This window comes from Sceloporus occidentalis, unplaced genomic scaffold (assembly GCF_023333645.1).
Source record: "Sceloporus occidentalis isolate IW3139 unplaced genomic scaffold, rSceOcc1.0.p SCAF_1, whole genome shotgun sequence".
Classification (NCBI taxonomy): Eukaryota; Metazoa; Chordata; class Lepidosauria; order Squamata; family Phrynosomatidae; genus Sceloporus; species Sceloporus occidentalis.
Window position 1 is genome coordinate 155156093 of NW_028316981.1, and position 576716 is coordinate 155732808.

Here is a 576716-nt window from a genome sequence, read left to right on the forward strand (position 1 = left end):
TTAAAAGGCACAGATGCAAATTTCTGCTTTTGTCTGTGCCACTGGGATCTGGTTGTGCAGGGTACCTTTAAAGCACTGGACGAGACTCGCATGGTTTGTCAGTAGTCAGGGAAAGGGACCACGGTGGATGCAATCAGTCTGCAGTTGTGCAGCATGAAAAAGGAACATCTGTTGCTCACTCAGTGGCGTCACCAGGCTAGGTGATGCATGGTGTGTGTATTGGGGGGGGGGGGGGCTTTCTGACAGGGGATGGTAGCAGCCTGTATTGCTCCCCTCCTGCTGCCTTGCTCACCTGCTGCCCTTGCCTCCACCTTGGCTCCTTCCTTGGGATGAAAACTGGGCCAGTGATGAAGGCACGATGGGTGTACTTTCCCCTCTACTATCTTCACTACCACCTTACCTTCCTTCCTGAGAGAGAGCCAGGTCAGCAATGAAGCCACAAGGGATGTGCTTGCCCCTCGGCCATAGTGGGTGGAGGGCTCCACCAGGTGTCACCCCTCTTCTGGGATGTCACCTGGTGTGGTCCACACCTCCTGCACCTGCCTAATGATGCCGCCACTGTGCTCACCAGAACTCTCCAGCAAGTTATTTTTCCTAGCTGTGCAACTGCTGATGGATAGTGCCTGGGAGCCCCCTGCCCACCCGACCATTGGGCCAATGTCTTCTGTAGCATCCTTCTATACAAATCTCGTGTAGCACCCTCGAATGTTGTTTGTGCAGGAGGAGGGTAATACCCTTGTGCAAGGAGGTACTGGATACCTCCTTCTGCGATCGCCAGAAACATACCTGCCTTGACATAACAGAAGCTTCTGCTGGCACAACAGGATTCCAGTATATGTCACCAACAGGTTTCTAGCTTTTGTGGCCTGTGAAGATCACTATGTTCAAACAGTAGTAGTGTTACAGCACCCTGGCCTTCTGAGCACAATTTTTGATACTGGCCCAGGAGCAGAGATTGCAGGTATACAATCTGGGTTGTTTTGTTTTGTTTTTCAGCCCAGAAACCTGCTAAGATTCTCTTGCTGGAAAATATCTCAGGAGCCTGGCATGGAGAAGGGATGTGCTCTGTATTCAAGAAGGCAGGCAGGTGATATTCAGCTTCACTCTCCAGCTACGTCTCGGTAGATCTTGCCCACCTCACAGAGGCAATTAGCATTATCGAGGGAGGGGAACCCTTCCCTCCGTGTTAAGGGCTGAGTGCCATCTGAGAAAGCTTTTTAAAAATCAGCTGATTCTTCCTCCTCTGATCAGTTTGCCGCAAGCAATTAAATGTTCTGAAATCTGCCTTCAGTCTTCTAAGAAGGCCCCAAACCACTCTGAATACTAAGCAGGAAAAATGAACAAGGGATTTAACATGAAAGGCTTGAAACTGCTTAAGTTCCTCACTCTAGTTTCATCTTTTCTCAGAACTGACAGAAGACTTTTGGAGGCAAACCAGGCAAAAACTGGCCAAAATAGGGAGGACTGCTGGCGCATCCCACCCTTCCATCTTTTTCACTAGTTGTATCACCAACTCTTTCATCAATTTCCTTTCTGGAACTTCAGTACTTGTCAGTTGGTTACTGCAGTGCTCCATGAAATGCCCAAATGTCTCAGCACCAATAACCTTCCAGAGCTGTCAACAGAGATGATTTTTAAAATAATAATAACAACAACAACAACAACAACATCTAGTAAGCCCTTGGTATAGAATTTGATACACATGAAATATCAAAACCACCTTTCCCCAAATCTTCCTCGTACAGGTTCGATGACAACTCCCATTGTCTCCTGCCATGCCAGGCTAGTTGTCTACCTTGCCTGGTAGTGGGAAAACGTTGGGTCCACCATACGTTTTGGACTTCAAGTTCTAGAAGCTCTAGCTAGCATAGTCAATGGTAAGGATTGTGAAGAGTTGTAGTTTGGAACATCTGAATGGCTGAAAATTCCTTACTTTTAATCTTGTCCATTATTGTCTACAGGGCCTCAGGTCTAACCAGTTCTGCAGAATTAATGCAGTTTGATGCCACTTTAACTGCCATGGCTCAATGCTATGGAATTCTGGGCTTTGTAATTTTGTCTGTCAGAGTGTTCTGGTGCCAAAACAAAATACAAACCCAAGGATTCCATAGCATTAAGTCATGGCAGTTAAAGCAGTATCAAACTGTACTATTTCTGCATTGCAGATTAGACCTTAGAAAGAGAAGGTGTTTTCCTTCATTTGATCTTTTCTATTGGAGATGTCAGCTATTGAACTTGGGACCTCCCAGCATGCAGAACATCTGTTCCCCCACAGAGCTATGAGAGCTGTCCTAACACTATGGGGATGTTTACAAGCAGAGGAGAGGATATAGGGTCAAGCCAAGCAAGAAGATCAGCTGTGAACTAAGGGACAAAATAGTCGATCCCTTTGGAGCGGTGTACCACCACCCTTTCCTTGCTGATTGGGGCTGTGGCAACCGCATGCTGGGGTCTGATCCAGTGCTTTTCCAGTGTTAAAAAGAACATCAAAATGCTGTTCCTTTTAGCACTGGCAAAAAAGCACTCTTGCTGTGATGGCAGCTTTTCAGCACTCCTTTGGTGCAGCATGTCTAAATACTGAACTAAGGGAGCACTGTAATTCCCCCCCCCCCCCCCCAGTGTGGTTGGGTGTGTGGCATGATCCCATCATCAGTGCACACGGCATCAAAATGCCGCACCTCCATGTCAGCGCTTCAAGCCAGTCTGTTCAAGCCAGCCCCTTAGAAGTAGTGGTTCCTGAGGTGACGAATATCTGGCATTAGGGCACAACCTCTTCTACCTTGCATTTTTGTAAGTTAGCTTGTTTCAATTGAAAATTGTTCATTGACAGGTATGGGCTTGTCAGTCTCATTGTTCATGCATGAAGGTCTGAAGAAGTCATATTATTGAAGAGAAAAGGTGGTACCATCTTCTAATTACGATTTCAATGCCTTATGTAGTTTGGTCCTTAGATGCAAAATCAGAATATATTTCCCTTACTAAAGTATCCCTCTCTAATGCATTTTCTGTTGAAGATATAAAAGTAGATGGGTAACATGGAATTCAAATTAGTAAAAGTCGCCTCATGGTGGTGCGTATAAGAAAATGTGCGCATTGTAGAAATCCCTGGAGTGTTCAGCATGTCTTTATGTCATCCAGAGCTGGACCTACCTATTTGCTTACACACCTACATTCCTACTGTCCTGGAAGGACAGACTGGGCCACCCACACAACCTTCCACAGACTACTTTACCTACTTCACGGCCAGGACATGGGTCACGTCAGAGACATAACACCATAGATTCAATTGGAAGAAAAATATAGGTATCAGCAATTTATTAGAAAGTGAAGAACTTATCCAAATGTTTGGTACTCTCCCTACTGAGGAACAAGAACATGCACACTTAAGCCTATGTAGACACACTGAATTCTACTTAGGATCAGGCAACAAGTGTTAGGAGTAGAAATCAAGGATTGCTTTCCACTCCAAAAATATTCCCAAGACTAATGTTTCACTTTTGCCCAAAGGGTTAGTGAACAAAAACCAATTCTCTTCTATGAGAGATAGCAAAGGGACACACTTAGAGATGTTGCAAGGAGTGTGTGTGTGTGTATAAGTGTGTCATGTCATCTCCCTCTCCCTTACTCCCAGACATTGTGAGTTAATGCTGGTTTTAATTTGCATAGCTGTATCCCAACTGCAGACTTTGAGCCAAGATTATGGGACCAAGGTGTCTTAGAGGTCTCTCTTTTATGGAGTCACCACAAGTTGAAGCCAACTTGATGGGTCATTAACAAAAAGACAACAAAGCCAGCATGGTGGTGGTGGAGACTTTGGAGTCAAGTTGAAATGAATAAAGCAGGAATGGGCATGCTCTGGATGTGGGAGGGCTGCACCATCTGATTTTTCACCTTCTCCAAAGCACAAGAGGGGCCATAATATGTCATCCCTGCAGCCCTCTTGGATGACTTGAAGTGATGGTGTCTAATGTCTCATTTCCTGTTGCTTCTCGGGTTATTGGGTGGGATGCCCCCTGAAACAGCTAGAGAAGCACTTTGGGTGCTAATTTTTTAGAGGGTGCCAAGGGTTTTGGTGGGATTGCAAGGGCTGCATTGGACCTCCCAAAGAACCACATGGGGGCTGCCTGATTCCTACTCCTGCTATAAAGGATAGACTATTAGACAGATTGACCAGTCCCCAAATGCATCCTATTTCAGTGGAGTTTGTTCAGGATAACTTTCCAGGAGATTTTGCATCTTTAATCTTAGTGGTTTTGAAAAATTACAGACAAGAACGCCTGTGCGGGTGGCTCTACAAATGGATCAGTTTGTATGGTTAACCTAAGAAATGTGTTGTTTTATATTTTAAAAAATGGTGTCATATTTCAGTGCATTCGCCATCTGGATTCCAAAGCCTGCTTTTTCTCCCCAGACCGCATGCCCACCATGACACACTCCTTGTCTGCATGCCTCAAGCTTATGTCATCTAAAATAACAAATCCCTCATTTGGGAACTATACAGCAGCTTTCATGGAAGAAATGATGAGGTCAGTTGACTTCCTAGGGAATGGAGAAATCCAGGAGAGTTGGCTGAACATGCCTTCTTGGCATCAGTGGACATTTCTTTCACTAGCAAAATGAAAAAATAATGGCCAGAATTTTACATGCACTAGTTACAGAACTGGCCTGACCCCTTAATCCTGACTTACTGGGCATTGGCTGCTGTGAGAGATGGAGATCTGTTCTCTGATTGAAGAAGCAGACTGATGTTGTCATGCCTCTTTGCAGTGATCTTTGGTGTGACCATCACAAGAAAGATCCTTATCACAATTCCTCCTTGCACTGGAAACCATTCACAAGAGGGAGGAGGAGGTGGGAATCCTAATCAACAGAACAGACCCATCACTTGCAGTGGTGGCTGCCTAGTAAGTCAAGATAAGGGTACTTTTCCAATCCCTACCATTCCCTATGCTATTGCATATGTGAATACAAATAATTTCCAAATGTGTAATACTAGGTTATGTTGTAAGTTGTATGTCGTAGTAATAACTAGAATCATGAATTCCAAACATTGTCCTGAATTCTACTGGTAGTCTGAATTAAAGAAGACTAATAGAAGTAACGGTAAGTGGATCAACACTTATGTAAATTCCACTGCTATAATAGACCTACTCTATTTGGAAGTACAAGATTCAGGCTAATGACAGTTGTGGTGCAATCCTGTCCATGAATACTCAAAAGTAACCACGACTGAGATCAAGGAGATGTTGTTAACTGCCAAGTCAATCTCAACTCATGGTGATCCTGTGGATGAGACATCTCGAAGACTCCCTATCCTCTACTATCAAGTCCCGCAGACTCATACCTGTGATCTCCCTGAGTCTAGCCAACTGGTGTGCAATCTTCCTTCCTATCTTCTACCTTCAACCTTTCTAAGCATTATTTCTTTTCTAATGAGTCATGCCTTCTCATTATGTGGCCAAAGTACAACAGCTTCAATTTAATCACCTTGGCTTGATCCATTCATGAACCCATTTGTCTGTCTTTTTGCTGTGTCCACAGTATCCTCAGCATGTACTATCAGATAACTGTTACAGGGTTGCAATCTAAAATAATTCTAACAGGCACAAATTTTCCCAAGAAGCATTTGTGGCCAGGAGGCACTATGTGAATGGCAATCCCTTACTCCCATGAGTCAAACAGAGGATGAAGCAAAGAGCTGCTTAATATGCAGGCAATGAGATGGGCAGTGTGTTCTGGAGGCAGAGAAACAGCTTTCCTTTTATCATTTTCCGTTGGCTCTGGTATGTTAATTATACTCCAGGCAGGCTGAGATTATGTGTAGAGTCAGAGATATTAATAGGCAATTCCTTGCAGACACAGGAGGAGCTTGGCTGTGAGTGTGGAACTCTGTTTCTTCTATGGCTTCCCCTCACTAACTTCGATGGGGAGCCATTTTTACACACACAAGAATGGAGGTACACTGAGCCAACAACCCAAGTTTGTTTGTGTAGGGGCTTGGCATGTGCTCTGTAACAGGCCCATGAGCTTTACATCCCAGACCACAGTCATTTTGAGATACAAGAAGGCTTCTAGCCCTCATGAGCTCCAACCACAAGATTGCACACAATATTCCTTGCCCCACATTTCAAAAGAAAGAGAGATCTAATTTATTCACCTACTGTGGCTGAATAAAAGCACAGCACATTGTCCTTCCGAAACTTAACATGTGCCAGAAGCAGAGAGGAAAAAAGTGAGTGTTAATCTGGAAGCTACATTCTTCTATTATGAATTTTTTTTAAAGCTCCAAGTAGGCTTGCCAGGTGAAAAATAAAATTCCCACTTCTCCACAGCCATTAAATGTATGGGAGTCCTGTCCTATTTTTCAACTGGCAACTCAACCTACTACTATGTGCACAGGGTCCTGCTTCAGATCAGACCCACTGTGTGGTTGTATGAGAGGTGAAATCTTTCCTCAAGTTGATTTTTCTTTCTAAATCTTCTCCCCTACATGAAAGCTAAAAACTGGGAGTGGGCAGGAGAACCCTTCCATTGGTGCCATGCCTCTTTGGTCAAGTGATCAAGATGCACCATTGGGAACAATTAATACACATGCATACAAGAACTAAGAAATGGAAATAAAAAGAGTCCACATTAAAAGTTAAAGTAATTTATTTTGTTATAAAAATGTTAAAAGAACCTGGTTATCTAAGTGTAGTGGCCTTATAGACTACGTTTCACTATTTACAGTTCTCAGCAGAATGAAATTTGCTTGAAGCAGTAAGGAAAGAAACCATGGGCTGGAACATCTTGTGTTTTTAAAGGAAGAGTATAATCTTCTTTAATATATATGTATTATCTACCAGGCATCACAACATGGCAGTAAAGAAAAATAAAAAGTGAACAGAGGGTAGCAAAGTGATACTAGGATAAAGAAGCAGCACAGTGAACATGGTGACCTACTTCAGAGAAGCCATTAATTAGTAGGCAAAAGAAGAGAAACATCTCCAGGTTGCTCATATTCTATCCGATAGTTTGCGGGGGAACCAAGATTGTAACTATGGCCATTAGTAGGATATAAGTACTGACCTAATTACTCAGTTTGTGTACTGTCTAGGAAGATGATGAAATGAAGATGTGGGCCTGGAAGGAAGCAATAACTCTATTGCTACTCATAAGACCACTCTCAAATTAAAGCAATAAGCACACTATATTAGTGAAGTCTGACTCTCCTAGGGCATCTGTTGCCTGAACTGGACTATGTCCTAGCCTACAGATTAAAACCAGTTTAACTGCAGTCAGAGTACTGAGAATTCACTGTGAAAAGATTACAGCCATCTCAGAGAATTAATGTGACTCTGAAGATGAGGGAACCACAATAGGTAAAGTAATATGAGTTTAACGTATAGACAAACCCTTAGGTCTACATCACTCACAAGATAACTCCATGGCTTCTACAAATCTACTGAGCCTTACCCGGTGAGTCCCTGACTTTTCACATACTTCACTAGCAAAATTTACATTATGATAACAAGTAATGTATGCACAGAAGGGTGATTTTCTATTGCAAGGACCTCAACACAATGCATTGCTTTGTCACTGGCAGGCAGACTTTGGTCATAACTGCAATGTACTGTAATTTTCTCCATAACATCTGAGATGGCAGAAAGGGAGTGGATGGAACACAGATGGAGCATAATCAGTTCCCTGGTGATAATGCTTAAGATGCAACAATACTGCTGGCAGTGTACTTTGGCCAACATATTTCTGTTGGGAATCTGCTGTCACTGGTTGCTTGAGATGCAGAGTGGATGCCCCAAGCTTCATCCAATTGCAGTTGTGTAGCTAGAAAAATGCAGCACCTATCGTCTTTCAGGGCTTCGGGAATGCCCACTCTGCTGGGCTCCCCCATCCACTGGAGTTGAGCCCCTGTGTCGTCAAGTGGAAATTGCATCAATTAAATTTTTGCACAAGGAGGTATGATATATCTTTTCCACAATGATCATATAAATGCAAACACCTGTGTTATGGGAGGTCTATGCCAGTGTATGTCATCTACACAATGCTGGCCATACAGTCTGCCCAGCTATTAAGACCTAAGGCTGTAACTATTTCTGTTATCTGTTCAGTCAAGGGCTAAATTCTCCCTCCAGATTAGGGCAGGTTTCTCTAAAGCATGATGAGATATTGGGAACTGCCTTTAATAGACCAGATGCCAAAGATATACAAGCAGGCAAGAGGTACTGGGATCAAGTGCCTGTCCAAACTCTTCTATTTTAAAAATACAAATGAGCCTGTGGTACTGGTGCATAATGGGTATTAATACAAGTGTGTGGTCTATGTCAAGAGAGTCTACTGATACAGACTGAGAGAGGGTATTTAGCCTGTGGGTCCAGTCCCAAATGCTAGGCAATAGCAAACTTTCCAGCTGTTTCAACCAGAGCTAGTACATCCATGCTAGACACAGTAATCTTGACAACTAGGCTGAAACCAAATTGAAGTAAGAGGTCTTCTCAGCTTTTTGGATCCGAGTGCTCTCTGAAGCCATCATCTTCATTTTCTTCAGAACATGACAAGGCAAGAACACTGGTGACAGGGTGGACCCAGGATGTTGTTTGTGTCACATGACTGAGGAAAAACAAAATATTTTATTAAGCTGACTGTCCAAGTGAAGTCGTTTTCCCACAATAAAGTAAGTCATATTTATTCATTAAACAGTACAAAGTGAGGGTGAGAGGAACGGTATCTCATACAAGGGTGCAGCCTTGTCAGGGCAGGGAATGTTTTGCCACTTTCACTGTTGACCACCATCACCTCCTCCTCCTCTTCCTTGACATCCAAGAAATGAAGTGAGCATGGGAGAAAGGCATTATCTTGCCCACTGTGCGTAACAGTGACACAGTCACAGTCCAGCAAGGACTTTTGCCATTCCCATAGCCACATTGCATGCAGGACTCATAATTGCAATAGGTCAATGAGCTGTGTGAGTGTGAGGGTAAGAACATGCAGGAAAGACCTGAGTAAAACTCATTTACATTTCTGAGGATGACACAGGCTACAACTCTCTATCTACTTGTGAATAAGTCTCACTGTATTCTATGAATAGACATGTGCAATTGTGCTGTCATCCCTCACAGCATCTTACAGGCTCAACTTGTCAATAAATAACAGTTCTTTCCAAATTTCCAAAGGAAATTTGTCCTTTGGGCTTAACATATAATGGACACTCTCAGGATTCTGATGTTGGTCCAATCACTGTAGAGACAAAGATTGTAATTATCCCCTCCTCAAATCCCTGGCCCAGAACAACATTCGATTTTCATCTGAGGAACCAAGGTTGATTCTCTGTGCTTTAGTTTTTCTCTGCATTTTTTCCAAAATGCTTCACACATCAAGATATATTTGCAAGTGTGTCCACTGCATATCTCTGCAGCTCACCACACATAATGTACAGACAGGAACACAAGCCTTTAGCAGATTCAGAAAAGCTTTATTCAGTAAGCTGAGTAGGGCAGAGTATACACAGGCTAGAAAACTCTGGGAACAGCCAGGAGTATTTTGGCCCCAAAATTGCATTACTTGGTCAATCTGTAGTGATGTTGTTGGGTGGCTGTTCCCATGCATATGCCACCACAATTTGGTCTCTCTGGGAAAAAATGACATGCCCAGCATCAATCACAAGGCTGGGTAACTCTTTCAGACCTCAGAGGGAGTGACTTGCACCAGAGTGACAGGCAGCACATTGGGACACACATGTGAATAGTTGCCCCACATTGCTTGGGAGGTCACCAGATTTTCTAGGAAGATCCAGCGTAAAAGCTGAGATTTTAAAATTGGGTTTAAGACTGGTTTAATGTGGGTTTGGTGCTGAACTGGCTGTACATCATTAGAACAGTTTGCACCAAGATTGAGGATTGGACCCTGTGTTGTCTGGACTGATTGTTATGAGGACGGGGAGCAGGGTAGGACATGTGCAGACAGGGTCCAATCACTGGACAAAGATCACTGTACATAGCTGTTGTCAGGACTGAAGATCCCCCCCCCCCCAGTTACACTGTATATTTAGAGTTCAAGCTATTCACCCATTACAAATGCCTTCATCCCATTTGTCACCAATTCAAAACATATTCTCTTCCAAGGTCTTACCTCTCCTTCTTTTTCCCTGTACCAAGCTACAGATTCTCACAAGGATGACCTGTATACTTCTTCCCCCATGTCTGTTCATTACACCAGGCCACTACTCATACACAATCTTTTTCTTTTACTAACTTCACCAATAAGAAAGCATAACCTGCAGTAACACACCTATGTACAAGCACAGCAATTCAACATGGCAGTACCATGTCTGGACCATGATCCTGACACTACATTACAGTGGAAGGAGAGCCTGGTATGTCTGTGGACTAAATTCTTGAGCATTTTTGTCTTTGCATACAAGGACAAATAAATACTGTAGATTTCTCTGCATTGTAGGAAAAAAATAAATATTTCTCCGCACTGCCTATTCTCCCAGTCCTGAAGTGCTGCAGAGTAGAGGAATTATTGTGCAAGAGGAGGGAAAAGTGTCTTTCTGCACGGAAAATGTGTTTACTCCACAGGAAACATTGGGGAGCAGTTGACAGAAAACCCCATTTCTGTGCAGAAAATATACTTTTTGTGCAAAACAATGCATGCTTTTCTACATACAATAATTGCCCACAACATTTCATGATATCAGAATAGAATCAAAGAGTTGGAATGCCAAAGAAATTTTTCTGGTCTGTTATTTTTCATAGCAGGGCTTCCCAGCTGTTGAGGAACCTGTATTTCAACCTGTAAGTGAATAACTGTGAATATTTTTTCCACATGACAGTCACAACATTTCCAGCTACCTGTTCACTGCCTATCTACAGATATGCATCGTCCCTTCAGATGCTCAGAAGTGGCAATGTGGTTATCATGTTATTTGAGTTGGTCTTAAGGCCTCCATACTTGTGTCATGTGGAAGCCTAGTTCTGTCAGAGGAAGTACAGTCCCAATCAGTTTCCTCTGTATCAGACAACTAGGTGCCTTTTCCAGACGGCATCTGTAAGTTAGACATGGTCCATGGAGCACTCACACTTATCCAGTAGATCCCAATTTGGAATGTTAATATGCATCTTTTTCTATTAATTTCATGTGAGTTACTAAGTCAAATTCATTTTCTAAAAACTATTTTGGTTGTTCCTAGCTCAGACCAAAATCTCACCATTCAGTTATAGGCTTAAGGAGTAACTAAGGAGAGAAAGATCCTCTCCCTAGCCAGGGTAAGAAGAACATTTTATATACCGTGTTCTATCAGTGCCAGAACTGCATCAGCCTCACACAAGCAGGGAAATATCAGCAGGCTTTAGAAATCTTAAGGAGTGGTCTAATACAAAATACTTTTAGGAAAAATGACCCCCTCCCCACAAATCTAAACATAGCCACGGGAAGACTGAGCACATTACGGTAAGTGGCTCTGAGCATCTGTTGTGTAGGTGGGGGATGAAAATCAGGGAGGGCAAGAGTACCTGGAAGAAAGTATGATATGGAATCCTCAACAGGAGAACTCCACATTGAAACCTACTGCTGCAGCTTCTGTTGATACCACCTTATAAATAATAACATATATTCCCACTGTCCTGATTTGACAGGGACAGTCCTGATTCATCCTCTGTTGTCCCCTGTTTCTGGCTGCTTTTAAAATGTCCCAGTTTCTCTCTTCCCACTTTCACCCTTTGCCCTCAGATTGCTTCATTTGCTACAAACTGAGTTCCTAGTATGGAAGTAGTTTTCACTCAATTACTCAGCAAAGGGGAGCAGAGAGGAAGGGTGGAATTTTCACTTTCCCAATAGGTTTGGGCAGGAGCAAATGGCTTCAGCCTCACCAAGCTTGTGGTTTCTTCCTCATTAGTAACTTTTGCCATCTTAATTGTACTCTAAGGTTGGCCACATACATCCCAATTTTCATCCATGAAATGTTGAGAGGTACTTGAGTGTTGGACTGTGAATCTGGAGACCAGGGTTCGATTCCTGCTCGTCCATAAAATCCACTGAGTGACCTTGGGCAAGTCACACACTTTCAGCCTTAAGGAAAGGCAATGGCAAACCTCTGAACAAATCTTGCCAAGAAAACGCCAGAAATGACTTGAAGGTACACAACAACAAGTGATTTCAATTTATATAAATATATTTTCTTTATATCCTTATCCCCTTGAGCAAATTTAGGCAGGAGATTCCTTTAAACACTTATTCAACAACAGCAATTGCTGGCCAAGATTCTCCATCAGGCTGGCAGAGTGGAAGTCTCCATGGCATACTTAAGGCAGGCAGGAGCTCCTTCTGTCCAGCTGTTTCCTCCTGCTACAAAATAGCCAGGAGATTACCAGGCATAGCTCCATCTCCCCAACCACTGATCAGCTGCAAGGTGTTTCTGGACTCACTCTAAATACTCTTGAGCACTGAGAGAGGAAGTAGCTCTGTGCTCTGGAGCAATGGCAACAAGCCTGGGCATACCTCTTAAGTTGATCACTGCCTGGGGAGATGGAAGCCCTCTGGCCAGGGTGACCAGATGCCCTCCTTTTACAGGACATGTCTTACATTTCAGCCTTCTGCCCAGGAGGAAATCCAAAATGTCCTCCATATCAAGCATGACAAAGAAGCACCTATTTATATTTACATGAGTGTTTTTAACTTTTATTTTATAATGTCCTACGTTTTTCTTGAATGTTCAACATTTTGCAGTGCCTTGTCCTCCTTTGTGGCAATGACATCTGGTCACCCTGCCTCTGGCTGCTGTTGCATACCAGGCAGGGGCCCTGCCAACAGGAGATAATGGCTATCTCCTTCTGCAGGGTATGAAAAAGTACAGTCAAAGGCATAACATCCAGTTGCACCCATGCTGGGAGAGTAATGTTAGTAGACGTGAGTTCTAGTTCATCAGCAATAAGCTAAAAAATTCTAATTCAATTATATTTATGTTCCAAGAAGGACATTTTCTTAACTATTCTTGCAGACTTAAACTGGCATCTCAGTGAATATTTATCTCAACTTTAGTTAAGCCAAAAACAGTCTTTTATTGATGGTACTGAATTTTAGTGACTCAGGGTGTTTGATGTCTTTAAGACTATGGTCCAAATCCAGTTAGCTACAGCTAGAGAAGTCCTACTGGATCAATTTATGTCTCTAACATTTGGAGGACTTCAGAAAGTTACGGAAACACTTGAAATCCATGTGAAATGCAGATTTAAAAAACTAAAACCTCTAATGATATAGTAACATAATTTCAAGACTTTTTCCTCTACTGTGCTCATCACCTTTCAGCCTAAATTAATTCATTAGAATAGAGTCAGTGGATCAACTTCTGAATGGTAAATCAACATACAATCAGCTTACATATATGTTGATTTACCATTCAGCATGTAAAATGTGAAAAAAGACAGCCTGAAGAGCTTTGGTTTATGAAGTAACTGCTTAAAAATAAATAAACAAATCACTGTAGATAGATAACATGAATTAATTTTAAGGAGACATTGCCTAATGCTAAACACATTTCTTTGGAAATAAATCACATTACTTTAAATTGTTCAATGAGAGCTTCAAACACTTAGCAGATATTGGTCCAGTACAGATATGTAAAAGCTAGTAGCTACAGTGGAACAGGGCTGCAAAAAAGAAAATAAAAAACAGGTGGAGAAAACTCCAGATGCTGAAAATAGTATTTATTGCAGAAGCAACTGTTAGTGTATAGCTGTCATTACAGAGAATTCAAGATATATAGTAAACACTGCTAATGTACATGGTTTATGAGGAAGAATAAATCAATTTTTTTGGTCATCTTCGTTGCTGTGTGAGTAGGCAGTTCTATCTACTTTCCAAGGAAAACCTGTACATACTGATAAGGATAAGCAATGCTTCTTAGCCTCTAGTCTTAGGTTCTCTAATGTTTGTCTCCATCATAAACTAAGTGTGGTAGCAAACCATCATGCCAGGCAGGCTACAGGAGATTTTTCTGCGTGCCACATTCTCCCCAGCCCTCCAGATCTCAATCAAAAGAGGAGGAAAGCAAGAGAGAGGGGAAACCAGGATGCTCAGGATCACAGCCAAGAGGGTGGGTCAAAATGTGGCTCATTCTGCCATTACATTGTGATCACTGGCAATCAGCACAAGAGATACATTTTGATTTACACATTTGTCTTTTGACCACTGCTGATTTGTAATTTTAGAGTTTTGTATTTATGAATGTTGATTTGTGATTTTAGATATTTGTCATTTGCAATTTTAACTCTCCTGTTTTTATGGATGTTGTTAGCTACCCTGGACTCTTATGAAAACTGCTGGCCTTCTTCAACCTTTCATCTTCATATCAAAGTTTTTGTCTTTCCAGAAAGACAAATTCGAAGCAGTTAACAATAATATACAGCAATAAATTAAATAGAACCAAACCAACAAACCAAACAGTATGAAAAAAAACTCAAAATGCTAGTGTTGGTAACCTGTAGTAAACTATTTGATCGAGTAACTTCAGGATTAATGAACAATCCAATGGATGGATGCAAAAGAAAATTTACAAGTGTTTGAGGCAATCAGTTCCTCCATTCCAAATGTTTGAATACTTAACAAGAGCATTATAAAACAGAGTTTGTCAGACATCTATAGGTTTAAAGCCCTACTCTAGTAGCTGCTATTCTAAAAGGTTTAAGAACTATAAAACAGGACATCTACCAAGTAATTATTCTGGGTCATAATTCTTTCAATCTGATATGTAAAAATATCTGTAGAGGGTACCACTATCAGGGGTAGGCAACCTTTTTGAGCCGGGTTGCTGTCCCTCAGACAACTGGGGGGCCGAAGCCAAAAAATAAATAAGTAAATAATTTAAAAAAAAATTAAATAAATTAATAAACCGGGACAAATGTAGGACAAATTTTTCAAATAGTGGACACTTTTTTTTAAAAAAGTGGAGATCATGTGAAAAAATTTGCTAATTTTTTTAAAAAATGTTAATATAAATGCATGTTTCTGAGGCTTCTATAGACAATTGCCCCTGCGCATGAGAGGCCAAAGGCCCCGGCAGCAATTGGTGGCAGGACCGGGCTGGGGCCAGTCTCAAGGCCTCGCCAGGCCGCATCCGGCCCGTGGGCCACAGGTTGCCTACCCCTGCATAAGATCATCCCAACTGTCTGATTTGGCTGTTTGTACATGTTCTAGTGTGAGTATCAACAGGGGCCCATCCACACCACACATATACAATGTACAGTGATCCCTCCACATTCTCTGGGGTTAGGGTGAAGGAACCCCATGAACGTGAAAAACCACAAATAAAAAAACACTATCCTTTTTACCTAAGAGAACACCTCTCTAGGAATTTCCATGCCCTCTGTGGTCAACATCTGCCAGATGTTAATCACAGAATCGTGCTGGAGGGCCTACAAATGCCTAGAAAAGTGTTTTCTCTAGGAACTTCAAGGTTCTCCAGCATAACTCATCTGATCATCTTCCAGAAGAATTGCACTGGAGGACTTAGAGATTCCTAAAAAGAACATATTAATCAAAACTGCAAATAATCAAATCTGCAAAAGTCAAAGCCATAAATGTTGAGGGCCAATTTAAATAATTTCACTTTAATTGCCATGGTTCCATCTCATGGAATCCTGGGGATTTCATGGCTGGTCAGAGGGACCAGATGAACTCCCTGGTGGCAAATGCCAAAGGCCCTGACCTTCATTGGCAATCCCATCATGCCACGGAATATAGTCGAGGCCAAGCACAGCAAATGATAATAAAGACAGCCTGTGGCTCTCTGGGAAGTGTTGGACAGCAACTCTCATCAGCTTCAACCAGGATGACAAACAAGCATGGATGACCAGAGTTGTAGTTCAATGAAATCTGGAGGATGACATGTTGCTCACCCCTGATGTCGGTTCTCTTAAGACAAAGTCACTTGAACACTGCTAGGATTACAGTGGTGACATGACAGCCTTGTTTAAATATTTGAACGCATGTCATAGTGAGGATGGATCAAGCTTGTTATCTGTTGCTCCAGAGACTAGGACACAGAGCAATGGATTCCAACTACAGGAAAATTGATTCTACCTGAACATTAGGGTGAATTTCCTGACAGTAAGACCTGTTCAACAGTGGAATATGCTGCCTTGGAGAGTGGTGGCGTCTCCTTCTTTGGAGGTTTTTAAACAGAGGCTGGATGACCATCTGTTGGGAGTGCTTTGATTGTGTATTACTGCATGGCAGAGGGTTGGACTGGGAGGTCCTTGTGGTCTCTTCCAACTCTATGATTCTATTTCTTGGAAAGAAACATACATCAGGGTGGGCTGTGCACTAAATAAGTGCTGAATTAGCATGGCAACTGTCCAAACAGGTTTCTTTGCAGAAGTTTTTGTATTAATCGGTTTTTAGTTGCACTGTTGTTGTTTTTTAATGGCTATAAGCCACCTTGAATTCCATGCTGGGAGAAAGGCATGATATAAAGTACATTAATTAATTAATTAAATAATCAAGCTCTGTCAGACTACAAAACAGTTGACTTAATGGAACTTTATGAAGACACCCTTTTATAGATAGCCAGGCACACTGTTTGACTCAGTATGTCCATGCAGAGCCTTCTGGAATGGATAGAAGACATTCCATCTTTCTGCCCAGCAACCAGTCTGTACTCCTCCTTTTTTAATAGCTGAAGGCTAGCTTTTGCATCACTGAATTGCAGCCCTGAGTTAACAGTGAATATCATTCTGTTCTGAGAAGGATGAATGGATTGCAGTGTGACAACACCCACTTATTCCTTCCTGCCTTTTGCTTGGTTGTACAAAGCTAATGCTCAATTGAGCCTGATGGGCAGTGAGTGGGTGGGAGGTAGCATTACAAATAAATCTGGACCAGGGAGCTCATTTAAATTTAAAACTTGAGCTGCTTTAATGAGATTAACATATCTCTTGAACAGACATTCCACAAACTACACTGGGCTTGCTACCTGAATGAAGACTGCATAAGACTATTAGGATATGGCAGGATGAGGATTTTCCTTCCACCACTCTTCAGCCTTAAATACCTGCAGATTCAACTAGAGAGCTTTAGGATGCATTTTATGTCCTAGCTGAAAGTATGATATATGCAACACAAACACAGAAAGTAATCCCAATTACCCTTGTGTTTATTTGCTAACATTTTCTATTACTACTACCATTGTTGTTGTTATCAACTGCCATCAAGTTGACTTTGACATATGGCAAACCTATGAATGAGAGCCCTCCAAGTCACTTCTCATCAACAGCCTTGCTCAGCTCGTGCAGAGAAGGTGGAGGAAAGAGATGGAACCACCGTGGATATTCTTCATCAACCTGTTCCTGAAGCCACTCCTATTTACCCCGCTGCTTGTCTGAATTATGGTGAATGGAACTTATCATTCAGTTTACCGACTGACTGATTTACAGATTGCTTATCATTTCTCAAACAGGTATATAGCAAAACCTAGGATCCATAGGTTTTTAACAAAATAGCACTATAAAATAGAAAATATCAGTTATTAAGAGCCAGCCTAGTGCAGTTTGAATGTTGGGCTGGGACTCTGGGAGACCAGGGTTCAAATATCGGCTTGGCCATGGAAAACCACTGGGTGACCTTGGCCAAGTGACACCTCCAAGAGGAAGGCAATGGGAAACCTCTGAATAAATCTTGTCAAGAAAAGCCTATGATAGGGTTGGCATGTCAGGATTGACTTGAAGGCACATTTAAAAAGCAGCAAAAACTGTTGGCTATCCACCAAGGTAAAGCAATAACTGGGGTTATTTATGGGAGCAAGGGTTCTCAGTCTGTCAGCCATCTTGCATAACCCCACCCAAGAGAAATAGGTGTGAGCATTCTCAGCTGCAGCCTTTACAATTAAACACTAGCCTTCTGACCACTAGGTTGTGAGATATTAAACACATCTTACAGCTGCAATGTTTTAAATCAGAAAACCTAAGACACAACGAGGAAAGAAAACAGGCAACAGAAGTAGGGAATGCACCTGAGCAGAGAGGTGGGTTTCAGTTGGATTGTGTCTGTATACCAGTCTGGAAGGCATTCCACAAGATGGATGCCACCATGAAGAAGGGCCACTTCCAGGCTGCTGCATGCGGTAATACAACCGGCTTCTCCAATATCTTAGTAATCATATGGAAAAGGCCATCTGCCAGTTACCTGGTCCCAAGCTATCCATATCCCAGTACACTTGAGCATGGCCTAGCAGGTAAACAGCACTAATAATAAATATGTAGCATCTTGAGTTGTTTCAGCATTAGTGTCGTATTATATGTAAGGGTGTGAACCAGAGTGCTGTGGTGCTTTGAGTGTTGGAATACAATTCTGGAGACCACAGTTCGAATCCCCATTCAGCCTAGAAACCTACTGGATGACCTTGGGCATATCAATTCTCTCAGCCTCAGAGGAAGGCAAAGACAAACCCACTCTGAAAAAATCTTTCCAAAAAGTCCCTTTGTGATAGGCTCACCTTAGGATCACCATACATCGGAAACAACTTGAAAACACAAAAGAAATAATATGTATGGGCAGGTGCCTCACTCAGCATCCTGGCTATGGTATTCTGTATTAACTGCAACTTCTGGACCATGCACAAAGATAGCCCCACATAAAGGGCATTGCAGTAATCTAAATGAGATATTAGATATGCATGGATTACAGCGGTTAGGCTAGCATGACCTCTTCCTGCATCTCCAAGCATGAGGAGGACATAAGTATCTTTTAATACTGGAAGAAGGAAAGAAGCTCTCCGTTCACCCATACATTTCTACAATAAGAGGGTTGTTTCAAACCCTAAATGAATCACCTTCAGCTCCCACAGCTACTTCTAGGGTTCATCTACATGCTAGAATCCATGTTTAAATAATGTGATTTGTCTTGATTCTTCTCTTGCAGCCCTCACTTTTATACATGATAGTTTTAGAGAATAATGTCTGTGCATGGGCTTTTAGATGGGGTGCAGTACATAACCAGAGGCTTCTCCCTTGCATTTACTGTGTAAACAGAGCTTTCTCTAGTGTCAGAGGAAATGAAGCATCAGCCCTTGTTCACATGGTGCTGCATGCGTGCATCACACAACTCTGCAGAGCTCTGGATTGGGGGAGAGGGACCTTTGGCTCTTCAACTTTGACCTTGCCCCCTAATTAGAAATCAAATAATTATAAATAAACACTAAGACCATACAGCATCATAATCCCAGGCACACAATGCATACACAGACGATTTGCTTTCGGAATGATTAGGACCTGCCTTGCCACTTATTTATAGGCCTTGGAGAGTGCTGTGGCTAAAGAGCTTTGACATAATCAGAGGGACAAGATAATCCTAGATTTGCTGTTCTGGGGAACATTCTCATATTGGAAATACGTACATCCTCTCTGACTTGCATGGGAGGAATGCCAGGAAGGATGGATGGGGGAGTCTGACAACAGGGGAAGCATCCAACTCTTCCTCCTTAGAAGAGCATATCTAGGGTTGCCATAAGTCAGGACCTCCAAACCGGGACAAATGTAGGGCCACATTTTCAAATGTAGGACACGTTTTTTAAAAAATGGAGGACACATGAAAAATTTGATAATTTTTTAAAAATGTTAATATAAAAGCATGTTTCTTCGGCTGCTCAAAATGGAGGACATTTTGGCATTATTCCTAGACAGATGGCAGAAATGTACTTCTCTTTTTGGCCAAATACCCCCCTGCCCAATTCTACAACTACATGTCCCACTTCCAAGCAGGCATAGGATTTGAAAGACCACAGGCACCCCCTTTTGCCACTGCAAACTACAAGTCCCACTCCCAATCAGGCATAGGATTTGAAAGACCACAGGCTCCCCCTTTTGCTACTGCAAACTTCAAGTCCCACTCCCAAACAGGCATAGGATTTGAAAGACCACAGGCTCCCCCTTTTGCCACTACAAACTACAAGTCCCACTCCCAAGCAGGCATAGGATTTGAAAGACCACAGGCTCCCCCTTTTGCCACTACAAACTACATTTCCCACTCCCAAGCCTTCTTAGCAATTCCCCCCTTCCTCCTTTTCCTTGCCTCCTCCACCCCCCCCCAAAACCGCTCACCCCTCTTTTTCCCCAAGTATGTCTCAACTTAGGGGGGATTTATGGGTCAGATCCCTTGCAAAGTCTTTTTTCTTTTGTAATGGGGGCAAAGCCTTGAGAAGCCCTGGACCCCTGAGAAGAAGAGGAGGGAGGCTTAGAGAGAGGGGGTAAATAAGAGGACTAGAGGCAGGGTTGCCATAAGTCAGAAAGGAGTTGGGCACACAACAATAACAACAGCAACAGCAGAGGAGAAAGGGGGAGGAGGAGAAAAAAGGGGAAGGAGAAAGAAGAAAAGGAGGAGAAAGAAGAATAGGAATAAAGAGAAAAAGAAGATGAGGAGAGGGAAGAAAGGAAGAAAAAGGAGAGGAGGAAGAGGAGGGGAAGAGGAGGAGAAGAAAAAAAATGGAATAACAAGAAGAGAAGGAGTGGAAAGAGAAAGAGAAAGAGGGGAAGAACTAAAAGCAGCTTGCCTGAGTGCAAAGCCCTCCCTGCTTGGAGTTGGAGCATGCCCAAATAAGGAAGCAGAGGGCTGGCTCCTTGAGAGGGCTGGCCAATAGGGGCAGGGCAGAGCAGCAGACCCTGCCCCCTGCTAGCTCCAGCCGCTGCTGCTTCTCCAGACATGCTGCTCAGCACTGTATGAAAGGGAGGCAGCAGCCCTGGGAGCCCTGAGTCAGGCAGCCACCCGGGAATGGGGGAGGGCGGGGCGGGACCGGGCACGCCCCCAGGAGGCGGGAAAGTCCCGCCCACTGCCGTGAAATGGCAAGCCTAAGCATATCTAATTGAGAACCTCTTTTATGAACAGTCCTTAGATAGGTCAGAACTATCCCAGTCCCTAAGATATTGAGGTCAAAATCTGAAATCTAGGAACAACTCCTTTGTGTTATCACAGGAAGTTATATGATGATGTTATGGATCACATTGAATCATAGAATCATAGAATCATAGAGTTGGAAGAGACCGCAAGGGCCATCCAGTCCAACCCCCTGCCATGCAGGAAATCCAAATCAAAGCATCCCCGACAGATGGCCATCCAGCCTCCGTTTGAAGACCTCCAAGGAGGGAGACTCCACTACATTCCGAGGAAGTGTGTTCCACTGTCGAACAGCCCTTACTGTCAGGAAGTTCCTCCTAATGTTGAGGTGGAATCTCTTTTCCTGGAGCTTGCATCCATTGCTCCAAGTCCTAGTCTCTGGAGCAGCAGAAAACAAGCTTGCTCCCTCCTCAATATGACATCCCTTCAAATATTTAAACAGGGCTATCATATCACCTCTTAACCTTCTTTTCTCCAGGCTAAACATCCCCAGCTCCCTCAGTCGTTCCTCATAGGGCATGGTTTCCAGACCCTTCACCATTTTAGTCGCCCTCCTTTGGACACGCTCCAGTTTCTCAATGTCCTTTTTGAATTGTGGTGCCCAGAACTGGACACAATATTCCAGGTGGGGCCTGACCAGAGCAGCTCCTGGTGATATCATTAACCATAATACATTAGGTATCAACCACAGCTGCACAAACCACTCCATTCAAATAAAAAAAAAGTTTAACAAATGAAGAATGTAATTGTATATACACCAGTGATGGCGAACCTATGGCACGCATGCCAGAGGTGGCACTCAGAGATCTCTCTGTGGGCACACATGCTGTCACCCTAGCACAGAGTTTGCCAGAGTTTCTTACTAGAAACCAGAGGGACGTGGCACTTTCCAATAAATTAGTGGGGTCTGGGTTGCAGTCTGGGCACTCGGTCTGTAAAAGTTTCACCATCACTGGTATACACACTTTTCAGGACACTGCACCATTCCTAAGATTCCTCCTCTTTGCCCTCCAGACTGCAAAAGTGAATCTAGGCCCTCAGATATGGAAATCTAAATCTTTCACTGAGGCAGACTACTGAAGGTCTTGTATTCTACTTGGACTGCGAAAGTCCCTTCAAAGGTCTCTGGGTCAAACTAAACATGAAGATAAATTTGTCTTTGGGTTTGTGGGGATCTACTTCCTTTCTTACCAGAACTCCAAGATCCACTACCCAGAAAAACATGTGTAACAGCAGGGGAGGTGCAGGGAGTGATTTACTATATGTAGAGCCACCCATGAACCACACACTGTATAATCAAATGCACACCTAAACCCGAGTTCCTATAGATCAGTGTTTCTAACTCTCAAAAAGACCAGTACAGCAGTGCATATTTCTGATCAAAGGCAGCCAATCTCATTATTTTACAGATGAGCAACACAGAAAAATAAGCAAGGAGCACAAGGCCAGCTATACCAAAGATAATTTTTTGGATTAACATTCAGTTTTAGCCACTATTAAAATCTTCCACACCAACCAAGTGTCCCAATTTGGCAGGGGCATTCCCAGCTAGTCCTCTCAACCCCCTTTTCCAGCTTCTTCCGCTTTCACCCATTATCCTCATCTTACACCAATTGCTACAAAATGAGTTTGAAGTACAGAACTAACAGGAGAGAAGAGAGCAGGAGGGAGTCTTGCCTTCCCTAGTAGGCTCATGAAAAGCAAACTGCTGCAGCTCATCCTGGCTTGTTTGTTCTTCCTCACTGATAACTCTTCCTATCTTGACCACACTATGATGTTGCTTGACCATAAGTGTCCAAGTTTTCATCTGGGAAATTTTGGGGTGGTATGCTATTGACAGTCAGCAAGAAACACACGCTGATCCACTTCAAATAACGAAGAAATCTATCTACCATTAGCGGCTGATCTACATTCTGCTCTCCTCTGATAAAAGCCTTCCTCTGATGTGAATGTGTACACACACACAAGCACACACACATATTGGAGTTGAACACATTTTCTATTTGTAAACTGCATTGCAAAATTCAGAAAACTGCAGTTATTGTTACATAACTGTATTCCAGTATTTATAAAAGTTTGGGAGGTACCAGTTTGGTAAATCTGAATTAAAATACAAACTGAACAAATTACTCATATCCCTACCTATCTTCTCCTAATCACCACTCAAGGTAACAAGGGAACATTTTCCATTTAAGGTTTTCAGTAATATGCTTTGGTAAATCATTCTTGTCGGAAAAAAACAATTTGACCAGTGCTACCACCAGACCAATCGAAGAAAACTCACGGCAGCCTTTTGTGAAAGTTCAAATTATTTTTCAAAGGACTATTTTTTAATAAAAAGAAAAGCTAACTACCTGCGAGTAGAGCAAAATGTTTGTTGTCAGTATAGCAAATTATCAAAATATTCTATCCTGATAAGTCAAGAAAAAGATATTGCATTGCTCAAAGACAACAGTTAGACTAGATTTTTTCATAGAATCATAGAGTTGGAGGAGACAACAAGGGCAATCCAGTCCAACCCCCTGCCATGCAGGAAATCTAAATCAAAGCATCTCCAACAGATGGCAACATGCAGCACCATAGGAGTGCCATGACACTGTGCATCTTGTGGTGTGGTGTGTGGCGTCATGCTGCCATGGGGTGGAGTCAGTATGTGCGTAGTATGGACACCACGCCTCGACTCCACCTCCAGGCTGGCCTTAATGGCCCATCTGCACAGCCCCTAAGTCTTATTGCAAACCAGTGGGATATGGTGATGAGGATTTAGGTTGTAGAAGTGCTTACTGAGTTATGAGCATCTTGCTTTTGCTTGTCTATGAAAATAATTGAGCAACATTGGAGAAATCATTCTCATCCATCTTTCAGGGCGGTGGTTGTTGTGTGGTGTCTATATAGCATGCCACTCTAAGCCCTTTAGGGGAAAAAAGGTGAACTCCAAGAACAATAAACAAACAAGGCATCATCTTTCAAAACCACCATCCATCAGTTGTCTTATCCCTCACAGGATTCAGTCACTTTCCTCTTAACTGCAGTACTTCTGCTTTTCAGCTTTGCAGGGAAAGCAAGATCCAAAGAAAACAGAAGAAGAAAAACTGAAGCAAGTACAGTAAATCTCTCCCAGGAGCAGCTGGAAAAGACGATCTAAAGGGACCCAGAACATGCTGACAGCTTGGGAAATGACTTATTTTTACAATCAAAACCAGATGGTTCAACCACAAACGTCAATATTTCCTTTAATAACTTTTGTTTATTTGGTAGCCAAATGGCCTGAGGTCCCAGAAAAATATTGCATTAAAAAAAACACCTGTTGAAAACAAAGATTATCAGCAGGGCTTGCCTCATCCATTAGACTTTTCATTTTGATGCATGTACCTGGAATGGTTTGGGATTGCAGGAGCCACAAAGGAAAGCCAGAAAGCCACAGGAAGGAGCAGATGATGGACCATGGATCTCAAAAGCAGTAGGTCAAACATTCAAGGATGAGATGTGAAGGGATCTTGTAGGACCTTAGAGACTTGGGGGCTGTGCAGACCGCTCCATCTTCACCAGATCGGGGCCACGGCAACCACACACCGCGGCCTCAATCTGGCCACTCCAGGGCACAAAAAGGAGCTACAAAAAGTCTCTCATTTTTGTGCCCTCGAAGGGGCGCTGTAACTGCTGTGCCACAACTTTACAGCACTCCTTTTGTGCTATGTCATCTAAATGCAGGGCCAGAGAAGTGCCGTGATGATGCGCTGTGTGGTGTGGTGTGCAGTATCACGCTGTCATGGGGTGGAGTCAGGGCATGCATCGTGTGGACGCCACACCCCGACTCCACCCCCAGGTCAGTCTTAATGGCTGGTCTGCACAGGCCCACACTAACTGAATGAAAAATGTTGTAGTATAACCTGCTGTAAACAGTGGTATCACTAGGTTTGGTGTCACTTGGTGCAGTAACTCATCATTCTCCCCCCTTAATTGACCTCCTCCCATACCACCATATAGAACCCTTAGTAAAGTTTTTTGTATTATTGTTACTCATAAATTGTAGTTCCCATATATCACTGAATGTAATGCCTACAATTGTGACATAAACAGCTAGCAAAATTAAAATTATTACTTTAAATGACAGTATCATATACATAGCCTAAATGTATTCACATATACACAATTTAGGTGGTTAAAGTGAAAATTTGGTAAGTTGTGATTTTTTTGAAAAATAAAATAAAATAATAGCTTTTAAACAATAAAATAATATTTTTAAATTTAAAAAAAATTAAATTAAAAATTTTTGGGGGGGAAAACTTGTGGCCTCTCCTTTCTCTTCCCACTGAGCCTCACTCCACTCACACCATCTCTTCAGTTTTTCAAAGGCATGCTGGTGAATGCCACAGCCTGTTTCTACCAAAAGGCTGACGTTTGGGGAGCAGTGGTGTCACCCTCACCTTAGGGTGTCACTTGGTGTGGTCCACCCCATCCCCACCCCTAGTGATGGCCCTGATTGTAGACATGGTCTATTTCCTCAGATGCATGGAGTGAACTGGTGCCCGGGAAGAGATGTAAGGAAAAGCAAGGCATTTGCATCAGAAGGATTGTGGTGCCACCAACCAGATCGCCTGTGGAGATCGGGATGGAGGGAAATGTAAGGAGTTAGGCGAAGCACTGGAGGGAAGGAGGGCCAAGAAAAGCTTAATATTCTAGGATCTGTTTGGTGTGAGCCGGCTTTCTAAAAAAAAAAAAAAAAAAAGTTAAAAAACAAAGGTGGTCATGCTGGTCCAGAAGGAACATTTTGTGCAGTTCAATGCTTGCCCACATTTTATCTTGCCCACATTTTAAATAGCATTTTATCTGTGATTTAGATGGTTTTATTTCTTGATTGGGGGGATTTATCTTGTTGGATTGACCTGTTTTACAGCACCCTCCACCATTTCACAGATGACGACTGTAACATGGGTGGCCACACAACATCAGAATGTGGTCAAGATGGCAAGATTTATTAGTGAGGAAAAACGCACAACCAGCTAGAAGGGGCTGCAGCACTCTGCTTTTACCTGGGCTTACAGGAAAGGGCAAGACTCTGCCTCTCCTCTCCTCACGGCTGAGTTAACTTAGTGCAAATTACTTCTGCACTTTGATCTCAGTTTGAAGCAACTAAAATATTCTAAGGACAGGAAAATGGGAGAAGAGAAACGGAGACGTTTTTAGAAGCATCCGAAAAAAAGTGGAACAGATGATTAATCTGAACCCTTCTAAATCAGGACAGTTGGAGGGAATGCTACAGCTTGATCCCAGGGTGCTTCCCGAATAAGGGCTCCTGGAACTGCCAGTCAAAAGTTGTTGTGTAACCATTCCTTCTTTCCTTCACTAATGGTAATTTTTGTGGAAAGGAAAAAGATGGCATAAGTCCTGGGAAAACTCAGAAGGGCTTCAAATGAAGGACTGCAATGTGTGTGTGTAGGGGAAAAAAGCCCTTAAGATACTGGGGACTGAATGAATCAAGAGGCTCACACTTGCTCCGAGGAAGGAGGGTTGCACTTTGGGAGGAGTTTCCAAGTCATAAAAATTGTGACTCTGAACCAAGGCTTCCATTAATATTCCTCAATTTAAAACATTCTTTCCTCTCTGCCTTCACCAGTACACAATGTATCTGAAAGGGATGGGTGTTGGTTTTTGAGCAGACACACACATACAAAGAGAGTAAAGCAGGCAGCAGAGTCAATAGGATGGGGGAAATTCCTTGGAAATTTTACACATATGCAAGCAGTGGGTGGATGTGGGAGGGTAGCAAGACCTTACCTACATTGTGAGAGTTAGTCTCATGATGTTGAGCTACAATATGGCAAAGCTGAAATGAGGTGGGAGGACAGGAGACACTGCCTGGAGAGAGCTGTTCTGCAACTTGTTGGTATGGCTACTCTTGCCTTATGTCACTGATCCATATATTTTGAGTTGTCATTTTAAAAATGTCTATTATCATACATTATGCATTAATACATTACATCCTGAATTAAGAAAAACTAAGTTCTGTGATCTGTATAAAATAGACGTACACTTGGTTTATTCTGAATCCTACCACTCACAAGCAGAGCTTGAAAAAGCTACTTCTGGGGATGACAGTACCTAGAATCCTTTCCTGGCCATACTGGCCAGGGGATTCTAAGTGCCATTATCCAAAAAGTTAAATGTCTTATCACATGGGCTGCTTCTATTCCTTGAATCCATTGCTTCAATTGAAGCTGGAACTTAGGTGATGGAAAATACCATGGATGATGGTATTAAATGCAGCATCAGATTGCATATGACTCCATGCTACTTGCATGACTGATGGTTTGTACTATATTTCTTTTGTTGTCTTAACCCGCCAAAGAATGACAGCAGAGAGTATGCATGTACAGAGTATGAAGATATGATTGTTTATGCTGTGAAGAATGGGGATTCCAAACCAGGAGCTATGTGACAGGTGCTTAAAAGCTTGCTCCATGGCACTAATAAAACACACTTGATTTATGTAATTATTTATTGGATTTATATCCCGCATTTCTCTCAAAATGGGATTCAAGACAGTTGTCATTTGTAGTTTCAGGTTCTTAGAATTCTTATACTTATTACCCTGACCAACTGCTTATAAATACGGGGTACTGGAGGTGTGACCATGCTTAACTGAAATACATAGTCATTGCTTACAGACAACTCTCCTCTCTCCCCAAATACACCAGTGTTTTCAGCTGGCACATATGAGCTTTCCAGCAGCTACCATGTGGTTCTTACCATCTGAATCAGTCACAGAATGTTTAGTAGACTGGATGATTAAATATGCACACAATCTGACATCATGAGGAAATTCATAAATTATACTGAATCAATTTAAACACTTACTGCAGTGTTTTATTGTTTTATCTGGTCAAGTTCATAGGGGTCAGAAATGTTTTCCCTGTCTTTGTATAAATGTTTTATTCCTGTCTTATTCATAAAAATGTGTTCCACTGTAGCCTGCAACACAAACCAGCTGGTTAGGCTCTTTCTAAGATCTTGATTTCTCGTGGAGAGCTTCATCCTACTATGTTACCCTTCTGAGATATTTATACATATTTAGCAGTATGCTACACCAGGCTTATATTCAGTTGCTATGTCTCTGGAGTATTTACTGCATTCAATTCATAACTGTTTGGATAAATCGATCCAAGCTATCAGGCTACTCAGTTAAACACCTTACATTCTAAAGTGCTTATTACCTTCAATAAACTAAATACGCCCCACCCCAATTCTCTCTTTCATGCAAAAAACTCCCAACTGAATCTATGGTCACCTCCAAATGTCCCCTTCAATCTACAGCTGAAGAACATTAGCTAGATTCAGATGCAGTAGATTAATGGCTGCAAGATTTAGGGAATTACAATTGTCATGACAACCAAGGCATGTTCCTATATCTAATTTTGTGCCTTGGAGAGAGAACAGTGATGGAACAGGTCTGAAGCTCTCATGGCTGCAGCTACTTCAAAATGCCAGAGAGGAAAAAGAGGGATTGAAATTCATGGCCAAGCAATACAAGAGGGTTATAGTATTAACAGTAGTGCTGTTAAGTACCAACCATTCCACTAATCCCTATTTAAACATACAATAGCTACATTAAAAGCCTCCTGAATGGGATCATCTGATTAGAAGCACTTCCAAGTATGCTTTCCTCCAGAGAAAGGATACCTTTGTAACTGGACGACAGATTTCTTTTGAAATCTGGGTCACAGCCAACTAGTTTTCAAGGATGATAGCCAACTCATGTTATTCCTTGATTTGAACAGTTTAAACTCTTGACAGATGGAAATGAATACGTTGGAGGATGGAATGGAAACATACTGTTGACACTCTTAGTCCCTGGACTATTATGAATAGATTAAGGGATCAGGTCCTCTCTGCATACATCCTAATATACACAGACCCTCAGCTTGCCTATCCATGTTCTGTTTTTGCCAGATTCATGTTGCCAGCCCCCAGAGTCATGTTCTGATCAAAGGATGCAATCTGGAGGTGAGGCCAACAGGCATAATCTCATTTCCTGAATTCATTTCTATCCCATTTGGCTTATGCTTGTTTCATGCTATTCAAGAGTGAGTACAAACCAGTGCGACATGTCTAGTGCTACAGGGCCAGTGTTGCCATCTTTGCACAGATGTCAGCTCTCTCACAGGGCCTGCTAACACTGATGCCTTACAGACAGATACAAGTCACCATTTTATAGTTCTTATAAAAAGACAGATAAAACAATAGAAACAATTTAAGGAATTCCAAATTAAAATCAATATACAATTTAAACAAGATAAAAAAGGATATTAAGATTTGTTCAGGGAGGGGAGAATTGCCTTTGCCTTCCTCTGAGGCTGAGAGTGTGTGACTTGTGCAAGGTTACCAAGCAGGTTTCCATGGGTGAGGAAGTATTTTAATCCGGTCTCCGGAGTCCAAAATCCAAGTATTATACTATACTGGCCCTCACTTTTCAAGATGCTATCAGATGCAAATGATTCATAGTGAGCTCCTGAAATCATTAACTGCTCTCCAAAGTCTTAACTTTAAAAGTGCCCCTAAAAATAACAGACCTCTTTTAAGTCTATTATATTCATTTCAAGAGGGTGTGCATCTATAAAATTCTTTGAGGATCTGTCTATCCAAAAGGAAAATGATTAAGAAAATATTTTAATTACTGTAGGCCTAAAGAACAACTGAGGAAATGAGATTGATTTTAATTCTCTGAAACTCAAAAAACCCACCCCTCTCCCCAGAGGATTATTCCTTTTCAGGTTTTTTTGAAATCTGACATTGTGTTTCAAGATAGTGTGTAACAGCAACATCTCAATGTCACCTCTGCGTCAAATCCCAGGAGAGAACTATGAAATTGATTTGTTTGCACAGAGCATCTTGCTCTTTTGCCATTTTCAGATGACATTTCATCATAAATGCAAATTTCCCCCTTAATCTTTTTGCTTTGATGATACGAGTTTTGTATTATAAAATTGAGTATACTGCACATTTGAAGTAATGAATCATATTTAACATGAATGGGAAATTTATGTACCAATGTCTACTCAAACACAAATATGTACACACACACGATCAGACACAGAGCTCAGTGTGCCCTGTTTTTGTCCACCCTGAAATATCTCCTTTATTATAAGAGATATCCCCTATTTGAGGGTCCGAAAGCTTTTCATTTTATATAAACTGAACAAGATGCTTCCCAAAACCTGTGTTTTGGGCTGTGGGCTCTTGATAAGGACAGAAATGTATGCATCTGAATGTGTATAATGTGATATTTTTGTAGAGGAGCACATAGTTATGTCAACTGAAATCTCAATTACTTTCATTAGGTATTTAAGTAGAAGACAAACTTATTAATAGATACTTCCTGATTGTCATGCTGATAAGTCATGACTTTCTACTGTATTGCTATTTTGAAAATTGGACAATGCTACATGGAAATTATCTTTTCTACCAACACTGTGATGCACAGAAAGCCCAGGTTGTATAAGCAGGAACAGGTATGGAACCAGTTTGTAGATACGAACAAATGAAAATGCCAAGAAGCTGATCAATATATGATTTCTTTCAGCTTACTTCAGAAATGCAGTGGGCTCTTGGTATCCACTGGGGTTTGGTTCCAAAAAATACCAAAATCCATGGATGCTCAAGTCTCATTAAATACAGTGGCATAATAGAATGGTGTTCCTTATACAAAATGGCAAAAACAAGATTTGAGAATTTATATTATTTTTGAATATTTTCAAGATGTGGATAAAAAATCCGTGGATACAGAGGACCGACTGTACATTCAGGGAAGATCTTTTAGTACAACTAAAAATGTTCTATGTTAGAAGAACTATGATTGCGTCCTTGTAATCAGGGCCAACATACAACAAGGAGAAGGAAATGGCTTTGGAAGAGCGTGTGTCTGTGTGCACACACATGTATGCATGCACTTGCACACAGTAGTTGTCAACAGTTTGATGTCTGGCTGCCATCTCCAAGCTTCACCATTATGTGGACAAATCTTGGAGTTACAGGAATGACGGTCAAGGAAGAGCTATTTAATCTATATATTGAGATATTACTTTAAGAAAGCACAGAATCAAGAAATATATTACTTGATTGGAATAGCTTGGCATTTCAAAAGAATATATTTCAGTTACAATAGTCCACTAACAGAGATCTCATTGGCTCAAGTATTATGCCTTAATTAGCAGCCAGGCTTCAGCCTAGCATAATCTTATAGTTATGTACAGTTGTGATGGTTCAGAAAATGGGTCACTGGGAGAATGGGTTTGCTGGCTGGGAGAAAATAACACAGTGGCTTGGTCTGCTGCAATATCCATGTAAGATTACACATCTACTTATTATCATATTGCCCAGGAGATTACAGTCCTTTGTTTCTTTTCTCCCCCCACTTTTCTATCTGCTGTCTTCTAGATGTGTTAGTAACTGCTTTCAGACAGTTGAAGACCATACTCACTTGATGAAGTATTTGATTCCGTCTGCTGTGTAGGCTTCTTCCCATCCATAAGGTAGACCTTATGGGGTAGGGGTAGAGAAATAAAAACAAAACAAAAACGTAGACACAATGAATCACTTTTTAAACACAGTGTCCTGTTTCAAAAAAACAGCTACTAACAATGTGTACTTTATTTTTTTTAACAATATGGAGCATGACTTCTGTTTCCATAATTGGTTTCAACAATGCCACAGAAATGGAATTTTCAACAATTTTATCATCAGTTTATTTATCATAAAACTTCCACCTTTGACAGAAACACCCTTTCCCCTTGACTGCATCCAGCAGCCATAACTGTTATTCTACCAATGAGGTATTTGATTTATATTCAGGTATAAATCTAGAAATTTCAATTGAAAAATTGACACAAATAACCTGAGTCGACTTATCTATAGGTCAATGTAAGCATTATACTTGAACTCTTATATTCAAAAGGGGGAATCATCCTCTGGTGAAAGGCAAGAGCGTAATCTGTCCTGGAAGCACTGACCCTAACTCTTCTTTCTCATCCCTCTAGCCTTTAGGGTGAGCACAAAAAGTTGTGCTTGCGGGAATTTTGTAAGTTCTGGAATTGTTTTCCTTTGCTTCATCCTTCAGAGACTTGGTTATATGAGTTTTACCTTCAACTTATTCACAGGTCATATCAAAATCCATAATTTTGGCCCCAAAACCTGCCCTTGACTTATACATGATGTCAACTTATAGTTGAACGTATACGATAAGCACATTTCAGGAGGATGGTTTTGATCCTCATCAAGTGGACACAACTGAAGACTTCCCAAGTCAGGTCAGCCTAGAATCCCCAACCTCTTCAGCCAGACAGTCTCCAGTCTGATTGGCTAATAGCTCCTACAATTGTAGAAGCCCAGAAAGATGTGGAGGCTTCTGGGGTGAAGAAGCTTGCAACATGACATCTATTGTGGAGTCTAAGTGATTCATCATCCTTCTACAGGTAAGTGTGGTAATTCTGCTATCAAAATTTTCACCATTTATTTAATCATAAAACTAACTCCCACCTTTTACAGAAATGCCTCCCATGGTGACTGCATTCAGCAACTATAACTGCTGTCAATGAAATATCTGATTTGATACAAGCAGGTATCGATATTATACAGACAGCAGTGTGAATTTTGAGAAGTGTCCAATTATTAAACAGCTAAGTGTTAACATATAAAGATGTGTCATGTAAAAAGAATGGCAACCTGCACTAGATATTGACAAAGCAGATACCTGCTGAAAGCAGTGACTAATATTGTAGAAATCTCTTGAAGAATAAAAGGTTTGTTTCCCAAACGTACCATAAATATATAGGTTTTTAGAGAAAAAGAGGATTATCTGAGGGATATATTGATAAATGCATGAAAGGAATTAGAAATTAGGAAGCATTTCCCATTAAATACTACTTTCAAAGGGATTTTTATACAACTCTTGTATCAGTGGTTATGAAAGAGCTGGTAAGTCACAGTGCCCAAGCACCTGTTCTAAGAATCAGGGAAACATTGGTTTGAAGAACCAGAGTGAGTTTGCCACAAACTCACAGTGGGAATCCACAGTCTCTTGTTCTCAGCCTTTCCATCTGCCATATGGTAACAACCATATTCACTTATACTATAGGTTGCTGTAATACCTGGGAAAATATAATCTACAGTGCTTTGAATACTGAAAGGGCAATCATGTACCTGCTATGAAAATTCCAAACAGTTCTTTACAAGGAGAAAGAAAGAAAGAAAGAAAGAAAGAAAGAAAGAAAGAAAGATTTCCTTATATATATGTATAGTGAGACATTGTTATCAGAATTATAACTGAAAAGGATCTAAAGAGCAGCTGGGTGAATTTTGTACTAAGATGATGAAAATAAAAAATCTCAAAATATGTGATTTGGTTATGCTGGCTAATAGACTTTTTATCATCCCACAATATACTCCAGTTTTCTTTTCTACTACCGTATTTTACTGCGTATAAGATGACATTTTGACCCTCTAAAATTGGGTCAAAAGTCGGGGGTCATCTTATACGCTGGGTTGAGCCCGGCAGCCCCGCGCGCGCTTGGCCGCTGGCTTCTCAGGTCTCTGGAGACCTGGGAAGCCGGCAGCCCTGAGTCGGCTTTTAAGAGGCCTTCGGAGGCCCCTTAGAAGCCGGCGCGTATGCTCTCGGGGCTGCTGGCTTCTCAGGCCTTTGGAGACCTGAGAAGCCGGCGGCCAAGAGCGCGCCGGGCCGCGGGGCTGCCGGGCTCAACCCAGCGTATAAGATGACCCCCGATTTTTGACCCAATTTTAGAGGGTCAAAATGTCATCTTATATGCCGGAAAATACGGTTTTTAAATGCCCTGCCCAAATCCCACAGCAATGAATTATTCAGATAATTTTGCATTGTGTAAATAACAACTTCCTTTTGATATCCTAATCTACCAGCAATCATTTTCAGACTTGAAGAGATGACCCAAAGTTTGTTCAGAGGAAGAGAAAGAGAAAGAGAAAGAGAGAGAAATGTCTATTCTCTATTTCCATACTGTTCATAATTTGATTAGACCTCTGTTTTTAACTCTCTTGGTAGTCTTTTTAAAAAATTTTAACTGTTTTATAAATACTAATCAGCAGATATGATGTTTACCCTCAGTGATGTGCTAATTTTGCATGGACTAAGTCCCAAATAGGCTTTGCAAATAGCGTGGTTTTTAAAGACTTTCCTGAAATGGGAAGAAAATTACTAAAATTACTCGTTGCTTTGATACGAAAATCAGCGAAGAATTACATTCCTAGGGAAAGGGCAACTCTGTTTTTCCTATTCCTTGTTCTCATCACTACTTGCTTGCACACTCATTTGCTTGTTCACTTGAAGGAGACAGACAAAAAGGCAGCAAAGCCAGAAAGAGGAGAAGGGCAAGAGAGTTTGGAGGGACTGGCGCTGGGACCCTTATTAGGTTGCATGCCTTGGCATGTGCCTGATGATGTCCCTGATGATGCTAGCCCCTGGTGCCAGTCCTACTCCCAAGGCTGGTGCCCCCTAATTGATGGCTTTGCACTATGGACTAAATTCCTTGTGCACAGAGTGCGAATTTCCGTACCAAGTCATGAAATGGTTCCATGTGCAGTTCTCATGAGAGGACATGTTTTCTTTTGATGTATACAAATGCAGACCTTGACTTCTTATGATTTTGCTATTCATTTGGTACAGTGCACCCCTTACAGATGGGAATGCTGGCAGCTGATGCAAAGCTTGTTGACAGAAAACAATGCTCTTCTCTCTGCTTTGCTTTCAGCCTGCTCTGTAGAAAGGGCTCTGAAAGCCTCCGCAGGCTTTTTGTGTGTGCTGTGCAGACTACTTCAGAAGCACACAAAGCTAAGTATTACGAGGGCACAGCTTAATTTGTAGGTCTTTGCCCCAGTGCCAACTTGAAAATAAATTCCTGAGCAATTTATTCCAGCGCTGATTGAATTTATGTCTGGAGAAAGAAGCTGGATTTCACTGGGCAACTGCCACAGGCTATAAATAAGTAGGCAAGTAGTGCAAGTGATTTCAAAGAAGCTAGCTGAATATGTGTGAGGTGATGCAAATGGATGCTTAGACCAAAACATAGGTCTAAAAACTGTTTGTTTCTACTCCCTTTGTGTAGGCAAGATATCCATTGACAAGATTAAACAGACAGAGAAAAAAGATGTCAAGACTACTGGAGTGGTGGGGGAGAGTAGATAAAAGCCAAACTGAAGCCACATAAAACTTTGGCTCTGGCAGGCTCCATCTCTCTGAAAAGTGTTGCAACCAGTCACTTCCATGCCAGAGACTGCTTCCCAGTTCTATGCCACCTCCACAAGACCTGGCACAACCTTCTCTGTGGGAATGAATGGTACAATCTGGGGCAAGTTAAGAATGGTTATGAGCTGCTGCAGAAAATCTTCTGCTGGTAGCATTTAATGGCTTACACTATACGTGCTTACCTGAAAGTAAGTTCTGCTGAAAACAATGAGACTTACATTGTATAGGATTGTTTGTATGGATTGAACTGTGGATGTTCTTGACCATATTAGGATGCAGGCAAAGGACTAATGAGAAATTGTACAAGTGCTACCAGTTGGCCTAGCTTACTCTGCCCATTATACTTTATGCCAACTTGGTACTCAGATATTTTTCAAGGGGAAAAAAAAAGGAAAACCAACAACCATATATTGTTAGAAAGTACAATGCCACATGACATCCTTTAATGTTATTTTAATGGATTTCAATGTCTTATGCATAAATTTCAATTGACTCAATTTGGCAGGGACAATCCCAATTAATCCTCTGTCACTTCACTATTTCAGCTGCTTTTAACATGTCCCAGTTTCTCTCCCCTCCTCCAATTTTTCCCTTTTGTCTTCAGCTTACTCCAATTGTTGCAAACTGATTCCAATGTGCAAAAGTAGTTTGTAGTCAGACAGCTCAGCTAGGGAGGGGAGGGGAGGGGAGAGTTAAGGAGGGGGTACAATTTTGCCCTACCCGGGCAAAATTTGGTTTGTCTGATCTTTCACATTAATAGCATTTTCATTTGACCCCATGTGTTCTGGTTTTTATCTGAAGAATGTTAGTGGATATGCCTGTTAGTGGGTATGCCTTTTGGTACCCTTAATATCAACTCTGGTAACAATGTAGCTTGGCTGCTCCTACCCATCACTGCCCTTCTTTTCCCTGGTTCATTGGGGTCTGTTTATTACTTGACAATGTGCATGTCTATTCCACATCAAATAGTCCCGATACCATCTTTTCTTTCACTTCATAAACAATTATTTTGGAGGTAATTCAGACATTTTGCTCAGACTCATCAAAGGTTGAGCGAATGTATTAATAACAGAGAACATATACATGGTAATTAAAATGAATAAGTAATAAACAAGCAAACTCATACTACAATGCTGTGGCCCAAATCCTGATGTTATTAATTGTTAATGGAATTGTTACATTTTCACACTCTTATTTCCCTTACTCCTTGGTATATTGTCCACATTTTCCTATGTTTTACTTGGGAATAGGTAGAGTAACTGCTAGACCAGCTGTCTCCAATGTGGAGATGTTTTAGTGTCCCTTCTCCCAAATCCTCTGTAATTTTCTTAATAGGGATTCCCTTAAGAATAGACCAGCTACTAAAAAGCAACTTTGAACTTCTCTTGCAGCCATGGGAGCAGATTAAACAAACAAACAAACAAGCTTCATTTATATACCGCTTCATACCACCTAAGCAGTGTCTAAGCGGTTTACAACTGTAAGCTAATTTGCCCCCAACAATCTGGGTACTCATTTTAGTGACCTCAGAAGGATGCAAGCCTGAGTCAAGCTTGGGCTCTTTTGCTAGTCTTGAACTCGCAAGCTTATGGTTTTGAGTGAGTGGCTGCAGTACAGGCATTTAACCACTGTGCCACCAGGGCTCCTAATTAGAGATGAGGGGGAGTGATATCCTGGGGCATATGTTTGTGCCATGTAGGGCAATGAAGGGACCTAATAGCTTGGCCTGCATACTATATGATATGGGTGGGGGAGGGGGGCATAAGGCAGCCTTGCACTACAGCCTCCATCACTGCCAGTCAGGTGGTTGAAAACGGCTGCAGTTTTCCACCTAGATAACCTGAGGCCAGTGAAGGTTGATGCATGGCCGTGGGCTCAAGGAGAGGCCAAGAGATGTCTTGACAGGAATTTTTAAAAGCTGTAGACTTAGAAGAAAACTTGCCATCACCCAGAAGTAAATGTTCCACTAGTTTGTCTGGGGAGACACAGCAAGACATAACATGTAATGCATGCACACACTCTCTCCAGCTCTTCTTCCTTCTGCAATGACATGGGAGATCTTCACAGTTTACATTCTGCTCTCCCCAACTGGAAAGGGAGAAATGCAAGTGACCTGCACAGAAGGACACACAACTTCCCTCATGCTTCAGAGCTCAGTTAGATGGGAACTAACAGTAGCACAACAGAACAGAAACAGCTGGCACCAAGAGGTCAACCTATTCTCTGATGGTTCACCCTCACTGGAAATGGGCAGGGGAATAGCTCTTTGGTTGCCTTTCTTTCCAGGCTCTACTACTCAAAACAAAGCATGGGGAGGCACACAGAGAAGAACCAGAGACATCTGACACTCTGTAACTCACTCCTCCTTGTCTAGTGTGTCCAACTTCCAATGAAGTGTGTTCATGTATCAGATGCCAACTTTCCACTCCAGGAAGCTGTGCCAGTGTTCCATTCCCCCCCCCAACTGTGCTTTTCTAGCATACGTTTCCTACTCAAACGGAAGACCTACCATTTGAAATCCTACATTCTTGCTCTATTTACCTAATTGCTCCAATGTCTATTGGCTGCAGATCATTCCTATCAGTGGATGCTGTCTGCTGGAAATCCACATGTTTATTCCTTCCTGGCTTGTGCCACTATTGATTCGATTACCCCTGCCTGGCTATTGACTTTCTCAGTTGTGCTCCTCTCTCTAATAAAGTGGGGCTGACAAAGTAAGTGCCTCATTGTGTTTTTGAAATTATAGCCATGTATACTTTTTTAAACATCTGCAGTCTGTAGTTCTCTATTAGTAATCCAAATGTCTGTTAACTTCTTTGTTTGGGGGGTATAACAAAGTCATATTCCCAAAGTTACACAACAAAGAAAAATGGAGTACCTTATCTGGTGTAATCAGTAGTGGTTCCAGTAATCACAAAAGTGACTTTTAAAGGGCATTTTAGAAGCCTTTTGACAGGGCTTTTTTTCAAATCTTATGCCACTCTCCTATCAATCCAGGTAGAAGGATTAGAGATGTCTTCAGTTTGATGCCTGGAGACCTGCTGCTAGCTTGAGAGGATAATACTAGACTAAACTGACCAGATGTCTAACTGGGCAGCAAAAATAACATACCCTTCAACTATTCCAATTTGACAGTGAAAATTCCAGATCATTTACTATTGTCCTACTTTTTCAGCTGCTTTTAAAATGTCCTGTTTCCCTCTCCTCTTCCCATTTCCCCCCTCTGTCCTCAGCTTACTTCAATTGCTGCAAACTGAGTTAAAATGCAATTAGCAGGATAAGAGCAAAGGAGGGGACAGAGTCTTGCAATCTGCTGCAGCCTCTCCTAGCTTGTGGCACCTTCTTCATTAATAGCTTTTGCCATCTTGATCACACTCTGATGCAGCTTGGCCATACATGTCCCATCTGTGAAATACTGGAGGGTATGAAACAAGGTAGTACTCAGTACAAGGCTGTTAGACATATGATTAGATTAGGGGAAGTACTTAAAAGGGGAGACTCCCTGCCTCCTAAGTCAAATTGGGGTGGAGTGGGGGACAAAAGCCTAATAATAGAAGTAAAAGTTAGCATTGAAATTCAAAGAGGAAAGTTCAGGCTATGGAATCCCTTCCATAAAAGTTTTTTTTTCCATCTGGAAAGTCCTTAAATCTAAGCACAAAGTGAAAAGGCAGCCGACGTATTAACCTTCATATAATGTTAACAGATAGGTAGCAAAGATGTAACAAAGAAGGGAATGTAGCACAAATTAAAATGAGGCCAAGAGTTACAGAGAGAGTTAAAAAGGATTTTAAAACTGTATTTTTACATACAGCTCTCTGTAGTTCATTGCTAGATTTTGTGAGCTCTTGCTTATCTTTCCTGACTATCTGAAAGCTACTTGCACTGAACAAAGAAGTCTCATGCAAAGGGAGCTGCAGAAGAGTCTCTCAGGACAGACTGATGCATTGAGAGTTTCTGTCTGGCACAGCTGTGATACACTGCACCTTGTCATAATGAAGCTGTGAGTTGGCATTTTTGCTTATATGTATAAATGATTTTAAAACACGAATGTGGAGGGCCAACTGTAGTACTTTTTCAGGTGGATAATATCTAGCTCACAAGGTCTTCCTATTCTTTTACTTGATACGCAGAATGAAGTTTTTCTGGAAAGTTTCATTTATTTGCTTGGACAACACTGTTAAATCCACTTTTTTTTTAAAAAAGGCCAAACCCAAGCCATTCTCCTTGCATATACTAAATGAGAGGAGCCCCATGCATGGCTCTATCTCTGATTCTGATTGTTGGCATATGCATAGCTGAGTGTGCCTGGTAGTTGTTGGGGCAGGAAGGAGAAATGACAGGACCTTCTCATCAGTTCTCTGCATGGCTGAGCTTTCTCTATAAATGCTAAACGCAAGCTAAAAAATATAGAGAAGCTATATTTCCATGTTTTTTTTTCACCTCACCCCACCACCACCACTCATCCTCCCCCTGTGTAACCTGATATTAAGCCACCCTAAATTCCTGCTTTTTCAAAAGAAGGGCAGGAAATACATTTCATGTATGGAAATAAACAACACAGCACATCATCATTCAGCATGTTTTTTGTTGCCATAGGCCAGTAATATGAGGTGAAAGGTAAGGGGACATGCAGTATGATGACATCAGGTTCTGTATTGTGTTCTATGGTACAACATTGCGCGAATGGAAGACACACCAACTAGGGACTTCTAGCAAAGTCTAGCTCCACCCTGCATTATTAACATACCAGATATTATGGTATTCACATACTTAGTTTTGGTTATCTGTTTATCAGTTTGTTCAACAGTCTGAAAGTGATACTGAGTTTATTTGCATGCAGCTCAGAAAAGTCTGGTTGTTTGAAAGCTTGGAAAGTTACTTTAAAAAACCCTAATCACAAGTCATGTTCCAAGGCTCTCCAATTGATTGACCAATTAACTACAGTTACATCTTAAAAAATAACTTTACATTTTCCAGTTTCTCAAAAGTAACTAGTTAACCTCAACACCTGGATGTTACAAGCCTGTGTTAACAGAACATTTTCTCTTCTCATCTGACTCACTGTCATGCAACACCAAGATGAGCACAAGGGAGCAGTAGGAAGAAATGCCATTGTTTAGTAATCCCACCTGCCTATAACTATTTTAAAAAATACTTTAAACATTATTGTTACACAACAAAAGCCACACTGTAATGTAATGTTTGTTACTGGAAAAAAAGGAATCAATTCTAAGTAACATATTATTACCGTATATTCCGGCATATAAGACGACTGGGCGTATAAGACGACCCCAAAATTTACAACTTAAAATAGAGTGTTTGAGATATACTCACCATATAAGACCACCCCTCTCTTTCATGATAAGTTAGAAAGGAGCTGAAGGCGCACACAACAACAACAACAGCAGCAGCACCAGCGACAGAGGAGAAAGAGGGGGGGAGGAGAAAAAGGAGAAGGAGAAAGAAGAAAAGGGGGGGGGGAAGAGGAGGGAGACTCCACTACACTCTGAGGAAGGAGTGTGTTCCATGTTTGAAATAACAGCATACACAATGTTATTTCACCCACCTTGACAACTCTTCCCGCCCTTCCTCTTGGTGCATCTACACTTTAGAATTAATGCAGTTTGACACCACTTTAAGAGCTGCTGCTCCATCCTATTGTAATCCTAGGATTTGTAGTTTTATAAGGTCTTTTGCCTTCTCTGCTCAAAGAATGCCGGGGGGGGGGGCACTGCTCCAAACTACAAATCCCAGGGATTCTGTATGGATGGAGCTGTGGCAGTTCAAGAGGCTCCTATTGGAATCAAAGCCCATGAAGCTTTGTGCCAAATAGAAACGTGTTCGGCTGCAACTGCACTGCAGAAATAATCCAGTTTGACACCCCTTTAACTGCCCTGGCTCAGTGCTATGGAATCCTGGGAATTCTAGTTTTCTGAGACATTTAACCTTCTCTCTCACCAAACTTTGGTGTGACAACAAACTACAATTCCCAGGAATTCATAGCACTGGGCCATGGCAGTTAAAACGGTACGAAACTGGGTTGTCTCTGGAATGAAGATGCAGCCAGAGTTGGATCCAAGACACATTGTAGAAGTAATCCAGTTTGAGACTGCTTTAGCTGCCCTGGCTCAGTGCTAGGGAACCCTGGGAAGTGTAGTTTTGTGAGACATTGAGCCTTCTCTGTCAGAAAGAGCTCTAATGCCACAACAAACTACAATTCCCAGGATTCCCTAGCACTGAGCCAGGAGAGTTAAAGTGGTCACAAACTGGATTATTTCTGCAGTGTGTTTTGGACCTTGGTTATTAAAAATGCTCAAGGTCCAATCCATACTGCAGAAATAATCCAGTTTGAGACCGCTTTAGCTGCCCTGGCTCAGTGCTAGGGAACCCTGGGAATTGTAGTTTTGTGAGAAAGAGCTCTGGTGCCACAATGAACTACAATTCCCATGCATCTGAGAAAGTACGCTTAAGTCTAGGAAAGCTGCCAACTTTTCTTTCAGTGAGTCTCAAAGGTGCTACAAGAGCTATCTCTCTATCATCATCACCATTATTATTATCATTATTAAATCCAAATGCACCTGCAGAATTGGCAACACTGATATACTGTACGCTCATTCTCTGGGGCTGGGATCTGGAAGTGTGGAGGCAATTCCCTTGAAAAACCAGGGAATCCTGGGAATTGTAGTTTGTGAGGGTGGGGGGGCAACCACTGTCCTCTCTCTGATTGGCTGTTAGTGTGACTCCATCCAAACAGGATTGGTTGCTCTGTAGCCTGGCTCTCAGAGGGACTCAGGGGCTAAGAGAGAGAGAGAGAGAGACCCTTTTCTGAGGGTGGGGTGGCGACCACTCTCCAGCCCTCTCTCTGATTGGCTGAAAACTGTGAGTGTGTAACACTCCAAAGGGTTGGTTGCTCTGTAGCCAGCCTGGCTCTCAGGCTGGAGCAAGAAGAAAAGGAAGAAAAAGGGAAGGAAGGAAAGAGGGAGGGAGAGAAGGAAGGAGGGGAAAAGAAAGGGAGGGAAGGGAGGGAAGGAAGGAAGGGGAAAAAGCAAAGGAGGGAAGGAATGGAGGAGGACGCTCCTTTGCCTTTGAGAGAAGGCTTCCCTGCCGAGGGCACTCTTTAGGACCCAGGGGCTTTCTGGCATACAAGACGGCCCCCGACTTTGGGGAAGATTTTCCTGGGCTAAAAAGTGGTCTTGTACGCCGGAAAATACCGCAGTTATTTCCAAGCTCTGGGTTTCTGTAACTTCAGGTTTCTGTAATCAGCTGACTGGGAATTAAAGATAGACTCAAGAAGGTATCTTGTATCTTGATGATAAGTATTTTGATGGCAATGCAAAGATCAGTAGGAACCAGCATGGGTTTGTCAAGAACTAATCCTGCTGAACTAATCTTACATCCTTTTTCGATCAGGTCATTAGTTTAGTAGATGGTAAGAATGTTGTGGACATCATTTATTCAGATTTCAGCAAAACATTTGATAAGGTCTCCATAATATTTTAATTAGCAAACTGATTAAATATGGAATAGAGAGAAACACTGAGGTGGATCCATAATTGGGTTACAAAACTGTGATGCACTTCAAACTGGAAGGAGGTCTTGAGTGGAGTGCCTCAGAGTTCTGTCTTAAGGCCATTACTCTTCAACATTTTTACTAATGAGTTAGATGACAGCATGGAGAATCCTTATGAAGTTTGCAGATGGTACAAAACTAGGAGGGGTGGGAGATAGAAAAATTATTCAAAAGGACTTAGATGAACTAGAACATTGGGCAGAAATTAATAAAGCAAAACTCAGTAGCAACAAATGCAAAGTTCTACATTTAGGACCCAAAACCCAAATGCACAGGTATAGGATGACAGATATATGTCTCAGATGTACTACATGTAAAAAGGACCTTGGGATTATTGCTGATCATCAACTGAACGTGAATCAGTAGTGTGATGCTGCAGCAAGGAAGGGGAATGCTATTTTAGCCTCCATTAATAGAAGCATAGTTTCTAAATCGAGGGGAAAAATAGTCCCACTATATTCTGTGCTGGTCAAGCCTCATATGCAGTACTGTATTCAGTTCTGGGTGCCTCATTTAAGGATATAGACAAGTTGGAGCAAGTTCAGAGAAGGGCAACAAGAATGATAAGAGGCATGGAGAATAAAACATATGAAGAAAGGTTGAAAGAGCTGGGCATGTTCAGCTTGGTGAAGATAAGATTAAAGGTTGACGTGATTGCACTCTTTAAATACTGCAAGGGCTGGCACAGAGAGGAGGGGGCAGGCCTATTATCTGATGCCCCAAAGGGTAGGACCAGATCTAATTGTTTCAATATACAGGAGAGAACATTAGAAGCTACTTCTTGACAGTATGACTAGTTCAGCAATGGAACCAGTTGCCTAGAGGTGGTGGTGTTTTTTCTCTCTGAACATACTCAAAACGAGTTTGGACAGCTACCTGTTGGGGATGCTTTAGCTGGAGATCCTGCACTGAGCAGAGGGTTGAATTTGATGGCACATGAGGTCCCTTCCAACTCCACGATTCTAAGGCTTCAGCAATTCTGCATACACATTACTCAGGCTGCTGGGATACAGATACTGTTCTACACTTTTCTTAGTGTGGAAGCAACCATTATCTGTTTCACAGAAAACATTTTGACCTGTTCTTTTTGTGTAATTCTCACCAAATAACATAGACAGCATTATCTAAGCCATTGATCTGTTTTTGCAGTCATCCCTTATTGTTGCTTTTTGTTTTCTCACAAAATGATTCTCATGACTGCTGCTTGACCAATTCTGAGGAAACACTACTCCCTTTCCTATGAGTTTACCCAACCAATAAGTTTGGCCAGGGAAGCTGTGAGGGAAGGAAATCCTACATAATGCAAGGAACAGAACCTTCTTTTATGTAATCACATTCCTCTGGGATGCTTTCTAAGCAAGAACTAAAGCTGCATAACCCTGTTGAATTCAGAAAAACAGGTAAGCCCCCCCCCCCCACTTTTTAAACTTTAGATGGTGCTTTATTCTAACTTTGCTTTCTCTACTCTCTCTCAATCTCTTTCTGCCCCTGCTTCATGCCCATGCTGATCCTACAACAGGGATAGGAATGTAGGAGTCAAAGGAGAGTGGATTTTGGGACGAACATGTTACAAAAACAGAGAGTACAGTGCGCCCACATCATACACAGGTGCGTCATACACGGTTTCCAGCATATGCTGGAAGCTGTGCCGGAAAAAAGCCTTGAGCACCCCAGAAGAAATAATGGTGTGTGTGACCAGGGCCCTGCGCAGTGGGCACGAGCCCCATTACTTCCAATGGGGCTCGAGCTTACGCATTTTTTCTTTTCTGCAGGGGGGGGGGGCGGAATGGATCCCCAGCATAAAGAAAGGGCACACCATACTTGTAACAAAGTACCTGTTCTCTGGGGGACAATGAGACCATGGAGTTGTTGTTTTTCAGAGTAACTGGCAATATCATTATTCTCCTCCTCACTCCAGCATGCTTTTGAGTAATGAGTAGTGGTCACTTATTCCTTTTTAGCATTAATTTTGTGGGACATTTTGGGTCCTTCCTCCATGTTAGGTTGCTGTGTTACTTTATAGATGGAATGCCTCCCAATTAACAAAAATATAGGAAAACAATAATAAAAGTTCCTTAAAAATACCTAGTTTCAAGCTCTAAAACAGTGGTCCCCAAACTTTGGCCTTCCAGATGTTTTGGACTTTGGCTCTCAGAAGCCCTAGCCAACTTGGCCAACAGTCAGGAATTCAGGGTCTTGAAGTACAAAACATCTGGAGGACCAAATGCCAGTACTGCAGCCACAAGACTGTGAGTTCGATGCCAGGCAGGGCTCCAAAGTCCATTCAGCCTTCCATCCTTTTGTAGGTGGGTAAAATGAGTACCCAGCTTGTTGGGGGCAATTGGCTTACACATTGTAAACTGCTTAGGGAGTGCTAGTTCACTGATAAGCGGTACAGAAATGTACTTGCTGTTGCTATTGCTACCATTTAGAGGAGAACAGACTTTTACTGAGGTGGGATGACTTTATTATGGCAAAGTTTGAGAAAATCTACCCTGGTAATAGCACATCCTCAATTACTACTGCAATCTTAATTTTCCCTACTGAAACATTAGCTTTTTCAAAAATGGTACCATCCAAAACAGTCAAATTTCTCATTTTCCAGGATGCTCCTCTTCAGATTTCTTCAGATTTAGCACCAGCTGCCCATCCACTTTTGCTTTCAGCTTTCATTCCTTGGTATTACCTGGAATCATGGCCACTGTTTTAATTTTTATTACCCATTCTTAGTTCTGTTCTTGCTTTGTGACATTCACATAGCCTTGAAAACAAGCCTGCAAAAGTTGTTAGCCTGCAAAAATCTTTACTAGTCTGCTGAGGGGCTGGCATTGGAAGGGTGAAGAACACCAGACATCCTGAAGCAGCTGCCAGCATTTCTATTCTAGCTGTGTGTGAGTATGAGTTCCTTACTGGGCAGACTGCTTGGTTTTGGGGGATGGGAGTAGAGAACTTCCCATCCTTTGTGCCATCAGCCCAATTACGGTGCTGCCTGCGGCTGCTAGACTAATGGATAAATACAAGGCTGTCACACTAAGGTCCCTGTTTTGACACAATCAGGAGGTGGCACACAACCTTTATGCTGTGTTCCAGGGCTGGGCAACAGCCATGAGCACTGGTCTCCATGGGACTTTGGAGGTGTACATCCCCACCTAATTTTTTAAACTTTTTTTAAAAATGTCCCCAAATGCCTCCTGAGGGAAATTTTGCCTAATTTCTCTCCCTTGCCTTGTGTTTTTTAGGCTTGGAAGAAATCTTTTCTAAAACAAGAAATCAACTACAGTCAATTTTCTTAGGGGTCATTGGGGGCTATTTTTGACAAAATAATTACTTAATCTTTGAAAAGGGTGGTGGCCTTCAAAAACGTTAGGGAGCCACATGAGGACTGTTCCCCAACCCTGTTCTATCCAGGCCTAAATCTCATTTGTGTCCCCTAAGTAGAATAGAGTGGGGTAGAGGAACAATAGATACTGATGGGTTGAGATGAGTAAAAGACAGTTACAAAGCTTGGCGTGGCACATGGAAAGAAAATGGTCATTTGAGGTCCAAAGTGCCATTCCTGCATGAATGGATATGGATGACAGTAGCTGTAATTTTGGTTCTCTGATGTCAGAAATGCCTTGGGTTGAACCTGTGTCTTGGAAGTTTGACAGGTATTCCAATTTTCAAAGTGGGCTGGAGTAATGAAGCCACACATAAGGATCACCTATATTGTTGTTGTGTGCCTTTAAGTTATTTTTGATTTATGGAGACCCTAAGGTGAAGCAGCACATATCTGGGAGGTCACTCTCTGCTTGCCTCTGTAGTAAATCCAGCTCAGTCATTCATCACTGCAAGAGATGGGTGAATGACTTCCCAGTGAATCATGAGTTTTAGTTTTCATTGTGTTTAGCTCTAATCTGTTCTTATTGCATATTGACATGAATTCTAAAATTTACTCAGAACAGTGTGTGTGATATACTTTTCTGATGCAGTTTTCCATTTTAACACTAAAAGAACTTTGCATTATGTTTTTGTGGTTTTTTGGGGCTATGTGGCCATGTTCTAGAAAATTTTCTTCCTGACGTTTCACCAGCATCTGGGGCTGGCATCTTCAGAAAATGCTTGCCTGGAAAAAGTTGGGTGTATATTTACTGTGTGAGCCTGGGAATGCAGGAGTGATTTGCTTGTATATGTTCTATGCGAATGACCGGCCTCAGGCTGGGAGGCTAATGCAAAAGAAGATTAATGTCTGCTAATTGGTGATCATTATCTGCTGGGAAAGCCCCTGACTCTGAATGGTTTCCCATTTGCAATCCTTTTTTGCATTAGCCTCCCAGCCTGAGGCTGGCCATCAGCACAAAACAATACACATGCAAATCACTCCTGTATTCCGAGGCTCACACAGTATATATAACACCCAACTTTTTGCAGGTGAAGCATTCTCTGAAGATGCCAGCCACAGATGCTGGCGAAATTCAGGAAGAAAATTTTCCAGAACATGACCACATAGCCCGAAAAACCCACAAAAAAAAAAACATGGATGCCGGTCATGAAAGTCTTCGACTTCACATCTTTGCATTAGTTTGCCCACACTTTTCACTTCCAAAGACAACCTGAGGCCCTGTAAAGGAAACTTTGGCGGGATACAGACGGGCAAAAAGGGGTGTATTCATGACGTCATGAAGGTAGAGCCTTCAGACGGGCCTTACCTGAATGCCGCCATGAACACGCCCCCCGCACGCCCCAAGCGGGAAGAAGCGGCATTAAAAAGGTGCTGCTTTTCTCCGCTTCTTTTCCGTTTGATGCGCAGCTGCGCAGCTCCGTCTGTAAGCTGCTGTACCGGTACGCCAGAATTGCTACGCCGCTAATTTAAGTTGCCCATTTAAAAGCTCCGTGTCTGCTGCGTCGCATAATGAGTTGGGGTCCTGGAACATGCGCAGTTTGCAGTCAGGCTTTAATTGCAGCGTCAGCTGCCATGCAGGTGTGGAAGCTGCAGCACAGCTGCAGCGCATTTTAAGACTCCTAACCCTAACCCTAACCCTAACCCTAACCCTAGAGCAACATGTAAGCATGCGCTGCTTGGAAAGTTTGGACTTTAAAGTGAACCCCTACACACATTCCTGTGCCATTTTCACCTAACAATAAAAAACGCTAAAACTGTAAATATTTACATATATACAAGGGAGGTGATGGGGGATGGCAGGGGGACAGCGGTGGCAGTGGAGACAGCTGTGGCTGTGCATTGCAGATTCAGCAGGAGCGCGGGGACCAAAGGAAAGGAGGCATCTATGATGCTGGTGACACTGGCAAAGTGCAAGCGGACAAGGATGCCAACACCAGCTGATCACCAGCTGGCAGGAGACCACCATTGTTCTTGGGCAGAGCGGGGGGAAAAGTTTTAAAGGGGCTTGGGCACTTTAAATGTGCCCATAGGCTTTCTGCCGCCGCTGCTTAGCGCTGCAGCTGCGCAGCTGCGCATCGGCCAGCCAGCAAAAGAAAAAAAAAACCCGTTTTTGGCCGCCCGTGAGGAAGTTGCCTCTCTCTTTGCAGCGTCCTCCGAGGTGGCGGTTTGGAAACTCCGGGTCTGAAACGGCCCCAGGTGAGGCATCTTCACTGCCCCCCATGTGGAAGCCCCATCTCCTGAGCCACGCCCCCGGGGCGGTCGGTCTGGAGGCTCCGTATTCAGCAGAATACACCTCCAAGACGTCTTCCCCTGCCCGTCTGTATCCCGCCTTTGTCTCTGTGGTTTGAGCCTTCAAGTTGTATAAATATGACAGTATCTCTTATTCACTGCTACAGGATATGAGAATAAGTGAGAGGATGTGAGTTTTACAAACAAAATCCATGCCTTCAGCTTGTGTGACTATCCATTGCTTAAGCCATTTATCCTCATAAACCAATTGTATTTTCATTTTAATAAGGATCTGCAAAGGGACATTCCATTCTTTCTGTCTGCATTGCAGATTCCACTGGGATTTGAACCTTGGTCTTCGAGAATCCTAACTCAACACAAGTCTCTATACCATGCTGGCTTTTCTTTGCAGTTACTCTCCTGACCTAACTTAAAAAATCACTATGGTTGCCTTCTTCATCAAAAGTATATCAAAAGAGCAACACATTTGTGTCAAATAGTAGCTTTTTGCTATTGAAAATCAGAGCAACCTTCATGGATCTTAATGGTTATTAAAATCAGGAGGGGAAAATCCAGCTGAGACTAATTTTTAATCCAAGCAGGAGTTTAATACTGGGAGAAATGAGCACACAGAACTTAACAAAATAATAAAACATCTTTGTGTGCTTTGCTGATGGCAATCAAACATAAGTAATTGTTATACTCAACCAACTGAAACCAACAGAGCCTGTAATGTGTGCTTAAACCAGAGTCTGTCACAAAGCATTGCATTAAGAGAACGGAATACAAGCTAAGTCCCTGGTGGCCCAATTTTTCTTATTTCTAGTTCTCTGCTCATTTCCCCCTGTTCTAAGTAGTGATACTGGTGAGCGCCTGTGGATGGGCCCTCAAACACCAAACCTCATACTTGGTCTGTCCTAGAATATAATACAATGAAGTTTAATTTTCATAATTCACCTGGCATCAAAAGTGAACACATCACAGTTCTTTGAGGGATCACCCACTCCCACTTGCTTGGGTAAAAGAAAAATTGGCCAAAACAAAAAAAGGAAGACATCCAGAATATATACGCTGAGCCCTCAGAATTCAGTCGCAGAAAACATATTGTTTAATACCATCGCTCAGCCCTTGAACCATGGACTTCCCCTCAGCATATGCAAAATGAGCTCCATCAACAAGGCTGGAATCCTGGAGAACTTAACTAGCATAATGATCTACATTATGGGTATGGAATAGCAGAGGGAGAAGGCAGACAAAGTCATTAGCAGTGCTGATGGAATAAGAAAGCTCTGGCTCCAAGCAGACTACACCCCCAATGCAGTTAAGAGGCTGGGAAGGGCACCCTTACAGCCTCAGTACTCTGGGAGGGCTGACTTGAATGATCATCCATGCCACCAAATGTAACAAATTGTTCAAAACAATCTTTCCAGAACACCTAACCAACAAAGTTCTCTCCAATACCAGGGAGGTATTTGAGAAATAGGTTCTATAAGTTGATAACTTTTGTTTGCTTTCCCTTACTGTTTCTGTACATTACTTGTGCTGCATTAACTACCCAACAGAATTTGGGCTCAAGGGAGCAACCACAAACAAACTCCACAAAAATATGATTGGAAGCAGGGCTTTCAAATCAGGAAACACGGTGTTATTCTCTATCACAGCTTTAAAACTACTGTTAGTCTTCTTTATTTAAAAATATCAGCCACCAAGATGCACTGTTTGTTATCTGCTTCCGTCTTTTCTGTCAGCTTTTAGGCTATGTGTATAAGCTGTATATGAAACATAAATGTGGGTGTCATGTCCAGGATTTCTCATTATGTACATATATACAAATACAGGTATTCTATAATCCAAACAAAATAAAATAAAACAAATCCAAAATCCAAAATACTTCTGGTCCCAAGTATTTTAGATAAGGAAGAAACAACCTTTACTTTTTATTATTTACTGTTTTAAATTTTATTGTAAGACCTCTGAGTTCTTTGGATATAGGATAATGTATTTAAACAGGCAGACAGACAAACAGACAGAAAGAAAGATATCCATTAAGAAGCCAAGCCCTTCCTCCAGTCCATCTGCCTTGGTCCAGGCCTCGGAGGTGGAGAAGAACTGCTGGACCTGATCCCATTCCCCACCACCACTCCCTTCTCTTTTTGTGTTGTGTCTTTTTAGATTGTAAGCCTGAGGGCAGGGAACTGTCTGACTAAAAGATTGTATGTACAGCGCTGTGTAAATTTACAGAGCTATATAAATAAAGGTTAATAATAATAATAATAATAATAATAATCTGTAGTCTTCCCATTACATCTCTCATTTGCAATGCAGTCAACTCATGACAAGAAAGTCAAGATGAGCACTTTAGGTTGAAGAAATCATTGTGCTGCTTGAAGAAAGTGATGACCTCACTGATGTTTATCACACTATACTCTTATAGTGCTACTATTCCACTATGACTGATCTAGCTGCCTCCTGTTGCATTCTGGGATTGGCAGTTTTAAGGAGGGGTATTTAGAATTCTCAGGCAGAGAACTCTGCCTGAGAATTCTAAATACCCCTCCTTAAAACTGCAAATACCAGAATGCAACAGGAGGCAGCTAGAGCAGTCAAAGTGGAATAGTAGCACTATAAGAGTATAGTGTGATAAACACCACTGTTTCTTGGCCTAACCAACTGGCCTTGAGGCAAGTGAACACCATTGCTAGATAGCTCTTTTCTTTCTAAAACAGCAACTAAGCTCTATAGTGATATGGTGCTGCCAAACACCCTTATCTTTTCACTTAGCATCACAGAAGCATATCCCTGTAGCTTAATGCTACATCATTCTCTTGTCATCCTTGGCAAAGTGTGAGATTATAGAGGTATTCCTGAATTAAACAGTTTCTCTCCTTGTGTTGCTTTGATGAGCATTCTATCCAGCCACTGTCATGGTAAAAGCCTAGCAGATGATTGGAAGGGATGGCTGAGAGGCAAAAGTCAGTGGCCCCTTGTCTTCCTTCTGTAACCCATTTCCATGACCAAAAGAAGGGTCACAATGATCATTTGCAGACTCTTCCTAAAACCCTCCAATCTGGCAAAAATTATCTGGGATTCTACAAACTCTTCCCCACAGTATCATGACTTCCAAAGCTCAGTATGCAATATAACAACAGGTACGTTTTTAAATTTTTTTTATTAGACATAAAAATACAACATAAAAACAAATGAAAAAACACATAATACTAATACAGTGGGCCCTCGTTATCCATGGGGGATCCTTTCTGCATCCCCACTGATGCCAAAATCCGTGGATGCTCGTCCCAATGACTACAATGGTGGTGTGGTCATGCCAACACTGGGGACAATGGCACTTTGCCAACCCAGCTGCATCCTTCTTCTCCTCCTCGCCCACCGCCTCTTCCTCCTTCATCTATCCTCCTCTTTTTCCCTGCTGGTACTCCCGCTGCCACCCCTTCCTTCTCCCCCTCCGCTTTTTCTCTGCTGGTACCTCCATCCTCCTCCTCTTTCTTTTCCCCACTGGGGAAGGAGGAAGGGGTGGTGGTGGAGGTGCTGGCGGGGAAGAAGAGGAGGACAGAGGAAGAAGAGGATGGAGGAACGAGGAACAGCAGGATGGAGGTACCAGCAGGGAAAAGGAGGAGAAGGAAGGGGCAGCAGCTGAAGTGCTGCTGGGGAGGAAGAGGAGGAAGCAGTTGCTGGCGAGGAGGAGGAGGAGGAGGAGGAAGGGGTGGCCATGGAGTGATCAGCAGGAAACATGAGGAAGGAGGAAGAGGAGGACAGAGGTACAGTTAGGGAAGAGGCAGCAGGTGGGAAGAGGAGGAGGAGGAAGCAGAAAGATAGGCTTCGGATGGCTGGGGGGGCAAAGTGCAATTGTCCCCAACTTTTGCCGCTGCTCCTTCCTCCTCCATCCTCCTGTTCCCCCTTGCTGCCACCTCTTCCTCCTCTGAAAGAAGGTCTGAAACTCTGGGAAAACATGCGAGTTTTACAACTAGAAGATAATGACTATTCTCCTCAATCCATATCTGAAGCAAGAAAAACCTCATTTGGATACACCCCAAAGTGAGGACATTACTCCAGAATCAAGGGCTTTTCCACACCACCACCACTGTCATTATTCAAGAGATTTAAAATGTTTAAAAAAAATAAAGGAAAGGCACTAAAATAGTTCCCAAGCCTGCAATCCTATGTTGATATACCTGGGAGTAATGCCTACCCAGAAGTGAACTCTACAGAGTTCACTTCTGGGTAGGCATTAATAGGACTGCATTCTTAAACTGTAACTGAGGAAACAGAGACTATTCTTCCATATAATTCTAAATTTTACATTCTCACACTCTGGCTTTTATTTTAAGAAAGAGGAACCCTTCAAAATTTTGATTGCCATTTTTTCTTTGGAATTTATCTGCCTCCTTTTCTTAGTGGAATAACTTTTCTTTGTCACCTATTATAATATACTCCCACTTCTGTCATTGTCATTTTATATTGCTCACTGACGCATGTGGTTTTTAAATATAAAGTTTTTTTTTAAGGGCATTTATTGTTAACAAATCCATTGGTGAGATTTAAATTTAAAGTTAGGCATAAACTAGCTGTATTTGCAGCAGTTATCAGGCTGAATCTGAGACACGATATCAAGACACCAATCATTCCTGGACTTTCCAAACATAGGAAGTTGTCTTACACATCCTCAGATTATTTGTCCACCTAGCCTTCTTTGTGGCTCTTCAGAATTTCAGGCAAAGAAAAGTCTACTGCATAACTTCCTTCTTGATCATTTTAAAATTGAAAATGCCATGGATTGAAACTTTTCTGTGCAATGCACATTTTTGCCACTAAACTAAATCCACAAAAGTGAGGACATGCAGAAATGTTCTTTTTACTGTTACTGAAAACAGCTATTCTTCTTAGTGGGTTACTTGTCTCTTTGGTCTATTTGCTAGACTAGTGGTTCCCAACTTTGGTCATCCAGATGTTTTGGACCCACAATTTCTGACTGTTGGCCAAGCTGCTCATGACTTCAGGGAATTGAAATCCAAAACACATGAAGGACCAAAATTTGAGATCCACTGTGCAGAACTTCTACAGAACTTCCAGGATGTTCTAAGCTAGATGAGCTTAGGTAGGGAACACATTTTGGCTTGGGAGTCAAATTCTAGTTGGGAAGGATCTTGGTAGTTGCATTCCAGCAGTAGGTGAAGATAAGGGAGCTGCATTATAGGCAGAGTGGGAAGCACCTAAGTGGGACCAGCTGCAGTTCTTAATAATTTGGGTATTTTCCCACTAAACTTTAAAAATGTGCAGCTGCAAAGTGTGCAGCTGAATTCCATGCAACAGTTTGCAAAGTGCCTGTAAAATGCCCAGCTTAGTTTTCTGAGCGCTGATATCTCCTATCATTGACTGAAGCTGCTAGCTCGAAAGTTTAACTCCACAAACTAGATTAGGCCCACTGGCTGGAATAGCTTCTCTTCTGTCCTAAACCTTGCCTGGCATATACCCTTCTGCCATACTAGTGATTGTGTTCCCTCTACAATTATATACTTTGCATGCCAAATCTTTTCAAAACAAAATTAGAACATCCAGTAGGGATAAGAATAATATTCGAAAATACTGAAAAAACACCCAGGTTTCTTGAGGGTTGGGAAGCCCTGAAAAGGACAATGCTGGGATGATGAGAATCTTCAGTTTGGGACTTATTCTGTACCAAATTATAGCACATTAGTTTTTCTGTGACAAAAACAACATTTTCTGCAAAGAGAACAGCATTCTGCGCAAAAAAACCCACACTGAATTTGCACAGAATGTCTCAACAGCAGCATTTTCTGCACAGAAAATGTCGCTTCTGTGCACAAAATGCTGTTTCCTATGCAAAATGCTTTTCTTGCGCAAAAAATTGTGAATTTTGTGCAGAATAATTTCTGAACTGCAAATCATCTTCCAAACTTGCAATCTTCAAAGATTTTCTTGTAGCAGGAACAAAATTGCTAAAATTATTACTTGCTTCCCTTATGAACAAAACTAGTGAAGAATTTCATCCCTACTATCCAGTGGGATGTACAATCTTCACATATTTTGCTCTTGTACAAAAGAACAAAGAATTAAAAAAAATCCCCCTGTTGAGCAAGAATGCATGAATTTTCACCCATTTTCCAATGATTTTTAAAAATAATTTAGGACAGATGCTTCCACCTGATGGAAATCTGAAAATCTAAAATCCAAAATGCTTCAAAATCTTAAACTTTTCCAGTGCTGACAAGATGCCACAAATGGAAAATTTCACATCTGACCTCATGCAACAGGTCACAGTCAAAAGCAGGCACATAACAGACAGTTTATTCAATGTCCCCAAGGGGAAAAAGACTGTCCCAGCTATGATATCTGTAGAGTGGGCCCACCATACAGTCGGTCCTCCTTACTCATGGATTCTTTATCCACGGTTTGAAAATATTTTAAAAATACATAAATTCTAAAAAGCAAACCTTCATTTTGCCATTTTATATAAGGGACATCATTTTACTATCCATTCTGTTTAATAGGACTTGAGCATCCATATATTTTGGTATCCACTGGGGTTCTTGGAAACAAACCCCAGTGGATACCAAGGGCCCACTCTACTTGCAAGAGTTTGGTTGACAAAAAAGCGAATGCTGGTCCTTAAATTAAAAATGGTGTAGGGCAACAGAGAAAGCAGCAGTAGGCCCCAGCTACCTGGCACACATTCTTTGGCTCCTTTGACTCTAGAGAGCTAGCCAGCTACCTGCTTCCACCTTTAAGGAGATGTCTGTTGTGTTCCTGCTTGTTTATTCATATTAAGTACTGTATATGCAAATACTGAAAATTCAAAAAAGTAAGAAATTCAAAACACTTCTGATTCCAAGCAGTTTATATAGTTTTTTGTGGGTTTCCCGGGCTGTTTCTTCCAGAACATGGCCACACAGCCCGAAAAACCCACAATTATGGATGTCGGCCATAAAAGCCTTCAACTTCACATTTCATATAGTGATATATAAACTGTAATATATTTTAAGAGGCAGAATATCAGAAGCAGAGGGGGGAAAAGAGGTAACAGAGATGACTGAATCACAGTGCTCAAGGGTGTTAAACATTCTATCAAATCCACAACAAAGATGGGGAGAACTTAATCTGTTGTACATGCACTGGTAACCTCTCGACTGGATTTTTGCAATGCGCTCTACATGGGGCAACCCTTGTACCAAACCCGGAAGCTACAGTTGGTGCAGAATATGGCGGCGAGATTGGTCGCTGGTAGTTCCCCGTCTGACCATATAACACCTATTTTGAAGGATCTTCATTGGATGCTTATTCGCTTCCGGGCTCAATACAAGGTGTTGGTGTTGACCTATAAAGCCCTAAATGGCTTGGGCCCAGGGTACTTAGAGGACCGCCTCTCCCCATACAATCCGCCCCACACACTCAGGTCAACTGGGATGAAATTATTGGAGGTCGCAAAAACGTGATATGCGGGGACCACACAGAGGGCTTTTTCTGTTGCTGCCGCTAAATCTTGGAATAAACTCCCTATCGAGCTCCGCTCCACTGCATCCCTGGTTCTCTTTAAGAAGAATCTGAAAACATATCTTTTCCTGCAAGCCTTTCCACCCTAAATGATCTTTTTATTCTTTACCCTTTATCATCGACCCCGGAATCTGTACTTTGACTTCCCAACTGTCTGCCCCTTGTATTTGACTTTGTTTTTTAACTCTGTTTTTAACTCTGTATTGTTATATTTTTCTTGTGTATGTGTAACTATTTTTGTTGTTATCAGACATTTGGAGACCTTAAAGTAGAAAATCATGGGTTTTTCTTTGCAGGATTTGTTCAGAGAGGGGTTGCTGTTGTCTTCCTTTAAGGCTGAAGGAGTGTAACTTGCCCAAGGTTACCATTGGGCTTTCATGATTGAGTGGAGATTTGAACTCTGATTTCCTGGTATCCTAGGCCAATTCTCAAACCATTATGCCACTCTGGCTCCTGGAAAAATGAATGAAAAGGGTTATTTTAAGGAATTGCTATGTAATGTGATACCCTGTCACAATTTAAAGGATATAAGATTTTGTTGTTGTTAACTTTTCTTGAGTCAACTTTGACTCAAGGCAACCCTGTGGGTGAGCCATTTCCAAGACCCCCTGTTCTCAACCTCTCTGCTCAGGTCTTGCAGGTCCAGGCCCATGTCCTCCATGACCAATTCTAACCATCTAGCATGTGGTCTTCCTCTCTTTCTACTGCCTTCCACCTTAACTAGCATTATTGTCTTTTCCAGTGATTCCTTTTTCCTCATGATGTGGCCAAAGTGAGACAGTATCAGCTTAGTCATCTTGGCTTCCATAGAGAGTTCAGGCTCAATCTGTTCTAGAATCCATTTGTTTGTCTTCTTGGCTGTCCACAGTATTCTCAGCATTGCTCTCCAGCACTACCTCAAATGAGTGAGAATTATATTGTTTTGCTATAACTCTCAGCATAGCCAGGAACTGGAGTCCAACAACATATGGAGAACAGCATGATTCCCATCCATGACATACATGGGTTTGATCTGTGTGATCATTCATAAAGGGAAAAGTGGGTTGACTGTGATCAAATACATATCTGTGTATGCCTAAGAACATAATTTTTTGTTTTACTGCTTGAAAAATGGGGGAGAACATAGGGGCAAAAATGGAGAGGGGATCTATAACAGCCACAAAAATAATCCATGTACAATAAGGGAGAAAATAGATGTATAACACAGATGGTTCCCACTGCCCCTGCATTTCAAGCACTGCTTGGAAAGTTATTTTGAAGATGAATGAATACAATGACATGTTGAAACCATTCATCAGCATGATCAGTGGTAGGACAATGCTTTTATCAAAGAAATACTCAGTGTGTCTTATTAAAGACTGCTCAGGACAACTTTTCTATTTCAGCCTGTTTCTTTGTTATCTGGTGAAGTGTATGCTTTAAGGTGCCATTTGGTACATCTTTACTAGTCTAACAAAACTCACAAAATTTTCATGAGGGTATGGGCACTACAACTGCAGTGCTCTTTGATTTCCCTTTTTGATATCAGATAAGCCCTGCCTTAAGGTCCATTTCATGTGGAGACCCCTAATTTGTACAAAACATTACAGGCAATGCAGAGAGGCTGCCAAAAAATCACCAGCTACCATGTCAGGTCTTTCCTTGCAATACTGAGAAATATCTGCTTATATTAGGCCAGCAACTGAGGCTGAGAGACACCAGGCTGGGAAAGTACTGTACCTGTCTCCCTTTAACATCTGCTAGGACTCAGCTGCAGAGGCACAGCAACCGGGACGTGGCTTTGAGCAGCACTCTATACAGCTGGCCCACCCCCAGAAACACCAGGTCAGCAACTGAGGTTGAGAGACACCAGGCTGGGAAAGTACTGTACCTGTCTCCTTTTAACATCTGCTAGGACTCAGCTGCAGAGGCACAGCAACCGGGACATGGCTTTGAGCAGCACTCTATACAGCTGCCCCACCCCCAGAAACACCAGGTCAGCAACTGAGGCTGAGAGACACCAGGCCAGCAACTTAATGTTGGCTCCCCGGCCCTCTGGAAGACTGCTCCAGCCTGAGAGGAATGTTATTATTGTTGTTATTATTAGTTAATGCTTGAGGGAGTATAAGGAACCAGTCTTGCATTTTGCACTGTATTGTATTCCTGCTGCCAGGAGAGAGTTAGACATTGTCAGTTTTTGCTATTTATTGCTATTATGATTTGTTTTGTTATTTTTTGTTATTGTTATTTGCTATGTATTCTGGGGATTAATTTGTATTGATTTGATATGTTAATTGTTATGCAGCTTTTATTGTTATTATTGAGCAGTACAGATGGGTGGGAAAATGCCGCCCGTTTTTGCCATGCAGCATTACTGCAGCAACCAAAGGGCAAGGTATCAGTGTGCAGCAAAAAAGGAGCTGCCTAGAGTGGCTTTTGTTTGTGACATTGTAAGGGCTGCATCACAGCCCTTATGACGCCGCTTCCTCTTAGAGACGTGTGGACGTTGAAATGCCCACACGTCATCTATATGCCCCTCTTGTGGGCGGTGCTGCTTAATAATGGCACCACCCACACATCGTAGGGCTCCGGAGTGTGCGGTTGATGCACACTCCCGAGCCCTACTATCACCACTGCCATGCCACAAAAAGGCCATGTGTACCGGGCCATTGTTGTTATTTGCTATGCATTCTTCTTACTATTTATTATTATTGTAAATTGCTATGTTATTTTTATTCTATTGTTATTGCTATGTATTTTTCTTACTGTTGTAACCTGCCTGGATTCTTCGTGACTGGGCGGGCTATAAATAATAATAATAATAATAATAATAATAACCATTACCGTAGGAAGTCACTATATCATGTGCTTCCCTGTCACCACTGGCTCTCCTTGGCAGAAGTGGGGAAAGCCATATGATGACACAGCTATAGAATCAATGTATATCCCCCCTGCCCCTATGCGCGCGCGCGCGCGCACACACACACACACACACACACACAGAGTTCAGTTCTATATGCACAGACATTTCTGGATTCAAGAACTGTATAATATGTCGGATTCTAGATTTTTATTTTATTTTATTTATGAGAGGGAATTCACCAGGCAGGTCCAGCTCCATCAGGACTAGCCTGAAGGAAGGAGACTCCGCCCTCCATAACTGCCATCCGCCGGCCTGAAAGGGAGTTCACCAGGCAGGTCCAGTTCCATCAGGACTAGCCTGAAGGAAGGAGACTCCGCCCTCCATAACTGTCGTCCACTGGCCTGAGAGGGAGGGAGTTCACCAGGCAGGTCCAGCTCCATCAGGGCTAGCCTGAAGGAGACTCTGCCCTCCATAACTGCCATCCGCCAGCCTGAGAGGGAGTTCACCAGGCAGGTCTAGCTCCATTAGGGCTAGCCTGGAAGAAGGAAGAGCCCTCCCTCCAATCCATCTGCCTTGGTCCAGGCCTCAGTGGGAGAGAAGAACCACTGGGCCTCATCCCCTTTCCCTCCATCATTCCCTTCTCCTTTTGTTTAGTGTCTTTTAGATTGTAAGCCTGAGGGCAGGGAACTGTCTGATTAAAAATAATAATTGTAAGCCGCTCTGAGAGCCATTAGGGCTGAAGGGCGGGGTATAAATACCTAAATAAATAAAATAAATAAATTTGCTGCAACCTATATATCTTCTCTAGTATGATTTTGCTCTGGACCTTAAATTGTTCACACTATGCTGAATGCCAGTACCTTGTAAAGCTAGAGATTATCCACAAAAGGGCAATGTTCAAATTTCACATTTTTGCATTAAAACAAAAACAATCAGCAGCAAATTTTATCTTAGGCTGCTCACCAAATATTGGTGAACCTCGTAAGAATAAGCAATCAAGCTATTCTGCTGCAACCCCTATGGAGGCACTGCCTTTACAATGTGCTCTTGGTGGTAATTGGGTCACTCCAACATCTAGATATCCAGAAGAAGGCACATATTGCTCTGCTACTCAAATATAGAGAACCTTCTCCATGGCTGCTTCCAGGTTTTGGAATTCCCTCCAGAGGGAGGTTCAGTTGCCCCTTCTCTGCTCTCTTCCCATTGGCAGGCAAAGATCTTTTATTTAAGCAGGGCTTTGGCCCTTAATTCATGTGGCATAAGGTCTTTAGGTGCCATGGGCTGTACTTTGACTCTTGTTTTGGACTGCAGCTTGAGTCTCCCTTATCTTCTGAGAATATGGCCAACTGCCACAATTTTTTTTTTTTTACATTTCAGCATTCATTTATGCAAAATTCAGCGAAGTTTATGCAATGTGCAGAAAACATTATGTTTTGTGTAAAATATACCTTTTTTACTGCAGAATGTTCCGAAGTTTTCAGATTTTTCATGCAAACCATTTTTTTCTGGCTCAAAGAAGTCCGAATAATGATTAAAAATGTGCTAAAACTCTTATAATCTTACCATGTGAGGAGAATTTTATTGGAATTATTCATTCTTGCATGCAGGAATGAAATAGGCTAAGATGGACCTACTTATTTAGTTGGTAACCTACCTCTTAAGAACCTAGAAAACTTTAAATTGCCTAGAAAATAGGCAATTTAAAACTCATAAGCTTGTTTTGTTGCAAAAATTCCTTATTTGGCATATTTTTTTTGTTGGACAAGTTGCCTCTTATTTATGATGTTCAGTATCAGTTGTCCATCTGCTTCTACTGTTCATCCTGTGGGTGAGTGCCATAGTGGTTTGTGCCTCAAACCCTTTGTGGGTGGCCCCTTCTTTATTATGAACGAAAAGTCATCTCTTCTTGCACAAAGCTGACGTCAAAAGGATTTGTGAAAGGAACTAAGCAGGTGTTGGGTAGGGTTGGAATTCATCAGCCAGCCCACAGGCAAGCTGTAGAGCACCACTGACTTGACAGTGCAACAGAGGCAGGCATCATTGGTCGGCTGGCATAAAATAATGCTATGCGGATGCTACTAGGAACAGATGGCTAGGGGCTTGATCCTTTAGATAAGCAGCAAACACAGAAGAACTACCGGATACAAATCTCCACAAGAAGCAAGTGGCTTGGCATCACTGGAGCTAGGGCCAACCTTTTCTCATGAAAAGGCAGAGAAAGAAGTGAAGTTCAAATCAGTAGACAAGGCAGATCTGAGATGCAAATGGAAAACAGCTGGTGAGAACACAGTTGACCTGGCAGAAGAAGCTCTAGATTTCTTGACTGATCTTGACATCAGCAGGGAAATTTATAGTAGTCCTTGCTGGCCTACTAGTAAATGGAAGCAGATTCCTTAAGGTTTGCCAGATCTCAGGGCCTGGCCTGAGTCTTTAGCTTTTGTGAGTCATCTCCAGGCATGGGCATGGGTGCAAATTCTCCAGTTTTGATGGGCTCAGGCAAGAGGAAAACTCAACCTCAGCTAGTACAGCAGCAGTCTGCAACAATGTGCTATGCTTAATTGAGTTCTAGGTACATCATGCAAAGACTCTTAAGGATGTGTGTGCCCATGTATTTACTTATCTGGTTTCCTCATTGTCTCCCAGGTGTTTTAGAACCAGGGTTCACTCTCTGCTCTGCTCAGCATCCACCTTCTGGTTAGAAGCAAATGACTAGATTAAATGTTCTTTATCCCATCACTTTAAGTGGGTGAGAAGAAACAATTCCTTCATTCCATATTGATCTGGGAACAGCCCTTTTAGCTAAAACATCTGTCTTAATTTCCAAAGCTAAGGGTGGGGAGTTAAGAAGCTATGAGCGACTTAATGCATAATGCTTAATAACATCACCAGGGATTGTCCCTTGATCTCAGATTCCGGCCCATAAATCTCAGGCCCTCAGATAATCCTGGCAACCTAACACATGGACTGCTAAAGTATAGGTAGGCAACTGTGGAGAAGTTAGAGGCCACTTTTATTGTTGGTGAAGTATCTGAAGGGCACACCTCTTTGGGTTTCCTTTCACTATTTATTTGGTTACATGACAGTGAGAGGAAAGTACATCACACTACACAATATGCTACATAGATGAGTACACTGCCTTCCTCCCCGATCTCTCCTTGGAAGATGAATCAATATGAAAAAAAATTACCGCTGCCAGTAGGGCTCACCCTCTTCCTTCTCTTCTTCCTCCCACATGCTTGGGAAACATAGCCGAAAAAACCCACAAAAAACTATGAAGAAAAACTGACGCAGCCATTAGCAGCCAGCTCTGCAGCAAAAAACTGGGTGCCTCCTGAATGCACAGTTCTGGGCCAGTCTTCAGAGGCAAGAGACAGGAAGATCACACTAAGGCTAATTTCCATTGCCCCACTTGCTCCCATTTCCAGCCTGAGGGCTCAGAACCAGAAAACATCTGGCATTTTACAGAAGAGGTGTGATCTAGCAGCTGCAATAATTTTTCTTAATTTTCCATGACAGGCTGGAAAGCAAATGAGAGGGGATGGCTGAATCATCATTGGTTGCTTGCATCGGAGGCAACATTATCTTGTCTTCTGGGGAGGGCATATGTGGGATGGATTTTAAGTAGGCCTTTTGGGAAGAAGGTTGAAGGGAGAGTTGTTTTTAATACATAATGTCCTTCCAAATGGCATTTTGCACCAATTATGACCCCCACAATAAGGGGTGCCCATTGTCTTTGTGGAATGTCTGGGAGGGGTTCTGCATGCTGCCTCCACTTTCCCCACCCTTGAGCTGAAGAGGAGTAATCAATACTAATGTTGATGTTGTGTGCCTTCAAGTTGTTTCAGACCTATGGTGATTCTAAGGTGAACCTATCATGGGTGTTTCTTGGCAAGTTTCTTCAGAGGAGGTTTGCCATTGCCATCCTCTGAGGCTGAGAGCATGTAACTTGCCCAAGGTCACTCAGTGGGTTTACATGGCTGAGCTGGGATTCAAACCCTGGTCTCTAGAGTCATAGTCCAATGCTTAAAAAATTATACTGGCTCTCAGTAATCCAGTTAATCAGTTGGTGGGGGACTTTGAGATGATATGCTTTGACATATACAAACTGTTACGGAACAGCTAATCAAATACTGTTTAATCGTTTTCAGAAAATCTGGAGTGTTCTTATAATTACTGGTATATGCAGAAATGTATTGCTTCTGTCCCTTTCACCGAAATCGGCCCTTGTTAGTTAGTTTAAAGAATCTGTTCATATATTAGGCCCTTGGTATCTGCTAGGCAGGGTTTGGTTCCAGGACTTCCCATGGATTCCAATATCCATGCATGCTCAAATCCTACACAATGGTGTAGTTTACTACAAAAATTTACTGCACAATGGTGTAGTAAAATGGTATCCCTTATATAAAATGACAAAACCAAGGTTTGATTTTATATATTATGGAGGGATGACTTTACACCTTTTTTTATAGATATGTCGCTATAGGATATATACATTTCTTTCTTTACAGGAGGCAGAGGTCACAGTGCCTGATGGGATGGCTGCTTTCTGCATGGTAGTACATTTTTGGGCTACTCTGTGGTTTCGGAGATAAAGATTCACCATTTTCTCCCCTCCTCAATAGGCATGGTGTGGTGTAACCTGATACCTGCATATCTACAAGGGATTCATTAAGCCTTTCTCCATCTTGAAATTTAGTTTAATGATAGATCTCAGAGCTAAATAATCTTCTCTGAATTTTGCCTCCCCCCCCCCCCCCCATTTTTCACCACCTAGCTTGCTGAAGAGTTCTGGAGTACCTGAAAGTTTGCATAAAACTGTGAAATTATAGCTTGTCCAAATACAGGTACTTTTGGCTGTAGATAATATAAATATACTTTATATTCCAACCCAACTTTTCCACTCATTCTCTAGAAAACCAAGCTAGTCACAGTGCTTCAAGACTTCATGCCTTTTATGGATAGGGAGGGTGTGGAACAATTCCATTAACAATATGAACAACAATAACAACAACAGAACATGCTAAGAAAAACACCTTGACCCCAATAGGAAACAAAAGCATAACCAACCATGAAATCATCTGCTGCCTTAACAGAGGAACTGACTCAACTTTTATTTGTAAACAAACAGCTTACCTTGTAAGTGGGGTTTTCAAGTGAACAGAAATCAGCACATATCCATAGTCTGCAATTCACTGTTTCCACATCCCCAAGCAAACTCCTTTCATGGACCATTAATACATACACCCTGGAATAAATGTATCTACACAGGCACTTATATCAGAACTAAACACCCATGAACCCAAATCCAACTGGAACTTCTAACTAGAGCAGACTTAGGCTGCATCTGCTCTGAAGAAATAATCCCGACTGACACAACTTTAACTGCCATGGCTCAATACAATGGAACTGTTGAGAACTAGACCTCTCTGACAGAAAAGGCCAAATGTCTCACAAAATTACAATTCCCAGAATTCCAGACTGTCAGACTGGAGTATTTCTGCAGTGTGGATGCAGCCCTATTGAATCAATTGAAGTTACACTAGGAATGGGAAGAGCAGCCATGAAGGAATTATACAAGATCCTAATGTAGAAAGATATACAACTGAGCACTAAAGTTATAATCGTCCAAGCCATTGTATTTCCCATCACCATGTAAAGATGCAAGAGCTGGACAGTGAAGAACGCTGAAAGAATGAACATGAACTCATTTGAGATGTGGTGCTGGAGAAGAGTGCTGAGGATACTGTGATGAGCCAAGAAAACAAATAATTGGGTCCCAGAACAGATTAAACCTGAACTCTTCTTGGAAGCAAAGATGATGAAACTGTGATTTTGGTCATATCCTCACCACATCATGAGAAGACACGACTCATTAGAAAATACTGTAATGGTAGGAAAGGTGGAGGGAACCAGAAAGAGAGGAAGACCATATGTCAGAAGGGAGAGGCCATAGGCCTGAGCCTGCAGGACCTAAGCAGAGCAGTTGAGGATACGGAGGCTCTCACTCATAAGGTCTCCATGAGTTGAGGCCGACTCAAGGGCAGTTAACAACAACAAGTGTGCGTGAGTGCAATTTCATTACAGATGAAGCTGTTGTATTTTGGACATACCATGAGAGCCATGGTTCATTAGAAATGATGTTTGGCAAGGTAGAAGGCAGTAATAAAACAAAAGGAAGATGATTTAGAGTGGACAGACTCAATCAAAGAAGCCACAGCCCTGAGTCTGAAAGACCTGAGTAGGGCTGTTGATTACAGGGTGATTTGGAGGCTTCAGAGCTATGGCTTCACAGCAGTTAACAATAACAAATATGTGTATACATCCCCAAACATCCATCTGCCTTATACATAGAAAAATAACAACACTGTTTTTTTTTTAAGGAGACAGCAGGAGTGGGAAGCACAAAATAATATTCTTAGTGGAAAGTGGCCTACTTGAACATTTTCTTTTATAAATGTCAAGCAGACTAGATGTCCCTATGTGAAACATTAGAGAAAAGACAAATTTAATGTTTGAAAACTAAAATTAAGGCATTTTTTCAAATGCCCTTCAAACTGCACATCATCACAGCAGTAGACATCCAGAGCAGCAAATTGAGATAGACTTGATTCAAACCAAATGCCTGATTCACATGGAGAGTACACAATATACCCAGATAGCTGAAAATAGCAGAAGCCTTTAACAAGCATATGCCCCTGGAAAAGTGATTTGCAACGCTGACAATTGCCAGTGCTGTGTGTTTGTCTCATTTCATATGAAACTCTTACATTTTGGAGGTATACTGGGAGGTCTGAATGCCTCCTTGGAAGCTGGGAGTGTGAGAAAGAAGCTGTGAATATTATATATGAATGGCAAGGATTCAAACCACAAACCAAAAAGGGAGAAATAAGGAAAATGTGTGTGTATACATTCATCTGCAAAATAGGATATAGCATCAGCATCTGAGACAACAAAATGCATGCTCACTCTTGTCTATCCTAGGGAAACCTAGTCTATAGTGGAGAATTGTTGGTGATACTGCTCTGCACCATTTGAAATCTAATATTGGCGGGATACATACCACCATATTATTATTATTATTATTATTATTAACCTTTATTTATGAAGCGCTGTAAATTTACACAGCGCTGTACATACAATCTTTTAGTTAGACGATTCCCTGCCCTCGGGCTTACAATCTAAAAAGACATGGCACAGAAGGAGAAGGGAGTGGTGGAGGGAAAGGATAAGAGGTCCAGCAGTTCCTCTCTACCTCCGAGGCCTGGACCAAGGCAGATGGACTGGAGGGAGGGGGAGGCTTCATAATGGATGGTTAATCACATTCATATAGTACGTATTGTATACGTACTAGGGTTAGGAAGGGGCGGTGCTTCCGCACCCCCCTAACCCTAGTACGTATACAATACGTACAAGATGGCAGCGCCCCTTCCACATGGGCGCCGCCATCTTTACGTACTGGACGCATAGCGTCCAGACGTGTCGCGGCGCCTATGACGTCGTGAGTCCGCGCCAGGCGCCTCACGACGTCATAGAGGCGCCGCAAGAAGAAGCTCCGAAATGGAGCTTTTTTTTTGCTCCGCGCGGGAGCCGCGCGGTTTGACTGCTGCAGCTCCCGCGCGGAGCGGCGGTTTGTATCCCGCCATTGATTGTGGTAGAAGGTAGGGATGTAAAGAATGCTCACATAGAGAAAGAGTATTTCAGTACATTGAGACACTGTGTGTGGGGGGGTCAACTGTAAAAAATTGGGGGGTGGGTGGGTGTTTTCTGTTTTTTACATTTTGAGACCTTTTTTGTTAAAAAGTCATTTGTGCAAAGCTAGTTCCTGTTCAACAACATCTCAATAGTTTTTCACAGAAAAACAGGGTCTTTTGTACAGTATTAAAAACACAATTTTTCTAGGCACTGAGTTTTATGTAGGGCTTTTTTTTAAAAAAAAAAAAAAATTAAGGTCCTCAAATTTATTTCAGCTTTCATAATCTCTCAGTGGTGAAAAATTAATTTATTTTTTGTTCTTATATATTAGTATAAAATAAGTGCAAAGTTATATCCCAACAAGCACTTATCCTACTATCCTGCATGCTGATTATAGTTTTGCCACCAAAATGTATACAGAGCTAAGCTATATACTGTATTATGTATCTAGCATGTAGCTTAAGATCCATCTCTTTTACAAGCTGAAGTAGGTACACATAGGGTTGCCATAAGTCAGGACTTCCAAACCGGGACAAATGTAGGACAAATGTAGGATAACATTTTCAAATGTAAGACACATTTTTATAAAAATGGACGACACGTGAAAAAATGTGGTGCTTTTTAAAAAATGTTAATATAAATGCATGTTTCTTAGGCATGATCAAAATGGAGGACATTTGGGCATTATTTCTAGACAGATGGCAGAAATGTACTTCCCTTTCTGGCCAAACACCCCCAACCTGCATTCCAAAACACGCACAACAGCACATTTGGGCATTTCACATGGCTTTACTTAACATGGCCTCTTGCATCAGAGGCTTATTCCATAACCAAACCCCTTGGGTTTAACACTTAGCATGGTTTAACATGGCTATGCATACTGAACATGTCAAGGTGGTTTCACAGTTCTTGCACCAAGTGTACTTCTCAGAAGTGGGTACTTGGTCAAGGGACTTTGGTTTTTCTTCACTGCACATGAGTTTGTAAAAATCACAGCAATTTACATTGACCATGGCTCAGAGGCTTGGTGATATCAGTATCACCATTAAAGAACCAAAAACACACAGAAAAGGCACTTTGGAAAGTCACACTCTCTCGGCTTCAGAAACAGTGCGTGCATGCCTCTGAAGCTGACTCATATCATTATCATCATCATCATCATCAATCATCATCATCATCACACTATCACTGTCAAAACAAGGGAGACTTGTTAGCATTAAAAGCACCCAAACACTTTGGGAGGTGACACTCTCTCGGCTTCTGAAACACTGCCTGCATGCCTCTCAAGATGACTCATATCATCACCACCACCACCACCACCACCACACTATCATTGTCAAAACAAGGGAGACTTGTTAGCATTAAAAGCACCCCTACAAAAAATAAAAACACCTTGAGGCCTCTGGCCACTCACTCACTCACTCACTCACCTCCTCCTCCTTTTTCTCCTCCGCCTCCTCCTTTTCCTCCTCCTCCTCCTCCTCCTTCTACCCCTCCTCCTCCTCCTCCTTCTACCCCTTCTCCTTCTTCTTCTCCTCCTTCTCCTCCCCCTCCTCCTTTTCCTCCTCCTCCTTCTCCCCATCCTCCATTCACCACACGGCCTGGGGCGGAGGAGGAGAAGGTGGGTGGCACGGCTGTGTGCATGAGGCGGGGAAGGTGGCGCGGTCACACGCAGGAGGCGCACCGCCTCCACCTTCGCCTCCTCCACACGGCCGCACGGCCTGGGGCAGAGGAGGAGAAGGTGGCACGGCCGCGCGGGGAGTGTGGCACGCCCGTGCGCAGGAGGCACCGCCTCCGCCTCCTCCACACGACCGCGTGGCCTGGGGCAGAGGGGGCGGAGGAGGTGGGTGGCGCGGACGTGTGGGGAGGTGGGGGAAGGTGGTGTGGCCGCCCATGGAGGCGCCGCCTCTGCCTTCGCCTCCTCCACCCCAGGCCTCGCTGCCCTCCTCTTCCTCTGACTCCTCCGTGCAGCCATGCGTGGTGGAGGAGGAGGAGGGCAGTGAGGCCCCGTGGGCCGCGGCAACCCAGCTGCAACCAGGGTTGTCCCAGTTTTTGGCAGCACCCGGGACGGGAGGGGGACGGTGCCACCAAAACCGGGAAAATCCCGGTTGCAGCCGGGTTATGGCAACCCTAGGCACACATAGTCTTGATCATGAATCACACAAGTAGCAGACGTTATGGTTTTATTTTTTTAAAACCCAATAAAAATAGAGGAGGACTCTCCAATTGTGTTTGCAGTGGTTCAAGGTAGTATGCTAGAATGAAAGATGCAACTCTTTAGCTAAAACCAGAGAAATGACTTTTCCTAAATATACTGTTGTATCTGCACACAACCTCTTTAATTCACACCATAGAATTAGAAGTATCTCAAACATCAATTTGGTGTCAACTCTTTGCTGCAAAGTAGGTCCATCTAGGCAGCAGACTCCATTCCAAAATTAATTCTTTTATTCTGGTTTTCTCTCTTTCTTTGGAGGCAAAATACTCTTCATGCTAATTTTTAGCAATATGGAAGTTTGCACTTTATTAATGCAGTGGTTACAGCACTTATTCTGTTTTAAGAACATAAACTACTTTGAACACTCTGATAAAACAGCTCATAATTAAAATGAAAAGAAATCAATCATACATCAATCTAAGGAATATAGATTGCAGAATGCCAGATGCAAAGACTGTAGCATCCCAGAAGCATCAAGCAAACTTAGAGATTAGGACTAATCAATACCTGGTGGAGCATCTGCTCACAGCACAATTTAAACTTTTATGCAGATTGTAAATATTTAAAGAGCAATATGTTATGTCTTTTAAGAGGATGACTACAAGTGCTGACACAAGAAAATCACTCATCTCCTTCCACCTTTCACCATTCTTTAGGTGAAATATTTCTCGCACACATGATATACTCATTTCACATGTTAGAAGTTCAAAGATGAAAGTAAAAGACTATTTTTGTCTATTGCATATACTTGACTATAAGTCGATCTCATGTATAAGTCAAGGGCAGGATTTGGGGCCAAAATTATTGATTTTGATAAGACCCATGAATAAGTCGAGGGCAAAATTTAGGGGTATGTAACAAAGGATGTAAAGAAGGAAGCAAAGAAAAATGATGCCAAAGAAATAAAATTCCAACAGGCATAACTGTTTGAGCTCATACTAAAGGCTGGATGGATGAGAGGGTAGAGGGGGGTCAGTGCTTCCAGGACAGATTACATTTTTGCTTTTGACCAGGGAATGGTCTCTTTTTTGATAAGAGTTAAAGTACAGTACTTGCACTGACCTGCGGATAAGTCGACTCAGTTTTTTGGGTCAATTTTTTGACTAAAATGTCTAGACTTATACATGAGTATATACAGCATATCTATCAGCAGCTAGCTAGAGCTGTTATCATCCATATGCCTGGCAAGATTTCTTGTCTCCCCAAAAGATCAATCTAATTAGCAGGAATTTCCTATATTCCTATATTCTTTAAATTCAGGAATTTTGAGAGATTCCTGGCTTTAGCTGTAGTTACTAAGAAGGAAATAACATTCACTTCAGTGGAACTTACTCCTTAGTGTCAGGCTTGACTGCAAACTGTAAGCCCAACAGCATATATATGAACACTATACATTTCTCCCCCTCTTAGGGTACATCAGCTTCAGTGAAATTCATTCTCCAGGAATTGTGCCCAGGATTTCTGCATTGGTTATTTTTCAGTCTACTGTAGTTATACTTTAAACTGGCAACGACAGTTCAAATCAATCCTCTGTGTGCTATTTTTTAACTTTTAAAATGCCCCAGTTTTTCTCTCCTCATCTTCTTCTTTCTAAGCTTACTCCAACTGCTGCAAACTGAGTTCAAGGTACAAAAGTACTTTGCACTCAGTTAACTCAGCCAGTTGAGAGGAGAGGAATGGGGCAGAGTCTTGCTCTTCCCAGTAAACACAAAAAAAGCACCCTAAGGTAGCCTCTGCTAGCTTGTTTGTTCTCCTTCATTGATCAATTTGCAAACTTGACCATACTCTAATGTTGCTTGGCCCTATGCACCCCTGGAGGGAATGCTTAATAAATATGCTTAATAAAACATATGCATACAATTAATGATGCTGATTAAAGCTGATTTGCAAAGCTAGGAATATGCAATGCCAAGTATATTTACAATGATGAAAACTCACTGCATTGTGACTATTACAACACACTCATTCTAAGTATATTTATCCTTGAAGACATTTGGGAGCAAGGTGTGACAGCTAAACTACTAAGTGATGAATAGTATCCAGATCAATTCATTGCAATCCTGCCCCCATTAAAGATAAAAGAGAATATGGATTTGTGTAACATTTGGAGAAGATAGTTTATATTGCAAGATGCAAATGAGCTCAGGTGATGGTAGTGGATGGGCAATTCTGATTCTCCTCTTGTCCCTTTTGATGATTTAAACCAGGCTTGGACCACAGCCTATAACATTGTCTCTACATTCCCCATCTCATACACCAGACAATATTTCATTTCCATTCGTTTCAATTCATTCTCTCTCTTCATCTAAGAATGTGTATGCATGCTTCTTTGAACAATTTTAAATGTTTCTGAGACAGCTGAGACATTGTAAGGCTTTTAAAACAAATTGCTATGCAATAAAGAAACATGGATTGACTGACAACTTTGGAAATTTGCCCTCATCCTTTTGAGAAATAAAATCTGGATTACACTATGCTATCAGAGACAGAGCTGCCACAAGAAGCAGCTTCTCATAAAAAGAAAAAAAAAGATAAAGCAGAAAGATTCAGATTAATCTGACATTCAGATTAATCAAACTGGTCATTGAGATTAGTTTGCCATACAATACATCTTTATTGAATAAGTCTCCAGACCATTTCAAAGAATACAAGATAAAAGGGAAAAAAACATACATAGTTAAAACTTACATAAAAAGAAATATCTTAATTTGCCATAAACATACTCTTATTGAATCAAACAATCAGAGTTGGAAGGAACCACAAAGGCCACCTAGTCTAACCCTCTCCCTGCAGAAATGCACAGCTAACATGCTCCTAAAAGGTGCTTATCCAACCTTTGTTTAAAGACCTTCAAAGACGGAGAGAGTCCACCACTCTCCAGTCCAAGGCAATCAATTCCATTGTTGAGTAGCTCTTACAGTAAACAAAATTTTCTTAATGTTAAAGCACAATGTCTTGACTTGTAATTTGGATCCATTGGTTTGTATGCTAGTCTGTGGAGCAGCAGAAAAAGGCTTGCTCCATTTTCTACATGACATCCCTTCAGAAGTTTAATGACAGCTATCATGATACCTTTCAGCTTTCTCTACTCTAAGCTAAAGGTATCCAACAACTTCAATTGTTCCCCATAAGACTTGACTTGCAAACCTCTGATAATCTTGGTTGCCTTCCTCTAGAAACATTCCACCTTATCAATATCCTTCTGGAATATGGTGCCCAGACCTTAAAACCAATATTCAAAATTGAATGGACTGGCACTATTACTTTTCTTGATCTGGACACTATACATTGGGCCTTTCTCTTACTCAGGGGATCTGTTCCAGACCCCCTCCCCCCCACATAAGGGAAATACCGCATATGGTGGAGCCTCATTAAAAACAATGGGCATACATGCCATTACTTCTTCTAGCACACACCATTGCTTCTTCCTGTGCGGCTTTCAGCATATGCTGTGTATGATTCGGGAACACTGTACTACTGATGATGCAGCCCAGAACTGCACTGGATTGTTGGGCTTCTACATCACACTGTTGACTCATGTTTAGTTTGTGTCCTACTAGATCCTTTTCATATGCAGAGCTTTCAAGCCATGTGTCCACCATTCTATATTTGTGCATTTCATTTTTCCTGCCCAGATGCAATACCTTACATTTATTCTGATTAAAATTCATTTTGTTAGTTTGGGCACAACTTTCCAATCTGCCAAGGTCATTCTAAATGCTGTTCTGTCATCTGGAGTATTTGCTTTATGTTGCTGTGTGCCTGTAAATTGTTTGTGTCTTATGGCAACCCTAAGCTGATACTATCATAGGGTTTTTTGGGGGGCTTTGGGTTTTTTTGTGTGGAAAGAGCTGTTCAGAGGTGGTTTGCTACCCCTCCTTACATTTGGTATCATCTGCAAATGTCTTGATGACATGCTAGGGTTGCCACAACCCTAGCACATATTCTGTATGTCAAAATGGCGGTGCCTTGTACAGATGGGCGCCGCCATTTTGACCTGATGGTCGCTGAGTGTCCGCACGTCACTGCGTGATACTGACGTCATGAGTGCGCCACTGGTGCACTGCAGCATCAGTATCGCGCTACAAAAAGAACCTCCTTTTTGTGGCTTCTTTTTGCTCTGCGAGGAAGCTGCGCAGTTTGTCTGCTGCAGCTTACTCGCAGAACAAAACAAGGTGCCAGCAGACTGCCATTTTTGGGCGGTCTGTACCGGACGTAAGTTATTTATAAAGATGCTGAACAACACTGGGCCTGGGACAGACCCCTGAAGCATCCCACTAGTCATTTCTCTCCAGTATGGTAAGTACTTTTTGGGTTCAGTCTGTCAACCCATTACAGAATTGTCTAACTGTAATACTGTCTAGCTAACAGTTTAACAGCTTGCAAGAATATCATGGGGGTCCTTGTATAAAGCTTTACTGAATTCAAGATATGCTACATCCACACCACTCCCGACCTACCAAGCTTCTAACTATCAAAAAAAAAAAGAGAGAGAGATAAGATTAGTTTGGCATGACATGTTTTTGAGAAACTCGTGCTGACTCTTAGAAATTATGGCATTTCTTTCTAGGTATGCACAGACTGATTGTTTAATGATCTGTTCTTGAACCTTTCCCCCTCTGTAGTCTTGACAAGGAGTAAGCAACATCTGAGGTTTTGTGGAAAATCTGCCCTCTGAACCTCTTTGATCTCCTCCTTGAAAAAAGGGTTTCACCCCCAAAATAACAAAGCTCTCCACCCCTGCCAAGCTTCTGGAAGCTGTGTATTTCCAGTTAAATGTTACCTCATGCCCACTATAGAACAGAAAAGGCTTTTAAAAAAACAGAAACAGGAAGTGTCTGTATTTCCTATTTTTGAGAGATTTTCTTCCTTTCAGAGTGATGTCAGAGGAGCATGGGTAGGTATATGATCCAATGATCACATTTTGCCTCTTCTTGTTCTTGACCTATGCACTTTTAATAGGTTTAAGGTAATAAGCAAAATATAAAATCAGGGCAAATGTGTTTCCCAAAATATTCTCCAGAGTGCCCACCAAATTAAAGAGATAAAGCAAGGAGAGTGAAAAATCTCCACCTGACTATTAATGATGTTGGTTGGTTATTAGCACCCTTGTCCCACCTTTTGTTGTTGTTCTTCTTCACAACTGTTATTAACACACTGAAGATACTGTAAATGCATTGACTGTCGACCCCAGTAATTGAAAATGAGAATAAATGGGGAGTGCTGTGCTGGAAGGAATGGTGTAGCCAAAGCACATTGATATTTGGCCACTTTACACAGAGGAAAAAAGTCCAACTGTATATAAACTGTGCAAGTTTCAACACGGAGCTACAGTGAATTACAATTCTGCAGTATGTGAATAAGCACTTTTTTGCATTCATTATTACATTTTTCTTTTAAAAATCTTAAAATAAGCATCTAAATAGTTGAAACAGCTAAAGGTACTTATCCTAAATTATTACTATTTTTGATGGCAATATTGTTATTTAAAAACATTATGCATAACTGCAAGCTGCAACTGACTGACAATGCTAACCTTGCAAAAGAGGCAATTGCAAAGGGAAGATACTTTCTACAGGGCCAGCCCAAAACACGATGTTACCTGTGGCACAGCAGCAAATTATGTCGCTGCCTTTCCATGCAATTCTACCTACAAAGAACCTGAAGTTGCTTTGTCTGCATGAAATGCCTCAAACATCTCAAATCCTTGCCACCTGTAAAAATACAACAGATTAAAAAAGCAATTCCTACTGTGCAGCTTAAGGTGCTACCTCACTCTCTTAGTGGTTGGGGGATGCCTTTTGGAATGGGCTGCCTGTGGGCCTGAGTTGTCACTGGTCTCCAACTTTCAGCCAGCATCAGGCAGAAGTGTAGATGGTTAGGGATGTAGTTCAACATCCAGAAGATCACAGTTTTTTTCACTCTGTTTCAGTGCATGCAATTTCCTGCTGTTTAGAAAAAACAGAAGGGCTGATGTGGGTGAAGAAGGGAGGTAAGGCAGGACAGAGTTAAGAGTCCAAGGCTTAGTCCAAGGCTTTCCTGCTTCTCTTTGTCACTCTGAAAGCTCCTAAGCTTTTCCCTTCCTCAAAATCAACCCACTCCCCACCCACCCATACACTCACTTGTAAGGACTGGGGGGCCTTCTGGAACAAGATGGCAAGAGACTAAAACCAGAAGGTATATAACTGGTCATGCAGCTAGATCTTTAGATTCCAATAGCAGCAGAAGGCTCCCTAGAGTTGAAAGGATTGCAAGGCACATGTGATGTGGCTGAACAGATGAAAAAATATGTTACCAGTGAAAAGTACAGAGAACATTGCAAACAGTATGTGCTAACTTTATGCAAAGGGCAAAGGGAAGAGGCAAGCTAACTCATATATAGCTTTTTTACTGTGTTTTCAATAAGCACTGCAACTCACAAAACCCCTTTATATATAACACTAAGGGCTGGAAACTTCCTTTTAAAGGAAAGCTGAGATGTTCAGAAAAACCAATTTATTTGCCAGACTTCATTGTGATTCCACGATGAACTGTGCACTGACCTGAGCTGAACCTTCACATTGGAAATGTGACACAGCAAACGCTGAAAGGAATGATAATCTAATGAAGACAAAACAAATTGCCTCAAAGTACTTAGTGAGCAAGTAAAGATTTTAAGGAAGAGAACAAAGGGATAAAGGAGAGAGAGAGAGAGAGAGAGAGAGAGAGAGAGAGAGAGAGAGAGAGAGAGAGAGAGAGAGAGTACAACTTAGAAAATGGAGCCAAACACAGGATGGCTGTTAGTAATGACAGACATCTAGGAGCTGTACACTGTAAAAGATTTGGAGTCAGAGATATTTGACTATTAACTCTGCTTCACTGTTATTTGTCTCTCCAATAGCATGAAATGTTTTAATTCTTTAATCTCAGATTCAGGTTCAATTTAGCTTTCATATATCTGTACGGAAGCTGGGGGGTGGGGGGAGGCGGGGAGAGAATAATGTTTCCCTAAGTTAGAGTGAACCCAGGGGGATGATGTTCAGTCTTTAAATCCTTCTTTGCAGAGTTATTTTTAACTTTCAGGTTCACAAAATGGATCCATCCTCTGGCTTGAATGCTTTCTAGCTGATTTCCTACCTATTATAGTTGACACAACCAGATGTTAGTCTTCAGCTGCATTTAGGACCCAAGGTTTCTCTTGCATGACTTCTCACACAGACTGCTGGAAGTAATTTAATGTGACAGAACATTTCTAACCATGCTTTCCTCTGATTCCCTCCTCATACCAACGAGATTCTTTGCCAGAAGATAGAGTTAGCTTGATCATTTTTTTAAAAAAAAAACACAAAATAACATCATTTATTGCTTCCAAAGCTGTCAAATGTTGCTTTAGATTTATTTTTGTGATCAGAAGTGGCATCATCACATCAGATTAGCCTGTCATAATATATCTGTTCTTCTGATACAAGCTCTTCTGGCATGTTGTGAAACCCTGGCAACATGTGAACATCAAGTATACTGTGCAGTCCTTTATACAGGAGATAAGGAAGCAAGTTCCACATCTGATGGTTTAAGGGACTCATTTGAAGTGTGGCCTCAGCCTCACAGAACATTTTACACTGGTTCAATTTTAGAGGATCCTCCAGTTAATTATGCAGAATTCTACTACATCTCTTTCACGCAGATATAACCAACCAATCCAAGTTCAATTTGCTCTGATATAACCACTGAAGCGAACAATGTTGTGTGCAAGGCTTATTATAAACTGCAAACCGTCCCTTGATACCTAGTGCTGTAATCAACTACATATCTCATCTGAAAGCTTCCTGTAATCTTAGCATACTGCTTTAAAACAAAAAGAAAAATCACAACCTAGAGAAAGAATTTTGTGCAAGTGGCTACCCTACTCATTGTCCCATTTGCATTAGCCCCACAATTTCCTACCTACAGTACTGATATGGATTATCACATGGTTTGAGTGCACTAGACATGGATGAGAGCGATAATCAAACATGGACAATTGAGAGAAAAACTATTAAGAGTGCTGAACTGCAGTGAAAAGTTATAACTAATCAGCATTGTAACTAATATTTGAAAGGATGTCATGTTGAGGAGGGAGCAAGCTTGTTTTCTGCTGCTCCAGAGACTAGGACCCGGAACAATGGATGCAAGCTACAGGAAAAGAGATTCCACCTCAACATTAGGAAGAACTTCCTGACAGTAAGAGCTGTTCGACAGTGGAACAAACTCCCCCGGAGTGTAGTGGAGTCTCCTTCCTTGGAGGTCTTTAAGCAGAGGCTGGATGGCCATCTGTTGGGGATGCTTTGATTTGGATTTCCTGCATGGCAGGGGGTTGGACTGGATGGCCCGTGCGGTCTCTTCCAACTCTATGATTCTATGATTCTAATCAGCATTGTCTGGACTGTACACTGTGCACCTTCCTGGAATTGTCACAAAATGCTTATCAAGATGGGCAATGGCATCTGTGTACATCTTCAAGCAAAGCCAGTACGTGGCAGAAAATGGACAGGAATGATACGTGGTACTGTGCTGAAGTCTTCAGATTTACACCATGTACCTCACATGAAATATTTAGTGTAGGCTGCAATAGGTGACAGCCCGTGCTCTCTGGGAGCTACCTAGATCCACCATATTAGGTTGTTAGTTTCTGCAGTCTTACATCCAGAATTCAAACACAATACCAATTCCAGAGGTATGGTTGCATTTATAGATATTGCATATCAAGAGATATAAGAAAAGCCTGGACATTTGCATGAAGTTTATTTTATTTCCCCCTGAGATGGGAATGATAATATATGTCCACTGATTCATTGCATCAGTGAGAAATTTCATTAACATGTTATTTCTTTTTTTTTTTAAAAAAAGAACACCTACTAGCAATGTTGTAAAAACAAAACCAATTTTTTTTAAAAAATAAAGCTTACATATATTTGGATCTCAGCTAGATTTGTGTTGCAATCCCAAATATGTAAGCTGTTTTATGTCTCATTTGGAAGAAAAGCAGGATATAAATCAAATAAATAAAGACATACATGATAAGTAGCAAGTCTCAATACAATCCACGGGGCTTGCTGATAAATAATTTGATTATGATTAAGCCTTTGCTATAAATAGTCCAAAGCTTTGGCAACAGAAATTGCTTACCTATTATAAGGAAGTATTCACTAAGAAATCTTGCATATTAAATCATATGATACAGTGTATTCAGGTACAAGTAAAACCAAAATAGTCGATATTCAAATATAATTAAAGAACAAGACTGTCTGCACACATCAACAGCTGTGTGCTTCTGTTATTAGATTGATAATTTCAAAGTATAAATGTTAGAATTATCCAAATTACCGGACATTTTATCACCTTTTGAGTGTTTCAATGCTATTTTCCTCCTTTTTGACATGCAATCTGGATTCATAGCACAATCCACAAGTCAAACATTTCTGCTTAAACTGCCAAGCCAAAAAGAAAGGAAACAGAAAGAAAAAAACATGTAAGACTCACAATCTGCTTCCAGAATGGCACGGACGGATCTAGCAAGTTCTTTGGCTTCAGTTGCAAGTGATGCTGGGACACTGCGGCCATTCCTTCCCAGACGTGCAAGGAGCATTTTAGAAGAGAACGTGGCTTTTTTGTCACTGAAAGGAAAATGTGGAAAAGGGCCAAAATGTTTTTATTTGTAACACTGTATTATTTCCATTCATGACACTGAATTCATTTTCATTTTTAGTTATAACTATGTCACAGTGGTAGTCAAGGGAGAGACAGGAACACTTTGTTCTTGCAGCACTTCTCAGCATAAATGGATGCTGCTCATTTTGATTCTAAACTGGGGGGGGGGGGATGCTCATGGAGTGTGCGAAGAATGGAAGATCACAACCTAGGTATGATATTCAAGTACAACACTTCCTGCCAGTGCAGTACTTCTCTAGTGGATAAAGCTAGATTGGGATTTATGAGCATTTTTCTGAGCAATCTAGAAATCCATCAGTTACTGTTTGTGACATTATAAAGAACACTAGGAAGGACTTCCTGAACACTTCCTTGGAGTGTGGTGGAGTATCCTTCTTTGAAGATTTTTTAACAGAGGCTGGATGACTATCTGTCAGGGATGCTATAATTGGGTATTCCTGCATGGCAGGGGGTTGGACTAGATGGCGCTTAAAGTCTCTTCCAACTCTATGATTCTATGATTTATTGACTTTCAACTGTTTAGAGACAGAAACAAGTGAAACAGACACCTCCATTCAAATTTAGGCCACTGAAATGAAGAATGTTTTGGAGGAAATCAAGAATAGGTGTATGGCTGAAAAAATGGTGAGCTAAGCTCTGGTGATGAAAATGAATTCCTGGCTTGAAGATGTACTCAGAAGCACCCAATTCCTTAAATCTAAGTATGTCTCTAACAGCCAATCCCCAAGTTGCTATTTTTTATTTTGATCTGGTTAGTGCTGGCAACAACCAAGGGTAGATTGTCTAAGCAAGCCTGAAATCTGTCCACATTAGAATTTTGCTTATTTCCACTGTGTAGGTGAATCAATGACAACTCTTACACTTGACAAAGGAAAGAGACACAAATAAGAATGATTGAAAAGCACTGTTTTTTCTCAATAGCCAGAAGAATATTTTTGGCCCTTTGGAGTTTGTCCTTGAAACCAAATGTATAAACAAACATTCACCCTTTGTTGAAAGCATTCTAACAAGTATTTAAATTGCATACTATCCAACTGTCCTGATTTGGCAGGGTTAATCCTCTGCCATCCCATTTTCTCAGCTGCTTTTGGGAATCAGTACATTTTCAGCTTCCCTCCATATGTCCGGTAGTTTCTCCTCCAGTGCTGAGTTCATTACTAATTGTAATGGATCACATAATTCCTCCTGAAAGATTTTATAATATCTTGCTGGAAAGCCCTCTGGCCCTGGTGATTTCCCCTCCTTACATTGATTAATAGCCTCTATTATTTCCAATATTCAAATTATCTCCTATCCAAATCCTGTTTCTGTTCTTCCGTTATTTATTTATTACTGAGCAATCTACAGATTGTTCTCTATATAGCCCAGAATCTAAATTATAAAATATTTCCTTTGTCTTTTCCTGTAAAGTGTGTACAGTGCGCCTGCATCATATGCGGACGCACTACATGCGGCTTTCAGCATATGTTGAAAGCCGTGCGGGAGTGCGCAGGGCACAAGTGGCGGCACATCCCATCTAGATTAATGGGGCGTGCATCCATGGTGCGTGCACTGCCGCACTGTCGCCACATGCACAAGCCCCATTACTTTCAATGGGGCTTGAGCATACACGCTTTTTTTTACACAGGGGGGTCTGGAATGGATCCCTTGCGTAAAAAAAGGGCGCATTGTATCTCCTTTAATTCTCTCATTTTTATAATACATCTCTTTTCCTTCTCTTTTCTCACTCTGTAAGCAAGCCACTTCCCTGGTTTGTTTGCATGCTCAAAGTTATCCTGCTTTACCACTTTCAATTTCTTCTCAATTTCAATTGACATCTCTACTTTCAGTTGTTTCTGAATTTTTTTTTATCTCTTCCTCTACCTTTTTATTTCTTGGTTGCCTCTTCAACTCTGCTTCCTTTTCTTTCAATGCATTGGAGATCAGCATCATTTTCTGTTTTTCTCGCTTTTTTAGGATCATATTTTGTTGAGTAAAAAACCTCTGAGAACTGCTTTCCCAGACAGTTGCTAATTTACCTTCCTGTTGCATATTTTATTTTTTAAAAGTTTAATTGTTTCTCTTGCTTGGTCCACCACCTTCTCATCTTTCAGTAACTCTTCATTTAATCTCCAACTGATTAAACTCTAGGGTTCTCTCAAATTCAACAAAATTGTGCTATGGTCTGATAATACTCTACTAAATCTCCATTTCCATTAAACTTTTAGCCAATGTCTTAGGCGGGTTACAGACCGCCCATTTGGGGCGGTCTGTACCCACCCCTTTCCCTGGTGTATCGGGGCCTCAGCTGTCAGAACGGCAGCCACTGAGGCCCCGATCCGCTGCTTTTCAGGCTGCGGGGAAGCGGCAAAACGCCGCTTCCCCACAACCTGAAAAGGGGACACCCCGCGGCGGCAGGGAGAAGGCCCCTTTCTCCCTTGCTTCGCTGGGCGCAGCCGTCTGAAATGGAGTTCCTTCCTGGTCCGTGCAAAGGGCGCACTAGGCGCCCTGGCGCGGAGCGAGGACGTCACGTCCGCGCCACCCCGTATAGAGGTGGCGCGGCCGTGACGTCCTCATGGCGGCGGCCGTCTGGAACGGCCGCCGTCATTTTTTACGCACAGAGCGCTTATTAGGGTTAGGGAGGTGCGGAAGCACCGCACCTCCCTAACCCTAGTACGCACTCTGCACGTACTTTAATGGCAGTGTATAACCCGCCCTAGAAATCAAGAATAAATCTATCCTAGATAGGGACTTGTTTTAAAATACCTCAGTTTTTTTCTCCTTCTCCCATTTCCCTGCTTTGTCCTCAGTATATTTCATCATCAGAGGGAGAGAGAGGCCTGCCAGCTCCATCCGGCCTGGCCTGAAACTAAGGAGAAGAGCCCTCCCTCCAGCCCATCTGCCTTGGTCCAGGCTCAGAGGGAGAGAAGAACTGCTGGACCTGATCCTCTTCCCCACCACCATTCCCTTCTCCTTTTGGGTCATGTCTTTTTAGATTGTAAGCCTAAGGGCAGGGAGCCATCTAATTAAAAATAGTAATTGTAAGCCGCTCCGATAGCCTTTAGGGCTGAAGGGCGGGGTATAAGTACTCTAATAATAATAATAATTATTATTATTATTATTATTATTATTATTATTCAATTGCTGCATACTGATTCCAAAGTGTAAAAATACTTTGCACTCAGTTAACTTATTAAAAGGTGGAGAGGAGGAGGTAGAATCTTGCCACACCCAGTGTTTATCTATGAAATGTTGGAAGGCATGGAACTAGATGGAGATCCAGTGTGGATTAGTGGCTCAATCATGAGACTAGGAATATGGAAGACTAGGGTTTAAATGTCTATTGGACCATGGGACCCCACTGGGTGACCTTGAGCAAATCATAGAATCGTAGAGTTGGAAGAGACCATAAGGGCCATCCAGTCCAACCCCTGCCATGCAGGAAATCACAATCAAAGCATCCCTGACAGATGGCCATCCAGCCTCTGTTTGAAGACCTCTAAGGAATGAAACTCCACTACACTCCGAGGGAGTTTGTTCCACTGTCGAACAGCGCTCACTGTCAGGAAGTTCCTCCTAATCTTGAGGTGGAATCTCTTTTCCTGGAGCTTGCATCCATTGTTCCGTGTTCTAGTCTCTGGAGCAGCAGAAAATAAGCTTGCTCCCTCCTCAACATGACATCCCTTCAAATATTTAAATAGGGCTATCATATCACTTCTTAACCTCTTCTCCAGGCTAAACATCCCCAACTCCCTAAGTCGTTCCTCATAGGGCATGGTTTCCAGACCTTTCACCATTTTAGTCACCCTCCTTTGGACACGCTCCAGTTTCTCAATGTCCTTTTTTAATCTTAGCCTCAGAGGAAGGCAAGGGAAAACCCCTTTTGAACAAATCTTAACAAGAAAACATCATGATAGGTTCATCTTAGGGTCACCATAAATCAAATGTGACTTGAAGAAACACAGCAAGTACAGCAACAACAACAAGGAACTGAAATGCATCCCTAAAGTTATTCAGCAGGAAACATGGTTATCCAGTGTCACCTTTTTTAAAATCATAGTGTAGTAGCATCTTTACAGAAGGATCTCTGCTCATATGCAGAAAACATGCTCAGCATACAGAAAGTTCTCAGTTACATTGGTGACATTTTAAGTTGATCTTGAGTAGGATCTTGAAAACATCTTCCAAGGTGGTGGAGTGTTCTTCTTTGGAAGTTTTCAAACAGAGGCTGGATGGCCATCAGTTGGGAGTGCTTTTACTGTGTATTCTTGCATGGCAGGAGGTTGGGCTGAATGGCCTCTGTGCTCTCTTCCAACTCTATATGATTCTAGGTTTCTTGAGATCCATCTGCATTGCAGAAATAATCCAGTCTGACACCACTTTAACTGCTCAATGCTGTGGTATTCTGAGAATTTAATTATTTCCTCAGTATGGACAGCCCCTAAGATTCTACTAATTCTGGGAAAGCCCCTGTCTGACACCAGAGAGCCACTGTCACTCAGAACAATCTCCAGGTATTGTTGGGCTGCAACCCCCATAATCTCTTACAAGTCGTTAAACTGAATGGGAAAATACTGTATTTTGCGGTTATAAGGGTATGTATATACTGTAGTTTTTTTATTGTTTTAATGTCTTTTAGTACTTTTAACTGTTTTAATATGTACTGCTTTTAAGTGCTTTTAGCTTTTTAATTGAATTTTATTTTGTTTAATGAGTGATGTTTTAATAGTGTACTAGTTTAATTCTATTTTAATGTGCATTTTTGTATGTTTATAATTCTACAGAAGGCCCTTCACATTCGCTGGGGTTAGGGGCACAGGACCCTCATGAAAGGGGGAAAACTGCAAACAAACAAACAAACAAAGAAAAACACTCTCTAGGAATCTGTAGGCCCTCCAATGCAACTCTGAGGTTAACATCTGCTGGATGTTGACCAGAGAATTGTGGAGGATCTACAAATGCCTAGAGAAGTGTTTTCCCTAGGAATCTTTAGGTCGTTTTGTGTGACATCAACATCTGGCCAAGTAACTCTGGAGGACCTAAAGATTCCTAGAGAGAACATCTTAATCAAATCTGTGACTAATCAAATCCTCAAATATCAAAGCTAAAAATGTGGAGGGCCAACTGTACTGTTATAATTTATAAGCCATTTTGTGTTCCAGTTTTGGGGAAAAGGTGGGCTATAAATACAATGATAATGATGACGACGACACCACCACCACAAATAATAACTGTAGTGCAAAAACATCTGGAAAACCACAGACACCCACTCCTACATTACAGGAGCCAATGGCAGAACACATGCTGTGGTTTATTATGTGGCTTCACAAATTCATCTTTTCTTGGCCATGCCAGAATGCAACAAAATATTGCAAGTGTGACTTGGGATGCTGAGGCCTATCAATGATACATGTGGAATGGTCATCAAGAGATATTGAAAGCTACACTTTGCATTCCCACTATCTCTTGAACTGGTGCTCAGTAGGATGAAGTGCTGTTCACAGGATATTGGGCTTGAAACTGGGAGACCTTTGTTCAAATCTCACTTTTGCTACAGACTCACTTGTGAGCCCTGGGAAAATAATTGTCTCTAAGCCCCTATGTGTAAAAACGAGGTACACCTTTCACATAAAAATGAAGAAATACTCTGCAAATTAAAAGTGCTGTAATTATTTAGCAGCAGGAATAGCAAACATAAGAGGCCAAAGGTTTTCAACCATCTTATCAACATGTCTGGAAAAAAACCCACACCATTAAACTAAGAATTTTACATTTTCTTACCTTAGATTTGTCAGAGAAGTGGAACTATCTAATAGTACTTCAGGTATAACCTATTGGCAAATGGCAAAAGAAACTGTTAATTACTATTTTCAAAACCTTCTTACAGTATCTTCTTCTCATTTTCTCTTGCACAAGAGCAAGGCAAAAACACACAGACCACATACAGCTTAAACCACTTTAGCTGTATATCCTGCAATTTATATGCTACTGAAATCAATAGCAAAGCTGCTATTCACTTTTATGGTAATCACATTTTCTGGCTGCCTTCACTGGGATCAGCAGCCGGATTCTCTAAGTGCCAAAGAGTGTTGCTGTTGTGTCAGCACAAGTCCAGTAATAATGGAAGCTAGTCAGTACCCAATTTCTAGCTGGCACTTTATGGTCTATATGGGCTATGTGGTTTATTAGTGCTCATGTATCTGGGTCAGAATTAAGGCTTTGTGACTGCAGCATTGCACATGTGATAGGATGGAAGTGAGGAACTTGCTCATATCAGATGTGGCATGATTTTGTCACTTCCTCATTCTTCTTTTGTCAGATTCCCATCCAGCCTGTAGTTTATTCACATAAATCTTTAGGCATGGGCTCAAGCTATGTGTGTGTGGGGAGACAGGCTATAATGAAATTCATAAACATCACCTGATCACTTGTTCCAATTTTAACTAAATGATGTCTCCCTCCTCAAGTGACCTTCTAAGCTAGGCGCGTTACAGAAGGGCCCATGAGGCGCCGTCATTACGCACGAGGGGCGGCGCTTCCTGATGCGCCTTGCCCCTCGCGCGTAATGACTACATCAAAATGGCGGTGGCCGTTCCACACGGCCACTGCCATTTTGACATAGCGGACGCTCTGCGTCCACACGTCACGCCCTGGAAATGACACCGCGAGTGCGCAACTAGTGCCTCGTGGCGTCTCTTATGGGGCCCAGGAAGGAGCACGATTTTCGCGCTCCTTCTATGCAGCGTCTGGGAACCGCGCTGTTTGGCTGCTGCGGTTCCTGGATGCTGCAACCGGCGGTGGCAGCAGACCACCGCTTCTCGGCGGTCTGTAACGGGCCAAAGTTACCAAGGACGATTCTCACAAAAGGTGCAGACTTCTCCGGGATCCTGTAATTTGAACACTGCTGAGGTTGCTGACTAACTGCATTGGCCCAGAATGTTATAACATAACTCAAAACATTTCAAGTGCTTTTAAAATGGGAGGTATATAATTGACAAGCTTGTCAGTCAACCTCTATGCTAGGGCTTTTCAAGTTAGAAGGAAGAAAAGAGGTGTAGGTCTAAGTCTATAATGTTTGGCCTGTGTAGTTCTGAGCTTCCTAGAACGTGAGTGACTTTTACTCTCTAAGGAAAGAAGGGAAAGGGAGACTACAACAGACAAGCAGCAGGCACTATGGATGGCTCATCTAAATAGGCTAAGCCACCAATAAAAAGCAAAACAAAGAAAAACAAGGTCTTTCACACGCCTTATTTCATTATTGTCCATTGTCCAAGTCTACACATCCGGACAAACCATAGTAAAGTTAGCTGAAATTTAGCTTGTTCTGTCATGTGACTCTCTTTCTGCTAACAGCCAAGGTTTTAAATTGCTACAAACCATAATCTGAATCCATTATTTAACATTGTTTTTTATAAATTCTAGCGTATTTAAACAATAGATTGTTATGTCTGACCCCACAAATGTGCTTTCTCAGTAGCTTACTTCTTCCAAGTGTCTACCCTAAAAGAGGAGCTGAAAGAAGGAGCAAGGCAGAAATAAACAAAAATAAATTAGAAATAGGAAAGAGAAGCCATGGTTTGTTTAGATGTGCAATCTGTGGTTTAAGTGGTTAACCATGGTTAACACAAACAATGCCTTATTGTGATGAGTGACTGCCCCAATAGTCTACAGTAGGGGTGGGCCTAAGGCCATTTTAATACTCTACTATGGCCCAGTGGCGTTCCTACACTAGGTGTTACACAGTGTGGGGGGCAAGGCTTCTGGTGGGGGGGCTTTTAGAGGTAGGACTTTCAGGGGCATCATGTGCTCTCTTCCCGTGCTGCCCCATCCTTTTCCTGATGAGGAAAAGGACAGGATTGCATGGGGGTGGGGTGGGAGCACACACGGGAGTGCAAGGATGGTGGGGGGGGTGGGAGCATGCTCAGGGGGGGCACAAGGATGGCATGGGAAGGTGAGAATGTGTGTGCTGGGAGTGCAAGGGGAAAGGACCCAACCAGTTCTTCCCCCCTTCTGGGGTGTCACCTGGTGCGGACCACCACACTCCCCTAATGATGCCATTGCTACCGCTCAAAACTAAAAACTACTTCTTCTTTTTAAAACTAGAATATACTTTGGATGATTTAAGTTCAAAATGGCCTCACATGGGCCTAAAATAAGCCAGAGAAGCCAAACATATTGTGAAATTATCTCCTCCTTGCTGGGGAGGATGATGATATCTTGATTTTTAAGCATAAAGAAGTAGAGTGAAGATGCAAGGAGATGGACTTATGAGGTCCTATGTAGGAATAATGTGACTCTCTGACTCTTGGCTGTTGCCCACCCCAGGTCTACAAAGAGAGAGAAATCTCCAGAAGAAAGTTTATCTGTTTTCCAGGGTTGTAGCCACATAAGGGTCTGGTCCCTTCAACAGTATCATAGGTCCATTCTCTGAATTTTCATTTTTTCACTAGAAGAAAAGGAAAAGGGAGGGAAAAACCTAGAACGTGTGCCTGTGGACATATAAGCAAAATCATCACAACAATGTTCTACCTAATCACTTAGTAAAATAAAAACCTGTTTCTGTTTTCCAGTCATCTGTCCAGCGAAAGGAAAGTTAATTGCAAAATACAGAGATTAGGCGAAAGCATTCAGCTATTGTTTTTAAAAGTTACACAATTAAAATTAATTTAGTAATTGTCAATGTAATTAAATAACTTTAAACATATCAGCCCATCTATATTTAGATTTTGGCTGTTCTTCAATTATCCTCCCACTCACTCCATGTATGCCCCTTTAACACATAAATTCTGATTTTGGTCTTCTTAAAATAGGTCTCTGTCAGTTTGCTTACATCTAGATGTCACAGGTAATCAGTTCTTTCTTGATGTCTCATATTTGTCCCTCACTTTGATGACTGTAGAGTAATAAGGCCTTATCTTGCCAAGAAAACCCTGTGATAGGGTTGCCATAGGTTAGAAATGACTTGAAGACATACGGCAACAATAAAAATTGCAATCACCATACCTTGCTCTTTTCAAGAGAAAAGACTCGTTGCTTTACCTCAACAAACTGCAGTAACTTTTCAGTTGCCACCTCAAAGGTTTTCTTGGCTGTTTCAGATTTTCTCAGCTGGCAGTCGAGCACAGTAATCCTCTTCCTTAAGTCTTGGACGCTATCCTAGGAAAAATAAATTCAATCAGGTCATTAAGCCAGAAGTACAGGAACAGAAATGTCTGTGCCAGGAGCATTAAGTTCTCACTAGAATAGGCATGGCCAACAGGGAGCATAAATGGTTTTACTATGCCTCCCAGGATATCTTGGAAGGCCACACTCTCCCACAGATCCCTAAACACTTTTTTAATTTCCCTCAAAAAGACTCTCAACTCTCCTTACAGGGGATAGGGGTCAGTTCCATCATGGTTTTGACCCTCTCTTGGTCAATTTCTGGGTTACGTCCTGTAGCAAAAAAAGCCTCTCCTAGGCCTAAAAGGGATGGGGAAGAGAATGTGGAATAATTCTCCCCATAATTTCAATGCATATTCATTGAGAGGGGCATATATCTGAATTTAAAAAAAAATTGAGGGACTGAGGGCCACAAAATGGCCTTGGGAACCACATAAAACCTGTAGCAATGTTTTTCCCATACCCGCACTAGAAAATGTGGTTGCACCAGAATCTGCTCCCAAATCCAACTACCAATCAGGCCAGGAGGCAGATAGAAAATGGGCCCACGTGTTGTTGTGACATCAAAACACATGCAGGGATTCTTTGAGCTTTGTCCATATGCTGTATAATTTCCTCTAGTATAGGGATCTTTTCTAGTCTAGCTATCAAATATAAGTATGAGGTGATGTTGGAGATGACTGCTGTACTTTTAAGTAAAGTGAAACAGGTGTCAGACTTAAAGGGGAAAATGTGGGTGCCCTCCCAAGGCATTATTTCTAGACAGATGGCAGAAATGTACTTTCCTTTCTGACCACCACCACCCCGCCCCAATTCCAATAGACACACAACAGCACATTTGGGCATTTGACATGGCTTCAAAGAGGAGGAGGAGGAGAGGAGGAAGAAGAGGAAGAGGAGGAGGAGGAGGAGGAGGAGGAGGAGGAGGAGAGGAGGAAGAAGAAGAGGAAGAAGAGGAGGAGGAGAGGAGGAAGAAGAGGAAGAAGAAGAGGAGGAAGAGGAGAAGAAGAAGAGGAGGAGGAGGAAGAGGGGGGAAGGAAGAGGAAGAAGAGGAAGTAGAGAGGAAGAAGAAGGGAAGGAAGGGGGAAGAAGAACAGGAGGAGGAGAAAGAAGAAGAGGAGGAGAAAGAAGAGGCAAGGCTTTTTTTTCTCCTGCCTGGTCTCCGATGCTTGCATCAGGGCCAGGCAGGAGCCCTTGCCCAGGCAAAGCTTCCTTCTCTGCCTGGTCTCCGTTCCTGGAGGCAGGGGCCAGGCAGAGAAGGAGCCCTTGCCCAGGCTTCTTTGCTGCCTGGGCTCCATTGCTGGCAGCAGGGGCCAGGCAGGGAAGGAGCCCTCGCCCAGGCTTCTTTGCTGCCTGGGCTCCGTTGCTGGCAGCGGGGGACAGGCAGGGAAGGAGCCCTCACCCAGGCTTCTTTGCTGCCTGGGCTCCGTTACTGGCAGCGGGGGGCAGGTAGGGAAGGAGCCCTCGCCCAGGCTTCTTTGCTGCCTGGGATCCGTTGCTGGCAGCGGGGGCCAGGCAGGGAAGGAGCCCTCGCCCAGGCTTCTTTGCTGCCTGGGATCCGTTGCTGGCAGCGGGGGCCAGGCAGGGAAGGAGCCCTCGCCCAGGCTTCTTTGCTGCCTGGGCTCCGTTGCTGGCAGCGGGGGCCAGGCAGGGAAGGAGCCCTCGCCCAGGCTTCTTTGCTGCCTGGGCTCCGTTGCTGGCAGCGGGGGCCAGGCAGGGAAGGAGCCCTTGCTGAGACAAGGCTTCTTTCCCTGCCTGGGCCCCGCTGCCAGGAATGGGGCAGGGCGAAACCCGGGACAAAGGGCAAACCGGGGCGGGACCGTGCAGACCCGCCCCAAACCAGGAAAGTCCCGCCCCCAGGCGGGATATGGCAAGCCTACCTTTGGAGAGAGGAGATATTTCTGCCCCTATTTTGGAAACAATGTCTCTGAGAAAAAACAAATATTTTTCACATCCAAAGTGAATGGCAGAAGTCACTGCTGTGGACAATATGCCAGTCCTCACCAGATCTCAGAGGGCCTCCTGCACCCCCAGGGGCCATGGGAAGGACAACTGTGCTATGTCTTCCACATGTGATTTCGGCCCAGTAGGGAAATTGTTTTGAAACCAGGAGCAGCCAGACACCACTTCTGGATCTGGGAGATTAAAAAATGGGGGGGAGGGGTATAGTGGAATTGTCCCACAATTCTAGTGTAGCCCTTTTTAGCTAAAAATGAGTGTGAGGAGCATAGTTAATAAATGGTGTGGAACACTTTAAATAAATAAATAAAGTTGTGATATTATGATGTTGGAGAATTGCCTGGCCCTTGCTGTACACCTTTGGCTGTGGCTACTGGGGAAACCTGCTTAGGCATATGAAAATATACATTATGGAAGTAAAGAAATTGGCAGCAGAATGCTGTATACAATGGAATCTGTGCAGTTTCTCTTTGATATTATGTATGATAGGATGATGTCCTGCAGTCATATTTCCATTTTATGTAATCATAGAAGGATCATATACAAGTACTGTACATGTTCATTCCCTGCAGCATGCTAATAATTTATCAATGAATTTACTTGCTCCCTACCCCACCCCCCCCAAAAAAAAGAAAGAAAGAAAAAACCACCAGAAAATCATTGCGGCTTCAGATAAAGTTACCACAATACTGGAATTATTAAAGGTGACTCATGCTCCCACAATCCAAGCTAATTTTATTCTGAGAGATTCTTTTTAAGAAGCTGAAAATGTTGCATGAATATTTCAGTATTTATACAATCAGCTCCATCTTTACTTCTGTGCCTAGTATATCAGCGGTACATTGACCAAGGTATGTTTTACAATGGGGTGGCTGGATCATACATGAAGTAGCCCCTGTAAACAGAGCATGCGCAAGACATTTTGCTTTCTGACATGAAGCAAATTCACTGAAGTCAAGCTGTATTCTGTCCAAAGCCAGGCAGGTCATTCTGGCACATGTGGTAGAAAATCCCACAAGCATCCCCCTCCCCATCTTTGATATTAAAATAGGCAACTAAGGGGTGAAACAGGCAGGCAAAATAAGGCGGTTTCCAGGTGGGGTGTTTATATGACCCACACCTCCAAAGAGGGTGGAAACCCAGCTGCTCTCTTGGGCTAAAAACTGGAGCAAAAAGAGGACTTGATACCCTGGCTTAACTTGGAAAACGCACATCTTTGTGCCTGCGTATAAACAGTCTGACGTCAATGCAGGGCTGTGACAAAGCAAAAAAGAAAAAAGGAAAAAGAAAGTTTGACAACACCAATGGATGTAATTACACCACAGACCAGACAGTCCTTGTGCCTAGTCCGGAAACTCCAGTTGGTACAGAATATGGCAGCCAGGTTGGTCACAGGAACAGCAAGGAGTGACCATATAACACCAATACTGAAGTCACTCCACTGGCTGCCTATCAGTTTCTGGGCACAGTACAAGGTGTTGGTTATCACCTTTAAAGCCCTACATGACTTGGGCCCAACCTATCTAAGGGTGACCTGCTTCCATACAATCCGCCCCATACACTCAGGTCCTCTGGGAGGAATTTACTACAACCCTTAAAGACCAGGTTGACGGCGACCTCCTAGAGGACATTTTATGCAACCGCTCCCAATTTATGAAATGGCCTGCCGGACGAGATCCGTCACATTAACAATCTAGAGAGCTTTTTAAAAGCCATTAAGACGGATCTCTTCCGGCAGGCCTTCCCGGAATAACATACTCGGCCACGGACAAGACTTCCCATCTAGTGACTCTACCCATGGTGATTTTTTTGATTAGTTGGTTTTTAATCTTATACTGTTCAATCTTGTTATAAGGGGGGGGGGTACTGTGTATATATGGTTGTATTTTAACTTGCTGTACGCCGCTTTGATTGCTTGGAAAAAAGCGGGATAGAAATTAAAAAATTATTATTATTGTTATTGCTGTTGTTGTTGTTGTTATTAACAGGGGGCATGGGGTGGAGGGAGCATATATGAGGGGCTTCCATCATTGTACTTTGCCAATGTATCACTCACACACCGATGCCCTGTACCAATGGAAAATTGCATGTGCAAATTTGTGGCTGATCAAAGGTGTGGCCATGCAATGGGATGGCATCTGGGTGAGGTACTTGAAGGTCACAGGCAGTTTGTTTGTGTGAAGATATGGTGAGGAAGCAACAAAAAAAAATGTTGTTTGATGCCGTGCTGTGCAGTTTGACCCATGGGCATTAGGCCTGCCTTGGGAGTGAGCTGTCTGGACAGAGGGGTTTTGTCCTGCTTTTGAAAAATACAAGATTGAGCGGCTTTTTCCTGCCCATCTGCTCTGGTCTTATGTAGTCAATAATTTGCTGCTATTTCATAACATTCAAAGTCTGCTGCCTGAGGCAGCCATATCACTCTGCCTAATGATAGGGCTGGCCTTAACTCAAGAGCAAGTGAGACTCTTCATACTCTCCCAACCGTCCCAGTTATGCAGGAACAATCCTGATCCTTCCTCTGTCATCCCATTTTTCCAGCTGCTTTTAAAATGTCTCCATTTCTCTCTCTTTCTCCCACTTTTCTCATTTATTCTCAGAATACTTCAGTTGTTGTAAACTGAGTTCAAAGTATAAAAATAGTCTGCTCCCAATTAATAGCACAGGAGAAAAGAGGAGATGGAATTTTTCCCTTCTCGGTAGGGTCAGTCAAAAGCACAATTGCTGGAATCTCTCCTAGCATGTATGTTCTTCCTCAATGGTAACTTTTGCCACCTTGACCATACTCAGCCATATGTGATTCTTGGCCATATGTACCTCAGTTTTCACCTGTGAAATGCTGGAGAGTACAGACTACCATTGAACTTTCCCTCCCCCTCCCCTCTTTGCTCACATGCAGTTCCTCATAGTTACATATTAAGAATGGACTGTGTTTGCTTTTCCCTATAAATGCTTATGATCACCTGCTCATTTCTAGAGGAGAAAGTAAAATACAGCTGGACCTCTATGTCCACAGATTCTTTATCCACATATTCAATACTCCACAGCTTGAAAAATTCCTAAAATACATAAAATTCAAAATGCAAACCTTGATTTTGCTATTTGAGACACCATTTTATTATGCCATTGTATATAATGGGACTTGGACATCCACAGATTTTGGTACCCATGACAGGTCCTGGAACCAAATCCCAGTTGATACCAAGGGCCCACCATACTTACAATAAAGGATCATGTTCATATGTCCCTAGACATAAATGATGCTACTTGAACTTGTGATCTTGGTTGATACAGCTACCCTGTTTTGGTCCCACAGAAGTAAATGGCACCTACTGATTTCTGTGGGTGAAAGTAACCACTTGTAAGTCTGGAAAGCTCTCTAGGAGGGCAAATTAAAATCGCAAATATGGTGCAATCACCAAAGCAAAGATTTTTCACACTTGGGCCCTTTTCACACAACATAACTATAGTTGTATTATTTCATTTTTAATTGCCATGGTTTCATGCTATGGAAGCATGGGATATGCAGTTGAGGGAGAGGCATTTAGTATCCTCAGTCAAGGAACTGCTCTGGTACCTCTGACCAAACGACAAAACCCCCAGGATTGCATAGCATGCAGCCATGGAAATTACACGTAGGATCATTGTGCTATAACTGTGTAGTGAAAAAAGATACTTAGGGCTGAAACAGATGGCCCTGATCAGGGTGGTTTGGAGCTGCCCCATTTAGGATGGATCGGGGCTAAGGCAAACAGAAACGTGGCCCTAATCCAACCAGCATCTGCCCCAGATGGGAACAGAAAAAATCTCCTATTTGGGATGGAAAAAAGCTGCCCATTTGCTGCTTGAGCTGGCTTTTCGTGGGCTCCAGAGCAAGTGGCATCCCCGTGTCACCCGGAGGCTGACTGGTGTATAATTGCCAGTGCAGCTTCTGGGCAACTTGGGGTTGTGGCGCATCTAAACCTCACACACCCAAGCCAGTTAAAAGATGGCATTACTGGGCTGTCTGTTTCAGCCCTCAATTAAAATGAATAACTCCACATGAAGAAAAGAGTGAATCAAAAAGTACGTGCTTCTGTTCTAAAGCTTCAAAACAGGAAATAGATGGGGATAGTCTGGTATGAATGGTAAGAACTGTGAATCTCTGAACTGAGAGGATTGGGGGGGGGGGGGAATATCCTCCAGTCAGGTTTTCAAGTAGAAGCAAAAGCATGCTATATTGTAGGTAATGTGTGTGTATGTGAAAATGGAAATCAAAATCACCCATGTCAACAACTTTATATGCTTTAGGTGGACCCATCTAACAACAATAGCAACAATAATAAACTATAGCTGAAGCTCCTCATTTTAAGACAGGAAGACATTAGAAAGTCCTATTCATTTAAAAAAAAAACCCTGACAACCAGGAACTGTATATGCATACACAATCTTCCGTTTTCTTTGGCATATCTACTGCCACTCACATCATCAGTACGTCTGGTTGACTGGAAAGTTTTGTTTCCTCAAAAGGGAAATTATAAGCTTATTTAGGAACAGGTTTCTATAAGTAGGCAAGCATCTACTGCAGTTTTCCCTCAGCATAATTTTTCTCTCCTTAATACCATAACAGCAAACTAATGAGGAGCATAGATCCTTTCTCTGTCCATTACCTTAACAATCAAGAAGACCAATATTATTTTATATAAACTGATGGTTGCATAAATTGATCCCTTGTGATTTTAATTAAATGTTTTACGGTTTTATTGGTGTTTCATTGTTTTATAATTTCCTTTTATTGTTATGTTCTGGATTTTAACACTGTAACATAGGAGATTGTGTTAGAATTTCTTACAGAGAAAATAAATATAAAATGCCATGAATGATAACAAATAAAAGGAAGGAGGGTTCAAAACTACAAATTCAAGTTCACCTGTGCCCTGCATTTATGTAATTACTGACACATATGCTTTCAGGAACTTACTGTGTTACTATCTTAGAAAATCCAAACATGAGGCCTTTTCAACATTACATGGATCAATATTCGACATCAAAAACTCAGGCCCGTTACAGACCGCCCCTTTGGGGCGGCCTGTAGGCACACCTTTCCCCGCCAGATCGGGGCCTCAGTGGCCAGAGCGGCAGCCGCTGAGGCCCCAATCCGCCGCTTTCCGGGCTGCGGGGAAGCGGCAAAGGGCCCCTTCCCCGCAGCCTGGAAAGGGGTGTCCTTGGGGCTTCAAGCCCCAAGGACACCCTGCGGTGGCGGGGAGAAGGAGAAAGGGGCCGTTTGGCCCCTTTCTTCTTTGGTCCGCTGGGCGCAGCCGTCTGAAGGCTGCGCCCAGCGGACCAAACGAGGAAGGAGCTCCTTCCGGAGTTGCGGAAAGGGCGCCCTAGGCGCCCAGCCGCGACCCCAATACGTCACAACCACGCCACCTCGTTTGGAGGCGGTGCGGCCGTGACGTATCGACGGTGGCGGCCGTGTGGAACGGCCACCGCCATTTTGTGCATGCAGAGCGCACACTAGGGTTAGGGCGGTGCGGAAGCACTGCCCCGCCTTAACCCTAGTACGCGCTCCGTGCGTACTTTTAAGCCCGTATGTAACGGGCCTTAGTTAAGTATACTAATAAGTAATTTCTCCTGGCCTGACCCCCTTCCCAAACCTGATGGAAATGCCATGCATCCATGCTCTGATCACTGGCAGAATGGGCCTCCTTCTCCCTCTGCAGTTGATGCCTGGCAAAGTAGTTGGTTGGGGACAGTTACAATCATTGCAATAGTGTCACAACTGTGATTAAGTAGCAATTATTAATACAGAACAAGAATTAAAAAGCTGCTGTAGAATGCTGGCATTAGACTCTGAATTAGATGGCCAAAAGCATTTGCATTGTTTTTTATAGGGAACAATTTTCAAAGAATGTCTTTGGCTCTATTTGTGTTCTAAAGTAAATAAGACTCACTTTTCAAAAATCATCTCCTGTAGGTATGGTTGCCATAAGTCAGGACCTCCAAACCGGGACAAATGTAGGACAACATTTTCAAATGTAGGACACTTTTTTTAGCAGATCCAAGCCTCTCCCTCCCAGCTTCACTTTCCTTCCCCCCCCCAACCCTTCGGGGGAGAGGAAATCCCCAGAAAGGAGAAGCCTGGGCAGCGGAGCACAAGCCTAGACCGAGGATGCAGGCTCCTGAGGGGCTTGTGTGCTTGGCCCAGGCCTGTCCTCCGAGGCCATTCTCCTCCTCCCGGACCTCCCCTTTCCTCCAAAGGGCTCTTGGGAGCTTTTTAAAGGGAAAGGAAGGGAGGCAGGAAAGAAGAGGAGAGACCTGGGCACTAGCCCCGTCCTGCTCTTCCCAGACCTCCCCTTTCCTCCAAAGGGGACTTTGGAGCTCTTTGAAGGGAAAAGAACGGAAAGGAGCAGGGAAGGAGAGGACTCGGTGGCTGCGGAGGACAGCCCCAGGCCTCTCCTCAGCGGCTTCATTTTCCTCAGGCCAAAGGGAGAAGCCTGACTCAAGCAGGGAAGGTAAGTAGGGAACTAGGGAGGGAGGGAGGGAAGGAGGGAGGGAGGAGGCAAGGCGAGGGACTTTTGTCCCCTATCCGACGTCCCATGCTTCTTCACCGAGACTCTACTGTACATAGAAAGTGCACTTTGGGGGGGGGGAACCTTTGAAAATGGGCACCCACCATCTCCTCCTGTTTCCCCCTCCTCCTCCTCCTCGCCATGGACTAAGAAAGGGCGCTTTTCCCTTCCCCTGGCTGGCCCAGAGTCTCACTCCTCCTCCTCCTCCAAGGGTCCACCTCCTCCTTGAGGCTGGCCAATGGCAGAGTGGGGCTGGAAACAGCTCCACTCCAGCTGCTCTGCCATTGGCCAGCCAGCCTCAAGGGGACGAGTGTTCCCTTTAGGCGCGATGGCTGCCGGCCGGGCCCAAACCCAGGATTTAGAATGAACTGGACCGTGACCGTGCCAAACCGCAGAAACCGTTACAAGCATGGGCACAGCCAGGTTATGGCATCCCTACCTGTAGGGATGTTAACAGTTGACTATTTCATTCCTGAAAGCGAGTAGAATAATTTCTACTGTTTTCTCCCTGCTCCAGAGAAATGAATATTCCTGCACAGTTCTTACCTGATATTCTAAAATCCTGAAGTGTTTCAGGAAACTCTGTTCTCTGTGCAATATTTTTTGGTGTAAGATATTTTGTTGTGCAAGAAAACAACAATATTGCACGAAAAGCATTTTTTATGCATATCCCCACAATCCTCAGCGAAAAAAATACCTCACGTGTATTTCTGTGCACAATCTTTTCCCAAAATATTTCAGAATGTGTAAAAATACTGTGTAAAAATTGTGTAAAATTCTTTCCACCGTACTGTACTTCTTGACTTGGTTTCCTGGATATCGGAATCTCTCTCTCTCTCTCTCTCTCTTTTTTTTTTGGCCAGGAAGCAAATAATTGGGGAATATTCTTTCCAACCTTAGTCTCCAGACAGTAATCCTCCAGCTAGCAGTAGCTTGCCACACAACCTGAACTAATGACCAGTTTCCACTGTACCACTGGCACCATTAACCATCTGTGGTTTCTGGTTATGATGCATGTATGTTCATGCACAGTACCTCACATAAATACGTATTAAAATACAATTGTTTTCTTCTGTCAGGTTGTGTGTGTGTGTTTCTCCTTCTGTTAGCCAAATATAAATATCATGAATGAATGAATGAATGAATGAATGAAAAACACCCAATGAACTTTGTATATAATCCAGAAATCATATCTAGGAGTAGCCATGTTGGCCATGTACCAAAGTACAATAACTTCCAATCTCAACAAAACAGTGATAGCTTTATTGGATCAATCAAAAGGCAAAAAATACATGTCACAAGCTTTTGAAGCTCCACTGGTTTCTTCATCAGGCAAAGATGTGAAAAATCATTTAGGAGAAAAAAATATGATGATGTTGCAAGATGTGGCTGTAGGCTGGCCACTCCTCCTTCTGGCCACGTGGGTACTCCAGGAAATAAATTTTAAGCTCTATTAGCAAGACAAAAAGAGATAATCCTAGGATCTCAAGAGAAGAATCTCTTTTTGTCTTGCTAATAGAACTTAAATTTTATTTCCTGGAGTACTCATGTTACCAAAGGAGGAGGGGCTGTCCTGCATGTACATACCTCCAATTCCACCTGAACTGAGAACAGCTATATCTTGACAAAATGCAGGTTTGTGACAAACATCATTACATTTCCCCCCTCTCATATGATTTTTAACATCTTTGCCCGATAAAGAAGTCAGTAAAGCTTTAAAAGCTTCCAACATGTATTTTTTCCCATTTTGGTTGGCCCCTGTTTTGTTTATTTTGGATGTTGTTGTATATAATCCAACTTTCCAATTAGCTATAAGAAATCATTCTGATAATGGCAGCAGTAATCTTATTTCTGGAAATGAGAATGTGTGTACTGTTAGATATTTTGCTGAGTCTGAAATTTGGCATCTGAAGGCTACTGAGTAACACAGAAAATTTTTAGGCACACTGACATCGTGCATCTTTCATAATTAAATAAAACAGAATTAATATAACAAACATGTAATTTATACATCTTCGCTTTATTTGTGGGTCTTTAGATATGTCATTGTTGAGTATAGGCAAATAGCTATTACAGGCTGAACTAACTTCAAGGGGGAAAAAAGGCCAGAATATGAAAATGCTTGGAAACCATGTAAAAGAGCTGTACAGTACAATTCTATGTAATTCTATCTAGAGTTGGATGGTCCCTCTGAGCTCAGTGGGGCTCATTTTCAGCCTTAGAGTTCTGAGATTCAGAACTACAAGCTTTGTTTCTAACTTTTTTGAAAACTCTGTCAAACCATAACAATTAGTGTTTTTAATAAAACATAATAGTTAAAACAAAAAGAGGAGAACAATTCACCATATGATATGTTCCATAACATTTACGCTTGAGCTGTGCCACATTGACCAGTGATCCAAACTAAGTCATGCTTTGTGTTTTCCCAAGAAAAAGAGATCTCTGAGGAAGAGAACGTTCATAGCCTGCATGTTGCTTCCACCCCCACCCTTCGTCTTCACAACAAGTCATGCTGGCTATTGAATAATACAAGAAAAATAATACAAGTGACCTACTTTAGGGGAACAAATGAAAGAAAAATGAAAAACAGGATACATGACAACAGTATGGAAACCATGGAAACCCTATGAGATACGACTGAGGTGCTTACTTTATTTTGGCCACAATGGTCGTCAATCTGAGCCTTCAGCTCAGAGATTTCTCTCTCTAGCAGACTGATTACTTCTTCATAGTCCATTTCCATTCCGCAAGCTTGCTTTTGTGCAGCTTCTGCAAGATGGATTCTGCTTCGCAAGGTTCTCGTCTCTTCCACAGATGCCTTTGCTTCCTACAGAAAACCAAATTCTGTTTTAAAGAGATATGGCCCAATAAAATCAAACGTGCTGCCCAACAGAACCAATTTCTTTTTAAAAACCGTTAATTCAGCTTCTGAATGTGTCAAAAACAGAAACAGTATTTCTATTTTATCATTTAGGAAATGTTATAGAAGAAAGGTGTTTGGTTGCTGTCGTTGCTTTTAGTATTGCCTACCCTATGAGTGATCCTGAGGAGAAAAGTTGCAAATATTTGCATAGTTTTGCCCTGACTGTCTCCAATCAAACTAACAGATATTGGAGATCCTGAAGAAACTGTGGAGACCCCATACTGAGCTCTGAGCCATAACTGAGCGTCAACTCCCAAAAATTCTGTAATCCTAATCCTAACTATCATTCAGTAACAAGTGTCTTAATTTGATACCTGAAATATCAAAGGCCAAATGTTCAATCAGGACAATTTAATACAAGCTTAGGGAGAGGACACAGCACAGAAGAGAAAAAAAGCTGCAATATGTCAGCTCAGACCAGGGGATAGCAACCTAGTATCCACCAGATGTTTATGGATACAGCATCCAGATTCCCACAATCTTCGGCTAGAAGCCATGCTGGCTAGGGCTTATAGATGTTAACATGTAAAATAACTGCTGGACATGCAGTTGCTCAGCTAGACCTGAGACATAGGCCAGTGCACAGAGCTGAAAATGTACTTTACAAGCCAAAACAACTGGAGAATAGAAGAATGAAACAGCACATGACATATCCACAATTCCAATCACTGAAGAAAAGGATCCCAGAAGGGGGATGCAGTAATTTGGTGTTTACCTCTTGAGTTCATAGGATTCTGAACATCTGGCACATGTGCCCTTCTGGACCACAGCAGACGTTATTGTTGGTTGTTTTTTTTTTTTTTAAATAAATGTGAGCGATCTAAATTTGTGTGTTTTGAGTCATGAATACTGGGAAAGGTTCTAAACAGGTTTAGATATGTGAAGGATCATGAAAAAAATTGAGCCCCACACCCCCAAAGGTGTTTTTTCTCAGAAAAATTGAAAACTGAAAACCCAACAGGTTCCTTGTAGTTCAGGTATTGCTTAGAGTTTAGAACCTGGTAACTCCATTTGTAACAAATAATGATAATAATAATAATAATAATAATAATAATAATAATAATTCAGTTTGCAATTTTCTGGGAAAAAACACTGTACTTTAAATATATCAAACATGATAATTTTATGCCAAACCATACACACATAGTGGCTCAGATTATATATTGTCACACTTAACTACAATGATGGAGTTCAGTCACTGCAGTTACATCTCAAGCCACCCCCGCCTCCAAAGCATACCCTGTCAACCCTGCAAAAATGAAAGCAAACAGTTTCCAAGGCATGGCAAACTGGAAAATGACTGCAGTGCTTCCCCTCCCCCCCAGTTGTAGGGCACATTGAGAACAGGCAGCTGGAGATACTTTTCAGAGTCCTATTGCAACTGGGCCAGCCAGAAAAAGCAGTAGCAGAATATGCCACAAACCATCCTGGGCATAAAATACTGTTTGAAAACACTGACGTTCTGGACCATGCCAACCACTACCATGTCAGGATGCACAGGGAAGCCACTGAAATCCACAAACATCTGGATAATTTCAACCGGAAAGAAGAAACCCTTAAAGTGAACAAAATTTGGCTACCAGTCCTGAGGAATAGCAAAATAAGGACTCAGCAAATGCAAATGTCAGGGGCTTTCCCAGCAGATAATGATCACCAATTAGCAGACATTAATCCTCGTTTGCATTAGCCTCCCAGCCTGAGGCCAGCCATCAGCACAGAACAATACACATGCAAATCACTCCTGCATTCCCAGGCTCACACAGTATACAGTGGTGCCTCGGGTTACGAAATTGATTCGTTCCGCTGTCAATTTCGTAACCCGAAAGGCTTTCGCAAGCCGAATCCCCATAGGCGCTAATGGGGAAAAGCCGCTTTTTGGTGCGAAATCGCGCCGAAAAGCACCAAAAGTTTTTTCGTATCCCGAAAAAACTTTCTTAACCCGAAACAGTTTTTTTAAATTAATTTTTTTCGTATCCTGAAAATTTCGTAACCTGGGTAATTCGTATCCCGAGGTACCACTGTATATACACCCAATTTTTCCAGGCGAAGCATTCTCTGAAGATGCCAGCCACAGATGATGGCAAAACGTCAGGAAGAAACTTTTCTGGAACATGGCCACATAGCCCGAAAAACCCACAAAAAACTATGGATGCCAGCCATGAAAGCCTCCTATTGCAACTGCCTGTCTCAATAAATCCTATGACCAGAAAGTCCTGGAGATGTCATTTCCTAGTGCATCAGTTTGCAGATCCCTAAAAGCCTTTCAGTGGAGGTGCTGCCAGACTGAAAAGGTATATTTTTGAGGTCATGTTTGGTCACAAACAACTATAAATGTGAATCCACAGCAGTTACAAGATTGTTAAATCCAGTTCACAATCTCGTAACTGCGAGCTGTTACATTTTATGTTCATAAAGTACCAAAGGGACTTTCAATCTGTAAAGATGCCAATATTGCATTTTTCCAATGCAATATTTTTCGGAGGGGGAAAAATCAATTTTTCTCTTCAAAAGACTTTTCCCATGAATTCAAAATTTCCAGGAATTTTACACCTCTGCACAGAAATCCAAAGTATTTTATTTTAAAAATATTATTTCCATTTTGTCTTCTTTTGTATTACTAGAACTATAAATCTCTCCATTGCACTGCTTGACGGCATACAATACAGCCGCTTACCTAGCTGAAGGCAAAGAGGACAAAGTCAATGACTAGGGAGGAAACCACCTAGGTTTTCAATGCCACAGTCCCTCAAGGAAAATTAAGGAATAATATAAAATGTAATAAATCAATAAAATGCTGATGTATTGAGCAGACTGAGCCACTCCTAAAAAAAAAAAAAAATACCATTTCTTATTCCAAGCTTCAGTCCCTGAAACTTCTAGAGAAAATGACCTAAGAGGAGGAAGGCATAAAGAGAGCAAAACATATGTAAGATATGGATTGACTAAAGTAATGTTTACTAGAGTCACAAGTAAGCACAAAAACCCCTGCATTATAAACCTTCAAATTAAGACAGCTACATTATTTCACAGTTACACATTGAACAGTGCAACAAAAATAGTTATGAAAAGTAGAACTCTCAAATAGTGGTAATTCCCATATAAATCCTGGAAGCACTTAGTTCTCTTTAAAGTATTCACTGTTTAAAGAATGCCTTGATTTTGAACTATTTAATATACAGTATATACTTGTTAAGAAATAATACCTCTGACCTTGATGACATGAATGGGGTGGTGCAATTTAAAAAGCCATCCCAAAAGGAAGGAGTCTAAAGGGCAGCCTTTGCCAATGTTGGAGCCTCCTCTGATCTATCCAGTCCTGTAGAGCTTTTTCTGTTGGGGTGGAAATGTGGTGATGGGGGAGCCCACTGTTTGTTTCTTTCTGGAAAGGGGGACTTTTTCCTAAAAACAGTATGAAGGAATCTATTTAGAGCAGCTCCACAGATGGACTAAACCAGAGCATCTCAAGCTATATGACATGGAGGACCAGCTATTGTTTATTTCAATGTGCTAGGCACTAGTATTATATTTAAGCCCATCGGCAACAATTCTTTTGTTCTTTCCTGGAAACTTCTCATGCACCAATAGTTGATTATTTGTGAACCAACACTGGTGACCACCATTTTGGGTGGCATAGAACTAAACAACTTTGTACCCTCTGTTGGATACAGTGGATGCACATCCTTTCAAGCTAAACTCTAGTTGTATACAAAAAGTATAACTGAACACATTTCCAACTCTCTTCTTCCTGAAGCAGCCTTTTAAAATTAGAACACATTCTCCAAAAGCACTCATTCTGATGCTTAGCCCATTGAAGTGAAAAAAATATTCACAACGAGGGGACCTTGACAACAAAATCTGGAAAACTGGCAAGGACATTGCACTCTCACTCAAAAACAGAAAAATATTTACAAAATACAGCAAATTATATGGTTGGAAGTCAATGAAGCCAATCAATGATGCCATTAACAAGATGGCTATTTTTGTTCGGTTTTGCGTGGTCTGTGAAGTCTCTAATCAAGAGGAGCTGAATTTATTAATTGCCTTCCAGCCCACTCTATTCAGAATCTCACAACTGGTAAAACAAGAGTTCTATGGGCTCTACAGACTGCAGTAAGCCTCTAAAGCAGGAGTGAGTAATTTGAAGTCCCCCAGTTGTTGTTGGACTGTAGTTCTCTATCCAGGGCTTATGTGAGATGAAGTCCAGTTCAAGGGGGGAGGGGCACATGAATTAATTAATCATTTCTGCACAATGCTGGAATCTATTCAATGGAGGCATGTATTTGTTTATTTTTGCCCATTATCACAATCTAGGCATCTCTTTGTTATGGAATGATGGTATTCTAAGCATTATATTTGTTCTTTAGAGGAAGAAAAAAATGAAGTTGCTTCACATTGAGATATGCTGCTATCAGCATCATCACCATCTGACTGAATTGTTGCTATATATATATATGTATGGTATTCACCTTGAGGAAGCAGAACTGAAGCTGAGCTTTCAAGACACTTCACTTTTTATTACAAGTACAATAATGTATACCACCTTTTTACAGCAGTCCAGTTAGGGAATGAGAATCTTAGCCAGGGAAGTGACAGTCTCTAAGACTCATTAGAAAGATGTGTGTTGTTTTAATTCAACCCTATTTTCTTTAACACTAATGACTGTTAACTCTGCTCACCCACAGCCAGCTCCAAAAATAACATATGTTCACCCTTATTATGGACATGCTGGGGATTTTGCTATTCTAAAGTCTGTTCTGAGCAAGAAAAAACTACCCATTTATCCCTAAAGGCTATCAGAGCACCAACAACAGTGGACCAACAGTTTCTGCTACTATGAGAAGCTCTTCAGTGATAGAGCAACATCTCCGTCCATGGACTTTCCTCTCTGCTTACAGAGAAAGGAAGAAATAGAGAGAGAGCAAGAAAGAAAGGAAGTAAGAAAGATCCACTTTATCCTATGGCAGGGTATAACAATATCTTATTTACCAGACCAGTGGGCCACATGCAGCCCTTTGGGGTTTGAGTGGGGTTACTGAGAATCCCACTGACCACCCAAGCCCTTGTAACCCCCCCCCACACACACACACACATTCTTCTGTAACTCTACCTCCATGTGGTTTTAGACAGCTAGGCAATTTCAAAATGCTGTTTTAGCTCCAGCTCCATCCCAAATCAGCAGACATCCACCCCAAAATGACTCCCAAAGGCAACCAGGATTGATGCAAAATTACCCAAGATGATAGGCCTGATTGCATACTTCACCCTGGAGTGGCCAAACATTACTTGGTGCAGATCCCTGAGCTCTGAGGTGTGCCCATTCTGTTCTATGATCCCAGGGACAACTCCATGTACCTGCTGGATCATAGGACTATAGTCTAAATTGCAGGCTGGCAAACATATTAAGGATTTTTTTTTAAAATGTAAAAACATTAGAAAGATTACCAAGCTTCTAGGCTTTCTCCCTCAATAATAAAACCCTGTTCCTAATTTTGCTTACACCCCTAGCCTGACAAAGCAGGAATGTGTATTATTATGATTAGTTAAGCTAGGCAGACAGGAGAGAAGACAAGGGAGGGACTATAGTACACATGCTTAGCACACAGTAGGGGTCAGGTTCAATTCCTGGCATTTCTAAGCCAGGCTGAAGAACAACCTTCCCTGAAATTCTGGAAAGCCACTGCCATCTAAGACAGCATCCAACATTTCTCAGGTGAAAAGGGCAAAGAAGAAAGATAAAAATTAAATGACCTTGCCACACTGTTTACACATCACAATCCTCTTCCTACACATATCATCTTCCTGTGTGACTGCTAAATTATTCAGCACAGACCTCCAGACGGAGCATTACTGAGAGTGTTTTTTCGAACAAGAAATGTGCTATCTTAATGAGACTGTAAACATGTCCTAAAAATGTGACATGTAATATCCACACTTCCTTGAAGGTAGAGCTCAATTATGCTTATTTACCTGGAGAGAAGAGTGAAAAATTGCATCTAAAAATCATACTAGTATTGGGTCTTAAAAACCATCTTGATGCTATATTAAATAACAAACATGCAGTTTGCCTAAGAATAAAGGCTAATGTCTGTTTGAATGTATCTATCTCTAAACCTGCCCAAAGAAACTGAAGCCTTTCCAGATGGAGCAGATGTTGCAATGAAACATCTCTTTTTTACTTCTACCACCAGATGGGCTACACTATGGATACCTCACCTGTTTTAGAAGCTGCATTGTGTTTCTCTATTTCTACCTGCTTCGAATTGTGAATTTGCCTTTTCCTCCCCTTCAAGAAAGCTGGCACCCCCAGCTGTGGATGCAAACTGTATCTGTACCACTTGATGGTAGCTTTTCAGCTTTAAGGATAGGTTCTAGTACTCTACTGCTGTGATTGGGATCTGTATTCTTCTTGTCTGTTGTCAGATCTCCATCAGAATTCCAGTCCTCACTGAGGCAGCAAAGCTATGCCTTGCCCCTTAAATACTGCTGTAGAGCTAAACACCCCAGGAGTAGGCAGGGGGTGATTTTGCTCACAAGTATTTACCCAAATTCATTCTTAAGTACTGCTTTATTTTTGTTTGTTTAATTGTCAGCAAAAAAAGAATTCAAAGATATAGTATGTAGAGAGATCTTGTAGCACCTTTGAGACTAACTGAAACAATGAAGTTGTCAGCATGAGGTTTCATAGACTTACATCTATAAAAGCTCATGCTGCCAACTTCTTTCTTTCAATTAGTCTCACAGTAAAAAAGAAGGGAGAGTCTTATGTATCATTTTCTACTGGAAATGCAGCATACACGTACATAACACTTTCATAAACAAAGATCCATGGGTATATAAGAAAGAAAACACACACACTGTAATGATGGAAAGTGAGGTGTATTTTATTATTACCAGAGTATTATGTCCATACCACACAATATCAGGTTATTACATCAGAGTATGTCTGCTGCCTGGTCTGGGGAGAAAAAAATTCTGTTCTCATGGGGTAAGAATCCCTTTCATGCCCCTCTTTATATATTACAATATAATTCTCTCCCCAACCCAACTCTGTACCTAGGTATTAATTGTATTTCTTAGTGGTTTGAATGTTGGACTACAACTCTGGGTGACCTTTGGCAAGTCACATGCTCTCAGCCTCAGGGGAAGCCAATGGCAAACCTCCTCTGAACAAATCTTGCCAAGAAATCCCCATGATGGAGTTGTCTTAGGATCACAATAAGTTGGAAATGACTAGAAACTACACAACAATAACATAAATTCTAAAGAGCTTTCATATAGCTTTAGGAAATTAGGATGTAAAAAGCACCTCAGGTGTTTTAGTTGATGTTAATATGTACAGAAAATCCCATTTAGGTCTCTTCAGAAGTCCCATTGAGCTCAGTGGTGTTTCAACTCAGGTAAATGGGAACAAAAGTGCAGCCTGAAAATCTGAACCTATTCATGAAGACAAAACCTCCATTTTTTCCACCTTAAAGATGCCTAGTGGCTGGTTCCCTTGCACAAATTGATAAGTGTTTCTGAAAGCTCTCTCTTATGCCTTTAGCCTCCAGGTAACATTTTCAGATGGTAGAAATTTTAAAATATTTTCTGTTTACTAAAAAGGAACAAAAGGTTACAGTGGGCCAAATGTAATGGTCCATGCCTTTTAATGACCTGGCTTAAACAAGTCTCTGTTAAACACACACACACACTTTACAAGTTTCTATTTGCACAGTTTTAAAAAATGTTTAATATATAGCAGACATCGTAAATCTGTAGTTACTGTACCTATATTATAATAGCACTGAATTTATTCCACAGACATTTTTGAATCTTTTTCAAGTGCAGGGTCTGGTTAAGGCAGGTTAAGCCGTTGGCTAATTACCATGTTTCATGACTATTTCAGGTCATCACAAAGTTGAACTTTCAATTACAGAGAAAATACTTTAAAAAAAGGGGTGGTGGTAAAAGGTTAAAGCAAATGGAAGATGAAAGGTAGTCACTGTAGCATTAAGAATGGCCTGCTTAAAAACTGACACTGAATGGGGAAAATACAGAATAAACTACTGCTGATACAAAGTACTGGTTTGTTGGAACTATTATGTATCACTTCAACTTGTTAATTGTCATGAAGCTGGCTTTGACTTATGGCAGCCCTATGAATGAGAGACCTCCAAGAGTCACAGGCTTGCTTAGGTTTTGCAAACTCAGGGCTGTGGCCTCCTTTATTAAGCCAATCCCCGTAATCATGTCTTCCTCTATTCCTGCTGCCTTCCACTTTGCTGACTATTGGCCCGATGCAGATTAGGAGAAACGGGCGGATCACTGCCATAGCAACCACACTACCATGACAACGATCCGCTCTGAAATGGAGCTCATTTCCCACAATGCCGGCAAGGTGCCATTTGCGCCCTCGGGCATCACGGTGACGTGTCTTGTGCACCATCTGGATCTCAAGATGGCACCGCCCATACGTACTAGGGTTCGAGAGCGTGCGGTTGCTGCACGCTCCTGAACCCTAGTATTATCATATTTTCTAATGAAATGGAAAAAGGGGGAAATCACAAAAAAGGAATTCAAAGAAATAACAGGTATTTGTAGGGGTAAAGTCAGAAAAGCTAAAGCGCAGAATGAACTCAGGCTTGTTAGAGAGGTTAAAAAGAATAAAAAGGGCTTTTTTTGATATGTCCGCAGTAAAAGGAAGAAGAAGGAAATGGTAGGGCCATTGCATGCAGAAGATGGCAAAATGCTAACAGGGGACAGAGAAAAGGCAGAATTACTCAACACCTTCTTATCTTCAGTCTTCTAAGAAAAGGAAAGGGGTGCTCAACCTGAGGATAATGGAGCAGAGGACAGATTAGGGGAATTTCAGTACAGAATAAGTAAAGAGATAGAGGAATACCTTGTTAATCTAAATGAATTTAAGTCTCCAGGACATGATGAACTACACCCAAGGGTACTAAAAGATCTTGGAAATGTAATATTGGAGCCATTGGCAATAATCTTTGAAAACCCCTGGAAAACAGGAGAAATCCCAGCAGACTGGAGGAGGGCAAACGTCGTCCCCATCTTCAAAAAGGGGAAAAAAGAGGATCCCAACAATTATCGTCCAGTTAGTCTGACATCAATACCAGGAAAGATTCTGGAGCAGATCATTAAACAGAGAGTCTGTGAACATCTAGAAGGCAATGCCATAATCACAAAAAGTCAACATGGGTTTCAGAGAAAGAAGTCATGCCAGACAAATCTGATCTCTTTCTTTGATAAAATTACCAGCTTGGTAGATGAAGGGAATGCTGTGGATATAGTATATCTTGATTTCAGTAAAGCCTTTGACAAGGTTTCCCATGACATTCTTGCAAACAAGCTTGTAAAATGTAGGCTAGACAAAGTAACTGTTAAATGGATCTGTAATTGGTTGACCCAAAGGGTACTCAACAATGTCACCTTTTCATCCTGGGGAGACATGACCAGTGGGGTCCCACAGGGCTCTGTCCTGGGCCCAGTGTTATTCAACATCTTTATCAATGACCTGGATGACAGAATTGGGAGCATACTTACCAAATTTGCAGATGACACCAAATTAGGAGGAATAGCTAATACCCCAGAGGACAGGATCAACATTCAAAATGACCTGAATAAACTAGAAAGCTGGGCCAAAGCTAACAAAATGAAATTCAACACAGAGAAATGTAAGGTACTGCACTTAGGGAAGAAAAATAAAATGCACAGATATAGGATGGGGAACACCTGGCTGCATGAGACTACATGTGAAAGGGATCTGGGAGTCCAAGCAGACCACAAGTTGAACATGAATGAACAGTGCAATGCTGCAGCTAAAAAGGCCAATGCAATTTTAGGCTGCATCAATAAAAGTATAGATCCAGAGAAGTAATAGTGCCACTGTATTCTGCTCTGGTCAGGCCCCACCTGGAATATTGTGTCCAGTTCTGGGCACCACAATTTAAAAAGGATGTGGAGAAACTGGAGCGTGTCCAAAGGAGGGCGACTAAAATGGTGAAAGGTCTGGAAACCATGTCCTATGAGGAACGACTCAGGGAGCTGGGGATGTTTAGTCTGGAGAAGAGAAGGTTAAGAGGTGATATGATAGCCCTGTTTAGATATTTGAAAGGATGTCATATTGAGGAGGGAGCAAGCTTGTTTTCTGCTGCTCCAGAGAACAGGACCCGGAGCAATGGATGCAAGCTCCAGGAAAAGAGACTTCACCTCAACATTTGGAAGAACTTTCTGACAGTAAGGGCTGTTCAACAGTGGAACACACTCCCTCAGAGTGTAGTGGAGTCTCCTTCCTTGGAGGTCTTTAAACAGAGGCTAGATGGCCATCTGTCGGGGATGCTTTGATTTGGATTTCCTGCATGGCAGGGGGTTGGAGTGGATGGCCCGTGCGGTCTCTTCCAATTCTATGGTTCTATGAGTCATGTTGTCTCATGATATCACTCACCAATTTATTGCAGCACTTAAAATATATACCTACTATGCAGAACACCTAAATAAAGTTCAGGTTTATTGAGGATTCATTAATAATTTTTTTAAAAAGAGGGTAAATTTCTTATACAAAATCTGGAAAGATGAACACCTTTTATTCTGAGATAGGTTTTGCAATCTTAGGTTTTTGTAACTAAAGTTATTGCTCAATGTGAACATATCAAGCTAACGTAAACTGAGACACACCATTGGTCTGTCTCCCTCAGCACAACAACCAATATCTCTCTGAGGTTGATGCCACACTGCAGAATTAATGCAACTTCATACCACTTTAATATCCTATGGAATCTTGGGATCTGTAGTTTTGTAGGGCACCAGAGCTCTCTGAGAGAGAAGGCAAAATATTTTACAAAACCACAAATCACAGAATTCCACAGCATTAATCCATGGCAATTAAAGTGGTGCCAAACTGCATTAATGCTGCAGTGTAAATCCAGCCTTAGATCACAAAAAGAGGCTGTTCCAAACTTCAGTCACTTGAAAAATTGCTTCTTTCATTAGAAACAAGTTGAAGTGTCCCCAGTACTGCCAGGCTTTGTATCTAAATCATTAAAAGAGATCTATGGGACTTCCCGTTGTCTTCCTCCAATCAGGCTTTACCTCCCGAAGCCCCACCTTTGGAATTCAGACTTTTTGATTAGGCTCTGTCACTTAGATGACAACCAAAAATGCTCTGTCAAAATTTAAGGTGTCAATCATGATTTCTGATGAGTTATGTTTGACCTACCTTTTTGGTTCCCAATCAAACCCTGCCAACCTTTCCAACTGTCAATCTTTATAACTGATTAATTAGCAAGCCACAATCCTGCTTATTCAGCACAGCGGAGAAACCAAGGCATGCACTTTTGAAACAGTTTATAAGGCCTTGGGGTACTACTGCAGTATGGAAAGGAAAAGAAATGATTGAAGATTCAAGCTTCCTTCAGATCTGGTATGGCCTTTGGCAGTGGTGTGTATGTCAGGTCAGATCTGCAACCCCTGAACACATGTGGTAATAATCGCTACCTCTCCTCTTTCTCCTTCACAGGATATGAGAGTGAACCGTTCTGGGAGTCTTGCCATTTCATGATACTTAACCTCTTGATGTCCGCATATTAAGGATATTATTATTATTATTATTATTATTATTATTATTATTATTTTAATAATGAATTGACAGTCCTTTTTTTACTGCATTTCCTTCTGCATCTCAAATGCAACTTGGATGATAATTAAAAATGCTGTCAAATGTTGAGATGTTTCACACAGTATCACAATATAGCCACAGAAAGGCAGACACAAACACATGCATTCTCCTTTTTATTACAGACGTCTGGTACCCAAAGAGTATCCTCTACCACTGAGCAATACCCATTCCAATAAGTTTAGAATTTTGAAAATGTAAAACCTCCTCCATGACCTACAAATTAAGGCTGTAGTAAGATTCAAACTATTTAGCCCAAACTACTCTTCTTACTTCTTCACTGGAACTGCTACTGCCACATGACCAGCAATGCATAAAAAAGTGATAATACTGAGCACCAAGAATGATAAACCTCATGATCTAAGTGAGATTCTTTTTTTAGTATAATCCCCCTGGGAACATGTCCATTTCCAGTTTATGACATTTATCTCCCCTTAAGGAGAAATCTGCTGCCATTTGCATTCTACCACCCTTCATTCTTACAAATGTAATGCCTATAGCTCCTGCAACTGTTGAAGTTGCAAGAGATGTTGCAGGAGAACTTGCTTAGGCAAAACCATGTCAACAGCCTATGCCAGCAACTTATACTAAAAGTCAACAGAAAAAAATCCATAGGAGAGAAAAAGAAAGAAAAAAAACCACCTTGCTATGGAAAAAAGATCTTTAACACCATGGTTTTAACACAGATTTAAGAGACATTCCACATACTTGCTTGGTAGTTTGCAGCTCTTCAGCGAGTTCCTTTCTCATGCGCTCTGACTCAGCCAATTCTTCCTATAAGTACAAAGAATGAAAAGTTAATTAAGCAGTAACTTCCAAGGCTCTTTTTTGCCCTTTGATTCAATATTAGTTTGTTTCAAGAAAATCTGATTGGCATTCTCAATTTTTGCTACAGCAGCAGCCAGCAAATGATTTGAACTGCTAAGAAAAGGAGGATTCTATTATAGTTCATTCTTGTGTTTTTATCCAAGAATACCATTTCATTGCATCTGCATCCTCCAGAAATTGGACACACTACCTCTATCCATTTATAGACATGTAGTCTTGTAGGATTTCACATAATTTTCAGTGACCTCTTTTTTTCACATTTCCTTATATTTGGTATTAGAACTACAGAACCATTATTTCTGGCTGGTGTTTGGTTGTGTGATTTGCTTCAGATTCCAAGAATGACAAAGAGAATGACAGCTAGCAAGCACAGGATAGAAAGTACTCACACAAGACACAACAGTAGAAAGAGAAAAATTAATATTGAAATATAGCAATGCTATTTTGTTCAAAGATTTCTACTTTGCATTTGGGGAAGATAATGTTTTAAATGGTGCTGATGCTCCAACAGCCAAAGAGGGATGCACTGGAAGATGAAAACCATACATTCTGAGTGTGTGCAGTGAAGTGGGGACAAGGCTTCCCATCAAAAATGTCAGCAGGACAACATTCCAGTTGAAATACTGGGTATCTACAGAATGCATATGTGTAAAGCACAGTAGGGAAGGAATAAGTACTTTTAGTAATTTAGTTCTCATTATGATAAAACTATGCAGTTTTTGAACATTATTTACAGCCTTGGACTTCTTTGTGCAAAATTGTTTTGTGCAAAAACATTTTTTGTGTGAAGCAAATATTATTTTCTCCAGGGAAAATAATATTTCTGTGTAAAAACCTTATTTTCCAGGCTATTTCCTTCACAGAAAATAGATGTTTGCTGTGAGGAAAAAGAGGTTTATTTTGCACAGTAAGTCTTGAAATGCATTTTTCCCCCGTCAGTCCAAGAGTCAGCTCTTCAGGGCTTCCTGGAATTTGAGAAGCAAATAGTTTTTCTTTAACCTTCTCCAGAATATTTGTGAATATTTTTACATTACTAATGCACAGAGACAATGAAATATTATTTCTGCTTTTTAAATTTTAATCATGTTGTGGTAAAAAGATACATATTTATATATCTCACTGTTTTAACTGCATTCTGTTGTACCTTTCACTGATACTTGATTGTACCAGCAAAGGATGCCTATCAGTCTGCCTCTGAAAGGAATCTTTTTGAAAACACCTTTATTCATCCTTGTCTTAAGTTATTGAATTTGTACATCAGAGGACATGTGAAATAGATCTCATAATTTCTTATTCCTCAGAGCCCGTTCGTGGGGAGGAAAGGCTTGGGAAGGAGCGGCCTGTGCCCAAGCCAAGGCCTCTCCCTCCCGGCTTCACTTTCCTCCCCCCGAATGGAAAGGCCTGGGAAGGAGGGGCCTGGAATGTTGGATAAGCGAAGCTTAGATAACTAAGACTCTACTGTACTTATCAATACAGTAGGTCTCCCTTATCCACAGACTTCCATTCTGTGGATTCAAGCATCCATGGACTGCAAGCCTGCGTTGAGGAGGAGGAGGAGGAAGTGGAGGAGGAGGCTGCCTGCCACACACCACAGGTAAGAGTAGTGAGGCAGGGTTTGGGTGGTTGGGGCAGCACTGGCTCAACCAACCAGGCTAAAAGGAGGGAGAAAGGGTGATGGCTAGTGGAGTCCTGCTGTCCCCAGTGGTGGCATGGCCATGTGGCTGCGCTGCCATTGGGGACAATGCAACACAAGCACCCACAGATTTTGGTATTGACAGGGGGATCCAGAGCATAAATTGCAGCAACAACACTAACCCAGAACCTATAACAACCATAACCACAACAATATTTATTTATAATGCCTTTTTCTCCAAAGGGTGGAACAAAATAATAAAATAAACACTATCATTTACTAAAGATATATCATATCATATGTCAGGAAAAAGCAACATGGGATATATAGTCACAAGAAATATAATATGTATATGAATGTATTTGAAAGTAACATGACACAGCAAAAGCAATTGAAATGGCACATAGGTGTTGCATATAATGTAATTAGAAGTTCCTAAAAGCCAAGGACACATGTGGCAAGGACAAAGTGAAAAGGTGCAAATTGATATCACCTGAAAGTCATTGAGTGGACAGTAATGTATGATGCAATGTGAGGTAAAGATTGAGCTAAGTATGATATGTCAATCATAATGTATGTACACGCCCAAGAGGTGGCAACTGTATAATGAATAGAGAGACAAATGTCTATATAAGCAATAATGTATGGCAAACTTTTTGTGGGTATTGAGGAGTATAGTAGTGTGGGTATTGAGGAGTATAGTAGTGTGCGTTTTGTGAGTAGTGAATTGTTTTGTGCATAGTGTATATATTAGAATAAAAGTAGATCTTTTATAGAAGACTACTGTGTTGACTGGTGTCTTGAGAGCTGCACAAGAACCAGCAGACTCCAGAGAAGATTGGAAAACATCTTCAGCCAATTCTCAGAGCTACTGGTCAAACTGGTTGTTCTTCCGCTGACCAGGGGGGTGAGAGTGAAAGCCAGGAGAAGAGCTGCAACTCCCATCATCCCTAACATCATATGCCTCACACCACCACAGCCAGGAATCACAATCTGAACAACAAACACTGTAAGGTAGATCAGCGTGACCATTCCCAATGTTAAAGATAGATGGTTAAGCTCCTAGGAGTAGGGCTTGGTTGAAGCAACCTGAATTTATGCCAAAACAAAATGAATGAAAAAGCAAGGTTCAGAAATTCATAACTTTGTTTTTACGGCTACAGTCCTAAATAGATTTACTGGGAGATCTGAAACCTATTTTCTAACAATGTTCAGATCCACTGAACATATGCTAAATAGACACATATAGGACTGCACAGTCAGCAGTACCCAAAGTGTGACCCATGAGCCACTGCTCTTGTGTGCACCTGCTGATTTCATCCCTTCCAATCTGATTTTTTAAAATTTCCCCTTAAATAATCCCCCCCCGCCCCCCGCAATTCAGGAAGGCTTTCAAAATTAATCAAGTATGGTTTGAATAAGGTGTTAGGGTGTCCAAACTACTGAAACTGGAAATGTACTTGCAGATGTTTCTGGTCTGCATTTAAAAACAAACAAACAAACAAAAAACCAAGCAGTGTCAGGCTTGATATGACCCTGGGGCGGCTGGGGAGGGGAGGGGGAAACACACAAACAAATTAGACCCTACAGCATTTGAAGTTGCCCACCTTGCACTATACTAACACAGTCCTCAATGACGTGTTTGAAACGGTTTGTCTTCCAATGAACTGCTCACAGCTGGGGGAGAAATTCGCATTCTCATGAAACATATTTTGTATTAGTAAAAAATCTGGTCCAGTAATATGAAAACTTTAATTTGGGATGTGATGGTGCTATGGTCACAGAAAAACAACAGCAGGAAGGAGGGAAGGAAGATCAACCCAAGAGATAAATCAATGGGTCAGCTAATGGCAAAATATTATTATCATCTGGCAGCTTGTGCGTGAAATGAATGAAATCAAGTGGTAGCTTCATTCACTATCCCCTCTGCTTTTTTTGTTGCCCATTAATAGCCTGTTATGGCCTCTTTAATAAAGGCAGTGAACCACTACTCTAATTGTACAGGTAACCATGAACAAAAACAAAGTTGGTTTTTTTTTCATGCATAAGCAGAGGATAGAGTTTGGTACAGAAAGATCCTAGCCTTCCAAATGCTGAAACAGATAATACAGTTCATTGCAATATCTGCTAAGGGCATCAGTAAAGATAAACATGGTACAGTGTCAAATCAAGATGCTGTGGACCTAATTTGTGTCAGATTATACAGACACTGGCCCTTTGCTTAAAATCATGTAACTTTTGGAAGGTGCCATCAATTTAGAGCTGCTATACTAAAAGCTGGAAAGGGCTTCTGTACCACTAACAGTTGTGAAAAAAGGGGGATTTCAGCAGGTGTTGCTTGTTACCTGGTTGCGTGCCAAGCAACACCTGCAGAAATTCTCTCTTCTTAAATAACTGTTAAAGGAACAGCAGCTCTCTCCAGCTTGAGCTCTGCTAACCTAAATAATTTATTTTTTCACTCTGGTAACCCTAAATCAAATTCAATTAACAAAACTAACAAACAACCCCCCTTCAGTTTCACATGTGGTGCTAATGACTTTTCATGTTTACCTAGGCTTGGAAATGCCAAGATTCTGCAATTAAAAAAAAAAAAAAAAAAAAAAAACAACCACAAAACTCCCAACACACTCATTGTGTGCCATGTGGGTATTATTTGGCATGGTGACATAGGTTTACCTGCAGTTATCAAACCAAAAGTGGTGGCATGAATCAGTTAGAACTGCATGTTTTCAATAGGAGAAGTTTATTTATCAAAGCAATAAGTTCCATTCTAGGAAGAATTGCCACCATTGATTGCCCCTGTTCTTCCTTTCTGTGAGGAAAGATGCCTTTCAGTAGTCAGTCATTTCTTTCTTTTTTTCCCTTATGCATGTGAGTGTCACATGAACAAGGAGTGAAAGTTAGCTTACAACATTGAATATGAAGATGTGCTAACTCTATTTTTTAAAAAATAAATGGAGCTGGCATGCTATTATTTATTGGTATTTTCCTCCTAATGGCCTCTTAAAGCAGTAAACTGGCAGCTTGACGTCACTGCAAGCCACATCAATCACAGAGGTTGGACACACATACATCCACACTTCCCTGGCTGAAAGGCCCTCAATGGTGGAAATCTCATGGGAAAAGCTATGTAATATAATGAATGTGCACATGTTTGAAAGGAAAATACTTATTCACTTACGGCCTAATTAATGGGTTTAAAACCAGACTGTGTTGGTAAAATATAGGCTGCAATTGACTGAAATGAAAGCTCAGATTTATAAAGGAAACAAAATGTTTGGAGAAAACAAATGAATGTATGCAACACAGTTCAAGGAAGATTGTTATATGAAGAAAGAACAGGGGCTGTGACACCGCTTCCCCTTCAACAAAAACAGAGGTAGGTAGTTGGTGAAACTACCATGGGGTTTTTATAGTTTTTGCGTTCCTTGTAATGTATACCTTTGCCATGTGAATGGCAAAGAGGCAAACAAAATGAAGAATTTGACCCTGGAAGCTATATGATAAGACTACTTAAACTGATCTGTTTGTGACACACAAAAAGTGAGTGCTGCAAGTGTAATACATGCTCACACACAGGCATACACATATACAAATTCTTTGTTAGTTAGGTAAATGAGGGTGGCATTCACACACTCAATGCAGTCATAACTCCTGAAGTTACAAGACTGGGAGTGAGGTTCAGGTATGTGTGCCTCTCCTACCAAGACCTCTCTGAATTCTCTCTCAACACAGAATTCCAGACTATGGAATTCAGTGCTGCAAAGGTATTGTGATAGGCATTAAGATGGACAGGTTTAAAAGGGGATTAGACAAATACATGGAAGATAAGGTTTTGGTAACTACTGGTCAGTATTGCTGCTTATTGGTAGTAGTAACAGCTTATCTCTTGAGAAACTTATCAACGACTTTGGTAAGCTTTGTGGCCCTTCTGGAATTGCTGTCCCAATGTGGAAGTACATATAGGCGCTGGATAGACAGGCGTTTGAGGCGCCCTCATCATGTGCGAGGACTGCCTGGTGGGCGGAGCGCCCACACACCCGGCAGCCCTTGCACGTGACAAGGGCACCACATATGTAGTGCGCCTGCCAGACGCGGTGTGTTATGGTTACATCACACCTGCGCAGCCTGCAAACGGGGCTGCGCAGCTGCAGCGCACCAGCCCCATCTCTGGCGCTTTGTGGCACCACAAAAAGGAGCCGTCTTTTCGGGCTCCTTTTTTTCTGTGCAGTAGCGCCGCACAATTTGTATGCTGTGGCGCTCCTGCACAGGAAAGAGGTGCCGAGAAGGCGCCCTTTCTGGCGGTGTGTGTCCCGCCATATTCTCCCTAAACCGTTCTAATGATATCAGAAACTCCAGACCAAAAAGGAATAATCTCATGGTGCAAATACTTCTAATCCAAAATGAAGTCCCAGCTACAGGAAAGAATCATGAAAATATCACTTCCATGCCAGCATTCTCTGAAGATGCCAGCCACAGATGCTGGCAAAACATAAAGAATAAATTCTTCCAGAACACAGCCGCATAGCCTGAAAAACCCACAAAAACTCATCATGAAAGGGCTTGGCAGTATATGACTTAATACCAGACAAGGGGAAGACAAAAAACATATTGCAGCAGGTGCTAGACAGAAGAGGGTCCTAGCCATGTGCTGTGTATGTAAATTCCTCCAAATGGTGTTAGATTGAGAATTCTATCAGCTAAAGCTAACAGATGTAACTGTGTTTGTGTGTGACAGGAGCTGCAATCCACAAGATCTCAAGGGCCACATGTTCCTCATCCCTGTCTTGAGGCTTATCAGATTCCACAATGAGTCAAGATTCTTAATCCATGTCAGACTATCTTTAAGAATGTAAGGAACCAGGCTAGTCTTAACATCTGTGTTGATTTCCAGAGGGGATTGCTGTGTTAGCCTGCTGCTGCAAAAAGAAGGCAGCACCGGAAAGACTAATGTGTTTTATCTGGCATAAACCTTTGTGTACTGGAGTCAGCCCAAGCTCTCTACCCATCCACTGCTCAGGGTGGAAGCAGCACCTGCCACTTTAAACAGGAGAAGGATGCAGCACCACCACTCATGCTTCCAGGTGCCTCCAAAGCCAAAAGGGAGAAGGAAAGGGCACCTGTGCCGCCATTTACTTGTAAATGAGAGCCACCTATGAAAGGGAGGAACATGTAGCACCAATAAATTCCTGCTCTCAATAAAAAAAGAGAAAGAAGGGAAAAAAGGAATTTTGTAGCACTTCTAAGACTTACAAGTATATTTCAGCATCAGCTTTTGTGGACTACAGCCCACTTCTTCAGAGGCATGAAGAGCAGCCTTATCTGGCAAACATTTATACACATATGTGGAATAGTGATGTGTAACAGAAATGGAAAGTATACCAGCGTAGTGATGGGCTAACAAGTATACATCTTAATGATTGTTACGAGTTGTTAAAAGGATGTTGGTGGGTGAGCAGTACATCAAAGAACAGATAAGCAGATAAACACAGGAATGGTAGAGGAAAATCTTTGGCTAAGCGTTAGCCTGAGGTATATTCAATCGGAGGTGGACACAAAAATTAAAATGAGAAAAATGGTTCAAATTACAGTATTATGCTGATAATTTGTGAATGTATCTCAGTTCCTATATGGGAATATATGATTTGTGATAAATTGGGATATATGAACAAATTCCAGCTAGAAGAGGTTTAAACAGAGACGATGACTTCTTAGTACACTACATATATTGTCATACTGTTTTCATTAGAGTTGCAGGTACAATATAACTCTTCCTTCAAGAAAACCCTCTGGCTGCAACAGAACCAATTTTCCTGAAAGCAATATGTATCGCTTTAACACCTGAGAGACAATTAGCAGCTCAGCAGACCTGTTTCAGCTCACAGATTTTGTTAAACCAGCCCTCCCAGGGTTTATGACAGCATTGCAGTTGTCTTTCTTTGATATCTCATTACCACTACTATAGTGTTTTATGTTAGTTTGGACAGTTTTTAAAAAAATATTTCAACTTTTGCATCCACCTCCAAGTGAGTATATCTATAAATTAACTATGCCATTACACTGGGATTAGGGAAATACTCTTCTCTATCACATGTTTTGTTTACCTGCTTATCGATACCCTTACCATGAGAGGCCAGTGCTGGAAAGTTGTGCAGAACAGTGGTGGCCACTCTCAAGGGCAGCAGAAGCCTTGTCAAGGACGTGTGTGTGGAAAGGAGTGATCAGTGTGCCATTTCTAGCACCCTGCTGCCTGAGGTGATCACCTCACTAAGGCTAATGGCAAACTCATCTGATAAATTAAGCTATAATCCATGTCTCTTAAAATTCATCTGAACTCTTTTGTTACCTGTACTGATTTGTTCCTTAAGCACAATTAAAGACAGATGGAAGGACCGAAGGAAGGCTTGGTAGGAGCATCCCCTCTAACATTTCAGTGATGAAAACTGAGACTTGTTTGGCCAAGCAACATCAAGATGGCAAAAGTTATTAATGGGGAAGGACAAGCTAGGTGAGGCTGCAGATGACTGCTTTTGATGGAGCCTACAGGGAAGGATTTCACCTCTCCTTTCTTCTCGCCCTTGCTGTATTACTCTTATATTTTGAACTTAGTTTGGAGCAACTGAAGTTAAGCTGAGGAATGGGACATTCTAAAAGCAACTGATAAAGTGTGATGACAGAGGATTAATTGGGACTGTTCCTACTAAACTGGGACAGTTGAGGTTATATGGGAGTAGTCCTCCCAATGCTACTATACCAGTTTACTGTAATAAGGTGGGAAAGAGGAATTAACTATCAAGAAGGCCTGTGGGCAGGGAGGTTATAACCCCTTGGTATGCTACTGATTTAAATGTGGTTGAAACAGCCCCAGTACAGTACAGGCCCTGCACTGACTAAGACAACGAGACATCTGTAAGCACACATCTGCATGTTAAACCACAAGAGAGAGCAATGTACATTTTAGCCAGGATCTCACTGAATGCAATGTCCCAATTAGTTCAGAATCTCTGTTAGACTTCACTTGATGCAAATGGGAACAAAAAGTAGGAAAAAAGGAAGCAAATGTCTGAAGTGCAGGAAAGTAGTCAAAGCCAAGATGCATTAAGAAAGCAGATTTTATTAGCTCAACACATTTTGAGAGATTCTTTTTCAGGACCCAACAACATTTTGAAGGCCACATGTTCTCCATTCCTGATCTATGTGCTCCTGAGTGAGATCTCCTGAAATGTGATGGTCCTATAAACATTCCTTCCACCTCCCCTTTGCAAGAATGGCCTCCACATGCCCACCAGATGTGTTGGACTACAACTCCCATTTGACTTTGCCAACAAAGTTTAGCTGTATATTTTCTCTGAATCCTATCCAATTGGAAATAAACCCCTCAATCCATTGTGTGGGAACAATGGCAATTAAAACAATGTAGCCACAAATTAAAAGCAACCCAGCACTTCAGCTATAGTCAGTAGCAATGGCAGTAACACTTGACACAAGCACCAAAGGCTTATTGAAGAAGTCTACAAAGATTTTATCTTGGGGACATGTTCAAGGGACATAATCAGAAATGCTGTATTATTACTGAACAAATTAAGTCTTACTGCAGGCAGTCACACAGGAGTAGTGATTATTCCATGAAGCTGGCAGAGCACTACTGAAACATAAATTATGGAGTGGGAAACCTTCTGTCAGTAGAAAATTAAAGAATGACTATAATAAGTAACAGCTTTAACAGCTACACTTTTCCCCCTCAAAGCACTTGTACAAGAATAGAAATCTATATCTTACTTATTGCTAGGAAGTTCTTCTCCATGGGATTTATAAGAAACTGGTTTTATAGACTGGGCAATTAAATGAAAATCCCCACCTCCCAAGTAGACAAAAGTCAGGTCATCATTTATTTTTCAGGCTTGGTTTTAAATATAAATGAGGAGAATGAAAGGAAATCATGTGGAAATTCGGAAGCAACAATTAATAACTGAATGAAACTAGAGATACAACATGAAGCTGATTAATTAATTTAATCAATAAACAGACATGTTTTGACTCATTAAAAAGGTAGTGAATTTGGACACCATTTAAAATGCTTTGTAGATCTTATTGTGTCCCAGTGGTGTCATGGACATTTCTTTAAAAGCTGGAATAAAATCACGAGTGGATTCACCACATCCTTGACATGGAAGCCACTGGCTGCCATTTCCTCAAAGAACTCAGTGCAGCATCTGCATTTCCCTCATTTCTTTTATTTACACAACAGTTCTGTGAGGTAGGACTGAGAATTTTTTTTTTAATTCGCTCTCAGGGCCACTGAGTGAATAGTCCCATCCCGTCCCCGTCCCCCCCCCCCCCCCACACACACACACCCTCAGAATTTCTCATTTGGAAATACTTAGTTTATGGCACAACTTTGCAAGCCATTATTCAGAACTGTTCATGCACTAAACATGGAACAGATGTTTTGCTGAGAATTAGGTTAAAATATAACTGTACTCCATTCTTAATGTATGATTAGCAGCTCTTTTGGTTATTAGAGTCTATACTGGCTGATAACTGACAGAATTTTGTATGTAAGTATTATTTTCTTTGAAATACACTGATTTTACAAAGGATGCTAAAAAGAATGGGATAAGTAATGACACTAACTGAGAAAAACAAACATACCGTATATACTCAACTATAAATCAACCTCATGTATAAATCGAGGGAAAGTTTTTGGGCCAAAATTATGGATTTTGCTATGATTTGTGGATAAGTCGAGGGTAAAACTTAGGGGCATATAGCAAAGGATCTAAAGGATGGAGCAAAGCAAAACAATGTCAAAGAACTTATAAAATTCCAGCAGACATAGCTCTTTGTGCTTACTTTTAAGGGTGGATGGATGAGAGAATAGAGAGGGTCGGTGCTTCACATATTATAATCTTGCTTTTCACCAGGAGCTGGTTCCTTCTTTTAAATAAGAATTAAGATACACTACTTACACTGACTTATGGATAAGTCGACTCAAGTTTTTTGGGTCAATTTTTCGACCTAAATTTCTAGACTTATACATGAGTATATACAGTATATGCATCATAGCCAAGGTCTGTCAGGAATTTGGCAGATCTTGCCATATAAGTAGTTAGCTGTTTTGCTCTTTGCTGTTTATCCTTTGGTAATGCTATTGTTTATGCTTATACCTTATACAATTGCTGAATTTGAATACAAGCATGGTAGCAGTATAATTAACTTGTTATAAATCTGTAAGAGGGGTTTGGTGGTATAGCCAATGAGATCTGTAATGTTTGCATAAGGAAAAACAACTGCCAGCTGGGTAATGAACAGATACGTAAAGGAGGATAGTGGTACTGGCATTCTCCAAGGCCAGGCCAATGGGAAGCTTGAAAGGGCCTGAAAGAGTTTTGTATTAGAGGGGTGGGAGGTGACTAACACTGACTATAAAAATGTTTTTGTTTATGAATGAATAGGGGAAAAGTACATGGACCTAAAGGGTGGGTGCACAGCTTACTCTTTGCTTGCGGCTGGGAATTATGGTAGTTCTGTTTACAGAACTCATACTGTTAACTTCTTTGGTTATTGAAATAAAGCTTTGCTATTAAAATACAGAAGAGTCTATACAGACCGGCACTTTGTGTTGACCTGTGGGCGGAACCAGGGCAAGGCGTCTGCATGCTGGGCTCCCTAGCCCTACCCCAGGGCGCCATTTTGGCTCACGCTGGTCTACATGGCGTGCACTATGATGAAGTGACTCCAGCACTGCATCTACATGATGCAGCACCAAAGGGGCATCATTAAGTTGTGTCGCCATGGCTATGGTGCCCCTTGGAGAGTGGGAAAAGGAGCTGCTTTTGGCGGCTCCTTTTTGCATTATCTGGAGGCTGGATCGGGGCCGCAGCGTATGGTTGCTGTGGCCACGATCTGGCCAGTAAAGGGGCGGCTGCATGCCACCCATCTGTACAGCCCCAGGAGACTGGTTTACTGAAACGAATTGAGTAAGCCCCTTTCTGGATAACTGGGCCCAGTAATTTGTACTGCTTCCACACCTCCCCCATTGGCCTGGCTCACTCAAATCAGTTTCACAGAAAGCAACCTGGAACTCATTAGTATACTGCCACACTAGACTACCACACTAAATTCTAAGCTTACTAGTCATGGCTGGCAAGTGCCTCCTTAACATCCCTTTCCTCTAATACAGGGGAATGCCTCTGCTGAGATGACACATGTATGTGTCATAGCAGACAATATCTAGATATAATGAATGAATCTTTTTTTTCTCCACAAACAACTGTGATTTTTTTTAGTATACCAACATATGCTGATTGAAACTGATAATTTAATTCATAAAGACAGAGAAAGAACTAAATAAAATGTATTTATCTGTTAATTAATCTCTCAAGGACAATCCATTATAACAGACACACCCCTGACAAGAAAGCTTTACAAAACTTGGTTCGTTCTACCACTAAAACAGATGACCAGGCAAAAGTTTCTGGGTAGTGACTTTTCTGGATTTATTTATTTAAATCACTGAATTAACCCTATGTATTCATAAAAATCAAGTGGATGCATGAATTTATTATTATTTTTAAAAGGACATAATCTACAGTCCATAAGCCAGCAATGCTGCAGTATAAATACTTTGGCCAGGGATTTCAAGGGTACTTCAAGGTTATAATCTGGAGTTGGGGGCAAGGGTGGGATTGTATTTCAGGGACTTTCTTACAGCCCCCAGACCTCAGAAATCTCTGCAGGGAATTACCCTTAGAATGGCAAAAGCCCACCCTAGCAAGCATCAGTGACTGGTGAAATGCCAAGTAGCTTCTCCTCAAACATCCATTATACCAAAACCATGAAAATAGGTCACAAATGATCAAAAATGGAAATTGGAAATCATTTCTGGTTTCACTTTTGGCCACAGGGAAGCCAATATTTGGGTGGGGGGTCATCTCCTCAAGGGACATGGGGTTAAAAATTATATTATATTGTATTATTATAGGGCAGGGGTAGGCAACCTGCGGCCCGCGGGCCGGATGCGGCCCCACGAGGCCTTGGGACCGGCCCCAGCCCGGTCCTGCCGCTGATTGCCGCCGGGGCCGTTGGGGGGCAATTGTCTATAGAAGCCTCAGAAACATGCATTTATATTAACATTTTTTTTAAAATCAGCAAATTTTTTCATGTGTCCTCCATTTTTTTAAAAAAAGTGTCTTCCATTTGAAAATTTTGTCCTACATTTGTCCTGATTTATTTATATATTTAATTTTTTCAAAAATTATTTAATTATTTATTTTTTGGCTTCGGCCCCCCAGTTGTCTGAGGGACAGCAACCCGGCCCCCGGCTCAAAAGGGTTGCCTACCCCTGTTATAGGGAATACAGAAATTCCAGTGGCCAGGTCCCTTTTAAATTTACTTTAATCTTTCTAGTCATACCCCACGTTTCTGACAAGCAGTACTCACAGACGCTTTAGAGAGATGTCTAAAGTAAGTGAAATCTCAACAGAGGTTTAAAATAGCAAAACAAAATGCTACCTTTAATTTGCATATTTTTTTCAAAGCTTCATTTCGCTCTTTTCTAAGTTCTTCTGTCTCGTCGTTTTCCAAAGACTCACAGGATACAGGCTGTATGCAGTGGGATATCAGAATGGGAGGGGGAGGGTGATTGGGAACACATGGGACACACATGAATTTACTAGAAAAATAACTGGATCACTTCCCTTCATCACAATGGCAATTACCAAGGCTTTTTCTAATCTTGTAAATATAGAGTCCAACATCTTCCTACTGTGCAAATAAATCACCATTGCAAAATTGCAATTCAAAACAAAGCATTTTTATTTTTTTTTAAATTCAGCAAATAGAAATCTTGTCTTCTGTTTATATTTTATTAACGTCTTAATTCATTACCAAATGGCAGACTGATTTTTGTAGGGCTAACAATCCCAGAATATTTTAGCTAAAAGCCCTTATTTACAATAATCAAGCTTTAGAAGAGGGATTCTAAGCTTTTGTAATGAGGAAAAACTCATTTAAAAGCTGGGAAATCACTAAATGACTGTGTCATCAGGAAGGAGGTATGACCATCTAGAGCACACTGGACAGACAGATTAGGATTCCAGAAGGGTTGTTTTTGGCCCCAGGGACTGAAGTTCCCCATTCTTTCTATATTGTTTAAATTTTTCATGAAAGTGTGTGCGTTGGGGGGGGGGGTATAGTCATGTCTTCTTCTTGATACACCCTCTACCCCCTGTAAACCAGCCTTTGCTAAGACATTTTTTGGCATTCTCTCAGGAGAGAGTTAGATGTAACAGGGCATCACTAAAAAGCCCCTGCTATGACTGGGATCTAATTTGCTTCCCCAGAAAATGGATTTTTTTAAATAAACAAACTCAGGGGCTCTACAGACCAGCACTTTGTGCCGGCCTGTAGGTGTGGTGAGGGCTGAGCGTCCAGATGTTCCGAGTCCTCACCGCACTGCCTGGGCGCGATCTTGGCACGTGCCGATTTACATGGTGTGTGCCATGATGACGCTCATCGTGCGCAGCGCCCAAGTGATGCTGTGCACAAGGGGCATCATCATGGCACACGGGCGGGTCTATAGCACCCCTTCTGGGATGCAAAAAGAACCTGCCCAGAAGCAGGTTCTTTTTGGTCCCTCCAGAGGCCGTGGTGTGTGGTTGCTGCGGCCTCCTTCTGGGGCAAAAACGGGCAGCATTTAGCTGCCCGTCTGCACAATCTCTTAGTTAATTTATTAATCACCCAGCTGGAAGCAATCACTAGACCTGTAAAACAGCCTCAAAAACCTATTACAACTGGTGTATAACCAGTTACAAGCATGTCTGGGTATTATACCTTTCTGAAGTTCTTGAAAGAAAAGTTATGAAATTGCATGTAAATTAGTTAAAGTAAGATTTTAATAATATGAATAGACTTAACGTAAATAAGTCTATGCCTATGACAGTTAAGAATACAGAATACCAGAAAAGAGCCACTTTATTTACCTGTGAATCTAATAATCTGGCAATTTCATGGGCAGTAAATCTTGTGGATCCTTGAATCCCACCTGTGTCATCCAGCTGTAAAGAGAACAGACTTCTTGCCACCTGAACAAAATCTGAAACAGAGGTTAAATTAGTATAGATTTGCAGGATCAGCTTCAAAGTCATCCATTTTTAGTTCTCACCCAACTACCTGCTGCCAGTTTAACATTTATCATTTCTGCCAAGTCTGCAACTTTATTTTTTCTGCCTTCTCATATCATTCACTAGCATGGAATGCATGATTGGCTATCAGGGTCTGAGAGCTGGAGTCCAAGATTGTAACTTTTCCAATCCCCATTATACACTACCCACTAACTGATATGGTGCAAGATCTTATGTTTATCAGAGGGCCAGGGAGCCTGTACAGTTAGAGACCAGCAAGGTACAGCCAATGGGACACATGTTGCCCATCTGTGCTCTAAAGTAAGAAAATTGTATTGGCCTATAAAACATGAAAGCACAACACAGATGAAAAAGCAAATCACAATATTATACAAAATGCTCCACTGCTTCTTTACTGGGCAAAAGATGTTTAAAAATCATACAGGAGAAGAAAAGTAACAATCGTAAAATCTCAGTATATTTTGTAGCCTCTTTTGCCTGAAGAGAGCAGAACTTTGAAGATCTGCATGATATATTTTATGCATGTTGGATGCTCAATTAAGGTATCCCTCTTTTGTGGATTTTGTTGTGTTTTATTACAAGGCTAACACAGATACCCCTGAATATGTTTCCTGAATATTATTATACAGAGATCTCCAAGCAAACAGCACACACAACATCCTGTAAAAACTAAACTGTGCCTTTATTATCACAGCAACCATCACTAGAAAGAAGTTGCGCTCTCTCTCTCTCTCTCTCTCTCTCTCTCTCTCTCTCTCTCACACACACACACACACACACACACACACACACACACAGAGAGAGATTATTGCCTGTTAGGCTGTGTAAGAACTGTCCTCAAACGATTACCTCCAAAAGACACCATTCCTTCAAAATCCTTAGGAAGCTGCTGCCTTAGAATTTCTTGCTGTTCTTTTGAAGGCTGAATCCCAAGGTAATTCAAAGCCTAGAAGAATTTGTTGTGAGAAAAAGATAGAAAAAAAATCACATGGATTCAACTGTTTTCTCTTAAGATGATAAATATCACATTTTGCTCTACAGTTCTGCATTGCAAACAATACCTGTCTTGCAGCAGTACGTTTAATCCTCCAGAGTCAGAAACAGTTTACAGGGGAGGTTCTCATGTCTGCATGATCCCTTACTACTTACATGTAGAAAATCAGCATGCCAAGGGAAAAATATATTTTAAGTGTTTTCTTTGCCATGGAGAAAGGAAAGAAGGTTGTCCCACTTTGTGCTGATGATTTAGGCATGCACAGACAGCCCAACCATTAGGCAGAGTGAAGAGAGATGCTAAATGGAAGAGAGAACTGTGTACCATTTGGCTTGATACAATTTGACACCACTTTAACTGCCATGGCTCCATGCTATGGAGTTCTAGGATTTGCAGTTTTGTGGGACACCAGCACTCTTTGGCAGAGAAGGCTAAAGGCCTTGCAAAACTACAGATCCCAGGATTCCAAAGGATAGAGCTACAGCACTTAAAGTGGTGTCAAACAACATTCATTCTACAGTGCATCATCACTGATCTATTTCCATCATCAGCAAGGAAAACAGATTTAATTAGTAGTCCAGTCAGCTTTTATATTTAGAGTGGGTAGAAGTGCTATCTTGTTCTTCATCTCAGGTTGAAAAATGTTTTGAGCTAGCCTAGTAGGAGGGCACATGGCAGGGCTGTCTGCTACATTAATATTCTCTAACACAGCACTACTGCTGTATTTTGAGACACCAATGTTCTATCTCTTCAAATAATGGGACTGTTATGTGCACAGCCTCTTCCACGACCTGGATATGCGCATCTAACTGTTGCATGTGCAGGCTGGAAAACACACATTGTTATGGTTTAGACTAGGAGCACAGATGTTAGAAATGCTATTGTGAAAGCTAGCAACAGGAGAGAAGGGAAGAAGAAGCATCAGTAAAACCTGCCCTGTTCCTTAGGTCCCTCTCCAAAAGATGGAATGAATTTGCCCCTCTTGAAGTTTAGTAAAATGCTTTAGATTATGTCTCTATAAGTTAACAATGGAATTGCAAGCTTGCAATTTAAAAATATGTAACAAATCATTGGTAAAGTGCTTCAGAAAATATTCAGTGCAGGTCATACACAAGGGCCATATTCAGGCTCAACAACAGGTTAGGATTCGAGAGAGTTCTTGGAAGAGTGTACTTGGGCATGATGACTGACTGCTTCCATTCCTCTCCCCCTGCAACTTGTGGTCACATAGATAAATCACAGTGTATCTTTCTGCTGATGACAGTATATTTTTGGTTCTTGTATACATGGTCTTTACATTCTACAGGGAAGTTTTTCAGGTTGCATTCTGGCATGATGGTTGATTTAAAGAAGAAGACTAATAGTAATTAGATTTACTGAATTAGATTGTTGAAATTAACAGTTCCTGGTATGTGCCTTGATTTACTTCTCTTCTACATACAATTATGTAATCTACTGTATTTGTAATTTTTGTAACTGTGCATTGTATTACCATTGGTTTATACACAAAATATGTATCCTGTAAAAGATGGGAGAGCAATTCACCACACACACACACACACACACACACACACACACACTAGATGTGTGTACTGTAAAAAGCCACAACATTCCACAGGAATCACCTCCTTGTGCCCATCCAGACATGGCTTGATGGAAATTTGTCATTTTCAGGCATGTTCTACAATATCTAGAAATTTGGTCCTGATTCCTATTTTTTTTTCTGGCTTGCTGCATCACTCCCATTTATTCTTCTACAAGTGATGAATTTGGTAAGCATGGCTGTCTGAAATGTTGGCGTTGTGAGCTATTTTCCAAAACACAGATGTTTTGCCTGAAATGGCAATAGAAAGTGATTCCTGGGCAATTTCTGTGATTTGTAGCATGACTCCCATCCAGTCTTATGCATCTGATGAATTTGGTGTCCTTGGCTTCCTGAAAAGTTGGCATCCCTGGCCATTTTCTGGAGGTTTTGCCTGGAGTAAGTACAAGAAGGTAGTTTCTGTGGAATTTCTGTGCCTTGTGCCACCTAGTCTTGTGCGTCTGGTATGCATGGTACTTCCGCATCAAGTAGTAGGACAGCTGGGAGCAGTGTCATCAATGAAAGATAATTAAATCTTTAAGTTACCACAAGATTCTTTTGTTATCTTTCCTGCACAAGACTAAGTCCTTGACGAATCTGTTTTCCTTTTTGTAAGTACACACATACACACTCAAAGCAAGTAACAATCCAGTCTGGCAGACCTGTTTCCCCTTTAACATCATCCTTCCATTTTTTATGTCCACTTTTAAAAATAAACTCTTTAGCCCTACAGTTCTATCTACCCTGTTGCTTCTGTTTTGTTTCTTTCCTACAGAATAGTGCAGGGAATAGAAAAGTACAACACTAACTCAAAGGTTTGCTGGCTGCAGGAACATAAGAACACTTTTATCATTTCTAGTATGCCTAAACCATCCTCCTTATTATGCTTGGGTAACCATGCCTGCCAATAAAAATGCCATGTAGATAGACAATTATGATGCCCAAGTGAGAGCATGTATGCTTTTCAGCTTTAATCCAAGCCCAGTTGCTCTGTAACATCCCCACTCATTCTGGCTGGCTCCTGCTGAAATGGAGGAGAAAATACAGCCGGCCCTTCTTATACACTGATTTTTTATACACGGATTCAAGCATACACGGTTTGAAAAAGTTCAAAAAAAGTGTAAATTTCAAATATCAAATGTTGATTTTCTACTTTTTATAAGGGACACAATTTTGCTATGTTATTATATTTAATGAGACTTGAGCATACACTGATTTTGTTATACACGGGGGATCTTGGAACCAAACCCCAGCGTATAACAAGGGTCCACTGTATGCAGTGGCACTGCAGAGTGGATTATACTCCTTCTTGGCAGGTGGGGGCCACCTATCAAAATATCATAAGGAGGGGATAAAGTGTACTTGCAAATTATACACAGAGCAATTTGCCAGCAGTTTCCCAGCACCTGAGTTTAAGTGAGACATTTTAAAGTAGCATATGTGATTTGAAGTACAACTCTTTGGGCTGCATTAGTACTTGTCCTTCTAAATCACACACAAAAAATAAAAAAGGTGAGGGGTTGGGGAAGAAAGAAAAGAGCAAATTATAAAACCAGTTTTTCAAACACAGCTGATATCAGGCACAAAAATCATAAGATCTTTTAAGTGGATGGCACTCTTTGCCCATAGCAGTTTATATTTTAATGTTCCACTCTGACTGTCATTGAAAGGGGAAAAGAGAAGCATCATAAAAGCAGATATGAGCTCCTCTTGCACAATAATCTCAGCAAATAGCTGGTGACAAAGGCAAACAACAACGGCAAATAACTGATAAAAGCACCTTGATAAAAGCAATTGAAAATAACAGGGGAATCCTTGAGACCCAAACACTTGCCCCTCAATCTGGAGATGTTTCAGGAAAGCAAGATTTAATAGTAATGGAAAATGTCAACTACTTTGATACCTGCGGGAAGATAAACCTAGTATAGAGGAGAAAGAAAGCAATATTTTACCTGATTCAAACTCAGAGGGAAAATCTGGACAACAGGATCCTTTTAGCAAAACTTGGAGGTAAAGTTCCTACACAATTTCATTGTTCACAGTCTCTTGGAAAGTAGTCAAATATGTACTTTGGATTTTGGGAAAGTTGGTTTTAATACATTCAGAGAAATGCTAGGTTAAAAGGGCAAAGGCTGGCTCTTTTCTGCCTTTGAAGGCAAGTATAGATCTATCAAGCCTTCATTTTCTTGTTGTGTATCTTCCAATTGTTTCTGAGTTGTGATGACGCTAAGCTGAACCTATCATGAAATTATGCTGGCAAGATTTGTTCAGAGGTTTGCTAATGTCTTCCTGAGAGTGCGTGACTTGCCCAAGGTCACCCAGTGGGGTTCTGTGGCTCAGCAGGGACTGGAATCCTGGCCTCCAGAGTCTTAGTCCAACACTCAAAACACTACACTGAAAGTTCACAAACTTTTTATCCTCGCCCTCCCTGCTCGATGTAATATATGAGTATTTTTTTGTTCACTGTGTGTATTTTCATTCACATGTTCATGTATATTCATAATTTAACATTTTATATGGAAATAGTTCTCCTCCACCTTCTCCCTCAGGCAGAGGCTCCAAGCACCTTCCTTGCCTTTCTCTTTCTCTCCAGTAGAAAAAAAAAGTTTGGGGGGAGGAAGAAGAAGAGAGATCAGAGCCTCCAAGTCTTGCCCCCCCCCCCAAAGCAACTCTTGCATCTTCCCTGGGGCCCCACCCCACAGTGTGAAAACCACTGCACTATACCATGTTGGCTTTTTATTGCTACTGATAGGCTTAAATGAGCTGAGATTTGGGTTGAATATCAGGAGCAACCTCTTGGTGATATGAGCAACTCAACAATGGAACCAATGATATTCAATGGTAGGGTGTCCCACACTGAGAGCCCTCTGTTGAGAATGCTGTAACCCTGGATTACCTGCTCTGGGTAGAAGCTAGACCAGAGATGTAAAATTTCCAGAAATTTCAAAGCCAATTTTGGAACAATTGAAAAATGCTATATTACTTGAAAGCACACAACAACAACAACAACACATATTCTGTATAATGTTGAGACCAGCATGCTGTCATTGTTTGAACATTGGACAATGACATTGGAGAAGACCAGGGTTCAAATTCCCGCTTGACCATGGAAACCCATTGGTTTCTGACCTTGGACAAGTCATACCCTCTCAGCTTCAGAGGAACAAATCTGTCAGGGATTTGAAGGGTTAAAACACAGCACACAGGGAAATGCTTGATGTGTGTATGTTTGGCCATGAGCATTCAGCAGAAGGACAAGGTTGATTAAGCACAGCTGATGCTCATTGGCTCAAGGACATTTCAGTGTCCAAGTGCACGTAGCCATGGATGATGAAACATGTGTCTGGATTGCACAGGAGACACATGACATGGTTACACACCTGAACTCACTGGGTTTGGGAGACCACATGGTCTGGAGACTATATAAACCCAGGGGTTGCAAGGGATAGCTTGTGGGTTTTAAGTAGGAGTTGGATTGGTATGTTTTGGAGTTTTAGAGATCTGGTTTTGTATTATAGCACTGTGAATAAAGAGCACTTTGGGGACTTTGTTTCTCTGGTGGTTTATCAGAAGAAGCTACAGCATTGGTTTGCTGTGTGTCCCCGGAGGTTCCTGCATTGCTGCAGTTTCTGGAAGACATCCAGTTGCTGACATCCCAATTGGACTTTGGAGCCACACTTCAGCTTCTGGAAATTGCCAGCTCTGCTACAAGGGTCTGATTTAACCCCAGGACTCGTTTCAGTTGCTGACAGTGGTTGTTGGACCCCAGCAGTTGTGCTGACAAAATCTTCCAAAGAAAACCCTGTGATAGGGTCACCAGAAGTCAGAAATTATTTGAAGGCAAACAGCAACATATCTGAAGTCAAAGGCTTTCATGGCTGGCATCCATAGTTTTTTGTGGGTTTTTTTGGGCTATGTGGCCATAGCCCTAAAAGAGTTTCTTCCTGACGTTACACCAGCATCTGTGGCTAGAATCTTCAGAGAATGCTAACCTGGAAGAGAGTGGGCATATATATATACTGTGTGACCCTAAGTGAGGAGGAGTTATTCCCATGTTAATCTGTGTATTGTTCTGTTGTTAATGGCCTCCTCAGGGTAGGAGGATATGCAAAAGAGGATTAGTGTCTGCTAATTGGTGATCATTGTTTTCTGGGAAAGCCTCTGACCCTGAGTGGTTTCTCATTTGCATTTGCTAATTCCTGGTTTTGGTGTTCTTCAGGACTGGTAGCCAAACTTTATTTACTTTGAGGGTTTCTTCTTTCCTATTGAAGTTGTCCAAGTGTTTATGGATTTCAATGGCTCCCCTGTACATTCTGATTTGATAGCTGTGTGCATGGTCCAGAATTTCAGTATTTTCAAACAGCATTTTGTGCCCAGGATGGTTCGTAATGTCTTCTGCTACTGCTGATTTTTCCGGCTGACCCAGTCTGCAGTGTCTCTCATGTTCCTTGATTCGTGTTTGGACACTGCGTTTGGTGGTCCCTATGTAGACTTGTCCACTGCTGTATGGTATGCAGTAAACTCCTGTGGCTGTGAGAGGGTCTCTCTTGTCCTTTGCTGAGCATAACATTTGTTGGATTTTATTGGTCAGTTTATAAACCATTTGGAGGTTTTGCTTCTTCACCACTTCGCCTATTCTGTCTGTGACTCCTTTGATGTATGGTAGAAATACCTTCCCTACTTAGTGTGATATAAAATTATCGTGTTTTGTGTAATGAAAATACAGTTTCTTCAGAAAATTATTACAAACTGAATTTACCTTTTAAAGAATTATTGCTGCTGTTATTGCTGCAAACAGAGCTAAAGTTTCCTGAACTATAATGAATACCAGACCTCTGAGGAATCTCTTTGGTTTTGCCAGTTTATGATGATGTGGCAAAAAACAAACAAACAAAAAAACAAAAAACCAAAACCCAACAACAAAATATAAGCATGATGATACTGTAGGTGACAATAATATGGAACTGTGGATTAGGGCATTTCTGACTGCAGAAATCTACCTACAAATGTTATTTGTTACAGAATAATAAAGGTGTTAATTATTCCCCCAACCCTTTAGTTTCATGGGCTTCCCTCTGATTTGTTTCCATTTCATAGCATTCCTACCTAGTACCCATTTTAGGCCAATCCATCCAGCCCTCCCTTTACTAACTTTCGTTCTTGCCTTGTCTTTCCTTTTCCCACAAGGCTGCTTTGAGAAAAATCCTCCTCTACACATCTGTGCATATTTGAACTAGGCACTATCTCCAGCTAGAGCCAACAACTTCCTTTTTTATTATTGACAATAACTCCCATTAATTTTCACATACCATTATACATGTATACTAAACTAAACTATGATATATATATGGATGCACACACACACTGAACATAACTCAAAACTCAAATATCAGTCTATTACACAGCCATCACAGAAATACATTTATGAAGTCATGACAGATTCTACTGGATTTTGACACTGAGACAAAACAAACATTTGTGTAAATAAAGGTAGAAAATTGTATGGCTTACAGGCCACATGCATCCCTTACTGGGATGGGCTCCATTTGGTTTTTGGTTCTCCTCAGAGCTCCCCAAAAACCTCCCCAAAAAAGTTTTGGGCAGAAAGTTTTTTTTTTTTTTGCCCCAAAATTATCTCCAGAGGGTAGATTTACTTTGCAACAAAAACCATATTAAAGAATAACAAGATTGTCATCTCTAGTCTTTGAAAACAGTGGCAGTTGGCACACACAGGATCAGAAGGAACCCAAAATGTCCCTCCAGAGTTTAGCCTGTGGACACTTTGGCACTGCATCTACATTGCAGAATTAAAGCAGTTTGGCAGTGCTTTAAATGGCATGGCTTATTGCTATGGAATGCTGGGATTTGTAGTTTTGTGAGCTGTTTAGCTTTCAGAGTGCACTGGTGTCAAAACAAATTACAAATTCCAGGATTCCATAGGATGGAGACATGATAGTGGTGTCAAACTGTGTTAATTCTGCAGTGCAGCAGTAGTTCTGGTGCACAGTATGGGAAGAAAGTAAGCCTTTAAATCTACTTTCAACATTCCCTCCTAACTACTGTATGTTCAGTTTGTTGGCTAATGTAAATGGCTTTGATACAGTCGCTCTACTTTGGGAAAATACACTTGTCTTTACTACCTCTGAATCATCAGATGGACATTGCTCTTCAGACAACTTATTTTTTTTTATTTTATCCATAGGAAAAAGGCTGTCCTTGTGTGTACAAATTTACAATGAATCTATATTCCTCCATATCTCAATCTGCCTGAAATCCTGCTTCCTCTGCAATGATAGATTTTGGAGCAATTCCTAACAAGCATAAAGCAGAATTAATTTTTTCCTAATCATCTGTCCTCTGGCTTGTCTATCTCAAGCATGCTCCAATGAAGCCAAGATATTTAATAAACTCAAAGCAGGGGCTTTCCTATGTATGCACCACAAAGGGCCATCCACCAGCCTACTTATAGTGTTGTACCATGTCTACCAGGGACTGGCCCATGTGATTGAAAATTCAATTTGCAGTGTATCTCTACTCATAATGTGGGCTAGGAAAAGGATGTGGGTTTACAGATTGTTAAAACTCCTGGCAAGTTGTAGGAGGACACTTCCAAACTGAACAATGCAGCAATTTCAGCACTGCCCCCAAAATCTAGCCTTTTTCTTCAGCTCCTGAATCATTCAAACTCTCCTATTCATTTCTTAGTACGTGGTCTCTCTCACTCAATGTGTGAGGTCTCAAGCCATCCAAAGAAGCCTTGCTGAAATTCTTTTACTTGGCAACAAGAACAAACAGACCAATTTCATGCTGTAGCCACCAAGGACTTATGATTGTTGGCCAAAAGAAGAAGCTTCCAATTACTTTGGTTGGAGGCCTAGAGTAATCTATTGCAAATTTTAGAAATCATTAGAAATAAACTGGCCTAAATGAACAGAGAGAAATAGTCTGAACGAGTATGTGTATATGGGAGGGATAACAAAGGCCAAAGTCAAAGAAAGTTGCATCACACTAAAATCCCAATGAAATCAATAAGATATGAGTTAAGTACACAGCTAACTTGTCTTATTGATTTCAATAGGATTTACATGCAAGTACCTTTCCCAAGCTTTGGCTTACAGAATGTTTTTTTAAAACAACAACAACAACAACGTAACTGCTAATCTATCAGAAGTTACAGCCTATGGCTCAACTAAAACAAGGAAAGCAGGAGGTGTGGTGTGTTCTAAATTGCTGTTTATAAAGAACTAAAAAATTTCAGTTTGTTAGGTACAAAGAAACACAACCAAAACAGTCTTTAAAAAGTGTTTTGAAATGATTTGGCAACTGTGAAAAGAAAGAAAATTCATACTAACAATTTAAAAATTAAGAAATATGTTACCATTACTCTAAGAGGAAAACACATGTGTCCCATGAGGAATAAATAGAATATGTTCTAACTTAACTCTTTCCTGACATACATTTTCTTTTTCTAACTCTGCTCAACTATCCTATTTGATTTACATCCTGGCTTTGCCCTATGAATGGGACACAACAGAGCTTGCAATAAAATAGCACCAATACATAAAATAAATCAAAACATTAAGATTTAAAAACACATCATGGAAAGTAAAATGCCAAATTAAAAGTCACTTTAATAGGATGCTTGGCAGTGTTTTCGTCCTTGAGGAGGACAGGTCAAGCCACCTGTCAAAAAATCTGCCAGCTGCTACTAGTTCGTGTTGAGAGGAAAATATCTAGTGCTTTTATCTATGTCAAATCCCTCCCACCAACTGGTTGTTTTTTTCCCCCTGAAAAATAAAGTCTTTATGCATTGCATTTGGCACACAATATATTACTTTCTGTAAACCATTCAAAAATTGTCCCAAAAAGTTCCAAAAAGTAAATTTTAAAAATGCAGAAAAGTTCTGCATTCTTTCCTAATAAGGAGAAAAATTCTGATTTTTTTCCCCATTCTTATGGATAAAAATGAAAATGAGCAAATAATTACATCCCACCTTTTAGCTATTTTTTTAGCAGGGGGAGAAATACCTGAATGTTGCAAGCCACTGGCCTGTATTAGACAATGCACTCTTCCTGTCCACCTCTTTCTGCCTCAACACCCAGAACAGGGAAGCAGTATGAAACACAGTATGAACTTGCATATATGACACTTTTCTTTTACCACTTAGTGACTCCACTCACCCATTAACAACTTAAAAAAACTTTAAAAGTCACAGATTATAAATTACAAGTTTAAAAGTTACAGTTATACCACAAAGGAAGTGAAGTTATTCCTTATTAAGTTACAGTTACTATATAATTTAGGTTGTTGCCACATGAAGAATTAAGGCACTTTGATACTGCTTTAACTGCCATGGCTCCTATGGAATCTTGCATTTGTAGTTTTTTCTGGCAACAGAGCTCTCTAACAGAGAGCTGAATAATTCACAAAACTACAAATCCCAGTATTCCATAGCAGTGAGCAATGGCAGTTAAAGCAGTGTCAAACTGCATTAATTCTGCAATGTACATGCAGTCATAGTTGTATCGTCTTCTCTGTGAAAAATTCATTACAAGTAATTGTTATCTGTGACTAGATATTTCTGAGAAACTCAATATTCTGAAAAGGCAGCCTGCTCTTCACTTTAAGAAGTAGTTTGCCTCTTCACATATAGAAGCTGCTGGAGTCAAAACACCAACACAAAATGACAGCTCTACTGTCTGGAAACCTTATGCTGTCTTGGTGAGTTTTTGGCCAGAATGTGCATGCTGTTTTTATGTTAATATCCTGCACTGTTCCCACATTTATACACAGATACACAAAATGAGGCAGTTCTGAAACAACAAAATGAGATCATAGCATGAATGGCAGCATGAAATTCTAAAAACAGCCAGTTTCAATACTTGCTAAATAATTTTATCAGACATTGGTGCAGACTCAACACTGCAAATGATAAGCTTAATGGGAAAATTATTTACCTAAGTGAAATAGTAATTTTGTTTTAAAATATGTATTTCAGGATCTTTCTGTCACCAGATTACAGTAGGAACAAAGGGAGAAAAAAAATAGATGGGAGATATTTACCATTTCTAGTTTATCTGCTTTAAGACGAACTGTAGGATTTAGTGAAATCTTCCTTTGTTGAGGTCCATAATCATCACTCCAGGTGGGGGCGACAGCTAAGAAACAACAGGTTGCATGTTAATTGGAAATCTAATGGGGATTTTTTTTTTCCTGTTTGAAGGATGTGTTTTGAATTCCTGCTGCTCAGACAACTCAAGCTAATCACCTGAATGCCTAAATCAACTCCAATGTTTATTATTTTTCCCCTTTAAATATTAAGCAAGATGCTTTTAAAATCTTTATTAAAGGCCTCAAATGGAAACATGGATGTTGCTGAACCTCTGCCTAAACCTCTTTGTATTCACCAACCCAGATAGTAATGGGGGAAGGGAGTTACACAAAGGCAAAGCATAATTGGTAAAGGTGCTGTGAAACAAGCAAGCATTATTGAAACAGGAAAGGTCATATTATGCCACAGGCACATGGCTAGCACTTGTGACACCTCTTTTCAACAAGACACCAAAAAGGGAGTCGGACAGGGAGATATTATCAATGTTATGAATACCAAGTTCTTACTCTTTTGTAAAGCTGTAAACCAAAGGATAGCAACTATGACAGATACTGGGGCCAATTTTCAACTCCATGGACTTGAGATGGGCCTCATCACATTTGCAAAAGAAAATTAAATAAAAATAGTAACTGTAAGCTTAACTCTAGTTTTGACTTCTGTGGGTTAGAGTCAGTTTTTGATTAGGGATTTTTTTGCTTTTTTTAAAAAAGGGATTCAGGTGTATTCACAGGTAAACCCCCAATGTAGAAATGGTGACTAACACTATTGGGGTGGGGTTTTGCGAAGAAGTAAAATTAAAATGGGCAGAGGGTTATGGAACTTTGGGGAGATTGGAGGACTTGGAAGGGCTCTAAATTGAGGCTGGGTTTTCCTGCACCCCTGCCTTAGGTTGTGATCCGGAAGAAAGGATTCAATAGCTTTTGGGCAGAGTACAAAAACCTTCTCCAAAGCTGTTTTTTAAATCCATCCAAGTTCATTTTTATGCATAAGACTGATACAAGGCAAATATAAGGTAGCACATTGTTTGACAACATGGTTTTATCATTCAAGTGCCACGCCATGCATGTGCCTCATGAGCAAGCAGTGCAAACCTAATGCATTGACTGTAGGATGCTAGGATTAGGCACTACCCTCTTTTGCCATCGTTGGTCTTCAGAAATGCCATTCTTCCACCAGCTGATTTCAGAGATCTACTAGCAGAATAATCTGCTGACTGAATGACTCTATTGAATAAGATATGTCAGCAAATAAAACCATTCGTGGGGAAGCAGCATGCAGGAGCAGCTGAGTTAGGCCAGATCCAAATCCTCTTCAACCCAGGGACACTTCCACAATGCTAGCACAAAATTTTGCCAATCTGACACTTTTTTGTTGTTAACTGCTATCAAATTGACTTTGACCTTTGGTTACCCCATGAATGAAGAGACCTACAAGTTGCCCTGTCATCAATAGCCCTGCTCAAGTCCTGAAGACTCAGGGCTGTGACTTCCTTAATTGAGCCCATCCATCTGGAAAGTGGTCATCCTCTTTTCCTGTGGCCTTATACCTTACCATGCATTATTGTCTTTTCTAGTGAGCCATGACCTCTCATGTTATGGCCAAAGTATGACTGACTCAGTTTAGTCATCTTGGCTTCTAGGGAGATTTCAGTCTTGATTTGCTTTAGGAGCCATTTATTGGTTGTTGTTTTTCTTTAGCGATCTAGTGTATCCATAAAACTCTTCTCCAGCACCACATTTCAAATGAGTTGATTTCCTTCCTATCAGCTTTCTTTACTGTCCAGCTTTCACAACCATACATAGAAATGGGAAATACAATGACATGTACTGTCCTAGAATGGCATTTCCACACCTGGTTTCTCCCAGTGTGTGAGGGCGGGCTGCTGGTGGAGAGTGTCAACCAATAGGGCATGCTCACCCCTTCTCCGCAGTGTCAACATCCTTCTGATGAGGGAGCCACCAATGCGGTGAAACCAGGAGTGGCCCAGTTGCCCCTTCTCATCCCACAAGCAGGAGGAGGACCCAAGCAGGTGTCACCCCTTTTCTGAGGTATCACCCAGTGTGGACACAATCCCCTGCACTCCCCTACTGATGCCACTGATGTTCTAATTACTAGTCTTAATTACTAGTCCTAAGTAATTTCTGACAACCTTGGTTGTAGCTGTGTAGCTGTTGGTGGACTGCACCTTCCATCAGCTCTAGCCAGGAAAGCCAGTGGTGAAGTATGAAGGGAGCTATACTCCCGCAACATCTGCAGTGCCATAGGTTGTCCATTCCTGCTGTAGACCCTGTTGGAGCATGCCAAGCACCATGCTTTGGGATAGGCAGGTGGGCAGGAACACCAACACTCCCAAAATCCAAAAGCAGGTGGCAGAGAGAATCCACTTCCCTATATTATGCTTACGGGTTGCCCACTCAAACGACCTGCACAAGGCAAATGCAGGTGTGAAATAACAATTGCAAAATACATCTTATAGAAAAATGCATCTAAATATAATGCTGTGCACAATATTTTGCACCCACGAGAAATTTTGCTTTCAACTAAAATTAACCAGGGTGTGCAATTAAAACCATTTCTTGAGAAATGTTTTTAGTTATTCCAGCCCCAGAGAGGTGAGCACAAAAGACCAATGACAGATGTTATTGCAGGCTTGCAGTTAGATCAGGAGTTTCATTATGTAGAATCACATTTTAAAAACAGTTCCTTATGCAGAAGTCTTTTCAATGGTTAAGCACAGATGAGAGGATGTGGAAAGACACATAGCACCTAAGCAGCACCTCTTCCAAACACTAGTGTTGCCTTGGATTCTCGGAAGAGAAAGAGGTAAACAGGTGTGGACAAGAATGGTAAAGCGGATCCCTCCAAATGTCTCTGATGGCACAGAAAATAACACTGGCAGCAGGGAAGCAGCTTAGTGGTAGTAAGAAGGGAACCAGAGAATGATATATGAAGTTACTCTTGCTTTTACAGACACAGCCTGAGTTCTGCATCTAGAAGATCCCAGGTTCAATTCCTAGGGCTAGGAAAGAATCCTGCCTGAAGCCCTGTCAGAGTTTGGAGGAGTTATTTTTTGGACTACAGTGCCCAGAAACATCAGCCAGAAGAACTATAGGTGGTGCAGTTTATGAGACATTATGAGAGCAGTTGTCAAAAAAGTAATTTTTCAAAGCTCTGAACTCCGGAGAGCAATGGTCAGTCAGTGTCATCAGTAGTGAGATGGACAGACTAGTAGTCAAACTCAGTATAAGATTACCTCTTGTGTTTCACAGGGCTTGCACATGCCCCAAGGAACTTCAGACACATCACTAAGTACTTCTGAAATGTTATCTCAAAAGAAGGCTGTCATGTGCCATGGTTAGCTGTTGTTCACAAATTGCACTCAGTGTCTCTGTGGATGAAATGGTAGCACTAAGGGAATGCACTGGATGACAACTCAAAGGGGGTTGACACCCAGTCAGGCCCTCCTGCTGCTGTAGGGGACTGTGTGCATGTTGGCTGCTGCTGCAGCAGCATTAGGAACTTGTCCATTCTTCTCCACTATCCTGGCTCTCTCCATGAGAAGAAAGTCAAGGCAAGAGAGGAGGAGGGAAAGTGCTGTCTCCCATGCCTGGGTGGGTGGCAGGAGAACCAGATAGGCAGCAGGCAGGGAGCATGATGGGCAGAGTAGCCAGGCAGCCATTTTCTGGTCTGGCCACTTGGGGAGGTGAGACAGGAAGTGGGAGAGGAGGAGCAAGCATGCACACACCCCATGACTTCTCTGTTGCCTCTCTCCCTGAGGAGGAAGCTGAGCAGCTGAGGAGGAGGAGGAAGGGTGAATGTATGACCCTAATGGCTGTGCTGCTACCCACCTTTCTCCTTGAGGAAGAAGCCAAGCAGCGGAGGAGAGGTGAATTAAACATCTGCTATACTGATTATGTAATTATAAGCTGGTCCAACCTTTTGAACTTCCATCACATCCTCAGACACCATCTGCTCCTCTTTTACTAGAATATTCCCCAAATAGGCAGAAGTTTCTTCAGGACTTCAGTGAATATAAGCAATGATGTTCCATGAGTGAATATTCATAAGGAAACCTAAAGACAACTAAGCCTACCTTTTGATTCCCAGCAAAATATATAACCCTTGTCCATTTTAGTTTACACTATTTATTGGGCCAATTCTCACTTTATAGCTGAATATGCATATCTCAAGTGCAAAATGCATAGGAAATGCACATGTGTGAATTGCCCACTTTTTGGTGTAGGTGAGCCATGTCCTCCTTTAATACATATACAAGAGCAACAAGGAACAAGGAGGTGAAACAAAGACCTGCTGCCACATGTTGTCCAGAGCTGAGTCCCTGCCTTCTCCCTCAGCTTGGGAACATGGGTTGCATTTTTCCTTTGGAAGATGTGAAAAAGAAAATGCACTACCTTTTAATGCTCACTGAGATGCCCATAATATGCTTGTGCAAAATGTGCATACATTAGGAATGATACAGCATGGGAAGGTCTTTGTTTCTATGGCAACCTGATCTTGATGTATGGTGCTGCATAATATGCCATGCTAAATGAATCTACCTATTACAAATGCTGTCTGTCTTTGGGAAGTTTTTCCATATCTGCAGAAGAACCTCTGCCGAAGAAGCTCCATGCACTGCAGAATGTTCTGGGAATTTTCAGAAGCATAATCTCAGCTCATGCAGGAGTCCAGCCAGGTTTATGAATTTAAATATTGCTGCAGAAACTAGGGCTATGTTTTAGAGCACCCAGAGATGTGTGTTTTAGGACTAATCAGTTGTGGTGGGCAAGTTTCTGCATTATTCCAGGTATTCTTCATACACTGCAGAAGAGACCGAGGCTTTGAAACAATTCATTAACTATATATTTAGTTCTTTGATTTATATCCCATTCTTTGTCCATTACAGGAAAATGAGCTCATTGGTGTCAATAAGCTTCCCCATAAGCTCTCCTCTAGGCACTGGTCAGACCCAGGCCTCCTAAGCTTCCACAAGATGGTGTCATCATGTGCCTTTAGACCAGTCTTTCCCAGAGGCGTTGGACAACAATTTCAACCATTCCCAGCCATCATAGCCTATGTAGAAGGATGACGACAGTTGTAGTCTAAAACATCTAGGTAATGCCAGTTTGGGAAAAGCAATTCTGCTGAAGTTAAAGCTTAGAACAGACTTTTGAAAGACAGGCCCAAAGCTGATAGTATATATCCCATCTGTAAACAAGTAAGTAATACAGAAAGCAAAGGCAGTCCATTGTTGCTCAGCTGTATCATAAAGCAGTCAACAGTTACTGCACTGCAAGAGAACTGTGGACAATTCATTCATTTTAGTCTTTATTCACACAGGAGGAAAAATGGCCCCATGGGGTCTTTTTAAAAGGAAAATACGTTACAAATTAGTTATGTGAAAAAGAAGTAGCAAAAAAGAGAGATGGTGAGAGGAAACAAATGAATGAGCATTTACCCCCAGCAGACACGTCAGCAGTACTCTTGTTTGCAGAAACTGCTGAAGATTGTTCTCTCTTCTTGAATCCAGCTTTTGTCTATGAAAGAGAAAACAAAAAATTAGGAAGTGCCATTTATGAAAGTAGGTCAGGGACCAGACTAAAAACATATGCCATCTAAAAACATGCGCGCGCGCACACACACTCAACAAAAAACTACTGGTTCATTAGTCAAAGCCCAGAAAATTACTTAATTACAGCCATTGCCTCCAACACCTCTAAGGAGTTTCTAGTTGCTATTATACAGTCAGCCTTCCATACCACAGACGTTTTATCCATGGATTCAAACATCCACCACTTGAAAATATTCATACATATATATATATATATATATAAATTCTAAAAAGCAAACCTTGATTTTGCTGTTTTATATAAAGGACATCATTTTACTATCCATTGTATATAATGGGACTTGAACATCCATGGATTTTGGTATTCATGGGGGTTACTGGAACCAAACCCCAAGAGTCCGCTGTAGTTCCAGTTTAAAAAAATGACAAGTTTGAACATCTTCACTTCTGTTTTGTTTTTGTAACTAAGAGGCAAAATAGATGGGCAGAAGGGGTGGCTTGAAGCTGCCCCTTCCAAAGATGGATTGGGGCCGTGGCAACCATACCCTGCAGCTCCAATCTGACCTGATGCTGCCCAAAAAAAGAGCAGCAAAAAGCCGGTTTTGCCACTCATGCTGCGGCTGAAAGCCAGCTTCATGATGCTCCAGCAGTGTGCAGTGTGTAAATGCCATGCCACCGGAGTGTCATGAAGTTGCCCCCGTGTGATTTGCTGAGCAGGCTTCCAGGCATCTTGGGAATGTGGAGCGTGTAAATGCTGTACTCGCAAGCCACCCAGAAGGTAGCTTAACTTGCCAGTCTGTTCTGGCCCTAAGTTACTCTTAGTTTTTCTTTTCTTTTTTTAAAAAGTAGCATACCTCATGGTAGCTTAAGTGCTACCAGCCTGTGGAACAAAATTTCCTTTCCTCCTGGCTTGTTATTGCTTTTAATCACCCACAAAAAGATCACAAGGCAAGCAGAGTAAACCAGTGCTTGAACCATGTGATATTCTTCACCCATCATTTAGTGAGGTCACATCTCTATAAGAGTTATAGTTAGTCACAGCTATTCCCTATTAAGTTACAACTGCAATCAGTGAGAATGTGGGAAAGTTCATTTTGAACTATAGCTCCCAGAATCTCCCAGACAGCATAGCTGATGGCCATGTTGGTTGGTAAATTCTGGTGGTCATTATCCAAAAATAGCTGAACATAGTTATGCTGATATTGCCAAAGGGAATTAACTTCAAATTTACTTTTTCAGCAGATATGGGGACCCTGTGGCTCTCTAGAGGTTGGTGCAAAAAGCAAAGCTAAGGCGGGTTACAGACATCCCAGTTTGAAAAAGGGGCGTCTCTTCCAGACGCCCCTAATCCTATCACGGACAGAGTCCGTGACAAATGGTGGCGGCCGTTCCACATGGCCGCCGCCATATTGACATAGCGAATGCTGTGCGTCTGCACATCGTGCCCCGGAAGTGATGCCGTGAGTGCACGACTCGCGCCTCGCAGCGTCTCTTCCGGGGCCCAGGAAGGAGCGCGATTTCCGTGCTTCTTCCTCGGAGCATCCGGGAGCTGCGCGGTTTGGCCGCTGCGGCTCCCGGACGCTGCAAGCGGAGGCGGAGCCAGACCACCACAATCTGGCGGTCTGTAACGCACCCAAAAAAACAACTCAATATAACAGAATAAAATGTGTTTCATTTCACTCAGATCTCTCCCACATATGCCACGTAGCTTGTTGGGTTTTTCTGTATGAGAAGAGCCCATTTTTTTCAGGTGCTGCTTTGCTCAGGTAGACCTTTGAGAACTTGTTATCTGTTCAAAGATGGAGCAGTTCATCCATTTAAAGACTGAAGAAAGGATGTTGGCAACCTTTGAAGAAAAGAAGTCAGCCCACACAGCATGCCTGGCACAGAAGCTCTCTATTCTTCCCCTTAAATTTTTTCTCTCTAAAAAAAAAAAAAAACTGGACGGAGGAAGAGTTCCATGTAGCCCAAAACCAGACATAGGACTAAAGCCACCATTATACAATTGGACTTTTGCTTGGACAAAGGAAATCCCCTTAAGTGTGCAGCCCCTCCACCCCATCTCTACCACAGGCCCTTCAGAGCAGATCTGGGTCTATTCAGAGTGGAGGGAGTTGCAAGAAATTCCAGGTAGAGGGGGAAAACTGATCCATTTACAGGCCTTTCCAACTAAAATTCTCATGACTCCTCTTGCCCTTTGAGAATCTAAGGAAAGCCATACAACTCCTCCCCAGAAAAACAGATATACAAAATCTTGCACCCTATTTTATTGGCTCAGGAAATGATTTCCTTCATATAAACTAGTGTGGCTCAAAACAAAATTACAATTAACACTGGGAAAGACTAATTTGTCTCCTTAAAAGTCAAAGTGACAAGAAAAATGTAAAGTAATAGGGAGGGAATCAAAGGAAAAAACTGCTTTCTTCTTAAGGACCACTGAAGCCAACCCATGGTCCTCCAGATGTCCATGAACCTGAGGTTAAAAAATCCTGCACCAGGATTACACCACTGAGTACAACCTAGCTCAGTGGCAAAGCATGCTCAGTACATAAATGGTCCCAGGTTCAGTCCTACATAGTTGCTGCCAGTCAGCATAGACAATAATGAGGCAGAGGGAATCATTTAGAACACCAGCTTATTTACACACTGAATGTACTGTCACATCTATTCTTTTGGACTTGTGTTACAAAGACTTCAGTATAAGTTAAAATGAGATTCTTCTCAAGGGAAAGGGTGGAGAAGTGAACAATTTCAATATTTTTTAAAGAACGAAAAGAGGTATGCCTGTGCCTCTGGGTATACATTTACATGTACACAATCACTAAGTAAATGCAAAGCACCTTAAATTCCAGGATATTTTCCAGCCCCTTCCTCCATCCAAAAGAACGGACTCTCCTTTTGATCAGCACAGTGTGTGAGGCTGGAGCTCAGTGATTTATCTCTGACAATGCAACTGGCTAACTATTAATTCACAGAAACAGAATATAAATAATTTATCTAATTTAGATGTCTATAAGGATGATACACTTTATGTACCTCCTAATGCTCAAATATTCATGCACTCTAACCAATCACTAAATATGGCGAGAGGCTTAGTGAGGGAACGGAGGGAATGGACTTTCAAAAATGATATACTGTGGAGTCCACTTGGCATTTCCAGGCTTGAAATTGCTTATACCAGTGCTGGTATTCGAAATGGCTTGTTTTTTTCATTCTTCATTTTCTCTCTGCCCTATTGTACCAATCCTATTATATGCATCATTATTTTAAATTCTTAACTGCCTTAATAGTATCAGCAGAAAGCAATGGTCTAAATATAATTCTTAGTTCCAACTAGAACAGACCCATTAAATCAACAGAAACTTGGTAAGTCACCACTTATGTAAATTGCATTGATTCAACTGGAGTTCTAATACTAGAATTATTCAATTAGTTCTAATATTAATTGGAACTAACAAATGAATTTAAGCCATAATCAACAAATATCTGTTCAAAATGCCTGGTCTAGGCATTGTCTAATGCAGGAAACATCTTAGACTTTGTTTTCCCTTGTCTAAAGTGGGAACAGTCACTCCTAAGACAAGGCAGTTATTACATGCTATCCATGACAAATACTGGCAGGACATTATGTTTTCTTTATGCCATCTGCAACATTGTTCTACAACATCATTAATGATGACAACCATCTCATTCTTAACCATGCTGGGTGGATATTCTGAAGTCCAAAACACTGGGAGGCCTTCTGGTTCCTCAACCCTGTTCTAAACAAAGCTGTGTCATAAGAGAAGCTAAACTCTTATCTGAAGACTCCTAACAGGGGTTAAAAAGGCTACTTACCATATTCAGAAAAGATGTTTTTGAAGCTGTATTGTCATTGGGAGACAAATCTGGACTAAGCAGCAGTGGAATAGGTTGTAGTCTACAACCACCTGAAGTCAACAGACTAGAGGAGGACGGCATATTTTCCACTTGGTTGGGAGTAGTCTCATGTCTAATGAAAGCAATCTCCCAAGAAGAGTTTGACCTAAATGAATAACAACAGCAACAAGAGACTATACACAGGTATCATATGCTACATTCTTACTACAATACTAAAGACTCCCTTGTACTGTTGTAGCGTCCAAATGCTGCACATGGAAAATTAAGTTTACTGCATATAAAATAGTGGGACACAAATTTTATTGAAAGGGTGAGGTTGTTGGGTTTTTTTGTGACTAGGATATATGGGTCTAATTTTAGTATTTCTAAGGGCCTCGTGCTTTTAATGTAGTGTTGCAAGCCTTTCCTATAGGGTAGGCCACAAGCTAATAAACGTTGCAACAAAAAACTAAACTTTGGCCCTGTACAGACCGGCACTGTATGCTGGCCTGTGAGCAGAGTCAGAGTGCAGTGTCCTGACACTGGATGCCCTAACTCCACCCCCAGGGCATCATGATGCCATGTGCCATTCCATCATGGTGCGACTCCGGTGCTGCATCCAAATGATGCAGCGCTGAAGGGGTGCTAAACAGCTGCGCTGCAGCAGCTATAGCATCCTTCGGAGGGCAGCAACTATAGCACCCTCCAGAGACCAGATCGGGGCCATGGTGTGAGGTTGTTGCGACCCTGATCCAGCCAGGAAAGGGGCAGCTGCTGTTTGTACAACCCCTTTCAAATCAAAATAAAGGTGGTGACAACAATTAAAGGTGCTTAATAGTTTTTCAGCACCATTTCTCTCTTAATTTACATAAGTTTATGGTATGGGAAGTTGCTGTTTAAAAATTCAAGTCTTCATTTATGCCCATCTCTTCCTCTTAAAAGTTTAGAATGAAAGCCACCATACAAGAGCTTCTTTTTAACTGCTCCCTAATGCTTGATGCTGTGAGCATTTTCATCAACAAGCCTTCAGAATTCACTCTGCATTTAAGAGATACAAAGACACCTATTGACTAAATCTAAGCTAGGAAGATGGGGTGTGTGTGTGTGGAGAAACACAATGTCCTAGGCTCTGGTTTTGCAGGGTTGTGGTTACCTCAGCTTCGTCCTGTTGATTACAGTCCTTGCCTCTTCATAGGTGATTCCAATAAATGACTCCTTGTTAATAGATACAAGCTGGTCCCCTGGTCTCAGCCTACCATCCTAACAAGAACAACAAGGACCACATTTAGTATTGCTTTTCACAATCAGTCCAAAGAGGTCAACAAAAACTTCTGAAATCTATAATTCCCGAGGAAAACCAGGTTATTCACTTATAAGAAAAACACCATTAGAGAAGGGACTAGCCAGGATTGATTTACTGAAGTGCCAGACTTGGTCCGATAATGGAGACAGGGAGTAGTGATGGGAAGGGGAAGTCAGCTTCATACATTTACCCTACTCATGCTAGTATTTTGCCCCTTGCTCTGCTTTCTGCCTAAATGCCATGAACTGGGTCAGCTTTATTTTGTAAAGCACTATACACCTTCCCAGGTTTCCTTTGCAGAGAACCTGCTGATAACAAACAAGACATACAACACACACACACATGCATGCACGCTGTGAGAAGCAGAGAGCAGCTACTACAGCAACATTTTTTTTTTAAAAAAAGCGGTTGATAGAAGCAAACCAGGACAATTTAGCAGCACAGAGCAGCTAGAAACTACTTTAAGAGTAAGCAGCTGTCCCAAGGGACTTGAATGTTGTTTAATGTATGCACTAACATGAACATATATGAACTGTATATTCAAGGAAAGATAAACGATAACAGCAAAACTGTATGTTTTTTTTTTAAAGCACGCAATACAGTGTCCTTCTGTAGAGTGCAATACAGGAATATTCTTGAATGTTCTTGAAAAACAGAAGTAATCCAAAGAATTCTTGCCCTGGATAGATTGTACATTCAAGGGAGGAATTCTAGCACAGCTGACATGTGAGGCAGGGGAAGGGCTGCTATTGAAAATACAATGCCTTTATATATTTTCTGGACCAGAGGAATCCCAAAAGAAATATACTGCATACATTTTCCCCAGCTGTGAATGTGTAGTTCAGTCTGACAGCTCTGCTTTAGGCAACAGCCCAAATCCAGATCATCACAGCTGTTGCTTTCACATTCAAAGGTGTATTTAAGTGAAAGGTATGAGAAAAGAAGTAGAATTGGTAAAACTGGTATTTTATTGTTCTCATTTGATATTTAAGGCAGGTGCTGGGCCGTGTGTGTGTATTATTATTACACTCTGAAATAAATGGAAAACTGAGAGGATAAAAGGAAAGGCAGAGGGATATGAAAGGAATATGACATGGGAAGAGGAATATGGAATATTATCATCTGGCAGTACTGGATGTACTGGCAATGAGAGGTTAGCACAAATATCTAGGTGAATTGCATTGCTGCTAAAGAGGTGTGTGTGTGTGTGTGTGTGTGTGTGTATCACAGATCAAATAGATGTCAGTGGAATTTCTGCTGGACACAAAATTGGACCCAGATGGTAGTTTTGTTTTAGAATTAAGCCACAGACAGTCTGTGAGAAGTTTCTGTACCAGTTAATCCTGCCCTGAGCTGGATTAATTTGTATCAGAGGGGTGGTGTGGGAGGCAAGGGATCAGGTTTCAACAGCTCTGCATGCAAATTTGGTGAATATTTGGATAAGAAACCTACAAACAAGGACTTTTATACTGATCATTTAGGGAGTCTTCTCCAAATTGACAATCTTGAGGTATATTGGACTACATGTCTCATTACCCCCTGGCAGTGTGAGAAGCTGGATACCATCTAAGGTTAAATCACTTCTGAAAATGCAGTTAAAGGACTGGAGAGAAGGAAGGGGAGAGGAAGGAAGAGCTTATTAAATACTTTTCCTCTGATCTGATCTCTGGTGGAGAAAAGGGTACTAAATATGTGTTGATTCATCCACACACACAATAAAACTACTACTATGAATTATTGATATAGTTGCCCAACAGCATTATATATGTGAAGATACATCTGTCGGTCACCTCATCATGCTACTGGAACTAATTGGTTTGCATTCTTAGATGCTGATGTATAACTTTCGCTTCATATAACTGAGCAACATTGGTTTTGCTCTTTAATATTTACTTTTTACTAAATTAAAATGCTTCTTTTCATGTGGCAATGAATCCTGATCCCTGACACAAGCAACAATGCTGACCTCTGGTGGCAAACAAAATACTCACACTTGAAATCAGTTAACCTCAAAAGCACTTGAACAAACCAGGGGCATATCACTGACAGAAAAGATAATAACTTTAACATATTTAAGAGTAACTATGGAAGAGGGTTTCATTCTCAACAAATGCTGAGAATAGGAACGTAAACATTTCTCTGACAGCAGCATATATCATTTCTATGTCATGACTGTATATATGAAAAAGGAGAAAGCGAGTGGAGGGGGGGGGGGGGGGAATGGAGAGAACCAGTGTGGTGTAGTAGTTTGAGTGTTAAACTACTACTCTGGAGACCAGGATCCAAATCCCTGCTTGGCCATGGAAACCTGATGGGTAGTCCTGGGCCAGTCACATTTTCTCAGCCACAAAAGAAGGCAATGCCATACCTCCTCTGAAAAAAACTTGTCATGAAAATTCTATGATAACCATAAGCCAGAAATGGCTCAAAGACACACAACAGCAACAAAGAAGCATCTTTAAGACGAACTGGTTTTTATTTTAACATTACCTTTTGTGGATATAAACCCACTTTTTCAGATGCAGCACAGAATGATATTAAGGCCTGAGGTATAAAACATATTTATAGAGTTGTGGGAGTGGGGTAACATGTAATAGGATCTAGAAAGATGCAAATCATACCCCTTGCCCTGAGAAGAGAATTATGCTGCAAGAGACTTGGCTTCATTTTTGACTCTTCTCTGTCATTTATTCCCCAGATCCAGGCCACCGCCAAAGCCTGTAGATTCTTTCTCCACAACATTGCCAAGATCCGTCCATTCCTCTCAATCTCTACTGCCAAGACTCTAGTCCATGCCCTAGTGGTTTCGCGACTAGATTATTGTAACCTCCTTCTGACAGGGCTTCCTCTTTCACAACTCCATCCTTTAATCTCTGTCCAGTATTCAGCTGCCTGTATTGTCACATCCGCTCACCGCTTTGACCATGTTTCAGCTCTTTTATCCTCCCTTCATTGGCTCCCCTTCCCCTTCCGCATCTGGTACAAGCTTTTATTATTGACTTTCAAAGCCCTCCATGGATTGGCCCCTCCTTACTTATCTGACATTCTTTCTCCTTACATTCCTACTCGCACCCTCCGCTCTTGTAGTCAAGGTCTCCTGTCACAGTGTACGACTACCACTGCTTCCTCCCGAATTCGTCCCTTCTCGCTTGCTGCCCCTTACTCCTGGAACTTTCTTCCCCCACATGCACACCTCATCACTTCTGGACCTGATCCTATTCCCCACCACCACTCCCTTCTCCTTTTTTGTCTTGTCTTTTAGATTGTAAGCCTGAGGGCAGGGAACCGTCTGACTAAAAAATTTATGTACAGCGCTATGTAAATTTACAGCGCTTTATAAATAAAGGTTAATAATAATAATAATAATAAGAATAAGAATAAGAAACTAACATCGCTACTTCTTTGATAGCTGTATTCTGTTGTTGTTTTGTGTGCCTTCAAGTCATTTCCAACTTATGGAAACCCTAAGACAAACCTATCATTTGGTTTTCTAGGGCTGATCTCCAGAGTCCTAGTCCAATGATCAAACCACCACACCACACTGCCTCTTAATAACTAAATACAATTATTCGTTTGTTTTAAATGAAGCATCCTACAATCATCCATAGGTGTCCATGTCTGCCAGCAACCGTGTGAAATGTACTTCCCATGGCACCAGATCTTTCTGCTAGGATGCTAAATTTCCCATGGCTCCTGGCATTCACAGGCAATGCTAAATGAGTGTAGCCAGGTTTCCCGGCAATCCTCACCATTAGCTATGCTGGCCAGGGTCAAACAGAACAGTAGTCCAACAGCTGGAGGGCTGTATGGATCTCATCCCTGCTGCACAGACACACCAAAGAATCTATGTCTTAACAAAGGCTTTCCTATGTAAACCATGTTGTGGAGTTCAAGAAAGGTGTGTGTGTGTGTGTACAGAAGATGAAGCTGTTGTATGTGCGCTGAGACCAATTGGCCTCATCACACTCCCAGGGACATTACTTGGGGAGCCTGACAAGGCCCAAATTAATTGAACTTTGATTATAAACAATTAAATATTACTTTTAAGCTAGTATTAAATACTTTTCATTCTTTTATTTAAATTACATCATTTATATTCAGGTCTGACTATCAACAAATAAATATTATTTAACTAGTATTAACTAATATTAAATAATTGTTATTCTTTGATTTAAATTACATAATTTTACTTTAAGACTGACTACAAAAATATGTATAATTTAAGTAAAATTAAATAAATTTTATTCTGTATTTTAAGGTACATCTATTATTATTATTATTATTATTATTATTATTATTATTTCTTACTCATCTCTTCCCAGGGGTCGAGGTGGGGAAAACAAAAAAGTAACAAGAAATTAACAATTTAAACCAATCTGGGATTATGGCGTTGTAAAGTAGGATTATACAAAGAGGAATAGTCGCCCCCTCCCTTCTTGCAGACTTGAGATCCGCATTCTTGATTATTTACGGAGGGGCAACCTCTGTTATCCTCAATGGGGTGTGCCCTTGCAGTGCACGCCCCTTGCGCACTCATGGGGGCATGCCCCATTCAAGCCTAAAGGGCTTGAATACATGCAACTCTCTGTTTTCATGGGGGGGGATGGATCCCCCCCAAAAATGGAGGGTCAACTGTATTTAGAAAAAATGAAGATAACAGGCCTAACATAGAGTGTGCTTTCTGTTTCTGTCCAGACATAACAGAGCTTGCCAACTACACTGCATTTATCCTCACTGCCAACCCTTGTATTAGAACAGGGGTAGGCAACCTTTTTGAGCCGGGGGCCGGGTTGCTGTCCCTCAGACAACTGGGGGGCCGAAGCCGGGGGGGTGGTGGAGTTTCCACCCTCTGGGGGCGGGGCTGCATGCTGGGGGTGGAGCTTCCACACTCCAGGGGCGGGGCCACATGCTCCGCCGCCGGAGTGATAACAATAATAATAATAGTTCCAAGCATGGAAACTACTATAAAGCAATTAAAAAATAAAGAAGAAGAAAGCATGCACACTGTCTCAACCCAGAAAGGCACAAGGTGCTGAGAGGGGATTTTGCGCACACACACACAACCCACTTTTATCTCTCCCTCTCACACACAACTCACTTTTATCTCTCTCATACACACATACACAACACATCTCTCTCTCACATACAACCTCGCCTTCTCACACACCCTCTCACACAACCCACTCTCTCACACACAACCCACTCCCCCCCCCTCTCTCTCACACACACACATACACAACTCGTTCTCTTTCACACACACACAAAACACACCTACCTCTCTTACACACACACTGCTCTTACACATACATACACACAACTCCTATCTCTCTCTCTGCCCCTCCTGCTGTAAAATGAGGGGAGGCCCCTCAGAGGCCAGGAAGGAGGCAGGGGACACCCGCGCTGGCGTCCTCGCCGGCTCTTTCCCGGCTTCTGAGGGGCCTCCAAGCCCCTCAGAGGCCAGGAAGGAGGCAGGGGACGCCCGCGCTGGCGTCCTCGCCGGCTCTTTCCCGACTTCCGAGGTGCCTCCAAGCCCCTCAGAGGCCGAGAAGGAGGCGGAGGATGCCCGCGCTGGGGTCCTCGCCGGCTCTTTCCCGGCTTCTGAGGGGCCTCCAAGCCCCTCAGAGGCCGAGAAGGAGGCGGAGGACGCCCACGTGCGCGTCCTCGCAGGCTCCTTCCCGGCTTCTGAGGGGCCTGCGCGAGAGGCCCAAAGCCCCGCGCACCTGCCCCGTGGGGCCTTTGGCGGCGGCAATCGGCAGCAGGACCGAGCAGGGGCCAGTCCCAACGGCTCGGCGGGCCGCATGCGGCCTGCGGGCCGTAGGTTGCCTACCCCTGTATTAGAATAAAAATGTCTGCTTTTAGTTTTTGCTGGATTGTAGTGACAGCTGTAGTTAGATCTTGGCAATTCACTTACTAACAAGGACCTGAGAACTTGCTTCATGTAATGTCTACTGATAGTCAAAACAGGTAATACAAAAAAAAATCTAATTGGATTATTATAAAAAAATGGCTGGAATATGTTATAACAATTTTATCTATTTTTTTATCTATCTATTGTTTACTATGCACAACACTGTGCAAATTACAGTGCTTTATAAATAAATCTTAAATAATAATAATAATAATAATGTGCATTATTTCACATTCTACGCCAAGCTGCTGCCATCCACATGTTTGCGAGTACAACTCCTATCATGCCCCAGCTAGTATGGGCATGGGTCAGAAATGCCAGCAGCTGTAATTAATCTGGAGGGCACCAGATTGTGGGGAATCATTGCAGCAAAAAGAGAAAGCAGGAGTTGGTCCTGTCTTCATCAGGATATGAAGATGGATTAGGTTATAAAGGGTTACTTCTGTTGTTTGCAGCCACTAATGTCACTGCTCCTGTTGCTTCCAGTTCACCTGTTCAAAGGTGCTGATAGAAGGGAGAAATTCGTATCTGTTTCTCCGTAACACTGGTTGACTAAACAAGATTTTATAGAAAGCTGTTAGAGAGCTCAAAAAACTGTTCTTGAAAAATAAGTAGATAGAAAGGAGTTTGAACAGAGAAGCCAAATCTTCAGTTAGGGTAAGAAATATTAAGGCTAGAATTGCACTGACTCATGATTGCTTTGTCAGTGGCATTTTAATCTCATTCCTGTGTCTTTCTTAAACCATGTACATTGTTTAACTGATAATAATAGCAATAGCAATAGCAATAACATTTACAGTTCTATACTACTTCATAGTGAACTAAGCACTCTCTAAGCTCTTTACAATCTGTAAGCCATTTGCTCCCAACAAGTTGGGTACTCATTTTGCTGACGAATGAAAGGATGGAAGGCTCAGTCAACCTTGGAGTACTGGGATCAAACTCACAACATTGTGGCTGCAGTACCGGCATTTAACCACTACGCCACTAGCAATGTTGGGCAGGACTTCCAATGGGCGGGACATGGGGAGAGGGATGTTCCAATGGGCGGGGCATCCCTCTCCCCATGCTGCCCATCGCATGCACCACTCCATCCCCCTTCACATGTGTGCCAGTCTGCTCCCTACCGACGAGCGTGCAGTGGATGAAGCGCATGCAGGGGACGAAGCAGTGCGTACCTGGGCCATGTAGTGATGCGTGCAGGACACAACAGCACATACAGGGGGCAGAACGCACACATGCGGGAAAGGAGTGGGAAAGGGGACTGGGTGTCATCCCCCTCCTGGGGTGTCACCTGGTGCAACCTGCACCCCTATAATGATGCTACTGGCCACCAGGGCTCCAATTGATTGCTTTTTCATGCTATTCTTCTGTCATGCACATTATTTGCTAAAAAATGTTATCATGTCTGTATTCAGGTTCATATGTTACATCCTGTGGGTTTGTTTTAGCTAACCAACTGTAGTCTTTGACACCAATCGTGGTGTTCTGTCTGGCCTACTGGGACGAAAAGATGCACAACTCAGGGATGTAGGTATTGCAACGAGCAAATGAAGGCATTTCTGTCCTTCCAAATATACTGTAACTGTAACTTTTAACATTATTTTTACAGCTCCATGAGTATAGCCTTAGAAAATAGAGAAGGTATCTCATATTTTTACGTGAAGGCTTGGGCTACTGCCTTCTACTCCATTGTGGGTGCTGAGGCAGCACCCAGGTAGATAGGAGGAAATGTTATTTTGCACAACTAGTGACTTGTAGTGTTGAGACCGTTTTCTAATAAATTAATTAAAATGCAACTATTTAGTTAATTTTCAGCATCAGAAGAATATGGAGTTAGTTTTAAAAAGTGGGATCATCATCATCATTTATTGCGACCAACAGATTCAATAGTAAAACTCAAACATAAAATTAAAAACAACATCCAAAAGAAATAAATAGTACAGTAAAAACAATAAAATAATTGTTATTGGCTTTATCTGAAACACATAGAGAGCTCTAATCCTCTTTGCCTCTGAAAGAAATGTAGCAGCAGCCAACATTACAACTGGGGACTTATCCTCCACCAAGAACCTGATATGAAATTGGTCATAACACCCAACAAATTTTCTCATTAGTGGGATAACCAGGTTCTAATGAGCCTCACTATAAAAGCTACAGGACAAAAAAAAAAAAAAAAAGCTTCATTACTCGACTTCCATATTATTACAAGGGCACCATCTCTCTAAAAAAGGATCCCAGCAAATCTGCCCTGGAGCAGTTCAAGTAGGCCTGATGATCATCTAAAACAGGGGTCAGCAACCTGTGGCCCGTGGGATGCGGCCCGCCAAGCCATTGGGACCGGCCCCTGCTCGGTCCTGCCGCCGATTGCTGCCGCCAAAGGTCCCACGGGGCCTTTGGCGGTGGGTAAGGGGGGCACGGGGGGCCTTGGGCCTCTCGCGCAGCCACACAAGGAGGAGAGGAAAGAAGGAAGAGGAGGAGGAGGAGGGAGGAAGGAGCAGGAGGAGGTGGAAGGAAGGCGGAGGAAGAGGAGGAGGAGGAAGAAGGAGGAGAGGAGCAGGAGGAGGAGGAGGATGGTGATGGTGATATTGATATGAGCCAGCTTCAGAGGCACGCCCAATGTAAGTTGCTGTGATTTTTACAAACTCATGCACAGTGAAGAAAAACCACAGTCCCTTGACCAAGTACACACTTCTGAGAAGTACATTTGAACCTGAGGGCAAATCACTTCTTGTGAGACCACCTTGACATGTTAAATATTCATAGCCATGTGAACCCATGTTCAGTGTGAAACCCAAAGAGTTTGGTTATGCAATAAGCCTCTGAAATATGCAAGAGATTGCCATGTTAAGTAAAGCCATGTTCAATGCTGAAATGTGCTGTTTGGAATGGGGGGAGGGGGGGGGTTGGCCAGAAAGGAAAGTACATTTCTGCCATCTGTCTAGGAATAATGCCCAAATGTCCTCCATTTTGATTATGCCTAAGAAACATGCATTTATATTAACATTTTTTAAAAAGCATCAATTTTTTGGCATGTCCTCCATTTTAAAAATGTGTCCTACATTTGAAAATGTTGTCCTATATTATTTAGTTATTTATTTATTTAATTTTTGGCTCCCCCCCCACTGTCTGGGGGACACCAACCCGGCCCCCGGCTCAAAAAGGTTGCCTACCCCTGATCTAAACTTCCAGTTCTCTGCCCTGACAAAGCTCACCCAGATTGGGTATGAAATCCTTCTGGGTAGGCAGGACCTATGTAATAAGGCTTCCTACCGCACCTCAGTCTTGCCTGATCAGAAAGGACATGCCAGCACTGGCATGTCCCTGCCTCCAGGAGTTTTTTTCAGTCTTGCTTTCCTCTTCAGGTCTGACTCCAGCCTTGCTCCTCAACCTTGCCTCTTGGTTTGTTCTTTCCATTCTGACAACATGTTAGTCCCACAGATCTTAGCTCAGCCCTAAACTGCTGCTAATGCAGCACACAGCTCTGACACCCTCCTGAACCAAATCCTGTCAGAATAAAAGGCATTTTATACACAAAACCTCAATAAAACTCCTTACTACAAAAAATAACTATATCGTGAGTCTTTTCTAATGAAACTGTACTACACACAGTGCTGGTTTTATTGGGTGCAAAGACATGACAAAGCTAACTGCTCTCCTGCACAGACTGGCAAGATTTTTCACCACAAACAACAGTAGGTGCTAACAATATGACTGGAGAAAGAAGTGAGAGAGATATAACAAAAGATCCCTTATTACTTTTCTTGTGCCCCCACTGCAAATCAGAGCAGATCACTATTAGGTTTAAAACAGACTAAAAACAGTTGAGCAGGTACTAAATTAGCTTTCCACAACCAGCTGCCAGGCTGGTTGGACATAACAGTTATATTGTAATACAAGGAAGGATGTCCTAAATGTGCACCCTTCCTCACACATACTGCATGAGGAAAAGGAGCAAACAGAACAAGACTTCTCCTGCAGCCCCTTATCTACCTTGTGACAATCAGCTCCAGGAATAACTTCCAGAATGTACACCAAGGGTCCTTCATTCCTGTTAATGCCTCCTACAATGTTCAAGCCGAGGCCTGTTCCCTTGGAAACCGTGATAATCTGAAAGGCGCTGTCACTAAACAAGGAGAGAAAACAAAGTTAGCTTTAAAAGGTCAGTGACTGAGGGGAGAAAAGAACCAGAAAAAAGACACAGACCAACCTGCAGAAGACTTTTTTTCCCCATAAGCATGCTTTTACAATTGGTACTTCTCAGCTGCTTAAATTTGAATCAGGAGCACCTCTTTCCCCTTCACATCTAAAGTTGCTAGTTTGTGCAACCAGGAAAAGCTAAAGTAGATCAATCAGTTCTGTACAAATGGAAGCCCTTAAACTGGGGCCTAATGGAGTTCTGGTCTCATAAAGACAGATCTGTTTCTCTGGGCTAGGACAGAATTCATTCTAGTTTGTCTTTATAACCAAAGCAGCCAAATTGAGATATCTCTGAATTATTTTTACTCTGGGTGCTTGTTGGCTGATGATTGTTAGAGTTACTAATCAATAGGCAATGTGTAGCTATTTTATCTTTACCTCCTTAAAGGATTTGGGGGGGGGGGAGGTAGCAAAAAGGAAAAAAAGGCAGAAGCTGTGGAGAAAAGGAAGATGGTTACAATGGAGCCCTTCCAAAATTCAATTTTGGAGGCAGGACAACTGCATAGTAATTGGACACACTCCATCTCTGCCCCTGCACACATTAAAAAGTGATTTTTATGAACTTCTACCAGTATGAACACAAACATACAAGTAAAAAAAACAAACACCAAACCCTATGTGATGCTTAGCTGCATGCAAGCACCATCTCTCTACAGAGAAAACACATTTGATACATCTCTCCAGAGAGCTCTAAAGACTGGCAAGCTTGGTGCCTCTGCTGATCCCTAGGACATACATTCATCTGCCTCAGAGAAGAGCTGTTTCAAAAAAAAGTAGTGGAACCCTGTTGCTAGGGAGAGTGAGAATATTTTTATCCCTTTTAATAGCACAAAACCAACAGGATATGTTAAATGTGACAGAGCACAGAGCAAGGGTCTTTATGCTTATGAGTGCCAGTGTTCTAGCTAGGGGAAATCAAGTTAGGACCTCAGTCATGGTATCCTTCTGCCCTCAAGCCCAACGCTGATCTTTAAAAAGAAAAAGAAAGAAAGAGAAGAGAAGAGAACCAGTCTGAGGGGAAAAAAGAAACAAACAAAAACTCTGTGGAAAGACCTTTGTTTTTATGCAGAACGTCCCAAGTTTAGTACTCAGCATCTCCAGGTTAAAAAGTATCAGATAGCAGGAGAAGGGAAAGATTGTTCCCGGGATTCTGGAGAGCTGATGTTGGGTCAAAATGCAAAACAGTGGTATAGATGGACAAAAAAGAATCTACCCTAGTGAAAAAAAAAAGGTTCCCATGGATCAGATGTGGAGAACCTCAGGCCATGGGGTCAAAGTCAGCCTTTCTGGCTGCTGTAATGGACTGGATGAGAGCAAACAAAGGTCCAAAACAGACTGCAGAAATAATCCAATTTGAGACAACTTTAATTGCCATGGCTCAGTACTAGGGGATCCTGGGAACTGTAGTTTATTGTGGCACCAGAGCTCTCTGACATAGAAGACTGAATGTCTCACAAAACTACATTTCCCAGACTCTCCAAGCACTGAGACAGGGCAGTTAAAGTGGTCTTAAACTGGATTATTTCTGCAGTGTGTTTTGGCCCAAACTGAAGTTTAATCCAGATAAGACAGAGGTGCTCCTAGTCAGTTGAAAGACAGATCCAGGAATAGAGATTCAGCCTGTGTTAGATAGGGTTATATTTGCTCTGAAAACTCAAGTTATAATTTGGGGTACTTCTGAATTTAGCTCTGAGCCTAGAGATCCAGGTTTTGGCAGTGACCAGGAGTGCTTTTGAAAAATTAAAGCAAGTGAGCCAACTGTACCTGTTCCTGGAGAAGTCAAATCTGGCCATAGTGGTACATGCATTGGTGACATCTCATCAGGATTAGTGTAATGCACTCTATGTGGGGCTGCTTTTGAAAAGTACTCAGAAACTTCAGCTGGCTCAAAGAGCTGCAATCAGGTTGTTAATTGGAGCTAGCTACATAAGCATACATACCCTTGTTTCTAACAGCTCAATTGGCTGCTGGTCTCTTTCCAGGCACAATTCAAAGTGCTGGTTTTGACCTATAAAACCCTACACAGTTTGGGTCCTTATTTGATGGACTGTATCTCCCTTTATGAGCCCACTAGGGGGTTGAACTCATCCAGAGAGGCACTTCTCTCTGTACCACCATGATCTCAGGCTTGTATAATAAGAACAAGGGAAAGGGCCTTCTCAGTGGTTGCTCCCAAGCTCTGGAACTCCCTTCTTAGAGAGGCCAGGATGACCACATTCCTGCTCTCCTTTTGGCAGCAGCTAAAAACATTCTTGTGCCATCAAGCTTTTTCAGACTGCTGAGGGTTCAGCTATAAATGCTGTGTAATTAAGATTTTAAGGTTTGTGTTGAGTTTTAAATATATTTTAAATTTTAATGCATAACTGGTTTAACTTTCAAAATTGTTTAATTGTTTTATATTTATACACTTTAATACTTTAGTATTATTTTAAATTGTATTGTTTTAAACTTGCTGTTAGCTGCCTTGAGTCCGTATACTGGGAGAAAGGAGGGATACAAGATGATGATGATGATGTCCCAATCCTGACCTTTGGGTTTCCTCACACATCTTGCCCACAACACCATTGTTTCTTAGCTTCCAAGCTTCAATACAGATTTGCTCCCATTCTAAACCACTGAAGTGCCTCTTCTAAGGCTTACATTATTGACAGTAAGAATTTGGAGGTAAAATGTACTGGTATCTTTGGCCACAACCTTGTTTTGGCCCTGCTAATCACCAGAACTTGTCTCAAACTGAATTTACTCCTTGGGCTGAAATATGTTCCCCACCCTTGTTATATGCATTTAAAAGAACAGATAATTTATGCAAATATATTAGGGGACAGACTACAGTAAATGGTTGCATAGCCTACATTCACAGTGAAGTCACTTTTCAAGGTGTACCCACCTGCAGAGAAAGAACACTGAAACAATAACTTAAAGAAATGTCATTGTGATTACTTTCTTTCAGGTTTGGCAAATCACAGCACAACACAAGGCAGCTTCTGGAATAACATTTTAATGGTTTTCCCCTTTACACACTGTGAATTCCCACAAATTCTTGTAAATAACAGATCTATTTAAAAAATCTGGGATTTACTTTGTGACGCCTTGAAAGGAAGTTGCTGCAGGTGGTTTTCCATTATGGTTTGTATCCCTTGAGTGCAATAGCTGAGGACTTGTTGACCTTGAAGAAGATGTTGAAGAAAAGCTGTCACTAGCTTTACCTCAAAGAAAGAAAGAGGTAGACAACAGAAATAAGTACATTATTTTCCATGAGTGGTAACTAATTTAGTAAGACATAAATTTTCAGAGATGGCTCACCTGTCTTGTACAATATGTCTTAAAAGAAATTAAAAGGAGGCTAAATGTCTCTCAAAAATGACAATATACTTATAGAAGCACTCATTTAGACCTCTTGTACCTTACAAACTGTGTTCTAACACTGTGTCATTTCTTGTATTTGTACTCTTGATAATCACATAGGTCATAAAACGTCTGTATAAATAAATCCACTTGGTTTCAGTATGAATGTTAACCTTTCCAAATAAAATTTAGACTTTGTTTTGAACCAGAATACGTTCAACACCTCTGGCTGCATCCACACTGCAGAAATAATCCAGTTTGATACCACTTCAACTGCTATAGCTCACTGCTATGGAATTTTGGGAACTGTGAGGCATTTGAGACCTTTGACCATCTCTGTCAGAAAGCTCTGGTGCCACAACAAACTACAATTCTCAGAATTCCATAGCACTAGGCCACGGCAGTTAAAGTGGTGTAAAACTGAACTATTTCTGCAGTGCAGACGCAGCTTCAGATAGCTTCTTTAAAATTCAGATTAAAACCTGGAAAAGATCCACTTCCCCCTCTCACAGGCGTCATTAGCCACTACTGGATTCTACTAGCAGAGAGATGCTTCATCATATAACAGGGGAGAGGACACAGAGTATAGCTCCACCTTGTAAGAATGGTAGAAGCAGCCTAGAGTAATGGAATACTAAGTTGCGAAGGTGCCTGAACAATATTGGAGTCCAGCCATTTTATATAATTAAGGGGTCAAAACTGGAGTCATTCTCTTTTAAGTCTAACAAAAGGCATCAATTTGAAAGCATTTGTACTTTTTTTTTTAAAAAAAAAAAAGCAGTTAGCAAAAGTTCTTTTCTGGAAGCAAAAGACTGAAGAGCTTGAATTCATTTTCACAGTACAATGATCCTGATTCTGTAATTTGAAACCACAGAGATGATCAGTCTCAAAACAGCTTGGTAACACAGGATCCATTTGATAACACAGGATCCATTTAGGGGCCTTGGTAATGAAGTGGCCCTGGGCAGCTGGTTGGCTGATGGTTTCCTCCCCTCCTTTGCTAGCTATAATTTTAATGAAGTCTTAATCACTGATTCCATGAGACAGCTTGACCACTTGTGGAGCCTAAAGAGTTCTCAACTTTAAAGGGTTAGAGAAACAATATGTTCTCAAACCACCCGGGATCAGAAGCTGTTTTGTAATGTGTGTGTGAGCCCCCTAGGGGGCAATACCACACTTCTCTCTTGCTCAGCCCCGTAAAAAGGAAAAGAAAAAAAGCCCCAAATATTATTAAAGTCTTGATTGAATACAGAGATATCCTTTCTGTCCATCAAACACCAACTCACACATAAAATTTGGGTTAAAGGTCTACCTTCCAATTCATGCAAGCATTTCTAACCAACCTGAAATATTAATGGAGGCCATTAGGCCACTGAGCATCCTCTACTATTCTCTCATGCTGCATGCTGAAGACATAACCAGCAGCTCACCAGCTAGAACTTGTGTCGGGGAACTCCTGGAAGAGCTTGTACTGCTGTGAGAGCTGCATCTCTCCATCAGATCTAGGAACTCTTTTCTGGAATCAAAAAGCAGAAGATGTGGAGGCGTGTCATATATCTAATCCTTCAGAATGCATTCAATTAAAGATTTTGCAGCAATTTTATATTCATGGGTTTTATTTTTGTAGATTTGGCTTTGCAACCAAACTGTGTAAGTAAGTGATAGAAAACACTAACATTTATAAAGCTTCAAATGAGAGGTAGGCAAAACATAGCTCTTCCTACATTTTGGGACTGCAGTTCCCATCAGCACTAGGTAGCACAGCTAGGGTAAGGGATGGTTGGGAGCTATTGGTCAACCAGATGTGGAAGGCCGCACAATTCTCATCTTTGCTTTAAGTTGTACTTGAGTAGAAAGGAACATGACCTTTAAGAAAGAGTTTCCTTGAGAAGGAGTTCCCTTCCAGATGTTTTAAACTTTGACTGGCAGAAGCCCCAGCTAGCATGACCAAGAGGCAAGAATCTGGGAGCTAAAAACCTCTGGAAGGTCAAATGGAGCATCCTATACAATATATTGATTCCACTCAATTCATAGTCATGAGACTTATCAACAAGATTTCTATCCCATATTTTAACTGGCTCCTAAGTAAAACAAATAAATTGTAGAAAAAAAACCCAGAAATATGAGAAATAGAAGTAATAGCAGGGATTTCATTAATCTATAATGTATTTCTTTCTTTCTTTCTAAAAAAAGCAGACACATAAATGAATCTGTCTTTAATGTCTGCAAGTTTGGGCACTGTTAAGACCTCACTGCAAAAACCCTTTCTACCATGCTAGAATCACTCCCACTGGCAGTGCACCCTTATGTACTGTATATACTCATGTATAAAGCAAGAAATTTTAGTTTAAAAATTGACCCTAAAAAACTGAGTCAATTTATTCATGGGCCAATGTAAGTACTGTACTTTAACTCTTATGTGTGTGTGTGCGCGCGTGCGTGCACGTGTGTATACACATACATGAAAGCACACATAAGAGTGCTCGACTTTCTCATCCATCCAGCCTTAAGTGTGAGCACAAACATGCCTGGTGGAATTTTGAAAGTTTTTTGGCATTCTTTTTCTTTGCTTCATCCTTTAGATCCTTTGCTTATGCCCCTAAGTTTTACCCTTGACTTATCCACAGGTTATATCACAATCCATAATGTTGGCTCCACAACCTGCCCTCGACTTATACATGAAGTCAACTTATAGTCGAGTATATACGGTATGTTTACTCAACTGAATTCAGTGGGCTTTGCTCACATGCAAAGGGATAGACACCCTTTCTCAGCCTGAGTGCCAAACTCCAATTTGGAAAAGATTTCCAGAGATCTATGGACACAGGGAGTAGAGTCAAAAGAAAGTCCTTTCTCAAATGTCCTTCTAAAATCCCAGTTTAGAGCAAGAAGCAAAACTCAAAGACCTCTGATATTGAACAAAAAGTGTAGAAAACACAAATCACAGCCCACTGCTAAGTAAACTCCATTCTTTAAAAGGAAGGCAGAGAATGAGGGAGCAAGGCACAGTGTACATTTCCAACATGACAAGCTGGAAAACGAAGCCATAATGTGATCTGTCTTCCATGTATTCTAGCTTGCTCTGATATTATCTGCAAATAGATCAAAAATAATAGTAACATGCCAGGATGTGTGGCAGAATCTTGGGGCATGTTCTGCCAAAGCAAAATACAGTTTAAAGGGGAGTGCAGGTAAAAAAAAAAAGGGGGGGGGCTACTGTGATTTAAGAATAGAGTTGGGATCAAAGCCATTCCAATCAGGAAAGGAAATGTGGCATTGGCAAGGTAGTGTGTAAAGCACTGGAGGCCAGATAAGTTGATCCTACAGGCCAAATTAAGGCCATCAGCCAGAGGTTCCTCTTCCTAGGATACAGGACCACAGATGTAGTCTCTGTTCTGGAGTATCCATTCTTTGAAATGCTTGGGACCAGACGTGTTTTGACATTCAGATTTTGGAATGATGGCATATACATAATGAGACATCTTGGGGATGGACCCAAATCTAAAAATGTAATTCACTGATGTTTCATATACACCTCATATACAGTGCACCCACTTCATACTACAATAAACCTATCTCAGTGCTGTTCACAGAAGCATTGAAGGCAGTTTGGAAATAGGGAGTCTAATTTCATTCACAACAGAATTTTAGTGGAAGGATGGAAAGTGCTGATGCGTTTTAATTATTCAAGATTAGAGAAAACTAGGTCAACACTCCACGGCTGAAAGAAGTTTTTAAAAGCACCTAATATCTGTGCAATGGCAAGAGAAGAAACCAGACTTCAGAGAAAGCAATTTGTCTGTAACTAGCAATTAAAGAATAAAAGGAGCAAAGAATCCCAGTGCTATATAAAATATTACAGGAAATGAGCAGAATTTTCCTTCTGACAGCTGGCTGGTAGCCAGCATTTTCTACTGCTATGTAATCCATGGAGAAGTTTAAAAGGATGGGGCAAGGGAAGACAGAGAGAGAAGGAACCACAGAAATCATAACCACAATAACAACTAATGTAATGTGCCTTCTCTCTCTTCTTTCCTAAGTTACAGGATGTTTTGAGCATTCTGCAGGAAAGCTTGTAGGGGGAAGGGGATGGATATAATTTGAGGTGAGTCAAGGAAGGTTACCCTGTTATTAAAGAAGAAGAAACAATGGAAATGATAGAATAAAATGATAGAAAATGATGATTTTCAATAGTTTTTACCAATGTCTATGACTAATCTAAACATTATATCATACAGCACTGTGGAAATCTAGCATCTGCTTACTTTGCTTCTTCATCTCTGGCAATCAGTAAAGACACATGTCTGGTTGCTGACGCCGTTCGCAAGATGTCAACAGCTCTGTGACAGTGAAATTTAAAAAATTAGCTGACTATTGATTCTGTGCAAAGACTGTACTCTCATCTATAAAAAGTTGTTTTTATGAATCAAAATGCATCCACATCTAGGATTAATATTACTGCTAATTCATTATGGTTCAGCCTTAGGAACCTTTGCCTGAAGCAAGTTCTATTGAAAACCATGTGAAGATCAATAATTAAACTTGTTTACGTCAGTACCATGAACAAAACACCTATTTATGTTAAAGCTGTAGAACATGGAATTATATAGCATAACCCTTTGATGAAATGTTAGTAACAGAAAACCAAAACATCTCTGGAAACAATTAGACATGGTTCTGCTAGATCTGGGATCAAGTCTGAAACTGAAGAGAGAGGTACTGTGAGAACAAATTTTTCACAAGCTTTAGTTCATAGACTAATCTTCAAGACTTCTCCACACTTTTCTGATATTCAACAAATTCTGGCTTGCAATGAATAAGCCGGAGTAGATTGCTTGATCATTTCTATTTGTCTCCTCCTGCCTGTGGGGAGAATTAATCCAGCCAAGAACTCTCTGCCTGCGTTTTATTTAGCACAGTGTCCAAATTTGGAATTATGCCTTTTGGTATCCTAACATGCCCCTCATAAGCTGGCTTGATTGCTCTGTCTCTTAGGAAGTGAATCAGCCAGAATTCCAGATTCAGATACTGTACTACACAAGCTATGCAGAGTCCCTGGCTTGAAGGACTCCCTGAATACAGGAAATTACAACTGGAACGCTTTCATGCTGCAAGGACTGCCACTCATGGTTCTTAACATCCAAATAATTTTTATTTTTGGCAGCAGTACAACCTCTCTCTCCCTCTCTCTCTCGCTTACACACACACAAACACACACGAGCACACACAAAGTGTACATGAACACTTTCTATTCATGGACTCAGAACTGAGGTAGTATGACAGACTTTGCATTTGGAGACTCAGGACTGTGGCAACATTAACCTATAACTCGAATAATATGTTTGGCTTGGGTATAGTTCAATTCCTTCATCATATATACTATGGATTTTTTTATTATTAGAAATAGGATTGTGTGCCTTCAAGTCATTTCCAACTTATGGCGACCCTAAGGTGAACCTATCATGGACTTTCTGGGGCTGAGAGAGTGTGACACACCCAAGGTCACACAGTGGGTTTCCATGGTTTAGTGGAGAATTGAACCCCGATCTCCAGAGTCATACTTCAACACTTAAACCACACTGACTCTCATACTTGGAGATACCTACAGTTAAATACAACATTCTAAGAAGATTAGCTTAACAATAAAACACAATCATAATAAAAAGTCAGTATGGCTACATCCCGGTGTATAGGTAACTCCAAGGAAACTGTTTTGGTGCTACAGGCAAACAAACAAAGCTTAATTCAAGCAAAGAGATGTTATTTGTTATAAGCCACCTTGTTGTAAGCCTTCTTGAGTTCTGTGCTGGAAAATGCCTTATGTAAATGGCTATGTAGGTCAGATTACAAAATTCTGTCTATATGTTTTTCAAATTGTGTGTGTACTTTAAAGTCACCTGTTGACTTATGGTGACCCCAGGAATTTCATAGGGTTTTCTTAAGCAAGGAATATTCAGAGGTGGTCTTGCCAGTGCCTCTTACTGAAATAATGGTCTATAGCACTTGGTATTCCTTGGCTGTCTCCCATCCATGTGCTATCCAGATTTGACCCTGCTTCCAAGACCAGATGGGATCTGGAGGCTTTTGTTTATTTATTTATTGATTGATTAAGAACTATTACTGTCAGGAATTCAACATGGTCATGGCTCAAAAAATCAGCTTTGTAGGTCACATACCATCTCTGGACTTTTGTTCAGTTAAGAAGTTTGGCTGTTCAGCTCCAGTACTAGGAGAAAACACTCTGAGAAACTCAAATACATTTATTTTACAATATTCCTAGCTAATTTGAAACAGAATATTCTTAACACACAAATGTTAAGTGCTAGACATGGTTAAATGTTTAAAGCATACCTTTCATTGGTTACCCCAACCAGGTTTTGACCATTGACTTCTAAAATCAGGTCTCCAATAAGCAGTCGACCTTAAAAGGAAGAGGGATGAATGTCATTTAACTATATGTGTGAGTAGGAAAACAAACAGGCATTGCTCTAAAGAAAGACACTGCTCTATGTAAAACATTTTTCTTACAGTTTTCTGTAAAATAATGCCTGAATTATTTCCAATATATTCTCAGCATTGCAGACTTCACAGCTATGAGATTAGAAGCCTTCTGACTGAGTTATGAATTACTATGTCCACATCATTTCTACATAACAAGACATCAAGATAATGGTCTAATGCAATCTGTCATTTTATCTGGTGCCACAATGTTTATGTCAGGGTAACAACAACTATTATGTGAACCTCATTGTATGAAATGGCTATCGTAAACCAACTATTCTAAGTCACCAATAGAAAGCAAACTTGTCATCTGATAACCTATTCCTTTGACAGATTCTGATGCAACTGTATTGTTGCTAGTATTGTAGAGATCTGGCCGGATGAAGCTGGGTGTTGTGGTGGTAACTTCTCCCAGCTTTGCCTGCCTGGGTTCTCTGTACAGCAGCAGGTGAGGCCTGGAGAGTTGGGAGGCAGAGTTGCAGTGGTCTATCAGGATTCCATCTTCCTCATCAGGTATCCCTTCCCATTGTCTGCTCTGTTTCAGTGTATATATTTGAAGGTGGGTGGCCAGGACAAAGTTCTGTTGGTATACTCCCTACCCAACTGTTCCACAGTTTCCTTTCCTGAGTTGGCTGAAGTGGTCTAAGTGACAGGGTTAGAGTGCTCTTGGCTTGGTGTACTGGACTTCAACATCTATGTGGAGACCTCTTTATCAGCATTTCATTTCTTCCATGATTATGATGGGTCTGTCCCAACTAATATCTGGAGCCACTCATGCTTCCAGACACAGTCTGGACCCAGTTTTCTGTGCTAGACAAATGTGGAAGAATTTTCTATAATTCCATTATCATGGACTGATGACTACCTCATGATCATTGGTACTTGAAGCCTCTGCAGAGGGTAGAGCAGGGGGCTGAGTAAGATGGTCTGTCCCAGGAGATGTATTGATCCAAATGGACTCCTGTTACCATGGCAGGAGATCCTGTCAATGCCCTAGTTGACTGTGGAACAGAGTAATGACCAGGGCAGTGGACACAATTGCCTGTAAACATCCCCTTCCACAGACTGGAGACAAGCAAGTCCCTTGCTTCACTTGGGAGTTGGAGCTGACGGAGACTAGAGCAGTGATGGTGAAAGATTTGGAATGAGTCTGACCGAACCCAGACTAGAGCTCATTCAAGGCCTATGCCATGGTGATAGTGGCAGCAAACAAGTTATACCTCTGCCACCATTGTGTCTGCACAGTGTCGTCCAGCAGAGCCATCTCAAGTGGCCAGGGGCCTTTTATACTCTTGCCCACAAGATGAAAATAAAGACCACTCAACAGCTTACTATGAAGAATTTACAAGACACTTTGCAGACAAAATCGTTTGGATCCATTCCACCTGGGATGCTACAGTTGAGACAGTTCCAGTGGATGTAATCTTGGTGCCTGTTTGTCCTGTGTTACTGTATAAATTTCAGTTTGTGCAACCTTTGGATGTAGACCTCCTTGGAGAGGTGCAAGTCATCACATGTGAACTGAATCTTTGCCCCTTCTGGCTTCTGAAAGCAGCTAGAGAGGGACCAGCTGAGTGGGTAAGGGGAGTGGTGAATGCCTCCCTGCAGCAAGGGAAGTTGCCCAAAAGAGGCTGTGATGAGGCTATTATTTTTTTTTTAAAGGCCTTCCTGGATCCTACTATTCTGAATAATTATCGGTTAGTCTCTAACATTCCACTTTTGGGCAAGATTCTGTGGTGGCCTCCCAGTTCCAGGGGTTTCTAGATGAGATGGATTGCCTAGATTTCATTCATTTCAACCTGCCTTCAGGCCTGGTTTTGGGATAGAGATAGCTTTTGTCACCTTAGTGGATGACCTATGAAGGGGACTGGGCAGAGGTAGTATGTCCCTGTTGATTCTGCTGCACCTCTCTCAGCCTTCTGATACCATTAAGTATTGTATTCTCCTAGGTCACCTCTCTGGGATGAGACCTAGGAGCACTGTCCTGCAGTTGCTCCTAACCTTCCTAGATGGGCGCACGCAGAAGGTGGTATTCCAGGACTAATGTTTGACCCTTTGGCTGTGAGGTCGCTCAGAGTTCAATTTTGTTCCTCACACTGTTTAACATGAAACTGCTGGGAGAGGTCATCGGGAGTTCTGGGATTTACACTGATGATACTCAACTTCTATCATTCCTTCCTATCTGATTCTAAGAAAGCTGTCTCACTACTGAACTCCTCCTGAAATCTCAGGCTCACAGTTTGAGTATTCTTCTGACTCAGTTCTGAGTATAGATGCTCAGGTTTTGGCAGTGCCTAGGAGTGCATTTGCACAATTAAAACAAGTATTTCAGCTGTGCCTTTTCCTTGAGACATCAGATAGGACTGCAAATATATAGCTCTGTTAATCTATAAAATCAATATGCAGAGAGATCCTGTAGCACCTTTGAGACTAAGTGAACAAAAGAAGTTGGCAGCTCATGCTGCCAACTTCTTTCTTTCAGTTAGTCTCAAAGGTGCTACAAAATCTCTCTACATTACAGGGAGAATATAACTCTCGTTAGCTTCACTGGCTACCAGTTCATTTCTGGTACAGCTGAAAGTGCTGGTCATAACCTACAAAGCCCTATATGGCTTAGGTCCAGACTACTTGAAAAACTGTATCTCTCTGTATCTGGCAGAGTCTTAAGAGCACAGTGGAACACTTTCTCTTAGTCCTGCCACCATCACAGGTTTGCTTGTAGCTGCTCCCACCTTCTGGAATTCCTTCCACAGGAGGATAGGCTGGCCCTCTCCCGCCTCTCCTTTCGCTAGCAAGCAAATACCTTTTTGTTTAAGCAGGATTTTAATGTGCATGCTGGGAGGCTTATTATTGGTTTTTTAAAAAAGTTTTGTATGTTTTAAAAATAATTTTATACTGTTTTAATGTGATGATTTTTAATTGTTTTTAAAACAGTGTTGTTGGGTTTTACTTGATTTCTTATGTGAGCCACCTTGGTCCCATTCTTGGAGAAAGGCAGACTATAAATGAAACAAATAAACAAACAAATAAAATAGATGATATATCCTGGATCCATGTGTATGTTACTGATCCCTTTCTTTGAATATTACTATGTGCAGATCAGAGGTAGTGCACTCTTGATCAAGTGAGGTGGGCCTCATAGCTAATCTTTTCTCACTGTACATAATGTGAAAATATAATAAAAAAGGAAAAAGAAAAATTAATAGACAAAGTGCTACACTTGTTTTTAGTATCAACACTGGCAACCAAAGTAACATGAAGTGTGATTATTTACTGTCTGTTGCAGCCATCCCTCCTGGCAAGATCCTCTTTATGAAAATTCCATAGTCTTCTTCAGACTGCTCTCGACAGCCTCCAATAACTTTAATGCCTGTTAAGCAAGGAAAAGAAACAAAAGATAAACAGGTTATTTCTGCCCTTGCAGCAAACATATTGAAGCATTTGGTAAATACTTTTACAGAATCCATCTATGTCAGACTGAAACCACGAGTGCCCAGAAGGAACGCAGCAGCAACACTCTTAGTTTATTAAACTGAATGCATAATCTAATTACCTAATCCGTTTTGGCAGTCCGAAAATGCAAAGCGGTGTATAGCTCGATTGATTCCATGAGGGCCCATAATAGTCCTTGTGAAAATGGAAAAGAGAATGGTAGATGTCAAAATGGGTGTATTGTATGACTGCTAAGAGATCCTATTAAGCTGAAGTCTGTCTTTCTCTGAACTTCATGGTTCTTGGTAAAACATTATGTTGATCCTGGTATAGCAGAATAAAACAATATATTTATGGTATTAGCATTATGTCATAACACATTTGTGGACTTGACAACCATCAATATGTCTCTTTATGCTAGCCCATTTATGTGCTAAAGATATCTATACATCTGTTATTGTTGTTGCTATATTTAATACCCTGCCCTGTAGCAAAGATCTCAGGGCAGTTTACAAATAGACCAAGTTAAACAGTTTAAAACAATAAAAATGCAAAAACTATAATAAACATCAACGATAAGTTAAAATGATTTAAACATTTTTAAAACCACATATGGGATGAATTAAAGAGGCCAAAAGGCTTTGATAAACAGCCAAGTTTTAATTTGGCTCCTAAATGACATGTGTGAGTATTGGCATCAGTTGGGACTCCAGGGGGAGAGCATTCCAAAATTTAGTTGTCACACCTGGAAACGTGCTCTCCCGTGTCCCAACACAGTGTATTGATCTCATTGGTGGACATGAAGGAGCCCTCCCACCCCAGCTCACCTTAATCCTCAGGCAGGCATGGATGTGGAGATAATTGAGGGACCACCTCTCCAGATCTAGGCCTGCCTGAGGCGGTCCCTCAATTATCAATGTCTCAAGTCATTCAGGGCTTTAAATGTCACCACATCTAGATTGTAGAATGTAGTTCATGTGTGAGAGAAATGACACACAAAGGTGGCATCTGCTGTATCCACTCATCTGGGACAAACACCAGTTCTCCAGGACAAGCAGGAGTTTCTAGCAGGTAGCAACCCCACCATGCACAGTAACTATTGTACTCTCTCACTGATGAGAAAGATCCCAGAGACCAGTAACACTATGCTTCTTAGCCCATTAAAGACAAAGCCTTGGTGTCATCCATCATAAAAAGCACAGCAGAACTTTTTTCTCAGCTGGAAGGAATACTGAGGCACACTCTAGGCTATTTTCCTCAACTTTAAGGCAGTTTTAGGAGATGGTCACTCCAATCCACTCCGCTCACCATCTCCTTTTTCATCTTGTCTTCTGGGACCTGGAAAAGGGGGTTGCTCAAGCACTGTAGCATATTTCCACCAAACAACACCAACATGGCAGTTCTTGTGGTTCTCCCTCTGGCACAAAGCAAGGGCTATTGCTGCATTATTATGCCACAAGATGTCATGGCCAGCCAAGAGCAGCTCTCAGAGGAGGAGGAGGAGGATGAGCCTCCTCCAGAGCAAGAACTAATTGAGGCTACACCAGGTGCTAATCCTGCTCTGCCAGGTCCCAGCTGTGATCCCCCAGCCCCAGAGGAGGAGGCTCAACCAGGTCCTAGTGCTAGTGAGATGCCTCCTGTGGTGCAACAGACTAGTGGTGACTCTGGGGAGGAATCATGCCTGCATGTGCCTACCTATAAACAAAGAAGGGCTGAGAGTGCTTGCAGGCACAGATCCAGGAGAATTGCAGAGAGGCAATTAGCAAACCAGCCTCAGGTGGCATGGGGGAGAGTTTCCCTTACTTAAGGTGCAGAGAGGCATCAACTCAGGGCCAGAGTTTATTGTATGGTCCTTTGGTGTGATTGCTGCTGGCACTGGCTCCTTGTTGCCTTGACCTCAGAATGGACTGGACCCTTGTTATTTTCTGGCTGCTTTGACTCAGGACTGATTTGACTACTCTGACTTCTGGTATCTTGGCTTTCGGACTGCTCTCTAACGCTGACTCCTTGCAAGATCTGTGGTCTGCTTCCACTTGCTGTGCTAAGCCATTCTTATCGGCATAGTGTGTGTGTGCTGGCTGCAGTCTAGGACACAAATACAATACACATCACTGGTGCAAATGCTCCTAGAACTTCAGCTCTCTCTCCTCTAGGCTTAAAAGCCAGAGAGATCAGGATGACCTATGTCCAACTGACATTCCTCTGAAGCACAACATGGAACCATTGGAGTTCCTTCTAGATTCAGATTGGGAAGACACATGTCTACCTAGACTTCTCCCAACACAGGTACTATCTTGCTCTCGGTACAATGTGGTGCAATGGTTTGAACATTGGACTAGGACTCTGGGAGATCAGGGTTCAAACCCCCACTTAGCCACAGAAACCGACTGGGCAACCTCAGGCAAGTCATTGGAATTTATCACATGGGAGGCTAAGTGCCTAAATCATGTTCAAAATCAGGATATAAATCCAGGAAAAATCCTGCAGAAGCATAATCGTTTTATACTCATTAGGGGCACTGAGTATTAATGTGAAAATAAACCACACAGAAAATTGACAAAATTGGCTGCTTTTTACTTTCTGGACAATCCCGAAAGTAAAAAGGAGCCAATTTTACCCACTTTCTCTGCGGTTTATTTTCACGTTAATGCTCAATGCCCATAACGCCATGTGAAAATGATCCTGCTTTTGCAGGATTTCCCAGTTTTAAATCCCATTTCTGTATGGGAAAAATCCCGTGTGATAAACTCCATACACTCATACACCTCAGAGGAAGGCAAGAGTAAACCTCCTCTCAATATGGTTTTATGCCAAGAAAATCCTATGAAAGGATTGGCATATGTTGGAATTGACTTGAAGGCACATGACAATAATAAATTAATCAGCGTAGAATAGAGATGGACAAAGAGCAGCTCTATGGCTACACGTGCCCCTCCCCTGGCTGTTTCGGTAGCCCTCAACTTCAAGACCGGTCATTTTCTAGACGAAAAAGAGAAAGCAAATGGGGAAAAGAGGGTAAATGGCCTCTTCTGGAAGCTTCCACAGGCAGCAACCCACATTTTAAATGGGTTACCCCTCCCAACACATGGTTAAGCATTTCAAAAAAACACCACATGATTTTCAAAACCAGAAGAGAACTTCCAGTCAGCCCATATAAATAACAAAAAAAATGCCTTTGTTTGTTGAATGAAAAGCTACTTCAAATAAATATTTTCTGTGATTTCTGCCCAAAAGGTTCATTGAAGGCTTACTGTAATAAGAGTCTTAATATTCTCTCTTTAATGCATTCATGTGAACCAAAAAGTTATGATTTGTTTGGAAATGCAGCTGGGGGGAGATCAGGATGAAAATGTCAGTCCAAAAAGGAAAGGAAAAAGAAGAGTCATAGAAATGTATTAGTGATGTATTTCTAATAGTTATCACTCATTTCTCAGCATCTGATGAGCAATTTGCCCAAGAAGATTTACCATGGTCAAACCAGTACAAGTACATAATGGGGGAAAAAAAAAAAACAAGCCCAACCCACACATTTAGAAGACATGACAACATCCCTATTTAAATTTAAGGGATAAGAACTAGGTAATATTGCTGTTTAGTTAAAGAAGACTCTAACAGCCAAAAAGGTTTTCCAACAGCGATTAGACCTTGCTTTACATAACAGGCTTCAAATAGTTGGCAGTGACTAGGACAGCTACCTAGAGTTTATGCATTTAGCCTACCAGTACAAGAGGGAAAGCCCATCAAAATGTTCAGGTTCACTTTCATCCATTGGTGATAGGAGAGACATTCCTACTAGACGATTAATGCCAATAAGACAAAACCTTCTTTAAAGGTACTGAAATGTTCAGCAGCACAAATCCAGTACACTTTGCGTAACTAAAATTATCTCAGCAGACTGAAATGGGTGTCTCTTTCTAGTTAATCTTCTTTGAAATCCAGTATGTCACATGGGCTAATTCACCTATGACAGTAAAGCTTAGCCCTCTCCTTCCATGTAAAGTCTGTGGGTCTGCAGATATGCATCAAGATTATCTGCCTTTTCACTGAGTTTTAGTTTATGGCCATGCCATGTTTCCATCTACAAAGATTTCTAATAAATTGCCCCCTCACTTTTCTTATGCTAGAATTTACCCTCTTTTCAAGTACAACTTGCAGAATACATGCTATCTATTTCAAAGAACTTGCCCCCGAGACACTTCATCTGTATTGCAGAAATAATGTACTTTGAAGCCACTTTAATTGACATGGCTCAATGCTATGGAATCCTGTGATTTGTAGTTTGTTGTGATACCAGAGCCCTCTGATAGAGAATGCTAAATATCTCACAAAACTACAATTTCCAGAATTCCACAGCATTAAGCCATGGCAGTTAAAGCAGTGTCAAAGTGCATTATTTCTGCAGTGCAGATGCAGCCTCAGACTGTGTCATGTATGCTCCAGATACGCAATATGTACCACACAATTTTGGAAGCATTTTGGAAATCATATTCCAACATCACTTCACTAACTAATCAGATAAACAGCCACAGAAGTTTGTGGACTGTGCATCCGTGGTCTAGATCATGTTGTTTCTGTGTGCCTTCAAGTCATTTCTGTCTTATGCCCACCCTAAAGCAAATTTATCACAGGCTTTTCTTGGAAGGTTTGTTCAGAGAGGGTTTGCCCCTGCCTTCCTCTGAAGCTGAGAGTGCTGAGCAAGGATTTGTACCGCAGTCTTCCAGATGTTAGGAAGGATTGAATTAGAGGAATTTTAATTAGCTAAAATATTATGAGAGGCGTGTCCTAACAATGCACACAGCGGGGTCATGTCCCTATGTGTATACCAGAGGTCATCTAGTCCAACCCAAAGAAACAGACTCGGATGCCAAATGAGGTGCAATTAAAATATGAACATTTATTAAAGCCACAAAACAAAAGGGATCACACACACACACACACACATTCAATGCTAAAGCAAGGGAGGGGTGAGTTCGGGAGTAAAGGACAAAGGATAGAAGCACCGTTGGGAATATTTACCTTTGAAGTCTTCTCCTAGGCGACGGATTGAAGGATGGTGAGACACGTCTGCGGGAACGGGAAAAGCAAGCGGTGGCCGCGGTGGCTTAAGAGCTGAGTTCCGGCGGGCAAAGCTAACTAGAGGCCCGGTGACAGTGAGCTTGGCTTCGCTCAAGTGATTTCAGCAGAGCAAAATGCTCAGGGAATGCAAGCTTGAAGCAGGATGCTCTACAAGCAAGGAACCCAGGCTCGGAACTGAATCTACAAGCCCAGAATCAGGCTCGAAACTCCATGCTCGACAAGCCCACTGAAGGGCGAAAAGTGGGGTCCTTATATACCCCTAAACATAACCTCAGGTTATGGCAGCCTGGCGGACAAAAGGCTTGATGACTTATCTTTGTCTAAGCTGAAACTTACACAATGGATACACAAAGCATAGGTCTGCCACTTATACAGGAGGGGACAAATATCTAGATGGCTGAGCCGTTAAGTTAATCACTGGCTCATTAAGGAGGGAGTCAAGGCTATTGTCCTCCTTGTCTCAGGTAGTTTGCGAATCTGGTACAGCAACTCCCAGTGCTGCTTGCTGAAAGGTTTAAATCTACCTTTTTCCTGTGACCATGCCTAGCAAGGCCTGCTGGCTACGTGGTCTGCTCGCTTTTGGGATAATGGTGGCTAGTGATGGGGTCAGTCGGGTCATGGCTTCGGACCGCATGGCACCCAAAATTTATATAAAACCATTCTTGATAACACAGACTTCGTCCAACACTCTCCATAGTCTTGAGCCTACCTGGTCCCGGAGGTAATACTAAACACGTACAAAGCCAAGTTCCTTCACATCCATTCTTTCAATAATCCATACCAAATTTGTCTAAAGTAGACTGGTACTTTATCATGCTTGTACCACACATAGGGGTTGGGGTGGTTGGATGAGGATGAAAGGCGGAGATTTGTTACCATACATACCTAAAGTGGTACTGAACAAGGGGTTTCCCACAATGCAGCTGCTATACTGAGAAACTTGCAACCCAGATGCTAGGTTCTATTCAAATAGTGGCTATCTTAAAACAGAAAGGAAGTAGACTCTAAAAGATATAAAATTTAATTTGTCCCACTCAGTGCAGTCCTGAATTAAGTCTTATACTGCATTGATCTGAAAAGATGGAGCAAAGGACAGTATAACTCTGAGGTGATCATGTAATTGATTCCTGCTACAATGTTGTTGTTGCTATTGTGTTAAGTTGTTTCTGACTTTAAGTGGTCCTAAGGTGAACCTATTACAGGGTTTTCTGGGGTTGAGTGTGTCTGACTCACCCAAGGTCACCCAGTGGGTTTCCTTGGCAAAACTGGGACTGAGACCCTGATCTCGAGTTGTAATCCAATGCTTAAACCACTAACAGCATGCTGGCTCTGTCACAATGAGCAGGACCTAAATCCAACTGTTAATTCCAAGCAAACTTCCACTGAATCAATATAATGGTTTGGGCCCAGGGTACTTGGAGGACCGCCTCCCCCCATATAATCCGCCCTGCACACTCAGGTCAGCCGGGAAGAATCTGCTGAAGGTCCCAACTGCACAATATGCGGTGATCTCGCAAAGGGCCTTTTCTATCTCGGCCCCCAAAATGTGGAACAACCTTCCCGACAAACTCCGTTCCACCACCTCCCTGGATCTTTTCAGAAAGAACCTTAAGACCTTTTTCTTTCACCAAGCTTTCCTCCCATGAGATGTGATATTATGCCCTCTCCCCCTATTGTGTAACGATTTTCGCAATGTTTTTGGATCTATTCAACCAAGCTGGCTGTGTAATAGTTTTTAATATGATATTTTTTACATTGTTTTTATTGATATGTATGTATTTTTAGGTTGAATTTTAATCTGTAAGCCGCTTTGATCATCATGGAAAAGCGAGATAAAAATAAAATCTATTATTATTATTATTAATTTACTTAACTGTGGCCTGAATGAGTCTATTCTTCTTAGGAATAACAATTAGATGTGTGTGTGCCTTCAAGTTTCCTGTCAATTTATGGCGATCCCATGAATAAAAATAAGAGTATACAAGGACAATATACACATTGATTTTTGCTCTGCGTGATACTGGTGTGTGCCAGAAAAGCATATAACATGTGTGAAAATATAGACTTTATTACTGTGTTTACATCTTACGCTAACACTATATACTAACATTAACAAAAAACTAATTAAGAATGTAAAACAGATATATAATTGTCGCAGCAACATCCACACTTAAACATCATATACAACTTACATTTCAGGGTTACAGGTGTCTACAGATGCCATCTATGTGGATAAAAGTTGTCATTAATGGTGCAGGAGTCTGACTGACAACCACAACTGATCACCAGCTGTAAAACATAATATTACATCTGTAAGTCCTCATGTGTATAATTATGGATTGTATTTTAACATGCATATACACAGAGAGCACTTCCAGAAAGATACAAATCCAAGTGCTACCTGTCAGAAAGTGTTGAATAGCCCTTTTTAAATCTTTGATAGATTTTTTTTATACAGTGAGCCCTTGTTATCCGCTGGGGTTTGGTTCCAGGATCCCCTGTGGATAACAAAATCCGTGGATGCTCATGTCCCATTAAATACAATGGCATAGCAAAATGGTGTCCCTTATATAAAAGGGCAAAATCAAGGTTTGCTATTTAGAATTTATACTTTTTAAAAATATTTTCAAGCCATGGATCTTTGAATCCGTGGATATAAAATACGTGGATAAGGAGGGCCAACTGTAGTAAGAAAAGAGACAGTACAAGGAATGGGAATACACAGGAAGGTTATAAATGGAAAGCATCATTGTCTGAAATCCATGTAAAATTTTGAAACTGAGGCAGAGTGGTTGCAAAATAAAGGTCTCATCCAGAAGAAACCACCATCTTTTGTACCGAAAATGCTAGCCCACACTGTTGATACTGAACATATTTATGGTTTACCATTTCTAAGCTGCAAAATAAAACATTCCATAACACTGCAATTTTTGGAATTTGCTTCTTATATAATTCCATATACACATATAAAGGAGGAAATTTAGATGGAAATTCCACTGGCTTCTTCATCAGGCAAAAATGTTAAAAATAATATGGAGGTGGGGTGGGGGTGGAGGGGAATGACAAAGTTAGTCACAGGCCTGCATTTGGCAAGATGTTGCTGATGTTGTTCTGAGTATGGAGGGATACCTATGCAGACAAGACCCTCCTTCTTCTGGTCATGTGGTATGGGGAGACAAAGCATTTTTATTTCAAAGTCCAGGAAATTTAAATTTCATTAGCAAAACAAAAAGGTACTTCCTATGAGATCCAGGAGAGCCACCCTGAAGTAACTGGCAGTAAGGAAACATAAAAGCAAACACACACACACACACACACACACATATATATAAAGGTAACCTGCAACAAACATTTGGCTACTTTTTCTGGAAATGCCTGAAGTATGAGAGCATATGATGAAAGCATCTGTACTGAGGTTAGGAGGCGATTTTCAAGAACTGTTCAGAACAGTTCTTGAAAATTGGCCTCTGTGGGATGGTTGGGGAACAGAATGGGAACTTCTGGCAGCATCGTCAGCATTCTCCCATGTGGTAAAATGGGTGATATCCCCATTCTGTTCCCTTCTCGCCCCTTCCATTCCCCACTGGGCACGTTCCCTAAGGCCTGTGTGATAAGCTCCCTTGTGGATGAGACATCTCTAAGACCCCTTGCCCTCTAATGCTTTGCTCAGGTCCTGCAGGCTCAGGCCTGTGTCCTCTCTGACTGAGTCCATCCATCTGGCATATGGTCTTCCTCTCTTTCTTTTGTCCTCTATCTTCCCTAGTGTTATTGTCTTTTCAAGGAAGTCATGTCTTCTTATGATGTGACCAAAGCTCAAGAGCCTCAATTTAGTCTTCCAAGGACCGTTCAGGCTTGATCTGTTCTAGCACCCATTTGTTTGTCTTTTTGGCTATGAACAGTATCTTCATCACTCTTCTCCAGCATCACAGCTCAAGTGAGTTCATTTTCTTATTATCTGCTTTCTTCACTGTCCAGCTCTCACATCCACACATAGTAATGGGGAATACAATAGCCTGAATGATCCTAACTTTGACGCTCAGATTTATAACTTTACACTTTAGGATCTTTTCCAGTTCTTTCATAGCTGCCTTACCAATCCTAGGCTTCTTCTCAATTCTCACAGAAATTTCTTTGGCAGAGAAGGTTAAAGATCTTGTAAAACTACACATCCCAGGATTCCAAAGGATGGAACTAATGCGCTTAAAGTGGTGTCAAACTGTATTATTTCTGTAGTGTGAATGTGCTCTTGCTTTTCTCTGACCCTACTAGGACATGATTCAGCCCCCTTCCTCTCCCCTCCAATTAGTTAGTGGAGTACAAACTACTTTTGCACTCTGAACTCATTTTGCAGCAGTAAAGACAAAGATGTAAAATGGGAGGAGATATAAAGCTGGGGGGGGGGGGATGGTACAACAACAGAGATTTAAACAGGACTCCCTGCCAAATTGGGACGGTTGGAGAGTATGGTATACACACATGTGTATCTATCTATACAATATGCATCACACACACACACCTATTTTTCAAGACCAGTAGCAAACTCCTGGTGACAGAAGGGGGCATTCTTAATACTCTGTGCTGTTCCTTAAGGGTCCGAGGGAAACGGAAACAAAAGTGGTCCCCAGACTCACTGCAATTGCTTAATTTACGACACTGGAATTTTTTCTGCAAACATCTCCAGTTTAAAAAGTTTGCAAAAAAAGAAAAAGAAAGAAAACTTCATAAGCTGTGATCAGTTTGAGAGGGTTTATATTTAGGATGCTTCCAAGCAGTGGAACACACTTCCTTTAGAGCATGGTTCTCAATCTGTGGGTTGTGACCCCTTTGGGGCTCGAACGATCCTTTCACAGGGGTCGCCTAAGACCATCGGAAAACACATATTTCCGATGGTCTTAGGAACTAAGACACTACTTGGGGATCACCACAACATGAGGAACTGTATTAAAGGGTTGTGGCATTAAGAAGGTTGAGAACCACTGCTTTAGAGTTACAATCAACCCCCATTCTTGCTGCTTCTGGGGAAAGTACTGAGGCACATCTGTTCACTTTGACCTTCTAAACTGTTTCAATGATTTCCTTATTTTAAATAGATTTTTATTGTATAATTGTTAGCAACCTTGAGCATTATTCTACGATGCGGGGTTGAAGAACCCTTGGTTCTCCCGAATTACAGATCCCACAATTCCTTACAACTGTCTATGCTGACTGGAAGTCCTGGGAGTTAAGAATCCAAAACATCTGGATGACCAAAGGTTCCCCATTCACAGTTTATCCTAGGAAAGGCGAGATATTTTTAATATAAAAATTCTCCACAGCATGGGCCAGTAAGACCAGCAGGCAAAGGTGAGAGGCACATTAGCCCTACAATATAGGGATGGGGAGGCTATAGGTTCTCCACCTGTGATCTATATTTCTTCCATGATGTATGTCCCTTGAATCCAGTGTCCTAAATCAGGTGATTTGTCTAAAACAGCAGTACTCAAACCTTTTACCTTTGGGACCCCCCCTTTACATCTACATGTGGACGTCATGTTGCCCACTTCACTCAGTGTAGTATATGAATAAAAATATTTTGCTTATGCAGTGTGCATATTTTTATTTGCACATTCATGTTTATTCATATTTAACAATTTATACAGAAGTAATATTGTTCAAATTGTTGTAAGCCTTCAAGTCCTTTCTGACTTCTAGTGACCCTAAGGCGAAGCTATCATGGGGTTTTCTTGGCATGTTTCTTCAGAGGGGGTTTGCCACTGGCATCCTCTGCGGCTGGGAGACTGTGACATGCCCAAGGTCACTCCGTGGGTTTACGTGGTTGAGCCAGGATTCGAACCCTGGTTTCCAGTGTCATAGTCCAACACCAAACCACTACACCACACTGGTTCAGGATTATGTAAGTAAATTCAATATTTAACTCAACCAAGTGCAAATTTTGCAAAAGTTAGAAAGAGGAGGAGGAAGAGGAGGGATCAGGGCCTCCAAGTCTCACACCCTCCTGGGGGTCCTGCCCACCCTTTAATAACCACTGCTCTAAAACGAAACATGAAACAGGCAAAAATAGCAACATCCAGCAGGCAGAGAGGCAGAGAGTATCAGTGGCTAGGAAAGAAGAGCTGTCAAGGGCTGTTGCTTTCATGTCATCCTTGGTCTGACTGCTGGAGCACAAACTTCCAGGCACCACTAACCAGGCTTGCTCTTGCACAGCTTTCCATCCAATTTAACTGGAAAAGAGGTGCACTACTTGTCTGGAGTGCTACTTTTGAAAGTCTACACACGCACATACTCCCCAATTATCAGAAAGTGTTTGCGTCTTTGTGTTTAGGACCGCCAAATAAAAAAGGCTCCTGTACATTTGATAGTTAATAATTTGTATGGCAGAATTGGGAATGGCAGCAGGAGTAGCAGCTGGTCACCCAAGCAGGTAACATGCAATACCTGCTGAAATGTGGAGTAGTGGTTACAGTGTTGGATTACAACTCCGGAGACCAGGGTTTGATTCCCAGCTTGGCCATGAAACCCACTGGGGAGATTTTCACATGGGGACAGGATAGAGATGGGATTACTCCCCCATCCTTATCCCATCCTTAACCCATCTGTGACTGTGATGGAGCAAAAGGCTTTCAAATTGTAGCGCCGATCCCACCACTAACCTGTCATTAAAGTGACGTTGCATTAATGCGAACATCCATTAATGCAAAATGCCAAGCAATGTCATTTTAATTACAGGATAATGACGGGATGTGTGCAACTTCATCTGAAAGCCTGTTGCGTGATCGCCATCATTTGTGCTTTCCGGATGGGATAAGCACAGATCCGGTCTGAATGTCCTTCCCACGATCATGAATATGACTGGACAGGGATGGGATGTCTGATAATCTCCTGGGTAATCTTGGGCAAGTCACACACTCTCAGCTCCAGGGGAAGGCAATGACAAACCCCCTCTGAACAAATCTCGCCTTAAGGTCACTATAAATCAAAACTGACTTGAAGGCACACAACAAAAAACAACAGGGCCCTTCTCGAGTTTTCCCTCTGGCAGAGTAGCAGTGCTTCTGTCTAGGGGATGCACTCCTTGGCTGCATCCTCACTGCAGAAATAATCCAGTTTGACACCACTTTAACAGCCATGGCTCCATGCTATGTGATTCTGGGGACTGTCGTTTGTTGTGGCACCAGAGCCCCGCAAACCACAACAAACTACAAATTCCAGAACTCCATAGCATGGAGCCACGGCTGTTAAAGCAGTGTCCAATCTGGTTATTTCTGTAGCGCAGATGCTGCTACATTGCAGAATTAATGCAGTTTGTCACTGCTTTAACTGCTATGGCTCCATCCTGTGGACTCCTGGGATTTGCATGTTTACTGTTTTGATGTTACTGTTGTATGATTTTTGTTTTGATCTTAGACGTTAACAATTTATCAACTTTCTTCTGTTTTTAGACTGTATGCCGTAGGCAGGCTTTTGTCTGTAGTTTGGCTACTAACATTGTACAGATTTGCACGGCACTCTATAAATGAAATTTAATCTCTCTGTTAAAGAGAGCGAGAAGAGAATGAAGAGAAGGAGGGAAAAGAGAAGCTAGTAAAGTAGAGGGAGAAGGAAAGGGGGAAATAAAAGGAAGGATAAAACATAAAGGAAAGAATTAGAAAGAAGAGAGCATGGTAATGATGGCAGAGATCCGAAATTGCTTTTCTTCTAGAGGTTTGCATGTGTTATGCTGGTCAGTAATGTTTTGTCTGTGTAATGTTAGGCATGTTTGTAGTGTATATATGTAATATTTTTTATTTTAAATGTATTTAAACAATATATTTTAAATTGTTGTTAGCCCTATTTTGTGGAATGTTAACATGAATTAATATGTATTATTTAATTATTTGTGTATAATGTATGCTGCGGGCGGATTTATTTTATCTGTTTTTAATTGTATGTACAGTGCTGTGTAAATTTACAGCGCTATATAAAGCTGAACAACAACAATAATAAATTAAAATATATTAAAATAATATATTTAAAACATATATTATAATTAAAATATATTAATATTAAAATATATAAATAAAATTATATATATAATATTTAAAAAACTAAAAACATAAAAATAAAATTAAAAAATATATACATAAAATTAAATATATAAAATAAAATAAATATATGAAAATTAAAAATATCTAAATAGAATTAAATACTGTATATAAATAAAATAAAACATTTAAAAATATACAAATAAAATGTAATAATCATCATAATGATGCGTAGTTTGCTGAGGCAGAGGAGTTGTCTGACAAAGGAGGCTGAATGTCTCTCAAAAGTACAAATTTTCCAGATTTCTTCAAAGCACTGACCCACGGCAGTTAAAGCGGTATCAAACTGCATTATTTCTGCAGTGTGGATGCAGCCTCAGGTGAGTGAGACTCAGCCTTTGACGTCATTCTGTTCCAAGTGGAGAGGGGGCGGGGCTACGAGGCGGGGAGTGACAAGAACGCGAACTCACCCCCTGCGGCCGCCGTAGTCAGAAAAAAACCCTCTTCATATGTCATAATAATCGCAGCAAGGCGACAGACAACAACTCCGCCGGCGAGGTAATCGCCCTTGAATACCTGCAACTCTCGCGAGAGTTGCTGGCGGGAGTTGCAGAGGCAATTGTGTGGGGGCGGTGTTTATGGAAATATGTGGCGTCCCACGTAACCGGAAGCAGCATGGGCCTGCTGCGCGCGCGGGGCTGCTGGGCTCGCGCGGGGGTTCTTGGCTGGCCATGGCTCCGTCCCCATGGCAACGCGGCCTACCCCGAGCGCCGCGCCAACTGCGCCGACCCCCGATGGCGGCGGCAAAGGGAGAAGGAGCGGCAGGAGGAGGAGTGGAGCCGCCGGAACAGGACGGTGCTGACCTACCTGGCGGCCGGGGTGGTGGGCATGGCGGGCCTCTCCTACGCGGCGGTGCCCCTCTACCGGCTGTACTGCCAGGTGGGAGCCCGGGCACGGCCTCCTTTTCCATTGGAGCCTTCCGTTCGAGGCGACATCCCGCTGCTTCCTCCATTTTGTAGTACTGTATCGCTAAGAAGCGCGGCTTTTACACTTAGAGTCTTTTTAGCTTTTCTGTCCTCCTGCCCCCCCTCCTTGGATGTCCTATATTTTACAGTGCCTTGCCCTCTTTTAAAGTGATGACCCTCTGGTCTGCAGGAATAATCTGCTCTGGCTGAAGGCAAGGGAATTCTGGGAGCTGTGGTTTGTTGTGGCACCAGAGCTCTCTCAGACGGAGAAGGCCAACCCTCTCACAAAACCAGTTTCCAGGATGTCCATAACACCACTGGCTCAGTGCTCGGGGATGCTGGAGACTGTAGTTTTGTGAGACATGTAGCCTTCTCCGTCAGAGATAGCTCTAGTGTCACAACAAACCACAGCTCCCAGAATTCCATAGCATTGAGCCAGGGCACTTAAACCGCTTTATTTCTGCGGTGCAGATTAGATCCCCGACTGCAGAATGAATCCAGTTTGAGGCCGCCTTAAGTGCCCTGGCTCAGTGCTGTGGGATCCTGGGATTTGTAGCTCTCACGACAGACCAGGCTGAATGTCTCACACAGCTACAAACGCCAGGGTTGCGTAGGATGGAGCAATGGTAGTAAAAGCGGTATCAAACTGGATTCACTCATTCTGCAGTGCGGACGCAGCCCTTGAAAGGAGGAGGCAGGAAGGTGGGAGGCAGTAAGGAAAGTAAGGAGAGGAGGCATCCCTCCACCTTGAGCTCCGTCGAGGGCGCCTTCCTTTCCCTAGTGGAGCTGACACATTACTCGAGTCGAGGGAGAAAGATCAAAGAGAACCAAACAGTATCCACCTCTTCATAAGCGCTGAGTAATTGAACGTTCATAACGGGCTTGTAAATGAAGCTGTTGCTTGAATTCATACATGAATAAAAAGCAGTAATTCCAAAGCAAGGGATTCCGCTTTCCTTGCCTTTGAGATGATGCACTTGCTGCAGCAGGCATTGCCTTAGGAAAGGGAGCCCTTCCTTCCTCTTGTCTTTCAGGTAAGGGAGGGTGCTGCATTTAAGACAATGCTTGCCCCAATTCATTTAGGAGAAAGGTGAGGTGTGTGCAATGATGTGGAGAAAATAGCTAGGGAGGAGTATGGCTTTTTTCAGAGTCCAGGGCACTCTGGCTGTCCAGTTAACTAAATGATGGGCAAGTCAGAATAGGTGCAGCAGCCCATATTAAACTGGGAGATTCACTGCAGTGAAATGTAGTTATGGGCTGTTACTCTGAAAAGCTTGAAAGGGAAATCTGGCAGATTCAAGGAAGTTAAAGCTAGCAAGGGCCATTGGTCAAATGGCTGTATGCTACTTTCAGGGTCAAAGGCATGCTGCCTCCGAACGTGACAAGAAATAAGACTGAGAAAGCGCTTAATTTCCTTGTCCTTACTGTGAGGTTTCTAAAAGCAGGTGGACTAAATAGGCTTTGGATATTATTAAGGAGGGTTCTATCTTTCAGAAAAGTTACTTGGCCAGTCAATACTACTTAGTCAATTTCTAACACAACTTTTAAGTTAGTCTTAAAAATAGTATTTTGTTAACAAGGCTGATTTTGTTTAATTCATCTTGGGTCTCTTCCAAGAAGTTTGTATTCAGTTACTTTTAACTATAGTTTATTTTTTCTTTAAGGCTACTGGACTTGGTGGATCGGCAGTCGCAGGTCATGGTTCAGACCAGATTGAGACAATGGAGCCTGTAAAAGATCGCATAATTAAAGTTACCTTCAATGCAGATGTGCATGCAAGTCTTCAGTGGAATTTCAGGCCTCAGCAGACTGAAGTATACGTAAGTGATTAAAAGTTACATAAGACGTGGGTCTAATATGGACTTTTTGCATAGCCATCTGTGGAAATTCTCAGTCTCAGAGTCTGCTTGTATAATCAGTGTGACATGTAAATTGTTGAAGTTGTTTCTGGCTTATGATGACCCTAAGGAAAACACCATAGTGTTCTCCTGGCAAGATTTATCCAGAGGGAGTTTGCTGTGGCCTCCTCTGAGGCTGAGAGCATGTGACTTGCCCAAGGTCGCCCAGTGGGTTTCCATGGCTTAAGTGGGGATGTGAACCCTGTTCTCCCAAGAGTTCAGTTCCAGCACTCAAAGCACTACACCGCACTGACTCTTGACATGCTAAATAGGAATATACAAGTGAGAGACTTTTTGTCTTAAAATTCAGGTACTGAGTCTACAGGCTGCACTATAGCCCTGTAGTTTGGGCATGCCCTATATGTTCAGCTGCAGGAGTCAGTTGTCGTTGGTCTTTTTTTTATAATTGATTCTCATTTTTAATCCATTTGCATCTGAAAATAGAATCCATTATGAAATAGTGAAAGCAATCTAAACTATTTAAAACTGTGATGTTGCTTTGGGTTCGCTGCACAATTGTTGCTAATGTATGAAAGTACTCTTTGCTTTGGATGTACAGTACTCGGCTTTGATTCTAAGGGCCAAAACACACAGCTCAGAAGGAGTGACCTCTGGCCCAAGCTGGCTGGCGGCAGGAGCGGATTATATCTGCTCCTTTTTGGGATGGCTTTTCCCCACTTAGGGTGGCCTTGGACTGACATCTGGCTGATTTTGGTATGTGTGTCAAGTAAATGCCACACCACCAGAGCAGCCGGAAACCGCCTTATTTGACCCATGTGCTTCAGGCCATAAAAGAATAGGGCAACTTCACAATTAGGCTGTAGCCAATGGAAGTAAAAAATTGCCCCAGCCAACCCGATCGGTGCTGCTCTTTGCTCAGAGAACATTTCCACATCTGTGGAAATGCAGTTTTTTACTCTGGCTATCATATCTCAATGCATTCATATTATACTGTTGAGAGAGAGTGCTCTGTCATAGGTACTATGTAAGATCTTGTGCACTGCTGTTTTCTTCGTTTTCACAGCACATGAGTATGCTAGGGGAGACTTTCATTGTTGTTGTCAGGCTTCTGTCCCCATGCTTTACAGTGCGCCCTTGGTTTATGCAGGGGATCCATTTTGGACCCCCGCACATAAGCCAAAAAATGCATATGCTTGAGCCCCATTCAAATGAATGGGGTTTGTGCATGTGGTGGCAGCGCACACCCCATTCATTTGAATGGGATATGCCGCCCCGCACGCGGCTCTCCGCAGGTTTGAGCGCATGATCAAACCCGTGTACGACGCAGGCCCACTGTATTTGCTTGGAGAGAAAATCCCTTTCCTTTGAATTCTCAGTAACCTATAGACTAACGCAATAGGCAATGACCTGTTTAATCTCTGAATTACAGTTGTGTCTCTTACAGTGACTACTACTTGGCTAAGAGAAGGATATTACTAGCATGTTCTTTCAGTGCTATTTAAAAGGGAATGGGTTTCTGGCTGTTCCTGACTACATTGCTTTCTGAAATGCACAAGGTAGTTCACCTCAGCTGAGTGAGTGCTTAAACCTATCAACTGTAATTATAAGAACATGCTTAATGATTTTAAAACTGAAATGCATTTTGGTTAGCAGTGGAGGGCAAGATAAATCACCGCAGGAACTTTTTGTTACAGGTGGTTCCAGGGGAGACTGCACTGGCATTTTACAAAGCAAAGAATCCAACTGATAAACCTATAATTGGAATCTCTACCTACAATGTGGTACCTTTTGAAGCTGGGCAATATTTCAACAAGATACAAGTAGGTGAAGTATGATGTTCCCCCAGAACAGAATGCTGCTGGTTAATCTACCATTTCCCAGTATATTATCATAGAACTATAGAATCGTAGAGTTGGAAGAGACCAAAAAGGTCTCTATAGATGGAGTCCACAGGATTAGTTATATGTTGCCCACCCACCCACCCCCTTCCTTTTCTTCTTGACATAGGAGCTCAGCTTTAAAGGTGGTGGTTATTTTTGGTTACACTATCACCCCTTCTGTTAAACCTACGCGATTTGCAGTATTTTCAATATATTCCATTAATTTGTCATAATTGCCCCTTAAGACATCATACTGGCACTTCATTAAATACTTTGTGTTTAGTGGGAAAGAATGTGGATTTTTATTCTGTAATAGACATGATTCTAAACAAAGACAAAAATTTTCTAAGCATTGTGGCATAGTAGCTCGCCTGACATTAAAGATTATTTTAGAAACAGACAGTAGAAATAGTGTTGGTGTAGCATTGAACTTTTGTAAAAAATCACTTTTTTTCTCCCAACATCCAGTGCTTTTGTTTTGAAGAACAAAGACTTAATCCTCATGAAGAAGTGGACATGCCAGTATTTTTTTTCATTGATCCTGAATTTGCAGAAGATCCAAGGATGGCCAACGTTGACTTGATCACTCTTTCATACACATTTTTTGAAGCAAAAGAAGGACAGAAATTGCCACTTCCAGGTTATAATTAATACAACATGGACTAGTGTTCAGTACTGGTGATCCATAGAATGTGGGGGAAGCTGCTGAAAAACTAAAGCAAAACTGTGCTTTCAGATGTTGAATATGAACAGATATGTTGTTCATTTGAAGATGGAATATTTAATTTTACACGCACCAACCATGACTGTGAATATAAAGAAATGGTACACAATACATAGTATGAGTTAAGTGTCTTAACTCATTCACTGGTATGTCTGGTTACCAAAATATATTATTATTCATGGATGAAAGCTATAATGTCCTTTGGAAGACTTGTATTTTCACAAGGGTTATTCAGCATTGTTTGCAAAAATAGTAATTGTGAATGGAATGCCTGGTGGGGAAATGCAAAAGCATGCAAGTTGTATGGCTACAAGTTTGTAAAGATAACTATTAGATGTCATTTTACCTGTTTATAAATATCAGAGATAGCACTGTGTTAAATACGTTTTGTAAGGGTTTTTTTTTTTAACAAAATGCTGATGGCATAACAATGGATATTGGAGCTCAATTGTTCTGTGCAGTCTTTTTAATGGTTACCTAAACTCACATTTCAGTGAGTAATCTGTAATTAGCCAAAATGAAAAGAGAGCAATTCTTATCAAACACATAATTTAAAAACACATACAACTTGTCTGTTACTCCTTTCCAGACATAATAGTTCATGGTAAACCTTCCATCCTAGAAACCTCCACTATTAAAGTGACTTCTGGATAATATAGCAACACTTCAGTTGTATTCTTTGTTTCATTGTCAGTTTGAAAGAAGGCAATGATTTTGTTTAATCTCTGAAGTTGTGTCTCTTACAATGACTACTGCTTTGCTTAGAGAAGGATATTACTAGCCTGTTCTTTCAGTGCCATTTTAAAAGGCATAGGTTTCTGGCTGTTCTTGATTACATAGCATTCTGAAAGGGAGAGTGACAGTCACTGAAGAACATGTATTTTGAGCAATTATAGATGCTTTGCACAGTGGCGTGATGCTTCCATTCCTAAAATTTATATGATACAAATATAAAAGGTAAATGTAGCGCTACTGCAAACTTTATTGTGCTGTGAAAACAAGGAGCAGGTAGGGGCAGAATGTATTTTTTCGTAAAATATAAACACTATTTTATAGCAGGGAAGGGCAACTTTAGCAAGTCCAGTGGCCAGTTATAACCTGCTGAAAAGGTTGTGGTGGGGTTGTATTTTCAAACCAGAAGGAACTGTTAAGTTCATCTGTTCTATTTTTAAAAAACCGTTTTGATGAAGCAAGGCCATGTGTCTTGCTTTAGAAGTGAATCACAGTTCCTGGAGGTTTCCAAGAGTACAATTCTTATTTTGGTCCACTCCTATGCTGAAAGATTTAGTCATGTTTTTCTAGATTATGTTCAATTTGATTAGAGATTTGTATCTTACTAACATTGTTGCTTCATTTTGAGGTACTGAACAACACTCTGAATTTTTAATATAGTATTAAAATTATTCTAATGTTTCTTAGATATTGTTGCAAAGAATACTACTTTGTTGTATAAATTGAAATCCCACACAAAGCATGAGTAAATACATGTCAACTCAGGGAGAAGTATTAGTCATGGAAGAAAATAGCAATCTTAACCACTTCCTAAATATTTGTAGCTGACAATGATTTTGGAAAATTGCAGTGCCCACAAGAATCTAAACAACTTTCTACCCACCCTGGGGCCATTTTTGTCACTGTCTTAGTTGCAAAAACCTGAAACAGTTCGACATTAGTGCTCTACAACTTGATTTGATTCTCAGAGAACAGAGCGCCTAGAACCAGGACAGATTCATGATGTTACTGCAGCCATTGGATATAAACACAAAATCAAGATCTGTAATTACTCTGCTTAGCCAGTAGTATGGATATTGGCCCTTCATGTGATAGGTGTGAATATGTATAAAGGCCTTAATTTCCATAGTGCATTCTGCAGCTTGCATAGGACCGTACCTTGAAGAGACAGGATTCCTATTTTAATAAAGGAAATTGCCTGGGTCAGGCTGGTCCATCAGCCACAATTTCTTGTCTCTTTAGTTCTTACTGTGCATATCTTCACTTTTGTAGGCAACGGAGAATGAATGATGTCAGTAGCAGGGAACCGTCTATTATCCCCTCTGTTGTAAACCGCTCAGATTCCAAGTGATTGGGTGGTATATAAATAAATCATATTATTATTATTATTATTATTAGTGAAGCTAGCACCTCTAGAAAACATTATTAAAAAGCCATGGAAGTCAGTGTCCGTCTTTGCATGCACCGTGTTAATCTGGTGTTCCTGCCTCTTGTGATTACCAGGGTCTTCTATGCCTTTTAGAGACCTGGTGTTTTTCAGTGTTCCTGCAGCTTTTGCTGAAACTGTTTTAGCCTAATTCTAAACCTTTTGAGCTACAGAACCCATAGTTTTTGCCAGATACTGTCCTTAAACAGCAAGAGTTTTGACACTCAAGAGCTTCTGTGATGGCGAACCTTTTTAAGGTCGCGTGCCAGGGACAGGGCACCCGCCCTCCAGGGGGCGGAGCTTCCACTCCTTTTCAGAGGGAGGGAGCCTCTGGATCCTCCCCTGGCATTTGCCGGCCCCTGAGGGTCCCTCCTGGGGCCGTCAGAGGCCGGCAAAAGGGCCGTGGAGGACGGCGCTCTGTCCTCCGGCCTTTGCCGGCCCCTGAGGGTCCCTCCTGGGGCCATCAGAGGCCAGCAAAAGGGCCGTGGAGGACGGCGCTCTGTCCCCTGGCCTTTGCCGGCTCCTGAGGGTCCCTCCTGGGGCCGTCGGAGGACGGCAAAAGGGCCCTCGCCCTTCTTTCGCTCGCTGCGAAAGGGCTCCGCGGAGCCCTTTCCTGGCCAGCGAAGGCAAGCCAGGAGGAGGAGGCGGCGGTTGGGATGCGTCCCAGCCTCCTCCTCCTTGGCCTTCGCTGGCCGAGAAGGGCTCCGCGAGGCCCTTTCTCGGCCAGCGAAGGCAAGCCGGGAGGGAAGAGGGCTGGGAGGAGGAGGCAGACGCGCACGTGCCTGTCTCCTCCCAGGCGCCATTTTCTGGCTTCCCGCTGTCTCAGAGAGACAGTGGGAGGCCCGAAAATGGCAGGGAGGAGGCGGAACAGGCACGCGCCCGTTCCACTTTCTCCCTCGCCTCCCGTGCCTGGCGAAACCGTGCCACGGGTTTGCCATCACGGGGCTAAAGGCTCCCCCTTCTTGGCAGCAGAGACATGTTTCTGTTTTTTCTGTGAGGAAAAACACCTAACAAGATCCAAAGGAATATATTTTTGAAGCTCATTTCAAAAGAGGCCTTTCTGTACAAACTGCAGTCTCCTAATGTGCTCCCTCTTTCTTGTATCTCTTTAGGAAGATTAGATCTATTGATAATCTAATTACACACAAGGGACCCAGCCATGAATGTGCAGCTGTGTGAGAATCAGTCTTCCCTGTGCCACTGCATGTCACTACGACCCATCATGAGGATTAGTACTAATTTCCTACTGTGAACCAAACTACTTGGAATCCGTTTTTATCCTTCCTTGATCTTCTCTCTATATCCCTCTTCCCCTTCCCTAAAAGGATTGGAGGTCTGAATTTGCAAGCTACTTTTTGAGGCCTTGCAACAACAGCTTAGTTATTTGAAATGTCATAACCTTTGATCTCAGAGTAAATGGTCCCCTTTTTGAATTATTTTCTCCATCCTTTGGAACTAGATTATTAATCCTAATTACATGTTTACTATATCTCAGTCTATTTCACAATATAAATTCTACAGCATATATTTGCTATTTCCCAATGTAGTTATTGTGGCTATTAATATCAATGTACATGGCAATGTACAAAACTGCTGAAGATGTCTTCTATATTCTCAGTATGTGTGTTGTATTCATTCATGTATTTTGTAAGAATGCCCAGTAACAGTGATGCTAGAAATACGATTCAAAAAATGTAGCAAAGACCTAACAAACTTTAGGCTGAAGTTGGATGACAACAGAGAAAATCAATAAAGTGTAGTGCCCTTGCTTACAGACCATCATTATACACAAAATACAGGAGGCTATCTAAAAGCAAGTGAAAGAGTGTGTTACAACTGAGCTGTACAGTTAATCGAACCATTCATTTAGTGAAAACTCATCTTCAATTTAGGATTGTTTACTTAGATTATAAAAAAGCATAGCTGTTATAAAACATAATTTAACATTAAAGACAGAAATTAGTATTAAGATCCCATTTCCAGTGCTAAGCATTGATCTGAGTGACTAATTGTAATGGACTACCTAATTTTTGAGCACAATCTGAGAAAAGTGCATATTTTACTTTCAGAAAAGGCACATCGTCCCAGTCATACTTTTTATCTTCAGTGTTCCCATGACTATGTAAGTATCCATTATCTCTTAAAAGATAACCTGAGTGGTTGGAGACAGGGAAAAGCCACAGCAGTAACAGATGTTAGGGCAAAGTCATCCTCAAGGTACCACCATGGGGAGTGTACACAACTTTTCCTGTTCCACTGACTTACTGTAAATATCTTCCTATAGCTACTCCAAATAGAATAGAACCTTCAGTGGGAGCAGCTATATCTAGTACTAGCTCTTAGAAACTTTGTGGACTCTGAGCAGTATTTCACTCCCTTTTAATGGAAAACAAATTCACCTAGAAGAGATTTAAAAAGTTGGCAAGATAGAAGTGGAACCTAACACACTATTATAACAAATCTTCCTCTTTGGTTATTAGTGACATTTGTTCTGGAACTGGTTGTGATCATTCAGGATAATTAGTGTTTCAAATAACTAGGTTTACAGAAAAATGTTGTAGTGGTTAGTCATAAGACTAAAAACATTGTAAGGAAATAAGTAATCTGCACACAGGGCAAGCAGTCAATATTATGAGGCAAAGACACTGAGAAAGGTATACAGCAGGGAAAAGGACTGTGTAACCACATCAGATGTTGTCTGGGATGCAGAGTTGCAATCCAACAACAGTTGGAGTGTCATAAATTTCTCCTTTGGACAGAAGGCAAATTCCATCCTGCAAAGTAGACTGCAAGCAAATCCTGTGGCCATAGCTATCACCATTCCTATCTGGGTTACCAACTAGGGAGCCAGTTGGTACTTACTTTGGGCTCAGGGATCTCATTGTACATCTTTAGTTCAAGCTTTACATGTTTCCAGTAAAGCACAATTGATGCCAGTCAGAGTACACATAGCTAACCCTGTTCTGAAGTTCTGTTGTACTCTTTGAAAAATATTTCACTTGCATTATTAACCAGAATGTATTGTGAAATAAACATACCTTATTCAAGGACAGTCATGCTTATGACATGAGTCTTAGGCTCCTTACAAGGGTTTTTTAAAAGAAAAATCAGAGTGCCCTACATAATTTGTAGACTTTGATTCAAAGTATGTAGTGTACATGTACAACATTGCTCTCTTAGCAGCCAGCAGAACCTAATGTACTATATTTAAGGCTGAGTATGCAGGACTGATGTTTTAAGTTGTCTCCCAGATGAATTGTCTGATAAATTTGTAGTATTTTTCATCTACTGGTCCAGAAATTCTCTGTCCATTAATGGATAAGTTGTTTATGAGTGGAACAGTCTCTTACACTGGTAAAGTTGTTTTTGTGGGCTGCTGCTTCTAGCAACTACTTTTGTTTTTAATGCTTGCTTTGAAGAGATGTTCATCAATTTCTTCATAAATAGGTCTGAAAATCAAAGTACAAGATAAAGATTATTTCACAACATTAAATAATCTAAATATTATTCAATACAGCAATGACAGCTGCAAAAAATGTTAGGAGCCAAACACTGTATGGACATTGTAAAACACTCCTTTTGGACATGCCTCTGAGTAACCAATTCTTTATACCAGGAAAGAGAACTGGTGTTTTAGATGCTACATTCAGGTTCCCAATTAATTTTATCTGATTCCATCACATCCTGTTTCAGTTATGGTGAGATTAAAAGGCATAGTAATCACACAATTTTACTAGCAAAGAAAGTAATTTCCAGAGTTTTACCAGACCATGGAGAAGTGGCAAAATGCCGCTTCTCCGTGGTGCAGAAAAGGGGTGTCCTGGGGGCTTCATGCCCCTGAACAACCTGGGACCCGCAGCCATGAGAGAAAGGGGCCATCTGGCCCCTTCCTCCCTGGCATCGTTCCTGCAGCCGGTTGGCTGCTATGGGAACGAGGAGGCTCCCAAAAGGAGCTCCGTTACGGAGCTCCTTCCCACGCCATGCCCAGGCCGCCATAGCAGCCTGGGGCAGCGCGGAGACGTCATGCATGTGCTGCGCTGTTTGGATGTGGGGTGTGCGTGATGTAATTATGGCGGCCCCTTTGTAGATGGGAGGCTGCCATGATGACGCTGCTGCCATATACTAGGGTTGCGGGTCGTGGGGATACTCCGCCCCTAGGCAACTCTAGTACGTGGCCAGGCCAGCACAAAGCTGGATTGGGATTTCATTAAAGTGCATTCTTGCCTTTTATAAATACTTTTTGTGACTTGGATCTCAAGTTTTTACAAGTGGAACTTTGCTGAACCTTTAACTGACAAGTTGAATGTTTCAGAGAGTGGTAGAGTCTCCTTCCTTGGAGGTCTTTAAACAGAGGCTGGAATTTACTATGGTAAATTCACCTGAACACAACTGTGAAGCACTTCATCCAATGTCATATGGTAAATTTCACAAACAAAAGGAGTTCCCCATCATCTCTTTCTCCCCACTTGTGCCTGAAAGTATCCTCCAACCTCCAAGGCAACCCTGAGAGGGTTTGTGGGGGTTGTAGGAGGGAGTCTGTTTTGTTGTAAGGTGGATGTCATTAGATACAACCCAGCATGTATGGTACAAGGTCGCTAAAAACATACATGCCTCCCAGAATGTTGCTATCCAGTCTCAGCAGTTAGTCCCACTGACCTAACATACTTTTGCTATCCTGACATGGGATAGGCTATGTTCCTTTGTGTTCTTACAAAAAGCAAGCAAAGAATTGCTCAGTCACTCCCAAAGTTACTTACTCTGTCTTGTCACTGGGAGCTAGAGGATCAAATTCCATAAGTTCATAATAATTAGGAGGTGGTGGGATGATTTTTGATGTATCTATGAAAGAAGGGAAAAGTGAAGTTTATACTGGCATGTATTTTAAAATATTTTAAGCTGACATTTTAACTTAAAATTGGCATTTTAAGTTCTGTGAGTTATAGTAAGTTATATTGTGAGTTATTGTAAGAATCCTAATGAACCTCACTATTAGGTTTTGCTATAATTTTAAGACAGAAGATCAATATTAAGGAATGGGTGAAAGAGATTTGAAAAAAAAGTAGAATTTAGGTAACAATTCCCCATATACCAGAAGCAGTATTGGATAAAGTTGTGAAGACTTTCATATATTTCTACAATAGCAAAAGAAAGCTGAGCTGATGTTGAATCTAATAGTTGTTGTGCAGAATGTTTGCTTTCAACATTCATATTCCATCAGGGGTAGGAATCATGTGGCCTAGAGGAGGGAGCCATGCCCCATTTTTTTTAGCTGGAGAAAAAAAATCCATACTGGGCTCAAGAGCATACCCACCACTCCCTGATAGACATATTGGGCTGTTAAGCTGAAGATGAAGTGACATGGTGGGGCAGCAAGGCCCACCTTCCCCCTGGAAATTGTGATCTTGCCTCCAGAAGCAATGTATGCCTACAGATGGGCATAATGTTTGCATAGCACTTATTTTTTGTAAAATCCAAGTCTGGTTGGCTTGAATTGTACAATTAATTCTCCTGGGAATATGAGCACTTGCTTCCTCATATTTTGCATGCATCCATGTGTCTTAAAATTAATCCACAGTGGCCTATTATCCAAGCTTCTCTGACATATGGAAAAACCCCAAATTCTGTAGTTAACTGCAGTTGTTCAGATTTACCTGCTGGTGGTGCATCTCTTAAATCACTACTTTGAAGTCTTACTGGATACAAAGGCACTGGATTTAAACATGTGTTTACCTAAGGAAATGAAGAGAATTAAATCAGGTATGCAGGAAGATGGATTAGTTAAAAAAAAAAAACTGGTTGAGCATAACATGCTGATTCATTCTTGTACTGTTTACTATGATACAATGTGTTGATACATATACAGAGAATTAGCTTGCATCACCACAGACAAAATTATGTTAACTTTGTTTTTACTTGTAGTACACTTGCCTGTACGACTGAGCTAGCGTAGAGCCAGTGGCTCAGCTGGGATCCAAAGAGTTGTCTAGGTATGTACAAGCCCAGAGGAACTGGAGTTTTATTTGGTTCATAATAAAGTCATATAGTATTTAAGGTGAGGTCATGTATAATCTTTTCCTCAAAGTATGGTACGCATGAGAACATTGAATGAGAATGAGAAATGCTGATAATTGTGAAAAGCTCAATGGAATACACAAGTTTTCATCAGCTGGCTCTTACTTAACTTTTGAAAGTAGGGCATTTACAGTTGATTAAGGTAGCAATATATGTTTACTAACAAGTGTGTCCTTAAAAAAAGTTGTGAGTGCCTGGTGCACATTATGCTGACCCTGTAGCTGAGGAAGCTGAAAAACTGGCATCAAAGAAATCCTTTTAAAAAGTCTTTGAATATTTAGAAGTGCAACTTGTATGCATACAGATCAAAAGAGCATGAAGTTCCTGGATACATCTGAAGCCTGGATTTTGTGTGGGAGAAGGTCTAAAAGGATAATTTAACAGAATGACCTTTGCCATAGGTGTTTGGTTGGCCACCTATGGCAAAGGTCAATGTACTTAAACTGTCAGATGGGTGACTATCAGGTAGAGGGCTGGTTTCTTAATGAAACCCAAGTTCCGGGATGTTTTTGTTGCAGAGATATGTCTGATGCCATATTTCTGGTCTCAGCATCCAATGCAGGGGGAGAATGTTTGACAGAACCTTTTAAACAGCTTATGCAGTCTGGACCTCCCAGACCTTGACATGTGTTTCTTTAATAGTTCAGGTACTGAGGTTTTCCAGATTTAAAACTTGACTTTTAACTCTAGAATATTTATGGGTTGTTGCTGTTGTTGCTGCTGCTGCTGTTGCTGCTGCATTCATGCTTCTGGGGTTTTGATATTACAGTATGTCTTTAAGTCTTTGTTTGTATTTACACAGAGTTTTCTTTTTATTTGAACTGTCCAGCGAACTTTGTTATGAGGCAACATACAGATGTTTTACTGCTGATTATGATTTTCTGTATGTATCATTTCCTCTGCCCTTTTTACTTGCCCTATTCTCTCCACCACCTTCTCCCCAGAGAGAAATAGAGCAAAAGACAAAAGAGGAAGATATGACAGTGCTCTTCTCACTCTCTTCCTTTGCCCACTTTTCTATTTCTTGTCTTCTCTCTCAACTTGACTCTCTCTCATCTGTCTGCCACAGGAGTAGTGTGTGTAGCTGAAACAACCAACTACCAGTGTTTTGAAGCTTCAAGGTTGCCACAACCTCAATCTCCTCTCCACCAGTCACTATCCATCCCTTTCCACCAGTAGCCTCCCATTTTCAATTCCAAATGATTAACTGGGCTGTTTGGAGGTTCTCCCCAACTCCTCCATAAAGGTTCTTTGTATTTCCTCCAATTAAAGGTTTCTGATACCTGCCATCCTGTGCATAAATGGTGCTATTTTGGCTGCACAAGAATCAGCACTCAAGGAACTGAATTCAGCTTAGCAGAAGTGATAAATGTACTTGCATTAAAATCCAGTGTCTTGGTAGCAGACCTCTGCTACTGCAATTGTATTTTCACTTTCCCCAGTCTACCCACAGTCTTCGATACCCTCCATAATCTGTTTCAGAGCACCATTTAGTCCATTGGAGTATATTTAGAGGGAGCTGCAGGGCAGACAAATTGCTCCCTTTCTTGTCCCAACAATGGAATTCTTTCTATTGGCAGAATGAATTACTAGGACAAAAACTGTCTTTAGTATTTTTAGTGGATCAGGTTTTTATTCACAGGCAAACTCTGCACTGTTGGGATGATCTTTAATGTCTCATGGACATATTGATTTAAAGAATCAGTTGACCGCAATTAGTGACTCTGAGAGAGAACAGGGTCAGATTCCTACCTACACATACTCAGAAAGCACACAAGGTATCTTCTTTTGTGTTTGTTGTTGTGTGCCTTGAAGCCATTTCTGATTTATGGCAACCCTAAGGTCCTGGCAACATTTGTTCAGAGGAGGTTTGCCATTGCCTTCCTCTGAGGTTGAGAGCATGTGACTTGCCCAAGGTAATCCAGAGGGTTCATGGCCGAGTGCACAATTGAACCTTAGTCTTCCTAGTTGTTGTGTGCCTTCAAGTCGTTTCTAACTTATAGTGACTCTAAAGTGAATTTATCACAGGGTTTTCTGGGGCTGAGAGTGTGTGAACTCACCCACAGTCACCCTGTGGGTTTCCATGGCTGAGCAGGGAATCAAACTATGTTCTCCAGACTCATAGTCCAACAATCAAACCACTACATCACATTGGTTCTTTCTTCTTTTGGGTACTTGCAATGAAACTGAACTGACCAGCAATTTGCTACTCACATTGACATATGTTTGGCCACCCGTAAAGCTTTGGCATGTGTTTTGTGCTTCTGTTGTGAACCTAAAAGAGGAAGCAAATGTAGTAGGAAACACCAAACAACCATCATGTCCCTTCAAATGTCATCACAGAACTTTCAGACTTCTCACGTCTTCTTTGTCCCTGACTTTCCTTTTCAATCTGTCCCCTCTTGCTGTCAGCATCCATAGTGGCCTTCCATAAATTACCTCATAAAAGAAAGGAACTGAGCACCTACTCCAACTGTCAAACATCTACCCAGTTGGGGCATTTTAGTTGGTTCACAGTTTCTATCTGTGCTAACCTTCAAGTCCCACTTAAAAATATACATGATTTAAAACCAGTACTTACAAAGACTGTTGAGTATATGTAGTAGGAAGTGACGTTAATTGAGGGTAAAGTGGTGGATGAGGGCTTGGAACCGCAAGACTTCGTGGTTGGCAATCTTTAAAAAAAGGGGGTATGGTTAATATTGCTATTTTTATTCTGAATGATTTCGAACACAGGAGCCAAGAGAAGGTTGTGCGATCACTATAACTCATGCTTTCTGAATGGTATAATGTCCAGATATGTGTGACGTCATCTGAAAGTCCTTCCCACAATTGCACAGGAAGCAAGGGACAAAGATGGGACAATGATGTCCCATCCTCCATGTGATAATCTCCCCTATCAATTGGTGTGCATTCTCTCTCTCACCCTCCTGTTACAGCTCGACTCAGGCTTGCATCCTTCCGAGGTCACTAAAATGAGTACCCAGGTTGTTGGGGGCAATTAGCTTACAGTTGTAAACCGCTTAGACATTCTTAGTTCAGTATGAAGTGGTATATAAATGAAGCTGTTTTGTTTTTTATTTGTTTTGGATAGGAAAGTGTTTCCTGTATGTAAAATCCTAGTTTTTCCTCCCCTCCCCATTTGCTTCTCCTATTCTTTGAAATGCATATTGTGCAGAGCCACTGGCAGAACAGCCAATTGGAGTCATGCTGGCAAAAAGGTGGGGCCCTGCCTGATGAGCAGCTATAATAATAATTAATAATTTGTTTTATTTATATACCGCTATTCCAAAGATCATAGCGGTGAACAGCAAGTAAGCTAATTAGCAAGTAAGCTAATTTGCCCCCAACAGTCTGGGTACTCATTTTAGCGACCTCGGAAGGATGCAAGCCTGAGTCGAGCTTGGGCCCTTTTGCTGGTCTTGAACTCGCAACCTTGTGGTTTTGAGTTAATGGCTGCATTTAACCACTGCGCCACCAGGGCTCCCTCCTATAAAAAAGAGGAGAGCCATTAAGAGTTAGTGGAGTATGTTAAGCCTGCTGAGGCAGGAGTGTCTCTTAGAACTCCCAATTGTGCAGTTGGAAATAAGGGTCCAGCCTGCATGGGATTCAGACTCCTATATCAGGACAAAGGATTTTAAAAAGAAAAGTTCTTTGAATAGCAGAGAGTCAGTAAAGGGATCCACCTTATTCTGTAGAATTATAATTTATGAATAAAGCTAGAGATTCATAGGATTTATACTCCTACTGAATGAGCTTTAGTGTAAGGTGCGTGTAAAGAATTATTATTATTATTATTATTATTATTATTATTAACCTTTATTTATAAAGTGCTGTAACACACTGGAAGTGTAACTGAAGTATTTGAGCAAAGTCAATTGTAACCAGTGAAGTAATACATACTTTGTAACGCTAAGCTTTGAGAACCAAGTACCAAAAGGGATACCATCATAAACTCTTTCTGTAAATAAAAGTTATTTTCTTTTCATTCACAAAAGCGTGGTCTCAAGTGATTTACAGTATGTTTAACATGCTAACAAGAATAGTAAAAACACTTAATAATAAAGAGACTTAAGTCAGTGGGAGGACCAAGAGTTATACAGAATTTAGTTCTGCAGTAAAAGAAACCTCAAATTATTTATCTTGCGGTAACAGAAGCCTCAAATTATTTGTCTTATAACTCAGTGGTCACAAAGAATCATAGAGTTGGAAGAGACTGCAAGGGCCATCCAGTCCAACCCCATTCTGCCATGCAGGAACTCTCAATTAAAGCATCCCTGACAGATGGCCATCCAGCCTCTGTTTAAAGACCTCCAAAGAAGGAGACTCCACCACTCTCCAAGGGAGTGTATTCCACATAATTTGGTATCAATCGGTGGGATCTGACAGACCCAGTCTGAGGGGATCTGAAAGATCTAGTGTGAGAGATCTAAGAGAACTGGTCACATCACACATATAAATACCTTTGGTGTATCAAGTAAATAGATATGTGACTTGGGAAACCCCCTAGAGTCACCAGTCTCAGCCTCTGTTGGATTTCCAATTTTCCTCCCACTCTTTTCCTCTCTCAGCTGCTTTGCTCTTTATCAAAAGATGGTGAGTTACAAATGAAGACCATACCTTTTTAACTAGAACCTTATCACATTACAAAAGTAAGAGGAGAGGCACAAGACAGAAGCAGCTTTTTGTTTATCTCTCTGCATGATGCCATAGCACTTTCCTTCTCCTTCCAGTGGGAGACAGAAAAAAAAAATGCCTTCTGCCAAATGGATTTTTCCAGCGTGACAAATAGCACGCTTTTACAACCATCTCCCTCGGAAATAGAACTGAACTTCTGAGAGAGTATGTGAAGAGGTAAACAGAAAGCTGCTTCTATCTCACTGCCTCTAGTCTTACTTTGGTAATGTGATAAGGCTCTTAATATTTTAATTAGCTACTTAGGATATAATCCCAAAGGTTGCATGATATTTTAATTAGCTACTTAGGATATCCTAAGTAGCTAAGTTCCATATGAATATGTAAATATAAAGTCATTAATAAACATTCTCAAAGTTTTTAACCTGAACCGCTTGCTTTTTTAAAATTTCTGAGTCAGTTCCAGTTCTCAGGGAAGCATCTTCAGATTGGGGCAATTTTATCTGTTACTCTGCTACAAGTAGGCTAGTTCCCAGCTTTGATATTTTCATATTTTTCCCAAACAAGGGTTAACCACCTGGGAACTTCTAATTTCCAACAGTATGCAGCACTGGCAAGCTAAGAATTTAAAGTTTATTTCCTGGACTTAATAATAATAATAATAATAATAATAATAAGTAGTAGTAGTAGTAGTAGTAGTATTCCACTTTTCCACAAAGGAATCAAAGCAGATTCCATCAGTATAAATAAAACATCAAACAATTAAAAATTACAGTTTAAAAACCCCAAAACCCGAACCCTCCCCCATCATAAAAACAGTGATCAACCCATATAAAGAGATTAAACATCAAAAAATTTAAAACTGTCCAATAGGAATACACTGAAATTTCAGGCAGATTAGCGTAAGAAATGAGTCTTCCTCTAGAGGAGGGGGGGACGGGGGCGATGGTATCAATCAATTTTGATATTGGTATCAATAGAGGGGGAGGCAAGTCTAATGGATCTAATGGTTCTAACCTAGTCTGGAAAGGCCTGCTGGAAGAGACCGTCTTAATAGCCTTCTATGGCGGATCTTGTCTGGCAGGTTGTTCCAGAGCCTGGGAGCGGCTGATGAGAAGGTCCTCTGGGTCACCGCTAAAAGTCTGGTCTTCTTATGTTGTAGCAGATTCTTCCCAGAGGACCAAAGTATGCGGGGAGGATTATAAGGAAGTAGGCGCTCCCACAAATAGTCAGGACCCAAGCCGTGTAGGGCTTTAAAGGTTAGAACCAACACCTTGTACCTTGCCTGGAAACTGATAGGCAGCCAGTGGAGAGATTTTAGAACCGGTGTAATATGGGCAGTTCTGGATGTGCCTGTGACTAGCCTGGCTGCTATAGTTTGTACCAACTGAAGTTTCCAAACTTGGCACGACGGTAGCCCCATGTAGAGTGCATTGCAGAAGTCAAATCGAGAGGTTACCAGCATATGTACTACTGTTTCAAGGTCTCCCTGCTCCAGGAAGGAGTGCAGCTGGCATATCAGCCAAAACTGGTAGCAAGTGCTCCTGACCGTCACGTCCACCTGAGCCGTCAGTTGGAGCGACGAACACCCCCAAGCTGTGGACAGAGTTCTTTGGGGAAGCGTGACCCCATCCAGAATTGGCTGGCATAACTCCATTCCTGGACATGAAATACTGAGGGATAGGACTACCCCTACTTGCCTTCTTTGAGTATGCCCTCGTCTCTTGGGTCCAAAACATACTGCAGAAATAATCCAGTTTGAGACTATTTTAACTGTAATGGTTCAATCCTAGGGAATTCTGGGAACTGTAGTCTTATGAGACATTTAACCTTCTCTGTAAGAGACCTCTGATGCCACAATAAATTACAATTCCCAGGATTCTCTAGCATTGAGCCAAGGCAGCTAAAAGCAGCCTCAGACTGGAGTATTTCAGCAGTGTTTTAAAGACCTTGGTCACAGCAACCATCTCCTATACATTACAAGAGGCGTGGGTAACTGACACCCCTAGAACAGCATGCAGTATTGGCCTAATTTCATGTGCTGCTTGGACTGATTTCAAAAGCCAATTGAAGCAATATCTGGGGTGACCGCCCCCTATTTTCCAACAGCCAGTAGGGAGGAGGGGAGTGACAGGAGAGTGTCAGAGGAAGATAGAAGAAAGAGAGAGAAAAAGTGGCCCTGCTCACTGTTGGCACACAACCTTTGATGGATTTGTCCCTGAGGGAAGGCAGACTGCTACACTAAATATTTGATTAATTCCTCCAGTCTCTGGGAGGCCAACAAAATCTAGAACCCTTAACAGGACTATGAAGAAGGTGCCCAAGAAGCATCTCTTTTGTCTGAAATCTCTTTCATATAATAGCTCATTGGCCCCAAGTATACAATCTGGACTCAGAGAAACCTATTTCCACAAGGTTCACAACACACTCTTAAAATTTTAAGAATGTTCTTTACTTAGTTCTGATGGATGAGAAGTCACTGGGCCAACTCCCTCAGGCTTTGGCATGATAGCAGGAACACTAGACTCAAGATCCAGCAAATCACATGAAGGAGCAGACGGCTGGTTGCCATTGACCTGAAAATTGAAGAGACCAGAGGTTCTGCTCAGTGTTGCCTTGAAGCACTGATCAAATGCCTACTGTACAATAAGCAGTTTAAACAAGGCCCTTGTGGACTTCATATTCAAGCAAACCTTGATGGCAGTAAAACTCAGTTCAACTATGGCAGAGTGGGGATTAAGGATCCCTCTGGATGTTGGGACTGCAACTGCCAGCAGCCCTAGCCCGCAGCCAATGGGGAGGACAGCTGGGCGTTGCAGTCCAACATCATTTGGAGAGCACATGATTTCCACACCATTTTATGCTGCCATCCCCAATGGTATACATCTGTGAGAAATATATATATATGTGTGTGTGTGATATATATATATATATAATTTTAGAGTCCTCAGAAAAAAGTCTAGAATGAGGAGATCACTTCATAAATGATCCAGAAGAGCAATATAAACAGAACTGCAAAAAGAATTATTCCCTGAAAGTGGTTTTATGTAAGTGGAAAGACTAACATCCACAACTAAGAAAAGCAGATGGGTGTTCCTGTGCTCACAGCCCTGGTTTCTAGCAGTTCTTCATACCCCCCGTGTATAGGAGTGGATTTAATATTCAGATATAAACATAAAACTGGTTAATGTATCTTCTCCCAAACATTTTAGATACTTGTCTAGTTATGGCTGATTAAGTATTAGTACTCTGTCCTCTATCAAACATTACACAATGAATTAAAAGATGAAGTTTGCAATTCCATACACATTTACTTAAGAGTAAAGACCCCAGTAAACACACTGCACTTTTGTTATTATGTGCCTTCAAGTCGTTTCCAACTTATGGCAACCCTAAGGTGACCCGACCCTATTATTTGGTTTTCTTGACAAGATTTGTTCAGTGGAGGTTTTGCCTTAGCCTTCCCCTGAGGCTGATTGAGTGTGACTTGCCCACACTCACCCAGTAGGTTTCATGGCTCAGCAGGTAATTGAACCTTGGTCTCCAGAGCTGTAGTCCAACACTCCAACCAATATGCCATGCTGGCTCTTACCAATAAATAAATATAACTCTACTTGAAAGGCAGAAACAGTGGACATGGAATCAAGGGCCAAAGAATGTAACAGTATCAGAGGTTTCAGGGTCCTTTCCCTAATGATAGGAAGTTGTTTTGGGCCAGTAGAACTGAATATCCGTTACTTACCGCTGTGCGTTCATTCTGAATCCTCTGATTCTCCAAGAAACGTACTCTGTTTCGAGAGAACCTGCATAAAAAGGTACAACTAGTTCCTCAGTTTCAAGCCACATAGATTATGGGCGGCAGGGGCGGGACAGAGTCTGAAATCCTCATTTCGAAGATTCTACAGCAGGGATGGGTGACTGCATGGAGGGGGGCAGTTTTAACTGTACCAACATGTTTGGCTGCACACAAAGTGATGGCTAATCATTTCCAGGCTCTACTTTAGCTACTTTGGGGCCTCTTCTGTTGAGAGGGGTTGAGGTGGGTGAGAACCTAAAGCATCAATTTGCAAATGAGTTGGGGGAATTTTGGCTGGTTTCAGGGGGGAATCTTGCCTGAAAATTGCTGTGAATAATTTTGTACTTTTCTTGAAGAGCTGGTAGGGCTTTGGGTGTTACCAGGGAGGTCTGAGGACCCCAAAAGTGAGACATGGAGGCAGCATGTGACCCAGGGCCTGCATTTCCCTACCCCTATCCTAAAGTTGACTCTGATCACAAAAGACTTTCCAAGATCTCTTGGTGACTTTGCTCTCAAGCAAGTTTTGAAGACACCTAACTGATTCATCATAATAAACAGAGGTTTAGTTTGGTTTTTCACTCATTTAGTCTTGGTTAGCAGAACATAGGTGCTTTTATGGCACCTTCTTTATTTTCTTGGGATATCTGTCTCTTCATAATTAACAGTGTTTGTTGATTTTGCACAGTACAATCTTGGGCATTGCTTAAACAGGGCTTTAAGCAGCACATGCCACAAAAGTAAACAAACTGCAGGGATATCATTGCAACAATGGGAATCTCTGTTTTGTTTCATTATAAAATAGTAAATTATATGTTGCTGCAATAAAGTACATCACAGAAAATGGCATAACACTTTTAACATATCTGCTTGATATACTGCTGATTAGGATAAGCTATAACAACGCTAGTACACTTCTACATGTGCAACGCCAATTTAGGACCCTGGGAATTTAGTAGCATATACTGGCAAGCCAGTAGTATACCAAAGTCTAGTAACATTATGCATATGGTAACTTAGGGGTTAAGATGCCAGTTCTGACAATCGGAAGATGGAACAGTTGGCAATTCAAGACCTGAGTGCTGCATGATGAGGTGAGCTCCTGTCACTAGTCCCAGCTTCTGCCAACCTAGCAGTTCGAAAGCATGCAAATGCAAGAAGATAAACAGGTATCACTTCGGAGGGAAGGTAACAGCATTCGGTGAAGTCATGCTGGCCACATGACCACTGGAGTCATCCTCAGACAACGCTAGCTCTTCAGTTTAGTAACGGAGATGAGCACCACCCCTACAGTTGGTTATTACTAGACATTCATGTGAAGGGACTACCTTTACCTATGCAGGTGAACTCTGCAACATGGAGGAAGCAAGGGATTGTGGCACTCTTAGGCACCAACAGGAAAGGCCATGTGAGGTTTGGCTGTGACAGCATCTGGCCTGTATTCTTGTTCCCTCCTCCTGTGCTGCTTCATTGGCAGTGGATATGAAGCAGGCTACAGTTGTCCTTTGGGAGAAAGTGAATTACAGAATGGGAGACTATCTAGTATCTAAACCAGGAGTGGGACTCACACAGCCTTCCAGATATTGTGGAATTGGGACTACCAGCAGCCCTCACCAAAGTTCAGGAATTTTGGGAGCTGCAGTCCAGCAACATTTGGAAGCCCTCATAGTTTTCATCCCTGCCCTAAAAAGCGGCTAATCTTCCAATGTGAGGGAGAAATTAAAAATCCAAACAACCATCTACTGACTAGATCTGTTGCTTCAATCATTTGTTGCTCTATAGAGTGAAATGTGCAGAGGAGAGAGTGTAAGAAGCCTGAACAATTCTGAGGAACCACCTCATGGAACATACAACATTTTGATAGGCCTTTTGTTAGTTCTGCCACAATACGTTTATGAGCACAGCCTACACATGCAAGCCATCAGATCATACTCAGTATCAAACAGCTTTACCTCTCGTGTCCCAGTAGGACATTATTCAGATTTTCATTTACTTGTATCAGTTCAGTGATTACATCTTCATTCTGCACAGTTGCTAGCAGTTCCATGATTCTCTCCTGCATTACCCTGCATGTCTTGTACAGCTTCTGCCAAAAGACAAAAGAAGAGATCCCCCTTACCATACAAATGGAGAAAACAATGGATGCAGGAGACACATTAATTACATCTGACTCACACAACCATAGGTGCTTGAATGTGCATTAATTCATTACTTTCTCCTAGGTCTTTTGTTTCAGGATCAAAACAATCATTTTTCAACAGTCTGTCTGAAAAAACATTACTTGTTATCAAGGACAGACAAAAAACATGGTGTAGTGGCTTGAGTGTTGCACTAAGACTCTGGGATTCCAGAGTTCGAATCCCTGTTCAGCCATGGAAACTCATTGGGTGACGTTGGGCAAGTCACACACTCTCAGCCTTGGAGGAAGCTCCTTAGCCTTAGGAGCCCTGGTGGCACAGTGGTTAAATACTTGTCCTGCACCCACTCACTCACAAACTAGATCAACTCAGCCTGGCATCCTTCTGGCCCTTATCACATGTGAAACTGGAACTCCAATCCAGAGCCAATCCAAATTGAAGGGGAAGCAGAGTCAATTCGAATCCAAGGCAATTCATGTGATGAATTATCACATGTGAAGAACGAAATTGTGGTCATTCCTAAGTCAAAGCAGAGCGAGTGCACATTAAATTATCACACTGGCACATATCATGCCAATTCAAAATTCGAATTGGCACCCTTGCGCATGATCAGTGGGGCTCTGAACGCATCGAGATCTTTTATGCTTCCGGGGTGAAGAAGGGAGCCACTTCCTGTTTCCTGTTTCACGTGAATGCAACCCTCACGTGAACTGTTCCTGTCACCTCTCCTTCCAGCCCCAGATCGCCCCCTCCATTGCTCCCATCTCTCCCTCCAGCCCCAGATCGCCCCCTCCATAGCTCCCATCTCTCCCCCCAGCCTCCAATCGCCCCCTCCATTGTCAGCTACATCCAGACGTGCCCTCTGTTCTTGAAGGAGCACTGGAAGCAAATGGAGCAAAATTGCAGCACTGTATCATGGGAAATTTGCCACCTTGGAGGTTTCGGGGGGTGTACCAGGACAGAAGCAAAGCTGCATTCCACACCAGACCAATTTGGATTGTAATCGAAGTGAGCCTGGAAACAATTTTTGTGAATTCGCTTGTTACCGAATTCATATAAATGAGGAGTCACTTTGGATTGATTGTGGATCCGCCTTGGAATGACCCCCAATAGAAAGCAATCATGTGTGATAGTACATCACATTTTAACGTGAATTTGCATGGTTGGACCACAAGTGACTCCGGATCTGAGCTGCAAAACTCCTCGTGTGATAAGGGCCTCTGTAGGTTGCTAAAATGAGTACTCACCTTATTGGTGGCAATTCGCTAACACTTTGTAAACCACTTAGTACATCGGTAAGTGGTATAGAAATGTACTTGCTATAGGAAGACCATAGTAAACCTCCTCTGAAGAAATTTTGCCAAGAAAACCCCACGATAAGTTTTCCTTTAGGGTTGCTGTAAGTCAGAAATGACATGCCAAGGTACACAGCAACAGTGGACAAATAAGGTCTAGTTTGTCTTCTGATGCTTATGTAGCAGTGTGAAACGGCCTGCTTCACATGCAATCATGTGGCGGTTCAGAAATGACATTTGATCTGTGCAAGTGTTGGTTTTGCTTCAGGTGGCAAAGCCCTCATCGTAGACAACTGCATTTTGAAACTAGGCACAATATGATGTCAAAAGAAAAGGAAAGAAAAGACTTGTGGTGCATCTATATACAGAATGGAATAACCTCCAACTTTCCACTTCACTGGGAAAATTTCATATAGTTTTTGTTCATACCATGGAGCCTGAATATTACAGAATGTGTGTGTGGTTTCTGGGTCTAACTGGTGTATTTGTTGTTGTGGTATTTCTGTTATGCTGATTGGCTCAGTTTCCTGGATTATCTAAACATTTCTGAACATTCACAAAATTAATCTGTCAGTATTAGCATTCACCAAATTCCAGTCATTCCCTGGCTTGCCAATTATCTCTTGGCTCTCACCATGAGTATCATAGATGGCATTCTGATATTCCTTCTTTTTATTTATAAACTGGCTTGACCACAGCAATTTTGAGTGGTGATTTAGTTTACCTGATTGTACTTTCATGTAGAGGAATTTGGCATTCTACCATATGAAGGGAATATAAACACCAATATCATAAAGACCAGATTTCATCACATGAGGACACCATTAATGCCACACAAAATGGACATAAAGTCATCCATTAAAATGTATTCAACTGGAATGGAGCAAAGTGATGTATTGTGTTCATGTTATAAATGCTTATAAAAATTATATGAAGAAGGAATTGATTTTTAAAAATTGATATGTCAACTTTAGGAAAATCCACCCTTATATATAATAGATTATGACTTCTCCTCACACGTCTTGCTATTCAGAGCCAAGGTGTTTGTTGTTGTTGTGTGCCTTCAAGTCATTTCCAATTTATGGTGATGTTAAGGTGAACCTATCATGAGGTTTTCTTGGCACTTTACTTCGGGGGGATTTGCCATTGCCATTCTCTGAGGATGAAGGAGTGTGGCTTGCCTTAAGTCACCCAGTTTGTTTACATGGCCAAGATGGGATTCCAAACCTGGTCTCCAGAGTTCTAGTCCAATGCTCAAACCACTCACACCAATCTGGTTCTCCAAGGTGTTTAGCAGATACATTTTCCCACTAGTGAGGTAAACAGGTAGAATGAAAGCTCTTGTCAAGAAAGAAAAGGCATTCTTAGGTCCAAAAGACTGCAGATATAATCTGGTTTGAGACTTAACTAACCTGGCTCAATGCTAGGGAACTCTGGGAACTATAGTTTTGTGAGACATTTAGCCTTCTCTGTTAGCACACTCTGGTGCCACTATAAACTACAAATCCCAGGATTCCCTAGCACTGAGCAAGGGCAGTTAAAGCAGTCTCAAACTGGATTATTTATGTAGTCTGTTTTAGACCTTTTAGGAATTCTTAGGTATGTTCCAAAACACACTGCAGAAATAATCTAGTTTGAGACTTCTTTAACTGCCCTGGCTCAATGCTAGGGAATCCTGGGAATTGTAGTTTATTGTGGCACAAGAGCTTCCTAAAGCTCAATGTTTCACAAAATTACAGTTCCCAGAATTCCGTAGCATTGAGCCAGGGCAGTTAAAGCAGTCTCAAACCAGATTATTTCTGTCAAGTAGATGCAGTGAAACCTTTGATTCCTGTTTTTTCTTCTCTCTAATCTTCATCCTTCCAAAAGCACCCAATACAGCTTGTTCACATTTAAAATCAGGATGGGCACTTTCCTAGTAAAATATATCGCATATTAGGAAACAGCACACCTCAACCAGTTAAAGGTTAAACGTCTGTTCAAATAATATGTTCTTTACCTATTGTCAAAAAGAGAGTAGAAAAGGAGCAAACCAAGCCTTCCACAACTTGGGAGCGGCCACAGCAAAGGCTTTTTCCTGGATCCTCAAAGAGATACGTCTGTGATGGTAGTGAGATGAGAGAAAGCCCTCCCAAAAAGATCTTAAAACTTCAGCAGGCTCATATAGGGAGATAAGGTTTTTCCAATAGTCTGAATTTGGAATTATGCCACGTGGCAAAATCCAGGATATTTTTTTAAAAAAAACGGAGTCTCATTTTTTCTTCCCGAGAGAATAATTCTGCAACAAGGCTGGTATTCTGCTGATGTCAGCATCCTTTTGTTGTTGTTTTTAATGGTCTTCTTTTTAATTGGCAAAAAAAAAAAAAAAAGGTTGGCTAGAAAAGCTGCAGCAATTTTTAATTTCTCCAGAATGCCTCTAGGATAATATGTAGGGCCCATGGGCATTATGGAGAAATTACGATGGCAGTTAGTGACTGTTCCTATTAGCACATGAACTGTTTGCTACCACCCCTCTCCACAGTGGCCCACAACACTGAAACCCAACCTTTCTGAAACAGCCCACTGAGATGATGCTGGGACAATGTGTATGTGTGTAGTGGGGAGGAGGTCTTAGAAAGCACTTGCTCAGGTATCCCTCAGTGTGCAACTGGCAACGGCTTTCAATAATCTAATTTGGGAGTTAATGACTTACAGGGCCAGTCTACACATGTGTGTGTGTATATGTGTGTTTTATGAGAATTGGTGTGCATTTTCGCACCTTCAAATCAACTCCAGTTGTCTTCATTTCATTGCTGCCTATTCATATCTATACATTTTCTGTGGCTACATGCAACACCATTATTTGCAGGGGGGCTGTCAATCAAAGGATGAGCACATATGCACTTCTGCTTCTGCTGTCATCTATCCCTCACCTCGTGACAGGTCAGCATTGTACTTTTCTCTAGTCACCTACTCTTTGGATCCCTTTAGTTATTGTATGTGGGAAAATTTCCCCAAAACAGGGTTTACTGTATATACTCATGTATAAGTCTAGAAATTTTAGTCAAAAAATTGATAAAAAAAAACCTGGGTCAACTTATCCATGGGTCAAAGTAAGTACTGTATGATAACTGTTATCAAAAAAGGAATCATCCCTTCTCTGAGTAGAGGGACAAAAGGTGAGACCATTGTCCATATTGGAGGAACCTAAAAGAAGCACCAACCCCCTGTACTTTGTCCACTGTGGCACTAGTTCTGGCTGAAAAATGGTGATGGTTAGTTTCCTCCTTATCCATTCAGCCTTTAGGTTAAGCAGAAACGTTTATGCCTGCTGGGATTTTGGAAGCTATTTGGCATGGTCTTCCTTGGCTCCTTGGCTTCATCCTTTATATCCTTTGTTACATGCCTCCTCTTCCCATGGAAGAAACTCCACATTTAATACCACTTGCTTCCCTTCTCAATCTGATATTAAAACCTCTCCTCCAGCACTTGGGAAGTGGTGTTAGGTGGTTGAGAGAGGTCCAGAGAAGGAGAAGGAGGGATAGAAGTGGGATTTTCCCCTTTCTATCCTTCCTCATAGCCCCCTAGGTTTTACCTTTGACTTATCCATGGGTTATATCAAAATCCATGATTTTGAATCTGAAACGTTCCCTCGATTTATACATGAGTACATACAGTATTTAAATGCCCATCACTCTCGGTGGTGGAAGAAAAAAGTGGAAATTGAATACCAGTTTCAAATGCCCAGTTTATTAAAAAAATAATAATGCTGTAAAATGTCAAGGAGAATAGGCAAACCCTATGTTCACTTAAAACCAAAGAAATCTCTTAGCAGTAACACTCAACTGCCCAGCTATCCATCCATCCATCCTCTGCCATGTGAAGGCATTCAAAGATGACACCCACTCAATTGACAACGACATCCTCCAAGACACTACGGTTTTTCTTTGAGGATGTTTTTGTTGCTCCCCCCCCCCCATGCATTCAAACTGTGTATGCTAGATCATGTTCTACTTACTTTCTACCAAGATAATTTTCTTTATGTAGACCAACCTATAGCCCCATATTCTATCAGCTCTTCTTTTAATGAAATAACCAAGCAAATGGGCATTCCATACCTGTAACAGTTTCATATCATCTGGATTTTCTGACCCTGGAACATTTTCTTTCAGTATGGCTGACATGACCCTCACGTTCATTTTAACCATATCCAATTCACTGTACAGCTTCCCAACCTGTTCAAGACAACAAAATGGCAAAATACAATACTAAGTAAGTATGAGATGGCAGTCCTAGTTAAAAAGCAGGAACAAGACAAGCTAAAAACTCTCAAAAAAGAAATGGCACTCAAGTTCCTTTTAACATTTTTCTCTTCCTTTTCACTCCTGCTTAAAAACAAACAAACAACCAAATCAAAATTACATCCCTGAAATGACTTCAACTAGATAGCAAGGAAGGGTGACCCTTTACCCTCCATTTTCCAATAGACATTCAGATTAACTTTATCATGGAGAGGATGAATGGTTCATTACTTGTTGCAGCTATTCTCTGAATGCAAAGGTACAGTAATAGATCAATCACAAGTGCACATCTGCCTGCGCATGTCTGCACACAAAAATACTTAATTCACAATACAAAACAAAGAGGGGGGGGGGACACAGCAACCTACAATCATAAAACCATCAACCAGCATCACTTGGCCAAAAATGGTTTCTCTCAGGTGGAGATCATTCTAGAGCACCTCTGTCAGCCAATCACCCACGACAATGAAGACTTACACTACCAATTACTGAAATGAACAGCAGCACTATACCTGCTCTGGAATCAGCGTCATTATTGTACCTGGGGAGAAGGATCCCAATAAACCTTTCACAGAGGTACCATTGGATGCCTTCATGGCAGTCTGAGGCAAAGGCTGTGGATACACATAATGCAAATAGCTGTGAGGTTTATCTGAGTGATACCACAGGAGAACCACACTTTCAGACAGAAAGAAAGGGTTATTTAGAATTCTTGCATTTCATTTGAACAAGAGATCCAAGGCACATAGCCCCACACCAACTGCATCTTAATCCTAAAGGTTGCATTTTAACAGTAATTTCAAAGATTGCATCTGCTTCTTCTTTTTTTTTTTTTTGGTTAACTGTTTTTGTTTATACTAGCCGAAGGCCATGACAAAATGAGCTTATCAAAAAGCATAAAACATTTAACATTTAAAACAAAAGGCACAGAATACAAAGGACAAAAAATGTTCCAACATTTAATGTGCAGTTAAAAATAGTTAATTGTTAAAAAGGACAAAAGGAAAAAGAGACACTTTTCCTGGATATTAGTAAACATATATGATATAATCATAAAATCTAATTAATACTTGGCATCTCCCTGGCAATTTATGGCAATTTTGTTTAACTCTCTCTTTCTAATCTTTTTTTGCAGCCATGGCAAAAAGAGCCACTCTATGTGTTACATAGTCATTGATATTACTCAAAGGAATTGGACCAACTCAACAGTAGAGCTCCTACTTTTGTTTATCAGCAAGGGTGTTAAAAGGTTCTTTCTAGGGTTGCTGTACAATGGACAAATTAACAAGTAGTGAATAATATCCTCCACCTGAGCTTGACTGCAGATGCATAGTCTGTTCTCAAAAGGCACTTTGTTGTAGCGTCCATCTAGAACCGCAGTAGGCATTAATTGAAGTCTTAGCTCAGTGAAGGCAATTCTTATAGTAGGCAACTTGAGTTTAGTCAAATATCTGGCTCTAAAATGTTCGATCTTCAAAAAGGAGAACTGAAAGGAAAATTGTGAGGTCCTAATTGACTGCAGATTATAGGATGGGCAACTGTGGCAAGTCCAGTAGCCAACTGTCTGTTCTGGGACCTTCCAGAGACCATATGGGCAAAACACTAAAACCCCAGAAGTGGTTGAGTGCACTTCTGCTTTCGAAAAACAAGTTGCCTCCTCTGTAATCTATTTACAAAGTGAACTGCCATTCTTGGAGGCTTCCAGGAGAGGCAATTAACCCTCTTTTTTTGGCAGAAAAATGGCAGCCCACAGACTGTTGGGTTTGTGTGTGTAAAGGGTGCAAAAGCAACCATGGTGGAGGTGGTGGGTGTACATTCAGGGCCATACTTTGCTCACCCTGCTCCATGATTTAAGAAATCTTTGTTTAGTAGTCCTCTTTCTTTTATAATAAGCCTTGAGTTCCCTCTGCACATGTTCAATCTTGTTTTTGTTTTGCAAGAGGCTTAAAGAGCCTGTAAATCAATCCAGACATTTAATTTCCTTTAACCTGAAGAAAACACTGGGCCTCTAGATCTCGTGGGCAGCTTTTAAAAGCTTCAACCTCTATATTTCCTGTTGAACAAAACTATCCCTCCCACTCTCAGGTTTTTAAATGCTCCAGGGCAGAAATGTATGATGGGTTTCCTCAGCAAAGGAATGACATCATCATGTCATATGCACATTATTCTTGAATTAATCAGCACACCTTCACCGCACATGTAGGTTTTGCAACAATCATATATTTTAACCAATAAGCAGCTGTCAATACAGCTCTTACCTTTGTTGCTCCCTTGCTGTTCTCAGAGGATGGAAACTCTACTCCTTTCTTAAGAAGCTCCAGGTAAACCTCTTTGACTTCACTTACATCCACAGCACCTTGGAATCCCCTGGCCCAGGTCTGCTTATGCAAAAGAAAGCAGTTGATGAAAGTGAATGAGGCTTCTTTTCCCCAAGCTAAGATTTTTGAGTCACCACAGTCAAAGTAGTGAACAATATCCTCCACCTCCAGTTTCCATGAACAGAAATGGTTTCACGAAAGAACCCTGCGTGCCTATTGCAGATTATCCATGGAAGAGATCTTCAAGTCAGTCTGAATAGCTCAGTGAACACATCAGCACTGTCTAGAACCATTCAGGAGAGCAACGTTGCCCATAGTGAAAACTGCAAGTTCTATGACAAGGCTAGTGAGAAGGGCAGGGAAGACAACTGCCTATGAAATGGCTAGTTGTAGTTATATGCCTTCAGTTCAACTCTGACTAACTGTAACCCTTGCCCTCCTTTTAGGCTGAGAGAATGTGACTTTCCTAAGGCCATCAGTTTTCTATGCCTGAGTCCTAGTCCAACATTCAAACCACTACACCATCCTGGCTCTCAGAAATGGCCAATAATCTCTTTAAATGAGTTGAGCGAGCAGCTGCATTGGAATACTGTCTACAGTTTTGGTTGCACATCTCTGACCAAGCTGTCATTGAGTTACAAAAACTGCAGAATACAATTTGTCTGGAAATTTATATAGACTCAACATCTGCTACCCTACCCTAGAAAGCATCCCAGACGACCTTGATTACTTTGGAGAAAGCAAGGTTCCTTGTGACAAGAAAGGACCCTCTCTCTCCAAAGGTTTTATCAGGAACCCTTTGGAAGGAGGATTGCTTTGCTTTCATGAACCACACTTGGGCATTTTGGCAGCTTTAGCAACAAAAACAAACAAACAAACAAACAAACAACTCAGTCATTCAGTCATTCTAGGAATGTAAATTCTTCTCTGAGATATTTTCTTGAAGGAAGAAATGAGTAATTTGAGAAATTTTCTTCATACTGTAAGAAAAATCTTCAAACACCACACAGTTTTTGAAGACTACATTATCTGCAATTTGGGACTTATTCTGCACAAAATTTGCAAGTGTTCCCCCCCCCCCCAATAAAATACAGCATTTTCTGCACAGAAAACAATATTCCTGCACATAAATATTATTTTCTGCACAGAAAAGCTGTTTTCTATGAAAATCACCAACATGCAAATTTTGTGCAAAATTCTTCTTGTCAAAGATTTTCAACACTTGAAAAACATGCTTTTCAACTCTTTTTCAAATATTCTTTTAATCCATAATTCATCCACACCTTGCCTTTCCCCACAACTGGGACCCAACACAGTTTACAAAAAACAATTCACAGATAAAAACACACGCAAAGACATAAGTATATATTATGGTTATAGTTAAAATGTAATTAAAATATCTATAGAAGTAAGTCCATTAATAGAATTAAAACTATTAAAACAAGTCCATGAAAAAAGACAAAATATAAAACTAAATATCTTTGACTGGCCATTGGTAACAAAGCCATTCATCTGATCCAGAAGGCATCTTCTGTTCTTGCAAAACCATTACAAAATCAAAGACTTCTTGTGACACAGAATGTGAGAGCCTTGTACAAGTTCCTCTACATGGCATGATTTGTCTTTCACAATGTGGAAAATGCTAGTTATGTAACATGCTGCAGGACATATTAAATATTGATCTTTATCACATGGTTAGACTTTTACAAGACCATTTCAGTATGCAGAGGAGTCATTTTGATTACTTTCAGTCTCAAAAACAGTTGTATGAATCAGTCTAGACTCACTCAGGATTAAGAAGGAGGATGTTACTACTGACCAATTTAATCTAAGCATTTACATTGAGGCTGGCAAGTATTATTACAGTGTGGCTGATCATTCATTTGCATTCACACTTACACAAAGAGATGAACCTACTTTACATTCACATATGTGCACACTTATTCCAAGATCCATTTTACAACTGGTGTCTGTGTATGGTGGGAAACTCAGAGAGGCTTCACCACCATCACCCCTGCCCAATGTCACTGTAAAATTGGTTCATACTAAAATTCTGGTGATGACCCACTGATAGTCCAATGATTTGTGAAAAGTGAAAAATTAGAGCCATGTCTGACACTCCACTAAGCAATGGATTCTTCCATGTTACAGTAAAGACCTTCTTAGAACAATATTCCATTTATGGAAGGGCTGTCATAGGGCCAGTGAATTCTAAATCTTCTTATCTCTTCCCAATCCCAAATACTTTAACCACCCTCATCCACACTTACCCATTTTAAACTGTCAAAAGTATCCCTTTTACAAGTCCATGGAGAGCAGACAGAAAGAGCTGTTGCTAACCATGGGACGAAATGTAAGGGAAAGAGTTTTTCAGATCTGGTTTGAACAAGATTTTGTTCCTTGAAATAACAATATTTGTCTACTAAAAGAAGGGATTCCCAAACATCACATTTCAGTGTTGTTTAATCATCCACAGATCTCTCTCTCTCTCTCTCTCTCTCTCTCTCTCTCTCTCTCTCTAGGTGTGTGTGTGTGTTTCAACAGATCTGTGATTACCTACCATCAGAAGTTCTTTCACACTTCACAGTTGTATCACTGTAATTCCACTTTAACTTCCATGGCAATAGCCTCTAAAATCATTGGATTGTATGGTTTAGAAAGGCACTAGAGAAGCCCTCTGCCTTAGAATTCTAAATTTGTTGTTGTTATGTGCCTTCAAGTTGTTTCTGATTTTTGGTGACCCAAGGCCTATCATGGGGTTTTCTATGGCTGAGAGAGTGTGAGTGTCCCAATGTCACTCAGGGCATTTACATGGCTGAGCAGGGAATTGAATTGTGATCTCCAGAGTTGTAGTCTGACACTCAAACAACTATGCCATGCTAGTTCACAGAATCCTAAATATGCCCCCTAAACTGCATGTCCCAAAGACCGCACAGGATGCTGCCATGGCAGTTAAACTGGAATCGTAACACTACAATTGTGTAATATGAACAAGCCCACAACAACAACAACAACAACAACAACAACAACAACAACACAACACTTTTTCATATTCCCTTTTTCTGGGATGGAACACAGCTTGGCATTACTGGTCATCTTTCAAGGTCTCATTCTCCTTTCAGGTAAGAAAATGAAATATAGAACTGGGTGGAAAAACAAGGAGAGAGTGCCAGGGAAGGGAGGATGAATGGCACAAGCTCCTTACACTTCTTCTTATTCATATTTTCATGTGCATCTCATCTTCTCCCCTTGTCCATCTTATCTCAAGGGAAAGAGAAGAAACTCCCCAATCCAGAAGAACATCAGTCAAGCCATCCTTTGTCATCAGAAGCTTCCATGGAGACTTGAGTTTGAGAATTGAATTTTGAGTGTGAAGAAGCCCAGAATAACAGGAAATGAAGAATGGGTGCTCATGCTTCCCCTTCCACATGGCTACATAAACATAAACACTCAGCAGCCACTCTTGAAGCCAATCAAGTCAGAAGTAGAAAAAAGCTCATGGGTGTTGTGAGCCCAGGATAACTGAATGTGTTTAAACAAACCCTGGCTTTCCCTAGCAGAATGAGCAAAGACACAAAACCATTTTGTTGGGCTAGCAGAATAACCTTTATTTTTAAAAAGCACTAAGTACAGAACTAGCACATAAGTAATACTAAGCAAATGTCCTACTTTTATTGCAATAGAGGCAGCTTCACACAGTTTCAGATGGAAACCCTTAGAAGCTAGGCCAATAGTCAAGCTTTGCTGATCTCATTTTGTCCCCACAACACCTACTTTCTCCCTAGCACTGTATTCACTCCTCTCCATATGCAGCTTAACAGAGAGCAAGAAGAACAAAGCAGCCAGAGATGGCCACAAACCCTCTCCATTCACCATGGGACAATTATAATGAAAAATTTTAATAGACTGGTAAAGTTTTATGCAACTAAGTAAGAGCAAGGAATGGGGAGAAGAAGCTTACCATGATAAAGGTCAAAATCTTCTCCTGCATATCAACTGGTAGGTTGAATCTTGGATTCAGCAGCTTCACGAGCCGGTCTTTGCAAAATTCTCTTCTCACAACTAGAGACTGGAAGCTCGGACCACAGTTCTGCATGCACATCTCAAGGAGCTGTAGGAGGAAAGCAGTTTTGGGATTGCTTTTGTTCTTGGCATAAAGACATTTTATGTCAACAACCCAAGCACCAATTCCTCAATAGTAATGTCACACAAAACCCATGGAATTTTACTCCCTTCTCCCATTTTCAATTTAGGTGTTCCTTTTCTTGATGCTCCCTGTAGCCTTGGTAGCCCCATCTCAACTGTCATGCCATGCCCTTCCTTGTTCTACTGAGTAGTTCTCTTAGTTAAAGATTCTGCCAGTGGCCCTTTATACAAAGAAGAACCTTGCTGGATCAACTCCAAAGTCTATTTAGTCCAGCATCCTGTTTCCCACAGGGGTCAACCAGAGGCCCACAAAAGCAACTGTTTGCCTCAGTTGCTGCTCTGAATCAGTGTTTATAGAAAGTTATGTTTTAGGACTACCATCCCCAGAACACTTGCCAACCTTAGCAATTAGCATAGTAGCTAGGGTATTCTGATAATTCTAGTCCAAAAAGTAACATTTCCAAGTCATGTAATGTGAAATCAGTCCAGTCTTTCAGCCAAGGCATCTTTCTCACCTACAACAAAGTCTGGTCCAGTGACTAATTATGGTGACTTGTGATGGTGACTTGCATACTCTTCTGCAAGAAGATCATCTTTTTTGTTATCCTAACATTTCTCTTCTGTTACACTGACATCTTTGGACCACAGCAGTACAACATAATCTACCAAGTACATTTAACATAATATATAAAATGTATAGCCTACAGTGTTATATGCACAATTCTGCTGAGAAGACTGGAAACCTCCACTTCCATTGTCAATTAACTGCCAAGTCTATAATGTCTTAATTAGAACTGGTTAATGTAATGTGTTTTGTTTTTTTTAAAAAAGCCTAGGGTCATAAACCATAGTTTGAAGTTGCTTGCTTTCCATAACTGTGGTTAAGACTAACTATGTTTCTTGATGTTTACCCACAACACTCAAGCATAGCTAGTTAACAATAGAAGCGAAGGTTTCTTAGCTCCTTCTTGTAGCTTTGCTTAGGAAGGAAGGAGAATTGGAGCGCAAAATCACAAGGCTGAATCACACACCATTGAAATATAGTTTAGTGTTACATCTGAATGAGGTGTCAAAATAGAACAATCCTGCTAGGGACCAGCCTCATTCCTCAGCTGCATCACTTCTGAAAAGCTGGGACCAATCTTGCCTGCTTTGAATGTGCACAAAATGATCTTCACAGTAGTGGTGATAAATAACTCAAGGGGATCCACTGTAGTGGAGGACTGCGCTAAGAAAGATTTGTGAATGCTTTTACCACTTAGGCTTGACTGTACAGCAACATTTTAAATACTATTTTTAAAAGCTGGTATCTTAAACCTTCAAAACTGTTATTACCACCTCGCCCCATGCACAGTGTATAGAGGATTTCAGGAAAATAAAGATGCCATAATGGCAGGGAAAATATGCACCAAATTCACAGGACCTCTCTGAAAGACAAAATCAGAACAGGAAATGAACTGCCATGTGAGAAGCCAAGCAAGTCACAGCTGCCAAGAAGTCTTGGCTTGAATGGTGCTCTTATAAAACCCAGCATGCATGAAAGACATGCTAATCAGCTAACCCATTTGCCTGCACAAAATAGCTTCAAAGAGGCTATGTGTAAGTAGAATATTTTTTGCAGATTACATGAAGGAATTAGGTTCACATCAGCCATTAGTGCACTTTCCCCAGAAAGGAAGGGCCAAACAGTTGCCCTTTGACAAGGACCTTGGCAGTTAATGGGCCAGATCATACTCTCAATTACAACAGGGCAACCTTTCCACAGATTTCAACACAGTACATCAACTAGCAGGAGCATTTAAATTCAGGGAGAGGTAGAGGTGTGTGTATGTTTAAAGGCATTTGTCAATGAACTAAATGGAAGTTACTTTCATAGGTTGAAATGATTTTGTTTATTAAGGGATGCTGCTGTTAGACCTTCAACTGGTTCAGAGTTGCATAAACTTCAAGCAAAACATGAATACTTATTGTGTGTGGCAACTTCTCCACCCCACTCCCAACCCTAGCCAGAAAGATCATACACTCCAGCATTTCACAGATGAAAATGGAGACACGTGGGGCCCAGCAGCATCAGAGTTTGGTCAAGGTGGCAAAAGTTATTAGTGAAGAAGAAGATACAAGCTAGGAGAGGGTGCAGAGGTTTGCTTCTGCCTGAGCCTACTAGGAAGGGCAAAAATCCTCCCACTAATCTCCACTATCTCTGATGAGTTATTGAAGTACAAATTACATTTGCGCTTTGAACTTAGTTTGCAGCAATTTAAGTAAGCTGAGGACAAAGAGGGAAAATAGAAAGAAGATCGAGAAACTGGGATATTTTAAAAGCAGCTGAACAATAGAATGACATAGAATTAATAAGGACTGTCCCCGACAAACTGGGACAGTTGGAGGTTATAAATTTGTCCTTGCAAGCCCGTGACTCCTTGTGTGATGGTAGAGACATTCTCTGCTTGGGATGGAATCTTTTTCATATATAAGTAGATCAGTAGCAGTTTGGATTGATGTATTTGGGGCTGGATGGCCCTTTATGTACAGCATGGGTGAGAACTGAACTCCAAATGCTGTTAGACTCTGAGTACCAGTAACCATAGCTAGCATAGGCAACTCTGAGAGTTGCAGTCCAATATCAACTGGATAACCACACAATTCCCATCTCAGTGGAAAGTAAAATGTAGAATATCTAAAAACGTGTACCCTTTACAAGGATCTAAGAGCTTCTTTGTATGAAAAACCCTCCTATCTCAATTATTCTCTGACTCGATTTAAATTCCACCCACCATATACTAAACAGACTCAAGAACTATTTATTTATTTGTTTATTGTATTTGTATGCCACTGTTCTCCTGGTGTGGGACCCAAAGTGGCTCACAAAATATAAAACATTTTTTTTAAAAGCATAGCAATAAAATTAAAATGCAATTAAAATATAGTCATTTTTCAAACCATACACTGAACAGTATAAAACCATTAAAAAGCATACAAAAGTTAAAACTAGAGTACTTACTCACCCCCATATAAAAGCCCCCTGCAAGGAAAACTATTTCAGCCCAAAGGCAACATTCAATTTCAAGGCAGTACTTGTTGAGCAGCACATCACTGGTGGGCAGAGCCAAAGGAAAATGGCAGGGCCCCAAAATACCAGCATATTTTAAATGCTAATACAGTGGGCCCTTGGTATCCACTGGGGTTTGGTTCCAGGACCCCATATGGATACCAAAATCCATGGATACTCAAGTCCCATTAAATAAAATGGCATAGTAAAATGGTGTCCCTTATATAAAATGACAAAATCAAGGTTTGCTTTTTGGAATTTTATTTTTTTAATATTTTCAAGCCATGGATGGTTGAATCCGTGGATAAAAAAGTCTGTGGATATAGAGGGCTAACTGTAACTAAGCCTCAGATGAGACATTCCATCCTTTCAGAATTGAGGCAGGGGGAGCACAGGTGAAATAGTAAATCATCAAATGTGGTGTGGTGTCATGTCATTTAGGGAACTCCAGAAGGCCAGATTTTTACCCATGGCCAGACAGTCCACTCTTTTGCTCTAAAATGAAGGACAGAAACACAAGGCTTACTGTATATACTCATGTATAAGTCTAGAAATTTTAGTCTAAAAAGTGACCCCAAAAACAGAGTCGACTTATCCATGGGTCAATACAAGTGCTGTACTTTAACTCTTATTTTAAAAAAGAGGCCATCTCCTGGTGAAAGGCAAAAGTGTAATTTGTCCTGGAAGCACTGATCCACCTTTACTTTCTCATCCATCTAGTCTTTACTGTAAACACGAACAATTGTGCCTACTGGAATTTTCTAAGTTGTTCGGCACCATTTTCCTTTGCATTATACTTTGTTACATGCCCCCAAATATTACTCTCAACTTATACATGGGTCATATCAAATTTGGCCCTAAAACCTGCCCTTGACTTACACACGAGGTCAATTTATAGTCGAATATATACAGTAACCTTGGAAGCGATTTTCTCCTCACTACTGCAGCTATCAAATGAATCCACTATCACCACGAAGAAACAATTTTCCTCGGATGATGCCACCACCAGAACTCGTTTGAGAAAGCACACCTTATGGTTCTAAATTGGTCATTTCAAAGCTGGTAGTAGCAGCCAGAGAGGCACTGGTAGTGGCAGCGATATTTTTATGCCATAAGACATATGAAGTGAAACAGAACAATGCTAAATTTTATCTCATTACTTTCAGCTTTACTATGTCTTGTCTTTGTCTGCAGTTGCTTCCTTTATGGCGGTTTTTGATTTTATGTAGAAAGTGGATTTTTTTTTATTGCAACACTAATAATAATTTCTCAGTCAGCTCACAGATAAAAAAACTAATAAAACAAAACAGTAACTTGTCAAAATATTGTATTTATAGTGTCTAATTCATATTGTGAACTGCTATGGGAACTGTTAAAGGGCAGAAAGGTGCTATATAATTTTTTAAAACAAAATCTGTGTGTGTGTGTGTGTATGCATTTATCCAATATGGAAATAAATTTATGGAATTTGGAAACATTAGCTAATTTAACAGAAGAATGATATGTACTGTCAACAAAATGGATGTAGATGTTTTTGGTATGTGCAGGAGACATGAATGGTCACTAACTTTTTTTCCCCTATGGGTGACCAAAAAGTGGAGGGAAATCTTGATTCCATTGCCAGCAACAGGAAAATCCTGCCTGAAGTTAGAGCCTTGCTTGTGGGAGTGCAGTCTTTACAAAGAAATATGCTCTGATTTCCATCAGAACCAGAAGGAATTCTCAGCAGCATATTATGCAGTTAGGGGGGGAAAACTGCTGCACCTTCAGTGCCCGAGGCAAGTTAAAGTTACAGGATAAGAGGAATGGAGATTCTCCTGTAATCGGGAAGGAGGCTGAGTCTATAAATGTGCAACCTCTTGCTGAAACCTTGGGAAGAAGGGCTAAGACTCAGTGAAGAGCATTCTGCCTGCAGGTCAAAATGTAAAAGAACTAGCAATTAAGGTTGAGCTCTTGAGACTTGTAAAAGCTGGAAGCAACCTCCTGGGTTACCAAATAACAGCTCACAGCAATCTGGTGGTTACCAAGTAACAGCTTGGAGGGAAGCAGGAATCATTAGAGCTACTCAGCTTCACTAGATGTTGAACAAATCAACTAGTCTGCAGCTACCACTGAAGATGATGGCTCCACAACTACCTGAGACAACCTGTTCCATTGGAACACTCTTGCACTGCAGGTTCTTTCCACTAGTATTTTAATTATTTCACAGCAAATGCAGCAGGCCCAAGCTATTCAAAAGAGAGCTCATCAAAAGAAAGAACTGCAGCATGCCACCAATGGCACACCTCAGATAGCATTACTTTTAATCTCAGTCATTTGCTGAGATTTTATTTAATTAGGAGTGGTAGCATTCAGCTTGTGGAAGGAGAGCATTCATTACATTCCAAAACGTATCAAGCTGAATTAGTCACTTTTATTAAAGGAAACCATTTCCCAGGGATATCTTGTATAGCACTCTTCCTATGCATGCCCAGATAAATTGTAGCCCTCCGTTATATCAGTACTAACCCATTAATTACTAAATGACATCTTGATACTATCAGTATACCAAGATGTTGCAGGAAACAAGAATGGCTCTCATCTCCTAATTTACAGCAATATCCCATGATTGGAAATCAGAACAAGCCCATCCTATAAATCGGCTGGTTACAAACCAGCGCTCTCGTGTGTTTGCTCCTGCACAAACAAAAAAGTCTCCAAAATGGCTGAGATGTTCATGTGACATTGCATAGGAGACACCAGACCCATCGCTATCATGATTTTCCTCTCCTGAATATACCTCTAAAATAGCTTTGTAACTTGCCATTATTCCACAACTTGGGCACAGGCTGCTTTCCTGGCAGTTTAATTGGTACACAACATCCTGAGCATTCATTACATTCCAAAACTTATCAAGCTGAATTAGTCACTTTTATTAAAGGAAACCATTTCCCAGGGATATCTTGTATAGCACTCTTCCTATGCATGTCCAGATAAATTTTAGCCCTCCATTATATCAGTACTAACCCATTATTTACTAACCCAGATAAATTTTGATTATACTGTAAATCAAAACAGAGGCAACTAGAGGCTCGACCAATACACACCATTCATGAAGCGGAAAAACCACCCCCACATTAACTGGCGCCATTTTATCACTGAACACTCCTCTAAAACAGGAATAGAAAATGTAAAATTCTCCAAATCTTGCTCAACTGCAATTCCCTCATCATCTGTTTTCCCAAAAAGAGTTTTTGCAAGCTGCTGTCCAACTTTGAGAGGAAACATCCATGCATACAGTAAACTAGAAGTTAGGAAATCTGTTCCAGCATAGTCTAATACACTATTTTTCCATTCACACTTATATACGTGCATGTACGTGTGTACATGTACCAGTGAGTTGAAGGACTGGGTTAAGGTGAAGAAGCTAAACAACTTCCATCCCATTAAATGCAATCCAAAAAAGAAATAAAGCACATCTGGGTTCTGTAAAATACCACTCCTTACAGACAGTGAGCACAGCTAATTGGTGGGTATATTGCTCACTCCCTTACCTGCAGCAGCCCAGAATGGATGTTACAAAGCATAATTTGTAACCCCATCTTTGCCCCCAAACAGAGTTCCTAGTAATTCCACCTAATCTACCCACTAATTATGGAAATTGTACAATCTTTCATGGGAAAGTCATAACTGTCAGTACAGAGATCTTTGAACTGTGATTTGTGTGGGCAGATATTCAACCCTTACAGATATCCTTCATGAGGACCCGGAGCACCAAGGTCTTTCAGCTGGTTTTATTTACACAGTAACCTATCATGAAAACAGGTTTGACACACCCAGTGTCTATTAATACTAAAAGAGGTTAACTATCAAGCAACCATCTTGGCTGCCTGCCTAAGATATATATCTATCTTCTTTATATGAAATATTTTCAGCTGTATGAAGTGTTACGGATGTTTCATCCAAGCTGTTTAAAGGAGGGGGCAGGACCAAAATTTGAAGTGCTTGACTCTATAAGCAAAGCTAGTTTAGGAGGAATAGAATGGTACTGGAGTAGCTACAAATAGTCTTTCAGTGAAACTTTTAGTGAAAGTTGACCACAGAATTGCACTGGAGGACCTAGACAGTCCTAGAGAGAACATATTAATGAAATCCGTGAATAATCAAATCCGCAAATATCAAAGCCGCAAATATGGAGGGATGACTGTATACTGCTGTTAAATACCTGTATAAGGATTTATCTGACTGTAGACATAGGTTGGTCTTGTTTTGCCTTACATTTTAAAATCCATATTAAATGTTAGTTTCCTTCAGTCATCCTCCTGCAGTAACTCTCACCTCTGGCACTGCAAAGATGGGTTTGAGAGTTGTTGTTACTATCACGGCCAACACAGAAGGTGCTAAATTTTCTTCAATAGGCCTTCCTGAATAGATTCACTTTAGCTTGTCAGTTTGAGGCTAGAAAAAGGATGAGGAATAGACTGGGCAAGTAAACTTCCCTAGCTGTTTATCCAGTTATCATATTTATTGGGATGGGCAATGGATCATATTTGAACACTTCCATTTCCTTTGTTTGCTTCCTCATGATAGTAGTTGTTATTTGCCATCAAGTTAACCTCAATTTATGACTACCCCATTAATGGGACCTCCAAGATCCCTGGTGTGTCTTACACACAGCCTGATGGTAATTTTATACACAATATTTTAAAATAATTTTGTGCATGAAGCAAAGTTTGTACATCAGAAATCCAAGGTGTCACTATCTCAGCCACTGCTTTTGGAATACTTTGGATTTTGGTATTCCGGGTAGGGAGACTCAAGCTGCAGTAATTCTCTCTCTTCACTCTTCATAATGGTACAGCTTAACTCTCAACACAAGTATCTGCCTGGTAGCCCCTAGTGACAATGCATTCAACAGGAAAGAGAGCAGACTGATATAGCTATTGCTATTTCTCTTTCTGGAATCGTTGCCCAATTATCACACAAGGCACTTACCATGCTGGAATCATTACCGAAATGCTTCAGAGGTGCGGAGGTGGTATAGCTGGTCGCACTTCTGAAGCATCATTGAGGCATCATGCTCTTCTCCTGTCAACAAATTATCTATGGAGCAGCCATTTTTGTAATAATGGAAGTTCCTGTTATTACAGAAATGGCTGCTTCACAAACAAATTAGTTGATGGGAGAGGAGCAGGACGCGCTTCAGTGATGCTTCAGAAGCGTGACCGGCTATCCCACCTCCGCACCTCTGAAGCATTTCGGTAATGATTCCAGCATGGTAAGTGCCTTGTGTGATAATCCCCATATAGTTGGAAGAGACCTCAAGGGCTATCCAGTCCAACCCCCTGCTATGCAGGAACTCACAATCAAAGCACCTCTGACAGATGGCCATCCGGCCTCTGTTTAAAAAACTCCAAAGAAGGGGGCTCTACCACCCTGCAAGTAAACTGCACAGTGGCAGCATGACCACAGAGAAAACCCTATGTGTACTAACCACAGGCTTTACTTTTGAAAGGGGGCTCTGAAAGTCTGAATGGTTGGAAAGATATAAAATGGAGTGGTTTCACCTTTTTTTCTGAGACAGAGGCTGGTTCTGTACAGGAATTTTGTAACTTTTTACCTAATTTTATTTTTACCTTGACTTTCTGACAACAAAGAGTTTCAAGGTGGTAATGTATGAAAAGGCCTGAAAGAACTTCCTTGGTACCTTTGACAAGGTTCATGCCTAAAGACACAACAGGCCATGTTGTTGTTGTTGTTGTGCCTTCAAGTCATTTCTGACTTATGGTGACCTTAAGGCGAGCCTATTATTGGGTTTTCTTGGCTAGATTTGTTCAGAGGAGGTTTGCCACTTCCTTCCCCTGAGGCTGAAAGCATGGGACTTGCCCAAGGTCACCCAGTGGGTTTCCACAACTGAGCCAGGATTCAAACGCTTGTCTCCAGTCATACTTCAACACTTAAACCACTATGCCATGCTGGCTCAACAGGCCATACAGGAATAGAACATTACTTCATGAGAGGTCTTGGAAATACTGAGTGATTTCCCAAGATTGACCTTCTATCACTTCCTACCTAAGACTGTTCTTTGGTTGTAATATATTCCATACCCTTCAACATCTCTCTCTCTCTCTCTGACACACACACACACACACACACACACACACACACACACACACCACACAAGGGACATATGTGACAAAGCAATATCAGAATGGGATCAAGATGGCAAAAGTTTGTTTTTGCCTGAGTTTACAGGTTTGAGTGTTTTACTATGACTCTGGAGACCAGGGTTTGAATCCTGTCTTGGTCATGTAAACCCCCTGGGTGACTTTGGACAAGTCACACTCTCTTAGCCTAAGAGGATGACAATGGCAAACCCTCTCTGAAGAAACTTGCCAAAAAACCCATGATAGGTTCCGTTTAGGGTCACCATAAGTCAGAAATGACCTGAAGGCACACAACGACAAATAGGGAAGAGCAATATTCTGCTCCCCTTGTCTCCCAAAACTCAGTTAATTGAGTACTTCTGCACTCTGAACTCCATTTGCAGCAACTGAGGTAAGCTGAGGACAGAGGGAGCAGAGGGAAACTGGGACATTTTAAAAGTAGCTGAAAACATGGGGCAGCACAGGATTAATTGGGACTGTCCCTGTCAAATCAGGACAGTTGGAAGGTATGCCACCCAATGTGAAACACTCTTTTGGCAACCTGAGGTCAACAAGTAAGGACTTATCTGATTTGGTTGTGAGTTCCTGCATGGCACGGGGTTGGACTGGATGGCCCTTGTGGCGTCTTCCAACTCTAGGAGTCTATGGCGGGTTATAGACCGTCACTTTGAGGCGGTCTGCCGCCGCCGCCGTTTGCTCCGTAAGGGAGCCGTCGCAGCCACACCGCGCGGCTCCCTTGCAGAGCAAAAAAGAAGCTCCAAAATGGAGCTTCTTTCTGCGGCGCCCTAATGATGTCGCGAGGCGCCGCTGGCGCACTCGCGACGTCATTAGCACCGCAACACGTTCAGACGCACAGCGTCCGATACGTAAAGATGGCGCTGGCCGTGTGGAACGGCCGGCGCCATATTGTACAGACAGAGTCCGTATTAGAGCCAGGGGCGTCTAGAAGAGACGCCCCTTTTTTAAAATGGGACGTCCTGCGGACGTCCCAAGTGCCGGTCTGTAACCGGCCGAAGATTCTATCTCCTTCCATTTGTCTCCTGTTAGCCCTCAGCTCCTTTCTACTCTCCTTTTTTCAGTCATGCAGTACTACATGACCATTTCCCCATACTGTAGCCTCTCTATTCATTTACCCAGACACTGAATTTATCTCATGTCTGAATAGTTACATTTAAATAGTTAAAGTTAAATCATACTGCTGGTATTCTGACTCTTTACTCTTCAGAGATAATAATGCAGCAAAAGAAGGAAAATTTCTAGTTGTTCTGATTAAGATGTTTAACAGAAACCATTCATTTCCAGTAGGTCTGTTAGGTTATCAAGCTCCACAATTCAAATAATGAAAATATATGTGATGTCTTTCCCTCCCTAAACATCACACAATGGAGAATCTATAGTTTAACTTGCTATATCAGTTCTTTGATAAACACCTCAAGGCGCCATGGTCTAGTATAGTACAGTATCACAGCAGCTCTGACTAACAGGAGCACAGAGGTAAAGGTAAACAGAAAAAAAAGCCAACTAGGAACAGAGGCACCATGCCAAGCGGAAGCAGGAACCAGTTTCTGCTATGCAAACATGTATATTAAATAAGAGGTTTTGTAAAAGTGATTGTGACTCATGGTTACTAAGAAGAGGAGGGAGAAACACAGAAGAAGTGTGCTTGATGCATTCAGGGAATTTCATTTGTACCCCTAAACTAGCATGTCATGGAAGAGCAACCTAACATATGCCTGACCAGAGTTAGTCACGTATCATCCCAAATTATCTGCTCACCAACATGGATAATGATCTTGTTTAACAAGCTACCGGATGGAACACAGTATGTGCAAGAAACAATTGCATGAATGTATGCATATCTGCCACCCAGAAGAGCCAGCGCTACATCTAAGTTACATGTAGAAATCATGAGGTCATCCAGATGTTGATAAACTGCATTTCCCATCAGCCCTAATCAGCATAGCCAATGGTAAGGAATGCTGGGAGGTGCAATCCAACAACATGATTTTGGCTGCATGATTTGCACACTTGGTCTACATGGAAGAAACTGCTCAAATAGAGAATACACAATGCAACCTTCTACAACCCAGAGAGCTAACAGATATATCCTGTTTGCATGTGCACTCAAAGATGTTCATGTTCCACAAAACTGGATGTGCAAATATCAACATAATTCTGGTGTGTGCATGCACAAACACATACATATATTCTACCTTTTTATCTGTAAAGCTTTCATGATGGTATACAGAGGGATTAAAAATTCAGTTCAACAGAACAGACCCTGGGGTGACAAAGAGCACTCCATTTCCCATCAGCACCAACCTTTATGGTCAATGGCTGGGGATGATGAGGGTTGTAGTCCAATCCCAGATGAAGGGCCTCACATTCTCCACCCTGACAGCAGAATTTAATATCTAAACATAAACTGTAAAATCTACAGGCTTAAACCCAATTACAACAGTAAAAATACTGTTTATAATGCAAGTTGATATTGGCATCATGTGATCCTCCTATGGGAGGGCATTCCAAAGTTGAGATGCTACCACAGAAGCCTCTTTTGCAGATGATCCCGGTGCTTCTCCTAAAGAAGGTGCACAGAGAATGTCCTTCTCTGACAATCTCAATGAATGGGCAGTTTTTCCCTAGTTTTTATTATGAAAAACATCATCCTTGGTCTCTAGAAAGTGTATACTTTCCATACATTCCGCCCCGCACCCTCAGAACTTCTGGGCAGCAACTACTGAGGGTCCCAGGGGCTAGACTAACCTCCACAACGAGGAGGTCATATTCCATCGTCGCCCCGGCCCTCTGGAATACGCTGCCCATAGAGCTCCGCTCGGCCACCTCCCTGGCCCAGTTTAAGAAGGAACTAAAAACCTTCTTATTTCAATCTGCATTCCCCGAATGAAGTTCCAGCTGGTCTCCCCCCCCCCCCCCGATGACAATGGTGATCGGCTGATGGTGTTTTAATTTTGTTTTTAATATGACTGTATTGTATTTTTATGGTGTTTCTGTATTGTTATTGTGTTGTTCACCGCCCTGATCGATGGAAGGGCGGTATACAAATAAATTTTTTATTATTATTATTATTTATTATATAAGGCATGGTAGTGACTGTGCATATGGACTGTTCACTCAGGCCCCAGTCCAGAAAAGCTCATGCATACTAAACATTAGTCTTGAGGTTCCACAAAACTCTTTTCTGTTGACCTCATGACCACCACTGCTTGTGATCCACTGGACTCCCCCAATTGCAGAGTGCAAGGGCTTGCAGCATCCCCCACTATCTGGAGAGATCAGCAATGAACAAGTAGGAAAAACTGTGGACAGAATTTGTCCATAACTTCTCAATCCAGTGCTCCACAGCAAACCTTCACACTTGCCAAATCACAGATAAGGCATTTGACTCTTCAACAGACTGAATATGTACAGTATGTATCATCACATGTCTGATAAAAAGTTCTAGCATTTGTAGAATACAGGGAAGGGGATCACTGTTCTCTCTAACACAGAATTCTATGGATCTCCCCAAAGGACAAATCCCAGGATTCCACAGGATGGGGTCACAGTTGTTAAAGTCAGAGCATAGAGCTGTAACTTTATTTTAACTGCAAATACTCTCATAATTAAAATATACCTCTCTGATCCATTTCAATGTATATTAGAAAGGCATAAGAGGAGAAGATGCTCTATGATACTTAAGAATTTCAGCCCAGGACCTTTGCCTGAAAATCATTACATACTTTGAAAATCTTTATGGATTAAATGGGAAAAAATTAAAGAAAAATATTCAGAACCAGATCCCAGGGAAATGTCAGATTTGTGTAGCTGAACTCACGAGTCATATATTCACCCTAATTACTTCCTAATTTATGGCATAATGCCTTTGAAAGATAAATGCCACAAATTCTACACAGATAATAAGATAATAAGAATATGACCAATAAGATAACTATGTCCAATTAAAGGATTGTCAAGTAATCTTTGCCACGATCTGTGGATGTGCCACTGAAAACCAAAACCAATACAAATGGAGTCACGAACATTTAAATCAAGACTGGGATGTTGGCAGACTTTAATTCCCATCAGCTTTAGCTAATACTGCTAATGGGGAGAGATGTTGGGAGCTGTGCTCTCCAAATATCTCAAAGATCAAAGTTGTCCACCTCCATTTCAATGTCCTGGCCCATAATGCACCCAATATTCTAACCCATATCACCAATTGACAACACTGGCCTATGTTCAAGCTTTGGCATGACAGGCAAGCACCCATAGGAAATTCTACAGTGGCTCAGGGCAGTACTACTCAAAGTAGTGGCCCATGGACCAATGCTAGTCCTTGAGCCACTGTTTGCTGGTTCCTGCCAAGTTTCCAGAAAAGAAAGTAGGAATTGTAAATAATGGGCACAAATATGCTACCCATTCATGACACGCTGAGGAAAAACACTGCCAGCCCCACATGTTGGAGAGCTTGAGATCTACTCAGTTAGGAGGACAATGGTCAATTTAAACCAGAAATTCTCTTTTCAGTCCAAGAATTCATGAACACTGATAGTAATACTCACCTATTATTTGTCCTGAATAGTGGCTTGCAAGTTTCCACCTGCAGGTCTTATACCTATCAATACCCCAAGGCTTCAAAATATTTAGGCCTGTTACAGACAGCCAAAATAAAGCTGCTTCGAGTCACAGTGGAGGTATGGTGTTTCAATGATGCATGTGTCCTAAGAGTCCAGAAGCCACACCAAAGCCACATTCCAGTCCTTAGGGCTGGAGCGTGGCTTTGGTGCGACTTCTGGACTCTTAGGACGCATGCATCATTGAAACACCATACCTCCACTGTGACTCGAAGCAACTTTATTTTGGCTGTCTGTAACAGGCCTTAGCTAATCCTTTTGTACAACTATATAAAAATACATGCTATTAATTACAACATCTTGGACATCATGCTCAGTGGCATGAGTAAATAGCCTGCTGTGTAATTAAGTTTACTCTTTAGCTTTTCTTTAAAAAAACATGTTGTCAATTTCAAGAGATAACTTTTCATTCTTGAATCTGGAAAACAAATAATTGTCCTCCAGGCATTCTTTCCACACCACCTGTTCGATACAGCTCTGTCAAGCCTCCTCTCCATTTTCCTGTTAACAAATTAATGGAGGTCTCTGTGTTTTAAATCCATCCTCCAATATTCTGCAAGCAGACCACTGTTTACTCTATAGGACTCTCCTTGGTTTCCTTCTCCTTTTGCACCCCAAAAAATCTACCCTGGAGAGGTCCCTAGCTATTGGGAGCAGATCTTAAGAGCAAAAATAGACTTTTCTAAAAGGAAAAATGATCCCTGCTCTTGAGATGTCCTTTTGTTTTTAAACTGGGACAAACACAATAGCAACAATATTCTATATGATCACATTTATGATGCCTCAGTTTAATCCCCGTCTAATTGCATATCTGCCCTAACTTGTTTTTCTTCAACATGGGACTGCAAATATCATTACAGCTAGAAGAATATAATGACCTGGTTTGGAAACATCTTTTCTTTCTTTCCTTTTTTAAGTTTCACTTGAACACCCAACCAGCCAAAAAGATCTACATAAATCTAATGCTTGCATCTAGTATGTTAAAATCAAAGACAGTTGTGTTCTGTTATTTCTTGCTTTCTAGAACTAGTAAAATATGATTTTAATGTTTCCCAACACTGCATCCTTCCTTTCTCCATTTTATCTAGAACTCCAGAGAGTTAGTTTTTAGACTATAACTCCCATAATCCACCTAGTATATACTAGCTGAGAAATTCTAGTCCTCCAAATTAGAATTCACAAATTCTGTCACATTGAACTTAGTAAAGAGACAGGATTTGTCGTTGTTATTTGTCATCATGTCAACTTCAGCTTATGGCAATGTTATGAATAAGTGACTTCCATCAACAGCCCTGCTCAGGCCTTGCAAACTCAGGTCCATAGCTTTCTTGATTGAGTCTATCCACCGGTACCCACTTTACTGAGTATTATTTGCCTTTTCTAATGAGTTCCACCTTCTCATTATAGGACAAACAGGATAGAAATATTTTAATTAATACCCTTTCTTCCACTGCTACATTCCAGACTTTAAAGAGACATCCTGTAACTGCTCAAATGCATGGCTCACTGAGCTTAATGATGCTTATCCCCACATACTGTATGCAGGGATGGATATAAAGAAATTTTCAACTATTAATTTCTCTCTCTCTTCCACATTTGACCAGAGCTATCAATGTGTATTCATACAATGAAGAATATTTTTCTCAACTGATTATTTTTAAAAATTAGTGTTAATGCCATATCTTGTCATGAAATGGTGTTATGGACTTCTGTGGAGTAATATGCAAGAAAAAGTACAACAACAATGCTTTAAATATGATATCACTATTTTCCTTCCTAGCTAGTCTTTATCCTCAATGCTTAACTTGGACAGGGGGAAAAGACCATTTGATGAGTAGGTTGCTAAACACCACATTATTGGTCAGCTGTCACAATGCCAACGTAGTAACAAATAAGTACTTTGCATTTTGTTTAGAGACATACCTCCCTCTCCTGTCAATGTGTACTTTGAGATACTTTGAATCTGGGTTTTGACTTTGATTTTGTCACTCCCAGTTTGCCGTAAGGAACTGTTCACTGCTTAGAAGCAATGTCAACCTTACTGTGGCCTCTCCAATTGAAAAACTGGAAGAGGACCAAGTATACTGCCTCCCAAATGCACTATACAGATCTACTTCAGTTAACAGTGTAAAGGTGTTCTTGGGCATTACTTCTTTAACAGAAAATTTGGTATCACAAGCAGAAATACAATGGAAAGAATAGGAGCACGACAAAAAAGAAAGATAATGCAACAAGTTTCAAAACTAACAATATGTGCATGTGAAATGAAACAAGGTCAGAAAGCCTGGCATACGTACACAGAACATTTTGACCTTTTTAGATATCACTTGAAGGCTTCTTCCAAAATGTATTCAAGGATGACATTTTCTTTCATCAACTTTCACTTTTCTTATGAATTCCATTTAGGTCGCCTAATTTATAGAACTATGCTTTCTAAAAGAAAAAGGAAAGGAAAGAAAAAAGAAAAGAAAAGAAACATGCTGCAGGGAACTCATCTTTTCTCTCTATTTTGCTGTTCATGCACACTCAGTAAGGGATTCTGGATGCAACTGCTATTTACCTTGCCTGTTGTAAGAAGGCACACATGGCTACAGTAGGATGGGTTAGAACAGAATCCTGCTGTTTCCCAGTTCAAGCTTTGTTGTTGCATAATTTTCTGCACACATGCTGCTGCAATCCCACCCTAAATGTTTGTGTTTCTCCAACCCTCTTTTCACCAATGTCAATGCTGCTATGAAAACTTCCAGCTAGACAATGTATAAAAGGGGAAACAGTGGGGGCAGGTTGGGTATAAAAAGCCTTTGTAAAAAGGTGCTTCCCTCTAAGAGGTTTTGTTAACTGAGATATGCCTATGTGATGGAAATCCTGCCTTTCTTTACCAGTTGGTTCATCTCTTCTTGTTTGCCTTGGCAGGCAGAAGGAAACAGCCAAAGGATAACACTTAGGGTTCTCCCACTAGGAAGAACAGCCCATGACTTTCAGAGCAGCCAGGATCCAGCTGGCCCAGGAAAGGCAGTCTCTGCACCATAAAATTCACCTTAAGTCAGAAAAATGCAGTAGACATTTCTGCTCATATGAGACCTGCCTAGAGCAATGATGAGGAAGCCTATGCATTTGAGCTACACAAACTCATTTTAAGAATCAAGAGTATCATACTTACAGACAGGGTAAGACGGATCTCAACATGATTGCAGTTTTTAGAAAGCCTTTTCCTTAATGCTCTGACAGCATCCTTGGGCCTGTGGTTATGAGAAATAGCACCAGAGAAAATATTACACATTGAACAGGCCTGTTAACCAGGGGTACATGATTAGATACTGTGCTGTGCTGATTTTAATCTGCAAAAACTAATCCCAGGATGGGGAAATCAAACATAGACAAGGGTTAATGCAGGCTGCTTAGCTACTTACACAATGATTGTCTTGATGATGACTGGGCCATGGGCAGAGGGTTTTCATAGGGTCTGTGCCACAGATGTGCACAGCAGTGCCCCGCTTACTAAACACAATATTACCCACAATCAGGAGTGATGGACAAGTTTCACTCTAATTTGAATAGTGCTCCCCCCATGTGTTACTTTACCCAACTGCTGGGATGGGGAGCTTATAGTCCTCCAGATGCTGGATTCCATCTTCCACCAGACCTGACAGCATGGCAGTGGTCAGGATGGTAGGATTGTTCTTCAACAACATCTGGAGGACCACAGATCCAGCGTCCCCGCCCTAAACGTATGAAAGGCAACTGCTGCATTATATGGAGGAAGGAAAAGTAATATTTCAAAGAAATATTAAGGTAAGCTCTTCACTACTCTGTACTTAGTGATCTCCTGTGCCTGCAACCTTCAGTAATTTAGCCTTTTCCCATCTATGATCCATCATATAGCAAGTGCAAATAGTTTGCCACTATTATTGTTTGCGTCTGATGGCTCACTGTAGGAAATTTGCATAGCAGAATGAGAACTTCCACATTGACCAGTATTTCCTCAACATTCATTGCTTTTACTCTCTACCCTATGTGATGGCCTCTCTTTATAAAGATATTGTCAGGATCTGAGTCCCTCAGAGTTCTTGCCATGCTTGTTAGTCATTTATGCTGTACCTGCTTTGCTTTGTATTACTGGTATTGTTGGGTGAAAAAAATGTTTATCTATGCTGGAGTTGGTTGATGAACAGATGTGAAGGGGAGGTAATAGGCACTGGGGATCTGGTGTCAGTTCTGTGGAAATGCCTGGTATGAACAGAAACAACGAGACTGTCATGGGAGGAGAGATGTTTTAGTTTAGGAATAAATGGGGTTTGAGCATGCAAAAATGTTTGAAATGCTTTGTGCTTTTAACATACTGTGTAACTGAAATTGCTTTTAGCCCCCATACTGTGAACTGCTTTGGTTTTCGAATCAAGCTTGTTGTTTTACACTAAAGTTTGGATTTATGCATTAAAGTCAGCCAGTACATGACAGAAATTCAACAATAACAATACTTAGTATTTAAATATCTCATGGCATGACCCAACAATCAAATGAGGTATATTTCATAGATCTAACTCTGCCTTCATTCTTGCATCAGATCAACTTCATTTAAAAGAGCCATTGCCCAAATTGTCTCTCCCATTCAGCAGGGCCAATTGCTAATAACATCATATTACCCTATCAAAAATCCTGTGACAAATTATGCAAGGCTAGGGGTGTTAGCAGCAGATTGGCTGTTTTCCAGTCTAATTATAGGATACTTCAAAACAATCTAGGTAATTTCTCTGCATGTGAGAAGACAAAACAGCTGTACTCCACCTCTTACGTAGTTGAAATATGGGGGTGGGAGGGTGGATGGCCTTCCATGTATACTGTGCATCTATTTATACATTCATATATAGGGTGTGGCAGAAGCAAGGAGAAAACATGGTTCCTTGCCTTGAATATGCCATGCTGGAATGAAAAATGAACAATGCATGCCAGGGAGTTGCATTAGATGGCCCCTGTAGCCTCTCCTAATTCTTAAGATTTCTATTATTCTATTATGGATACATAAACTGCTGCTAGAGCCTTTCAAGCTGTAGAGCAGGACACAGATGTTATCAGTCTATCTATCAATCATAAAACAGAGACTCCATTTAGCTATTATGTGAAATGTGATGAAACCTAAAGGGCAGAACTGGGATTGAATAGGGAGGAGAGGCTTTGGATATATAGAAGTGAGGAAAGACATAGTGCCATTGACTTGGCCAGTCATGAATGGGGGAGAGGACAGAGTAGCAAGGGCAACACACTCATTTTCTGGAGGCATTAACCACCACAGATCGTGACACAAACCTTAAAAGAACTGTTAAGATCAATAAGAACATCTTCTTAACAAGAGCTGCGATCTTTTTAATCAGAGAGCTCTTCGTTTACAATGCAACCTGAGCCAGCTGGCGCTGATGACTCTTTGCTTAATGAAGGATATCTTTGTTGCCCATCTAAATTAAAAGTTAGAGATCAAGCAACACATAAGATCATGACCATTTTGCTGCAAAGTGGCCAGCCTTTGGCTATGTAATTTATCTGTTCCAGCAGAGGGGAATTTTCTCTCTTACTGAGAAAATAGCAGGCCACTTGGCATGTCTCCACTGGCTAAGTGGCTATCATTCTGGTGTCAGAAAAAATGTACAGATGCCCAGCAACAGAGCCACAGTTTGAACTATGAAAGGGATAGCCACTGGGCTGACACAGACAAAGAGCTCTTTCACCTCTTAAAGCCATTATATGGAGACTTTTAAGATTTTTGTAACCATCCCTGAAACATTTTTTGACTGAAGGACAGAGTGTACATTCGCTAAATAAATAAAATGCTGCAATCCTATGCACACTTACTTAAGACCAAGTTCTACTAAATAGAATGGGATTTGCTTTCCAGCAAACATACACATGTATACGGTAAAGAAACAACCTAAGTTTTCCCTTTGCAGAAGAAACAGGCAAAACTTAGGGTGTTGTTTCAATTGTGTGCCTCACTTGTGGTGAACTTTCATTGTGTCAGAATCTTGTGACATGAACACATGCATTCTGTTCTACCTTACTACAGGCAAAATGAAGTTGCCTCCCACATGTGTGAAAAAAGTCTCTTATGCATAGGGTTGCCATAAGTCAGGACCTCCAAACCGGGACAAGTGTAGGACAAAATTTTCAAATGGAGGACACTTTTAAAAAAAATGGAGGACATGAGAAAAAATTTACTGATTTTTTAAAAAAATGTTAATATAAATGCATGTTTCTGAGGCTTCTATAGACAATTGCCCCCTCTTGCCCCCCCTTGCCCACCGCTTGCCCCCCGCCCACCGCTTGCCCCCTCTTGCCTGCCGCTTGCCCCCCTTGCCCACCTCCTCCTGACCATAGCAGCCGCATGAGCAGCCCTGCCCTGTGCAAGCGGCCACCGCGAGCACACAAGAGGCGCCGCGCGGCGCCTGAGGCCCCACGGAAGAGCATGAGAGGCCAAAGGCCCTGCGAGAGGCCAAAGGCCCTGCGAGAGGCCCATAGCCTCCTTCAGCGGCGCCCGGGGTGGGGGCTGGGACAAAGGCCAAACTGGGGCGGGACCGTGATGACCGGTCCAAACCTGGGAAAGTCCCGCCCCCCGGCGGGATATGGCAACCCTACTTATGCACCTCTGATAAGTTTTGTGGGATACACGGGTTTCCTATATAGAAGTGATATGTTGGTAAGAATTGTCATATGTGGAGTACAGAACAGAGTGCTTAGGAATGTTCTGGATGTAACCTGACATGTCTGACTTCTGGAATCTAGGAGTGATCCACCAGAGAGAAACAGGGCTGCCTCATGCATCATTATAAATACCATTATTGGACTATTTTGAAACTCAGACCGAACCAGTATTGGTCCTAATTGCACTTCTTAATTTTTCAAGGCAGTTCATTCTTTAATTATCTCAGGATGTGTTTGTGATCAGACATGGAACCAACATCATTCCTGTTTGCTAATGACATGCCTAAAGTTCAACATTTTATGTTAAAGTCCCCATACACCTTACTTCAGAGAGATTTTGGCAATTTAAACAGTGAAGCCTAAGAACAGTTTGGGTTCAAATCCTCAGCCTCTTTCTTTCAGGCTCGCCTAATTCACAGGATTATTGTGAGAAGGAAAGGGCTGCTCTGAGCTCTTTGAATGAAGGGTGGGATACCCAATGTTATTAAGAAATATCATCTCAGCCAATGGATTTAAGAAATTAACTTTTTCCTTTCTGCTATCCTTCTTCTAGGTTTCTATATAGAGAATACTGTCTTTCCTCAGATTTTCCAAATTTGTCTATACCCTAGATCTGTGGAATACAACCACTGAGACCATATAATAAACAATTCCCAGTTATTTCAACAGAACATATCTTGGCCAGTGGGTTTAAGATTACAGACTTAATATTAGCCTCTGAATTCCATCACTGTTCTACTTTTTTCATTGCTGTTTACATAAATGTTCAGCAACAAACCCTATTATTTGATGAAGAAATTGCTGTTGGTTATGCCAATAAAAATGCCAGAAACCAACCAAGTTCATAACAATGTTTGCAGTTAAAATTACTTTGGGATTGCTTCACATTTTCTCTTCTAAAATTTCCAAAGGGCTAGTCATGTCTGTTGAAACTAAAAACAAGGAGCTCTGTTGAAGCCCTATTTTATTTTGGTGTGAACCTCCCTGAACAGGAACATAAATTTACAGTACATGGAGTATGGACTTTATGTATACCTGTTAGGAGGTAGAACAGTAAACAGTGAGGCCAGAGGGAAATGAAATTTAGAGACTACTGATAGTGGCATTACATCATTAACACTGACCATTCATCAAACTGTTGTTGATAACAGAAACAACCTGACACTGGATAAGCCAATTATTACTTGTAATGTGATAAGAAACTGTTATCCCAATTGGACACTTTTGGTAATGTACTAGAATCAAATACTAGATTATACTTCATGAATCTGATTAAGTGGGCTACAATCCACAAATGCTCATCCTATAATGATTTTTGCTACTCTCGAGTAGATCTAATCAATGAGATTTACATACCTATTGATTTATCATTGAGCAACTGATTCAATGGCTCTACCCCAGCTAGGTCAAAAATTCTATTTTGACCTTACACCACTGAGGTGCCACAGGACTCTATTTTGAAACAGTCAGGTGTAGATAATTATATTGTGCAGGTTCTGTACCACACACATTGCTATGTACAGCTAATGTAATACTCATGTACAACAAATGTGTGCTTTCAGCTTCCATAGAAAGACATGCACCATGACTAGGTGCAGCTCCTTAATGCACATGCACTCAGAGTTGGTTTCCCAACTTATAAACTGGGGTTTGTAGCTGCATCCTTTAGCAGGAATTTACAGTGAAACTTTTTACAAAGTGGAAATAAATACTACATTTTCACTTGGTATTTGCTGTTAAACAAATTCAGGTTAAAGGTAGAGTTACCCAAGCTGAGTGAAACTTGGCAGTCCTAACATGCCCTGAAAAAGATGCACTTGCCAATATGTGAAATTACCAATAGTGACCTGCTGAATTTTAGCTAGATCAGAATTTGCCACAGCTTTGATCTAAGCCTTTACAGAATTTTAATGAGTTTGGGAAACTACTTTTTAAATAAACTACATCCCAGAATCCCCAACTAGCATGGCCAGCTCAGAAATCCCAACTTTGTATTTTAAGACTGCATGCACACAGACAGCAAATCAATATAGGTCAAAAGAGTTTCCAGAGGGAAAAACACCCTTTATCTCTATCATCATCATCATCAAACATTCTGCATTGGAGGAGGTAACTATAACTTATTAAAAAACCCCAAATCCCATGCAAAGTTTCTAAAGGCAATCAGTCAACTTACCCTTGCTCTGTTGTGTTGATGATGTCACAGATATGCATGAACTGACCCCATTCTTCTGTCTGTAGGGCTCCAAAAGTAGCCTTTTCTGCAGAGAAAATTTCTTTTAATGAATGCTAATAATGCAATGCCCATATACAGTATAATAAGCTCATTTAGAATGCCTTAAATGGAGAGGTTTTTATTTAAAGAGAACATTTTCCAAATTGCCTAGAGACATGGCAAAAAAGATGTCCTTCCATGGGAGTAACAACCACTACTTGACACCAATGCACAAGTAAAGTGGAAGGCTAATTTTAGAAGAAGAAATTCAATGGACTTTCAATATAAAGTTTCTCTGAAATACTGAATAGCTTGGAGGATGCTCACAAAGGATGCATGGAAGTCTGAGGAGTGGGTTGTTAGGTACCATCAATAGTGTAGAGCAGCGGTTCTCAACCTGGGGGTTGAACAACCCTTTCACCAGGGTTGCCTAAGACCATTAGAAAACACATATTTCTGATGGTAGCAACAAAAATAATTTTATGGTTGAGGGTCACCACAACATGATGATCTGTATTAAAGGGTCATGGCATTAGGAAGGTTGAGAAACACTGGTGTAGAGGAAAATCATGTATCTCTATTGACAAGCTCACTAGAGTCTAGCAATTTAGAGGAAAGAAGCAATATAAAAGAAGTCAATTAATACAATGAATAAAATTAGATAGCTTACTTACACAACCAAGGAACCCAAAGAGGAACAAAATAATGCATGTCGCTCCAACACCAATTCAGTGCGGGGGGGGGGGGTCCAACATATATGCACACACTAATTATTTTGACTACAGGTTTAGGGGTAGTTACTCCAGCCCACCTCAGTTAACACAAAGGATGCATAGGCAAGGGGAAATGTACAAATTCATTCTGACACTTCAGAGATGAAACTGGAAGTCACAATTTAACAATATTTTAAAGCAGACATGCACCCTCTTAGATATGTTGGACTACAACTCCCACCACTTCTTGCCACTGGACAGTGCTGACTGTTCAGAATGCTAATCCAGCATGTCCCCATGATCTTGTTCTATATCAAGACACACACTTGGGAGAGAAAGGAGCAGGAAGACAAGTAGTGTGTTCTGTGTACAGTCGGCCCTTCTTATACACGGATTTTTTAAACACGGATTCAAGCATCCACGGTTTGAAAATGTTCAAAAAAAAGTATACATTTCAAATATCAAACCTTGATTTTCCATTTTTTATAAGGGGCACCATTTTGCTATGTCATTATATTTAATGGGACCTGAGCATCCATGGATTTTGTTATCCACGGGGGATCTTGGAACCAAACCCCAGCGTATAACAAGGGTCCACTGTAATAACAAACTGCAGGAAGCTAACCATGCTCCTCCAGACTTCATTTGTTATGCAAGGCAGTAAAAATTACTTGAAGGACTGTGAGCCCATTAGGGTTTTAAAATAATCTGGAGAGGCTCTCCTCTCTGACCCACCACCTTCTCTAACTCATTTGGTGTGGGAACAAGGCAGAGGGTCTTCTTGGTGGCTGCTCCCAGACTTTGGAACTCCCTCCCCAGAGAAGCCATGATGACCTCATCCTTGCTCTCCTTCCAGAGGAAGATTAAAACCAGGCCTCTATCTACTATTGAAGTTGGGTCCTTAATGCAATGTGGTGTTGGTTTTGATGTTTTTAAAGGTCTGTATATAGACTTTATTTTTGTTGCCTTAATGCCTTCTATTATTTTAATATATGAATTTTTAACTGTATATTTTATACCTTCTTTTAACTTGTGTAGTGTTTTTAACCTGTATTGTTTAAAATGTTGTTAGCTGCCTTGAGTCCCATTAAGGAGAGAAAGACATAATAATGAAAAAATAAATACAATAAATAAAATAATAATAATTAAAATTAATGCCACAAGGAGTAAGTACTCCACATAGTCTGCAATGACCATAAACAGTGAAACTGTACTGCCAAATTAGGAAATAATTAATAATAATAATAATTTGTTTTATTTATATACCGCTATTCAAAAGATCATAGCGGTGAACAGCAAGTAAGCTAATTAGCAAGTAAGCTAATTTAGGAAAGCCTAAGTGGTCTTTTGTTCTGCTGAATCGAGTTCAGAGCAGCCATGGAAAAAGATTCTCCTGCTCCTCTGCTCCTGAGTTATGTTTTTTAACCTTTGAATGCTTAGTGTAATTTTATATTGCCTTAGTGAAATTATTTTAATTATTTTTAATTTGTACTGCAAGCCACTTTGGGTCCCTTTCTGGGAGAAAGGCAGCATATAAATGAAATAAATAAAGTTCTCTACAGGGAGCTTTGACCTCCCGGATAGATATAAGGATGCCACCCATTTGTTTGCCTTTCCCCCAATGCAAACAGAGCTCCTAGGCTTTCCCTAGCAGTAGCAGAAACAGGAAAGCTTCTCCTGACAGTGGAAGTGAGATACAGCAACAGAAGAAAAATGCAGCTGTTCAATTTCTGTTCATTAGACAGTGGCTGGGGTAACATGACAGAAGAGCAACAAGCAAATATTGGCCCTGTCCAGATGGGCCCTTTGTGGTGCGTCCACGACATGCTAGGGTTGCCTCGGGGCGGCACATGCACACGCCCCACAACCCTGCGCAGCTGCGACATAACTACGCCATCTTTGGCGCTTTGCAGCACCGCAAATAGGAGCCACTTTTGGGAGCTCCTTCATTGCTGCACAAGTGTGCCGCACAATTTGTATGCTGTGGTGCAGCTGCGCAGCAGAGAGAGGTGCTGGGGAGGCACCTCTTTTTGGCGGTCTGTACCCCACCATTGTTTGAGGATGAAATTGGTGTCTCCAACCCAAAAAAACCCTCCCCTCCATGACAACAGTGACTGATGCAGTTGTTGAATACAAATGTCAGGAGTGACTGAAAAATATCAACAGCTTCACGAGAGTGTCATCCAGAAGTCTAAACAAAAGATTCCTCAGAAAATTTTTAAGACCCGACATTTTATTAAAGCATAAACTTTCACATCTCACAACCCCACTTCCACAGAGGTTCACAATGTAGAAAGCTTGTTAATCTTAGCAAAGGTTCAATTGTTTTAGCTATGGTGGAATAATACAGACCGTCTGAACTATTATTCAGATACATTAATGGAGTAGTATTGTACTCCATTAATATATCTGAGAAAATGGATGGTAATCTGTAATACAAGATCATGCTAAAATAAATGGCTTAGAGCCTGGACAGACAGGCCAAAATAAAGCTGCTTCAAGTCACTTTGGAAGCATGCTGTTTAAATGCTGCATGTGTCCTAAGAGGCAGGAAGCTGTGCCAAAGCCACACTCCAGTCCTAAGGACTGGAACACAGGTTTGGCGCAGCTTCTGGCTTCTTAAGATGTGTGTGTCATTTAAATAGCATACCTCCAAAGTGACCCAAAGCAGCTTTATTTTGGCCTGTCTGTTCAGGCCCTTTGTCTTTTTTTTTAAAAAAAATGGGGTTATAAAAATAATGATTACAGATGAATCAGACAACTTTAAAGGAGGTAATGAAGACACTGAAATAGTTAAAGATTTTCAATACCATGTTGCTATTGTAGGTGGTGGTGTGTGCCTTTGTTTATGACTTACGGCAACCCTACGGCCATGAGGTTTTCTTGGCAAGATTTGTTTGGAGTGAGTTTGCCACTGCCATTCTCTGAGGCTGAGAGAGTGTGACTTGCCCAAGGTAACCCAGTGAGTTTCATAGCCAAGTGGGGATTTGAACCCTGTTTTCCAGAGTCACAGTCCAGTGCTCAAACCACTATGCAATGCTGGCTCTCGTGGCTCAGTCACAAATCAACACAGGACCTTATCACACTAGACGAATCCTGCTCAGAAGTGGGAAGTAGAAAAAAACCTGCAAACGTGGGATGATTTTCATATGACTTTTCTACTGAATAGCAATATCGCAAAAATAAAGTGAATAGAAAGTGGACAAAAATGACACCTTTTTACTTTTAGGAAGGACAGATCTGAAGGAACTAGCCAAGCCCCTCAAGTGTAAAGACATATCATTGAACACCAAAATCAGGATCATCCATGTCACAGTATTACAGTTTTCTGAAAGCTGGACAGGGAAGAAAACTTTGGCGGGTTACACACCGCCATTTAGTACGTATTCTATACGTACTAGGGTTAGGAAGGGGCGGTGCTTCCGCACCCCCCTAACCCTAGTACGTATAGAATACATACAAGATGGCGGCGCCCTGTTCATACGGGCGCCGCCATCTTTACATATCGGACGCTGTGCGTCCGGACGTCGCGCGGCGTCTATGACATCGTGAGTCCGCCCCAGGCGCCTTGCGACGTCATAGAGGCGCCGCAAAAAGAAGCTCCAAAATGGAGCTTCTTTTTTGCTCCGCGCGGGAGCTGTGCGGTGTGGCTGCTGCAGCTCCCTCACGGAGCAAATGCCGCCGGCGGGAGACCGCCGCAAAGCGGCAGTCTATAACCCACCTTTGAGAGACAGAATCAACTCATTTGAAATGTGCTACTGGGGGCGAGTTCTTTGGATATCATGGACTGCCAAAAAGACAAGAGCAAATCCTAGAGCAAGAGCAAATCCTAGGGCAAATCTGGCCTGAACTCTCCCTAGAAGACTATGGAGTTTATCACACAGGAGGAATTTCTCTTAATTTCGAATGAAAAGAAAGTAGGGCCAGAACACATTCACGTGAATTTGCTAGTTCAGTGAATTTACGTGAATTCGAATTGCATTCGAACTGACTTCCCATTGCCCGAAATTGCATGTGGTAGTCTATCACGCAATAACATTAAACCCCATTATTGTGTTCGGATTGCCATTGGATTATACTTCCAATTTCCCTTGTCTGATAATGTCCGAAACTGAAACTGTTGCACTTTGGAGATATCATGAGATAAGGTGACTCACTGAAAAAGATTAAAATGCTCAGTAAAGCAGAAGGCAGCAAGAATGAGTTTGCAAGACCTGAACTGGGTGGTAGATGACCAGCCATCTTGGAGGTCTCCCATTCATAAGTTGCCCTGAGAAGTTAAACTCAATGGGACAGCAAACAACAACAGGTGCCACAAAACGCTGTCTGCCCTCTGCTTTGTTACTGAAACAGCCTGAGGCCACTCTTTCTTTCAAAGCTGTTCCCAAAGTTCAAGAGATAAGCTGTGATTTGTGTGACTGAGACACACAAGTCACCTTGGGCCAGCCACTCTCCTTCTTATCCCAATGTGTGGTGGTAAACATGGGGAGCAGATTGGAAACCAGGGCTGCCCCTGGTGCCACAACTACCATTCCCAGAATTCCATAGCCTTGAGCCAGGGCAGTTCAAGTGGTGTCAAACCACATTATTTCTCCAGTGTGGATGCATCCCAGGTGTGCCTTTTGAACATGCCAGAGGAAAGCAGGTTAGAAAACTAACTAACAAGTCAAGGTATACCATTCTGGTCATAGAAACAAGAGTCATATGAAGTTTATCACACTGGGGCTAATTTCGGCATTAAAGAGAGAGTAAAGCACACTTAAAGCGTCCCACAAACAGAGCAAAAATGGCGAGTAACTGTGGGAATGATTATCACATGCACTTGTGCAAATAAAGTGATATCGGAAATGCACTGTCGCTGAAATCCTGAAAGTAAAAAGATGTGAGTTAATGCTTCTTTGTGAAGTCAAAGACTTTCATGGCTGACATCCATAGTTTTTTGTGGGTTTTTCGGGCTCTGTGGCCATGTTCTAGAAGAGTTTATTCAGATAATTAAACAGAGAGTCTGTGAACATCTAGAAAGCAATTCCATAATCACAAAAAGTCAACATAGGTTTCAGAGAAACAAGTCATGCCAGACAAACCTGATCTCTTTTTTTGATAAAATTACCAGCTTGGTAGATGAAGGGAATGCTGTGGATATAGTATATCTTGATTTCAGTAAGGCCTTTGACAAAGTTCCCCATGACATTCTTGCAAACAAGCTTGTAAAATGTGGGCTAGACAAAGTAACTGTTACATGGATTTGTAATTGGTTGACCGGCCGAACCCAAAGGGTGCTCAACAATGGCTCCTTTTCATCCTAGAGAGAAGTGACCAGTGGGGTCCCACAGGGCTCTGTCCTGGGCCCAGTGTTATTCAACATCTTTATCAATGACTTGGAGGAAAAATTGGGGGAATACTTATCAAATTTGCAGATGACAACAAATTCGGAGGAATAGCTAATACTCCAGAGGACAGGATCAAAATTCAAAATGACCTGAATAGACTAGAAAGCTGGGCCAGAGCTAACAAAATGAACTTCAACAGGGAGAAATGTAAGGTATTGCACTTAGGGCAAAAAAATGAAATGCACAGATATAGGATGGGGGACACCTGGCTTAAGGAGACAACATGTGAAAGGGATCTAGGAGTCCAAGTAGACCACAAGTTGAACATGAGTCAACAGTGCGATGCGGCAGCTAATAAGGCCAATGCAATTTTAGGCTACATCAATAGAAGTATAGTGTCTAGATCAAGGGAAGTAATAGTGCCACTATATTCTGCTCTGGTCAGACCCCACCTGGAATATTGTGTCCAGTTCTGGGCACCACAATTCAAAAAAGACATTGAGAAACTGGAGCGTGTCCAAAGGAGGGCAACTAAAATGGTGAAGGGTCTTGAAACCTTGCCCTATGAGGAACGACTTAGGGAGCTGGGGATGTTTAGCCTGGAGAAAAGAAGGTTAAGAGGTGATATGATAGCCCTGTTTAAATATTTGAAGGGATGTCATATTGAGGAGGGAGCAAGCTTGTTTTCTGCTGCTCCAGAGACTAGGACATGGAGCAATGGATGCAAGCTGCAGGAAAAGAGATTCCACCTCAACATTAGGAGGAATTTCCTGACAGTAAGGACTGTCTGACAGTGGAACAAACTTCCTCGGAGTGTAGTGGAGTCTCCTTCCTTGGAGGTCTTCAAACGGAGGCTGGATGGCCATCTGTCAGGGATGCTTTGATCTGGATTTCCTGCATGGCAGGGGGTTGGACTGGATGGCCCTTGTGGTCTCTTCCAACTCTATGACTCTATGATGTTTCGCCTGCATCAGTGGCTGGCATTCTCTGAAGATGCCAGCCACAGATGCTGGTGAAACGTCAGGAATAAACTCTTCTAGAACATGGCCACAGAGCCCGAAAAACCCACAAAAAACTATTAATGCTTCTTTGTGACCACTTTAATGGCGGGTTTTGCGTGGTGTTGTGTGACATCCTTTCGGGGAATTATGCGACTTCCCCAGGATATTCAGGGGATAAATTCCTGATTTCCTTCATGTGATAAACTCCATAGAGTTGGAAGATACCCCCAAGGGCCATCCAGTCCAAGCTCATTTTGCCATGAAGGAAGATACAACTGAGGCACTATCAAGCCTTTGTGTAAAAGCCCCCAAAGGAGGAGACCTCCCCACTCTGGGAAGCACCCTGTTCCAGGGTGTGGTGGACGATGGGAGCTGAAGTCCAGCCCAGTGGGCAGGACTGGAAAAGTCCCAGGCGATGGAAACCAGGGGGGTCTTGGGGGGCAGCTTCTTTCTCAGCAGCCAGGTTGAACCAGGCCCTCCAAAGGGAGGCTAGGGGTCCCTTCTGAGGCTAGCTCTCTTCAGCTTGGCTAGTGAGGGAAAAGGCCAAGCAGCCCTTTCCCAGGGTCCTCTGCCCAGGGATCCTCCTCGCCTCAAAGGAGGACAGGGCACCCAGGAAATGGAGGCCATTCCAAGGGAAGGTGGAGGACACGGCAAAATAAAAAGCCACAAACACTCCTTCAACTACAAACATGTTTCAGAGGCTGCCTGAGCACTGGGGAACTAATCCGGTTTAAGGCCACTCCAACTGCCCGGGCTCTATGCTATGGAATTCTGGGAAGGGGGGTCGGTTGTGACCCCAGAGCGAAGCCCAAGGCATCCACACCAACCACAATCTCCCAGGAGTAACAACAACAAGGGCTAGTATTCCGGATCAAGCCAAGTGATACATACATATACAGATACAGATACTGTATATAGCGAAGCTCTGATGCCACAATCAACGCCCTTTCCCAGAGTTCCACAGCACGGAGCCCGGGCAGCTCGAGTGACCTCACACCGGGTTAGGTCCGAAACACACCGCAGAAATAATCCAGACTGAGACCGCTTTAACTGCCTTGGCTCAACCTTAGGGGGATTCTTGGGGACTGGGTTTGTGGGGCGTTTCCTTTTCTCTCTGAGAGAGAGAGAGAGAGAGAAAGGGAACTCTGGTGCCCTCGTCACAAAAAACACTAGAGTTCCCAGAGTTCCATACCATTGAGCCAGGGCAGTTAAAGTGGTCCCAATCCGGACTATATCTGCAGTGTGTGTGGTTTGGTCCTTAGGTTCTCCTCCGGTGCGGAGGCAGCCAGGGTCCTTCTCCAAAGGGAGGGCGCCTTTTGGACTTGGCAGGAGGCTGTCCGGGAAAAGGAGGACGGCTGGTGTCCTCCCTGTGTGTGTCTGGAGGGGGGAGCTTACCTATCAGGTAGCCCACCGCGGTGCCAAAGGGGTCCTTCTGGCTCTTCCCGAAAGCCATTCCGGCGCTTCAGCCTCAGGAGCAGCCAGTGCCGCCTTCTTCCTTCTCCTTCTGCTGGTTTTGCTGCTGCTGAGTAGTAGGAGCCCAGACCTGGGAAAGAGGAGGAGGAGCAGGAGGAGGAGGAGGCAAAGCCCAGGTGGGAAAGAAGAAGGAGGAGGAGGAGCAGCCTAGTCGCAGCCCACTTCCAGACCGCTTGAACCCCGCTGGCGCCAGGGCTATATGGGGCAGTCAGAGGGACCACCAGGACCTGCCCTCCATTCCAGCCTTCTTCTCCCCAGGAGGAATCCCAGTTGGAGCAACGCCCAAGAAGCAGGCATTGATATTTATTCCAAGATTTAAGAACAACAACCATGTAGTAAAGCTCATGCCCATGTAAACTAGGAGTGGTAGAATTCAAAGATATAGCCGTGTTAGTCTCTAGAATCAGTCTCTAGAGAGGTCTTGTAGCACCCTTGAGACTCACTGGAAGAAAGAAAGTTCGCAGCATGAGCTTTGGCCTTCTTTTTTGCATTGACATCAGCTTTTCTACATCCCCCCTCCCCCCCTTGGACTTTTCCTACATTTGGTGGCGGTGCCTGTTGTCCTCCGCTTTGGCTGGTCACCCTGATGCTGTGGAATCCTGGGATTTCTACTTTGTTGTGGCTCCAGTGCTCTCTCTGACGGAGAAGACTCAAGGTCTCTCCCCTCAGAAAGGACAATTCCCAAAATTCCAGTGCGTTGAGTCATGGTAGTTGAAGGGGTGTCAAAGTGGATTACTTCTGCAGTGCGGATGCAGCCTCATGAGCGCCCACAGATTTAAATGTGGGGCTATATACAGTATGAAGGAGTAGCTGCGGTTCCCAATTCAGTTGCTCTGGCTCTCCTGAGCTTTCCAGCTCCCTGAAGCCTAAGTCACTTATGGACCTCATTCTCATTTACAAATAAATCAGTTTGCAATCCAAATTGATGGTTCAGTTCAACAGCGGAGTGTGGTTCACACTACATTTGCCCCAATCGCATTTTCTTGTTGTAAAATAACCCACCTGTCGAATCAATTCAAAATGGACCCTCTTCTGCGGGTCGCGGGTCGCTGATCACGTCAGAGGAAATCAGTTTGGATCGACATCTCGTTCACACTTGCACTGAATCAATTTATTACAAAAGACGCAGAAAAAATGAGCATCAAAAAGATGCATGTTAAATGGGTCTAGTGCAGGGGGGCCCTTGCCAAACCACTTCAGTGATTCAGCTCAAGTGCAAACAAGGGTAATTAAACCACTTCAAACTAGTTAGCAAACTGGTTTATAACATAGTGGGAATGAGGCCTTGGACTATTTACTGGGTGCATCTACACTGTAGAAAGGATGCCACTTGACACCACTTTTTGTGCTGTAGCTCCAGCCTATGGGATCCTGAGATTTGGAGGTTCACAAAGTTTTCAAAAAGTTCTGGTGCCTCACCAAACTACACATCCCAGGATTCTTTTGACTGGATGCCAAGGTCCAAAACACACTGCAGAAATAATCCAGTTGGAGATCGCTTTAACTGCCCTGGCTCAGTGCTAGGGAAGCTGGGAATTGCGGTTGATCCTGGCCCCCGAGGATCACTTTTTATATGTGAGTTTCAAGAGCTTGTTGGAAATATATCTGAACAATACCCACACCTCTGAAACCAGAGTGGCAGCAAGATGAGATGGCTAGCTGTCAGGAATGAGACCATTTAGGCCCTTGAGCATTTCCTACTACCAGAAAGGAACCAACCCTGCCATTAACCAGATGGCCCTCCTTATCCACAGAATTTTTATCCACAGATTCAAGCATCCATGGCTTAAAAATATTCAAAAAAGTATAAATTCCAAATAGCAAATCATGATTTTGCCATTGTATATAAGGGACACCATTTTGCTATGCCATTGTATTTAATGGGACTTGAACATCCACGGTTTTTGTTATCCATGAGGGTGGTCCTGGAACCAAACCACAGCAGATAACAAGGGCCCACTGTAATGGTAGATATCTTGTGAACTCTTTGACAGTCCTTCTCTCTTAGAGGTCAGGAATATGTAACCCATACAGACTCTTCTAGACCCCTGTAATCTTCCATCTGCTGCCCCGGTATGGTGGAGGATATGATTCCATTTGGCAGCATTGAAGCAAGAATTACCATCCAATACATGGACTGGGGAAGGGACGCCATTTTATATTTTACTTCAAGCTGTAAGATATGGTGGGAAGGGAGTATTGGGCCACCTCTGTTGGCCAAAAATATAAAAATTATGATAAACACCAAAATTTAAAAACAAATCGAACTGTACGTATCACTTTGCTCTTCTTGGCCCAGAATAATGGACCTTGTTATTCCTTGTATATTGTTGTTGCCATTGTTGCATGTTTCCAAGTCATTTCCAATTTATGGCCATTTCATGGGGTTTTCTCAGCAAGTTTTTTCGGAGGGGTTTACATACTGTAATTTCTTGATGAACTTACCTGTCTTTTCTTATATGCTGAATTATTTCCATATTTATGGAGGATGGTGCTGATTCTCTTTCTGTTACTAATCATTGTGTGTGTGTGTGTGTGTGTATGCAAGTACACATTCACACGCATACTCAGAGTCATTAACACAGACCGAGTGACCAGGTCGCTTTATCAAGTTATTTGAGGTTACATGTTGGTGAGGTTTTTTTTGTTTGTTTAGGGAAGCTGGTAATTTGTGAATTATTAAGGTCCCAAACACTCTGCAGAAATAATCCATTTGGAGACCTCTTTAACTGCCATGCCTCAATGCTAGGGGATTCTGGGAAGTGTGGTTTTGTGAGACACTCAGTCTCCTCTGTCAGAGAGCTCTGGTGCCACAATAAACTACAATTCCCAGGCTTCCCTAGCACTGAGCCAGGGCAGTTAAAGCTGTCTCAAACTGCATTATTTCTACAGTGTGCTTTGGTCTTTGGACCTAAGTCACTCTTCCTTTCTCTCTGTGTATGTGTTTGTGTGTGTGTGTGTGAAAGAAAACAAGAAAGAAAGGCAGGCAAGCAGGGGGGAGGGGGGTTGGTCTGGCCAGTCAAATTTTTTATATGTTCATTTGATTTCACAAGAGGAATGTTTCAAACTGAACTATGGATGCTGAGAGACCTAAGTGGGGAAAGACAATGTAATGGAAAATTAGGGACTGGGCAGAGCACCCCTAAGGAGCAACCTGCAGCACTCTCCATCTTTGCCAGATTGGGGCCATAACAACCCCGCACGCTGCAGTACTGATCTGGCCTTTCCAGGCCACAAAAAGGAGCTGCAAAAAGTGGCTCCTTTTTGTGACCTGGAAAGGGTACCGTAGCCACCGTGCCGCAGCTTTATGGTGCTCCCTTGGTGCTGCATCATCTAAACACAGCGCCAGAGGAGCGCTATGACACCATGTACCCTGTGGTGCAACGTGCAGCATCATGCCACCATGACGGCAGTCGGAGCATGCGTTGTATGGGCTCCACATCCTGACTCCGCCCCCAGTCTGGCCTTAATGGCCAGTCTGCACAGCCCAGTGATGTAGCTGGGGGAGTGGGTCCATGGGGTTCAGACCCCCCACCTTCTGAAGCTGCGCTGTAATACAATGAATGATGTGCGCGCACCGCTGCAACCAACTCCCCCCCTTCCCAAAATCCTGGCTACGTCCCTGCACAGCCCCTGAGTCTTGTTAGAATTATTATTGTGACTTTATTTTATTTTAAAAATACACTCAGTAAAATATCACTTCAACATGCTCAGACAAAGCAGCCTTAGATACAGATAGAAAGACAGCATGCATATACATTCTTGTGCCTTCAAGTCATTTCTGAACTACTGTGACCCTAAAGTGAACCTATCAGAGAATTATCTTGGCAAGATTTGTTCAGAAGAGGTTTGTCTTTGTCTTCTTCTGAGGCTGAAAGAGTGTGACTTGTAGAAGGACATCTAGTGTGTTTCAGTAGTTGAGCAGGGATTTGAACCCTGGTCTCCCAGAGTCCTAGTCCAACATTCAAACCACTACATCACACTTACTCTCTAGTTATCAGTATACATCACTTTACTATTGTACCAATGCAAATTGTTTAACCCCATGCCAGGACAAAACAAAAAAACCAAACCCTGCACCTGATTATTTGGGCACACCAAAGACTTGCTAACAGGCCAAGCTGTCTGCTTAGTTTCTGGCCAGATGGCAGGCCTAGACAATAGCTGGACAAGAGTTGCTCAAGGCTTTGTTATCCATCTTTTTTGTAGATTTGACATGTAGGACTTGGACATCGTTGAGGGCAATGCTCTAGAAAACAGTTGACATATCTGGCATGGCAGGTTGAAGGCTGGCACATTACACAGAGGGATATTGTTTCAGACAGAGATGAGAAAAGCAAATGCTCCAAAAATGACGGACTGCTGTGGGATAAGTACAGTATCAGTTGAGAACAGAAGGGCTCCTTGCCCTATCAAATGAAAGATATTTCACATCTCTTCTGCCTTTTCCTCTGTTATGAAAAAAGAAGAAGAAGATGAGACATGAGAAAACACAAGAATATTGCAAATGGAAGGCATTGCTGTTTGGACTCCTTGTACAATTTTGTGAATGAGCAGGACAGTTGTATGGGAAAAGCATCTGTCACTATTCCTCTAATGTAGGGTTGGCAAAGTGTGGCATGTGGGCTCCCTGCAGCCTCCAGAGCCACTTTCATAGCCCCCACGGGTCAATCTGTCCTCCCAAATGCCCTCTAGAAGGTGTGAAGGGCATTTCCATGATGTTTGGGGGCAAAGAGAGTCCTTGTTTAAAATAGGAAGTGACCAGGAATTGATTTCCACTTGCTTCCTGCTAAAACCATTTTCTCGTAAAGACATGATGAAAACATCCCCATGTTTCCTAGAAGGTGTTTCAAGGCAAAGCAAAATTTTCTGAAGGGAGCTATGATGCAAGCCCCTCCAGGACCTGCCACAGTTGTTCATCCTTGCTCTAAAGTGAAGAAACTGCTCCAAATCAAAAAATAAAATAAATTAAAAGCTAACCAAATATACAGGCACATTTAACATAACTGCTTATAGCAGGAATCCCTTAAGGAGCAACTAATAAATTTGCCAGAAATGTAGATGAACCTGAAAACTCCTTACATATGTTTTGAAGTGGCCTCCACCTAGACTGCAGCTCCCAGAATTCCTCACTCAGCATGGGGAATTGTGGAAGCTGTATTTATATAGTTATTAAACGTGTTCATAGTCCAAAAACTCTATAGTCCAAGCTCTGCTTTCTACCTACCCTCCCCAGGAAAAAACAACCCTTCTTACATGTTGCTAAACAGAGATGAATCATGACACCTATGCATTCAAAGATCAGAGCACTATGATTCCTGCAACAGATCCTGCTGATCCAAGCCTGGCCTCTTCTGTGGTGACAGGAAAGAGATCTCAGATTAATCTGCAATGTGCAATTTAATGGTGCAGCACATTTAAAGAAGCTTGTGCCATTGGGTTAGATTCTTACAAAATTCCACTTGAGCCATTAACAAGGCATCAATGCTTGCGAACAGAGCTAACCACCTTGTAGAAACTCTGCCATAAAGCATGATTGCCGGCTACTGCTGAATGCTGGTATGACTGATGGACACAATTGTGTCACTAAATCAAAACTTAATCTGCAGCTTGGACAGTTTTAATATGTGGGACAAGTGAAGGGCAAGAGGAAAACAGAATCATTAAGGACAAAGTTGCATCACAGCCACAACCCTTCTTAGGAGGTAGGCCCTACTAAACACAATGGCCCTTACCTCTGAGTAAACTTCCCTAGGATTGCAGCATATTTGCTTAGCATGATTGAGAGCCCCAAGCATTTCAAGAAATAAAATTGATTGAGGCTACTTGGAATCTACCATGCATCTTCGTACTAAAAAGTGTGTGTGGAGTGGGGGACGGTGTAAGTACAATGAAGTAATCACAATTCAATGACATTAACATTTTATTTCCTCTAGAAATGTGATTGTTACATATTTATTGATCTTGGCTGCCAAGGCTAAGCACAATACCACACTGCAACATAAAATAGTACAATAATATGAGATTAAAGATAATGAATGGCTCCCTAAGAGGACAACTTTGGCTGGTGAAATAGCAATTTTCTGCTTTCCCCTTCCTTCAGTGGCCCCCAAAGTTCTGCCTCAGTGCTGGAGGAGGCACAATTGTTTGCCAGCAGTAGGACAAGGCACCACCAATGGGACACAGTAGTTTAGGGAGGACATGAGTTTTTCATTTAATATTTTTGTCTATATACATCAGTTCCCCAAAATATTTGTTTTATGTGCTTAAAAGGTACTAGAAATGATAAATGCAATAGAAGGACACCTGTAAACCGATAACTCTTCTTGGAGAAAGGGCGTTCTTGTTTGCTGTCATGATGGGACCTAGGTCATTTGGGAAACTGGATGGGAGGTATGGAAGATAGGAAAGGCTGAGAACCATGCTCTGGAGCACTGTGAAAGGTGGGCAGATGGGATGACCCCCAAAGGAGGAGATCTGTAGAGATCAGTCACTTTTCTCCCTGCTGAGCAGCACAACTACCTGCAAATTCCCTTAGGTTCCAAGGCAATAAAAGTGGTATGTAAATCATGACAGATAGGGGTATCATCATCTCTCATCCTCTATCTACAAAAGATCAAATAATTTTGCCTTTTGTTCCCCCAGGATATGATGAGACTGAAATACACTTCGAAGGAAGAGATGTTCCTAAAGCTGGAACTGCTACTGCTTCTCCTCATTCTGGATGTATGCCCTCCCCATCTGCAGCTTTGACTTTTACTGATTTGATAATTCATGGATTCGGTTAATATGTTTTCTCTAGGAATCTGTAGTTCTTCCAGTGCAACTCTATTGACAATGTCTGCCAGAAGCCACTCTGGGAGGACCTAGCAATTGCTACCCAGGTACAAGGGTCCTGGGAGGGCACCCACAATTAATTTTCAATGGGGGGATTTTATTAGCTCAATTGAAAGCAGCAAAAGGGCTTGGGCAATGGAAGTGGGGGGCTAGCCTGTGTATACCTGTTCTGAAAAAAGAACTCTGGAGTTCAAGGTCCAAATTAATTTTATTTATTAATCAGAAAGATGTAATCATCCACACAAATATACACTCTCATACACACATCTACGAACTAATAATATAGAAGGGGGCAGTGGACAGTGATGGGGGAACAGAGGGCAATACTATATTGATTCCAGAAGCAGAGGTCCAGTCAGGGCGACACCGTGAAGTGGAAGTGGCTCAGCAAGCTGCCTGGGGATCGTGGTGTGGCCAGCAAGCTGAGGAGTCAAGCATGATGCAGACAAAAAGGGTTTGTCTGACCTCAAGCAAGACCAAATTGTTGGTGCCCAAGCAGGCATATTGTAAAACCTATCCCAGAGCAGAATTCAGAATTAGAGTGGATTTTCCAGGAGAGAATGGGAGGGGAAGTTGGGAATAACCGGACAATCAATGCAAATGTCCCTGTACAAAGGAATATCACTCCCAGAGAGAGATACTCTTGGTTTTCACAAAGTTTATCACTTGAAATTGCTCCCATTGGGGAAGGAATCATGCAGATTCTGATCTTGATCAGTCTCTGTTTAACTACATTCTCTTGCACTTCTCCATGCTTGGCCTCTTGGATCTCCTTATATGTTATGGCTGTTTTCTTGTGCTGGGGGTGTATTCATGACTATGTGCCTTAGACAGTCCTTTTATATTAGCTTAATATCAGAAAGGAGGGGAGGTGAAAGGAAGAGGGATCTTGGGGAAAAGATTCCTGGAGAGAACACTTCTCTGGGCATTTTTAGGTCCTCCAGTGCAATTCTATGATCTGGCAGATGTTGGCTACAGGGTTGCACTGGAGGACCTAGAGATTCCTAGAGAGGTGTTCTCGCAGGTAGAAAAAATAAGTGGTTTTTTAATTTGAGGTTTTTCCACTTTCACAGGGGTCTTATGTCCATAACCACAGTGATTGTGGAAGACCCACTGTATAATCTAATGATAGGCTGTCATACATTGAGGGATTCTACCAATGAAACATTAATATTACAAATATGAGCCAAACTATGCTGACCACATCCTTTGGGGGGGGATGATTAATACTAATGACACAGGATGTTTAGGAAATGTATCTTTATAATGGCTCAAAGGTTTCATGCTGAAAATCATTCCAGGAACCTTGAAGCATTAAAACCTTATGCTGTTAGGAAGGGCATCCATTCTTTATCTACTTGAGCAGGGGATTGCTGCCTGCCTGCTTGGGCACCACAATCTGGTGCCTGAGGGTTTCCAGCTCAAGGTGGTGGTGAATCTGCCCCAGGATATAGCCCAGGCTTTAAAAAGGAGATTTCCAAAGTGCTTAAATCTAACTGTTGTCTATATTTTCTGTGGAGAATCAGATGCAACAGTGTACAAACTTGTTGAACCAAAATGAGAAACTATTCTTCAGTTCACTATGGTGTTAAATGTGAAGCAGTTGTACCACAGTTTTACAGCGAAAGAAGGGTAAGGCAAGGCTGGGGATTGTGCAGCCCTCCAAATGGGTTTGGACAACTTGTGTCATCAGCACTCATTACTGGTGAGGAATACTGGGAGTTGTAGTTCAAGAATGTATAGAGGAGTGAATAATAAAAATGAGGAAGGTAGGGGGAGTGAAAAATGTAGCAGTACTTTTAAGACTATTTTTAAAAAAATAAAAACCAGTTAATCTTAAAGGTGCTATTATATTCTTGTCCTCTTCCCCCTCCCTTCCTACTTTATATGTTGCAAGAAACTAATGTGGCTACTTCTTTGAAAACTACTACAATGGAGGGGTGAAGGATTCTCATCCCTTGAGTGGAGAAGAGAAACTTAGAATTAGATGGCCCCACCTGCTGTTGACTGATTCCCTTTCCTTTGTCTACCGTACCCTACACTACCATTCTCTGTAGAAAATTTAGGGGTGCTGCATCTTTTTTCCCCTATCGATTTGATTTGACTTAGTGAACTTGCTGCCAACTGGAATTCCTTACACTTCTTGCCTCTACATGTCCTCTGTTTGTGTATCTGCAAATCCATCAGACAGTACGAAATGCCAGCAGAGAGTTGTCAGGAAGAAAGTGAAACTCTTCCCTTCAGTTATTCTAAGTTTCTTGCATGGTCTCACTCACCATGTGTCTGATGTGCAGTTAGAGACTAGAGGTGATGTCCAACTTCTTCCCTCTCCTCTAGGTCAGGAGGAGGGCAAAGATTTATGAAGATCATGGTAGTGATTGTAAGCACTCAGAAGGCCTTTGAAATGCCACCCCCTCCATGCATGAGAAGTATTGGAAGGTTTCTAATGCTTTACAGAAAAAAGGATGGGGGGAATGTTCACTAACAATGGTTAGTATAGCAAGCTGACATCTCTAGATATGTATCCTGGGTACACTAAAAGTTTCTCATTTGACAAGGTTGTCATGTCATGTCTGACTGTACGGGACAGTGCTCATCTCCATCACAAAGTAAAGGGAGCCAGCATTGTCAAAGATGATTCCATGGTTATGTGTCCAGCATGGCTGCATGGAACGCTGTTACCTTCCCACCAAAGTGGTACCTATTTATCTACTTGTACTTTTACATGCTTTCAAAATGCTAGGTCGGCAGAAGCTGGGACGAGTGATGGGAACTCAATCTGTCACGTGGTGCTAGAGCCTCAAACTTCTGACGTGCTGATCTTGCAATCGTCATAGTCAGTGTCTTAATCGCTGAGCCACCCCATCCCTTACCTATGCATCAATATGTACACCATGCATCAATAAATGAGAGAGCCTTCTCCATTGCAGCACCCTGGTTATGGAATGCTGTCCTCAACATATGCTTTACCATCTTAAAAATCATAGAGATGGGGCATTTTGGTGGCGGAACTGAAGCTGGATCCCCAGAAATGGGTTAAATCATGTGAATGGAATCTGAAGCATTCCAAAATTTCTTGAAGCAAAGGGCAAACCTATTACTATAAGGAATTAACTGGACTGATATGTACTCTCCTAAACTTGTCCTTGTTATTCTTTCAAGCCATCTGTGAGACTTTGTCAGTTGTTATCAGTCTCCCTGGCTTGACTAGATGAATATGGGACAGCACAATAGAGTATGATACAGCAGCAACAAAATCTTTATTCAGCTGTCAAAACAAGGTTGATTTATAATTAGACTACTGGTAGAACCAGTCAGGCATTAGGTGACCAGATGTGTCATAGCTTATAGCTGTGTATATGACTGGCTGGCATCCAGACACATAGTTGTAAAACCATATTTTAGCCTAGATTTTCTAACTGTAATTGTATGGTTTGTCAACGCAGTAATCATATGGACAGTTCAATGAAACGGTTTTCCTATAGACGTCATGCAAATTGCTAATAACAGCAGGCTTGGGAATGTTCTGTTTTGGAAGACAAACTAGTTTCTGAACTATAAAGGTAAGTATCCCCACCTCCTCAATGGGGATCTTAAATGATAGAAACAGAATTGATATAGTAGTGCTGAACTGGGATCTGGATTGAAATCTCCACTCAGGAGTAAGCTCACGGGGGCTGGATCTGCACTGTAGAAATAATCCAGTTTGACACCACTTTAACTGCCATGGCTCAGTGCTATGGTATTCTGGGAACTGTAGTTTTGTGAGACATTTAGGCGCGTTACAGACCGCCCAGAAGGGGCGGTCTGCCACCACCGCCATTTGCAGCGCAGAGGAGCCCCAGCGTCCAAACCGCGAGGCTCCTCCGTTCTGCAAATAAGAAGTGCCAAAATGGCGCTTCTCTTTGCAGCGCGGATATGACGCCACTAGGCGCCAATGGCGCACTCGCAGCGTCATATGTGCTGTGCGACATGCGGATGCAGGGCATCCACTACGTAAAGATGGCGGCCCCTGTGTGGAATAGGCACTGCCATTTTGTACGGACTCGGTCCGTATTAGGTTTAGGGGCGTCCAGAAGTGACGCCCCTTTCTAATCCTAATACAGACCCAGTCCGTACTTCATGCCCGTTTGTAATAATAATAATAATAATAAACATTTTATTTGTATACCACCCTTCCGTAAGATCAGGGCGGTTTACAGCAGTTAAAATATACAACAATCAGTTAAAACCATCCCAAAAATTACATACATCATACAATAACGAAACAAAAACACAAAACAAAACAAAAGCAAAAGCCCCCGGGTTAGCCAATCCATTGCCTGTGCGGCGGGAGGGCCTATAGGGACTTAATCGGGGAATGCTACTTGAAACAGGTAGGTCTTCAAATCCCGTTTGAATTGGGCCAGGGAGGTAGCTGAGCGGAGCTCTATGGGCAGCGTATTCCAAAGGGCCGGGGCGGCGATGGAAAAAGATCTCCTAGAAGTGGAGGATAATCTCACCCCGGGAACCCTAAGTAGTTGCTGCCCAGATGTTCTGAGGGTGCGAGGCGGAATGTACGGGGAGAGGCGGTCCTTCAGGTATCCTGGGCCCAAGCCATTTAGGACTTTATAGGTCATCACCAACACCTTATATTGCGCCCGGAAGCGAATGGGCAGCCAATGGAGGTCTTTTAAGACCGGTGTTATATGGCTGGCCCTGGACGTACCAGTGACCAGCCTAGCTGCCATGTTCTGCACCATTTGAAGCTTCCGGGTTTGGTATAAGGGTTGTCCCATGTAGAGTCCATTGCAGAAATCCAATCTCGAGGTTACCAGGGCATGTACCACAGTTTCAAGGTCCCTCTGGGCCAGGTATGGGCGCAGCTGGCGAATAAGCTGAAGCTGATAACAGGTGCTCTTGACTGTCGCATTCACCTGAGCAGTCAGGTGAAGGGACGAGTCAAGAAGCACCCCCAGACTGCGCACGGAGTCCTTCACAGAGAGCGTGACCCCATTCAGGACAGGTGGAACCACCGCCATTCCTGGGCCAGGGGAACCTATCACAAGTACCTCCGTTTTCTCTGGATTCAGCTTGAGTCGGTTTTCCCTCATCCAGCCCATTACTGACTCCAGACAGGCCACGAGAGGAGAGACGCCATCCTCAGTCACTGCATCAGTCGGAGACATAGAGAAAATAATCTGGGTGTCATCAGCGTACTGATAACCCCGCGCCCCATGTCTCCGGATGATCTCTCCCAGCGGTTTCATGTAAATGTTAAATAGCATGGGAGACAGAATGGCTCCTTGAGGGACCCCAGTTTTAAGGGCCCTCTCGTCGGAGCACACGTCTCCCAGCTGCACCATCTGGGACCTCCCAGAGAGGTAGGACCGGAACCACTGGAGCGCAGTGCCCCCGATTCCCACCTCTGCCAGGCGCCCCAGAAGGATACCATGGTCTATGGTATCGAAAGCCGCTGAGATGTCCAAGAGCACCAACAGGGACACGCTTCCCCTGTCGATGCCCAGACGGAGATCATCGACCAAGGCGACCATGGCCGACTCAACTCCATAACCCGCCCGAAAGCCAGTTTGAAATGAGTCCAGATAATCCGTTTCATCCAAGACCCCCTGAAGCTGGATTGCAACCGCCCTCTCGATCACCTTCCCCAAAAATGGCAGCAGTGAAACTGGCCGATAATTATTATACACCAGGGGGTCGAGGGAGGGCTTTTTTAATAAAGGTTTTACTAGGGCCAATTTAAGAACAGATGGAAATTGCCCTTCCCTCAGAGATGTATTAATTATCCGGCGTAACAATAAAGTTACAGCCGGTCCCCCCTGGGCTGCTAGCCACGAGGGACAGGGATCGAGAGAGCAGGTTGTCTTCCGAACACTTCCGAGGATCTTGTCCACATCCTCGGTACTTACCAACTCAAACCGATCCAGCTTAATAAAGTCCACGGAGGCCCTGGACGCCTCTACACTAGGTTCTGCCAGAATGTCGGCGTTAAGACCTTCGCTTATTCGAGAAGTTTTATCCACGAAGAAGTCATTAAATAAGTCACAGCAGGCCTTAGAAGGTTCAAGGATCTGGTTCAGGGCAGGGGGGAGCTGAGTAAGCTCCCTAACTACCCTGAACAACTCTGCTGGACGCGACTCCGCGGACGCGATACGAGCACCATAGAACGAATTCTTTGCTGCTCGTATCGCCTCTCCGTAGTCCTCTAACCGTTGGGCTAGGAGAGTCTTGTCGGCTAAGCGAAGGTGTTTCCGCCAATGGTTCTCTAGCCGTCGCAGCTCCCGCTTCCTTGCCCGGAGATCTTCTGTATACCAGGGCTTGCGTTTGGAAGCGGGTCTGAGAGGGCGCTTGGGAGCGATACTGTGTATAGCCCTCGAGAGACCGGTATTCCAGATACCAGTCAGGGCATCAACAGAATCACCGTCACTTCCAACCATGTGTCCCTCTAGGGCTTCCTGGAACCGACCAGGTTCCATTAGCCTTCGAGGGTGGACCATCCTAATAGGTCCACCACCCCCGGGGGGGATCTGGGTAGAGACCTTGATTTTCACCTCAACCAGGAAATGATCCGTCCATGGCAAGGGGGAAATATCAGATATTTCCACCCACGGATTTTCCGCATCAGAACAGAAGACCAAATCGAGAGTATTACCCGCAGAATGCGTAGGACCCTGAATAAGCTGGGACAGGCCCATGGCAGCCCTGGTGTCCATGAATTCGCGAGCCGCACCGGGTGGAATGTAGCTGGCCGTGAGGGAGATGTTGAAGTCGCCCAGGACAAGAAGCCTGGGCGTCTCCAGCATCAGTTCAGCGACCAGCTGTGTCAGCTCGTTAAGGAGTCCGTTAGCGCACGGGGTGGCCGATACACCAACAGAATCCCTAGACTGTCCCTAGCTTTCAGGGTCAAGTAAATACACTCGATATAGGACGTCTGTCGGATGTGGTTCCTGGTGAGGGACACGGTGTTCCTATGTATCAAGGCCACACACACACACCCCCGCCCACCTAACCTGGGCTGGTCCTTCACCGAGAACCCGGCAGGCAGGGCCTGAGCCCACACAGCATCCCCTTCAGGCCCCAGCCAGGTCTCGGTAATGCAAGCCAGATCACAACTTCGGTCCTCCAACATTAAAGCTACATGATCAAGAGCATGCCTTTGCCTTTCAAGTTAGCAGACCAGACATTTAGAAGAATTTTAGTTTATCGGGGATTCAGATGTAGTTGTAGAACATAGAATAGGGGGGAAGGGGAGGAGATCCATTTGATGTGTGCTTCACAATGAAAATAATTTATATGGCCATCTAGAATCATAGAACTGGAAGAAACCTCAAAGGCCATCCACTCCAAGCCCTGCCATGCCGGAATACACAATCAAAGCACTCCCGAAAGATGGCCATCCAGCCTCTGTTTTAAAACCTTCAAAGAAGGAGACTCCATCATACTCTGAGACAGCATATTCCACTGTTGATTATCTCCTGTTGTCAGTTTTTCCTAAGGTTGAAGTGGAATTTCTTTTCCTGTAGTTTGTATCCATTGCTCCAGGCTTTGTTCTCTGGAACTTCAGAAAATAAACTTCTTCCATCTTCAGTATAACATCTAAAACTCCTCTACATCAGGTTATGTAGCCCAAAGTCTTATTTTTTGACCTACCCCACTGATTCTGCATTTCAGCTGTGGCAGCTGGTAGTTTCCATCTTAGAGAAGTGGTGAATCCATGTTAGGCTTTGGCTTAACTAGAAGTGTTCTCTAAGATGTTTATCACACTATACTCTTAAAGTGCTACTATTCCACTTTGACTCCTCTAGCTGCCTCCTGTTGCATTCTGGTACTGGCAGTTTTAAGGAGAGGTATTTAGAATTCTCAGGCAGAGAACTTCTCTGCCTAAGAATTCTAAATACCCCTCCTTAAAACTGCAAATCCCAGAATGCAGCAGGAGGCAGCTAGAGGAGTCAAAGTGGAATAGTAGCACTTTAAGAGTATAGTGTGATAAACATCTAAGTGTTGTACTTGTTTAGGAATATGGTTTAGCACTTTAGTCAGCTCCTTTATTTAGTTATTTATTCTATTTGTATGCCACCTTTCTCTTGCCTTGGGACCCTGAGTGATTTATAATGGCTTTCAAAGCCTGGATTAAAACCTCAAAGAAATTCATCACCTTAATATGGTAGCCACCAGCTGCCGGTGGAGTCCTGTGTCTTAGCCCATTTGGGATGAAAATAACTCACCTCAAATGTTTTACAGTGCGCCTGCGCCATACGCGGGTGCGCCATACGCGGACTTGAGCGTATGCGCTCAAGCCGCAGCACGCGCGCGGGGCGGAAGGAGCGGCGCGTCCCATTCAATTGAATGGGCGCGCGCGCCAGTTGCGCCCTGTGTGCGCCCGCGCCGCCGCGCTGCCGCACACGAGCCACATTGTTTCCAATGGGGCTCGAGCATAGGCGGAATTTGCCTTACGCGGAGGGATCCGGAACGGATCCCCCGCGTAAGGCGAGGACGGACTGTACATTGTGTTTCCAAGTGTATATACACAGTGCATTAGAATACAGCTATTAAATTAGTAATCACTGGTGGCTTCTGTGTCACTGACATAGTAAATCCAGATTTTATTTAGGAGATACATTTCAGCAAGAGCCAGCATGGTGTAGTGGACTAAGCATTGGGTTATAATTCTGGAGACCAGAGTTTGAATCCCTGCTAGGCCATGGAAACCCAGTGGGTGAGCTTGGGTAAATCACACACTTTCACCTTCAGAAAACTCAATGATAGGGTTGCCTTAGGGTCATCATAAGTTAGAAACAACTTGAAAACACAACAACAACAATAGCAACAATGACAAAAATTCAGCACTTTGTATCACTCTTTTAAAACTCAGACTAACACCCAGAGCAAAGTCACTGATCCACTGATATGAGAACCACCAATTGTCACTGCTACTGAGGAATTGAATGCAATGTTGTTCAGTGCATATGCATCTGTTCCACTATTGCAGACATGTTAAATAATGTCTGCACTTTAGTATTTTTATGTATACTGAATCCAGTCCAGCTTTGTAAATGGAGAAGCTTCCCATTCTTCTGTTGGAAGAAAATGCCCTGTTAAGTACTGACATGTAAGAAGAACAGGAAGACTAGTCTATTTTCTGTGTTGGATTACTTCTTTCCCGTTTATCAAATGGATTAAGAAATGAATGCTTGCTTCCTACAGCAGGTTTGGTAGAACAGCTCATGAGACGCTGGCGTATTTCAGAATATAGTGACTCCACCTGCTGGTTAACATTTACACACAGGATGGAAAAACATGTGAGGTGTGCAGAAAAATATTTAAGATATGCCGTTATTCTGACAGGAAGCTCAGAGTAGCTTACTGGGTGTGTACAGACTGTGACTTAGTTATATTTTTAACCTATTAGATCACAAAGGGCCCAAACAGACAGGCCAAAATAAAGCTGCTTCGAGTCACTTTAGAGGTATGCTGTTTAAATGATGCATGCTTCCTAAGAGGCTGGAAGCTGCACCAAAGCCATGCTCCAGTCCTAAGAACTGGAGTACAGCCTTGGCTCAGCTTCTGGCCTTTTAAGATGCATGTGTCATTTAAACAGCATACCTCCAAAGTGACCTGAACCAGCTTTATTTTGGCCTGTCTGTTTGGGCTCAAAGAATCCATCTAGCCAGGAAGGAACAATGATCTGATATTTGAAGGCCTTGCTCTTCCCCAGGATCTAAAAAATGGCTTCCATATGGTTCCTAGTAGGGCCAGCGATGGCTGCCAAGGCCTTAACTGCAGTCTCTTCTCTGCAGTCAGACTCCCCACATATCTCCTTGCTGACTTAATGCAGATCAGTCTTTCTCTGCAGCTGCTAGCAGCAACAAAAGAATAATTTTTTATCAAGGTTATTGGGGAAAAGAGAAGGTTCTCTCTACTCCTTCCCTGAGAAGAAACAGAAGAAACCTGTCTGGCCAGACACTTAAATGGTTTGAAATGTAGCAGTGGCAGTGGACCCAGAAAACTGTGCACTGCAGGGACAGTCAGGAAGCGTAGACAAGCTATCCAATAGCCCTGTGAAGAAAAAGGTTATGCAGGGTGGTTCTAGGGCAGGAGAGACAGAGTCCACTCAGATTTTTGCCTCTAGCACAGACCCCTTTGGTGCTGAACTCTGGCCCTAAAATAGGCTCACCACCTTGGATGATTGTGGTGAAAACCAGAGCAAATTCACAACCGTGCTGAGATCAGAGACACCAACTGGTGCTCCATGCATGTCCACTCCATGTGCATTCATCCCCTTCATACCTGAGCCAGTTTCACATGCCTTCAGGCCAGAAAATGTTGCAGACATCCACACTATTATTTGTTAATCAAATGAGTCTCCCACTCTTGCTGTGCTTGGATTTCCATACCCCCTAATACTAGAACCCGGGGGTCATCTACTCATGTTGAATGGTGGGAGATCCAGGATAGAAGGAAGTTACATCATTAAATGGTGGACTTCATGACCACAAGCTTTCATGATGGCCACCTTAGTTAGCTGGTTTTGAGAGGAGATTGGACTAATTCATCAAAGGGATGATGCTGTAACGTCCTGGAGCCTCCCTTGGGTAACTGTTTGGCTACTTTGTGAGCTTAACAAAGGAACAGTATGGTCTGATCTAGCAACATGTTTTCTCTTGTGCTTTTATGTTATCAAGGACACTCTGAATAATGTGTATGGCCTAGGGCCACATTATCTAAAGCAGGGGTTGGCAACCTACGGCCTGTGGGCTGCATGCGGCCCACTGAGGCCTAGGGACCGGCCCCAGCCCAGCCCTGCCGCAGATTGCCACCGGGACCTTTGGCTTCTGGTGCAGGCACACAGGGCCTTTGTGCGCGGGGCAAGTGGCAGGCAAGGGGGGCAAGGGGGGCAAAGAGGAGCAAGTGGGGGCAAGGGGGGCAAGGAGGAGCAAGGGGGCAATTGTCTATAGAAGCCTCAGAAACATGCATTTATATTAACATTTTTTTAAAAATCAGCAGATTTTTTGCGTGTCCTCCATTTTTTTTATTTAAAAAGTATCCTCCATTTAAAATTTTTGTCCTACATTTGTCCCGGTTTATTATTTATTTAATTTTTTTTGAAAAATTATTTAATTTTTTTTTTTTTGGCTTCGGCCCCCCGAGTTGTCTGAGGGACAGCAACCTGGCCCCCAGGTCAAAAAGGTTGCCTACCCCTGATCTGAAGGAACACCATTTCTGGTACAGGTTGAGTCTCCCTTATCTGGAATTCCAAAATACTCCAAGAGCCAAACCATTTTTTCATGGTAGCTGAGATAGTGACACAATTGCTTTCTGATAGTACAGTGCAAACAAACTTAGTTTCAAGCATAAAATTATTAAAACTATTGTATAAAATACCTTCCCGCTATGTGAATAAGGTATATATAAAATATAAATGAATTTTGTGCTTAGACTTGGATCCCACCACTAAAACCTCTCATTAGGTATGTATATGCAAATAAAACTATTACAAAATGATTTTATTTTTTTAAAATCCCAAATTCAAAACACTTCTGGTCCCAAGCATTTCAGATAAGGGAGACTTAACATGTACATTTCTACCCAGCTGAGACATGTTGTCAGAGGCTACTGTCTATGGGTCCTCACAGGTGAAGTAACAACAAAAGCTTTAGAAACCCTTTACAAAAGACCTGCTTTTTCTGGAGATGAAAACGTTTAGAAAACTTATCGTATTTTCTGGCGTATAAGATGACTGGGCGAATAAGGCGACCCCCAACTTTTCCAGTTAAAATATAGAGTTTGGGATATAATCATCGTATAAGACTACCCCTCTTCCAATGCACACCAAATAAAAAAACCCATCAGATTTGATTTCAATATGGTACTTTTAATTCAAATGCTTATGACATGCAGGTCCTTAGCAGGAAACCTTGTTGTATACAAATCCTGCTTGGGGTCAGCTCTCCCTGCCTGCCCAGCCCTCCCTGTCTCCAAGACTATCAGAGCGGTAGCTGCTTTCAGATGATCATTGCATATGGTGGGGATGTGGCCATGGCCATTTTTGAGCTCCCCCCACCATATGCGGCGGCTCGGAAGTTTCAACACCTGCTCTATAAGACGACACCCGGCATATAAGACGACCCCCGACTTTTGAGAAGATTTTCCTGGGTTAAAAAGTAGTCTTATACGCCAGAAAATTAAACTTTACATCAACATGGCCTTATTTATAATACCCCCACAGTTATGAAAACTGGTGTTTACTTTATCTTTTCAATTGTAGGCAAAGACCCTTTTGTCCTTCAGGGGTTTTAAATACTCTTTATTTCTGCAACCATGGCACAGTACAGACCACCGGTTTGTGGCAGCCTGGAGCCAATTCTAGGGTTCTGGAGCACACAGCATCTGCATGCTCCGGAATACTAACATGTATGGATGGCACCATCGTTACATGGCACCGTCCATATGGGGCGTGCATGCATGACACAAGTGCGGTGCCACATCTGCTTCTCCAGGTGCTGCACTTCCGTCATGGATGCGTCACAGTGCGCCAATGGCAGCATCTGCGCGCTCCAAGAAGAACCAGCTTTTTCTGGCTTCTTTTTGGTCTGGAGGGATGCCACGTGGTTTGGCTGCTGTGGCGTCCCTCTGGAGGAAAACTGGGCTCCTCCAGCCCACCTTTTTGGGGCAGTATGTACTGCACCTATGATGTGTAGATTTATTTCTACCATAAATCTGACTTTCAGCCCTGACTAGACCCAGTCTCATTAAAATAATGGACTGTTAATGTTGATTTAACAGTCATCAGTTGATTCAATGGGTCTACTCTAGCTGGGACAAGCAATTGGATTTAGGTCTTTGTGATAATTTTAAATTTTAATTTCCTTTACGATGCCTGTTTTTGCTTCTGCTTCTCTTAACTATTTTAAAATTGATTCCTTAATGTTGTTCATATGGATTTTATTTGTGTTGCACATCACCCGGAGAGTTATTAGATATGGAGAAGCCGGCGGGGAGCAAGACATTTTAGAAATATTTTTAATTTTTTTAAAAAAATACAAGGTTACCAGGCACGCAGCAATGTTCACATCACTGGAGGAGGGGGAATCCCACTTTTTTAACGCAGTAATCCAAACATACACATGTTTGGAAAAGGGATCTTAGCTGGTCTGAGCAATTCCGATGGGATCTGAGAGAGCAGACGGCCTTTTAGGCTGTTTGGCTACACCTCCTCCCTATTTCCTTGGAACAGCTGGTGCAATTTGCACAGCATCCCAAGAGGAGTCACTGATTAGTCCTCTATTTCTGGGTTTTATTATGTGAATTCCTTATTTAAAGGGGGCCTTGCTGTTTTACATCATAGACATCAGAGCTGAGGTAGAGATGTAGCAGGTCCAGAAAGAGGCTGCAGTCTTCCAACCAATTAGTTGGCTTAGAAATAAGCATTCCAATTTATCATGTCCCTGCATGGTAGGCTGTGACACTTGCTTATTAATAGAAGTATAGTTGAGCTGCGTTGACAGGATAGGAGCCCTGGGATTTTTTTTTATATGAGCAGGGACTACTTTCTCAAGCATCTTTATCCTTTCTGAGTTTAGCTGTAGTCCCTCTAGCAGCAGGAAGGGAAATGGGTTTTCCCAGCCACAATCATGATCCATGTTGTAATCCAAAATATTTGGGGGTTGTTCTTGGGTGAGCAAAACCCATTAGCTTTGCAAGAGACCTGCTTTTGGTGGAGATGAAAACATCTAGAAAACAATCTTTTAAGCTATAGAACAATATAGCCACCTGCATTTTTTGTTTATGCCACAGCCGTCACCATTACATTCAGTGATATACAGGAATTATGATTCATGAGTAACATTAGTACAAAAAACATTACTAAGGATTTTGCATGGTGTGATATAGGAGGAGGTCATTGGGGGTGTGTGACACCATGACTTACCTCACCAGGTGACACCAACCCTAAGGACACCACTGCTTGAGGATGGAGATCTTCTGCTATTAGAAAACTGTTTTTGCTCAAGGAGGGCATCCAATCTTTCCTGTTTCAGCTGTGGAGGGAACTGGCAGCAGGATGCTGGGTTCCTCATGGTGTAACTCTCCTCTGCATCTGCACCCCCATCCCAGGAGGTCCATGTGGATGACACCATGAAATCCCACACTGGGTGACACTAACACTAGTAATGCCACTGTAATGCATGAAAGCATCAGTGGTGTTCTTGTCAGCCCCACCGTACATGCTGTCCCCAGCCCTTCTTGCTGCTGAGGTACTATGCCTTTGCTGGCTACACCTTTGCCAGCCATACAAAGGTGTTGTATGTATACACATGTAAATATGAATGTCCCCATTACATGCTTATTGCACTTGTTCCTGGCATGTGTCATCTGTGGGGAGAATACTAGCAAACATGAAGCTACAATGTAGAGGACCCCTCCCCATTATAAGAATAGTAGGAAAAGGGTGGGAGCATTTGTACCACATAGAAGGACAGCCATAGCATAGGAATGCAGTTGCAGCCAGGGATGTGAATGTTCACTTCTCCGACAATGATTTTTCAGGCCTGTGTCCATCTTGATGAGATGTCTGGAAGACAAATTCCCCAGGGAATCTACTCTGTGAGTATAGGAACTGCACAGTAATTGAGCTAGAAGTATATCAGTGTTTGATGTCTACCTCTTTAAAATGCCATAGACATTTAGAGTATTTTTATATGACTGGCATCCTGTTAGGGACATATGCAAGTGTTGGTTGCACTACACATGGAAAGCAAATTTTGTCAACAACACACAACAGTCATATCCAGCTGACAACAGTGTAAGTGGAGCTCTGTATACAGAATTATTATTATTATTTATTTATATATCACTTTCCACAATGCATTAAAGTCCGAAGAGAAGTGTGGTATGGTAAATTGGGCTATCTCTACCAATATGTTGTGCATAAAACACAAGGTTAAATGTACTATAAGGTTAATGTATCTCCTAGCAATATTTATTGCTATTTATAAATCTCTCTGTGTGTGTGTGTCTATATGACTATATATGCATTTGTATAGTATGGATAAAGATCCAGTGTGGTGTAGTAGTTTGAGTGTTGGACTATGACTCTGGGGACCAGGGGTCAATTCCCAGCTTGGCCATGAAACCCATTATGTGCCTGGGCAAGTTGCATGCTCTCAGACTCAGGGAAAGACAATAGCAAACATCTCAACAAATCTTGCTAAGTAAACCCCATGAGAGTTTAACCTTAGGGTCGCCATAAGTCAGAAATGACTTGAAGGTACACAACAACAAACAACAATAGTATAAATGCAATATAAATAATGCAATAGAAATGTACAGTGGACCCTTGTTATATGCTGGGGTTTGGTTCCAAGATCCCCCATGGATAACAAAATCCGTGGATGTTCAAGTCCCATTAAATAAAAAGAAATAGCAAAATGGTGTCCCTTATAAAAAATGGAAAATCAAGGTATGATATTTGAAATTTATACTTTTTTTGAACATTTTCAAACTGTGGATGTTTGCATCCGTGTATAAAGAATCTGTGTATAAGAAGGGCCGACTGTATATACATATGTACATATATTTGTCATACGCATAAATATATTCATCTTTAACATCCATATATGTATACATATGGCATAGACAGGTACAGGTAGCTCACACATCCACAAGTATAGAAATGTTGTATTTATACCAGTATAGTGAGCATTAAAAATCAGGTACAAAGTGCAGAGCAATCATCAAGGTGAGCAAGACCACACACAGGAAGGGGGACAAGTGGGCATAATAATCTTAAATGACTAGACATCATTATACTCCAAAATACACATTGTACCATCTTGTCTTTAAGTGCTGTAGCAAGTGCAATTGTGCAACAGGATGTCAGCCACATACATAGATGACTTGTCCATATATGTTGTGTATAATGTTATGCTGGTATTCAGTATAGGGGTTGTGTAATTCAAGCATAATGCAGCTCTGCCACTGGATATTTACTCTGTGCTGATGTAGAAATTTGGGCAACAGATCCAGATTTCTCTAAATAACAGAAGTGTAGACATCCTCCTAATGATTGCCATGTTAATTCTTTGGCTTTCCTCCCCTTCCTTGTGGCCTGTGTCCACATGTCACTTTGCTTCTTTCATTAAAGATCCCATTCCTGTAAATCTATTTTTTCCTTTGGAATTATTTTATCAGAAGCTGAGAGAGAAGAGAGAGCAATACACCAGGGATGGGAAGCATGTTGTTGGACTCATCTCCCAGGACTTCTTATCATTAATTATGCTGGAGGGATGAATGATTCCCACACATGGGATAAGTAGTTGGGTAGAAAAACTTGCCTTTTTTGATGCAGGAGAGGACCATCCCATGTGCCATCCCTGAATCCCACCGAGCAGTGGCATTACTAGGGGGTGCAGGGGGTATGGAGCACACCAAGTGACATCCTTAGGAGGTGACACCACTGCTCCTCCGACATCTGCATTTCGGCAGATGGGCTGTGGTATTTCTTTAAAATGCTGAAGAGATGGTGCAAGTGGGATGAGGTTCAGTGGGAGGAGAAAGGAGAGGCCCCAGAGGTTTAATTTTAATTTTTTTTTATGTTTAAAAATTTAAAAATGTTCTTTAAAAACATCACATTTTATCAAATTTTCACTATAACCACATGAAACTATTTATATGTAAACATAATTATTCTGTGTGTATGACATCGTAATTTAAAGGTATACATTTATTTTTTCTAGTTGTTTATGTCACAACCATTGCCATTACATTCAGTGATATATGGGAACTACAATTTATAAGTAAAGTAGTATAAAAACATTTCTAAGGATTCTGTAAGGTGTGGTGTGGGACGAGGTCAATGGGGTGTGTGTGACATGAGTTACCATACTGGGTGACACCAACCCTACTGTCATAGAAGCTGCTTGAACTAGATCATTGATCCATCTACTTCAATGTTGTCTACTCACTGAGAGGCAATATTCTCCAGAGTTTCAGACTGGAGACCTCCGTAGCCCTTTCTGGAGATCCTGGGAATCTGAGATCTTCTGTGTGCAACATCTATGGTCTTCTCCGTGAGGAAGACACTTGTACCTTTTGACATTACTAGCTCTTATACCAATCCAAATTCTTATCTCAGATCTATCTGAATTTTTAACACCTCACCACACCCTGTCTTCAAGAGTGTTGATGTGTCAGCCTGCTTTTACAAGGCCTAGAAACAGCAGATAAATCTGCTTGTATGGGTGACTCTCTGCTGTTCCACTGAAGGAAGGCTAGGGCTCTCTGGTCAGGATCATGTTGGTATATTACACTGGCATAGATGGCAGTTGCAGGAGGAAAAAGACCACAGGCACAGCAGCCATGAAGGAAGGAAGACACTGGAGAAACAGGTTGCTCAGAGCCAGTAGATTTGGGGCATTTACATCATTCCCACCCCTCACGTCACCCTGCCCACATGAGGCAAGACCAAAGGCCTGATTCGAGTGCAGACAGTCTTCAAATGGGATGGCCAGTTCTGCACCGAATCCAGACCATCCCTGCCTTGATCCACTTTTTAAAAACTCAACATTTTCTCCAAATCCTCCAGGAAAATCCGAGCACTCTGGAGTGATCCTGGGACACTATTTACACAGTGTCACACTGTGCCACTCACCACTGGCACCACTGATGCAAGTTGCTCTCTCTGAGGTCACAACCAGGCACCCAGCCATGTGATCAACACTAGGGGTTCATACACACTAGCATCTTTGTGATGAGTAGATCCAGGGAGCTTCACTGATGCAATAGTGAATCAATGGTCCCACTATGTTTACCCCAATCGAATCTCTCTGTGGCAATTTAACCTGAAGAAGTTCACATTACCATTTGTATCGATTTAAAATGGAGCTGCCATTTAATTTTTTTTAAAAAAAAACCCTGTCAATTAAATGATGCACATCTATGGTCCCGGACAGAAAGGCCAAAATAAAGCTGCTTCAGGTAACTTTGGAGGTATGCTGTTTAAATGACAGACGTATCTTAAAAGGCCAGAAGCTGCGCCAAATCTGTGCTCCAGTCCTTCGTTATGGAGCGTGGCATTGGCGCAACTTCTGGCCTCTTAGGACTCATGCAGCATTTAAACAGCATACTTCAAAAGTGATCCAAAGCAGCTTTATTTTGGCCTGTCTGTTCAGGCCCTGTGTCACACTGTTTGCCACAATTCAAAAAGGATGTTGAGAAACGAGTGTGTCCAAAAGAGGGTGAAGGGTCTGGAAACCATGCCCTATGAAGAATGACTTAGGGAGCTGGGGATGTTTAGCCTGGAGAAGAGAAGGTTAAGAGGTGATATGACAGCTTGTTTAAATATTTAAAGGTATGTCATATTGAGGAGGGAGCAAGCTTGTTTTCTGCTGCTCCCGAGAACAGGACACGGAGCAATGGATGCAAACTGCAGAAAAGAGATTCCACCTTAACATTAGGAAGAACTTCCTGACAGTAAGGGCTGTTCGACAGTGGAACACACTTCCTTGGAGAGTGGTGGAGTCTCCTTCCTTGGAGGTCTTCAAACAAACGCTGGATGGCCATTTGTTGGGGATGCTTTGGCTGAGAGTTCCTGCATGGCAGCGGGTTGGACTGGATGGCCCTTGTGGTCTCTTTCAATTCTATGATTATATGAATTCTCCCCCTCTATCAGCCTCGGACGATGGCGATGGCAAGCCCCTCTGAAGAAACCTTGCCAAGTAATTCTCAGGGATAGGTTAGCTTTGATGGAAGTCACACTCTCTCAGCCAAAAAACTCCCACAGGTTTAAATGCAGGGTATAACTGAAATGTGTGCAAGAACTTTGTTTGCACCAACATGAGAGCAGAGTCTGTTGTGGTTTTATTTCTGAGGAAAGAGGAAAAAGCAACCCTTAACCCCCACCCCCACCCCCACCGATAGGTTTTTAAAAAAATGTAAATCATATCATGCACACTTTTGTCATATCGATGACTACAGTATTTAAAGATGTGCAAAAGGTGTCAAAGATGCAAAGATGTGCATAAGCTGTCAAATTTTAATTATTTTTAAAAGTACACCATCTAATGATGTTCCCAGGAGAATGCCCTCTCTGGCTAGGACTATGGCTTTGGCTGGCAGGGAGAGAACAAAGGGCTAGCATGATCTGCCCCCTGCACATTAACCCCTCCCTTCCTGTGTTCCAAATTGAATGTCTCATTTTCAACCTCAAAGGGAACAACCCATGCTGGTGGTAGGGGATGGCATGGCAGAACACTGTGTAAATAGCCACCTGGCGTCACTCCAGAGCACCCAGGTAATTGGGGTGCAGGGGGAGGATTCAGGACATATCCATGGATATAAGTAGGAGCAGGATGCAGGAAAAAAATGTTGTGTGTGTGTGCGTGTGTGTGTAGGGGAGGAGACTACTTCACTCTTTCCCTAATTGCTACCCTGTTGCTCAATTTCACACATGCCAATAAACTAGTGAAATTTATTAGCACACCCTTCTAGCAGCATCTGTTCTCAGTTTCCATGGCAAACTGTGCCAGAAAGACAGGAAGGAAGGAAGGAAGGAAGGAAGGAAGGAAGGAAGGAAGGGGCAGCCTTTAATGGCCATCTCTCAGTGGTGTTAAGTGGTAGTTGGGAATCTGCTCTGGGATTTAAACTTAACTTTAAATAACTTACCCAAAGTGTTGAACTTTTGTTTTGGGTGCCAGCTCCTGAGAGATCAGCTAAAAACAGATTCAGCATCTCAGTGACATGGAAACACCAGTCAACCATTCTTTAAGAACAGCTTTTAGAAATAGTCATGAAGCTGCTGTTTATGGCTTCTCTGTATCTCTCCCTCTCCCCCTCTCTCTTTCTTTCTCCTCCTCCTCTCTCTCTCTGTGTTTACATATCCGTATCTAGGAGGCACTCAAACCCACCCACCAACCCACCCCATCATGCTTTTAGGATGTTGCAAGGAACAGTTTGAAGTGCTATAAAACCTGTAGAATTGGTTAGATGAGAAGGCACAGCAAGATGCAAATCAATATGCCCTGTAAGCTTTCTAGCCTGTGAAAAATGATTGTTTGCAAACACTTCATGAAACTTCACTGTTTTATATTGCTCATTCTATGTCATGGAGGGGAAAATATGCCCCCTGGGCATGTGAGCCCCCAAGACTGTGATCAAGTTGTTGTTTGCATCTTGCCTTAAGCCTAGGTTGGGAAATATTTTGTCCTCCATGTATTGTTGGACTGCACCTTCCATTATCCATCACCATAAACTATTCTGGCTAGTGGAGCCAGAATATCTGATGATGATAGATGATGGGAGCTGCAGTCTAGTAACATCTCAACATCCAGGCCTTTTTCATTTCTGAAGTTTGTGATGAGGTTTCAATCCATGACAGTATGCTTGTGAAGTTCATATAATAGACATGCTGGTGCAATGACCTCTCTCTCTCTGTGTTTGTGTAGATGCATGTGTGTAATCCTGATTACACAAATGACCACCTTCCTCTTTCTTGTACACCCATTTGATTATTGAGGGCATCTGGAGAGGCTTTCCTGATAGTGCCACGTGTTCCTGAGGTCCACTTTTAAAGTATGACATTTAAGATCTACTCTTTTCTCATACAAGGGATACCTTTCTGCCCCTGAAGAATACCCTTTCCTCAGTAATTTTACAGTCTGCAACATTAGATGAATGTTGGCAACTTTTGCAATTTTTTCTGTGCAGTACAACTCACTTTATAGTTGCATGGATAATCTGAATGTTGGTTGGCATTCTGCACTGGAGTTACATATCATAAACTAGGAGATTATCGCACATCACTTTTCACCAGATCTGGGCATGGGCTGAGAATGGACTTGAACGGGTGAAAACAGATGTTATCACATAGGAAAACGCCATTGATGCTGCTGGAAGACTACAAGCCATCCCTCAGCCATGAAGGATGGAAGCTTTCCATCTTTCAAAATCGGTGGGCAAAGCACGGCTGGGGAATGGCTTGTGGTCTCCCGGTGGCATCAGTGGCATTTTCCTGTGTGATAACACCCATTCTTCCCATTTCCAAGTATTGATGTATCAGAGTTCAGCTGCCAGGTCATTTGTACATAGTTACAAAAGTGGTGTAGGATCTCAGCCATTTTGTTTTGTTTTGTTTTGTTTCGTTTTTTGTGGATCTTTAAAATTATTGTGTATGTGTGTGGCTTCAAGTCATCTGTCAACTTATGGTGACCCCATAAATTTCATAGGATTTTCTTAGGAAAGAAATACTCAGAGAGGGTTTTGCCAGTTCCTTCTTCTGAAATATAACCTACAGCATTTGATATTTGTTGGCAGTCTCCCATTCAGGTACTAACAGAAGCTCACCCTGTTTAGCTTCTAAGATCAGGCAAGATCTGGTGCCTTTTGTGTATTTCAGCCCCTAAATTACTGTACACGACTTTAAAGCCTCCAGGTCCAACTGGTTTATAAAAATACATAAATAGATAAAACAGTAAAAAACAAAATTGAACAACAAGTTGGTCAAATAGCCCAATTGCCATTTAATCTACAAGTAGGATCTTTAAAAATATTCCCTGGAGAAAATTTCCTATAGGGCCCTGAACTCCTGCTCCTTTTCTTAAAAAATTAATTTTTAAAGAGCTGGAATATTCTAAGAGTTTGCCTCTAGCTACATGAATGCAACTCCTGTTGTGCAGAAAGAGCAAAGGCTTCTGCTGTGCTGGTAGTGGGGTACATTCCAGTGCAAATTCCTTGGTCAGAGTTATAACAGATCCCAAATTACTGCAGATCATACCCTGGATGAGGCTCTAAAGTTGCACACACTTACTTGGGAGCACCTCCAAGTTGAGCTCAGTGGGACTTATTTTGTGTTGATGTGCCTATTCATCAGCCACAAGCTGCCTTAAGCTCTATCCGCCTCTCTTAAATAGTTTGTGCTGTCATGCCTTCCTTCTCCACATCTCCTCCGGTTTTGCTTTTCCCACCAGAGAAATGGAAGCGTCTCCTCTAATACCCTAGAGGTTGGCTCACATATTAACTAATTGCCTCGTGAGGCGCTTTAATATTCCTGAGCAAAAGGCGCTGACACAGAAGTTCAAAGTATTATAGCCCTCATTTCCAAATAAATTAGCAAGAAGAGCCTTCATCTTCCTTAATCCATGTGAGCCTGTATCTGTCTACCCGTATAAAGTAATGTTTTTTTAAAAAGCAAAACACTCCCAAAGGAAACTCCAGTGCCAGTTACGAAGGAAATCATTATGCCAGCTACTTTGGAAAGGAATGGTTTTTGAAACTGGCATTTGCTGGGGGGTAACAAAATCTCCCCCCCCCCCGACCCCAAGGGGTCTGCATTTACACATGCCGGCCTTCATTGAAAGTCTGTCTCAGTCCTCTTTCTTTCTCATTATCCCTGAGCTGCAAAGACAAGATCAGCAGAATCTCTCAGCAGGTCATTAGGCAGATGCTGGTTCAGGTCTGTGCTGGCAGCTGAACTCTGACAAACAGCTAAAGAGACTATCAAAATCCCTTCCGCATCATCTCCATGAGCTCATTATGCTTCCAGGACAGGGGAGGTGGCACTGTTTGGGGGCGATCCAGCCTTGTCCTGGCATAGAAATGCTCTCCACACTTATGTGCTGCTATTTCAGTGTTGTGTGTGTGTGTGTGTGTCTGTGTATGAATTAAAAATTGCACACACCCTAATTGATTAACTACATGTATGCCTCCTTAGAGCATTGCTTCCTCCACCTCCCACCACCCAATGAATACAGCTTGTCTGAACAGCAGAGGGCAGTGTTGTTTAACTAATCAAAGAGGCCACCCTGTGTGTCTGTCTGTTTAGATCCTGTTGGTGAGACTGAGTGAAAAAGAACTGCCAGTATGTAAACAGCATTTTACCAGAGCCTGCAAAAGTACCCCCCCCCTTTTTTTTGGACTAGAATTTCCAGAATCCTCCAGCAATCCTGCCAAGATGCCTGAGGGATTAGGGGAGTTGTACTCCAAAGAAGCAGTACTTCCAAACAATGTGTTGTGCCCATTTTGGGAGATAACATTAAATGTATTATTTATGTAATAATAATAATACAATTAATGATATATCCCAAAATTAATGTTAAGAGCCAGCATGACGTAGTGGTTTGAGCACTGGACTATGACTCTAGAGACCAGGGTTCAATTCCCGCTCGGCCATGAAATCTACTGGGTAACTTTGGATGAGACACATGCTCTCAGGCTCAAGGGAAGGTAATGGCAAACCTCCTCTGAACAAATCTTGCCAAGAAAACCCCTTAATAGGTTCATCTTAGGGTCAGAAATAACTTGAAGGCACACAACACAGAAACATTATTTATGTGTGTCTTCGAACGCAACACAGGTAACCTCACTGTGGTTCATGGCACAATGCTACAACAGCGATCATGAAGTTATTGTTCTGGAATCATTGTCTATAGTCTTCAAGGGCAATGGCCTGGGAGAATTTCAGCTAGGTAACCTACTTAATTTGTATACAGTTAAGGTTGGTGGTAAGGTAAGGAATCCACATCAAGTGCTTTTCTTTACTCCTGCTCGTGCACTGTAAGGATCCAAGCCCTTCTTTGATTCCTCCTAAGGGACAAATGGGCCTAAATACCTTAAATACACCAGATTCTGTTGTCTGATCTTGGAGGCTAAGCAGGGTCAGACCTAGTTAGTACTTGGATAGGAAACCTTAAATGAATTCCATTGTGCTGTAGGCTATATTTGAGAGGAAGGAACTGGCAAAACCACTTTAAAAAGGCAGGAACATGGCTTCAGTGCAAGAGAAGGGGATTATGCAGTCTTAACAATCTTGATAATGTTTTTTTTTTAAAAAGCAAGGGATGCACAAAACAGCAAGAGGTGGCAGGAGCTGGTGGTAACTGTCCTAATAACTCACCTGTCTATCTGTTGTTCTTAGTGGTCGTTCAGAATACATTTTGAACTGGTTTAAATTGGTTTGTGAACCGGTTTAAATTGGGGTCGTTCACATTTGTGCTGGGCTTTTCTGAAATGGGGAAATCAGTGGTTCTTTTGAAAAGAACCGGTCTTTTCAGCCATCTGCAAATGGGAACTTGTGATCAAGTACATTCAGAGCAGAGGAAGGGAGGGGTTAATGGAAAAGGGGTAGATCATGCCCACTCCTGGCTTTCTCCCTCCTGTCACCCTTCCAGGATCATCCTGGCAGTGGTGAGACTGTCAGGGGTGAGTGAAGTTCTTCTCCTGGGCTGCCCAGGAGGTCCAGAGGAGACATTGGAGTCTCTCTGGAGGCAGATCCCAAGGTTGACCCTATAGCCTAGTCTTCCTCAGTGCCCCAATGGTGTGTACCGGGGGTGCAGGCATCCCTTCCCTCCCTCCCTTTGTTGGAGGGCTGGAGCTCTGGGGCAAAGGGATGGGAACTGGTTTCCCACCTCGATGCCTGCCTTGCCTCACCTTGTCTTGCTCCACCTGGCTTCTCCTCACCCACACGGGCTTCAGAGGAGATCCTGGGACTAAAAGCTGCCACCACCTTTTCCTCCTCCACCCCTGCCACCTCCCTTCCCACTGCCTTCACCACCTCCACTGCCTCTTCCTCCCTCCCTCTTACCCTTGGGCCGCCACTGCCGCTGCTGCCCTGGACTCCTTGCCCAGTGGACATGCGATTGACACCAGTTCAGATAGAGAGGGACCGGGGGGGGGCGGGGCCTGGAGGGAAAAAGGGAGAGAGGAAGGGAATTAAGGAGGGGAAGGGGAAGGGAAAGAGTAAGGAGAAGGGAAGTGGTTTGAATGTTGGAACTTTGGGGACCTCTTGCCTTGCTCTATCTGGCTGCTCCTTGCCCACTTGCGTGAATGAGCCCAGAGGGGCTTGCCATCCTCCAAGGCTGTCAGTTGGGGGGGGGGGTTTCCCCCAAACAGTGTGATGTAGGTGTGCATCATATGACTGGCAGTATAAAAAAATGGTCGAAATGGTGGCTCCATTTTACAACTGAAACAAATGGCAATGTGAACTTTAAACAGGGTTAAATTGCCACGGAGAGATTCAGTTGGGGTAAGCATAGTGGAAACTTTGAATCGGGTATTGCATCATCGAATCTCTCCAGACCTACCTGGCACAAAAATGTGAGTGTGAATGGGGCCCCAGATGACCTCTCCTCTTTCCATCTGTGAATTGTGCATAAATTGTGCACAGCATTCTCCATGCAAGAAACAGCATTCCCTGTGCAAAATAGCATGTGAATTTTGTGCGGAGGAAGTCCCAAGGTGGGAATAGTCTTCAAAAATGTGCAAGTAGTCTTCAAAATGTACATTTTTGAACACTTTCTCTGAGCAGGAAAAAAATGACTAAAATTATTCATTTCTTTATTTCAGAATGAAATGAGTAAATAATTACTTCTCTAGTTTTAAAAACCCTTCTTAGATACAAAGGGGCTTTCCCATCTTTGCAAACCCAAAGAATATAAATTAAGAACATGTACAGCGCTATAGAAATAAACAGCAACAACAACAACAACAACAACAACAACAGTAATAAAGAAGGCATCAGAAGAAAACCTCAGAAAAGGCCCTTCTCCTTGTCTTTGGTCATTTTACCTCAAATGGAGAAGGAATTTAAGGGCAGACCCTTTTCTCCATAGATCTCAAAGCTGAGAGAATCCTTATGTGGATAAGTACAATGACAGAACAATTGCAATGGATGCTTTAGCTTGGGAGTTTTTAAAAAAGCAATTTTTCTTCAGCAACAAGAAGGAGGACACCCCTCCCCTTCATATAGGTGAAAAGCAATTTTTCAGCAGTGAAATTGTGACCTTGAAAGGAAGTCATCTGGATCTGTTGCAACAAGTCAGTGACAATTGGGTGTTTACCATGCAGAAAAAGACAATCCATTTCCTCAGGAAGGTATTACCATACACTTTAATGGTTCTGCATAAATGATAATGTAAAATGATAGTATCTGAGTAGCAATGTATGTGATGTCAGTAATAATAATAATAAAAATGTACTTAGCAGGCTCTCAGCAAATGGCTGTTTTAAAGAGATCCTCATTAGTTGCCCAGTGATTAGGCAAAGAGGGGCATAGACCATGAAGTCAATCAATATCTACTAGTTTTGATGGCTGTTTATTATCTCCAGAGTGATAATATTTGAGTTTGCCTCTCAGTTACCAAATGCTGGGGACATGAAGTGGAGGTTGTTAGTGAACTGAAAGGACAAGCTGCTATTGGATCATAGTAGACGTGATCTCCATGGCCACTTTGCCTCACAATGCCTTTGTCTGGGGGAAGAACTTCTCTTCCTGAGAAGTTTGGGCCTCCTGGGTTGACCGCTGTTTTCAACCTAACCACTGTTTTCAAACTGCACAACTCTCTGCCAATATTGCTCGCTTGATGCTTTGCTCAGAGGGGAGCTCTCAGAGCAAAGAACAGGGGTAGTGGTGCCTTTGCCTCAGAAGGAGAGCAGCTGGCATGACCTTCAGACAAGCTGGCTGTCCTGTTAGAGTGTTGGTGCACAATTGCTGGACAACCTTCCTGCTCTGGCACCTGAAGCACAGAATTGACCTTGCTCCATGGGTACCTAGTCAGAAACTACAGTCAGCATTAAGCTTTAAAAACAGGTTTGAGTGTGATAATTCCACCTGGGCCCAGGGGTCTGGCTGCAAGTCAGTGGGGCTGCCTGCAGAAACTCCTGCCTGTTCCATATTGCATGTGCGTGTGTGAGTGTGTCACTCTTTGTTTATGAGACTGGTTTAATCGCCTCGTCCAAGCTATTAAATGTTTATGATTAAAACCTCTCATATCCCCATCTTGACCGCCGTACAAATTTTTCTCACCTCCCATGAACAGGCTTAAAGAGGCAGTGCATTATTAATCGATACACATTTCATTCCCTGTTATGCTTGGCCACAGATGAGCTCCTCAGATAGACCTTGGCACAGACATTTTTACTGAAGCATGATATAGCAACAAATGTCTTTGCAGGCCTTGAGTTAACTCTTTCATCAAATGCCCAGCTTAGAACAGATGGGGAAAAACAAAACAAAACAAAACAACAATACAGGATTCCAAAGAGGCAACAGCTTCCCCTCTCCCATCTGCGAGGGACCTAATTATTGTGGTGTTTTCTTAAAATGTCCACAGAAGCACAGATGCTTTTAATTCATACCTGTAGAAAACTTGAGGGAGATACAATCATTGCTGAAGGAGAGACCGCTTGTTTTCAGGATATTTTGGGCAACAACTGGGATGCCATTTTTCTGCTCACAATTCATGACAAATTGTGCAACTCAGGGTCAACGCAGGAGGGTTAAACTAGTGGGGAATGAGTATATTTCCTCAAGTTAATCAGTTAATCCCCTTCTCAGTCCAATAATGAGATTTTCTCAAACTGCATCCTCACAGCAGAAATGATGCCGTTTGATACCACTTTAACTGCCATCGCTCAATGCTATGGAATTCTGGGATTTGTAGTTTTGCAAGAGAGTTAGCTTTCTTTGTCAGAGAGCTCTGGTGCCAGAACAAACAACAAATCCCAGGATTCCATAGGATGGAGCCATGGAAGTTAAAGCAGTGTCACACCACTTTATTTCTACAATGCAGATTCAACTGGTTGTGTGTGTGTCAGGAGTACAAGTGACCCTTGTTATACCCTGGAGTTTGGTTCCAAGATTCCCTGTGGATAACAAAATCCATGGATGCTCAAGTCCCATTAAATATAATGGCGTAGGAAAATGGTGTCCCTTATAAGGGTTTGATATTTGAAATTTATACTTTTTTTGAACATTTTCAAACCGTGGATGCTTGAATCCGTGTATAAAAAATCTGTGTATAAGAAGGGGCGACTGTATATTATTTCTGTAGTTCAGATGCAGCTTCAGAAATACATGCTGCAGAAACCTGCAAATAAAACACAATGTTTACCTTCCAATAACCAATAAATAAAGTATGCTGGATTCAAGGTAGACAGTTAATGAAGACCATGTGGCATGATAAACAGACACCTTTCACCACCTGAAAGACCTATCTTCTCCTTACATACTAAACATATCATTTAATTTGATCTGTGTTGATGTAGCACATACTTGGTGTGAAGAAAGTCTCAGGTTTAATTTCTAATATACCTCTCCAGGTAGGTCTGAGACACTTTGAATCCCATTGTGGAGAAAGGTGGGATATAAATTCTGGAAATAAATAAATAAATACCCCCCCCCCCCCCCTTGTGAACTTGGGATTGCTGCTGCTAGTGGTAGGGGAGGGAGCAAGTGAAAAAGTCCTGTATCTTTAATAGTTGTTTGGAATAGGAAATTTAAACAGGAATCATGTCAGCCAGTGTCATTTCAACAGGAGTCGGAGAGCCAGCGTGTTTGGAGTAGGACTTTGAATCCCTGTGTGGCCAAAGACCAGGGTCTGACTCTCCTGCTTGGCCATAGAAACCCACTAGGTGAGCTTGGGCAAGTCACACTCTCTCAGCCTTAAAGGAAGATCACAGCAAATTTCCTCTGAACAAATCTTGCCAAGAAAACCTCATGATAGGTTCTCCTTAGGGTTGCCATAAGATGGAAATGACTTGAAGGCACACAACATCAACAACAACTCCAAACATGTCGGCTACATCTGCTGAAATTGCCTTCTTCATACAACTTTTAAAAGTACGGAAGCTTCTTTTTTGTCTGTCTTCTTTACCTACCTGGTACTAGTCTAGATGAATGAATGATTTCATTTGGTGTAACATAGCCTTCCATGTTCACATGTACCTTCAAGCTTTATAGGACCATATTGCCAGGTTTTAATAGTTAGGTAACTTGCTAATTAGCTCAACAACATGCAGAAGTTCATACAGGCAAAAACCTTAACCATACATTATTCCTGGGTAGTGATGATAGACAAAGTTTAAAGAAAAGTATGGAGTAGACAGCTCCCAAAAATTCAGTCATCACTAAGAAGATTTATATATGTTGTAGAAGCTTGATGTGTTAGGGAACAGTCAGGTGAGATGAACTAGTCTATTTCTGGTTCATGTCTAAAGATGTAAAGAATGTCCACAAATTTCCTTCTCTTCAGTCTGAAAAGATGTCTTGACATGCTGAAAGAGAGTCTTGATACCTCATAATTTTTTTTGCCAACCACTCTCCTAAGACTTCTTTGCTGCTGAAAGACCAGAGAGAAAAGTCTTTATAACATTTAAAAAAGATTAAATTAAAACTAGACAATAGCCCCTTCACAAAAAAGCACAATGGGCTTTATTTTTGTACAAAATGCAATATAGTTTTGCACAAAACATTGTATTCCCTGCATATCATTTTTGTGCTTTTGCACTAAATACGTTTTGAAATGTTTGCAGCAAAGTACTGCAAAGTGAAAAACTGTCAACGAATACACAAAACATGTAATCTCTTCTAGCAGGGAAAACATTTGGATTTTTATTTTCTCGATACAAGAATGACATCAGTTAAGATTTATGCCCATGGAGCCCAGGGTTCGATTCCCTGATCTGCCATGAAACCCACCTTGGGCAAATCACATGCTCTCAGCCACAGAGGAAGGCAATGGTAAACCTACTCTGAACAAATCTTCCCAAGAAAACCGCATGATAGGTTCACCTTAGGGTCTCCATAAATCAGAAATGGCATAATTCAGCAAGTCACATGCTCTCAGATTCAGGGGAAGGCAATGTCAAATCTCCTCTGAACAAATCTTGCCAAGAAGATCCCATGATAGGCTCACCTTAGGGTCTCTATAATTCAGAAACAATTTGAAGACATATAACAACAACAACAACAACAACAACAACAATAGTGGCAATAAATTTACATCATACTATTTCCCCATTCATAAGGCTATCCTCTCCCTTTTCTGCATTAATCTATAAAAATGTATTTGTATTAAAAAAAACTTTGCTTGAAAATTTGTATTTTTAGAAAATATGAATTTCTAAAAATATATATTTCAAAGTCTACATACCTTAAAGTATGTTTGTGCTAATAAAGACATTTTTATATTTATTTTGATATGCCAAAAACTGTGTCACCTAATGTGAAGAAATGAAAAAGCAGAGGGATAATTGTATTCCAGTCTTGTGTATTAGTTCAGAAGATGTAGATCAGGTTAGTTTGTTCTGAAAGGAACAGGTGCCTTTTGCTTTATGTCAGTCTTCTCAAATCAGTACTTTTAGAGAATGAAAGAATGGGAAAGAGATGAATGAATAAGCAAGTCAATGATTCTTTACTAATATTTCGTGTTTTCCCCAGCTTTCAATCCTACCATTTCTCCCACTCAGAACAAACTTCTTATTAGTTTGGACTCAGAATATAAGATACTAGCAGAAATGTATGATGTATACTGTGTCAAGTTTAGTTTAGTTTTTAGAATGAATTTATTTGATTCTCCACCTCATAAACTGAACAAATAATTGCATGCAGTTTAGTCAGTTACAGTACATTTCTGGGCTTCCAGTGCCTTCCATGAAAGAAAAGGGTATATTCATGCTTGAAGAACATGCAAAATTAATTGTTTGGGAAGTTTGGGAAGAAGCTAGCCACCATTTTCACCCTCTTATGAGCGATTCCCATTGTGACAGACAGAAAAAGGGTCCCTGTCACAATTCCCCCTCACACTAGAGATCACTCATGCAAAGGGGGTGAAACAGTGGGTTGAACCATCAGCCAACTTGCTTTCTGATAGATAGGGGATCAGACCCCTATCGACCCCAGCAGCTGCTGTCCAGTAAGTGAACCGGATGAATTTCATGGTCCCTATGTATCCCCTAAACTAAGAACAACATAGAGATTGTAAATACATAGCACTCCATGGATGCATAACTTGTAAGTTATGAATTTGTAACTGCCCCAGGATTCTGGCCAATATTTTTAATTGACTGTTTAATGGGGAAATGGCAGGGACCAAACCTGGCGTCTAGCATATGGGAAGCATGGGTTTTGCTACCCAGCTGAAATCTCTCCTCCTGCTCAATGAAAATGCCTGGCTGTTTACATGCCTCTGTCAGATCCTTATTACCCAGAAGTCTCAACAGACTTCTCAGCTGGATTTTAATTACTGAGTTATTAAGAAAAAAAATTGACAGATGTTTTGAGACGGTTGCAGCATATTAAAAGGCAGGTGCTTGGCATGAAAGTGCTGAAATAGTTTTTTTTGTAAATGGCACAGGCTTGTTGATGATAAGAAGCTGAATTGTGGGAACTCAAAATGGGGTAGAGTCAGTTGTTCACATACCTATGGTACATCTCTGAATCATAACCATACATGTTCATATCAATATGCAGATACCATGTCAACACGTGAGTGTAAAGGAGCTGACTCCTGGGCCATCAGGCTCTATTTTGAAAACAGAGCTTTTGTTTTAGATTACCGTATATACTCGAGTATAAGTCAACCTCACCTTTCCTCCTCCTCCTAAGCTTACTGTCTACTATTGACCAGTGAATAAGTTGACCCTGTGTTTTTGGGTCAATTTTTGTGCACAATTTTTTTCAACTTATATAGTTATATGGTATAGCTATGCAGTATAACGTCCAGATTCCACCAACTGGTATGGATATTGTCTAGGCTGAAGGATTCTTGAAATAGTTCCCCAATGAGCTCTGACTCATATCCTCTACCCTGTTATTATTCCTAGAAGAGGTGGGCTGTATACATTGCAAATGGAAGAAAATTCATAGAATCATAGATTTGGAAGAGGAGGAAAGGTGGGATTTTGCCCCTCAAACTCCCCTTTAACCTAGCTGTCTTCCATAAGGACAGCCAAGATGAGGAGGAGGAGGGAGGGCTGGGAATGTTGCCCCTCAAGCCTCCCCTTCAACCCATCTGTGTCCCGTGGGGACAGCTGAGCTGAGGAGAAGAAGGAAGGGCAAGCACTTGCCACTCAAGCATCTTTTCCAGCCCAGCTGCCTTCTAAGTTTTACCCTTGAATTATCCACGAGTCATGGCAGAATCCAAAATTTTGGCCCCCAAACCTGACCTAGGCTACCAGTCCTGAAGAATAGCAAAATAAGGACTCAGCAAATGTAAATGGGAAACCACTCAGAGTCAGGGGCTTTCCCAGCAGATAATGATTACCAATTAGCAGACACTAATCCTCTTTTGCATTAGACTCCCAACCTGAGGCCTGCCATCAGCAACAGAACAATACACATGCAAATCACTCCTGCATTCCCAGGCTCACACAGTATATATATACCCACTTTTTCCAGGCAAGCATTCTCTGAAGATGCCAACCACAGATGCTGGCAAAACTTCAGGAAGAAACTCTTCTAGAACATGGCCACATAGCCCGAAAAACTCACAAAAACTATAGATATGTCTTTATTGCTGTTTTAAAAGCAGTCAGCATTTTCGGGCGTTGTGTCTCTTATGGGCAGGTCATTACACATTCTGGGGCAGCAAATGAAAAGGTCTTCTGGGAAACTGTTGCCAGTCTAGTCCTGGCTGGTTGGAGCAAACATTTCTCAGAGGACCCGAGTGTAAAGGATGGATTGTATTGGGGAAGTGACCCTGTAGGGTCCAAACTATGTAGGGCCTTAAAGGTAATAACCAACACTTTGTACTTTGCTTAGAAACTAATTTACTTTGCTTGGAAACTATAGTAACTTTTTCCTGTTTGTCAAAAGTAATTAATAGATCATTTCATAAAAAAACACAACCCTAACCTTGGAATATTGCAAGATGTTGGCTTGTGGTACACAGCACATGCTTTGTTGTTGTCAGCTCAAATTCATGACAGAAATGAGACTAACACATGAACCATATGAACTTCCTCCTTTAACGTTTAGCAAGATCACACTTCTGTAACGATGGGGCTAAACAGACAGGCAAAAAGAGGTGCTTTCAAGCTGACTTGAAGTGTGGCATTTAGATGATACATGCCTTGAAGCCAGCAAGAAGGTGTCCTCTAGGCACCTTATGCAGAGAAAAGCTGTTTCAAAAAGAAGCAGCTTTTTTCCGCTTCTTCCTGGCTTGAAGTCATATCATGTGGTCATGACATGAGCACTCCAGCTGCCTTAGGAGCTGGCGATGCGGTTGGTGGAGTTTCAATGTAGCTTCAGAAAAGGCAGCTTCAAGACACTTTTTCCTGCCCATCTGTTTCACCCCATGAAACTATTTTACAAGGTAGGCTGTATCTACTCTGAAGAAATAAAGCAGTTTGACATCACTTTAACTGTCATGGCTCCAATCTATGGAATCCTTGGATTTGTAGTTTGGTGAGATGTTCAGCCTGGTCTTTCAGAGAGCTCAGGTGCCTCACCAAACAACAAATCCCAGTATTCTGTAGGATAGAGTGATGGCAGATAAAGGCGCATTACAGCCCGCCTAAAAGTGGTGGTCTGCTGCCGCCGCCATTTGCGGTGCGAGGGAGACTCAGCGGCCAAACCGCGAGGCTCCCTTGTGCCACAAAAAAAGCGCCAAAATGGTGCTTCTTTTTGTGCCCCAGAAGTGGCGCCGCAAGTCACTAGTCACGCACTTGTGACATCACTTCCACCGCACGACGTGCAGATGCTATGCGTCTGCTACATCAAGATGGCGGCGCCCGTTTGGAAGGGCGCTACCATTTTCTATGCACTCCGCGTGTACTAGGGTTGAGGGGCGTCTAGAATAGATGCCCCTTTCTAACCCTAATACGTCTCTTCCTAACCCTAGTATGCATGGAGCGCATTCTTTCGATGCATATGTAACGCGCCAAAGTAAAGTAAAAATAAACTGCTTTATTTCTGCAGTATGGATGCACCTCTAGTTATACTAGGAAAATAGTCACGCTATTACTCCGTTAAGTTGCAGTCCCTGCCGGGAATCCTATGGGGACATTCTGCCCTTGTAACTTTGGGTTATGCCAGCAGTTATACGTTTTACCCTCTTGTGCAAGGAAGTATTCAATACCACTGTATAAAAGCACAACAAGACAGCTAGGGCCAGGGCACAGCTTCATAAACACTCCACCACCCAGCCTGGAACAGCAACCAGAATGACCTGCATCTTTCACCAGAATGTCACTGCCTCCCTATAATTTGCATAAGTGTACTTGCAAAACTTAAAACTCCAACAGGACCTTAGCCATAAAGTGAGGTAATTATATATTTCTGCAGCGTAAAAACCAAAACCAAACCCTCAACATATCACATGTAACTAGTTATTTGTAACTAGGTAATGCCAAGTTCTGAGAGGATGACGACGTTGATGACAACAAAGACTGTGAAAATGAGGACAATTATGATCCTAATATTTTGTCTATGTTGTTGACTCTTATGACAAATAGCAAAGAAGAACAGACAAAAACCTCATGAATCATAGGGGAACATCTCCCTCCCTGTCTTCACCATATGTCAGCCAGCAGGGAAGGAAAAAAAACAACAGGCAATGAAAAAAAAGGAGGAGGGAAAGAAACCCGATTAAACAACATCACCAGCATCAAATTGCTGATGGAAAAGATTTTATCTTTAGGTTTTTTTTATAATGACTAGCAAGTCCACAAGCTGGAACAAGACTGTTTAGACCAGGAATGGGAATTGTACAGGCCATGGGGGTGGATCCAGGGTGATTTTTGGGATCCTCACTAACCTCCCAAAGGCCTTGGTGCACACTGTGCATGTGCACTATATACTCAACATATAGTTTAGTTTTGACAAGAAAATACATTTAGGATTTCAAAAGCAGTCTTTGTGGGGCTGTTCCATACTGTTTGGGGGAGCTCCCCATCTCAAAACAGCCAAATACAATACAGACAAATATATCAAATCACAACCCACACTCATAATGGAACCAAAGATGATGGGTGACATGTCATTACTTGTCACCCAAAACAGCAGCCACAATGATGGTTTGCAGCCCTCCAGGCTCAGAGCTTGCCCATTTCTAGTCTAGATATTACATATAGTAGTGAATAAAGAGAGGCATTAAAGATAAAGAAAGAAGAAACATATAAAAATCAGGTACATCTGTATGACCTCGATCCATGAATGAGAGGTTGTACTGGGTGGATGGAGAGTAGAGATTTAATATATGAGCCAGTATTCTAGATCAGCTACTTAGCTACACAACCACCTTATTAGTACCTCATAACATAACTAAGTAGCATCTCCCAGCCTGACCTCCGCAATCCTGACTTACTGGGTAGCAGCTGCTGCAAGTGACCAAAAACTGATATCCTGTCAGTGCCATCCCCACACCTGGTGTCACTTGGTGTGTGTGGGCTGCTGGGGGGGGGGGGGCAGTGATGGCCAAAAGGGTAATTGTAATAATTGTAATAAAATTTATTCGGTCTTTGACCAGTATAAAAACAAAATCACACAAATAGCGTATCAGTATAACAATAACGGGTTAAAATATAAACTAATAGTAGACTATATATGTACAGTATCCAAACAAATCTTTCTACACGGTAATAAAATGTCCATTTGTCAGTTGAGGGCGCAGTTTACAAACAATATAACAACATTTAGCCACCTTATGGGATACTGTAGGATCATTGTTATCCAATAGGAGGCGTAAATAAAAAGAGTCAGTTTTACCTGGGAATTTACTCAGTAGTGGGCTAATCAGTTGGTGACGAATGTCCCTATAGAATTGACAGTAAAGGAGAACATGCTCATTGGTTTCAATAGCGCCCGAGCCACATGGGCAAAAACGAAATTCAAAAGGTGTTTTTTTAAATCTACCTTCCAACATGGCTGTGGGCAACACATTGAAACATGCCAAAGATAGAGCCCTTCTAAACTTTGGGAGAGTAACATGGAATAGATATGGAGCTGGGGAGGGGACCAAGACTTGAACACTGAATAAGACATATTTTGAAAGGGAAGCGGAATCCATGTATTTTTCTGCTTCTAGAATTTTTTGTTTAATAATAGATTTAGCTCTATTGGTGTCAAGCTTTAGAATTTCATTTTTATTGAGACCTAGTTCATTTAGTTTCTTATGAATAGAAGTTTCCCAAGAGGATTTAAAAGAATCCAGAAAAATTAAATTTGTCAAACCTCCAGGAGTTTTATGCGATTTTTGCCAATAGGTGAGTATACTGATCCACAGACTAGATTTTAATAGTTCCAGCCTCCTTTCTAAGAATAGCATTCGGAACACAGGGGGCGACCTGAAAGATTCTCCTAAGGAACTTAGTTTGCACACATTCAATTACATTTATGTTACTATATGGCCCCAGTTGGGCTCCGTATAGAAGTTGAGGGAGAACCTTGGCGTTAAACAGTTTGATTGCGGCCGGAATAAACTGAGCACCTTTAGTGAAAAAAAAATCTTAGAATAGCTGTTATGCTTCTTTGGGCATTACTGATGACAAGTTCTGAATGGGCTGTTCTCCTACCAGATGTATGATATACAATCCCTAGGTATTTGAAAGTCTTAACCTGCTCTATGTGTTGTCTGTCAAGTCTCTATTGTCTCAATTTGGGTCGGTGGCCAAAAGGGTATGCTCACTCTTTTCCTTCATCATGGCAGTGATCTCTCCCCCAGGAGGAAGCCACAGTGGCAGCAAAGCCTAGAAGGGCACTTCTCACCCCGCAGTGGGAAGAGGGCCCAACTGGGTGTCATCCCTCTTGTGAGGTGTCACCCAGTATGGTCCACATCCCCTGCACCCTCCAGTGACACCACTGTACCCTGTCAGTAATGGCATACTGGTGTTTCTACTCCTTTCACGTGCAATTTCTGGTGCACGGGTTGGAAGTAGGATCCCTGTGCAATTCCAGTTCACACCAAAGATCTATCATGGGGGAGGGAGTGGGTATGTCAGTCTGCTATGTCTTGTTTGACAGGAGAACAGGCCCCATTACTCACAGTGTCTGATGTCCAGTAAGAAATAATTGGGGGACTTTTACAATCCATATATATTCCTTAAACTATGGAATACATAGGGATTGTGAATATGAATCAGTTATGAATATGTAACTCTGGGTTACACTTCTGCAATTGTGATCATGAATTCCAGCTATAACTTAAAGAAGAGAAGAATGCAATGACATGGGGCAATACCACACTGCAGAACTGATGCAGTTTGACACCACTTTGACTGACATGGCTCCATCCTAAGAAATGCTGGGATTTGTAGTTTGTTGTGGTACCAGAGCTCTTTGACAGAGAATGCTAAACAGCTAACAAAACTACATATCACAGAACTCCATAGAATTGAGCCATAACCATTAAAGAGGTGTCAAAATGCAATAATTCTGCAGTATAGATGCAGCCATGTGAGGCCTTTGGGAACTGAGCAGTGGTAGGAGGATGCTTCAGATCCAAATGTATTATCCCACCACTGCCCAGCTGTGGAGAGTTACAGTTTGTTAGTATATCAAAGCTCTGCTGGAGAAAAGGTAGGTTTTCTCTGCTTAGCCACTACTTTTTCCCATCCTAGGGCAGTTTGCTTCTTCCATCTCAGAGCTGTACCTGCTGCCTCGGACAATATTTTTCTCTCTCTGGTTTTGTATCCTATTTGGAGTATATCACATGGAGCTTTTTAGTGGTGTTGTGGCTCAGTTCCAGCTCACTTCCGAAGTGATTGCACTTCCAATGATGTGGTTTCATGTCATAAACTGACTGTTTTATCAGACGCCATTGATTTCTATGGGAGCCCCTTGTGAATTGCTTCAGCAGTGTTTCTGAAGTCACCCCTCATTTTGGTAAAAATGGGAAAAAAGTGACTCCAGAGAATTCGCTTCCAGGCTGCCTTCAATTGCACTGCGATTTGGTCTGGTGTGGAAAAGCCCCTGCATCCTGCTCCATCATCCCCCTCCTCCTCCTTCATGCCATCTCCTCCTCTCTGCCAACCAGCCGATCCCATCATCCCCTGTGTCCCCTGCATCCTCCTAGACCCCGATCTCCTCCCCTCCTTCAGCCTCCCACCAATCCCATCATCCCCTGCCTTCTCCTAGACCCTGATCTGCTCCCCTCCTTCAGCCTCCCACCAATCCCATCATCCCCTGCCTTCTCCTAGACCCTGATCTGCTCCCCTCCTTCAGCCTCCCACCAATCCCATCATCCCCTGACTGCTCCTGCATCCCAATCCTGGCCCCAGGGACCCCCAGCGACCTATCCCATCATTCCCTGACTGCTCCTGCATCCCGATTCTGGCCCCAGGGACCCCCAGCGACCTATCCCATCATCCCCTGACTGCTCCTAGACCCCGATCTGCTCCTCTCCTTCAACCTGCCACCGATCCCATCATCCCCTGCTTCCTCCTTCACCTCGATGAAGGATGACAGCTAAGGAGGGGGCAGGGAAGGAGGACAGCGTCCAGAGCATGCCCAAGGGTGCCGATTCGAATCGTTGACCCCTCAAAGTATGCTCTGGTGTGGTAATACAATGTGAACTCACTCCCCTTTGCTTGAGTCTGCATCACGTGACTTGCTTGGAATCGAACTGACTTCTCTTCCCCTTCACTTCGGAAGGACAACAGAAAGGCAACCAGATGTGGAAAAACATGACGTTTTAACCTCAATCCGAATTGCTAGAGAGGAGTGACTCTGGACCTGGTGTGGAAAAACATCATGCTTTGCATTGCTAGAACAGGAGTGACTGCGGGTCTGAGCTGCAAAACCCCCCCCCCCCCCCATGTGTGATAAGGTCCATTTGTCTGGCTGGAGACCAGGTTGCTTCCTTCTACTGGTAGTGCTGGTGCTGTAGTGAAGTTCTCTAGCAATAAAACGCCCTGTTTTTTGCACAGGCCAGAGTATACCAGCAAAAGACCTCAGAGGCTACATCTCCTTCCCACCCTGTGATAGACAACAGTCATTGATCAGGTGTCAGACAGACATGGAGGGGACAGAGACTGTTCAAACTTTCAAGACTCGCTCTGGTTTTATCTGTCCCTTGTTAGCCATTGCCTCTGTTTAATACTTTTAATGCCAGCCTGTGGGAACTTCCACATGGTCAGAGCTAATAGATGAAGGCATGTTGCCTTAATGGAGATTTATGGAAGTGTCACCATCATGACATTCTCAAGGCTGAGCACCACAGGATTTCCCAAAGGATGGCCTCTTCCATAGATCTTCTGACTAGATATAGTCAGGCAATTCCACCCTGCAAAATGCCTCGTTCAGCACAATTTTCTTTTCATGCTCCTTCTGCACATTATTCCTCTATCATGGTGGAAAATCATGCAAGGATTGGCCAAGGACCTTAAGCACAAGTCTATTAAGCTCCTTCATCATTCTTAAGGCACAAGGGAATTTTGTGCTGTACTCTTGTCTCTCACAAATGGCTGCTACTTCATCCATCTTTGAATGGAATGCTGGCTGACATTGTACAGAGCCTGTGTTGATCAGTGACAGAGCACTTGCTTTGTGTGCATAGGTCCTCCAATTCAGTTCCTCACAGGGTAGGACAAACCTGGGAAAGGTACCGTGTCTGAGGCCCTGGGCAGCTGCTCTGTAGATAGAGGTAGGTAATCAGAGATGGCTGGTGGATCTCATGTCAGAAGGACAGAGAATCTACTCTAAGTTTTAGCCTTGAACTTTAAGGGAATTATCCAAAACTCTGGACTCTATTACCCAAATAAATTCAGCACTTTAGATAGTTCCAAGATCCGCCAGGTGTTTTTGACCTACAACTCCCAGCAGCTCTATCCAGTATGGGGTGAATGGTGAAGGAATGTGAAAGCTGGAGGCCACAGTTTTCCACTCCTGGTACAGAAAGAACTGAACTAGAGAAATCAGTGATATGTAGTGGTATAAGATAGCTTCATTTAGTTATGGTAATAGGCCCAATAAAGATTTCGGTTTCAGAAGAGGAGTAGGTCCTGACAAACTTTAAAATTGCAAGCCAAGATCCTGCATCAGGAGACATATTGTAATGTTCTCACCCCCATCCCAAATCCCACCTTTTAATTGCTGCAACCCTCCCCACCACCAATTTATTTGCTGGAGGAAAGCCAGGCAGCAGCAGAGAAGCATCCAGTTATGTTTCTGTACCAGGATACACCACAACAAGGGCTCTGTCATTTCTGTGCCTCCAGCTTTAGAGATGTAGCTTGACTCTTCTCTGCGACTCCCCAGCTCACCACCATTTGATAAACTGGCTTTTGGGAAGGCGGGGGGGGGGGGGAATAGAAGCTAAAAATGGGTTTGGGGGAGAAATTTGGTTGTTGAATGGCCAGAAAAGAATTTCAATCTCAGCATAAGTTTGCATAAGTCACTAATGGGAAACCACTGGCTTTGTATGTTTGTTGTTTTGTTTGTGTTGATATTTATTTATTTACTGTATTTATTTACTGTATTTATACCCCACTCTTCAGCCCTAAGGGCTCTCAGAGTGGCTTAAAGATAGTTATTCAGATGGTTCCCTGCCCTCAAGCTTACAATCTAAAAATACATGACACAAAAGGAGAAGAGAATGGGTGGTGGGGAAGGGATCAAGTCCAGTGGTTCTTCTCTCCTCCTGAGGCCTGGACCAAGGCAGATGGACTGGAGGGAGGGCCCCTCCTCTTGCTCTGGCTAGCCCTGATGGAGTTGGGCCTGCCTTTTCACTCCCTCCCAGGCTGGATGATGTTGGTTGGCATGGAGGGAAGGCTCTTTTTCAAAGAACATTTGTTAGCTGTTGTGAAAATGATTCATCATAAGAAGAGGCAATGTAAATCTAAAACTAAATTGTGGGATTGGATCCAGAACCTGCTTTCTATGGACCTGGGGCCCCACTTACAGTCTTCTACCTGTTTTTTAGGGATTCCTCCCCCACCACTGTACAGTTTACCACACTGAACAGATATTCCCAATCCTCTATGTAGTATTATCAAGGGTGTTGAGATCCTACTGTGGGTGTGGTGGGCAGAGAAATCTGCTTCCATAAGCGCAACTGCACAGACCTAAATCTGGATCCAACCAATAAAAGAAAAGCAGCTTGTTCTCAGTAATAGTTTGTTCCCTTTATATTTAGGGGTTGTTGCTGGTGGCATTTGTTAAGCACATAAGAAGCACCTTCTGGGAGCAGCTTCTTCGGGGGATAGGGCTCATGTAGTCCAGCATTTTTTTTTTTATCAAGGGGCTGTCCAGATGTCTTGAAACAGAAACAGGGGACCTCTGGAAACTGAGCAGCTGATGGTAGCCCAACAGTCACTGGTGACTGGTAGTTTCCATGTCAGGGAAGCCATGAACCCACTCTGGATTTCATCACAAACTTTAAAGGAGCTACCTGAGGTACTGAACCAATTTTGAGAGGTAGAAATCAGCATCTCGGACAGTTGCTTTAAAGTTCAAGATAGACTCCACAGCAGATAGACTGTCCTTCGACATCAGAGCCACCAGCCACTCCTGCCAACATCTGATGGACCATGGTTCCCCACCACTCTTGGAGAAGCTTAGGTATAATGCGGGAAAGTGTTGGGCACCTGTTGCTAGAGGGAGAAAAAAAATAAACTGGGCTAGCTTTTCCTAATAGAAATAGCAATTTTTCACATCCTGAGAAATGAGGTGGACACCTTGACATAGACATCTAGTACCTTCCTGACAATTGTAATGGGATTAGATAAAGCAAAATATACACAGAACCCTGCATAATTTTGAAAAAGTGTCCAATGATTAAAAGCAGATGTTTCTGAAAAGCAGGCACAGCACTTTGTGGCAGTGCTCCATGCTGTTTTGGGGAGCTCTCCACCTCAAAGCAGCCAAACACCCTCCCCACAAGTGGACACAAAGGTGACTGGAAGTGATCCATCAATGGGGAGAAATGCAGAAAAATACATACTTTAGGGGAAATGCATACAATATGCATGTGTACTTCTTGTGGGAGGGGGGAGAGCCACATAAATTTTGCAATGGTATTGGTAGCATTTTGGGAAACACAACAAAACCGACTCTGGCCCATTTTTCATATCCTTGCCTGATGGTTGTTCTCATTCTGTGTGATCCAGATGTCAACACCTTCTCTATATGGCTATAAGCTGCTTCTGTATATGACTGTGGCCAGTCTAGAATTAGGACAAGTAGTTTCAACTCCTTATGAGGTGCAGCTGAAAGCTACCCTACTGTGCCCATCTACCCCTTTGGACCAGCAGTTGTTGTTACCAACCAGCCACCTTTCTGTGCAGCAAGCCCTCAGGGTAAACTGGTAAGCAGTTGAACTCTGATAACAATGGCTTCTGTTCCTATACATTTCTGCAGTACATTTAACCACATGGGAGTTGGTTCAAATCCTCCTAATGTCCCCTCCATTTAGTGAAAAGCAATGTTACTCCTGACATCTGAAATAAATCATGTTTTCTATCCCTCTGTGCAAACGTGCCAATGAGTCGTTAGCGTTTCATCATCCAAGCAGACAACAATACCCCCGACTCCTTTCAATTTGAAAGTCTCTAACCACCCATGGACAATCAGGTACTGCAGACCTACTATCAATTTTCTGTTTTCAGAGAGAAAGAGAATTGCAAGGAAAGTAAATACAGCCCTTTTCATCATGGCTGGTTACTCTTAATTTCTTTGCTGAGAGTTCATGCCTATCCTTAATCTGGGGCAATTGAGTCAAATCCATTTCAAATTGCATCTGATAATAGAACATACTTGAGTTGAGGTCACTAGCTCAACCCGACTCCTTTTTAATTGGGTCTCTTATACCTGCATTCCACAGAGCAAGTGCCTTAGGTTAGCATTGACCTTTCATAGGCCTGTTACAGACTGCCAAAATAAAGCTGCTTCGGGTCTCTTTGGAGGTATGCTGTTTAAATGATGCATGCATCCTAAGAATCCGGAAGCTGCACCAAAGCTGCACTCCAGAGCTTAGGAATGGAGTGTGGCTTTGGCGCGACCTCCGGACTCATAGGACCCATGCATCATTTAAATAGCATACCTCCAAAGAGACCCGAAGCAGCTTTATTTTGGCAGTCTGTAACAGGCCCTAATTATCAAATGTGCACTGTTTCTCTCTATACAGTGGTGGCTGGTAGTTCCCATGCCAGTTGAGTCATGAATCCTCTTTGGCTTTCAGTCCAAACTTTAGAAAAGTTATCGAAGATTCTAAACCTTATCCCAAATAGGTACAGCACCTTGGATAGCTCTGTTAGTGTTGGACTAAAATCCAGAATGGGGGCTGTGCACATTTATGAGCAGATGTACTCTTAAAAATGAAGGAACAACCTCCCTTCTGTTTTAGGCAAGAGGAATGCTTTGCTAAAACAAAGATTATCATATGCAGTTTTTATATTAGTATTTGGGTTAAAAATATCCTCTCCCAATCTGCCACCTGGTTAACCAGAAGCAAGTGAGAGATCCAGCAAATGCAAGAAAGTGAGTGAATCAAACGATTTAGCCTTATGCCCCTTTCCCACTGTACAGTTATAATGCTAGATTCCACTTTAACCTCGATGGCTGCATTCTGTGGAATCCTGGGATTTTTGCTTTGATCAAAGGCTCCTGAAGAACTCCCTGGCTACAAATTCCGAAGGTCCATTCCTCAACTGCAAACTCCACGAATCCATAGAATGGAATTATGGCAATTAAAGTGGAATCATAGCAGTATGATTGTGCATTGTGGAAGGGCCACTGATACCTTCAAAGGAGGGTTAGGGAGAGAAAGGGTGGTCCAGAAAGTCTGAAGCAGCCAAGAGCCACAAAAAACTTGTTGAAGATTACTAACATGTAATTTCATATTTCTACCAGGAACAGAAATACAGCCTGTTGCATGTGCTGATAGAGGAAATGTCCTAAAGTAGTATTGTCCTATAAAATCCAGCAGAATCTACAGATTGTCATGCACTGGTCATCTCTTCTTATACATCCTCATCCTAGCTTCACAATGGGTGAGGACAAAGTCCCAAGGATTTTGTGTGGTGTTTTACTACTCCACGACACACTACAGCACATTGCTAAAACACCAAACAAAATGAATCTTGATGTGAACAGTTTTACAATCACATCAGTAATGCTTCCCTGCCTTTGACCATCATGGCGTTTATCAGACGAGGTTTCTGCAGGGGCTTCTGCAGATTGGGCCATTCGGATTGACGTGATAACAAGAATTTATTTTCATACCTGGTCACTGTTGCGTGACCCTTCCGGACTGACGGGGAATCGAATTGAAGGAAGTCACATGATGCGGATTCAGGGAAAGCAGAGTGAGTGCAAATGGTAGTTCCACACCGGTGCAGACCATGGGAGATTCAATGATTCGAACTGGGACCCTTGCGCATGCCCAGTGGAGCCCTGAAGGCATCCTGAACCTTTGCACTTCCGGGGGCAAGAAGGGAGCCTGCCTCCACTTTCATGCGAATGTTAGCCTCACGTCAATGACAGCTGCCCCTTTTTCCCCATCCCTAGCAGCGAAATTCAAAGGATCTTCTGTGTCAGAGCCCCATCCTCCTGTCATTCAGATGCCTTCTCTTAGGTTGCATCCACACTGGGGAGATAATTCAGTTTAACTCCAGTTTAACTGTCCTGGCTCAATGCTATGGAATTCTGGGAGTTCTCTCCTTCCCTTTGTAGCAGTTGCCATTCCCTCACCTTCATCCGAGAAGGAGGAGGAGGAGAGGAAAGAGCCGAAGGAGGAATGCAAAAGTGGGAAATCTGACACAGTGGAAAGGACTGCTCCAGGTTGTGTCCGGCTCTCCTTCGTTGGAGATTTTAAAAAGGGGGTGACTGACGGGGTCATTTTAGGGCAGGTCGGGGAGCACAGCAAAGCAGGGACCTATCCCTTTGGTTTTTATTTTTTTAAAATTATTTTTCTCTGGCAATGCAATATTTTTTGCCATGGATAGATTTATATTTAGATGGAATGTGGCTAGCTGTTTGGAATCAATTGCTGCAATGCAAACCGAAGGAATGTTTCAATCTGAAGGGATGTTGCAATCCGAATGTTAAAAATGTTTCTCTGTCCAATTTGACATATTGTCAAATTGATACAGTTTTTGCTACTGTCTCTAAGGAAATTGGGGGGGGGGGGAGCCTAGGGAAAGAAAAAAATGCATCCTTTTCTGGCACTCAGAGGTGAGGAATTATTATTATTGTTATTATTACTATTATTATTACCTGTGTATGAGGCATTCTGGAGTGGCAAGGGAGTGGGAGGCAGGATACAGAGATGGCACTAGCTTGCATTTTGGGATTGAACATGGGGCCAAGGGCAGAGCCAAATGACCACAACACAAACACACACACACCAGAGATTTTCAATCTGATGACAGAATCTGTGCATCCTGGAGTCTGGCTCTAAAAAAAGGAGGGGAATGCCCCAATGAGTGCTGCAAACCTCACCTCCTGGAACTTAAGAGCCTTTATTATTATTATTATTGTTGTTGTTGTTGTTATTATTATTATTATTAGTGTTATATGCCTGCGCTGCATTTCCCTTTTATTCCCAATTGATTCCATGGGTCTACTTTAGTTGAAACTGACAGGTCACACTCTCTCAGCCTCAGTGACCTGTCAGCAGGAGGAAAGGGGTCAGTTCAGGAACGGAGCTCCCATCAGGCACCTTCCCCCTCCCTTTGTGTGTGTGTGTGTGTGTGTGTGTGTGTGTGTGTGTGTCTGTATGTATGAGTGTGTGTGTGTGTGAAATAGATGAGAATGACAGGAGGATATATGTAAATATAGATGTGGCTGAAGTGTGTGTGTGTGTATGTGAGAGAGAGAGAGAGAGAGAGAGAGAGGCAGGCAGGCAGGCAGGCAGGCAGGCAGGCAGGGAGAAAGCACTCGCTGGCCGGCTCCAGTGGGGAAGGAGAGGGAAGGAGAGAGAGAGCCCTGATGGAGCCTTGCTCCCCAGCCCCGGTGGAAGCAAATGGGGCAAATCGCAGCAGGGCATCATGGGAGATTTGCAACCCGGGGGTCTTTGCAATGGTGGTCAGGAGAACAAGCAAACTGGGATTCCACACCAGACCAATTCGCAGTGAGATCGTACAGAGCCCCAATGCAAATCCCATCAATCCCCTTATTTAGCGGACTCGCCAAAATGCACCAAAATGAGGAGCCAGTTCGGAAGTCCCTCAGAAGCCCTGCAGATGGGGCTCCCATTGAAATCAACCAGGTGTGGAAATACATTCTGGATAACATGTCAATGTGAATTGCCCAATCCGCAGAAGCCCCAGATCTGGGCTGCAGAAACCCTGTCTGATAAACCCCCATGTTTATTGGTCTATTCTGGTGATGCAGATCATGGGAGAAAAGACAGAAATGAATAAAAAAGAGCACCAAACTGTGCACACACAACGCCAAAGGCCATGCTTGACCCATCTAGAGGGCACCAGATGATGGAAGGCTACTCTGAGAGAGAGATGGGGAGTTGCCTTATTCACAAGAAGAGACCAAAGCACTCTGGCTCAGCTGTGTAAACTGATTTTAGGAGGGAGCCAAGTGGTTCTGAGCAAAGCCACATCTATGCAACACCACAGGGCATCAACAGGAAAAGTTTGTGGGGGAAATTGCTGCAAGGGTATATTCCTGGGCTGGGTAATCACAGAGTTTGGAAATGTTTCTTTTTGGGCTGCAACCACCAGTGTCCCCCAGCCAGCACTGACAATGTCCATACCAGCTGGAAAAGATTCAAAGGCGGGATACAAACCGCCATATAGTACGTATTCTATACGTACTAGGGTTAGGAAGGGGCGGTGCTTCCGCACCCCCCTAACCCTAGTACGTATAGAATACGTACAAGATGGCGGCGCCCTTTCCACATGGGCGCCGCCATCTTTACGTACTGGATGCATAGCGTCCAGACGTGTCGCGGCGCTAATGACATCACGAATGCGCCCTTGGTGCTTCGCGACGTCATCAGTGCGCCGCGGAAAGAAGCTCCAAAATGGAGCTTCTTTTTTGCTCCACGCGGGAGCCGCGCGGTTTGGCTGCTGCAGCTCCCGCGCGGAGCAAATGGTGCCGGCGGGAGACCGTTGCAAAGCGGCGGTCTGTATCCCGCCAAAGAGCCAATTGTTCATCTCAAGTAGGTCAGACCCAGAGTATCAAATTCCCATTGTTTGAATTATTATTCAAGTTATTACTTTATTTGGGACAAATGGGTTTAGGCCAGGGAGTTGTAGTTCAAAAACAGAGATGACTTTTTTCCAAGCTCTTGGGTACTCAAGTGATGAACAGAACAAGGCTATTATTATTATCAGTTACCACTACAGAAAGGATGTCTGATGGAAACTAATAGTTTAAACATACATTTTGTTTTTGTACGATTCTTTGTTTTCTTTAGCAAAATGTCTTTTGTTTTATCTGGACCACTGATTTATCCGTTTATGAAAGGATGCAGTTCACAGCTGTGCAAGGCAGCCTGATAACACTGTGTTTGCTTATTTAGTTTGTTATTCATAAAACATGCTGCTGAAACTCGGCAACAATCTCTTATCTTTTCATACCTATCTGTTTCCTGAATAGAACTTGTGCCATAGGTTGTTTTGTTCTGTCTCTACTGAATAGGGGTGCATATACACTGTAGAAATAATGTAGTTTGACACCACAGTAACTCCCATGCCTTCCTCTTAGATAATCATGGGATTTGTAACTTTGTGAGGCACCAGCACTCTTTGGCAGAGAAGGTTGAAGACCTTGTAAATCTACAAATCCCAGGATTTCATAGGATGGAGTGACAGCACCTAAAGTAGTGTCAAATGGCATTATTTCCATTGAAACAGTGTAGATGCACCCTAGTTCATACTGGTGATAGAAAATGGCTGTATAATTGTGGGCCCTGATGATGATAGTGATGATGATGATGACGATGATGATAGCAGATAGCATATTGGAGTAGTAAAAGAGTGACCAAGAGGCCACATGAAGCTCTTGGGACTCCTAAGTGTGGTCCATGGGATCCTCAGGAAGCCCAGGCATAGACATGGAAAAATAGTCCCTGCCCAGTTTGCAATTGCCCTGCTTTATATGATGTATAGAGTGAACTGGAAAACTGAGGTGGTATAATTCTAGACTGTACCACTCAGAATCTGTAGATCTGGGAGAGTTATTTTCCTCTTTCCCCCTCCCCGCATCTAACTCATGCAAAAAGTTTCTGCAGTAAGCTAATACATGATGAACAAAGCTTTGGCAAATATTTATATCCCAGGGATTAGTTTACTGAATGCAGCAAGGAAGTTTGTTTATTTATATATTAAATAAATGAAAACAAAGTACAGCTAGAAAGCTGGTGATCAAAAGCAATTACATAAGCTATCTTATTAAAACGGGGCAATTCAAACCAGTATGAATGCATTTTTTGAAACATAGCAATAAGAATATAAGTCAGAGTGCAGCATTCACAAACAGAGCCAGTGCGATATAGTGGTTTGAGCAAAGGGCTATGACTTTGGAGACCAGGGTTTGATACTCAGCCCTGAAAAGCCTGTGGGTGACCTTAGGGGAATCACACAATCTCTGCTTCTGAAAACCTTGTGATAGGGTCATCATAAGTCAGAAACAACTTGAAGACATATAACAACAGCATTCACTATAATTTGAAAGATCTTTCTGAATAATTAGTCAGTCACCAAATGCCCAGATGTAAATGAGTCTAGGGAGCCATCATGGGCTATGACTCTGGAGACTAGAGTTTGATTCCCAGCTCCCCCAGGCCATGTAAATCCACTTGGTGGCCTTGCGTAAGTCATACCCAGGTTCAAATCCTTGCAGATCATGAAGCTTTCCTTTCAGTCGAACCTACCTCATTTGGTTGCTATGTGGATATCATCTGGAACTCTGTGGAAAATGGAAGGGTGGCTGGCAAAACTATAATAAATAAAATACAGTGGAATCAAATTCAAGACACATTTCTTTTACAGAAAGTTGGGAGGATGGTTGGAGATGAGAAAAGCCTTTCCAATCTAGAGATTGTCTAGAGTGCTTAAGTGTATTAAGAAGCTAAACATCCTCAGGCAAAATGAACACTGCTATGAGGAATGCTCAGGGCTACTCCCTCTGAGGGGACATAATTACTCTGACTGACTGTGTTCAGGTGGATTTTACCAAATGATAGTTAGTATTCAGAATTAATGACCACAATATGCATTAAGACAGAAGCTCTGAACTCTAATTCTCTAAATTAGTGTTGGTGAATATTAATAGATTCTTATGATATAGTTAGAGGCTAATTTCTAGGTTTGGGGTTTTTGCAGTTTTGGACCCAAGTAAGTCATCTTACCATTGTGAGCAAACACTGTCTCAACTGTCAAATGAGTTCTCTCACCACTTCTAAATTTTCCATTTTTTAATGTGTTTTTGGAAATCGAAGGATTCCTCCTAAGGCTGCTGATCCCTCCATTTCCCCACTTCATAATGTCTACATTTTCCCTGGAAATAAATGTTGAGGAATGACTTCTTTTCTCTTCTCCCAATTCTTTATCTTTAATTTAGTCTTGGACTGGAGAGTCCTTGCCTTAAAGGATGGGTCTGGAGCGTGTCCAAAGGAGGGAGACTAAAATGGTGAAAATGAACCATGCCCTATGAGGAACGACTTAGGGAGCTGGGGATGTTTAGCCTTGAGAAAAGAAGGTTAAGAGGTGATATGATAGCCCTGTTTAAATATTTGAAAGGATGCCACATTGAGGAGGGAGCAAGCTTGTTTTCTGCTGCTCCAGAGAACAGGACCCAGAACAATGGATGCAAGCTCCAGGAAAAGAGATTCCACCTCAACATTAGGAGGAACTTAATGACAGTAAGGGTTGTTCAACAGTGGAACACACTCCCTCGGAGTGTAGTAGAGTCTTCTTCTTTGGAGGTCTTTAAGCAGAGGCTGGATGGCCATCTGTCGGGGATGCTTTGGTTGAGATTTCCTGCATGGCAGGGGGTTGGACTGGATAGCCCTTGTGGTTTCTTCTAACTCTACGATTCTATGATTCTATGATTCTAGGTAGGGACGCAGTTGATGTATCAACCGAAGTTGGTACCAAGCACTCCTGGCTGTCGCATCTACATGAGATGACAACTGTAGAGACGGATCCAGGAATACTCCCAAACTGCGAACTTCATCCTTTAGGGAGAGTGTGACCCCATCCAGGACAGGTTGACAAATTTCCTTCCCCAGACCTGAGGATCCTATCGCAAGTACTTGTGTTCTGTGAGGCAAAAATGGTGCCTGGCTTGGCGCCAGGTGATGGAATGGGGCCTTTTGGAGGACGCTTTGGTGTGCGATAAAATCTGTTTGGGGGCAGTTGCACATGTACACAAGCGTCCTCTTCCCATACCCATGACATTGAAAAAAGAAGGCGCAATAAAGTCCATCATCAGAGGAAGCCCTTCTCTTAGTCCCACCACCATTAGAGACACATTTGTTGGGGACAAGAAAAAGAGTCTTATTGGTTGCTGCTCTTAAGCTGTGGAACTCTGTTCAAGGGTGGCTGGCCCTCTCCATTTCATCCTTCCATTAGCAAGTGTAATATTTTTTTTTTATAAAGACAGCCTCTGGACAACTGCTGACATAGAAGGGGCTTTTTATGGAGGGTACTGCCCTTTTTGAGTTTATTTGTTTATTGAGGTGTTTTCAATTTGCTTATAACTTTTGTGATTTATTGTTGTTGTTTTTTAATGTTGTTGATGTGGGCCTCGGATCCTAAATTAGTGAAAAAGCAGAGTCTAAAGCAAATAAATGAATAACAGAACTACAGCATAGGAAAAAAGAAACAAGTGGTGGGGTGTGTGAAAGTAGAGCCAACCCTTAAAATATATAATACCTGTCCTCAACCTGGCACCTTCCAGATATCTTGGACTGCATCTTCCATCATCCACAGATACAGGGGCTACTGGAGTCTAAGACATCTGGAAGGTACTGAGTCACAGCAGACCATGAAATTGCTCTTTTTATTGTTATTTTTTATTCTAAGGGTATCACAAAGAGGTCAGCCACTACAAGTGAGCTACTGCACTCCTTCCCCTGCCTGAAGGTTATCAGCACTGACAGGAGGCACGGATGTCCAGTGAACCATAAGCCTCACTCTGAGAGTACTTAGCGGTTTGCTGAGTTGTCTGCCAAGGCAATTCATGAGCGGTTTGCACAGAGAGAAATAAGACAGCAGCACTGAGGAGGGCACATGGACCCTTACAGCAATAAAAATGGTATTAAGCAATGCAAACTCATCAAAAGAGGCCATGAAACAGCCCATAAAAGAGATGAAACAATATGAGAGGCATCATAATGGAAATAAGTGCAGTATCATTTGCACCTCTCAGGCATATCTTGTTGGCTGGCTCCCAGGTTGAGAATCTCTCAGCCACATGTAAGCTGTGTAATCCCTCTTATCCAGGCATCCTCAAAGGTAAACAGAGCCTGACAAAAGACAGGACCATCTTTTCCATGGAGCTCCCATGCTCTCAAATAGGGAAGAACAACACCAGACCCCAGAGTTAGGCCTTCCCTTTTCTCTGCTTACCAACCAAGGGCCAAGAGTAGCATGGAGGGCTGGGTGTAAAATAGCTACACTTGTCCCTTGGCATTCATGGTTTTGCTGTTCATGTCCCTCAGTCTTTCGTAAACGGCAAGCACTGAGGGACAAAATGGCATGTGTGCCTGTAGTATGGGTACAGGGCTGCATGCGGGAGTGTGCAGTCATTCAAGTCAGTGGGACTTGAATACTTGGTGATTTTTCATTTTTGCATGGGGGCGTCTGGAATGGATCCCCTGCAAAAACGAAGGAGCAACTGTATATTTTTCCTTTTTACAGAGGGAAATCCTTTATTTCAAGCAGAGTTTGGAAGGGCTATTTGTCTGGACTATATCTGGGAGTTGTAGTCCAGAATTTTTTTTCCCAGATGTAATTTCAAGGGTTGTCATAGGGCAGTTTAGTATTTAGTCATCATAGAAGCATAGAGTTGGAAAAGACCACAAGGACTCCTCAATGTGGCATCCTTTCAAATATTTAAACAGGGCTATCATATCACCTCTTAACTATCTTTTCTCCAGGCTAAACATCCCCAGCTCCCTAAGTCGTTCTTCACAGGACATGGTTTCCACACGATTCACTATTTTAGTCGCCCTCCTTTGGACACGCTCCTATTTCTTAATGTCCTTTTTGAATTGTGGTGCCCAGAACTGGACACAATATTCTAGGTGGGACCGGACCACCTAGCAGAATATAGTGGCACTATTACTTTTCTTGATCTAGACACTATACTTTTATTGATGCAGCCTAAAATTGCATTGGCCTTTTTAGCTGCCGCATCACACTGTTGACTCATGTTCAACTTGTGGTCTACATGGACTCCTAGATCCCTTTCACATGTAGTCTTGTTCAGCCAGGTGTCCCCCATCTTATATCTGTGCATTTCATTTTTCCACCCTAAGTGCAGTACCTGGACTGAAAGGACCTTGAAGCAGTGGTACATGCTCTGGTAATCTCTCGTCTTGCTTTCTGTAATGCGCTCTACATGGGGCTATCCTTGTACCAAGTTCGGAAGCTTCAATTAGTACAAAATATGGCAGCCAGATTGGTCACTGGCTCCTCAAGGTTTGACCATATAACACCAATCTTAAAAGATCTTCATTGGCTACCAATTTGCTTCCGGACACAATACAAGGTGTTGGTTATTACCTTTAAAGCCCTACATGGCTTGGGCCCGAGTTACTTACGGGAATGCATCTCCCGACATAATCTGCCCCTCACTCTCAGAACAACGGGGAAGAATTTGCTGCAATTAAAAACAACTAGACCAGCCTCAACTTCCCAAAGAGCTTTTACTATTACTACTCCAAGACTGTGGAATAGTCTCCCGGAGGAGATCCATCTTACTACCTCCTTGGAGACCTTTAAGAGGGCACTTAAGAAGGATCTCTTCCAGCAAGCATACCCACCTGATCTTGTATAAGACACACAAATCCACCTCCTTTGTACAGGATTGGAGTATCTTACTCCACAGTTGATTTTTGATATGCTGTTTTTAATTGCTAATTCTTTATGGATTTTAGTGTCATGCTTGTATTTGTATTTTTATATTGGGTTGTAATCCCGCCTCAATCCACTCGGGAGAGGCAGGAAAATATAAATATAAATTATTATTATTATTATTATTATTATTATGTGGAGTGTTTCCTCCCCCTGTCACCTCCACCCCCCCATTGGTTCCTATCCCATTGTATAACAAGAGGGCTCATGATTATCACTCTGGGTCCTCTCTTTTCCTTGCTGCAAAGGACATGACAGCCCAAGTGCATATACTTACCATCTCTGTCTCCAGTTTCTCCTCTCATTCCTGGCTTTTTTGTGGGCTTGATGTTGCATGAGCACAACATATATACAAGCCCCTTCATATTTACCCAGACAGCCTTAGTGTCAGCTACTAACAGAGGAAGATGGGCGCCCAGCCTTTAAACTTTCTCCTCATCCAGTGCCATTCTCCTTCAGGTTTACCTATCTACCTGGAAATTTGGGGCAGCACAGCAATTCCCTCATATTTTACCTGGTGACCTGACACCAGGTGATCCTGATTATGAATGACTATTGCTCTGCTTATTGCTATGCACTTAAGCATTATCATCATTGTCATTAATTATATTTGTTTTCATTCCATTTCATTTTTTTCTGACCTCCTTACAAGTACACATTTTCCTTTCTCTTCCCATGTGTATACATATTTGAAGATGTATATATTTGAAGATCTGATGAATGGGACTCTGCTTTGCAACAGCTTATGCCATGTTATTTATTCATCTTCACTTGATTTTTGCTGTCACACGAGAATTCCTCAAAAATCTGTCAAGCAATCCAATTAGTTAATCACTTGATTTGTTTCCTACCTTCTTCCCAAGATCTGGACTCAAGGCAGCTTACTGAATAAAAAGAAATACCAGTAAAAACCACATATAGTTGAAAATATACCAGAAGTTAAGATCAAAATAATGTTAAACTGTTTATAGAAATAAAACCATGTAAAACATTAACATTTGTTTAAATATCATTGTTGTGTTTCTTCAAGTCATTTCTGACTTATGGCGACCCTATCACAGGGTTTTCTGGGGCTGAGAGTGTGTGACTCCCCCAAGGTCATCCAGTGACCAATTTCCATTGCTGAGTCAAACCCTGGTCTGAAGAATTATAGTCCAATACTCAAACCACTGCATCATGTTAAGTCTCATTGGATTATTTTTTCTTGTACGGAGAATAACAGTTTGTATCACCTTACAGTGTAGAAACCAAACTCAACATAAGGAAGTGGATGTAGAGCTTGCAGAAGAATGGTAACTTTTCATCCATGCCATTTTCGCAAGGAAAATCTCACACACCCCACCCACTTAACTTTTCTTAACTGCAGTCCTTTTGAATACCTATGAGGCCTGCACTGAACTTTAGCTTTAAGGTATCCATGACAGCTAGTAGGCCTTTGTTCAAAGCAAATCAGATTTTAAAACAAAGAAAGAGTTGAGACAGAGAAAAAGATTGATTGAAATACTCACCTCGCTCCATGGAGCAATGGGATATAGTGTTGCCAGTAGTAAGGGGGCAATCAAAATTCATGGCATGGCGGACTGACAATCTAGAGGTAGATACTAAGAAGTTTGCAATGTACTGAGATACCAAATGAAAGTATTGATTTCAGTTAACTTAGCTATGTGTTTCTCTGCAAAACTGACACACTGTCCACATTCATAATTTACATGATGCACACATTTCTGCTTTTATGAAGGGCTCACTACCCCACAAACCAGGACTTTTTTGGGGGGGGGGCATTTTATTCAGTCTGTATAAAGGGAAAAACTTTTCAACCTTCAAACAGAGGACATCTCTTACATTAAGGTACACCTGCTAGCCCTATGAGGGATAAAATTTCTGATAAGGGATATAATAAGGGAGACTGAAAACCTGAATGGGATAAGAAAATCAACACAATCAACAGAAATCAATACAAGCTATATAACTGGCAACATTTCAGTTGGGGAGTCTGCAGGAGGAGGACAGAATATGAAGAAGGAAACATTCTTTGTAGGAGGAAAATATGAGGTATAGGAATAAGGATAGTGCAGAAGTCCTTACAGTACTAGAATAAGAATGGGGAACCTTTTGAGTCTTCAGATGTTTCACACTATGAACTTTATTGTACAGGCCCTGGAATGGGCCTGCTGCATTCTAAAAAGGAACATTATGGGGATGGGAGGCAGCAAAGAACGCTGTTTACTGCACAGCGAGAATGCTGCCACTGTCGCCGATCATTCCCATCACGTTCTGGATGCGTCCCAGAGGGGGAGATTTTCAGGAACACTTCTCAAGTATTCCGGAAAATTGCCCTCTGAGGAACATATCTTCCACCATCCTGTGTCACAAACCTGTAACCTGGAACTGATGATAGTTGCAGGGCAAAACATGGGGAGGCCTAATGTTCCCCAAAGCTGTACTACTAGCAACATCTATCTCACTTCCAAAATGGCACCATGGGAAAATTAGGACTGATTTTAACCTGTTCCCTCACAAAAACACCAAACCAAAGCATTCTCTCATCTCGATACAGATGACTGAACTTAATAAGAATTTACATTAGCTCCATTGACCTTAAATGAGAGTAAAAGTGCATTAACCCTTCAGAGTGAAGGGCAACCCACAACCTGCCATCACTGCAGGAATTTTATGATGCTGACCAAGTTATTTCAAACCCCAGTGATTATATGTTCCCTTTAGAATATCCCAGAGAGTTGCCGCATGGTGAATTTTCACTGTACCCTGCTGGAAGATGGAGGTGAAACTTGCTGATAGGACTGCAGTTTCATGTTACATAATTTTGTCCTGCACTGCCTAGTACCTTCTTGATACATGTGCCTCTGCTGTTCAGGAACATCAGGAGACAAAAAGAGAAGAAAAGGAGGCAAAGAGTGATGGAAGGACTGAAAGTGAAAAGGGAGTGGGGGTGGGATCCAAGCTACATCAGCTGAAGTGTGAGCTCAGGGTAAGGATGAATAGAACTCAGGGGGAAAATACTTTGTAGTCAATAATAATAATAATAATAATAATAACAATAACATTTCCAGGCTCTGTAATGGTGATTTTTTTTTTTTTAAAAAAAGCAGAGCGAATTCAAATTGTAGCAGGAGACAGCAAGGATAGAATCATAGAACCCTAGAGCTGGATGAGGCCAGAAGGGCCATCTAGTCCAAACCCCTGCCATACACACACATACAGTATTCCTGAAAGATGCCCCTCCAACCTCTGTTTAAAGATTTCCAAAGATGGATACTCCACCATCCACCGAGGCAATCTATTCCACTGTTGAACAGCTCTTAGTAAAAAAGTTCTTCCTAATATTTAGGTGAAATCTCTTGTAATTTGAATCTACTGGTTCATGTTGTCTGGAGCAGCAGAAAACATGCTGACTCCATCTTCTATATGTCATCCCTTCAGATATTTAAAGACAGTTATAAACCAATGCAAAAGTCTAACAAAACTGGATATTAATCAGTGAGCAGATCAAGGTTCTAGTCCACTTTGTCTGGCTTGTACCATTTTAAAATTTCAGTGGAAGCTTGGAGTAGAATGCTTCCTCATTTCAAGATAATAAATGCTGCATATGGACAACTTTCTGGATACAAAGAAGATTGGGTTAGACATCTTTCCACCAGCCATTAGCTTTTTATGACACTTATTTTATCATCTCCTGTAACCTTGTAGTTCAGAAATCAACAATAAAACTCAGAAAACCTTTATTCAATAACTAACAACAGGGCTAAACGGACCGGCAGCTTCAACCAGCTTTGGGGCAGTGTGGGGGCATGGTCTTCAGATGACATATGGCCTGATGTCATTCTCAAGCAGGTGTCACACTGCCCTCCCACCAAGATAGCAGGCAGCATTGCAGTGCCTGGCAGCATGGCATTCACACACTGCAAACTGCAGGAGCACCAAAAAGCCAGTTCCATGGCAGAAAAACTGCCCGTTTTCCACACCAAAAAGGAGCAGCATATTGCTGCTTCTTTTTGGGCTGGAAAAATGCCGAATTGGGGACACCTTTGCTTTTCAATGGTTTAATGTACACAAACATGCCACCCTTTTAGGGCCATCTGTACCAGCCCCATGTTCACCAGAAATGTTTGTTGTCGGAACTAAACAGCAAATGTCAGCAAAGTGTAATACAATATGAGGTCCTTGACACCTTTTTGTGATATGTACATGAGAATGAAATTTCAACTCTTTGCAGGGCTACCTTTTCATTTATTACAAAAATGAAACATTATTTTCTTTCCCTGTTCACACAAAGCCTCCCTTCTCTCTTCTTCTGCCAGCATTCCCAGAGAGTGACCTCGGATCTTCTCAAGACAGTCTCAACTCCCTTCCATCTGGTCAATAGAGTGTGGTTAATGATTTCTATCAATTAACACTTCACTACATGTTTATTATTTTCTACTGTACTGTAGAATATATTAATACCTGTAGATAGAAAGCAAATAAATCTATACCCTTTTGGGGGTTGTCTGCATGGACCAAAAGACCTGGGTTTCCCCTGGCCTCACAGTGTCTGGTTCAGACAATGCAGGCCCAAATCCTGGGGCCATGATCAGGCCCAATCCTGCCAGATCGAAGGGAGATTCTGATCCCAGAATAAAAAGCAGATACCCTGAGGTAATTTCTCCTCATTTGCAATGGAGATTTTTGGAAACTCCATGGCAAGCCCTGGCTGTTTACATGGCCCCCTATACTCCTACCTTGCTGTGCTGTCACTCTTACTCAGAAGCCTCCCATCACTGTGTCTAACATGGAAACTGGGTGTTTGGCCACATGGATAGAGCCAGGCTCCCTGTTTCCACAACAAACATGGTGACAGGGGGCTTCTGAGTAAGAGCCATGGTGTGGCAAGCTTATGGAGCATGCACGGTAGCAGACCCTGGGCCAGTGTGGGTTTGGGTGTGTAAATACCTGCCTGTCCCCATGCCAACCCAGGGACCAACCAAAGTGAGCACTGGGGCCAGGATAGCACAGGCTCAGCTTGACCTATCTACTCAGCCCTAAGTTAACATTTCAAGCAGAATGATGTAGCTCTGACAGATTATTTTAATATAGAAAAGCAAACCACCTACAGACCAAATGATTAGAAGAAAAGGAAAGAGAATTGAGGGATTTGTGCAGGGCCAGTCTGACATTAGGGAATGTGGATGTCATGACCAGGCAATAAATGATTAATTCTTTACTTTGTTATCCTTGATTCTTTGTTGCTTTTACTGTCAGGGATGGGGATTAGTTTTTGTGGGGTTGTTTGCCCAACACATCAAAATAATTTTGATGGCTTTTGGTATAAGGGCCACTGGGAAGTGTCATTTGCAGTTTTGGCCTAGGCCATGCCTCGGTCCCCCCTTCTGTGTGTGGAATACTTTTTCAGAGCTCCCCATCCCAAGAGTCTTGCTATGGTAGGACTTGAACCTGTGCTGCTGACACTGTTATTCCACATGACCAAGATTAAGTTTTGGAGAATGTTGTTCAACATCAAGAAAGCATCACAAAAAGTTGCCAAGGACTTCATATTGTATTGTCTAATACACAACTTAATAATAATAATAATAATAATAATAATAATAATAATAATAATTTATTTATAGCCCACCCAATCACAAGGAATCCGGGTTGCCAATCAGTTTGTATGTGTTTGTATGTGTTCCTGGCCTGGTCAAAGAGATTTTGCTTCTTGCACCAACAAATAGTGTTACAATGTGACGTCAAAGGCTTTCATGGCCATCCTCCATTTTTGTGGGGTTTTCGGGCTATGTGGCCATGTTCTAGAAGAGTTTATTCCTGATGTTTCGCCATCATCTGTGACTGGCATCTTCAGAGAATGCTTGCCTGGAAAGGAGTTGGGTATATATATTGTGTGACCTGGAAAGGCAGGAGTGATTTGCATGTGTATTGTTCTGTTGCTAATGGCAGGCCTCAGGGTGGGAGGGTATGCAAACAGAGTTACATCTCTCAATTCCAGGTGCACAGTACCCAAACCATACATGCTATTTTGGCACATGAAGCAGACAATGTTCCAAATACCTCTTCCCAATTCTAGCAGGAAAAACAAATAAAACTTACTAAAAAAAGTTTGTGTGTATGTGTGTGCGTGTACTGGTTTTGAGGCATCTAAATCTGGTGATGGAGGAAGCCATCTCCCTCCGTCTAATGGTAGGGCTGGCCTAATGTCATTATTAATGCTGTGGCTTTATCCTTGGGACCTATACCCATGGATGATGCAAAGAAATCTCCCCAGCAACACATTGAGCCTTCTACTTCTTGACAGTACACTGCCTGATGTGTTGCTTCTCTACATTGTGCATTATCAGATGATGATGATGATGATAGAAACTTATAATATGAACTCCACTAGAGGGAATGCTGCCGTGTAGCACATGAGCAAATGTGAACAGAAGCTGCATCTAAACCAGCATTCAGTGCTAAGAATGACTCAACAGTTCACTTCCCCTCCCTCATCCAAGGTCCAAAGCTCCCTGTGGATTTAATCATGGAAAAGGAAGTTTAACTATAAATTGTTTGTTACAGCTGATAAGCAGTTGAGTGAGAGTCAAGCTGTGACTGCAGAGCATCCAGAAGTGTTCCCTGTAATATATATAAAAAAAACAAACCTCATTTAAACTTGAAACCTTCTACAAGCCTGCTAGTCTGTAGCAACCTCCTGTGGAAGGGGCTGAGTTGAAAAGAATGGTGCTCTTGATTGAAGGAAGCTGTGCTAGAATTATATATGGTCTTGTCGACCTGGAGCTACAATTCACTTTTGCCTCAGGTTCTCTAGGTTAACCTGACTATGGACTTTACCACACAGGGAAAATCATTCACATTTCCTGTGAATGGTTTGTTGCTGGTTATTCCCTGGTTATTCCCAGGATAGGTCATCTTTAATCACGATGCATGCAAAATCTTCACAGTGATTGCTTGAATATCACTGAATAATGCCCGTTTAAACCCTCAATTTCCCCCAAGTGTGATAAAGATAAAGTTATGGGGAAAAAAAGTTATGGAAAAGATTCAATGGGTATAGTCTTGATGAAATTAAAAATAGGACTCACATGCAGACTATTAACCAATTTTCCCTCCCACAGTAGGATTGCCTTCAGACATCAGTGCCTCAGCAGTCAGACTTGCAAATTAAGCCTCTGTTTACTTTCTAATCACAGGTTATGAAGAATAGCATGCTAAATGCAAGCTGTGTAGGAGAGGAAAATCAAATGTAATACCAACTGGATGTCTTTTATAACTTGTGGATCACCTCTGGGGAAAAACAGTGATAAATATGCCATGTAGTATGAGTCATCGAAAGCCAAGGATTTACATATAATACAATATGCTTGCCTCTTACCTTGTACCAATTTTTCTGATGTAGGAATATTTTCTTTTCCTTTCTGTCATTTTATTTCCTCCCTCTGTTTACATCGGTATCCTACCCTTCCTCTGGGTCACCACATATTTCTGGTAGATCTCCTATACCTTTCAAAGCTATACACGTGTAGCAGACAGGAATGAAAAGCTGCGAGCATTTCTCAAGATAGGCAAAGGGGAGTTTATCAATGAAAAATAAGTTTCTGACAATTCTGCAGTTTTTCAAGGCAGGAGAGAACAACCAAACAAAATAGAAGGTGAAAATGGCAACTATGTGAGGTGGGCTTGGGTGAGAGATAGGGAGCATTTTCCTAGGCTGTAGTCCCCAGATTGAATAGCAAGTCCTATTAAACCAGAGGTTGGAACATTAGGCTTGAAAATTAATTGGATAATGTTAAATGTTAGAATCTGAGAAAATAACTCAATTGTATTTGAATTTGTGGCGGAATAATCTGGGAGGGGGCTCATGAAGCCCTCTCTTTGCCCTCCACAGCAATAAGGGTGTGAACACATCAGTCCCTAAGCTAGCTTGTGCATAGAGGCACCCAGAATTCACTGTGAACCTGTTAGTGTTGTTCCAAAATAAAATCACTACCTTCACATTTCTATATTGCAAATTGCATCTTATGAGTCATTTTCACTTTACCTGGCATTTCATTTACCCGTGGTTTGCTTTGTAAAATATTTGGACTGAGATTCTACATGGTCAAACACAGCATAAGGTGCTGCATGTGGAAATTTCCCATGGCTTCCCTGTTACTATCCCTAGGACCCACTGTTTTGCTGTGATAGACCTCCCTCTGCCACTCTGTGACTGTTGGAGAGTGGCAGGACAGGACGTGATCAGAAAAGTGTCTGGCTATCTATCCACAGCCAGACACAACTGAAGACATCTTCCACTGATATATTCCAGGGTCCTCTAGAGTTTTCAGTCATTGTAAAAGCTCTGTCTGTCTTTCTATCTATCTATAGATGGCCATCAGTATCTGCGGACTTGCCATCTGTGCATTCAAGCATTTGTGGATGGCAGGCCTGGAGTGCCCCATTTGACAGTGCATACCCATGGACGCACCACGATTAGGGAAGGCCCCCATTATTTTGTGGCGGCATGCACATGCAGCTGCCCCACTGTTAAGTTCCATTGTCCTCAATGGACATTGCCATCATGGGACAATGCTGCCATGATGCACATGCCACCATGGGATGGGGACTGTCCCTAATAGTGGCATGCCCACATTCACATGCCACCATTGAGGACAATATGGGCTTCAGCATCCACAGATTTTGTATCCGTGGGAGGGTCTGGAATGGATCCTCCATGGATACAGAGGGTTGACTATAACTATCTATCTATTGTTCTCCATAATTATTTAGTGTGATTCTTTCTAATATAAAATATTCCCTGACATTTTGTGCTGCCAGGTATTCACTGACTATTTGGAATCAGCATTGGAGACATGGTATTTGAAATGAATAGCTGTTATTTATCCACATTGAATAGTACTTGATGATTGTCATTAAACAGTATCCAGTACATGGCAGTGTTGGGTAGCTGATGTGAAATGAGATTTAAAACTTGACAGTATTGGATAGCTCCATTTCAAACAGCCAAGTGGAGAAAGATGGGCTGGGACCAGGAAGGAGGTTAACCACAGAGTCCATGGCAGAAAGTGCTTGATCTAGTGAATTTTCTGTATGTTGGGGTTGTGGATGGGATGGAGCAGAGCAGAGGGCTTGGAAATGCACCCAGTTCACCTACAGAATCAGGGAAGAAGGTAAAGATGCAACCAAAATTCCAGAAATGGAAGCAGTCCAGGTGCCTTCAGTTTAGAGTAGGGGAGAAGAGGTGTTGCAGTTCCACCCAGGCCCCTGAAGGGAGAGCTGGAGAACAGTGGCTCCCAGTCCACATCACGTGGCTAGCTGCCCCTCCTCGCTCCCTCTAGCCCCACTCAAACACCACCAATCTGAATGTTTTCCACCTGGATGTTCTTAAAATGAATGCCTCCCCTTGATCAGCTAGATCTCGATGGTCTCCACCATGAGGATAGTCTCCATGATGGTAACTGTATTGCTGTAGACTTGCTCACTGGACACTTTGGAAGCTGTGGTGGCAGTTGTGGTGGTGATGGCACCAGCAGCTGCTGTTTCGGCTACCAGTGCTGCAATGGCCTCCGCCATGACTTCTTACTCATGCTTCAGGCACTGATGGTGGTGCATTTTGTGATTCCAGAAGGAGTGGTAAGCCTTGCCACAGGCATCACAGTGGTAGGGATGCGCCCCCATGTGGATGTGATGTGCTTGGCCAGGCACACAGTGATAGTGAAGGCCTCCCCACACTCCTTGCAGGTTGTGCTTGAGGTTTGTGGACTGCCGGAAGGCCTTCCAGAAGTCCAGGCATGGATAGCGGCGCTCTTGAGTATGAAAGCGGTGGTGAACCTGCACCAAGGTCTCTGTGCTGAAGAGCTTCTTGCAGTTGCTGCACTCTAAGGTGATAGCTGACAAATACATATCTGATGTCTGTTAAAGTCACAAAAGCTGCCCCCCAAAAATGCCATACTGTTTCAAACCACAGCATAATAGACTAAGTCCTGTTGGGCTTAATAGAACTTAATTCTGAATAGATATGTTTAGGATTGCACTGTGCAGAGTTTAATTTAAAGATCAAATTCTAGAAATATTATCATTTAAAGCTGAGCCTCACATTTAAAATTTGAATGTTGTAATGGATTATTTTAAAGGAAATATCTGAATATTTGTAAATTTTCTGCTTTATTCATTAGCAAATGTTCTAATATTTTTGTAACATGGACAGCATAAGCAGTCAAATATGACTAAAATGGCTACTTTGGATAACTGAAAGCTGCAAAAAGAAGAGAAAGCACACAAGAGAAAGAGACAAAAGCGAGGTTTCTTTATTAGTCAAACACTTTGCACATCTTTCTACTAATCTCTTCTCCTAATTGTGGCAAATCCTTCCTACATTAGCTTCATAATGCGTTTGACAGTACCCAAACTTGGTCTCCCCCCTGGGATGTACTCCATCAGTGTTTGGAATTACTTATGAAATAATGCTGCTATTTAACTGAGATTAAGGTGAAGCCTGGCAGGGATCATGTGCATGTTCAAATTATAATAAATAAATCCCTTCCTGGAAATACTGTGAACTTTACAGAGGAACATTATGTCAATAACACTGGCAGACCTGCCAAGGGTACTTTCATCGCTGTTCTGTGTGGATGGGGTGGGAGGGAAATGGCTCAGCTTCAGCACTCTGTAAGTTAAGGACAGGATTATGTGCCCAGTAAGACTCCCAAGCAATTAATGGAATGGCTCTTTGGGGAGGGCTCAGTGTACTCTCCTAAATATGCTGGAAATTAGCCACAATCCCTTAAGGCTTCCACTGGAACAAAAGCCAGATTTAGATCCTGAGCTTAATATCATAATATAGAATAAATCTTATGCCCGGTTGACGTTAAGATCCCTCACCTCTCTTTGCCTTAAGTTAACATCCATCCAACTGCATGAATTTCTATTCATGCATGACTTGTTCAGGGATTAGGGATGGAACATTTAGTTTAATGTTTCTTGTCCAGCTACTCAGGGTGAGAAAAGACTTGCATCAAGACAACAGGACAAGACATTATGGTTGTCTCAACTTGCCTCATCAAAATGTTCAGAGAGCCTGGTCTTACCACGTAAACGCAATCAGGGTAGGTGGTACAGCAACACTGAGTAAGGAAGTACATCAGATTTAGATGAATCCCATGATGAATTGGGGCCTTTTGGATGAGTTCTGGTGTTTCCTGAGGTAAAATGGGTTTCCCTATGAAGCAACTGGAACTATAACAGGGCCCTGCATGATGCTTTGGAGAAGTGAGCAGTCTGGTCTAATCTAGCCAATCTACTAGTTCAAATAGACTAGTTACATTGGCACCCTCTCTGTCCTCTTCCTTTTAGTAGGTGAAGAACTTTCTGTTTATTCAGACTTTTAAGTGTTAATTGCCTGTTGCAGAAGGTCTTTTAACACAGAAAAAGCCTTCTGAGATGATGAAGGGAGAGCAGCTGTCCTGGGCTGCCTAGATGATAACAGCTGAAAGACCTCTTGGATCCATATGACTGCCATTGCCAGATGTAACAGGATTGAGACAATAGCTAAGCAGGCTGCTGGAAACCCAATTTACAAGCTGTGATAGGCATTTTATGCATGTGCTTGAATTTGTTGTACATCTCCAAGGCCACCTGCATAAAAGGAAGGTCTTAAATGGCCAATCTGGCCTGGTGGGATAGCCTCAATGCACTGGCTACCTCCAATGTAATTCTGCTGCAATCAGCCGTGTGCCTCCCTGTAGTTATTAGCTAAGTCACCAAGTTGAGGGCCTCAGCTTGCGGGACTCAAGCCAACTTTCTGTCTTCCTCAGGAAGCTTTGCCAGAAATGGGCCCATCCCCCCCCCCCCCCCCCCACTAAAGTTGTTGGTAAGCCCCTATGCAAGCCTCATAATAAGCAACTCAAAAAGAAAGGGTTGTGGTCAAGCAGAATTTTTGTAGCACTGCATTTAGTTTCTTGCCCTCTTTGCCTGATGGAGCCATATGTCTTTTCTGAAGGGACTTTGACTGTCCTGACTCTACAATGATTTTAATGGGCTTGGGGTGATGTAGAAGCAAATCTGATCTCACTCTAAAGATACAGCATGATACAGCCCATCTATTTTCTTAGAAGTAGACTGGATAGACAAAGAAAAGGCCCAGGACTTATGCACCACTTTCAGAAGGGATGGCAGCCGAGGGATCGATGCTGGCATGGACACTTTCATCTGAATTCATCTATATGCAGGGTGAGACGGCTTGGCCTTCTGTTGTTTTATCTTCTTTTATCTTCAACTTCTAGTCTAAAGCCTTTGCCATCCTTAACATTTGCTTTGCAAAGACCCTGACATCATCAGTTGGTGAGGTTGAGTCAGGCTCACCCAAGACTACAGGAGGGGAATGCATTTGTGGAAAACTTGACGAAGTGGAAGAAGAATCCAAGTCCAAGTCCTCATACCCCGATGATTCCCACATGAACTGTTCACCTGGGTAGACCAGTGAGGCTGAAGAACAAGGAGATGTCTGGGTTTATGGAGACAGTACCAATGGGTAGAACCAAGAAGGCAGAGTTGGAGGCAAATGATGAGAAGGCAAAGCTGGAGGTGAGCAGCATTCTAAAAGCTCAGATCAGTTGGATTGCTTTGAAGGCCACTGTGCATCAGGGTGCTTCTGAGCTCACTTGTGCTTTTGATATGCTGGGATGGGAGACCAGTGCCAGCTCAGCAGTGAAATGGATGGTATCAAAGCAGGTTCTGACATACGATACTGGCCATGGCGAAAGCAGAAAAGATCTACTTCCCTGCAGCAGTACCAATCATATTTGAACTCCTTATAGTCAAACTTCATAGACAAAAAGCATGCATATCTATAATACTGAGAACATTTATCCTATTATTTCTTAGATTGTACGCCATAGGCAGGTTTACTCTTTTATATTTATTGTTTTATGTACAGTGCTGTGCAAATCTACAGCGCTATATACATAATAATAATAATAATAATAATAATAATAATAATAATAATATAACACATCTGATAGGCTCCACATCTCTCCAGATCCATACAGCCGTAGCACTTGAAATCATGTACAAGCTGTCAGTGGTTGGATTTGTAGCAGTACTGGTGGGGCTACAGACTACAAGATCTTAATAGGGAGGGTACTGGTTCCCAAGAGCACAAAACAATGACATTGAGCAGGTTGACAAGGTGACCAAATGGAAGAATGAGGTGACCAAAGAGCAGTTAAATCGTTCATTGATGGAGGAGATGGAACAGACTGTCTTGTGAGACCTAAAGGTGAAGGTGGTAACAGTTGCACCCTTACAGGGGATTACACAATCCCTCTCTTGGATGTAGTGTGAGGTCTTTCTGAGATGGTGGTTTGGTGTGGAGTGATGAACACCTTGATTCACCCATATTGGTACTGAAGGCTCCCAAACCTGAACTGCCAAAGACTGGAATAAGCTATTGAAAATGTTCAAGCTATTGAGAATTTGGATTGGAGAGGTCTGAATTCTAAACTGAATTCCTTCAGTGTCCTTCACTCTCTTGTTATGGTGCCTCTTCTCTACTTGGTGCTTTGATACTGACATGAAGGCTTCCATGTCAACCGATCTACCTGATTTCCTAGACCACCTTGCAAACTTCAAAGTGGGATGGTCAATTATTATTATTATTATTATTATTATTATTATTATTATGCTTTATTTATACAGTGCTGTACATACAAACCATAAAATGGATAAAGTAAACCTGCCTATGGCGTACAGCCTCCTTAATAATTTCAGAACAGTATGAAGATTACTGAAGACACCTCTTTTTCATCACCCAGACAGAGGAACCAGAGTCAGTTGGGACCAAACAGGATCAAGATGGTGGTATTCATGAATGGCCTGCAATGAATGTTGGTTGTGTGGCATGGCCTATTTTTGGCTGCCTTGTCAGAGACCTTGACTTGTAGTTTTGGCATGTCTATGGGGGTAATGCCTTACAATAAGGGCAGGCCCCCATTTTATTACCTTCACACAGGCATAACAGGCAGCATGAGTGATCATCTTTCTCAGGGATTTTGGCTGCACAAGAGGCATACTTTATAATAGAGGCCAAAGAAACCATGCTGAAGCTAACTGAAGTGCCAAGCCCAACTGAAGTCCATTGATGAAACTAAAAACAGAGTCCCCCGCAAAAATAAAAAATAAAATAAAAAATAAAGCTGTAAACTAGAGTCCAAAACCAAACCAAAATGCAATCAAAAATGAGGTAGAGAAACCCAAGCCAAAAATGCTCTATACCATAAGACAACCAGTAAGGCCAGCAACAATTCTTTCAGTGCTGCTGCTGTGGTAGATAAAAAGGACCTTAGAGTTTAAGTGGGAAGTGTGGTGGTTAGGTGTGTGGGGAATGGGTGAGGCTACAGCCAAAAAGCTTACAAAATAGCTGTAGAAGGTTCCAAATGATGCACAATGATGCACAGGCATAGATAACCTATTTGTGTGAGTCACAGAGACCACAAAGAATAAATAAATAAATATTTGCAAAACCAGCATCTTTTGAAAAATGCTGAGGGCAGTGCTGGCTGGCAGAATCCCATGTGGTTGGGATGAGTGAATCTGCCCTGAATTTCACTCCTAATGTTGAAGAGCTATCCATCATACTGAACTAAAGTTCCTTAAACAGATTGTAGTAAGGTTTGGTACCCAACTACATTTTCAGCTGTATGTTTATCCAGGTTGGAATGCAAAGCACTTACTGTTTAGATTAAAGCAAAGTACAGTTTAAAAAACTAGGAATAAAAATGCTTTAAAATTAAATAATCAGCCCTCCTAAAAACACTAAAAGAGAACAGTTTAAAATATACTTAAAATAGGGCAAAGATATAAGAGTACAGGTCCCTCTATGAAAACATCATCCTGTCTGGCATGATGCTGCTTCAGGGACACTGTTGCCCTCTTCTGCTCTTGAGACTGTTACAGCTGTTTTTGATTATTTACCCAGCTACCTGCCTCTCCTCCCACCTGTGAATGGTTTATTAATTTATTCAATGTATATGTTGCAGCCCAGACCAACAGAGGCCCCAGGGGCAATGCACATCAGGTAAAACCAGTTAAATTGTTGCCACCTCCCCTCTTCCTTGTTCTGCCGGGTAGTGAGGCAGCCTGCCAGTTGTCACTTCACTGCCTCCTTCTGCAGTCTGTCCACTTGACTGCTCTTCCAGTGCAGACTGTGAATCTGCTTGAGTGAACAGAAAGCTCATATTTTGCTGCCTAAGTGGCAAGGTGGGTAAGAGAAGGAAATCACACCTTTCCCCAAATTTGAGAATTCTCCTTCCTCAAAAACAAAACAAAACAAAAACCAACCAAACAGCAAAAACCCTAAACCCATTCTTTCAAAACGTTATCAAAAGGCACTTCTGTTCTGTTTGGAGCCAATCCCCAAGAGATCTCCAGATCCCCAAGAGAAAGTACAGGAGGCAACAGAACATAGGAAAATCCCTGAGGGATGCATGGCTCACCAACATAGTCAGGCCAGTCCAAATCAAGCACAATCAAGCAATCAATCCAAATGACAGTTTAAAAGGGAGATCCAAAAGTCTAGTCTTTAAAGGGAGCAAGGTCTGAGGTTATTAGTCAACAGGAACTAGGAACATGAGTCAGAAATGATGTGACCAGTAAGTTTATCATGCAGCACTTGCAGGAACGGGAATGGAACAGAACGGTGGGAGAATGGGTCTTACCGATGCTGCTGGGAGTCCCCAAGCCATTCCTCGTCCGTTGCATGGCAGCTGATTTTGAAGGATGATTTTGAACCGTTGTTCAAAATTGGCTGCCAGGAACAGCTGGGGAACAACTTGGGGACTCCCGGCAGCATCGACAGTGTTCTCCCATGCGGTAACACCTGTTCTCCCCTGTTCCATTCCGTTCCATTCCCATTTCTGCAAGTGCTGTGTGATAAACCTACAAGAGACAGACTGGTTGTGAGCAACAAGTTCCCTGAGGGAGCAGAGTGATAAGATGTCATAACTGCAAAGAAGGACAAGGCATTGCAAAATGTAGGACATTCAAGAAAAATGTAGGACATTACAAAATTAAAGCTAAAAATACTAATATAAATGTTCATACATTTTATTTACAGCTGTATTACCTATATTGTAGTTTATTCTATTGTATTCTTCTGATTAAATTACTTTTATTAAAATGCCTTCTTGGCTTGCAATATGTTTATAATACTCTGTGCAAGACAAATACTTAAAACTGTAACTTAGTAGCAACAAACCTTTGATTGAAGCTACATTTAAGTTAGTCCTTTTATTTGTCCATTATGCTGAAATTAAGGGAACAACCTTTTCAATCATTGCACTGTGTCCTCAAGCAGGCATTTCCTAACACATTTGCCATCCTTTTCCCCACCGAGAAACTAACATGCCCCAAGCTCTGGGTCTTGTCTGCTGCTGCTCTGAGGAAAAAAAACTTTAAAAGGATTGATCCTTTCCTCCACTTGCAGTGAGGACAAGACACCAAGTAGACACATTTCTCAAAAGGGAACAGCAAACATGGTGTTACTCGATAGGCTTCTTAGTCATACTCAAAATGTTTTGGAAATCTTCTTGGCCAGAAGGTTGTAATGTAGGACACGTCTTGTATCTGGTCACCATGTGAGGGAGATGCAAGAATATAAGGTTTGTTGTCAGCAATCAGCTGTTTCCTGACTAATGGGTATTTAGTTCTTAAATGCTCAAAGCCATGTTGGTCCTCCTTTTCTCTCCTTTATTCTGCTATGGTAAGTGCTGTTAGCACTATGTCATGCTGTTCAGACACTGCCATGCCTTCTTAGCCCTCTACCTCACTAGTGTGGAAACCTGTCCCAATCTCTTGCCCCTCTGGCCCATCTTCCTCCTCTGTCTCACTATCTAAGGAGTTTATTGCATGGCTTAAAAACTCAACTTACTCCTGACGTATTGAAGTCTCTTTCAGCATAAAGTCTGGTATTATCACACACAAAATCTTTCCAATGCTGCCGCCCAGCTGAATCCCGGCTAACTTCTCGCTAGAAGCTGCACTGAGCTAGCTGATTTGCAAAGCCAGGAGCTTCCTGGTTTTGAAAAGAGGCTGGCTGAAGTGTGACTTCTAGCCAGAAGTTAGCTGGGATTCAGCTGGGCAGCAGCACTGGTGGCATTTTCCGTGTGATAATACCCGACTTTATCCTGAAAGACACTTCAATGGGGTAGGGGTAAGTCGAGTTTTTAAGCCATGTGATAAACTCCTAAGTCTAAGTTCTGGGGGTATGACATAATAACCTTGAAATACACTGTCAGTTTCAGCACAGTGTTTCAAAAGGAAGTGAGAGAGCTAACTACATCCTTGGATATTCAAAAAATGTAAATACACAATAATTCCTATGCCTATTAATCTGAAAGTTGCCAGCCTTGACTACCTCAGAAGAGGCAATTGCTACCTCTTTATTCCCAATCTGTCAAGAAAAATGTAGACAAAATGAAATACTTCAGCATCCTTTATTCAGAGCAATGTCCCATGTAGACCTGTCTCAGTCTTCTCGTGTCTAAATGTACTTCTTGTAATTGAAAGTGTTGGAGACTTTAAGCTGTCTCAAACCCAAAGGGCCATTAAATCCTGCTACAAGTGAAATCTGGCCTGGTCTACTGCATGAAATGTTACTCTTTAAAGTACCATTTCTATTTCCTTATGCAAAGGGATCTTGTAGCACCTTTGTGACTCACTGAAAGAAAGAAGCTGGTAGCATGAGCTTTTGTAGATTTGAACCTACTTCCTCAGATGCATGAGGTGGAGTGAAGAGTCAAGAGACAGACTTATTTCTATTTCCTGTTTCTGTGTATGGTTGTAAAAACTGGATAGTGAAGAAAACTGCCAGGAAGAAAAGCAACTAATTTGAAATGTGATGCAAGCACGGACTGCCAAAAAGATTTTTTTAAAATTCATTCTAGGGGTTGTCTACACTATGAAAACATCCCAATCACTTTGAATTGGCAGGGATCTGGCCACATAACATTCTGTCCTATTCATGGTGGGTGCAGGGTTTTGAGATGCCTAAGGGTTTTAATCCATAGCAAAAAGAATTTCTTGGTTTTCTCTGGATTTGCTATGAAAATTCAGTTCAGTGGCTATGTGGCTGGTGGATTCACATTGCCAGTGAAGTGAAGAAGTTTTGGTGGGGTAGAAAGGTGCTGTCAGTGACATGATAATTCCTGTCAGGAAGTAAAGATTTCCAAAAGGCTCAGGGAAGTTCAAGCAGCTAGGTCACCATTTTTAAAATGCATGTGTATGCACAACTGGATACCAGTATATCAGCTTGGTTGTATCTGTCAAAATCTGTTTGTGTGCTTGATGGACAGGAAATAATAAAATAAAGTGTAGCAGCCACAGATGTATGGCCAACATTGATTTAGATAAACTGGCTTGTGTGGCACCATTTTCCTATGAAGCAACCTTAGAATGGGGGAGTGTGTGGCCACTTAAGCTGAGCTTGTCATAATTTGCCTCAGTGACCTTAGTAATAGTGTAGACAAGCCCAGGATCACTGCAAATCTGCACAGCCTGTGGCCTAACCAGATTTTACAATAAGTGTAGACTTGAGCAAATCAACCCTGAACACTACTTAGAATCCAAAATATTTAAATTGAGGCTATCGTACTTTGGAAATATCATGAGACTACATGCACCATTAGATAATGCTTGGCAAAGTGGAAGGCAGTAGGACAAGAACACATTACGGCTGGATAAACTCAATCAAGGAAGCCACAGCCCTGAGTCTGCAGGATATGAGCAAGGCTGTTGATGACAGAGTGTCTTGGTGGTCTCTCATTCATAGGATCAAAGCCTACTTGATGACAATTAACAATTGGTAGTATTATATAAATATTATATAAGTATATTTATATATATTACTCATTGGTAGTATTATATAAATATTTATCAATACTAACAATAAAAATAATGAATGATGGAAAGATTTAGAAATAGTGGTTGGGAAAGGGGACCACAAATTCTATACTGATAATTAATTCTTCCCTGTGTATACAAAAGAAACTGAGGGAAAATTCAACACCTTCCCTACATGTTTCTATGGACTGGCTCTGCCATGCAAGCACACTAGACCACACTGAGTCAATGATTATCTGATATTCCAGGCAACAGGGAATGAAGACATTTCCATTAGATCTTCCAGAATGAGGCTTGTTTGTTTGCAGGAGAGCTGCATACAAGGAAGGCCTCCTCCAAGTATATTTATGTGTTGGCACTGTCTATATTTTTCCAGATTCATTCATCTTGGAGACAGCTCTCCTTGGCTTCCCTTGTTCCCTTTGCCTTCCCAGACTCTGAAGATGCTGGCCAAGCTGAATTAAACAGCACTTCTTCTTGTGGGGCCCCTTATCATGGTGATCACTCCACTATAAACCAGGACAAAATTCTCTTACACTATTTCATGCTGTGACCTTTAGAGCAGACAGCCCCCGAATGATTTTCAGTCAGTGCTCTCCAGCCTTGATTTAGACGTCCATTCTGAAGGTAGAAAGGCCAGCACATTGAGCCAACTCATTATTTTGCACTTCTACCCAAATAAGAGCAATAACAAATACCAAAGTAGGTCACTTGCTGTGTGAAGTAAAAGTTTCTTCTGAGTGACACAGATGGTGTTAACTTCTATGGGGTGGAGGGCAGACTAAAGGAATGAAAGGGGGAAAATAGGCTAGGCTGTGAGATATGTGGCATTTGAGCTTGGATGTGATGTACAGGGCTATATGTAAGCTATAGTTCCATGCCAGTGAAAAATGCAATAGCATTAAACCATAAAAGAACCCTTACTTTAATTTCAAATTGAAATGAAATTCAAATGAAGGACAAACTTCTTGTCCTCGTGATTGTGGAGACTGTACTCAAAGTCATGTGGATCAGATCTTTGCTTGAAGGTATGTGGAGATCTATGAAACCAGAAAGATGACTAAAAGGGAAGTTTTTAGGGACTAGAGGTGGGACTTTAGGCCCCTGTATAACTGATTGCACTCAATGTGCTTTGGAGTAAATCTCAAGGGGTGGTATCATGCTGAAAAGGAGGAAGATGAGAACAAGATGGTTAGCTGTCCTTTTACTTCAGTATCTAACTGCACTACTCCTATGCCTCATAAACAGGGAGCACCTGGACAGGAGACTGAATAGGAACACAGACCATTTTGTCAAAGTTTTCCTCACTAGAGTGAGATGCAACATGTTTCTATTTAAATTACAGCACTGCCCCTTCCTCAAATTTGCATCTATATCCATATATTAGTACCTATTTTGTCATCCTTTTGATGATGGATAAGTATCCCACCATACTTACTAATATGTAAAACTGGCTTCTGGAATATATTTTTTTTAAAAAAATTGCACATTGTGTTTCCCTAGGCCAGTGGTTTCCAAAGTTTGTGCCCAGATGTTTATGGACTATAAATCACAGACTTCTTAGTCATGTTGGCTAGGTGTCCCAGAAGCTGAAGTCCAACAACATCTGGACACCCAAGGCTATGGTCTAGGTATGTGTGTGTCTGTGTGTTCAGACCTGGAGTCAGCATCATATGTAGCATTCAGGGCCCCAAAATCTGTGAACCCTGGTTTAGACTCTATAAAATTTGGCAAAGTAGACAAAAATATGCTTCTTTATGGGATTAAACTGCTCTAATTAAATTATTACAAACTAAGGACCAGGATTGGCATTCACTATCACAGTTATAGATGAATTACCTGGAGTAACATCTCTAAAAATGCTCAGCACTTACAATCTCTACATAATCATGGCACTATTGCTATGATTGTGACTGTCCTCCCAAACCTACTTTACTTGGCAGCAGCTACATAGGCAGGAGGAACTTCATTCTTTTAGTAATCAGTCTGTGGAAAGATAGTTTCCACTCGCTTCCTGCCATTGGGTTGTGATTACTGTAAGCAGGATCCCTGTTGCAAGACATTGCTGTAACTTTGCTTGCTAGTGAGAAGGGAGTGGAAACATCATCCATCTATGCCCCAATCGTTAGCAGAATGGACCTCCTTCTCTTAGAATGAAGAAAGCTGATAGGAAGAAAATCAACTCATTTGAAATGTGGTGCTGGAGAAGAGTTCAGAAGATTCTGTGGACTGCCAAAAAGACAAATAAATGGACCCTTGAACAAATCAGGCCCCAACTCTTCCTAGAAACCTAAATGACTAAACCAAGGAGTTTTTTGCACAGCTAAAAAAATCTGACTTACCTTGCCCAATTTGAATCCTCTCCTGGGATGCAGCCGGTTATTATTGCCCATATTTTGCTGCCAATGCTGCCTCCCACCTAAAACCCGGCTAGAGGGGGACTTCCAGTAACATGGCGGAGTGAAAGCTGCAACTCGCGTTAGCAGGCGAAGAAGCGGCACCACTTGTGGTAGTAATTTTAGGGAAAACCGTTCCCCCCGATAAAGGGGACTCGGGTGGGCCTGTGGGGTCCTTTTGGGGCCATCTGTTATCCCCAGGGGACTTCTTAAAAGAGTGTTTTGAAGGTCCAGAGGCTAGGCAAAGGACGTGGGCAAACCGTGACTGCAAGAAGGGCTTAAGCAAAGCCCCGCCGATCCGGATTTTTTAGGGGAAAGAGAAGGCAGAAAGGGAGATCTGAATAGCTAGTTACTGCACATTTAAGATCTTCAACATTCATTCTTTATCGGAGGTAAAGAGGAAGAAATTAGGAAATTGAAAGAGGGAAAAGCTAAAGCTATAAGATTTAAAGATTGCTATACATTAGAGGAGAAGGACTTACAAGCCAAGAAAAGGGCAAAGCCAGTTGGAAAGCTAAAGGAGGTGAGAGAGCGAGAGGCGACAGGTTTGAAAGAAGGAAGGAAAGAAGGTCGGGAAGGTACAAAGAAGAGAAGTGGACAGAGTTAGAGGAGGTGGAGAAGATGGTTGTGATAGACAAGGAGGAGAAGTAGATGACAATGGACGAGGAGGAGAAGCAGACGGCGACAGACAAGGAGGAGCAGCAGACGGCGACGGACGAGGAGGAGAAGTAGACGGCAACAGATGAGGAGGAGAAGCAGACGGGAGAAGGCAGAAGGTAGTGAAGGAAGGAGACTCCGGAAAGAAAAGAAGGGACAATAGTAGGTGAATTATTTAAGACTCACTGTTCAGTGTTTTCAAGGCCAAATACCGCGTGGAAGAGGAGGAAATGTGAGAGAGGAACAGGAAGTGACTCAAAACCAACAACAAAGAGAGGAAGCAAGAAGGTTTGAGGAGTGGAGTAAATATTAAAAAGATTAAGTACGACAACTAGTGGCTGGGAGGTATAACTACAATAGAAAGCAGGAAATAGCAGAACATGAGAGTCATAGAAAATAGAGCGACACGCAGTGGTGAGGCAGAAAAACAGCAAAGAAAATGGACAGAACGACAATGATAACCAAAGGACTGGGGGAAAAAAGAAAAAAATACAGCAAATAGCAGAATCAAAACAATTAGTGGAACGCAGACCCTCACTGGAATCTAAACCTACTGACTCTAATTGGAAGATATTAGAAGCAATACAAAAAATAGAAGTAAATATAAGACAGGAAATTAAAGACTCTAGGGATGAATTAAGGCAAGACTTTATGAAAGACATGGATGAATTAAAAGAGACAATGAAAGGAATACAGGAAGACATGAAAGAAACTAAGAAAAAAGTCACTAAATTAGAGGTCAAAACTGAGGAGTTAGAGAGAGTGACACAAGAAATAACTTTCACACAGATGCAAGAGAGAGAACAGAACAAGATAAAAGATTTGAAGGATAGAAGGAAATGTATAAAAATAAGAGGCTTGAAAGAAAAGTACAATGAAGATCTGTATGACAAAGTAATTCCAGTTTTGGCAAAATTAGTGGATTGTCGTCCAGAACTGTTAGATCTAGATGTTGATAAAATTTTCAGAATAAACTCGGCAGCGGCTAAAATCAGGAACTTACCAAGGGATATAGTAGTTTATTTTACAAGAGAAAGAATCAAAGACAAAATAATTCAGGAAAGCTACAAGAAGAGAATTACAATAGAGGGAGCAGAAATCCAAATTTTTAAGGATGTCCCGGGAGAGATTTTGAGGAAGAGAAGAGAATACTCAGCCCTAACAAGAATGTTGCAAATCAAAAACATAAGATACAAGTGGGAACCCCTGGAAGGGGTATCCTTTATGTGGAGACAGAGGCATTACAAAATAGATACAGTTGAAAAAGCAAACATTTTCTATAACAGATGATTTAAGGAAGATAAGAAGCTGAACAAGGACTTGGAGGAAGAAAGAAGGAAAAAAGAAGAGGAGCGAAGGGGAAATCCTAAGGAACAAGAAGAAGGAGAAGAAAAGGAAGGGAAGAAAGTAGGAGAAGATGAAGAGACAGTTGAAGAAGCACTCCCAGAAGGTGCAACTGGTGAAGTAGACCTAGAATAGGAAGAAGAGTTAAAGGCCTTGGGAGGAAGTATGGAAATCATCATAGAAGGAAGGAAAGAACTGGAGAGAGAAAAAGAAGAAGAGGAGGAAGAAGAAAGAAGAAGAAGAGAAGAAGAGTTTGGAAGTTCTTAATAAGACACGGAAATGAAGTTCCTCTCATGGACATAAAGGGAATGAACTCAACTTATAAAAGGAAAAAGATATTTCCTGAATTAGAAAAACAGAAATGGGATATTTGTAGTATCCAAGAAACTAGAATAAGGAAAGAGATGAAAAATATTTTAAAAATCCAAAGTTGGGAGATGTCTACATTTCAGCAGGCACAAGGAAGAAAAACGGTGTAGCAATATATCTAAAAAATAAAAATTCAGGGAAGGAAGTGTTAAATGATTCAGAGGGTAGATATATAGGTATTGAAGTAATGATTAATGGAAATAAAACACTGGTTGTAGGTGTATATGGGCCAACCGAGAAGAAAACTAACTTTTATAAAAATTTATTTAAAAAAGTAGCAAATTTAAAATACAAATTTCATATATTTATGGGTGATTGGAATGGAGTAGTAAATCCCAAATTGGATAGGATATCTAATTAAAAAAAACCATGGATAATCAAGGGAAATTACCAGAGAAATTTTTTGATATGTTAGAGGTGCTATCATTAGTAGACCCATGGAGAAGTAAAAATAAGGAAATTAAAGACCATACCTTTTTCTCAATTCCACACAGTTCGGCGTCGAGGATAGACATGTTTTTTATTTCATCAGAATTGTTAAAGGAAGTAAAATACGTTAAAATCAAAATCAATAAAAATTCGGATCATAACCAAATATGGCTAGAATTAGAACAAACAAGGAGAGAATATAATTGGAGATTAGATGAAACATTATTGAAAGATAAGGATATAGTTAAAGAGATAAAAGAGCAACTGAATTTTTTTTCTCAGAAAATACTGAAAAGGATACTAATATGAAAATAATTTGGGATACATCTAAAGCGGTAATTAGAGGTCATCTAATAAAGAAAAAGAGTGAGAAAGATAAGAAAAATAAAAAAGTACAAAAAATTTCAGAGGGAATACAGGATATAGAAAAAGGAAAATAAAAGATCCAAAAAAACAGGAAATTAGAAAAGGAATTAAAAAATTTAAAAAAATAATTAGAGGAGAGAATGACAGAGGAAGTAAGTAAAAAAAATGAAGTATACAAAAGGGTTAAGAAAATAAAAGAAACAAGGCAAACTACAGAAATAATGGGAGAACAAGGAGTGACGACAAATCAGTTTAAAATTAGAGAAATATTTTATATATTTTATAGGGAATTGTATGAGGAAAAAGACTTTAGTCAAGGAAAATTAAGGAAACTGGAGAAGTATATAGATAGAGTGGAAAATATTGAGATAGATGAAGAAATTAAAGAGATAGTAAACCAAAAATTTACAAAAAAAGAAAAAAGAAAAAAAAAAGAAAGAAATTAGTGAGGCAATTAAGAAAGGGAAAAAAGGGAAAGTCCCAGGCCCGGATGGCTATACTATAGAATATTATAAAGTACTTGAAGAAGAATTGCTAGAATGGAAAAAGTATTTAATAATATATTGGTAGAAGGGACTCCAAATACTTGGAAAGAGGCAAATATAACTCCAATCCCTAAAGAAGGACCAAAAATATCCTCAAAATTGTAGACCGATTTCTCTTTTAAATACGGATTATAAGATATATACAAATATTTTGGCTGATAGAATTAAAAAAATATTGATGGTTTGGATAAAAGATGATCAATGTGGATTTTTACCAAATAAGCAGGCAAAACAAAACATATGGATAATAGTAGATTTGATAGAATATTATGAAAAAAGACCAGGTAAAGAAGCAGCTATGATGTTTTTAGATGCTGAAAAAGCTTTCGATAATTTGAATTGGAACTTTTTGAAAAAATTAAGATTTTGGAGTTAATATATATAAATGGGTAGAAGAAATATATAAGGAACAAAAAGCAAGAATCATGGTTAACAGTATAAAAACAAGAGAATTTAGAATTAATAAGGGAACAGGACAAGGATGCCCTTTATCACCTATTTTGTTTATAATGTGCTTAGAAATTTTATGTAATAGAATAAGGCAAGAGGATAAGATACAAGGTGCAAAGATTAAAGGGAAAGAAATTCGAATACGAGCATTTGCGGATGATGTAGTAGTAATAGTAGAAAACCCAACAGAGAATTTGAGTAGAACTTTAGAGATAATAAATGAATTTGGTAATTTGGCAGGAGTTAAAATAAATAAGGAGAAATTGGCTATAATTACATTTACTATAAAAGAAATTAAGCAAAAAGCAATACAAGAGAAATCAGGGATACCAATTCGGAAAAAGGTAAAATATTTGGGAATACAAATTACGAAAAAGAATAGTGAATTGTTTGATAATAATTATAAAACTAATTGGCAAGAGATAAAGAGGAATATGGAAAAATGGTTGAAATTGCAAATATCTTTATTAGGGAGAACAGCGCTAGTTAAAATGTGCGTATTACCAAAAATACTATTTTTATTTCAAAATTTGCCAATAATACACAACAATAAAATATTTAGTGAATGTGAAAAAGATTTAAAGAAATAATCTGGGTAGGGAGGAAAGCTAGAATTAAATGGAAAATATTGATAGATGCTAAAGAAAGAGGTGGATTAGGGTTGCCAGATATAAAACTATATTTTCACGCATGCTGTATGGAGTGGATAATAAATTGGATTGAATTAAAGGATGAGAAATTGCTAGGTTTGGAAGGGTTTAATTTAAGATATGGATGGCATGCCTATATGTGGTTAGGGAGGATAGAGTTAAATAAGGAATTTAACGATCACATAATATCTATAAAGGAAAATTATATAGACAATTGCTGGAGTGGGTATCAAACACATGAAGCATTATTAAAAAAGGGTAAAACAGAGGGTATAGAGTGGCTAAGATACAAAGATTTATTAAAAATGGAAAGAGGAAAATTAGTAATGAAGACAAGGGAAGAATTATTGGCGGGAGGATGTAGTATTTCATGGTTTTTATATTATCAATTAAGAGAGAGATATAGGTTGGATGTAAAAGAATGGAGGATTACGGATAGGAAGACGGACTTAGATCTGGTAATAAAAGAAGGAAAAGGTAAAAAAATGTCAAAATTTTATAAATTATTTTTAAAATTGGCATTAGAGCAGGACCAGATAAAACAATGTATGATTAAATGGGCTCAAAATGTAGGTCATAATATTCAACTAGAAAAATGGGAAAGAGCTTGGGGAGAGGATATTCGGGAAAATTTTTATAAAATGGTATATAGATGGTATCTTACCCCAAATAGATTAGCTAAAATATATAAAAATGATAAAGCGATGTGCTGGAAATGCAAAAAAAGAATTGGTAGTTTTTATCATATGTGATGGACGTGCCCTGAAATAAATAAATTTTGGGTCAAGGTACATAAAATTCTGATAAAAATAATTCAAATAAACTTTCCGTTACTTCCTGAAATGTGCCTGCTGAACATAGTAGAAAACAAGGAATTAAGAAAAAAAAGAAACCTTTGTTATATTTAATTACAATAGCTAGGATCGAAATAGCAAAACAATGGAGAAGTAAGGAAGTACCAGATATAGAATGTTGGTTATAGAGATGTCTAGAAATAATGGAAATGGATAGGTTAACAATTATTATGAATGATAATGTGATAGAAGATAAATCAACTTGGATTAGGTTAATGCAAATTTATAAATCGGAAAAGAGAAGTTAATAATAAAACTGTGGTATGTATAATATAGCAGGTAAGCATTGTAAATTAGAAATGATAAGGAAATAATTGGTTTGTAATGATAAGGTAGGAAAGGATGTTACTATGTATAGCCTTAGTATTTAAGCGGTAGAGGAAGTAAAAATAAGAGATAAAGGGCAACTGTGAAAATGGACTTCTTGAGGAATCGGGTAAAATGGCTAAGGAGACAGTAACATTAAAATAAGAAGGGGAAGGGGAGGGGGGAGGAGAAAGGATTTGAAAAAGAGGGAAGATGCATGTATAAGCTGATGTAACTTTTTATTAATAAGTGAAAATTTAATAAAGATAATTAAAAAATAAATAAAACCCGGCTAGAATCCAAGCTCAGCTGGCCGATTTGCAAAGCCGGGAAGCTCCCAACTCTGCAAATTGGCAAGCTGAGTGCAGTTTCTAACTGGGTTTTAGGTGGGAGGTAGCATCAGTGGCAAAATTCAAGTGATAATATCTTGCTGCATCCTGGAAGAGGATTCAAACCGGGCAAGGTAAGTCACATTTTTTAGCTGTGTGAAAAACTCTCGAGGCTACTATACTTTGGCCATATCATTAGAAGACAGGACTCACTAGAAAAGATGGTAATGCTTGGTAAATTTGAGGGAAGTAGGAAAAGACAGAGGCCACATACCAGCTGGATAGCGTCAGCTCCAAATCCAGCATCTGTGACATGCTGACTTCCTTTCCTTTCCCTTTCCTTCCCTTCTCTTTTTCTTTTCAGATTCTAACTCCAATGGTGATTCAGATTCTTTCTTTAAAATAAAGTTGCTAATTGGTGAAAGTTATTGCCTTGTAATTCTTGAATAAAAATAATAAGTGTAAATAAACCAAGCAATACAGGATTATAGGAGTTCCACAGGGGCATGGATAAAAAGAGACAAAGGTCTACGCGTGTGCTATCTCTTATTTATTAAATTCCTTTCAAACTGTTCTACTCTATAAGGCTCCCTCTGTCTTAAGTTAGATATTACATGTTTTCCAAGACCCACATCCTCTCACTTCTGAGATTTTACTTATTTTAAAGAAAGAATCTGAACCACCATTGGAATTGGAATCTGAAGAGAAAAGAAAAAAGAAAGAAAGTCAACATGTCACAGATGCTAGATTTGAAGCTCATCTATAAGAAACTATGGCCTGTTACAGACTGCCAAAATAAAGCTGCTTCGGGTCTCTTTGGAGGTATGCTGTTTAAATGATGCATGGGTCCTACGAATCCGGAAGTCGCGCCAAAGCCACGCTCCATTCCTAAGCACTGGAGTGAAGCTTTGGTGCAGCTTCTGGATTCGTAGGACCCATACATCATTTAAACAGCATACCTCCAAAGAGACCCGAAGCAGCTTTATTTTGGCAGTCTGTAACAGGCCTATAAACTATAAGAAAACACAGAGCCCTGGGTGTCCAAGGTCATCTGTTTGATTCTAATGCTGTTCTGTGCAGTAAAACCAGTGTTAATTGGTGAACAAAACATGGAAATGTTTGTGAAGTTGACAAACACCTTCCCAGTTCACCTATAGGCCACCTATAAATAAAATTATGTATCTCTCTGCTAGCCTATCAGACAGAGTGAAATGCTGATAAAACAGTGATTTCAACAGCACTACTGGTTGTATATTCAGTGAAAAATTTCCCATTTCTGTGTAAACAGTAGCAGCAGCAACAGCAACAACAATATGCTAAGACACAGTTCTGATCAGTTGCAGTTAATAAGAATCTATGCCACCTTATCTTGCTGCATTTAAAGCTTTTAAACTGGGAATTGTAGTTTGTTGCGGCATCAGAGCATTATGCCACTCTGCTGCCTGCATGGGGGCAACTTTATGGTATTCCGATGGCATGGCATTTAGATGCTGCACAATGCAGGAGCACCAACAAATCATGGCACTGGTGGAAAAGGCAGCATTTTTCTGGTGCAAAAAGGACCAGCATTTTGCCACTTCACTTTGCTCTGGAAAAAAGCCAGATTTGGGCCATGGCATGTGGTTGCCATGGCCCTGATCTGGTGATCAAAGGGGCAGGATCAATCACTTCTTTAGGGCCATCTGTTTTGGCCCTTAGTGAAGAGTTAACAACTATAGTCTTTAATGACCACACATGACCTCCCTCTTAGGTCATGCTCCATTCCAACCAAATGCTTTTTCCAGGTGCTTCAAACCAGGACCATGGGAAATAATGACTTCACTACTTTTCCAGCTGTAGGACACAAGCTGTCACAGGACCCCAAGAGGTCTCTCCAACTGGCTGTCTCAATGTGCCTCTCAACAAGGAGAGCACTGTAGTCAAAGTTTCCCAATGCCTTAATTCCTAGTGCCATAAAAATCTTTCAGTTTGAGTACTACACACACACACACACACACACACACACACACACACACCCCTTTTTGGAATGTGTTTAATTCTTTTAATAATTATATGTTTTAATGTACTTTCTATGTTTTTAATTGTACGGTTTTTTAATGTTGTGAAGCTGCTCTGAGTCCCAGTTCTGGGAGAAGAGTGGGATACAAATAAATTGAGTAATAATGATAATAACAGTAATAATAATACCTGTCTTAAGGCAGAATTTTGGAGGGTGGCACTGGCAAAAGTAGCCATGAAAAACATAGCTCCAGCCTCAAAGTTGTCTGACGATACAGAATCTTGACCTATATTTCTAATCTCTGTCTTCTACTTCCTTGCACATTTCTGTGTATTATGCAAAGAATCTTGGCCAAAAGGAATACAGCTTTGAGTGGAATGTGTCAGCCAATGCACTTTAAATCAGCCCAGACTCCCCTGCCCCACATGTCAGCCCCATCAAGGCCTCTCTAATAACCAAATATACTCTTCTGCACCAGATTGGGTGCAACAGCATTCAGGGACAAAACATGACACTCAAGCAATCTGGTTTCCAAAAAAAGAGGCTATTTGTTCTCTAACCCCTGCTGGACCTGATTCTGTACTACACTTATCTCAGCAGAGGGGAGTTTTCTTCCACCAACTGTACTTGAAATCTACTTGAAATTGAACCAGCCAAACCAGCAGTGCAGACAAGAAATAAGCCCTTAATAATAAAAGAAGCAGGGCAGCTGTCTGCTTTCACAGCTAGATAAAGATTAGCTGCTTAGAAACTGCTATGATGAACAGCAGCATGGCTGAAGCTTATGTGACTGATAAAGCACCACGAACTCAGGTGCCCTTCTGTAATGTTACTGCTCAGACAAATATACCTATTATGGCTTTTCTCTCCATTTTCTCTCTTCTGCCCTCCTCATGCAACTAGGTATTCCAATTGGCAGCTTTGCTTCCACTTCAAGCCAATCTCTTCATAATGGGATGATTGCAAACAGGTTCATTTGTGAATCTGAAAAATTCACTGGCTTTCTCAACAGGTGTTTACCTTGAACAAAACCTCTTGAGGTCACCAAGAGAAAGCGCCAGCCCTAGAACTTTCAGTTCTTGGGTCCTTTGTTGCATCATTCTTCCATGCTGATACCCTGGATTGACAACATCCCTTTCTTTCTCTATCTCCAAACTGTCAAAATAATTCACAGCACAAGAAGGAAACATTTTGCTTGAGCAATATACCAAGATTCCCTCATGTTGATATGCAGGCTCAAAACACATGGGATGACTTTGACACTGACAGTTTGGGGAAATTTTAGTTTTGCACTGGTAGCTTCAGGCTCTCTCTACCCATCCTTGGTCTGTTGCTATTGCTGAGAAACTGTGGAAGCAAATCACTTCTACCTGATGTGAATGGGTTCTAGGGATGCTGTATAGCTCATGAGACCACCACATGTGGCAGGCAGATTTTGATGGTGACACTCCAGCTGTGGGATTTCTTTTCTGTCAAAATACAGTTGTTTCTCACACTCTGGACATTCACGGGCCAGTTAATCTAGGGAATTCATTAAATAATTAAATAACTCAACTGGTCAGTGTGAGTACATATTAATTTAAAATTGAAGCTTTATGAAAAACAGAAGTAGAAATGCACATGGGATATCTTTGGTAAGAAATTATAGAATTATAGAGAATATATAAAATTTGGGAAAATTAATCGACAAAGGACAAGAAGCAAGTAGAGTTGTTTAACCAGAAACTTTTAAAATACTCTGAACAATATATTATATTTTCTTTTAGAATGTCACAAGATGCAAAAGGAATGAAGATCATAGATTTGTATTGTGATAAAGACAATACGAATATTTTATTGTACCATTGCTTTGAAAAGTCTTGTTTAATAAAAATATATTTTTAAAAAACATATTAATTAAAACATATCTTTATGAATAAGCAAGAATTTTTTGTTGGGTATTTTGTTTTGCCTGCTTATTGGCATTATTGCTTTTGTTGCATTTTGTCAGATACTTGTAATTTGTGGTTTTTGGACATTGGGAATGTGAGGCTTAAGCTGTTAGCCACCCTGGACTCCTCTGAGAATGTGTAAGGCCAGAATCAGGGGAGAGATGAGGGATCTTGAAGTTCATTATTATCATCATGAACTGATTTTGACCAGAAGTTGGAGAGCTTGCAGAATAGCTTCTTCCCTTTTTCCTCACCCCTGGTGCCAACTGAAAATCTGTGGCCACTCTTCCAGAATAGATTTGAAGGCACTGAAGGCAGCTTCTATGGGAGAAATCACTACTTGCCCCACCATCCTGGTTTCTCTGATGGAAGCAACTTAGTTATTTGGGCAACGTTATTAAATTTCACCCAATTATTTTAATAGTTTTCCCCCCAGTAGGTCTTGAAGTTATATTCTTGGATATGCCTCCCCCGAGTGGGGAATAATCTCTATCAAAACCACCAATCCCAACAAGAAAGTCAAAGACAATGAAGATTTTTATCTGCTCATTCATATGTATGATTACTTCTGTATTCAGGTGCTGTTCAGTTTCTCCTAGATCATTTATGTGCTGCAATAAATAAGCACAGTGTAGAAGTATATGGACAGAAAATATCTTGAGGCAAGATATGGGTAATGTCTCAACTATATAAACTTGTTGATCCAGTAATTTTTTTCCTCAAGAGGTGATGGTAGTGTTCAGTTTCCAATGAAGGGAAGTATGAAGAAAGCACCACACTATAACCCCTGATCCTTGTTCTTTTTCAAGCTTTGTTTCTTCTAGGTACATTCTGATCTATCACAATACAGTTTAAGTGTCTCAGCACAGTTGACAGACACCTTTTCATAATTGCTTGGATGTCACAGCAGTCTAGGAAATCTTGGGCACAATAGGTTAGTTGGGTGACTTGAGAAGGGGGATTACAAGATTTTTGAAACGACAACTGTTACCGTAAATCAATATTAGACAGATTTTAGACTCATAGGGTCTAGAACTCTGATAGAACTGGACACAACAGGCATACACTGAAAATGAAAAGATTGACGAGCCCAGGAATTTCTTTTGAGTACTGGAAATTAATGCAGTTCACAGACTTTCCACATGAATGCTGCTTTTGGCTATTCCCACCCCAGTTTTCTTCATTGCAACAGTAGAATTTAAAGAGAGGAGATATTGGCTGGAGTTTGCTTTGCTGCTGCTATCACCAAATAATTGTGTGTCATAAATCCTTGAGGTCCATTGCAAATTATCTAAAAATGCATTTTCTCTCACCCCTGCATCAAATCATCCAAGCACAGGAGCCCTGGTGGCGCAGTGGTTAAATGCCTGTACTGCAGCCACTCACTCACAAAACATAAGGTTGTGAGTTCAATACCAGCAAAAGGGCTCAAGCCTGACTCAGCCTTGCATCCTTCCAAGGTGGCTAAAATAAGCACCCAAATTGTTGGAGGCAATCCGCTTACACTTGGTAAACCGCTTAGGGAGCGCTTAAGTGCACTGATAAACAGTATAGAAATGTACTTGCTATTGCTATTGCTAGTTAGGCAATATGGGCTTTATTTAACATCTCATTAGTACAATTGTGTCCAGTGATTTAGGAATCTTTTGTTGCAGGCAGAAGATCAAGACCCATTTCTAACATTATATTGTGATGGCCCTGCGTCCTAGCCTTAAGGTATTTTCATTTAGACTATTGCCCACTGGGGGTGCATGCAGACATGGATCCTGGGGTGAGGCTCAACCCACCAAAAAAGCACCATGGCTGTCAGGATGAACCCGCCCCCCTCATAATCAGGCAAAATAGGATCAATAAAATTTCCATGTAGTTGTGCCTGCTCAGCCATTATCACTTAGAAGTGTTCTAAATGACATCATTTTGCTATTCCTTTTAAGATACTCAGTAGGTTACTACCTTCAGTTCGACAATGATGATGATGATGGTTTCAATGCAGCATATTATGTTTTCAATGTTTTGTAAAAACATACCTGCAAATTATCAAAATTAATAATGACCTGGCTGCCAATATTGACCTGCTCCTTCCCCTCCACCATAAAGATAGTTCCAGTGTCCCTGCATATGGACAGAAGCTAAGATGCTAAATCACACTGATGGAAATTAAGTATGTAGTGGACACAGTGAAGGCTGCTTCTCTCAGTACACATCAAAAGCTGGAGCAGGGTAGCCAGGAACGTCTCTGTCACCCTGGCCACTGACTGGTTTAGGGTGTATGTCAACTCTTATTTGGGCTGCTCTTAAGCTGAGCAGAGCAGAAAGAAAGAACAGCCTCTACCTCCAACCGTTAGGCAGGTCTTTGCTTTCCTAGTTCTAAAAATCAACCAGAATGACTCCAGCCAGCTGATAAGAGAATGGGGAGAGTTGCCAATGGCTGTTGTGCACTGGCTTGAGGGCCTTCTGGAAGGAGGTACTCCTGGTTCCTAAAAAGTACATGACCCTTGGTACACTTGAGTATGCTCCTAACAGGATTCTGTCCATAGTGTCATGACACTGAGGCTGAGATTCTTTCAGAAGCATAGATAACTGTGGTGCAGCAATGGTGGCAGCAGCATTAGTAAGTTGGATGTGGGTAGAGCATTTAGCAGGGAGGGCAGGGAAAGCTGTCACTGACAGCAGAGAGATATTTTTGAATATTCTTTCCGACACTAGTGTAATCGACAGTTATGCCACTGTAAAAGGGCAAGAGGATTCTGTCTCTTGCATTTGCATGCACACACATTTCCAGTGCAAAATCCTAGGTGCATTATTTACTGCAAAGGGATGACTGGGTTCTGAGCAGCAGGAGTGCAAATAATCCTCTTTAAGATAGATGACAGCTGAACTAGGCCACGGAAAAGCACATCAAGCACAAAGAATGGATCCAAAGTGATAACTGTGTTATCTGTTTCAACATAAAAAGATGGGAAGTAATTCTTAGCACTTTTGAGATTTATGGTTGCTGTTCTTGTTGTGTGCCTTCAAGTAGTTTCCAACTTATGGCAACCCTAAGACAACCCTATTGTGGGGTTTTCTGGGACTGAGAGCGTGTGACTCATCCAAGGCCACCCATAGGGTTTCCATGGCTGAGTGGGGAATCAAGCCCTGATCTCCATAGCCACAGACCACAGTCCAATCAAACCACTAAACCATGCTGGCTATATCACTACACTACGCATTGATACCAGCAGAGGGGAAAAGACATTTCTAGCATAAGTTTTCACACACTTCAGTCCATACCATTATATGAGGTATCTGTTGAAGTGGATTAGAGCAGTGATACACAAAACTTTTACTCTTGTGACCCCCTTTACCTCTACATGGAGATGTCCTGCCCCCCCTCGCAGATATAGTATATGAATAAATATATTTTGGCTTTTTTATGTACATATTTTCATTCACACATTCATGTACATTCATATTTTAACATTTTGTAAGGTAATAACATTGTTCAAATTAGAACAGTTAAGTAAATTAAATATTTAACTCAACACATGTGTAAATTTTACACATTAAAAAGTTGGGAAGAGGTGGAGGTGGGATCAGAACTTCCAAGTCTCACCACCCCCGGGGGACCCCACCCACTGTTTGAGAACCACTGGGTTTGTGCAAGCTTATACTTGAAAAATCCTTTTCCCCCTTCAGTTGGTCTCAGATGCAGCAAAGAATGGATTTAGTGATGAAAACATAGAACGAATGTCTGAGTTGAGTTTTGATCCAGGCGCAGCACTCCTGGTGCTAACAGTGGAAAAAGTAGTACTTTTTAGTAGCCCTTTTTTCTTGCTAAGGAAAAAAAGATCAAAGAACTGTATAAAAATTCAGACAAGTTAACAATGGGAGACAATAGCAATGACATTTGAATCTCTCACAAATTTCCATGAGTGAAACAGAGTAATTTAATTTCACAGTGAAATGCCTTCTCTAGAAGTGCATTAGTTACATACTGTCTAATGTGTGTGGTAGAAACTCTTTTTGCTTAGGCTGGGAACTTTACAACTTTTCTACTATGGTCTTTCAGTGTAAGAGGCTTATCTTAAGTATATGGCACAGAAAGCATGGAGAAGAGGCAGAAATGGAAAGGAGAACTCGATATGTCTGATGTGTTATGTGTTTTACCTCTGGAGGGAGTTAGGGAATCAAAGGTGTGTTACATACCGCCCAAAAAGGCACCTGTTTTCCCTCTGCAGGGAAGGTGCAGCCATCAAACTGCGTGGCTTCCCTGAGGAGTAAAAAGTACCCGCAAAAAGTGGTTTCTTTATACACTGCAGCTGTGGCATAACAAGTGCACCACCGTGCACCATTGGCACACTCATTACACAAGCGCCATACAGTGCTTGTGTAACAATGGCGGCACCCATGTATACAGGGTGCTGCCATTGTGACACCCTCATCACGTGCTAGGGTTGAGGGGCATGTGGAAGCACTGCTCCGAGACAACCCTAGCACGTCACCATGACACCTCAAAGGGCCGGAATGTACTGGGCCAAAGTTGCATTGATGAAAAGATGGATTAGCACAGCTTCTCCCAAATGGCCCCTCTACAAATCTCTGCAAACGTAACCTGTAATGATGGGTTCTTTTCATCCACTGTAAACCAAACTGAAATACAAAAGTCCTGGCTTGCCATATAGCCTACAGATAATAACTGGGAATATGGTACTCCCCCCTTTTTATGTTTGATTTTTCTGCAAATGAATAGGCCATAGATATTTTATTGCCTTTGATTAGTGCCTCACTAAAACATGGAGGAAATGTCCCTAGTGTGATTTTTTAAAAAAGGTATTGAATAACAGGTTAAAATGGAATATAAAGCCTATAGACAGTACAGTAAAGATAATAAAAAAGTTATAGCTGTGTAAAGAGGGCAACAAAACTAGTTTTATAGTCATTAGGGAAATGATAATGTAAGAACTCTCCCCTACTCAACTGACTTTAGTTAATTCGGAATGCACGTTTTCCTTCACTGGAATATAACCAGGAAAAAAAAATATCTCTGTGTTGCTCAAAATGAAGCTCTCTTGTTGCTCAAGCAAGAACATTTAGGAAGGATGCACCACTGATAAAATCAAGAAATATTTTTTAAAATAGTAAGTTTCTAGCCCTCCAGGCAGAAAACAATTGTGTATATGAAGTAATCTGCCATCCCATGCCTTCCTACCTGGGAATATGTTTATGGTTGGTTCATAACAGCACTGGGGAACTGGGGTAGTCCTCATAGAGGGACTGTATTGATTTTCTTTGGGGCATTTATTTGAATGCTTTTCTTCTTTCTCACTGAAAAAATGTATAACTTCTGATCTCTACAAATGTTTAGTAATGTCTGTAATATATATAAAATATTCTTGCTCACTGTCCCTTTGTTACCCCTTCCTTTCAAGGCTTCAAGTACTATAGGCTCTAAAAATCTAAAATTAATCAGTCCATCAAGCCCATGGGATACTGACTGCCAATATCAACTGGTCTATGTACTTTAGAATATTTGCAAAATACACTTGAGATTTTCAGCATCCCCATATGATTAGTTACATTACATACTTTCTTACTTTCACTGGTTACTGAACGCTCAGAATTTGGTGACAATCTCAAATGAATTTAATGAATAATAATAAATAAATAAAAATTTTATTTATATACCGCCCTTCCATTGATCAGGGCGGTGAACAACATAATAAAACGATACATACAATATACATATTAAAAACAACTTAAAAACCCCGGTCAGCCATCCATCTTGCCGACAACATAGGGAGGAAGACCATCTAGGACTTCACTCGGGGAATGCAGTTCGAAATAGAAGGGTTTTTAAGTCCCTTCTAAACTGAGCCAGGGAGGTGGCCGAGCGGAGCTCTGTGGGCAGCGTGTTCCAAAGGGTCGGGGCAACGATGGAGTATGTCCTCCTTGTTGTAGAGGAGAATTTGGCCCCTGGAACCCTAAGTAATAGCTGCCCAGAAGTTCTGAGGGTGCAGGGCGGAATGTATGGGGAGAGGCGGTCCTTCAGGTATCCTGGGCCCAAGCCATGTAGGGCTTTATAGGTAATCACCAACACCTTGTACTGTGCCCGGAAGCGAATAGGCAGCCAGTGCAGATCTTTGAGCACAGGTGTAATATGGCTGGTCCTGGAAGTACCAGTGACCAGCCTGGCCGCCATATTCTGCACCAGCTGTAGCTTCCGGGTATGATACAAGGGTTGCCCCATGTAGAGCGCATTGCAGAAATCCAATCTAGAGGTTACCAGAGCGTGTACCACCGTTTCAAGGTCCCTCTGGGCCAGGTATGGGCGCAGCTGGCGAATAAGCCGGAGCTGATAACAGGTGTTCTTGACCGTCGCATTCACCTGAGATGTAAGGTGAAGCGACGAATCAAGAAGCACCCCCAGACTGCGCACGGAGTCCTTCACAGGAAGCATGATCCCTTTCAGGACAGATGGAACCACCGCCATTCCTGGACCAGGGGAACCTATCACAAGTACCTCTGTTTTCTCTGGATTCAGACTGAGTCGGTTTTTCCTCATCCAGCCCATTACTGACTCCAGGCATGCCACGAGAGGAGCGACGCCATCCTCAGTCACTGCATCAGTCAGAGACATAGAGAAGACTATTTGGGTGTCATCAGCGTACTGATAACCCCGCGCCCCATGTCTCCGGATGATCTCTCCCAGCGGTTTCATGTAAATGTTAAATAGCATGGGAGACAGAATGACTCCTTGAGGGACCCCAGTTGTAAGGGCCCTCTTATTGGAGCACACGTCTCCCAGCTGCACCATCTGGAACCTCCCAGAGAGGTAGGACCGGAACCACTGGAGCGCAGTGACCCCGATTCCCACCTCAGCCAGGCGTTCCAGAAGGATACCATGGTCTATGGTATCGAAAGCCGCTGAGATGTCCAAGAGCACCAACAGGGATACGCGTCCCCTGTCGATGCCCAGACGGAGATCATCGACCAAGGCGACCATGGCTGTCTCAACCCCGTAACCTGCCTGAAAGCCAGTTTGAAATGGGTCCAGATAATCCGTTTCATCCAAGACCGACTGAAGCTGGATTGCAACCGCCCTCTCGATCACCTTCCCCAGAAATGGCAGCAGCGAGACTGGCCGATAATTATTGTATACCAGGGGGTCGAGGGAGGGCTTTTTTAATAAAGGTTTTACGATGGCCAATTTTAAATCAGATGGAAATTGCCCTTCCCTCAAGGATGTATTAATAATCCGGCATAACAGTAAAGTTACTGCCGGTCCCCCCTGCGCCGCTAACCATGAGGGACAAGGGTCGAGAGAGCAGGTTGTCTTCCGAACACTTCCGAAAACCTGAATATAGAGATATAACCTTGAAAGAGGCAGTGGTGTGCCCTCTCCTGAAGAGGACTTCCCTGGATGCAGAGGTACAGTATATGGGAACTACCACCATATTCCAAATATATCCTTTTGGAGCATGAGGTGATAAGATCTATTTCAGTCTGGTTTCAGGCTGGAATATGGCATTGAAATGGACTTAAGTTGTTCTGGTTGATGGCCTTAATTGTTCTGGTTGTGGATCTCTCTAATGCCATTGATCATGGTGATGTACCAGACTGGCTATGTAGGATGGGATTAGTAGGAGCTGTTCTACAGTGTTTCTGCTCCTACTTGGAGGGCTAGTTCCAGAAAGTAGTATTGGAGGATCTCACAAATGGATCGTCCCATGGTGATTCATTTGTGAAGTGCCACAGGGTTCCAACTTATTCCCCTTCCTGTTACATATTTACATGTAGGTACTGGGGGAAATCATAAGAAGATTTTGGGTGGGGTGCCATCAGTATGTTGAGGACACTCAGCTCTATTTCTCCTTGTCTTCAGAGTCAGCTAGGGCTGTACAGGTGCTGGACCAGTGCCTGGATGCTGCAATGGGCTGGATGATTCCAGGTAAGATGCCTCAAACACAGAATTTGCTCTGGGGTGCAGACAGTGTTTTAAGGCTAAATTACTAAATAGCTGTGCAGTGCTTTTTGATTGGCAGTACTAGGAGTTCCCTGCCTGGAAGCAGACTCACTGAGATAGCTCAAATAATAGTGATCACAATGGAAAAAGACATATTCCATGGGATTAAATTTGGCCATGGCTTTATTTAACTTATACAGTAATAGGATTTTTTTACAGTCTTAACACTGAGAGGAATGCTAATAATACTGTAGCTGATTTGCATCTTTATTAACCAGAGCTAGAAATTAACTCATTGCCTAATTATATTACAAACACATTGCTTTATCTTCATTTCACCCAATTTTCTAGATTCTCCAATTAACGTTAGGTCACCAGAATTCATTAGAGGTTATTAGGTTGGGTGCCTGACCCTTTAACACATTCAGCAAAACAGGAAGGCCTCTTGCCTGAGGGAATGAATTGGAGAAAATGTAACACACCTCTCTGTTGTTAGACAGACTAATCTTTGTGATTGGGGGGGGGGGGGGGTATTGGAAGAGAGAAATTTTTCTGGAGCCAATGTCAGAGTGTTAGACTTGTATAGCAGGAGAACAGCTAAAATTAGGAAGGAAGGAAAAATAATAGGAAAAAAAGTATGTCTTGAAAGGGAAAGGAAGGGAGTGATTTGTTTGCTTAGCTGGAGACCAAGGCCCTCAAGCAGCCAAGGCCCTTTTAGAATACCCCCATTGACCTCTATGGAATGAAAGGGTGGAGTCATACTGGTGCATTGTGACTCTCTTCAGTACTTCTCTTAGGGGGCGTTCCCACTTGGCAGATAAAACGGATTATATTGGCGCGATTATGGTTCGGATTATGTTCCAGGAATAATTCAAATTTTTTCCATTGTTTCCATTACCAAAAGGGGAAAATTACCTCGATTCATTTAGACCCTGTTTTCGTTCCCATTTATTTTAAATCACCTTATTTTAAAGCGGATTAACTTGCTCCCCATTCCCATTTGTGTCCACAAGCTGTCAATCAAGCACGTAGGATTCAGACGTCACAAGTCTTGGTTTTTTTTTGGGGGGGGGGCAGCCAATGAAAATCAGCTGCATCCAAGGCTCTTCCAGACTAGAAGGAGGCTTGGCAAATCGGATCAAGGAGGAGAAGGCAGTGGGCTTCATTATTGGGGAGAGAATCTTTGGGGAAGAGAGAAGATAAGGCTCGATCCCCCCCCCCAGATCCCTGGGTGTCCAGGCTCTCCATTCCCCAAAATCGCTTTGCCTTCCCCATTGCTCACTGGGCTGTCTGTGGGGCAATCAAGCAGGCAAGTACTGCAAAGCCCATCCCATAGTTCCTCTGGAAGGAGCCTCCTTTTCCCAAAATCGCTTTGCGTCCCCCATTGCTCTCTGGGCTGTCTGGGGGGCGATCAAGCAGGCATGTACTGCAAAGCCCATCTGCTGCTCAGGCAGAGGTGAAAAAAGAAAAAAAATAGTTTAAAATTGTGTTCAATGGCTCTCCTCACACATCGGTCTATGAATGAGGAGCAGAAGGGAGATTGCAATCCACTGGGGGAAAAGGCTATGCAAATGGAAGAAAGAAAATGGCGCTGGCGATGCAGAAAGAGAACAAAGAGGGTGACACCCCCAGGCCAGCCCCTTGAGCGCTGCTCCTTCCATCTCCAGGTTCCTGAATCAGGCACCCTTTCGTTCCCATTTGGATACAGTGAATTGTACCCCACTTTCAAAAATAACCTGCGTTATAAACTACTATTATTTTAAACCGAATTATAGGCTGATAATCTGGTTTAAACATTTTAATTCGATTCTGATTCGAAACACGGTGGGAACGAGTGAGGGGTAAGGGAGATTTAATTCGGGCTTCTGTGGGAATGATGCACCCTAAATTCGGATCATGACCCGGTTTATAGGTAAGTGGGAACGACCCCTGAGAATGAGTATAACACAGGCTGGTTTATACTGTATATTAGTGTAAAATAAACATTCTTATATAAATTGATGTGGTGTGAGCTGCAGTGAATCCCTTTGTAATATTATTTTGCTTAGACAGTGCTTTGAACTTGGATAATTAAGGGAATTTCTCTCCTCCCTTCCAATTTTCCTCCTCTCTTTTCCCTCCCTTCCATTCTGGTTTTAACTTTTGTCTGTCAGCCACCATGGGTCCCTTTTTGGGAGACAAGTGGCATATCAATTAAATAAATGTATAAATACATTTCCATTCTCCTCCTCTACCCCACCTCCATTTTAATTGTAAATTAATTTGACATGGGTGCAGAGAGAACAGTGGGCTGAATCAGACAGTTTCAGTCACTAGCGTATATGGTAATGGATTAATTTCCCCATGTCTAATATTTAACTTTATGAAATTAATGTTCAAACCTAACATTCCAGTTTCCAAGCACTAATTCCTGCCTGAAATTAGGGCAGGGGTAGACAACTGTGGAATGTGTAGAGGGCATGTTTTTCCCCCTGTGCTCCTGTCATCCCTCAAGCCGTCTGAAAATCAGCTTGGAAGTCGTTGCACTTGGAGACCTTCAGAAACAAGGATTTACATTATAGGGTGATCTTTGCCCCCAGTTTGGGATGTACGGGGGCTAGAGGGGTTTGACAGAATCTGGTGAGGGTCTGGGAATTACATACAGCCCATTTGTTACAGTTTCTCCAGCCCTATATTAGAGTGACCTATACTCAACTATGGACCTTATCACATGTGGGTGAAATGTTATGGAAATATTGCAGAAATGTTGTGGAAGTGCCAGGGATGTGATTGTCCGTGGTGCTTCTAAAGTGTAATTGAGGCTTCCTGCTATGTTCCCATCATGGAATCGTTCATGGGGAAGCCATTTGGGATATCCTGTTATTCAGAAAATGGCTTCTCCTGGCTTCCCCATGAATGATTCTATGATGGGAACATAGTTGGAGGCCTCAATTACACTTTAGAAGCGCCACAAACGATCACATCCCTGGCACTTCCACAACGTTTCTGCAGCATTTCCATGACATTTGGATGACGTGTGGGAGTAGTGTAGTAACTACCTTGCTTCCCATTAGCCACAGCTCTTTAGGTGTTGAGGGATGCTTTCCTGAATAATCCACTTGAGGTTTATAACCTGGCTGGGCAAGACACATTGGCCCCAAAATGAATTCTGTATTCCATGTCATGAGAGCTACAATGGTGTAGTGGTTTGAGCACTGAACTAGGACACAGGGAGATCAGATTTGAATCCCTGGTTGGCCATGAAAACCCATGAGATGATGCTGGGCAAGTGACTCTCTTAGACTTAAATGAAAGCAATGGCAAACTTCTTCTCAATAAATCTTGATGAGAAAAATCATATGATAGGGGTACTTATAAATCAGAATCAACTTGAAGGCTCATAATAATCCAACCTAACAGGTTGCAAATCCAGTCATTTAAAGAATGCCTCTGATTGATCACTAATATTCTTACCTGTGTTGTTACTTTTCTCACAAAGCTCTGCTGTTGTGACTAAAATGACTAAAACAATCTGCATGGAAAAGTTCAGGAAACAGAAGTTAATTATTTCCATAGAGAGTACTGTGTTCATTTGAAAACAGGGGTGTTGGTCTCCAAACATACTTTCCCCCTGCCCTTTGTTACCCTAAAAGTGTGCCTGTGTGTGAGGAACATTTGGGGTTCCCTCCCAGCAGTATCAGCATCTCTTTGAAATTTTGGGGAAATTATAGTTCAAAAGGAGGTTTGCAAGAGGAAGGTAAATTTGGGAAGCTTTTCAGCTATGTGTACTAGAACTAATTGCAGAGAGTACTCCAGTTTCAGCAAATAGAAATGTGCAAAGGTCAATGCAAACATACAAAAACCAATGGATGCTTCAGAACCATGCAAAGATCTCACAAAGGAAGCTGTGGAAGGTTGATAGAGAGGAAACAGGAATTACAGAAGCAATAATTACCAGTCCTGAAGAGGGGTTCATGGGAAACAGAAAGTGTCTCGGACAATATCTGAGGGCTACACAGAGAGATTGAGAGGAACCCTCACACATGTGATGGGGTAGATATTTATATCATATTTCTAGCCTCAAGAGGGGCTTGATGTTACCACACAGTGTAACAAAGGCTTTGATGGTTTTACCATGGAATTGACAAAAGAGATCTGGAACAGCTGGTGGCTTTAACTCTGGACAAAACTCTGATTGGATTTGAGACAGTCCCTGGATATTCAGATGTGAAGGGTGAAGAAGAAGACAGCATAGGGTGAGGTGGAAGGTATGGTCTTTAATGGTTTTTGTGATAGGTCTCCATTATGAGAAGAAATGTGAAGAGCCTGGGGGGAGAACAGAGTGATCGGCAAAAACATTTAGCATTTGTTTTAGTATCATCTAGTCTCTCACATATTATTAAGTCAGTGTGACTCCTTACATGTGTAATTGCCTAGTCTCTGCATGTCACTGCGGCCTCTCAAAGCATACCTGATGTTAGATATTAATTATGAAGCCCCATGTCCAGCAAGAGGGGTGCAGGATATGCTAACACCTTCCCCTCTAAGTTCCTCCTTTGTTGTTCATGATTATTCTCAAAGTATCCCATACAGTGTTACTGTATATATTTGTCTATAAGTCTAAAACTTTATGCCTAAAATTTGAACCCAAAATCCCAGGTCAACTTATTTACAGGTTAGTATGGTAATGTAATAGCAGCTCTTTCAGATTTCTCCATGTGATGGGAAGAGAGTTTCTTTTTCTCTTGAGCAGAGCAGAAAGAGTCCTGGGTGATTAATTGCTGTTAAACAAACAAAGTTTGTTTCCCACTCACCATCCGTCACTAAAAGCTGAAACCAAGTTGAAATGCTGAAGCAAAAAATCTTAGAGTTTCTCTTGCTTTGCACACATACACACACTGAAGAAGCCTTCAAGTTTTACCCTCAACTTATCTATGGATCATGGCAAAATCCATAATTTTGGCCCCAAAACCTTCCCTCAACTTATACAGGAGGTCGATTTAAAGTCAAATATATACGGTAACATTTCTGTGACAGCTCCTCTGTATTTTGCAGGTTTTGCTTTCAGCATGGAACATTTCATCATCTGCTGCAGATACTCAATAGGATGGGCAATGCCAGTGACAGATCAATGATAGTTTGGGCACAACCAGGCCTACAACCAACCTTGTTGTTTTCTGCTGGTCCCAGATATGGTATGCTACAGATACCCTTCTGGCGGCTTTGTTTGAAAATGTTTGAATTATTCCTTGTTTCCTTGTTAGTGCCAAGCCAGTGAGCTGGGACAAATTTAGTGGCTTAGTTGCATGCTGTATTTTCTAAGTATTGTCCACATAACCAATCATACAGTTAAAAAAGACCACTTTTATATTGTTCATGACAAAATCTTTCCTGTTATCTGAACATTCAGACCAACCCATTTGATTTCAACAAACTGCCCTTTTCTTTACAGCTTTTAAGCTGAAATGACTGCTAAATTTTCTTTATAGAGTAGAGTCAAAATACTTTTCCCCATCAGATATTTTCCAGCACTGCTGGAAAATGGCATTATCCCTTTCTCTCTCTGTGTGTATGTGTTTGTCACTCATTTAAAAATGTCAGCTTATTCATTTACTTTGCTTCCACTCTCAGTTGGCATCGAAGATATCACCATGCAATCCAATCTGATTGGCTACACAATGTTGTGAGCTTATCCTAATCATAGCTACAAGCCCTAATTGGTTAGGATTGCTCAGAAAAGTAATCCAGGAAAAAAAAAAAGAGGCAGACCAAGGAAAATGGTGGTGATGGATCTCTGGATCTGCAAAGGGTAAATATCCACAGTCAGTTTTGGAGAGAAATTTGCATTCATTAATGGAGCAAGTAGTATTTCTTATCAGTTTTTGGCTTTGAGGCTAAAATGCTTGAGGGCATTTTTGCATCTCATTAAAACATTAATAAAATTGAAACATAAAACATTTGTTGTTGTTGTTGATTATGATAATTTATTCACTTATATCTCACTTTCCCTTCCTAAATTGGCATTCAAAGTGGCTTATAACAATTAAAACAAATACAGATAAAAGCACATATATGTCAGGACTTGGAAATGCATCTGTCCTGCCATTAAATATTAGGAAATTGGTGTGATGGATTATTCAGAAGAAATGGTTATTGCAGAGACATGGTGATCTCAGACATATGTGGTGAGATAATACTGGAGAGGAAGCGGTCATGAGTCAAGTCTTCTCAAGGTCGTTCCTGTGAAAAGAATCTAGCTGTACCAACAAAGAAGGGGTGGTAAGGAAACAAGAGGGACAAATATGTTTACTAATTATAACAAATGAGAAATGAGCCTGCCATGAATCTGAAATTGTGCACAGTTTAATCAGGCAATGTTAACACTTGTTATTTAGTCTTGTAGATTCATGCCTGTGACTTCTCTGATTGAGTCTAGCCATCTGGCATATGGTCTTCCTCTCTTTCTACTACCCTTAACCTTTCCCAGCATTATTGTCTTTTCTATTGAGTTATGACAGTTTCCAAAATATGACAGCTTCCATTTTGTAATCTTGGGAGAGTTCAGGCTTGATCTGTTCAAGGACACATTTGTTTGTCTTTCTGGCTGTCCATGGTATCCTCAAAACTCTTCTCCAGTGCCACATCTCAGATGAATTAATTTTCTTTTTATCAGCTTTCTTCACTATCCAGCTCTCACATCTGTACATGGTAATGGGAAATACAATGGCTTGGAGGATTCTAACTTTAGTGCTCAGTTGTATATCTATACTCTTTAGAAACTTCTTTAGTTCTTTCATAGCTGCCATTCCTATTCCTAGTATTCTGATATTTTTGACTGCAGTCTCTACTCTAATTTATTTAAAACAAATCCGTTTAAAAGGCTAAAGATAAAAACCAGTGGAACAGCACACTTAAATGTTTGTTGAAATAGAAAAGTTTTCATCTGCGAAAAAAGAGCCACCCTAACCTCTGAACGGCAAGAAATTGAAAACCCAGGGCTGCCACTGAGAAGGCCCTTGTTGATGTACTTCACTCACAACTTGGGCAAGTTCTTTGAAACAGCAAATAATGTGTGTTACAGTGTGGCTTCTTCCTGTGAAAAGCTGTCAGCTGAATGCTAGTAGTCATAGTTGGACAATCCCACCAGACTATAAGTTAGAGATAATTTCAACTACAGTATGTCACAAGCAGACAGCAGGTGCCATCCAGAATCCAGAACTGTAGGAGATACTCAGTACTGCTATCTTGATATAGTTTCCTGAGCACACATGTCAATTCTGTACAGTTTTTTAATTTCTTTTTATGCTATATGCAGTTATGAGGCTCTTAGTGTCAATAGTCATTTGTAGGACTTCCCCATGTGCTTATGTGAAGTTTTATTGAGCTCACACCATGTGTTCAGCAAATATTGTCAACGTCAAGAAAAACAGAAAGCAAACAACATTTTTTCTCTCTGTCAATGCTTATTTTAAAATGGATTCCTTTCTTACTATCTGTCTAGAAAGGGCAACAGGGATGATATATCTGGAACCTGAGAATTGAAAGCAACCTGAAAAGAAATGGGCTTTTAGATGAACAAAACAAATCATTTCCACAGAGATAGCGCAACAACAGTTGGTGTGCCAAATTTTGTTGTAGCAAAACAGGGATCATTAATCAGGGTACAAATACATGACATAAAGAAAACCTTGAAGAAACTTGGAAGAACCTTGTGACACCTTTAAAACCTGTAGATTTATTGAAGTGTTGCTTTTCATGGACTGGAGTTGCTTTACCAGATGCCACACATCCAGACCACAAAAGCATATACTACAATCAATCTGTGAGTCTTTAAGGCGCTGCAAGTCTCTTTGCTGTGTTTTTGTAAGAATAGCCTAATATAACTTCTCTCCCTCTGGATTTTTTTTTTAAAAAACAACACATCCTAGCTCTTTCAGATTTTATTTCCACAGAAAATCCTGGCTAAGAAAATTAAGGGGAGGGCTGACATAAAGCAAATGTGGGTCTAGCAGGAGTTAAATTATCAGTTACAAAGATTTTGCCCCTTGGAAAATAGATCAGGCAAAAGGATGGATGGAGAACAGCTTATTACTTTGGCTCTGAGGTGTTATCCCAGTGATCTATGCCCTCTGCATTAGGTAAAATATGTTACACTGCATACAGTCAATGTTCCAGCTATCTGCTTAAGAGAATATTGACTGATAAAAAGAGAGAAATCACTGATCTGAGATAATGATATTGCCTCAGTGAAGCCCTGATTCAGCATGATATTTAACTTTAAGTGTTGTTCCTTTTTGTATTTCATTTACCCAGGCCAGTTCTGAGTCCAGTGCCACATTGCACACATTTTAACATTGAATCCAGTAGAGGTTTCATCATACAGTTACTCTACTAGTACCTCTCTTTTTTCTTAATATACAGTACTGGTGTCTCCAGCTATCATCTTTTACTTTGAGGGGAAGGGGGTGTCAGAAAACATTTAAAATTATTTGTAATATTTCTTTAGCATTTAATAATCTTTGGGCAGATTATGGTTACAAAACTCAAAACAGTTCTCATGTAACTTGAAGGGCAAGTGTAAACTATCTTATCAATTAGCTGCTTGCATATAATGGTGAGTTACCACCCAATAATTGGCAAGTCTTCTTTTAACATTTCTTTGGGTCTGTCCTTTTAAGCAAACCTGGTTTGCTTTAGCACCATGGATAGCAGCTCACGTAGGTTGTTCTTTTAATGAAGTAAGCACAGGCAATTCTTGCTAAGGATCACAATTCTGAGGACAAATTCACAATTGACTGGAGACTTCCCACATTTGTATTTTGAATCTGGATTTAATTTGAATGGAGTGGAGAACTGTGGTGTAACCAGAAAGCATGAGCAGTCTATACAATAGACATAACATACAGAAGTGACACACTTTAAATGTTAAAAAAGGGCAAAAGTCTGGTTCTAGCCAATGAATTTTATATATCCATTTATTCATTCAAAAAGATATTTAGACTGCTTTTCATTTAAAAATTATTAAAGCATTTTACAATAATAACATTGATCATGATCCATTAAGTGTTCTGACTGAGTGTAATTCTCTGCCACCTTACTCACACCACCATCATTACTCATGCTGCTTTTTCTTCCCTGTTCTCCCCCCCCCCCCACTTCTTTACTGAGTATACAATAGCATGCAGGGGGAAGGTTCACCCCTTTCCCACCAATTATGGACCCACTTTCTTATACACCATATTGTTCTTGCTGGTGATATACAGGGGTAAGGATGAGCATTGTTTAATATTTCATTGAATAATTATGTTAATTTTCTTCCCATTGTGAGAAAAATTAATATTTCTCCAAATATTCTCCCTTTTTTCCAAATATAGTTCGGAAGTAGTTGCAGACGAGTTACTCTTCAGAGAAAAACATATGGGTTGTTCATTCAAAACCTCATTTTCTGTACCCCAAACAGGATTATTTGGGGTGCAAAACCCCACATTTTTTTCTCCATAGAATAATGCTTTCATAACACTTTGGGAAATCAAATACCAGGTGAAAATGGTGTAAAATTCTTGATGGTCCATTATTATTTTCCCGGCAGGATCCTGATTGTCTGGAAACACCCCCTCCCTCTACCCATTTTGTTTTGAACCTGGGGATGAATAATTATAAATATTGTAGACTTCAGTCCTCAACCAGCCATTTATGACGAGAGATGTTTCTTCAAGTACCATAATCTCAGGCTATTTTGAGCTTTAAATGTAATTACCAGCACCATGCCTTCAGACTGAAAACATACTGGAAGCCAGTTAAATTTCTTTAAAAATGACATTATATGGTTTTTAATAAGATGTTCCAATCAGGAATATAGCTGCTGTGTTTTGCAAATCAACAGAATGCATTGTAGCAGCCTAATAAGGAAGCTATCAGTGCATAGACTACTGTGGCCAGGGTATCCCTGTCCAAAAAAGTCATAGCTGGTGGACTGGTTAAAGCTGGCCCAGGAACTCCAAGCCACTGAATCCACTTGGGTCTCATGTGACAGAGACTGTATCTTCAGCCAGAGTGCAACCCCATCCAAGTAAGGCTGCTTATCAGTGCCTACACCCCAGAACTACCAATCCACATAAACTCTGCTTGATAGTCACTTCATTTTCTTGTCCCTCATCCAGCCCATTACAGCATCCAGGCATTGCTCCAACCACTACACCTGTTTGTATAATCACAGTAGGTCTCACCTGAAAATCTAAAAACTAATCTCTCTCTCTCTCTTCCTCCTCTCTTCTACATTTCTCTTTGTGTATTTATGTACAAATAACATCCCAGAGGATCAATGCCTAAACTCCCTACTTGAGCTGAAAGTATACAGCTATAAAACAGAATGGATTCTGATGTATCTTCCCAAGTCCTACATTATTCCCACTAACAGATGTCCATATTCTAAAACATGGTAGGACTGGCCAATCTTTGCAGTTTGCAAATTTAATTACAGCATCAAATGCAATAATAGAGCAACCTTCCCAAGCTGTAATTGGATCTCCATTTGGCACAGGCATCTTTGCTTACTGTGCCATATGGGGAACTGCTGAGCAAGGTGTGGTGTATTTTCTTGTTCAATTATATAGGGTCAGACCTGGGTCAAATAAAAAATAAATAAATTCATATCCTATTAGAGAGAGAGAGAAGGGAGGGAGGGAGGGAGAGTCTGTGTAAAATTAAATTGCAGAGCTAGTTCTCAGCAGCTGGTAGTCTCTTACAAACCTCCAGTCATGCTCTGTTTAAGATCCAAATGGAACACTTAAAATGTTGTTTTAATTAGGAGATGAGAGCTCCCAGTATATATGAAGGAACAAAAAGTTCTAGGCAAGACATCAAGCGATGCATCCCCAAAGCCACCATTTGTCCTACTATAAGACAGCTCAGTCCAGGATGAAAAGGGAGAATAAGGCAGTGGGAGGGGATGGATAGGAAATTAATAATGTACCTCCAGCAGAGCTTACATAGCCAGCAGATCCTCCCTTCACCCAGGGGCTAACATTCAATTACATTGATGGAGTTTTTCGATAGGACAATGGAGGTTTTTTATAAGCTTTTGTTTTGCTGCTGAGTCTGCTGCTGCTCTTATTACAATGAGGTTTTAATACTGAAATATGAAAAGGAAAATAAATATATAGATTGAATTTTGTTAAGCTGAATAAAAGAGAAAACGTGTTATTGGGAAAAGGTGCCAAATCCAATTCACGGAAAGAACTTTGCTGGCGTAGCATCAGAGTAATGATATCTGCAATAAGTTTGTAATTGCTGCATCCTTTTGTCTCACATACTCGTTTCTGTGGAAAAGGTGTCCCTCAGATGGTTTAGCGACCTACCCTAACAGTTTATGTTGGTAGCCACTTCTTACAAGCATGTTGGGTCACTCTACTCAGTTCCAGATGTTGCCAGAAAACTGCCCTTCAGTCTTTTTCACCAAGACGATGTAGCATTATTTTGTATGTGCTCCACTTGTTTTCTGCTATTTGGTTGTATCTTTCTGCTTGAATCCATGATTCAGGCTGCAGCTGCCCTGCAGAAATAATGCAGCTTGACAACACTTTCGCTGTTCACACAAACTATGTATGGTCTTCATCAACACAGTCAAGTCTCTTCCTGCTTTTTCCATCATCTTTGATCTTGCTGGGCTGTAGCCATAGAGGCCCATATTCAAGGCCCATACGACAAACAATCAAAGCCCAGCTTGGAAAAAATGGGAAATAAATGAAATAAACAAGACAACACCCCAACAGTTTGTTTGCTCTGTTGTACGTTTAGGTGCAGTACTTTATCTTTGGAGATACCCCAAAGACCAAGCATGTTAAACACGGCAGGGTTATCAGCAGTTCAATGGGAACATGTGTTTCAGGTATCTCACAAGTTAGGGCTTCTGTGCTGAATGAAAAGGTGTAGCTTGCTTCTTTTTCTTCACCAATCACTTTCTGAATTTCCCTATATTCCTGAAATCACATGTTTTGTGTTGAATTTGAGTAATTGCATAAAAATGCATGGCATCAGTCACTCTGATATCGTAGGATTAAAAATGAGATCATACATGATGAATGTTGTACTGCCATCTATTGCTCTTTGTATTACTTACTTAATTTTTTTTAATTACTATGACACCACTCCCAGAATAGGTCATACATGCAGAAAGGAGTCCTTTTTTTGGAGCTGCTCTAGAGCCCCAAATAGCTTAATCTGGCCTAGATATTGTAATAAATTTGGTCAAGAACTAGAGAAGAAGAAAACTTGACTGGGGCAACCCCACAGTCCTGCTATCCTATCAACTGACAGCAGGCACAATTGCCATATCATTTTTAGTCATCAAGTGTACCTATGTGTATCTACAATGCAGAATTAAAGTAGTTTGACACCGTTTAAATTCCCATGCCTCATTTTACCAAATCCTGGGACTTATAGTTTGGTGAGGCATCAGAGCTCTCTGACAAACCAGGCTTAATACCTCACCAATCTACAAATCCCATGATGCTGCAGGACGGAGTCATGGCAGTTAAACTGGTGTCAATGTGCTTTAATTTTGCAGTATGGATACAACCCAAAGAGGCCAGTTAATGATACCAAATTCTGATTTTGGCCCAAAGGCCTTCATTTGCTGCAGATGGCCATGGAAAGCTGTTAAAGAAAATGAATGTCTTGACACTGAAAAATGCCTTTTTATGTGAAAACGTCTAGTGAGACAGACCCCCCCCTTTTTTTTTAGCAATAGCAGCTTCATTTATATACCACTTCATATTGCACTAAGCAGTCTCTAAGCAGTTTACAACTGTAAATTAATTGCCCCCAACAAGCTGGGTACTAATTTTAGCAACCTTGGGAGGATGCCAGGCTGAGTCAACACTGAGCCCCTGGCTGGGACTGAACTCACAACCTTGTGATTTGTGAGTGAGTGGCTGCACTACCAGCATTTCACCATTGCACCACCACTTTTTGTTTTGTTTTAATCAAGAAAGAGAGTTACACCATAAATTAACACATTGTAAGAGGTTTTGCACATTTTGATTTTTTTCACATTTTCAGACTTTTTTGAGAAAATGTTGTCACCAGAAATATAATTTGCCAAAAGATATATTTGTGAAAAATACAACATTTTGTGCAAAAATGTAAGAATTTCCACAAAGTGCAATATTATTTGTTCTAATGTTCTTTCTTCACAGAAAAAAACATCCTGATATGCGAAGAATCATTGAAAAATCTATAAGAACTCTTATAATCACATCCTGGGAGTCCTGGGGGGGAGGGGGTTGAGGTGAAAGTCTGCAAAATTACCCATCCCTGAATTAGTATTTGTTTCCCTCTGAGTAGTCTCTTGGACAAAGGCTGTATCTGCAGTGCAGAAATAATGCAGTTCGACACTGCTTTAACTGCCATGGCTCAATGCTCTGGAATCCTAGGATTTGTGTTTTGTTGTGGCACCAGTGTGTTCTTGCAAATAAGATGAAATATCTCACAAAACTACAAATCCCAGAATTCTATAACACTGAACCATAGCAGTTAAAGCAGTGTCAAACTGCATTATTTTGCAGTGCAGATGCAATCCATGTTTGAACACATCAGTTGCACAAACTTCTTAAGTTTTAAATAGGTCATTGTAAACATCATCACCTCTGTTCACATGTGTAATTGTAGGTTAGGTTGAGGGCTATATATGTTCACAGAAATAATCTATCTTTTTACGTGTGCAACTTCCTTTGATCAAATATGCTTTGCCCTAAAGCTACTTCTGATCCGAGGTTGCTGAAGTAAGTGCTTTATTCTCATTTAAATAAAAAAAAATAGTCCTATAAAACTCCCATGGGCATGGTATTTCCTAGTCAGACCATCTTCCAGGGCAGATACATGCTTTTTATGCTTTTTTTGAGGGGGGAGAAAGGGCATAAAATATTTGAGTTTGGTTCACCAGCAAAAAGAAGTGTAATCTATGAGGCCTCTATTTGTGCTGATATCAGCTTCCTGGGATTCATGACCCACATAGATAAATAATCACTCATTCATGGAAGATGAAATTCACCTTTCTTGGCCTTTATTGGAAACCAGTATAACAGACTTGCAGAAATACTCACCATGTACATAATCTTTTCACATATGCTGTATGCTGCATAGAGAGGAAGATTGCCCTATATTATCATCACAAGCCAAAATGAACTCACCATCATGGCACTTAGAATCCTCTAAGGGTGGATCTAAACTGTAGAAATAAAGCAGTTTGATACCACTTTGTGTGCCATGTCTCCATCCTACAGAATCCTGGGATCTGGAGTTTTGTGAGGCACCGGCACCCTTTGGCAGAGAAAACGAATGACTTTGCAAAACTAAAAGCCCCACAATTCCATAGGATGAAGCTACAACACATGAAGTGGTGTCAAATTGCATTATTTATACAGTGTAGACGCACCCTAAGAGGATGATTAAATTGGGGTAGGCAAACTATAATATATGGGCCATATGCAGTCTCCAGTCCCCTTTTAGGAGCCATCTGGTGCTCCCTAGAAGTGTGTGTGCGTTTGTGTAAATAAATAAATAAAATTTGGTGACAAACTGCTTAATGTATGGCAGAAAGGAATGACCTTGACTATACTCAATGGGATAGTCAATATCCTAATCAATATCACATTAAAGTTGATTTAATACATTTAAGGTACAATCTATATATAAATCAGAGTTGGGCAATTTTATTGGTTATTCTTGTTTGTAGGGGAGTTGAAAGAATTTAACATTCAGCAAAGAATTAATTTTAGAATTAATTTTAGCTAGTTTAAAGTTTACCAGTGTTTTGACTGTGCTTCTTTTTTGTCCTGGGTGATGGCTGGAGTTCTTGTGCAGGTTTCGGTCTGTGTGTGTGGGTTTTCTGTATACTATGTGACCTAAATGTTGGTTTGGTTTGCGGATGACTAGGACATCCAAGAATGGCAGTGTTCCTTCCTTTTCTCTTTCCATAGTGAATTGGATGTTCGGGTGGATGTAGTTCAGATGGTTCAGGAACACAGGTCTTTTTCTCCATGGCTCCAAATGGTGATGCAATACACATGCAAATCACTCCTGCATTCCCAGGCTCACACAATATATATATACCCACTTTTTTCCAGGCAAGCATTCTCTGAAGATGCCAGCCACAGATGCTGGCGAAACGTCAGGAAGAAAATCTTCTAGAACATGGCCACATAGCCCGAAAAACCCACAAAAAAACTATGAACAAACAGCTGTTGTGGAGGAAAGTTAGTCGGAGGGGGGAGGCAAACCCCTTCTGCAGAAATCCTGCCCCAAAAAAACCCATGTTAGGGTCATCCCTTGTGCACAGTTCTGCCCAGCTCAGTCTTAATATTAGGCACAGAGAAGCAGACAATTTTCTTCCTGGTCTATTTAAGAGTCCTGTTATTTAACTGCTTACCTTAACTTCCAAATTATCTTTTATTTATTTTGCTCCCTATTTATACATCTTCAGTTCTTTTATTTTTACATCTGTTAATATACCTTATTCCAAACCCATTACAAAGTCTGTACCCCATTCTTTTTAGAGTATTGGCTCAGAGTTAACATGCATTTTGCAAACTTAGAAATGTTAGTACTTATTCACAGAAGCATTCATTTGATACATACTAATACCATCTATTAACTACATTGTGACATTTAACTTTTGACAGCATCTGACAGGAGGTATGCCAAAGTCGTTAATATTTGGCCCTTGACTTTTTGACTTTTTATATCTGATACTTGCTATGCTCTCCACTCCCTTCTAAATAAGGAAATACCAAGATCCCTAAAGCATTTGGATCTGGAAGTAAGATCACACAGTCAAAATTTGGTTGCTGAATTTCAAATAGAGAATTTCAGATTTTGACTGTCAAAACAGTTAACTTGTTAACTGTTATCTTTCCCCTTTCTTGGGAAAAAGGGCTTCTACTTCTCTCTAAATTAAAATTATAGATATAACCTTAATGGATGGGCTTAATTACCACTTTTTAAAGTCATGTAAAAGTGTGCTCATTTGTTTAGTCAGGCCAAAAGTTCCTGGCATACTTCTTGACTTTGGCATCTTACCTGTTAATAAAATCCACTTTGCTATAAACATCTGTCCTGGAATCTCTGAGCTATTGACTTGGCTCTTGCTTTCTGAAATGCAACACTACAGCACACATCAAATAATCTTGTACAGTTGTTAGATTTGCCTCAGTCTAATGATCCATAATCTTTTACCATGAAATTATGTTGATATAATGCCCATGGAGAGTTGCATCCTATTGCCCTTCCCAGACAATCTAAGAGTAATCTATCTATGCTCTTGTCCAATCTTCTTCATTTAACCAAATTCTGACTCTGGTCTAAATCCAAGTAACACAGGATTGGGCAAAATCAGCTTCAAGGCTGCATGTGGTCCTCAGGGAAGTTTTGTGACACTCCTCCAGAACCTCCATGTTGACTTTATTCTGGGAAAAAGAGAGAGTTTGAATTACTGTTCCCAGAAGTTTCTAGGTGCAATAATTTAATTACTAAATAGCTTGCAAGGCCTTTTCTCTGTTTAACCTAAAACCACCAATTTCTGAGAACCAGAAATGGACTTTGGTTGTTTTATTTTATTGGTAGTCCATGAAACCCCCCAAAGGGTGTCACAGCTCTTGAACTTGCCTAGCTCTCCTATGTCTATCCATAAACATTCATTGAAATGGGTAGGGGGGAGGGAGATAATCCCCAGTGCTGACCATTAGCTCCCTTATGTGTGGGAACAGTAGATCTGATCCCTGTTTTAATCCAGATTTTGAAAGAGATGTCCAAAGTACAGTGGAGAGAATGGCCTCCCCAAGGACATTAGGACAGTGGTAGGTTCATGTATGAAGATGCAATCTTTCAGAAAGCTCAGACCTGAGTTGTATAGGGCTTCATAACCAGCACTTTGCATTGGGCCCACAAATGGACTGGCGGCCAGTGGAGCTGTTGCAACATGGGGATGGCATGCTCCTTTTGCTGGGTGATCTCCTGTAATGTCTGTACAAGAAGGGCACACAGCATCTAGTCACTTAATTCTTTTGCTGTCACCAACAGACATCCCATGGGCCAGAAACTTTGCATTCCTGTGTCTGATGCTTAGAAGAGGGCAATAAAGCATATTACAAAATCCAGAAAGCAGTAATACCTTTATTGGCCTAGCAAAATGGACAAAATACATGATGCAAGCTTTCAAAACTCAACTGGCTTCTTCATCAGGCAAAGGTGTTAATAATCAAATAGGAGAAAGAAAAAAATGATGATGTTGGAGTCATACACCTTCGTTTTATCAAGATGTTGTTGTGGTTATTCCCGCTTAAGATGGTACAGAGGGAAATCCATATAGGCAGAGACCATTACTCTTCCTTGGCCATGTGGGCTCTGGGAGACAAAGAGTAAACTCCAGGAAGTAAAATTTAAAGTCTGTTAGCAACACAATAAACATCAGAAATTTACCTGGCCTACCCTAGTAAATATCTCAGTAGCTGATATCTTGGCAGTTGCATCCTGCACTGGTTGTAGCTAAATCAGTGTACAGCTCATGCCATTAGCAAAGTCTGGATATACTATAGTGGATAGTTCTTGCATGTGTTTTTTGGGGGAAGTGGCGCTTAATTTTTGCCCAGTGAGTAGACTTTAGCTACTCACAAATATATCTAATATTTTCAAAGAAGAAATCAAGAACACCAGCAACCAAGGAAAGTGGTGATTTGCCCACCCATTCTGCTTCTACCAGCATAAACAGTAAACCTACCCTATATAACAATGAAACAAGCATGATGCTTGAATTAGGAAGAGAAATGGAGGACAATTCTCCTTACCATTGCAGTCTGTCATGCCCTACATCCTGCCAGGTATGTAGCTTGCCACAAAAGTTAAGAGAGCCAGATGATTTAACACCATATAATAAATAGAAGTAGCCTAGATGGATAGCATGAGTACAGAATGCAAATCCCTGCAGGAGGTCAGGTTGCCATCTTGAACCAGACCTATAACCAGAGAGAGCAAAGTTGGAAAAGCTCCCTTTTTGGACTACAGTGCCTAGAATTCCCAAACCTAACAGGGTCAGTGTCATGGGAAGTGATCCATATGAGCGTGTGGCTGATGAAAAGCCCTTGAATGAAGGAAATAATAATAATAATAATAATAATAATAATAATAATAATAATAATAATAATAATTATAATAGGTTTTATTTATATACCGCCCAATCACTGGGAATCCAAGCGGTTTACAATAGAGGGGATAACAGACAGTTCCCTGCCCACAGGCTTACAATCTAAAAGACACGACACAAAAGGAGAAGGGAATGGTGAGGGAGGGAGGGAATCAGGTCCAGCATTCTTCTCTCCCTCTGAGGCCTGGACCAAGGCAGATGGACCGGAGGGAGGGCTCTTCTTCTTCAGGCTAGCCCCTGATGGAACTGGGCCAGCCTACTCTCTCCCTCAGCGGCCGAAAGATGACAGTTAGGGAGGGAGGAGCCTCTTTCTTCAGGCTAGACCCTGATGGTACTGGGCCAGCCTTCTCTCTCCCTCAGAGGCCGAAAGATGACAGTTAGGGAGGGAGGAGCCTCTTTCTTCAGGCTAGCCCCTGATGGTACTGGGCCAGCCTTCTCTCTCCCTCAGCGGCCGAAAGATGACAGTTAGGGAGGGAGGAGAAATGAGCTGAATCAAGATTTTTGGGAACCGTCCATAGAGATACCTGTATATCCTCCAACATTTCACAGCTGAAGATTGGGATATGTGTGGCCAAGCAACATCAGAGTGTGGTTAAGATGTCACAAGTTACTAATGAGTGAGAACACACAAGCTAGGAGAGGTTGCAGCAATTTGCTTTGGCTTTTGCCTGAGCAAGAGAAAGGGGCTTGACAGACCACCCCGAAAGGATGGGCTGGAGCTGCCCATTTTTACCAACCAAACACTGAGGCCTCTGTCGGGACTAAAAAGAACTGTGTGGCGGGCGCCATGAGTGTGCCAATGATGCATTCGCGTGCCGTGATGATGCACATGTGGTGGTGTGACATTTAGAAGCCGAGCCACATTTGTGTCATCATGGTGGCCCCCATGTGGATGAGGCCATACCATGATAGCACTGCTGCCGCATGGTAGGGCTCAGGAACATGTGGTCACTCCGCAATCCTGAACCCTAAAATCGGCCCCAGACCACCGCTTTCTGGCAGTCTGTACTGGGCCAACGATTCTCCTGCTGAGTTGATTGAACGCAAACTACTTTTGCACTCTGAATTTAGTTTGAAGCAATTGAAGTAAGTTGAGGGCAAAGGGGGGCATTGGGAGGAAGAGAAAGAAACTGAAATTTTTTTTAAGCATTTGAAGAAGTGGGACAATAGGACCATCCCTGAAAAATTGGAATGGTTGGATGGTATGTATCTTGGGAGCCAAGACAAATTGAGAGAGGCCGCTGTCATCTGAGCAGTGAATAAAAAGTCCACATCTAAAGTATCATCAAAATACAGCTGGACACAGAAACGGGGACTCTTCGTCCTTAAAGAAAACTCTCAATCTTTTATGGCTTAAGTTTTCATTACAATCTTGAATTCAGTCAAGGTCCTTATGTAAATCTGAATGTAGCAGCTACTCTGCTAGATTTATTTTGCCACAATACATGCTGTGTTGGCTCAATTACTTGTTATATTGGTCCGATGTATCTGGAATATAAATGAGTATGCTTTTAAAAACCGAATCAGTTCTTGGAAAGCTTATTGCAGAAATGTACTCCTGACAGAGAGAGAGAGAGAGAGAGAGAGAGAGAGAGAGAGAGAGAGAGAGATGTGGATTTCATTTTCAATACTGGAACTGAAAAGGAAGCCTTGTGCAAGACAATAGCAGTTTTGTTTTTAAAACATAAATTGTGCTTTTAAAGACCAATAAAACTAACACATCATATTCAAGCTTTTAACCATGATGTTAAAAAGAGATTATTCCTTATGAATTATTAAGTGAATCTCTGTGTGATAAATGACCAAGACTCTCAGACACCGTAAGCTTTAAACAGATATCTGTCTGTTGAATAATAGCTTCTGGATGTCAGCCAGTAGTAATTTTAGGCAAATTTACAAGATTAAATGCCTTTTTCAATACCTGAAACAAACCCTTAACCTCAGCCCACACCCCCATAACATCACATGCATGTGGAAAACAAAGAGGCAAGGGAGATGGGCTGCAAACGAGACTTTTCCCTCATTTGCTAGGTTTCCACATGGTGAAAGGAATGACCTCCTTGCCACAAGTTGGAACTTCTATTGATCCAACTGCAGACTGAAATGGCCCAGTTCTAGATGGGGTACCCCAGATTATTTCTTCTCTGAATGGATAATCTGGTTTCTCCAGTGACGAGGTGCTCATAATAATCAACCCTTTTCTTCCCTCCCCCTTCCCAACATGTTTTGAGAACTAATTCATTTAGTGATCTTTGTTTTATCAAAACACAGCCTTCTATTCTTCATCCCACCTTTGGATAGAAATTTACATTTCTGCTAGAGGTGAATCAAAAGCTATTTTCTGTGGCTTTTCCAGTCAAACATGGGGACTCAGGATGGCTGGGTAGGACAGGGGAAGGGGTCACCCTTTTTTACTGGTCCCACTCAGCCTGCTGCTTGTTTTATGGTCCTGTGAGCAACACAGGTTTTGAGGCGGGTTAAATGGGTAAAAACCATGGGCTCCCCTTTCCAAATTACTTCAGTGATTTGAATTAAGTGGGAACCATGGTGGTTTAAACTTAATCATTTGGAACCATGATCTGGTTTAAACCATAGTGAGAACAAGGCCAGTGTTCATATTTTTTGCTTGTGTGTGTGTGTGCGCGCGCGCGCCTTATTTTTCACCTACAAAGTCCCGGAGCAGGGATGAGAAGAATTGCCTTTGTCAGAATTTGGTTTCATAAAAACATTGTGGTCTCATTGTTAACCCATCAGAGTCAGACTGTAATTCACTTTAGAATCTGAGGGTAGTAAAAAATAGTACCTACAAATAGCTGGCAGTTCACATGATGCCAGTCTGTGCTAAAACAATGTTTCTGTTCACCATGTTGTTTCCCTGGTTGCTGAAATGCCTCCACACTAACCTCACACTTGCAATAGGGTAGGGAAAAATGACCCAGGAAAATATCATTTTTGGATTCCAGCTCCAGCAGAGCTCCTAACCATGTTGGCTAGTGGCATTTCAGGATTTGTACTCCAAAAGTAACATTTCTAAGCTGTGAGTCAAATGGTTGAGGGATTTTTTTTTTTTTTACCTCAGTGGCATCCTTTTTTTGGGGGGGGGGTGGCGGTGGTGGTGGTGGTGGTGGTGGTGTGTGTGTGTGTGTGTGTGTGTATGTATGTGTGTACATGCTTATCAATGTGTCATGATTTGTTCTTATTCTGCTCAAATGCCAGTCTGGTTATTCAGAATCTGACAAGTTCTTTCCATAGGAACACTTCTTAACCTCTCTGTCCCCTTTCTCCATTATCCTACCCTTACACAGGGAACAAGTGTTCAGGGTGGATACTGCAAAAAGGCATTTAATTTCCCATCTAATTTTTCCTTCAGATCTGCTAGAATTACCCTTCTGTGTGACCTTAATGGTATTGAAAAGACAAAATTTATGGGATGAATGTGAAAAATTTGCCAACAGTTTTACTACTATGTGCAAAGGATGTAAATCTATTTCTGAATCAAATTCATCCACACCTTTAAGGAGGCACTAAATGGATTCAGTCAACCGTGACAAATTAGTCTATCTGAAACTGTGCAAATCACATAATTCAGGATTAGCACATTTTCCTGGAAATAGCACAAGCCCAAATTGTTGGTAATTTCACATGCATAATTTAGAAGTGCTGTGATTTAATTCTATAGTGAGGAGGAGATTAAAACTCAATTTGTCCTTTCCTTTCCTAATGAAATATTATTTGCAGGAGCAATAATAATAATAAAAAACTTTGGTTATCATCATATTGTAGCCCATATTTGAAAATGGAATAGATTTTGTCTTTTAAAGCTGTGTATGCATGTAGTAGCAAATGAAGATGTGGGAGATTATTTCGGTGGTCATGAAGCACACATTTAAATGGTCCTTTTATTGTCCTTCCAACCCACCCTCCCAAGTAATATCCGCTCTCTGGTTTAAATATACTCTATCCACACCACTTTATTAGAAAGCCTACAGCTAAAGCATTTTAGCTGTAAACAGGCAAGGCCAACAGGCGTTTTGTGTGGGTGTGGTGGAGGAGAGAGCTGAAGATGAGCTTCTGTTTGTTGGGTTAAACCTCCCCAGTGCTGGAGAGTTGTTTTAGGAGAGTTTATTGGGTTAAGGGTTAAGTTTGTTTGTGAGCAAGGAGGAGGCTTGCTTGTGTGCTCCTTAGTGTTCTAGTGTTCTTTGGTATGTAGGCCCAGGTCCTCTGCCTGAGCACATGGTCTCAGTAGTTTTGGGCATTTGCTGAGAGGAAGAAACTTGGTTGAGATAGTCCTAATAGCCACTAGCTTTCTATATAGCTGCAGCCCCAGTCCCTGGAGATCAGCGAACAGGCTCAACCTACAGGCATTTTGGATAGACATTTAGCTGTGGAGCTTTAAGAGGTTGTTTTGCTTCAGTGCCTACTTAAGACTTCTGAATATGGATAGTGAGGATGGCAGTCACCTGCAAGAGCTGTGTTATGTTTGTGCTCTTGTGAAGGGGTGTGGGTAGATAGACCTGCAGCAAATTGGTTGCCCTCTTGGAAGAGAGGGTCCACTTAAATTGAGGTCCATGTAGCTACTCTTCAACATATTAGGTATCATGAGGTGTTTTTGGACAGAGCAGAACAGATTGTCCTGGATGAAGAACAGCCAGGGGATATCTCTGAGGAGGAGGTCAATTCCCAAAAAGGAGGTAGATAGTTAGAGAAATGTGAAACATAGAAGTAGAACAGAGATCAGCCTCTGAGTGTGAAGCTACAGAATCAATTCAAAGCTCTTTCCTTTATTAGTGAGGACAAGGAACAAGAACAAGAGCAACAGTGTCAGTCTTCAAAGAACTTGCAGGTGACTTTGAAAAATTCAGAACAAGGAATAACCCCTGCCAGTCCTGAGAAGAGGCATGTGATGGTGGTAGGGGGACTCCTTGCAGAGGGGAAAGCAACCATGGTTTGTGGGTCTGACAGGATGTCTCAAGAGCTGTGCTGTCTTCCTGAGGCAATAATCCATGTTGTAACAGAGAGGCTGAGAAGACTCATCAAGCCCTTTTGTTTGGTCCATGTGGAAACCAATAAAACTGTAAGGCATAGCCTTCATGATATCACAAGACTTTGGATAGAAAGCTGAAGGACCTGTATGCACAGGTTATCAGTTCCTCTTTCCTCCCAGTTGAAGGACATGACCCAAGAAGAGAGACAAGAATAATGGAAGTGAACAACTGGCTCTGACCTGGTCCCAGTGCATTTCAACATCTTTATCAATGATTTGGATGATGGAATAGAGGGCATGCTTATGAAATTTGCAGATGACAACAAATTAGGAGGGATGGCTAATACCCCAGAGGACAGGATCAAAATTCAAAAGGACTTTAACAGATCAAAAAACTGGGCCAAAGCTAACACAATGAATTTCAACAGGGAGAAATGTAGGATAATATACTTGGGCAATGAAAATGAAATGCACAGATATAGGATGGGTGACACCTGGCTTGACAGTAGTACATGTGAAAGTGAACTAGGAGCCTTAGTGGACATGAGTCAGCAATATGATGTGGCAGCTAACAAAGCCAATGCAATTCTAGGCTACATTAATAGGAGTACTGTATAGTGTCCAGATCAGTGATTCCCAAATTCTTCCAGGTGTTTTGGACTTTAGCTTGCAGAATCCTTGACCAATGGCCAAGATGATTGAAAGTTCTGGGAGCTGTAGTCCAAAACACCTGAAAGACTAGAGTTTGGGAATCACTGGTCTAAACTGAGGGAAGTATTGGGGCACTCTATTCTGCTTTGGTATTGCTCTGGTCTGCTTTGGTCAGACTTCACCTGGAATATTGTGTCCAGTTCTGGGTACTACAATTCAAGAAGGATGTTGACAAGCTAGTGTGTGTCCGGAAGGCAGCCAGAATGGTGAAAGGCCTGGAATCCATTCCCAATGAGGAGCAGCTTAGGGAGCTGGGTATGTCTAGCCTGGGGAAAAGACAGTTAAGGGGTAACAGGATAGCCATGTTTAATTATTTGAAAGATAGTCAATTCAGGATTGAGCCTGTTTGCTGATGCCCATGAAACTAGGATATGGAGAAATAGATTCAAGCTACAGGAAAAGAGATTCCACCTTAACATTAGGAAGAACATCCTGATGGTAAGGACTGTTTGACAGTGGGACATGCTGCCTGAGAAAGTGGTGGAATCTCCTTCTTTGGAGGTTTTTAAACAGAGGCTGAATGGCAATCTGTCAGGAGTGCTTTGATTGTGTATCTGTGCATGGCAGAGGATTGGACTGGATAACTCTTACAGTCTTTTCCAACTCTGTGATTCTATGATCATGGTCTGAAGTTTCATGGAGATGATCTTCTGGTAAGTGATAGGTTGCACTTCTTAGCAGGAATGTTTTAGCTAAGAGTCTCACAAATTTGCTCAGGATTTAAAATGTGTTATGTGTGGGCGGGAGACAAGATTCCTGAGGGCAGAGTTCATGAAATGCTGGAGATAATAGCCCAAATGAGAAATGAGAGAACTGGGCAAATAGTACAAGAACCCAACAGTGGGAGAAAAATACCCCTTAAATAAGCAGCTGGGGGGATGACCCATGGTCTTAAATGTTTCTATAATAATGCACAGTGAATGAGAAATAAACAAGTTGAACTTGAACTCTTAACATAGCATAACAAATATGATATAATAGTCAACACTGAAACCTGGTGGGATGAATCTCAAGATTGGAATGTAGTAATAGAGAGTTATAAACAATTTCAAAGAAATGGACCAAACAGGAAAGGAAGAGGAGTAGCATCATATGTCAAGGATGTTTACAACTGTGAAGAATCAGAGATCCATGACTCAAATCCTGGTAGCTAAGTTGAGAGCATCTGGGTAGAATCATAGAATCATAGAATCGTAGAGTTGGAAAAGACCATAAGGGCCATCCAGTCCAACCCCCTGCCATGCAGGAACTCTCAATCAAAGCATCCCAACAGATGGGCATCCAGCCTCTGCTTAAAGACCTCCAAGGAGGGAGACTCCACCACACTCTGAGAGAATGTGTTCCACTGTCAAACAGCCCTTACTGTCAGGATGTTCCTCCTAATGTTGAGGTGGAATCTCTTTTCCTGTAGTTTGCATCCATTGTTCCAGGTCCTGTACTCTGGAGCAGCAGAAATCAAGCTTGTTCCCTCCTCAATATGACATCCTTTCAAATATTTAAACAGGGCTATCATATCACCTCTTAACTGCCTCTTCTCCAGGCTAAACATCCCCAGCTCCCTGAGTCGTTCCTCACAGGACATGGTTTCCAGACCCTTCACCATTTTAGTTGCCCTCCTTTGGACACGCTCCAGTTTCTCAATGTCTTTTTTGAATTGTGGTGCCCAGAACTGGACACAATATTCTAGGTGGGGCCTGACCAAAGCAGAATAGAGTGGCACTATTACTTCTTTTGATCAAGACACTATAATTTTATTGATGCAGCCTAAAATTGCACTGGCCTTTTTAGTTGCCGCATCACACATTTGACTCATGTTCAACTTGTGGTCTACTTGGACTCCTAGATCCCTTTCAGATGTAGTCTTGTTCAGCCAGGTGTCCCCCATCCTATATCTGTGCATTTCATTTTTCCGCCCTAAGTGCAGTACCTTACATTCCTCCGTGTTGAATTTCATTTTGTTAGTTTTGGCTCAGCTTTCTAGTGTATTCAGGTCGTTTTGAATTTTGATCCTGTCCTCTGGAGTATTAGCTATTCCTCCTAATTTGGTGTCATCTGCAAATTTGATAAGTCCTGGGCCCAGGACAGAGCCCTGTTGGACCCCACCGGTCATTTCTCTCCAGCATGAAAGGAGCCATTGTTGAGCACCCTTTGGGTTTGGCAGGTCAAGCAATTACAAATCCATGTAACAGTTACTTTGTCTAGCCCACATTTTACAAGCTGAAATCAAGATATACATGACCACACATTCAAAATGAGGAGATGAAGTAGTAATCGGCAGTGGCATTTTCGGTCATACCCGGTGCAGCGTTTCCTGGGGGTGGGACTTTTGTAGCAGAGCTTGAGGGTGAGGCCAAAAGGGCAACCTTCCCCCAATGCCATCTGAGTCCAGGAGGACTCATAGGCAGGCTCCCACCCCCTGTGAGGCTTGACTTCTTAGTCTTGCAGGGCAGGGACTGGGGATGCTGGGTCTTCCACCTCCCAGACTTGTGAGGCTTGGAAATCCAGCCTCACATGGCAGGGACTGGGGATGCTGGGTCCCACATGGCAGCAAGGTGGCATGGGGAAGGAAGGGGGGGCATTCACCAGGTGTCACCCGATGTGGCCCATAGCCCCTGACCCCCCTAGTGATGCTACTGGTAATGTGAAATTTCAACTGTTCTGAAATGTTGGAAGTCATACTCTGCCAAGAATGTGAGGTCCACCAAATTCCTCAATTGCCCTGCAGACAATTTCATTGTCTAGAAGGTGGAAGAAGCAACAAGGGGATCAGGTATTTTAGATCTGATTCTAAGTGACATTGATGACCTCTGGTTAATGGGGTGGAAGTGATAGGAACCTTAGGTGGGAGTGTCCATGCTCTCCTGGAGTTATACAGAAGAAAGGGGAAGTCAAGCATAATTAGACATTCAGTAGGCTTAGAAAAATATTGGGGAAATTATCACACTCAATTTTAAAATCACGATTTCATTGGGAAGCAGCATCAGTGATGATTTTTACATGACACCACTTCCCTCACTTAGCTGCCCTGTCCCCCAGCCAGCCCTTTTCATTCATGGGGGAAACCCATGAATGAACTAGCAATTGCACAATGCCCTGGGTGTGAAAAGCTATTCCTGGGGCACTAGTGCAATTAGCAGTCATGTGGTGTCACTGTTCCCTACTCCCACTTTCCCCTCTCCTCCTCACTATTTTTTTTAAAAAAATCTCTTTTTTGTGAAATTTCAGAGCTCTGAAGCCTTGAAATTTCAAAAAGTCACTTAAAAAGCTTAAATCAGGGCTGCTGAGCTCTGTAATTGCACAAAAAATAGACACCCCCCCCCATCCACTAAAGGCATGTTGTGTAAGGCATCAGCGAAGGGGGAAAGGGTTAAGGGGTAGGGCAGAAAAAGAGCACATTGGGGGCAGCAGCTCCTGTCCTGTGAATGAAAGAAGTGAGGTAGTGGCTGATGTAAAATTTGAATGTTCCTAGTTTATTTGGATTACATGACTGCAGTGGGAAAGAGGTGAGAAAGGGTATGATAATCTCCTGGACCCCATTCCATAGTCATGAATACTAAAAGAGAAGGTAGTACATGATGGATGGGAGTTTCTAAAAAAGTGAAATACTGAAGGCACCATTTTCAAATTGTTCCAATGAGAGGTGTTTAAAGAAAACACAATGGATGTCTAAAGAACTTTCAACTGAGCTAAGATTTAAAATTTAAAAGAAATGGGAAAAGGGGGAAAGCACCAAAGAGGAATTCCGTCAAGTAGTCAGCATTTGTAGGAGGAGAAAAGCTAAAAAAAAATAATAATTCTGATTTAAAATATATATTAAAATATATATTCTAATTTTAAATTAGAAAGCTAAATCACAAAATGAGCACAAGCTTATTTTTATACTCTTAGGTGGATTTGAAACTGATTGACTGACTGAACCAAAGGATGCCTCCTCTTCATCCTCAAGAAAAGTGACTATTGAGGTACCACAGAGTTCTATCCTGGGCCCAATGCTATTCAACTTCTTTATCAATGACTTGGATGATGAAATAGAGGGTTTTTTTTTTTTTAAAAAAAAGAAAAGGCCTAACTATGGCTTCCTTTAGGCAGAATAGAACTCTTCCTTGCTTCTGCAAGGCATTCACTACCTTGCTTACCTACTAGGCTATTCTCTCTCTGTTTGCTTTAATAAGACAGGAAAGACATAGGTTCAGTATGCACATGGCAGCTCTCACTTTTCTAAGATCCTGACCACATCTTCAGCCTGCAGAAATGGAAAGGTATCTGGCAACAAAGCACGAGCAGTTGCCAAGGTTACATCGACTGGACTTACATCAACCACAGTGTCCAAACCAGAGTGGATCTGAACAATTTTGCTGCAAAGTTTTTTGCAAATTCTTCATAGTGGACTGTTGAGTGGTCTGAGTTCTGTTATCATAGATCAGAGTAGAGACAGCCCTTAACCATTTGAGACAGCTCTATTGGTTGACTCTGTAGAAAAGCAATGGTGGCAGAGATGTCTGACTTCTTTGTTGCCACCATCACCATGGAGCAGGCCTCCCAAATGGGCTCTATGTTCTGTTGGATCGGCTCTGAGATTTCCACCATCAATGCTTTAGCCGCCATCTCAATCATTTCATCACGGCCCCTATAAAACCAGGGAGCTTGAATAGCTCCATTCTGTGGCAGGGGATGATCAGGGGCAACCTTGTCCACCAACCTAGTCACATCTCCATTACAAAGATCAACCAGGCCCCAGCAACAGGAAAATCCCACGAGCCACCAGGAATCCATCCAGATAAATAAGCCTCAAGACTGGAACATCTTATCTCCCCCCCCCCCCCCCCCATTTGCTCATCCACAAAGAATACAGGGACAGCTGACTAAACAGGCGGATAGACCATTGGGTCATAGTCTTTCTAATACCCAGTGGTGAGCTGTTCTGAATATTCATTTAAATGTTGGTAATGTTTCTCAAATTGAATCTTCTGTTTCCTTTCCTTGTGTTCAGTTTCCTTTTCAGAACCTCTTCTCTGATTTGTTCTGCTTCAGTTCCTTGTCATGTATGTCTTTCTTCAAACCACCAATATCCAGTGTGTGATCCTTTACATCCATCTTTCTCAGTGCCTTTTGCACTTTATTAATTTTCTTTAGATTCCATCCTTCTGGTGTGGGAGACTACAGATACCCACGTTTGGCCTGGGCCAAATGTGGGTAATCTGTAGTCTCCCACATCAGACATGTCTGATTACAACTACTATCAATGCTTGCCATTCCCATGCAGACTGGGGCTGCATCCACACTGGAGAAATAACCTGGTTGCTGCCACTCTGGGCCCACAACAAACTCCAGTTCCCAGAATTCCATAGCCTTGAGCCAGGGCAGTTAAAGCAGTGCCAAACCGGGTTCTTTTTCCAGTGTGGATGCAGCCTGGGTCTGATGGAAGTCAGAATCCAATAACATCTGTCAGGGCTCCAGGGCTCCAGCCCTGTATCATGAGGTTTTAATTCCAAACCAATGAACGTATTTTGTTTCTTCAGAGACTGAAGCAGGACTGTAAAGGAGTTAGTTTCCAAACAATAAAAACAACATCATTATCCAAGGCTTTGGTGTCACAAGTATAATACAATATAGATTGTTCCTTTTTGTTTTAGCTTGTTTGTTTGTCATTTCGATGGATAAACCACTTCATAGCTAATGCTTTTCTAGTGCTAAGGAATAAACAAGAAAATACGCCACAGTGAAATACTGGCATCTCTGCAAAAAGGATAGGAAAAAAGATCAGAACTAATCCTGCATTCCCTCTTGCACAGCAGCTAGTTAGGATGCTATAGTGAGCATCTGGTATCTACTGCAGTTTGGTTCCAGGACCCCCTGTGGAGACCAAAATTTGTGGATGCTCAAGTTCCATTAAATGTAGTTGCATAGTAAAATGGTGTTCCTTATATAAAATGGTAAAATCAAAGTTTGTTTTTTGGATATATATATATATTGCCAAACTGTGTGTAGTTGAATCTGTGGATGCAGATCCATGGATACGGAGGGCTGACTGTGCAACGCCGCTACACAGCAGGACAGATTGGTTGGTAGGCACAGCAAAGCTGATGGGGTTTTGCCCATCTGGGACATATTTGTAAAGCCCATTGATTCAATGGGTTTTCTCTAACAAGAGGATTAATTCCAGTGTTGCCATTCTATATTCCAGTAAGCTTTGAGTACACTACCTCAGAAACAGCTAGATCTACCCAAGCTAAGCCATATCGTTGCAACTTTTAATTACAAAGTGAACTAAGTTTAGATTGAACACTTTGAAGTGTACAAAAACTCTACATATTATCCCTAAAGGCCTCAAAATGTATAACTGCAGTAGACAATTTGCTTTCTTTTAATTGGTACAGAAATAGACATATTTTGAGCCTATTCCTTATATCTACGATAATTAAGCATAATCTCATGAAGGTGAAAATATTAAATAAGCCCTCCAACAAGAAGTACTACTTCAGGAAAAAAAATGATTTTTTTTCTGTGTTAATGACTAAAAGCATCTCTTGTAACAAATCAAAAGAACAGTTTGTTTTAATAACCTTGCTCTTGCCCCCCTCCTCGTATCATTAGCGTTGGAAGAAAATGATCCAGAATTATTTTTTCTTGGTGTTTTGATTTAATCTAAAAGTATAGCCTGGCATAGTGGTTTGAATGTTGGGCTACGACTCTGGAGATGATGCTTTGATTCCTAGCTTGGCCATAGAAACCTACTGCATGACCTTGGGCAAGTCACACTTTCTCAGCCTTAGAGGATGGCAATGGCAAAATCCACTCTGACAAAACTTGCCGAGAAAACACCATAATGGGTTTGCCTTAATAATAATAATAATAATAATGTTTATTTATATACCGCTTTTCCAAATTAGATCAAAGCGGTGTACAACAGGAAGTACAATACAAAGTAAAAAAAAAAACAAACCATAACAGGCCTCTCTCCCCCTCAAGATGGTGGTCGGAAAGAGTGCTTTTTCTTCGTACAGGCAGGCAGTTGGAGCTTGCCTGCCTCTCTCCCCCCAAGATGGTGGCTGAAGGGAGGGCTTTTCTTCTTTCAGGCAGGCAGTTGGAGCTTGCCTGCCTCTCTCCCCCCAAGATGGAGTCTTAGGGTCTCCATAAGTTCGAAAACAACTTGGGGGCACACGACAACAGCACAGCCTGCTCATGCATGTGTTTGTGTATCTGCTGGATCTAGGCTCATAGATTAAAAATATGTTGGCCAACATTCTACATTGATTACTTAGTTACATCTGTGTAACTAAGTGATGTCTACTGGCATAGCCCTCCCTCCCCCAGCGCATCTCAAGAGTCAGCAGCTATGCTGGGGGAAGGAGGTCTATCCAGCTGGTGACAGGAGTGCAAAGAGGATAATGTTTCCATCCCCTCCTGCCAGTGATTATTGCAGCTTTGTTCACTAGCAGAGGGTGATGGTGGATATGACCTCACATCAGAGCATCTTGTGCTACTTTGAAGACTAGATGATTGATTGTAACATTTGCTTTCATTTATTGTGGCATCTGCTTCATTGGGTGCAAAATGTGCACTGGTCATTTATGTTGGTTGGTGGCATGTATACCCAAAATACAAAGAGAACCCTCCCTCCTTCCCTCTCTATCTGTCCATCACCAGCCCAAAAGGTCAAACAAAGCAATGATATTGCAATAGTTCTGCAAAGTTGAATACAAAATACTGTCAAATAAATAGAAGATCTAATAAGTGTGTGTTGTGTTCCCAGGTAGTGCCCACTGTGGTGATGAGACAGAGCAAGATTAATAGTACAAAGAAATATCTGAAAAGGAACAATTACTTTGAATTGTGGGATGGTCACTGAACAGGATTTCTTGAGATCAGGTCCCACCATATCAAATTTCCAAATAGCTTTGCAAATTTTAATGTGTTTAACAGTTCTACTCTTGCTGGGACTAGCAAGTCAGTTTAGGTGCATGCTTGGAGATGGTACTTCACAGCTCTAATACAACCACAGAGATTACTGTGTCTGTGATAGCTACACATCCAGTAAAGGTGGAATAGTTGGAACAGCCCCCTCTGTCTATGACCCAGATGTATAATAATATAGTACAAGAGGCAGAATTTCATGTCTCATTAGCCCTTAACAGGAAAGGGCAAGGCACTGGTAATTTCCCCCTAATCCTGGTATACAAAGACAATGGTTGCTTTCTTATCTATGCACATTTTCCTGGGAACAACCTCCGTGTAACACAGTGGGACAGTTCTTTTTATCTATACAAGCATTCCATGGTTGACCACTATGGCCAAGATCTAGCTGTCTATATCTGCAGATGGAAAAAACTGGAGCAGGAGATTTTTTTTTTAATGTTTTAAAAGTGCTTTTATCTTGTAAGCCTCCTTGGGTCCCTTTTTTGGAGAAAGGCAGTATAAAAATGAAACAAACAAATAAACAAAATCCAGTAAGAGGTGATTTCCCTCTTCACACAGTCCCCTTAGCAGAAATGTTTCCTTCTCTTCCTCCCTGCCCCCATCCCCTTCTGTTCTAGAGATATTCCTGGCCCTTCAAAACAGATTATTGCTAGAATCCTCTTGGTGTCATGTGTGCTTAAGGTTGAAAATACACTGCAGAAATAATTCAGTTTGAGACAACTTTAACTGCCCTGGCTCAGTGCTAGGGGACCCTGGGAATTGTAGTCTATTGTGGCACCAAACTTCCCAAGCATCGAACCAGGGCAGTTAAAGCAGTCTCAAACTGAATTATTTCTGCAGTGTGTTTTGGACTGAGGTCTCTTGTGCCTGTGCCTGTATTATTGGTCATTTATGCAGAGGTTGTACAGTCCATCCTCCCCATACACTGGGGATCTGTTCCAGACCCCCCCCCCACGTATGGGGGAAGAGCGTATGCTCAAGCCCCATAGAAAATAATGGGGTGTGTGCTTGTGGTGACACACAGGGCACGTGGCATGAACATGTGCCCTAATATTTCTGTTGGGGTTTGTCTTCTGCATAAACTCAAAGCTGCGGAAGGCAAGCCCGCCTATAAGGAGGGCTGACTGTATTTAGTTTGGACCTGTGCAAGTGGAGTTTTGATTACATAGTTGTTGTGTTTCCCCATTGTGCCCTAGGGACTGTCAGCTAGCACACTGGCAGATATGTGATTTGTTGCACAATGTCAGCATACACAATAAGGTTGGTGTGGTACAACAACACATAGCTCCAGTATCTCATGAACTGATAGTGATGTCAGATCTCAGGGACTGAAAGCATTTAGGGGGTGTTATTTCAGTGGTGTAGTATGTATTGGGGTGTGGGTAAGAGGGAAGGGTCTTCTCTACTTGGATCCACAAACAGACTGTTCTCCTAATGTATGCTTAATAATTGTGTCTTGGCCTGTAGTTATTTGAAAATAAAATTAAATGTATTCATATGACACTTTGTTCATATCCTTTCACACATCCACCCACCCCCTGTGTTACCATAAAGACACTCATATTTAACTTCCAATTGGCATGTTTATGGAGACTTGCACCTTCAGAATAAAAAAGGAAGAGAGCACTTGGAAGTTCATTATCCAATTACAGGGTAATTTACAATTTTGCTGGAGTGTTTGGGTTTAAGCCAATTTGGTCACATTGATCTGAACAGGTCTGTACTTGCTAAAATCAAAGAAGCTCAGCTTTGTGAGTGAAGCTGTTAATTGGCTATAAAGTCAAAAACTTCATGGATTGCCAAAACAGGGTTTTCTGCCACTGAAGGCAGAATTTGTCCTTCTAAATATGGTTTCTGACAGCCATTGCCCATGAAGGTGAAATTCAGTTAGCTACAGCTGCTAAAATAACAGAGTACAGCCTGTCTCAGGCAGTCCAATTTGCTGGATACATTTTGTTTGAGACACTAGGGAAATATTGTATTCCCCAGTTCAGCAAGTTTCATCTACACTCTATATTTCTCTTTTAAAGGGAGCACTAAGATGGTGAAGGAGACAAAGAATACACATTTTTTCTAGGGAACAAAAAAACACACCCAAGGCCTTTTCTTGCAAGGGATTTTTTTTCCCGAATGTAGGAAATGGCTAAAGTGAGGAGAGAAACAAATTCCCAAACAAATTTTCTGAATCCTAATTGTGTTTACACACATTTGTTTGCCTACTTTCTCCAATCACCCCTCAGCAAACTCAAACTCAAAATGAGGCCACAAAGGAATGAGAGGGAAGTTTCTTGATCATTGTTGGGAGAAATTCTGGTTTTCATATAGTCTAAAGCTCCTTTTCCCTTAAAACCCAAACAGAGGAAAAATGGGTATGCTCAGTAGCCATGTATAGAGTGGCAGCTGGAAATGAAAAATGGATTATGGGGTGTATTGTGGAAGAGAGAATCATGTTCTACTTTGGGAGAATGGCTGGCATAAAATCTGAAGATCTCATAAAAGGGTGAATACATTGGAAAAATATCCCAGTTATGTATTCCAATTATGCATAGTTCTGATGGATTTTTAAAAAACTAATAAGACGCAAAAATATAGAAATGGACTTTGCCCAACAAAAGAAAATTATTGTTTTAAAAATTCATTGCTAAGACTTAGGAGTTCAGTTTTATAAAAGCATCCATCAAAGCTGAGCTTGAGACGAGAATTTTAAAAGTTTCATACTCATGCAGTCTCATACAAAATGATAAAAAAGGAGAGAAATAAGAATAAAACTTTTTTGTTATAGTTTGCTGGATGGGTGGGAGAGAAAGGTAATTCAAATTCACCTTTCTGATATCTGAAAGTTCATTTTCTGTGAAATGTCAGTTTAAATTTAAACTCAGAAGAGGCAAACTTGTGGATCACCAGATGTTGGTGGATACCAACTCCCACCAAACTCAGCCCATGTTTAGGGATGATGGGAGTTGTAGCTGGAAAACAACTGTAGTGCTGCAGGATCATTCATCTATAATGTGTGTGGCCTATAAATAATTAAAGAAGAAAATCTGAATTTATTTCTCTGAGCTTATATCTTTTGTCTTAAAACTGAAGGGGAAGGGGGTGTCGGGAGGAGGAACCAAGTGTTGGTTTTGTAGACTTTGTTGCACTGCAACTCCAATCATTCCTCACCATTCCCTATACTGTGTTCAGTTAATGGGAGTAGAAATTCAACAACATCCAGCAGCCTTGGTTTAATATTTCTGACTGCAAACATGACCACTTCGGTTTGCTAGGATGTCTATTAGTGGGTAGAACATATCACTTAATGGATCTAGGTAGTGCCTGGACAGACATGTCAGTTATACTTAGGTCCAGGTTTTCCAGATTCCATCTCAGGATGAAAAGAACTCTGACTCTCAATATCGGTTGCATTTCTTGAATTCCCACCTGTATTTTCATCCTAACATTTGTTCATGGGAGTTGATATTTGTTTTTAAGTTGGTTTTGAGTTATGGATGAATGAGAGACCTCCATGAACTTCATCAACAACTCTTCCCAGGTCTTGCATGTCTATAACGTGGTCTTCCTCTTTTTCTACTGCCTCCTTCTCTACGAAGCATTGCTGTCTTTCCCAATGACCTACGTTGTCTTGTGATATGTCCAAAGCACAGCAACATCAGTTTAGTTATCTGCTTCTAGTGAAAGTTTGTTTTTTCTCCTACAGAGAAATTCATATGCATTTTTCCACATTTCTTTTTCCTATCATACATATATTTTCCTGATAACACAAAAGAAAAGAAATGTTCCTGCCCCACTCCCACATTGACTCGTTCTGATGACTACGGGGCCAAAACAGGTGAAGCATGGGTCCAGTCTGCACTCCAGGATGATTCTCTGGAGTAAAAAGAGTTCCCATTCAATCTGAATCAGGCTGGAAACTCTGGAGCATCCAATGAGTATTTAGACTGTGCACCAATGTAGAGATTGGGGAAGGAGCATTGGCAGGCTGGCAGAAAATTCTAGAGGTGCCCTGGGCTGGTTAAGCTGCTCTTCCCACCTATCTATTCCAACTCCCATCACAGTCCTGTCACTTTCAAATTCTGTGGTTCATCCAGCACATACTGTGTTTTCATGGGACCAGGACAGGAGCGGGGAGTGTCTGGACAGTGCTGCAGATCCAGAAGCTCTGATGGTAAGCCAGGTTTGCCCATCAGTGCAGATATGGCCTATAACCTGTTTGGGCAGATTTTCAACACTATATTTTTAGCTTGTTTACATTTTTAAAATGCAGGCATTTATATGTGTGTATTTCCTCCAAAACATACCAAGATTTGAATATATGTGACTTTGCAAGCTGAGGTGTACTTTGCCTCCTATCAAATCTCGGGAATTGCAAAATGGATAGTTTTGTCAAGCATTTTGTCTCTAACAACATCCTTTTCTATCCCTGTTTTCAGTCAAACATTCCCCCCGGCCCCCGCAGATCACAGAATTTTAGGAAGTCTAGAATTGCTTTAGGGTCACAATGGTCACGAGAATGGAAATTTAGAAACTGAGTTTGTTAATTTTCTGAAACAGATTTTAACAATGCTGGCATGAGCTTGCTGGCATGATGTTTCCACAGCAGAGTAGTAGTCCGATACATAGTAGTGGTTTTGATTTGGGGCTTTATGATTGAAGGATTAAGGGATGAACGGCTAATTTGAAGAGCTATCCTCAGAGGAGATGCAATATATATATATATCTGTTAAGAGCAAGGTGCCCCTGAGATGGCAATCCCTTGCTTTGTCAGAAGCTTTTGATGTAGAAATAGAGCTTCCTGGCTTTCTCACAAAAGCAATGTTGAAGGAGAGAAAATTATATATATGGACACTACAAAAATAGAAGAAATCAAATGCATTAGAGTAGTGGTTCTTATGATCCCCCTCCTTTACATCTACATATAGACGGCCCCCCATCAGCTTGATATAGTATATGAATAAAATATTTTGTTTGCTTAGAGTACATATTTTCATTTGTACATTAATGTATATTCATATTTTAACATTTTTGTAAGGAAATAGCATTGTTTAAATTAAAACAGTTTTAATTAAATAAATTCAGTACTTAACATATGTGTAAATTTACACATACTGTCTCACATGCAACACACTCACATACACCAGGGCTCACAAATATGTACACACTCAGTCATGCGCTTTCATTCTTTCCCTCACACACATACATACTCACTCTCTCTCACACAGTCATACAGAAACATTCATGATCTTGTGTATGTGCAAGTATACAAAAATGCATACGCAAGTTTGTAAAAATGTGATGAAAAGTGTGACTTGATATGAATGTGTGTGTCAGAGAGACAGAAGTTGTGTGTGAAACTTGTATGAATGGATGTATCTGAGGGAGAGAGTGCCAGAAAAATATCATTACTGAGTGATGTGTGAGAGAAAGTCACTCTCATACTGAGGGAGGTACTGAGGTGTGTGGCTGCATCTACATTCAAGAAATAATCCAGTTTGACACCAATTTAACTACCATGGCTCAGTGCTATGAAATTCTGGGACTTGTAGTTTTGTGAGACAGTTAGCCTTCTCTTTTAGCTCTGATGCCACAACAAACAACAATGGCAAGAATTCCATAGCATAGGAGTTGGAACCAGGACATCTGGAAGGTATCAGGCTGGGGAAGGCACAATTAAAGACCATTTTGCTATTAAAAGGAAGCTCTGTCCCACAGAATTTCTAGATCTTAACTTGAGAAAGTTTCTTTTTAGAGCTAGAAATCCCAGAATCCTCCAGTCAAAATGCCTGGAAAAAAACTAGGCACTTTAGTTCAAAACAGTAATGGTTTCAAGCATTTTCCCCTCTGGACCTCCAGATGTTCTTGAACTACAACTTCTATTTTTTGCCATCTCTGGCTGTGCTTGTTAGAGTTTTTGGAAACTGCATTCCAGCAACAACTGGAGAGGACCATGTTGCTCGCGCTTGCTCTAGATGAAACAAATATTACTGTATTCCAATTTAAATGAAAATGAACACATTGCCAGTACCAGAATAATTACCCATTTTCAGCGGTGGTTTCTATTTTTTTTTTAAAAAAGAATACATGCATACAGTAAACATGACAAAGAAAAATTGTTCTTAAAACAATTTTCTCAGCATACACCAGAACATCCAGTGCCTGAATGGTGCTTCTTCAAGTGATTGACTTATGATTGCTAGGCTTGTACCATCCCAGGCCTTGAGATTTCAGGGCTTAAACCTGAGTCCAAGGGATAATGTCTAATGAAGTCATGGGGATGCCCCAGGATGATGTCACAAGAGGTGGGCACTGATATCATTTGCCTGGTTTGCCCAAACTGATCATTAAAATTTGTTGTGTTTGCTGAACTGCTTGTGGTAGGGACAAAAAAAGAACCATCTTGGCGCACCCTCCCCCTCCAACTGGCACATGCTTTGCTTCATTCCCAGCTGCCCTCTCAAACTGGAGCAACAGCAAGCCAAAATCTTTCCTGGCCTCTACTGTGTCCTGCAGAAAGGCTAAGGAAGAGGAGAACAGGAAGTTGATCACCACCTAACAGGCAGCCCCAATTGGGACAGAAAAGGCAAATAAAATGAAAGGAGAGAAAAGGAGGGAGAACAACTGAGAGGAAGTGGAGAGCATCCCTTCCTGGTCCCTCCCTTCCTTTCTGTTGTGGACAAGTGCATATCCACACAAATTTCCCAGTGATGAATCATACAGCAATTGAAAATCTTTGCTTAACATGTACACATTTGGGCAAAAAATGTAGATAGAACTATCTGTTAATGACCCCACTGGGAATGTCATACTGTATGTTAAACTTCAAGCAGTGTCATCACTGAGGCTGGTGTCACCCAGTGTGTGTGTGTGTGTGTGTGGGGGGAAACTGCCTTGCCCTTTCTCCTTGGCCACTTGCCCAAGCTGCTCCTGAGTGGGGTGTGCTCCAACTGAGTGCCCATTCTGGGTCTGGTGTGCTAGATCCTGAAGGCAGCCTGCACGCTTGGAAAGGTTTTCATAGTCTACTTTAGCTGATCTCTGAGCAGCAGTGCCAAACTCTGAAGGCACCATGCCCCCAGCAGCCTATGCTACGGAGGGAGATTGTGCTGCAGCCCCTGGTGGACCCATTTAGAGTTCAGTGTGGCTGCTGGATGAGTGGGAAAGTGCCCTTTCTCGCTCTCCCAGTAGCCATGCCAATTCCTCCAGGTGTACTGACCCCGCCAGATGACATACCTTGTGGGGTGTCACCTGGTGTGTTTTACACCCCCCTAGTGATGTCACTGGCTTCAAGCATTGTTGCTGAGTGTGTGGCATTCAAATGGAAAAAAGAGTAAACCCAACTCTAACAAAGAGGAACACACACACACAACACCTTTTCAAAGCAGGGCCCTTGCACTGAGGGACAGAAAAGAAGGCCCAAGTTCTGAGGCTCAAGGCAAGGCCCTGAGATCTGAGAACCCTAATTGCAGTCTTTAGTGCAGTAGTTATTGGTAAGAGATCTTATTATGTTGTAACATCACTGAAGCAAATTACCGTCAGAGAGGGCCCTTTTTGTCAAAGCAATGTACAACAGTCAAAATAATGCAATCTACATGCAGAAACAGATTGCTGCATGAGGGTTACAATTTGTGTTGTATGCATTAAAATGTTTCCTCAAAGCGGTGGTGAAGAGACATCATTAAGAATCTTGTCAGACTGTCTGTAAATCCATGCACTATTGTAAAATGTAATTCCATGCAGATGTCTCTGTGGAAGTTCAGAGGTTCACTTGCCACAACAAAATATGCCAGTGTAGTTTCTTAACCTCAACAAGAATGTGCACCTTCACACTCTGAGATACTCCACTGGAAAAAAACCTCAACCATCACATTGTTTGTTTTTGTTTTTGTTTTTTTAATCACAAGTTTCTTGTACACAGACATTACTTTTGAAGGTATCACCTGCAGGCAGCAAGCCATATTCCAGGCACCAGTCAATGCACAAAGAAACTACACAGAGTTAAACATTTTATTGGCATTCATTCTAGAGCATGGAAACACTTTTCCTGACAAGTCGTACGAAGTTGTCAGTCTTACAATAAAGGCACTGATGCTAGATAATCCTGCACTCATTCATCAGAACTATGCTTCACCTTTTGGGTCTCCCCACCCACCACCCAGGTTATGTGTTTTCATAAAATGTCTCTCATTCCACCTAAGCTTTTGCTGTAGTTCATGATGCCTTTTCTGTCCTGCATTTATAGCTCAGCTGCCAGGTTCTGAGGACTTTCTTCCCATTGTTTGTACTGAATACGTAGCTAAGGTTCAAAGCTAGTGCGCTCCCTCCCCTACAGTGAAAATAATGCACTGTAACATGTTAGGTGTATATGAATTATACTCCCATAACATGGTGTAGCTTTGCCTTACTCACTTGTTCCCCAAATTTGGATCTGTCCTGGGCAATACAGTAAGGTGAGAATTTACACATCAGAGGAAGATTTGCTAAATTCTCTTTTATTATTTATTCTTACATTTGCATGTCCAAGATTTCAGAGCAACATATATGAATTTCCTCTTTGTTTTTATCCTCAAAGCAGTCTTGTGGCATAGGTAAGGTAGAGAAATTGAGGAAGGCCCAAGGTCGTCCAGTGAGCTTTATGTCAAAATGGGAATTTGAACTTAGGCTGCATCTGCACTGCAGAAATAATGCAGTTTGACACTGTTTTAACTGCCATGGCTCAGTGTTATGGAATTCTGTGATTTATATTTTTGTCAGAAAGCTCTGACGCTACAACAAACTGCACATCCGGGGATTCCATAGGATGGGAGCTATGGCTGTTAAAGCAGCATCAAAGTACATTATTTCTGCAGTGAAATACAGTCTGGGTCTGATCCAAATAACCAGCTGCTCTGCCAGGCTGCTTTTCTTCTTCTTCACATGTGAACTTTCCCTGTGCAGGATGTTTGCATATGGAGAAAAATCCAGACATGTGATCTCCATCTGCTGTCATAAACCAAAAAAGCTATGCGAAACATTATCTCTAAAAAGTCTAAACTAACTTGGAAGGCAGTGGAGTGATAACTAAGAGTGCATGATGTGCTTGTAGAACTGCTAATGGAGAACATGTTTGACAGGTAAGACAGAAATAATTTGTTGTAGAGACTGAGTATGATAGAAACATCAGATAAATGATACATTTTCATGGAAAGGATTCGTAATGCATGGCATGGGTCATCAGGCAGATGAAGATATAGATATATCTGTGAACATGAAAAAGAATTAAAACAGTAGTAACTGTCTCTGTGGGCAAACGGTCAGGACAAGACATAGCAAAGGAGAAGAAGAGGGGAGAACTGAAGAGCAGCAGCAGTCTAACAGTCAAGGAGGAAAAGTGTGATGGTTTCTCTTAGGGATAGGTTGTTCAGACTCAGATACCTCAGTCCTGGAAGTTATGGGGCAGAAGGATGTAAAAGAAGCAGCTGATTCATTATATTCCATGGCTAACAGCAGCAATGTAGACTTGAGTCAAATGACTCAGGAGATTATCAGACTGGAACAGGTGCAAAGCAGATTATTATTATTATTATTATTATTAACCTTTATTTATGAAGCGCTGTAAATTTACACAGCGCTGTACATGCAATCTTTTTAGCTAGACGGATCCCTGCCCTCGGGCTTACAGATCATTTTCCCATCCTTATCCTGTCCTTAGGGGCCATTCAGACTACAAAAAAACCTGGGCTTCAAACCGATTCTTGCATGTGAAGTTCATATTGGATCCAAATCCTTCACAATCCATGTCAGGGCTTTCACAAGGAAATGCCCCTTACCCTGGGGTATCCAGATTCGGGCCAAAATCTGTATTTTCCCAAAAGACTTGGGTTGCCCAAAATTTGAACTTGCCCTCAATCATGATCAGGGCAAATTAGGGAGGGATTAGGGCCAGGGGGCGGGCAGAGGTCGGAGCATTCCCTCCCATCATCAGAAGGGAGGGGAGAGGAGGAGGAGGAGGAGGAGGAGGAAAGAGCCAAAAAAGGGGAATCGCTGGATGCAAAGGGTGACAGGAGAAAGGGGGAAATCAGGGGTGACTTTTGAGCTGTAGAAGGCTGTCAAAGAGAGGTGGGGGGTGGAGAAAGTGATGGAGGAGGAGGAGAAAGGGGCTGTGGGAGGAAGGGAGCCATGGAGGGGATCCTAAAACGGAGCAGGAGGAGGAGGAGGATGAAGGAGCTGGGGGAAAGGGTCAGTGGGCATCCTCAAGGAAGGAGAGGGTCTGAAGGAAGGAGGAGGAGGAGGAGGATTTCCAGGGGGAATTGGGTTGTGGGGCTGCGCTGGGGCATGTAGGGAAATCAGGCTGCTTGTTCTACTTTCATTGTCAGAGGGAGGTGGGGGTGGTGGAGAAAGCTCAAAGTGAGATGAGGGTCGGAAGGAAGGAGGATTGCCCAGGGAAGTAGGGCTGTGGGTCCAAGCTGGGGGATGTAGGGACATCAGCCTCTTTTGACAATTTATGCGCATTTTTTGGGTTGCTTGCTTGTTCTACTTTCCTGTTGCTCCTGGATTATTATTATTATTATTATTATTAGTGTTATATGAGGAATGTCTGCGCTGCATTTCCATTTTATTCCCAATTCATTCCATGGGTCTACTTTAGTTGGAACTGACAGGTCACACTCTCTCAGCCTCAGTGGAAGGCAATGGCAAAGCTCCTCTAGCAGGAGGAAAAAGTTCAGGTCAGGTCAGGTCAAAGTCAGGGCACGAACGGAGTTCACATCAGGCCCTTTTCATATTTTTTTAAAAATATTTTTGACCAAATATGCACATGATTTGTTTTCTTGAGGCAGATAGAGCAGGGCTAGCAGCTTGTGCACTTTCATCTGCTTGCTTCCAGCAAAGGGGAATGTTACAAATGTTGCAAAAGGCTAGACTTACAATCACATTTTTTGCTGTCAATGATACATGCTTTTGCTACTGAATTCAGAGGCAGCCCTGAATTGCTTTAAAAAAAAAAAAGAATGCATGGCAATTGCATCCTTTTCTGGCATTTCCGAGGTGAGGAATTTATTATTATTATTATTATTATTATTATCATTATTATTATTACATGTGTAAGAGGCATTCTGGGGGGGCAAGGAGTGGGGGATGCATTAGCTTGCATGGGATTGAAAATGGGGACAGGGGCAGATCTGACCCAAATGCACACACATACACACAACACACAAAAAAGAGGTTTTAAAAAAATTGACACTGTGCATGGCTCTTTAAAAAAAGGAGGGGGAGGACACTTCCAATGCCCCTGCAAAACGTCACCATGACGATTGCTTGATTGACAGCAGGCACCTTTGGCAGCAGGCACAGAATGCATTCGATTTAAAATGCCCCTCTTTTTGTAGTGGGCACTTGCTAACGGAGAGATTCGGGGGAGGGGCATCCGAATCAGCCCAGTTCCTTCCAGATCTTTGATGCCAGTCTGCATGAGGCCTTAATGTGATCACGCGAAAGAGTATCATAAATGTCCTACTTATCCATCATTATCCTATCAGTGAAGTGCAATTGTCCTGTCACTAATATTAACGGGATATTCTGTTATTCAAAAAAAAGGAGGGGGGAAATGATGGGACAATTCTATCTCACTAATGGGACAATGACGTAATCAGTGCGATGTCATCAGAAAGTCTTTCACACAATTGTGGACAATAGCACTTCACAGATGGGATAATGTCTGATAAGCATGACGTTGTGTGAAGGTCTTTCTGCAATCACGTGATAAGGACAGGGAAAGGACGGGACAAAGATGTCTTTTTCCTCATGTGATAATCTCCTCAGACTCAAATCAGAGTCACATTGCTTCAGTGACTTGACTTGGACTGTATTCTGCAATAAATAATACTGAGGGACAAAACAGACTGCCCTGAGGGGGCAACTTCAAGCCACCCGTTCTGAAGGTGGATTGGGGCCACGGTAACCAAACACTGCAGCCCCAATCTGCCTGAAGGCTGCTGAAAAGGAGTGGTGCTCCTTTTGGGACAAGCAAAAAGACTGCTTTTTTTGCCCACCATGGCCCATGGGCAGCTTCAAATCTCTCCAGCAGTATGCAGTGTGTAAACACCACATCTGGGCAGCCAGGCAGCTTGAAGCCGGCTTCCAGTTATTTTCAGGGCATGTGTTGTCTGTACACTACGCCCCCAAGCTGGCTGGAAGCCAACCTTTTATGCTGTTCTGTTTTACCCCAACTTGTCTCAACTTGTCTATTTTTAGTGACTGACTTTCTGGCTTTGGTTGAGTAACATAATGCATTCATCCAGAATCATTACAGAATGGAAAACAGTTTTCCTCCTTTGAGTAATGCTTCCACCTCTTTGCTATCAGTCTCATGATGGGAGTGATACTTTATGTTTGCCATATAGGAAAACCCCAGTTATCTGACAGGTTAGGGACTGGAGCTCTGTCAGTCAGAAAATGGAATCAGTTACAAGATGGGATCCAGAGGGATTTTTTTTTTTTAGATTGCAAATGCATTTTGGCATTTACAAGCTTAAAAAAAAAGAGCGAGTTCCACATTTCACGGCTGCAAAACAAAACAAAACAGCCTTCAGCTATGATTATAAAATAATCTCTGGCCTTGACAACACCCTCTTAGCTTCCTAATTCAGGAACATGTTAGGAAAATCCATTGCATCATTCTCTCCAAGCAGCAGGCAAGTCTGACCCCCAGAGTGTGGGAAGATGTCTCTTGGAGGGGAACAGCAAATGTGTTAGGCAATGGGCTTAAGGCAGGGGCTGAGGTCTACTCCACAGTCTCTCCCTGCTGCTTGTTGGAAATTCATTCTAAAGCTTTGATTGACAGCACAGCTTTGATCAAATAAAACCTTGTTGAAATTGAAATTTTGATTTTTTAAATCTAAGCTTGTGCATATCTTCTTGATTTTCTAGTTATTGAAACTCTATCCCCATCCCCACCTCCTTTTTTTCTGTTGAAATTGGCTCCCAGAGTTGAGACATGACTTGTAAGTATCTTGCTAAGACTTGAGACCTGGACTAAAAACTTGAATACATCACTGGCTAATGCAGCATCTGCACTGCAGAATGAATGTAGTTTGACATTGCTTTAACTGCCATGGCTCAATACTAGGGGAATTCTGGGATTTGTAGTTTTATGAGCAATTTAGCCTTCCCAGGCAGAGAGCTCAGCAAACTGCAAATCCCAGGATTCTGTAGCATGGAGCCATGGCAGTTAAAGCAGTGTCAAACTGCATTAATTCTATAGTGTAGATGCACCTCAAGAGGTTACTGTCTATTTGTTGTTAGTAATTGGTATTAAATTCTTGCTGCTTCTGACTCAGCTCTTCTAGTAATTAAGTAACATGCATGAGGCTCAAGATTCCCACTTTATGTTCTACAGCATCTCATGAGGCCCACTGGAATGAAGTTTCAGTGAATGATATAGATGAAGACATCTGACTGATACAAATCTGGTCAATGAACTTGAACTTTTGGTTTCTGAGCCACACTCAAAGAGTCTGGAGTGATACTGGACAGGAATGCAGCATCCCTACCAGGCAAGATCAAAATTGCTAGAACGTGATTTAACATATTTCTTCTAGCTCTAGTGTTAGCTTTCACTGTAAACTGACATACGATGATGCCACTATGACAGGCTGACTTTGAAGTGACAAGCCACCAAACTTTTCATATATTATGTTACCAAAATAGAGTGTCTAATTCAGGTTTCTTCCCACCTACTGTGGCGGCCAAATGCAGATTGTCTTGCAAAAGCTATGTAAAAGCATTGACACACTTTTCTTTAAAAAGCACTAATGCAACCAACAAAATACCTGTCATTATGATGGGTGCAGAATATACAAAGCTCTACAGGGTGCCTGTCAAGAGCAGCTAAGCAAGTCATACAGCAACAGGATGAGAGAACAGACTTGCCTTCATTGAAATTTTAGACCCAAGTCTTCAGTTTGCCATCCACATAAAGTGATGAATGATAACCACTCAGTTTTTTCGGGAGATAGTAAGAGGGTTTATTGTTATAAAAGAGACACACACAAGAGAATAAGTTGGCTTCATGCACAGAAGGTCTTCTTGATGCTATCTGCATATCCCTTCCTAGGCTGAGGTACACTGAGAATGTGGCAAAATATTTCAGAACAGAATGTGACAGAGTTAAAAAAATATTGGGAAAGGTTAGTGTAAATTTGAATACTGGCTTTTATACTGAAAATATATGAAAATTAAGCAGGAAAGATATTTGGGGTTTATTCCTGGTCCACTTCAATAAAAAGAAATATCATTTACAGCAACCAGGTAGTCCAAAAATTCCTGCATGTTTGCAGGTTGTAGCTTTTGATTTAGTGTTGAAAGTGTTGAAAGACACAACTGGGATGGTGAGAAATGTTGAGGTATGGGAAACGTAGATATGTTTTCCCCAAGGAATCTCTACATGAAAAATGGATTTGTATACACACATACAAGTTTTCATTGCTCAGCTACTGCAATGTTCAGTGGTGAGTATCCAATGTGAAATGGTCCTCATGGGTCTACCATACCCTCTCACATCATTTTCAAGCAGCATTAGTCCACATATATCTAATGCATTCATCAAGTAAGACATCAATGTGTAATGAGCATACAGATGTGAATAAACTACAGGTACGTTAATCTTGCTCATGACGTACCTGTGCATCTTGAATGTGTCTTTGTGAGCTGTGTGGAACTGCCATAATGGAGCAGCTCATAAATGTTTTGTTTGGGTAGTAGGAGCAGTGAAAAAGTGCTCCTATCACCAAACTGAGGACTGCCTGGACATGGCTTTGTACGCATGTAGCCTTGGTAACAATTATGACTCTCTTTTAACTAGTCAATTGAGTAATTTATCAAAACTCTTCAAGTGGTAGAATTTTAATAAAGTTGCTTCTTTGAGATACAGAAGGAAATAGAAAAGATCACTTACAACATTCTAAATTAGAGTTACCACTCATTAAGGAGAAAGGCCATCACTAATGTTTTCTTTTTCACTACCAATTACAATGTCAACATAGCCAGAAAAAAATAGTGTGCTTTTAACTGGCAGCACCACTGAATAAAATTTGCTCTCAATTACTAAAATAGGATCTCACCAATGAATTAACAGACCCATCAGGTGATCAATCTACCCAATGAAACTGATTCCTGTGCAATAAACCTTGTGCTGCCCTAGTTTCCAACAAGAAAATATAGATTGCATTATGTCACAGGGATAACAAATATCTAGATACAATCCATGAGCTATTTCTGCCTGTTACCCCAAGATTCCTACTTAAGTGCACTGCTTTGGAAAAAGAAATAATCTAAGGAAAGTGGTCTTAAAGCAGAACTCCATAGCCTGTATTTATAGGGTTTTATTTTAAAAAAATCATATGACGCATGTGATTTGCTTTTTCCCATTAGACCCTGGGCAGCAAACAGTAATTGATATATTGGGTAGATTAATCAATGAAAGCCCTAAGCATTTTCCCTCATATTTTATTAATCTGTTTTTCTTCTTTTCCCTTTCACCACTAGTTTCTTAAGTAACCAAAACCATCTATGACTCTGTGGGTGTGTTTGTGTAGAAACCTGCATCAAATTTGGGCTTCTCTCTAAAAGTGTCAGGACTGAAGCAGGTTCTCAGATGAATTTTTGTGCAGGATTCAAGATTCAGAGATGAGATTATGAGTTATGTGGGTTATGGAGACAGTACTTTTTTCTGTGAAAATATTCAGCATGGTGGAAAGAGTAAGGAGCAGTTACGGACAACACTACTTTCTAATCCTATGAAAAGTTTTACCTGAGCTGCTTCAATTGTTTACTTCAGGGGAAGGACTATGAGCTTGGACCTGTCTATGGTGGGGTACAGACTGCCAGAAAGAGGCGGCTGGGAGCCGCCTCTTTTCTGCATAATCGTGCTGCAGCAACCAAATTGTGCTGCATGGTTGCATGAAAAACAAAGGAGCACTGAAAAGTGGCTCCTTTCAGCGCTGCTGCAAACTGCAACAGACTGGACTGTGTGCCACACAGCTATAGTGTCATGGTGACGTGCTAGGATTGCAGGGCATGTGCATGTGCTGCCCTGAGGCAACCCTAGCATGTCGCCATGATGCCACAAAGGGCACGTCTGTCCAGGGCCTATATGATTTAAATAGTCTTCATTCTTTTTGAATAGAATGTGATCCCTCCAAATGCAATTTGGAGGAATTCAGGCTTTTATGCAGGGAGCATGTATGAAAAACTCTTCAAACTCCATAGAAAAAGGAAACAGGTTTTTACCAGAGTACCCATGAGGATGTGCATTATTGAATGTGTGACCATCCATTCACTTCATGGATTCCCAAGACTGTGCATTTTCAGCAGAGGGATGATGAATAGATGCAAGTTTGCGCAGGAATGTGAAGACAATTAAGTACTGACAAAAATCTGTGGCAATTTGCATAATACAGGCGCATTCCAGACAGGCCCTATTCAGCGCCATCGTTACGCGTGAGGGGCGGCGCTTCCTGACGCGCCTTGCCCCTCGCACGCAACGAGGGCGTTAAAATGGCGGTGCCCTATACAGATGGGTGCCGCCATTTTGACGTGACAGACACCTAGCATCTGTACGTCTTGGGGCCCTTGTGATGCTGCAAGGGTGCCATTGGCGCCTTGCGATGTCACAATGGCGCCGCAAGAAGAACCCACTTTTTGTGGGTTCTTCTTGCTGCACTGGGGAATCATGTGGTTTGTCTGCTGTTGTTCCCTTGCACAGCAAACACGGGTGCCGGCAGATCGCCCTTTTGGGTGGTCTGTAAAGCGCCACGGTTACTTGTAGACTAGACCTTTAATAAAACTCCACATTCCAGCTTTCTCTTCTTTGTTGGGCTGCAGTGGTGTCACTGAGTGATGTGGATGTGGGAAGTGCGGACCACACCAGGTGACACCTCAGTCAGTGGTGAGGGCAGTAGAGGGATGAGCACATCCGTTGTGGCTTCATCGCTGGCTCAGCTCTCTCCCTAGGCAATAAAGCCTTGAGGGACACACAGTAGGGAGTGGGGTGGGGTTGGGCAACTGATGCCACTTCCCCCTCTTGGCAGTCCTCCCTCTCACTGTTTGTCACCAGGCCTGGTAATGCCACTGTTGGGATGAATGAAATGTTGGAGAGAAGCAGAAACCAGACAAGTACTAATACTTTTTACTAATTCTCCCCTCACCAAAAAAGTTGTTGGCAATTCCATTTCTTGAAAGGACAAAATGTAAAAAGTGTGTACCAGAAACACCTTTCCATGTTTCTGCCAACAATTTGGAAGATGTAACAAGGGGCTGCTGAGTTGTAAACTCCATCACATTCTAACAATCTATATTTTCCGGGATATTAAATGGAAAGTATAGCCTTCAGATTTCTGAATCTTAACTCTAGTTGATGACAGAAGTATAATGGAGAGACTTGAAATTGACCCAAGCCTAAATGAGCCATTTTCCAAATTGTCAAATCATTTTCTGAACCAAGTCTTGTGGTTGGTACATAGTTTATATTGCTACTCCTGAAACAGTACAAATGGTGAATGTTTGGCTCTAATGCAGCCCTGAAATACCAAAAGAGAGGAGGGAGAACTTGAGACTTCCATTTTTGGTAGCAGTCTATTGTTCAGTCATTGACCTTGGCTCAGAGAGCAGGAGAGAAAGTGTGTAGTAAATGTTTGCTGACCTGAGCCTCTCCTCAGAGCTTTGAAAATGTACTTTTATGGACAACAGTTCCCAAAATCCCTCATGCAGTGTGATTACTAGTTAGAATTTCTGTCCTTTTCTCGCAGTTGTGAAGATGCTTGAATTGTGATCTTCTAAAAAATACAGGTTATATTTCTATTACTCTGTGGATTATTAATTTTCTAGTAACCATGCCTATAGCATCATCTGACCTCAGGAGAGCAAGGTAGCAAATAACTATAACATTCATTTCATCTGCAATATAGGACTGCAGTGCTAAATCATTATTAGCCCTTGAGTTTAATATGTACTTTGCCTTCCTTTACTGTTAAGCAATAAAATAATTATACATTCCTATTAAGAATGCCAACTTCTAAAGACATTCATACAAAGAAACTGCTAATGTTATCTGAAGAAATTAAAGTTTGTATTTTAACCCTTAACAGTTATGTTGCTTGCTGTGATTTTGTTTTATACTGGTCAAAGACCGAATAAATTTATATTACTATATTACTGAAGAAATTATAAAATTCTGTTGCAAAAATATAAAGATGGTTATAGCCTGGGTCCCTCATCAAAACTACTTGACAACAGCCAAATTTAGAAACCGCTAAACCATGTTCTCAAGCTTTCTTCCAGCTCCTGGGTATGAAATACTGGCCTAATGGCACAGGTATTTTAGCTGGAGGTTTTGTTCTCACATGCTCAAAAGCTAAATCACCTGGATTCAGAGAAATAAGCTTGTAAATTGGCCCTTTTTCATGAAGTATGTGTTGCCAATTAGGCCCTTTCTCCAACCATATAAGCTGCTTCTCTCTGTAAGGAAGAACCAGAGCCTTCCAATAAAAGCTAACTGTACAGCATGTCCAGGAGGGGAGGGGAGCAACCAAAATGGTGAAACGTCTGGAAACTATGCTCTATAAGGAGCTGTTTAGGGCATGTTTAGCCTGGAGAAAAGAAAGTTAAGAGTTGACATGATAGCCATGTTTAAATATTTGAAGGGATGTCATACTGAGGATGGAGCAAATTTGTTTTCTGCAGATCCAGGAAGCAGTGGATTCAAACTACAGGAAAAGAGTCCACCTAAACATTAGGAAGATCTTCCTAACAGTCAGTTTGACAGTAGAATATGCTGCCCTGGAATGTGGTAGAGTCTCTTTCTTCAGAAGTTCATAAATAGAGGCTGGATGGCCATCTTTTGGAAGTGTTTTGACTGTTTCTTCCTGTATGGCTGGAGGTTGGAGGGCCCTTGTGATGTCTTCCATCTCTATGATTCTATGTTCTATGTACTGCTTGGATCTCATTTTCCTCTGCCTGTGGGATACTCCTGCTGTTGGAGGAGGGAGAGAGGAGCATTTAAAAAATGCATACCAAACCTAGATATCATAGTCCCTTCTAACATCTGAAAATTCATTCCAAGAATGATCCTTCTGAGATGGCATTGAGATCTGGTGGGGAGAGGGGGATTGCCCCCACTTAGATGTAACCTGGGAATCCTCCCCCTGCACCTTTCCTGGCCTTCAGCTGCCTCCAAGGGCCAACTGGAGGCCAAGGAGGGTCCTCCAATGCATTTCCAAGCCTTGAACTATCTCCAGAGGGGCAACTGGAGACCAGGGAGGGTTGGAAAGGAGGAGGATCCCTTGCACTGATCCTGGCCTTCAGCTGCCTCTGGAGAGGCAGTTGAAGGTCAGGGAGGGTTGGGAAGGAGGAGGAAGAGACACACGGCTCTTCCTCCTCCTCCCTCTGCATTGTCCCCAGCCTTCGGATGCCTCTGGAGAGGCAGCTGGAAGCCGGGGAGGGTCCCCCTGCACAATCTCTGGCCTTCAGATGCCTCCGGAGAGGCCACTGGAGTCTGGGAAGTATCTGAAAGGAGGAGGAACTGGTGTGCGCCTCTTCCTCCCCCTCCCTCTGCCACATGCCGGGGGAAATGGTATCGCATACCAGCTCTATCATGTGTACCATAGGCTCACCATCATGAACCTAGTCCTAGAGGCTTCTTCATAAATTTTCATTGTGGACAAACCCTGCTTCTTTGCATGACAGACTTTCACTTTAGTGTCCCATGTTCCTCCTGGCAGTTAGATGTAAGAATACCACTTTTATTTGATACCATACAGCATTTCTGCTGGATATGCGGTTTCACAATCATTAGCATTGGATGTGTTTTTGAGAGATTGCAATGACCTATGAAGACTAGGAAGTTACACATGAAAGGAGTCACACTGACCTAAGGGCTTGTGGGAGATCTAGCTAGTACTAAAATAAATGCTTAATGAGTTTGTTGATAAACTCCATCCCTCTCATGCTCTTCACATTTTTTCTCACAATGGAGACCAAGGAGCTGTACAGACCAGCCATTAAGGCCAACCTGGGAGCAGAATCGGGGCATGGCATCCATACGATACATGTTTCAAGTCTGCTCCCAGGCCGATGTGAGGCCGCACGCTGTACCACACATCTTGCAGCATCACAGAGCTCCTCCGGTGCTGTGTATAGATGATTCAGTACCGAAGGAGTGCCAAAAAGCTGCAGTGCCGGCAGCTAAGGCACAGAAAGGAGCCGCTTTTTGTAGCTCCTATATGCGCTGCAGAAATGCAAGATCACGGCCATGGTGTGTGGTTGTTTCTGCCCTGATCTGGCACTAAAAGTGGCAGCTGCAGGCTGCCTAAGTGAGTCTATTGCAAATCAGTTACATACCCCACCTTCCACCTAACCCCACTCTGTGTCCCTATTTACCCTTCCACCATTTGGTAGGCTCAAGGACCCTACGAAGGTATGATATAGGATATAAATAGCCGCCATGCTTACTGATAGTGGCATGATTTACAGACCCTGTGTGCCCAGAGATTCTCACTCTTTCTGTGTCACCCTCAGATGCTGTCTGAGCTACTCTCCATTTTCTGTGGACCTATCTCCAGTACTAGCAACTAGCACCCTCTTAAAATCCTGATTTCTCACTATCCAGCCACACCTTCCTTTCTGTTAGCGTTGTGTGGTTCTTAGTGTTGTATTAGTTTTACGTGTTTGTATGCATCTTTGCACATTTCTAAATAAAAGCCTTCTATTTACTGAAACCAGAGTCTCTCTGAAATTAATTCTCGTATACACAGATTAAAAGATCCCCAAAGAACTCTCCTCTCACAAGCCTTCTTTTGAGCTATAATTTCCCCAAAATTTCAAGGAGGTGATACTGGTGATACATTTGGATGCTGGTGATACATTTGGAACATGATATCAATACAACATCTAACATGGTGGATGCACACTGTGATAGGAGGGAAAAAATGAGTGTTGGCAATCGGCTGAGGAGGCAGAGATGAAGAGATTGTTCTTGAATCTCCAAATTTCTTTGTGCAACAGATGCACAGTGGTCCCACTGAATTGCTTTAGAGCAGGGGTTTCCAGCCTGTGCTCTGAGGAGCCCTTAGGGTTCCGCATGCATTTCCCAGGTGCTCTGCAGCTGCTCCAGGAAAATGAAATAAATAAAAAATGAATGAAATTAAAGAAGAAGAATATATTCATATATATACTCCTAAACACCATTAACTCGTATGACACAGGGTAGGCCTCTTAGGGGCTCCACCATAGAAATAAGGGCTCCACAAGTCAAAGGGTTTGGGAAACCCTGTTTTAGTGGAAGTCCTAATATGTTAGTTTTCTTCTAGCCCTTCTCATTTCAAGGGAAACACCTATGACAGTCTGCTGAATAGTGATAGTAGCAATTAGGAGATGCAAAACAACCTTTCCAAAAGTTAAGCTCACCTTGGTGGCAAGGTGAGATGAAGACATTGTAAGCTGCAAGTATCCAGAAGTACTCATTAGAATAAATGAACACATTCTGTTTTCAGTGGAACTTGCACTGACGTCAGTCTTATTGTTTTTCAAGTCTTCATTTCAAGTCAATTGAGACTGAAAATTATAAAATTAATAAAATAAACAGGGCATAAATATAATATTTATGTTTACCATCTAGCAGTGGGGAAGTGATGAGTTTTCTAACATAGATTGAGGATTATGTCTTAAATCTATGTGAATAATCTAAATACGTTATCTGGTTTATTTGGTTATCTGGTTTATTTTCAGCATGGTCAGGAGGTAATGAATATAGCCATATGTTGGGACTTCTGATGTAGGAGAAGAGTTTGGTCCTATATACATCAGTTATTTGTAACTATACTGTAACACACTGTGCTTTGGGCAAAAAGACTTGGAGGTCACTATTTGTAGTCTTCCTATGATGTTCAGAAAGCCAGTGTTAGAGACAGAATAGCAGATTAGATGGACACATACTCAGCAGTTGGCCATCTTTCAAAGTCAGCTCTCCTCTGATAGAAGCAATGTGCCTCTATACTTAAAATGTGTCTTACATTTCTTTCGTGCTTCCTATTTTTGGTGAGGAGGGAGGGGAAGGCCACTATGAGAGATGGAGGCCAGTAGATGCTTCGCAGAGATCTCTGAAGTGAAAATGAAAAATCTTCTGACAAAAATGAATATCCCCAATCTTCTGCTAATACATTTGTAAAAATTGTCAAATACTTGGATGTGCTGCAAGGCACAATAAATATCCTTTCCAGTTATTGCCAAATGATGCTGCAGGATAATTCAGTAATATTAGAACACCCCAATTCCTTTCTTGTAGGTTATTGAGCTGTAGGCTGATGATTTGCTTCAATTTCATTCCCAGCATGGTGTTCTTAGTGGCTGGTGGCACTTTTAGATACTCCTGCTCCTGCCCTAATCAGCCATTAGTATTCCAGCTATGAAATAGTGCATCCAAACCAGCAGCTTGTGGTATGAAAGAACCATAAAGGTCACTAACTGCTACTAGAAGCTTCAGTCAGTCTTTGAATGACTGTGGCATTTTCCATGATAAACACAAACAATATGAATACAAGATATGCTTTTCCAAACACTCAGTGGTCTTGTACAATGATGATGCAGTAACTGATTCTGATCTGTGACATTCCCAGTACATTTTCCACTAAATAACACAAAAAAGTATTAATGACTATCTCTTCTTTATGTGTATTACATTGAGGTCAGGAAACTATGGCATTCCACGTGTTTTTGCCTTACATCCCCCATCAACCTCCTAGACAGAACTGGCAGTGATGAGGTACTATTCAAAAATAGCTGAAGAGCCACCATGGTCCAGCCCTAGTACATTTATATACTATATTTGAAATAGTTAAAGAGTTCCAGTATCTTGGTTCAAATATTAATCAGAATATTTGAACTGCAGAACTGTAATCAAGAAATCAAAAGACTAGGACTGGGAATGGCACCTATGAAAGAAATGGACAGGATCATAAAGTGTAAAGACACAATTCTGAACACTAAAGTAAGGATAGTTCAAGCTACTCTATTCCCCATCACCATGTATGGGTGTGAGAACTGGACAGTGAAAAAAGTGGATAGAAAGAAAATCAACTTATTTGAGACGTGGTGCTGGAGAAGAGTGCTGAGGATATCATGGATGATCAAGAAGAGAAACAAATGGGTGCTGGGACAGATCAAGTCTGAACCTACAGTATGTGGTAGGCAAAAAACCCCAGGAAAAGGGGAGGAAATTCTTATCCGGCCCCAAAGCAACCAACAAAGTTCATACTGCATTTAGGGCAGGAAGGTGGGCTGCTTCGTGGAAAGGAGGCAGAATGGGGGGTGTACTGTCCTTATATACTGACTCCGCCCCCCCATCACATGCCTCAGCTTTGTCCATTGGACCTTGCTTATATTGAAAATTCTAGTCTCTTCATGGAGGGTATCAAAGCCCCACCCTCCCTCAAGGCTCTGCCAATCGCCCTGGTGTGAATTGGAGTAGGGTTGAAGAGAGTCAAATACAAATCCTTCCTGAGCCTTGAAGCTGAGTGGGTGGTTTTTTTTAACAGATAGATTTTAAATTCACTTGGTTTGGAGCAAATTTCAATGGGAATTTACTGAATTTACATTTCCTGAACCTAAACATTAATAAGAATTCAGTTAAACATCAACATCCAAATGGCATTTGATCATTTGATGGCATTTGGGGGTGAACTGGTGGAGGGAAGAAAACAGTATAGGGAAACAGTAGCAAGAGATTGGAGAGAGCTGGAGGAACCATCAGTGGGAGTGACACAGAGAGCAGATGAAATGGCAACAAAGAGTAGCAGTAGCAGGGATCAGTGTATGTGTATGTGAGTGTGTTGCCCTGCCTCATGTGGGGAGGGCATTTTAACCTGCCTCTAAAATCAATAATTCCATAACTCACAGATCTAAATGCCTAGAAATACTCTTTTGACAATATTTCAAACATTTGGAGGTAGAAACCCCTTGATCAGTATTTTTCTTGCTGCCTCAGTTGCCTGCCCCATACTGCTCCTTGTACCAGTCTGCTCTGGATATGGAATGGATATTTAAGTAATACTGGCTGTAGATAATGAGGGAACTGAAACAGTCAAAGTTTTCCCATGCCCTGCACCAAATATTAATCAGAATGGAGACTGAAGACAAGAAATCAGAAGTAGACAAGGAATGAGAAGGGTAGCTATGAAAGAATAGATGAAATCCTAAAATGTAAAGTTATACATGTGAGAGCACTAAAATTAGAATTGTCCAAGCCATTGTATTCTCCATGACCATGTATGGATGTGAGAGTTGGATTATGAAGGAAATGGATAGAAAGAAAACCAACTCATGTGAGATGTGTGCTGGAGAAGAGTGTTGAGGATACCGTGGTTGGCCAAATGGACAGACAAATGGGTCCTTGAATAGATGAAGCCTGTACTGTTTCTGGAAGCCAAGATGATCAAACTGAGGCTGTGGTATTTAGGCCACATCATGAGAAAGCATTGTAAGTATCTGTATATCCGCTATCCATAACACTGGCATAAGTAATATGGGGGCATGTATTCACTGCCATGCAGAAAGATGGCAGATAAAGGAGCTTACCAAAGAGAAGCATTAATACCTCCACCACTCTGCATTTTAGACAGACACTCACAAGCAGAAGGGGGAGTTCTATCAGATCAAACAAGATCAGATCCCCTTGTATCTTTTGTCTTTCCCTAAATTTGCCCTTCCTGTCACCTATTTCTGAGGACTCTCTAGATCTTTTCTCTGGATTGTATAATCCATGAAGCATCATCAATCACAATCCATTCTAGCTCACCTTTTCCAGGAGGAAAGCTGCTTTTCTCTCTCCATGTGCTTTGGTGAGATCTGACCTTTTAAACTTGGGATATTGTTGTGGATCTTGGTGGGAGTGGACAGAAGCCTAATTCTCTTTAAGTGCTGGGGGAGGTGTGAATTGTTTATTTTTATTTTTAAAAAATTGTTATATAGTCAAGGAGGATTTGGAGTACATAGGAGAAGCTGGCCTGGGAACATGGTTAGAGGGGCCCTTTAATTTTCCACATTTTCTTTTCCCTTTTCCTTAAGGGGCTTGTGGGTACTTCTGCTCAGAGGAAACGAGTCAGAGACTTGCTCTAAAAGGTGCTAGTCTACATAACTATAAGGCCAGTGAATTGAACGTAAGGACAGAGTTTGGGGACAAAGGCCAAGCCATCAGGGGGTCTTTACACTTGTGTTTAGCAGGGGAAACCCACAGTTTTTATTCAGAGCTTTCTTAAGACTTCTCAATATGGACACTGAAGGCTCTGCTGCAGTCACCTGCAACACCTGTGGGATGTTTGTCTTCTTGCCTAGGGATATGGAGAACTTTACCTGCCCCAAGTGCAAGTTGGTAACCCTCTTAGAAGAGAAAGTACAGCAGCTGGAGGTCCTGGTCGCTACACTTCAGCATCATAGGGAGGAAGAGGTTTTCCTGACCAGAACAGACCAGATGGTCCTGGACAGGAAACACACAGAGAAAGTTGCTGGGGAGGAGGAGGTCACTTCACACACAACAGAAGTAGATACTTGGAGGAATGTCACACACAGAAGTAGGGAAACCAGGGAACATTCTGTAAGCTTACAGCTACAGAATCGATTTCAATCTCTCTCTACTATCAAGGATGATGAGGAACAGCAGCAGGGACAGACCTCAGGGACAGAGCAGGGGACCCAGAGAGCTCCACCAAAGGGAACGGCCGCTGCTAAGCCTCGGAGGAGGCGTGTGGTGGTCATCGGGGATTCTTTGCTGAGAGGCACTGAACCAGTGGTTTGTGGGCCTGACAAGATGTCTCGGGAGGTGTGCTGTCTCCCTGGGGCAAAGATCCGTGATGTGACAGAGAGTCTGACAAGACTTGTCAAGCCTACTGACCATTACCCCTTTCTTTTGGTTCATGTGGGAACCAATGATACTGCAAGGCATAGCCTTCAGAATATCATAAGGGATTATGAGGCTTTGGGTAGGAAGTTGAAAGAGGTGGATGCACAGGTTGTCATCTCTTCTCTTCTCCCAGTCGAAGGGCATGGTCCAAGAAGGGAGAAGAAAATAGCGGATGTAAATAACTGGCTCCGTAGATGGTGCCGCCAAGAATGATTTGGATTCTTGGACCATGGGCTGTGGTTCCATGAGGAGGGACTTCTGGCAAGGGATGGGTTGCATCTCACGCCAGTTGGCAAAAACATTTTTGCCAACAGTCTCAAGAATTTGATCAGGAGGGCTTTAAACTGAGTTATGTGGGGGAGGGAGACAGTATTCTGGTAGGCAAAAGGGCTGGAGAAGATAGTCAAACTGACAGAGAGGGAACAAGACAAACAGTGCAAGGACCCAACAGTGGGAGGAAAAAGAACTTGCACAGGCAGCAAATAAAGGGAACACATGGTCTTAGATGCCTCTACACTAATGCACAGAGCATGGGAAATAAGCAAGATGAACTTCAACTCCTAGTACAACAAAGCAAATATGATATAATAGGCATCACTGAAACCTGGTGAAGAGATCCAGGACATCAATCCTGGAAGCCAGGTGGAGAGCATCTGGATAAAAATTAAAGGGCAGGGAAACAACAAGGATGTTATGGTGGGAGTCTACTACAAACCCCCAAGTCAGACTGAGGAATTGGATGATGCCTTTCTAGAACAGATGACCACATACTCAGAAAGGAGAGATGTAGTAGTGATGGGTGACTTCAACTACCCTGATATTTGTTGGAAGTCAAACTTAGCCAAATCCTCAAGGTCTAGTAAATTCCTCACTTGCCTTGGAGACAATTTCATTGTCCAAAAGGTGGAAGAGGCAACAAGGGGGTCAGCTATTTTAGATCTGATCTTAACCAACAAGGATGACTTGGTTAATGAAGTGCAAGTGGTGGGATCCTTAGGTGGAAGTGACCATGTTCTCCTGGAGTTTGTTATACAGTGGAAAGGAGAAGCCAGGCATAGTCAGACACGCATTCTAGACTTTAGGAGAGCAGATTTCAGTAAACTTAGAGAAGTATTGAGGGTGATCCCGTGGTCAGAAATACTAAAAGGGAAGGGAGTTCAAGATGGATGGAAGTTTCTCAAAAGGGAGATACTGAAGGCACAAATTAAAACAGTCCCAGTGAGAAAGAAAAATGGGAGGTGTCGCAAGAACCCAGGATGGATGACAAAGGAACTTTCAGCTCAGCTAAATTTTAAACGGAATATGTATAAGAAATGGAAAGATGGGGAACTCACCAAAGAGAAATTCAAACAAATAGCTAGCATGTATAGAGATAAGGCCAGAAAAGCTAAAGCACAGAATGAACTCCGGCTTGCTAGAGAGGTTAAGAACAACAAAAAGGGCTTTTTTGGATATGTCCGCAACAAAAGGAAGAAGAAGGAAATGGTAGGGCCACTGAATGCAGAAGATGGCAAAATGCTAACAGAAGACAGAGAAAAGGCAGAATTACCCAACACTTTCTTTGCCTCAGTCTTCTCAGAAAAGGCAAAGGGTGCTCAACCTGAGGATAATGGAGCAGAGGACAGAATAGGGGAATTTCAGCACAAAATAAGTAAAGAGATAGTACAGGAATACCTGTTTAACCTAAATGAATCCAGGACCAGATGAGCTACATCCAAGGGTACTAAAAGAACTGGCAAATGTAATATCGGAGCCATTGGCAATCATATTTGAAAACTCCTGGAAAACAGGAGAAGTCCCAGCAGACTGGAGGAGGGCAAATTTTGTCCGCATCTTCAAAAAGGGAAAGAAAGAGGACCCCAACAATTATCGTCCAGTTAGTCTGACATCAATACCAGGAAAGATTCTGGAGCAGATCCTTAAACAGAGAGTCTGTAAACATCTAGAAGGTAATGCCATAATCACAAAAAGTCAACATAGGTTTCAGAGAAACAAATCATGCCAGACAAACCTGATCTCTTTTTTTGATAAAATTACCAGCTTGGCAGATGAAGGGAATGCTGTGGATATAGTATATCTTGATTTCAGTAAGGCCTTTGACAAAGTTGCCCATGACATTCTTGCAAACAAGCTTGTAAAATGTGGGCTAGACAAGGCAACTGTTACATGGATTTGTAATTGGCTGACTGGCTGAACCCAAAGGGTGCTCAACAATGGCACCTTTTCATCCTAGAGAGAAGTGACCAGTGGGGTCCCACAGGGCTCTGTCCTGGGCCCAGTGCTATTCAACATCTTTATCAATGACTTGGAGGAAAAATTGGGGGAATACTTATCAAATTTGCAGATGACACCAAATTAGGAGGAATAGCTAATACTCCAGAGGACAGGATCAAAATTCAAAATGACCTGAATACACTAGAAAGCTGGGCCACAGCTAACAAAATGAACTTCAACAGGGAGAAATGTAAGGTACTGCACTTAGGGTGAAAAAATGAAATGCACAGATATAGGATGGGGGACACCTGGCTTAAGGAGACAACATGTGAAAAGGATCTAGGAGTCCAAGTAGACCACAAGTTGAACATGAGTCAACAGTGCGATGCGGCAGCTAACAAGGCCAATGCGATTTTAGGCTGCATCAATAGAAGTATAGTGTCTAGATCAAGGGAAGTAATAGTGCCACTATATTCTGCTCTGGTCAGGCCCCACCTGGAATATTGTGTCCAGTTCTGGGCGCCACAATTGAAAAAGGACATTGAGAAACTGGAGCGTGTCCAAAGGAGGGCGACTAATATGGTGAAGGGTCTGGAAACCAAGCCCTATGAGGAACACCTTAGGGAGCTGGGTATGTTTAGCCTGGAGAAAAGAAGGTTAAGAGGTGATATGATAGCCCTGTTTAAATATTTGAAGGGATGTCATATTGAGGAGGGAGCAAGCTTATTTTCTGCTGCTCCAGAGACTAGGACCCGGAGCAATGGATGCAAGCAGCAGGAAAAGAGATTCCGCCTCAACATTAGGAAGAACTTCCTGACAGTAAGGGCTGTTCGACAGTGGAACACACTTCCTCGGAGTGTAGTAAAGTCTCCTTCCTTGGAGGTCTTCAAACAGAGGCTGGATGGCCAGCTGTCAGGGATGCTTTGATTGAGATTTCCTCCATGGCAGGGGGTTGGACTGGATGGCCCTTGCAGTCTCTTCCAACTCTATGATTCTATGATTCTATGACAATCAGTCCCGCTCATCTTCTGGATATCAAAAGAAACCTTTTACTTTGGAAACCTCTCCAGGCTCTATTGAGGGGTAATCAAACTTTTGTTTTCCCACAGAACCTCAGTAACTTAGGGGGGGATACAGACTGCCCAAAAAGGGTGGTCTATCCAGGCCTTGTTTTGCTGAGCGAGGGAGCTACGGCGGACAAGCCGCACAGCTCCCTCGCACAGCAAAAATAACCTGCAAAAAGTGGGTTCTTGCAGCGCGATTGTGACACTGCAGTGCGCCAATGGCGCACTCGCAACGTCACAATGATGCCGGGACATGCAGATGCTATGTGTCCATCACGTCAAAATGGTGGCGCCTGTGTGTACAGCGTGCTGCCATTTTGACACCCTCGTCATGTGCTAGGGGTGAGGCACATATGGGTCTGTATAGCACCTTAGATTGGCTTAAAGGATATAAATATAACCCTCAAACTGAAACCTTTTTGCTGCAGTCACCACATCCATTGGGCTCTACAGTCTTGAATATTGGCTTGCCCACATGCACTGCGACTGTGGTCCTTAATCCTGGTCTCAATCCTTTGTTCCTGTCCTTTCCCAAAATTTGCAATCCCAAACCTCCCAGCTTGTGTCTTTTTGCTTACTGGATTTCTGTGGACTTTTGTCCTCAGAAACAGTTAACCCTCAGTTTCCACTACTCTCTTTCAAATGTATTCAGTTAGTTGCGTATGTTGTATTCTGAATGAGCTGTCATTGTGGGTGTGCTACTTTCCATTTTTCTTAATAAAAGGATACATAGTTATCCAAGCCCAAGTCTCCTTAGTGAGTATTGGTATAGCTGGTGCTGGATCTTGCACATTATTGTTACCCCTTCTCATATAGCCAAGTTGAGTTTCCACTACTCTCTAAACTAATCAAAATAACCAGATTTAGTAAAGCTAGGTTGCAGCAGTTGGTAGAAGCTCTACCAGCCTCATACAAAAAGCGTAACAGCATGACTCATTTGAAAAGGCGATAACGCTAAGAAAAGCAGAGAGCAGTAGATATAGAAGAAGACTGCATGTCAGATGACTGGACTCAATAAGGGAGGTCATAGCCCTGAACCTGAAAGACCTGAGCAGAGAAATTGAGAATAGGGGGTCTTGAAGATATCTTGAACATATCTAATTCACAGGGTTGCCATGAGTTGAGATTGACTCAAAGGTGGTTAACAATGCTTTAGACCCCAACATTACACAATAAAATCATTAACCATCATTAATAACTACTGTATATACTCGGCTATAAGTCAACCTCATGTATAAGTTGAGGACAGGTTTTGGGGGCAAAATTATGGATTTTGATATGACCCTTGGATAAGTCGAGGGTAAAACTTAGGGACATACAACAAAGGATCTAAATGATGAAGCAAAGGAAAACAATGCCAAAGAACCTACAAAATTATGGCAGGCATAACCATTTTGGCTCAAAGGCTGGATGGAAGAGAGAGTAAAGGGAGGACAGTGCTTTCAAGACAGATTGCACTCTTGCCTTTTACCAGGGGATGAATACAATTTAAAGTGTACTATTTACATTGACCCGTAGATAAGTCGACCTAGGTTTTTGGGGTCAATTTTTTTTACTAAAATTTCTAGACTTATACATGAGTATATACAGTATTCAGTTTCAATCATTCTGGAGGATGACTGCCTGTGTTTTTAAGTGCTTAAGTATTCCTCACATTGTGAATCAGTCTCAGTTGCCCCTGAGAGAGTGTGCCCTTGCAATCTGCCAACAAACACACTACTTAATCTACATAAGTGAGAACATTCCAAATATTCCTTTCAAAACTGGGGGAAATCCAGACAACCATTTATGTATGGTGCCATAACAGAAAGGCAGTCTTAATTTTATTCACATAGTCATGGAGAAACCTCAGAAACAAATTTTTGATATCAACGTGTTGAAATCTTTCAGATGCAATACATTTCACCAAATAGTAATAGTAGTAGTAGTAATAATAATAATAATAATAATAATACCACCAATCCTGGGGTGTCAACTTCAGGAGTCCTTCTTCCATCAAATAGACCATGTACCCTATTTTTCAGAGGACAGTCCCCTGCTTAAAAGGTTGTCAGAGGATGCTGCATTGGAAGATGTCCTCTATTTAATGGGATGCCCAGTCCAAATCTGATCAGAAGGTAAAAAACCCAAGGGAAATAGAGCAGAAAGGGGGCTTGAATTTTCCCACCAATAGTACCTGAACAGATGGATGAGAAGGCCCACAGGTCACCTGGTCACAAGCTTCTCAGCTGTGGTGAGATGTATTGCATCTCTCTTTAAATGACAGTAATTATTCCAAAATTTGTACTTCAACCTAGGAATTATCATGTGCAGATTTTATGCAAACCTGTGTCCTCTTTTGCCCTCTTATTTGGTGCTACATCAAATGTCTGTGCTATTCCAAGAGCCCTTGGGGCTGAAGCAACAGCAGCGATGGGGTGTAGACTTGCAGTGCTTTAGGATTAAAACTCCAAAATCAGATTAAAGAAGAAAACTAATAAAAACAGGGAAGGATGCAGAGAAATTCCATACCTTTGAAACATAATTGCTGTTGCTGTCATATACAGGCCGAGGAGAGTGTGTGTGTGTGTGTGTGTGAGAGAGAGAGAGAGAGAGAGGGAGGGCAGTATGTTGGAGCATAATTGTTGTAACTTCTAAAGAAAATTAATCAGTGAGCAAGCTGACAGCTGTTTCATTGCCTTCATTTACATCTCATTTGTAGTGTTTACCTAATATTTGAAGTGCATTTCCAAGATAATTAACCAGGATTCTGCATTTTAATTATATATATATATTTAAAAAATAGAGGGATGGCATGGGCGAAGGAGGATAGAAAGCAGCCTAGGTGGATCAGGGCCAGATTAAGGCATAAAGAGGCCAAGGTTTCTGTCTTGGGCTTCCATGACCGCATAGCATCATCTGTGTGTGGGTTGTGGTGATTGTGGGTTATAATAGGGATAGGTATCATTTGGCCTTCCAAAAATTCTTGGACTGTAAATCTCAGTAGTCCTAGTCAGCATAGCCAACAGTGAGGAATGCTAGGAGTTGCAGACCAACAATTTTTGAAGGGAATACTTTCTTTGCCCTTAGCGTTGCCATATCCCACCTGGGGGCGGGACTTTCCCAGTTTGGGGCGGGGCCACACAGTCCCACCCCGGTTTAGCCCCTCCCCGGGACCTCCCCCCCAGCAAGGCCCTGGAGGCAGCTCCACCCCTCCCCATGGCTGTGTGCCACCCTCCCCGCCTCCCTGCCTGTCTCAGCCTAGAGAGCAGGTCTTCAAGACATCTGCCACTCAGAGCTATTGCCAGCCCACTTGGTATATATACCCTGCAAGAGGCCTTACTTTCCAGGTTACAGTGAGAAAAAAAAAAGGCCATCAATCGTTCCTGTTTCCCTGGGAGTCTAAATGCCTCCTCATCTTTTAAATGTCTACCACTCAGTATTGTTGTAATTCTTTATCACAGGATCGTTTTTGAGGCCCTAAACAACTTTACTTGTAATATGCAAATTTCTCCCGAAGCTGACCAATGGGAAAGAAGCAATCAGCCCTCCACTTGGGTTGGTTTTCAATGGCTTGGAAGGAAGAGATTTTGCCTTGCTTGTAAATAGGAAGGGCTTTGGGGTAGCAAAAGGCTGCAGAAATAGTTTGACCCCCCCCTTAAACATCCATGGCTCAGTGCTATGGGATACTGGGAATTGTAGTTTCTTGTGGCACCAGAGCTCTTTTGACAAAAGGAAGCTGAATGGTCCACAGAGGTGGCGTTGCTTGGGGGCAGAGCCTCTTGCCAGCAGTCTTCGGTGGAAGAGAGGAGGCTGATGGTCCTGGCCACTTCCCTTGGCTCCCTCCCTCCCCCTCCTCCTCCTCCTCCTCTCAGAGCAGCCACAGCCAAGATGAGCTTCTCATTCACTCTCCCTGGCTTTTCTCCCCCCCCCCCCTGCACTTTGAGACCCCTTTAACTGCCAAAGCTCAATGCTCTGGAATTCTGGTGTCTGTGAGGCATTTGGCCTTCTCTGTCAGAGAGCTCTGGTGCCACAATAGACTACAATTCCCAGGATTCCATAGCACTGAGCCCAGGCAGTCCAAGCAGTGTGTTTTGGACACAGAGATCCTCCAAATGAATCCAGTCCCTAGCTTTTATATCTCTCTCACACACTGCAGGAATAATAACCCACTTTGAGACTGCTTTAACTCAGTGCTAGGGAATCCTGGGAATGCTAGTGTTTGGGAGACATTGAGACTTCTCTGTCAGTGATGGCTCTGAGGCCACAATAGACTACAATTCCCAGGATTCCCCAGCACTGAGCAGTCTCAAACTGGACCATTTCCTCAGTGTGGATGCACCTGGGGAGGAATTCTGGGCACTGCAGTTCAACTACGTTTGGAGGGTTATGGGACTCCCTGTCAAAGATAGCTCTGGGGCCACAGTGTACTACAATTCCCAGTACTAACCCAGGACAGTTAAGTCACTCTCAAACTGGATTATTTCCTCAGTGTGGATGCAGCTTTGGTGAGGAACTCTGGGCATTTCAGTCCAGCATTGTTTTATTTCTGCAGTGTGTTTTGGACCAGAGACAAGGTGACCAGGCATCCTCCTCCTTTTCCAGGACATGTCCTCTTCTGTCAAATTTCAAAAGGTCCTCCATTTGGATCATGGCTAAGAAGCATGGATTTATAATTACATGGGTGTTTTTAGCTTTTATTTTTGGCCATGTCCTACATTTTTTTGCTTGGGTGCCCTACATTTTGGGGTGAGGGCATTGGTCACCTTGGTCAGAGAGCTTTCCAGGGGTTAACTGCCATTCTGCTGTGGTGCTGGAACAAACCATCATTCCCAGAATTCCATAGCATTCAGGCAAGACAGTTAAAGTGGTCTCAAACCAGATTATTTCTCTAGTGTAGATGCAGCCCAAGCCTTTTGCCTCTCTTATGCCTGAGATTTCAAAGCCCAGCCTTGGCACCACGACAAACTACAAATCCCAGGATTCCATAGGATGGAGTGATGAGAGTGAAAGCAGTGTGGCAGCAGCCTAAGTGTGCTTAATGCAGTTCTTAACATGGTGCACCTCTTGCCTACAGAGTCTCACAAGACTTTTTTGTTTAACAACTTGTACCCATTAACTCCATTTCATGTCTTCTTTATTTAGTGGGGAGGAATACAGACAAAACAAGTCAAAATGAAGAAAAACCAAAGTCCCTTGACCAAAGGGTTTGGTTGTGGAATAAGCCTCTGAAATATGCAAGAGGCAATGTTAAAATAAAGCCATGTTCAATGCTCAAATGTGCTGTTTGGAATGGGGAGAGGGGGTTGGCTAGAAAGGGAAGTAAATTTCCTTGATCTGTCTACGAATAATGTCAAAATGTCCTCCATTTTGATCATGCCTAAGAAACATGCATTTATATTAACATTTCTAAAAAAGCCTCAATTTTTTTTGCGTGTCCTCCATTATTTAAAAATGTGTCCTACATTTGAAAATGTTGTCCTGCATTTGTCCTACATTTGTCCTGGTTTGGAGGTCCTCACTTATGGCAACCCTATTTGCCCTTGTGTTGTAGGTATATACAGGCAGCCCTCCATATCCATGAATTCCACATCCACAGATTATATATATATATATATATATATATATATATAAAATCTAAAATGGCAAACCTTAATTTTGCCATTTTCTACAAGGATGCCATTTCACTACATCCCTGTATATAATGGGACTTGAGCATCCATGGATTTTGATTCCCACAGGGTTCCTGGAACCAAACCCTTTCAGATACCAAGGATCACTCTATGTGTATATACTGGAGGCCTTCATAATCTGTGGTCCTAAACTGTCTTTAATTTATCCTGCCAGTAAAACCAGGTCTTGGTAAAACTGATAAAGTCAGTTCTCCATATCTATGGATTCTGCATTATTTTGCAGAATAATAGGGTCCCATTATTTTCCAAGGGGAAAACAGTCTTTCTATGCAGAGAAACCATTTTCTCTGCAGAAAATGTTGTTTTGTGCATACACAAAAAAGGCTCTTTTATGCACAAAACCAGCACTTGTGAATTTTGAACTGAACAATACTAAACTCTGAATTCTTGTCAGTGCAAGATTCCTCTCATCAGAGTTTCTCAACATGCAAAACGCATGATTTTCAATCATTTCCCAAATATTTGGATGCAGCCCAAATTAGAATTCAATTTGGGAGAGGTAAACTGTGCGATAATGTCCTATTTCATGCTTCTTTTGCATCTTCCTCTAAACTAAAATTACATGAGGTATGTTTATAAGGTTGAACCACACTTCCCCCATCATGCTCAATTTTAATATTTGATTTCCAACAATTTCCCACTGGCAGCTCTAAGTGCTTGACAATGCATTAAAGTGTGTAATGTTAAAAACACAATTATTTGCCTTGGATTGTGCAATGATGCAAAGACTGCAGGAGACCTGGAGCATCGCATTTGTTTAAGAAAACTATACATCTGATTTTTCCTAATGCCTCTGGAGTCAGGAAGGTGGAAGTGGAGAAAGCCTGAAGAAAATGCATGTATGGAAGTTAAACTGCAAGAGGAGGACTTGAAAATAATGTATATGGCTCTAATAGATAACTCATATGGTATTATCTGATTCCTTCTGTTTATCAGATTTGTGTTATGTTTTTAAAATGAGTCTCAATCTGTTCTTTGCTTTCCACAATCTGAAACACTTTGAACATTTTCGGGTAACTTGGCAGCCTGATTTGCCATTTGTTCTCAGTAGCAAGCCACTATTGAAGGAACAAATGCATTCTAGGGAAGCTGTATTTGCACATGCCATTTCTAGGTAAACAATGTGTAATACAGTCCGTCCTCGCCTTACGCGGGGGATCTGTTCCGGATCCCTCCGCGTAAGGCGAATTCCACCTATGCTCGAGCCCCATTGGAAACAATGGGGCTCGTGCGCGGTGGCGTGGCGGCACGGGCGCGCACCCATTCAATTGAATGGGACGCGCCGCCCTTTCCGCCCCGCGCGCGCGCCGCGGCTTGAGCACATATGCTCAAGGCCGCGTATGGCGCGCCCGCGTATGGCACGGGCGCACTGTACATGACTAGGTGTGTGTGTGTGTGTGTGTGTGTATGCATGTGTATGCACGTGTGTGCATGCCTGCACACACATACCCTCACCCCATATGGAGGTTGCATGCCTTCATATCGCCTGATTGGTCCATAAGAAGCCAATCCGGGTAATTTCCGGGTATTAAAAATTGTGGGGAATTTCCAGGGAATTAAACTGTCCCATTGGGTAATCCTTTCTGTTTATGGGGAATTATACCTTCCTGTTCAGTCCTGCCCCTTTAGGCCCCGTCCCGGTTGGATCTTCCAATAGGCTGATGGGAATCGTAGTCCCGTCCGTACGAAGTAGAAGAACTTAAACTACATCCCCCAGCCAGCCAGGCCATGCATGAGGCCAGGCCCAGACTGCCCCCCAATCCAGTCTCACACTCAGCAGCCTTAGCTAATCGCTGCTCACCTCCTCCTGATTGGCCAAAATTGCTCTTCCATCCAATCCTGCCCTACTTCAGTCTGCTCCCTCAGATGCATTTGGAAATAATAATAATAATAATAATAATAATAATAATAATAATAATAATATTTTTGTAGAGTAATCTTGTAGCCCCTTTGAGATTGACTCCCTGCAAGAAAGGAGTTGGCAGCATGAACTTCCCTAGACTTAAGTCCACTTCCTCAGGTGCATTTGGATATAATAATAATAATAATTGTAGAGAGACCTTGGAGCCACTTGGAAACCCACTGCAACAAAGGAGTTGGCAGCATGAGCTTTCCTAGACTCGTGTCCACTTCCTCAGATGCACTTGGAAATAATAATAATAATAGAAGAGAGATCTTGTAGCACCTTTGAGACTCACTGAAAGAAAGAAGTTGGCAGCATGAGCTTCCCTAAACTTAAGCATACTTCCTCAGATGCATGGGAATTGTAGTTTATTGTGGCACCAGAGTTTGCTGACAGAGAAGGTTAAATGTCTCACAAAACTAGAATTCCCAGGATTCCACAGCACTGAGCCAGGGCAGTTAAGGGGTGTCAAACTGGATTATTTCTGCAGTGTGGTTGCCATCTAACCACACTGCCTAACACGTTTCTATTTGGCACAAAGCTTCCTGGACCCTCTTCATGCCAAAATAAATATCTTAAAAGTATTAGAAGTACTGAAAGATTCTTTTGTTGGTTGAATGGTAATTTTGAGAGTTGAAATAAGTTACAATTATTTTTATTCGATTAGGGCTATGTTTATTTGCAAAAGAACCGCCAAATTAACATTACGGGGACTTTCTGAGGATTTTGACTGAATATTCCAGGTAATATTGGGAAATTCCAGGGATTTTGGTAAAACATGTCAGGGAATATCTTCGAGGCTTGTTGGCAACACTGATTCTGACCCATGGCAACCCTGTGGATGAGACATCTCCAAGACCCCCTGACATACACTGCTCTGCTCAGTTCCTGCAAATGTATACCTGTGACCTCCCTAATAGAGTCCATCCATCTAGCATGCATCCTTCCTCTCTTTCTGCTTCCCTCCCCCTTTCCTAGCATTATTGTTTTTCCAGTGAGGTGTGCCTTCTCATGATGTGTCTGAAGTATGACAGTCTCACTTTTGTCATCTTAGCTTCTAGGGAGATTTCTGGCTTGACCTGCTTTAGGATCCATTTCTTTGTCTTTTTGGCTGTCCACGGAGTCTTCAGCACTCTTCTCCAGCACCACATCTCAAATAAATTGATTTTCTTCCTAACCTCTTTATTAACCATCCAGCTCTCACATCCTTACATGTTAATGGAATACAATCACTTGTATGATTCTAACTTTTTAGCTGGGTTGTATATCTTTGCATTTTAGGGTCTTTTCTAATTCTTTCATAGACCCTCTCCCTATTCTTAATCTTCTTCTGATTTCCAGGCTGCAGTCCTCATTTCTGTTCATGTTTGATCCCAGGTATGAGAATTCCTTTACTATTTCTATTTCCTCAAGCTGTTATGGAGTGAGGAGAGTTCAAGTTCAGCAAAATTTGACTTTCCCCATACTCTGAGAGGATCTGGGATAATTGTTATTAATTTACCGTGTACCTGGCCAGACCAGCACAGAAATGGTAAAAATCTCTCACATTGCTTTCCTTTCTGTATCAGCCTATCCCACATGAGCAAATGACTCCAGAGAATTGTAGGAAAAGATTAGCACCATGTCAGGCTAGAGAAAGAGAGAAAGAGAAAGACACACACACACACACACACACACACACACACACACACAGAGAGAGAGAGAGAGAGAGAGAGAGAGAGAGAGAGAGAGAGAGAGAGAGACTTTCCTGTTACTTCGGAGAATCCTCAAAGCCATCTGGCAGTGTCCCTGTGTTACTGGAGGATGGCTGTAGAGATGTTCTGCTTGGTGAATTTGTTACAAATACTATAGTTGCTTTTTGAGGTCATCATTCAGTGGCATTCAGTAGCAGCAAAAAGTGGAATTCTGACTGAGGGAGCCAAAATAGCCACCTTGGATGGACAGATGGGCAGGAAGGGACGGTGAGACGCTGCCCCTTTCTGCCCCAGATCGTTGCTGCACCAACCACATGGGTGCAGCAACAATCCGCTGCAAAAAGGAGCTGTGAAAAGCAGCTCTTTTCTGCGGCGTTGCCAAGGCGCCATTAGCACCCTGCAGTGGCATGGTGACATTTTTTGTGTGCCACCCTGTTTAGATTTGGATGCTGTGCACTATTTGGATGCTGTGCACAGCAGATGTCATCATGGCACACCCCATGTAAATGGGGGCATGCCATGATGGTGCCCATGGTGCGCAGTAGGATTTGGGAGCATGTGAACATTCTGCCCTACCGCAGCCCTAGTCTGAGGTTAGGCTGGTACAAAGTGCCCGCCTGAACTGCCCCTTGATCTCCATTGAGCCAACCCACTTTTCACCATTTCAAAGTTGTCATAGACTTAAGCTTTTTTTCATTTGTAGACAGATAGTTGTTTTACACTGAATACATTGTTCACCTTATATGTCTCAAGGTGAATCAAAAGGGTGAAATAGATTCAAAACAACTCTCAACATTGACCTTTCTGAGATTCTCCATGATTTTGCCCTTTTAAAGCATTTCATTGGGCTTTAAAGAGGAAATGGAACTAATGCTTTTTCTCTTAAACTTTACCAAGTCATTGTTTTAATTGGAACCATTCATTTCATATCAGTGACAGCTTAAATAGTTTTAACCTTGGGTTATTGTTGGAACAACAACATCTATTAACTTGGTAAGACAAAGATACTCTTTCTTATGGTCAATTTGAGTATTTAATTTCCAAGAAGCACATCAGCTGGAGAAACCCAGCAAAGGGATGTCATAGAACAATGAATTTCAATCATTCCTTGAATCTGCATGTCTAACAAACTGATTTCAGTCTTCACAAAGTAATGAGCCTAATGACAAGGGAGTACCTGCAAAGGTGCATTTCATTCTACAGCTGGCAGGTAATTTGAACATGGATGTATGTTCAGACAAGGAGGTGAGGAGAGCAATGCATGACTAAACTAGAACCCTTTTTTTGTGACAGGGACTGGGGGGGAAATATATCAAAGAAAAGATAAAGAAAAACAATCAGTGATAATGATGGTAATTTGTTTCTCTATTCTGAGATAATTGATCCACACTGACAAAATAATTATAGTACATTAAAGAGATTAAAGAGAAGACAAAGGGAAAGCTGCTGAGCGAAGACAAGCTTGAGTTGAGATACTGTAATTACGACACTTTGACACTTCGAAAGCCATAATATTTGGATGTTAGGCTTTCAACTTACAGGATGATGGAGCAGCAAGTAACAGCTTCATAACCCCTGTATCAGTTGTCAGCTGCCCATCATTTTTTCCTACCTGTCTCTTCAGGCTGCAGACTACAGTTTAGCTCTTTGCTGTTGGCAGTAAGGACATTAAAATGGCATGACAGTCCACTTAGTCACTGATGGAAAGGATTGTTGCTTAGGTCGGCTCTGTAGGCCTGCCAATCATGCCTCAGAGCAGATGACTAATCTACTGACTGGACTTCTAAGCTGCAGAATCAATGCTTCTGGCACTTAGGCTATGGTCTCAGGCTATCATGGGAGAACTGTAGAAAAGTATGATGGATTTCTATGGTCATGTCCCCTATGGATAATTGGATGCTTTTCTCCACTGCTTTTTGGAATGTTGCTGTATAGGAGCTGTTTTATAGCAGTTTGGACTATTTGTTCAGTTCTGCGCAGCCCAGAATTTGGGGAAATTGCTCTTTTGAATTACAACTCCCAGGAATATTCTGGGAGTTCAATTTTTAAAAAAGGAACTTTCTCAAGCTCCCATCTACTCTGACAGATAACCTCTGGGATCTCAGGCATGTGGCTTTGTTTTTTAACCAGTGCTATTTAACAGTTCTAGCTGGAGGTATGAGGGCATTAATAACCATTCTGTAGAAATAATGTAAACTGCACTACTGAGTTATGATCCTGCTATAGCTAGAGATATATGTTTCTTTCCTTTCCCCCTGTTTTTTTTAAATAGCCAGAGATCTTCACTGAGAAAAGAAATCTAGAACCTGGACATACCAGCTTGGTCTTGGACACAAGAAAGCATTTAAAAAAAAACTGTGCTGAATTGTATTTTACTTTCCTGAAGGTGATAGAGGTGATTCATATCTGATAACACCTCGAAGGACAACTTTTATTGTCTGAAGACCAAAGCTTTGCCAAATAGACCACATGGTTCTCTCCCCTTTCCCTCTCCCCATTTCCAAATAGAGCTGTCTCTCATTTAGCTAACTACTCTTATTATCTGACAGCAATTCACAATGTAGGAAGATTTCACATCACCAACAGATGAAACGCCACAGAACAAATATAGGAAAGTACTGTCACATTCATTCCAATTGCTGGGTTTAATACATACCCCCTCTGAGAATTCCTTTGATCCATAAAACTTTAATACACATACTGGAATATCTGTCAAGGGTTTTCAGAGAGGTAAGGAAATACAGAGTGTTTGGGTAAGGGGACAGGCATAGAAAACATGACAGATTATCAGTCCTTATTCGGGGAGGTCTGGCAATAGTGCTGTTGAATCTGAAAAAGACATGACGCCACTAGAGGACCCACAATACAAAAGCTGCATTCTGCCATTTCCTGCCCAGAATGTAAATTCTGATTTCTTACTGTCCTTTCTCCAGTGCACCCTTGTTCTTCCAGCCTCCCAATGTGAACTTACAAATGTGGAATACTAGGAAAAGAGTCAGAGTAGGGGTCTCTTCCCATGTAAACCCAAGGCCTATGTCAGCCAGAAGGGGGCAAAAGTATACTGTGGGACCATTTCTTGATTGTGTTTCTTTTCTGCAACTATAGCTATTTTCTAAGGGTTTGTGGGGGGTGCAGACCACACCAGGTGACATCCTAAGCTAGGGTGACGTTGCTCCTCAAACATCTGGCTTTGGGCAGAACCAGACTGTGGCATTCACCTGTGTCCCTTTAAAATGCTGAAGAGATGGTGTGAGTGGGGTGACAGTTAGTGGGAGGAGAAAAGAGAGGCTCCAGTTTTTAAATTATAATTTTTTAATTTTTTAAAGATTAAAAGAAAATTATATAAAAACATCACATTTTATCAAATGTTCACATCAACCACATGAAACTGTGTTTATGTTTATGTAAATATAAATGCATTCAGGCTGTGCATATGATATTGTAATTTAAAGGTATAATTTTAATTTTGCTAGTTGTTTTATGTCACAACTGTTACCTTTATATTCAGTAATATACAGGAATTACAATCAATGAGTAATATTTGTATAAAAACATGAGTAAGGATTCTGTATGGTGTGGTATGGGAGGAGGTCAATGGGGGGGAGTCAATGGGGGGGTGACACCATGGCTTACTGCATCGGGTGATGCCACTGGCTCACTTGTCTTGTGAAATAAAACAAATAATGGTTAAAAAGCACATGGTTCAGCTTTATGGCTTTAAGTGAACATGTTTGGCCTTAGTTGCCCAGATGACAGATGACTTAGGAGCTCGGATGGATATATGAATTGTGTTGAATTTTTTGAGCAAAGAAGAAGCTATAAGTAAAACAGATCATTCTACAATAAAACTATGGGTCCATGTTGGGAGAAAAACAATTATTGAATAAGTGAGTTATGATGTAATGTGAACGTATGACATCATAACTTACCAACAGGAAGCCAACCACTGCTTGCTTCTCTATTGTCTTGACTCTGCCTTCTTGTCGATTGACAGTCTCCCTCTGCCTAACAGTATGACTGACTCTGACAGCTAGCAAGGTAGGCAAGAAAAGAGATTCCACTTTATCATTAGGTAGAACTTCCTAAGAACTGATGGTAAGAGTTATTTGGCAGTGGAATATGCTGCCTTGGAGTGTGGTGGAGTCTTGTTATTTAAACAGAGGCTGGATGGCCATCTGTTGGGTGTGCTTGGATGGTGTATTCTTGCATGGCATGGAGTTGACTGGATGGTATTAACCTTCCATGGGGATGATGATGATGATGATGATGATGATGATGAGGATGATTTCTTACCTGCCTCTCCTCATGGATCAAGGTGGGGAACAACAACAGACCAACAAATATGCATCAGTTGAAACACAACTTCAGTTAAAACATACATCAATTTAAAAGAACAAACAAGATACATTTGTATTAACATAATATATGTTTAAAATTCATCATTTAAAATTTACAGTTTTAAAAATCATTTGGATAGGCCTGCCGGAAGAGATTAGTCTTCAACTGTGTTTTAAATTCAGACAGCACATTCAGCTGTCTAATCTCTTCTGGCAGGTCCTTGCATAGTTTAGGGGTGGCTGAAAGAAAAGTCCTCTGGTTGATAGCTGCCAACCTAATCCTGGCTGCCTGGACTAACCATCCAGCAGAGGAGCTAACTGTGTAGGGCACATTATATGAGAGGAAGTGATGCTGTAGGTAAGCTGGACCCAAACCATGTAGGGCTTTAAAGGTAATAACCAACACTTTGTATCTTGCTTGGAAACTAATTGACAGCTGGTTCAGTGATTTTAATATTAGTGTGATATGATCACTCCTGGATGTTCAGTAATCCATCTGGCTGCCATGTTTTGAACTAACTGAAGTTTCCAAACTTGGTACTGAGGTAGCCCAATATACAGCACATTGCAAAAGTCTAGCCTTGTGGTTACCACTACCATCTTTAGGTCCTTCTCTTTGCTGCTTCCAATTAATGTCTGGTTCAGAGAACTATAGAATACATAAAAGAAGGAGCCTGTACAGTTCTTTGGTTGCCCAAGGGGATGTGGGTACATACTCAAAGAAACCTTAAATTGTACTGTTTCTCTGTTGGAATTGGTAAGGCTGACTACTCCAGCCTAATAATACGATGTGAAACTGCCTACTCTGTGCTCAAACTTAGATGCATGATTTACCAGTTCTTGAAATAGTTCATTTGATGAAGCCAGGGTATATCTGCACAACATTCCTGTACACATGAGCAAAAGTTATTGTAAGTCATTTAATGCTTCATTTTCTGTGCTTTAGTTCCTCTTCTCTGAGTGAATGGTGAACAGAATGAGGAAAGAAAGAAAAGAAAGGAAGAAAAAAAAAAAAAAAAGGGGGGGGGAGCCCAAGAAGGAAAACTGGAAGTATTTCATTTCCTCATAACTCCAGTTCATGGCTGCACATTAACTATCTTAGAAAAAAACTACTGTCCTATCCTAGCCTATTTCCATGCATCCACACACAGTAGAACTATCATGATATGGAAACTGTCTTCTCTGCCTTATCTTATTGTCTCCATAGATTATACATTGGAAAAATTAAATTAAGACTTTAATTATCTTTTTGTTATCAAAAAGGCATAAGCACACTCCCTGCTGCTGAGAATCTTTCAATTTGGCAGAAGAACACCAGAACAGACCTTTTATGGACATTGATTTATAAGTTTTTCATTTATACTCAGTTCTCAGTTCTCTTCTCCAGAACTGAATTTGTCTTGTGCATAATATTGAAATCTGTACCAAACATCTGAGCTATAATGAGAATATAAGCTGTAAAATAATGATATATGAAATGTAAAATGAGATACAGTATAATGCCTGTCTGCCTGGCTCCCTCCCTCCCTTGCGATCAATATTAAATGCTCAGTTTACACTTAATACATTCATAGCTTCACTACAAGGGGAAATCACATGGTCACATATCATTCATGCACTTTCAAAGACTGAGCGAATCTCAACTTGCTAAAACAATGAAGGTCCCAGATATACCTGAGAGCAGAGGCAGTTCTATGATATGAAGACTACTGAGATGAACAAGTTAAGAGATGGTAATATAATGACTGGGGAATAATTATCACATTTATAAGTGATAACTGGGGGGATTTAGCTGTGGCAAGATTTATGGATTAAGGTATAAATATTTGAAATGAATTAAGAAATGAGTGATGAAACATGCTTTAAGTTGTGATAAGTAGAATTAACAAACAGATATAAGATATGAGATAAGATATTTTTAAATTAAATTATAGACAAGTTATACTAAGAGGAAGTAAGAATGTTGGTACAAAGTGGATGTAGATGTGTGTGAATATAATGTAATCATGTATAAGAATGAAGTTTTATTTTTATGTGTAAAAAGCTGTAACAGATACTCCAAAATGTCAAGACCACTAGGGCGGGGTACAGGCCGCCGCCAGTAGGTCCGCGGGGGAGCCGGAGCCTTCAGACGGCCCGACTCCCGCGCGGACTGAAAAAGAAGCTCCAAAATGGAGCTTCTTTTACCGTCGCGTTTGCGACGTAGCGAGGCGCCAGGGGCGCGCTCGCTACATCACAAGCGGCGCAACGCGTACGGATGCTCAGCGTCCGATACGCAAAGATGGCGGCGCCCATGTGGAAGGGGCGCCGCCATCTTGTACGTATAGGATACGTACTAGGGTTAGGGGGGTGCAGAAGCACCGCCCCTTCCTAACCCTAGTACGTATTCTATACGTACTAAATGGCGGTATGTATCCCGCCTAGGATTTTCATTTATAATGCTACATCAAAGCCAGTGATGAGGAATGATGGGAGCTCTAGTCCAGTAACATCTGGAGGGCCACAGGTTCCCTACCCTTGGGTTAGATAATTTTCAGATCCTTTTAAAACTAACCAGCATGGTTTCAAATGGTTGAGGAATTCATGAGAGGCCAGAGGTTGCCTAAAGAAAGTATTAGATAAGACAGTGATTCTTAACCTTTGGTCCTCCAGATATTTTGGACATCTGCTCCCAGAATTCCTGACTGTTAGGACTTCTAAGAGAAGATATAGCATGAGGAGATGATATTAGGAAGCATCTGATGGTTCCACACTTCTTTGTATACTTCAGCTGGCCATCTTAATATCTGTCATGGAATCTCCCTGTTCTTTCTTCTGCCACGATTGGAGATGGAAAATGAGGTTATTTTTTTAAAAAGACAATTTTAAAAGCTGTTTGTGATGATTTTCTGATGTACAGCTTTTTTCAGGCCCATTACTCTCTCCCTTCCTCAATCTTTTTCTGATCCAGGGGGAATTAGTTTTTTCCCTAAAGAAAAGAAGTAACACAGCAGAAAGCAAAGACAATCAGCTTTTGGCTGGGTTATCTTGAAAGAGAAAGGGAAAGGACAGGAAGCTAGAGGTCAGTCAATTTTCTATAATAGTCTAGTTCAATGAGCTGGAGAAGGCTCAATTAACACATCATTTACCCTTCAGAAAGCCCACAGAACTAGTTTAGATGTTTCTGTTCTGTGGACTGTTTCACTGGTCTTTTCCTGCTTTGCTCAGAAGAACAAAGCACACCCATCACTATTGAGTTTCTGTAGCTAGACATTGATTTGGGATCACTGATGTTCCACATGAGTGTGAGGCTTTCTGGTTTGGATTTTGGCAGTGTATGTAGACAATAGTTTTTCAGAATCTTGATCATGGTACTAAAAAGCTGTCTTTGTCTATGGTGCACACACAACGATAATTTTTGTGTGTGTTTTCCTGGACAAACAGTTTTCCAGGGTTTTGAATGGCTTGAAGTTCAAGCTAGCTGTGTTACAACAGATCTGAAATCTGCATGATCACCCAACTGTCATTTATCATTGTCTTGGACAGTTCCCATAACAAGCTGACACTTTCTCCCATTCAGTCCCTGACACTAAAGCCAAGAGAAGATTTACAACTGATTTTGGAGGATAGAGACAGTGCTTGTTTGTTTCTGTTTTTTAAATTGAGTATATGAACATATGGATGCATACCTGCACATGTAGCTCTTTCAAAAAGAAGTTTAAAAGCTAGGTGAACTCAGTTTCCACTGCAAGAATGATACAGATGAGGAAAAGATGGGCAATGTTATTACCCTCCTAACCATTCCATTCCTGCCACAGCCCATAGCCCTAATGTTTAAATGTGACTGGCTTTCCCAGAGGCCCAGGCAATTTGTGATTAGTCTGCGACATGTTTGTAAACTCATCATTTTTTTTTTGCAGGTTATCAATAAAAATAAGGCCATCATGGCCCTGTGGGCCATTACAGAAGCTGACAGGATATGTTGGGTTTGGCCATGCCACCTATCTGCAATCAACCTGTGTCTTTCATAATGTTTCATCCTGACCTGAAAGTATAAACCTGTGTTTATACTAATCTCAAGTTTTTAGATGCCCGCTAATACAAAATAAGAGGCCAGTATATTCAAACAATAGTTGATGTATTGCTTGTAAATAATGATTAACAATAAAGATTGACTGATTTTTAGTTGAAGTATGCACTTGAAGCCATCCATATGTTCAGTGAAACAATAGAGGGGTTTGGGGCAATGTGGGCAGGACTTGCCCACACGCTTCCTACTCTGATGAAATGACATTCATGTGGAGGAGTTCTCCATGTGCATGATGGTATAGAAGGATCAAAATCCTCTTGGTGCTTTGTATGAGCACAACCAGGGTGTGCACTTGCACATCTAGTTTTCATGATGAAGAGGTAGCAGCTTAGCAACTTCATTTATATACTGCTCATACTGCCTAAGCAGTCTAAGCGGTTTACAACTGTAAGGTAATTCCCCTCAACAATTTGGGCACTCATTTTAGCAACCTCAGAAAGATGCAAGCCTGAGTTGAGCTTGAGCCCCTGGCTGGTACTGAACTCGCAAATTTATGGTTTGTGAGTGAGTGGCTGCAGTACAGGCATTTAACCACTGCGCCACCTGTAATCTTCTTATGAAAGATGTTTCATCTGGTGGATAATGGCTGCTGCATGGCACCCAAAGTATAGCTGTGCCCACCAACTAAATAGCCATGGATTGGGCATGAAGTTGCAATGGGGAAAGTCCTCCTCTTCCCCCAGACTGCCCAGCTCTGTCCTTATTCTCTTGTTGTTGTATGTCTTGAAGTTGTTTCCGACTTATGTCAACCCTAAAGTGAACCTATCATGGAATTTTCTTGGCAAGATTTGTTCAAAGAAGATTTGCCATTAACTTCCCTGAGGCTGAAATTATGTGACTTTCCTAAGTTCACCCAATGGGTTTCATGGCAGAGTGTGGAACTAAACCCTGGTCTCCAGAGTCATTGTTCAATGTTCAAACCACTATACCACACTGGGTCTCTTGCACCGTGAATTTACACTCCACTAGCTTCATACACGATTTCAACCATGGAGGGCACCTTATTTATGCAAAGTCTCTCCTCCTGAGTATGTCTGTATGTTTAGATGTTCCTAAGAAGATGTGTAGGTATCCAGTGCAGTTCCAGAGTGCTATCCTGCCTGGAGGGGAGGCCTCTTTGTGCATTCAATGTATTCACACAGGGATTTTGTATGAGTGCCCCTTGTATCTTTCTTTGACAAAAAGAGCCTCACTGCAAGGCAAAAAGGTAAATTGTTCACCATGCAGTAGCACTATAAATAGCAGCACAGCAGATAAGGAGGGAACAATGGTGGCACAAGTGATTCATATCACCCCGCACAAGCTCCCTCTATATTCTGACAATTCAGTGGACACTTCTGAGGGACAGACTGAACCATCATTTTCCACTCTAAGCCAAAGCAAACCTCCAGAAATGGCTATTTCATTAGTATTTCATTTTAGTTTGGGATGTCTCTATGATTGAAATCAATCCAGGAATTTAAAAGCAGCTTCCAATTTTTGTTTGTTTGTTTTTTTGAAATCCAGATTGGGATTTCCCAGCCATTTCTTCTCCAACTCTAAAAAACAAGGAATGCTCTATGTACCTCTTTGGTATAAGGGTGGAGGCTATGGAGAAATTCACCCCCTCCCCCTTTTTAATAGATGAGGTGTTTTTACCATTTCTACACTGGTGAAACGTAATAAGGATGAGACAACTGGCATTACTTGGTGCTTCACACAATGAGCCTCATTAATTGGAGAGGGCAAGGGGACATGTGGCTGGAAACAACAATGGGCACTTGTAGGTGTCTTTTGCATAAAAAGGCACTCCCTCATCCTCTTTGGGTTATGGGGCCTTTGGGGAAAGAATAGCTTTTAGATCCAGACTGGGATATGTCCCTTCCTTCAGTCATACGCTCAGGCTGGAACAGTCTGGATTTGGCATAGCCAGCCAGCTTCCATTTGAGGCCAAGGATGGCCCAGCCAAGGTAAAGTGTGGGAGAAGACCACTGGCTTTTTGGCCTCATTCTGCTCTGCAGTGGTGTTCTTGACCCCTATGCAGATCTTTTCCAATAGTTAATAAAATGGCATTCTTTAACCAAATGTGTGTCTTTCTTTATTTCTCCAAATGGTGTGTGTCTGTATGCAAAATTTCTTGGCAAATTTCTTCAGAGGGGGTTTGCTATTGCCATCCTCTGAGGCTGAGAGATTGTGCCTTGGCCAAGGTCACCCAGTGGGTTTCCATGGCCAAGCCAGGATTTGAACCCTGGTCTCCCAGTGTCCTAGTTCAATGCTCAAACTACTATGCCACACTAGCTATAACTTTTCTGTCCTATCCCAATGGCAAGAGGCTTCAAGGGGTTACAGTCCCTAAAAGTAATTTTTGCAAACTTTGCAGTAGACTTTTTATGCCTGGGAGTGGATACCTATAGATGGGCATAAAAGAGCAGCCCAAGTCCATTCCAAGCAGAAGCATGTCGGAGCCCCACTGCCCGCATGACCTCATCCCAATGAGGGCCATGCATGCAGGGCCAACTGGCTCCTTTTTGCTCTGGTCCTAAGGACCACAGCCCGGCTTCAGCACAGCTTCCAGATATTTTGGAAGCATGTATCATTTAATCAGCACACCTCCAAAGAAGCCGGAAGCTATTTCAATTAGCTCGTCTGTTTCACCCCTTACTTGTCAAAAGATATTTTGTGCTACAGAAGACATTTGGACCTCCAAAGAAAGAAACATTTCTAATATCACCTCCCAATTGCAAACCTGTCCATTTTGGGGGGAGTGTTGCAGGTCAGTAAAACCACCCACCACCTACATTTAATCCATTACTAATTTCAAACAATGGTTCACCTCCTGCACAGTTCCTCCTGACTCTGATGAAAAAGAGAATAGGGGTGCATCTACACTATAGAAATAATGCAGTTTGACACCATATTAAGTGCTGTAGCTCCATCATATAGAATCCCAGGATTTGTAGTTTTACAAGGTCTTTAGCCTTCTCTGCCAAAGAGTGCTGATATCTCACAGATTTACAAATTCCATGTTTCTGTAATATAGAGGTATAGTAGTTAAAATGGTGTGAAAGCATTATTTCTGCAGTGTAGATGTACCTCAGGAGTATGAGTACAGCAACACATGGGAGGTTATTAACTGCTTGTTAAAATTATATCTCACTAGCATGCCAGTTGTCATTAAAAAGAGCCCCACATTTAAACAGCAGCAGCAGCAACAACAAGCTCCCCTTTAAATTGTTTGGTTTTTGTCACATAAAGCTTATGGCAAGTAAATCCATTGTAAATTGCCAGTGAGAACAGGCATTTGATTGGCATTTTTTTAAAAGGGAAAAAAAGACAACTTTCTCTGTGTGCATTTACTTGGACAAGCACTATCAGAAAGACAGCTCTTGGCTTGTAGTGATATGGAAAGAAACCAAGAGTTCTGTCTGGATTCTGCAGAAGTCAATGGCTAAACTCCTATTGACTTCAACTGGATTACGTTTGCCCCCTAAACGTCTAGCAGGCTTTTCGAACTGTTGTTGCACTGGCAAGTATAATACGCTGTGATTCTCTCTGTGAAATCAAATAAGGATTATCTCTCCTTGCACTTGGAGAAGAATCCCTGTAGAGTGCACTGTGATGCTTTCCAAACAGGGCCAATTTAAAAGACTCTTTCCTCAAGTAAAGAGCAGAATGTTCCATGCATCCATAAGTATGCCCTTAATTAATGCTCTCTTAAAACGTAGTCTTAGGGCTGGTTACACATTATTCTACCCTTCGTAATAAATGCAGGTTTTTTTAAGACTCAAAGGCAATGTTTACAGTCAGCATATGAGCTTGGTCTAACTACTGTAATTAACATTGCAATTAAAATACTGCCCATTATGATTCAAAATAGTAAAGAAAATAATTTCCTTTGTCATTAGCAACTGAGGTCAGTTGCAAGCACTGTTTTGTTTTGAAAAGAAAAAAAATAATGAAAGAAAACAATGGAGTTTAAAGAGTGGGTCTGAAACATGTAGTTGCAAAAGAAGAAAAGTACATTTCCTGGATTCTAGATCCAAGGTGAGACAATGGAAAGTAAAGACACTGATTTGGATCAAAACTCTATGAGTACCTTGCAACTAGAGGGGATTATTGAGAATTTGGTTTCAGTTTATTTTTTATAAAGATTTTACAATTCATTTATTTATACTGTAGGACTTTAATATACAGCTGCAACTTTTTTTCACATTTGAGATGGGAAAAACTTGAGAACTTGAGATTTAACACGTTTGAATTCAGAAGAAAATGAAACTCTTATGTTATCATGACTAATTTGGATCCTATTGCTATTCACTGGAGACATGATGTATAGATTGCATTTTTAGGAATTTCTTTTATACTGGGGGAGGGTGAATTAAAAATTGCCCCCAAACAGAACTCACACATCACTAACTGTCAAGCCAACCCCTAATTGCCTGAAACAAATACAGAAGTGAGTCAATAGGTAAAACTGGGAACCTTGGGTCAATTATTTCTAGTAGCGGGGGAGGCATGCGTGTTTTTCTTTTCCAGTGTCAGGAATTGTTTTGTTGCTTGCAGCTACTCTGTACACAATAGATTTCTTGTTGTTTTGTGCCTTCAAGTAATTTCTGATTTATGGGGAGCCTAAGGCAAACCTGTCACAGGGTTGTCTTGGCAAGTGGGGGTTTCAGTGTTCAGTGGGGGTTTGCCCTTGCCTTCCTCTAAGGCTGAGAGAGTGTGGTTTGCCCAAGGTCACTAAGTGGGTTTCCATGGCTGAGTGGGAATTCAAACTCTGGTACCAAGATTGATTATCCAGTGCCCAAACCACTGTATGGCATTGGCTCCCACAATGGATCTGTACTGTCATACCTTTCTGTGGGAAGACACATAATACATGTCTGTCATTTCTGTATGACACACCATTAACCAAGCCTTGAACTATTTGCAGTGCATCAAGATTGATACAGCCCACCAATCATCTCCATGACAGCCATTACAAATCAAGTAAATATCAGCCAAGATTCTAGATCAGTTTCTTAGTTAAGTATAGTTTAGTTAAGTAGCTTCCCCTGGCCTGATACACCCCCAATCCTGATTTGCAGAAGAAGCTGCTGCCAATAACAGGCATGTTAATCTGTTGATTGGGATGCAAGAGACTGATGTTTCTATCCCTGCTCACATCAGCAAATACCAGTGTAAACTCAGAAACTGTAACTGTTTCTCCTCATACCAGAGATTGCAGGTGGGAGAGGAGTGGAAATGTCTTTCTGCTCTGCCCTGATCAATAGGAAAACAGACTCTTGGGCCCCATTACCACTGGGCTATAAATTGAATCAAGAATCGAATTATAGGAACATCGTTCCCATTTGAACTCACGTTCTATCCTTGTTTAAGGAAAATCGTTCCCATTTGAATCCGCGTTTGATCCAACTTTGATCAATTTCTCTAGCTAAAACCTGAATCAGCGGTAGATAACCCGGGTTATCCTGATACCACTTTTCCAGAGATTTTTTTTTTTTTACAGCTGTCATGTCGGATCCTTGGCAAACTAATGGGAACGACAAGGGTGTCCAAATCAGGGGAAGAGCAATGTTCAAGGGGCTGTCCCGGGGGTGTCACCAGCTTTGATCTCTTTCCTGGCATTCCCAGCGCCAGTTTCCCCTGGTGGTGTGTAAAACTTTTTTTTAAAGAAGAAAGTGAAAACTGTTTTTTTTTTTTTTTTGGAGAGGGAAGGAAAAAGAGAGAGAGAGAGAGAGAAACCCCAAAACCATGAACATGGCCTTGTTTCCTTTTTTGAGACAGAAAAGGGGTGGCTGGCTGCTGCATATTGGGGTGGTTTGAAGAAGAAGGGGGAGATAAGAAGAAGAAGGGGGGATTAGATGTCACTGTGATGTCTAATCGCCTAAGCGCTTGATTGACAGCTTTAAAAAAAATGGTTCCAGAAAGGCAATGGGAACAGGGCACAAAGAAACCCGCATCAAAATACAACGGAGAAATATCAATAGGAACAAGAACATGGGTCAAGAAAAACCAAGTCCGTTTGCTTCCTTTTGTAATGGGAACGATGGAGCTGATTTGAATACAACTTGGAAACTTGATCTGATCCAGACTCGCAGCGATATACGTCACTTTATATGCCCAGTGGGAATGGGGCCCTATTGTACACAGCAGCTGTTGTTTGGTAAAGGAGAACTGGGGGGCTTTCACAATCGCTACATATTCTCTGTACTATTGACTACATATTAATTGTGAATACAAATCAGTCATAAATGCATAACTCTTAGCTTTTATTTATTTATTTATTTGTTGAATTTATATCCCGCTTTTCTCCCAAACGGGTTTCAAGGCAGCTTGCCATTATTTTAAAAGATATAGCTAAAACACTAATGTTTTTGTTTGTTGTTGTGTGCCTTCAAGTCATTCTCAATTTACAGTGCACCTAAGGCAAACCTATCATGGGGTTTTCCTGGCCGGATTTGTTCAGAGGTTTGCCATTGCTTTCCCCTGAGGCTGAGAGCATGTGACTTGCCCATGGTCAGTTTTTAAATTTTTAAAATATTATTAAAAGCATGCTAGAAAATGGTTTAAACACTTCAACACATTTAAACAATAAAAATAAAATGAAAATAGCACACCATTTACACATGCATGACGGTTCCATAAAATCCACAATTCAGAAGCCTGCCTAAGTAAAAACATCTTCACCTGCTGGTGGAAAGGCAGCATGGAAAGGTTATGCATTTGTAACTGCAGTTGTGAATTCCTGCTGCTCTATTATTCCTCCTTGGATTGTATCAGGAGTGATCTCTGTCAAACAGGTGCCAGGAAACAAAACATAGTTGTCATTTGCTTCTTGGTCTCAGCGCAGACAGCCCAGCCATGATACTGCATCAGGCAGCAGCAGCTGGGGAGGTGGTAGGCAGTGATGAGGTCTTAAAGGTCAGAGTTGTTTTTTGTCAAGGAGCCTGTCCTATGCCGCTCTCAGGTATTTGGAAAGTGCTGTCATCACTAGCAGAACTCAAATTCACCTGCTAGTCCAGTCCATAGAGCAGGGAGATGATAGCATCTTGTCCTTTGCCTCAGTGAGGAAAATGCTCTGCATATAAATATAACTATCTGTTCCGGATGACACATTTAGATGGACATTTGGCTCTCTGCTGGAAAGAAGGATTTCCCCCCCCCCCTCAGGAGCTGGTTCCTGCTATATTCCAGTTTGTTGTGTCAGCCCAAGCACACTGGGAGAGCTGAGTCTCACATATTACTTTGTGTGTTTCTCTCTGTGGGGCACAGAAGGCTCAGGCAAAAGCAAACTGCCACAGCCTCTTCTAGTTTGTGTGTTTGTCCTCATTAACAGATTTTCCCATCTTGCCTAAACTCTGATATTGCTTAGCCACGTGTGTCCCAGTCCTCATCAGTGAAATGGTGGAAAGCATGAGTTGAACAGCTCACTTTATAGCTACTGTCTCAGCTGTCAAGATACAAAATAAAATAAAATAAAATTGTAAGGTTTTTTTTTTTTGCATTGTCCATGTCCCAGTTTCTCCAAAGATCCATCCCACATATATTTATGCATCCTGTCCCTCCTTCTCCTCAGTCCGGTTTGTTTGTGTGTCTGCTTGTTTAATTTAGAACCTTTCTTTCTCCAAAAATGGGAGAACTTACAATATAAGTTAAAGCAGAATACAGTAAAAACAAAAGCAACACTCAAAGGTTACAAACAATTAAATGAACAATTTATCATTCCCCTGTAATTTACAACAATTTAAAAGCATTAAAATACAATGATGACAATTTAAAAAAAGAAATTCTGTAAAGGCTGGTTAACAATCAAAAGGTCTTGATAGCAGGAAGATTGTTGCCTGGAGAATGAAAAAAAGTACTGAGGGGACCAATAATGCTCACATGGGGAGGAATTCCATGGTCTGACAGCATGCACAAATACGGCTCTTTTTTGTGTCCTCATCAAACATGCCTGTGATGGTGGCTGGACTGAGAGAAAGCCCTCCTGCAAAGATCTTTAAAAAGATCTTAAAGCTTAGCTAGGCTCATATCAGGAGATACAGCCTTTCAGACTGTATTATTGTTAGAAAGTCAATGGGGAGAACACACTGTCCTGCCCAGAGAAGAGACAGGAACAGAATCATGACCAGCTTATTCAGGCAGTTGCTTGGCTGGAAGCTGCACTACTCAGAGCGGGATGTGTATGGCGCTGTTTGGACTGTACTGCTTCAGCCTTTAGGTAATATGCAACAATTTTGTGAAAATGATCTAAATAGCCATGTAATTCATGTGAAAATTCCATGTGTGCAGTAAATTAGCACATCAAGAAGAAGGATGTGTGAAATATTTTCTTTTGATGATCAGAAAACTTTGGATCTAGACATTTAAAAACCAACAACAAGAGCCAACTCATCTGAAACAGCATATGCTCTTTTAGACTTGACCAGGCTATTCTGCCATTGGGTTATTGTTTACTCAGATGGGCTGTGGCTCTCCAAGATTTCTGACCAAGAGAGGCTCTTTCCACATTCTGTGACCTGATTCTTTCAGGCAAGATGCTTTCAGCAGTAAAAGCAAGGCTATCATAAAACTTTGATTTGTCAGTGACTATAAGGACCCCACTGTCTAATATAGTGACTATGTAAAAATTGTAGAATTTTTATCCATAAAAATGTCATGCATTGTTAAGTTTTTAATTTAATATGTGTTAAAATTCCTCTGTCTGTTTAAAGGTGACTAGTTTACCACATAGTTGCATGCACACTGTAGTCACTCGATTTTTGTCAAATGACTGCCCTGTAACTTTCTGAAATATTTGGCGAATGGCATTGGAAAATTGTGACTTCATAGTGTAAATATTTGAAGTGAAATAGTTCATCCCAACAGGCCCTGAAAAGCAGCAGTAACAACAACAACAACAACAACAACAACAACAACTTGCCTTTTCTCCAGTTCAGGGTTCCATGTTGTCTGGTACATTTCAAAAATACAGACAGCTGTTCTCATGTGTATAAACAAGCCAGGTCTAGCAGTTTTCATCTCCACTAAGAGCAGAACTTTCATAAAACTAATGAAACTTAATTATCCATTCCAGGATCACTCAGATTCTTTGCATAGGAACTGGGAGAGCTCATGACAACATATTGATTTTGGAAAAAAGCTTCCCCAGCATGAGTGAGGACTGCAGTTAGGGTTGCCAGATTGGATATGGGATGAGACGCCTGTAACTTTGATCCTCAACAGACCATGGAGCAGGATGAGACACTATAAAGCTCCATCAAGTAAAGCAAAAGGCACCTGTCCTCCCCTTCCTTCCACACCCTCCCCTTAACCTTCAGCCGTCCCCACCCAACATGGCTATTGCCTCACCAGTGGTGAGCTGGTGGAGAGTCATGGAGGAGTGCATGTCTAGCAACAAGAACAGATCTGAGCAGTCCTCTGGACCCCTTCTTCTAATGGTAAGATATTGGCCATCCTGGGAGTGGATGGCTGTGTCTGAAATTTGACGTATGAAAGGTGAGGGAGGATAGGTACTTTTGTCCTGCTGACAGAACTTTACAGAACCTCACTCTTGCTCCATGGTCTGCTAAGGATGAAAGGAATGTCTGTTAAGGATACTCAGCTTGGTCACCCTAACTCTCTCTCTGGCTTTGCTTCGCGAACGAAGATTCAGGAAGGACTCATCCCGCGCTTTGTACAAGTGCGTTGGTGACTAAAAAGGCCAATTCGGGATAAACAGGTCCGGTTGCAGAAAGCACAGCAGAAAGTCTCCTTGGGTGATGTTTCCAGGTTGCAGTTCTTTCTGCGTTGTCGTTTCTCTTCGAGGCTCGTTCGGTGTGAGCTTTCGAAGATGGCTGCAGCGTCATGGATAGTGCGTCTCCATGCCTCCCGATGCGAGGCCAGGGAGGACCATTGTTGGTGATCTATCTGGCCAAGTCTGAGATGTTGTTTGTTGTTTCAGGGAGTCCTTGTCCTTCGAGCCTGTGCAATGGATTTTCCTGGTGGAATGCAGCGTGCACAGAACTGGCCTCACCCTTTAAACCAGAGGTTCGTCTGCTGAGGCCTTGACAAGCAAGGACAGTGGCAGCGAGGTCCTCGGGTCGTAGGTTTGATTAGAGTTTCCTTCTCTGAGATGGTTGACCTTGCAGGGTTAGACGAGCACCATCTGCCCGGGTTTGGGATTAGAGTTTTCCTTCTCCTAGGATGGTTGCCATAAGGCTAGAGAGCCCATCCTGCCCTTTGGCGCTCTTGGTCAGACCCTTCGGTTGTGACCTGTCTGGCATGGGAGGCCCTGCCGGTGGCTATTATACCACCGTCAGCATAGCTCACAGGTTCATTAGGGTACGCAAGCCTCTCCCTCACAAACTGAAGCCAAGATTAAAGTGCACAGGGAAACCTTTTCTCTGTCCCATCACCTTCCCAGGCTCATTTGATGGGAAGAAGGGAGAGGGTCTTCTCGGTGGCTGCTCCCAGGCTCTGGAACACCCTCCCTAGGGAGGCCAGGATGGCCCTATCCCTACTCTTCTTTTCATAGCAGGTCATAACATTTTGTGCCTTTAGGCTTTTTTGAACTGATGAGGTGCTGGATGCTGTAGGATTCAGAGGTTAAGTTTTGTATAGAATTTTTAATACATTTTAATATTTCACATGTTCAAGGGTTTAAACTGCCCTGGTGGCGCAGTGGGTAAATGCCTGTACTGCAGCCATAAACTCAAAACCACAAGGTTGGGAGTTCAAGACCAGCAAAAGGGCCCAAGCTCGACTCAGGCTTGCATCCTTCCGAGGTCGCTAAAATGAGTACCCAGACTGTTGGGGGCAAATTAGCTTACTTGCTAATTAGCTTACTTGATGTTCACCGCTATGATCTTTGGAATAGCGGTATATAAATAAAACAAATTATTATTATTATTATTATTATTATTATTATTATTAAATTGCTTCTTTTTAAAATTTTATATTTATACTGCTTTAATGCTTTTGTACTGTTTTTAATTTGTACTGTTTTAAATTTGTTATTGGCCATCTAAAGTACCTATATGGGAAAAGATGTTGTATAAATAAATAAAATAATAAATAAATAAACAATAAACCTGAAGTTGGTGTTCAGTGCAACCATAATCTCCATTAAGCAGAATGGTAACTTTAATCCTGTGAGTCCAAGTCCCACTAACATCACTGTTGCTGTTGCACTGAAGCTACAGTCTAGCTGTGCTATAGCTCAGTCATAACTCAGTCCTAATCATCATTGTCACCGTCATCACCATTCATAACAAAGGAAATCAAGTCATAAATCTACAGCATTAGCCATCTTCCTTCAGGATGATATATCAGAAGTGGTGATGTGAACATCTGCCCTGTGTGACTAACGTCTTAATGTCCCGATACTGTGAAAACCTTGTTGGAATGTACATGTTGGCTCTTAGGTGTAATCTCATTTCTGCAAAAGGATAAATGTTAATCTGGTGAAGGATTTACAACAGGATCAATGCCATAAAAAGCTAAAGAGAGTTGAATATTCTCAGATGAATGTTGCCATGAAGAAAAGAATTGACATATTTTGGCTGCAGTCACGATCCTGTTCAAATGAATGTGAAAAATACCTTTCTGGCTTCTTACATATCTTATTTAAGAAAAAAAAACAAAGGAACAAAAAACTCTTGTGTGGGAGAAGAGTGTGCAGAGAAGGCAGTGAGCTAATAAAGACTGTTGTATCATGCTGCATTATGTTGTGCCTTTTAATTCTCAGATTTTCAAGTGTTTCAGGATCTGTTCACACGGCCTATAAATAAATGTACGTATGCTCTGATGGTTAAAGTAGAACCATTTCACAGAAATTGCATGCTGTGTGTGATGCCCCCTGCCCTAACCATTTTTAGTCCACATATACCTTCTGGATTCCTCTGTCTAGCAAAGAAGGAAGGAGGGAAGGAAGGAAGGAAGGATTGTTATTTCTAAAAACCTCCCCCCAAATTGTTTTTGTTTTTCCTCAAGTCATTTCCAATTTATGATGACCCTAACCCATAATGAGGTTTTCGTAAATTGCAACCCTAAATCTGAGGGAGTGTGACTTACCGAAGGGCAATTACTTGCCGAAAATTATTATTCTCCTTTAAACAATATAAAATTCTCCACATACTTTAAATGTTTTAAGCATTTTCCAAGTCTTCAAGTGACATTGTTGACCCCCTGCATTTTCTCCCCAGCCCCATTTTATGTGAACAGTATAGCCCCCTACATGGAGATGGTAAACTGGCCTCTGGACTACTGGAACTTGTCAACTCTTGCTGTAAGGCACCCTTTCTGCCATGTATTAACCCAAGGGTAGGAAACTGCAGCCTTCTTCATGCTGTTGGCCTAGATTTCCCATCAGTTCTAGTCAACATCACCAGTGGTGAGGGACTCTGAGAGCTACAGTCCAAAAACATCTGGAGCAGCACAATTGCTAACATGTGTTGAGGAATACAGAATCATATATTAATGTTCTCAAATATAACAATTTCTAGCTGTCTTAGGGGCATTTCACACTACACAGTTATAACACTATGATTCCATTTTAAATGCCATGGCAATCTCCTTGGGATTTACACTTTAGGGAGAGGCATATGGAAGTCTTATCCAGAGAGCTACTCTGATGCATTTGACTCAGCCCCAAACCACTCCCCAGATTGTATTGGATGAAGCCATGGCAGTTAAAATGGAATCATAGAACGTGGGATGTACGTTTATGTTAAATTCACCTGCTGGGAGACAATGAAGTTGTAAGAGACAGACATGCTGAAACTGTATGTCTCTTAGAGTTTTTGCAAGGGCATCCATTGATGAAATCCTTGTGCCTCTTATTTTCAATACTGACACTCCCCCCCCCTCCAAACAAAGATGACAATAGTTACAATCTTGTAAGAATATACTGCTACTACCTTCAAATGAGAAGTCCTTCATCGATGTTTATGTCATTATTGTAGCAGACATTCCCTTAGGTATTATTTGAAAAGGAGGCTACAGCTGAACACATTCTGGGTGAATGTACAAAGATATAACCATGTACATACAAAAATTATATTATCAGTTGTGTAACTGCATCTCTGCTGTGCAGGACTAATTAAAAAGTGAATGGCAAGTGAATGACAAAGGAGATAGTGGGTAAAATTAATTACACTTGCATATTTAGGGTTTAGAAGAACTTAGTTAAAGGAATGAAATATTTATTTCATTGTGGATTTTCATTATGTGTCATGTTGTGATTGCCTTACAGACAGATCAGCCTTCCAGGCAAACTTCTAATTTGTATTCCCTTACACCTTGAAGATGGTTGCCTATCACAACAGATGCAGTTAGGATTTGGGATGCTTGAGGTATTCCATCTTTGCAAATACTGATGTGAATGGATCTGCTCTATACCTCTTTGCCTAATCTGCAGATCACAACTTAATTATCCAGGTTGTTCTTCCTGAACATCTTGTTATAGGACAAAATGCATTTTAACCCACATGTACCAGAATGGAATTGCTGTTATGATTATGGCTATCCCCCCTCCCCACTTCTCCAGCCTTTCTCCCCAAACTCAAGGTAGCTGACAAAGGTTTAAACACATAACAGCTAAAAAATTTGCATAATACAAAACTAAAAATAGAACTAAATTATCAACAAAGTTAAAAAGAGTTTTAAAAGCAATTAAAAAGAAGAGCAACAAGTATAAACAACACAGCACATGAGAGGCTTTCCTTCTTGAGAACCCTCAAAGACCTGCTGAAACAAAAAGGTCTCCACCTGCCCATAAAAGAGTAGCAGGGAGGATGCCAGTCTACCCTCTTTAGGAAAGGACATCCACACCCTGGGATCAGCCACTGAGAAGGCCTTTTCCTGTGTTTCCACCAGATATACATATGGGAGTGGTTAACTAGAGAGAGGTTTCTCCTCTGAAGATTTCAAGACATGGGTGAGCTCTTTTAGGGAGACACAGGGGTGGTACAGACCAGCACTTTGTGCTGGCCTGCATTTGTACTAGGGCTGAGCTAGGACTGAACATTCACATGCTCCAAGCCCTAGCTCTGCTGCTCAGCCGCCATTATGGCATGTGCCTGTCCACATGTCATGTGCCAAGATGATGTCCGTGTGGCACAGTGCCCAAACAGCACTGCGCACAAGGGACATCATCATGGTGCACAAGTACGCCTATGATGCCCCTGCTGGGACAAAAAATAAAATAAAGCAAACCCCTTTGAAGAGACACCTACAACAAAGGGAAATGCATTAAAAGTGAGGACAACTGGTGCATACTTTTTGAAAGAAGCTCCCCATCAGCAATGTGGCATGCATGAGAGCAACACTTTTCCCCCAGCGGTGCCAAGTCCTTGATGGGAGAGGCTAATTTACTGATGAGATCTTAAAGGGCTCAGCTTTAAATGTGAGGAAAAGTTGCATTTCCTTAAAGCTTTGCATCTGAAAGACAAATTCTCTACCCCTCCTGCCCAACATGGGATATGTCTGTGGGCTGCAATCTCGTATCCATTTTCCAGGGAATAAGCGCAATGGAATTCAGCATGTCTTTCCTTTGAATGGACATGGTTAGAAGTATATTGTCATTCACTCATTCTGTTATCCCCCCCATCTAGGAAGGGATATGTGGCTCTGCAGCCCTCTGCATGTTCCATGGAATGGGTGAAGGTATTCTCAGAGCCTGGAATTACACACACTAGCTCCCTCCTCTGGCAAGTAACCAGTGAGCATTCCTGAGAAGAGCTTGTTTATGGTAAATCTGTATGCTTGCGGAGAGCAGACACTGGAAAGGATGGGGGCACTGTCCAACCCAACTGTGCAGTTAGTGGACAGTACCTTTTCAAAAAGATACACCTGGACACATTGCATAGGAGGGGGGGAGGCAGTGCACAATTCCATTGGCAAAATTGAGACTAAGGGTGTAACTCCTCATTATTATTATTTTTATCTCAGAGGCAAGAACAATTTTAGTAATTTTTTCCTTGCTATAAGAAATTTCTCAAAAAATGAATAATTTTCAAAGACTATTCACAGATCAGAACTTACTAAGTGCAAAAAAAGTCCTCAAAATGGCATAATTTTCGAGGACTATTCATGGATCAGAGATTTTTTCAGTGCAAACAAGTTATCAAAAACTGCGTAAATTTCAAGGACTATTTGCCAATCAGAACATGTTCATACAGGCATGGAAAATCACATTTTTCTATACAAATTCCAGTTTTCTGTTCAAACCTTCCATGTGTGATTTTTATGGAGAATATATTCTGAACTATGAAAATTCTCATGCTCCAGTGTTCTCCTCATCATAATTTCCAGACATTTAGGGAAACCATTTTTGTCTATCACTCCAGTATTCTTGAATACTCTTTTCATCCCTAGTCCAGAGCAGATTTGCTTCCTGCAAGGCAGCAGATTCATCATCTGACCCTACATGATAGGTTAGCAGAAACAACATCAGTGTTCTTGTTGTCATTGCAATTGGACATCCCGATAAATAATTAGGGATAAGTGACTCTGTGTCAGTTTTCTTTTCTCTCCCATTAGAATTTGGGATATATTTGGTAAATTCTGTTCAAAGCCACATTGGAATGAAATTTCCACCTATTCCCTCTTCCTGACAAAGTTGTGGTGTGAGCAGGCTTGGGAACAGCAGGCCTGAAATGCCAAACGTATGTTGCATCTCAAATAGAGCATGGTAAACCCTCTGGGTCTATATGGGAAACATCTTCTAATGCCCAGTTATTTGTTGAGAATGTTCTTTCTTCTCAAAATTAGTTGCCTTTATGAAAATCCAATTTGATTTGCTTGAGTGAAATTACCCATATTTGTTCCACTTGCATTTCTGCCCTGTTCATGGGGAGGAAAGGTCCGGGAAGTAGTGGCCTGGGCCCAAGCCAAGGCCTCTCCCTCCCGGCTTTGCTTTCCTCCCCCGAATGGACTCCTCAGAGCCCGTTCGTGGAGAGGAAAGGCCTGGGAAGGAGCGGCCTGGGCCCAAGCTCGGATAATCCAGAATGTCGGATAAGTGAAGCTTGGATAACCGAGACTCTACTGTATGTGCCTTCAACTGTTTCTGACTTATTGCTACCCTAAGGTGAACTTATCCCAAGGTTTTCTGAGGTGGTGAGTATGTGACTTGCCCAAGGTCACCCATTGGGTTTCCATGACTAAGTGAGGATTCAAATCCTGGTCTTTGTAGCTCAGTGTTTAAACCATCCCCCCCCACCCACTCCCACCATTGTATAAATATGCTTAATATAACCTGAGGCTTCAATATCCATCTGTCATAGCATCTCAGGAAGTGGATTAATATCCACAAAAACTCATGCTAGAATATAAATCAGTTCGTCTCTTTCTTCCTTTTTAGCCCTACCAGGAGATACTGGGGATTAAACCTGGGACCATTTGGATGCTTGCCTTCTTCTCTCAACACACTATGGCTGCAACTAGACTGCAGAATTAATGCAGTTTGACACCACTTTAAGTGCTATGGCTCACTGCTGTGGAATTTTGGGAATTGTAATTTTGTGAGGCATTTATCCTACTCTGTCAGAGAGCTTGGGTGCCTCAACAAATTACCATTCCCAGAATTCCACAGCACTGAGCAGTGGTGTCAAGCTGGATTATTTCTACAGGGCAGATACAACCTTTGTAAGAGCCTTCCAATGGCTCTTACATTTCTGTTGTTGTTCTTTTTGCTTTCAGGTCATTTCCAGTTTAGGGTGACTCTAAAGTGAACCTATCACAGGTTTTTGTTTTGTTTTGGAAATATTTGCTTAGAGGGGAGCTTGCCTTTGCCTTTCTCTGAGGCAGCCAATGGCTTTCCATGGCTCAGCAGGGATTTGAATCCTGGTCTCCTAGAGATCTAGTCCAAGACTCAAACCACTACAACAAGCTAGCTATCACCTCCATTTCTGCTCTATAGAAAAGTGGGTGGGAACCCAAGAAGTTCCTTACAATTTCTGTTTTCCTTTCTAAATACACTTCAGGCTCAGTCCCACTGTCTACAGCTATGAGATAGAACTGTCTTGATACTTGGAGAAAGCTAGTTTAAAACTCCAACACCTTGTGAGAAGATGACCTTGGACATTTTCAGATGGTCAGCCTAACCTTGCAGAAATATCTGTGTCATTACTAATTTCTGTTGTCTGTAACTGGCCCGAAATAAATTGAAATAAATTGTGGCAGCTAGGAAGGAGCTGAATATTGTATAAGTGGAATCTCCAGTACGTTTATAGTGTCTCAGTACAAACCAGGTCATCCTGTTCTAGGTTTTGCCATTGTTTTAAAATGAAGATACTTTTAGGGATGCTTCCACTCTGGTTAGTTAATCGTTTTGCAGCTTCTGTCATTTGCTGTATCATGTTGCAAGCTGGCATGACAGTTTCAGCTTCATAAATTTCATCTCAGTGTATGGCATTTCAAAATGTCTCTCCTATTTTGGCGATTTTAGATTGGAGATTAATATTCCAGACATTAAAATCACTACTGACATGGGAAAGGCCCTATAAATAAAATCTCTCAGGCACGGTACCGACCACCTGAAAAGGGTGGTCTGCAGCGGCCTAATTTCCTCTGGAGGGAAGCTGCAGCCGCCAAACTGCACAGCTTCCCTCTGGAGGAAAAAGAACCCGGGAAAATTGGGTTCTTTTCCCCCTACCATTGTTACATCACGAGTGCACCAATGGTGCACTCATGACATAACTAGTGCGGTGTGATGTACAGATGCTATGTGTCCGTTACGTCACAATGGCAGTGCCTGTGTACACGGGGCACTGCCATTGTAGCACTGCCAGTCTGTGCTAGGGTTAGGGACCATGTGGTTGCCGCGTGGTCTCTAACCCTAGTTGTGCCGTCACCATGTTACAAAGGGCCCGTCTGTCCCAGGCCTCAGAGTGGTATAAAGTAAAAAGACAAATAAATTTAGAAAGCAATATAACCTGAATTTGAAATAATATAATAAGATAAATTGATTAAAAACTCAGTTAAAAGCAGCAGAAGCCACAACGGATATCATAAAAGGATGTACAAATGTTAACAAGAAAAAGCTACTTTGAAACTCTAGCACGGCAGCATATACATATGCTTACATATACATGCACACATATGATCACAAGCCCTGAAAGAATGAGAAGGTCTTTGCCTGGAACCAAAAGTTAGCAAAGTTGGCAAGAGATGGACATCACAGTGGAGTGCATTCCCATCACTGATATGAAATGTTACCACAACCATAACCTCTATGGAAACAACTGCTCTCAAAGGGACAGCTTCCATATTTAAGTGAGCAATGAGAATGTACATGTTTGTCAATATTCAAAATGCTCCACATGTTATGTATACTTTATCTCAATTTTGTGATGCAAAGGAACGGCATGTTTTTTTTATCATCTTTGGTTTTTTTGGGGACAAGCACCAGCATGGTGTAATGGTCTGAGTGCTGGATTAGGAGTGCTGGATTAGGACACTGAATCCCCACTCAGCCATGGAACTGTGTTTTTGGTAAATTTCTAGGTATTTCTTTTCAGAAGGGAGGAAGAACGATGAGTTTGTGGTGGCTTTATTTCCTGAAGCAGTTGGAGAAGATGATCATATTAGAACAGACTAGAAGAAGGAGTTTGACATAGTGATTTCAGAGCCATTCTGAGTATATTGCCTTAAAGTGACTACAATACCAGACAAACAAATGGAAAACCCTACAATGGTGAAGAGAATGTGTCATGGAGAGGGAGGTATCACTTTTGTATACAGTAGTTGAAAACTTCATATGTACATGTAGACTATCAAACAGGGTTATGAAGCAGGAGAAAAATGCAACGCTCCCAACATTATAGCACAATTGCATGAAGATTTTTTACATCACATTGAGCTCATCCAGTACTTCTCCTGTGAATGACCTGGGATTGTTCCATAACTTCTTATTAATGGGGAAACCCCATGAATGGTTCATTCGTGCTATTTGCAAAGGTGCAGAAGCTAATAACAATGCATTTGTGCTATTGTGGAGCACTATTGGGGGAGGTTTTCCAAGACCGCACTTCAGCACAAGCAATTCACTCTCATTGGTAGGATCATTTCTATTTTATTTTGAGGTATAGGGCATTATTTTATTTGAACTGGATATATATCATGTTGTTAAATATAGAAATTCTCTTTTGTTCTGTTTGGGAAGGAACCATATTTTTCATACATGAGCAGTAGTGTGAGACTGATGCAAGCATGAAACATCCAATCATGATATACTAATGATACAGCAGTGCAATTGGGTTTTGAATGCAGAACGTCACTGCATTTTTATTTCATTGTTATCGCACAACTGTGCACCTGTGTGGAACTATAGATTGCTATACTGCTATGCTTCCATTATCTTCCAATAGTACAATTGTTGTGGAATTGTCCCTAGTGTGATAATCTTCAAAGAACTTCCCTTTTGCAAAGCCTTTTTCTCCCTGCCCAGCCTGCCTTTCCCTCTTTGCCATCTGTCTAGTTGGAGGTTGTATTTTTTAAAAATAAACAAACCAACTGTAGAATAAGCATTGAAATGATAGCAAAAGTTGGTTGGAGAAGCACATACTTGGTGTTGGGTTGCAGCAGCATGTCTTCAATAAACAATGCAATAAACAAAGTTTGAGAAAGAATGAGATCCTACTGTAATTTATCCTACTGCTTGGATCTGCCCAAAACAGGCAAGATATGCAGCAGCTCACTCCAGAACCTTGAGAGCATCTGTGAAGAGCAAAGGTGAGAACAGATAAACTTGCCAAACTAGCTCCTTTCCCCATGTTTAAAAAGCACAGATTTATATATTTTGCCACCAAATTGAAATTATAACAAAAGTGGAGGCAGGTGAATTATCACCCCAGATGCATTTTAGTAGAATCTTTCAAGTAGTCTCTGGAAGCGTGATGGCAAACCTTTTAGAGAGCAAGCGCCTAAATGCAGTGGTGTTCCTACACTGGGCATTACTGGTGGGGGGGGGGGGACACTTCTGTGGGTGGGACTTCTGGGGGTGGGATGGTGGGACTTCCAGGGGGGAAAACACATAAGGAAAAAATGGAGGACCTGACCAAATAAAATAAAAACAAAACAAAAAAGCCACTCATATAAAAATTAAAGACATTCTTTTCAGCCCTGCTCAAAATGGAGGACCTTTTGGAATCCCTCCTGGACAGCCAGACCATGAAATGCACTGGGTGACCTTGGGCAAGTCACACAGTCTCAGCCTCAAATGATGCCAATGGCAAAAATCCCCTCTAAGCAAATCTTGCCAAGAAAACCCCAGAATAAGGTCACCGTAAGTTCACCATAAGTTGGAAATGACTTGGAGGCACATAAAAACAAATGTAATAATGCACAGACGGCATGGGAGCCAGCGTGGTGTAGTGGTTTGAGTGTGTGACTCTGGAGACCAGGGCTTGAATCCCAGCATGGCCATAAAACCCACTGAGTGGCCTTAGACAAGTCACACTCTCTTAGCCTCAAATGATGGCAATGGCAAAAATCCGTTCTGAACAAATCTTGTCAAGAAAATCCCATGATAGGTTCACTTTAAGGTCACCATAAGGAAAGACTTGGAGGCACACAACAACAACAAACATAATAAAACACAGAAGGCATTGTACAGCAATAAGAACAACAACTACAGTCTGCCCTCTGTATCTGTGGATGGCAAGCCCATGGGGGGGGTGTGGCAGAGGAGGAGGAGAAGGAGGAGGGAAGCAGCGGTGGTGTGGTGGTGGGGATAGAGGAGGAGGAGGAGGGTGGAAGTAAGAGGAAGTGGTGGCAGCAGTGGTGGTAGGGGAGGGAGAGGAGGAAGAAGAAGAGGAAGAGCCGGAGGAGAAGGAAGGTATGCAGCCGCCCACCATGGCAAGACAGGCTTCGGGGAAAGAAAGTAGGGATTGTTGAAAATTTCTAGTAACACAAAATAAAGCTCAGTCAACTCCCTCCTTTCAGTGAGAAGGTGAGATTTTCTCCTGATAGGTTCCCGCTGCTTTCCTACCAGGGATGATGGCCTTGTTCCTGCTACACTTGCCACAGTTTCATTTGGCCCCTCTGACTTGCCATTTGCCACTCTCTGCAAAGCAAAGGACACTTCATTGCCAGAGAGGCAGTTGCTCCTTATCCTTCCCATCTTCATCTGGCCTTTGTTCTGATAACCAGTATTTGCCTCGTGTTTACATGTCATTGTGAGGCATCACAACTACTAAGTGGTAGCTGAGACCTTGATCCCACCCAGAACTGGAGCACAACTTCTGAGGACAGGATGCTTGCCCATGAAAGGAAGGATAAATTTGGACACTGGGAATCACAACAGTAGTGGAGCTGGCTGGCTGGCACCTGTTACATTGCCAGTTTAATTAACTTCAAAATGGGAAGTCCAAATGAGGGGATCTTCAAAGATAAGCTGGCAAACTGTTTTGTGCTGTTTTGGTAAATTGGATGAGTTGCAGTGGTGGTGGTTGGCAACTAAAATTTCCTATCTTGAACACAAACAGGACATGCCAATTCAGTATTTCCCCCCTCCAAATTAAGATTTTAATAAGCAAGCAAATCCTTTGCAAAGTTGGATTCTGAAATGTTTCATTTCTAATACTACATGGAACACCAGCTGCTCTCAAACTGTGTAGAATACTCCAGAATATTTGCAAATTGAGAGCTTTCTTCTTCATCCAAGTTGGCAGAATTAGACACAAAAGAAGGCCAGAGGATTTCCATTGCAAAACCAACTGCCTACATATAATGGATGGCATACTGTGATTAATTCTGATGCTTTCATGATTGATGCGAAAAGAATTCCACTCAACTTTGTCTTGCTCCACAAATGGCACTGTCTTTTAGAAACTACTAGAATTGACCTAGACAATGAAGGAATCAAAATAGTTAAAAAGTCTCCATACCTTGGATCAAACATTGATCAGAATGGAGACTGAAGTCAAGAAATCAGAAGAAGACTAGGAATAGGAAGGGCTGCTATGAAAGAACTAGACAAGATTCTAAAGTGTAAAGATATACAACTGAACACTGAAGATAGAATAATCCAAGTCATTGTATTCCTCATCACCATGTATGGATGTGAGAGCTGGATAATGAAGAAAGTGGACAAGAGGAAAATCAACTCTTTTAGGATTTGGTGCTGGGGGAGAGTGCTGAGGATACCATGGGCAGCCAAAAAAGACAAGTGGGTTCTTGAGCAGATAAAGCCAGAAATTTATCTGGAAGCCAAATTAAGGTTGTTATACTTTGAGCAGATCAGAAGGCATGACTCATTAGAAAAGACAATAATGCTAGGAAAAATGGAGAGCAGTAGAAAGAGAGGGAGACTGCATGCCAGATGGATTAGGGCCCGTTCCAGACGGGCGTATAGTACGTTTCCAGGACGTACTAGGGTTAGGAAGGGGCGTCACTTCCTGACGCCCCTAAACCTAGTATGTACTGGGTGTTAAGGAAAATGCAACATGGGATATACAGTGAAAGAAATAAAACATGTATGTGAGAGTCAGGATGACTCAGCAGAAGCAATTAGAAGCCACACAGGTGTAAAAGGTAATGGAATTAACAAGTCCTAAATGCCAAGGACAGAAATGTAAAGTGGATAATTGAAAACACCTGAGAATTGTTAAGTGGTCAAGGCTGAGATGATGAAATCATTAATTGTGGGTTGAACCAAGAGAACCAATGAGACTGGATGTACATGCCCACTGGGTGGAAACAGACAACAGTGGGTGGTATTTTGCAATGACTATAATAATGGCTACGAATCCCAATGTATTTTGTGGGTAGTAGTAGTGGATAGTTGAAGAGTATTGGAGTTGTGGAGCTGTATATAGTAGAATAAAGTAGATCTTTTATATAAGACTACTGAGTTGTCTGGTGTCTTGGGTGAAGATACAAGAGCCAGCTGGATCCTGAAGAAGTGGGAAGACTTCTGTGGAAGCAAGAGTGAGAAGGCTTGGAGAGTTTGTCAGGGTCTTCAGCCTATTCTCTGTAACTCTGCTGCTTTAGAGCAAAGCTTTAACCACTGGCCAAAACTGGTCAGCGCCGGTGCGTAACAAGGTGGTGAGTTCGAGCCAGAGGTGAAGAGCTACAACTCCCATCATTCCTGACACTGGGTACGTACAAAATGGCGGCGCCCATTCCACAGGGCACCGCCATCTTAACGTAGCAGATGCATAGCGTCCACACATCACATCTTGGATGTGACACCACGAGTGTGTGACTAGCACCTCGCGGTGTCACATCTGGGGTGCAAAAAGAAGCGCCATTTTGGGGCTTCTTTTTGCTCCACGAGGGAGCCGCATGGTTTGGCCACTGCGGCTCCCTTGCGGAGCAATCGGCGGTGCTGGCAGACCGCCGTTTTTAGGCGGTCTGTAACGTGCCTATGTTAGGGAGATCACAGGCATAAATCTAAAAGAACTAAGGAGAGCAGTGGAGGATGGGGTGGATGGGTCAGAGATGTTGCATTCACAGGATTATCATGAGTTGGGGACAACTTGAAGGCAGTTAACAACAACAACTAAGTATCAAAGGAAGGAGTTAAGAGTTTATCCAGCAGGATATCCTTCCCTGCCTTCACACTCTCATAATGTTTTTGTACTACATCTCTCTACTATCTATGACCACTGGCTATAATGGCTGGGGCTGATGGGAACTGTACTCTGGTTGGAACCAAAATGGAGGGAGGTTGTACAAAGAATTAGGAAGAAGGAAACAACCAGAAATGGCCTAAGGGACTACTTTCCAATTTACCAATATCTCGACTTTTGGCTGGTCTGTATCTGGCATGTCTGGCTGACGTTGATGTCATAACCTGCATGGTTTACAGCATGCACAATTTACATGGTTTACAGTACACTATTTAAAGTGGGGCAAACTATCCCTAGACCTGAATGGTACAACTCCTCCTCTTCTTCCTCCTCCTCCCACCCATCTTCAATGGGAAAGCTAATATTAAGTATTGCTCAGAGTTCGGAATTAAGCAGATGCACACCGATAAGTCTGAGCAGAAATGTATTTGCAAACCAATGAATATTTTTTTCTCGCTATCCTAAATAAGCAGATGTTCCTCCTAATCTCGATTCACTTTACTTACTGTCTTATCTATGACCTTTCTTTTGAAGGCATTCATGGGAGAGAATGGCTGTATTTATCTACCTGCTGTGCTTCCATCTGTCTAGGCGGCACATGGATATGCACAAATTATATTTCCTTTGTGAAACTTTGAATGACAGGAGCATTTCCAAAGGCTTTTTATGCATAGAACGATCAGACATTATCTCTTTGGTACTGGAACAAAGTATGAAAGCTCCTCCACATCTGGACAGTTTATCCAGCAACAGCTGCTATCTGCACATGCATTTAAAAATTCTGATATTCTGGTTACACATTTACCGAGTATGAGGTCTTTATTTGGAAGGTTGGTTTAACCATTAGCCATATTCCTCCAGATTGTCAAAGCAAATTGCATCCTTGCTTGTTTGTTTATTTGTATAGCTATTTATAGGCCAACTTGAAAGGTGGCTCCATTAAAAAAACAATTATAAAACTAACTCATTATGAATTTTTAAAAAATAATGTAAAAGGTAGGCATCACAAACACACAAAAATATTTAAAAGATAGGTCAATTGAAATATAACAAAGAAGACATCTAACAAATTAAAAATGGCACATTTATTAGTGACGTATTAACTTCAAAACTGGAAAGAAGAAAGATCTAACATCTGGAAAAGTATCAATAGATCTATAGGTTTTAAAAATTGTTGAAATTGTGCAAGAACTAAGACTTTACACTTTAGTATGGAGGAAACTGAGGTCTAATCTGCACTGTAGAAATAATGTAGTCTGGCACTGGCTCAGTACTATGGAATTCTGGGATTTGTATCTTGCTGTGGCACCGGAATTCTCTGACAGAAATGTTTAAATATCTCACAAAATTAAAAACCCCATTGAACCGTGGCAGTTAAAGCAGTCGTCAGATTGCATTATTTCTGCATTTCGGATTAGATCTGACTCTATTACAACCAATACACATACTTTTTAAATTCCACTTTGAAACTGTCCCAACCCCTTCTCTCACTTCAGACTAGGAATGGTAACAATTTTATTTGTTTTTGCCAAAGTTTGCTAATTTGCTATATAATAATAATAAATTTTATTTATATACCGCTTTTCCAAAGAGATCAAAGTGGTTTACATAGAGTTTAAAACCAATTACAAAACACATCATAAAATAGATAAAACCAAGAGCACTAAATACAATATACAATCTAAAAACAATCATTCAATCAATCAATAGGGTGAGGTAGAGAGTCAATGAGATCAGAGTACATGACTTCATTTTCCGGGGGGGAAGGCTTGACAGAAGAGGAAGGTTTTAAGCCTCTTTTTAAATGTTTCCAGGGGGGTGATAAGACGGAGCTTGTTGGGAAGACTATTCCAGATTTGTGGGGCCGCTACTGAGAAGGTCATCTGGGAATATTTAGAAGGTGGAATTTCCAACAAGTTCTTCCTGGTTGTTCTGAGTGTGCGGGGCGGATTATATGGGGAGATGCGGTCCCTCAAGTAACTAGGGCCCAAGCCATGTAGGTCTTTATAGGTAATAACCAACACCTTGTATTGCGCTCGGAAATATTCTGGGTGGCAGTCTTTTTTTAAAAAATGTTAATGTTGGAGAAAGTGAAATGGCCAGATCCAGCCACTAAAATCCAGTACTCTGAGTGTTTAACTCTTAAAAGAGGATCGGCTATGAATTCATTCATGCTAGTGCTGATGGTGAATTAGAGGTCAAATTTCTTGCTTTTCTTTTCCTGACAGGTTCTCCTCTTTAACATCTAAATGGCAGGCAGGTACATCCTGACCCTCTCCATTCTGGGGAGACCTGTACCCATTGAATTTGACCAGTGCAGATGTATGGACAATTAGATTTCATTTCTGAAGACTTTCCAAACATTCAGCTACCTTTTCATATTCAAGATGGAAAGAGCATAAGTCTCTTTCTTTTTCTTTTAAGAAAACTAAAATGTGGGTGAAAAAAAAGTGACCTAACTTCTGCACTGGGTAGGCTTCATTCACACAATTCCACAGTGCTTTCCCTGCTATGTCTGTGGCTTGCACATCACACATTATATTCTAAGGAAGGTGTTAATGATGAGGCTTTGGACCTATGTTTTGCTGGGTTACAGGTTTTACCCACTGAAGGCTACAAATGAACTAGCTCTTGAAAACTACAGTGGTTTCAGAGCTTTCAAAGAGAAACAGTGACTGTAATTTCAAACAGAAATCCTCTGTGGGTCCAGTGACATGACACAGAAGGCATGGCAGCCAGAAATGTTCAACCAATGGCCACAATCACTAATGAATAAGACTGTTATGCTTACTATTCACTAGGGAACAAATTATTTGTTCTCACAATGGAGAATGAGTAATTTAATCAATTTTCTTCCCGCTACCAGACATTTTCTGAAACTATACAGTTTCCAAAAAGGTCTCAAAGACGTGTCTGGTGGCAGAAGAGGGGGTGATCCTCCTGCCTTGCCTCTGCATGACATGGTGAGGGGGAGGCAGTCAAAGATCTGGAAGTCTATTGCCTTCCAGGATGCTTAGCTGCCTTTCCCCCTTGCCTGCTCTGTCTGACATCAGGAGTGTGGGTGAGGAAGGAAGCCAAAGATTTGGAGACTATAGCCATCCAGATTCTTACCTGTCTTTCCAATCTCGTGTTGCCTGCACGATATGGGGGCAGAGTAAGGCGGCTCTGAAGGCTGTAGCCATCCAGGATCCTTTCCTGGCTCTTCTGTACCACTTGCTACATGACATTTGAAGGCTGGAGGGAGAAATCAGTGACAGGCTCAAGGAGGATTTTCCTCATTGCAGTTTCAGTATGCAGAGGGAATTTATAGCACCTTTGACACTAAGTGAGGAGAAGTTGTAGCATAACCTTTTGTAGATTTGGTCTGCTTCCTCAGATGTAGAGCAAGTCTATAAAAGCTTATGCTACAGCTCCTTCCTTCCTTCCTTCCTTTCTGGGCCAGAACAGATGGGCTTGATAAAGTAGGCTGTGGCTGCTCTAGTGCTGATTGTGTTAAGGCCATGGTAGCCACACAGGCCTGGCCCCAATATGGACTGTCGCCACAGTTTTGAACTGGGCCCGCAAAAAAAGCTGATCTTGTCACCTCCTTTTTTGGCCTGGTTCTTCAGCAAAGGTGCGGTCTTGGTGTGGCTTCAGGCTGCATTTGAGGCATGCATAATCGAGGCATGCTACACCCCAAACATTGCCAGAAGTCTGGTTATTTGGCCTGCCTGTTTGAGGCCTCATTTAGTTTCAAAAGTAAAATAAGATCCCTCTGCATACTGATATTCTAGACCAATGCGGCTATGTCTCTGAAATGGAGTTTCAGACACTCAAAAAGCCCCTTTCTCAGTTTTTCCCTCAAGCATTTGAATATTCTTTCTATTTCTATTATTCACCACTTATTCGTTGGTTGTATTTATTCAATTAGCTAAGGAAATTTAAGGAGATTTAAGCATCTGCGGATGGCAAGCTCTGTTGTTGCACCACCATTAGGGACAATGGGACTTGAGGTCCTGCATTTCCTGTATCCATGGGCTGGGGGTGGAGGGTGGAACAGATTCCCCCCGTGAATATGAAGGTCTGACTGTAATGCTCATGCTCATTCATTTGCCAACCATGTGACCCAAGCTACTTCATGTGTTTCATAGATTTCAGATTTTTCTGATCCAACTAACATGCTTTACTATATCAGACTGTCTTTTGAGGCTAGGAGAAGCAATCTCACTCTGAGATGTCACATGAAAGAGAAGAACAAGTGCTTTTGGGCACAGGAAGGAACTGTGAGGCCCTCTGGATGTTTTTGAACTGTACTTTACCTCACCTCATACGGTGGCCAGAGCTGCAGTATAGTGGCTTCTGGATGGCTGTGCCACTCCCTTGCCTATTGTAAGGGTTCAGTTTAGTTGTCTGCTGGGGAAGACCTCAAACTTAACAAACTGGTGACATTTCCAGTTAATGCAGCTGAAAAGGAAACTGTACAAATGTCTTGAAAAGAGAGGAAATAAGTATTTGCAGAAAAGTCTCTCAATTAGATGGCAACCGAGGTAGAAATACTAAAGAAGTATACTATATAGGTGATCTCTCTGATACACCCAGAAAGACATTGGGCTATACTAATGCAAATTAAATAGATTGTCCTGATCGGTTCTAAAAAACAAACAAATAAAAGAAATCCAGCAGAATCACAGAGGCTTGAAGCCTGAAATAACTGTGTCATGGAGATCCCAATTATAGGGTTGTGCCCATGTTTTTGAATCATCAAATCAGTGACATACACATGCATTTCAACTGAAATGCTAAGTGTGCAGCTGAAGACACATGAATGACAAGTTTGAGTGACAGCTGTTCATACTTTACCTGGCTGCACTTTCAGGCGGGTCTCAATGGGAAGGAAAGATTATCAGCTGGAATCATGAGTGTGTTCCATCTGCTCTTTTTCCTGCGATTATTAGAGAAATAAGCCTACAATACAACTCATTGATGTTTCAGCCTCAGTTCTCCTCACAGATCTAATTGATAGAGACTTCTTCCAGATTCTGATTTCCTTTTTCTTCAAGCACTTGTAGGTTTTATTATCAACCAAATTATCTGGAAATGTAAGCAGCATATAAACTTGGATATTTCCCAATAAACAACAAAGACACATACTCCTCAGTCAGCCCCAGTCTACTATGAGCTTGTTACTGGTGAGGCTGATTTTGGCACATTTGCCTGAGATTTGGGATAAAGCAAATATCATATTTTGAATATGCAAACATACTCAGTTTTGACAATGGAATGTTAAATCTAAATTAAGAATTTCTTTTCTGAAAGTGAAAGTGTGCCTCAATTTAAAATAATAAGGAGATTTTTACACACTGGGTTCTCCCATGTCTGTTTAATTTTGGCAGGCATCAGTATAAAATGTAATAAATTGCCAGCTATCAAATACTGATGTTGTAATAACCTGAGCCATCAAAATACATTAGGATATTAAATATTAGTGCATGCCAAGAATCAAACATGAACTACAATGGCTGCCAGAGATCATGAGGAATTACTGTCATATGCAGGTTGATTATCAAATACAGGAAAAGAATTACTTGTCAAACACTAGAGAAAGACCTCTGAAGTGTTATGGAATGCACAAAATATTGGTAGTGTTGTTTTTGCAGGGAGGAGTGAAAGATCCAGAATCTCTGCTGAACAGGGGCCTGTTCACGCTGCACAACTATAGTGATATGAAAGCACTTTAATAGCCATGGCTGCATTCCTATGGAATCCTGGGGCTTTGCAGTTTGGTTAGAGGCACCAGAGGAGTTCCCTGGCTGAGGATTCTAAATATCTCATGAAATTACAAATCTCAGGATTCCATAGAATGGAGCCATGGCTGTTAAAATGGAATCATAATGCTATATTGTGTGAAAAGGTCCCTGAGGAAACTGTTTTATTTCTTAATCTATACTGTGTGTACACTGTTAGAACTACTCCACTGTGCTTTGGTCAGACTTCACCTGGAATACTGTGACCAGTTCTTGGTACCACAACTGAAGAAGGATTTTGACAAACTGGAGCAATCAAAATGGTGAAAGTTCTGGAAAACATGTCCTGTGTCCTATGAGGAGCAAATTATGTAGCTGGGTATATTTAGCCTGGAGAAGAGAAGTTGAAGAGGTGATATGATAGCCCATGTTTAAATATTTGATAGAATGTAATATTGAATCATAGAATCAAAGAGTTGGAAGAGGCCTCAAGGGCCATCTAGCCTTTGCTTAAAAAACTCCACCACAATCCAAGGGAGTGTGTTCCATTGTCAACCAGTTCTTATGTCAGAAAATTCTTCCTAAAGTTTAGGTGGAATTTCTTTTCTTCTTGATTACATCCATTGCTCTGTGTCCTAATCTCTGGAGCAGAAAACAAGCTTGCTCTATCATCAATATGATATCCCTTCAAATATGATAGGGCTATCATATCACCTCTTAACCTTCTCTTCTCCAGGCTAAACATATCCATCATGGGGCATGGTTTCCAGACCTTTCACCATTTTGGTTGTCCTCCTCTGGACATTCTCCAGCTTCTCAATATCCTGTTTGAATTGTGGTGCCCAGAATTGGACATAGTATTCCAGGTGAGGCCTGACCAAAGCAGAATAGAGTGGCACTGTTACTCCCCTCAGTCTAGAATTGCATTGATGCAGCCTAGAATTGCATTGGCCTTTTTAGCTGCCATATCACACTGTTGACTCATGTTCAACTTGTGGTCTACTAGGACTCCTAGATCCCTTTCCTGTGTAGTCTTGCCTCAGGGCAGTACCTTACCTTACATTTCTCCCTGTTGAAATTCATTTTGATAATTTAGCCCAGCTTTCTAAACTATTAAGGTTATTTTGCATTTTGATCCTCTTCTCTCAGGTACTAGCTACTCCTCCTAATTTGGTGTCATTCACAAATTTGATAAGCATCCCCACTATTCTTTGGTTCAAGTTGTTGATAAAGATGTTGTATAGCACTGGGTCCAAGACAGAACCCTGTGGCAGCCCACTGGTCACTTCTGTCTAGGATAAAGAAGAGCCATTGCTCAGCACCCTTTGGGTTCAGCCGGTCAACCAATTACAAATCCATTTAATAGTTCATTGAGCTTGTGAAATGTCTTACTGAAATCAAGATATGCTACATTCACAGCATTCCCTTAATTTACCATGTTGGTAATTTTATCCAAAAAAAAAAAAAAAAAAAGGGGGGGGGGGATAAAATTAGATTGGCATGAACTGTTTTTGAGAATCCCATGTTGACTTTTTGCAATTACGGCATTGTTTCCCTAAATGCTTAAAGACTTTCTAGTGAGCTGCTCTAGAATCTTTCCTAGTATTGATGTCAGGCTAACCAGCGGTATTTGGTTTGGTCCTCTTTCCCCCCTTTTTGAAGATGTGGATAACATTTGCTCTCCTCCAGGCCACTGAGACTTCTGTTCTCCAGGAATTCTCAAAGATTATTGACAGGAGCTTTGAGATTACTTCTGCCAGTTGTTCTTCTTTTGAAGAAGAAGCAAGCTTATTTTCTGCTGCCCCGAAGACTAGGACAAGGAGCAATGCATTCAAATGACAAGAAAATAGCAACAGGAGCTTCATTTATATACTGCATCATACCACACTAAGCAGTCTCTAAGTGGTTGGTTTATAACTATAAGCTAATTGCCCCCAGCAACCTGGGTACTCATTTTAGTGATTTTGTAAAGATGCTAGGCTGAGTTGACCCTAAGGCCCTAGCTGGGATTGTATTTACAACCTTGTGGCTAGTGCGTGAGTAGCTGTAGTACCGGCATTTAAGTACTGCGTCACCAGAAAAAGAGATTCCACCCAAATATTAGGAAGAACGTCTTGCCAATATGAGCTGTTAGACAGTGGAATGTGCTGCTGTGGAGAGTGGTGTGGTCTTCTTCTTTGGCAGTTTTTAAATGGAAGCTGGATGGCCATCTATCAGGAGTTCTTTGACTGTGTCTCCTTTCATGGCAGAGGGTTGGAGTGGATGGCCCTTGTGGTCTCTTCTAGCTCTTTAATTCTATGATTATGCATACTGACAGATAGGAGCTCTCCAAGGTTTTCAGGTAAGGATTCCATCCTTCCCCCATTTTCCTCTAGAAATGTTGGGCAAGGAAGGAGCCTTCTATCAGAACTGAAGGACTATATTCTCCCAGATATTTTGAGATCTTATGGGTAAGCTCTTCTATATGTTCCACCACCCTCACAGCAATAACTGCTCCCAGGCTGTGTAACTTTCTTCTTAGGGAGGTTAGGCTGGCACTCTCCTTGCTGTGTTTCTGCATCCAGGTGAAGATGACTTCTTTTTCTTAGGCCTTTGAAGATTGGTCAAGGGAAATGAGCCTTGCATAATGTGCTGTATTATGGACCCTTGGTATCAATTGCAGTTTGGTTCCAGGACCTATTGTGGGTACCCAAATCTGTGGATGCTCAAGTCCCATTGCTGTCAGCCCTCTGAATCCATGGATTCTTTATCCATGGATTCAATCATCCACAGCTTGAAAATATTAAAAAATATATTAAAATTCAAAAAATCAAGCCTTGATTTTGCCTTTTTATATAGGGGACACCACTTCATTATGCAATTGTATTTAATGGGACTTGAACATCCACAGATTTTGGTAATCACAGGGAGTCCTGGAACCAAAACCCAGATGATACTGAGGGCCCACTATATATGCAATGGTGTAATATAATGGTGTTCCCATATAGAAAATGACAAAATCAGGTTTTGGTTTTTTTTGAATTTTTTAAAAAAATCAAGCTGTGGATGGTTGAATCCATGGATCCAGAAACCATTGAGTGTGTTGTGTATTTGTTGTTTTCTTTTTAATGGCTACGTTTTTAATATCTTTAAAAATGCTTTACTAGGAAGCACCTGCTCACTCTAAAGGGTGCATGTACACTGTAGAAATAATGCAGTTTGATACCACTTTAACTGCTATAGCTCCAGCTTGCATAATCCTGGGGTATGTAGTTTTGTGAGGCATCAGCACATTTTTGTAGTGAAGGCTAAAGACCTTGTAAAACTACAAATCCCAGATGGCACTACAGCACTTAAAGTGGTGACAAATTGCATTATTTCTAGTATAGATACACCTGTAGTCACAATTCAGACACTACTGCAATGATTCTAACTTTCCCTCTGTTCAATGTGTTTTATTGGGCATCAGCGACATGGGGAGAAGGAGGTGCATCTGCCAGATCATGGGTGAATGATATTTTCATTAGGTTTTGGGGAGGGGGTCAGGCCAGAAGAGATTACTTAATTAAATATACTTAACTATGGCCCACAGCAGATGTGTCAAAAGAAGCAGCTTTTGGTCACTTTGGAGGTGTGGCTTTCAAATGATGCACATCTCCAATGCAGCCCAAAGCCACTCCTTTGGACCAGACCAAAAATGAGCTGGGATAATCTGGATCCTGGTTGTGCAGATTGGGGCCAGCAGCCGCAGCCCACTTTGGGAGTGGACAAATTGGTTGCTGCAGTCCCAACCCACTTGCGGCTGGAAAAGCCTCAGGCCACTCCTTCCCTCCTGTCTGCTTCAGGCCTAAGTAACTGAGACAGGATACTGACATCAAGAAAAAATGGCTAGGTAACTGTAAAAGGTTCATGAGGTGTATGGAGATTGACTTTATTTTTTAAAATCCCCTTTAAACAGGTTTTGTAGCATTTGGAGCTGCTGTGTGGATTGAAATATGTAGTTTTGAAAATTGTGACACCCCCCCCCCCCCCGTGCCTTTAACACTACTTCAGTTATCTTCCGCACATCTCAACAAATCTCTTGTCAATGGCATGTAGATCCATAAACACCCTCAAGCATAATCTGCAGTTAAGCCTCAGTTGTTTCCCTGATGGTACTACGGTTGCCGCTTGGGTTGGCCCTCCCTGGATCTCCAAGTCCCAGTGAAATATACACTACCTTACCTCTGGATGAATTACAATCCATCCCTGATAGAAAATGTTACACATGATTGTATAGACTCAACAGAGCTACAATCTATATTCAAGTCAATGACATCTGTTCAATCATATCACATAGTTTATTGATTTTGTATAAAGAAACAATAGCCTTGACACTGTGTCTAGAAGCAAAACACAATTAAATCGTGAAAGAGTTCGATGTGCGTAGGAATACAGAACAGAGATGAAGTTAATAGGATCCTCTACTCTCAAAAATAACATTCATTTTTAAAATGGAGTTATGCAGTTGTTAAACATTATCAGTAATGACAAGACCCCCAAACCAAGCATTTATAACAATCACTTTGCTAATTAAAGTCTCCATTATTGAGCTCATGTGCCATTTACTTGTTACAGAAGAAAATTAAGAACTCAATTAACACTGAATCCAACTTTTACCCATTAGTTTTAAAAATACATTTATATCTCAAATGGATATATCTTACAGTCACACTCATGTACAGCATTTATTCATTCTGATGACCCTTAACTAGGTTGATTCCTGAGAGAAATGCTGTAGAAGACTGGATATAAGGCAATGGTATGCAGATGGTACTCCCAACTTTTTGAAAAAGCTGCCACTATCAAGCATTTCTTAGAGGAATAGGACATGTGGATTAAAGTACAGTTAAAATCTCCTAAGGAGAGAGTAATACTGACCAATCCATCCTATGATCTTGGTTGGGCTAGTTGAAACCATGTAATTCTTGATTACAAATAAAAATAATTCTGTTGTTCATCCCAACATAGGGATGGCATGATATGTGGGGATCTTATGGCCCAGGGATATCAAAGGGAAGGCCCCCAGCTCACACTGGAACATGTGTGTATGGAGGTCCACCTGGACATTCCTGGCCTGCAAAGAACTTTCAGCTGAATTTTTTTAAAGTAAGAGAAAAAGGACCTTATGGAGAGGAAATACCATGTAGGTTCTAGGGTATGGACAAATCTGTTACTGTACTAACTCTATTCAGCTTCTCAGTTTTTGTAACCATAAGTTCATTTCATCTATTTCCAAATCAATTTGTAAATCTGGCAAAAAGACAAGACAAGGCAAGACAAAACAATGCAAGAATTTGCATGTGTTTTTCTGCCCCTCCCCCCAAATGTATGCATGGTTATATATAGTTTTTTTAAATGTTTTCATATTTTTGAAATATTTTGCAGTATTTATATTTATTTTTTGCAACTATGCATATTATGCATACTTCCCTCTAATAGACTGGCATGTTCGTCTAAGCACTTTTACCGTGCGGCGTCCATCTGAAGGAAAAAGATCCCGGAAAAATCGGGTTCTTTTTGTTTTGCCGGGCAGACGTCTCGAGTATGCCAATGACGCACTCTTTATGTAAGCAACGCATAGCGATGTATGGATGCCGCACATCGCTTATGTCACAATGGCAATGCCCGTATGGATGGGGTGCCACCATTATAGCGCCGCCGCACCGTACTAGGTTTAGGGACCGTGTGGTTGCCGTGTGGTCCTTAACTCTAAAATCAGTATCAGCATGGCACAAAAGGGTGGTCTGTATCACACCACAGTTAATTAGCACCAGTCACCCAACCAAGAAAACAATAGAGAGGGGAATGGGGAGGTTTGCCTGGTGCAGTTATTTACATGCATCTAAATAAAGAGACAAACAGAAACTTCATTGTATAAAATCCAGCTAATTTCTTCAGTTATGTCCAAGCTTGAAACTGCTTAATAGACATACTGTTATGTGTGCCCTTGGTATTCACTGGAGTTTGGTTCCAGTACCCCCAGTGGATCCCAAAATCCATGGATGCCCATGTCCCATTATATACAATGGGGTAGTAAAATGGTAGCCCTTATATAAAATGACAAACATCAATAGCTTTCCAAACAGCTTTTTGGAATTTATTAACAATTTTTTTTTAAAAAAATCAAGCCGTGGATGCATCCATGAATGCAGAATCCATGCATATAACATATCGGTTGTTGAATAAAGTCAATTATTACTCATGAACAAAGTAATTCAGAAGTGAAGAATGAGGTACAGGAAATTATTTTTGGTAGGTGAATCCTGGAATCAAACTAATGAGAAAACTAAATACGGATTGGAATGTTGACGGCATTTTAAGAACATAAAAACTAAGCTATAACAAATATTCTCTGCTTATGCTATTTAGGTAGCACAACAAACAAGTGGTACAAACAAATTGACTGCAGGGTGGGCTGGGGGATAACCACAAGGAATATTCACATTGCTTGGGTATTGTCTGAAATCCTTTGGCCCTTATTGGAAGTGCTAAAATTTACGAGAAAGTTACCCAAATGAACAGTAAATGTGGTAACTAATTTTAGCTCAGATCTAATTAGAACCAGCAGAATGGAGAAAATGGGTTATGTCGTAGAGATATGTGCAATAATTCTTGATGTGAGGAGACAAATTGAGAGAAAACAATAACACTTGCAGCTATTAGCTAAGAGGTTAGGACATGAATATCCATGCTTAAGAATAAGATATCTTTACATGCTATGCACCACTGACCCAGACAAATGTTCCTGTATTTTGCTCATTTAAAATGCTGTGTGCACTGATGACCTTTAAAAGAAAGGGAGAGAGAGAGAGAGAGAGAGAGAGAGAAAGAAAGAAAGAAAGAAAGAAAGAAAGAAAGCATATTGGGGAATGCAATTTTGGCTTACTAAAGCAATGAAAATGAATCAAAAGGTTTACAAGCCAAGAGACATGGATACTGGTAATTTCCACCCATCCCTTTTGGCACTGGAGGTGACTCAGAGAATTATGACTAATTATGCTGAATTTGTTGCCCTTAATCATTTCATAATAAGGGCTTTCAGAGAGCTCATTTATTAAGCTCAGCTGCGCTGGGTGGAATGCCATGCACCTTCCCTGCTAAAGTTGATGCTGAAGTGAGGGGATGGCAGCCAACTTTTATGTACTTAACTCTTCTGTTAAAAAGTGGCTGAGACTTGAGTACGCTTAGGTTTGGTTGAGTGATGACAAGCAAAGTAATATGTTTCCAAAAGAGAATATACCAAAATGCATCTCAAAATACCTGTGTAAATAAGTAGAAGAGTGAGATTTTCTGGAACAAACACTGACTACATGTAGCCCAGAGACTCACACAGGAAAAACCCCAAAGGAATTATCTTAAGCTATACACAAGGGTGCAAAATTCAGAAGATGGTGGAAGAATAATTCAAGAGAATAAGAGTGCAAGCACAATCTTTAATAAACAACAACAACAACCCAAATTGAGGAAACCTGGTTTGCTGTTTATCTTGTTCTGTGAAGCTGGATTTATTCCTTATGGGATGGAAAAATCTGTTATTTTCACTTTCATAGAATCATAGAGTTGGAAGAAACCGCAAGGGCCATCCAATCAACCCCCCTGCCATGCAGGAACTCTCAATGAAAGCATCCCCAACAGATGGCTATCCAGCCTCTGCTTAAAGACCTCCAAGGAAGGAGACTCCACTACACTCCGAGGGAGTGTGTTCCACTGTTGAACAGCCCTTACTGTCAGGAGGTTCCTCCTAATGTTGAGCTGGAATCTTTTTTCCTGGAGCTTGCATCCATTGTTCCATTGTGTCCTGTTCTCTAGAGCAGCAGAAAACAAGCTTGCTCCCTCCTTAATATGACATCCCTTCAAATATTGAAACAGGGCTATCAAATCACCTCTTAGCCTTCTCTTTTCTAGACTTAACATCTCCAGCTCCCTAAGACGTTCCTCGTAGGACATGGTTTCCAGACCATTCACCATTTTAGTTGCCTTCCTTTGGACACGCTCCAGTTTCTCAACATCCTTTTTGAATTGTGGTGCGCAAAACTGGACACAATATTCCAGGTGGGGCCTGACCAGAGCAGAATAGAGTTACACTTCCCTTGATCTAGACACTATACTTCTAATGATGCAGCCTAAAACTGCATTGGTCTTTTTAGCTGCCGCATTGCACTGTTGACTAATGTTCAACGTGGTCTACTTGGACTCCCAGATCCGTTTCACACATAGTCTCCTTAAGTCAGGTGTCCCTCATCGTATATCTATACATTTCATTTTTCCACCCTAACTGCAGTACCTTACATTTCTCTGTATTGAATTTTATTTTGTTAGCTTTGGCCCAGTTTCTAGACTATTCAGGTCATTTTGAATTTTGATCCTGTCCTCTGGAGTATTAGCTACCCCTCCTAATTTGGTGTCATATGCAAATTTGATAAGTATGTCCCCAATACTGTCATCCAAGTCATTGATAAAGATGTTGAATAACACTGGGCCCAGGACAGAACCCTGTGGGACCCCACTGGTCACTCCTCTCCAGGATGAAAAGGAGCCATTGTTGAGCACCCTTTGGGTTCGGCCAGTCAACCAATTACAGATCCATTTAACAGTTACTTTGTCTAGCCCACATTTTACAAGACTGCTTGCAAGAATGTCATGGGAAACCTTGTCAAAGGCCTTACTGAAATCAAGATATACTATATCCACAGCATTCCCTTCATCTACCAAGCTGGTAATTTTATCAAAGAAAGAGATTAGGTTTGTCTGGCATGACTTGTTTCTCTGAAACCCATGTTGACTTTTTGTGATTATGGCATTGCCTTCTAGATGTTCACAGACTTTCTGTTTAATGATCTGCTCCAGAATCTTTCCTGGTATTGATGTCAGACTAACTGGACGATAATTGTTGGGATCCTCTTTTTTCCCTTTTTGAAGATCGGGACAACGTTTGCCCTCCTTCAGTCTGCTGGCTCTTCTTCTGTTCTCCAGGAGTTCTCAAAGATTCTAGCCAATGGCTCCGATATTATATTTGTCAGTTCTTTTAATACCCTTGGATGCAGTTCTTCTGGTCCTGGAGACTTATATTCATTTAGATTAACCAGGTATTCCTCTACTATCTCTTTACTTATTCTGTGCTGAATGTCCCCTATTCTGTCCTCTGTCCATTTTCCTTTCTCCTAGAGATGTAAAGAACATTTTGAGTTTTCTTCTCCTTGACAAGAAATAGTGTCTAGACATTTCTTGACATGTTACGCATATTATTATTATTATTATTATTATTATTATTAATGTATTTTAGTGATTTTCTTGCATTTCAGGGCCTTTTGTGACATTTTGTTTGGACAAAAGTGTATTTTTTACAAAATAATATCTTGCTTCCTTCTAATGTGAATAATAATTTAAAAAGAAGAAACACTCTTTAAATCTTTCCAGGGAGGAGGTGGGATGGGATGGGATTTTGAGTTTTTTCCCCTTTTCTTCTCCAAGAACAAAATACGGGATGATTTGTATCCCTATTTTCACTCATATTTTAGTTTTGCAAACTTTGGTAACTTTTAGTAAAAAACAAACTGATTCCCATCCGCAGGGATGATGAAACCTGTCATTTTTATTTTATCTTGCATTTGAGATTCAGTTTTTGCAAATGTTAGTAAATGCTAATAAAAATGAGCCAAATTAAATTCTCACTTAGCTTTGAATGATTGGCCAATTTCTCTCTCTCACTTCTATAGGTGAAGACAATGTTTAAAATTTGGTTGTATTCAAAGACTGGTAATAAAAATGTGCAAATCATTCAACAAAATTATTCAACGGAAAAAGGATTCTGTAGGTGGTACCATCTTTATAAATATAAGAAATTTATAATTCTTTTATTGTATTTCTTTACTGATCTTCAGTTAAGGAACACATTTATGAGAGTGAGTACCTTTCCAGGGTATTTTATCTTCATATTCCCACTGGAGGTATACACATATCCCTAAATTTTGACATCTTTGCACATGTGGGGCACCACATGTTGATGGCAGTATTGTTTGTGAAATCATTTTTTTCCTTTACTACTTTAGACATGAGATGAATTCAACCTTTGTTGTGTACAAGGCAAGATAGAGATGGCTTCTGTTATAAGGCTATATCTTCCAGTATCCAACATCTTTGGCTATTCTGGCCAATGCTGATGAGTCACTGTACAAAAACATCTGAAGGTCCACTTGTTCCCCACCCCTATAATTAGAGTATACAGATACTCCCCACTTTCTGTCTTTCTCACATACATACAGAACAAAGCTCCCCAAGTACTAACTGAGTTCATAGCTGGAACAGAGAACCAACCCTTTATATCCTGAATGTATCAAAGACTAAGTTATAAAGGTTTTTTTTGTGAGATCATGCTGACTGACACTTGGAAGAGAGAGGTGTGTGCATGTGGAGAGGGGTAAAATCAAAGAGAATATGTTACATCTCTTTGCAGATTAAATCATTACAAGAGAAATGACATGAAAGGCAAGAGAGAAACTTGCAAACTTTTAAAGAAATTAGCAATAGTCTCTAAAAAGAAGACTTTGCATACTACTTTTTCTCAGATGACTGCCACTATATTCCACTTAGCTACCCCTGTAACTAGACTGATCTAAAATAACTGAGTGATGACATTGGCCTGAGGGGTATACATTTAGCAAGGTATGTGGCAAGCAAACTAGATGATTCCTCTTAGTTTGGCTGGTTTTGAAATTAATGCTGTATTTTATGAATTATTTTATAGAAATATTTTTGGGGATTTAAAGAAAAAGAAATATGCGTGGGAAAACTAAGGGGAATAAATATTTCCAAATATAAACCAGAATCAGAGATTTATTTATTTAATTTTCATGCCACCTTTCTCCCAGAAAGAGACCCAAGATGGATCACAAATAAAAACTCTTTCAAAGCTTATTACAATAAAACAATTAAAACATCACAAAACAACAACAACAACAACATTTATTTATATTCCACTTAATCTTAGGGAATCCAAGCGGATTACAGCAGTAAAATAACATGCAATTTAAAGAGAAATGCAATAAAAATTCCAAAATCCCCAACCCTCCTGCAGCATAAAAACACAATCGGGTCCTGAAAAGAGATTAAACCAAAAAAGAAAAATTAAAAACATTAATGTACAAATAGACTAAAATGAGATAAAAGAAATTCAGATGGAGTCCAGGTAGGGTAAAGGATAAAAGATGGAGGATGAAGAGAGATGGTGTGTGTGTGTGTGTCAGATCAGTGTTCTAGTCTGAACAGGCCTGCCGGAAGAGATCTGTCTTAATAGCCTTCTTCAAGGTTTCCAAGGTGGTAATCTGACAGATCTCATCCGGCAGGTCGTTCCAGAGTCTAGGACCGGCTGATGAAAAAGATCTCTGGGGCACTGCTGAATAAAGTATCAGGTTAGTTGTGTAATATAAAATTACAAACATTAAAACCACATTAAAACCACAATATCCACCCCATATAACAAAAACCACATATAAAAACCCATGCTATGATTATGCATTAAACACTTGCCTGAATAAAACCATTTTTACTTGCCAATGGAAAGCAAGCAGGGAGGAGGCCAGCTTCGCTTCCCATGGAAGGGCATTTCAGAGGGTGGGAGCAAGCTCTCTCTCGTCTCCTCACCAGGTGAGCCTGTGATGGTAGTGGGACCTAGAGAAAGCCTTAGTCTGAAGATCTTAGGGCTCTATCAGGTTTGTATACATAATAGGATACATATAGGATGGAGTTGTTAGGAAGCCATAGGAATTCTAATGGGAAATTTGGAGTAACAACCACGGCCACAACTAACCTGATACTTTATTTCAAAGGACTGGTCATGTTTCAAGTTATGCATCTTCAGCTATTGGACTGGGACTAGGGTTGCCATAATTCTCTACCACAAACCAGGACAAAATTTAGACCAAAATGTAGTACATTTAAGAAAAATGGAGGACCTTAAATGTCCTATATTTTGGGCTAAATTTTATCCTACAATTGTCCTGCATTTTGGTCTAAAGTTTGTCCTACATTTTGTCCCGGTTTGTGGTAGACAATTATGGCAACCCTAGCTAGGACCCAAAAGTGCCATCCCATCAACTGGATGACACTTGGACCCTCAGTGCAAGACTAAGTTTAGCATCTCTGACATTTGTATTCATAAAAAATAATGGATACAAATGAGACTTATGAAAAGACAGTATTCAAAAACCAGTGGGCGAACAATTCAGTCTCCCAGGACGTACAGTTTTTTTTACCTCAAGGTGGCCATCCCTCAACAACAAAAGACAGATTTCAATGGGAAAGAGATGAGCACATCAAGAGTCCAACTGTGTCCCATATTGTTTGAATACCACCCAACCTTTGTTTCTTTTTTGTGTATGTGCTTAAGCAAATTTCTTTATTTGATTTTTTAAATTTCTAGTTCCTCTGTTCCCACCTGTCTTTTTACCCACTCCCCCACTGGACCTTATATAAACTGTATTTGGTCCAGACAAAATCTCTTCATCTCCATGTGTGTAAATATGTTTTATCCATTCAGGATTTTTTTAAATCCAAGGACTGTTATATGTCTACAGTCCCTACGGTCTCTACTAGCTGATATTGTTTGCATTTTCATGCCTTCATATCTCTCCTTTACCCAGTACTAACATGCATATAAGTGTTTACAGACTGAGGCTATACTCTATGCATCTGATGAATTGAGTCCGTATAATGCATTTTCTTTTAAAAAAACAGTAAACAGTAAAGGTGTTAGAAGACTCTTTTGTAGGAACTATATAAAGATCCTACGAGTGACAAGCTTGATAAACAACTAAAATTTTGGAAGAAACAATTAGACAAGGAGGTGACGAAGCAAGTAGCAAAGAAAATCAAAATGTTGAAACAGAAACATTTTGAATTCTCAAACAAAAATGGGAAATGGCTATCAAATAGATTAAGGCATCGGAAGGAGAAAAATACAATTACAGAAATTACCTATAAAGGGAAGATGATAAAAACCCAAAATGAAATAATGGACTCTTTTCAAAAATTTTATATGGATTTATACAAAAAGGAAGACGTTTCACTACAAGAGATAACTTTGTATCTAGATAAACAAAAGATTGAAGAATTGTCATTGAATCAACAGATGAAGTTAAATGCAGCATTTTCCCTGGAAGAAGTGGAAGTGGCTATTAAAAATTTGAAAACGAATAAAGCTCCAGGTCCAGATGGGTTCTCCTCAAATTATTTTAAAATATTCAAAGACAAACTTAAAATACCTTTATTAAATACCCTAAATGATATTAGAAAAAATGATATACCGGAAACCTGGAAAAGTGCTAATATTACATTAATTCCGAAAGAACTTAAAGATAAATCAGAGATGACAAATTATAGACCCATCTCCCTTCTTAACACGGATTATAAAATATTTACGTTTATTTTAGCAACTAGATTCAAAAAAGTTCTCGAAGAATTTATTAATTCTGATCAAAATGGTTTCCTACCAACTCGCTATATGAAAGAAAACATCAGAACATTAATTAACATCATGGATTACTATGAAAAAAATAACGGACAGAAATTAGCTCTTGTATTCGCAGACACGGAAAAAGCTTTTGACAAAGTAAATTGGAATTTTATGGTAGAAGTGCGCAAAAGAATGAAAGTGGGAACAAATTTCTTAAAATGTATTGAAAAAATTTATACAATTCGAAAAGTCCAATTAATAACCAACGGTAAAAGAACTGAAACATTTAACATTTTTAAGGGAACACGACAAGGGTGCCCTTTATCACTGCTACTTTTCATTACGATCATGGAGATCCTAGCCAACAACATAAGGGCAAACAAGGAGATTGCAGGAACAAGAGAAAAAGGAAAGGAGTATAAAACTAAAATATTTGCAGATGACTTAGTGGTAATACTAGACGATCCGGTTGATCAAATAAAAATTTTGTTTAATAGCTTTGAAGAATTTGGAAGAGTGGTGGGATTTAAAATAAATAAAAACAAAATGGTGATATTAACTAAAAATCTTTCAAAAAAAGAAGAACAGGAAATTGAGGAAGTGACAAAATGCACAGTCAAAGCAAAACAAGATATTTGGGGATTTGGTTAACTAACAAAAACACAGACCTTTTTGAAAACAACTATAAAAAAATATGGACGGAACTTAAGAAGGACTTTAACAGATGGTCTAAACTAGACATTTCACTATCAGGAAGAATTGAAGCAATCAAAATGATAGTTCTTCCTAAGACAATTTTTTATTCCAGATGATTCCAATCTATATTAAAGAAGAAACATTCCAGATATGGCATAGAGAAATTAAAATTTTTATATGGATTAATAAAAAACCAAGAATCAAATGGAAAATTATGACAAGTCAAAAAGAAGATGGTGGAGCTGGAGTCCCTAATTTGGAATTATATTATCAGGCAAACGTTTTAAATTGGATGTCTGATTGGATAAAACTTGAAAATCAAAATACTTTAAAAATAGAGGGTTTTAATAATAGATTTGGCTGGCACGCCTATATATGTTATGGAAAAGCGAAAATTCATAAAGAATTTTTACAACATGAAATTAGGAGATCATTATTAACAACATGGGAAAAAATCAAGAAGAAGATTTACAGGAAATTACCCCTATGGACCTCAACACAAGAAGTTTTCTTTGGACGATGGGAAACAACGGAGAAATGGTTAAGCTTCGAAGATCTGATATCTAAAGGAAAAGATGATACCTTTCAAATTAAGTCAATAGAAGAACTAAACCGACTAGACACTAAAGTGAACTGGTTTTCTTATACTCAACTCAAAGAACGTTTTAAGATGGATATAAAACTGTTTGGGATCAATGATAAATTGGAAGAATTGGATAAATTATTACTCAGTGAGGAAAAAAAGAAAACATCTAAATTGTATAAATTTTTGTTGAAATTAGATCAGGAACAAGAGATGGTGACAGATGCTATGATTAAATGGGCTACTGATTGTGGAAACATTATTGATTTGGAGAGCTGGAAACATGCGAGGAAGAAAACAAAAGAATTTACTCAAATCACAAGCCCTGAGAAAAAACTACTGGAAAATGGAGAACAGGTGGTATTTGACCCCAAACAGACTAGCTTTCATAGACAAGAAAAAGTCAAACAAATGTTGGAAATATAAGTCAGCTAGAGGATCTTGGATGCATGTTTGGTGGCATTGCCCCAAACTGGAAAAATATTGGAAACAAATACACTTGACAATCGAAAAAATATTGGACATTAAGTTTGAACTGAGACCGGAAATTTATTTATTGAATATGACTAACAAAATGCCAATGGACATAGAAAGAAAACATGGTAAAACAATTTTATACATGATAACAGCTGTGAGAATACTCGTTGCTCAATCCTGGAAAAAGTCAGAAATACCAAATACAGATCTTTGGCTTCAGAAACTTATGGATATGATAGAGATGGATAAACTGACTCTATATTTAAGAAACAAAGATATTGATAGGGTTGAGAAAGACTGGTTTCCAATAATCAAATTTTGTAAATCTAGGTGGTTCAAGGAGGGGGTTCACTGATATTGAAAATCATTGATGATTGAATAATAGTAATAAGTAAAAAAACTTGCCTAAATCTATAGTTTATAATCTTCAGATGGACCTTACAGATTTAAAATGAATACAGGTTTAATTTATGAAAATCCAAGTATAAGGATGCGTGAATCACAAATTAGAATTATGGGCTAAGGAAGTAACTGATTGTTGAGATAACTTTTGTAGGATTATACATGCGTTAATGTATAATCGTGATATTCATGTAAATAGCTGTTTTTTAACTTACGTAAATAAAACAAAAATATCTTGGGGGAAAAAAGAAGACTCTTTGGTTTGTTTTGGGCTGTGTCTCTGTGTCCCACTCAGTCTCAATAACTAATAAATGTTAGCCTTGGATTAAGATTTGGTTTGCTTCAGAGAAATGTTGCTTCCTTTTCTGTTCAACACTGGGTGCCTCATGTTCCATCTCAGAGGGAGAGACTTGCATTGGTGGCAGTGGCAGCAAGTGGCACAGCGGGCTATGTGTGTGAACAACCACCTGGCATCACTGCAGAGTAGCCAGGTAACAGGGGTTTTGGGGGCATATTTGGAGCTAGAATACGCCAGGCTGCTCCTGGAATATTCTGGCCCATGCAGACATAGCCTACATTATTCAAGCAAGAGGCCATCTGAGAGGTAGGTTCACCAATATGAGGATAACACTCATTTGTATCTCTTTTTTTAACTGAACTGAAGAAAGACAGAAGCTCTGGTGAGATGTAATTAGACTGAAAATGCAAAACAAATATAACATGGCTTGAATCTTTATCCCCATGCCTGAGGTTCCATGGCAGCTCCTGTACACTTACATGAAAACGATTATGTTCTGCAAGTATGCTTCCTAGCATGATTAAATGCCGTGGAAAGTTTGGGTTCTAAATCACATGAAGAACTTCCATGGAGATAAGTTATTACTACCCTGGTAAACTCCTGTTTCAATCGTTGCAATGTTTAATTATATTAATAATGTTATGGGATGTTGCCTTTGAAAATGTTCCAGAAATTTGGGTTAAATACAGGACAGCAGGGTGGTAAATAGAATCTGGACAATACAGTAATACTGACCCAGTATTTTGTCATCTGCACTGGGATCCTATCTGTTTCTTGGCTCATTCCAAAATGCTGATATTAACTTTTAAAGCCCTAAGCATCTGAAGGATTACCTTCTTGCATATTCCTATCTGGACCATAGTTTCATCACCTGAAGCCTTTCTTGAGGTTCACCTGCCAAATTAGGAGTAGTGGAAGGTACTGGGCAGAGAACCTTTTCATTAGTTGCATCTTACTCTGGAATACCAGTTCCAAAGAGCCTTCCCTAACATCTCCATCCACATACATGTTGCAGTCTTGTGGCATCATATGAAAAATTCTAAGTTTTTAAAAATCTTAATATATTTTAGAGATGTTTAGATCTTGTGTGCTAATGATGGGTTTATTTTGTTTTAGAACTTGGAAATATATTAATTCATTTCCATTCCCATTTTACTTTCATTTGAATGTAGTCCATACTCATTAATTACTTTAACATAACAAATTTTGTTATTTTGGCTTATTTTGTTATCCTGATCAGCCTGGAAAGTGCAAAATAAGTAAGGCGCGTTACAGACCGCCCAGAAGGGGCAGTCTCACGCCGCTGCCGGTTGCTCCACTAGGGAGCAGCAGCAGCCAAACTGCACAGCTCCCTCGCGGAGCAAAAAGAAGCCCCAAAATGGCGCTTCTTCTTCCGCCCCGGATGGGACGCCGCGAGGCGCTACTCGCGCACTCGCAGCGTCACATCCGGGATGCGGCGTGCGGATGCTATGTATCCAGCACGTAAAGATGGTGGCGCCCGTGTGTATAGGGCGCCGCCATCTTTACTTCCTCGTCATGTGCTAGGAGTGAGGCTGGTATGGACGCTAGGTCCTCGGCCAACCCCTAGCACGTGACGGGGGCGCCGCAAAGGCCTGTTTGTAACGGGCCTCAGTTTCTACATGGGACAGGGACTCTGATTTGCAGATTGGCAAGGTTTTACATGGGCCAAAAGAGCTTTCATTTGCAGAGTCTTCTGGTTTCTTTAAGAGGTAACAGTCAGCAATAAAAAATAATTGCTTATCAATAGAACAATTCTTTAAAAATAATCCTGATAACAACCATTCAGTTCCTTGCTGTGGATGCAGATGCTTCTGATCCTTTGATTTTTGAACAAAGATTGTAGACAGGTTTTTAAAGATAGGGGTGGTAGACTGGTTGTGCAGATCTTATCTCTGATGCAAAGGAAAGAGAAAGATATTTGTACGTGTGTGTGCATGTGTACATATGCATCTCCCCCAGTAAATCACTCCATATCTCTCAAATCAACTGCCAGTAACTGGAGGGAAGAGTTTTTAAGGTTTCCTATTTATGATATCTACAGAGGTCTGCCTTATTCCTTGTCATCTGAGCTGGCTGTTTTACCCTCATTCTGTCTGTGGGGACATGTTGTAATGAGGGCTCACATGGCTGGTATGTCCTATTAGCCCATGGAGAATGTGTTACTTCTTTGCCTGCAAGAAGACAAAGTTCATAAACACATTTGGTCTGAGTGGGAAAATATTTTTTTTTAAAAAAAGGGACTCCAGAAGCAGTGAATTTGACAGACAAGAGAAGAACAGATACTTTGCTGAGCTTGTTTCTCTCTCTCTCTCTCTCTCTCTCTCTCTCTCTCTCTCTCTCCTGATTTAGAACTAGTTTCTGCATCTGCTATAGATGCTCCCCAGAGTCACTGGAGCTACACTCAAAGAATAAAGACTCTTCACTGAACACAGTCCATATTTCCGAAGTGATTACACTAGCTGCTGGTTAAGTTTTTTCAAAAGCATAAATTTCAAAGCCAAACTGGGACAGAGTGTGTATTCTTCCCACCCACTCCCACCCCATCCCCAAATAGCTACTGAAGTCCTCCCTGTAATAGAGTGTGCTGAGGGAAATCTGGCAGGCTGGCTTCTTTATTTTATATTTTGGTTGAATAACCACCATCCTCACTGGGAGAATTTAATTAGAAGGGAAGGGATTAGAGTGGGAAGAGAGATTTCCTTTGAAGACCCATGAAGGGCTGTCTCCAGTTCCTTGCAACACATCCTTTCTCTGTCTGTACGAGTTCTCATGGCAGTAAACAAAACGAGGTGCTTTTTTTATTTGTGAGCAAAGGGCTCATTCACAATGCCGAGTGAATCTTCCTCAAAACCACTCTGGAGAACATAATACTGGGCAGGATTTCTCCCCTATGATGGTGGCAGTTTCCTAGAGTGATGAGTAATTGATTTTTGAGCATAATTTACCAAACTTTGCAAATTTCCTCATTTCAACTTTTTAAAAAATCAACTATGGAAGAAACTGAGGTTGGCAGATTGGTCCATTCAAGTGGACAGCTTTCAGTTCTTAGTTCTCAAAAACTGGAGTTTGCATCCCTGTGTATTCAATCACACCAGAACTCACTTAGGCTTCCCACCTTTGTTTTTCTGAGTGTTATCTTCCAGGTATAAGGCAGATGCTGAGCTTATTATTTGTCATTTTAAATTCGTTCCAGCCTCCAGGATGTGAGAGGGAGGTGGGGATCATTGCACATTAAATCACCACTGAATTGCTGGCTGCCATCAGCCTGGGTCCCAGCTGCACTCTGCTAGCACTTTTTAGAAGATGGAAAGCTTTCTGACTTGTAAAAAGTGGTGGTGGAGCATGACTTGGACCTGGCTGGGACCCGGGCTGATGGTGGCCAGCGATTCGGCAGCGATATAGTGTGTAATAATCCCTGCCTCCATCCCACATCCTGGCTGCAGCCTGGGAGGTTGGAGCTGATTTAAAATACCAAACAATAAACTAGGGACTCTTCTTGCTAGGAACAGCTATACCAGTTGAATTTGCCCAGAGCAAAATGGGACTGAGTAGTGTTTTCAGTTTGTTTCTGGAAAACAGTTACCAAAATCACACCATACTTACTAAACAAAAGAGTGGGCAGTTTTTCTCTAAAGAAAAACAAATGTGGGGAAAGCACAAACAATACATTTACCTATTGCAGCAAAGAAGCAGTTCCCCCAGGACTGCAGAAACTGTAGAAAGAAATGCCCAGTGTAAGTCCTATTTTGGCCAGGTGCAGAGGACTATTAATAATAATATTTTTAAAATTTTTATTTGTATCTTCCCTCCTCTCCCAATGGATTGAGGCGGGATCACAACATAGTTAAAAACACTTGTAATATTACAACATTAATTACAATTAAAACCACAGCTAAAAACATAAAACATCAATTGTCAATCAATCATGGGGTCAATCACGGGGTCAGGTACTCTCGGTCCAAACCAATGGTCTTCATAAAAGGTCAGGAGGATATGCGCAGCGGAAGAGCTCTGTCTGCACTCTGTCCAAATATCTTCTACTGCTTGCCAGCTTTGAGCCCTAGGAGGAAATGTGAGGATCTGGCTCTTCTGAGCTCCCAGAGGAAAACCATTTTTGGAAAATCTATCTTGTGAAGTTTCCCTGTTTAGATTCTTGGCTATAAATAATAAAAATGAGTTGGAAGCACATGCATCTGATCAGATGGAAACAGATGTGGTAGTGGTAGTGATGATGATGACAAAAATAAGGAGGAGGAGATTCTTGAACCTTATTGCCATTTGGTCTACCAGGGTGGGTTTTCTGTGGTTGCCTCCACACTAGCTTTTCAGCTTTGGATTGCCATTTTTTACTGAAGAACAGCTTTTCATGGAGAATCTAGAATACTTTAGTGACAACTTGTGACATTTGCAAAGGTTGACCTATGGTTATATATCTCTCCTTCAGTGTGTTTACCTTTTGTTTTTTAGTTGCTGGTGTTTCTTTGTGGCCTCCAAGAACATGCATAAAGTTCCCTGTTTTATCTTCCTGCCATGATTTATTCAGAGGAGGTTTGCCATTGCCTTCATTTGGGGCTGAAAGAATGTGACTGGCCCAAAATCATCTGATGGGCTTCCATGGCTGAGCAGGTATTCAGACCTTGATTTCTTGAAGTCCTAGTCTACACTCAAACCACAACATCACACTAGCTGTTAGGGATGTGTGTAGCATTAGTAATATTTAAATATATATGTCACTTCACTGTTAAAAGTCCTTATAGTCATTTCCTGAATGTCTTTCAGAACGAAGAATTTTTAGCTGTTGACAGAAGGGCAGCAGGGAGGAAGCCATCTTATTCTCCTTAGGGAGAGAGTTATAAACAATAAGACAGTCAATGAGAAGTCCCTCACTTGTGTTTCCATCAAACACACCTGTGAACATAACAGAAGAAGGATGGCTCTTGGGGACAAGGCCCGTGAAATAACGGATGTCACATTATAAGTACTGTATATACTCGACTATAAGTCAAGAAATTTTTGCCTGAAAATAGCCTCTAATATCCTGGGTAGAGCCTCTAAAATCCTGGGTAGACTCATGCATGGGGCAATAGGTCCTTCGACCAAGCCTGTCCCCAGCAGAGCTGCCTCTGCAAGGGGCAGCCCAGTTGGGGAGAGCATGGGAAGGGCATGCGTTCGCTCTGGAGTCTCTCCCTGGCTGGGCTTCCTCCGCGGAGAAAGCCCAGTTGGGGACAGTCTTACAAGGGCGCATGTTCACCCTGGGGTCTCTCCCTCGCTGGGCTGTGCCCTTAAGTCCGACCTCGATGTAGCCATGGGTCATATTTTACTGTTGTTAACCGCCCGGATTGGTTTGCCAGAGGGCGGTATACAAATAAATATTATTATTATTATTATTATTATTATTATTATATAAAAATCCACTTTTTTGGCCCCAAAAGTTGACCTCGACTTGTACATAAGGTTGATTTATAGACAAGTATATATGGTATATGCACATCAATGTTGAAATGGGATGGAATAGATTTTTAGGTGGCTAGGGGCTGTACACACAACTCCTAAGGGATGGTCTGATGACGCCCCTTTCCTAGCTGGATCACAGCTGCAGCAACTGCACACCGTGACCCTAATCCAGCCTTTCTAGGGCACAAAAAGGATCTGCAAAAAGCGTCTCCTTTTTGTGCCCTGGAAAGCACCGCGTCTATGTGGTGTTCCTTTGGCGCTGCATCATCTGGACGCAGTGCCGGAGGAGTGCCGTGATGCCACACACCATGTGGAGTGCCACACACCATCACAGCATCCTGGAGGGCAAAGAGTGGGAAAAAACCCCAAATACCCCAATTATCATTATATGGGGAAATCATTCTTCTGGGTGATGTAATGAAATGATAACTTTCAGAATAATGCAGATCCATTAATTTTGTTCTCTATGATAATCCGCCCTGCACTCTCAGAACATCTGGGAAGAAATCATTAGAATATGTAAAGACTAGGCTAACAACAACTTCTCACAGAGTGTTTTCTGCCATAGCCCTCAAATTATGGAATGACTTGCCAGAAGAGAGCCACCTTATTGCCACCTTAGATGCCTTCAAGAAAGCACTCAAGACGAATTTCTTCTGGCGAGCCTATCCACCAAATCTGTTATAAAATAGTCCACCTCTGTTAGTATTGTATGTTTTTATATGAAGATTTAATTAATTGAATGATATTGATAAGAATGCTACTGATTTATTGTGTGTATTTGATATGTGTTTATTGTTGGAATATTTTTATGGCTGTAATCCCACCTCAATCCACAGGGAGAGGCGGGAAATATAAATAAAATTTATTATTATTATTATTATTATTATTATTATTATTTCTTCATAAAGAAAAAAAAAGAGGAAATAGGAGCCAGGAAGCCATCACTATATCAAGGTATGATAATTGCATTCTTCACATAAGCCTCTTTTAAAGTGTTTGCCTGAATAAATGAAAGGTTAAAGCCATGGACAAGAAGAGAACTATGGGGCGGCACAAATAGGGACATTGGGGGTCCAGCTACCATGTATGACTCTGTTTCCCATGGGAGCCCATATGCACTGGAAAGGCTTATAATGCACAGATGATAACTGTAGATTGGTGAAGTGTTTTTAACTATTTGAACTGGTCCTTTTTATTCTAACTCATACTAATGCCTTGTATTCAGTTAGATATTTGGCCTTGTCTGTTAGCTAAGAGACTCAGCTCAAAATCAGGAAGTCCTTAGTTTGAATCCTGCCCAGTGCCTTCCATTCATTAAGAGGCCTAAGTCAACTGTTTGTTTGTTTGTTTGTTTGTTTTATATTCTGCCTTTCTCCCAAAGTGGGGCCCAAGGCAGCTCAAGGCAGGAAACCAACTAAAATTCTCAGGGCAATTTTAATACCTAAACAGTTTTTTTTAAAAAAGCAACACACACACACACACAGCCTCTCCAGCATGGTTATATATTAAAAGTCTGCTGAAATATAAAGGTCTTTGCATAACAGAGAAAGGAAAGCAGGGAAGGGGCCATCTTAGCCTCCTGTGGAAGTAATTCCAGAGAGTGGAAGCCACCACTGAGAAGACTCTCTTCCGTGTCCTTACTGAGTGAATCTGTGATGGTGACAGGACCAAGAAAGCCTCCCTCGCACGATCTTTGTATTCTTGTTTATATGGGGAAATATCGTCTTTCAGACAATCTGGACTGCCTCTGCCCCTCATTCTCACTAGCATGAGCTTGGACACACTTATTTGCTACCAGCTTAGACATGTTCCCAAGCAGTAACAGCTGATGCTGCCATGTCAGCAGGATGAGGAATCTGTTGTCGGCTTTGGCAACCTTTGAAAGAGCTATCCAGAGTGCTGAATCTGTTTAGGAACAGAATCTGGCCCCTTGGGAGAGCTGCTATAAGACCTGGATTAAACTTTGGACTGAATTCACGGTCCCACCAGCATGGCATCCACCAACTGCCACTGATCCCAACACAGCTTTCAAAAGCCGGAGTGCCTTGCAATGACATTTACTAGTCAGGAGGTTCCCAGGCAGTCCTGGCCTCAGCTGAAGAACTAGAGAGCTAATCTCAACTTCCTAGAAAGCCAGTTTCAACCTCCTAGGTTTCAAGTGGGAAATACGACCTCAGTTACAATGGGTCCTCCAAATTTGCTGGGGTTAAGGACACAGAGCCTCTGTGAAAGTGAAAAAACTGCAAATAAAAAAACAACTAATTTTTTACCTGAGAGAACATTTCTCTAGGAATCTCTAGGTCCTCCAGAGCAACTCTATGATCAACATCTGTTGGAAGTGTTCTTTGCACAGAAAAAAAGTCATATATATTTAGCACAGAGAATTTATCTGAAAGGCTTTGCAAAGTGTGAAGAATCTGCACCCCTGCTCTCTTCTTGCAAGGCTTTCTTGACATTGGTTTCATCAAGAAAATGAACCATAGGGAATACTATTTCCATACCTAGTATGGGCTGGCTTTCTGTGTCACTGCAACTACAAAACAATTATGTGGACAAATGTTTTACCCATACTCTGCCTCATGTATGACTGGATCAGAGACCTAGTGCTGGGAGCTACACATGTGCACAGATGCTTCCTCCTGATTCTTGATTCAGCAGTGGATGTACTCATAAAAACATGCATGTACATGCCTATTGCTAGAACAAGGTATTTCAATTTAGAAAGTCTATGCTAATGTTTCCGGAAAGAGTATAATAAGTACCTCTAATTTCACACATGGAAAAGGGAAGGCACACATTTTAGCAATCCCAAGTCTAAACAGTATGAACAGAAGGCCAGACTTGGAGCAAATCCCCTCAGAATGAAGTCCTTTGAGTCAATTTTTCATCTTAACCCTTCTCACTGGAGACATCGCCTATAAATAAACATGTGTAAGTTATTGCCGGCATGCTCTGCTTTATTAATTTTGTGTAGAGCAAGTTGGCTTTTGCAGAGGTTAATTTTCTGAACGGGGAAGAAAATGGCACTTCACCAATCTGAAAATAAATAATTGTGCTGAGGTCTCAGTTCATTATATTTAATTCTGCCAAGTCTTGCAGGCTCCAGAGACACAGTGACAGCTCAGAGAAACAATTATTTTCACTAGCCAGCCCTGCTCTTTCTATCATGTGTTCTTGCAGCAGGCTGTCTGAGATTCTACTCCTGTTAATGATGGCAGTTTGGTTTAGCTCAGTGAATATAGCACCAAGCCATCTCACTTGATTCTGTACTCTCAGTTTTTGCACCAAGAGGCCACCTGCCCTTTTTTCTGAGACTCCTTTTCTTTGTCCACTGGTAGATGATGGTACACCCTTCTGATGTTGGTACCACAGAGGTTGCCCTTCATCCTAGGTTCATACATTTCAGCCAACTTGTGCCTCCCATTCTGATTCAGTGGCCTTCAATGTTATTTTTCTTCCCTTCCCACACACACAGATATTGTACATACATATAAACTAGCATGTGAATGCAACTCAGTATACACATTACAATGCTGAATTATGGAAAGACTATACTAATGGTGTGCTCCCATCAATGAGTAACATAGCTTGGTTCCCCCAAAAGTTATTTTACAAGGCAATTATATCAGTGCAATCCCTCTTCTTCTATCAACTGCAGATGGCTTTTTACTTCCCATGCTGTGTTAAATCTGTTCCTTCCTTGATATTTAATTTGTCTTTTAAAATGCATTTCACCCCCAAGAATATCTCATGCAAATGATGTATTCATTGTAGATTCAGAGTGTCAGGCTTTACTGTTCTTATTGGTTAAGCTTTAATCCAATCTGTGGAACTTAGTTGTATGTTCTTCACAAATAAAACTTCGCCAAATAATTTTGGGGGGGCTAGATATGTGATACATATGCTTCTCAAACTCTGGGTCTATGAAACTATACTTATTAAAAATGTATTGCATGTTATCACACTGAAGCATAAGGGAAAATCAAAGAGGAAATAAGAGGGAGATCGAAACTTGATAATGACACTTAATACATGTAATGTTCAAATACAAATTATCTTTTAAAATTTATTGTATCTTTCCACTCCACTCCACCCCATCCTGAATCCTTTCCTGAAAATTTTGGACTTGATATTTAATGGGATCCTGGAATTAAATAGCATAGAAAGACAGTCAAGGAAGCATAATCCCCTTTGGCACTTCACCAAATGACAGGTGTGTCTGTGAGTGTGTGTGTGTGTGCGTGAACATGCGTGTGTACAAGTCCTGCCCACAAAGTAATCAATACATCACTATGCCTTTGTGTCCTACTTTCCAAAGTACAATCTTCTTTCTACAGCTTTCTGCTAGGACTGGCTCATCCCTAACTAGTTCAAAGATGAAGGAAGCATAGTGACCTTGAAGTTGGCCATCAATGGTTAGGACCTGAAGAGCAGATTGCGAAGCAGTAACAGAGAACAACCAGTCACATCTTCACAAACTGGAAGACTGAGGAGATGGTATGTTGGGGTTCTGGTGCCTGACCTATGGAATAGGAATGTTGTTGTCATGTGCCTTCAAGTCAATTCTGTTTTATAGTGACTGTATCCTAGATGTATTTTGGGAGAAATTTTACTTAGAGGAAGTTTGTCATTGGCTTTTTCTGAGGATGAGAGAGTGTGACTTGTCCAAAGTCACCAGCGGGTTTCCATGGCCAAAAGAGGATTTGAAGCTTGGTTTCCTGAAGTTCTAGTCCACACTCCAGCAACTACACCATTCTGGCTTTCATGGAATAGGTATACACTTCCCAAAGAAGCTTGTCTAGTGACAAATATAAAAGATTTCATTTCTATTGAAATAATGATTTTAATATATTTTCATCTTGATATAAACGGGCACAGTCAGATTTTATGTGAGTATGCCTTTTCATTAACTTTCTCCCCTTCTTTCGTGATATAGTACTTATATAACCACAATATCTTACACACGCTAGAAAATTGAGCTCATGGCAAACAGACAACCCATCCCAGGCCTCTCTGTGACTGCCTTTACAGACATGTTCATACACTGGGCATTACAATGTATGAGCTTATGATCAGGCAAAGTCTGATAAATTGTTATCCATGCTAAGGATAAACAGGCCCTACATTTAGATGTTATGCATTTAGGATTCTTTTGTGCATTGTGATGGCCACTGTGTAAACTGGATTGAGAAAATACAGTGCACCCGTGTCATATGTGGGCATGATATATGCAGCTTTCAGCTTATGCTGAAAGTCACGTGATGGAACAGGCAATAGCAAGTGCGCTCATGGTGCGTGTGCTGCCCCGCACTGCATGCACGAGCCCCAATGTTTTCAATGGGGCCCGAGCATACACCGTGTTTGCCTTACACAGGGTGTGTGTGTATCTAGAATGGATCCCCCACATGAGGTAAGGACACACTGTACACTAGAGAATATAATGGGCATGTTTCAGCATTACAGACGTATCCACAGTGTCATAGCTAAGTTTGAATTCTGGTGGCAGTCATTCTGGGGTAGGTACAGGAAAGTTACTTTGAAGAGTGGGCAGAAGGTGCCTGGCTGGTGTGGGAGAAGATATGTTGGCATTGGCTACCTGTTAGAAAAAAATTTGTTATGGGTGATGTCTCTTGCTCCGTGGCTCTGAACTGGTACCAACTGGAAGCAGATGCAGTCTTCTCTGGAACTCAGGATCAAAGCAAACTCCAACACAGGAAAAGCTTTCTGGAACAATGCCTAATGAAACAGCTGCTTAATTAAAGAAATAAACTCTATAGCAGACTTCACTCAATGAGGGTTTTATTGTCTTAGTTGCTATTTACAAAAGCTAACAGCTACAACTATATAGCACATCTTTCTCTTTCAGAGTCCATGCTCACCAAAAAAAACAACAACCTTGAACATGAGATCAGTCTTTTTTCCTTCAATAGAATAAACATTCCCTGACATTATGATGTAATATGAAGCTTTTATTTTTTTTATATAAAAGGTTTTATAAATAAAAAGTTAAAAAAATAGAATAAACATCCCCACGAAGTGGACACACCTCTTTCCCACAAGTTACCATGCAATACAGGAACCAAACATAGTACAAACAAAACATGGCTTGTTTACATTTTGTCTCGACCATTTGTCCTTGAACACTTTGTCTAAGGCCTAGACTTTCTGGCCTTCAATCTGCAGTTTTTACTTTAGCAAACCATTGTCACATCTGAACATTTTAAATACAAATATACATTAACACTACCAACTGAGGATACTAAGCACCTTTGACCACTTGTACCAGCAATTAAATCTGGCCTTGCCCCTGAGGTTGTGGTGGAAGTAGTATGACAGGGGTCATTTTAAATGATGAGCCTGTGGAGAACAATCCCTCCCTGCCTTCTGTCAGGATAGACTTGTTGGATTTCAGAGGTAAATAAATGTGCCTCATCCTTCCAGGGATGAAGGGCTGGGTCCTATTGTCGCATCTACAGTCATATTACCAGGTTAGGGAGGCACTGTTGTGAGAAGTCTCCCCCCTCCCCAGCTCCACAGTCACATACCATTTGGTATCATCTGCAAATTTGATAAGCATGCCTTCTATTCCATGTTCCAAATAATTTACAAATACAAATTGAACAACAGCAGACCTAAGACTGATCCCTGAGGCACATAAGTAGTCATTTTCTCAGGATGAAGAACAACCAGTTGTGAGCACTCTCTGGGGTCAGTAAGTCAACCATTTACAAATCTGTCCAGCTGTAACACTGGCTAGCCCACAGTTTACCACTCTACTTGCAAGAATATCACGGGGAGACTTGCCAAAAGCTTCAATGAAATCAAGATGTACCACACCCTCAGCACTGAATCCAGAGCATTAAAATCAAGACACACTGCATCCCAAGGTCTATCAAGCTTATAACACTGTATAAAAAATGAGGTCAGATTAGTTTGGTATGACATACCTTTGAGAAACCCCTGCGGGTTCCTAGTAATCACAGCATTCCTTTCTAAATTCACACAAACCAACTGTTTAATGATCTCTTCCAGAAGCTTTCCTGACATTTATGTCAAGCTGACTGGTTGTTAGTCATGTGTGTTTTCTCTTTTTGTCCTTTTTGAAGATGAGGAAAGCATTTACCCTTCCCCAGTTTCCTGGGACCTCTCTTGTTCTCCAGAAAATCTCAAAGATTATTGACAGTGGCTCTGAGATTACATTCCTTTAGTAGTCTTGCATGGAATTCATCTGGCCCTGGAAATCAGAATAGCGTACCTAGTTAACCCCTTGCTACTTGTTTACTTATTCTTGGCTGTATTCCCCCTACTGCATCATTTGTTCCACTTAAACAAGTTAGAGAAAAACTGTGGCAAAGGAAGTATTGAACAGTTCGGCCTTGCCTCTGTATCCTGTGAGCATTTCACCATCTACTATACATAGTGGTCCTACCATTTTCTTGTTCTTCCTATTACTCCAAATATAACCCTAGTTCCCTTTTTATTATTTTAACCTCTCTAGCAAGTCTGAGCTCATCCTCAGCTTTTATGACATTCTCACTACAAGTATTGGCTATTTGGTTGTATTCCTCTTTGATAACTCCCCCCTTCTGTCCTTTCTTAAGGAAAAGAGACATCTTTGCTGTTTGTTTTAGTTTGTTTGCAGAAGCTTTCCAGCATCTTTTGAACATCTTTACTGTTCTAGTGGTTTTTATTTGATCATGTTCCTGACTTCCTTGTATTCATATCCTTAGGGAAGCTTAGAAAGTTTCTTTTTCAAAGTAATTAGTTTCTGTTATAGTCCCAAGCAGGCACAATATTAATCTACTATTAGAGTTACAATAAAAAAGTATTTTCTAAAAAGTTAACTTTTTATTGGTAGGTATCACAAGAGTTTCTAACAAGAACATAGCCCAGGTTTGAGAGAGAAGGTGCATGCCAAGGCCTGGGAGATTTTCCCCAGATTTATCCCATGGTAACTGCTTTACGAGAACTAGTGTGGTCTAGTGGTTTGAACATTGGCTACAACTCTGGGTTTGAATTCTTGCTTGGGCAGTGGTTGATCTTGGGCAAGTTAAATGATCTCTGCCTCAGAGGAAAGCAAAACCAAACACTATCTGGACCCATCTTTCCAAGAAACCCTTGTGATAGGTTTGGCTTACAGTTGCCACAAGTCAGAAACAACTTGAAGGCACACAATAACAATACTGCTTTATCTTTTTCTTTCTTAATTCATTGCAGATCATGTTATCCTATACTAAAGTTGTGGGCAATGTATCTTATTTGTTGTCTAGTGTTTCACTTCTGATGGGTGGTCAAGTTAGTCTTCTTGAAACATCTTCTTTTCAAGTGGAATTTATCTTTATTTTTTATAGATGCTTTGCCTTTAGCTCACCAGTTATTAATGCATATGGCAATATGGAGCCAATGGTCACTGGGGACTTGTAGTAAATGTGTTTTTAGTATGGTTTTCAAGAATAGACATTCTATTAAGCACATGAAGCTGTTATTCACTGACTACTAGGTTTCACCAGCAATTGCTTTTACAGAGGGTAAAAAACCCAAGGACTTAAGGGGACAGAAGGAAAATGTTTGCAGAGGATTTCATTAGTTTACTGAAATTTTTCTGCTAGCAATGCTGATTGGTACTATTACTTGAAGTGGCCAAATACTGTATCAATACTTTCTTCCCTTTCACAAGTACTTCTTTTTCTCCCCACATTTTGCTCAATACTCTGGCAATAAACATTAATTCTCACATATATCTCTGAAGAGATGTCTCTTACTTTTCATTTGATATGAATGTCAGCCTTCAAATGAGCCAAGAGAATGAAATATCAGAACAATAAGAGAGCACCATAACTGCTCCAGGATCATAGGTCTAAGGGTGGAGATTGGACTCTGAAGATGCATGCTCTGTAGGGTGCATATCCCAAGCTTTATTGCTTCATTACTTAGAGAGCTAACCCAATCTCAAAAGGCAAATGTGCTGTCCCTTAACCATCATCTAGGATGGCAAATGAAAAAGAAAGTTTCATCACTGTGTTGAAAAGCAAAATTTCAGGAGACATTATGAGACATTAACATGAATAACATGTAATCAGACTTGCAAATTAAGCCCATGTTTATCTTCCAGTGACTCATATGTTCTTTTACTGGTTTAATGTTAAAATTGTTCTAAGTGATTCTATATTATTCTGAGTGATTGTATTTTGTTTTGTATACAAAGCAATCTTGTAGCACCTTTGATACTAACTGAGAAGTGCATCTGAGGAAGTAGGCTCAAGTTTATGAAAGCTCATGCTCCAACTTCTTTCTTTCGTTTAGTCTCAAAGTGCTACAAGATCTCATTGCATACTGATTTTCCAGACTAGCATGGCTATGTCTTTGAATCGTATCTTGTTTTGCTATTGGACGGTGATTCAAAACTGTATCAAACATCTAAGAAAAGGAGCCATGTCTTTGTTAAGATTAGAGAAGTACAGTAATTGCAATTTTCTTGTCAACTTTCAAATTAATTGGTCAAATAACAGAGGGCAGTTCTCATTTTGAGATCTGATTGTGTATATACCTATTGCTGAGTGTGTGTGTGTGTGTGTGTGTGTGTGTGTGTGTGTGTGTATCAACAAAGTGAATCTTGGGAACTATGACATGGTATAATGCCATTATGTTTCCTGCTCTGACTGGCTGTCTTCACATGCTCTGCAGTTTACATTTGATAATTTGGTGGCGCTGGGGGGAGTGAGTGGGGTGCAAATTGGGTTGAAGCTGTGGAAAAGGCACGGCACACCCCTGTCTGGTCATCACATGTGTCTGGCTGGATAAAATTATAAGTCCCAGGACACTTTGAGGCGAAGCCATTACATAGTGCTATACATTTTTGCAGCAGTTAGTAAATAAATGCTATAACTCTGTAGCTTTAGATATCCCTATTTTGGTATTCATGCCTGTGGAGGAGGATCTGCAAATGTTCCAGCTATTACATGAGGAGGAAGGAGAGGATGCATACTCAGAAGCAGCCTTCTGCAATCTGATACTCCTCCAAGGTAGGCTGAACTACAACTCTCATCATTCCTACCTTGATGGGACTTGTAATCCAAAACATCTGAAGGATGTACAAAATTGCAGATTGCAGAAGGCTGTACAAAAATATTCATGTTACTGCTGATGTTTTGTCATATACAAAGTGAGTCTCGCTCACCTTGAAGTTGAAGGAGCTCCCACTTTCTCTGCCTTTCAGCCATGCCGCCTGAGGCTTATAGAAGTTGGAATTTCAGTAAAATTTGGAGGATCACAGGCTTCCCAGCCTAATGATATCACCTTCCACTGAACTCAATGGGATTTACTTCACCGAAAACACTAATGAAGTTGTGCCATGAGTAAACTACTTGAAATATGCCATTTTAGAGTGCACCACTTTTAGTTAATTGTGCTTTAATGTAGTTTTTATTTCTAATTATTTAGAGATCTTTGGGTGAGAGTACAGTAGTCGGAAGCTTTTATCTTACCAAATAGCATTCAGGCCCTTTAATCTCAGATTTGTTGACTCAACTATACAAGATACCGTTAGACCGTAACATCTCTTTCTGAAGTCATTTCGGTAAGTACACTGCAAATATGTGCTTAAGAGGTTGTAGTCAATGAATTACTGCAAAGACAGATTGCAGTGCATTTTCTAGAAACCAATGAAATAGGGAGTAGTTAGAAGCTGAACACACTTGAGGAAGCAGGTGTGCTCACCAATCTTTCTCTTCCAAGGGAGGCATCTGGAGTTCTCTCTCTCTCTCTCTCTCTCTTTCTCTCTCTCTCCGTGTGTGTGTGTGTGTGTGTGTAGATACAGCTATATTTTCATGCATTCACTTATAATAGGGGAAGGGATTCTGTGCCCTTCAAACATAAATCTGGCTCCCTGAAGCTCAAGCCTTATCTGAAACTCATACCTTTCCTGGCAAAGTTTGAGAGAGGGGGAGTGCCCATAAGATACTGGCAATAACAGCTGTAATCCCCTTATTAAAACACCTCAAATGATGTCAGTGGGCATGGTGATGCCACTGATATCATTCAACCTCAGTGGTAGCACAGATAGTGCCCAGTGTTCTGAACTGGATCTTCACCTTTGTCCTACAGACAGGCATATTCACTCAAACATACCAAGACACATATTCAATAGAGTCTGGTATCGGAGAAACTCCCCCCTCCTTTTTTTTTACTACCTTCATCTGGGGGATAGGTTCTCAGATCGGGGAGGAGAAATCTGTGGCACTCTGGATTCCAACAGCCATCAATCCCCTAAAAGCTTAGTGATTACGGAGGAATAATGGAATCTGTGGGCTTTATGGAATGAGGAGGGCATCTGACAGGGGGTCTGCTCTGGCCTTCTATGGGACTCTGGAGGATCAGATATCCTCACTGTAAAATTAGCAGACAGGAGATGGAAACAAAGCCTGTCATTATTCGTCCATGACAGCAATCACGCAAAAGACATTCACACTTGATGCACTGATTCTGTCATAAACCTGTCAGTGAAGTGGAATTCCATTAATGGGTTCTTCCATTACTATAAAATGAAGGGCAAGGATGGGATAATTCCACCTCACTGACGGGACAATGACAGGATCAGTGTTATGTCATATGAAAGTCTTTTGCGCGTTTGCTGTCATTTGTGCTTCCTGGACGGGACAATGTCCAGATCAGGGTGATGTCATCTGAAAGTCCTTTCTGCAATCGTGCAGGAAGCATGGGACAAGGGTGGGAAAAGGACAGGACAAGGATGTCCTGTCCCCTGGTCAGATAATCTCCTGTGCTACACTCTACACTCTTACACTCTACCCTGCTACAGTCTTCCTCTATTTTTTAAAAAAATACTTTTTTTGAATGGGAGGTAAAAATGTTCCCATTTTCCCTATGGGCTGCGAGGGGCATGCCTGCCATATTTCTGGCTCTTTGGTTTTGAGTTTAGTTCCAGGAAAGGCCAAAAAACCCACTTGAAGTCTACTGGAAGTCAACTTTTGGTTCTTGTTTTTTTAAAGGGCTCTCCTTGACTGACTAGTTTGTGAAATTGCTTTGGGGTATGACAAGCACTTTCCAACATCTGCTATAGAACAATGATTTCCCAAACTTTGTTATGGTGCACAAGTGCCCTGGTGGCACAGTGATTAAATGCCAGTAATGTAACCATAAAGTTTTGAATTCAATTCTAGCCAAGGTCATTAAAATGAGTACCCAGCTTGTTGGGGGCAATTAGCTTACAACTGTTAACTGCTAATTAGAGAGTGCTTAGTGCAGTATGAAGCTGTATATAAATGTAGCTGCTATTGCTAGCTGCAAAGTGTTCTTTCAGAGAGCTGAAGTAAGCACTGAAATCTGAAACTGATGTGTTGAATGTATCTAGTAAGCAGTAACCCAGGAGTTCCATTATACCAAAGACTGTCAAAGTCCAACCCTCTAGAGGATGTTGGACTACAGCTCCCCTAAGGCCTAACCAGTATAGTCAGTCATAAGGAATGCTGAGAACTGTAGTTCAACAATACTTGGAAGGCTGCATGTGGCCAACTCCTGCTTAACGCAATATTGGCCTTACTGTCACTGCCAGTAAATAGTCACACACTTTCACAAGAGAAATAGAATAGGGATAAATCAGAATGGAGTGACCAGTTTACCTACAAACTGAGTAAATTTCAGGTCACAACAATCACTAAAGCAAACCATAATTGAACACAATCTTTTGTGTTAGATGATACACAGTTTTGGTAATGCTATGGGCCTCTTAAATTTGACATATTTATTGTAGTAATAGTTGGATTTGTCGTTTTGTTTCAAAAACAATAAAAAAGAAATTCTCATTGGGAAATCATTGCTCACATATTAGCAGCTGCTAGAACTTTTTTTCTTTTGAAGAAAACTGAAACTTCTCTGATAGAAAGATTGGTTCACACTGTGTTGCCTGTGTATTCTAGTTAACATAGTTTTGAATGCCTGTGGGAATGGTGTCTATTTGATGACTGATTTATGAAAAGATTGATTTATTTTTCCTCCCTTATGCCCTAGAATAAGTTTTAAGAAAACTCCTTCTAGTTTGGGTGGAGTCCAAAAGCCCTCTCTGGATCATAGCAAGAACTTTTCCCCTTTCCTCCCCACTTACCACAGTAGAGGAATGTGGCTTTTTTAAGGAGAGGGTTTTTTAAAATGCAAAACAAGACTTGTCAAATTTATTAGTTTAATTGGCAATAGTAACATTGCTTTAGTATGAAGAAGCAAACTGACACATTAGATTGGGATGAGAATTATGCAGCTTTCCAGATGGTGTTGGTTCCATGATGCCACACCAATGACTATGCTGACTAGAAATGCTAGGAGCTGCAGTCCTGCAGCATGTGGAGAGCTACATGATTCTCATCCTTGACTTTGATAAAAAGCCACCTAAGACTAGGGCCCGTTACAGACAGGTCATATAGTACGCGCAGAGTGCGTACTAGGGTTAGGAAGGGGTGGTGCTTCTGCACCCCCCTAACCCTAGTGCATGCTCCATGCGCACAAAATGGCAGCGGCCGTTCCACACGGCCGCCATGATGATGTCACGACCGCACCGCCTCTATATGGGGTGGCGTGGACGTGACGTTGTCGCTCCGCGCCAGGGTGCTTAGTGCGCCCTTAGCGCGGAGCAGGAAGGAGCTCTGTTTTGGAGCTCCTTCCTGGTTTGCGCCGCTGGGCGCAGCCTTCACACGGCTGCGCCCAGCGGCGCAAAGGAGAAAGGGGCCAAGCAGCCCCTATCTCCTCCTCCCCGCCGCCGCGGGGTGTCCTTGGGGCTTGAAGCCCCAAGGACACCCCTTTCCAGGCTGCGGGGAAGCGGCCTTTTGCCGCTTCCCCGCAGCCCAGAAAGCGGCAGATCGGGGCCTCAGCGGCTGCCAGTCTAGCCACTGAGGCCCCGATACACCGGGGAAAGGGGCGGGTGCAGACCGCTCCAAATGGGCGGTCTGTAACCCACCCACGATTCTGTTGAATGGAGTATTAAACTGTGCCCGCATACTTATGCTGTGGGTTTGGGAGTGGCAAGATTGCCTCTCTCCCTTGGCTGGGAAATGGTAGCCTGGAAACTGCTATGCCATGTGGTGGTATGCTATCCTGTTACATTACATTGTTGTTGTTGCTCTTGCTGCTTTTCCCATTTGTTATGTGTCTCCATATTGACTCCAATTTATGGATACATTATCATAGAGTTTTCTTTAATACTTTCTTTAATGCTTTCTTTAATACTGAGAGTTAACTGAGTAATACAGTCTCTTAGGCTCAGACAGCGTGACTTATCCAATGATTTTCTATGGCTTGGGGATTGAGATTTGAATTCTCGTTCCCCAGAACCCTAGTCTTTGAAAGCCCCACACCAGGCTGTCTCCCATACTTTACCTGCCCTTTCCCCAAAGCTGGGACTCAAGGTGGCCTGACAGAAGACAAGTGAAAAGTGTGGTGTATGGAGGTACTGGATATCTCCATGTGCAATTCCCCCAAAAGTATCTATGCTGCCATAAATGATGGGTAAACAATTGTATGTTCTCCAGCAGGATTTGGTCTTAGGCAACAACACCAATAGGTAATTAATATCCAGAAAATGAAGCGTTTGTATGCCTTCAGTACTTGTCATTGTTGAATGCGAGAGGGGTGTGTGTGCAATTTTTATGGAAATTTTAACGTTTGATTTATATGATGTATGTGATTTTGTTGTAATCCTGCCTCAATCCGTGTCCTCCCCCCTCCTTTTTTTTAAAGAGCCATGCACAAAATGCCCCAGTGTCAATTTTTTTAAAATCTCTTTTTTGTGTGTTGTGTGTATGTGTGTGCATTTGGGTCAGATCTGCCCGTCCCCATTTTCAATCCCATGCAAGCTAATGCATCCCCCACTCCTTGCCCCCCAGAATGCCTCTTACACATGAAATAATAATGATGATAATGATAATGATAATAATAATAATAATAATAATAATAATAATATTCCTCACCTCAGAAATGCCAGAAAAGGATGTAATTGCCATGCGTTCCTTTTTTTCTTTTTCTTTTGCTTTTAAAAGCAATTCAGGGCTGCCTCTGAATTCAGTAGCAAAAGCATGTATCATTTTGTCTAATTGACAAGAGCAAAAAATGTAACATTCGAATTTGTAACATTTGTAACATTTGCATTGGCAACATTTCCCCTTTGCTGGAAGCGAGCAGATGAAAGGGAACGTGCAGAAGCCTCTAGCGCTGCTCTGCCTCAAGAAAAAAAACCATGCGCATATTTGGTCAAAAATAATTTAAAAAAAATATGAAAAGGGGGGGGGGTGCCTGATGTGAGCTCCGTTCGTGCCCTGCCTTTGACCTGACCTGACCCTTTTCCTACTGCTAGAGGGGCTTTGCCATTGCCTTCTACTGAGGCTGAGAGAGTGTGACCTGTCAGTTCCAACTACAGTAGAGCCATGGAATCAATTGGGAATAAAATGGAAATGCAGCGCAGGCATTCTTGTAGCATTCTCATATAACACAAATAATAATAATAATAATCCAGGAGCAAGAGGAAGTGAAAGTAGAACAAGCAGCCTGATTTCCCTACATGCCCCAGCGTAGCCCTGCAACCCAATTCCCCCTGGAAATCCTCCTCCTCTTTCCTTCAGACCCTCTCCTTCCTCGGGGATGCCCACTGACCCTTTCCCCCAGCTCCTTCATCCTCATCCTCCTCCTGCTCCATTTTAGGATTCCCTCCATGGCTCCCTTCCTCCCACGGCCCCTTTCTTCTCCTCTTCCTCCTCTTCCTTCATCACTTTCTCCACCCCCCCACCTCTCTCTGACAGCTCTCTGCAGCCCAAAAGTCACCCCTGATTTCCCCCTTTCCTCCTGTCCAGAATCTTTGCATCCAGATTCCCTTTTTTTCCGGCTCTTTCCTCCTCCTCCCCCCTCCCTTCTGATGATGGGAGGGAATGCCCCGACCTCTGCCCGCCCCCTGATCCTAATCCCTCCCTAATTTGCCCCGATCATGATCAAGGGCAAGTTCAAATTTCGTGCAACCCAAGTCTTTTGGGAAAAGACGGATTTTAGCCCAAATCTGGATACCTCGGTGTAAGGGGCATTTCCTTGTGCAAGCCCTGACATGGATTGTGACGGATTCGGATCCAATATGAACTTCATGTGCAAGAATCGCTTTCAAACCCATTTTTTTTCTGTAGTGTGAATGGCCCCTGAATAACCTTGGGCAAGTCATATTCTCTCAGCCTCAGAGGATGACAATGGCAACCCACATTTGAAGTAACTTGCAAAGAAAACCCTATGATAGTGTCACTTTAGGGTCACCATAATTTGGAAATATCTTCAAGGAACACAACAACAATACCATGAACACATGTACACACTGATCTTTCCCTGACTTGTTTAAGACATAGTGGAAAGAGGAAGGGCCGTTACAATTGGTAGAAATGAAAAGGTGCTATTACTTTTTGGAGTTCCTGGGGAATATCCCAGAAGGGGTGAAATGTAGTTTGGATCTTGGAAATAGTTGTGGTATGCTGAGCTACAGGAACTGTGATGTTCCAACACAAAATACAACATCTTGATCCACCTTCTGTCTCTCTCTCTCTCTCTTCCATATACTCACTCACTCATTCTCTCTCCCTTATGTACACACACTATCTCTGATACACACACAGTCACATCCACACTGCACTTTGAAAAGACTATCCTTTCTAGCCTGCCGTTCTCTCTGTGTTTTCCTGAAAACTCAAATCTCCTATAATCATTCAGCCAGCTAATGATCCTTTTGCATCAGGTGTAATGAGTTTCCCCACTCCAACCTAGCTTTTGTCAAAGCAAATGTAAGTAGTTAATGAGTGCCATTGCTTGCAGTATTTCTTCATGAGAAAGAACAAGGGTAAATCTAGTAATATAATGGCAAAGGTAGCTAATGTTATTCTGCCGAGCTGTAGTTGCAGAGAGGGCGAGAGCAGTTTAAGAAAGATGAATCCTTTGAACAACAGGGGGCTAAGGACATGTTAAACCCACCTTTCCCGACAGCCTAATTCCATTATTTTTTATACAGACTGAACTTGCATTACAGAATTAATGTATTTTGATGCTGCTTTAACTACCATGACTCCATTTTATAGAATCCTGGGATTTGTAGTCTATTGTGGCACCAGAGCTCTCTGACAGAGAAGGCTAAATGTCTTACAAAACTACAAATTGTAGGATGAAGCCATACAGTTAAAGTGGTGTCAACCTGCATTGTTTCTGCAGTGCAGATTCGGCTATAGTCCCAAATCTCTTCGAGCACAGTCAAGGCACATTAGAGAGAAAACAAGGGCTAGACTGGTTTTCTTTCTTAAAACATTCTAGGTCTGCACCCCCACCCCAGATCATCGGCAAACTTGCAAGCTTGTAACAGTCTATCTGATTTATTCAACAGCTGTGTGGCAAACCATGGATGTTATGTTTATTGTGCTAAATATCATAATTACTTAGTGAGTAGAAGGCCAACTTACCTCACTGTTTGCAAAATAAAATTACAAATGAAGAGATGAGTTAGCGGTCCTCCTTCTTCTAACGCCAGCCCCCTGGTTTTCAAAACGGATACTTCCAAGAACAATTTTATACATTGACTCATTTGCTGTAGAATCCCTCATGTGTATACCACAGAAACCTTGTGTGTGTTATCAAGGATAAGAGAGGAAGTAGGGAAGCATTCTCACTGTCGCTGACAATTAATGCTATAGTGGAGCCAGGGCTCACAGGATTGAAGTGCTAGGACTAGTTGATTAGCAGGGATGACAGTATAATCTATCAACCACCTCAGGCTTTTTTTGTTCCTGTTAAACTTGCTGCAATCATAGCAGTAGCTGGGATAAGCAGAGAAGGGATGATTTTTCATAGCAGCAATATACCATTGCGAACAATCCTGGCCATAATGCAAGGTATCAGGGCATCACTAGGAGAGGAGTGTGTGGGGTGTGTGAGTGATACCAAGTGACACTCTAAGAAGAAGAGACACCACCGCTCCCCGAACATCTCACTTTAGGCAGAAATGGGCTCTGCCATTTGGTTCACAATCTCAATCTCTGGTCTTCCAGATGTTTTGGACTACAGTTCCCAGAATTTCTTGCCAGGGAGGCTGGCTTGCTGGCTGGCTTGTGCTTCTATGAGTTTAAGTCCCAAATGTCCAGAGGAGCAAAGGTTGAGAAAGACTTTTGAAAGCCTATATGAGTTGTTTTGATTTTGTCAAATTGACAACTTTTCTTCCTCCAGAAAAGCTGGCCTCCAAACATTCTGACAGTCTTGTTTCCTGAGAAGTTGGTATATACATGAATAGCATTCCCAAGCTATTTGAAACATTTCATTAAATCATTGTCAAACGTTTTGCCAACTTGCTCCAGAGGCTAGAACAAGAATCAATGGATTCAAATTATGAGAAAAAGAGATTCCACCTAAACATTAGGAAGAACTCCTTGACTGCAAGAACTGTTTGACAGTGGAATGGACTGGCTTGAGGGATGGTTGTTCTCTTCTTTGTAGGTCTTTAAACAGAGGCTTGGGGGGAGCATCTTTCAGGACTCTTTAGTTATGTATTTCTGTACATCAGGGGGTGTGATGTGGTTCCATCCAACTCTGTGATTCCATGTGAAATGACCTCTTTATCTGTGAAATGTCTTGTTCTTGAACAAATCCTGGGAGGATTGACAGATTCCAAACTGAGCTATTTTCACTATATATCTGTGTAGAAACTCCATCATAGGGAATCATGTTGAGCTACTTCCCTGGAAGTAATGCATTACAGCTAATCACAATATCTGTAACATATCATTAGAGATTAGAAAGGAAACATTTTGCCCACCAATAGTCAATATTATTGTTGGCCTTCACTATCCATGGACTTGCCACCCACAGATCTGAGTATCTGCAGGTTGCAAGCCCACGTTGTTTCTAACAGTGCCATGGTCATGTGCATGCACTGCCATAGAAGTCCAGTTGTCCCTAATGGTGGTGCACATGCATTTATTATATTTGTTACTGTGTGCTGCTGTGTGAAAATGAAATAGTAAAAGAGTTCCTGTACCTTGGGTCAAACATTGGTCAGAATGGGGACTGCAGTCAAGAAATAAGAAGAAGACAGGGAATGGGGAGGGCACCTTTGAAAGAATTAGGAAAGATCCTAAAATGTAAAGATATACAACTGAGCACAAATGTTAGAATCGTACAAGCCATTGTCTTCCCTATTACTATATACGGTTGCAAGAGCTGGACAGTGAGGAAAGTGGATAGGAGGAAAATCAATTCATTTGAGATGTGGTGCTGGAGAAGAGTGCTGAGGATATTGTGGATGGCCAAAAAGACAAACAAATGGGTCCTTGAACAGATCAACCCTGAACTCTTCCTGGAAGCCAAGATGATCAAGTTGAAGTAGTTATACTTTGGTCACATCATGAGAAGGGATGACTCATTAGAAGAAACAATAATGCTAGAAAAGGTGAAGCGATGTAGAAAGAGAGGAAGACCACATGCTAGATGGATGGACTCTATTAAGGAGATCATGGGCATGAATTTACAGGATCTAAACAGAGCAGTGGAAAATAGGGCGTTTTGGAGATGTCTCATCCACAGGATTGCCATGAGCCAGAATTAACTCGAGGGAGTTTAACATAACAACTGTGTGCCTTCAAGTCATTTCTGCTTTAGATTATCCCACGGTAAACCTATCATTGGGTTTGCCTTTGCTTTCCTCTGAGGCTGAGAGTGTGTGACATGCTCAAGGACACCCAGTGGATTTCCATGGCTGAGTCAAGAGTTGAACCCTGGTCACTCAGAGTCTTAGTCCAATACTCAAACCACTATACTGTACTGGTTCTCTTATTATGTTTCCTAATATATTATAAAATATATTGATTTTCTTTCTTTCTGTTTTTTAGGAAGAAGGAATAAAATATCCCAATCCACTAAAATTAATTCATTGTTATTTGAAAAGATTAATTTACTTTAATGCTTTAGATATTATGTATTAATTAAAATTCATTTAGCAGTAAAATGAATTAATTGCACAATAAATTAAATTCATTACAGAATGATTTTAATGTATTATAGTGTATTTTTTTGGGAAACCATGAACCTTAAATTAACTTACTGTAATAGAGTAGCACAAGACAGTTGATGTTACAGCAAAAGCTGCAAATCACAAGTTTCCCTATTCTAATTTATTGGGAAATTAAAGGCTTTCTATTTTAGTTGTCATATTAATGGCACTACCTTTCCAAAGTGGTGAGATTGCCTGTTCCTTTGAAGCAAGAGGCTATGCTTATGGTAGAAGTGCTGCTAGTAGGGTATTCCATGTCAGACAGTCTTTAGCTGAAGAGGCAGATTAAATGTGCCAAACAGCTGCTGGGCAGTAGCAATAGTGAAGGGTGACACTGGTGGAGGATCTTTCAGAGACAACAGCAGTGGCTAATGCTTGAGAGTGCTGCAGAGAAGGAGGCATGATAATCCCATTTTAATGTATTTTAATGTGAAAACACTATGATGACAGAATCCAAGATGGAACAAGAGATGGTGCCAGAATATGAAATTCTCAGGTTGGATAGCACTCAGTTAGCTACTGGGGTAAAGCACTGGAAAAATACAAGTAGCACTGCAGCCAATGATGCAACTGGACACAACCCAAAACGAATGTCCAGCTGTTGACATGCTCAGAGGCAAATGAAAAATCTAAAACTATACAACACATCGTGTATGAACATGGACTCTGAGATGCATGAGTCAGCGGAAACTATACACAGTAAAACAAGAAATGGAAGCTATAAAAATTGCAATACTTGTTAGCAAGATGAAGTGGATAGGAACAGAAACTTTTGAGTCTGATAATTAGTTTTACTCAGGAAATGAAAATCTAAGAAGAAATGGGATGGCATTTATAGCGAGGAGAGATGCAGCAAAAGCAGTTAAAAGATATAATGCAAAGGATATGAATAATATCAATAAGAGTTCAGGGAAAACCCATCAATATAATTTTAATCCAAGTTTATGCTCCAACTATAGAGGCAAACAGAGAAGAAATTAAATGATTCTGTGATAGAGGAGGAAATTGATCACACACCAAAACAGGATCTTTTGTTGATCATAGGTGAATAAAATGCAAAACTAGGAAGACTAGAACTTGAAAGTGCAACTATGAAGAAAGTAGACAGGTCCTGAAGTATATACAGTGCGCCCGTGTTATATGCGGGCGCACTATACACAGGTTTGAGCATATGCTCAAAGCTGTGGAGATTCACATTGGAGCGTGTGGGGTGCAAGGGGCGGTGCATCCAATTGGAATGAATGGGGTGCACGCCAATGGCGTGTGTGCGCTGCCGCGCCGCCACCGCTTGCATGAGCCCCATTCAAGTGAATGGGGCTCCAGCATACACACTATTTGGCTTACATGGGGGGGGGGGGGGTCCGGAACGGATTCCCCATGTAAGCCAAGGGCACACTGTATGATATCTCACAGAATATCAAAGTTAGGATTGTCTATGCTGTTATATTTCCAATTTCTATGTACACTTGTGAAAGCTGGACAGTGAAGAAAGCTGATAGGAAGAAAATCATTTCAAAATCATTTGAAATGAAGTGCTGGAGAAGAATTTTGCAGACACCATGGATAACCAAAAAACAAAACAAAACAAACAAACAAATTAATCCTGAGCACTTCTTAGAAGCCAAATGACTAAACTGAAACTGTTGTACTTTAGACATATTATAAGAATACATGACTCACTGGAAAAGATAATAATGCTTGATAAGGTAGAAGGCAGCAGGAAAAGACCAAGACAGCATTACAGGTAGATGTACTAAATCAAGTAAACCACAGCCCTGACTCTTCAAGATCTGAACAGGGCTACTGATGACAAGGCAAGTTGGAGGCATAAGGTTGCCATAAGTCAGTCACTTGACAGTAGTTAGGAACAACAACAAAATTCCAGTTGACTGTGCAAAACTTGTAATTGATAGTGTTAATCAATTGCATTGTGTCATTGACAAGGGAACTGATTATGCTTATCAGTTGCACTGTGCTAGTTAATGCACTGTTGATTTTTTAAGGACAAATAAGAAGGTTAAATTAACGTTTTTCCTAAGGTGCCTAGAAACCACTCATGATCTGATGCATCAGTCAGCATTTAAGGTTAGAGAGCAGCCAGCCCATCTGCTAATAGAGATAATCCATGACTCAGTGTTATTTAGGTGCCTTGGAAAAACTCATGGGATGATGTTTTAGCCACTAAGTCAGCCACAGATACTTTTCTTAAAGACCTACTTTCTGTATAAACAGGGCCGGCTCTAGGTATTTTGTCACCCTAGGCGAGAAATATTTTGGCACCCCTGTCGCCCCTCATAATTATTTTCACTCCTTGATTTCCGCAGTTTCATTTGTTAAAGCTAAACATGGCATAAAACTTAGGTTCCAATCTTTCGTCAGTACTGAGAATTAGTAAAAAATCCAATTAGATTTTTACAGGTTAATTTACTGCTGTGATATTTGGAACGGAGACTAATGCAGACATATTCCTTTTGCAAGCTGGAAGCATTATTCATTCTAATAATGTGGAAAAATCTGGATCCCATCCTATGAATTTGTGGGGTAGTAGTGGTCCATCTATGACCCCTAAAAACTAAAAATCTTCACCCAAGGGGCAGAAAAGGGTGTCACAAGAAACAGAAGAAAACCGGCAGGGTCACCAGGTGAGAGGACCAGGGCTTCAGTTTGACACCACTTTAGCTGCCTTTGGCTCCCATGGCGACCAGCTGTCCTAACCGCAGAGGAGGACAAGGCACCGCAAAATGTAGGACTTTCAAGTAAAATGGAAGACATGACCAAGTAAAAGCTCATATAAATATAAATTCATGCTTTGTAGTGATGCTCAAAAGGGAGGACATTTTTGGAATTCCTCCTGGACAGAAGACTGAAATGTAAGATATATCCCAGAAAAAGAGGACATCTGGTCATCTTGCTGGTTCCATGCTATGGAGCCCTGGGATTTGTAGTTTGTTGTGGTTCCACTGCTCTCTAACTGAGAAGGCGAATTCTCCTCCGAAACTTCAGATCCCAGGATTCCATAGCCAGGGCAGTTAAAGTGGTGTCAAATCGCATTATTTCTGCAGTGTAGATACATGAATATGAAAAAAGGATGGGAATGGCCCCAGGGCGAGAAAGAAAAGACACATAGAGTAGGCACAACCACCAAGAGTGGGCAAACCACACTCTCTCAGCCTCAGAGGAAGACCATGGCAAAGCTTCTTTGAACTCATATTGCCAAGAAAACCCCATAATAGGTTTGCCTCAGGGCAGGGCAAACCTCCTCCTCTTCCAGGACTTGTCCTCCATTCTAACCTTCTGTCCAGGAGGTAGTCTAAAACATCCTCCATTTTGAGCATGACTAAGAAGCATGCATTTACATTTCTAGGAATGTGTTGAGCTTTTCTTGAGTCCTGTCCTCCCTTTTTCTTGAATGTCTTCCATTTTGTAGTGCCTTCCTTTGTGGTGAAGACATCTGGGAATAAGACCAAGCTTTTAAAGTGGATTGCTGGAGCCAGCGTGGACTAGTTGTTTGAGGTTGGACTATGATTCTGGGTTCAAATCCCAGCTTGGCCATGGAAACCCACTGGGTGGGGCACCACACTCTCTCAGCCTCAGAGTAAGGCCATGGCAAGCCTCCTCTGAACAAACCTTGCCAAGGAAACCCCATGAGAGGGTGGCCATGAGTCAGAAAGGACTTGAAGGCACACAACAACAAACAACAACAACAACAAGTGATGGAAAGGGAGGCAAAGATGGGTGGATAGGGAAGAATAGGGCCAAAGTCTGGGAAGGAGGAAGGAGTTATGGGGGGGGGGGAGAGAAATGGGGCCATGGAAATCCACTGGGTGACTTTGAGGGAGTCACACTCTCTCAGCCTCAGAGGAAGGCCATGGCAAGCCTTTCCTGAACAAGTCTCTCTCTTGGCAAGAGAGAGAGGGAGACAGGAAGGAAGGAAGGAAGGAAGGAAGGAAGAAAGGGGGAAGGTAGGAAAGAAGGAAGGAAGGGGAGGGGGGAGGGAGGGACAGGAGGGAAGGAAGAGGGAGGGAGGGAGGGAGGGAAGGGGGAAGGAAGGGGGAAGGTAGGAAAGAAGGAAGGCAAGAAGGAAGAGTGAGGGAGGGACAGAAGGAAAGAAAGAGGGAAGGAAGGAAGGAAAAGGAGAGAAGGAAGGAAAGAAGGGGGAAGGAAAGAAGATAAAGGGAAGTAAGGAAGGAGGGAGAAGGGAGGCACTCTGCACTCCACAATCAACTCCCAAAATTCCATAGCCTTGAGCCAGAAAGAGGTAAAGCAGTGCCAAACCGGGTTATTCTCCAGTGTGGATGAAGCCCTGGAGTTGCAGAGTGCAGCAAACTTCTTCCCCCCTCCCAGCCTCAGCAAGCAGCTCTCTCTCCCTGCTACTCTGAGGCTGGCAGGGCGGCTGCTGGCTGCTCTGCTTGCCTGATTCTATGATCCTCTGGTCTCTCTTTCTCTCTCTCTGGCGCCCCCTAGAGGTTGGCGCCCCTAGCACGAGTAACAAAAAATAGTAACTAATAAAGGCGGGGTACATACCGCCACTTTGCGCCGCTCTGCCGCCGCCGCCAGTAGGTCCGCGGGGGAGCCGGAGCCTTCACACGGCCCGACTCCCGCGCGGACCGAAAAAGAAGCTCCAAAATGGAGCTTCTTTTTTCGTCGCGTTTGCGACGTAGCGAGGCGCCAGGGGCGCGCTCGCTACGTCACAAGCGGCGCGACACGTCTGGACGCTGTGCGTCCAGTACGTCAAGATGGCGGCGCCCATGTGGAAGGGGCGCCGCCATCTTGTACGTATTCTATACGTACTAGGGTTAGGGGGGTGCGGAAGCACCGCCCCTTCCTAACCCTAGTACGTATAGAAGACGTACTAAATGGCGGTATGTATCCCGCCAATGTGTAATCTGTTCTAAAGTCACCAATATGCTGCATGGTTTTTAGAAAGTAATGCAAGAAGCAGAAATGCTGCTACATTCCCTGTTAGCACCAACATCCTCTACTCTGTACAACTATCTGAATAAAATCTGTTTATTTATGGCATTCAATCTGCTTATAATCTGCAAAGCCTCTGAGTGTGGTGGCACTGAGTGCATCCCCATTGCTTTAACTGCTGGGTGCAAAGAGAGGACTACTGTCAATAGATGTCACACTCGGTCTTCTGCTGCTGCCTCCCACTCGCCAGTGTAGTGCATCCCAGTGTAGTTTCTCACACAACACAAATGATTGATCTGAAAGCTCCAGGCTTTATACAATAAAATCAAGTTTTAGTGACATTTGATCTTGTGCAGCTTTTGTGCTGTTCCTCTATGGTAAAGTATTTAAGTGTAGAAAGAAAAATAGGAATAATAGTATGACAGTAATTATTCACAGTTATCTATTTTAGATGAGTGTCTAAATGATAATGTTAAATGTAACTCCATTCATTGCATACCAAGCAAACGTAAAAGGGACATTTGCATCCTTTGGCTAAAATGTTCTTGTACGAATGAGAAAACTGAAAACAAGGACAAGAGGCAAACAGTGGAAGCTGGTGATTCAGATGGCAGCAGAGTAGTGAATCCCTTCCAGTTTTTAGTCTTGCACTATTTGTGATGCTAAGGCCTAGCCCCTAAATAAATTCAGTACCTGGGATACCTCCTCTAGACTAAAACTCACATCACATTCATGGAAGCCACTGGTGGCATACCAGACTTTTGGAGGGAGTAAAAAGAGTTGGGAGGCGTGTAGGGGTAAAGATGTTGCCAAGAGAAGTGATAGTAGAACAAGGAAGAGAATGAGAGAAAAGAGAGAGAGAAGACATGGCTCGTCAAGGGCAGTGGAGAGAAAGAGAAAGAGTGGGTGGGGGACTGGGTAGGTTAAAAAAGAAGATATGTTGGAAAAGGCTACCATCCTTACCCCCGCTTCATGAATTTCAGGATTCTTCCTCGCTCCCTTCCACAGATCCTCAAGGGCAGAGATAGTTGGGAAAATGGGGCAGGAGATGAGATCCTGTGCCAGGTGAAAGGTGGGATACAAATAAAATAAGATGAAATAAAAACTCCTGGAAAGTCCACTGTAGCCCAGGCTTTGAAGCTGCTTTTAGTTTTACAGCCAGCACACAGACAATTAAACACTTTAACTTCATTGTTAGCATTAGGTGTGAAACTTCACTCCTTGGATGAACTCAAAAGCAGAGGTTTTATTCATTTTAAATTCGTTCTTTTATCCTTCTCACGCACCCTGTCTATGGCAAAACAGAATTACTATAAATCATTAATCTGTGCCAATGAGAGGTGCCTGCAGCGTTGTTCTCTTCATTATTTTCCTCTACCGACTTCACCAACTAGTTCCTCACTAAGATCACTACTATCAGATCTGAGATAGTTGCTGATTTGTCTTCTCGCACTAATCTTCTGGCATCTTCAACTAATAAATTCTCTGTGTTTCCTCCCGTTTCTTTGGATGAACTCTCTATGCTGCTGTACTCTTCTAAACCTGCAACCTGTTCTCTTGATCCAATTCCCTCTCGTCTCCTAATCTCTATAGCCCCTTCCTTCCTCCCTTCGCTTCTCTCTATCTTTAATCTCGCTCTTTCTATGGCCTCCTTTCCTTCGGACTTTAAACATGTTCTCGTTCCCCCAATCCTGAAAAAATCTTCGCTTGACCCCTCTTCTTTGTCCAGCTATCATCCAATTTCTCTTCTCCCTTTTCTTTCTAAGGTTTTGGAATGGGTCATTTATTCTTGCTGTCTTGAGTTTCTCGAAGCCAACTCCATTCTGGATCCCTTTCAGTCCAGTTTCCACCCACGGCATTCTACTGAGATGGCCTTCACAAAGATCTCGAACAATCTTTTATGGGCCAAAGCGAATGGCCTTTATTCTGTGCTCATTCTCCTCGATTTATTTGCGGCCTTCGACACCATGGATCGCTGTCTTTTACTTGATATACTTTCTGACCTCGGGTTCTCAAACTCTGTTCTTGACTGGTTTAAATCTTATTTGTCAGATAGATCTTTTGCAGTGGTAACGGGTGGTCAGACTTCGTCCTCTGTTCCCCTATCTGTTGGAGTTCCGCAGGGCTCTGTTTTGGGTCCCCTACTGTTCTCTCTTTACACATTGTCACTAGGTAAACTTATCAGCTCCTTTGGTTTTTCCTATGATCTGTATGCTGATGACACTCAACTGTATCTTTCCACCTCTGACCTTTCTCCAGGGCTTGAACAGCAAGTTTCATCATGTCTCACAGCTGTCTCTCTGTGGATGCGTCATCGACTTTTGAAGCTCAACATGTCCAAGATGAAGCTTCTTGTCTTTCCACCTAAGTCCTCCCTTCAATACCCCTTTTCTGTTTCTGTCGACAACACATCTATTCGACCAGTCCAGGAAGCCCGCAGCCTCGGTTTCAATATTGATTCCTCTCTGTCTTTTATCCCCCACATCCAGGCCACAGCCAAAGCCCGTAGATTTTTTCTTTACAACATTGCCCTTTCTCTCGGCCTCTACTGCCAAGACTCTGGTCCATGCTCTGGTGATCTCCCGACTAGATTACTGCAACCTCCTTCTAGCACAGTGGTTCCCAACTTGTGGGTGGGGACCCCTTTGGGTTCGAATGACCCTTTCATGGGGGTCGCCTAAGACCATTGGAAAACATCTATTTTATTACAGTTATGAAGTAGCAATGAAAATAATTTCATGGGTTTGGGTCACCAAAACATGAGGAACTGTATTAAAGGGTCATGGCATTAGGAAGGTTGGGAACCACTGTTCTAGCAGGGCTTCTTCGTTCTCATCTTCGCCCTTTAATTTCTGTCCAGCATTCAGCAGCACGCATCATTACATCCACTCGTAGCTTTGACCATGTTTCTCCTTTTCTCACATGATTTTCTTGTGCCCACCCTACATAGCCAAGGGAGGGTATAATGTCTCTGAGGTAACAGCAGTCTTGGCTGTCTCCTCTCTGTGCCAATTTCCCACTGTAAATTACAACCACCAGTTATTCATCACCCTCTCCCTGGCCTCAGTGGCCCTGAATGCATCTTGCATCGCAGTTATCTGTCCAACTACAAACCCAAGTAATAATTGCAAAAGTATTCTTCTTCCATCCTTACAGTCTCCCAACATTATCATACATCCAGCTACTGTTTGTATTTCTGTGCAGAATAATCTCTCCTTTGAGATATTTCAATATGGGAAGAATACTGCAGAGAAATATTCATTTTCTGTCCCAGCACAGAGGAAACTAAGATAATGAATGTGAGGATTAATCAATCAAGAATTTATATCCTTACTCCATTTTCTACCAGTTACAGTGGTGTAGTGGTTTGAGTGATGAAGTAGGATTCAAAGAGGCAAGGATTCAAATGCTTATCCCCCATTACTCCTAGCTCTCTTGCACCTTCTATCACCTTATGTTTATAACCTGTGTACCTATTTTGACTCACCAATTGTACCTCTTATACTCCTTTTCCTCCTTTCTCCTTCCTTGCCTCACCCCACCTTCTTTGCACACCTTCTGGACAACTAATAAAAATGCATAATATCACTACCTCAAGCAAGTCATGAAATGAAACCTATGGAATCTTATTGCATGTTTCACCCTACTATGTTGTGTTCCTCCTCCTTCACTCCAATGGTTTTAATGTTTTCTGTACAAGGAGCTCTGCAAAACAGGCTTCAGCTACGCTTTCTTCCAAAAGCTAGACTTTTTTGCAGCATTATAACATTGTTCCAGGAAACTGGAACTGAGAGAAGATGTGTCACAAATGTCAATCATGAGGTGTGCAACTTGACTCATTGGCTAAACACACTCAAAAGCAGAGTAGGGTTCCAGAGCAGAAGAGCAGAATTGAGCAGACGAATGTTTCCACATTGTGTCCTGAGATTTTTATGTATGAAGACTTGCAATCAAGGACAGATGATGGTCCAAATGGGCACTGGAATACTTGGTCAGTCAGCTGGTATGGTAACCCTAAAGATAAAGGGTAAAGGTTTCCCCTTTGGACAAAATTGTCTAGTCATGTCCAACTGTAGGGGATGGTGTTCACCTTCATTACTAAGTTGGAGAACCAGCATTGTCAAAGACAACTCTGTGATCATGTGGGCAGCTTGGTTGCAGAGAATGCTGTCAGCTTTCCACCGAAGTGTTGCCTGTTTATCTACTTGGCAAGAAAACCCTGTGATTGGTTCATCTTAGGATCGCCATAAGTTAGAAATGGCTTTCAGGCACACAACAACAACAACAACAACAACAGCAACAAGCCCCATCGAAAAGTTTGGGTCTTACTTCTGAATAAATATGCATCACATTGCACTATTGGAGCCATCAGAATGCAAATATGGTATCTTTTGAACTTTTTTGTGTGCATAATTCAGACTAAACTACAACATGAATCTGATGTGCACACTCTGGAAGCCATTTATATGATGCTGTGCATATCATTATGGTTGCCAAAATTCTGCAAACTACCTTTTGTGTTCCTAGGGGGAATAAAATAGAAACATACATACCATCAATAGTCTATCAGGCACTACCCTGAACAATTTTGGATGAGCACTGATGAAAAGGAGCGTATGATAAATCGGAATATCCTCACCCTGACAGCCTGAGAGATGAAATAGCACAATTTTGCTTCTTATATGCAAAGTGTCCTCTGAGAGAAATGGCACAGCAGCATAATTTTATGGAAAGGTGGAGTGGAGTGGAGTGGGGGGTGGGGGTGGGAAGGGATGGGGAATCATTTAGTTCAGGAGGAAAAGAAGAACGAGAAGGAGATAGAAGTGACGAAAGCAGAAGTACTTTGAAATTCAGAGGGGGTCTCAATATTGCTGAGCTGAATGGGTTTTACAAAGATGAAACAAAATAACACAACCCCTATGTTCCTAGTTGGGACCTTGGAATATTAGCCAGCTCCTCCTGGAGCTTTAAAAAAAGAAGGGGGAGAGCGAGAGAGATAAATCTTTGTCCTTGAAATAGTATCTTTTTATGTTTAATTTATTTTCTTTAGCCCTGAGAAGGCCTTCCTATTTATTTTCCTTAGCCCTGAGGGCTAATAATTTATTTTCTTCATCTTCAAGAAGGTCTTCATTTATTTTAGCATCCCTGGGAGCAAAACTTTTTTCTTTAAAAAAAATAACCCGAAGTGTATAAAAGGTGCAGTGCCGTCTAAAACGCAAAGATAAATTGATGCCTACAACCTGACATTTGTTCCTTATCTCGACCCCTACTGGTTCACTGCTCTAACAGGCTCCAGTAATTGGCCAGAAGAAGTAAGACACTGAAACAACAGTGATCTGCCACATTTCAAGGAAGACCAACCGCCTCCCCCAAAAAAACCACAACCCTAGAAGCAGTCACAGAGATGGGGGTTGAACTGATTCAAAGAAAGTGTTTTGGGAGCCACACCCCAAAATGGGTGGTGTACCAGACTCCAGACTGGGTAAGGACACCCTACATGTGGCATGTAGTGTCACACAAGAACAATCAAATGCACACTTACATATCCACAAACCTTTACAGAAAATCAATGGACACAGAACAATAGAACTAGGGATGCCATATCCCGCCTGTAGGCGGGGCAATCCCGCTTTTGGCAGTGCCGTCCCGGTCCCGGTTCGGTTTCGCGCCAAAACCGGGACTGCCCCACCCGCGGCCACCTCCACCTCCGTGTGCGCCTTCTTTGTGGCCGCGGGGTCCTCCAAGGCCTCACTGAGGCCTGCGAGGGCTCTCCGCGGTCCGAGCTCCGGCCCCGGAGATGCTCCCTCCCAGGCCCCGGTGAGGCCTTGGAAGTGGCTCTGCGGTCGGAGCTCCGGCCGCGGGGTCCTCCAAGGCCTCGCTGAGGCCTGGGAGGGCTCTCCGCGGTCGGAGCTCCGGCCGCAGAGATGCTCCATCCCGGGCCCCGGCGAGGCCTTGGAGGCGGCTCCACAGTCAGAGCTCCTGGCCCCCGGCGAGGCCTACATATCAAAATGTAGGACTTTTATAAAAGTCCTACATTTTGATATGTTGTCCTACATTTGTCCCGGTTTGGAGGTCTTCGCTTATGGCAACCCTAAATAGAACTATAGAGTCAGAAGGGATCCTGAGGGCTATCTAGGCCAGCCAACTGACCATGCACAAATTCACAACTAAAGTATCTCTGAAAGGTGGACATCTAAGGTCTCCATTAAAAGAAAGTCCACCACCTTCCAACATAGTTTGTTCCAGTTCTGAAAAGCTCTTACCACTTGAAAGTTCATTCCTAATGTTTAGGTAGACTCTTCTTACTTGTGACTCTGGATATATCCAGCTCGTGGGCTAAGTAACCTCATAGCCATTGGATTACTCAGTAGGCAGTGGCTGATATTCTACTCCTTGAAACAGAAGAAAACAAGTTTGTTCCATCTTCTAAAAGACATCACTCCTGCAGATATTTGACCAGCATGTCACCTCTCAAACTTTTCTCTTTTCTAGGCTGAACATACACAAATGCCCCAATGGTTCCTCATCAGGCTTGCCTCAGGGACAAGGACACGGACAGGGCAGGATTTGGGGGGTGGTTAACAAAAGCATTCAAGTAGGGATGTAATGGATATTCATTCATTGCAGTTTGGTAAACATGCAGATTTTTGTTTTCTTTAAAGTTTTATTTACAAGGAGAGAAATTTGCCACCTTTTGGGGGCAGATGTGAGAACCTTCAGATGGTTCATTCGCAAATAAACTAAAGGGGCCAGAATGTCCACTGGAAATTTGATGTTCTGGATGGTTTTATGCCTCATTACTAAACAGCAGGCGTGCAACTGAGGCTATCTCTGGCATGGATCTAGCGTTGTTGTTGTTGTTGTGTGCCTTCAAGTTATTTCTGAGCTATGGCAACACTAAGACCAGGGGTAGGCAACCTTTTTGAGCAGGGGGCCGGGTTGCTGTCCCTCAGAAAACTGGGGGGCCGAAGCCAGAGGGTGGAGCTTCCACCCTCCGGGGGTGGGGCTGCGTGCCGGGGGTGGGGCTTCCACCCTCCAGGGCGGAGCCTCATGGTGGGGGCAGAGCTTCCACCCTCCGGGGGCCAGGCCTCCTCCTCTTTGCCAGCCCCTGACGGGGCCCCAGGCCCCGTCAGAGGCCGGCAAAAAAGCCGGTGGGGGCCACCAGTGCTGGAGGCCTCCCCCTCTTTGCCAGCCCCTTTGCCGTTGCTGGGGCCCTCCAAGAGGGCCCCGGCCACTGCAACAGGCCTCCCAGAGGCCCGCTGCGGGCGCCAGAGCCCTGTTCGAGGGCTCCGGCAGCCGCAGCGGGCCTCCTAGAGGCTGCCACCAATGGCGGCGAAGTCTTGCGCGACCTTTCCTGTGGTCACGCGAGACTTTGCCTCTAGGCTGCCACCATTTTGTTTCGCAAAATGGCGGGGAAGTCTCGCGCGACCATGTGAAAGGTCACGCGAGACTTCGCCGCCATTTTCAGAAATAAAATGGCAGCGCCCAGAGCGGCAAAATGCCGCAATCGGCGGCGGCGGTGGCAGGAGTGAGCAGGGGGCTGCCGAAAGGCCTCTGCGGGCCGCATCTGGCCCGTGGGCCGGAGGTTGCCGATCCCTGCCTAAGACAAACCTATCGCAGGGTTTTCTTGGCAAGATTTGTTCAGAGGGGAGTTGCCATTGCCTTCCTCTAAGAGGAAGGCCGTGACAGTGTGTGAGAGTTCTCCAGAAAGGAATAGCTCTCCAATGTGACAGTCTGTAAACTGACCGCAGCACCTGCATACACATTACACAGAATGAAGTAGTAATCCAAGATAGTAGTATTCCTGTTGCTGTTGCTGTTGTTGTTGTTGTGTTCCCTCAAGTAATTTCTGATTTGTAGTGAATTTATTCAGAGGGGGTTTGCCACCCTTTCCTTCCTCTGAGGATGCGAAAGTGTCACCTGCCCAAGGTCACCCAGTAAGTTTCCATGGTGAAGAGCAGATTTGTACTCTGATCTCCCAGTGTTCAACACTAGTCCAACACTTGAAACATTATGACACACTGGTTTCCAGTATCATTCTGGACTGTATTAATTCATACTAATTTACATTGGACTGGACTAGTTCATATTAATTCATTCTACAGGTAAATGGATCATACAAATAAAACAGATGGGAAAAAATTACAATCTCCCCATATTGCAACCTGCAAGAGCCCTAAAATCTGCAGGAAAAGGCTTTCTCTCAGACCCATCAGGAGGCTAGGCTGGCACCCTCCCTGCTGGTCTTTTGCTGGCAAGTAAAAACATTTTTATGTCGGCAGGCTTTCTGTATATAATGCATAGCAGGTTAGTTTTATGGAGCAAGTGGGTTTTTAGTTTGTTTTTAACTTGTGTATATTTTATGTGATTTTACATACAGACGTTTTAATTTTTGAATTCTATTGCAATATTAAAGGTTTTATCTGTGAGCTGCCTTGGGTCCCTCCAGGAAGAAAGGTAGAATATTATAATAATAATAATAATAATAATAATAATAATAATAATAATAATAATAATAATTTTTATTTATATTTCCCATTTCTGCCAAGGATCGAAGTGGGATTACATCATTAAAAGTACAATACTAATATAATACTATAAATGACATTAAATAATGTCCTACATTAAAACACACACACACACACAAACTGAGATCCGTCTGCTTACATCCTTAGACAGCTTTAAAATGGCTGTTAAGATGAATCTCTTCTGGCAGGCCTTCCCAGAATAGAGAACCCGGCTTTAGAAAAACATCTGGGAAAGATACTGCTGCTCCCACTGATTGTTTGCTGGTGTGATGTTGTTGACCTTCTGGTCAGTTTTTAACTTATATGTTTGTTTGTTTGTTTGTTTGTTCTTTTTTATTTTTGCATTGGATTTAATACTTTTTGAAGGAGGGGAAGGTACCAGGAATTTTATATGTTTTGTATTTTTAACTTTGTTAGCCACCCCGATTGTTCTCAGAGGGGCGGGAAACAAATAAATAAATATTATTATTATTATTATTATTATTATTATTATTATTATTAACTGTAAGGGGGCATGGCACTGAAAGCCTCCCTCTGTGAGAGCATGAAAGGAGCATATCACACGGAGCTTTTGGGTGTTATTGTAGCTCAGTTCCAGCTCACTTCCGAAGTGATTGCACTTCCACCGATGCGGTTTCACCTCATAAAGGGACTGTTTTCTCAGACGCCATTGATTTCTATGGGAGCCCCTTGCAAATTGCTTCAGCAGCGTTTCTGAAGTCACCCCTCATTTTGGTTAAAATGGAAAAAAAGTGGCTTCAGAGAATTCGTTTCCAGGCTGCCTTCGATTGCACTGCGATTTGGTCTGGTGTGGAAAAGCACTATGATGCCACCCCCCTTGGCCCCTGCATCCTGCTCCGTCATTCCCCTCCTCCTCCTTCATGCCATCTCCTTCTCTCTGCCAACCAGCCGATCCCATCATCCCCTGCATCCCCTGCATCCTCCTAGACCCCGATCTGCTCCACTCCTTCAGCCTCCCACCAATCCCATCATCCCTGCCTTCTCCTAGACCTCCATCTGCTCTTCTCCTTCACCCTGACACGTAACCCATCATCCCCTGACTGCTCCTGCATCCCCATCTCGCCCCCTCTGCCACCTAACCCATCATCCCTGCTGCTCCTGCATCCTGATCCTGGCCCCAGGGACCCCCAGCCACCTATCCCATCATCCCCTGACTGCTCCTGCATTCTGATCCTGACCCCAGCAACCCCCAGCCACCTATCCCATCATCCCCTGACTGCTCCTGCATCCTGATCCTGGCCCCAGCAACTCCCAGCCACCTATCCCATCATCCCCTGACTGCTCCTGCATCCTGATCCTGGCCCCAGCAACTCCCAGCCACCTATCCCATCATCCCCGACTGCTCCTGCATCCTGATCCTGGCCCCAGCAACCCCCACGAGCTATCCCATCATCCCCTGCCTTCTCCTAGACCCCATGAAGGATGACAGCTAAGGAGGGGGCAGGGAAGGAGGAGAGTATCCAGAGCCCCACTGAGCATGTGCAAGGGGGCGATTCGAATTGTTGACCCCTCACAATATGCTCTGGTGTGGTAATACAATGTGCACTCACTCCCTTTTGCTTGAGTCCACATCATATGACTTGCTTGGAATTGAACTGACTTCTCTTCTCCCTCACTTCGGAAGGACAACAGAAAGGCAACCAGGTGAGGAAAAACATGACGTTTTAACCTCAATCCGAATTGCTACTCTGGATCTGGTGTGGAAAAACATCACGCTTTGCATTGCTAGAACAGGAATGACTGCGGATCTGAGCTGCACCCCCCCATGTGTGATAAGGTCCAAGGTTTTGTTTTATTTTGTTTTGTAGATAAATGTGGTATTGAAGACCAACCATCTGCAGTCTGACACATTACATTCCACAATTCTGCTGCCTCTGTCTACCACCTCATTCTGAATAGTGTGTATAAATTACTGAGCTGTGATACACATGATGCACTGCACATAAGAATAAGAAAATTCATGAGTAGTAACAAAGTGAAGCAAATTCAACCACAAGTAAAACTAGACACCTCCAGGTAGAAATGGATATCTGGAGTTTACACCATCTGACCTTCCTGCATTCTAACTTCTTGTTTGCATGCAACTTGTTTGGAAACACTTGCAGGTTCCCATACGTGATTCAGATCTCAATTTTTTCCCCCTGATTATGAGTTGAACAAATAGTAATCCACATGCATTCACTGTTACATGCAAGTACATCAGTTCTTATATATGTGTGAAATTCAGGGACGGGGCCTGCAGTATCCCTCCCTCCCTTTCCCAAAATGAATACTATTTGATACTGCATGTAATGGTTGCCACTTCTTTTTTGATAGGACTATGTTTAGGGAAGATAAGGTGTGCATGTAAAGGTGTTACACAACAGTCAGGCTGAGAAGAGACCCTCTTCCCTTCCTCCTCAACTGAGCTGCTTGCCCTTTAACCTGACTGCCTTTCCTCCCTCCCCACTCCCTCTTTCTTTCTCCCTCCTCTGCTCCATGTGGGGGAGTGGGTTAGGAAGAGGGCCCAGCATTCAAAGACTGCTCAGCCATTACCCTGAGAAGAAGATCTGAGCTCGCTGAAGAGGAGGAAGGGGAGGAGGCGGCAGGCAGGCAAAATCTTAGTCCCTCATCACCTTGGAGGCCTTGCTTGACCTTTTGGAATGCCTTTAAACTTTTGGATTTGTTGACATCTCTTTGTCTTCTCATCTCCCCCTCTACCCCAGCTTTGTGTGTCCCATGGTCTGGCTTCTGGTCCCCCTCCCTTGCGTATTTTCCCCATTCCAACCCTTTCGTGCCTCATCGTCATTTTGGGCTCAGGCTGAATTGCTTGGGGGGGGGGGGGTCTCTTAAAGACAAAAACAGCAGCAGCAGCAGCAAAAGATTCCCAGTTTTACCCCAAATCAACTAGCAAGAAACCAAGAGAGAGAGGAGAAAGGGGGAAAAAACAAGGTGGGGGCCCACTGTACACATGCACACACACACTCATGAGAAAAGTTGGCAGTGGCAGTGGCTGAGGCGAAGCAAGATGTAGTCGAGGTGGGAATGAAAGAAGCTGAATATGTTATGCTACTGAACCAAGGCAAGCAAGTCAGTTGCTAAAAATATTCAAGTCTTGAGTCGAGTCAAGGCGAGTTAAGTCAGTGAGGCATTTATTGGCAAGTTGAGTCCAAGTCAAGTCATTGCAGCAACTTGATTTTGATTTCAAGTCTATGGAGTTTATCAAATGGAATTCCTCTTAAATTCGAATGAAAAGAAAGTGGGGCCAAAACGCATTCACTTAAAGTCGCTAGTTTTGCGCAATTATGTGAATACGCATTGCATTTGAACTGGCTCCTCATTGCCTGAAAATAGCATGCCATTGCCCGAATTAGCATGTGACAGTCTATCATGCAATAATGTGAAACCACATGATTGCATTCGGATTGACTTCCCATTGCCCAAATTTGTGTGTAGTGGATTATCACGCAATAACGTTAAACCCCATGATTGCATTCAGATTGCCATTGGATTATACTTCCAATTCCCCTTGTCTGATAAACTCCTATATCACTGCATACTACCAGAGCCAGTGATCTCTTAAGAACTATGGATTGTTTCCATTTTATGTTATGAAATTAAATCAGTAGTTAAAAAGCTAATGGGATTCCAGTGATGAAATACTCCTGTTAAGAGGAAAATAGCTACTGCATGCAATCTCCTGTTTCCATTTGTCCCATGCTACAAAGAGGTCATGGAATAAATTAATATCTGAAATGGTAGTAATGTTTTGTAATATTTATAATGTTTCATAACTTTTATAACATCTGTGTCTTTTTGCCAGCCAGTGATCAGCCATGTTGATATTAGAGGCAACGTGGAGATGAAGTGATAGACATCTGTCTGGGTTGGCAGGGGGCAGCAGGCAGGGGGAAGAGGAGAAAGAGGAGGAGAATGAGAGATTTAAAAACTGTGGTCTACAACACTTTGGGCACTGTCTCCTGCCAGCTGCTCAAAGCCTGCATGAATAAAAAGTCTTTGGCTGCTGATCGAAAGCAGTGAAGTCTGGCAGCTTTCATGTCAGTGGGTGCAGTGAATCTGTTCCCAGTTTAGCATGAAATTTTAAAGAAGCTTTCACAGTCCACATGGCAAACACCAGTAGCCACTGCCAGAAGCACTCCATGGAGGGGAACATCCATGCCCCACTTGTAAGGAAGTGGGAAATGAATATAGCCTTCATTTGGTTCTGAAATGGAGGGAAAATTAAATTTTGGCTGGGCATTTCAAAGAAAGTTTGAACAGAAACAGGGATATGTCTTCCCAATTATAATATTTCAAGGGGGAGGATTTCAAAATTGCTCACATAGGGTCTGTGCAGACCGGCCATTAAGGCTGGCCTGGGGGCAGAGACGGGATGTGGTGTCCACATGATGCACTCCCCAATTCTGCCCCCATGGAGGCCTGATGCCACATATTACACTACGCACTGTGCGGTGGCATGACGCTCCTCTGACACTGTGTCCACATAACGCAGCGCCAAAGGAGCACCATAAAGCCATAGCTCTGGTGTTACGACAGATCAGGAAAAGACAGATCAGGGCTGCAGCATGCAGTTGCCACAGCCCCGATATGGCAAAGATGGGGAAGGCTGAAGGCCACCCCTTCAGGGGCAGTCTGCACAGCCCCATAATTCTAATCTGATTTATTGTTCTGAGTTAGATTAGTGGTTGTTCTAAATTAGATTAGTGGTTCATCAAAACTTGAGCCCTGGTGGCGCAGTGGTTAAATGCCTGTACTGCAGCCATTCACTCAAAACCCAAGGTTGCGAGTTCAAGACCAGCAAAAGGGCCCAAGCTCAACTCAGGCTTGCATCCTTCCGAGGTCGCTAAAATAAGTACCCAGACTGTTGGGGGCAAATTAGCTTACTTGCTAATTAGCTTACTTGCTGTTCACCGCTATGATCCTTGGAATAGCGGTATATAAATAAAACAAATTATTATTATTATTATTATTATTATTATTATTATTGTATTCTCAACTTCTGAGTGAAGACACCTTGCAGTGCTCTGTTCTTTCCTTGGGCTTGCAGTGCTCTGTTCTTTCCTTGGGTCACTAACAAGTATGCTTGGCTGTGCACAGCCCAAGAATGATCCAGGAAGGACCCCACTTCCAGGAACTTCTCTTTTAATTTGCAGTTTAATACACACATATGTGTCTGTATTCAAGTCATCTGTCAACTTATGGCAACCCCATGAATTCTTCATAGGGTTTTCTTCGGCAAGGGATAGTTTTGCCAGTTTCTTCCTCTGAAGTACAGCCTACAGCACCTGATATGCTTTGGCAGTCTCCCATCCAGGTACTAACCAGGACTGACTCTGCTTATTTTTCAAGGTCACATGGGATCTGGTGCCTTTAGAGTATTTATTGAGGAAGAAATCCCATTTAACTCAGTGGAACTTACTTCTGACTAGACATTCATGGGACTGCACTGTACAATGATCTTTCAAGTGGAGGTGGCAGGTTGTGAAATACCTACGGAAGAAAGTCTTGCATGGTACCTCCACTTTAATCCTTTCAGCAACAGAGAAAACCATTTTTATTTTCCTGGCTTTTCAGGTTTAGAAACATATGTCAACACTTTTTACTCTTCATATCCTACTCATGCTGATTTTATTTTCATGCTGTTCAACTTCTTTTTAATTTTATGTTTGCTTTCTATTTTCAAAACGTTTTACCACCCCGCCCCCCACATACTGTCTAGATAACTTATTGCTAATAGGCAGGATAAAAATTCTGTTAATAAATAACACCAATCTCTATTTTTGGGCTATATTCCCATATAAATTATCTGGGAGTAAGAATCAATCAGTGGACTTACTTCTGAATAGTATTGCATAAAATGAGACTTTCTATCTTCTTTCAAGCGTCTTATAATACCTATATTATATTGACATTCCATCTTCAACCACTTTAATATTAAATAGCTTTACTGTATCTGAAGCTTAGCTAAATGCCAAAAAAAAAATATTCAGTTGGTTTCTTTATGCACAAAAAAACCCATTATTTTCATCAGTAAAGCAAGGTGGAGTGCTCAGATGTGCTCTGCTTTTAAAATAAGGTAGAAGGCAAACTTTATATTCAGATAATAAACAAGATGAAATTCCCAACTCATCCCTACAAGTCAGCGGATTACAAGCATTGTCACGATCCAGTCTGTCTTTGAATGCTCTCTGTCAGACAAATCAATGTTTGATAACACTTTTTTCAGTATTATCCTTCCATGCCGGAACAGATTAGAATGAAATGGCACCACTGCCTGGTAGTAGCCACTGTGGAATTCATTCACTACCTTGGGAAACCAAGTCTATTCATCCTGATATGTTTTGGAATTGGCACAGAATGAATTAACTTCTCCTTATGTTCAGTGAGACAAATGTCTCAGGAACAATTTGATGAAAGGGCCAGGAGGTTCTATTAAAAGCCTGTGCCCAGCACTCTCGCTCTTACTTCCCACTTTCTCCTCCTGGCATGAATAGGTAAAGCCAAGAGGCCCCTCAAAAGCCTTCCAATATGAAGGACTATCCATTTTTTATTGGCTAATGAATTGTTACTCTTTGCAGCTTAAAAATCAAACTTCTTTAAAACATCAAAACAAGTTTCCCAATGTCAATTTTGGACAGTTTTCCTCCTCACACTGGAATCTTGTAAGATGCATTTCACAAAGGTCTGTGGGGTCCACTAAAACCTCCTCAAAGGGTTTTTGGGGGAAGAGGAAGAGAAGCATCCTTGCATGATCAGCCTCCCACTTGTGCAACTCTGGATTTTGTCCAGTAAAAGCAAAGCTTGCCCTTCTTACTTGACCTTAGGCAGTCAGGTTATAGCAAAGAGGAAGCTCTCCTATGTTGCTCAACAGGACAACGTGCCACAGAATAGGTCCTAATATCCTTAACTGGGCTCTCCTCAGGCGTGGAAGAGGAAGCTAGGAGTGGAGAAACCTGCACTACTCCAGATATGGTTGAACCACACTGTATCTGGAGGAGTGCTGGTGGAGCCAATGATTAGGGGTGATGGGGAACTCCAATCTAGTAAAACCTGCAGGATCACAAGTTTCCCTCTCATGCAAGCATCTCCCTCTGTGCAGCATCTCCCTGTGTGCAGTCTGGACAATGTTGCCTTTCCCACCCCAGTCAGCCTCCTTGACATAGGCTCTCTTTCCACCAGGGATGGGGGTGGATTCAAAGCCATGGGGACAACAGAGCTTTGACAGAGTTTCCATTCAGCTTGAAGCAACTCAAGGAGGAGCAGTGGAAAATTCAGAACAGATTGCAACCCTCCCCAGTTGTGCATCCACCCCCTCCTTGCCCTCGACAAAGCTACACATGCTTCCATTTCCTGTCTTAATTATGATAATTTTACCTATCTTATTTTTAAAGAGAAAAGAAAGGATAATTTTTATGCGATGTTATGAAATGCTGTTCAAATTTTGCTTTCTAGTTTCCTACTCATGTTATTTCCTCTTCCTTATTACCTTCCATTTTGTCCTGTCTTTTTCTCCAAGCAAACTGCACGTATATGTCTAGGTGTCGGTTCCCTAGGAAACCATAGGAAATTTTATTCTGCAGCAATGTCATGTTCCGGGATGGATTTCAGTATGAGACTCCAGAGCAGACAGGTGATATGAGAGGAAGGAATGAGTCAGGCAATCCTCAGGTTGCCAGAGTTAAGCAGAGACATGTAGCTGAATTTGACTGTTGATGTTCTTTAAGACAGCACAAAGTGAAAAGGTTTTGTCAAAAAGCAGAGGCAACATTTCTGGGTTTTACTTTTAATTTTGCCTTTTGGCCTTTTGGAAAGTGTGGCTACTTGCCAGCTTTATGAAACAGCTTTCCTGTAGTTGCAGCCTAGCAGCAGAGAGCCCAGCAACCTGGCCCCAGAATGTTGAATCCCAGACAGCATCAAGCTAAAGGGAGGAAAACACATTCTTAAAATACATACTACATATATATGCGGTGCAGGAAGCATGGTGTAGGGATTTAAGTTTTGGACGATGACTCTGGAGACCAGGGTTCAAATCCTGGCTCGGCCATATAAACCCACTGGGTGACTGGACAAGCCACACTCTCTCAGCCTCAGAGGATGGCAATGAACAAGTAGAAAACATTGGCTGGCATTTTATATTGTAGTTGTGGATTCATAACTTATTCAGTAAGAAGCCAGAAGCCACACTGGGCAAAGCTGATCTGTTCAAATATTGAAGGGATGGAGTCAAGGAGGAGGATGTTGCTCTCCTCTCCTGCCAGTGAGTAAGGTTGCCACAATCAGAAGCAGGACCCCATAGAAATTCCTCATTACAGCATTACTTGCTGCTGGTAGAGGGGAGATGGAATCCTCTTCCTCTTTGCTCCCTGACTGGCAGCTGAACAGACCTCCTTTGGCTGATGTGGCTTTTACAAGGTAAAGTAAGAGTCAGTACTTAGTTACATTGTTGTTGTTGGGTTCTTACTTCTTCTTGTGTGCCTTCAAGTGGTTTAGACCTTATGGCGACCCTAAGATGACCCTATAATGGGGTTTTCTTGGCAATATTTGTTCAGAGGAGGTGTGCCATTGCCTTCCCTTGAGGTTAAGGGCATGTGACTTGCCCAAGGTCACCCAGTGAGTTTCATGGCCAAGCAATGATTCGAAACCTGGTCTCCAGAGTTGCAGTCCAGTGCTCAGACCACTATGCCATGCTGGCAATGTAGAACATGGCCTATTGTATTTTACACAAAAGATAATGTCTTTGCACAGAAAGCTCTACACATAATTATTACAAAAAAGTTCTGATATAAAAGGGAAAAATAACTCTTATAACCTTATCTAGTGGGTTTAAATCTGGGAATATCCCACAAAAGTGGGATTGTTTTCAGATGACATTGGGCTAATTGAGCATTAACACGACTTTAACCCATGCAGAAAGTCGCAAAATGGTAAAAATCCCCAAAGTAAAAAGCTGCACAATTTTGCCCACTTTCTGCACGAGTTAATGTCATATTAATATTCAATTAGCCCAACATGATCTGAAAACAATTTTGGTTTTGCAGAATATTCCTGGGATCTAAACCCCATTTATCCATGGGATTTGGGCACTTTGTCTTCCATGTGATAAGGTCCTAAGAATGAAATAAGCAAAGATACATATCCCTGGTTTTCAAACTTTCTATTGGGTGAATCATTGACATGTTACCTGCTGTGAAAATCTTGTGCATTGTGAAGGATGGGTGAGTGTGACTTTGTTCTTGGGCCTCATTATAGTCCTTAACCAACTGAAAGCAATGTTTGGATTAGAAGAGGAAAGGTAAGGGCAACCTAATAAAATCTGATACCTTCATCCCTTTGACAAACTCAGTTTTTATGCAAATTGTGCCCCATTTAGTTTTCAGGGAAAAAATACCTAAGGGTGCCTCTAGACTGGAAAAAGGTCTCTGGTAATATGGAGAGTTTCCAATTATTTGGTTTGATCATACTACTGATTCAGAAGTTGCATCCAGTGCCTCTTTAGAAATATGCCAGGCCATTCTCTGAGGGTAAGAGACCGTGACTTGCCCAAGGTCACCCAGCGAGTTTTCATGGCCCTCTGTATTCAATGCTGCTTCAACAGACACCTTGTCAGAATCCAAGCTCTCAGATATATAGCATTACTGTAGGCCAAAAGTTTACAAAAAGAAAAAAAGTGTTCTTTTTTAACAGAAGTTGAATACTACAAAGCAGATTAATTATTTACTACTTTTAAAACACCACATAACCTCTCTCAAACTAACCCAGACCAACCATCCAAACCATTCAACTCAAATTCCCTTTTCTCACTCCAACTCTAGTCAGACTCAAGCTCCCTGTCTAACTCAACCCCCATCTAACTGAACTCACAATAGTCATTCACAAACTGTCCTTCACCAGCCTTGTGCAAACCTCCACAAACATCTCACCAATCAGCATTTAGGCTAACATTCCATTCTCTTCACACTCACAACAACGCCTTACCTTATACTCTAATATGCAAACAAAAATGACATCACAGAACTCTAAAATGAAATAGGTTCATACAGGAACAAAAGCTGGGGCACCCAAAGACCTTTTCCTAATATGGGGACTCCCTCACTGAACCACTGCAGAATATAAGGAAGCAAGCTCTTTTCTCTCTCTTCAGAAATGACACACTGGATGAGGGGGTATGCTAGAATTAATTCCAAATTGCAAATAAAAATTAAAAGTAGTGGGCAAAGACCCTCTAAAGCTGCATCCACACTGCAGAAATAATCTAGTTTGAGACCACTTTAACTGCCATGGTTCAGTGCTATGGAATGCTGGGAACTGTACTTTGTGATGGCATCAGAGTTCTCTAACAGAGAAGGCTAAATGTCTCACAAAACTACAATTCGCAGGATTCCATAGCATTGAACTGTGGTATTTAAAGTGGTGTCAAACTGGATTATTTATGCAGTGTGGATGCAGTCTTAGGGAAATTCATTGCTGATAAAATTTTAATTGTTGCTCTCATGGGAACAACCTGACATAGCTTTGAATTCTGACTGTAAAAATCCTTGTGGGTTCTTCTAATGGGGCTGACATAACCAGAATCTCAACTATGTCTAAGGAGATCATTCCACACCAAAGAAAGTGTCCTATTCCCAATGGGATATGGTCATGTTTCAAATTGCAAGCAGGCTTTATCAAAAACCCCACTGCTGCCATTGGCTGGCCAATTTTCAAAGATGGGAAGCTCCCGTCTTTGAAAATCAGCTAGTAAAGCTCAGCTGGAATCTGGCTTGCATGAAAGTTGCAATAGCCCCGTGGCATCATCATCATTTCTGAGTGTGATAAAACCCATTTGCAATCCGAAATGCAAGCGTATCCTATCAGGGATAGAATGTGGGGGGTTTTGGTGTGCAATAATCTCCTAACCCAGTCTTGTCTTTCTTACTATACAGCCCAAAACCCAGGCTGCTGCCACACTGCAGAATTAATACCACTTGACACTGCTTTAACTGTTATGGCTCCATCTTATGGAATCCTGGGGTTTGGAGTTTGTTGTTGCACCAGAGCTCTCTAGCAGAGAAGGCTAAATATCTCACAACACTACAAATCTCAGAATTCCATAGCACTCAGCCATAGTAGTTAAAGCGGTGTTAAACTGCATTCACTCTGCAGTGGAGATGCAGCTCCAGACTTGCTTAGATAGTTGTGAAAGAATTCTCTCAGGCCTCATTGGAAATCTGTGTTTTTCTTCTAGACAGGGACTTCAGTAACCCAATATATTCCATAATAATGCTCCAAGTTGTAATTTGTAAATAGTACAAATCCTGGTGTCTTTGACTTTTGCAGTTGTTATTAAAATGAAATACAATGCAGTTTGTGCATTATATCAGTGCAGTGTAGACATGATTATTTAGAAATATGTTTGATGCAGTTCAATAGGGCTAGGGTTAGTTTGAGAGGAGAAGGTGTACCATTTCAGAGATTTGTATGCATTCCTCTGAACTAGGGATTCATGTAGATTGAGAATGTACACATCACTTTGATTTGTTTATACGTTTATTTCATATCTTGATTTCATTGGACACATGCAACTCCACATTCATTGAAGCAATGGTGCACGTTCTTCACATTCAAAAGAATATCCACCTGTATGGGACAGGTAACTTAATCTAGCAACAGAATAAATGGAAGTGTTCTTGTATGAAGATAATGTCTATTTAGATAGCAACGTGAAAATCACTTTGTTTTAATTGCATTTTGTTTTTTCAAATCACCCACATTTCTGCCCTTTCTTTGGTTCATATCAGGGTAAAAAATGGAATTCATTGGCTCCCTCCATTTTTTTTTTAAAAAAAAGACTATTTGTATTTTAATGTATGCACTTTTATGTGCATTTCCCGTATCTACTAAATCTGTTTATTTTTCAGTTGTATCCATGTTTAAATGTGTACCTTTTAAAAATATACTCATGGGTTTATGGCTATTTTATTTTTTCTAAAATACACCAGAAGTATCACAGATGTGCAGACTTAGGATGTGTGATACACAAGAAATCCTGCAAAATGTCTCAGAAGGTGCAAAAATGGTATTTTTGGCGCTTTACAGACCGCCCAAAAAGGGCGGTCTGCCGGCGCCGCTGGTTGCTGCATCTGGGAACTGCAGCGGACTATCCGCGTGATTCCCTGATGCAACAAAAAAGAAGCTACAAAATGCAGCTTCTTCTTGCGGTGCGGAAATGGTGCTGCAAGTCGCCAATGGTGCACTCACGGTGTCATTTCCACTGTGCAACGTGCGGACACTAGGCATCCGCAACGTCAAAATGGTGGTGCCCGTGTAGAACGGGCACCGCCATTTTGTATGCGCCGAGCAAGTACTAGGGTTAGGGGCATCCGGAAAGGATGCCCCTTTCTAACCCTAGTACATGTGCAGCACGTACTTTCCGCCCATGTGGAACGGGCCTTTATTAAGAATTGTGAACCTAATAAAATTTTCATCCCTAAATTTAGAAGAATTCTTTGGCAAATCCTTGGCAAAGGATTATTGGTAAGAAAATATGATTTTCTGGCAGGTTTGAACTCTTATTTTCATCACTTATTTTCATAATTGAATATTCACCCAGTGTTTCAGTAAAGAACGAGTAATCCTGACTAGATCCTCTATATGGGGAATGTAGTAAGGCGTCTCAGCACCCTCATCTAATTAGAAACACCACAATTCTATATGGGTACAGGGAGCTATTGGAATTATCTGAAGAGCAAATGAAACAGAGGATGTATCTACACTACACTAGCATAACATTTCAATACTATGACTTCTCCCTGTATAACCCTGATATTCTTAGTTGCAAGGATGGGGTGATACTCAAGAACACAGAAAGAGCCTCACGGGATCAGAAGAAAGGCCCATTTGTTCCAGCATTTGCTTTCTAATTTGGAAATATGCTATGAAGCCTTTCTGTTAAGAAAACTGGTTAGGATGATTGATTAGACATAGGCTCAAGCATGACTACCAATGGAAGTAGCAAAAGAAAAAGGAATTGAAAGGCCTCCCATTTTTAGATTTAGTTTAAAAATGTTAATGGCTGCATCCACACTGCAGAAATAATCCAGTTTGACACCACTTTCACTGCTATGACTCAATGCTATGGGATTAGAATTCCTTAGCATTGAGTCATGGCAGTGAAAGTGGTGACAAATCAGATTATTTCTGCAGTGCAGATTCAGCCAATAATTCCTTATTAAAAAAAAAATAACCTATAGAATTGTGACATGGGGGAAGGCAGTCTGTTTAAATGATAAGATCTACATAACTAGCCATCCATAAAAATATGTGCCCTATTAAAAGATTAAGTACTACTATTGGAAGTTTCCTGGCTAAAAATTGGTCTATTAGCACTCCCCCCGCATCACAAATATTAATTTTTTTCCTATCACATATTTTCAAAAGCTTATTGTTCATCTAAGGATAATATTTGGGTTTAAACTCTAAGATTATTACATGTAGTGAATCCAGCTTGGATTCCATTTTAATATAATTTAAATATAAATATAGGAAGGGGATGGGAAGGGAGCTTTAATTTATTTCATTTACAACTTAGCTATTTAACACCTAGGAAGCTGACACACACATTTTCCTCAGTTAAGAAGAAATATTGGAGACAGTGTCATATCACAGTTACATATATACATCTGTGATGACACTATAAAATAGTAGTCTAATTTGGAGAGTGTTTTTTCAGAAAGCAAAGAAAGATAAAAGAAAAAAAAATTAAACTGAAATTTGTGTCACATTTAGTAGCCTTCTATTTAGGTAACAATAATGGTTTACAACACAAAAAACCTTTGATGTGGTTGCTTCACTAAATATTGCTTTATGGGTAAATAGAGGCTCCATATTAACCAGGGTCAGAATCGGTTATACAATGTTGATGAAAAGCTTACACAGTTAATAGTCCCAAGAAATTATCAAGCACAAGGCAATGTTTATAATGTCTGGCTTTCCCTTACGAAGTTTGTAAATTATAACATGTCTTTACATACCCCTCCATGCTTCCATGGTAATGTAGGGAAAGATAACTTGAGCTGAACAGTCAAAGAAAGTGCACAACCGCATATAAGTGGGTACATTTTTTTTGATATATTTGATGCTGGTTCTTGAAATTGTCATTCTCATTTTTTTCTGTATAGAGTTTAAATTAAAAAGGAAGAAACAAAAAAAGAAAAAAAAAACCTCTCCAGTATGTTGGAAATACATTCAGAAGGAAGAAAATTAAATGTATCCCTAGGCAAAGCTGGTGTTTCAGAAATTAATCCCATCAGTAATATCTCATTTCTTTTGAAAGTCTGTTTCTCATTCGTTTTGAAAGTGTCTCATTTGTTTTGAAAGTCTGCCATCTCTCCACCCACTTTGATTTCTCCCAGATGTGAATAATGCACTAACTCAAACATGAAATTAAACCAAATGCTAAAGCAGCTAACCATATTATAGGGCTCTTTATTGCCATTGAATCCCTCTCCTCAAATCTACACACTTTACCTAAATATATAAGTTATTTCATTGGTAACAGTCTTTTCCCTTTGAAACACAATTAGAAAATGATTGTTTTTAAATAATAACCAGGGGTTTCCCCCCATTTATTGCTTTGATTAAATTCTGTTGACATCCCCCCCATGCCTTGCTCACATTTAGTGAGGATGTAGAAGCTCTGCAGATGCAAGAAACAGATGTTTCTTTGTGAGCATTATGGGTCTTATGAATCCCACCCTGTCAATAAAATGTAATCATCTCTTTTATTTCTAGAGGTACTAGAAACTGGAAACAAAAGGAGAGCAACAAACCATTTTATAGCATAATATATCTATGACCTCACAGGTTCCTTTGTGGCTTTCCCTGAGCCCCCGGTTCATACACTCCATGAGGATGAATAAAAAGAGGATACTTAGCAGAGAATGCTCTTGCTTAGCATCTCAGTTAGGAATACTGGTACCCAAGGCACGGAAACATTTCATGGACCATCTGCAATATGGTCTTCTTCTTTTCGTACTTTCTTTACCTGTACTGAACATTAATAAGATTTTTTTAAAATGAGTCATGTTGTCTTATGATTTGTCCATAGCACAACAGCCTCAGTTTAGTCATTTTGGCTTCCAGGGAGACTTCAAGCTTGTGTTGCTCCAGGATCCATTTATTTGTCTTTTTGGTAGTCTACTGCATCAGTAAAACTCTACTGTGGCACCACATTTTAGATTATTTTAATAAGGGTAGGGGATAGGGAGAAATGCATTAGCAATTTTTTTTAGGATGAAGTTATTCTAATTTGTGGTCCATGGAGCTATGAATGAAAATGTGCTCTGCTTTCTTGTCACTGGGAGGAAATTGTACATATCAGTTTCTTTGTTTCTTTTCAATTTCAAAGGAAAGCAATTTCAAAAAATATGCACAAGTATGTTATAGTTACTGGGAAAAATATGTTAAAAGGAATATGTACCAAAATATGACTGAATTTCCATATGGTGAGGGGAAAAAACCAAACCAGAACAGAAAGAGAATGCATATGTGATTGAGATATTTTTTTAATGGAACTAAGAGATTTACACATCTAAAGCCAAGAGCCATTATCACAGAAATAGAAAAAGCATTCACATTTATATACTGCTTATCAGTGAACTCATCACTCTTTAAGCAGCTTACAATCTGTAAGCCATTTGCCCCCAACAAGCTGGGTACTCATTTTACTGACCAATGAAAGGATGGAAGGCTGAGTCAACCTTGGAGCCCTGGGATCTAACTCACAATCTTGTGGCTGCAGTACCAGCATTTAAACACTGCACCAGCAGGACCCCTTAAATAAACTCACAATCCAGTTCTAGTGCAAAAAGTAGGCAACTGTAAGGAGAAGATGGGGACAGCTTATAACCATTAAAATCAGCATGAGGTCAGTTGGTGCAGCTGGAGAAAGTATGGCTCCATTAACCATACTGAGACAAGGGCATGTTGCCAGGCTACTAATATTTATACCAGATTGGGTCCCAGAAGTTTTATCCTGCCTGGCAGGGAAAGTGACGGATATTGCACATAATTTCATTCTATTTCTTCCTGGTTTTTGTTGAAGAAAGCAGACACATTTCTCTGTAGTAAACTAGCATAAGTCCCATCCGCCCTGGTTCAAGCCCTCTGTAATTTTATTCTGTAAGGTTTGTGGGCTGACTGTCACAAAATAGTACAAATGCCCTGCCCTCCTACTTTATTTGTTATTTTAAATGCCTGAAAGCAAGGTCATTTCCAAGGTCAACAACTTAGATTAAGATCACTATCTGAGGCTTTATGTACTCTACTGCTGATAAAAAACCTGCTTTTTTGTATTGGCCTCATATTCATGAAATTCTGTTCCAGTAAAGGTGCATCAAAGAGTCAATGTGGTGTAGTAGTTTGAGCATTGGATTACGATTCTGAAGACCAGTGTTCAAATCCATGTAAACCCACTGGGTGGCCTTAAGCAAGTCACACTCTATCAGGTTTACAGGATGGCAATGACAAACCCCATTTGAAGAAAGCTGCCAAGTTGAAAATGACTTGGAGGCACACAACAAGAAACAGCAACAAGAGCTGCATCAATCCTTTCATTTCTGGGCCTTTAAAGGGGTTCTGGACACCCATTTGTTTCCTAGTGCTTTCTTGTTACAGAATGGATTTTACTGAGTTCCTGTATTTACATGGAGACTGCCAATGAATATCAGGTGCTACAGGCACTATTTCAGAGGAAGGAACTGGAAAAATCACCTATGCATATCCTTTGCCTAAGAAAACCCTATGCAATTCATGGAGTTGCTGTAAGTCAACAAACAACTTGACATCTCTCTCTCACACATAGATAGTTGTAATCATAAGTTTTAATGTATTGTTTTTACCACAGCCTGTCTTATCTGTTTACTGTTACTGCCTATTCTTAATCGTTTTAATGTTTTATTATGATGATGTTTAATACCTATAAAATGCATTATTGTTCACATGTTTTAAATGCATATATTAGAAGTCTCCTTGGAGGGTTTCCCCTAATAGGCAGCTTACAATATTTAAATAACTAAATAAAATAATTGTACTGCTGCTGGGAGGGAGTGCTCTGTGTTTCTAATTCCCCCCTCCTCTTGCTGTTCTTTCATTCTTTCTATGGAGATTATTACATGGGGAAAGGGGGGGGGGGAGGAAAAGGCAAAATGCCAGGATAATTGTGCGATTGAGCTGAAGATTTTCAGACAATGTCTCACTCAATTGAGACTTCTCCCAGAAATAACCAGCAATGCTCAAGCAACAAACCATTCATGGGGAATTCCCGTGAATGGCTTCTCAAAAGCGTGATTGGAGCTTGATTGGCAGTATGCGAAAGCTAATCCCGTTTCATTCATGCTACTGGGGAAGCAATGTGGGATCTTTAAAATTTAAATGGGCTGCAGGAAGCAACCCATGATCTTTAAACTTTAAAGGGACTGTGGGAACCAAGCCAGGATCTTTAGACTTTAAATGGACCGTTCACTTTCTCTTTCAAACGCCTCTGTTGTTGCAATGTTACAATTTGTTACAATGTCCCTTTTAGTTACAGTCTTTCCTCATATACATTTTCTGTCACTCCCTTGACTCCCCTTCCACTTCCCTTCCATTTGGCTGGAGGGGGGAAATTAAGGGGGGGAATGGAGGTGGAGGTTTGTTAAAGCAAAAGAAAAAGACGATTTTTGTGAAGCTGATTTTTGAGATGCAGCACGTTTACAACATGTTTAGCACATTTAAAAAGTAACTGTAATAAACAAGCAACCCGGGATATTTAAACTTCAAAGGGACTGGAGGAAGCAAGGACGCATGGGCAAAATGATCAATGCCAATGTACGAATGCCTCATTCATGGGAACGTGTGAAAAGCAATCATGCTATTCTTTGGCTTCTAAGTTTCTGAATCACGCGAAAGTGAGCATGTGTGAAATTATTGAGTGCTACAGCACTACTGGTGCTTTTTGTTTTCCTTACCGCAATTATTGCTGACTTGGCCCTGGTGTGATAATCTCCAAAATTAGCTATATGGGGGAATTCCACCTAATATGGGATCACACAGTGAACAAGATACCTTCTCAATGCTATGTAGATAATTTGGTGTTTTTGAGAGCTGAACAGGGGCAAATAAGGACAGCTGAAAGAACAGTGACCTTTTTATTTAAAAAAGCAAATTTTTAACAAGATGTGCCAAAAGATCATTGAAAAAGAGAGCTTTTTAAAAAATAGATCTCCATGAAAAGGCCAAACTATAGGCCCCGAACAGACAGGCCAAAATAAAGCTGCTTTGGGTCACTTTGGAGGTGTGCTGTTTAAATTATGCATGCGTGCTGAGAGGCTGGAAGCCACGTCAAAGCCACACTCCAGTCCTAAGGACTAGAGCGCAGCTTTGGCACAGCTTCTGGCCTCTTAAGATGCCTGCATCATTTAAACAGCATATCTCCACAGTGACCCAAAGCAGCTTTGTTTTGGCCTGTGTGTTTGGGCCCTATGTCACAGATGAAAACTGGGACACATGTGGCCAAAGAACACCAGAGTATTGTCAACATGGTAAAAAATTATTAATGAGGAAGAACAGATAAACTATAAGAGTCTGTAGCAGTTACTTTTTGTCTGGGTCTACAAGGAAGATCATTGTCTCTCCTCTCTCCTCTACTATGTTAAATGAACTCAAACTACTTTTGCACATTCTAATCATTTTTCACCACTGCAAGTAACCTGAATGAGTAAAAAGGAGACAAGGAGAATAAAACTGGAACATTTTAAAAGTAGCTGAAAAAATTGGATGATGGAGGATTTACTGGGAATGTCCCTGCTGGATTTGAACAGCTGGAACAGGAACATTTATTCTAATAGTCAAAGAAAGATAGCATAGAAATTGCACCAACAAGATGACAGAAATCAATTAAAATTTGAAAATTACAGAAAGCTACATGACCAGCTAGAAGGGCAGAGAGCTTTTTTTTTAAGCAAAGAAATAAAGCAATCACCTCTTTATCCAGCTTCAAAACTGAGTTTAAGACTATGCTGTTCAGGGAAGTGCTTTGCAGTGGTTCCGGTCCTTCCTCTCGGGTCAGTCCCAGAGGGTGCTGCTCGGGGACTGTAGCTCCAGTAAGAGGAACCTCATTTGTGGGGTTCCTCGGGGGGCTATTCTGTCCCTGATGTTATTCAACATCTATATGAAGCCGCTGGGTGAGATAATACGGAGTTATGGTGCTGGGTGTTATTAGTACGCTGATGACACCCAAATCTATTTCTCCATGTCTCGTTCGTCGGCCTCGAATTCCAATGGCATCTCTTCTCTCAATGAATGTCTTCAAGCAGTAATGGGCTGGATGAGGAAAAACAGATTGAAACTGAATCCAGACAAGACGGAAGTGCTCATGGTAGCGGCCCCGAAACCAAGAATTGGGTTGCAACCTCCAGTCCTGGATGGGGTCACACTCTCCTCCAGTGACTGTGTTCACAGTCTGGGGGTGCTCCTTGACTCGTCGCTCCTGATGACAAATCAGGTAAATGCGACGGTCAGGAGTGCCTGCTATCAGCTTCGGCTGATACGCCAGCTGCACCCTTTTCTGGAAGTAAGGGATCTCGAAACTGTTGTGCACGCACTGGTAACCTCACGCCTGGACTTCTGTAATGCACTCTACTTGGGGCTACCCTTGTGCTTGGTTCGGAAGCTTCAGCTGGTACAAAATATGGCAGCCAGGCTTGTTTCTGGTACATCTAGGAGGGATCACATTACTCCAGTTCTGAGGTCCCTCCACTGGCTGCCTATTAGCTTCTGGGCCCGGTACAAGGTGTTGGTTATTACCTTTAAAGCCCTAAATGGCTTGGGTCCAAGCTATCTCAGGGACTGCCTCCTCCCGTATAATCCTCCCCACGCTCTCTGGTCCTCTGGGAGGAACTTACTGCAGCCTCTAAAATCTAGGCTTGCGGCGACCTCCCAGAGGGCGTTCTCTGCTGTCGCCCCCAAACTCTGGAACGACCTGGCGGATGAGATCCGTCAGTTGACATCATTAGACAGCTTTAAAAAAGCTGTCAAGACGGATCTCTTCCGGCAGGCCTTTCCAGATTAACCATCCCGGCCCGGGCTCCCTGATCCCCTCTTTCCTCTCGTGGCCCCATCTTTAGTGATGGTTGAGGATCTCCAGAGGGACACCAGGGTTTTTAGTTTGTTTTAATTATGTTTTATGCTTTGATATTGTGTTTTTAATCTGTCATATTTTTTAATACTTTCTTAAGGAGGGGAGGGATTATAATGTTTTTAATTTTATATCTTACTCTTGTTATATTTACTGTTGTCAACCGCCCGGATTGGTTCGCCACAGGGCGGTATACAAATAAATATTATTATTATTATTATTATTATTATTATTGTTATCTAATGTTATTTTAAATTATTGTTTGTCCTATTTTATCGAATGTGAACATGAATTAATATGTATTATTTAATTATTTGTATAGAATGTATGCCATAGGCAGATTTATTTTATCTATTTTAATTGTATGTACAGCACTGTGTAAATTTACAGCGCTATATAAATAAAGCTTAATGAGAAGAAAAAAAGAAAGAGTTCAGTTTCATAGTTCAATTGTGGCAATATGCACACAACTCTTGTCCCTCAACTGGAGCTGACTTCACAGAAATGGAAGAGTTTGAAATCCCACCTCCCAAATTCCTTGAAAACAAGAGACTCATGACAGGACCCTAAGATATGACAACATGAATCAGTACTGACTTACCATGTTCCTATTGTTTCAGTGAGACTGGTCTAGTTCAATTTAACAATTGGATTTATCTCTAAAGCAGAGATGGGCAACTGTGCTAGGTCCAATTTACTGCACCCAGAACCTTCAGGGGCAGGACTGTTTGCCTCAAAAGCAAACCAAACCAAGCCAGGAAGGCAGACTTGTTGCTGAACATAAGGAAAACAAAAATAATGACTATCAAAGATCTATATAAATTCAATCTAGAAAAAGAGGAAATCGAAATAGTTGATTTCTTGTACCTTGGATCAAACATTGATACAAATGTAGACTGCAGTCAAGAAACAGGAAGAAGAATAGGAATGGGAGGGCCAGCCATGAAAGAACTAGATAAAAACATTAAGTGTATACAACTTACCACTAAAGTTAGAATTGTGCAAGCCATTATATTCCCGATCATAAACTGAGGTTACTGTGGACAGCAAAAAAGACAAGCAAATGGGTCCTTGAACAGATCTCCTTGGAAGGTAACATGATCAAATTGAGGCTGTCGTACTTTGGCCACATCATGACAAGACACAACTCATTAGAAAAGACAATAATAATAGGAAAGGTAGAAGGTAAAAAGAGAGAAGGATCACATACCAGGTGGATAGAATCAGTCTGGAAGGTCACAGGCCTGAATTTGCAGGATGTAAGCAGAGCAGTGGAGGACAGGGGTCCTGGAAGTGTCTCATCCACAGGGTTGCCATGAGTCAGAGTAGACTGGAGGGAGGTTCACAACAACAATAACAACAACAACAAGTAAAAATACAATGGGTCCTTGTTATCCACTGGGGTTTGGTTCCAGGATCCCCTGTGGATAACAAAATCTGTGGATGCTCAAATCCCATTAAATATAATGGCATAACAAAATGGTGCTCCTTATATAAAATAGAAAATCAAGGTTCACCTTTTAGAAATTATATATTTTTAAAAATATTTTCAAGCCATGGATACTTGAATCCATGGATAAAAAATTCGCGGATGAGGAGGGCCGACTGTAATTCCTTTTCAGACATGTTCAAAATTACAGCTTTCTCTTAGATGGACCATAAGAACTCTGTTTTTCTAAGTACTGCCTTTGCTTTATGCCCATTATAAATCCATTCAAAACCCAGATTCTCCATAACATTATGTTCATGTAGTTATCTTGAAACAATTGTAGCTTCTCAGCTTAACCTACTGCTTAAGATTGCTCTTGGGGGAAAAATAAGGTGGGCATGGGGAGAAATAATGTGCAAGACTTTTAGCTTCAAGAGATACATGGAATGTAATTAGTTAAGAAAAATATAGTATGAAAAACATGATTGTCATGAAGGAATCCATGCATACTACAAAGTCATGCTGATATCATCAGGACTCTCTTTTGAGTAGATATGTGTATGATTGCATTGTTCATATAAATGGAACATTGCTCAACAGAACAAAAAAGACTTCTCAGAATATGTAGAAAGTTAAATCTATTCAGCTATTTGACCTCTACCTTAGTTGTAGACACTGTGACACTGTGCTGTCCTGGGACATACAGAAGACAAGTATCTTGAAAGGAAGGGAGTGGAACAGATAATTTGTTTTATCATTTAAAAAACTTTAAAAAACTATATTAACCAGTGGTACAACAAATTGGCAAAGGTACAAGGCACAAGCAGACTGCTTCATTCCTGTAGTTAGGAGGAAGCTATGATTTAAGTGTGACATATAAAACCACACATACTTGAAAGCATTTCCTTTTAAATTAGGTTAGCAAACAAGGTTGGCAAATAATTTTTTAAGTGTCTATTTGCCATAACATAGCAGGAATGTAGAAGTTGTAAAGCAGAAGTCTATTGCCAGTTCTACTTACAGCAGACGTAGTGAAATTAGTGGGACTTGTGGAAATTGTGACTAAGAAATTCCGTTGATTTCAATGATCACAATGCACACAAACATAAACAATTCTAGTGCTAACTAATATATGTCAATCAATATAGAAAACAAAATGGTGGCCAGCAGACTGGAAACAATCAGTATACATCCCCATCCACAAAAAAAGAGACACGAAAGAATGCAGCAATTAAAATTAATTTCCCATGCAAGCAAAATTCTGATCAAAATTCTGTAGCATAGACTCCAACTCTTACTGAGCACTACTGTTAGACTTATCCAAGCCACTGTATTCCCCATCACTATATATGGATGTGAGAGCTGGACAGTGAAGAAACAGATAAAAAGAAAATCAACTCATTTGAGATGTGGTGCTAGAGAAGAGTGCTGAGGATGCCAGGGACAGTCAAAAAGATGAACAAATGGGTCCTTGAACAGATGAAGCCTGGATTCTCCCTGGAAGTTAAGATGATTAAATTGAGGTGGTCATATGTTGATCATATCATGCTAGGAAAGGTAGAGGGTAGTACAAAGAGAGGAAGACTGCACATCAGATGGATGGACTCATCAGGGAGACCAAGGGACTGTGTCTGCAGGATCTGAGAAGAGAGCAGTGGAGAATAAGGGAGCTTAGAGATGTCTCATCCACAAGGTCACCATGGGTTGGGGTTGACTCAGGGGCATTAACAACAACAACAACAACAACAACAACTGCTTAGTAAAAGTAATATTAGATGTGGAACACGGAATGGCAGGGGAGGTGAATAAAAATGTTATCATTCACAGTTGAACCCATAAAACATGTTTATCAAAACCCAGTCCCATATCAACATTATGCCAAAGGTCTAAAATTATCCAGTTGCCCACCATACATGTGAAAACAGACCAGATCACTTCATCAACTAAACATCTGAACATATGCTCATCTACGTTATTTCTGCATTGACAGCTTGGATTCCATCTCTTTCAGCCTTGCCAATCCCTTGGTTAGGTTTGAGTAACACATTAAACAACCTCCTTTATTTCTCCAAACCAAAGCAATTTTTATCTCTTTTTTATTGAAGAAATTCCAAGGAAATGGGAGACAAAAATCCCCCCAACCCCCAACCCCTTACCCAGTGCCCACCAAGCTGTAAATAAACATAGGTACAGGAATATATAAATAAGTAAAAAAGAAAACTTTCCAACATAGTATTTATAGCTTACAGTTTTCAGGGACTTGGAACAAATTTCTCCAACAGGATGTGACTTCAAATCAAAGGAGACAATCTATTGTTATTCTAGCCTCAGCTCTTGCCATTGCCAAGGTTGTAGGATGCCTGAGCTCAGACTTATCTGAATAAAAAGCCTTTTTGTTTATCTACAAAATGTCAAGAGATATCGGGTCCTCTCTCTTGTCAGGGTGATGTGAAGCAGATTTGTCCCCTTCTTACTCCCCCCTGCCTATTATAACCTACCTCAAGAGGAGAATATATTTGGAAGGCAAATTTCTATTGCAGCTTGATAGGTATTTTTAAGAACCATTTGAAGAAGGCTGTGTGAAAGGCTAGCTGCTCCTAGCTCAGCATTCTGAATGACTGGTATGCAATGGAAACACTTCTGAACAATACAGCCCCAGGAATTTTGACAATTCCAGTTTTCCAGATTTTGTTGGACTGTAGAATCATAGAGATGGAAGGCACCACAAGGGCTACCTAGTCCAACTCTCTGCCACCAAGAATACACAACTAAAGTGTTCCTAAAGATCCTGATCCAAACTCTATTTAAAGACTTCCAAAAATGTTGAGTCCACCGCCCTCTGAGGCAATCTATTCTGTTGTTGAATAGATCTCACAGTAAAGAAATTCTTCCCAGTGTTTGAGTCCATTACTCCATGTCCTGGTCCCAGGAGCAGCAGAAAATAAGCTGGTTTCATCTTCTCCATGACATCCCTTCAAATATTTCAAGATCAAAATGTTTCAAGAAATATTTCAACTATCATGTCACCTTTCACCTTCTCTTCTTCCAGACTAAACATATCCTTGTTACTACACATACCCAGCTCACTAAGGGGCTGGACAGACCACTCCTAAGAGGTGGCTCTGTGCAGCCCCTGGAAATGCTGGCTTGGGAATGTGGCAATCGCATATCACGCTCCCAACCTGGCAGGTCTGTGGTGCAAAAAGAAGCCACAAAAAGCAGCTTCATTTTGCACCATGGAAAGGGCACCATAGCCACCATGGCTCTTTGGCACAGTGCATCTACATGTTGCGCCAAAGATGAGGTGTGATGCCTCCTGCCATGTGGTGGGCTGCATGGCATGATGCTAAAAATGATGCCAGCATGGGGACTGCTTACAGGTGGTCACCACACCCCCACTCTGGCCTCACTCCGGCATTTCTTGCCGGTCTGTGGAGGGCTTAAGTCATTCTTCATAAGGTTTAGTTTCTGCAACATTGGACATCTGGGTCACTCTTCTCTGGACATGCTCCAGCCAGTTCATATCCTTCTTGAACTGAGGTGCCAAGAATTGGACATAGTATTCCAAGTGAGGGCTGACCAAAGCAAGATATAATGGGACTACTACTTCCCTTAATCCGGACACTACACTCCTGTTGATGCAGCCCACAATTGCATTGGCTTGTTTTGTTTTGTTTTGTTTTTGGCCATTGTTGACTAACGTTTAGCTTGTGATTTACTAAGAGCCCTAGATCCTTTTCACATGTATGGCCTTTCCAATTAGGTGTTACCCATCCTATATTTGTCAATTTCATTTTTTCCTGCCCAGATGTAGTGCCTTACATTTACCTCTCTTGAAATTCATTTTGTTAGTTTGGGTTCTGTTTTCACATCTGTCAAGGTACTTTTGAATCCTGTTCCTTTCTTCTGGGTTATTAGGTACTCCTCCTAATCTGCAGATTGGATAAGCATGCCTTCTATTCCATCATCAACATTTGTAAAGATCTTAAACTACACCAGCATTAGGACAGAACTGTGAGGCACTTCACTAGTCACTTCCCTCTAAGATGAAGTGAATTGGTAAGTACTCTCTGGGTTCTGCCCGTCAAACAATTACAGATCCACAAAACTGTAATACTGTGTGGCCCACAGTTCACCAGCTTACCTGCAAGAATATCATGGGGGACCTTGTCAAAAGCCTTGCTGAAATCAATAACTTCTAGCAGTGCTGACTATCCTGGTTAGGGCTGCTAGGAGGCAAAGTCAAGGGTCACATAGTTTTCATCCTAATATAGCTTTTGAAATAACTTTACTTTTGGGAGTGACTGAATGGTAAAAGGAAGATGGGAGAAAATCTTGTAGGTTTTGTTGATTTCCTCATTTAATCATATCCACACTTTTTAGAGAACCTTGCTAGTGTTAGAAAGGAGGAAGCAGATATCAATTACAATATCTCTCCATAGTCCAGTGACTAAAAACATCCCTAATAAAACATGACTTAGCATTAGAAGCAAAGTGCACATGTCAGCATACACAACACGTACAGTTTATAATGGCATATCTGTACAATTAACAGTCTCTATATTGGAATGCAAAGTGTATTGTTTGACCATGAATTTGCTCACTCACCTTTACCACTGGGGTAACCCTAAAGGTACTCAATCTTAACAACATAGGCTTTAGGGAAAATTTCATGAACATCTTTCACAAAGTAACTCTCATGTAAATTTACAATACAACACAGAGGAAGAACTTTGGTCCTCAGGGAACATTTAGGACAAAGGCAAACTATGCCTGTGTGGCTATATGTTGTTTTTGCAGTTAACAATCATTTCCAATTTTTTTTTGTGTGGGCAGGGGGATGAATGGCCTCTTCTACAAGACTCCAGGAACATCAGTTCATCTTTTAAACAGTTGCAGCATTTACATGCATGGCTGAATATCAAAAGTATGTATTTTTCAAAACCAGAAGTGGGTCTAGATAGACACTTCCAGGTTTTTTTCTCTCCCTGTGAAGACCCCTCCAGATGCCAAGACTTGGAGAAATAGTCTGTTCGCAGCCAACAAGCCTTTTCTCCCAACAGTGAGGATGACAACTGACTAACATTATGTCTGCTATATGGCCTGGGTAATAGTGTGATTATATTATAACGGACCATTACCTCAGTACAATACATCAATGGGATTTTGGACACTGTTGGTATGCCAAAAGGTCCAGGTTCAGTCTCTGGTTTCCTCCATTGAAAAGATCAGTGATGGGAAGTATTTCTTCCTGAAACTTATGCTCGTGAATGGGAATTGGATGAAGCCTCCCTGAGATCAATGAAAGTAAAGTTAAAGACAGGACACAGAGGATTTTGAACCTCAGAACACATCTGGTGGGAAATCAAGTAGTCCCTAACACATCTTGGAGAGAAACCAAACTGAACTATCTTGGCTGAAGAATTGGTGTGAGTGAGTGACTTCTGAAATACCATGCCATTCCTTTTGAAAACAGACTCTTGGCACAAAATCCACAAACACATACTTCAAAAGGAGTCCAGCAAAATCCAGCAGGTGACATGACTAACTTGTGTCAGTCACCCTTCCTGTTTATGCAAAAATTCAGAATAGAAAAAGGGGGAAAGGCTGAAGATGTATCCTGAGCAGAATTTTGATTAGGCTGCCTACTGTTCTGTTAAAACAGCACACACACATGCACACAAGACACCCTTTAAATACAAAGTTATGGCTGTTGATTCAAAGGGAAACACAACACACAGCTTCACTCTGTCTTCATTTCTAGGAGCTGTCAATTACAGAGCACTTCAATGGCGGCTCCTTCTTCTTCGCTTGAACATGAAAAATGCTCTGCAGCAACTGGCATGAGTTCATCTAAAGCACATCACGATCAGTTAGAACTTGGTAAGCATAACAAGTATGGTTTTGATACACTACTATCAAGATGCCCCTTTTTGTTTGTTTGTGAGCTTTGCACTGAATAATTGAGCTCCTGGTAGTTCAGGGACAATTCATTTTCCATCTTTAAATCATAACTTTAAAGAACTTTAAACTTTAAATAACTTTGATTTTCTTTCTTTAAAGTGTAACTCAATATTGGTAAGAAATACAAGCTGTGTAGATGGCAGCAGGCATGAAAAAACTGATAAAAGATAATAAGGATTTCCAAAGAGCTCACCTGCAGGTGATCTAATAGTTACTTTCTGACACACTATTGCTAAACACTCCACAGAATGAGGCTGCCATATCAGTTCCATGAGACAAATAAACTGTGTGGCTGAACATGCCATTTCAGGGGCAGTTTTATTTACCAGATGACTGAGAAACAAGGGGTTAGGCTGACATAATATTAGCTGTTCTGGCAAAAGGTCATATTCCAACAAAATATTGGGCATGCAGTACAAATGCAATGAAAAAAATAGCATAGGAATAATTTTCTGCATGGGATTTTTTTTCTTTTGCAAACTTGATTCTTATGTCAAAAATTCTGGCTTCTGAGCTAAAAAGTCATGACCCCAGAATAAGTTCCAAACAGTGAATTGTCTTCAGAAATACAGTTTCGAATGACTTTCTCATAGTGAGGAGGAAAAAAATGGTAAAAATATTAATTCTTACTAGTAAGAACAAAATATATGAAGATTTTCCTCCTTACTGAATGCCCATGGGGGCTGCTCCAGAGCTTGGATGTGGAAGGGTTTGTTCTTGTTGTTTGCCTCCAAGTCATTTTGACTTATGGTGACTTATGGGTTTGTCATTGCTATCCTCTGAGGCTGAGAGATAGATACAGACAGACAGACAGACAGACAGACAGACAGATAGATAGAGAGTGACTTACCCAAGCTGGTTTTTATACTCCAGTGGAGAATTGAACCTTGATCTCCAAGGCTGAAGTCCAGCACTCAAACCACTACACCAGGCTGGCTGTCATGGAAGGGGTACTTTTGTGGAATGGCATTGGCAGGTTGTTACACTCCACCAGTATGAAGCATTATCACAGCACAGGTCTATTCTTGAGAAACAACACAAGAGTAAATCTAGCATAAAGATTTCCCGTAGGGGAAGCACACTGTTATAGTGCTATTATTCCACTTTACCTGATGTGGTTGCTTCCTGTGGAATCCTGGGATTTGTAGTTTAGGTAGGGGCATTTAGCATTCTCATCCAGAGAGCTCTTAAACCTCACTAAACTACAAACCAGGACAGTTAAGGAGGGATAATAGCATTATAACAGTGTAGTGTGATTTTCTAGGCTACCAGGCTGAACAGAAATGGCAGACATTTTTACTCACACTCAGAAATGTTAGATATTTTCATTGACATTTTTGTTCACAAAACATGCAGTTTCTGAAGGAGTATTAGTGTGGTTCGTCTGTGAAGTAAAGCAAAATTGTTTTGTGCTGAATTCTGTAAAAAGTAGCTGAAAAAAATGCAGAAAGTAAAATGCTTCAGTCAAAACTCCTTCCTCCCTATTATAATTAAAAATGATTATAATTGCATGAATTATAATCACATATCACAATATAGTTTCTCTCTCCTCTTCTGGGAAAAACTCCTGCAGTTATTCATGGGGGGCAAGACATCTACCATCTGAAATTCCATATATTTCAAGACTCCATTGATAGCATTTAGGAAAAGCAGTTACTGTTGCAGTTGGAAGTCATTGAGACAGACACAGCCAGCAGCCTGGAGAGCAGCTACATTATACTAAAGTCAGAGCATTTAAGAAAATCACTGACAACAGGGAAAACAAAACTACAAATAATGGTTGAACTGTTGAAAGCTGATTACCGTTAAGATAGTCATTTATCACCCCTTGAATTTTAAAGATGTTTGTGATCATTTCCTTAAAAGATGGCATCAAGATTCTGTAATATACAAGTGGGTCATATTGTAAGCAAATTGGCAGTAGTAGTTCAGCTGTCAGAAGATCCCCTGAGAGCAGAAAGCTTTCCCAAGCTCTAGCTGAATTTCAGCTAGAAATGTCCAGGTCTCCCTTTTCATCTGTCCCCATCTCCTCAAAACTACAGATGAAAATATTATCTTTATTTCCTTCTCACATGCAAACATGAAGGATTTTAAAAGTTTTCTCCCAGCTTGGTGAGATTATGAGAGCTTTTGTGCATATCTTTAACATTTGGGGGTGTTTTCTGTATATTTAATTTGGGCAAAAAAAATATTTCTTTTTGTTTGGCATGCCAAACAAAAAAGGCCTCTGAGGGGGAAAACAATAGTGGCTGGCATCTGGTTAGTGAGTTAGGAGATGTAAGTCCAGCTTACATCTGTGTGACTCACTTTTTTCATCGTTGGAGAGGTCCAAATCCATTACCTCTCTCACACCATGATGAAAACCTATAAACCATTTTTTTTTCATGCTGCCTACCCCAGGCACAGCCATATAGTGGCTAGAAGAGCATGAGGGACATCTAAAAAGCATCTTCTTATGTCCCTAGAGGCAGATGTATGATAATGCACCATCCTCTAGGACCTGCGGAAGACCCCTTGGAGGTTCCAGAGGATGCTTTCACCAAAGATTTATACACATGTGCATGCGCATGTGCACACAAACACAACTATTTGTATATATCTGGCTATATAAACATAATAAAATATTTCTCAGGTGTCCATACTCTCCATTGGTCAGTATTAGGCTTTGTCAGTGGTGGTCAGCACACAAAAGGTGGATTTATAAGGGAGGAGGTGTGGTGTAGTTCTGTCTTTTGATGTGGAATTTCAGCCCCAATGTAGTCTTTGTGCCAGGGAGAAATGCTTTCCACCTTTCTCCTTCTGCCACCAGTACATAATTCAAATTGAGGAGCATCTATTGGAAAGATCCCATCTAAAGTATCAAGCTTGCAACAAGAATGCAAGGCCCCCAGACCATAATGCAAGGGCATGAGGCTCTGTCTAGACCTAATTATGCTCTAAGATTAGTTTTATGAACATCTGTTGAATGCCTGGAGAATATATTCATTTATTTATGATTATTTGCAGTTGAAAATGGCATTTAGCATTATTATTATTATCATTATTATGATGTTTATATCCTGCCTTCCTCCCAGCACAGGGACTCAAGGCAGCTTATAAATCTAAAACAGTCCAAGTTAAAACACTATAAATATGCAAAATACAATTAAACAATTCAAATAATTAAAAACATTACATTATTAAAACTTACCCATTCCTACCCTACATGGCTAAAATCCAATGTCACTCATTACTTCATGTAGATGGAAACGCACTGGTTGAACACAAAGCTCACTCTGACTGATCCTACCACCCTGATAAATGTCAGACTATTCTGAGCCTGAAATACAGAATTCTGCATGGTTGTTCCCACTGCAGCATCCCATTGTGTCTTGAACACAGCAAGGTTTCTTGCTTTGATTGACATGTGGTGTAGGCAGGTTTTCTCCATTTCTTGGATGCAAATGGAGGAAATGTGGGAAAGGGTACATCCTCATTCATGTTGCTGTCAGTGGGGATTGCCCTAAAGTAGGGGAGGAACTGAGATGAGGAGCCAAATGTGGTATTTACCTCTGAATGTCTTGAAAGCTTTCAGAGGATTCATAGAATCATAGAATCATAGAGTTGGAAGGGACCACAAGGGCCATTCAGTCCAACCCCCTGCCATGCAGGAAATCTAAATCAAAGCATCGCCGACAGATGACCATCCAGCCTCTGCTTAAAGACCTCCAAAGAAGGAGACTCCACTACACTCCAAGGGAGTTTGTTCCACTGTCGAACAGCCCTTACTGTCAGGAAGGTCTTCCTAACGTTGAGGTGGAATCTCTTTTCCTGGAGCTTTCATCCATTGTTCTGGGTCCTAGTCTCTGGAGCAGCAGAAAACAAGTTAGCTCCCTCCTCAATGTGACATCCCTTCAAATGTTTAAACACGGCTATCATGTAGCCTCTTAACCTTCTCTTCTCCAGGCTAAACATCCCCAGCTCCCTAAGTTGTTCCTCATAGGGCATGGTTTCCAAACCCTTCACCACTTTAGTCGCCCTCCTTTGGACACGTTCCAGTTTCTCAACATCCTTTTTAAACTGTGGTGCCCAGAACTGGAAACAATATTCCAGGTGGGGGCTGACCAGAACAGAATAAGTGGCACTATTACTTCCCTTGATCTAAACACTATACTTCTATTGATGCAGCCTAAAATCACATTGGCCTTGTTTGCTGCCGCATCGTTCCTGCCCTGGGTAGCAACGGTGGCATTTGATCCCACAAAAGCCCCCTTAAAATACTAGGACAGGAGGAGCATCATCTGAATTTTTTTTTAAAAAAAGGTCAGTACAGTAGTGAGCCAGGTGAAATGTATACCTACATTGTAGATTAGGAAGCAGAGAGACTAAGCCAAATTAAGAAGGAGAGAAGAAGAGTAACTGGTACAAAAGAGAACTGCACATTGCTAAGTAGGGTACATCACACGAACCTCTTATTCAGTGAAAATTTTAAAAGAGGTGGGAACCTTGTGGACATCCAGATATTTTCAACACTTCCTTGCCATTGGCCATGACAAATATTCCCCACCACTGTTTATAAAGACCCTTCCATTACTTGCCCTAGACAATTGTAACTAAGGGGCTCGACAGACCACCCGTTTTTACTCCTGACAGAGGCTGGACCAACCAAACACCACGGCCTCCATCAGGACTAAAAAGAACCTGCTGATAGTGGGTTCTTTTTCATCTGTGCAGCAGGCACCATGAGTATGCCAATGGTGCACTCGCATGCAGCAATGATGCACGTGTGGTGCTGTGACATTTAGACACTTGCATCATCATGGTGGCCCCCATGCAGACAGGGCCACACCATAATGGTGCTGCCGCCGCGCGATAGAGCTTGGGAGCATGTGGTTGCTCCATAATCCCGAGCCCTATAATTAGCCCCAGACTGCCGCTTTCTGGCAGTCTGTAGCGGGCCTAAGAAAACCCAACCATACAAACTAAGGAGGTCTTATAAGATGAAGGGCAGTGTGAGGACTATGCCAGTAGCTAATCACAAAATGTAGTGAGAACACCAAACCCTCCAGATCATGGCTTGCTATTGTGGCCACAATGTTTTTCAATATTTGTGCTTTTCTTGAGTTACTGTCTCAAAACACACCTCTCCCAGCAATAGCAATGTCAACCAAATCTCCAGCAACAATCTTGTACTTCACCTGAGTTGACCAGCATCCAGTTTGCATTCACTTATTTTGGCAGAAGCATTAAATATGTTGGCAACAAACAAGTCAGAAATGTGTGGCGAACAGCTGCTTACCAGCTCAGTGACTGCCAAGATAGGTTCATGGTATTTTGTTGTTCCAAAAACCTTTCAAATATAATGAGTTGATAAGTCTTGGCACCCCCTTTTTTTCTTCTCCAATTTACTCTGTGATAAGTTTTCTTTCTGAAGCAAGGTCATAGGAGAACAGTTGATATATACATAACCAGCCCCAACATCTGTTTGCATGCCCTTGGTTTTGCATTGGACTGCACACAAAAATATCAGTGAGACAGCTATCTAATTGCAATCATCTTGGGGCAAGAGTTTCATGGTTTTATGTCCTGATTTTTTCCAGTTAGACTGGCTGGGCAGATATCACAAACACTGATTTTTTCCCCATTCAAAACCAAGACATGATGTCTCTATATAAACCGTCCAACTCACAGTAGTCTACCTCCTTGTCACACACAGAGAGCCATTGCACTTAGAACATGTTAAGAGGCAGAAAGTGGTAGTAATTAATCCATTCCAGGTATTAATTTGAACTTTCAAGGAATTATGCAAGATGGATGTATTTTGGGGAATAGAATATCTCTCAAACCAGGAGTGGATTCATCAACCTCACTGACATCAGAGGCACTGGCCACCACTGGAAATAGATCTCTTTTTAAAAAGTAAAGTGATGGATGTCTAAAGTGTGGGTGGGGGAGGGAGGGACAAAGAGATTGAGAGACTTTCAGGAAGTAGTGATGGTGGCTTTATGTATCCTATTCCATAGGATGGAACTACAGCACTTAAAGTGGTGTCAAAGTGCATTATTTCGACTGTGTAGATACACCCAGTGTCTTTCTTGCCTAAAGCAAGAGGTTAGTTTTAGAAGTTGGGAGGCAACACATACTGGAGTTTCTAGGTGAATGATGGAGTAGATTTGTGTAGTGGACGAGGATCCAAGGTATAGGAAGTTGAAGGAGCAGGAGAACGGCAAAGACAGAACTCTCCTTTCATCACGATGTACTTTTCCTTCAGTGAAGAATTCCCATTTTCATTCAATATAAGCAAGTAAGCCAAAAGTCAGCAAGTAAATCAAAAACTGTGAGTGTCCACTTCCACTTTCCAATACATGCAAAGCATTTAGGAATGGGTCACTGGGGGTCTATGCTGGAAGAAAGTGTCAACAGCTAAATTTCTTCATGTTGTTCCTCTGCTTGAGACATAGACCTTCCTTTAGGTCCAAAACACTTGTTATTAGTGACACTTCCTCAATGGTATAGACAAGGCTGTGAACAGCTACTACTTGTAATGGCTATGTAGTATGTCTTATTTTAGATGCATTATTTATGTTTGTTTATTCCCTAGCTGCTGGCAGAGAATATGGAAAGAATGAATGGTAAGGAGAATAATGCAGCCACAATCCATGAGTTCTTCACATGCGCTTCCAGTCTATGGCAGGTTACAGACCGCCATTAGGGACGTCCTGAGGATGTCCCAGTTTGAAAAAGGGGCATCTCTTCCAGATGCCCCTAACCCTATCACGGACAGAGTCCGTGACAAATGGCGGCGGCCATTTCACACGGCCGCCGCCATATTGACGTAGCGGACTCTGTGCATCCGCACATCATGCCCCAGAAGTAATGCTGTGAGTGCACGACTAGCGCCTCTCAGCGTCTCTTCCGGGGCCCAGGAAGGAGCGCGATTTCCGCGCTCCTTCCTCGGAGCATCCAGGAGCCGCGCAGTTTGGCTGTTGCGGCTCCCAAACGCTGCAAGCGGAGGTGGAGCCAGACTGCCGCAATCTGGCGGTCTGTAACGCACCCATGTGTGTGTGTGTGTGCACGCTTATTTGTGAGCTTATGTGTGTGTGTCTCAAGAAATCTACCCTCATATCCAAAAAAGCCATACAAAAGTTTATCAGACAAGGGGAATTGGAAGTATAATCCGATGGCAATCTGAATGCAATCATGGGGTTTAATGTTATTGTGTGATAGACCACCACACGCAAATTCGGGCAATGGAAAGTCAGTCTGAATGCAATTATGGGGTTTCACATTATTGTGTGATAGACTGCCACATGCAAATTCAGGCAATGGCATGCTATTTTGGGGTAATGTGGAGCCAGTTCGAATGCAATGCGTATTCACGTAATTGCGCGAAACTAGCGACTTTAAGTGAATGCGTTCTGGCTGCACTTTTTTTTCATTCGAATTTAAGAGAAATTCCTCCCATTTGATAAACTCCACAGTCTTTTTAAAGAGGTGGAAGGTTGACTCTTGGGTCTAAGGACAAGCTTTTTAAGTAGATTGTGTGGCCTTCTTCCTGCCATTTTGAACACCTGTCAGTACAAAGTGTATCATAGCCTGCTTATTTTATTTGATTTTATTATTTTAGGAAAGGAAAGTATATGCGTTAGAATTACTTTATTCTATCTGCAAGAGAGACACCTGAGAACTAACCCAATAACAGCAGGCAGCTGCAGCAATTAATTTCAGAGATGATTTGCTGCAAACTGCATTAAGTGGGAAATGGATATAAATATAAGGCCTGTGCTGTTCTTATTCCAAACCTATGTAGATGGGTGATTTGCTGTGTAATTGCTTTTCTGGGCAATGTACCTTCCTAAAACAGTCATCCATCTTGTGGAAAGTGCTGGGATTGTCTTTTTACATTTACAGTCAATGTTTCATCTTGGTTAGAACTACTTGAAAAGTATGGAAGATATAGCTTGTAAGCTTCCCATTTTAAGGTCTGAAAGAGTCCAGAAATACAATTTGTAATCCTCCTCCTCTTCCTCCTTAATCAAAAAATGCCAGCATTCCATAGGTCCCAAGGCCTGATTTGAAGACACACAACACAACAAACTTGTTGAAGGTAAGCACAAGAGACTGGTAGGATCTAGACACCCAGCCTACCTGGCTGTCTATTTATCTATTTATCGGCTCTATTGTTCTAAACTCCCCTAGAGCCAAAAAGGCACCCAAAGTGCCTTACAAATTGTTAATTTGATAGGCCCACAATCTATGTAAGAGGAGACACACAAGGAAAAGGGAATGGAAGAAGGGAAGTGGATTAAATTCAGCAGATGCTGGCTGGTCTTCTCTCCCTTGGAGGCTAGAGAATTGAGAATGGGAATATGGAGAGGGCATGTCACCAGCCACTGGGCCAAGGCTCAATGGAGCTGTACCAGATTTCTCTTTTCTTCCTCAGAGGCCCAGATGTAGCAGCTGGAAAAGAAACAAGGCTTCTCAACATTCACTGGGCCTTGGCCTGTCTAGTGGAATGGTGGAATGGTGCCTGTCTAGTATTTTCTCCCTCAGAGACCACAGCAGTGACAGAATGTCCAGCAGATTGTACATCACAGTGGACAACCAGATGCCTTTAGGAAAATCCACCAGCATGATATGAGGTCACAAATCACTTTCGCTGTCATACTATGAAAATTGTGTTCAGAACTATGCTGGCTCTAATTCTGGAGGCAGCAAATAGGGGTTTGCTCATCTGTAAAATCCACCTCAGTGGGATCTCTCCATTTCCCAACTTAACATTTGGTCCGTACCTGATTCCACTGTGGTGTTGTTGATGTTACTGTTGTTATTGGTGTTGCTGCTGCTCCCCCCTTTTTAGAAAGTACTCTACACACATTACTCTGTGTGTGTGTGTGTGTGTGTGTGTGTGTGTGTGTGTGTATGTGCGCTTAAATTTTTACACACAATTTGAGCATGACCATCCTACACTGATGATAAACAACACTTCTGTAAATTTTTCTTCATGCATGTTTCAATATACATCTTAGAAGCCTGGAGATCTTAGAAGAAAGAATGAAGACTCCTCAAATAATTGAAAGATTCAGGTTTCATTGTTCTGTTGTTCCTTTCCTGTTCAAAGCTACAATCTAACCTTCAAAGACACAATATAGCAATCCATGTGCCAACTATTTGCATTTAGTTCAGAACATTACAACAAACCTGGCCAGGGTCAAGAAACGGATCTGCTGCACACATTACACTATCCATCAACATGTGGATTCCAGAGCATAGATTGTATGCTGGCTCTGGACAGTCCAGGATATACAAACTGGGAAAGAGTTGCAAAATCTTCCCTGGAGTGGATTTGTCCCACTTTCCTAGCAGTACGTAGCCATTATAATGTTATTGCTAATTCCTGGAAAGTTATATTTGACATATTGTGGCATGAGAGACATCCAAGTCACCCTATCCTTAACAGCCCTGCTCCTATCTTGCACACTCTGGGCTGTGCCTTCCTTGGTTTGGTCTATCTACCTGCAATGTGGTCTTCCTCTTTTTCTACTACCTTCTTCATTACCAAGCACTATTGTCTTTTTTAGGCAATCAAATCTTCTCATGATATGGCCAAAGTAGGACAACTTCAGTTTAGTCATCCTGGCTCCTAGATAGGGTTCAGGTTTGATTTGCTCTTGGACCCATTTATTTGTTGTTTTGTCATTCCAGCTCTCCTACAGCACTACCTTTTAAATGAGCTGATTTTCTTCCTGTCCAGTTTCTTTATTGTCCAGCTTTCACAACTGTACATGGAAATTGGAAATGCGATGGCATGGACAATTATATATCTTGATACCTCAGGATCTTGTCTAGTTCCTTCACAGTTGCCCTCCCAAGTCCTAGTCTTCCTTCTTTTCTTTTCTTTTCTTTCTTTTTTTTTTTTTACTGCAGTCTCCATTATGGTTAAGGACTGAGCAAAGGTATGTAAAATCTTGAACTATCTGAATGTCTTCATCATCTGTTTTAAAGCTGTGTAAATCATCTGTGATAATTATTTTTGTTTTCTTAATGTTGAACTGTAAACCTGCCTTTGACGTTCTTCCACTACTTTCTCCAGTAATTGTTCTTTGCTATTTTCTGCTACTAGCACGGTATCCTCTTTATGTTTTAAATGGTTGATGTTCTTTCCTCCAATTTTCACATCTTTGTCTTCCAAGTCTAATCCTGCTTTATGTATGACATATTCAACATACAAGTTTAACAGATAGAGTGATAAAATGCATGCTTGCCTGACCCCCTTGCTAATTGGAAACCATTCTGTGCTTCATATTCTATCCTAACACCAGACTCTTTTCTTGAATATAGGAGAATCAAATGTTGTGGCACATCCATTCCTTTATGAGTGATCCATAGTTATCCATGGTCAACACAATCAAAAGCTTTTCTATAATCTATAAAGAACAGGGTGATTTTCTTCTGAAATTCTTTGATGTGCTCCATTATCCAGTGTATGTTTTCAAAATGATCCCTAGTACTTCTTCCTTTCCTGATTCCAGTTTGGACATCTGGCATTTCTCACTCCATATATGGTCAAAGTTTTAGTTGTCAAATTTTGAGCATCACTTTTATTGCATGAGAAATTAATACAATCATCTTGTGTTAACTGCAATCCCTGGTGTTCCCTTTCTTGGAGACTGGAACATACACTGAGCATTTCCAATCTGTGGGTTGAACGTAAGCCAAAGGCTTTCATGGCCAGCATTTATAGTTTTTGTGGGTTTTTCGGGTTATGTGGCCATATTCAGAGAATGCTGCCATGGAAGTGAGTGGGACACACACACACACACACACACACACACACTGTATGACTCTTGGTTGAGAGGAAGTGATTGACATGTTAATCTGTGTCTATGTAATTGGTGATCCATTGGGTCATTTTTTTGTTTTCTATATTTCTTGGTAGATTTTAGTTAGAACTGGAGTAGATTGTGTCAGTATGCCATCTATTCCTGGTGATTTATTTCTTCCAAGTGCTCTGAGCAGAGCTTCCATTTCACCTTCCAAATTTGTAGATTCAGTTTCAAATGGGTCTGTCTTCAATGAATCTGTCATCCTTTCATCTAATTAACATAGTTTTCCAGTGTATTGTTTTCATCATCTTTCTATTTCTACTTGAACATGTAATGTGTCCCCTTGCAGGCTGGAGAGCTTCCCTTCTCTTGGTTTAAATTTCACTTTGAGTTCTCAGATCTTGTGGAACTGCACTCTCATTCTTCCTTTTCAGGTGTCTTCTTCTATTTCTCTGCATTATTATTATAGTAATTCTCCTTGTCCCTGCATACAGATCACTGAACAATTGCATCCAGGGTTCTGACTCTATTTCTGCCACCTTTTACTTTTGCTTTTTGTCTGAACGTAACTGTTTGAAGAGTTTAATCTATTGTTTATTAAGGGTTATATTTCTTTTTGTTGCAGATTTTGTTCCTCCTTGATAATGTCCCTTTCAGTCCAGAGTTCTGGCTCTTGGTCAGTGAGACTTAATTGTGTTGTTTTTTTTTACCTCATCTTTACTTTTTACAAGGATGTTCAGGTTGTATTCTACCAATATATTGTAACCTGCCTTGAATTCCATTGTGGGAGAAAGGCAGGATATAAATCCTGGAAATAATAAATATAATGATGTTTGGGTTAGTGTACTCGTTTAGCTTTAATTTTTGATATTAGCAGTTCATGGAATGTGCCATAATCTGCTCTTGGTCTTATTTTTGCAGAGATGATAGAGCTTCTCCATTTTCTGTTTCCAGTTATGCAGTCTATGGCCACCAGATGGTGTCCAAATATATGACTACTCTATGGTTGCTTAAAGAATGTGTTTGCAATAAAGACCTATTTTGGTATGTGATCAATTTCCTCCTGGATCTCCCACAGAATAATCCAGTTTTTTCTTCTTCTGCCTCTATAGTAGGAGCATAAACTTGGATTGTTCTATTAATGGCTTTTCCTCTAGTCTTAGTGATATGGTTCAGTCAGACTTATAACCTTATCACTGGCTGTTTCCAAGGTATGGGACTTCCTTCCAAGAGATACTAGGTAGGTTCACTTCATCTTGGCTTTTTCTTAGTGAGTCAAGAGAGAGATCTAATATCTGGTATAGGCGCACTAAGACTCTAAACTATCTAGTCCGTGAGCTGCTTTTTGCTGACGATGCTGCCCTCGTTGCCCATACAGAAGCAGCTCTGCAGTGCCTAACATCTTGCTTTGCAACAGCTGCAGAGCTCTTTGGGCTGGAAGTTAGTCTGAAGAAAATGGAAGTCCTCTACCAGCCAGCACCTCAGGAAGAACGCTGCCACCCCACATCACTGTAGGCACATCTGTGCTTAAGTCCATCCAGCAGTTCACCTACCTGGGAAGCATCATCTCCTCAGACGCCAAGATTGATAAATAGATCAATCACAGATTAGCAAAGGCATACAGCGCATTCGGAAGGCTTCACAAAAGAGTCTGGAGTAACAAACACTTGAGGCGAAGCACCAAAATCAGTGTGTATAGAGCCATTGTACTGTCTATTCTCCTCTATGGGTCTGAAACATGGGTCACCTATTGCCAACACCTACGACTCCTTGAATGCTTTCATCAGCGCTGTTTAAGCACAATTCTAAATATACACTGGACTGACTATGTGACAAATGTTGCTGTCCTTGAGCAAGCAGGGATCACCAGCATTGAGGCCATGCTATTGAGGACACAGCTGCGCTGGGCAGGACACATTTCCAGGATGAAGAACCATCACCTCCCAAAAATAGTATTCTACAGTGAACTCGCCACAGGTCAGCGTAAGAGGGGCACCCCAAAGAAGAGATACAAGGACTCCCTGAAACAACGTCTCAGGCTTGGCCAAATTGATCACCAACAATGGTCCGCCCTGGCCTCCCATCAGGAGGCATGGAGACACACTATCCACGATGCTGTAGCTTTCTTTGAAAGCTCACACTGAACGAGTCTTGAAGAGAAATGACAACGCAGAAAGAACTGCAACCCAGAAACATCACCCAAGGAGACTTTCTGCTGTGCTTTCTGCAACCAGACCTGTTTGTCCCAGATTGGCCTTTTTAGTCACCAACACGCTTGTACAAAGCGTGGGCTGAGTCCTTCCTGAATCTTCGTTCGCGAAGCAAAGCCAGAGAAAGAGAGAGATTTTAGGAGAGTTTCTGTCATCTTACATACTAACATTGCATGCTTCTGTTTTCCTAAATACTAATATTGCAAAAGCAGATATGTGGGCGCCTTCATTTAATTTTCATTTTGCAGTTCAGATGTCTAATCCTTATCTAGCTTTACTCAGCAACATACTCTTCATTGACAGGCATAGACATCCCTCCAGCCAGGCTTATTCTACTTTCAGAGAAATCCTTTGCAGACTGGATGGGAAGAGTCCACACTTATTTTCACAGCTAGAGCAGGAGAAAACCCCTGTTTCTTTTGTCACTACAGGGGTGTGTGGCAGATCTCACAAGTTTTCACCACTGCAACAAGCAGACTCAAGTAGTAAGTCTCTCCTTCTAGTTATGGAATTCCCATGGGGATACAGCTCTGTAAAGTTCTATGGTCACTGGGGCACCTTCATCTCAGGGGCATCAACCCTGTAGATGACAGCAATCCCCCTTCCCCTGGCCCTTTGAACCTGCTGTAGTTCTTCACCCCAAAACCCAGTGGGCACAACTGAGGAAGGTCAACCCCGCCTTCCATTTGGTGGTCCATGTGTGAGTTATACACACCAGTTCAACCTCCTCAACAGTGATCAAACTATACATAACTAACATTTTATTGGGAGTCAGTCTGACAGTTAAGAGTATCTGCAGACTCAGTTCCCAGCTGAGAGAGTAACTATCATATCATCAGTAGACTGATGGAAGGGCTGGCATGCAGAGCGTCATAGGCTATCATGCCTCATCCACCTATCCTGACAAATCCTTCTCCTTCTGCCATATTTTGAACTCTCTGGTTACTGGTCCTGGGCCCCCTGTTGTTCATCCCAGCTAATCTCATTCAATTCTATGTGACATTTTGTTGTTGTTGTTTTTGTTGTTGTTGTCGTTTTTGTGTGCCTTCAAGTCATTTCTGACTTATGGTGATCCTAAAGTGAACCTATTATGTTTTTGTGTGCAAGATTTGTTCAGAGGAGACTTGCCATTGCCTTCCCCTGAGGTTGAGAGCATGTTACTTGCCCAATGGCAATAGCAAGTACATTGCCCAATGGCAATTGCAAGTACCATTTATTAGTGCACTTAAGTACTCTCTAAATTGTTTACAAATTGTAAGTTAACTGCCCCCAACAATCTGGTTACTCATTTTAGGGAACCCGGCAGGATGCAAGCCTGAGTCGCGCTTGAGCCCTTTCACTGGTATTGAACTCGCAACCTTATGATTTGTGAGTGAATGGCTGCAGTACAGGCATTTAACCACTGCACCACCCAGTGGATTTCATGGCCAAGTGGGGACTTGAACTCTGGTCTCCAAAGTTGTAGTCCAACACTCAAACTACGTCATGCTGGCTTTCATAATTTAACTATTAGGGGTTAATTGTGAACACTGTCAGGGGTATTTTTTGTTTAGGTGTGGATAGATTTAGAGATGCATGCATGCAAGTAAGTAAGCTTATGTTAACTCAGAGTTTGTTTGTTTGTTTAAAAAAACTCCACCATTTCATTTTATGCACCACTGCTGCTGTTGTTGCATTGTCCATTTAATCCATCTTCTGTCATGTCCTGTTCAGGGGACATTTCACCACCTCTGTGAAGCTAATGAAGATTCATACTGTTTGTCTGTTTTCGGTGTCTGGCTGCTAGGATCAATACGTGAGGTATGATAGTGGGATAATCAACATGGATGGACCCAGAAGACCTCTTCTACAGTGCAACTTTGAAACAGCCTCCCTTTTAGAAAGAGAAAGAGGAAAATATGAGAAAATACTGTAAATGAATTTACAATTATGTAATTAATAACGAAAAGGTTAGGGAGGGGGAGGGAAAGGGAATGGAATGGAAGGTAAAGAAAATATTGAGAGAATACAAAGAAAAAAGGTTGTATTTTATTGTATGTATTAATAAAGATTATTAAAAAAGAAAAAAGCCTCCCTTTTTGATCTGCTTTGCTTGCTGATATAACTCCATTCTGCAGGAGATGTTTTAGAGCCAGGCATAGACTGAATATTGTACATTTGACATAGACTGAAAATAATTTTTGGCCCTTGGGATGCCTGGCAAGATAGCTCTTTCTTTTTCAGAGCATGGCATGAGTTTTATTATAAAGTATGCTCCTTGCCCACATTTCCCAGCTATAGCTTCTTGTTCATAAAAAGGGACCATTAATCAACTATGTCTGTTGTTGGAAGGATGACCCAGATTAAGGACTTCAAAATTCTTCTTCCAAACTGTCCTGAAGTATAAGCATGCCTTTCTGACTGATTTCACCCATCTGAGTCTAAATCAATTCCAATTAATTAATTTCCCATCCGATGCGCAGTGTCATTTTCTTGTGCCATTATTTCAAGCATACACTGTTTCTTACACAAATTGGTAGCCAAGGCATTAGCTGTTAAAAACACTCTCTGCAAGCTATAAAGTTTTGCTCCTGCTTTTCATGCTCTGTTGTGACTGTTTATTTTTAACAACAGTGAACTCCACTATGTTAAAACAAGAGCAACAAGTATTAATAGCTTGTTGCTGGGATTAATCACTCACTTGTAACTTAAGGGCTGTGCAAACCATCCCTGCCTGGGGGCAGAGCCGTGGCGTGCATCATGTGGATACCACACTCCAACTCTACTCCCAGGCTGGCCTTTCCCGCTGGTCTGCACAGCCCCTTAATGATTCGGGATTAGCTGGAACAATCTATTATAACATGTTTTGCAACCACTCTGTTTAAAAAAAAAATCCTATGGGATCCATGAGGTCAAAAAATCTAATACTGAGGACGAACACCTAAGGTCACAGAAATTGCCACGACAAATATCTGCACTTGGGTCTTATTTTACATTGCTCCTGGAAATGCTGACACCCAACAGCTTCTGTAAGAGATTCTCCTCCTCCAATAGTGATCTCAGGTTGCTCCTGCACAGCATTGGACCCAACACTTGATCGCCCCCCCAAAAAAATACCCCAAACTCCCAGAATCCTTCTTGTGAGATTCTGGAAATGGTATTGCAAATGGTAACTTCTTCAAACAGGCAGGTGCCAGCATGCTGGAGAGAATCCTGCAGCAGTGATACAACTAATTATTGTTGTTGTTGTTGCATTTTTACTACTATTATTAAAATAATAATTAAGATAACACCCTGCAGAGAGCCAGGAGATCCCACAGTCCATCTGGGAGTGAAGGAGAGGGAGTTTGCTACTTAGCAACTGTTTAGTCCATCTTCCTTCACCCAGGGACTCCTGCACCACCACAGAGGAAGCTGCCTCTTTGCAGGACTGAGGCCCAGCCAGCAGCTCCCAGCAACTGGCTAGCTGCCTCGGATTAACCCCTGGACATACTTCTACCTGTACTGCACTTTGCCTGGCTGTTGGAGCCAGCCATGATGGAAGGCAAAGCCCTGTCGCCTGGCTGCCTCTTTGGTAAGCAGAGAAATTACCTGGCCAGTCCTGTGGGAAGGGGAGATGTACAGCCAGTGAATGGAGAGAGCAGCCATTGAAGTTATACAGGAGATGGGGAGATACAGAAATGGGAGATAGCTGCCCCATCATAGGGGTATAATGTATGATAGGCTGTTAGTCACCCCCAAACTGTCTCCCATCCCAAATAATTGGGATAGCCAAGGCAGCTATCCCCCCCGATTGAAAATGCTGCTGCTGAATGCCAGGTCAGTGAGTGATAAAACAGCTGCCATTCAGGATTTAATCCTGGAAGAACAAGTTGACCTGGCCTGTATTACAGAGACCTGATTGGATGAGGTGTGAATCTCTCTCAGGTTTGGCCGCCAGGATTCTCTGTGCAGCAGTGAGCAAGAGCTGGGGGGTGGGGAGGTGGAGTTGCAGTGGTCTATTGGAATAAAATCCCCCTGACCAGGCATCCTATCCCTCAGTTTATAGAGTTTGGGTGTGTTTATTTAAAGGTGGGCAGCCAGGACAGATTAGGGATTCTCTTGGTGTACCATCCAACCCGCTGCAAACAATTTCCCTGCCTGAGCTGACTAGGGTGATCTCAGGGGTGGTTTATTGCTTGGGGAATTCAACATCCATGCTGAAGGTACCCTGTCGGCAGTGGCTTAGGACTTCATGGCTGCCATGACAACCATGGGACTGTCCCAAGTAGTATCTGGCTCCACTCATGCCACTGAGCACACTCTAGACCTTGTGTTCTGTACAGAGGGGGATGCTGGTGATCTGAGAATGGAGGAGCTTTCTGCTGTTCTGTTGTCATGGGCAGATCATTTTCTGGCCAGGTTTAGACTTGTTGGAACTCAGAGCCTCTGCAGGAGTGGGGAGCCCATTAAGATGGCCTGCCACATGAGGCTTATGGATCCAGATAGATTACTGATGGCTCTTGGGGAGTTTCCTGCTGCCTTGGCAGGTGGTCCTGTGAAAGCTTTGGTTGATCTCTGGAGTGGAGAAACCACCAGGGCAGTTGACATGATTACTCCTAAGCATCCCATCTCATGGAGTGGAACTAAGCTAGCTCCTTGGTTTTCTAAGGAGCTGGCAGCAATGAAATGAATGAGACGGAGACTAGAGCGACAGTGGCAGAAAACTCAGAGTGAATCTGACCGAAAACAGGCTAAAAACTACTTGAAAACATATGGTAATGCAATAAAGGCAGCAAAAATGGATTTTTAAAACTAAAACTATCGGAGCTGCACAGAACCGCTCAGCTGAGCTGTTTTGAGTGGTTAAAGATCTGTTATGATCTGGTCCTGAGGAGAATGTAAGCCAATCAACAGCTCGCTGTGAAGAATTTGCTCACCATTTTGCTGATAAAATCGCATGGATTTGCTCTGACTTAGATGCCAGAGTTGATACAGTGTCGGTGGTTGTAACCTTGGTTCCTGCTTATCCAGTACTGAGGATACATTTCAATTTGTACAGCCTGATGATGTGGACAGGATCCTTAGAGAGGTGAGAGCCACTACATGTATACTAGATCCTTGACCTTCCTCGCTTATTAAACAAGCCAGAGGAGGACTGGTGGAGTGGGTAAGGGAAGTGATTAATGCCTCTTTACAGCAAGGTGTGGTCCCAACATGCTTAAAAGAGGCTGTGGTAAGACCTCTTTTGAAAAAAACCTTTCCTGGATCCTACTGTACTAGATAATTACAGGCCAGTCTCCAATCTTCCATTTTTGGGCACAGTGCTGGAGCATGTGGTGGCTTCCCAACTCCAGACACTCTTGAACGAGACAGATTATTTAGATCCATGTGAGTCTGGTTTTAGTCATGGTTATGAGACAGAAACAGCTTTTGTCACCTTAGTGGATGACCAGCAAAGAGAACTGGACAGGGGGAATGTGTCCCTGTTGGTTTTGTTGGACCTCTCAGTGGCTTTCGATACCATCGACCATGGTATCCTTCTGAGCCACCTCTCTGGGCTGGGGCTTAGAGGTACTGTTCTACAGTGGCTCCACTCTCTCCTGGAGGGGCACTCTCAGAAGGTGGTGCTGGAGGATACCTGTTTGACTCCTTGGCCATTGGCCTGTCCTCTATGCTTTTTAACATCAATATGAAACTGCTGGGGGAGGTCATTGGAGTTTTGGAGTAAAATGTCACCTTTATGTGGATGATACCCAGCTCTATCACTCCTTTCCACCTAATTCCAGGGATACTGTTTCAGTCCTAAACCAGTGTCTGGCAGTGGTAATGGACTGGGTGAGGGAAAACAAATTGAAGCTTAATCCAGACAAGACAGAGGTGCTCCTGGTCAGTCAAAAGACAAATGTGGGAATAGGGATTCAGCCTGTGTTAGAAGGGAGTTACATTTCCCCTGAAAACTCAGGTTCATAGTTTGGGGTTACTTCTGGATTCAGTAATGGAAGTCCAGGTATTGGTGGTGACCAGGCGTGCCTTTGCATATTAAAACTTGTGTGCCAATTGCGCCCATTTCTGAAGAAGTCAGACCTGGCCACGGTGGTACATGCCTTGATTACATCCCATTTGGATTAATGTAATGCCCTCTGCGTGGGGCTGTCTTTGCAAAGTGTTCAGAAACGTTAGCTGGTCCAAAGAGCTGTAGCCAGGCTGTTAACTGGAGATGGCTACAGGGAGCATACAATTTCCTTGTTACAACAGCTCCATTGGCTGCCAGTCCACTTCTGGGCACAATTCAAAGTGCTGGTTTTAACCTATAAAGCCCTATATGGCATGGGTCCAGGCTATTTGAAGTACTGTATCTCCCTGTACGAGCCCCCCAGAATGTTGAGATCAATATTCTCACTACTCTCTCAGGTGTATTTGGTGTGAACAAGAGAAAGGGCCTTTTCAGTGGCTACTGCCAAACTCTGGAACTCCCTTCCTAGGGAGGCTAGGATGGTTCCATCCCTGCTGTCCTTCCAGTGGCAGGTAAAGACGTTTTTATGCTGCCAGGCTTTTGCATGACATGGATGCTATTTTGTTTTTGTTTTAAAGGGTTTTAAACTTTAAATTTTAACAATTTAACAATTTTATAGTGTTTTAACTTGGACTCTTTTTGATTTGTGGGCTGCCTTGACTCCCTGTACTGGAAAGAAGGGAGGGTATAATCATCATCATCATCATCATCATCATCATCATCATCATCATCATCATCATCATCTAAAGCTACATCCCCCAAAAAGAAATGCATGCTATGTGTAGAATAAAATGGCATTATGGAGGAAGACATAGCTGACTGGCTGCAGCACTGAATGAGTGCTTTCCTCTATTCATAGAATCAAAGAACTTTTTCACATGGGGACCTATTTGCTTCCATCCCAGGAATGGTTAAAGTGCTGGCATCCTGGAAAAGCAAGCCAATTTGCTAATGCTTATCACACACAGAGCACAACAAGGGGTTAAAAGCACATTACAGTGTTCCCTTTTTTTACATGGGGGATCCTTCCGGACCCCCATGCGTAAAATAAATTCCGCATATGTTTGAGCTCATGTTCGCTCGTATGACGGAGGTGTACTGTACTTAGGCAAGAAAGTGAGTCAAAAGCGATTTCGGTTTTCAGACGGATGAGGACAAATCCCGTTGCTAGCTGGGAAATAACTTTTTTGTGCATGCTCCAAACTGTCATTTCCACAAGTGCACACACGCACACGCACACACACACACACTCCAGAGAGGGAAAGGAAATGGGGAGGAAAATCCTTTTTGCCCCAAAAGCTGTTTCAGAGGAAGGCAGGCTGAGGTTTCCCTTTGCAAACTCCCATAAAACCACACACAAACACACACACACACACACTAGAGAGAAAGAGCAAGTGGCTGGTCCACAAACCTGCCTGGTTTCAGAGAGGGCTGAAACTTGCAGATGTCCTCCTTTTCCAGGACATATCCTCTATTTCTCCCTCCTGAATTCCAAAACGTCCTCTCTCTCTGCCTTCTCTCACCAGCTGTTCCCTTTCAGAGGCTGCAGGAGGAAGGAGAGCAGCCGCTCAAGGGGGAGAGTTTTATGTGTGTGTGTATCCCTTTAAGAACAAGGCTGCCTCCTCTCCTTGGCACAGCAAGGAACCATGGGAAATCTGGGAACAGGGAGAATTGGGGACATGGTTTTCAGACTGCTGCAAATTCGTGAATGAACTGCAAATGAAAATATGGTATTTTTGCAAAAAATGGTCATTCCCTGATTTACCTCACCTTCTGTCTGGATTCTGACTGGTTTCTGCACAGCATCGTATGAAAAGCAACTGTGAAATTGTCCCTAATGCTCTGGATGACCCTGCATTGTGACCAGTTTAACCTTCCAATTTTCCCCATGTGCAAAGTCCATTGAATTGGAAAAGACGACAAGGGCCATCCAATCCAACTCCCTGCTATGCAGAAAAACACCATCAATGCACTCCAGACAGGTGGCCATCCAACCTCTGTTTAAAAACCTACAAAAAAGGAGACTCCATCATCCTACGAAGGAGTATGTTCTACTATTGAACAGTTCTTACTGTCCTAATGTTGAGGCCCTGTAGCTTGCATCTGTTATTCAATCTCCTATTCTCTGGAGCAGCAGAAAACAAGTTTGCTCTAGCCTCAGTATGAATTGTACACACACACACACACACACACACACACACACACACACACACAAATATTTGGTTGCACTTCCCATTTGGTGGTCTGATTAATTCATGCAATGCTGTCATCTGAGTTTTGGACAATGGCCCAAGAGTTGTGGGAGATTTGTAGATAAGCAGGCTGGCTGCACAACTCTGGGAACTCATTAGCTTTTGTAGGATTTATATTCCCAGTACATTTTAAAATCCGTTTTGTAAGTTTTATGGTAAGTCTCTGGAGAAAAGCCTAAACACATAAGGATAAGTCTAGTGGCATCTGAAAGCTAGCCAGGAACAAACCTTCTCCCCCTTTTTTGTCGGGATCATTCCCATGCTGCCTACAAAACGGTTGCTAATAGGTAATGATCTGCATGCTTTACATCAGCAAAGATTCATTATGGTAAGGCTGTTTTGCAAAATGCTTTATCTGGACTTTGGGTAATTACTAGAACACATTGGCTGGCTCATGGTTATCTTGTTGGCAAACAGATCCATTGCTGATGAAACAAACAACAGTCAACCTTCCTAATGAATGCAATCAATCACAATACACACACACACACACACTTCACAGCAGAGGCCTCAAAACTAACCTCCAGTCCTGTTTAGAATAAACTTTTACTTGAACAGCATGCAAAACAATGGGAAACTTACCAGGATAGAATGCTATTTTGGTTAATGCAGAAAGATGGAATAGCCCCTACATGACATAGGTCTTTCCTTCTACAAAAGTTAATTTTAAAGCTTGGAAAATAAGTTTTAAAAATAGTTCCGGGTACAGCTCCCTCATAGGTAGTTCTGTTATATAGATTTATGTTTGTTTGTTTTTTTTAAAAAAGCAATGATTTATTTTTCTGTTTCTCCAAAATGACTAAATTATGTTTTTTTAAAGTCTCCTGAATAATTGAAGCAGCTGACATGTCATACATTTTACACTCTCCTCCACCATTTCTTTTTCTCAGAACCCACAAGACAGCATGAGGCATAGAAAAAGCAAGCACTTGTGCCAGGTTTTGAAACAGAGGTTGGATGGCCATCTGTCATGGATACTTTGATTGTGTATGTCAGCATGTCAGGGGGTTGAACTTGCTGGCCCTGGTGGTCTCTTTCAATTCTTTGATTCTAGATGGAACCCACTGGGTGACCTTGGGCAAGTCACACTCTCTCAGCCTTAGAGCAAGGCAAAGGTAAATGCCCTCTCAACAAATCTTGCCCTGTTTGTCTATTTATCCTTTTGTTATTGCTTTTAGTTGTTTTGTTTTCCCTATGTTTGTTTTAGGCGTATGGAAATGTATAGTTGTAATTTGTTATTGTAAGTGTTATGGTTATTTGTATTTTTTATATAAAAAAAATAACAGCAAACCTTGCCAAGAAAACTCCATGACTTGAAAACACACACACACACACACACACACACACACACACACACACACACACACACACACACAAACCAGCAGCAGCAGCAACAAGTTATTTGTAACTAGGTACTTCTAAGCTATGAAACTAAGGAGAGAAAAATCATTTTTGATAGCCAGGCTCAAAAAAGGGTTATCAACTCTCTTATTAAGGTAATTGTAGAACATTTCTTTCAACTGATCTGAATGGGTAGGTTCTTTCTGGGATTATTTCAAGGGATTTGAATATATAGATGTGTTCAAAAGCCAAGGACCAACTTTCTGCCTGTGGGATCCTCCAGGCAGCATACAGAATATCCAAAAAACAAACAGACAACCCTAGAAGTGGACAGAGGTCTACTGCTGGTTTTGGACAGTTGGTATTTTTAAACTGTTAAACAGTTCACGGGGTCCTCTAATTCAGTACAGACCTCTCCCTCATTCTCGCTCTCTCTTTCTCTCTCTGGCTAGAAAAAGGGTGCTCCAGGCAAATGTAGAGAATTCAAGGGCCAGAGAAACCAGTTTAGTCTTGGAGGCTTAGTGACCATTCAGATGTAATTACTCACCTTTGTTCCCATAGTATGGCTACCCTAAAGCTTCCCTCATGCATTTCATCCTTACATCCATATTTGAGAACATTAATGCTTTCAGAAAGTTAACAAGATTTCAGTCTTTAAAGGTCTCACCTGAAAGATGCGCACAAAGTCAGATTCATTTATTGGGCTAATGCGCTTTGAAGATAAAAAGAGCTCTCTAAGTGTTGAGTTATTATATTCACCCTGTGCATAATGTGAAACTTTTGGCATTGACAGTATGTGTTGCTCGCCTCTGTAAAATATTAATGTTTTGCAGAGGGCAGAAAGAAAAGATGTCTTTTATGAATGTGAATTGCATATTAAGACTAAAATATTGGCACATAGGCTAAAAGCTCAGAGTATTATGATGTGCCTTCATATACTCATACATGTTTCCTCAAACTGGATAACATCACTGAACCATCAAGGTCCACCAGGCTCATTTAATTTAGGCAGTAATGAAACATTAAATAGCATTCAACAATGAAAAATACATTAAAGGGTCGAGTTCTGTCTAGAAGCTCAAAGCAATGGCTAAAATCTCCAACTGATGTATTTCTCCTTAGCCCAGGCTATTCTGTGACAGAAATAAGAATTTGATGTTTTAAATTTAGGCAGGAAAATGGATCTACATATTTTGTTTCTACTGCTTGGGTTAGAACTACTTTTGTGTATTTCACTAGGGAGAGCATGCAAATCTCTATAAACCACATCATCCCACCCCATCTTCCTTCTTTGGCTCATAGTTTCTTTGGTGGGGTTGACCAGATGGATAAGGGGAGGAGTGAATGCATGGTTCTGTAGTGATGTTCTCCCCTTTTCCTTGAAAGAATGTGTAGTGTAACCATTCATGAAAAAACAAAACAAAAACCTCTTGTTACCCAGAAATCTACACTATCAGGCATCCAAGAGTAGGGCTTTCTCCTCATCTGCAGGTTTTTGCCTCCATCTGGGTTATCAGCTCTGGGTTCAAGATAGAATCATCCTTGCTCGCCCAATATTTTTTTTTCTATCTAAAGAGAGATGGGGGGGGGGGCAACACTGCTCCTTCTTCTTCATTTCATGATGGATCAGGGTACCTTCCTGGGCTGTCTCCATGAGGTGGGAACTGGGAACATTTGTTTTATAGTGCTTCTGCTCCCAGATGCAAGAACCGTTTCATTGGGTGACTATGCTTTGGAACAAGAAATATTGCAAGGTACCACTTTGCCTTCAGTTCTGTTTAATGAAACTATCACATGTGGTCATTAGGTTGTCATTGGCCCGTTCCAGATGAGCCTTGGCTCCGCCCCCAGTATGTACTAGGGGTTGGCTGAGGATGCAGTTTCCAATCAGGCCTCACCCCTAGTACGTACTGGGGACGTCAAAATGGCGGCACCCTATACACATGGGCATCGCCATTTTGACGTGACAGACACTTAGCGTCCGCATGTTGTGGCGCAGATGTGACACTGCAAGTGCACCATTGGTGCCTTGTGGCGTCACAACTGCACTGCAAGAAGTACCCACAGTTTGTCCGCTGTGGCTCCCTCGCGCAGCAAACATGGGTGCCAGCAGAGCGCCCTTTTTGGGCACTCTGTAAAGTGCCCTTGGTAAAAAGGCAACACTCAACAATATTACTAGTAACCTCTGAATCAGAAGAGGTCATACATGACCTGAAGCTTTGACATGGTTGTAATATTGAGATGGACAAGAGTAAACAAGCTGAGGATGAATCCTCATAAGACAGAGGTTTTGTGAGTTAGCAGTTCCAGTTTCTGGGAACTGAGGGGCTGTGCAGAGAACTCCTGAAGGGGCGGCCTACAGTTGCCTCCATCTTCCCCAGATTGGGGCTGCAGTAACCGCATGCAGTGGCCCCAATCTGGGCTTTCCAGGATGCAAAAAGGAACCACAAAAAGCAGCTCCTTTTGTGCCCTGGAAAGGGCACAATAGCCATGGCACTGTGGCACCATGGCTTTAAGGTGTTCCTTTTGCGCTGCATCATGTAAACACAGCACCAGAGGAGCACCGTGAATACTTTTAATTATTTAATTATCTATTCACCTTAAAGTTGCATGAGTTGGAAATGACTTGAGGGCACTCAACAACAACAAACCATCTTAAAAGCATTTTAAATTGTACTTGTATCTTTCATATACCTAGTTTTAATGTGAAACACTTGGCACACAGTGGCGGTATCACAGTGGCATTAGCACAGTACCAAGTATGAGTCAAACATACAGTGGGCCCTTGGTATCTGTTGGGGTTTGGTTCCAGGACCCACTGTGGATACCAAAACCTATGAATGCTCAAGTCCCATTACACACAATGGTGTACTAAAATGGTTTCACTTATATAAAATGGCAAAATCAAGATTTGCCATTTGGAATGTATATAATTTTTAAAGCCATGGATGGTTGAATTCATGGATTCGGAATCTGCATCCATAACACTGTAAATTTGATCCTAGAGGAGGGCTCCAAGGTCCACTCAGCCTTCCATCCTTTCGTAGGTTTTTAAAATGAATACCCAGTTTGTTGGGGGCAATTGGCTTACAAATTGTAAACTGTTTAGAGTGCTGAGTTCACTAATAAGCAGTATAGAAATGTACTTGCTATTGCTATTGCTGTAAGGAATCTGTGGATACAGAGGGCTGACTATAACTTATGAACAAATGAAGACCTGCATCCTATTGTTAGTTTTAACTAGAGAAGACCCGTTGAATCAATATGATTTATCTTTGTGTTCATAACTGATATTTGATAAATCAGTAATTGATTCCACCAGTTTACTCTATTTGAAACTAACCAGCAGGATTCAGTCAAAATAAATTTTAAAAATATTAATTTCATGTACTTTTTATGAAAAAGGGGGGGCACTAATGATGGTATGCAGTATGTTGACCCTTTTTGCTTCACAGTGAGAAGTGTTTAGATAGGAAGAGTGACTCAGATAGTTGTTAGCTATTAGCTCTATGCACAAAACCATAACTGTTTGAGGTCCAACAGTAGAAATGTTCAGATGGATAGCATGTGTGCACATGACCAAGAACTGTATATGCATTGCATTCAGCACATGGCCATCCCTAAATGTTATGAGACATCAAGCATGCTTCTGTATGAACAAACTCATTGTTTGGACACATGCATGTAAGCATTTCTTGCCATCTGGATATGTATTTCAAAGGCCCTTTCACACTATAGTCCTGTGATATCATTTTAACTGACATGGTTCATTCTATGAAACCCTGGGAAGGACAATGGAGAGAGAGTCCTTCAGAATCTTCAGTCAGAGAGTTCCTCTGATCCCTCTGACAAAACCCCAATGCTAGAAACTCTGACTACAGCAATAGGAAAAGAGAAACAGAAGAATTATATCATTAATAATAATAATAATAATAATAATAATTCAGTTCTTTATAATGTATCACTTTTTTATGTTTTTAATTATACTGTTTAATATTGTGAGCCACTCTGGGTCCCAGTTCTGGGGAAAGAGCAGGAAAATAATAATAATAATGATGATGATGATGATAATGATAATGTGAAATTGAAGGCTTTCATGGCCATAGTTTTCTGTGGGGTATTTTGGGCTATGAGGCTCTGTTCTAGGAATAAACACTTCTAGAACACGGACTCATGGCCTGAAAAAACCACAAAAAACTATAATAATTATTATAATAATAACTATTATTTCCTTTTCTTTTCTGAGAACTGGGACCCAGAGTGGCTCACAATATTAAAAGAACAGTACAATTAAAAACAAAGTGATACATTAAAACAGAATTAAATTATTACAATATTAAAATAGATTGGTTGTAAAAAGAATAAAATACAATTAAAAACATAAAACTGTTTAAAACTGATTAAAACAATACAACACTCCAGCCCATTCTTTATAAACATTCTGTTTTAAAAGCCTGTCTGCAGAAGATTTTAACCTGCTAGCAGAAGGACAACAAGGAAGGGGCCATTCCGGCTTTCCTGGGAAGGGAGTTCTAGAGTGTAGGGGCAGCCGCCAAGAAGGCCTTCTCTTGCATCCCCACCAGCTGTGCTTGTGATGGTAGTGGGACTGAGAAAAGGGCCTCTCCTGGGGATGTCAGAGCCCAGGTCAGCTCATACAGGGAAATACGGTCTGCCAAATACTCTGGACCTGAGTCATATAGGGCTTTATAGGTCATAACCAACACTTTGAATTGTGCCTGGAAATAAACTGACAGTCATGAAGAAAGTGTTACCTTAAACATGTCAACAGAACAAATAAAAACTCCCTTTTTACAACAACATGGCTTAATATATATTTTGTCCCACAACAACACCGGAGTACATCTCCCATTTTCCAGCCTTCCATGATATTCTTTCCCTTCAACTCTCCCCAAACCAACCAACCAACTAACCAAGACTCCATAGGAGACAGTGATGACAATTAAAGCAGAACCATAGGGCAAAAATGTGTAGTGTGAAAGGGCCCCAGGTGCTGCTCAGTTCTAACAGACTATTTTTTCTGCCTTTCTTAACTGCAGAGTCTTTTGAAGGTTGGATTAACACAGTATTAATGATGGAAAACAAATAAGATTATATTTAGGGGAGTGGATCCAAAGAACAAACTCTTATCCCTTGTGTGTCATAATGTGGATTGTCACTTTGACTAGCCCATATACTGACATACACAGACAGTTCAGATCTGGGGAGACCTTGGCCTACTCTTTCAATATTTCAATGATTCTAACAGGGGCTTGCTTCCCAGGGCCTCTGGCAAGCAGTGGGGTTTTGCAAATGAAGATGTGTGGAAAGTTTCTAGAACATAGACCAAAGGAGAAAAAAGAGAGAGAGAGAGAGACCATTTCAACAAGTGAAATGTGTTGTGACTGTGATTTCTGTGTAGTGGTTTGATGGAAATGTTTGTACCTTGAATAACACTGATGGACTTGCAATAAATAGCTTTTGCAGTTATCTGGCATCCCAGCATTGCTTTGGTGCCTAATTGCCCACAGAAGCTGCTTATTGCCTAGTAGCTCTTCTCTGTAATAAATATTGCTCCTTAATTGTTGAAACCCTGATTAAAAATAAAAAAGGTGCAGCATCCCAGTGATGGAGTACCTGTGCTCCTTCCAGCCTCGTGATTTTGAAGAAATGCCTTCTCCTGTTGCAGCATCCTTCCCAAGCTGCTCTTCCCTTTACTAACAAACTTGAGAAAAGGTATGAGATGTGAAGAGCTGGCCAGCTTTACATTTCCATATGGTTACACTGCTAACAACTAATGAGAATACATCCTCAAAGTGTTGTCATCATAATTAATGTTCTGGGGATAGCTTACTTAGTAATGGATGCTTAAGCCAAGTATTAATGCTTCTTCAAACTGAGGACATCAGTCTTCTGACCTTAGGTATTTACCACATATAATTGAACACTGCAGAAGCATGTAGCATGGGGTTTCAGAATTCTGGGCCTGAGGGAGATACTGCAAGACCTGGGTATTAAAAGGGGCATATGAAGCCAAGATCCCATGAGTTCAAGTCTAGCATAAGAGTTCTGAAAAATGTTTCTCAAGTGGCTCTTCTCTTTACCAACAAACATAAATAAAGGTATTTGTCTAGTGAGATTCACATTTCCATATGGCCTTCAGAACTCTGCTAATTTCTTTGTCCGGACCCCAGAGCTAACCATGGCACTTCTGTAGCCTGCTTCCAATGGCTATTAGTATTAGTATTCTGCTCCTTTCCCAGAACTGGGACCCAGAGCAGCTCAAAATATTAAAAGAACAGTTAAAAACATAGCAAAGTGATGCAGTGAAATAGAATTAAATTATTATAATATTAAAATAGATTACTTGTTAAAAAATAAAATAAAAAATAAAAATGTTTTAAACACTTTAAAACAATACAATAACCCAGCTTGTCCACTCCATGACTGGTGGAGAGAAGGAGGAGGAGCTGGAGAAGTATCTGGCTGGTGGCTGCATTTCCATAGCTGGATGCAAGGTGAGGAAATCTTCTATCAAGATCTGCCAGGGTCCTCCAGAGATCTCAGCAGATGGTGTTAACAGTCTGTGTCTGGTTTCTGTGTCAGAAACTTCTCTGCTCCCATCCAGCATTGGCATGGCAGTGCATACTGGAGATAGGGTGGGGCTTTGGTTACTGAACAGGGAAGAAGGAAATGCCAAAATGACCCCCCAAAAAAAGTAAAAAGAAAAAGCAAGCATAAAGTGGAATTATGACTGTGTGTATCATGAACAGGATGCTGGTCTCAATCAGTTACTAGATGCACTAAATAAAAAAACAGTAGGTATGTATCAGTATGTAAAGTGATCTTGTAGTACCTTTGAGACTAACCTCAGATCTGAGGAAGTAGACCAAACCTATGAAAACATATGTTACAACTTCTTTTGCTTAGTCTCAAAGATGGTACAAGATCCCTTTGTATAATGATATTCCAGACTAACTTTCCAGATAGCTTTCTGACCAATACCAGTATCTATGTATGTGTGTATGTATGTATGCATTGTTTTTAAAGAATTTTGTAGATCTCAGAGTGGGGCACAGAAAATAAAAACAGCTTAAAGCAATTATTAAACAATATCAACAATTATTAAACTATTAATAAATAATTATTTTATTGAACAAAGTAAAAGGAACAAGAGACAAAAATGCAACACTCAGTGATTATACCCAGTCTACAGTAAATATGGTAAGAACCAAGTTTTAACCTGATGCTGAAATGAGGTCAATGTTGGTGTCAGTCAGTCCTCCAAGGGGAGAGTATTTCACAAGACAGGGACTACAGCAGTGAAGCCTCTTTCCTCTGATTTCACATAATGTGCTTCTCCTGCTGGTGGCACACAGAGGAAGGCCTTCCTGGCAGATTACAATCTTCAGGCAAGTACAGGATTGTAAGGAGGTCTGCTACTGTACAGAGTACTGATTAGCGAGGTTATTATGTGTCAGTCTGTGTTCCTCCTACCTCCACCAATATTGGAGCTTCCCACCCAAGCTCACCTCATTTGACTGGAAAGAAGTGTCTTCTTTCTGGCCACTTTCCCTATGCTTGAAGGTTTTAATTTGTTTTGCCATTCCACATGATTCCCACTGATCGCAAGAGGCACACTCAACACAGTAGTTTGTTCTTCTTCTTGTTTTTAATTATGGTTTTTGTTATTATAATGAATTCCATGTATATATCACTTTCCACTCCTAGGAGATTACCGCACTAGGGTAAAAGCGTTCCCCAATGCGTTCTCACGGGTGCGAGCCTGGAACGTGATGAGGGCCAGAACGCTAGTTTACCGCACAGCAGAACGCCGCCATCGCCGCCGGGCATTCCAAATGTGTTCCAAATGTGTTCCAAAAACCGTTCCCAGAAATGGCCTCCCTGGAACACATTGGGAACACATTTGGAACGCCTGGTGGCGACGGCGACATTCCGCTGTGCGGTAAACTAGCATTCTGGCCCTCATCACGTTCCAGGCTTGCGCCCGTGAGAACGCATTGGGGAACGCTTTTACCCTAGTGCGGTAATCTCCTTAGAGTGACAGGGGGCCCGAACAGGCAGACCAAAATAAAGCTGCTTTGGATCACTTTGGAAGTATGCTATTTAAATGATGCATGCGTCCAAAGAGGCTGGAAGCCATGCCAAAACTGTGCTCCAGTTCTTAGGACTGGAGCATGGCTTTGGCGTGGCTTCCAGCCTCTTAGGACACATGCATCATTTAAACAGCATACCTCCAAAATGATCCAAAACAGCTTTATTTTTGCCTGTCTGTTCAGGCCCATAGCCACCCTGGATTTTATTACTGCTTCTCCTGTGAGCTTCTTTGAGTTGAATAGTAGCTTTGCCAGTGCCAAACTAGGGTCCAGTCCTGGCAGAATTTGGGAACAGTGGCAGCAAAATCCAGAGTGGATTCACCACCAGTGCAGAAATCCATAATTACTATAACAAAGCAAACATTAAGATAAATCACAATCAAGAAATAATAATCAAAAATGTATGACACAAAAATGTAGGTATCTTTCACACCACACAGTTATAGCACTACAATTCCAGTTTAACTGTCATGGCAATATCCAATGGATTTTTGGGACTGGTAGTTTAGGAAGAGGCATTCCTAATCCTTAGTCAGGGAGCTCCTCTGAACTGCAAACCCCAGAGTTCTATAGAATGGAACCATGACAATTAAAGTAGAATCATAGTGCTATAATTATGAAGTGTGACAAAGGCTATACTTGTTTATTTACAAAATTAAATGTCAGAATTATTAATCTGTGACACAGATCCTACCTATTTCTTCAAGACCACTATGAAATTCCCATGGGGCAATTTCCCTGGGCATCCTTAAACAATCCTTCTTCAACTTAGGAAATGCTGAATTAAAGCTCCCATCAGCTCCAAGCAGTATGGTCTATGATCAAAAATAATGGGAGCTGTCAGCCAAAAACATCTGAGAAATGTTGCATTTGTTGTTTTCCAAAGTGCCGCAGTGTCGGGGGTTATATACAAGGGGGTGCTGTGTCACTTTCATACAGTTTGTTTTTAGTGTGCTACACAGACAGGCTGTGGGTTTTCTTTTTCCCTGCACACTTAAATCACAAACTCCAGGCTTTCATTCTTGGTATATGAGCAGGTGAAACTCCTAGGGGCAAACAGAGCAGAAACTTGTATGTGTCTCCTGACTTTTAAAACAGCAAGAAGCTTCCATCCTACGTTGGTATGTGGAGGGGGAAACCAAACTCTTTTTTTCTGGTTGCTTCTCCATTCAGCTTTTCTCAGCTTAGCTGGCTTTCCAAATCTGGATGGTCTTCAATGGCCCAAAGAATAGGAGAGGCTCTTTTACAGCGAACCAGTCTAAAATCTGAAGGAATAAACTGTATCAAAAGCTAATTTCAAGGAGAAAAATCTTAACCACATTTGTGTTCTTCTTCTTCTTTTAAATAAGTATAATCCTTAATGTAGAGATGCACTGAAGTCCTCATAAAACAGGCTGCAAATGAAAAGCAGATATAAAACCCATTGCTATTTATTATAGTTTATTTAAAGGCATTAATTAAAGAACACACTTGGAAATCCATGGTGGTGATAGATATAATATTATGGGTAGATATTTTGGTGCACTGGGTAGTTTTCTTGTTGATATTGGCCTTGAGTGTTCAGAGAAGTGTGCTTGTATTTCATAATCAAAATTCTTTGCATTTGAATTATTCACATGGATGTGACCATTCCAGTAGGCCAAGCTTTGGTCTTCCAGATATGTTTGACTTTGGCTCCCAGAATGTCCAGTGGATGCTCAGCATGGCCGGTGAGTGGTAAGGGGTTGTGGGAGTTATAGTCTTCTGATGGGCCAAAGATTCCCCACCCCAGAAACAGATAAAAGAGGCATTTTTTGTTAACTTAAGAATCTTGGCAAACAGTAAACAGTCACCTTTATCCAGTAAGGGAAATTCAGATCTTCTTATTATTTGTATCCTGCTTTCCCCCCCAAAATAGGAACTCAAAGCACCTTACAGTTTAAAAGCACAATAAATTTTTAAATTTCTGTTTAAAAATTTACAGAAGTGAGAATTAAAATGGAATTAAACTATTACAATATTAAAACAGATTTGTTTAAAAATAGAATACAATTTAAAAAACATATAAAAGCACTTAAAACAAATACTTTAAAAATGTACAACACCCTCAGGATGTTCTCTAAAAGCTTTCTGTTGTAAAAGATGATCTGAACAAAAAGGTCTTAGCCTTAGGGCACAAGGACAACAAGGAGGGGGCCATTCTGGCCTCCTTGGGAAGGGAGTTCTAGGGGCAATCACCGAGAAGTCCCTCTCTTGCATCCCCACCAACTGTGCTTATGATGGTGGTGGAATGGAAAGAAGGACCTCTCCTGAGGATGTCAGAGCCTGGCCAGTTTATACAAGGAGATACAGACTGCCAAATATCCTTGACCTCAGCCATATGGGGCTTTATAGGTCATATTCAGCACTTTGAATTCTGCCTGGAAACAAACTGGCAGCCAGTGGAGCTGGTTCAACAGAGGCACTGTGTGGTCTCTGTAACCTGCTGCAGTTAACAGTCTGGCTGAAACTCTTTGGACCAGCTGAAGTTTTCAAACACTCTTCAAAGGCAGTCCCAAGTAGAGCATGTTACATTAGTCCAAATGGGATGTAGCCAAGGCATATACCACCAAGGTCAGATCTGGCATTTCAAAGAAAAGGTGTTGTTGGTGCCCAAGTTTTAAATGTGCATGCCTGGTCACTGCAGAGACCTGGGCCTCCAGGTTCGAAGCTGATTCTAGGAGTAACCTGCATCTTTAGCGAGAGTGTAACTCCATCTAACACAGGCTGTACCTCTATTCCCCGATCTGCCTTCCAATTGACCAGGAGCACCTTTGTCTGGTTTAGATTACTTGCTAATTAGCTTACTTGCTGTTCACCGCTATGATCTTTGGAATAGCGGTATATAAATAAAACAAATTATTATTAATTTATTAGATTAAGTTTGTTTGCCCTCACACAATCCATTATTGATGACAGACACTGGTTTAAGACCAGGACAGCCTCCTTGGATTGAGGTAGAAAGGAATTCCAGAGTTGAGTTCATCTGCATGTTGATGGCACCTCACCTCAAAACTTTGGGCGACCTCTCAGCGGTTTCATGTCGAATAGCATAGGGGGGAGGACAGAAACCTGAGGGACTCCACAAGCCAGTGGCCAGGGGATCGAGCAGTAGTTCCCCAGCACCAGCTTTTGGGTTTGCCCCTCCAGGATGGAATGGAGCCACTGTAAAACAGCACCTCCAAGTCCCATACCAAAGAGGTGGCTCAGAAGGATACCATGGTCAAAGTTACTAAAAGCTGCTGAGAGGGTCAACAGAACTAACAAGGAGACACTCCTCTTGTTCAGTTCTCTGAGAAGATCATCCACCCAGGTGACCAAGGTTCTTTCTGTTCCATAGTTAGGCCTCAAGACAGATTGGAACGGATTGAGATAATCCGTTTTATCCAGAAACCTCAGTTTGTGTGCAGTGTCATCTGAAAAGCACTCTGGACATACTCCGTACTCTGGAGAAGGGGAGGCCACCACCCATTCAATAACTTGGCTAAAAATTGTAGGCTGGACACTGGATATAGAATTTATTTAATTCTGGAACACTTATTCCCCACCCACAAAATATCTAGGCATTTAACAGAAAAATACACAGTATGTAAAATCATTGCATCTGTAGGAATCTAGTGTCAAGATCAAGAGAAGTAATAGTACCACTCTATTCTGCTTTGGCAGACCTCATCTGGAATAGGGCCTCACAGGGCATGGTTTCCAGACCTCTCACTCTTTTGTTCATTCAATTGGATTTAGTCTAGTTACATTAAAAACACAAACATATCAATGAAACAAACATATAAAATAATGCAGCACCCATTTGGAAAATGGCATCTTCCGCATTAACCAGTCACTTGCCAATAGCCCACTCGAAGTAACAGAGTTTTTGCTTGATAACAATAAGAGAACAAAGAGGGAAATAATTTAGCCTCCCTGACTGGTCAGTCTTAGAGTTTAGAAGCAGCTGCTAAGTACCTTCCTTGCCTGCCCTTCTTTATATTCAATTTACTTCCACTGTTGTCT

At 41.7% G+C, this 576716-nt stretch overlaps 3 protein-coding genes across 11 annotated transcripts; 1 reads left to right on the top strand and 2 right to left on the bottom strand.

The window, feature by feature from the left end:
• Positions 1-6633: 6633 nt before the first annotated feature.
• On the bottom strand, positions 6634-185603 carry STXBP4 (syntaxin binding protein 4). Of its 7 annotated transcripts, XM_089478426.1 has the most exons (24): positions 185511-185603; positions 179212-179308; positions 172065-172138; positions 171786-171881; positions 168362-168431; positions 166276-166350; positions 163441-163526; positions 161745-161871; positions 158459-158591; positions 148408-148514; positions 147234-147420; positions 143286-143364; positions 137779-137873; positions 126988-127084; positions 125977-126089; positions 124508-124597; positions 111241-111306; positions 98592-98768; positions 87312-87428; positions 86826-86846; positions 84054-84103; positions 78105-78238; positions 31355-31412; positions 6634-8607 (listed from the first exon to the last, which is right to left on the bottom strand). In XM_089478426.1, exons 2-24 carry the CDS (start codon positions 179241-179243, stop codon positions 8493-8495), a joined length of 2199 nt encoding a protein of 732 aa, XP_089334552.1. In that variant the 5' UTR covers positions 179244-179308; positions 185511-185603; the 3' UTR covers positions 6634-8492. The 7 variants fall into 7 exon arrangements, with proteins under 7 accessions (XP_089334552.1, XP_089334561.1, XP_089334535.1 ...); XM_089478435.1 differs by lacking the exons at positions 179212-179308; positions 185511-185603 and adding an exon at positions 176960-176999; XM_089478409.1 differs by lacking the exons at positions 179212-179308; positions 185511-185603 and adding an exon at positions 175663-175807 and having other exon boundaries at positions 161745-161865.
• A 99-nt stretch (positions 185604-185702) lies between these two features.
• On the top strand, positions 185703-191833 carry LOC149322480 (cytochrome c oxidase assembly protein COX11, mitochondrial-like). The gene is made up of 4 exons (XM_089478502.1): positions 185703-185979; positions 187670-187825; positions 189559-189684; positions 190213-191833. Exons 1-4 carry the CDS (start codon positions 185716-185718, stop codon positions 190393-190395), a joined length of 729 nt encoding a protein of 242 aa, XP_089334628.1. The 5' UTR covers positions 185703-185715; the 3' UTR covers positions 190396-191833.
• A 1672-nt stretch (positions 191834-193505) lies between these two features.
• TOM1L1 (target of myb1 like 1 membrane trafficking protein) lies at positions 193506-252574 on the bottom strand. Of its 3 annotated transcripts, none has more exons than XM_089478477.1 (15): positions 252480-252574; positions 244002-244086; positions 238296-238374; positions 221119-221268; positions 217098-217217; positions 215352-215453; positions 214657-214773; positions 209079-209212; positions 207076-207136; positions 205789-205909; positions 201280-201373; positions 200913-200973; positions 198278-198356; positions 197384-197465; positions 193506-196075 (listed from the first exon to the last, which is right to left on the bottom strand). In XM_089478477.1, exons 1-15 carry the CDS (start codon positions 252535-252537, stop codon positions 196009-196011), a joined length of 1410 nt encoding a protein of 469 aa, XP_089334603.1. In that variant the 5' UTR covers positions 252538-252574; the 3' UTR covers positions 193506-196008. The 3 variants fall into 3 exon arrangements, with proteins under 3 accessions (XP_089334603.1, XP_089334595.1, XP_089334614.1); XM_089478469.1 differs by having other exon boundaries at positions 217098-217220; XM_089478488.1 differs by having other exon boundaries at positions 217098-217220; positions 244002-244081; positions 252480-252536.
• Between the last annotated feature and the right edge of the window lie 324142 nt (positions 252575-576716).

Excerpts from the sequence above, each read along its gene's own strand:
- LOC149322480 (XM_089478502.1), top strand. The coding sequence starts at position 185,716 with ATGGGCCTGCTGCGCGCGCGGGGCTGCTGGGCTCGCGCGGGGGTTCTT. Across the intron at positions 185,980-187,669 it reads TCTACCGGCTGTACTGCCAG|GCTACTGGACTTGGTGGATC; the intron begins GTGGGAGCCCGG and ends TTTTTCTTTAAG. Across the intron at positions 187,826-189,558 it reads CTCAGCAGACTGAAGTATAC|GTGGTTCCAGGGGAGACTGC; the intron begins GTAAGTGATTAA and ends TTTTTGTTACAG.
- TOM1L1 (XM_089478469.1), bottom strand. The coding sequence starts at position 252,537 with ATGGCTTTCGGGAAGAGCCAGAAGGACCCCTTTGGCACCGCGGTGGGC. Across the intron at positions 205,910-207,075 it reads TTCAGAATGAACGCACAGCG|GTCAATGGCAACCAGCCGTC; the intron begins GTAAGTAACGGA and ends TTCAATTTTCAG. Across the intron at positions 197,466-198,277 it reads AAGAGATGCACCACCAGCAG|ATACATCAAAAATCATCCCA; the intron begins GTAAATCTGAAC and ends CTTCTTTCATAG.
- STXBP4 (XM_089478400.1), bottom strand. The coding sequence starts at position 175,730 with ATGTCTCTCCTATCACCAATGGATGAAAGTGAACCTGAACATTTTGAT. Across the intron at positions 172,139-175,662 it reads GGGCTTTCCCTCTTGTACTG|GACTATTATGGGCCCTCATG; the intron begins GTAGGCTAAATG and ends CATTTTCACAAG. Across the intron at positions 98,769-111,240 it reads AGCTGCAAACTACCAAGCAA|GAAGCAAAGGCATCTGTGGA; the intron begins GTATGTGGAATG and ends GGTTTTCTGTAG.